At 40.7% G+C, this 562332-nt stretch overlaps 16 protein-coding genes and 1 pseudogene across 29 annotated transcripts; 11 read left to right on the plus strand and 6 right to left on the minus strand.

Annotated features, from left to right (window-relative positions):
* The first annotated feature begins 22333 nt into the window (after positions 1-22333).
* Positions 22334-33651, plus strand: styx (serine/threonine/tyrosine interacting protein). The gene is made up of 11 exons (XM_033612086.2): positions 22334-22537; positions 22922-22954; positions 29070-29123; positions 29241-29338; positions 29458-29518; positions 29622-29658; positions 29744-29783; positions 29950-30000; positions 31725-31797; positions 32361-32454; positions 33085-33651. Exons 1-11 carry the CDS (start codon positions 22478-22480, stop codon positions 33156-33158), a joined length of 675 nt encoding a protein of 224 aa, XP_033467977.1. The 5' UTR covers positions 22334-22477; the 3' UTR covers positions 33159-33651.
* Positions 33652-35373: 1722 nt separating this feature from the next.
* gnpnat1 (glucosamine-phosphate N-acetyltransferase 1) lies at positions 35374-40352 on the minus strand. The gene is made up of 6 exons (XM_033612652.2): positions 40213-40352; positions 39048-39214; positions 37949-38011; positions 37589-37716; positions 36989-37050; positions 35374-36535 (listed from the first exon to the last, which is right to left on the minus strand). Exons 2-6 carry the CDS (start codon positions 39199-39201, stop codon positions 36388-36390), a joined length of 555 nt encoding a protein of 184 aa, XP_033468543.1. The 5' UTR covers positions 39202-39214; positions 40213-40352; the 3' UTR covers positions 35374-36387.
* A 491-nt stretch (positions 40353-40843) lies between these two features.
* Positions 40844-53428, minus strand: LOC117256599 (E3 ubiquitin-protein ligase AMFR-like). The gene is made up of 14 exons (XM_033626109.2): positions 53258-53428; positions 52362-52686; positions 52179-52271; positions 51885-52049; positions 49448-49600; positions 48992-49032; positions 46719-46851; positions 46489-46622; positions 46241-46351; positions 44785-44981; positions 44216-44319; positions 43611-43745; positions 43281-43474; positions 40844-42911 (listed from the first exon to the last, which is right to left on the minus strand). The coding sequence occupies exons 2-14, from the start codon at positions 52614-52616 to the stop codon at positions 42755-42757; spliced, it is 1872 nt and encodes a 623-aa protein (XP_033482000.1). The 5' UTR covers positions 52617-52686; positions 53258-53428; the 3' UTR covers positions 40844-42754.
* A 1342-nt stretch (positions 53429-54770) lies between these two features.
* LOC117258700 (leukotriene B4 receptor 1) lies at positions 54771-64253 on the plus strand. Its single transcript, XM_033629801.2, has 2 exons — positions 54771-54890; positions 62020-64253. The coding sequence occupies exon 2, from the start codon at positions 62049-62051 to the stop codon at positions 63132-63134; it is 1086 nt and encodes a 361-aa protein (XP_033485692.1). The 5' UTR covers positions 54771-54890; positions 62020-62048; the 3' UTR covers positions 63135-64253.
* Positions 58455-59772, plus strand: LOC117260094 (atypical chemokine receptor 3-like; annotated as a pseudogene).
* Positions 64254-67725: 3472 nt separating the features above from the next.
* Positions 67726-94513, plus strand: esrp2 (epithelial splicing regulatory protein 2). Of its 3 annotated transcripts, XM_033627005.2 has the most exons (17): positions 67726-67879; positions 68053-68205; positions 68648-68776; positions 76439-76552; positions 76849-76963; positions 77139-77234; positions 79863-79917; positions 80439-80549; positions 81253-81385; positions 82106-82148; positions 84874-85175; positions 86120-86353; positions 87278-87476; positions 89024-89228; positions 89327-89525; positions 90850-90951; positions 93012-93150. In XM_033627005.2, the coding sequence occupies exons 2-16, from the start codon at positions 68074-68076 to the stop codon at positions 90934-90936; spliced, it is 2154 nt and encodes a 717-aa protein (XP_033482896.2). In that variant the 5' UTR covers positions 67726-67879; positions 68053-68073; the 3' UTR covers positions 90937-90951; positions 93012-93150. The 3 variants fall into 3 exon arrangements, with proteins under 3 accessions (XP_033482896.2, XP_078016973.1, XP_078016980.1); XM_078160847.1 differs by lacking the exon at positions 67726-67879 and having other exon boundaries at positions 67886-68205; positions 80442-80549; XM_078160854.1 differs by lacking the exons at positions 67726-67879; positions 90850-90951 and having other exon boundaries at positions 67886-68205; positions 93012-94513.
* A 4972-nt stretch (positions 94514-99485) lies between these two features.
* nfatc3a (nuclear factor of activated T cells 3a) lies at positions 99486-165863 on the minus strand. Its single transcript, XM_033620588.2, has 10 exons — positions 165331-165863; positions 142937-144119; positions 138215-138377; positions 122903-123102; positions 122213-122385; positions 121621-121761; positions 117201-117256; positions 116902-117028; positions 113712-114803; positions 99486-99626 (listed from the first exon to the last, which is right to left on the minus strand). Exons 1-10 carry the CDS (start codon positions 165419-165421, stop codon positions 99550-99552), a joined length of 3303 nt encoding a protein of 1100 aa, XP_033476479.1. The 5' UTR covers positions 165422-165863; the 3' UTR covers positions 99486-99549.
* A 5561-nt stretch (positions 165864-171424) lies between these two features.
* ddx28 (DEAD (Asp-Glu-Ala-Asp) box polypeptide 28) lies at positions 171425-174330 on the plus strand. Its single transcript, XM_033641487.2, has one exon. It carries the CDS (start codon positions 171619-171621, stop codon positions 173317-173319), a length of 1701 nt encoding a protein of 566 aa, XP_033497378.1. The 5' UTR covers positions 171425-171618; the 3' UTR covers positions 173320-174330.
* Positions 174331-177296: 2966 nt separating this feature from the next.
* Positions 177297-297441, plus strand: LOC117251962 (talin-2). Of its 3 annotated transcripts, none has more exons than XM_078160862.1 (58): positions 177297-177461; positions 206849-206896; positions 230573-230744; positions 231557-231654; positions 232811-232940; positions 233928-234080; positions 234739-234881; positions 235568-235695; positions 236624-236687; positions 236798-236902; positions 242933-243088; positions 243970-244071; positions 244636-244712; positions 250799-250979; positions 251238-251351; positions 251525-251633; positions 252351-252559; positions 253824-253922; positions 254675-254842; positions 255795-255929; positions 256288-256447; positions 259026-259192; positions 262116-262244; positions 265896-266009; positions 266310-266423; positions 266926-267060; positions 267428-267556; positions 267699-267801; positions 269755-269963; positions 271030-271149; positions 271732-271929; positions 272138-272277; positions 272771-272864; positions 273085-273174; positions 273306-273428; positions 273544-273687; positions 274801-274962; positions 275257-275397; positions 275564-275745; positions 277203-277335; positions 277962-278063; positions 278288-278458; positions 279051-279197; positions 280765-280866; positions 281228-281347; positions 281637-281783; positions 283574-283740; positions 284684-284867; positions 285030-285155; positions 286832-286948; positions 287516-287701; positions 287858-287965; positions 288286-288391; positions 289984-290108; positions 292592-292780; positions 292873-293055; positions 293171-293296; positions 294493-297441. In XM_078160862.1, exons 3-58 carry the CDS (start codon positions 230609-230611, stop codon positions 294619-294621), a joined length of 7629 nt encoding a protein of 2542 aa, XP_078016988.1. In that variant the 5' UTR covers positions 177297-177461; positions 206849-206896; positions 230573-230608; the 3' UTR covers positions 294622-297441. The 3 variants fall into 3 exon arrangements, with proteins under 3 accessions (XP_078016988.1, XP_078016998.1, XP_078016996.1); XM_078160872.1 differs by having other exon boundaries at positions 292595-292780; XM_078160870.1 differs by lacking the exon at positions 206849-206896.
* Positions 297442-303098: 5657 nt separating this feature from the next.
* LOC117253574 (tropomyosin alpha-1 chain-like) lies at positions 303099-314807 on the plus strand. 8 transcript variants are annotated; one of them, XM_033621113.2, is made up of 10 exons: positions 303102-303337; positions 303943-304068; positions 306897-307030; positions 308518-308635; positions 308846-308916; positions 309054-309129; positions 309247-309309; positions 309589-309658; positions 310256-310334; positions 310754-311095. In XM_033621113.2, the coding sequence occupies exons 1-10, from the start codon at positions 303224-303226 to the stop codon at positions 310755-310757; spliced, it is 855 nt and encodes a 284-aa protein (XP_033477004.1). In that variant the 5' UTR covers positions 303102-303223; the 3' UTR covers positions 310758-311095. The 8 variants fall into 8 exon arrangements, with proteins under 8 accessions (XP_033477035.1, XP_078017003.1, XP_033477013.1 ...); XM_033621144.2 differs by lacking the exon at positions 310256-310334 and having other exon boundaries at positions 303099-303337; XM_078160877.1 differs by lacking the exons at positions 310256-310334; positions 310754-311095 and adding an exon at positions 312725-314807 and having other exon boundaries at positions 303100-303337.
* A 1183-nt stretch (positions 314808-315990) lies between these two features.
* fbxo22 (F-box protein 22) lies at positions 315991-326369 on the plus strand. The gene is made up of 7 exons (XM_033630268.2): positions 315991-316181; positions 316473-316605; positions 316919-317006; positions 318967-319065; positions 323704-323856; positions 323972-324137; positions 324464-326369. The coding sequence occupies exons 1-7, from the start codon at positions 316051-316053 to the stop codon at positions 324855-324857; spliced, it is 1164 nt and encodes a 387-aa protein (XP_033486159.1). The 5' UTR covers positions 315991-316050; the 3' UTR covers positions 324858-326369.
* Positions 326370-327067: 698 nt separating this feature from the next.
* On the plus strand, positions 327068-386455 carry LOC117265837 (transmembrane protein 266-like). Its single transcript, XM_033640615.2, has 11 exons — positions 327068-327614; positions 328342-328476; positions 344815-345006; positions 365006-365160; positions 368957-369030; positions 370508-370564; positions 370773-370911; positions 378180-378295; positions 380367-380562; positions 384013-384075; positions 384775-386455. The coding sequence occupies exons 2-11, from the start codon at positions 328463-328465 to the stop codon at positions 385413-385415; spliced, it is 1647 nt and encodes a 548-aa protein (XP_033496506.1). The 5' UTR covers positions 327068-327614; positions 328342-328462; the 3' UTR covers positions 385416-386455.
* Positions 386456-403259: 16804 nt separating this feature from the next.
* isl2b (ISL LIM homeobox 2b) lies at positions 403260-407884 on the plus strand. Of its 3 annotated transcripts, none has more exons than XM_033634323.2 (6): positions 403260-403432; positions 403819-404008; positions 404365-404627; positions 405726-406021; positions 406674-406841; positions 407157-407884. In XM_033634323.2, exons 1-6 carry the CDS (start codon positions 403375-403377, stop codon positions 407271-407273), a joined length of 1092 nt encoding a protein of 363 aa, XP_033490214.1. In that variant the 5' UTR covers positions 403260-403374; the 3' UTR covers positions 407274-407884. The 3 variants fall into 3 exon arrangements, with proteins under 3 accessions (XP_033490214.1, XP_033490294.1, XP_078017041.1); XM_033634403.2 differs by having other exon boundaries at positions 403261-403432; positions 405726-406009; XM_078160915.1 differs by lacking the exon at positions 403260-403432 and having other exon boundaries at positions 403853-404003.
* Positions 407885-515977: 108093 nt separating this feature from the next.
* On the plus strand, positions 515978-528948 carry pstpip1b (proline-serine-threonine phosphatase interacting protein 1b). Its single transcript, XM_033632446.2, has 15 exons — positions 515978-516184; positions 516785-516885; positions 517705-517779; positions 518638-518672; positions 518780-518886; positions 519286-519348; positions 519467-519562; positions 521392-521437; positions 521591-521670; positions 522059-522157; positions 523767-523863; positions 524092-524179; positions 524469-524557; positions 526232-526347; positions 526562-528948. Exons 1-15 carry the CDS (start codon positions 516152-516154, stop codon positions 526691-526693), a joined length of 1257 nt encoding a protein of 418 aa, XP_033488337.1. The 5' UTR covers positions 515978-516151; the 3' UTR covers positions 526694-528948.
* Positions 528949-535708, minus strand: tspan3b (tetraspanin 3b). Its single transcript, XM_033632457.2, has 7 exons — positions 535506-535708; positions 533158-533349; positions 532872-532946; positions 532362-532463; positions 531931-532083; positions 531713-531796; positions 528949-530137 (listed from the first exon to the last, which is right to left on the minus strand). Exons 1-7 carry the CDS (start codon positions 535566-535568, stop codon positions 530045-530047), a joined length of 762 nt encoding a protein of 253 aa, XP_033488348.1. The 5' UTR covers positions 535569-535708; the 3' UTR covers positions 528949-530044.
* Positions 535709-541768: 6060 nt separating this feature from the next.
* On the minus strand, positions 541769-542968 carry nmbb (neuromedin Bb). Its single transcript, XM_033629666.2, has 3 exons — positions 542606-542968; positions 542192-542379; positions 541769-542079 (listed from the first exon to the last, which is right to left on the minus strand). The coding sequence occupies exons 1-3, from the start codon at positions 542922-542924 to the stop codon at positions 542026-542028; spliced, it is 561 nt and encodes a 186-aa protein (XP_033485557.1). The 5' UTR covers positions 542925-542968; the 3' UTR covers positions 541769-542025.
* Positions 542969-544980: 2012 nt separating this feature from the next.
* Positions 544981-551698, minus strand: sec11a (SEC11 homolog A, signal peptidase complex subunit). The gene is made up of 6 exons (XM_033630077.2): positions 551520-551698; positions 550899-551008; positions 548063-548212; positions 547698-547817; positions 545505-545562; positions 544981-545411 (listed from the first exon to the last, which is right to left on the minus strand). Exons 1-6 carry the CDS (start codon positions 551568-551570, stop codon positions 545361-545363), a joined length of 540 nt encoding a protein of 179 aa, XP_033485968.1. The 5' UTR covers positions 551571-551698; the 3' UTR covers positions 544981-545360.
* Positions 551699-562332: the final 10634 nt, after the last annotated feature.

Below are 562332 nucleotides of genomic sequence, written 5' to 3' on the forward strand. Positions count from 1 at the left end.
TTGAACTGTCTTAAAAACAAAATCCTGAATATGTTTGATGAAATTTTCAGTCAGGACCTCTTCAGAATGACCTTGACTATGTCATGTGAATTATGAATTTAGTTTACTGTGCAGTTGTTGTAGTTGTAGTTGTTGTTGTAGAAAATTAAAGAGAAAATCTGTTTGTTTACATTTTTGATGTCATCCTGTTCAGTATGATCCTGACTATGTAAAATCTAAAGCAATTCTTCTGTCTCACTCCAAACTAAATTGAAAAGTTGGCAGCCCTGGATTCTCTCAGTTCATTGTTTTGGTTCACTGTTCTGTGTTTCAATGTCCCAGCAGCTCTCACCAAATAAAACTGTGATTGTGTATTTCCTCCCAAAGTCCCAAGAGCTGAAAGAAACAAGTCACTGATAAAACTGTAAACTTTTAGGGAGGCTAAAAAGACATGTCATTTTCTGTGGAGTTGGAGAACCAAACAAACACTAATGCTGACTGTTGAACTAGAATTTGACACCTGGCAGGAATGGGAGACTTTTGTCCTGACAGCAGGTTAACCAGACCTTGGGCATCTGGGAAACACAAGTGGAACTGATGACATTATAGGCTAGAATGTGGAATGAAAGAATAGTTCAACATTTTGGGACATATGCTTGTTTTATTTCTTGCCGAGGAGAAGATTGATACTGCTCTTGCTGTCTGTCCATGATACAGTTAGCTTAGCTTAGCATAAAGCATAGCATATCCTGGGTTTGTCCACAGCTAACAAAAACCACCAACGCTAACCCCAGATTCACTTGCGCTATGGAACAAGCTTTGTCTGCTTGGCGTTGAGTCTCACCATATTTGTGGGGGTTTTGCGCTGTGTCCGTAATTTTTGTAGCTTCCTCTTGGACACGTGCTGCCTACAGTCTGGCACCTGGTCACTACCATTTTATACAGCCCCAACCTCACCTGTGTGCTGTGCCCAGGAATGTCAAGAGCACAGCAATACAAGGGGAGATAAGAAAATACAGGCAGAGGGCCAGGTCGCTGCAGTTAAATACACAACCACACACTTCTGCTGGGTCCTAAGCAATGACTGAGCGGGGTTACTTCCGTATAAGTCTGTACATTGCATACATCCTGCATAGTATACCGTCAATAGCTCTTAGTGCTACCAGACGACACATGCTGCCTTTAAAAGGGGTCAAGTTTACTGTTTTCACAAGAGGAATCCATATAAACACGCCCTCTTGTGGTATTCACCTTGGAACCTTGGAAATGGAACTTTTCTGAAAGCTAAGAGTTAACGAGTTGTGATGTGTCTGCTGACATTTTCAGAAATGGTGCCGGTCGTATAGTTTTTCTTCTTAATTTTATAATAAATCTAAGAAAAGTGTTGGTATTCTTTTTCCTCTGTCACTCTGCCTTTGCATTTCCTGCATTTTGTTACCCGCTTGCTAGCTTGCTAAATTGTTAGCCTCGTTGGCTTCTAGGCACTGACAATCGCCATTGCCTAGCAGCAGTTCTCTTGTGACTTAACCACTTAAATGCCAAGCAAATCATGTGACTTCCCATGTTGTAACCACGAGTTTACAAGTTCCATTTGAAGGCAGCAGTAAACAATCTGGCAAAAGCATGTGTCTGCTCTCTATACACCGAGAGGCTAATTAGTAAATGAGGGGCAGCTGTGCAGGCAAGTGGCTTATAACAAGGGCATTAAAAAAAGATCAACAAGGGTGACGAGACTAAGAACATCAAGTGCGCACGCACATGCACTATCCAGATGTGTCTTGGTCTCACCATGGACCATTTTACCCTTTAAATGAGGTGTGGGACATTCACCCGTCCCCCTGCCTTCTATTAGGGATTCCTCTATCAGTGAAAAGTCACAAGACGGGCAGCTTTCACCGTACTGTGGTGCTGGGATGTACATGTAAACCTTAACGTATCACTTTTTTTGGATTGTTATCAACCTGAGCTCATGTTAGCTTGTGGCATTTTCTGCTTTATTTTTAATGTTTGAAAAAGCATGCTTTTGTGTAACAGTGATTTTTGGATGTAAGCAGCAAGAGAACTTGATTTTGGTAGAAACCTGTGCTGGTGAACAGGGACAGGAAGCTTTATACCAGAACCAAAGAAAACTAGAATGGTAAAAGACAAGATGAGGGATACAGGGTGCAATAATCCCAAAGTATTCGATAAAGAACATTTTCGTATCGATAGGAAGATGCTTCTGTTAGTCCAGATCTAGTCACATACAAAAGATAATAAAATCACACACAGTGCAGTAAAGAATAAGGAATGTCTGCTTTCCCCCCATGAACTGGAATAGAGAAGATAAGATATAAAAAACATTGCTATCTGTATCATCTGAAGTAGAATATACTGTAAGTGCAATCCATGTTGCAGTACCTTAACAGTATTCTGCATTAAACAAAAAATAATGGGATCAGGCCACCTGATAGATGACCTTCCTTTAAAGTGAGCAATAATTGTACTTGTTTCATGCATGTGTGACCTACAAATGTATAAAATCGAAACCTATGGGGACAAAAAAGGAGCAGAAAGGGAGAGGAGGAAGAAGACAGCCAACTGTAGTTTCTTAAGCCAGCCGTCTCTTGTCATTAAATGTCGCCCAGAGGGACTGGAAGGACGTGTGACAGAGACTGAAAGAGTATGGCTGTTTCCTCCAGAGAGCTGAAAGACGGACTCAGCATGAAATACATCATGTAAGACATTTGTGCAAACACGTAAGACACACCAGCCTGAAAAATTCAGACAGTGTGTGTTTGCACTCCTGTTTCTTTATATTTTTGTGCATTTGCATATGTGTAATGTATATGTATGTATATGTATATGCAGTTGTAACGTGCATGTGTGAATATGATGATTACCTGAAACCACAGTGCACTTTACAGGCAGAAACCACCGTATTCCCATGTCAAATCTGCACAGAGACCAGAATCAGGCCAAACCTGGGATGAGCTGATGGCTTATTAATGCACAGGGACCTGGTATGTACCCGACGCATTCAGATTGTGCATTTAGCTTTTTGCCCCATTACGGGCAGTATTAAGCCGAAGGGTGCAGGGCCCATTTCCAAAGAGCCGGCCTGTAATGAGAGATCAGAGGCGAGGTTTTATCATAGGCAATAAAACATGAGAGCTGCGTGTCTGTTAATAAGACCCCGAGAGGATTGGAGAGGGGGGTGAAAAGCGTGGGATTCTAGGATCAAAGACATGTCTGCCTGGAGAGGAGAGGAGAGGAGAGGAGAGGAGAGGAGAGGAGAGGAGAAGAGAGGATGGACAAAAAGGAGATGAATGAATTGATGCTGGATACAAAAAGAAAAAAGGAGAAAAATCTCCCCAAAAAATGATAGACTGTGAAAGAGAACCATCTTTTTCGACTCGTCTCTCCATTAATGTGTTTTATCCTTTCGATCAGCTTCTCTTGTCTGTTACAGCAGCGTAGTGGTCAGCTTAATAAATGTGCTGTCTCTGTTTCCAGTATTGTCTGTTCTTATTGTTGGTCTTGCATGGTCCATTTATGTTTCTTTCTTATACTCAAAAAGCCACAAATGTGACCTCAATTGAAATTATGATTTTGCATGCTGTTCTAAGGGTGCCTTTAACACCTTGCATTAAAGTGTGGCTGCTTGTATCTGGACCGTGTCTAAATACGACAAATTGGATTACGTTCACATCTGACATGAAAAAAAGATTTATCAGCAATATGGAAAAGATTTCTAACCCTTGTCACAAAGCAAAGTGTTGCATGTGTCTTTCAAACCGACTCTCATTTGTTACGCTGTATCATGAAAATTTTACACAGTATACTGGATGTTACAATTAAATAAATTGTATAACATAAAACACTAAAGACCTTAAAATTCAGTGCAACACCACCACTGCAGCCACATAAATGACCAGACTACAACTCTTTAATACAGTGTAAACAAAAACTGAGCATTGTTTTGTTGGACTGTATTATGTTGTAAAGGTGTAGTGATATTTTTAAATTGTAGAATATTTCATACATATATTTTATTTAAGCAAAAGTAGTAATACCATAATGTAAAAGTTAAAGCCTTGAATTCAAATGGTCTATAAGTATAGGCAGTAAAATGCAGGCCTATTAAAAGTAGGAGTACTCTTTATTCAGCGTTATTATCTCCATATTGTATTATAAGTACTTATGGTATGTATAAACATGGAAGCAGCATTTTATGTTGCAGCAGGTTTGGGGGGAGATCACCTAATTTGTTGACAGGTAGATAACCCCTTAGATCAGATACATAGTTTGCATTGTATTTCATAAACTCAGGTTTTGTGTATGATAACTTGATCTGCAAAGCAAGGAGGGTACACCCACATGTAGTGGGGTAGAAGTATAAAGTACAAGTACCTCAGAAGTGTACAGTATTTGAGTAAATGTAGTACTTTCCATCTCTAACTGACAGAATATATCAAATAAAATATTTGATATGTAATAATGTTATGCTTGCTTCATATCAACATTTAGATAGTGATTTATCTCATTTTTTAAACATATCCATGGCTGTGTTTTCTCCCTTATCAAATACTACATGGAAACATAGGTCCCAAAATAGATGCCGTGCCAATAAGTGAAAGTCCAGTCTAAAGTACTTTTTCATCTCTCCACAGGGAGGTCAGAAATGTAAACATGACTGTGGAGCAGCTGCACTTGATGTGACAGGAGCCTTTCCAATTTATTTTGATTGGCCGTGCTTTATGCAGGCTTCGGGTATATTTCCCATGGGCAACTATGCATTCTCGCTAAGACTGGGAAATTCAAAATGTGCGCCTACAAGCAGAAACTAGAAATGAATGCAAAAGTATCATCAGGGCGGACATGTCTATTAGGTTTCAGCCACTGCAAGTTTTTTGTGAAACAACACTGATATCTTTGTTTTTGGCTGCTGTTATTTAAAATCATATTTTTACAGCAATAAGGCCTCTGAGTTCAGTATGACATTAAAAATTCACAAATGTAAACCACCTCACACTGACTAATTAATGCGTACTCTATAAATACATAGTGTATTTGTACTGTACATAGTGTCATGAAGGCATATCCAAGGCAACCAGATAATTCTAGTCGACTTCAACCAGAGTGTCAATTAATGCTTTTCTTAACGGCTGATAGATTTTTAGTGCTTGTTTTAAAATGGAGGGCAATTAGCCCAGTGAGCACTTAATACAGGATCTTACAAATTCGTCAGCAGAAGCTCAGTCAGACTGTAACATGGGTTAATGAGTCAGACTGGATTTATAATTGACTGAAAACCTCACGGTATACGTCGTGTGGAGGTGTGCACTCAGCATGATCCCCATCTGCAGCCTCACGGCCACCCTGCTGTACGTATATGTATAATTAATTGACAGTAAAAACTGTGGTTTCCATGACAACCCTAATCACCTGTAAGATTAACACATTTCCATGGTTTATGATTTCTCAACAGAGTCTCTGATCAAATACCAAACCAGTCCTGATCAGATATAAATTATTCACTCCCGTAAAGGAGCTCGCAGATTCAGAATGAAAAATGAAAAATATATATTTTGTGAGAAAACCTAACCATGAAGGTGCAGGGTGGCCACATGATTAAAGAGTCCTGTTTCCAGAAGATGACATGAGAGCATTAAATGCATCTTCTCTGGAATAAAGAGAATTAAAGATATACTTTACAGGATTTTGCTGACTCATGCAGAAGTAATCCCTCTCAATCATCACTTATGACCTACTAGAAGTGTATTTATCTACAGAGACTCTGCCCTCTGTCTGTCTTTTCTTATTTCCTTCCTATTTCCTGTGCTCAGGACATTTATGAGCATGTAACCCCACTGCACACATTGAGGGTGGGGCTTTATAAATAGGTAGCAAACAGGTGCCAGACCATAAGAAGCAGATCTTCAAAAGACTAAGCAATGAAAATAACACAAATGTAGTAAGGTGAATTCCAAAATAAGAGCGATCCAAGGCTTGGCTTTTACTTTCACTTTTACAGGAGAGTGTGCAATCAAACAGTAACAATCCTGCATCATATACCTTTAAATAAAGCAATATTTTACTTATATTGACCATGAAACACACAAACATGCAAATTTGGGTATGAAGTAGAAGATTAAAATCATCAGTCGGAGACCCTTCTGTCAACTTAGATACGTTTGTTTGCCAGTCAGTTTGCAATGTATTTCTGGGGACGTAGATTTTGCTGCAGAGTGAGCACTCCTCACTGTCAGGCTGCTCTTTAGTGTAGGTAGCTGAAGGACAGGCTTCACCCTGTAAGGCTCCAAGATAACATCATCCATGCTATAGGTGTAAATACAGCATCATACAGCACCTTTGGTAAGGAGCAATGTACTTAAACATGTACATGTTTCAGGAGGTCCTTTAAATTAGAACATTGTGATGGGACACACACCCATCTTGAATTAGCCTGTGTATGCGCATCCATGCTTAGAGGGTCAAGATGTCACAAATAGTCTCCACTAACCTCCATACTGATAGCAGAGCACAGAGTAAGGATAGTTCCCTGCAGATAAATTAGGATATTTAGTCCATTTTAGATATTTAGACCAGAATGTGCACTATTAACTGAAAAAAAAGCTATGAATCAGCCAAGAAGTTATGATCTCTTGCTTTTTCGACATGCACCTCCAGTCAGCAGGAATTTGAAATTCATTAACAGGGCTGACTCCTCTGCCCACGTCGAGCTGGAAGGCAGACTCTGTGTTCTTCTCACTCCCTATCCTGTGTGTCCTTAATGAAGCAGGATTGATAGCACGCCAGCGGAAACACGGCTCACCTCATCAGCGACCAGCCAGGGGAGGGTCGCTCTCCAATAAATAGTGCAGTAAACACACAATTAAGGGCCCACATATCACCGCTCCGTTATTACATCCTTCCAATTAAGCATCAGGGCAACCTCCTCATTTGTATCGCTTTACGTCTGTAATCAGTAATTTAGTAATGATGTGCTGAGTCTCAGCTACAGACTCAATAACCAGTGAGAGGGTGAGAGTGGGTGTTGGCGATGGTGGAGCATCTGTCTGCTTTGTGTGCTATAAAATTTGTAAGGTGAAGAGTTTAGGCCGTTGCTCTGATGAGCCAACCTTCTAGAAAAAAAGTGTCTATATGGAAAAAAATGAATAAGAAAACATGTATTTTTGCTCTACGTATCTAAAGCCTTTACATTAAACAGCCATGAGCTAATAATACATTTAACCACTCTGCTATATAGGCCAACAAAGGCAAGCAGAGACAGCGCGCTAATCTACTTTAATATTGATAATTTTTCGAGCTCCAGGCCATTTTTCATCAAGCCAAACTTGAGAGGCCTTGGGCTGAGGGCGGTGTCAGAATCAAAGGTGCGCCTGCGTGAGTGAGTGTGCATTTATGATCTGTTTTTAGCTCCAAAGACAAGTGCATCATTACTAAAACAAGCTTCCACTACCACCTGAAGTTCCCATCGATGGATGTGGACGCACCAAACAGCAGCTGCTGTCAGTGCTCCGTGTGGCTTCTGATTGGTAATGTTTGGCTGCCATCTAGTGTGGGAGGTTTGCAACTGGATGGCTGGTGCTTAAGCTTGGAGGCAAGCATGCAGGATTTTTGGAGCAGCACAAAGACTTTGGTCTGGCATAAAATTGGTTCTATAAGCACAATTGTCATTATGGTAGTTTTTGAAATATTTTTACAACAGCCTCATTTTACTATAGTACAGAAAGTTGTTGTAAAGGACACCTCTAATGGACCAAATTGTTACTGATGCTGATGGATACCTTTACTGTTTGGATCCATTTGTGGCCCTCATCTGTTCCCAAGAGAATTTCCGGTAGCTAATGCTTCCTATCAGGGTGCTAGAATCATCCAAGGCTTGAAAAACATTACACTCTGCCCACTTTAATCTCCTGATCCCAACCCCACTGAGTACCTTTGGGACGAACTCCGTCCCAGCATCCAAAGGAGCACCCACCCATACACCTCAAGCAACTGCACTAATAAATGCATGATCAGCTTTAACACTGGGACACCACAGTTTTCCAAGCAAGTAAAGTTTCTCTTCACCAACGCTGACGGCATTTAATAGTTGGAGATTTAGAAGTTTTTGTGAGACAGCAGGAGGCTTTTATTATTCTCCGTAGAGATTTGAATTTTCCTCCCAGAGTGATATCATGGGCCATGAATATGACTTATGGAAAATAATGCCACTCTGTAGAGGGCCCCTTTGGGCACAGTGTGCAAAGTTTGAGACGGATATTTAGTTTGTCTTCTACCTTGCTCTCGCCAAATTGCTGTAATGTTTCCACTGCCTGTGTTGGCTCCATTCATCATGTACAGTAGCTGCTGTATTGCTGTCACAAGTTTTATTGACTGTAAAATCGTGCTTCAGTAGATCTACCTTTGTAGACATGGGTAAACAAGAAAGGTGCAAGGGTTTCCCTGTTTGTATTTAAGTATTAAACATTTTTATCATTTTTTTTAGAAGGCTACGAAAGTCAACTTTTGATTGACTTCTTTGTGATGTTATTATAGTTCTGTTTTAGTTTTTTTTCTTTCTGTTTCTGTTTTAAGTTCTGAGAAGTAAAAAGAAAGTAAATAAATGTTCCCTAATGTTCTTCAAATGGACTAAATAAGCTTAATATTCCTTCCCATATTTCAGTTTCACCTGCCTTCATTTGAATAATACCAACATCTGCTCCCATTATTAGCTGTTAAAATGATTTCATTTTTTTAAGTACTTCTTAAACACTGATAAATTCTGACAAAGTGAGCGCCTTCATTTCACAAAACAACAACATGCATTTTTAATTTGGTATCATTATTATTATATTTTCAGATCAGGGAGATCTACATCAGTGGCCATCTGTTTCTTTTTGCTGGAGTACATGAGTTAAGATCTCATTTTTGGTGGAAGACCCTGGGGGCATGTTCACAATATGCCTGCTGCAAAATACAAGTGTTCTTACCACAATAAAAACATAATTTAATAGGCTAATTTTGTCATCATTCATCCACTTGGTAGCAGACAGGGCTCACGGGAATACAGCCAAACATAAAGCTAACTGTCATCAGGTACATGGATGAATAATCTGTGAATGGGAAACATCAGTAAAGTGCCAGAATGAGAGCACCCGTTCACAATTAACTAAGCAGATGAAAACCACTGAGATGTATGTGAATTCATGAATAATACATCGGGGCCATCCCTGCCAAATAACATGTCTTTGCCAAATAACACGTCTTGAATCTTGCTAATTATGAGTCCATGATGGAAGTTAAGTTAAAGCTATCTTGTTAATTCAGTTAAATCAAATACTTATTTTGCTGGGGTGAGTGTGTCAGAGGGAATTGCCCTGATTTGTCCCTCCAAAATACAAATGTTTATGTATGATGGCTGTCTGTACTGTTCTCCACTATGTCCCTTTACTACATCTGGTCCCTCCTGAGGGGCAGAGAAGCTGTCCAGAGTGTTCACAACCTGCTTAGCAGCATTATTGGGGGACCTCGACGGGATGGAAGTGACCTTTCAGGTGCTGCTCGACACAGGTGCAGGTTTCCAGATAAACAACATGCTGGTAGACATACAAAGGATTTGGTAGAAGAGGACTGTAAGCTGCAAGTCATTGATATTCTCGTGCGCTTGCTCATTTTGCAGCCACCATCCCAGGTAAGTTTTTAAAAAATGATGTATGATTTACTTCTTTGAAGTGGAGGAGTGTTGTGTTGTCATGAATGCCAATCTCTTTGAGGTGAAAATGCAGGTCATCTGTAAAAAGTAAAAGTTTTTCTGTTTGTGATGTCTGTGCAAAAGGATACTTTTTCAGAGTTGTTTCACAGATCAAAGACTCAACACCATATCTAGCAGTAAAAATATGTCATAATTTATATAAAATCATTACAAACAGTCATAGGCAACAGTGCAACGGAGTAACAAAATTGGCTTTGTATTAGACATCTGCCCTGTTATTTGAATATAATAATATGTCAATAAATAACCATAATGTAACCTAGAAAAAACACTTCCCACAACAAGACATGCAGAGCAGAGAGATGAGTATATTGGCGAGGATTTGGAGTCCAACATCAATATACTGTATTTTCTATGATGACCAATAAGAGCAAACCTGCTACAACAGCCCAAGAGTTTTCCATTAGAAGAAACCATAGACAACTCATCTTCACTTCCTCCAACTGTACAAAGGTTAAGCCAAAATATACTGGATATAGGCACTGTTGTCTTGTGCTGGTAACATAATTTGAAACCAGAGTCTGCACAGTAGCAACTGGGAAGTGGAGCCGTGGTATCAAGGTCCCGCCCATACACCCATCCCACCCAATCACAAGCACTGATTGTGAGCACACTGATTGACACACAGCTGTCATTAGTGACATTGCATCATTTTTTTTATAGCATTAAGTAACTAATTAAAATCAAATTTATCAGGAAAATGAAAAGTTGAACATACATCACAGTGATAAGAACGTTTTGGACCCTTGTAGTGTGTTTGGCCCTGTTGGCCACTGTAATTTTCCCATATTCATTCATCTTCTAACCGCTTCATCCTCTTGAGGGTCGCGGGGGGGCTGGAGCCTATCCCAGCTGACATTGGGCGAGAGGCAGGGTACACCCTGGACAGGTCGCCAGACTATAGCAGGGCTGACACATAGAGACAAACAACCATTCACGCTCACATTCACACCTACGGACAATTTAGAGTTACCAATTAACCTGCATGTTTTTGGACTGTGGGAGGAAGCCGGAGTGCCCGGAGAGAACCCACGCTGACACAGGGAGAACATGCAAACTCCGCACAGAAGGGCTCCCACACCGGGATCGAACCGGCAACCCTCTTGCTGTGAGGCGACAGTGCTAACCACCACACCACCGTGCCGCCCTAATTTTCCCATATATTGAAAAAAATTAAATAAAGGGAAACTTGAGTTAATAATTTAGTTTTTGTACATTTGTTCATAGGGTCCTTTATACCTGTGTTAGGCATGGGCACGTCTTTTATTTTTTCCTGTGCCAGTTCATAAGCTTGTGCCATTCAGTGTTGTTTCAGAGTCAAGTTGGAATGGGTGCATGCCCTACTCTCAAGGGCGTCAGGCTGGTCTTGGGTAATGATGTGGCGGGGAGACATGTCTGGGCTGATGAGCCAGCATACCCGATAGCTGGTCTGTTACCACTGGGTTGTAATGGCCAGATAAAGATGAAAAATGGAATCCTCAAGTGGTCAGTGGGTGTGTTGTGATGCGCACCATAATTAGGCTATGTGCCACTAACAGTGCAGTTTCCTCAGTGCATGTAAAAGTACACTCCCTGCATGTGAAAGTGTGGGCCATTGACCAGTATCTGCTGCCAACGTCGAAGAAAGAGCTAAGGAAATTTCTGGCTTTGGCTGGTTATTACCGAGGTTCCTGTTGAAAATTTGCAACTGTTGTTGTGCCGTTGACTGAGTTTCTGAAGGGTAAAGTACATGTCTGGTCTCCTGTTTGCCAAAAAGCTTTTGAACACGTAAAGGCAGTCCTCTGTGATGCTCCTGTCCTGACTTCTTCAGGTAAATCTTTTAAACTGCAGGCCAGTGCCAGTCACATGGGTGCAGTATGAGTTTGGTAGTGACAGACCTGTCAGTTTCTCTTTAAAATTTTAACAAAACACCAACTAAAGAATTCAGTAATAGTTTAGTTTCTGATGTGCTGTCCTGAGCCCCATGCCAGTGGTGAGTGTTGTTGTTCCATGTAAATCTTTCTCATCTTAATGGCTCCGTCTCTCTCTTAAATAGTTTCAAGGTACCAGTTGCTGAGATGAGGTGTGAGACCACAAGGTGGAGGAAAGAACTGTGAGCAAGGGTTGACGTGTCTTTGTATTTTGAGCTATCTGTCATGTATTCCTATATAAAACACTAAGAGTAAGTAGTTTAAATGTTATATAAAACTTTAATGCTGATTAGCTGATTAGAACTGGAGGCAGCTGGCTACTGTCTCCAGGTTCCTTTAAAACCCACCCCTGGTCTTCTTTGGTAGATTCTTCTCAACACGTCATGGTATTTTGGAAGTTCTTTTGCTTTGCTGTATAGTTCCTTTTTGCATTATTCTAGTTAATCTGGCAGTATTAGTAATATTAGTTTTGTTAGCTTCAAAATTGTTACTTTTGTTAAATAAAATTTCTTTCTTATCGTTTAATTCCTGCATGTGCTTCCTTCATTTGTGATGGTCTCAGAGCCAAGCTAATATACTGTGTTGTGCTGCCCAAGACCAGGAAGAAAGCAGACCCTGTCTACGCCAGACGATATAGCAGTAGATGCTCACCAGTGAGGAATGTTGCGCTATTGTACTGAGAAAACAACATGTAATGTACACTCACTGGCCACTTTATTAGGTACACCTTGCTTGTACCAGCTTGGACCCCTTTTGCCTTCAGAACTGCTTTAATTCTTCAGGGCACTGATTCAACAATATATTTTTTGAAACGTTCTTTAGAGATTTTGGTCCATATTGATATGATAGCATCACAAAGTTGCTGCAGATTTGTCGGCTGCACATCCATGATGTGAATCTCCTGTTCCACCACATCCCAAAGGTGCTCTATTGGATTGAGATCTGGTGACTGTGGAGGCCATTGGAGTACAGTGAACTTATTGTCACGTTCAAGAAACCAGTTTGAGATGATCTGAGCTTTGTGACATGGTGTGTTATCCTGCTGGAAGTAGCCATCAGAAGATGGGTACACTGTGGTCATAAAGGGATGGACACGGTCAGCAACAATACTCAGGTAGGCTGTGGTGTTTAAACCATGTTCAGTTGGTACTAAGGGGCCCAAAGTGTGCCAAGAAAATATCCCCCACACCATTACACCACCAGCAGCCTGAACCGCTGATACAAGGCAGGATGGATCCATGCTTTCATGTTGTTTACACCAAATCCTGACCCTACCATCTGAATGTGGCAGCAGAAACTGAGACTCATCAGACCAGGCAACGTTTTTCCAATCTTCTATTGTCCAGTTTTGGTGAGCCTGTGTGAACTGTAGCCTCAGTTTCCTGTTGTTAGCTGACAGGAGTGGCACCTGGTGTGGTCTTCTGCTGCTGTAGCCCATCTGCTTCAAGGTTTGACGTGTTGTTGGTTCAGAGATGGTCTTCTGCAGACCTTGGTTTTAATGAGTGGTTATTTGAGTTACTGTTACCTTTCTATCATCTTGAACCAGTCTCTTCTGACATCTGGCATCAACAGATTTAGATTTGAGATGATGATGATAATGGTGGTACATCTTTACTGATAACTGTATTTAAAAGCAAAAAATGGACAAATAAAGGGACGTATCCTCTGTAAAGTTAGAGTATATTTCAGTTCAAAATAACTTACCAGCACATGCTGTCTAATGTCAAATGGTATGCCCCCCAAAAAACACTACTTGCAGAGGTTCAGAATTTTGTTTTTGTCACCCATCCCATAAAATGCTCTGATGATTAAATGCAGTCTTTACCTCTCAGCGTTTCAGCCATTAAAAGGGACACTGAGTTTTGTTCCACACAGAACAACTTATTCCTGCTGCAGGCCGGTTTTATGATCCGTAGAGTGTATGGATTCTCAGATGACCCAGGGTTGAGTATATCTTGTGGTTTTAATCTGTGAAATAAGATGACACTTTAATGGGCTCAAAAGAGGCGCACTCATACAGTAAAGAAATTATGTTATTGTGTTGTTTGTGAAATCCCATTAACTTGTATCACCACCACTGGGATGTGCAACAACATGGGCAGATGTTTGTTGATGATTCCCTCTGAAATGTCTGACATTAAAATAGACAGGAAAGTTTTATTCCACAGGACTACGAGCTGGAAAGTGAGTTTTAAAAGTTCAAACCCATCAACCTCACTGCAGATATATTATCATCGTTCTACGCTACATGACACTAAATTTCTTATTTAATGCCCTAATTAATATTGACTCACTTAATTATATTCTGTGCTTTTTGTGAATGTAAATGAATCCACAATAATTAAATGTTGTAGTGTTTTGCTTGTTCATTGCACTGATTTGCCTGTAAAATTCTGTTTACTCTTAATTATGTAAGTCAAATTATTTTAACACACAGTCACCATCAGCAGATTTTGTTTTCTTGTTAATTTATACACTTAATCTATTTAGCTTCTTCAGACATAGCATGATAAAGTCATAGACATTAACTTTTAGTGACATTGCACATAAGAAATACATACATCTATTTTTAAGGAAGTTGAATTTCCAATACCTCATCATTTTAGTCATTCTTTGACAGTGTTAGGACTTCATTTTTGTGCGTGAGGAACTTAATTGTACGTTTCCCTTTCTAACAGAGTGAGTGGGCAGCTCAGTCACAAGAAGCAAATGTTGGCATTATACATTTCTGCAAACCACAGATTTGTTACATCTACAGTTTTCATATGTATCATATAAATGTTTTTAAAGTGATGCAATTCTGATTACATGTAGCCTAGATGAGTTGACTTGTCATCAGGGGGTGGAGAGGATGGTGAGACACCTAGAACAGACAGCTGGTAGGCTGCAGACCACTGTTCGAGACCAACAAACAACAAAAGTGGTCGTTCTGTACTTAGACAAAAGTGGCATTTCCAGCTGTGACTGTGGCACCAAAACCAGGTTTGTTTGTTTGTTTGTTTGTTTTTTTTACATATTTTCATTGGTTTTTAACAACATGAACTGTCATACAGCACTGCAAAGGAAAAACAGCCAAATAAAAACACATGGGTGGGTGGGGGAACCCTTCTGTGTTTCTGTGAGTTTGCATGTTCTCCTCATGTCAGCGTGGGTTTTCTCTGGTTACTCCAGCTTCCTCCCACAGTCCAAAGACATGCAGGTTAACTGGTGACTCTAAATTGTCTGTAGGTGTAAATGTGAGCATGAATGGTTGTCTGTCTTTGTGTGTCAGCCCTGTGATAGTCTGGTGACCTGTCCAGGGTGTACCCTGCCTCTCACCCAGTGTCAGCTGTGATAGGCTCCAGCCCCCACCATGACCCTCAAGAGGATAAACGGTTACAGAAAATGAATAAAAACACATACCCATACATGAGTACACACATACGTATACAGATACCTGTACCTACATATAGGAACTTTGTAGGAACAGGCAGCTGCACAAGATGAAGACCTTACCAGGGCCATTCCTATTATGATCAACTACAAAAAGATGTAGAACAAAAAGTAAGTGTTGCTTACTTCACGTGGAGTTATCAATAATATCCCACAAATAGATTCCAGATTCTCATAAATTTATCAGAAGAGCCAATAAATGTGAATCTTAGTTTCTCAGGTTTGAGATGTTGCATCACCTCCCTTAACCATTAAGTCCAATATGGTGGTTGAGGGCTCTTCCAGAGGAGAGGGATTAACGTTCGTGCTAATAAAGTGACAAATATTTTGAGTTCAGATCCTGAAAGATTCTTATTTTCCTCTGCTGCTATGCCTAAAATAGCTGTCAAAGGATCACGGTGAATTTTCATTTTGAAAATACCTGAGTCTGCACTTGTCACAAGTGGATTCAACATCTGGGAACATTTTAGAAAGTCTGACTTTTGAGAAATGAAGGCGATGCAGCATTAAATTGAATGACATCATGCCGGGCCAAAACCAAGTATTTTAAGCCAAAAGATGATCTTATCCTAATCATAAGCAAGTGGTTTCCCTGCCAAAACATAACCACACGTTTACCACAGTGCTGTTGAAATGTTACGTTTCAAAGTATCCCCTACATAATAATGTGCAAATGTTACATGTTTTGCAGATATGTACAATGCCAACATTTATTCTGGCAGTTGGGTTGGAGTGGGAGGAACAGCATTATCTCCACCACTTAAGGTTTTAGCTTGACTTCGAAATTATTGTAAACCTACCTCTTTACCATAGAAGACTAAGTTTTTATCATGGGGTTTAAAAGTTTATAAATCTTAACAACTCATTTGACCAATAACCGATTCCAATATCAACGTGTCCACTTTTTCACTACTTAATTCTAGTGATCATGAAGTCTCTTCTGTAGTTGAATTAAACCATGCGGTGTCTTATAAAGTAAACAAACATTGGCTGTGCACAAAAGAGTTGTCAAACTCAGTAAGTTGTTAATTTTCAATAAACTGCAACAGTGGTAAGAGTTTGTTTTTTTGGTCCATTGCTTTAAATAGTTTACAAAGTGGTTGTTTTGTTGTTTTACAGGTTTGTGACCAGGGGTTGGCACAATAAGACAAATGTGATAATATCACAGAATAAGGGATAATATTGGCATGTCATCGGTATTGCTTGATATTGGCTTTAAAATGAACTATCAGACTCAGCCAGCATGCTTTTTCTTATTTTGCCCAATGAATGAATATTACATACATTGACAAGCATTATATTCATGTCTCCATCTGCTGGTGGGCCATCACAATAAGAGTAGCATGCGTAATATGATGTTAACTCCCCCACAACTAAAACAATTTATTCCAACTGTTTGTGGGGAACTAAGACAAACAAGATCATCAACAAGGGGAAACTGTTATTTTAAACACTGCTCAACAAAACGTGCTCCAACTGTTCATTCAATTACAGCAACAAAACAGTGGAATGCACGACCTACGCAATTTAAAACTAATGTTGAAAAATAGTTGAAACACACAGTCGCATTGTCAATAAGGTCTGATAATGCCTCCCTTAACGTTTATGCACTGATCTGTCCTGCACATGTATGTATTTATCAATGTTACATGAGATTGTCATTTTTATATTGTTATATGTGAAATATATCCACACTGGGGACAACAGATGGAAATTAGCACTGTGCTGTATCTGGTGCAAAATGCCCTGTTTGAAATAAACTGATAAATGAATGCAATGAATGAAATTGGTAGGTTGATGGGATGTGGCAGTAAGGGGTTTTTAATGTCTTTTGTGCACGGTTTACAGTGATATTAAAAGATTATTAATGTGAAAAGACCCTTTCAGTTTATTCAGAATCCATTTAATGATCCCTGACTGATTACCTTACATTACTCACTTTAAAAATTAAGGCACTCATTTTACTTTTTTTTGTAAATTAAAATAAATTAATTTATAGAAAGCTAATTAATGTCACTATAAGGCATTAAAGGATAAGGTTGCAGAAATGCTATGCCTTTCCTACTGTCAACAAATCCCTTAAAAAGAACAAGTCCAATGATGATTTATCCTGCTAACAAGTGTTGTCTCTGCATAGCTGAAGCCTGATACACAGTATCTTATTTCACTGTGTCACAAAGCTCTATTGTTGTCCAAATGTAATCAAAAAGACATCACTGAGCCACGCAACTGCACTGTGTGACATGTTGTTTCATTACAATAGACACTGGAGCTGTAGTTTATTTAGTCAGTTTTACATTCACCATCCTGGTACCTTAAAATACCTCTTAGTCTAGTTCATCTGCAGCTGAAAACAGTCCCAGACAAACACACAATTGTCAACTCAACATTTGCTAAAAACCATAGTGGCCAGGTGTTACTGGGAGATAAGAGGCAGATCATGTAATTTAAACATTCAAGTCCAGCCAGGTATCTTTGTTGCATGTCATTCCACATTCCCTTTCAACTGTCTACCAAAATCTATATCATGAAGGCAGAGCATGGCCAAAGATACAAAATATTTGGCTTTTTTTTAAACATTAAACTGCATATTAGCGACTCTTTCTTTAAATGTATGAATGCAATATGAATGGTCTTAAGACAAACTAGCATTACAGACAAACTAGCCTTTTTCTTTAAGTTAGGCAGGTTGCATGCATAATGGTGTCATGAATCTTAAAGTCACAACTCAGTTACACTTTCGAGGTTAAGGTCACAATTCGATTTTCAATGTAAACTTTTTTCTCAGCCCTGAATCCCAGATCAGTTGATTTTGATGATCGAAATTGAAAGCTCATGTCAATCAATTTTTGATTTACAGTTGAATTTGTGACACCCTAGCTTGATATCACCAAACTATTTCGCATTTGTGAATTTGTCTGGAACCTTTCTAGTTCATCTTCGATTTTCAAAGGCCATCATCTAATTTAGAGCCACAACACATAAGACAGCGAAGAAATGCAAACAGACTACAGCACACAAGATGAATTGTGATGAAGTGGCATTAATATCCGTGAACGACTGTTCCTGTTTTTGCCTGTAGAATTTGAAAACAGGAAGTTCCACATCAGCTGCAGCCATCTTGGCTGTTTTCAAAAATATCTCATTGGCGCCCCTCTTTACTCTGCTTTGTTTATGCTCCCCATCATGTCCCTGGCGCAAGGGCGTGAGCCAAAAATGACACAAAGGTCAAGTCTGACAAGTTGTCAGTCATTATCTGAAACATCCTCTGTATTAAATAAACGGTTGAGATTGGCCCAAGATCGGCTGAAATTCAGTTTGAACAGGAAGGCAGACCAGACTCAATATAAAAGCGATGATGATGAGCCATATAAAATATGAGCTCGCAGATTCATCTGGCTCCCAGACTAGTGACACACTTAATGCTAGGGGAAATTGTGTTCTCACTCAATTTACTAATTTAAAAAAATTCCAACCAGCAGCCTTTCAGTGATTAACTCGGTTGTAAACTCAAATTAGAGCCACACACAACCACACACTGTCATGGCTGTCCATGTATTTGCTTAGCTTTTTCTTCAATCATTTTTGTTTACTCAATCCTGCTCTGTTTTACCCCTTTTCTCTTGCCACAACATTTCTGCCAAAGGAATTCGGCATGGCTGCTAATTTCTGATTCTGCCTGGAACAACACAATATCAAAGAGCTGTTGTCGCCAAGATGTCAGCACTACAGGGAAACCATCTCACTGGGAGAAAATAATTCGGGACTTTTTTTTTAAGCAGCAAGCTAAAGATTTGTGAGGAAGGAAATTAAGTTGAGAGAAGATAGATGTGCATGCTTGTAAAAGTGTTTCAAATTGAAGTGCATGTATTGACATTCTTCAAAGCTTCATTTCCAAGGTGTGTGTCATGGTGGAAGAGCAGCAGTAGGGGATGTATCTGCCCCGGCAACTGATAAGAAATGACTTTCTAGTGACTCCTTGCATGCTGACCAGTAGAGCTGCAGAGTTATAAGATGTTACTGAGAACACACAAACATATGCACTCATAGCAAACCACACATGCGTGCCTTTGCCGACTGGAGCATCTCTGCTGTGAGATTACATCTCCCTCTGATCTGTGAAAAAAGTGCCGCCCCCTCCCACGGGCCAGACGATAAACAAAAATCACAAGATGCTGCACTGTCATACAACAACAAACAGGGAAACGTCTGAGAGACCAAACAAGCATCTAGAAATTATTCATGAGCTCTGTTTTAGATCAGGGATTTTTCTTCTCTTGTAATCAGTCATTGTTGAAGTGATTATTGAGGGAGGATGGCAGGGATGGATGCTGCAGAGGGGTGAGGGCAGAAAAAAAAAATAAAAGACTGGAAGACTGGACAGAGCTTAGAGGAGGTATAGAGAGATGATGATAAGAGGAAAAAGAGAGAAAAAGATGACAGAGTTCAGTGAGAGTGTGTAGGCTGTTAATGAATGTAATCTGCATTTAGATGATATCAGGCTATGTGGTCATCCCTGCTGTGAATTTACTAGCGCTGATTACACACAATAGTGTGTCTTATACACAGTTATGTGTATGTATGAATTTGTTTTTCTCACCTTGTTTTACCCCTTTACTATTTTTCTATAATACTATTATGTTTTTTGGGTTTTTACTTTTGCTTCATTTATTAGCTTTTATCATCTTGTGAAACAATTTGTGATGAAAATTGCTATGTATATACATTTATTATTAGTATTATTATTTGGAGAGATTATTCAGAGCAGTTCTTCAAGCAGAGCTGAGCAGTGATGCAGAATTAAAATGCTTAACAACCCATGATTTGATACAAAAACACATTATAAACATGCAAATCACAAGCTCCAACCTTAAAGCAGTGTGTTGGATTTATGGGGATTTATTGGTAGATATAATACAATAAAATAAGTATGTTTTCTTTAGTGTATAATCACCTGAAAATAAGAATCATTGTGTTTTCATTACCTAATGAGCCATTTATATCTACATAGGGAGAAGGTTCTTGTCTACTGAGAACACCATCATACAATGCCATGTTTTTTAAAGTAGCACAGAACAGATAAATAAATACTAGCTCAAGGTAGGCCCATTTGTGTTATTGTCTGCCACTGTACTGCTCAGCCCATTCGTGACAAAAGTGTGAGAAAAACACTGATTTTGTTAATGTGAAACTGCTTTTTCAGTGTGTTTTTACCAGTCTAAATCAGGTCTTTTTGGGAAGAGGGGACCTTTGCGGGTAATTCATCTCCTGGTAAAAACCTCCTGAAGAATGAACACTGAAGGAATGCTAACCTGGAGAAGTTTTAACTTATTGCAATCTGCTATCCTCACCACTAGATGTCACTAAGTCACCCTAAATCTTACATACTGGACCTTTAAAGGGATAGTTCGACATTTTGGTAAATTCGCCTATTGCCGTATTCCTTGTAGTCATATGAGTAGGTACATTACCTTTAATTGTCAGTACATTGCTGTTCTGAGATCGGTGGGACAGAGCTGCCTGCTGCTCAGGGCACAAAATGGAGGTGAACGGTACGGCTCCCTCTCTCCCTCAAAACTAATCAAATACACCATCAAATGACTCCAAAACGCTCTAGTGGACAACACATGGCTTGCGCATTCCCCACGCTATGAAATAATAATGTATAATTAAGTAACATTACGACACATGAAGCAAATACTAAACATACGCTGTTTGAAATCACTCCGCCCAGCAAGTACTGTATGTCTGGAATGTAGTTCTGGCTCTGCATTTGGCTTCAAAACAACTTTGTCTCATAATATTACATTATTATTTCATAGTGTGGTGAATATGTAAGCTACAAGTTGTCCACAAGAGCGTTTTGGAGTCATTTGATGGTGTATTTGATTAGTTTTGAGGGAGAGAGGGGGCCGTACCGTTCACCTCCATTTTGTGCCCTGAGCAGCAGGCAGCTCTGCCCCACCAATCTCAGAACAACAGGCACTGATAATTAAAGGTAATGTACCTACCCATATGACTATAGGGATTACGGTAATAAGCGAATTTGCCAAAATATCGAACTATCCCTTTAACAGACATACCTCACCCAAACATGCCTCAGAGTGCATCACAGCCTAGCTCAAACATTTTCCAAAGCAAATTGACTTAACTAAAGCAAGACTGTTGCTGTAGCGAAATCTGATTATTCCCGCTAAAATGCCACAACATAACTCACAACCTTGAGTTTAACCCCTAATGCCAACTCTAATAGTTTTCGGCAACAGACTTTCATACTCTCAGTAACTTAGCCTATGTTAATATGCAACTGTAGCGGCTAACACCACTGGACTTATCTGGAGCTGCAGGCGACGTATCTCAGTGCATAAGCTCCCGAGGACTGTGTCCTTCTATTCAATCAAGCATCTGCATGTGAGGTCCCTCTGAAGACATGCAAGTACTTACATTACATGGTGCATCTGGAGCCTGAGGGTGTGGTCCACTGAGAGTCACATGCGATTCCCCAATCCAAGCAATGACTGTGGCGGGGCTCCAGTCGCAAGGCTAATGTTTTATATCATGAACCCAAAACTTGCCTTTCTTCTGATTCTGATCTGGATGTATCCTTCGATTTTGTTGGTTGAAATTCCTTTTACACTAAGGTTAACCCACTTTCTATTAGCCAAAGCTATAGCTGCGGAAATTCTTTGGTGCGTTTAACCAAGGCTGCAACCACCAGGGCTGACAAGTGCCAAAACCTGCAGTTCATTGACTGACCACTTGGGGCTGGCTCCAAAACAGCGCAAATCCCTCAACCCTTGACCTTGTGGGTCATGTGTATCCTCTCAGGTATGTGCGAAATTTGATGGTTGACGTTTTTTCTTCAAGGCTACTAAATCAACAATTGAATTTTGCCAACAAACCGTTTAATGTGTATAATGTCAATGTCACACATTTTTTCTTTCTTATTGAAATTATTATTTATTCAAATTATCATATTTAACATTTTATTTAAATATTATTTTTTTATTATCATTTTTCTTTGACCTGCATACCCTTTCATATCCTAAACTAAGTCAAGAAAACTATAAAAGATGTATTATTATTGAGAAGCAGAAGAAGATAAGGAGGTGGAAGAAGAAGAAGAAGAAGAAGAGTATCGTTTCCTTGAGCTCAGTGCTGTGCGCTTCCTGACTCGACCACTGGACGCCGCCATTGCTCCCCTCTCCTTCTTTCAACGAGTCCTGTTTGCCATCTGCCGAGCGGTCACGTGACACATCTGTCAGGGGACAGCATGGCGGACATGCATGTGGAGCCTCAAAACAAATTGCATCGATTGTCCAGCTAACCCCGCCGCGAGAAACATCGATACCGCGCGTGAAGCCGGGCCGGCGGTGCCCGAACAGACAGCAGAATGGACGAAGACAACAAACTTCAGTTTCCGTCTCTGCCCGCGACCAAGGAGGAGCTTCTGGTGTGTGTGTGCACAGCAGCCTGTGTTAGCCGATGTTACTCTGTGAGGCTAACCTGAGCTAACCTCCACTACAGCATTAATGTCTGACAGCTAAATATACGCAGGGAATATGTGTGTGTGTTTGTGTACAGCGCGTTAATGTGGGCCTGTGACAGATACTCGGGTATTTCTTTGTCTATGTGTTTATCTGTGTGCTAACGTTACTGTTAACTGTGGCAACACTCAGTAGCATGGTAGTCTCCAAACATGAGCCACGTATGTACACAAAGTAACCCGGTACTCATGTCTCACCCTGTCCTCTGGCTGAAATCTCTCCATTAGCTGTGACATCATCTAAACAGCTTCACTCAGACTCTAACATGTCTGTTAAATTCTCCTTTACAGGACTGGGCTTATCCGATGAGACGAGAAATGCAGGTATGTAAAATGAGTCTGTGCTCTGTACAGGGAAGAGTTAATACTTGGCAGTGGTTCAGTATGCACCAAGTCTGAGAGGACTCCCAGAATTCCCTGATTCACCCCCACATTGACAGCAGCCTCTGAATGGACATTGGTAAAATTATTATTTTAGGCAAATGTAACAGAAAGTGTGTTAGTATAAAAGATAATGATGCCTATTTGAGGATTTCAATGATCAATTTCTGGTAACAACCTATTTGATTCCAGGGCTCTGCAATATATCAATGTGATATCCATAGTGTGACATGAGACTAGATATCTTAGATTTTGGATATCATAATGATGTAAGTGTTGTCTTGTCCTGGTTATAAAGGCAACATTAGTGAAGTGATGTCATTTTCTGAACTTACCTGCCTGCTCTAGCTTCTATTATTTGCTGTTTTCCACGTTTTCCACTTATATCCACATGACTGATGATTGTTTACCCAAATACATAGGTTAGGTTCAGGCAAGTGAAGTTTTAGAATACTGGTCTCACTGGGAAGAATCCTGTGTTTTGTGACCCATCCCCTACCCCAACCTGTCTCCTCATGTGGACTGTGTGCTTCTTTACTCCCCTCGGCACATGGTCATGGACCTGCACTTGTATAGCGCCTTCTAGATTCATACACTGGTGGCCTAGGCTACCATACAACTAATTTTTTTTAACACACTCACACACCGATGGAACAGACAGCAATTTGGGGTTCAGCATCTCGCACAAGGATACTTCAACATGTAGGCTGGAAATATGGATTGAACAACCCGCTCTACCTTTGAGCCACAGCTCCCCACATGTGATCACAGCCTTCATGATTACATGGGTTATACGTATATTACTGGCCCATGATCACCTGGATTATATACGATACTTTTCCTATGTATACATGCAAACAGTGCATGAGAACAGCCTGACCTATAATACAGAGCACACATCTGTCGTCCTGAAGAAAGTAGACAGTCAGGTCAGTAAGGGGAATACAGACGATGTATGATTATAGTATATAAGTAAGAATAGTATAGTTACAAAAGAAAGCAGCAATAGTCAAACCGACAATATCGCTGCAATATTGTTACAGAGATGTTGGATTTTTTCCATATCCCCCAGCCCTTTTCATGTCAGCTCATTTAGTTTGCAAAAGCCAGATGTCTAAACCAATTATTTTACAAAATGAGTTACTGAAGGTGGTGTTTGACTTAATGAAGAGGTTTTGTTTCATGTAAAGCATAAAAGCTGAGGAGCACATTTGATTGTGTTTGTTTCATGTAAAGCATAAAAGCTGAGGAGCACATTTGATTGTGTTTAACACAACCATGATTATTCTACATATGAGTTTAATTAATTTACTATATTGTGTCAATATGCATATCTTAAAAATATTATTAAGTTCTTCTTGGTTTCCACCATACTGCCCAATGTCAAATTTGAGATTAAGGTTGTTAACAGGTTGGAGAATCTAATATTTAGGGATGTGTATGATGATTAAACATTGCTACCCTCGATAATTGGCCCCAAAAATACCAATCAGTCAAACATGTTATTAAAATTAGCATGTTATGCACTTACATTCACCCAACAAAAATGCCGTTGTAGTAATCAGGCACTTTTCCTAAAAAGTTAGTTTCTTGAAGATTTATTTAAATTAAATGTTATTTGTTAAGTTATTTAGTGGGTTGTTGTCCTGTTTTGTAGGATAACATACAAAGTGCCACACCAGGGTGTCTATGGGTCCTTAAAAAGTCTTAAATTAAGTTTTCTTAATATAAGGCCTTAAAAAGTCTTTTAATTGTCTTCAGTTCAGATTAGATGTGTCTTAAATATTTTCGATCACATAAGCCTTACAGACACAATGACTGATGAGATTTTGTTGTCTTTTCATATTTAACTAACTCACCCAATTGTTGTCATTTTTCCTCACTGTTCATTTTGAACTGACATCAGTGTGTTTACTCGGAAAGAGTACTTACACCTGAGTGTCTCACGCATATATATATATATATATATATATATATATGTATATATATATATATATATATATATATATATATATATATATATATATATATATGTATATGTATATATGTACATACATATATATACAGTCAGGTCCATAATTATTTGGACAATGATACAGTTGTTGTCATTTTGGCTCTGTACACCACCACAATGGGTTTTAAATGAAACAATGAATACCTGCTTAAAGTGCAGACTCTCAGCTTTCATTTAAGGCTTTTTTCAAAAATGTAGTATGAACCGTGTAGGAATTACAACCATTTCTTCACACAGTCCCCCGACTTTAAGGGCTCATAAGTATTTGGACAAACTATCATAATCATCAATTAAACAGTCAGTTTTAATACTTGGTTGCAAATCCTTTACAGTCAATGACTGCCTGAAGTGTTGGACACATAGACATCATCAGATGCTGGGTTTCTTCCCTGGTGATGCTCTGCCAGCCCTTTACTGTAGCTGTCTGCACTTCCTGCTTGTGTTTTGGGTGTTTTGCCCTCAGTTTTGGCTTCAGCAAGAGAAACGCATGCTCAATTGGATTCAGGTCAGATGATATGACTTGACCATTGCAGAACATTCCACTTCTTTGCCTTAAAAATGTCTTTGGTTGCTTTTGCAATATGCTTCAGGTCATTGTCCATCTGCACTGTGAAGCATCGTCTAATGAGTTTTGAAGCATTTAGTTGAATCTGAGCAGATAATGTAGCCCCAAACACTTCAGCTTTCATCCTGCTGCTCTTGTCAGCAAGACAAGACTTCACTAGAATAAATACAGAGGGTTTATCACAAGATGCAAACCATTGGTTAGCCTTAAAAATGGAAGGCCAGATTAGAGTTTGTCAAAAACCATCTAAAAAGCCTGTACAGTTGTGGAACAGCATACCATGGACAGATAAAACAAAGATCAACTACCAGAATGATGGGAAGACAAGAGAAGGAAGAAGGGAAGGAACTGCTCATGATCCAAAGCACACCACCTCATCAGTGAAGCATGGTGGAGGTACTGTTATGTCATGGCCATGTATGGCTGCCAGTGGAACTGGTTCTCTTGTATTTATTGATGATGTGACTGCTGACAAGAGCAGCAGGATGAAAGCTGAAGTGTTTGGGGCTACATTATCTGCTCAGATTCAACCAAATGCTTCAAAACTCATTGGACGATGCTTCACAGTGCAGTTGGACATTGACCTGAAGCATACTGCAAAAGCTACCAAAGACATTTTTAAGGCAAAGAAGTGGAATGTTCTGCAATGGCCAAGTCATATCATCTGACCTGAATCCAATTGAGCATGCATTTCTCTTGCTGAAGCCAAAACTGAGGGCAAAACACCCAAAACACAAGCAGGAAGTGCAGACGGCTGCAGTAAAGGGCTGGCAGAGCATCACCAGGGAAGAAACCCAGCATCTGATGATGTCTATGTGTCCAACACTTCAGGCAGTCATTGACTGTAAAGGATTTGCAACCAAGTATTAAAACTGACTGTTTAATTGATGATTATGTTAGTTTGTCCAAATACTTATGAGCCCTTAAAGTCGGGGGACTGTGTGAAGAAATGGTTGTAATTCCTACACGGTTCATACTACATTTTTGAAAAAAGCCTTAAATGAAAGCTGAGAGTCTGCACTTTAAGCAGGTATTCATTGTTTCATTTAAAACCCATTGTGGTGGTGTACAGAGCCAAAATGATGACAACTGTATCATTGTCCAAATAATTATGGACCTGAGTGTATATATATATATATATATATATATATATATATATATATATATATATGTATATGTATATATGTATGTATATATATATATGTATATATATGTATATATATATATATATGTATATATATGTATATATATATATGTATATATATGTGTATATATATATATATATATATATATATATGTATATATGTATGTATGTGTATATACAGTACAGGCCAAAAGTTTGGACACACACAGCCGACAGCCCTATTGGACAACTGTTAAAATTCATATTATGGCAAGAACCAATCAGCTAACTAAAGAAAAACGAGTGGCCATCATTACTTTAAGAAATGAAGGTCAGTCAGTCCGGAAAATTGCAAAAACTTTAAATGTGTCCCCAAGTGGAGTCGCAAAAACCATCAAGCGCTACAACGAAACTGGCACACATGAGGACCGACCCAGGAAAGGAAGACCAAGAGTCACCTCTGCTTCTGAGGATAAGTTCATCCGAGTCACCAGCCTCAGAAATCGCAAGTTAACAGCAGCTCAGATCAGAGACCAGATGAATGCCACACAGAGTTCTAGCAGCAGACCCATCTCTAGAACAACTGTTAAGAGGAGACTGCGCGAATCAGGCCATCATGGTCAAATAGCTGCTAGGAAACCACTGCTAAGGAGAGGCAACAAGCAGAAGAGATTTGTTTGGGCCAAGAAACACAAGGAATGGACATTAGACCAGTGGAAATCTGCACTTTGGTCTGATGAGTCCAAATTTGAGATCTTTGGTTCCAACCGCCGTGTCTTTGTGAGACACAGAAAAGGTGAACGGATGGATTCCACATGCCTGGTTCCCACTGTGAAGCATGGAGGAGGAGGTGTGATGGTGTGGGGGTGTTTTGCTGGTGACACTGTTGGGGATTTATTCAAAATTGAAGGCACACTGAACCAGCATGGCTACCACAGCATCCTGCAGCGACATGCCATCCCATCCGGTTTGCGTTTAGTTGGACGATCATTTATTTTTCAACAGGACAATGACCCCAAACACACCTCCAGGCTGTGTAAGGGCTATTTGACCAAGAAGGAGAGTGATGGAGTGCTGCGGCAGATGACCTGGCCTCCACAGTCACCGGACCTGAACCCAATCGAGATGGTTTGGGGTGAGCTGGACCGCAGAGTGAAGGCAAAGGGGCCAACAAGTGCTAAACACCTCTGGGAACTCCTTCAAGACTGTTGGAAAACCATTTCAGGTGACTACCTCTTGAAGCTCATGGAGAGAATGCCAAGAGTGTGCAAAGCAGTAATCAGAGCAAAGGGTGGCTATTTTGAAGAAACTAGAATATAAAACATGTTTTCAGTTATTTCACCTTTTTTTGTTAAGTACATAACTCCACATGTGTTCATTCATAGTTTTGATGCCTTCAGTGAGAATCTACAATGTAAATAGTCATGAAAATAAAGAAAATGCATTGAATGAGAAGGTGTGTCCAAACTTTTGGCCTGTACTGTATATATATATATATATGTATATATGTGTGTGTATATATATATATATGTATATATATATGTATGTATATATATATGTATGTATATGTATGTATATATATATATATATATATATATATATATATACATATATATATATATGTATATATATATATGCATATATGTGTATATATATATATATATTTTTATATATATATGTATGTATGTATATGTGTGTGTGTGTATGTGTGTATGTGTGTGTATATATATATATATGTGTGTGTGTGTGTGTGTGTGTGTGTGTGTGTGTGTATGTATGTATATGATGTGTATTTCCATTGCAGGTTTGGTCTTAAATTTAACATGGTGTTTTTAAAAAGGTCTTAAAAAGTATTAAATTTAACTTATATCTGTAGACACCCTGCAAACATTTCAGTGGCATTTAAAATAATGCGATTTGGTTATTTAAAAATGTGATAACATTTTAAAATGACTGTCGTAATTTACGCAATTTTTTCTAGACAGTGTTTAACCTTACAGATTAAGTTTTGACTTCTATCTGAGTGTTTTCTTACTAGGACACTAGTCAACTGGTCAAAGTGTATATGTGTTTAAACATCTGGGAAATAGTAGTTAGGAACAGTCCTAATATTTAGAGGCTCAGATTATACTGAGTGTCATATTGTTTTTAGAATAGATACACTAGCTGTGAGAACTTTAATCCAGGTCCCACTTGGTGGTGGATGTTGGCCACTGAATGCAACATTATAATGCTGGCACATATACTAATAAAAACATCATGTTGGTAAAGAGGTGGAGTGAATAAACATACAGTAGGTGTGGGGATTCTCACTGCCTGTGTTGTTACTGACGTCTGGCTCTGTCTTTACTTTCAGGAGATACTACCGGGACTGTTTTTAGGTCCTTACTCTGCTGCAATGAAAAGCAAGGTAATGTTTCACAGAATATAACCACAGATACAGGGAGACAATTTCACAGAGGAAATGATACATTTTCTGCCCATGTATTTATAGCTTGTATTGCTTCTCTTCTGTGTCTTTGTCTAGCTGCCAATCCTTGAGAGACAGGGCATAACGCATGTCGTTTGTGTCCGCCAAGACATTGAAGCCAATTTTATCAAACCTAATTTCCCTCATACATTTAGGTAAGTGAGAACTCACATGATCTGCCTGCGCTGCTCGTGAACTGCATTTTGCATGAGATGTTATAAAAAATGTTATTCGATAAAGTGTTTGTCATGAACTAAATGTTGTGTCTCCGCAGATACCTTGTGTTAGATATTGCTGACAATCCAGTGGAAAATATAATAAGATTTTTCCCCTCAGTGAGTTGCAAAGTGGCTTTTTACTTCCTTCTTGTCAAGCTTTACATTTAATGTGGCATTTACATTATGTCTGATCTACTGTATTTCATTATTATTTTAACAGACTAAAGAATTTATTGATGGCTGCTTAGCAACAGGAGGTAAGGATGCACGCAGTTTCCATTTTTCATACTCACACTGTCAAGTAGAATAGAGTCTTTTATCAACAGTCTTTTGTTCTTTTAGGAAAGGTACTGGTTCATGGTAATGCAGGGATATCAAGAAGGTGAGGTTTGCTTTGTGTTTTTAATCTCACATAATTTCGCACGCTCTGTGTCTATGCACTGAATCTCCATTATGTATAATTGCTTAAGTTTTCTAAATATCCTTGGTATTTATAAGTTCGTGTACCAAATTCTGATTCTAATTCTCTCCTTTATTCATTCTTCCAGTGCTGCCTTAGTGATCGCATACCTTATGGAAACATTTGGGATGAAATACAGGTGAGTGATATGTTTGTTTGTTTTCTCACATCAAATAATGGCCTGTGATTTTACCGTGTAAAGCCCAGTTCAGACCAAAGATTCACGACGAGATGAGTTGAAACAGGCAACTACTTGCAATACACTGCAACAACGCTCTGTTCTTCTGTTTGGATTTCCAGCTTTTCAGGGTGATTTTGTGGCTAAATATAATTTGTAGCTTCTTAAAACATGTATGAGGATAGTGATAGTGAGATACTGGCTACAGTTGCATTTGTAGTAGTGATGAAACGTTGAAAAGGAGCATCTGATGGGCTGTATTCATAATCAAAACACCACAATAATATAAATAACCAGCGCCAAATACTGAGTCGATTAGAATGTGTGTGTGGGCGGAGCATAAGTACATACAGTGAGCAGCAGCAGCGACCCACCGTCTGACACTGGCATACCGTGAGGAGGGCCCAGCGGGGACGGAGCACCTGCCACAGCAAGTGAACAAGCCGTCTGTGGTTATTTTGACTTGACCGGCGGACTTCACTACAAGCGGGTTGGCTGATTAAACACGTGACGTGCTTTACATTCTAAAACCAGCTGCCTGTCATTTGACCAGCTGAGTTGCAGGTGACACCATCAGCCGGCTTGAGTCGAGCTCAGACAGGCAGTTCTCACCGCTGCAACTTCCTTCTGCAATGTTCTAAAATGGTTTAATCTCATCACAAATCTTTGGTCTGAACTGGGCTTTAGAATACAGGTCTGTCTTTTTATGGAAACAGTATGTAGGATTCAGTGGCATCAGATGCTTAGGAATGCAGATTGTGACCAGCTGAAACTTCTCCAGTGTGCCAAGAATGAACTCTTGGTTTGGATCCCTTCAGTGTTCACTGTTAGCAGGGTTTTTACTGGGATCTGAAATATCCAGAGGTCTCTGTCTCTCTAAATCAAACAGACCAGGTGATTAAAACCCAGTAAAAACACTGAATAAAGCAGTTTTAGGTTACAAATGGGTGTTTCCCTTATGCTGTTCTAGCCCAGTACCTGCAAATGTGTTCAGGAGGTTTTTACTGGGAGTTAAACTATCCATAGTGGTCTCTTCCTCTCCCAAACAAATGATTTAAATGACGGTAAAAACACTGAGTAAAGCAGTTTCACATTAAAAAATATTTTTTTCCAATGCTCTCCCTATGTAGAAGCTGCTAACTATGGTGGCTGACGCAAAAATGTGAATGGCCCTATCTAGAGCCAATGTTTAGTTTGTCCAATGTGGGCTAATGTAGAAACATAGAGGTGCAATATAACTGTTGACAAAGACACGCTCCCTATGTAGATATAAACAGCTCATTCTAAGGTTAACAACAGTATATCCCCCTAAATTCTACACACTGGACCTTTAAAGAGATTTGTGATTTTTCATAGATGCATATTGTACTGTATTTTGTAGCAGAATGTGAAGACCATGTGTGCCAAGCCTCACATACATCTCAAGTGTTGTTTGTGACTACTTCAAGCATAAATATAGAGGACTACATAAAAGAAACTGAGGGATAGTGTGCAGCTGTAATGATGCAGCACAATGCTTAGAATTTAAAATGCAACACATAGAAGCAGTATGTTGTTTCGCATTTGCTGCAGCTGAATTGACAACATACAAGTATGTTTTCTTTACTCTTGTTACTGTTTGCAGTGGTATGTCTCAGTGTTTCAGCAGCTGTAGTTGTAACCTTTGTGCCATATTCACTCTACAGGGATGCATTCAGCCACGTCCAGGAGCGGAGGTTCTGCATCAACCCCAACGTGGGCTTTGTGCATCAGCTACAGGTAAGTCTTTATTTCCAGACAGAGTAGAGGGCTTCAAAATGACAGTTGAATCCATAAGTGAGCACTTACAACTCCTTCCTTGGTACTATAAATAAATGCACTACCAAATATACTGTCTTGAGCTCCATGTCTTTGAAAGGCCAGGATGTGTCATCTTATAGTGTGTGTTATCAATCTGAGTTATCTGCTTTGGGTGTGACACTGCAGAAAGCATTTTCCTATCTTTAAGTATGCGTATAGCATCTCTGCAGTGTTTTACTAGTCAGCCTTTGTTGGCCACATTTAGCGAACCACTTACTATTTGGGCATCTGGCTCACAAGCATCATCAGAATGACTCGTCTCTGTTTTTGGAGTTGTATTAGTTATGACAAGCATGTGTGTGAGAGACGTGAGGTTTGTGCACATGTGAGGGCAAGTTGTATTTGATGTCATAAATATTCCATTTTAAATCCTATGGTCATAAATGCTGTATCATGTTCACAATATCAAAGGTTCTTTTCAGCATTGCTGTAAGGTAAACACACCACGCCATGCTGATATTGTTTGAATTTTTGTGTCCCAGGAATATGAAGCAATCTACCTAGCCAAATTGACCATTAAAATGATGTCACCGATGCAGTTGGGCAGGTCCTTCTCCTTACAAGCTGGGATGCCAGGTTTGTACACACTGTACCCAGCCCTGCTCAGCCACACCTGTCTCCTTTCTTTTTGTCTTTTTGTGTCTCAGCCAGACTGATTTCAGAAAGGCATTTAAAGCAGGATTGATTGACATCGTGTTATTCAGGCATGGAGTAGAATTAGTGTCAGTTTGTTTGGCACGCTGACAAGTCTGACTTACAGGATGATATTTAACCTTATTTAACTGTACATCAGCGTTTAGTGGTGATGTTCCAGAGGTGGGTGGCACATTTTGTACCAAACAGCTTTTAATGTTTTTCTTTGAATCCACAATGGAGCCATTTATTCAGCAAATCAAAGCCAGATCCATTGTGGATGATTTCATAATTTACTGTATTCATCTTTCCTTAGTGTCATGAATGTTTCTATTTAAAAGACGTAAACAGATGCCAACATTAGAACACTTGGAGCCCTTTGAGGACAAGCTAATAATTTCCCTTAAAGCTGTTTTTGTTCTACCCGAATGGTGGTGACTTCACCCAGCACACACAACAAAATGTTCAGGGTTTGAGAGGATCTTTAATCAGTTAGGGTTTACAGTTATTAATGTGTGTTGGTGTATGCAGTATGTTCAGTCACTCTTTTTTGTCTCTACATTTCTGTAACAGGAAGCCGTAAACGCAGCCTGGAGGAGGACGAGGACTTCGGAGCGATGCAGGTCACAGCAGCACAGAACGGATGAGCTTTGCTGATATTTAGCCGTGTGGCGCAGTGCACTCAATTTTTTTTCCACATTTTTAATGGGATTAAAAATGTAAATATTTGAACTTTTTCTAAGGGGAAGGGACCAGGGTGGGAGGGGGACAGCTCATGTCTGAGACATGGAGCACTGACGGGGATTGGGCCAATTTGATAAGTCCTTTTTTTTCTCGAGCTGAATGCACTGATGGGAGATTTTTTGCAGTTTTATAGTATTTAAAGCATTTTGCATTTGCAGCGGGACAGTATTGCAATAATGCACTTTCGATACTTGAATTTGTGTAGATGACCAGAATGGGGCAGTCGGCAAAAGGGAAAGTAGCCAGGACATCGCCCAGCGGAGGACATGACATGAGGAATAGCTAATGCCTTTATTTTGGGAGTAATAGGATTATGGACTAATATTAGACCTAATGTGGGACAGTAAGGAATGGAAAAATAACGACTCACTGCTTAATAAAAAGAAGTCTGACTGAGTCCAGCTTTGTTGCTCTTTCATAATATGTTGTGCTTCATAACTTTACATTCTTATTACTAGTATTTTGTTTCTAAATATTTAAGGACCCATTTTACAGTCAAAAATTATACTGTTTTATTTTAACAAACCTTCCTGGAGACCTTGTGATGTATTTAAGTAAAACAAGCTCTGGGTTCAGAGTGCGTCTACCCCAAAGGTTGAAATCATATAAGAATTAATTTTAACCCTTAAATGGGTAGGCACATATAAATATTTTGTAAAATGAATTGCTATTTTCTAATGCATTTAGGCTAAATGACACAACCTGTAATTTCCAAATTACAAATTGTATCTCCAGAGATACGTTGTCCATTTAAGGTGTAAATGTAACATTTCTCCCCTCATTTAATATGTTCCAATTTTGAAACCTTTTACAACCAATTAATTACAGTTTTAAAAATGTGTGTAAACAGTATTTTTTTATATACAGTATGTTTTGAAAATTGAAACAAATATAGTATACCGTCATCTTCCCTGTGGTGCCCCGACATTAGCTATTATTTTATTATAGATTTATCATTTCTTTTTAGATAGTCGTGGTTAGTGGAGTTGAGAACTCGTCTGGTGCAGGGAGGTAGATTAGCGTAGCAGTAGATGCTCAAAGTCTGTTTTTCTGTATGTAATTTTAAATGACTATAGCTTTACAAGAACATTTTCAGTACTTCTATATTCATCTCAACTATCAGGTGGCAATACAAGAATAAAAAATAAATAGTAGTCAATATTTCACACCTTTATATTATTGATGATCTGTAGAGAATAGGCCTCAAAACATAACTATATCTGTGACTGATCATTGCTGTTTTTATACCCTTACCTGGGCAGTGTATCCTTCAGGATACAGATATTCAACGCCTGATTATCGACGATGTCAAAATGCAATTCATTATTTTTCAACATAAAATTACCCTTAAAAAACTATTTTCTAAAATGACGTAGGTTATCATTTTGGATTTTGATTCAAATAAAAAGTATATTTTTAATGATGGTATGAAGCCACATGACCTGAGTAGTCGATCCATCCCCACCTTCAGTGTCTCATGATATAAAGTGCACCCACTTAATGCTCTTCCCCTCACAGCCTGTCAAATGACTGTATTCCCCAGGATACAGAAAACCATTTAAGGGTCAAGCATTATAACACTGATGACATAGCTATGGAAATTAAGTTACATATACTTCGCTGGGTTTTCCAAAATCCTTTATATGGCATGTATCTACATGCCAAATGATTCATTTGAACTTTAGATTGAAACTATTTTCCTACAATGCATACTGTAGCTTCCCATTTGTAAAAAGCTTCAGCAGCTCTATAGCTCGCTCAGTCGGTCCACAAAAATTTCCCCCCACTGTTTTCACCCTAGGACGCTGGCATTTGGCATGGGGATCAAGTGTCAGTGTGTGTTTAAAAAAAAAAAAGGGCGTGGGAGTGGCCTTTTGCAAAAATCTGTATAAATCCCTGATGGATTCACACTTTCAAGATTTTGTGGAAAGACTGGTCATAAGATAAAGGACAGCTGATTAAGAGTTAATCACACCAAGCAAAACGCACTGAGGCGTGCGTATACATGGTTGCAGCCATTGCAACTTTGTGCTTCTCTAGTTACAACATCAATCAGCATTGTAACACAAATTTCACTCTTTTGTTTTAACAACCAGAAATACAAGCAAAGAAACACAGTTGATTGTAGAATATTTTATGACTATTACATATTTGGAAATAAATTACATTAAATATGTTCCCCTGTTCTCCATAATAACAGCATAATTATAAAACTTAAATAAGAGTTCATTTACAAAACAATCATTTGTATCATTTCCCATCGCTAAACGTTTCAACCCTTATCACAGCTGTGATCACATTTCAAATATCGGCCGAATACAAAACTCTTAAGAACCTTCGTTAATTCCTCACTACTGCCTTGTAAAATATAAACCTTTTGTTCAGTAGAAATATTATACATTATAACAGTCTTGACTTGATAGTAGTGCTTCGTATCTTGCAGTATTCATTGTAGTTATCCAACAACATTACTGTCAAAGAAATAAAAGCCTGCTGAGATATAGAGCACTTAGTACCAAAGAGGAGAGATCAGATAAATGAAAGCCCAGTAAAATCCAAAAATAATAAGTTCAGTAATCACATTAAAAGAAACAAAATGCTTTTCTTTGGTGACTTGTTGTTGATGATCAATGCGACAGATGAGATTAAGTCTGAATCATAATCTAAAGGACTTCTTCCAGCATACATGGTTTTGTAGTGAACTTGAGAAGCTGCAGTAAATAATATAATTATGTTGCTGCTTCTGAAATATAACGCAATTTGGTACCATCTTGATTTCCCAAGCAACTGAATTTACCTACAGACGCATAGTACATTACATTTACAGTAACACAAATTCCTGTCCTCTGACGGCAGGGAAGACGATGACAGAGATCCACCCTGGTGAGGTAGCCATGGTTACCAAAGGGGCGGAGGATGATTTTGGACTGAGCGGAGGGCTTCAACATACATTCACTCAAGTGAGTTGAAATCAGGACAAGCATTCATAAACGACTCACAGCCACACCCTCGTTCTTGGGAAGCTCTCTCAATTCTTAAAACCATTTGTAAACGCCATGTTGTGATGTCAGTGGGTGTAAAAAAGTGTGGTCCATGCCCCCCAAAAACCGTGGCTTAAAGCTGCTGTTGTCCTCAGTCTGAAAACCGACACTGCATGTAAGTCTCATGCGAGGCGGTGTATCCAAACTTTTGGTAGAAAGCCACATTGTTGGGTGCACATTCCAGTGTGATTTTATAGCAATTCAGTTTTTTACTGAGAAGAGTGAGAGCTGACACTAACCTATAGAGACAGGAAAAAGAGAGGGAGGGGAGAGGAAAATAAATCAGCATAAAACCAGAGATAATTCCTAAATATGTCTCGTGTGAATAATGTTTTGTCAGGTGATTTGTGGAAAGAATAAAATATCTTAAAGGTGCAGTCTCCAACTCTACTACAATACACTTTTAGTTGCATTCAGCAAAAATCTCCTCAGAGTCCACAAACTGTTCTGTGTGTTAAAAAAAAAAATTCTGATGTTCATACACAGCCCTGACTCTGGATTGGACTGAGCTACACATAAATAATATCTGAGAAGTCATCGGTGCCTCTGAAGGAGCACCATTAGGACGGGTGTATTGGTTTAGATGCTGAGTTAAAATATCTACAATCTTCCTCCAAAACTGCAGACTGCACCTTTAAATAAGTAAAGCAATCCAAAACAGAACCATCTTTGTGTCACACAGGTCCACTCACAGTTTGCCCAGCTGCTTCCCTCTGCACACGGCACTGACTACTACTTCCTCCACCCGGCCTCTCTACAAACAGAACAGAACAGAGAGGGTCCTCATTTCAGTCATAGTTACAGTCATTTTCAAGATCGATAAAAGTGCACATTTACTACGGATGTGGCTCAGGGGTAGAGCGGGTCGTTTGATCCCCTGCTCCTCTAGCCTGCAGGTCGAAGTATCCTTGAGCAAGATGCTGAACCCCAAATTGCACCCGATAGCTGTTCCATCCAGTGTGTGAGTGTGTTAAAAAACCGAGTAGCAGGTGGCACTTTGTATGGTAGCCTCGGCCACCAGTGTGTGAATGAGTGTGTGAATGGGTGAATGTGACTCGTAGTGTAAAAAGCGCTTTGAGTGGTCAGATGACTAGAAAGGCGCTATATGTATGTTGGTCCATTTACCATTTACTACGCAACTTTAATTTACATGTTTTTTTAAAGGAAACAGAAATGTGAAAGTAACTTTTTTTTGTTTGGGGTGGTAAACTACATCAATAATTAGCATTATTTAAATAACCAGTGCATACATATATAAATATACCCAAAATGCTTGACAGGAGGTAATTTACCTTTGCACAGGAGTGGATGAATTTGTGTTCTGTGATCAGTGTAGCCGTTGCAACAATCTGTCCCAATATTGTGTCCTCCACCACAACGACGTAGTAGTCTCCTGTCTTCTTCATATGGTCAAACTTTTCTGGAAGCCAGCAGACAAAATTTGAGTATTTTTTAAATCATCAATGATATTGCCTTGCATAGGTTGGTATTTAAATTTTATTTTCTGAAACGAGGGTTCTTTCTCTTCTCAAATGTGCTATTTGATTTATATAGAGACAACTGTTTAAACACATGGCCATGCTAGAACTATAAATATAAATGTTCTGAACAAAATAATAATAACTTTTGTCTTACATAAATGTAGAACTTACTTGTGAACTGCTCTGGTGTGACATCGCCCGTCTGAGTGAGCTGAGATAAAACCTTGAAGAATCCTGGAAAATAATAACAAAATAAAAGTAGGTGAAAATGTCTGGGGGAATTCTCACTCTCACTCCACAAACTCTTCATATGTGTTACTATTAGGCTTAAAGTGTTTTATTATATTACTTATATCTTCCACATTGGACACCATAGAAGAAAAAACATGCTTTTCACATTAGGGCTGCAACTAACGATTTTTTCATTGTCGACTAATCTGTCGATTATTTCTTCGATTAGCTGACTAATCATTTTATCAAAAAAATGTGTTAAAATGTTGAAAAATGTCGGCCTGTCTCTCCCAAACCCAAAAACTATATCATCTAATGTCTTGTTTCATGCTCACGCCAAAGGGTTTTAGTTCACCGTCATGGGAGAGTGTGTAAAGCTGCCAATATTTGAACATAAGAAGCTGCAATAAGAGTATTTTGGGGTACTTTTATAGTACTATTCTATGAAAAATGACTCAAACCGATTATTCGACTACTAAAATAGTCACTGATTATTTTAATAGTCGATTAGTCATCAATTAGTCATCAAATCGTTGCAACGCTATTTCACATCATCCATCACAAAGTGGTCGTCTTCTTATCTTCATATTCTCTTGAGCAGTGTTGGGGAGTAAGTAGTTACATGTAATTAAGTTTCATAATTACAAACTAAATATAACTGTAATCTTTTACACTTACTGAGGGAAAAAATGTGTAGTTAGATTACAGTTACAAATCAAAATGGGGATTACAAAAGGGGTTACAGCCGAATATATTCTTTTCAGTAAAAAGCTTGCACGAAAAATACAACCTTCAATCTGTGCCTTTGCATCTTTTCACTGTCCAGAAATGCTGTCTTTTGGCATAGCCGGCATTTCTGGTCAATTTTCAGCTTTATTGCCCAGCTGAAAACATTTGTTAAAATAGTTATCAAAAGTAAGTAAGTAAGTATCTGAGTGAGTAGTAAGCAATTACATTTGAAAAGTAACCCTTCCCAACACTGCCCTGGAGAAAATGACTACTGGTCGGGAATATGTTGTCCACCCAGTCTCTGACTCACCCCTGTTGAAGTCTGCCGTACAGAGCGGCCTGAGCACCAGGCCTTCACCTGGGCTGGTCGGGGAGATGGGAGGAGAGAAGGACACAGTGTTGCTACTCCAGTCTATCTCCTGAAGCAGGGAGGGGTCAAAAAGTGGAGTGTCGTCTAGCAGCATTCCAAACCCTTTGCTTTGAAACCACACACACACACACACACACACACACAAATGCAAAATACAGAAATCATGAAATATAGAAAAGTAGATATTAGACATTAGATAATGTATCAGCACAATGAGTTAACATGGTCATACTGCCAGCCAGGTTTGGAAATATGTTTGTTTTACGTCACACAGAACTTTGACCTGACGCATAGTTTCACTTGCTAAAAAATTGTCATTACTTTACAGCCAGTGACTGATAAGCCAGCTGGCATTTAAAAGGACTAATCAATAAAATAATTAAACTGCGCATCGTCTTAAGACACCCTATGAGGTGATATCATTCAATAGCTTTCATTCATTAGTTTCTTTCCAGGATCTTGTCCAGGATGTGTAACATGAGAGGGGCCCATCCTCCAAGAGCCCATTCATACAGCAGTGGCCATCAGGTAACATAATTAGAGCCGGTGGTGGGGGCTTTAACATTGAGACGGATTTCGAAGCAGACAGTAGTATTAGTAGCATACATCTTGAACCACATTAACCTAGCTTGAACTACTCGCGTCATAATTTTGTTTCCATGGCAGCAAAACACAGTTACTCTACAGTGGCGACATCATCTCCTCCTCATCAAGCCATGCTAACAAGAATATGGCTGTGTATTTCCTTGAAGTAGACCGTGTTACATTTGACTAACCTGCTCACGTTGACTCAGATAATCAAACAATGTTACACCGGTTATGGCTAACGTTAGCAACAACTCGGTCTATGTAACCGTTACTGTCATACCTACCGTTAGCATCAATTAAGAAACGTTAGCAAACGTCAGCTATATTTAATATAACGCGTCTTAGTTTTCTCGTGAGTCCTGTGTTATAGCTACATGAGGCCACCGTAACTCAAACAAACTAACGTTACCCAGCCTAGCTAGCTTCAAAGCTGTAACTTCACACTTAACAGTTAGCGTTACCTCATAAGGAGTCGCCTACCATGCTAAGCAGCTAGCTAGTTAGCTTCACAACTTACCAGTGGAAAAACACACCAGAACCGAGTTTTCACTTGAATTCCCAGACTGAGGAAACACAGTGACAACCGTGTACTTCTTCTACTAATATAGTAGGAGGTTGGGCTACATCATTGAGCTGGACAGCGTGGGTGTTTCTTCGGTTGCCGTTTCCGCCTGGCACAAGCCCTTCTATGACGTGGCAGAGATGCTGGAGGTAAGGGGCGCAGCCTAATGACGTAAATGGCTCACTGAAACTACACTTAATTTTGCCAAAAACCATTTCATTCAATATCTAAAGTGATGTTTGATTCAGTCATCCAGACCATCTTCTTTCACAGTGAAATTAGGGTTTTAACCTGTCAGCAGATAAATACTACTTACTTATGGCTCAGTTCGGCACACACACACACACACACACACACACACACACACACACACACACACACACACACACACACACGCCCTATTGGACTAATAAACTCAAAGGTCCAGTGTACTGGATACTGGCCACTATACACTGGGCAGGCTTTACTGGCATGGTTGCATAAAAACTGATCTTAAAAGACACTATGTCTATGTCAACAGAAAAAAAACATGTACATAAGCAGTTTACATCAACAAAGCCTCAATAAGTCTCAAGAAGAAAAATAAAATGACTATATTTTGTTAAAAAGCTGTAGAAGCTCTGTTTATTGAGTCTTTTGTATTAACATATTTTACAAAAACTAGATTTACAGAAATTATCCATAACTGAACCATTCTTGATTTAGGCACAAAAATACAGGAAAGCTCAGTCCAAAAAAGTATTTCAGTTTTGATTAAATAAGTAATGGTTATGAAAGGTAACCCATGAATAGGAAAATATATCATGGATATTAAGAGCTGTTAAATAACTGAATGAAAAAAAAACAACCTGAAAATGAAAACTGTCCAATTTCTTTCTTTCTTTTTTTTTTTTTTTTTACATTTTGACTCCTTTGAATCTGAAATCTAAATCCTATCTTCTTACAACACCTCAAAAAACAGAATTTGAGCACTAAAATAAACACAAAGTAAAAGATCACAACACTTCAGCTTTGAGTGGAAGTTTGTGGGCTGCTCTTTGGGATAAAGTGGAAGGAAACAAAAGCACTTGTCTAGATTCATGCAGATCGCATCCCCAAACTGTCCTTGCTCTGTAATAACATGAAGTCAAACACTTATAATACACACAGTCTCTGTCTTTGTGTCCGTTGATATGTCTCAACCAGCTACTACTCAGTGACATTTTGCCAAAAATGATTCAAGGGCCCAGTCCATGTTGTACATTAGATTATTTAAGTAAGATCTTTGAGCAGATGATGATTACGTTCCTTGATATATTTTGAATTAACACTCTTCAGTGTGAGCAGACGAAGGCCGCACAAATAAAACACCCAAAAATTGTCTCCAGAAAGATTCCCATCTCACTCAGTATGTAGAAGAGTGAAGTCGAAAGGCAACTGGACTGGTTGTTAAGCCTTGAGAGTGTTTTGCTGCTGCTCATTTCTTCGAAGGATGCCTCTTGAATGAGTGGCAAGACATCTTCAAAAGACAGTCCAGCAAGTCCAGCTGTCACAGACTTAGTAACTTCTACATGCCCTAAAAATTCCAGCGATTAACTCAGATGACCGAGGACCTTGTAAATATAGAGTAGAAATAATATATTCTTATTCAGAGAGGATTGCTCCTTATCAGATGACACCCATTGTACAAAATGTAATACATCACCTTTGCTGCCTGTGCATCTCAAGGGAAGAGTATTAGAAAAACTACATGCCCACTCCCCCCTATTAAATAACAAAACTGTTTGCAATGGGTGATATTACACACTAAATACAGAACAACCCATGTGGGTCAAAAACACTTTGTTTGCAGCATTACTTTTGATAGGAACATTCATATTTGACAGAAAAAGGCTGAACAATACTAAAGTGACATTCTCTTACTCCAAGGTAAGACATAAAAACATGTTATTATTTTGCCTACACTTAATTCACAGTTGAAACTCATAAAATAATAACACACAAATACATCAGATGAGTTTCTCCATTCAGAATACGTAGCTTCCATGAGCAAAACAACTGAAAGTAAAGTCTGATAAAAGAAAAACAAAGACCCATATAGCTTTTATCTAGCGAAGACATCTTCAAAGCCCTCTCCTTACAGACTCTTCTGCAAAGCATGCTCATTTTTGACAGCCAGTCCCGATCATGGCAGAAACTGACTCCCTACTGAAGCTGGTGGTTGCAATGTGTGGCACATGAGTAAAGGGCAAAGCAACCTTGCATTTCTTGGCTTGCACCCATTAATTTATATGATGTTCCGAATACTCAGCGATGCAGAGGCCATTCACGACAGTCCCACCTTTTTTTAGTCAGCCCAAAACAGTCCAAAGGCCATGTTTGCGATGGTTTTTGATTATTGTTTTGAATAGGTGGCGATCACTGAACGTACACTGAATGGGGGAGGGTTAAAATAGCTCTGCCTTTGCCTCTTGGGATGATGATGTGGTCGAATCTTCTGCTGAAGCTTATCTGTTTATCAGGGTGCAGGGTCTTGTTGGTTTTGCATGCGTCTCTCTGCAGCTGCCGCCATGGTTCTACGTCTCAGCACAGTCATATTCAAGTCAGGAACAGTGTCCTCCTCCAGTCCAGGCAAATCCTCATCCGGGTCCTCTGGACTCTTGTTCAGATATCTCCTACAGGGAAGTAATGAACAACATATGATCGTGGGAACAGAAACAGCAGCTAGAAATGCTCACCATTAGTGAACAAAGAGTCTACTTGTTAGTTCTTTGCAACTGGGCCTTTCAGTAAGTCTTGTAGCCAGATAAAGAAGGCCTTTTTTTTTTATTTCATCTGGCCTTGGTTTACAGACCAAGACAAACTTATCTCACAAGGAATTTACACAACACACCAATTGTACAGCTGAGCTATGACGCAAAACCTTGTGTGGTTGCACCCCTAACCTCGAGATTTTCTTTCAAAAACAACAAAGAAATTTCTTTTTTTTCTTTTAAATTGAACTTATGTGAACTTATAGGGCAGAAAACGAGGAGTGTACCAACCTGCGTGCCTGCTGAAGCATCTCTTCTTTCCTCTGCTTTAACATCTTCTGCCTCTCCTCAGCCGACTTCGAGAAGCGACCTCCTCTGACCTCCATGTTGTCTGACTCATTGAGATTCTGCTCAGCTGCTCCACTGGACCCTGGATCCTGCTCATCTGATGCAGTGCTCACCTGTGAAGGGGCACGCTCTATGGCCTGATATAGGAACACAGACAAAATATGTTAAAGATTGAAGCACTAGACTAGAAGCACTGATAGCTGAGGACATCGGAAGAGCACTGCGTTATCAAAACAGTGAAATTATGAAAAAGTTATCCTGCTATTGACTGACCTGTGTTGGAAAAGGCACCTGGATGCGTCCCTCCAGGATGTTGTCAGTGGTGACCTCCACAGAGCGGGTCAGCTGCAGATCCTGCATCACCAGGTAGGAGGGCACCTGGGGGAACATCTCCTGGACCTGATGGGCCTGATGAGCAGAAGGTACATCAAAAAGAAAGACAGCAATAGAGAAATCATTTAAAGAAAGACTGTTAGAGATGGAAGAGCAGAACATTGAAAGTTAAAACTAGATTTTCAAGTATAAAACTGTTAAAAAATACACTTCATCTCTTTGTTTTAACTTGGACCAACAGTTTCTGTTAAATCTGTTGGTTAAATAGATGTTATCACTATGTCAACATGCATTTCCCAGAAAGTCAAATACCAAAGTAATGATGTTTGGGCCATGGTGCACAGCCCAGGCAACACTGGCTTTTCGGCAAAAATCAAGACAAGCAGAGAAAAGTGAAACAAATTGATGGCAGAATTGGCTCCATGCAAATTAATTGTCAGCAGCTGTCTGGGAGAAAAACTCAATACTTGGTCTCAAATTGCAATCTGAGTATCATTTTTTATGAAACCAAAAAGCATTTAATGACAATGTAAACATGAACTCACCATGGCCAGGAGCTGCGAGTTGTTGGCCTGAGCAATGCCCAAGATATTGGTGGTGTGCATTACTTCCACTGAGAAACTGGGCAGCCAGCTGGCAATGCGAGATCCTGTAAGAGAAAGTATTTTATAATTCATTGTCACACAAAGCTAATCTGATGTAAGCTGACAATTGTCTGGTATCAGACAGAATTGCCAACTTGTTACACTTTATTTTCATCTTTAGTCTGACAATGTGTGGACTCTATACGATATCTGAAGGAGAGGGGGATTTGATTTCTCATAACCAATCAGATAAGACCAACATGTCCGCCTGAATGTAACGTCATTTTAGGGCAACACTGATGCCACTTATGACAGGGTTTTAAGAGTGGCAGTAGAGTTAGTAAAAACAAACTACATAGTCAGACGCTATTCAGTCCCTTGAGGAGCGTAGAAGAAGAATACGACAAAGGCGAAGAAGAATGAGTCAGTCAACTACAACTCAGAGAAGTAGGTGGATTAAAAGGTCTGGACCCTGGCAAAGGTAACTCCACAGCCAGATTCATCCTTGGATTTGTGTCTGACAGACTTACCATCAAAGTGGAAGAAGTGATTGTGTTGGTTGATATGTGGTCGAGCATCTGGAGCAGCTCCTACTGGGCCGATGTTGTCTTCCAGTCCCCCGCCTTGCTGCGGACCTCTTGCCTGGCCGCTGTCCCCGTTGATGTTCAGGGATGTCCGGCATGTTGGACATGAGGTGTCCTGCTCGAGCCACGAGCGCAAACAAGAGCTGCAAAAACACAAACACAACTCACAAATGTCCTTATGGCACTTCTTCATTTCAGGTCTCAGAAGTCTTGCTAAACATCAGGGGCCATATTAACAAACATTCTGAGAATACCTACAGAGAGCTCCCACCTTAGCATGAAAATTTCTAGCGAGGAGTCCTAGCTTATGAGAGATATAGGAAAATTCTCGGAGTGACTCTGACCAAGGACGGGACAGAAACTTTTACCTTAGTGAGGAAGTGTGTTTGACCCCGCTGCTAGGTGTGATGCATTCTTTTAAAAAATGTGATTGATTGCTCTTTCATGAGCCTAAAGATGTGGACATCCAGTGGAAAGTAAATAACCGTGTCACAATATGAGAATGTGAAAGCGTTGTAATTGTCTGTGTGATTCACTCTGCCAATGGAACACTGAGACAGACCCAAGTCATCATTGCTGCACTGCTGCATTTTTCCTGTTGCCAAATATCTCAGTGTTGTGATCAATTTCGTTTCTGGCATTATAGCATTATTGCGCTGGGTGGAAGATGTGAGCACATTTCTAATGAAATCGACCATAAATATTATCCCTGCACAATCTAATCTGTAGTGTTTCATTACCTCACTGTCATCCAGCATTTGGAGCATTTTTTCTTCCTTATTGTCTTTCCGACATTTTCTCATCTGCTTTAGGAACTCTAAAGCCTCTTAAAAGTCCTATTCCCTGCTCCTTACAGTTTTTCATCTTAGGAGCTCTTAGGCCCAAGATGCTTTGTGAATAACTTTTATCTTTACCAGGATGTAAGTCTTATCTGTAAGGGGAAATTCTTTGAAAATGTCATAATTCTAAGAACTCCCTTTGAATTTAATCACTAGGAGCAGCTCTTTATAGTAGGAAGCTTTGTAAATATGGCCCAAAGAGCTGTGCAGGGCATCTTACTGAAGCAGAAAATCTTCACCAAACTGCTGTAACTCAGGGCAACAGATAAATATCCAAATAAACAAAAATAAATATAGCACACAAGCTAAGAACAGTTATGCAGTAAGGCCTGCTACAAAAATATATAACTTATGCAAGACTTCAGCACTAGCCAAATTAAGGAGACTGCATTCAAGGCTGGTATATCTGGTTGCCTGCTATTCTAGCAGTCTCTCCCTAAACCATGTTTATTCTGTAAATAACTTTTTTGGGGGGCTATGGAGACACAGGACAGTAGTGCTAGTCAAAGAGTGCACTACAGAATATTGTCCATGCAGGGATTACTGATTAAAAAACACTGTACTTGTGGAAGAGATGGCCACAGGGCAGTTTGCGTGCTGTCAACATGGTGTCCCAGCAGATGGCACAATCATCATCATTAGCTGCCAGCTCCTCTGCTGTAGCAACTGCAAATCTGCACAAAGTTCAGAGTACAAACAAATATAATGATGAAACAAGTCATGATCAATGGATTCAGTAAGTAAACAAACTAGGAACCACAAAACCATGAGGTAAAAAGGGAAAAACAATTAAATCAAGATATATTGTCACCTGGCTTCCATGTTGTTGATGACACGAAGGTAGTTCTTGTGTCGGCGGACGCGGCGCTGGACCTCATGGAAGAGATACCGCAGCTGCATGAAGATAACCAGGCTTGCCATGGATAGCCAGATGTTTCCAAAAAGCTAATGAGAGACATATGGACACAATGATTAAAGATTAGGAAAGAGGAAAAAGAGACGTATCATCACATGCCGACACCTGTTCCCGCTGTGTCTTACCAGCATATGGATGTGGTGCACAAGGTCGAGGAAGAGCATAGCCAACTCCATGATGAAATCTGTGTAGTAGACATATGTCCCCTTACTCTCCCAGGTCCCTGGATGGTTCAGATCCCACAGATGAATGGAGTATCTGAAGGGACATGTACAACTCTATCAGGCCATGAAACACAGGTGTTATTTAGACAGTATGGTGGAAGATGTGGCCCTTATCTTGGATGGGGATTGGAAACTCATAATGATGGTGTCTAAGTATTATGGTACGACAAAACAGGCAATGTTGCCATCAGAAGAAACAAAATGACAAATCAGCTCACAACAAAGAAGAGAGAATAACAGTGTAATGTCCATGAATTGTCCTCGTATAATAGCTTTGAACTCGCTCTCCGGGCATTGATTAAACCCTTAAAAACTCATCTCTGTTCATCAAAATTATATATTTGTAAGGATATTTTCATAAGAAACTCTCTTCTATGCCTTCCAATGGCTTAGTTGTAACTGCACCACTTTGCCTCAGTTAGTAGTGGATCTATGAATATGCAAATAAGCCCCACCTTCAGCTCTATCGTACCTGCTCACCAAACTGGTAGTGTGCTGCCAGCTACTAGGCCAACTTCAAGGTCAAACATGAACAAATACCCTTACAACACATCACAACAGGATTTGGATAACTGAAACCTGGTTAAACAATGTTAAACCCAAGGGTTGATACTCTTAATACTCACAAAGCCATCTTCCTAAGTCCAACAATTGCAACAAAGGACAAGCAGTTTGGATGAATGAAATGGCCTCACAGCAACTATCTAATTCCCACCTGTTTATTTTACACACAGGCTCTCCTGTTACCTATTCTCGGTAGCACCACTGGCTAGTGGAGTTGTAATGTTATACAGGAATGAATGCACAATTTTAATACTTAATGCACAAATCAGAGGGCAGCTTTTGGCCCTCAAAACTTTTAAGTGCCATACATGTAACTTAATGCGACCTGCACCTCTCATTTACCCTTTATGAGAAAATGAGAGAATAATCATAATAATCAGGGGCAGACTTTACTCACAACTAAAAGTGCCCAAACAGTTTTAGATCTATTTTTATGTGTAAATATGAAAAATATTAAATGATGTTAATATTCTAACTCATTGTACCTCAAAATAACTTATAAAATACCCTCAAAGCACGTTGTCTTAAATGTAACTGTGTACTTATATTTTAGAGGGAGACATTGTACCACTATGTTTACCTGACAGAAATGTGACTGGTTATGTTGCAGATTCAGATTTTTACTCACAAAATATAACAATTAAAATAAGATGCATTTTATTAATTAAACTATACAGCATTATATAAGAATTAAAAGCTCCACCTTGAACAAAGGTTAAATACATTTAAATGCACTGTGCTAATAATACCTCCTGACTGCAGGACTTTGACTTTTGTTGTGCGCTACTAATAATTTTACTGAAAAAAATAAAATAAAATCAACTACTTCTTCTACTCCTCCCAATACTACCAACATTCCCAGTAAAGAGTGAAAATAAAGAAAGACAGAGTTGGCCTGGGCCACCAAATCACTATATCTGCCCCTGCTGATAATGAAAGCACAGCGCAGGATGAAGGGAGAGACATGGGGCGATGCCTCCTCCTATTTATAAATTACTCCATGCTAAGTCTGAGTAAATCTGAAACCAAAACAAAGCACTCTGTAGAAAAATAATAAGTCATTTTCAACCACTGAGCTGTTCATTCAGACACTTTGGTGCTGTGAGGAAAAGCTTTGCTGTTTGCCTCTCTCACTACCTGCAAACTCAGTATGACTGGTGGAAAAAAAGGGAGTGAAAATAGTCCAAAGCCAACAAACTCCCAGGTTATTGTGGTCAGTAACATAAGTTAAACACAAAGCAGGGTAACAACAGAAAATCTGTCCTTTTTTATAGTTAAAGTAATAAGCAGTTAGTCACCACAAACACTGTTTTGCTATGTACCAAGCCACAGCAATGTTCCTGACAGCAGTTTACAAGTTTTAATGTTAGCCTGATATCTCTGAGCATCTGAGGCCTTCAGCTGATTAGAGTTGTTTCTGCTGCTTGTATAATCCTAACCACTCTCTTTGGGACAAAGAAGCCTTTCACACTGGTATAATGGAACCAGAGAAAAACTAATGGTGTCGCTAACATTAGCCCCTGATTCTAAATCTGCACAAGCTATGTCATCTGTATGGCTGCAGTGTGCACACGTGCATGCATGTATAAGGAGGATTTGAGTGAACTTACCGCATGATGACATGCCCAGTGCGTACAGTCACCAGCAGACACTGAAGAAAAAAAGGCACAGGTGAATGTGATGTAATTCTTGTGGTCTACTTTCCATACAGAATAATCACAAGTTTGGAATTTCACTTGTGATTTAATTAAAAAAAAATATCTCAAAGACATGAGAGGAATCTTTTGTACTAAAATGGTGCAGTGATAATATGTGTTTTTATTAGATAAAGCCTCTCTTTAATAAATATCCCCTTAGGGAGACGTGTGTATCAAATAAATAAGCCTTTTTTTAAGAGATATTCTCAGCTACATTGAAGACATAAGCATGTTAAATAAAATCATAATTCTTTAAGAAAAGCATGGGCGTAACCAAAAGCTTAAATACTATAAAGTGTCCACAATCATCATGCCTTTGTCCACACATCTGGCCCCCATTTTTGTTCAGTTGTGGCTCCAGGTTCTCACCTCAGCTGCCATAAAGGAGAGGGTGTGCATCCCATGGGAAGCTCCCAGCAGACCACAGACCACAGCCAGACCACAGCAGTCCAGCAGCAGGGAGACCAGCAGACAAAGCACTCGTACATGGCTGTTCATGGGAGTGGAGGGCGAGAAAGACAGCTGTGGGGAAGAAAATGTCAATTATAAGTGTGCCTCTCTCAAAGTTTTTCCCTTTTGTTATGCCTAGGGTTCCCGAGGAGGTTGTCCTTGTCTATTTAAAGAGCTTGTGCTAGTTTGGGAAGTTCATGTGGGTTTTTACAGCCGACTAAAACATTTTATGTCATCACTGTGCTGTGGAAAAAGTGCTGGGAATTCATAGCGGATTCAGACCAAGTGTTTTGTTTTGATGCCTGGAATTTTATACTAGTACAGATTATTCTGGCATTAAAAATTCAAATAAACAATACAAAATCTGCACATGCTCATGAAACATGAAGCTGTTGATGCCAGACAACTGACTAAAACAGAAAAACAATACATTTAAAAAAGGGGAATATTCCTAAAGCAAAAGAATTAAATCAGCCACCAAAGACCGTACACTTTTTGTAAGCCTGTTTACACACAGAGGCACAACATGTGTCAGTATCTGGCTCAGTACCATACTCCAAGGACATTTCTACTGTACTAGCTGAGAGGAAACATGAACTTTTCCCTTCCAAATACACCCGACCCATTTAAATCAATAGACTCCTCACACATACAATCCTTAAAAAGTATTTACAAAACATTGTCTAAGACTTTAAACTGACATACAACACTGCCCACAGTGTGTAGAATACGATTCAGGGCCTCATTACAAACATTAAAACTGCTGAGCTGAAAAAAATAAAATAGGTTCCATCAATTTTGTAAAGCTTTACTGCCACAAGGTTTCCCCTGCACACTGGCAAGATGATAAACCCATCATCTTTAGCAGTTTAACCTACATGCACCATCCTCACCCCAAAAGCTAGAAACCACAGAAACAGGAAAACAAGAAGGAAAGCAGCTGGGGCTAACACACCTGGCAGACTTCAACCTAAAAAGAACATTCATAACTGCAGATCTATAGCCAAAGCTGAGAGACAAAAAACAAGACTAGCAGACAGTTACACACGACCATGTGTTGCACAGGACACCAAAACAAACTGGTACATTTCTACAGCACAGCAGGCAGATATTACTCTCTCATACACTGAGCCAGTCAGCTCTACATCACAGGCAACACATCAACTTAATGCCCATTCTAAATGTCATTGCTTGTAAGTAGAGGAGGTCAATTAAATCTGATATTTTGTTTTCCCCAACATGCAGAGCACAATCTGATACAAGGCCGTGTCAATCAGCAGCCTAACATGCCAGTACAAGGAACTATTAATAGATCCAGTGCTGAGAAGAGTACAGTTACTCTCAGACTTCTGAGGGAACACTCACCGCACCTTTTAAAAAGACCGCTTTATGAAGTCTGAAAGTGCATGCAGATGTTGTCAAATGCAAGGCTTCTGGATACCTCCCATTTACTCTCTGTCCTTATAAGTAACAAGACAGCCACAAAGAATGTAGGTAGGTCTATTGGGCTCACTGTTTAGCATGAATAGGAACAGGTTTCATACAGGAGCATGTAAGCCTATCTGTTATACCTTATCACATTTCACAGCAAAGAAAACATCCCTATATCTGCCTAATGACATACTAGCCATCCCCAATGCCTGCATCTCTGCATGAATGGTAAAAAAGAAGTCACTTTAAAAAAACAATTTCTATATGGTTTCTAATTGACATTCCCAAAAGTAGAATAAATTGAGTCCAGGAATAAATTGGTGCAATTGAGATTTGTCAACTTTGTCCTTAAGATCTATGTGGGTGCTACTTTTCATTACTGTTGGGTATTCAACATTGGAACTATCTGATCTTTGGTTGAGCAAAACTTGCTCAAAAGTATTTCTGAAAGAACATTTGCATCCTGTCTGGACAAATGTGAGCTCTGTAGCAAAGCAAACAACAAAAATAACAACCTCCAGGCACCTTTGACAACACTGTCCTTTGCCATGACAAACCTACTTCAGATGTGTTTGCTCTAAAGGCAGATGGGAAACACTTCAAAGAGCCTCAGAAGCTCGATATAAAATTACCCAAGTGTGAAAAGTGTTGGCTTTTTCCTGATACATTTGTTTTGTTTTGTAGACTGACTGGTTGGTTGAACGTCTGGTACAATATCATCGATTACTGTAGCAATCCTCAGTTGAAATGGTTTGGAGAATTTTAATCAGAGTGTATTTGGATTGGAATAATAAAAGATTCATAATGTCGACAATCCAATAAATTTGGTTTACTGTGCTGCCCTAGATGACAATACAAGGAGGCCATAAAGGGGAAGGGGCACTAGAATGAATCAAAAAACAGTGGTGTACTTTAAAATACTTACATATTCAAATCTGTCTTTGCAGAGCTGCACCATGAGGTGGAGAAACACCAGAGCAGAGAACCACAAACACCACATCACCACCTCCTCGACTGTCTGCACGTTCAACACGCCAAAGATGAAAATGAACTTGTAGAAGATGAAGTTCCAGAACTTGTCTTTCAGGTGCTGAAGAATAAACACAGAGCAAATTAGATGCATCCTTCTGATAGGTCGACACTCGAGTAGAGCTGCTTAATAACCCAGGCATTGAGTAGTTTCATTCACCATTTAGCACTGCGCTAGACAAAAACTCACCTGCTTCTCACTGACCCTGAGCGGGCCAAACACCACATACTGAATCATTTTAGCAATTAACATCAAGGAGCAGCAGAATGTGTTGACCAAGACCTATGACAGTGCAGACAAAAGTGACAATTAGATTTTGTGACAAGATCATCTTATCTTGCAATACAAAGTCGTTGACTAGATGGCACTCACCCATACAAAGAGACTGTCTGTGACAAGATACCACAGGACAGTGGTTGCCAGTTCTGTGTTGCTAATGTCATTGTTAAGATGTTCAAGATCCACATCAGGGGGAGCTGGTGTTTCATCTGTTTCCAAGACCCCAAACCCCGGATCAGTCACAGTGGTGTAGGCACTAAAGATGCTGCCAGCAAGCAAAGCCACACTCAGCGCTGTGTAGGTCTGCAGGCTGGGCCAAGGAAACCTCTCCAAAAACAGCAGAGGCATTGCAGTGTTTACGGTCCACTTCTCAACTTGTAAAAAACGGTGTTTGTCCCGATCCAAGAGCTCAGACAGCCTGTGAGGGCAGAAGAGTTGGCTAACGTTGGCCAAAGTTGCGTCAACACTAGCTTTGTTACATACACACAGAAATGTTCAAAAGGATCGTTAATAACTCGTGTTAGCTGTCACCAATTATATATATTAATAATGTGAAACAGCCGGTTGGAAACACGTGTAGGATTATCTTGCTTGTTTCCAAGAAGTTAAAAGGCTGACGTTAGCTAAGTTAGCCGGATGATACGTTAGCCTCCGTAGTTACTCTCAGTTCTCTAGCAAGGCTAACTTCACGTTAGCTCGATACAGTTGGGAAAGGTGCTAATTACTAATAATTGGACTGCCTTTGGTGAAATATAAAAGGTCAAATCAGCCGAACAAAACGAAAACTGGTGACCAAGCAATCGACCTGGCTAACGTTAACATTAACACCCTGGTAGCGCTGGGGGGGAAATGCTACATTCACGCCCCCAACATTAGCTATTTACCTGGCGAACGTTACCTAATACTAGCTTACTCGTTAGCTGACGTTAGCTACGTAGCTAGCCACTGTCAAGCACCGGAAAACAAGCTCGTATTAAATCGCCACTTACAGTTTGTCAGAAATTTAGTTAAACACAATATCCAACGTCCCCCGCCGGTTCCAGTGTTGTACTTTTAGTGCAGCTGCACCGAGGAAATTGTAATTGTCAACATCGTCATGTTTATTCCATCGAGAAGGCAGCTGGCTGAGACGAGCCTTCTTCTCCTTCTTCTTCTTCTCTGGGGTATAACAGTAGCTGGCATCCGGAGTGCTACATTACTGCCATCTTGTGGTGTTGGCTGACTACTACAGTGTCCGGTTTGTCAGATATTTCCCATCAGCTTTGACCAAATATCTTATGCTTTCTCCACTTCCATCCTACCCCAGTAATAATAATAATAATAATAATAATAATCCTTATTCATATAGCACTTCTCAAAGCAGAGTTACAAGGTGCTTTACTCGTCAGTAATTAAAACAGACGAGCCATGAAAACAACAACCTTTAATAGAACTGATAAATAAAAGTTAGTGTATATAAACAGAGGAAATAAAAGACAGTCTAAATTAACTTAAAACTTAAGTAAAATCAGGAAAGGCTCTCTGATAAAAGTATGTTTTAAGAAGGGACTTAAGAGCAACTTCTGGCTCGGCCGACCTGATTTCCTTAGGCAGACTGTTCCAGAGCCTCGGGGCCCTGACAACAAACACTCTGTGTCCTTTGGTTTTCAGCCAGGCCTCTGGAACAGACAAAAGACTTCTGCCTGAGGACCTCAAAGTATATCCTGGTTTGTAAGGTACTTAGAGGTCAGAGATGAAAGAGGCTAAAACTGGATCGTGTGATCATGTCTCTTGGTTCTGGTTAAAAGCCTGGCAGCTGAATTCTGAACAGTCTGGAGTCGATTAACAGATTTTTTATTCGGGCAAGAAAAGAGGGTGTTGCAGTACTCCAGGCACGAAGAGATGAAGATGTGCAAAATTGTCTCAGTGTCTTTAAAAGTTAAAATGGATTGTATTTTTGAAATATTTCTAAGATGATAGAAACATGATTGCACAAGCTTTGCAACATGCTGCTCAAAATTTAAATTACTGTCAAACTCAAGACTCAAAGATTTCTTGCAACAGATTTAACATTATCTAATAGGGGACCAGCCAAAGGCAGAGTTTGTTGATGACAACAATTTCTGTTTTGTCTGAGTTCAGCTAAAGAATTTTTCTTATCATCCAGTTTTTAACACAAGTAAGGCAGTCACTGAGTGAACACATCATTCCAGAGTCTGTGGATCTAACGGGCAGGTACATCAGTGTATCATCAGCATAAAACCACAGTATGCTCCTTTATCGTGATCCTGTTATTTCCAGCCTTTTCATTTTTTCTGATATTTCTGATGTATATTTCCGGCAGCTAAACACCTTTTTTTTGATACTTGCCAATGATCACACAAAATGTGAAGTAAGTACCATTCTTAATCTGGTCATCACTTCCTCTTTACTGTTTCCTTCTCTATTTCTCAAAATACTCACTATTTTTATGTAAATTACCTTATTTCCTGTTCCCAATGCTGTTGGCACAACTCATCAGTACATGTACTAAAGATATTTGAAGTTTGTTCTCATATCTCAACTCTGTGACCAAGAGCTGCAACTGCAGAGTCTTTGCTTCCTCCTGTTGGATCTTCTGATTCATCGGTAAAAACCTACACTGTATGTATATTTACATTCTTTACATATTCTTTACATATATACAAGCATATATACAAGATGAAAGCTGAAGTGTTTGGGGCACCATTATCTGCTCAGATTCAACCAAATGCTTCAAAACTCATTGGACGATGCTTCACAGTGCAGATGGACATTGACCTGAAGCATACTGCAAAAGCAACCAAAGACATTTTTAAGGCAAAGAAGTGGAATGTTCTGCAATGGCCAAGTCATATCATCTGACCTGAATCCAATTGAGCATGCGTTTCTCTTGCTGAAGCCAAAACTGAGGGCAAAACACCCAAAACACAAGCAGGAAGTGCAGACGGCTGCAGTAAAGGGCTGGCAGAGCATCACCAGGGAAGAAACCCAGCATCTGATGATGCCTATGTGTCCAACACTTGAGGCAGTCATTGACTGTAAAGGATTTGCAACCAAGTATTAAAACTGACTGTTTAATTGATGATTATGTTAGTTTGTCCAAATACTTATGAGCCCTTAAAGTTGGGGAACTGTGTGAAGAAATGGTTGTAATTCCTACACGGTTCATACTACATTTTTGAAAAAAGCCTTAAATGAAAGCTGAGAGTCTGCACTTTAAGCAGGTATTCATTGTTTCATTTAAAACCCATTGTGGTGGTGTACAGAGCCAAAAATGATGACAACAATGATGTATCATTGTCCAAATAATTATGGACCTGACTGTATATCTTATTAAGAAGTTGATAAGTACAAACAAACAGAGCACATCCTCAGGTCTTATGCATCAAGTAGCCTCTGTCTCAGGTTAAGTGCTCTGTAACTCTTTTGGTCCATTTATTATCGCAAAAGTCAGTTCCTTTGATGCAAAGCTGCCTCAACCTAGGAGAGACCTTGGAGCACAGATTGTCTTCTTTAACCATTGATCTCAGAGAATTTGGCTTTTATCAGTCTACATTACTTATATCATTATAAAACTCACTCATTAAAGGAACAGTCTCACCCACAGGTGGTTTGCTATCCTCAGAATCAGAATCCAGTTTACTGCCAAGTAGGTTTTCACATGCATGGAATTTGCAAGAGTATTGGTGCACAACATAAACATGTTAAGAGAAAATGAAATTAACAAGAACAGCAAGTATTGTAAAAAGCTACAATATATCTGAATAAAAATGAAAGAGCTGTGCAGAAGTAGCAACAGAAGCAATCGTTGTTGAGTTATACTTTAACATTTACAGTGAAATTATTACTGTAAATCAGCTAGAGCTAGATGAAGCACTAATATCCATTTTGGCAAACCATAAACTGTTATGGCAGCTGGGGCATAGGTTACTTTCTACAACAACAGTAAATGCTAAAATTGAAACTGAAACATTGTCAGCTTCTGTATGTCTACCCTTAGTCTATAGTATAAGATCAGAACCATGTAAATGGAGGGAGCCTATTAGCAAATTAACTATACTTCAGACATTTCTTTGACTATTTATACAATACATGATTATTGTCAAAGACAGTGGAGGATATAAAATATTGAATACAGTGCTCTGTCCTCAGAAATAATTCTGACTTTATCAAGGAAAAGTCAAGTGATGGTAATAATTAACTATTCAAATGGTTGCCATCCCTGCAACAGATGGAGCTGACTTAGGGTCCAAAGATAAGGTTTGTAGGAGTGCGTTGTTACAAAAGCAAATGAAAAGGTTGATTAGGGAGAATGAGGACAGTAAGGGAATATAAGGACACTCACTCAGCTTTTTATTTGCCATCTCAGAGATACTGCAAATACATGAGTCATGTAAAAATTAGATTTATTTAAAAAAATGTTTGGGACAAAAAGAAAATGATTCCTGTGATCTTTTCAGCTCAACTGGACTGTTGCAGTAGGTATCGTGTGGTCAGTCCATTGTTGTTTTCCGTTATGCCTGATGATGTTTATTTCTCACACAGGTGGTTATATGATGGCCAGTGTCTGTGGGTGGTGAGCATGCTTTTTTACAAGAAGCAACTCAGTGTGTTATATCAATGATTATTGCACAGAGGCATATAGTGTTCAGCAGTTACAGTCTCTTCTCTTTATGATGATGGTGGCACAAATGCAGAGGATGCTGGATCTCAGCCATCCCAAAACTTAAAAAAAGGAGCAGTTGAAGCTGAAGTAAGAAAGTTGAGGTTTAGCTGGTGATTTGGGGAAAGGAACAACAAAAGACCTTTGACTTTTTTATTAGCCATGTAAAGTAGATCACTGCAAGCAATCAAATATATATATATATATGCCTGCAGTCTTGCTGATATACTCTGTTATATATAAGTAATGAAGTTGCTTACCAAACCATGGTCACAAAAGGAAACAAAAAGGGTTGAAACTCCAGCAACATCTTTGGTATTTAGAACAACTTTATTGTAACATCAATGTTTTGGCTTGTGGCCCTTATCAGGAATGTCACAAACCAAGCTGTGCCAGAAGCCCTCACATTGCTTCCACAGAGGAGAAAGGGGAAAGTTCTTTGGGATAAAGTTTTGATTTATTTCTCTTTTCTTTTACCTCAGTGGCAGGTGATGTTGTTTGAGAAACCCTAACCTTGCTTCCACAGTGGAGAAACAAAAAGTTCTTTGAAGTAACAGTAAATCAGCTGTCTTTATATTTCAGAATCAGAAAAGGATTTATTGTTAAGTATGTTTTCACTCACAAGGAATTTGCTTTGGTTTTTGGTGCATGCATTAATAAGAATCAGAATCAGAATCAGCTTTATTCGCCAATGTACCAGAAATGACATAGGTACACAAATTTAGGCAAAAACATACAGAATATACAATATACCATAAATATACAGCTATACATTAAATATAAAAAAATATTTTAAAAAATATTATTATTATTTATTTATTTTTTTTAAATATATACAATATTCAAGGATGGAGTCTTGTTTGACCTGACACCTTGTGACTATTTAGGAGTTCATCAGAGCGACAGCCTGGGGGAAGAAATTGTCTTTGTGACAGGTGGTTTTAGCGAACAGTGCTCTGTAGCGCCTACCAGAGGGGAGGAGTTCCGGGTGTGAGGGGTATACAGTGATGTTTCCTGCCTGTTTCCTGACCCTTGACCAGTACAGGTCCTCGATGGAGGGAAGATCAGTCCCAATAATCCTCTCTGCACACCTGATTGTCCTTTTCAGTCTGTTCCTGTCCAGTTTGGTGGCAGATCCAAACCAGACGGTGATGGATGTGCAGAGAACAGACTGGATTATGGCTGTGTAGAACAAGATCAGCGGTTCCTGAGGCAGGTTGAGCTTCCTGAGCTGTCGCAGGAAGTAAAGCCTCTGCTGGGCCTTTTTCCGGACAGTGTCTATGTGGGAGGTCCACTTCAAGTCCCGAGAGATTGTGGTATCAAGAAACCTGAAGGTGTCCACAGTAGACACTGTGCTGTTGAGGATGGTGAGGCGGGGCAGTGTTGGGGGGCTTCTTCTGAAGTCCACTGTCATCTCCACAGTCTTGAGTGGGTTCAGCTCCAGGTGGTTCTGACTGCACCAGAGGACCAGCTGCGCCATCTCCTGTCTGTATGCAGGCTCATCACAGTCCCGGATTAGACCGATGAACATACAGTAAACATATTAAGAGGTATAAAAATAAGGCAAAGTACTTCAACACTGAAAAACACACAGCAAGCGGGATCCTGGTTTAAATCCAGGGTGGGGAGTCCAAACCCCACGGAAGGGGAGCCCCCCCGTGTGGAGTCTGCATGCTCTCCCTGTGTCAGCGTGGGCTCTCTCCAGGTACTAGTTTCCCCCCACAGTCCAAATGTGGAGCCCAGGAAGCTAAAGGACTCCACAGCGTTGACTGGGGAGTCACACAAGGCAATTGGCTGACAGGCTGCATCAACGAGGGCCACAAGCTGAAACATGTACTTATTCTGAAGTTGTGCCAGAGAGCCTTGCTGTGCTTCCACAGAGGAGAAAACGAAAGGTCTTTGGAATAGCCTGGCTGTTGCAGACCTGCTGGTCCTCATCACCCTGCCTCTGTGGATCTACTCCCTGGCCCACTACTGGGTGTTTGGGGAAGCCTCCTGCAAAGCCATGGTGCTCATGATCAACGCCTGTATGTACAGCAGCGTTTTCCTCATTACCTTCATGAGTGTGGAGCGCTTTGTGGCCGTGCGATATCCTTTTGCCTCAGGTGGCTGGAAGAGGAAAAAAGCACTGAATAAAGTTTTGCTGGCTCTGTGGACTGCAGCGTTCTTGTTCAGCATACCTGTCATCCCAACTCAGGTCGTAGACAGTAGTAGTTCCTTTTATCATTTTTAGTACCTAATACTGTCTAGTAGCTGCCCAGCTCAGGTAAATGAGTTTCAACTTCAAACAGAAATCTATAGTTCTTGTGCACGCTATGGTGATAGCCTTCTCAGTGTGCCGGCTGCCTTACTATATCAGCAACATTATTGATGTGGGCAGGCACAGAATATGAATGTGTGCCACAGAGTGTTGTCTTTAGCTCTAGTGCACTTGTTTTCATCAGCAGTTCAGTGAATCCTGTGTTATATGCCCTCTTCAAGAGGATCTTACAAGGGAGTCTGGAGAAGTCCTGACTGGTCAGGCTGTTCCAGGAAATGGCCACTCACACCAACAAACTGAAGGGGCTGGTAGTACAACCGCAGACTGGCCAGAGGGCAGCAAATACACAGGTAGTGCTGATATCTGGCTCTGATGAAAAGCTGACTCCCCGGAACTGTGATGATAGAAAGTGTCCCGTTTGTTTGAGTATTGTGATTCATATCATTAACACAAACCCTCCTATCTTTGTTTCACATTTACCCTCAGGTGTCAGTGAAAGCTAACATATGAGGACAATCTTTATGTGTTTCTCAATTTTGATTATATTTATTGCTGCATAATAAAAGATAGAATAAAAAACTTTGAAATTAAATAGGTTCCTGTATTGTGTAATGTGTTTTGTGTCATACGGTTTCTGACTTGAAAAATGAAATGAATTACCTCTGGGTCAGTGCTCTTGGAAGCTGCTACAACGATTTAATTTTCTGATTATTAAAACTCGATTAGTTTATCATTGTCTTTTATTTAACACAGAACAACTTATTGCCTCTTTGGGGAAAGTATGACCTGGTAATGACAGTAAAGCTTAAAAAAGGCCAAAATATCACTGTAGTATATGGTTAATTAAAAATTATTAAAAATTCCCTCTAAACAATACTGTAATATTACATACTTAATGTGGAGCAGTTATTCTCCTTTACCAGCGAGTAAGTGGGCAAATGATTGCAAACCAATTTTACTTAAATTTATTTTCTTTTTTATTCAGTTCAGTTCAATTGAATTCAGTTCAGTCCAGTTCAATTAAGTTCAGTTTAGTTCAATATTCAATTCAATTCATTTCAGTTGAATTCAGTTCAGTTCAATTGAATTCAGTTCAATCCAATTAAATTAAGTTCATTTCAGTTAGTCAGTTCAATTTGATATTCAATTCAGTTCAATTGAGTTCAGTTCAGTTCATTTTGTTATTTAGTTCAATTGAGTTCAGTTCAGTTCATTTTGATATTCAGTTCAATTCAGTTCAGTTCAGTTCAATTCGATATTCAATTCAGTTCAATTCAATTCAGTTCACTTCAATTCAATTCCGTTCAGTTCAGTTCAATTCGATATTCAATTCAGTTCAATTCAATTCAATTCAGTTCAATTCAATTCAGTTCAGTTCAATTCGATATTCAATTCAGTTCAGTTCATTTCAATTCAATATTCAATTCAGTTCAATTCAATTCAGTTCAATTCAATTCAGTTCAGTTCAGTTCAGTTCAATTCGATATTCAGTTCAGTTCATTTCATTTCAATTCAATATTCAGTTCAGTTCAATTGAATTCAGTTCAGTTCAGTTCAATTCGATATTCAATTCAGTTCAGTTCATTTCAATTCAATATTCAATTCAGTTCAATTCAATTCAGTTCAGTTCAGTTCAGTTCAGTTCAGTTCAATTCGATATTCAGTTCAGTTCAGTTCAGTTCATTTCAATTCAATATTCAATTCACTTCAATTGAATTCAGTTCAGTTCAGTTCAGTTCAATTCGATATTCAGTTCAGTTCAGTTCATTTCAATTCAATATTCAATTCAGTTCAATTCAATTCAATTCAATTCAGTTCAGTTCAGTTCAATTCGATATTCAATTCAGTTCAGTTCAATTCAGTTCAATTCAACTCAGTTCAGTTCAATTCAATATTCAGTTCAGTTCAATTCAATTCAATTCAGTTCAGTTCAATTCGATATTCAATTCAGTTCAGTTTATTTCAATTCTCTATTAAATTCAGTTCAATTCAATTCAGTTCAGTTCAGTTCGATATTCAATTCAGTTCAATTCAATTTGATATTCAGTGCAGTTCACTTCAGTTCAATTCAGTTCAGTTCAACTGCTTGCAGTTCAGTTCAGCATTGGATTGTATATTGTATGAGATTTTCCCTGATGTCTCCCCCCTCTGAGGCAAACAGGACATTAACACACTCTCTAAGAACATGTTGGAGATCATTTATTTAATGGAAGAGTATATTTGAATGTTTCTCTAATGCCTTTGAGAAGAACTGGGAACCTAACCCACTAGTTGCTGCCCCAGGTGCCACGAGTGTGTTACCTTTGGCAGACAAGCATATATTATGTGGAATAGAGAGCTGATGAATGTATTGTAAGGTTTGCAAAACAGATTAAAATATGTGTCATAATTTGGAGCCCTGTACTAGAGTATCTCAAGGATAGTGAATTATAAAGGTCTAACCTAGTAGCGGTATACCCTCTATCACTGCGTATATGTATTTCGTTTTACTAGTAATGCTGAAGTCCTAGGAGTTGTTTTTTGTGTTTCTACCTGTAAAGATATTTATGGCTGAGCTGTTGCAATTATGTACTGACCATTTGTTCATTGAAAATCCTAAAATAAAGGGGGAGTTATGGAGTTTTTCCCGCATTTCCTTTTCTTTATTTGAAACTCTTATAATATATTTTATACGTGACCTGAGGTGAAAAAATGGACCAATGACACATGCATGAATCACCTCTCTGCATCTCAAATAGCCCTGTGAGGAAACCCCTTTCCTGTGCTGTCTATGTGTAAAGGGAAGTATAGACTTGCTTGTACAGCACTTTGTTTTTCTTTTCATGCAGACGCCACTGTCAGCACATACACTTGCAGCATGAACCACTCAGCTGTGTTGTCGCCTTCAGAGGAAATGGCCCCTGAGGAGTTTGACGGCGGGACAGTGGTGGCTTGTGTGATCCTGGGCCTGTCATTCTTAGTAGGAGCTCCTGGGAACCTGCTGGTGATCTGGACTATCCTGAGACACGTCAAGCAGTGTTCTCACACTGTGGTGCTCATCCTGCACCTGGCTGTTGCAGACCTGCTGGTCCTCATCACCCTGCCTCTGTGGATCTACTCCCTGGCCCACTACTGGGTGTTTGGGGAAGTCTCCTGCAAAGCCATGGTGTTCATGATCAACGCCTGTATGTACAGCAGCGTTTTCCTCATTACCCTCATGAGTGTGGAGCGCTTTGTGGCTGTGCGATATCCTTTTGCCTCAGCTGGCTGGAAGAGGAAAAAAGCACTGAATAAAGTTTTGCTGGCTCTGTGGACTGCAGCGTTCTTGTTCAGCATACCTGTCATCCCAACTCAGGTCGTAGGGACAGATTCTGGTGAGGAGCATTGTCTGTATCGGCAGTACTCTTCTTTGACCCAGGAGCTGGTGTGTGTGCTGCTCGAGACACTGGTGGGCTACATAATACCCTTCTCCATCCTCGTGGTCTGCTATGGCTGTCTGTGTAGCCGGATTACTCAGATGACCTTTAAGTCCAAGCGCAAGTCCACAGTCCTGATTGCCAGTGTAGTGGTTGTGTTTGCCATCTGTTGGACACCTCATCACATAGGAAATATCCTCTCACTCATCATCCTGGCCACTGAGGACTCCCTCCCTGTTGTAGCAGACAATCTGGAGAGCGCCAGGAGCACCATGACCTTCATCGCTGGGGCCATGGTGTTCATCAGCAGCACTGTTAACCCCATCCTTTACATGTATGCGGCCCGCTCCTTCAGGAGCTCCCTGCGTGACACCGGCATCCAGAAGCTCTTCCACCATATCTCCAGCACCTCCCCAGGTGAGGGCACTAAAGAGTTGTCCTTTGTGACCAAGAGACAGAGCAATCAGACCAACAGCTCTCAGTGTCTGACTGAGCCAAAAGACCAAATGGACATCTTGATAAAAATGTGTGAAAATAATCCATCCTGATATTGAAAATGTATGGAGTGTCAGTGCTGTGTAGATATGCATGTGTATACTGTATACAATATTTCTTTGTGACATAAATTTAGCCTGAAATGAAGCTCATTTCGTACGAAATTACAACACAGATAAACAGGAAGTCTGAGTTTACTTGTGCAACTCTGTAAATTACCTTTTTAACATGTCTCTTTTTTTAAATAGTGAACATATATTTATGAATATGTTATATATTATGTACTTTATTCCATATAGTGTTCATAAATAGTACAATAAATAATTCTATGAAACATGTCTCAATGTAAAGTCTTTGTTTACAAACCGTTTAATTATTTTATTAAAGCCAACAAAGGGAGATGATATTGATCATGTTATTAATCAGATCAGATCAATCAGATTTTTTTTTTTTTTAATTGCCTGTAAGCGTGGGAACATGATTAGACAGAGCTCAGTGGGTTTTCATCTGGTCATCCTGTGGTTGCGTTTGCCACAAAGAAGTATCTCACTTTGTCTGTAAGAACGTGTCTATCTTGCTGTCGCTCTCTGTGTTGGGAAACTGTAACATCTCTACAGTCTGATTATGAACTCATGTTACAAAACTGTTGCTGTGTTTTCTTAATAGAACCCATAGTGTATGACTATTGTAAAAAAAATGTTTGTTTGTTTTTTTTTTTTTACTCATGACAAACTAGCTAACAATTGTCCTGGTATCCCACTACAGACAACAGTCATGCGTCCAACTTCCTCTCAATGAAAAGATTGCAAAATGAAAAACTGCATGTTCCGTTTGTTGGGCAGCAAAAAGCGGAATCGTGTCTTAATGTTTGTCACAGTTTTATAAAACTTAGACTCGTACTTCTGAGCGTGAGAGTTCAGCGTCAGCTTATTTTATGATATTTTTAAATGAGTATGTCCATCAGATATTTATAATACACATGGTATATTAGGATTGTATGTTACCATGACTACAAAGAAATTGGTCTAACCAGCTGGCACAACCAGCAGATGGCAGTGTGTTTTTAACAGTTTTTTGACATTATTTCAGTGTAGCACCATAATAATGATAATAATTTTATTTACCTACTCCATTGTATGTCTATTTTTTTTCTATAAAGGGAATGATCATGATGAGAGTCTTTCCTTCAGTGCTGCTTTGATCCATACACTTTACACACATTTATAGCCTTTGTGTTGACACAGTGGAAAGTGGAAGGAGCCATTTTCATTAAACTTTCAATGAAAGATGAAAAAAATAGTGCTGAAATTTTAGAATTTCACTCTGCGTCTGACTCTTTCACTATAGTTCCACTTTTACTAGACTCAAAACTATCTGAGATTCCATACCAATGAATTTCCCACGGGGTGTCATTTGTATGTTGTGTCAAACACCATGAGATGAAGTTGAATAAACACACTGTGCCAGTGCTCATCACCTTGGAGACTTTAAACATTAGTGAATCAGGATTATTTTAACCATGACAGTGGAAAATTACAGAGGGCAAAGGGTGTGACACAAACATACGAGTCAGACGAGATCACACAAGAAAGCATAGCTGACTGTGAGACACTCTAGACCTTTTCTCACAGAATGAGGAAGCAGCGTGTATGAGACAACATCAGCAGTGTGGTATGTGCTTAATGTAGCCACTGCCTTGCATTATGAGTATATTCCTGCATTATGTACTGTACTTTTTAAGTGAGTATACACTTAATAAAATATTGTTGCATAGTGAAAAATGTCAGCACACATACATCCTTCATATTTGACATTCTGTAAACTGACCACTTTTTACCTTTAAAATCTGCCTCATGTGAGCAAATACATTTTTTTTTTGTATTCAAATTACTTTAATCACTTTTATTGTAACCCACTCTCCCCCCAGCTAGCAGTACACCACAGGACAGGACCTGCCAAAGGGGTAACTGAGCCATGAATCTTGGCTATCCCCAAAGTTCACTGATACCACAGCTGACACCAAAGCAAAGTGTTTTTCTGGGTACGGTGGTGGCTCGTATATTCCCTTTTCAGCTGTACAACTTTTTTTTCACCAGTTACACCTGCACGTCATTTGGGAGCCACAGACAGACAACCTGTACGCCGTCTGATGTCATGAAGATAAATGCTCTTTGCTGTTGTCTAGGATTTCAGCTCTAGTGTTTTCCAGTGTATCCCTGAACTTATCAGACTGGTTCAGCTGGTGAGAATGATTCCACATGAGGAAGGAGACACTGAGCATTACTCTTGAGATGGGGGGATTTAAATGAGTGAAAGGAGGTGACGAGACAAAAAGCCTTGCATTCACTAGTGTGCTGGCCCATAGCAAGCAGAGATGGGAGTGTCAGGAGCAACAAGACATAACATTCTGGGAACCAGGCCAGAGACTGGTGAAAACTCAACAGGCCAGCCAAGACCCGTGAAGTTATTAAAAACTCTCCATTGTATATTTTTGCTCTTGTAAGTGCCAGATTCAATTTCAATGTGAGAGCTGCTCATAGATGAAAACATAGCCACACAAGAGTGTAAGACTTCATACATGTTACCAGAAAATAATGTACAGTGACAGTTAGTTATATCCCATGTCACAGTGTGAATGTGGAGAAGCACAGCAGCATGGATTTTGACAGGATGAATAAGAATCACAGGTTGAGAAACAACAAAAAAATGCTACTTTCCATTATCTACAGGCTGATTCATACTGTTGCCTCTGTCTCTCTATCTGCATGTGTCTGCCTGTGTGTTTGTTTCTCGTTCTTTTCTTCCTTTCCTTCTGTCCTTCCTGCATTCACTTCTACCTTCACCTAAAACTACCTTGTTACCTCGAATTACCTTGAAGCTACCTTGAACAAACTAAGTAAATGTAAATTAAGGTAAATTTTCCCAATGATGGCACCACAGGCCCACGTACCCAAAGTGTCAGACACACCCCTGGCCTTCATCTGGAAAATGTCATTCAAATTACTGACCAACAAGAGACTCAAAATTAGCACAAAGAGGTGCAAAGAAACTGCAAAGAGCCACAAAGTAACTACAAAAATGGGCAAACCACAAAAAAGAGATACAACATGACTACAAAGAGACACACAACTACCTCAGAGAAACACAAAGCCACAAAGAGATACAAAACAACAACAAAGATGAGGCAGAACCACCACAAAGTCTGTGTGTCTTGCTCCTACATAGGAAAGGTAATGGGGCCTTTTGCATATCTGTGCCCAGGGGGCCTACTGACTCATAATCCACCTATGCTGATATGTTGCAGGTGTACATTGCTGCATCTGCATAGCATCAGTGAAAACTTAAGGAAACAGATTGTTTCCAACTCATCCTAGTCACAGATCACCTTAGAACAGTGGTTCTCATATATGGTGTGCTGTGATGCCATTCCAGGTGTGCCATGGGATTTTGTGATAACCACACATTATTATAGCAATATCCAACTGATTTTTTAATTGATTGTATCAGTATGTTGAACGCACCCATTTCACAATAAACAGGCAAACTCTAGCTAAAAAATGTTATTTAATTGAATTTGATTTAAAAAAAAAAAAAAAACCTTACAGGGAACCTATTTGTTGCGGTTTGTGTGTGGGAATTGTACTTGTGTGACACATCAGAAGCCCTGATTGGCAGCCAGTGTAAAAGATGATAACATTTCAAAGGAGAAAGCTGTGAGTGGGACAGTGGATTGCATTACTGTTCAGAGCAAATTACAACAAAGCACCAGCATGGACGACCTACTGCTGAAAGAAAAGAGAAAAACCAAAACTGTCAGTAGACAGCAACACAAAAGCCACCTGTCTTCTTTTTATTTCTATTCACTGTCTTATGTCGTGATGAGAGTGATAACACATGTCATAGAAGCTATTGTGGACAGATGGAAATATAGGTGTGCCTTGAGATTTTGGCATACCCTTTGTTGTGCCTTGGACACAAACAGTTTGAAAACCACTAAAACCACTGCATGAAAGTACAAGTTTGCCTGTTGCAGAGCATTGCATTGAAAAGCCTTTTTACGCACGCCTGTCCATCCTGTGCGAGGGATCCCTCTTCAGCTGCTCTACCTGAGGTTTCTACCACTTTTTTTACCTGTTAAAGGCATTTTTGGGGGAGTTTTTCCTTATCTGCTGTGAGGGTCAAAGGACAGGGGGATGTCAAAGCCCTCTGAGACAAATTGTGATTTGTGGTATCGGGCTTTATAAACAAAATTTAATTTAAACTAATTGAAAATGATTTATAAAATCAATCAGTTTAGTTGCAGTACAACACAGCTCCTGACTTCCACATGTACAAAACTAATTTTAATGGAGAATAATAGTGTTTAAAACCCTTTAAACACTCTCAGAACATTCACAAGTTGTTCAGTGTCTGCAGGTGTACCTTTGAGGGTGCTGTGCCTGTAGCAACACTCTCCACAATCTATGTGAAACATAAGTAGGCTACATGCCATGAGGTATTACAGCCCTGTTTGCCAGGCTACTTCCTGGTTCACCAGATCTGACCAATGATATTACAGCTCCAGCCGCAGAGTCCCGCCCTCACCTTTCCAAACCAGCCAATAGGCGACGCCCCTGGAGCTCTCCTCGCGCAGAGGCCGAGCCACACAGGTAACTCAGGGAAAAAAAATAGAAAGGAGAGGAGGAGAAAAGACTCAAGGGCTTGTTATGGAGTTCGTGTGAAAGAAACACGGATTTCCACCCGTCTTTACCAGTTAAACCAGTATCTCTGGATAGAGCACACTCAAGTACTTCAACAGGTAGAGTCTCTGACCGCAAAACTCTTTCGTGGCTCCTCTGAAAATAATCTCCCCCTTTTTTCTCTCTCCGTTTACCTCAATTGAGTTTCCAGCCCTTTTGTTCGCTCTTCTTATCACTTGGAAAAAGGTGAACCCTCGTGTTATTTTTATTTTAATCTTTGCTTTAATTGTAGTTTTTACCCTTGTGGTCCCTGATGGCTTCGCACAGTGATACTCTGGTGGTGTTCTTTGGGGCAACAGCTGGTGCAAATGGGGGTAAACTGGGTTCGGATGAGAGGGAAATAATTCTCTTGGTGTGGCAAATTGTGGATCTACATGAGAAAAAGGTACGGACCTTTCTGACCCGTTCGTTCGTTGTACGGTTTCTTATGTACCCAGAGTGTTTGTGGCATAGTGTCTACCTGTAGTACAACAGTATGTTTGACATTTAAATCAACATGGTGTGCTCTCTGAAGCCGTCCGTAGCCTGCTTCACTCATGCTAACGCTAACCTTACATCAATTCACCATCCAGCCGCCTCACCTTTACAGGTGTGCGACCGAAATTTAACGAGCAGGTGGGGACATGGAGAAAGCACACTGTTTTGGTTTGGCATGTCAGCTTTTTCTTGATGTAAACAACGCTTTATTGACAATAAGTGCTTTTTGCAACTACATTGTCAATTGTTTGTTTGTTGCTGAATGTGGGGGTTTTAGTCTGTAAATTGGCTTACATTAGTTTTTTCCACGCTGTATCCTGCGCCATGAACCCCTGAAAATCCCTCCACAGGTCGGGAAGCTTCATAGATGTCTTGTCAAGCCAGACACTTTAGAGCTGACAGACCAGTGTAAAGAGGAGACAGGTGTGACTTTGGACGACATCATCAAAGCTGAGCCCCTGGACAAAGTTCTGCAACAGGTGAGTCTCACTGGTCACTTTAAGGTACCTTTCTACATAAGGAATACTCCAATCCTTCCCATGTAAAATAGGCCTCAAAAGTCCTCGTCCTGAATTTCCTAAACCCCCAGCTACATCTCATAAAACCTCTTTGCCTTCACGAACATTATGAGAAATTCAGAAGCCAATTAAACCGAGACAACCTTCCTCTGACAGTTAATGCCCGCAGCGAGATGAGACGTGACAAGCCTGACTTGAGCTGTAAGTGAATTTGAGGAGTGTCAGATTTCCCCTGATGACCTTTTAGAAAAATGGTCTTCCACCTGGCTGAGATGTGTCATTGGTTTGGCCCCTGACAGTTAAACTCTGCTGACAGTTTGCAGGAGCTCCGGGGTTAGGATGGGCAGAGCCCTGGAGGCATCTGGAGATAAGGAGGAGTCGCAGGTCTAGTCTTGTCTCGGCCTGATGCGAGCTGCAGACATCTGGAAGGCGGAATGTTTACCTGGGACCGCACCTCTGTTTTAGGCTGTAGGACAGACAGGAGGGGAAGCTTTGAGATCTTTGGCGTCATCCTCTGCGCGGCATTTTTTTATGGCCCAAGATGTGAATTTGCTTTCTGGTTCCTCCCTGTTAAATGGTGTGTTTTGACAAAAGCGCTTGTGTTGCCAAACATTTTGTTTAATCACCTGTGCAAGAGTTTTTGCTTGCACCCGCAGCACCTTTCCCACCTCTCCAGTGTGTCACAGTTGAAAAACCACTTATTATCATGCTGGATCAGCGGGTTTGAGTTGATATTAGTGCTGCTGTGGTCTCAATACCGTGTATGCACAAGCAGGATGGTTTGGATAGTCAAATGGAAATGGGGTTGCTTTCTTTTAATGCTTTTTAGGGCTTCATAGCCACGATGCTGCTTAGGTTAATACACTCAAACGCATAGCCTAAAACAGTTAAAATCTCATAGGAGTTTGGTCCAAATGCTGAGGTCATCTGTGCCTCATGCAGACTTGGTAAGACCTCAGCTCCACTGTAGGTTAGTTTGTGTGCTGAACCTTCAAATATTAACCCAAGTAATCAGTTCGTTCTTTTCATACCTTTGTCTCACAGGTTACTTTCTCTCGCTATTGGTCATTCTGAGATTAGTTTTATCCTTGCTGATACAGGAGAAGTAAAGGAAATGGACATTTTTTGAGACAGTTTGAAGCACATGTTGTCTTTAGATGAGGTAGCCCAGTCCAACTCAGTCATTAATAGAGGGAAACAAGCAGTGACCTCTTACTGGTGGGTTTGTTGTGTTGACCTGTGTGGTCAGAGCCCCCAAGGACATCAGTTTCTCTCCTGTCGGTGAAAGATTTATTAAACGTGAGAAGGCTGGAGAGATTAGTAGGGCTGCTTAACACTTAGCTTCCAGTTTATTAATTTTGTGTGCAGTTGGATCTGTGAATGCTTTTGTCAGTTGTCCCACTAACATGTTTTAGATAATGCTTTTCCCTCACACAAACTGAAATACTGTAAGTTGAAGGATAGTCATGAGTATATGTTAAGATTCAACCCCCTTCTTTTACGCCACCGCGTGCAGCAGCTCAGGTTAATGTGCTGTAAACATCATGCATTATATAGTCTGCAGTGATGTCTTACACTTTTAATGTAATGAATTTAATTATCAATAATTTTCATTCTTAGTTCCTTAGTTTCAGTGCAGAGTCACTACACGGCAGCAAACCAAATCCAACAGCAACACTGATACTCCATTTTTGTTCAGAAAATTGGCAATTGGAATTATTTTTAAGCCCTTTGTTTGATGTAGGTTTTACTACCGAGATCAGCGAGCTCAGCAGTCGAGAGTTCTGCCACCACTGTGTAGAAAAATGTTGAATTTCCTGAAACTAGTTTTTTACGCGAATAGACCCAATAAGAAATTTTAAAAATTATATTTAAAAAAAATGTGTGTGAATGATAACATGTATACAGATTCTGTCAAGATAAATTAATGTGTAAGATGATGGCTGTAGATGACATGCTAGGACTCGAGCATGTGCGCTTATGACTGTAGCCATGTCGTGTGAGTGTATGTGGGTGTGTGCGCGTTACACACCTGCAGTTCAGTTCCTGGGCTGATGGATGGTTTAGCTGCTGACTGTACAGGCCTGGCTTTAGTCTGGTGCACTGACAGCATGTCACAGCCTGTAGGGAGCTGCACATGATGTGAGACCTCACACACATTGTTGTTGTTGTTGTTGTTGTTCTTGTTGTTGTTGTTGTGGTGGTGGTGGTGACACCATCTTTCAACTGTTTTAGACCACAGCCAGAAATACTGTCAGCTCCGGCATTGATTTTAGTTAGTGATTTGGTGCTTTCTTACACAATCTGCATTATTGTGACATAGAAAACATGATGAATCACATCCAAGAGTGATTCACACAACCTGGACTATAACAGTACGGCAAAAGGCAGCTCAACGATGACACACAAAGATCACTCTGGTTTGTATGAACCCAAATCTACGATGACGAAGTTATTGCTGTGTGTGTCTGAAGACTCATAAGACCAAAATGTCAAGAATTTTGATGTTTTGTGCCTGTTTCTGCATGACTGCGCTGGCATTCATGCAAGAGGGCAAGTTATTGAGACAAATCTGGCCAAGACAGGGGATTGTAGGAGGTGGAGAATAAACTGCAGTAACCTGATTACATCAAAATTATGTTTGCACTCATGTCTAACATAAGGTAAACGTAGATATTTTTCAACCTGGACCCCATTTTCCCATGTTTTTGTATCTAAGTGAAAAACGGGAATAACAATTTTTGAATTAGTCTAGTATTGAGTGAGAGCGCTGCATCAGACAACCCGCGAAACAGGCTGCAATGTAATTTACGTGGCAATAACATGTCGTCAACGCATGTCCACTAAAAGTGCTTTTTTTTCCACTGACAGACTCAGTTTCTGACAAAGAAATGTTTTTCTTTACATTTGTGGCCTGTTTGGCGAGTTTAGTTGTTACAGGAAGACAATAACAGACTTCAAAATGAAACTTCTCCTCAAGTGAGACTCGGCTAGACATAACAAACAGACCAGTACAAGTGAAAGATAAAGAAAAATATTTTGTTTCTTTGCAAACACTAACAATAACATTCTGAGCCTGTCAGTGGCAAAAACAAGCGCTTGTAATGGACGTACACTGACGGTGTGCTTCTGCCTCTACAGGTAACATTATGGCCCACTGTGCGTCTGCTGCACTCTCACTCAATACTGGTGCACTTTAAAAAGTTTTTGTTCTCATTAGTCATTTACACACAAAACATGAAAAAATGGGGTTGATAAATACCAAAATTTCCCTTTATTTTGTGAATGTATTAAAGATAAATGTTATGTAAGAAAACCTAGTAGTATACTTTGTATGACACAGCAGGTTGAAGAGATGTTTTCTGAGACAAGAACAGTTTTCCACACTTTAAACATTTTTGTGGATTTTACACACACTGGAAACTGGTTTTCTTCTGGGTTTTAGACACTGATTTTAGTTTGGATTTTTTAATAGTCATTTCTTTGATCATAGAATGCTGTGGGTGCTTTTCCTGTGCTCGGTCTTGTGATGCAAATGCTCACAATGTAAAAACCATGTAGAAGTGAGTTAAGATTACACATGACCTGTGAAGTAGATTTGTTATTTACATGATCACGTGTGATCTGTGTTGATTTTTTTTCTCCCCAGTGGATCATTCTGAATATAAGCAAAGTAGAACTCCTAGTGTGCTGATGTACTGTGACTGTAGTGACAGCGTGTGTTTGACTTTAGGTGCTGTAAACGGTTACCACAGGGACTGCCCTGACACTCCCTACTGCTCTTATCGGAATTTGTTTCAGCCACCACCACCCCACCTCACCTCTGCATACAAACAGTCCGGCTTCAGTGGAGAGCAAACTCTGATAGGACCATGTTCAAAGGCCACTTCCTCCCCCTCATCTGTGGAAATGCTTTGCAGAGGGTAGACAGAGACTGAAAGTTGGTTTAGGAGAAATGTGGATCCATAATTTGTGTGGGTCCCAAAATAGTTTTTGAGAAACAGATGGTGATTTTAAATTGAAATAAGATAAATGACCTTTCTTCCTTCCTACAGTAAGGTGGCATTATTATATCAGAATGCCACTAAGGCATGATAACAATGATTGTATCATTGGAATAAAAACCCTGTTTGTTCATTTGTTTATTTTTAGTAGCTGGATGCTTATTGGACAACATCACAGAAAAGTAGAATGTAGAACATCAGTAATAAGTGGCTGTGTTGTATTTCACACATAGCACATTACAGGCCTTTCACATAATCAATGAAATGCAGCTAATTTAAGGTGTAAACAGTCAGGTCTGCTCATGAGTTTGGTACAGTAGCCTTTTATCTTTACTGATCTGTTGTCACTGTGAGATTTGTCTTCTGTTCAGCTTGTTTGCTCAGTTTAAACTGTGGTTTTTGACACAGTGGAGAAAGGGAGTGGGTGTGCCGCTACGCCATTTAAAACATTTGCTTTTCTCTCAGTAATCCGGCTTTAGTAATTGGCCAAGGTGGAGCTGCATGCGCAGTTATGAGCAAACATATGTCCTGTTATCACTGTCAACATGAAATTGTGCAGTATGGCTGTGCTTAAAATGCACGGCTGGATTAATCCATACAACTTTGGAGTATCAAAGTTTTGGATTTTTGTGTTTATATACACAATAATAATGACAGCATCAGGTATTGAGTTGGATTAAAGGAGATACCTGTTTTTATTGGTATTTTTAGCTTTCAGACACACGCAACAAAAACAAAGTAAAGGCTGTACAGGTGACAGAATATGCAAAGTCAGAGAATGAGGGAATTTAATTTCCGCGTGTGCCTTTTTAACTTTTTGTTTGCTGCTTACCTTGACAGTAACAACTCCCATCAGTGGCTATCAGTGTAGAGGCTTTAATTCGGAGTGTGCTGTTGAGGTTTGTTGATACTGTGGTCAGCACAGTTAGTTCATTAGCAGTGCAATATGCTAATTGAATTAGATGTGGCTCAGAAATTTTATATTGTGAGTGTCATAATTAAAGCACCTTAAATAGATCTGTCCTCTGTGCACATTGTTTTACAAATAGTTTCTGGGTTCCACCTTTTAGTTACGCAGAATATTGTCACTTGTGCATTGGGTGTGTCCTGTTACGAAACTGTACCTGCTGACCTGTTGTTCTCACATTAAGTTTATCGTACCCGCCCTTAATCAGGATCTCATTTAGGTGTGGGATTAAAATGACAGCCAGCACAGCACATCTGTCATCTAGTTATCCTGTTGTGTATCTGTGGCACCCATGTCAGTTAATAACCCCTTATCAGATCCTGGTCACCATGACAACATTCAGTTATTCAGTAGTTCTCAGACGATATAAAAAGCATCTATATTGTCTTAATGTGTTTTTCTTGTCATAAATGTGTGCTATTGTTGCTGTTATTTTTGCCACAAATGACTTGTACTAAATTTCAGACAACATAGTGAATCAGTGTAATTCTGTTTGGCTGCCAACTCTCACTTTAGCGCTTACCACCTTTAATACGTGAACCTTATGCATCTAATGTGATACACTCACTTGCTTAATGTAAACCAACTGTCTGGAAGAACTTTGTGGTGGAAATGTTGTTGTTTTCCTTCTCAGTAGAGCCATGACAACATTTTTAGACATTTTACAGGGTCCTGAGTTTGCATATTGCTCGAGTATTTTGAACATTTGAAGTATTTCACATGACCTTGACCCGGAAAAAAGCAGAAACATTTACAGGGTGAGGTGAAATAGGCCAAAGGGCTTAGTCGAAAGAATGGTAATGGCTGTCCATGTCTCTTTTTTTTTTTCGTTTTCACTGGGGATTGCAAAACAGAGAGAACTTACAGAATTAATATATGTGAAATATAAGCCTAAAGTGACCAGCAATTCTGTATAGATCAGCCAGTGTTCTCGGGCCCACTGCAAATACCCAGTTCTTTTTTCTCAGATTGATGATTCTCTCAGGTTTCTGTCCTTCCACCCCAAAACCCCCTTAATCTAACCCAGAGGCATTTGTTCACTTGTCAGCAGCTGGCTGGTGTTGCCAAATAGCCCTGCATTTCTCTTTGACTGTTAAGAAGCATGCCTCGACACGCACGTCTAATACTCTCCCACTGTCTGAGGATCTGTCATATATCGCCAGTGGCCATGTGAGGCGAGCCAGTCGTTGGGTTTTGGGTGGTCTGTTCACCCAGACAATCTAATTTTGCGCTTACAGAGGTGACTTTGAGGGTTCAGGAGAGAAGAAGGGAAAAAAACCAACATAACAATTTTCTGAGGTGGCCAATGACACGAGCAAAAGCTGATCTCCATCTTGCATGGGAGAATTGAGCAGCAAGTAAATACAAGAGGTATTTAAGTCAGTGTGACTTCAGAAAGGTTTTGTGATGTCAATATTATGCAAAGTGATTCAGGTTATCGTCATTAACAATGAATCAGCTCACTCCCAGTTATGTGTGAAAGTGTTACTAGAACTGCAGAGCTCACTGAGACTCACCAGTTTTCACTTGTTTTGTCCTGCCTGAATTGTTGACTCTGAGTGGTTCTTAACCAAACTGCAGCACTACACGATGAAGAGGTGTAAGCAGCCTCTCCCTGCAGTCCCGGATAATCAGACTTTATGGTATACATCCAGCACAAAGCAACCTCAGATATTTTTTTAATAATATGGTCAATATGGTCATATGCAAAAATGTGAACAAATATTACACTTGCGTCTACCAGAGGACAAAAGTTTATAAGCTCTTATATCTTTATAAGCTTATAGAATTTGAAGGCTCTGTAGCTGTGAGTTTGTTGTTTGTGAGTCTTTGTAGCACTTAGTGGTCAAATTTTACATAACAAAGCTACAAAAAATAATTTCAGCATGGCTGCTCTTGAAGAGGAGTCCTCTAAAATCATGAAAATACTATAAAACATTATCAGAAATACAGTCCTCTGACCTCAGATATCATTTGCCTAAGTGATGGCCTCTGTTGACAGTTTAATGCTGCCAACAACAGGTTGACACAACAGAAGGAGTAGGGCTCATTGAATGTGGTAGTTATAAATAAACACGTACACACGTAGGAGTTGCTGGTATTTAGGTTTGGGTGTTGGGGGCCATTAAAGTTTACGTAAAGAGGAGGCAGGCAGGTCGGACTCGAATGAGTTGTTTTTCCTCTCGTCTGGCTGTGAGTGTTTGTCTTGCTAAGAAGAGAAAGCGGTGATCCTGGTGATTAGTGTTGTGATCATTCCTCTCCTTTGTCTGCTCCCTTCCTCGCTGGGCAAACACTGAAACCTGTTAGACCAGCCTTGTTCCTTATGAGAAACAAACAGTCAAATGTCAAACACAACACCACCTTCACTTGTCTGCCTTTAGATTAAAGTACACTGTGTAATGTGAGATAAACGCTGTTTGCACAGCGGATACTTGAACCATATTTGACCCATTTCTATGAAGTCATTAAATGCTTGTGAATTAATGAGTTAAATAATCCAAAATAAAGATACTTTAAGATATATTTAATACGTCCAGACTTGATATCGACTATCCTACTTTTCTACTTTTGCTGGGTAAAAAGTCTTAAATACTCTTCTAATAAAATCCATGTTAATTTTCTTTTCTCCTTCTGCTCTGTTTCATAACGCAGTGCCAGCAGTCAGTGTCATCAGAAGTGAAATGCCTCGGCAGAAGCTCCTTCACGCTATGTGTCGACAGTCCCCTTGTCATCCGACAGGCCCTCCACCCCGAAGCTTCCAAAAAGGTAATGGTTACAAGTTAATTTTTAGACATGTGTTGCAATTAAAACAATAAGCTTCAAGTCTATGATTTCTTTCCCTCGTGAAAGTGTGCAATGAACTGTATTAAAAAGTATTGAATTTCTTTTGAATTATTTCCTGCTTTTTTTCCCTCATGGTTGTAACCCTGACCCAAGATGATGTCAGCATGTACAAACCATTTTCCTCTTAATTCTCTCTCTTTCATCTCTCTGTCCACTAGTTTCCTGGTGTGCCCATTAAGTCATACTGAACCCTTTGTTTTTCGTCTCTTCCTTTTCAGAACCTTGTCCTTCCTGAATGTTTCTTTTCGTTTGTGGATGTGAGGAAGGAGTTTCACAAATGCTGCCCCAATGCAAGCGCTGTGCAGAAGCTCACTCTCGCCTCCATGTTGGAATGTATCCTTTACTAGTGTTGACATCTTATTGATTCATTTTGAAATCAGTTTAGGTTTACTGTTGTAAAAGGACGGGGGCACAGAATCCTTACAGCATGACACATCAACAAATAGAAAGTACAAAGTCAAAATAACAGGGTGCTTTAACTGGTCAGTGTCCTTAACAGTGTGTGTAGATGTTGGTCTCCCTGCTGTGTCAGAGCAGTCGATGGGGGTGAGGGAGGTGAGCAGCATGGTGCAGCTGATACTCTGTGTCCTGGCTGAGCCTTACAGTAAGTAACAGCCACACTTTGTGACCTAAATGATCTGACATTTAACTAGATGCTGAATGCCTTCCATCTCCCATGGCACTGCTAGCAGCTGAACCTAAACAGTGAACTACCAGAGAAAACAGAAAATTTTATATGAACACCAGTCTGGTGTCATGCACTAATGATAGCAGTTATTGGTGTGTGTTAACCTATTTTGACCATTTGATGCTTTGGGGTCTATAAAATCAACATTGTGACTGCATAACTGAAGTCTTTCCATTGTACCACAACTAGAAGTAGTTTCATCACAATACAATATTATATTGATTCTCCGCACAACAAGAAGATATTTCCTAATATCGAAAAGTCTGCCATAATATGATTTTGATTCGATTCAGGGGCCTGGGATCGATATTAGATAATATCATATGCCCATTATACACAGTGGGTTACAGAAGAAGCTGCCATCCCCCTTTCTTTTTTTTTTTGCTTTTGGCAATAAAAGATAAAAACAACACATAAATAATTGTACATAGTTGTAACCGGTTAAGTGCTCCAATAACATGCAGAAAACACGGCTTAACAACAAGAACATTTAACAAAAGTATAAAATTCAGCTCAGTATTAACTGTCAAGGTTCATCGACTTTGCTAGTGACCATAATTAGCTGAAGCACTTTTACATTGCATAAATTAGCCGAGTGGCTAGCTGACTTTACCTTTAGTCATAGCTTAACAAATTAACAAATTACATTTATCATTTATGCCACAGTTGGTTAAAGTCACTGTGTCTCCCTACAGACAGCACAGTTGAATTTCAGCTTGCACGCACGTCAGCCTAAAATTGTTGGAACAGAGCAGCGAAAGCAACAAGTTAGCGGACTGGTTTGCCGTGTTTCCTTATTATTCCACCTCGTAATGGCATTGTATGCATATTAAGGGTGGGCGATATGGCCCTAAAATAATATCATAATATTTCAGGGTATTTTTGTGATAACGATATTCTTAATATTCTTGACGATATGACAAATTGGTAAAAAAAAAAAAAAAAATCATAATTAATTTAAGAAAATAAAATTGCAACAAAATAAGTGTTAGGTTGACATGGAAAACTATAACAGTTTCACTTTGAATATTCAGTAAGAACTAAAGAAAAATTATCTCATTTCTTTAGTTTGTAAACAACAACAGTTAGTCAGAGTGAGACTCAGATTCTGAATACAATATTGACAAAAAATGTACCCTGAGATCTATCTATCTATCTATATATATCTATATATATCTATATATATATATATATATATATATATATATATATATATATATATATATATATATATATATATATATATATATATATATATATATATAAAATCTCAACAGGTGATTTCCTTCTTTCAACAAAGTCTTAATCATTAAGATGTTTCCCACCTGGACCGTTTATGCTCTGCCATTTCTCCTCTAGTCATCACTCTGTAACCTGTGACAAGCTGTTATGATACCAGAAGTATCACACATTCACACGTGTAGTTTTTTGTTGAGCTGCGAGCAGCACGTAGGTTTACATTACCAAAGGTTTATGACAAAATCACTTAACAACACTGACTACCATGTGCGCACAGCAAGAGAGGAGAGACGCTGAATGAGTTTTCCTCTGAGGGGACGGTAATTTGCAGTAATTTGCTAAAAGAGTCTGTGAAGTCGGGGCCTGCTGATAAAACATTCAGGACGCCCAGGCCTGGCTGCTCCCCTTTTTGGAACCACCGCAGAGTTTGTAATAATTTCAGCCATGCTTGTTGTTACCATGGGTAACAGTATGATAATGTCAATATGTCAACAAGCCGAAATATCACGAGTACCACGATGTGAATTTTTCATATGATACTAAAAATGATACCGGTATTATCGTGAATGAGATGATATGGCACAGCCTTAATGCATGTGGCATGTGTTTTGTCTTTTGATCTGTCTTTTCTCAGCGGGGAGTGAATATTGTCATCATTCTTTTCTTGGCTGTTTTCCATTGTCTACTTGGCACTGTTTGATGGTTACACAGAAGCGTCATGGGAATTTTAAAATAAAGGCGTATCTTAAAGATATGGATCAGCGTTTTCCCTTTGCACGGATTTATATTGGATAATTAATCGTTAAATCGATGGATCGTTAAATTACTAACCACAACCATCTTGCCTCGTTTTTTATTTGAATGGAAACTGGAACAAAGCCCAAATATTCACAGAGAACATTTTTAACTAGAAGGTGTGGTAGTTTGTTGATCATTGAAGAATGTCTGGATTTTATTATTGCTAGTTAATGAGCCAGATATACTTATATTTTACTACTCTATACTGCATTAGACAATTTACTGTAGTATGAAGAAACTGTAAGGTGACTCCAGATATGTTGCAGTGCAAATAAATCAGTGTAATCGGACATCTTGTGTCTTGACTGTGGCAGTCGCCTCTGGCTTTACCCCCTTAATAACAGCCAAGTATGTCTTTGGGTGTGACAAGTAACAGGAATGCAGAGGGCTTAAGACACACTGCTCGGCTGGGCGAACCTGTTCACCATAGGAAAGAGAGAACATTGTTTTGGACTTTCAGGATCCAACAACACACTCACTCACACAATTTTCTTTTTTGTTTTTTAGATCACAAGTTCTCCTCTGTTGAAACAGTGAAGTACAAGTTCGATTCCGGCACATGGTATGTATGAACCTTTCAACACATGTACATGTGTCTCACTCCATCTTTGCTCCCAACACACCTGTTAGTCTGTTGTTTACAGACTGACACCCCCCCCCCCCCCCCCCCCCCCCCCCCCCCAGCCATATTCAGCTCTCAGACCTCGGGCCCTGAGCATTGATTACAGCAACAAGGAAACCACAAGTGTGTCATTAAAGCTGTCCAACTTTGCCATCAAGTGCTTACCTGGCTATCTAGTAGCAGAACACCAAATCCTGCTGCTCTCAGACAGTCAAAAGCTTATCACCCTGACAACCCGCTGACATTTAATCATGGGAGTGTGTTACTGTGTTAGGCACTTACTCTGAGTTGCCTCTGTGTGTCTGCAATCTGTGGGCAATCTGTTCACATTTAACAAAAGCGGTGGTGTTTCTCCTGAAAGCTGTAGTCATCTGCAGGGATGTGTTTAATAATCTACTTATTCTTCCTTTTCTAAATATGATCAGAATATCATTAATGTTTTCTTTTTTCTCCGTGTTCAGCAGTAAGACAGAGCCGGTGGACAATGAGACAGTGATCAGAGCGCGGGGGCTTCCATGGCAGTCTTCAGACCAAGACATTGCTCGCTTCTTTAAAGGCCTCAGTATCGCAAAGTATGTTTAACCTGAACTCCAGTAATTTGTGACTTTTTTTTTTTCTTCTTCTTTTTTGAAATTGCTGGTGCTCACATGTTTGCCACTGTGATTGCAAAATCAGTTTTGATTTTTTTCAGTGTTTGTAGGTCATATAAAATGCTCTCTTAAATGGAGCGTTCTAAGATTAGTGTTTAATGCTAATGTCATGGGTTTAAGTGCAATAATCATTTTTGTACAGTAGGCTAGGGTAGACTTTTGAATATCCATAAAACCTCCATGGGACAGGTGCTGGATATCAAAAAAATTAACTTGAATATAAAAGAAATATGCTAATTCTGGTGTGCATGTACTTTTGTTTTTGTTGTATTCAGTATTTTTTTTTTAAACATGGCACCACATGTAATCTTATCTTGCTGGGAGCTTGATAAGAAGATTCATGACACTCAAACGTCTGTATGTTAAAGATGCAGCTGGGACTAGCAGCTGGTTGGCTTAGCTGAGTATAAAAACAGGAAGGGGAAACTGTTACCTTGGCTCTGTCCAAATTGTTATAAAAAAATTCCCTAGTGTGTTGAACTATTCCTTTAACTGATATTGCAAGACCCTTGACTCTGTTAACCTCACTGTTAAGTACCTGTTGCTAAAGTTTTATTCCTGACCGTGCCTCCATATCATTAGCTCTGTTCGTACTCATGTTTGTATCTCTGCACCTGTGTTTCAGAGGTGGCGTGGCCCTGTGTCTCAATGCTCAGGGCAGGAGGAACGGCGAAGCCTTAGTTCGTTTCATCAACTCAGAACATAGAGACCTGGCCCTGGAACGCCACAAGCACCACATGGGCAGCCGCTACATTGAGGTTAGATTTAGCATTTACGTCTTGTACAGTCATATTGTGATTTGGTGTGTTTTTAGAATATGCTTAGCTGAACACAAGACGCCTCTTTAAATCCTTTGGTACAGGGGTGTAGGACTGCCAGAGTGCGACAGAATTTCCTCCAAGTTAGGAAACAGAATATTCACATAATCCGGTTGAAATTCATACACATTTTTTTAAGTACTTGAAGATCAAATTGTCACTAAAGCTTATGTCATGCAAGATAGACAGCAAAAAAACAAATGGAAATGTCAGAGTTGTCACATTAACATTTAAGGTATGTTGATTGATTTACGGCGTCAACTCTTGCAGAGTAACGTGAGAAAACATTCCACCTTAAATGTTGCCGGTAGCTGCTGGCGGTAGCCTTTGAGAGGCACAGTGAATTAAATTATTTGTTCTCAACCTAAAGCTGCTAACTGTCAAGTAGTAAAGATAAAAAGCAGCAAAACATCACTTCATTTTATAGTTGAAGTTGACTAATGTATGTAAACCTGCTACAGTAGGAACAGTGGTTACATAACCTTCGAAACGAGCCCCAGGTTAACTGCATATGCACACGTGCATCCTCATCATAGGTGTGCTGCAGTACTTACATAGCACTACACCCCTGCACAGGTAGTTGATGTGAGTCTGTATATTATCTTGTAAACTAAATGATGTTCTTTATGGCTAAACCCAGTTTTCCTCTCGTCTCTTCAGGTGTACAAAGCCACAGGAGAGGAATTCCTCAAGATTGCTGGAGGTCAGATTTCAGATGTTTTTTCCTCTTTTCTCTTCTCACCATGTTTGTATGAGGACGGATGGTGAAAGGCTTTCTGTTAGTGTGAGGCAGACTTCTATTTCATGGCTTTGCCGCATCTTTGAGGAAAAACAAGACCACATCTGTAAAAGAGCAGCTCTTTAGTGACCGTAAAATAGGGGCTCTCATATGCGCTCTGGCTCTCTCTCCTGTTACCTGTGTCTTTGCCTCATCCCAGTGACTCTCCAGTAGCTTATCTCGGACTAATGAAAGACGCTTTGTGAGGAACGTCCCCCTCTGCTCCCCCTCCCCATCCCTTCCTCACCTCCTCATTCCCAGCCCAACCCTTCAGAGGCCAGTTGGAGAGAAATTTCACTCTCGGCTAACAGCAGCTCACCTGTTCAGTTCAGCCTCGAGCTGCACTCCCCTGAGGGAGAGACGGCTGCCGGCCGGTGAAAGGACCGGCTCAGTGCTGCTACAAAGGGGGTGTGAAGAGACAAAGGCAGGGCCTGGGGCCTCTGGACCATAGAGCAGCAGCCAGCAGTGACACAGGACAGAGATAGCAGACAAAGAAACACAGTCACACAGAGGAGATAACTTACAGACCTGCCAGTCTGACTGTGGACTTTACTCAGATGAGTTAAGATCAGTACAGATTGACAGCACATTGGACTTTAAGCAAATAGTTCAAGCTGACAAGACACAAGTGCATTTATCAATAGAAATGAAAGTAGTTCACAGTAAACTTGTAAATTAATGTATAATCCAAAACATGTAGGGGCGGATTAGAGGACGGCTTACGACTGCTGATGGTACAATGTGCATCACCTACACATGCTGTCATGAAAGATATTTATTGGACTAATATTTCAGCTCAGACACACCCATAAAGTTTTGCAACTGAGTGCAATTTGCCCTTTATTTTGCTTCTGATTGTTATTATGTCTGTGGCAACATATAAATGCACCAAGCTCACAGCAGGCAGAACAATGGCAGAGAGAAAAAGAAAATTGAAATCTTCAAACTGCAAGCTACAGGTCCTGATCGACGCGGTGCAGAGGAATGCCTCAGAACTTCAGGCGAGAAATTAAAATGAGATAACCATATCTGGGATTTAATACCTCAGCCTGTCAGTGCTGTTGGTGTTTGCAATTGCTCACCTGCAGACTGATCTGAAGCACAGGACAGAGGAAAAAATATCATTCAATACCTCACAAGCTGCTTAAAGAGGCAGACACTCCTTAGAAATGCTTCGGTTGCCTCCAACCTTCTGACGACACTAATAATTTCACTTTAACTGCCTGTAGCTATCAGTGTGGATCTCAGTTAGTGGACAATTTTGCAAATTCATGCAAATAGCATAGTAGCACCGAGATGCCATTCGTTTGGCTACACAGTTGGGGGTATACATCACCCTTTGTAAATGCTTTGAGAATTATAGTTTTTATTTGTCTTCTTTGTGCAGGTTTAGCAGCTGCAAAAGCCGGGCAGTGCTTTTGTGAATTTGCCCCTTAGTTTATCAAGCATCATCACTGCTGTTTTGGAAAATGAAATTTGATATCGTACCTGTTAAATTCAAGGAGTTGTTTGACCTTTTACATCCAGTACAAATAATAAATATGGGCCCAGTGGCTAGTAGCTGAAGGAACAGGGACAATAATACCCAGTTCTCATTAAGAAAATGTAGATATTGTGGCTGGTTAATGAAACAGTGTCTTGTCTCATACAAACTATGAGTCAGTGACCTTTATATCCACAATGTTTATCATTTAATCACCAGATGACAATCATACCTTTTTATAGGTCATCAAAATGCTTCTTATCTGTGTGACCATGTGATCAATGAAGCCACATAGTTAAAAGAAACACTTAATGCTGAACTTAATGCTAATAAGTTAATATTTCCTCTTAGTTTTTGCAACACTCACCCCAAACCTATTTCTCTTGAACTATAGCAGAATAAAGAGGAACATGATGTAAACATAGGAAATAAACCAAATGAAGGTGATTGTGTAATCGGGGTCAGTGAACAAAGCTGTGTGAAATATCTCACACACACACACACACACACACACACACACACACACACACACACACACAAATGTGTAAACTACAATGTATACACACTTTTTTTATACCATTGTATTTCTCCCTTGAATATCTCAAGGTGTATCAGGCCATTATGGGCAATATTGCAAGGCTGAATGAATTGTCTCTTTTAGATAAATACATTCATGTTCCCACAGAAAGATCTCCAGTAATGTTCATGGTCCTCTGACTTTACATCTTGATTCTTCTGGTGCTTTGGTTTACGACCAAACACCTGCACCAAACGCCTCATGACATGGGCCTCAGCTGTACGTAAATTTGCATTTCCTAGGAAAGTGAAGGCATGATCCGCCTTAGTCTGCCTCTGAATGGCTGGTAGTCGTTGCCTTCACTGCTGGGGTTGGTTGCGTTCAGGCAAGAGGAGTGGGGTAGGTGAGCGTTAGGCTGAGAATGTCCGGGTAAGCCAATCAGAGGCAGAGTAAGGCAGGTCATGCCTTTATCGTAGCATAAATTTAGACACATCCTGGTAGATGGTTTCAGCCATATTGCTGAATCTTAGTGAGTGTTGTTATAATCAACGACAGCATTAAAATATGTGCTTTATGAGAACATATTGATGAGTGTCTCAGGGATGGATGTATGATGTCAGGTGTATAACCTTGCCGTCCTCTGACTCTAGGTACATCTAACGAGGTGGCCCAGTTCCTGTCCAAAGAGAACCAGGTGATTATCCGTATGCGGGGGTTGCCATTCACCGCCACACCCCAGGAAGTGCTGTCCTTCCTCGGTCCTGAGAGCCCAGTTACAGATGGTCCGGAGGGTCTGCTCTTTGTCAAGTACCCTGACGGCCGGCCCACCGGTGATGCCTTCGTGCTCTTCTCTTGTGAAGAGTACGCCCAGAACGCCCTGAAGAAGCACAAGCAGATCCTGGGGAAGCGGTACATCGAGCTGTTTCGGAGCACTGCAGCTGAGGTGCAACAGGTAAATTCTTTTCCCTTTACCGGCTGGAGATGTCAGTTTTTAAGATTGTTATGGGGAAAATGTTCTGACATTCTGCATCAGAGGATTCAAAATAGATGTGATGTAAGAAATACAGAGGCCATAGGTGTTGTGTGTGCTCCTTTTTAAATGAAAGGATTCGTTTTGAGACACCCTCTGCAAGATGTTTAATAGATTTGAGTTAGATTTAGGTTTGCATTTATGTTGAGTAATTCCAGAAATGTCTGTTTCAAAATAACATTAAGAGAGGGAATATGAAGAGGGGAACTTGTGGCTTTAATTTTCTATTTTAGACACAAACATGTTTTCCTTGGCAGTAACTGGAGCACTATTTGAAACTTAACAATCTAGTCATAATAAAAATGTAGAGAAATACATGCATTTTATTTTCTCACATACAGTGTTCTTGAGAAAGACTTCTTGTCATCAGTGAATAATAAAAAAAAAGTTCCCCTTTTATGTGTGACATAATTCAACATGGGCTGACCTCAACAGAAAGGTCCCTAAAGTACTGATGTCATGATAACGTGGAAGAGTGAGCAAGCATGATACCGAAAGTATGGATAGAGCGCTGAGACTTCCAATAAATCGGATGATTGTGGAGTTTGCACAACAGAAAAATAACGTTTATATTATTGCACAATGTGTTTGTATATTGTTTCTGAGAAACTGATGTGAGCATTTTAGCTGTTAGCTTGTTCCTGCTGGCTGTGAAATGTTGACAAATAGACCTGATTCAGCCTTTTTTTTTATGTTTTTCTGTGTATTTTTTTATTTTATCTAATTTGCACATGCAGAAATTTCAATTCAGTTCCTCTCTTAATGGATAATGGTGATAAATGAACTTTGCTAACTGTAGTAGATTTCAGGCATTTGCAGAAAACAATAAGTTATGTCTCTTGATTCATCATTGTCCTCTTCACCAGGTCCTGAATCGCTACATGTCTGCGCCTCTTATCTCCACACTGCCTCCTTCACCCATTGTGCCTGTCCCAGTCCTCGCCACGCCTCCCTACCTTCCAGCAGCCAGCAGCACTCGAGACTGTGTCCGCCTCCGTGGCCTGCCCTACACTGCCGGCATTGAAGATATCCTGGAGTTCATGGGAGAGCACACCATTGACATCAAACCCCACGGAGTCCACATGGTCCTCAACCAACAGGTCAGACTGGTGGGGGCTCATGGGCTCAGGCACACCTCTAACTGTAAAGCTCCATGTCTTAAAGCCATGTAAAATGTCATGTGTCACCCTCAAGTCTCTTTATGGAAAATCACTATATTAGAGAGAAACATTGCAAGACAGAACAAGTCCCAGCACACTTCACTTTCTGAGGATATTTAAAGTAAATTTACATTATGATATTGTGGTCCGACCACAGCAACAACTAAAAGAAGAAGAAGAAACTTAAATGGATACCGCAAAGTCAACCGCATCGCTCTCCGTTTTCCCCAGAGCCTAGCAACTGCCAACAACACAGGAGGACACACTGCACTGTATTTTTCCACAGTTGCATCAGTTGTTCCACCATTTTCGCTACTGGAGACAGTAGCTGCAGAAAACTTAAAATTACACTCCTTGGGGGATAGCTACCGATAGCTACGAGGGAAAACAAAAGTGTTTTGGTTGTGCAACGGTTGACACACTTCCTTTGTGCCCTTAATCAAGGCTTCATTTTCCCATGAGGTCGTACCCAAACTGAATTGCATTGTGACAGCGAGGCTTATAGGGAACCAATCTAAATGCAGATGGTGTCATTATTCTATTTAGTCATTACATTGTGCAATCAACATTTACATCACAGTGAAGTTAGTTAAAGCAAAACGTGTCTGTTTCCACATAGATAGAACAAAACCCCATATATTTAATTATATTGATATTTATTAATGTATGTTAGTGTTGTAACAGTTATTTAAGATCTCAAGCTGTGACATTTTATTAAAATTTAATGTGATTACCCGGCCCTGTTCTTCACCAAATTTTTGCCTAGTCCATCGTGTGATTTTCACAGTCAAAAGGTTGATAGATTGACGCTTTATTCTCACACTCATCGTCTTTCTTTCTGTCTGTGTCCTCCTCTGTCTGCAGGGTCGGCCCTCTGGCGACGCTTTCATCCAAATGAAATCATCTGACAAGGCATTTATGGTGGCCCAGAAGTGCCACAAAAAGACCATGAAGGACCGTTACGTTGAGGTGTTCCAGTGCTCCACAGAGGAGATGAGCATCGTGCTGATGGGAGGAACCCTGAACCGCAGCGGCCTCTCCCCTCCGCCCTGCAAGCTCCCCTGTAAGTGAACTCTACTAAATGGCTCATAAAGCCACCAATTCAGCGTGTCAGTGTTTGGATCTCCTGTTTTCCATCAGATGTATTTATTGAGACACTGATCAACTTAGAAATGCTTCCTGAACTCTTTGCTATTCTTTCTGGCTGCATTGTGAAAGTCATATCATTTCCTAGAAATGATAAGCTATATATGTATATAATATATATGGTTATCGCTGACTTCCTTTGAAACAATGATGTCAGAGACTGGACTGATGCAACTCTGTACTTTGCTCTGTTCTGCCTCATATCTGTCTCTGGTGCTGCAGATTAGATTGGGATTTTTATGTTTGTGTGTGTGTGTGTGTGTGTGTGTGTGTTTGTTTTTAATGGTTATTTACCCTTTTTATTTTAGATTTATAAAATAGTTTCCTAACAAAGTTGGGTTTGCTTTTCTTCTACTAGAATTAAAGTCATGGTGACTTCTTTGTTGCACGTAGTTTCACCCTCACTAACCTGGAAGCACTTCAGCCTCCGCAAGGTCGGCAGCGTTGAGTGTCACTGTGTTGGCACTGAGGGAGACCGCAGCTGTCCACAGCCCCACACTGAGGGTGGCTGTTTGTATGTAAATACATCCATACCAGCATTTGTGTATGTTTACATTGCAGGTTTGACGGCCTGAAGGGCACAGTAAGCTTCATTAATAAAATACCTAGAGGACAGACAATGTTTTTGGCAGGCTGTCTGGTGTCTAATGTGTTGTGTAAAGAAATTATCTGTTTTTTTTTTGGGGGGGGGGGTGTCAGTCTGTTCTTAGTGTTCCAATAACCAGCTTCCTTTGCTCTGACACATGCAGAGAGTCTGCAAGAGCGGCTCAGACAAGTCGACAGTTGGTTATATCATCTGAACCACATATTTGAAAGTGAAATGAAAGATTACGTTCTTACCAAAACCGACAGTGATAAGAGTCTAAATGTGTGTTAGATCTTGCGGAGCGTTTCTGTCAGACTTAAAGTTTGCAAAAGATGATTGTAACTTCAAAATAACTGTTTTGGGTAACACTTTGGATTCATGTAAAACCTGTCTGTTTGAGTACTTGTGTTGTTTGCCCTTGTGTGCAGCTGTGGCTGGCTACCAGTGTCACTGTGTCCCTAAATGTTGGCAGTGATGGGAATGATAACACATGACACAGGTTGTGTTTGAAATGTAAAAAAGCTAGGGCTGCAGCTAATGATTATTTACATCATTGATTCATCTACTGATTTGTTTCTTGATTATTTTTTGTCTTGTTTTGTCTGACTTTCTGACTGACTGCAGTCTGAACCCTAGGATCTAATATGTCTTCAAGACTCATAATGACTCATGATCCTGTCAGGATTAACATTATAGCGTAACACATGACACATTGTTTCTGTACAGTTTGCAGCATGTTGAAACCCCCATGCCGCATGTTGTAACTATTCATTTACTGATTCTTGCTACACTTTACTATGGGCAGGTCCGTGCATGCACTGAACCCAACATGTAAATGACCAGACTCTGTATGCATATATCTGTGTCTGTCTCTGCAGGTCTGTCTCCCCCCACAGCCTACGCTGCCTTTCCCACCCCGCCCACCATTCTCTCTGAGGCTGCCCTCTACCAGCCCCCCCTGCTGGCTGCCCCCAGACCATCTCAGACGGCCACACACAACCCCGCTCACACTCTGGCCTACTACCCCCCTCAGCCACACCTGTACATGAATATGAACATGAACTACACAGCTTACTATCCCAGGTTAGTACGTCTGCAGCGAAGTACTAGGTGAGTGAAACACATCTCTCTTTATTTGTACTTTACATATTAACTCTGTCTCTACTCTGCTCTGTCTCCAGCCCCCCAGTTTCTCCCTCCACAGTTAGCTACTTTGCAGCTCCACCAGGAGCAATGGCAGCAGCAGTCGCAGCCCAACCCCACCCAGCTGCAGCCGCCGCCTCCTCTGTGTTGCCTCAGCCTGGCGCCCTGGTCAGGATGCAGGGTCTGCCCTACAACACTGGAGTCAAGGACATCCTCAGCTTCTTCCAGGGATACCAGGTCAGCACTGAAATGAAGGCACAGATCTAAATGTGTGTTGGTGTTTGCAGGGATGTTAGGATTACCACCCAAAGATGCCAAGTGCGTACATTTGTAGCCATATTCTGCAAAAAGTTGCCACCATGTTTATTGGCAGAGAGAAAAGAAGATGTAGTTGTATTTTTATTTAACTGTGTGAGTGAGTTTAGCTCTGGCATTGAAACACTCTCACACTCAGATTAAAGCTGCACCTTCTTTCCAGAAAGACCTGTGTGGTGTTAGAGAAAGTTGTGCCAACTATTTACAACAGACGCTTGATAATGGTTATGTTAAAGGCTGATCAGTGTAACAATAGGTAGTGTGGCTTTATTTGTAGATTGTGAACGCTTCCCACAGCGTCCAACCTCACATAATAAAGTCTAGAGCTGTCAGACCACTGAGCTCTCAACCCTGCAGCTAGGAAGAGTCACCCGTTACCATTGGTGCTTCTTGTTGCAAAATCACACCACAGTAGGATTCAATTAAGAGACATGTGTGCACTTGTGCTCTCCTCCCTTCCCTGTGCTGATCATATTTTTTCGCTGCCAGTCCAAATTAGGTGGAGTCCTCTGAAGCAGGTATGAACCCTGACAGGTGTGGCTTTAGGCGGTTTGGCACGCCGGGGAGGGAAGAGGGAGAGGGGTGGAGTTTGAGATGGAGGGGTTGTGCTGTTGTTGTTGTTGTTGTTGTTGTTGTTGTTGTGGCACAGAGCTTGGGTTTGCTGTTGGTCTGTTTGGCTTATGTCATTTAGTACTTTGATGTGTGTGTGTGTGTGTGTGTGTGTGTGTGTGAGAGAGAGAGAGAGAGATGTACTGTAGCGGGTAGCCAGCATCAAATGCACACCAAAAAAGACATCTTTTTCTTTTTACATGCTGAAGGATAATTGTCAGTCCATGAGGTGTGTGTGTGTGTGTCAGCTAAGCTGACTCCAGTCCTGACTGTTGGCTGAACTACCGTAATTGTATCCTTACTGGAGTGAGTGTGTGTGTGTGTTTTTCTGGCTGCAGTAGCGTCTCTCTCACTGGCCCTGGGTGATAAAACAGTTCCCACACCAGAGCTGGTGTCCTTTACCACACAATCCCATGCTTAATCACCCTGTGTGGTTCAATAGAGTCTTTTCAGGGTGTGTTTGTGAGTGTCTGGTTTGGTGTGTTTATTTTTTCCTCATCAACCTCAAGTATTTTTTAAGAACATATACCCTTACTTCTTGTGTGTGTGTGTGTATTAAAAACTGTGTACTGTGATGTGTGACACAATATGGAGACCTCCCACCCTCACTGTCCGTTCATTATTATGCTGTCTGTAGTACGCCCCTGACGAGTACAGCGGCATGGTTCAGATGAGTGAACAGGCCAGGAGTCTGATTCAGCCCAAAGAATGGCTCTGTCTTTAGGGACTCACCCCCAAGGTAAGAGGAGCCGCCAGACCAGAGAACCAGAGTGGACAGAGAGGGCATGTCCTACACTTAAATCACATATATGTGTTTAAGCTGATGCACAAATATGCAGCAGTGGACATTACCCAAGAAGCACTGAGTTGGTGATTTGCTGGTCAAGTTAAAGGTTAGGGATGGGTTAAGTTTGATTGAAAATTGGGTGTATTTTTTTTTATGTCTCACACTAGGCTACAAAAATACTTGCATTAAAAGTAAATATATGTAAACATCGAAATATAAGTTTTAAATGATGGTACATCTTTCAACCCGCAAATCACCAAAGCACTGCTTTTTGTGAGTTTAACAACTTAAGTACACTCACTGAATCAACATTAAAATCCACACACCACACACGCACCATTATACACACACGTCAGCTCAATAGTAATTTGACAGGACTGATCTGTACACGTGGAATGCCCGATCTAGCCAACGGGGTTCTGAGCTCCTGACCCGGCATGTCGGCCTGCTGCTTCCCAAACAAATCTGCCTCATAACTCAAGTCTGTCCTGTAGGCCTGCTAGGAGTGCTGAGTCCTGACACGTAAATAGTGGTGAACAGGCAACATGTATTACACAGAATGTAGGAAATATAAGAGACACTGCTGTTTGATGTATTTTTAAATCCTCTGATGCAGATAGTTTGCATGTTGTAGATTATGGCCACTCTATGCAGGAAGTGTGTTATTAAAAGTATCACTTTATGATATCATTTAAGACATGAAATAATTGATTATTGGCTTTTGAAAACATCTAAATCTATTGATCAAATGAACATTTAAAGGCCATATCAGCAGAGGCAGATTATCTGTCTGCAGGATTTTTATTTAAAGTGAACATTACTGTATTTCACTCAACCTGAGAGGAGGAATTACACCATTAGAGGGACAGTTCACCCCAAAATCAAAAGCATATTTCTCATCTTACCTGTAGTGCTTTTATCAGTCTAAATTGTTTTGGTGTGAGCTGCAGAGAGTTGAAGATAAAGGAACTAGAGGACACTTAGCTTGTGTCGCTCAAAGCAGCAAAGAAAAAAACATTTGAGAAACTCGACAGCAATATCTCTTTCCAGAGGTCCACCTACCAACCGTATCACCAGGCAGAAGGAAGTGTGCATCTATTATTATTATACAAGAGGCTCGCTGAGCCCAGTGGTGTTCTATGAGCTAGCAGTAGATGCTCACTTCCGTCTATGCGGTGGTACAGTTGGCAGGTGTAGCTCAGTAGACAGAAAATAGTTCCTACATGAAACTGCTCGCAACTGTCTGTGGATTATCTTGAGTAACCAGGTCATGATTTCTGAAAAGAGACATTGCTGCTGTTTTCTTTGTCTTTGAAATTATTATTACTGTTAGCACTTTGAGCACCACGAGCAGAGTGCCATCTAGATCCATTATATTTGAGAGAAGACAGACATCTCTACAGCTGATATCTCCAACACTCACACCGAAACAATCTAGATTCATAAATAGCGCTACAACACACAAACTGCATTATCAGTCAGTCTTGATTCAGCACTCCTACACTAGACCAACTCTTGAATATAGTTTCTGAACCAGTTCCCCCCTCACTGCCTCGACTGTTTCCAGTGAACGTCCTAAATGCATGACGTCCCTCTCTCCTGCTCTGACATGTGATTCTCTAACATACTGAATTAACTGATTGCTAATTTAATCAGTGAGTTGTTTCATATCTTTCCATTTTCTTATTTTTTTTGCATCAAACTTGATTTTGATGCAAGACTTGGATGCATGCAAACGGATAATACCTGTGTGTGTTGGCACAACCTGCCTTGTGGGTTTCAGGTCCTCTGGGAACAGCATGTACTCTGCTTCTGCTCTTTAAGCTCTCCCCATTAATCTCTTTTTTCTACCTAACTGGACCGGTTTGATGAGACAAGCTTTTCCCAGGGCATTGTTCATCCTCGGCTTTGTGGGCTCCCCCTGGTGGTATCACACTGCAGCTGCATCAAAACAAGTTGCTCTTATTGTCTCACATTGTTGTCCCGTGTTTCTTTTGTTTCTTTCTCCGCAGCTGCAGCCAGATGCCGTTCTCATCTTGTACAACTTCAGCGGCCAGTGCAGCGGCGAGGCCTTGGTCACCTTCCCTAATGAGGAGATCGCCAGGCGGGCCATAGCTGAGCGCTCCAACCACCCTTTCTACGGCCAGCAGGTCTACTTGGTCTTATGTAACTGACCACTAGCCCTTCATCTCTTTCCTCCTCCTCCTCCTTCTTCTGTGGTTTAACCTCCCATTGAAGAGCCCTCGCCTCCTAAATTCATTCACCAGCAGCTCTCCTTGTTGATCCCGGTGCCACTTCAAACACCTGCTGAACCTCCCCCTTTCCCATGAGCCGCCATTATTAAAACACAGCTGACACAGCTGGCTGTGACACTCCTGAAGCTGCTGTTGGAGTTCGGACATCCACTGGTGAAGCAGCTGATGTCAGTAAAGCTTCATTTATCGGCTAATGACACGGATGTCACACGTAGCATTTCTGTGCGTCTTTACTGTAATAGCTGGTTGTGGAGACTAGATGGTGCGGAGCCTGGACGAATACGCATGTATATTTAAATGCTCTATATTTGTTTCCCCGTACGACTGTACAGATGTTCATCCTGAAATGCTTGAGGCTGTACAAACCACATCTGCACATGATCTTTGTTGTATATTTCTAAATTTTCACTCTTAACCACTACAAGTTTTTGACTTTTCAGAGTTTATGATCTTTTGTGTTGGCTCGATGCAAACACAGATGTGTGTATGTGCATGTACAATGTTTATTGAGTTGATGGCCTCCAGCTGTGTGGTGGTGCCATTGAATAGAGAGAGAAAGAAGCCATACGGACTGACTTCAACTACTGAATACCAGAGGGAATATCAGCCTGTACTGCTCAGCTGACGTGGAGACATTAAACCTAACGCTGAGCTGCAGCAACTATTAGTTAAACTACAGCAACACCGCAGAAGTGCCAGTGTATCATCTAATTTGTAACTTAATTTTTGTTCTATAAAAAGCATTTATGTGTGACACACAGCATGTCTACCCATTACGATCTATTCTAAGCACTGCACATGTATTTGCTCCAATCTGAGTTAAGTGACAGAGCGTCTGTGACAGAGTAGAATGACAAATTAATTCTATTTTTATGAATCCCATTAGCTTTTGTTATGAAATCTAAAAGAGGACAGGCATATCGTGAAGCCTTTTACAATGATCGACCTCAGCTACTAGATCTCTTCTGTTTCGGTTTCCAGACTATTTATAACGATCGGTCTGTAGCTGCTTTAATTCCTGGTATGACGACCGAGTACTGTGTGAAAGCTGCGTGAGTTTTTCCTGTGACAGGCCTGCCGACAGCTGTCTTAGTATTTTTTCCCCTCTTTACTGTGCCTACATTACCCAGAGTGCAATACTGGCCCGAACAAGGCTAGATTAACCTCTGGTGGCAGAGGAGACTTGTATTTTTGTTGCAAGTTTGACACTAATATGTATGTATGTGTATAAGACTGTAAACAATAAATGTTGACACTGATGTGTGTTTCATCTGGTCTCATTTAAAGACACAAAGTCATTACGCACCAGTAAAATCAATGACACCTGTTCCGGAGCAGGTTAACTTAAGGGTATCTGATCACAGCCTGTCAGCACCCCAACCTCTGACCAATCAGATCACTGAAGGAAAAAAAAATCCATGAATGAAAGTCTGGAGTCTCAGGTAAAGAAGAGTAGACTATATATTGTTATAGGTCAGTAGAATAATTTCATTGTCTCAGGGCTCTGTTTCCACTGGCTTTGAAACACAGCTTCTAACAAACAGAGAGGCTGTTTACAACACTAAACACATGATTTTAGCAGCATTTGAAATTATGCAAAGTTTATTTTAGCCCGCAGGGATAGTGTTGCTATTTTACACTCTGATTCCATCATCGCAGCTCAAAATAACATGAGACACAAAAGAGTATTTTATTAGTAAAATAATCCAGACACTGTGAATCAGCTCCCGTTATTATAAATGGAACATTTCTGTCTGATAGACCTCATCAGTCATTAACTAGGCTACTTTTATTTCTTCAACTTTTTTTTCAATAGAAGAAACAGTTTGGCATTACTTTAAAGTGTTTTATGTGACATTCAGAATAGTTTTATCATCCAACAGCAAAAAAAACTCTATACTAATGTCACACAGGCCCATAGCTCAGTGATACCTGCATGTAATGTCTCAGATGATGGTGAACTTGGAAACAGTATTTTCAATGTTTCTAGATTTTCCGTTTTAAGATTACATAGTATTGTATTGAGTATTGTTTACATCCCACGCCACTTACTGTCTGGTAGTTGCAGACACTCTTGTTACCGTTTCATCGCATATGATATTAAGTAGCCTCCTTCATTCATGGTTGTGATGATGTCGCTCATAATAAACACCCTACCTCTTACACATGGACGCTCTTGTGGCTGGATAGGAAAACGTGACTGACCTAGGTGATAACTAGCTTTGTAGTACGGGTTACCCAGACGGACAATGTTAGGGTTAGTCGAATCAGATAATGAGAAGATATCCCGGGTAAGCTGAATTGACTTCATAGTACAGGCCTCTGCTGTTTTTATCTGTTAAAACACTGAGTAAAGCAGCTTCTCGTTACAAATCAGTGATAGTCTGACACTGTTCAGCCTGTCAGAGACGGGCCGCTAGCCTAGCACCTGCTAATATGTGCTCACCTTTTTTCTCTGATAACTTCAGATCCAGAGATTCGGGAGGAATTATCCACAGATGTCTCTTCCTCTCAAAACAAACATTTAAACCGATAAAAACACTGAATAAAGGAGTTCCATGTCTGCTTGTTGCAGAGGGGCTGCTTCCTATGATTGCCAATGTGAAAACAATAATGGCCCAATCCAGAGCCAGTGTTTGGTTTGTCTGTTTTGGGCTCCTGTAGAAACATGGCAATCTCCATAGACGAGGACCCGCTCCCTGTATAAATGGCTCATTCTAAGATAACAAAAACACGATTCTAATTTAAACTTTGAAGAAAATATATTGGCAAAAATGGAATAGTATAGTATATGAAAGGTATATCCCCCTAAATACTGGTCCTTTAAAAAACATAGCTATGCAGTGCTGCACACAACCATTTTCTTCTCATACCGCTAGAGGGTGCCAAATCAGACATTTTCAAATTCTATATACAATGACTCTGCAATGTGCAATATATCCATTTCATGAAGGCAAACTTGGCTGAAGGTGATCCAGATCAGTTCTTCACATTTTACTGACACAAATGCCCCCAACATAAACAACATAACAATATATAACATAACAATATAAGAACATCTGTGTTTACAGCATATCACCTTTGTTATGTTTGTCTGGCAGTTTAATAGTAGTAACACTTGTGTGGCGTTGGGAAACAAAAGGCTGCTTTCGCATCAAAGACATGAAAAAAAAGTGACAAGGAGCCATAAGTGAGTTTTCTGTTTTATTGATATACACTACTTTAGAGCCTACAGTATGATGCAAGGTATTCCCTTTGAATAATTTCAAAAAAAGCACTGCAGTCTTAAAAATTACAAAAATTTTAACATACAAAATATACAAGAAATGACAATACAAGGCTCGGTAAACATCAGCTAAACCTGTATTTCCCTTTTATTTTACAAAACATATATATGTATATATAGATATACAGTATATATGTGTGTGTGGGTGTGTGTATATATATTACATATGTATATACACATGTACATATATATATGTATACACACACTCAACACTCATACATGTCCCCAACCTTTTAGGAATGACATCCATTTCAAAGTATCAAAAATAGAGTTGTACAGTCTCTGTTGCTTTACCATAATGTAAAATGGGAACATATTGTTCGGTCTTTGGTTGTGACAGACGAGGGCGGCAGACAGAGTTCACTGTCAATGCTGGTTTTGTTTCATTTTTCTTGACTCAAGTCTTTCAAGCTGCAGAACCAGCTTTATACGCCAAAAAATAAAGCCATCTCCCTCCTCCCACCGATCCCTCAATGTCCACCCTGTGCCCCCCTCCCCCCCAAAAAAACAAACAAAAAATAGTAATAGTTACCGACTTATGTCTTAGTCATGGAAAAAAAAACAAAAATCAACCCAGAACAGCATACAGACACACTGACAAACTGGTTTTCAAACAAGAGTTAAGGCATCCTAACAGTTTACATAGTGACATGATACTCTCACTATCTGAATGTTTTTTTTTTTTCTTTCCGCTCCGTGAAGTTCATAAGCAACGTTAAAAATAGTTTATAATCTCCTTTTTTCATTTTCATATCTCACATTTGCTGCTGTTATAGTTTGCATAGCCTAAATACATGTGTGTGCTTCTGTTGTTAAAAAATAGGACTCTTAAAATTCCTGTCTTCTGTACAGCATATTTGGTACAAACACCATCCATCCACACATACACTCACACACGCGCGCGCACACACTCGACTGAATCTATTAAGATGCTTGCACTGCGTCCTTGACAAGGCAGATTGGCTGATGTACAACTCCAGGATGCTAACAGAATCAATCAAGCATCTACAACAAGTCTACAGTCTACATCTATAGGCATCAAGGTCTTTTACTTATTTTTTTGTCTTTTTTTTTCACCTCATTTTTTTAAAGGCATCAGGCAGAATTGTAATGCATAGCAAAAATCACTTTCACCTGGAAACTGACTTCAAACCGTCATTAGCAACACTCCTCAGCTCTCACACGCAGGAGCATCATTGTCAAGCTTAAGGCAAAAAAAAAACAAAAGCCAATGGAAATCTGTCTGTTTGCATCCACCTGCCTGAAGACACTCTGTCCTCGAGATTGTGGTATTGCTGCCGTACAGGCACTGCATGTCTGTACGGTTTAACGGACACCGCTGTGTAGAAGCGTTTGATTGTGAACAGCAAATTGTTGAAACAGGGGAAGTGCATCCACATGTTGTTCTCTAGACTTTGGGATTCTCACCTTGTTCATTACAGAGCGGGGGAACGACACATAAATGCAATATACAAACATCCTTATGTATAAAATACGTTTCGTCAGATCATTTCCCATTATATGTCATACCATCATGGGTATGGTGGCTGTTAGGAATTCAAAGGCACACAAGGGCCCCTGGGAGATTTGGGGAGTCATTGCATGAGAAGAAATTTCAGAGGTAGAGACGTCTTGTCTCTGTGAATGAATAAAAACACTTCTCTGTAACATTGGAATAACGGGCGCGTCTTCAAATATCTTTGAATGAAAAGTACCGACTCACCCCTCATCGGGATTCACGAAACCATGTTTCCGAAACATTATTATAGTCGCACTCAAAGCCAGCTGTGCAAGACAAAAAGAAAAAGCTTTTGCTACCATTCGAAGCTGCTACGTGTTAATAAGGCATTTGTTCAGCTTGATGAAGATAAAGAAACACAGGGGAGGGAGGAAATGATGAAACAGAGGAGACAGAAGGAGGGAGAGACAGAGAGAGAGAGAGACGGGGGTTCATGTACAGATATCTACACGGCTGCAAGGTTGCTAAAAGTTGTGGAATGTTGCAGGTTGCAGATCCCAGAGCAGCGGCAGAGGAGCTCGTCAACCCTGCCAGGCCCCTGCACTCCAGACCTGAATGGTTTTATCATCTAAAGGGGGAAAACAAGGAGTGGACAGCATTGTCATCACCGAGTCAAGAGCGAAAGACTGGGGACGGACAATTCAATTCATACTGAAAGATTTTTTTTACTTGTAACTAAAATTCTGATCATTCAGGGTGGTTTGATTTGAATTTGGTCATCCAATCTTACAACCTTTATCTCCAACTTCCATGTGTTAGTTTCGCTACATCATGCCACGCTTTTGCTGATGCTCGCTCAGAGAAACCTGTGTTGTGGAGTTTCAGTATCAAACCGTTGCCCCTTTGACTTCAGAGAACTGAAACAACCTTCTGAACCGTTTTGTGCTCCACCTGTGGCATCCTGTCAGATTACTGTGCACTCCTGAGTTTCTCTTGTTCTCTCAAGACGTCTTCGCTCATGAAGGTCGATGCTGGTGAGAAGGGGACAGCGACGCACACTGTTGTATTGTCTTCAGTACAGTGAAGACAAAAGGCGAGGGCTCCGTAGTTGTGGAGAGCTGACTGTTCAGGAAGACAGCGGTGCTTTGAGAGGGCAGGCACACACCTAACCAAGAGGGACGGGTCACATCTTATTCTTCTCGTCATGTTCACATTCTCCTACTCACCTTCGTGTTTCACCTGTGTGAAGCTGTGGGTTCTGTATCTGTATCTCTACAGAAGAGAAAGAGTTTCAAATGAAATCAGAGGAGACAAATGAGAGTGTCTTCTTGTCAGGCTGGTGGTCTGGCAGGTCCATGAGGCTCCTCGACCACAGTCTTTCTCTATCTCTTCCTGCCCTCTTGTCTGATTGTACACGGGACCAGCGTCTGGACCAGGACCAGGACCAGGGGTCCGGGGTCATTGTTGAAGCTGTGGGGTTGCGGGGTCAGGAGCTGGAGCGGGTGGTTCATGACCCAAAAAGCTGTGTCAGGGCCTGAGCGCGGGCTGGGCTATGACTGGCTGTGTGCTGACGGAGGACCATGAGTGCTGGGGGACTGGGACATGTCTCTGCCGATGATTTCATTCACTGTGAAAAGACAAACAAACAGAAATACACAAATGAATGTCAGAGTGATCACACGTCAAGATTTGTCCTGAAGTCTTCTTCATGGATCAGAATATGACTCAGCACTCAGTACTGGACAAATTTGATAATTGGTGGGACAAGTCTTTCCTCCACATTAATGTGTCTGAGACCAATGAGATGTTTTTTGATTTTCGGAGGAGGCCCTATATCAATAAACTTGATCAAGATAGAATGATGATGTCAAAGAGGTGCTGTCTTGAAAGGCTGCTATACATTTTGTAAACCACTAGATGTCACTGTGCATGTTGAGTTTAAGCCCCAAAGCTTCATTAGGCTTCATTTGTCCATCACTAATGGAAATGAAATTCAGTAGAAGTACATATATGTGTGGCCAGCAGAGGGCAGTGTTGTTTCACGCTGAGTTCATCACAAGCCTGACAGACTTGCACTGAACCAGCCTGAAGCTCAAAGTGGAAAAACTCAAACAAACTGGCAGACCCAAAGGTCACAAAGTCACAGCTCTGACGTCATATATAATCACTCCTCACATAACAAATGAGAGAAACTATTCCATTCACTAAATGTGCCAGTTCTGACCTTTGTTTGAGTCCAAGAAACGTTACCAGTTATCAAGCAAATTTACTCCTATAAACACTATACAGCTGGCCAACCAGCGGAGCCGTCTGTTACTTCATTACAGCTTTAACGGTGGTTCAGTACATTTCCTCAGGCCTGTTCATGGGTTTGTACGCACAACAAAAGGGTAGTGTAAAACTGATCCATTGTTAAAAACACAGTTGAGCCCCAGGGTGGCACTCAGGCATAGCGAGGTTAATTACTCCACCGACTCAGTTATAGCAGGATTTTAAATAAATAACAGATAACTATTTCTCTGCTCCGCTGCTGCCTGTTTTTCAGCCAGCGTGTGTGATTGTTTTACATCTGCTGCCTCCATTCAGTATTCACACTGGGACCACAAGAGGCACAGCGGGGAGCTAGTAAAAAGTGCAGCCGTGAAGTGAATCAACTTCAAATACTTTTGTCGTGGTGAGGAAGACACGAGGACTGACGGGCAGGGAGAGCTGTTTGGTGAAATTCATGGAAAATGTGATAGTTTTTTTCCACTGTAAAAATATGCGTTCAGTTTTTGTCTTGTGATTTCATCGTGTGATTTCTTGAGGTGTTTTAAAGGTGCTGCGGCAGGTCAGAAACAGGCTTGGCAAGCTGGTTTGGGAGGGTGCGGCAGAGACCTCTGGCCCAGTCTGACACTCGGAGAGGTATACGTAGACCTGTCTGTACATGACAGCTCTTCTAACCTCCGCCTGCCGTCTGTCCACTTGTGCAACTGTACAGTAAAATCACACATCCCCCGGGGTCATAATAAACACATGTATTACTGTAACTCAATTTAAAAAAAAAACAAAAAAAAAAACAAGGGGGCAGGGGTGAGTCAAGTCAATGATGAGAACTCAGCCAAGTGTGTTTCATGAGAAAAAAGAAACCATATTTAAATTTGATGAGGCAGAGTGAGCACTAAAAATAAAACAAACGTGTTCAACCAGCAACACAACTTTCATCAGTTTAGTAAAATTTAATCATCCTCGTATTTGAGCAGTCACCTTCACATCTGTTTCACAATTTCCTCCTTTAACTACAGTGCACCCTGAGTCAGTATTTCTCGTGTATTTACTGCTATACTTCCATTAAACACCTCATTTTGTTTTACAAATTTAGTCCGAGGACTGTCAGTTTTAATTTAGTACCTTTCTGATGTTTAATTTGTGATTTCTGCTGCTTGCTTTTGTGTCTGGCCACCATCACTCACATCATCCTGTTAGCGTGGGAGGCTCTTCCTTTCCCATGTTAACCATGTTCACACACACACACACACTCACAATCACACTCACCACACACTTATGAGATGACACTGTGACTATCAAAGCAAACATTTACCTTTGTATATATAACACAGAGGTACAATATACAGCAAGATGGCCAGTTTATTGATTTTGTCGCACAGTTCCACTGGTGAAATAAAACTGTGATGGAGGACTACAGATCTCCTTTAAAGGCCGCGACCTTTCAAACGACAAGTGATGCAACTGTGCTTGAAATAAACAGCATCTTACTGCTGCTAAGGTACCATCAGAGCAGCTGTGTCTGTAAAATGGAAAAGCTGGTACAGTAGCTGGGCTTCTTCTGTCCAAGCTTCATAAAGCTTTAGAGATATGTGTCTAAGAAATGTTTTAGATTTCACTCCTATATCCTATATCTCACTGCATTTAAAACAGAACAAATGTCTGAAACACCTTAGATGCGTCTATACATTCCTGCTCTATGTTAAGCTCTAATTTAAACACTAATATATCACTGGGTCAATCACAGAGTGATGTTTACAGGGCTGTCACGGCCTCGCGCACAGCTGAAATGTCATGTGGTAAACTCTGTAGCTCTGTTGATTCATGGGAGTGAATCTGCTCTAACACCACAGGAATATGAGCAACATAGTGTGAAGTGCGACAGACCGACATCAAGTGGGCGTCTGCAAAAACACATGACTTTCCGCTGTACTGTTTAGATTGTTGCAGAGGCAAACATTAACCTATCAACTGATAAATACACTCAGGAGAGACACCGAGGGCAGTTAGCATAAAGCAATCTGAAAACCCATGACTCCATCATCGTGCAGCGTTTCACTTAATCCTCTCAATCTGATTCACTACATTTTCTCGTTAAAAAAAAAAAGAAAAAAAAAAAAAAAAGGTGCCAGAAGAGCTTTCCCCACTCATCTGTCATCTCATCAGAAACTCTCGATATTACAGCTGCGCTCGATGTAAATTTGGATGTCTCGATTTTGGGCCGTTTGAGGAAAGACTGAACTTATTTTGGAAGTGAGTGTCCATCTCTGTCAAAACAGACAATATAGAGAAAAAGTTAGCATGTGTGGACTGAAGACAAAAAAAACAAAATAACAACTAAAGTTCAATTAGTTGACAAAAAACAAGTAATTACAAAGTTAATTTTCTCACATTAGTGAGGAATAACCTGTGCCTCAGATACAATCATTTAATTCAAGCTGGAGCTCCACGCATCAATAATCCAGAAGTGAAAGAGAGGTTTGAGTCGAGCCTGGCCTATAAAGAGTTTCATATGCTGATAGTGTTTTCTCAAATTTACTGGTATTGTTCATGACAGTGCAACAGAAAGTCGGTGATTCAGCGCTGCCTGCCATAGTAAGTGTGGCTCTGAATGGCTCAGCCGGAGGGAGATCCTCTGCAGATGACTGCAAGGGGGGCTCCCTTGTCAAAATATACATCTCCAGTCAGCCGACTACTACTACTACTGCTATCAGGTAGGCTTAGATCAGATAAATCCTTCCCCTGTGTGCTGACGGCTTTTAATGCTCCATGTCTGTAACATCTGGATGAGATGGGACTCTAAAAAAAATAATCAAAGCCCACTCCTGTTCATTATCTATACGGCCATTTACAAAACACTGCAGGAATATTGTGGATATTTTATCATATGTGTCGGTACTAATCTTTCGGAACAAACTTCTTCATGTAGAGGAATCAGTAAGAGTCAGGAACAAGCCACAGGGGTTAGATTAATGTCACACAAAATGTGCCCAAGAAAGATATAACCGAAAAAACGAAAGCTTTTAAAACATAAATTGTCGCTCTATTGTCAAATCTGCATATGCTGAATGAACTGTTTTCCCTAAATAAAGTTTACCATCTTGTAGGAGACCAATGAGACTGGGTAATCTCAAGTGCATGTCAAAGGAAGTATATCGAAAAGTTTTCCATAATGCACAACAGAAGTGAAATAAGCAGATGGACATCAGTACGATAAACATGTCTACTGTCGAAATGGAAAATGGGTAATTATCATAACCCTCTATGACACATTGAAAAAGTTCCCTGACCCAGGTTTAAAAAACATTACTCTGGCAGAGCAGCTTAAGCAAATAACTTGAAGATTGACTGATTCTTGAGTCCAGCAAATGAAGACAACATGCCACAATGGAAAACATTTGTGCAGAGGGAACAGAGAGAGGCAAGACTTGGGTCTGCCTGCAAGAGGGAATATCAAAGCACACAGTTTCCACTTGCAGGGCCCTGTAATGACATGCACACGTCTTCACAAAGCCTCAGGTATGAGCGAAAACGTGAAGTGAAAATCCACTGAGCGATCGCACACACATTGGAAATAGATGGTCAGTTGATGGAACCTGTATTAAAATCTTCCAGGTCTGCTCAGTAAAGCTTTCTCTGCTCCACTCGTTTAACTCCGCTGCTGCACTGTGATCGTTTTCTGTTTTATTTTAATTTCACTTCTGGAGTAAGTGAATGAGTGAGTGAGTGAGTGAGTGAGTGGGTGGGTGAGGGCACAGAGTACAACTGAGAAGCTCTTTAAAAAGTCAGTTTCTCAAAGTCACTCATTTCTGTGAATCACCCCTGGATTTCCCATTTGATGTGACGGTAAGTGATTCACAAGACTCCCCGCCTCTGATCCGGGACACAGAATAGTGACTGCACTCTGCAGATGACCAGAGGACTGGGCTTTAGGGAAGGAAACCATTGGAGGCCAAATGGTCGCTCCGGGAGTTTAACAAATCTCATTACAATGGTTAATAGTCAGCAGAGAGCATGATGCTGATGAGTCTCTAGTGTCAAAACAATAATAACTCTAATGCTTTTCCTGCCATCTAATGGACGGTGGTCAGGAGAGCTGACCCATTTAAGATAATAGATTTGTTTTTTTCACTTTAGCAGAGAGTTTTGGTTAATGTTTTCTGTTTCATGATGATAATGTACAGCAGTCACAAGACTTTGCAGATGTGTAGCTGAGATCAAAATGAACGCCGGATATAAAAATGGGTGTGGCTCGAGCAACGGGGCCAGAGTAGGGGGGCAGTAAAAAGAAAGGGGCCAAATGGCAACCTCCAGAGATGAAAAATGAAGCTAACACTGCAGTGCCCAAAACTGCAGTTCCTTCAGTGGCCACTTGAGGCTGGCTCCAGAAGCGAGTCTATCCACATAGACACCCATGTATAAATGCCCAACTTTACAGCAGAAATAAACATGTTTACAGCCTGATACAAAAAATGGTCTTGGTCTCTATAGCTAATTTCATGACAATTGTACAGGGGGTGAATTTCTATATAAATAAACCATTTACAATTTTATTAAGGCTTAAAGTTATGCATATTTAAGGGTGGAGCAGCTTGAGTGACAGGCTGTCTGCAAGGTGTCGCTACAGTCTAAGAGTCAAATCCACCCCTTGCTCCTCCATAGTTCCAACCTCTCATCCAAATACGGTAACTTCTGGCTCCAAAAAACCAAGATGGTCGGGAGTCTACAAACCAATATGTGACATCACGGCAGCTACGTCCATTATTTTATACAGTCTACAGGAGGCTCCATTTTCAGCTTTTACACCTCGGTTGGTTGACAAGACTTTACAGGGTGTGCAGTTCAGATCGTAATAAAGGCCAAATAGAAGATGGGTGTGGCTGGAGCGAGGGCACTGGAAGCAGTGGTGCAGGAAGTAGGGAAGGGGCCACTGTTGCTCGAATTTATGCCATAATTTGTTTTAAAGTCATGGATCGCTGTATTGCACCAGGAGTGATCTCATGGCAAGATGGTCTCGAGTTTGTATTTTTGTTTTTCAAAACCAATCATTTGCTTTTCAAAAAAGTATAAGAGCAAATAGTATTTTCCACAGTGCAGCGGAGGTGACACATCATCATGAACGCATTGTTTACACACACTTGTATACACACATTTCAGTGCCTGTACATTTAATAGGGGGAGTGAAATCTACTTCACCACATTGTCATGTCCCCACTTGTGCGCCATGAGAGTTGTAGTGTCTACTGGTATTCATTTTCTAGGCAAACAGTGGCGCTCAATGCTTGGCTGACAAACACATATCAACACTTACTCTAAGGGGCAGCAGCCAACAAAGCAACAAACTAAAACCCCACTGAAGATAGCAGTATTAAATTTCATATTAGTTTGTTAAGTGTATATTCAGACTAATGTACTAAGAGTTAATACGTCGCTGTCATCCCCACTGAGGGACTTCCAGGCTTCCCTTCCTCCTGACTTAAGAGAAAGCCAGCACTGGCACCGTCTCCACACCAGGCTCCAGCATCAGCCAAGACCTCTGCATTACACCCTCTAAGACCTTAATTGTATGGAAAGATGACACAGAAAGTCCGTTTCCACTTGTTTCGGGGGAAAAGACCAGCAAATGTTTGCCATTGTTTTTAACGAGCAGCAGCAGCATTTGATGGAAACGCATTTTCCTTCCACTGTTGTTTTTCATGCCATTGAATCAAGAGCTGTGTTATCACTCTGTTATGGTTGGTTAATGGCAGCATGAAGCCTCTGACTAAAATGGTTCCGTACACACACACACACACACACACACACACACACACACATCCGTGCACACACACAAAAAATATGATTTGTATCTGGTTGTTTTATACAAATTATCACAATTAAATGAACTACAGATCAGTTTACATTTCTTCCTGGTTGTGTACAAACACATAAAAATATCAAAGGTTAATGATTATGGAAAAGATTGTTTGTCTGATGCAATATTGTCAGTGTTGTGATGACTTCTGAGGTGCCAACCATTCAGTGCTTTTACTGCAAATCTCTTTGCTTAACGCTGTTGTTATACAGTGGCTGTTGATCTTTGTGATGGCAGCTAGTAAATGACAATAAGTGAGGCAGGTGAACCTCTGTAGTACAAAAAAAATTGACCAAGTTCAAATAAACTTTCAAGGCCTTTCCAAAGAAAGGCTGTGATTCAATATCATTTACGAAGCTAGCCAAAAACCAAAGGTCATTTCCAAGTTTAATTTCATGTTTGATTTCATTTGGGATACAACTGGAGTTGTATTTCTTGCCACCTGTCAAAGGTAAATCCAGTATTCGTTGGCATCTTCTCCCCGGTCAGGTCGGCCAGCTTCTAAGAAAAACATCCACGTTTTTTTGGTTTCTTTTTTGATTGCTCGATTGGCTTCTTCACCACTCACTCGTTTTAATCATTTACGTCTCCACCATTTTGCACCATTCAGACAGCCTACGGTCAGATTGTGGGCAGACAGTCAGCTGCCAATGAGCTGAAGAAGACTTAAAAATGAGAAGACTGGGATGTTGCTGTTGATTCTCAGTGGGACTGGCAATGCTGATGACAAGCTTTTGTCTTTAAAAGGAGCTACTTATTGTTTGAATATTAAATCAATAGTCCGGCATATTCAGAGTCACATGAACAGAGCATTAAATATGAGGCTGCAGCCAGCTGCTGGTTAACTTCACTTAGCAGAAAGGCTAAAAATGGGGAAACAGCTACTATGGCTGTCTGAAGGTGACAAAACTCACCTACTCGCACCTGTTCACTTCACTCATTAACATGTCTTGTTTGTTAAATCCGTGCAAAAACTCAAAATCTTTTTTTTAAACTTGTGTTAAATTTTTACTTCACACATGCTGTATAGTTTTGACAAAATTTCACTTTCCGTTACTGTCTTCACAAAGTTTCCAGCTGCCTTGGCATCTATCCAGTACCACTCTCCCTTAAATACAAGGCTGCAGTGAGTAGCCACTTAGCTTAGCTTAGCATAGCATAAAGACAAGCCAGCAGCTGGCATGGCTCTCTCTGAAGTTAACAAAATGCATCCACCAGCACCTCCAAAGCTCACTAATTAACATGTTACACCTCACTTGTTTCCGGTCTTTGTGCTAAGCTAATGGGCTAAAAAAAAAGTTGTGATTTTTCTGGGCGGGTCTATTTCTTGGCCAGGAGCAGTTGCCAGGCAACCAGCAGAGACTTCATGAGGCAACTGTTTCCCGCCAAGAAGTAGTCTGGCACATAACCCTGGTAGAATCACAACATGTCATTTTTAAACTTGGGTTTTTGCAAACAAGACATGTTAATGCGTAAACTTTACAGGTGCTTGTAGGTGAATTTTGTCACACTAGCTGTTTCCCCATTTTTAGCCTTTCTGCTAATTTAAGTTACTGGCTGCTGCCTGCAGCCTCATATTTGGTGTACAGACAGGAATGGTATTGATCTTCTCATCTAACCCTGGGCTACAAAGCAGATTAAGTTTCCAAAATATCTGTTTTAATCTAAAAATGCTTCTGAATGAAACTTTAAATTTAGAAAAATCACAGTGTGTCCAAGCATCTGAGTAACAATGATGTAGTCTTTAAAGGAGCAATAAGCGAAATTCATCATTTCTAGATTGAAGGAATTAAAAAATTGCTATGTGAAGAACTAGAGGTGTAATTTCATCTGGAGTATAGCATGACCTCACACACCCTCTCTCTGTGTTGATCTCCAGCCCATTGTTTACAAGCCGGTCCGGCTGCGCGTTCATGTACGTTCAAGTGAATCTGCAAGAGCTAAAAGGGCTACAATCTGACTCAGAGCTAGCTCTTCTTCTCCTGGACAGGTAAAACATAAAGTCGAATGTCTGTTTTAATTAGTGTTACAGTAACGTTAGGCACATGTCACTATGTTGATTCAATTAAATTTCACGTTACAATCGTAGCATGGGTTAATGTCCGGAGCTTGAGTTATTAGCGGCTCGGTCCCAGCAATGGGTCAGGTGTTTCGGTTGTGTTAGGTGAGCAGCCCGGCAGCTCAGCTAACATTTGCAATTAGCATTGTAAAATGTAGCCCGGCGGGCAGCCTGGTGGCTGTGTTTAGCTATTCCCCTGCCCACTTCAATGATGATGGTCCCTGTAATAAATGCAATATATTTGCTGAAATGGAGGCGAGGCTCAGTGACTAGAAGAGCTGGCAGAAGTGCTCCATAGCTGCAAGCTACTCCAATAGCCGTAGTAGCTCTAGTGCTAACTCTGGGAGCTAACGCTAACATTCCTCTCATCTCCGTGAGCCCGCCAGGCTCCACGCTAGAGCTCGCCGGAACCGAGAAGCAGGCTCCTGGAACGTTAGCATGGCAGCCGACTGGTGCTAACGCTAACGTCCCCACGCTGGTGTTGGAGAGCAGAGGTAGAGGGAGGAGTGGCTCATGACTAGGGGTGGGAATCTTTGGGCACCTCACAATTCGATTACGATTACGATTCATGGGCTACGATTCGATTATAAAACGATTATTGATGCATCTTTAATTTATGTATATTGATGCACTTTTTCACAACACACATTTCTTTTTGTCTCACTGAATAAGCATTCAACACTTGCAATTTTTAAAAACAGTGCATTTGTAATAAGAAAGAGTTGAATTCATTTCCATTATATTTTATTAAACATATAAATGCTTGCAAACTGGAAAGTTACAACTTCGCTGTACGGAACCAAAGGTAACAACAGGTATCTTAAATCACAAGATAAAATGCGCAGTTTGAGTAACAAATAATTCGGTGGCAACAGACGTCTACGCATCACATGTAACTGCGTTCCTACCTACCTGCCTTCAACAGTGAGGCCCTGACTTCTGGTGTATCTGGGCTCCAGCGTATGCAGCAGTGCTCGAAATCCCTGATTTTCCACGACAGAATAAGGATGCAAATCCTTGGCAATAAATGCCGTGATGGCCTTCGTAATTCGCTTCGCCTTTTCCGATGAGGGTGGCAGCTTTCTAATTGCTTCCTCGATTGTTCTCTGGTCAGTAGCGCCACTAGTTGCCTCTGCAACAACAGCCTGCCGTCTCCCTGACTCCTCCGTCAGGTGGAATCGAGTTACATGGCTTATCATGTTTGCTGTGTTGCCAAAGTATTTTATTTTAGCACGACACAGCTTACATATAACGTGGCTCTTGTCCAGTTCGCTTCTGCCGTCAACGTTGTAGAAGCCAAAGTATTTCCACACATCTGCTTTTAAATTAGAAGAAGCTGTTCAGCTCTCACAGCGAGGTGGGTAGCGGTCAGCCATGTTTGTTTTCCTCTGTGCGCGTGTCGGCGTGTCTGCTCCAGGTGCGCATCCCAAAGTGTCCCGGAGATGACACGTACCGCGCTTCTTAGTTCCGCATTATTTAGAACCTTATGTATTACTCTAATTAACAGATTTAAATAATCGAAATTTGGACGTTTGTGAATCGATTCAGATTCGTCCACGTCCGAATCGCGATGCATCTAAGAATCGGAAATTTCCCCCACCCCTACTCATGACACACTTTGTTTTGCTCTACAGGCAGTGCACAACAGCGAACCTAGCGGTGAAACGATTTCACTTATTGCCCCTTTAAATTAGAGTTTGACTGAGAAATTAAATGTCAGCAGCAGCATGCAAGGAACACTTGTGCCACACATTATGTGGTGCCACAACGTTTTTAGCTTCATCTTTTAGAAGTTTCTGTCTATTTCGACACAGTCTGTGCCCTTGTAAAGATAGAAAAACAGAACAGTAAAAATATATATTTAAAAGATGTGTCCACTGCACGGAGTGTGCCTCGTATATTTGATTACATCTACAGGATAAGTAGTGTCAGCCCCTGTGTGTATCCCTGTGAGTGTGTGTGTGTGTGTGTGTGTGTGTGAGTGTGTGTGAGTGAGTATGCACGTTTGTGTCATTACTGTGTCTGTGTCTCTCTTAAGGAGTGCAGGCAGCAGGGCTCGGCCTATTATTAACCCTCAATGCCGTGCCCGCAGTTTGAGGCTGCTGTACATTTGGGCATGGCAGGTCCAACAAAAGAGCAGCTTTTGTTGTGAACTGAGCACGCTAGTAGCGACACCCCAGTAACTGCTTACACGCAAACACAGACACATGTGTTATCCCTTCCCATCCATTATCTGTATAACACAGAGATCGCCACATGCTGATGGTTTACTTAAAAGCACTTTTCGGCAGCACAGGTGCTTCAGATTCTGTTACTATGATGGCTGTAATCATCGTTAGAGGAGGACCTATTCTTCAAGCCACTACTGTGCTTATGGAGTAGCCATATACACACGTTTAAAGGGTTTTGGTAAACCTGGCTGACAGTCTCACTGGGGATAGATGGTAGACTTTAATTTGTATAAAAACAACAATAATACTCTTACAATCATCTTCACTTGCTTATCCTTAAGTCCTATAATATCAATAAAGAGAATAGGACCTATATCTTTTTAGTTGAGGTACTGACACGCCATGGTTTCTTTGCTAAATGTGCCAATTGGTGACCATGAAAAACCTGTCTTTGATAATATTTCATGACAGCACACCATCCTGACTCTGTTCTGTTTTGATTCACACATCACAGCAGCAGAAATACACAAAGCTGCACATTTTAGCGACATTCAGTTATGTCCCGTGCTGCTTATCAGTTGCCTTTGTTAGTATCTTTTCCGTTTTTTTCACTTCAAAACCACAAAAAATAAAACCTTGCCGTCCTTCTGCTCTAATTTCAAAGAGGCTATTTTATATTTCACTGTAGCTACACTACTTCATTTAGTCCGTGTGGACAATTTAAAATAACATGTAAAAAAGCATTATATTATCCAGTACACACTTTACTTTCATCTCAGATGCCAAGTGCATTTCAGATTGAATGTCTCGGCTGAGTGACCCTGCAGTGGGGTTGGATCCTGACCTTGTCTGTCCATCTGTCTGTCAGTCTGTCTTCTCACCTCCTGTGTCTCCTGCTTTGCACACACACACGTACAGTACACTCATACACCTTCACAACATCAAACAGATACACACAAACACAATACCCCATCTAACACATACACACACCAAGACACACATCTTAAGCGTGCTCTGGTGTGCGTCACGAGGGCCATCTGCTTGCTAACCAGAGCAGTTTTCTACACATTCACATTTGTATTCCCTCTCATGCCACTGACAGAAGTCTGCGATTCTACTGCAGTGGTTCATTTCATGTACAATGACTGTATGGTATGCTAATTAATGATTCAATCTCGGCTTTCTACTAGTCAATTTCGGTATTTTATCAGTAAAAATAAAGTGGAGGAGAGCAGAAATCAGAACAGGCAGAGGTGGAGTGAAAACCATGAGCTGAGGAAGTAAAGGTGATGCAACCTCTTTCTCAAATGTCTACAGCTTGTGTAAAGGCTGACGTGTTAATAGCAGTTACACTGAACTGTACATCAGGAGGCTGGTTTCCCCTGTTCTAACCACATTAATCATACAGCCTGTCATAGTGATTATACACTGCCTTAAAAGGTTTAAATATGCATAATTGCTCTGGATTATATTTGAGTGTTTTAACAGATTTAATAACAGCCACCATTTATATGTGTATGCTCATGCTGAATGAGTATCGGCGCATTTCCTGCTACTCTATATCCATATATGTGTGCATTTGTGCCATCCTGATCTGTCTGTTTGTCAAACTGGGGTGAATATGGTCTACTTAAGAGAGTGTGACCTCCTAAAACTAAGAGCTGGGTGTAAGCTTCACGTTGCTACTTCAAAACATGGCCTACAGAGCCGAGTTGGCACAGAAAGCTATTTTTAGCCACCAGCTCAAAGGAAGAGCTTACATTCCCGGCTGAACCGTGTCACTCACAAACTTTTCTCACACTTTTTTCTTTGTGAGTGTGTGAGTGAAGCCAGCTACTTTCAGAGTGTGTCTGTCTCTGCGTATGTGATGGGGAGAGACCAACTAAATCTGAGTTACAGTTTTGTGTTACGAATTTCTGAGTAAACAGATTTTGTGAGTGCATACATGCGTCCACGTGTAAGAGGGAAAGTCAGAGAGGACAGTGAAACAGGCTTTTTTCCCCCCAAACAGCTTACATATTTAAATGCGTGTTAGCGTGTGCGTATGCATAAGTATTATGCACTGATGAACCTCAGTCGTTGTCGGTCTTTCACACGACTTATTGACAATGGCCCTGTGTTAATTAGGCTGACCCTTGCTAGCACACAATATCACACTTCCCTGACACAGCCTCGCCAGGCTATTTATTAACCCTAAACCTCTAGGACCCTCATTTGAATATGGCACTGGGGTTAACAAACCCCGGCGAGGCTCTGAGCAGCAGATAAGGAAGTGGATGATTTGGAGTAGTTTGGACACACATATTTTAAGAAAAGAAGTAGAGTTTATGGATGAGAGACAAAAGCTGCTAAATGCATGCGCTGACTTCACGGTCAATTGTTAAGTCAACAAGTTCTCCTGAGCATGCTAATTAGAGTTGTGAACGCACGTACACACACTCACATACACACAAAGGATGTAATTACTGCAGCAGCACACAACTGTAGTCTCTGTGTTCCAGCTACAGTCTTCACAAGTAGCACGAAATGATGCAATCCTTTCCCCCGTTTCCAGATATAAGAAACCAAAAAATACAAAGTGTAATTAATCTCCAAACTGCTGCCAGAGATACAGAAGCTGAGTCGTTTTACAATTAGGCCCTTTAATATGATACTGCAGTTATCAGCCATGTTGTGTCTATGTTACCCAATACTAAGTCACAGGACCCCTCAGTAATGAACCTGTGTACACAACAGTGCGCTGCGACGACAGATGAAATGCTATCACTACGATCAGGCATCGAGGTTTCAGCCACTTGAAAATACAACAACTGGTGCTCTGTATTGTTTTACATCATCAGATACAAATATATCTTGCACGTGACAGATTGTAGGGTAAATTTAATCCCTCAGCGGTCCCTTGTTTTAGGCTGAAAATTAGATCGTTCACAGATGGGTGTGCTGTGTACATATCTCGTGTAAAAGGACAGGGTGAGGAAGGAAAATGTGATAATGAGAGCTGAAAGACTGGACTGACAGAAAACTGGAGAATGAGAGTCAGAGCAGAAACAAAAGAGACGTAGATACGCACAGAGCGAGACAAAATAATAGGCAGATGGAGTGAAGGTGCGTGTCCACTGGATGTCTTTGTCTTATGGCCAGCTTTCCTTTTTATTGTTTCAGAGTGCTTGCAACCAAATCTGATCAAGTGTTTGTTTCTTACAGCCTTGCCTCTATTGTGTGACTGCCTCCATGAACTTAGAAAGAAAACACAGAAAACGTATTACTACTTATTAACACATCAGGTGGACACTAACCCTTAGAAGAAAAACACAACATGATTTTGTAGTCACAGAGTCGTATATGATAAAAACACTGTCTTACCATCATCCAGTGTGATGTCCTGTAGGCCGATGCGGAAGGTGGGCTCCCTCTCCTCTGGCTCCTGTTTGATGTTCAGCCTCTCTCCATCTGAGGGGAAGGGCCCCGGTGGGCTCAGAGGGTGAACCAGAGGCCCAGCTGCCACTGGGGACAGACTGGCCATGACTGGGCTTGTAGCCTGGGGAGAAGGCTGTCCTGAATGCTGCTGTTGCATGGGCCCCAGAGGACTGCCACCAGAGGTGGGGGAGGATGAGGTGGGAGACTGGTAGGGCAGCGAGTGGAGCTGTGGGGAGGAAGGCCCAGAGTGGGGAGAGGGGATCATCCTTGGAGCAGGGGCGCTGGATGGTGTGGGACACGAGGCTGACCTTTGACTTACCGGGTGGTAGCCCATAGCCCTCTGCAGCTGGGAGGAGTGCTGCCCCACAAGGGGGTGGCCACCAGGAGAGGGCACCTGGGTGGGATTTGGGGAGCAGTGATAGCCTCCGAGTGTGTGCAGGTGTGGGGATGAGGGGGTGAGCATGGGTTGCTGACTCTGAGGAGACCCAGCAATGGGGTTGGTGGTTGAAGAGGAGGGTGCTGATGGTGAGGAGCAAGGGGAGGAAGAGTACACCATTCCCATGCTCATCGGGTGTGACGCTGCACTGGGGCTGTGCTGAAAGGGCATCCTCTCGTAGCCCTGAGGAGGAAGGCTGGACTGGCCGTTGAAGGGCAGGCTATGACTATGACCATGGCTATGCTGCATAGGTTGGTAAGAGGGCCGGGGAGGAGCAGAAAGAGGAGCAGGGGCAGCACTCGGGTGGAACGTTATGTGGCAGTCTGCAGGGGGGTGGTGCAAGCTGCGACCCTGGAGGTGAGGCAGGTGCTGGAAAGACGGGGAGCCCAGGGAGGGGCAGGGGGCCTGCAAGGGTAGCAGGCCAGGTCCGGAGCCGGTGGCCAGGCCGTGAGGGGAGCTGGACAGAAGGTTGTCCGATGGGTGGCCCTGCTCGGGAGAAGGCAGCTGGGTGCGCACCAGACTGGCAGCATGTGCCAGGGGCATGGGCAAAGAGGGTACTGCAGAAAGGTCCAGCTCTTCTCTGTGCTCCTGTTTCACCATGACTAAAGGGAGAGAGGTGTGCAGAGAGAGATGGAGGAAGAGATGTGACGAAAGAGGAAAAGACAGACAGGATGAAAGAGAAAAACCACAGTCAGTTATGTCTATCAATCAAAAACTGCATGAAGAGAAAGAAATGACATCTATAAATTTGTCAAGTCACTGCACTACAACATTGACAGTGTCACTGATATTTTTGCTTCAGGTACAGAAGCCCAGTGACTTCAACTTGCTAAAAAAGGCAGCAAGCGTTTCAAGTTTTTCCTCATTCTCAACCCCCACTAATTTCCTCAATCTGTGGTTTTGAAGTTGAAATAATGTTTCAGTAAAACCTGAAAAACTGGGTCATAAGAGTCTCTAAGCAGTGACAATGATAGTTACTGAAATGTATGGATTGTGAAATGGGTCTGCTTCCAGATGAAAAAAAGCCTCCCAAAAACCGAGTGACATTGTGATGGCAAATGGGGCCATTCCCTTTTACTGTGACAGCTCACAGCACTGCTATGCCAATCGGTAACCTATTTCCCAATCTGGTGCCTTGTGACAGTGAGTTTTATTTTTATCCAGCTCTGAATTAGAGGGAGAGCATATGTTGTCAGTCCGGGTGCCATCATGTGAAATGTTGTGTGGGAAGAGGAGCTGAATGCCCCGCAGCCCAGATCAGAGGAACAGCAAACGAGTTCACTGCTCGTGCCCTCTACTCACCCCATCATGCCTCTGGGATTGAGAGGCAAGGGGCCACGAAAAGGCCAAACAGGGTTTATTCTGGCTAAAATGGAGCCAGGGGGGATATGAAGGGTAAGGGAAGGGGAACGTATTGTATATTTAAACATGGAGCATTAATAGAGTGTCAAAATGAAGCACACCTATGTGAGGTTAAACAAATAGTGTGCTCTTTATGCTTGACAGAGAGACAACACATTTTGTCTCTCAATTTTCTGGAAGAGCAAGTTACTTTTTATCTGACAGATTTTCTCAGAATTAATCCTTAAATTGGGCCAGGGCCTCTGCAGCCCAGCCCACGATGCCACTTTTTTTTTTTTGCCACAAAAAAGCAGGCGGTGTCCGTGGTAACACTAGTGGTGTCAGCAACCCAGCCTGACTGACAGAGCAGGGTTACTCTGCTCTGCCCTGATTGGCTGCCCTGATCTGTCAATGTTGAAAACAGGAACTGTCAGTGCCGAGTGGGCGTGCTTGCAAACAGAAGGGCTGGGTGGGTGGAGGCGCAAGGCCGCTCATATGCGTACACACACACACAAACACACACTGTTGTGGTAAAACTCAGAGGTTTGGATATGTTGCACAAAATGCTCACATGTCATTATATTCCGCCAACAGTGTTTTCAGTTTGACTGGCTTCAAGAGGAAAATAACACAATAACAATATCAGATAGCAGGGCCGGAATTTGACTTTAATGAAAAACATCAAGGAAACTTCCAGATCAAAATATCATGACCACCGAGTTTCCCTGCTGCTAAAATAATCATATCAAACCACAACTCATGGTCTATGTATAGTAAAAGTTTCCTGGATAGCAAAAGATTTGCATCATAAAACCCTATGCAAATACAGTGCATGTGAAGAAAAAAAAAGGTTGGCTTGGGAGTTTGAGTCGGCTTTACAAAACAAACAGTTGGCAGGTGTTAATGTTATTGTTAGTGGAAGAACCCCCTCTAAACCACAGCAATGCTTTCTTTGGAGAGAGAAAGAGAGAAACGGGGTTAGTGAAACCCCTGTGGAGAAGTGTGCAACACGAAGAGCACTTTACAACTGTCTCTGCTGTCAGTCAAACTTCTTGTCAATACCTTAGGAGATTAACTACAGCAGGAAGCAGTGCACCCAAAGGAATGCAGAGTAAAGCTTGAGAGAATCTCTTTGTGTAAATGTCTGTAAAATGAGTTGCAGGAAAATCACTTAGGGTCTCAAACACTTTAGCGCCTAATAACAGCATGTGATTTGCAAAATTGTGCTCCCTTGCCTGTTTTGTTCCCCAAGGACTGTTTCTAAATGTGCTGGCTCTAAGTTGTTAAAGCTAATAAAAAACAACTGTTACTGATAGTGTAAGATTCTTTCTAAAAGTCATGAGAACCTCTCAATCTCACCTGACAGGTAGGTGAAGCGTTGCGATTGGCTTCTTTTCCGCTTGCCATTGCAGACATAAAACTGCACCTGCACGGCTGAGCCCACAGACTTGCTGTGGTAGGGAGGGACCTCCACCACAATGCACGACTACGAAAAGACATTTAACATTATTTACATACACTTATCAACAACAAAACATTTGCATACAATAAAATGCAAATACTTGTACACAAATGTACAACAGGCAAGTTTGTTAAAGTGCAATACTAAATACAAAATGCTGTAGAATAACTGAATGGGAAAATAAGTGACTACTTACTCCTTGACTTTTCTCACGGATTATTTTTGCCTCAACTTCCCACTGTGGTCGTCCATCTACAGGAGGGAAAAAAAGGCTAAATGCACAAGCTAGTGATAATACGGGTGCCGTAAGTGGGCAAAGATACATATTACACATATATTACATGTTAAAATGTATCTAAAAACTTTTACTGTACAACCACCACTATATGACAGAAAAGACTGTATAGTTCTTGAGTGCATGTCTGGCTAAAGACAGGCAAAATAACACCTAGCTTTTCAATGAGGAAACGATGAAGAGCTCCATGCAGCAGAATACAGCATCACTGTATAATGTCATTACGTACTAGCCAGTTTTTGGAAAAAGGACTATCACTCGTACAAAAAAACTACACAAAACACATAGTTAAAAGGCATAAAAACAACAAATGGAGTGGGCATTACAACAAATATACTTCAACCTGATGAATAACACAGAAGCAGTAATAAACCCAGGCCACCCATGATCAGTAATGATTGCACTTTATTAATTTCACATATAATTCAGACCCCTTTTGAAGTATGGTGTGCTATTTTTCAAAGTAACTTTTCTCATCTGGCGTCGCTCTCTTTCTCTATTTTCCTAAAGATGATGTCAATGTGCAGAACTATCTCAAACAGACAGGGCTTAAGAACCACACGAGGCTTCAGAAAGGCACACGATTTCAATTTGTACTGGAGAACCAAGAGACATCAAAATGATGTCATTTTTAAAGGCCCAGAAGCCCCATGGAGAAAATCCTAGCAGCTATTAAATAGTAATCAAATGTCCAAATATCCTGCTGTTTGTCTTGCCTGGTTAAAATTATGGAGAGAGCAGTGGAATAATTGTATTTATTTTAAAATGCCTTTACACACTGCCAGGTTTCTGGCTAGAAAACATCCTTTCCAGTTTTCCTATGAGGGATCTAATTATTTGGCCAGACATCTTAGGGGCAGCTGCTTGAAGGGAAGCAGTTGGGGTGAAAACACTGACAGGCTTGCCGTGTGGTTGGAAGAAATCACAGTCATTGCAGCGCTGAGGAGAATAAAAACTTTGACAACTAAGTTAGTATTGTATAGTCCCTCAGCGGAGTCAACTTCATTTGCAGTTGCCTGTTTCATGGTGCAAGTATAGACTGCACCTGCATGGCCTCCTCCTCAAAACCCAAAGGATTCCCCCAGATACCACTGTCAGGCATCTGCAACATGTCTGCAGAGAGGACTTGCCTATAGTCGATTCTAACAAAGCACTCAACTGTAAGCCTTGTAACATTTAGGCTGATCAGCTTTCTACCAAAATCCACACTCTACTCTAGCTTAAAGTCGGTAATCTATCTGCTCTGATCTCACCCTAACATTGTCCTTAGTCATGGTAATCCACTGGTACATTAGCCAGTCGTAACCCTGAAGAGACTCTTCCTATTGTGAAGGAAAGAGCTTAACTTGTAGATGACAGGGAGTATTTTTTCTCCAATGAGCAAATGACCTTGAATGTCTTTGCAGCTGACAGCAGTGCATTATTGCAGTGCAGCTTGTTGACATTCAACAGGCAGCAGCAAGGGCCCCACATGTTCTGTCAGACAACAAGCGCCAACAGGAACCTCATACCACACTAAGATTGTGACTCGGATCATACAGAGACCCTGCGCACCCCAGTCAGAGGAGAAAAGAACTTTCGTCCATTGGTGTTGAATGTATATATTTATCAATATATATTGGTTCTGAATATTTTAAACTGTTTCAATACTAATGTTCCCCAGAGTTGATACTATCTACTGTATATCCTCCTCTAACTCGCTCTTTCTTCTCAATTTAATTCAATACAAAGGGGCTTTTTTTGGTGTGGGAAATATATGTTTACATTGCGAAAGCAAGTGTGAAATAAAATCAAAAAATGTATGTACACAAAGTAAACAACTACAAGAAAAAAGAAAGGTAAAAAAAAAAAAAAAATTAAATAAATTGTATGCCCTTACTGTCAATTTTTCCGCATGGTATAGTAGTATCTCATATTTTCTAAGGTATTGTTTCGAAGTTAGAAATTCCAGTATAGCGCCAAAAGTGCTGGGGAAAAAAAAAAAAAGCTGTTTACTTTTTAACAACTTTGTAAAAAGCCCATAGCTGATTGGCTATTATTCGATTGGCTGTATTAGTCACTGTTTTGGGCAGTCAGCGGCCCTTTTTAATCAAAAATACCGTAATACTGTTGTAAAGAAATCCGTCCACGCGCCAACTTTCTTTCTTTTTTTTTTTAATACTGAGCCAAACAACACCGGCATAATGCTGCTCAAGTGTGTGATAGCATGCAGGTGTTGCAAAAGCAGAAGAAGTGTGACGTGTTGCACAACAATGTCAGCGGCTAATGTGAGCGTCCTGCCTACTCATCCATTTTACACAAACACCTATTCGGCTCCGTTACTACCTCCACTACTGACTCAACAGCCGCACAACAATGCCTCCCCGTCCCATGTTCATATGTTTCATACAGAGTGGTGAGGCAGAATAACAGTGCAACATTCCAGCCTTGAACAGGCTGTAAAAAGGGGGCTAGTGTTTTAACTTTTAAGTCTACTCTTTGATGTACACATTCATCCTTGAAAAGTTTAAATACCAAGTATGAACTTAGTTTTAACTTTAATGTTTAATGAATGACTCTGAAATACTTATCTCAGTTTATAGTGAAGAAGATACAGATAAAAACAAGAGAAAGTAAAAAAAGCAGACATCTGTTTTAAAAAAGGATCTGACGTGAACAAATGCTAGAATCTGTTTCTGTATATAGTAAAGTCATTTATAGTACCATCCCATAATCTCTGTGTACTAGCAACAATAGGCCAGTCTCTCCAGTTCCCCATGAATCTGCTGTTGTCTCTCAATTATGAGAGATGGTGGAAAAATATCTGTCACTGCGTCTTTCTTTCTTTTCTTCCATTCCTGTACTTACTCCAATCAGTGCCTTTCTGCACTAAAGCAGGCGGATTAGTCATGATGAGGGGGATCATTTACACAAACCTAATCAACATCATCTTCCCCCTCCCCTTTCATATTCTTTCTGTCTCCTTCCACAGTCCGCTGCCTTCATGCACCATGGGGCCCAGCTTTCCTCCCTACCCAAGATGCACCTCTCTAAGCTTTCCACTTGCCGCTGTGCTACAAAGACTTGACCATCGGTGAGTTGTTTCAACCACGCTACTTTTCTCTGCCATGCTTCACCTGGTACACCTGAAAGAGCTAAAGACATTCCTCTGCGCTGCCTTTTTTTCCCCTACAAAATCTTAGAGAATGGCTCCTACTCACAAAAACAACACCGCTCAACTTTCTGCCATGTGTGAACTTGATTCTGTTGTCCTACATCACAAAGGTACCTCAGGCAGGCAGAGACTAGCTCAACGAATGTTATCCATTTAAAATTTCCATCCCAGGGAACAGCTATTACAAGTGTTTTGATTATGGAGTGATGTACAAAAGAGAAAAAAGATAAGGCAGAGAAAAGACAGGTGACTTAAAAGAAAGTAAGGATAAATAGGACAGGGAGTTAAACTAAGTAATCTCTTTAGCCTCGGCATTTATTAAATGGATACAAGCATCTTTTAAAGTCACAACAGTATGAGGCATGCATCCGTTTTGTGTATATTATTAAATTACCATATTTGTTGACCATGCTGGCCTATCTGTAGGTGTGCTTTTTTGGCTAGCAAAGGCATACAAATTGTTGTCTACCTGTTTATATTGGATTTTTTATATATATATTTTCTCTGGTCACATACACAGTCTGAAAGAAAACAATTTTTATTTTCTTAATGATAGCATTTGAGTAAGTGAATAAAGCACAGATGATGGACAAAAAAAGTAGCTTTGATCTTGGTTTGATATAATAAAGAAATAATCAAAATTCTGACTGTACTCTTTGAGAGTATATCATGAAACTATTGTGAAAATAATACAATGTAAATGCTGCATCAGGATAAATGGTGTGTTGCCTCATGCCTGCTTGATAGACAGCATTACTAGCAGACATAAATCTGTTCTGCTTTGACAAAATGCCCTGTGGGAATGGAGGACTTGTTGAGGCCGGGATAATGATACATGTCTTTTCCACATCCCCACAGACATGTATCAGCTGTGACTACTATAAAATCTTCATAACCTTCTGCTGACTTTTGCATCATTTGCAAAATCTACAACATTTCAGTTTAATTTTTGAAGTGTTTAAATGTAAAGTTAATTTTTTGGCGCTGAAAGATATGATTGTTCAACAGAAGACATAAATGACACATGTTGTGTTTTACTCATAGTGGCCTCTCTGATCAAATCTGTCAGACAAACATGAAACATGATTTCCTACATGCTTAATTGGCACAAGCTGTTTTCTGCAGAGGTGGTTCAAGGGTAAGCTGCTGGGCAGACATAACACTTACCAGGGCCTTTCTCCAGGAAGATGACCTTGGACTCTGGGAAGAAGTTGGAGCCGGTGATGACCATCTCTTCTCCCCCGCTGACCAGACAGCTGGTCAGGCTGGATTTCTCAACCTGGGGCAGCTCTTGAGCCGAACGCTGGGCTGGGAGAGACGCAGCGGGGGTTGAGGAGAAAGGGAGGATGATCATTTGCTGAGCTGTGTTAATTCACACCGCAGTCTTTTTTTAAGTGTCAACTATGGATGTGCTAAAATATAAGAAGACAAATTACCAGGAGCACCTTCTAATATTATGCAGTTTAACACAAAATTGTCAAGCACTATGGTGTCAGAAATTACCAAAGATTTGTATCAACATTTCTGATAGCCTCTACAAAAAGTAGTTATTATCAGACAATCTTATCTAAAGTGACTTTCAATGGGAGCAAACAGTAGATTAAATCAGTACCTGAAATCGCCAGACTGCAAGCTTGCTAATAAAGAAGTGTGTGGACAGGTTTGTGTGTGTGTGCTTGTCTGTGTGTGGTTTTCTGAATGAATAAGTTTGAGTGTGTGTGCATGTGCACGAGATTCTGGCTGGGAAGTCGACACTCACAGCACTCCACAGGAATAGAGGCAGCCTGCAGTGACAGCACCTTCCCGTTGGGTTGAGGGATGTGCACTCGGAACACCACACGAACCCGTGTGTTCTTTCTTCCTATATCCGTCTCCCCCTTCCGCAGCTCAATGTCTGAGTTCCGCAGCTTAAGGATGCCAGCACAGTCGATACTGCAAGGTAGAGGGAAAATAGTTGGCCCCATACAGCAGCACTGGGATGGCAATCACTAAGACATGTAAGTAGTGAAGGCTTGGGAGTGATAAAACCGACCACAAGCCCAGCAGGGGAATGGCAATGAGGGGTAAATTAAGTGTTGAATCACAGAATAAAAATGCTCATGAATATGATTTATTACAACTGTAAATGAGGAAATCCCAACTAAATCCCTTCCTATGAATTCCACTGTAAATGGAACCAGACCTTATATAAATATAATCATTCGGGTGATGCAGAATCATAAAAATTCGACTAAAGTTTGCTTCTCAGCTCCACAAGAAACCCTCAAATTTTCCCTCTGCGGCCGAGCCTCCTGTAGGTTCAAATTAAGAAAATCTATTAAATCGCCTTTGGAAGGTGCAACAACCCTATATGATCATAAATGGGGTTATTTTTCATTGGACAGGGCTTCCTTCATGGTGGTAAGCTCATAACTGAGTAATGTAAACCTGAAATGCTTCAGACACCTACCTGGCTGACATGTTGTTTTCAGGCAGGAGAGGAATTTCGAGAACTTTGGTGCTGGAGACTATAATTTCTTGGCTGGCTGTGGCTACGGTTTTCCCGGTGATCCTGTGCACCTGGTAGAAGGCATGTGGCCTCAAGTACCGGTCGTCTGCTGTCCCGATGAACATCTGCAGGTTGATGGGCTTCTCACTGTAGCCAATGAGCTGACACACGACAGAGAGAGAGACAGAAAAACAGAATAGAAACAGATGTGAGTTGTTGGGGTCCAGATGAGAGGTGTGAACAAAGGAATACTCTCTTCATTTCCACTGCCTTCAGAAGGCCACCTTTTTTGGAGGGAATCTAAATGTCAGGTCGAGGGTGTTGCGATATTTCTGGCAGGGCCATTGGAGATTCATCTGGCGCTTTGGCCTCCAACCAGTTTAACACTGATGTTTTCAACTAATAGACTTATAATTTTTTCCCCTTGCAAGCCTGCCCCTGAACAGGATTCTGTGCAGGACACTGTTACCTCCAAAAAACTCACCAGAGCCTTGAAACCTGTTCTGGTCGATCATTCCAAGGCCAAATAAAAGTTGTATAGCATCTATAGTGGCTAAAAACTAAGAGAAGTGAATTTACTTTAAGAGAGATTAAGAGATTATGAGTAGAACAAACAGCTGTTGTACTAAATCATCATAGCAATCAACAAAAAATGGACGTCAAATAATACAAAAGCATGATTCACACAATCTTCAACTCATTCTGTGAGGTCTCCTGCATATAAAAAGCCTTTTAAGGGTTGCACTGTGGCTAAAGGGGAAAAAAAAATGCCAGTAAATATGTCAACAGCCTTTTCAAATCCAGTGGTTCATGCATGCCAACCTGGCTGGCATGGGGCACCTCGAGTAGCAGCTGCCCCTCTCCATTAGTCCCTGAGTGCTGGCACCCCGGTTTCCACTCAGACAGGTGAGATGCTGGATGGAGGAAAAGTGTTGCGTGTCGAGCAGAGACAAGGGGAAGATGGAAAGGAGAGCAGGACCTTTCCTCCTCAGAGGCACAGAACAAACACACACACAATCCCACCACAGTTGTAATGTTGTACTTGGCAGACTGTGTGACAGCAAGATGGCACCACCTCCCCCTCCTGCACATACACACTCCCTCTGTACTGCCCTCGCAGCCCACACCTCCAGCTCAGATGGAGGGCAGCCCATTCAGGGTAAGAGAAAAGAACAAGGCCATTCATTGCTGTTTCACCCCAGGAACTGCCAAGCCTCAACCCCACCACAGCTGGCTACTGACCCTTTTCTCCCTGTAGGTTTGCGTCACACACCGCTGTGTTAATGTTTGGTACAAAAGTGTGGTGGATGGAAGGAGAGAAAGTGGGTGTAGCTTGGGATTTGTCATGTGCTGTTCCAAAACCAGCTAAAATAAAAAGGATTAAATTAGTTACAATCAGGCCCTGGAAACATACAGTATGTACCTGAGAGAAACAGTGAGCAAGTACTACCAACGATGTGCATGCTTGGTTTCAAAATATTGACTTTCTCTGAAGCCAGGTATTCAACTATATTGGTTTGCAGCAGGATTTTAAATGCGACTTATTTCCAGCATTGGTAAAAGGTGTACTGAAATCACTGGTGGGATACTGGTAGCCTGTGCTCCTTTTTTAAGTCTCCCTATCTTTCTCTCTTACTTGCTACTTCTGAGACGATCCCCTGTGGTGAAAGAAGTTAAGGTATGGGGGCGCTTCTGCTGAACTGAGCTGTGGAAAAACTGAAATATGCTGTGTTTACAGCGGGTTATGTGAGAGGACGAGCCTCCAGAGGCAGATACAAGGCAGGCAGGGCAGCAGAGCTAAAATCTGAATAATGCTTTACTGTTCGTAGCTGAATAAAAACCTTGTACCTTCAGAGGGTTGTGCTACTAAGCTTAATAAAGACTCACTGGTTCCTGAGAGAGAGGGCTGAAATGAAAATAGTACAAGAGAAAATCTATCTCTGGCAATAAAACAAATCAGACTTTTTGTCACTATTTAAAACCAAGTTAGTTAAGAGCACAATGGTTAACTTAGCCTAACTCTCTCAATGTGTTTAACTTGTTCAGATAGAAGAAGAATGATTAGCAACCATTACCAAGTAGTGAGGACAAATTCCTTTCCAGTGTGGCTATCCCAGTGTCTCAGATTAAGTAGGAGTGGAGAGGCCAAATGCTGTGCACAAGTCTGGGCTGAGAAGTGCAGGTCTAGGCTGGTTAAACTAATGCAATATCAGAGTGAGCTGAGGTTTAGCTCAACCTAACATTTCATTTCATCTACCTACTGAGTGCAGACAGTTTGGCTGAAAAATAAAAAGAACTTTTACAAAAAGGAGAAGAAGCACACCTTTACAATATTAGCCCTGCCCTGGAATAAAACAATGGATTTATTTTACACTAGACAAGGAAAGAACATTAGCTAAGCAGAGATTTGATGTTCAGGATTGAAATATCTTTATCTTGGAAATATCTCTCAAACTTCTACCTAACAAAAAATCTGTGGAAAGGATTGTTTTTATTCATAAAGATGAGGCAGTAGTAGTCATGTATAATTACATAGGGAAAGGTACCAATAAATCACTGATTACTTTGCCTACTGTTGAGTTTTTTTCGGCTTTTAAAATTTAATTTCCAACCCTAAGGGCTTTTCTTTGAAGCAAAAACTCCCCGCCCCAGGGTATGTTGATACTACTCCACCACATCCTCCAAATGTTTTAACTGCTCAGTGATGGAGGCATGTTTGAATTAGAGTGAATGACTAAACAGATCATGCAGATCATGTTGTTTTTGAGTGTGTGTCTGCATCTCTGTGCTTTGTACATGAGCTTGCTACTAGTTGTTGTAGTGCAGAGTGCTGCAGGAGGAAGAATGAAATATCTGTGACAGTAACCAAAGGGATGGTGACAAGAGAAGGCAGCTCCCTTCCCATACAAATATACATGGACAGCATGTAATTCTGAAAACATCTTAACTTGAACAGACAGCAACAGCACAAAAATAATTCCTCACTTGTCAAACTGGGATCAAACCTGCTGTATGTGGCACATGAAATGTATTCGGAAGGAAGTTGCACCAAGGAACAGCATGAGGCCCCCATAATAACCAGTAATGGGTTCATCTTTGAAAACCACATTAGATCTGAAGAGCCACATGAAAGTACAAATCTAGCTAGTAACAAGCTAACAGGTAATTATGCACCCTGGCCTGAATGGATCCATGGCTATAAATGACACCATTCAAAGAAACACAGAGTCACAGGAATCAACAATCCTGTGGGTTGTGTTGCTTGTTTTATGATCATGTCTGCACACAGTGTGGAAGTGAGCACAGACAGACAGTGCTTCCATGTGTGTGTATGTGTGCGTATATGTCTGTGTGCATGCCTGTAGTGCACAGTCATGTGCGTGTGTGTGTCAATAAATCAGGGCATGTTTATTCGCAGCACCATGTGGGTTCCAGACGGCATAAAATGAGTTAACAGTGTCTGGAGGAGTGTATCTGTGAGAGGAAAGACTGATGTGAAAAACTAAAAATGCTTCACGGGTGTAAATTCGAACATGACAAAACATAAAAAAATTAGAAACAGCAAAGCAGAGTGGTGTTTTTTGAACACCTGTGCCAATATGATACCTGAATTGTCTATCCAAGTACCTGAAACTGTTGAACATGTATTAAAAAGTAGAAGTAATCTAAGGTTTTTTTTTTCCCGTTTGTGAGTTTTACCCAAACTGTCGCTATGAAACAAAAAGGTCCCTCATTTTTTTCTTTCCTTCCACCCCCCCCCCCCCCCCCCCCCCCCCTCTTGTATTCTCTATTTCTCCCGTCTCTGCACATGAGGGATTTGGTGTGGAGCCAGAGTGTTGACAAACATACACTTAGCAGGCCAAGAGTTCTTTCCAAATCAAATAATCAACCGGGAAAACCTGATTAGAGGGCCAGAAAGAAAGAGCTCACTTCAGCAGTCTCAGTGAATCAACAGTCCCAGCCAAACAGAAACAAAGCACACAGCCGGGCTAATTCAGTCACTCTGCCACAGACACAACTGTTACTAAAAACACAATTGACCCTTCCTAAGCACCGCCCCTTGTCACTCTGTGCTCCAATGACAGTTGAGTAAACTTAGGACACGACAGAATCTCAGTCAACTTTCCCCTTTCCTGTTATACTATATGCTTTGTGCTAGTCTCATCTATATTGAAAAGAAAACCAAATTTTCAAGATGCTTAAATGACTGACTGTCACAATCTTCACATCACATTCTATAATACTCACATCTCGAGTTAGCTAATTAGCTAGCTAAAACATAGCTACATCAAAAGGAGTGAGCCAAATGTCAGATCACCAGCGTCAGTCAGGGTTGCTTCCTCTTTATTTCTGTGGTAAGGTTAAAGAGATTTGAAAAAAGGATAGATAGGTTGGTTGCTGAAATATTTTGAAGGTGACATGAATTATTGTTAGCCAGAAAATATCAAGGCTGTTTATATTATCTCTGTAGGGCAAGGGTCATTTTTTTTTTTTTTTTTACAGAAAAGAGAGACTAGATCGGCACCAAGCAGTAACCTCCAGGGCTGAAAATTGAAGCCAACGCAGAAATGGCAGAAACTGCAGTTCCTTGAGTGGCCACTTGGAGGTGGCTCCAAAAGCGAGTCAGTCCCCTTAGACCCCCATGTTAAAATGCCCAACTTCACAGCAGAAATAAACATGTTTACAGCCTGGTACAAAAAAAGTTTTAGTCTGTATAGCTAATTTCATTTAATTAAGGCTTAAAGTTATGCATGATAAATGGTGGGGCTGCTTTGAGTGACAGGCAGTCTGCAGGTAATGTCCTCAGGTTCTCAGTTAAATCCATCCCTAGCTTTACCATCTTATCTGAATATGGTTACTTCTGGCTCCAAAAATCTGAGATGGCAACAGCCAAAATGCCAAACTTGATGTTTCAAAATGAGAGTCCACAAACCAATAGGTGACAACACGGTGGCTACATCTATTTTTTTTTTTTTTTTTTTTTTTTTTGTTACAGTTTATAGTCAGCACCATGGTTTGTAGTCAGTAATAAAAAAGAAGGAGACACATATCCTACAGTGCACAAGTAACGTTGACTGATATTCTTGTCATCCTCTGTCTCTAATTCTCCTTTTCTATTTGAGGTCAGAAACCTTAATTCATGTTGTTTTGTCTTGTTTATTAAAGTTAAAAGTGTGACTATATCCTTCCATCACATATTGTAGTCCTTTGATGTTGGCTTCTTGACGCTATATGGCCTAATGCCCTGAAACTATTTAATAAACACTGCGTCACCCAGCTAAATGAAACTGGCATCAAGCTTGTCTAACCCACAGTAACTAAAAGGGAAGATGGGGACTTAGGACTGGTCAGTCTTTTTCTGTTTGGTGTTTCCTCGATTCTGTTCAACCTGATTGATTTAGATAACTGGAAAATACAGAGCAGCGTACAAATGTAAACTAGAAAAAGCAAAAAATCTGATTCAGTCAACAATAACTAAGCTGATATAAGCCTTACAACATGGGGCTGTTTCAAAGAATAACATTTAGTTTAGCAACAATGGCAAAGCACATGGTACTGGTACATAAGGGGTGAAAGCCAAGCCAGAATAAAAACATTAAGAGCAGGTGGAAAGTTGTTAGTACTGGTTTTTCCAATACCATAGTATGATATTAATTGGTTTGAACTGATACCAAATTTTTAAATCAGTGTAATTAGCTTTGTAGCCTGAACACGATGTGTGACACCATCAAGACTACGCTAAAACTGTGTAACAAATGCTGAGTACAATGATACCATGAGCTCCTCACATAGCAGTCCAAGCTCACTTCAGGGGCCTATTTGCACCTTCAGTTCAGAAAATGGGTAAAGCACCACCTGCAAACAGCAGGACATGTAAACAAGCACACATGGATAGTACCATGGTCCTGGCGGTGGAGGCTTCTCAACAGTAAAATGCACACAACATACACACCCTTGACTTGCTTCACATTCCTTAGTCACCCCCTCCGCCTCCCTCTAAATCTATGCTTGAGTGTGAAATACCACAGGAGGGTGGTCTCTGCACTTTTAACTCCTCACCTTTCTGCCCGTCCAGCGTGCAGCTCAGCTGGTCAGTCAGCAAGTAAATGAGGCCTGATAAAGATCAGTTCTTATATTAAACCACACTGATATTAAAACCTGTCACATGTCTGCAGGGCAGTGCTCGTTGAGGTCTGTAACTAACTTACGGCTGCTGTCGCCGCTTCTGACTGTGGATCAATTTTAGGATGAACTCCCTCCCCTAAAATAAAACCACTGGATACGGTTACATACTCAGCTCCCACTAAATAAAGTCCCCACTTATTTTTGGCCTTCATCTGTTCCACTGATCCAGTAATAAGGCTAGCAAGCTGAGGGGAAAAACATCTCCCATCATTGCAAACACACATAAACAGGTACCCAGGCATACAAACACCAGTGTTTTAACTTTATATTTGTTTAAAGTACAAAAATGACAGTGGTGCTGAGAGCTGATCTGGGGTCTGAGCCTTCTGATAATTGGATATTTACATGGGCAAACCTATTATGGAGCACATCACCTGCTCCCTGCAGCACAACACTGCCTCTCCTCGCACTATGTTTCAGCAACAACTACCTGCAAACATTGCTCCTCCCATTCATTTTGTGTTAACCTTTTTTTCTCATTGCATCCTCTCCTTTCTACTTTTTATTTGCCAGTTTTCGTCACTCCTTCTCCCACCCTCTCCTACTCTGACATCCTTTCCTTCTTACACCTCTTCCCACTTCATTTCCCTTTGTCACTCTCTCTTCTCTGTCCCTGTCCTCGCCTCTCACCTACCTCAGCTCCAGCCCTCTGCCGTAACTCGACACTTTCTCACAGCGAGCGCCTGACTCTGCCAAGTTGTTTCCCTGTGTTGCTCCACTGTTGCCATGGCGAGACTCTCTGTGTGTATGCAGGAGTGTGTGTGCGTGTGTGTGTGCGTGTGTGTGTGTGTGTGTGTGTGTGTGTGTGTGTGTACAAGTGAGCAGCTACGTACACTCACGTTGGTGTAAACTACGGCCCTAAAGCTTGTGTTGTAGATGGTGTGTGTGTGTGTTAGAATGTGTGGATTTAAGCACACTAACTTTGGTATAAACTGTAGTCCTTTGAAAGGTTTGTGATGTGTGTGTGTGTGTGTGTGTGTGTGTGTGCGCGCGTGCGTGTGCGCACGTGAGAGAGACAGAGAGAGAGAGTGTGTCTGGCCAGCATGTGTGTGCAACAGATGTAAAAACAGGAGCAATGGTGGTCAAGGTCACAAGTGGGCCCAATTTATCTGGCAGTGGTTTCCCTACTGTGGTACTGTGGCACCATGACCTGGGATCTATGGACACACACACACATACACACACACACAGCGCAGCTCACACAGGCTTGCTGTTTGCCCAGCACACTGGGGAGGGCAGAGAGAGCCAGGGGGCCGGTTGACTGTTTGTTTAAACAAGGTCAATACATGCGCACGCACATGCGCACACAGACACACACACAGGAGCGTTTACTGTATACTGCGTGAGGGCTGTATATGGCCTTGCTAGACTGGTCCAAACTCAATTCCTCTTATTCCTTCTATCCTCCCCCACTCTCCCTCTCTCTCTCTCTCTGTCTCACACACACACACACACACACACCTCTCTGCCTCTCTCTGTCCCCCTCTCAGTGACTGTTTTCTCGCTGTGCGCTAAGCCTGATTACAACAAATGAGAGCCAAGCTTCCAACATGTTTACATCAAATACAGCCTTGGGGCAAAGCAGCACTAGCCCCAGCCAGTTCACACAGTGCAAACCGCATGGCTCTGCATTGTTGTCTGTGTGTCTCCCCATTATGGTAGCCAGTCTGAGAGAGAGAGAGAGACCTGTCAAGGCAAAAGTTTCACCATGGCACAAGGCAAGAGGGCAAGTAACGGGAAAGAAAGCCGCTAAGACAAAAGTAAGGAGAGATGGACAGACTAAGGGAAGGGGTTAAAACACTGAAAATGTGAGAGTGAATGACAGTAACAGAGACAGACAGCAATGGGGTCATGGCCATGCATTCAAGCGCTGGGATCAAAATCATTTAATGCATCCAAGTCAGTGGAAATATAAGGCTGCCTTGGATGGCTTCTGTCATATTCTCTTTCAAATCCTTGTTACCAGACACCATGGCTTCAATTAGATTTACTGACTGTCACAACAGCTTTAAAGATGGACATAATATTTTTTCCAACTGTCAGGGTTTTTTTGAGACTTGTGTTCTACTGAAACACAGTCCTAAGCACTGTTGGTGTGTACTCATTTGTTTGTGTGCTGTGTACTGTATGTGTGAGTGTGACTGTTTCTAAACTGTATCTAACAGCCTGTTTCTGTTGTGTCTGCCTGCTTCAATGCCTAGCAGCAGGTAATACCAGAGGGGCTCCTTATATTTGTGTGAGTGCAGCAGCGCTCAATTGCTGTTTAAATACGCACAAGGATACCTCAGCAAACCAGAGAGGCTTTGGACTTATATGTCTCCTAGCAACAGGTGTACCGATTATGGTCTGCAGCTAGCCCCAGAGGAATGGCTAAAACAGCTAGTCAGCTAGGCACAGATGTAGTGAGCCTGCAATGAACAATTATTTCAAAATGATCCAGCGGTCAATCATATTGCAACAAACTGAGGACCATGAGGATCTTTTCTAAATACAGTGGGAACTTCATACAGTGATCACATTAGACCTGGTCAAACTGATCACTATAAGCAGATGATTATTAACCCCAAATTATTTCTATTGGCATTTTGGTATTAACTGAATTTGTAATTTTTTTGTAGTTCAAATCCCCCTCACCAAGGGCTTGCTCAAGGGGGGCCCTGTGTGACTGGGCATTATCAATTCACTTGATGAGGACAGCTTCAACCACAGGTGCTTTCCCCATGTGCATTCGTTTTCTGTCCCCACTACCAGCCATAACTGTTTTTATTGTTTGACTAGACTAGACAAGGTAGCCTGAGTTACACCAGGTTTCGCTGCTGCATCCCCTAGGCTCGTTTTGGGCAGTTTGTCAGAAGCTTTGATGAGATCACATTTTTAAATAAGAGAAAACTACTTTCTTTTCCCATCATGATTTCAATATGCAGCCAGCACCAGCCTCAGGTAGCAAGCTGAAAGCAGATCAGCTACCATGAGGTTAAGAACTGTGTGGGTAAAGTAAGAAAAAAAGAAGAAGAGATAATTTTTTTTTTTTTTCCATATGCTGTCACAACGTTGATGAAAAGACCCAAAATAAACACTTGAAGCAGCATTTGCGTAGGATTGTTTGGATGGAAGCTTTTTGACCCACATAAGCAGCTGATCGCTGTAATCGTGATCATTATGAGAGGTTTTCACTGTAACCTCAAAAATGTTATTAACATTTGCACATTATTATTAATATGCAATATTCAAATTTAAAAAGGACTACATGTATACATATATATATATATATATATATATATATATATATATATATATATATATATATATAGCTACATGGTAAAGCAGAACACTGTTCATTCTTCAGTTGTATTTTTGTAAATAATTTCTTTGAAACATCAGTTCAAAGCCTCTTTTAGCAACCAGTGGAATATGAGGGGGAGAATTTCTGTTACAGGTGTCCTGTTTTGTTGTCCTTTACATGTGAAGAAGTGGTGATTGTTCTCATGGATAAAAGCCCTACAAACACAGATGACTGATCATGGGCTTCAACAAAGCCACGCTGTGACAATATCATTAGCCCTGAGTGTCAGTCTTTGCGTAGGAATACGCAGCATTCCTCACAGAACCCTGAGTTATGAATCATGTCTGTCAAAACAATTCAGTGTAAACACTGTCACGCTTTCTGGCCTTTGTTTGTCTGGCTACCACACATACAGACAGAAAAGGGGCTAACTGCTTTGACAATTGCCAGCCGAGGCTTTATGACACCAATTTCTCTTTAGATCACTGATCAGCAGCTGATCTAAACCCTCTCACTTTTCTTATTGGTAAAGCAGTCAAACTTCTGAAAACTGCAGTCTCATGTCAGAGCACAAGTTACTGTCACATTAGCATCTCTACTGCTTACTAAATTGCACCACACACTACACTATAATGCTTTAAAAGTCCCAAAATGATACAGGTGGCAGAGTACACACACACAGACCCACAAAGCACCAGCTCACCACATCAGCTTGTTGAAGTGTAATAACAAACATATTGAAATAATCTAGCTATATAATTCTGGGTTGAGCTCTACAATAGGATCTCCACCGTGGCTCATTTGCCACTTATTTTCTGTGGCTACACTTCTTAACAGCTCCTACATCCTGTGTCTGGGGCCCAAAACCGCAGGTTAGAAATCACTGACCTAAAACTGCTTCTCAACTCAGCCATTAAATTCTACACAGACACGCTGAAAAATTCACACAACCTCTCTCCCTGAGAAATGTGGATGAAAGCCACTGGATGAGAGGTATGAGTAACAAAATGCCTTGTTACTCAAGCCAGTAGATGCCCAAAGAGAAACTTAATGAAACTAGAATATTTCCTGCTCATAGAGGGGGTCAATTTTGAAACCAGTCTCTGTATACCACATCTACAATCCTGTCAAAAGCACTTGCTGGGTGGATCCTTCATAACGACAAAACAGCATATCAACTGAAAAATTTTACAATGGGCTGCTACATGTGCAATAGGTGTTTGTTTTAATATAGGGGGACTTTTTATTGTGTATGCTAACCATCCAGTTATTTTATTTTTCTTCTTTACACTTAAAAAAAAAATTGAATTTTGTGTTTTTATAGAATTTTATAGAAATTAAATTTCAAAACTTGCCACAAACAACACAAACACAAGGCCAGTAGCCTCACAGTTTGCTTCACCATAATCTGATCAGTCAAACACCTGTTGGGACTCCCACCTAAAGGCGATTGAGCGATAAAAGCCAATAGTTGGCCAAACACAGGAAAACCAGGTAGTGGTGCCTACATGGCAGGACAGAGACATCCATGAGTTTGTAAACAAAGCCTGGGCCTGTCTGACAGAGTCTGCCAATGCCTTGTCGGGTATAGATTATGTTACTGTGAGACAGAGCTTGAAGCCAGTACTCCACCTGCTGAAGGGGAATAGCTTAGTAGAGTGTACAGACGTCTCAAAACTGCAACCAAACATTGCCTGAAAGAGAACTACTGAGATCCATCCATCTTTCAGAAAGGACATTTAGCACAGGAGGAAACCTGGTATATGCCACAAAACTACCCTCAAGCTTTCTGATCAACTGCAACTTTTTCTAGTGGCTACCATCACATGTACTCCACCCTCTATTTCTTTAGGAAGTCACAACTCGATACAAACTGCTTCTGAGGGCTCCACCTGTACTAGTTTTTTATTGTGCTGTCCCAAAACATTGTGCTGTCAGTGCCAAGAAATCTTAATTTGCTGACTTCAAACCGGCCAGATGAAGACATCAAATGTATCCAGAGACAAACAACAGACACAGCCTGACAGTGTGTTGCCCAGTGGGTGGGATGAAAAACACTAGGTCAGAGGAATTCAGGGTTAACACACCACGGAGAAGACATCATAATAACTCTCTCTTCTTCCTCATACACACTAACAGAACATCACAAACTCTTTTTGATCGTTAACATATGTAAACTAGACGAACCCCACAGCTCCGTCTTCAGACATGTCTTGTTTTTCTGTTGACACAGCAGCTCAGTGGTGCCTTGATCTGGGCAACAGGGTGGCCGCAAAACGAAGTCATCACCCTGTCCAGATGGCAGCTATGCCGTCATATGGTGACATCACGCCACCAGAGTCAAAACCCAAGGAGAATCAAAGTCCCACAGAGCACAGAGGCATAGAAGTACACTCTGTAGACAGGACAGTCGCTGGAGTATCAGCAGCTAATGTGTTTTTAGACCTCTAGCTGTACACCAATATTTGCTATCATAACAATAAAAGGCTCCTTCTTAATGTTGCATGCCAAAATTTTTAATGTTTATCATATCTAAAATATAGTCAAATGTGTCCAATCTATGTATTTAAATTCTGTGGCAGAGAAACTGCAATCACACATGTTGGCACATGTGTCATTCAACCTTCAGGGACTAGCTTGCTTCACACCTACAATGCACCTGGGAAACATGATATGTGCAATCTTGTTAACGGTTTCAAGTGGTCTGACCACCTTACTTCCAACATATACTAGGTCAAAACACTGGCTGAATGACTTTGAGTTCCCCTCTGATAATGTCCCATGTTTTGGCTTCTTAGGTGTGTTTTTATTGTTTTAATTTTAACATAGATGTGACCTTTTATCCAGCATCTCAACGTTTGTTCTTCTGATAACCTCAAACAATACTACAAAGCCCACTGTATGTGTGTGTGTTGGTTTTCGTGTTTCTATGAAAACAGTAATGACATCACAGGGTGAAGAAACGACCTTTCAATGTGGTACTTTTTTGCACAGAGCATCAAAAGACGAGCGTTTAGTAAACAAAGACTGATTGTTAGACCTGCTGGACAAGTGCAGATACTATCACATAGCACAAGCCAGCTGTTCATTTTATGTTGATTGTCAGTGTTTTGTAGTGCCTGCACTATAAAAGCACCCCGAAGGTAGGTTGTGTAAGATTGTAAGCGTATCCTAAAATATTCTGGAGTAAAGCGTTTTCTGTAAAATATGAAAGATCTTCAATACAGAGGGAATCAGTAGTTATTTCTGGATTAGCAATGTAAAACATTGTTATTGATTTCTTCAGTTTAATATTACATATACTTTATAATCAAACACATAATTAAATAAAAAACAGACTCACTGGCTCACTTCTCCCTGCCTCATAAAACTCCTTTACCGACACATTTTCTATGGCAGGGCTCTTGCAGGGCTCTGCAAACCACTGCTCATGACAAGCAAATGTTTGTGTGCTTCTCATGCTCTGTCTGCTCCCTCTGTCCGTGACAACACATTGCTGCTTGGAAGTGCGTTCCAGCAGAAATATATTTGATTCTCATTTTCAGCACTGGTAGTGGCAGCTACAGGATGTCTACGGAGGAAACACTGACCTCTTTCATTTTTCGTAACTACCTGTACAGGTCTAGGCACCCGGCCAAATCACTTCATAGGAGATTTATTATATGGCAATTTATCAAGAACAGAACAAAGTAATTTGTAAACCTTGCTCACCTAAAACAAGCACGAGTGGCAATAAACTTAACTTCTCTTGTGGCTTATCATCTGTTTTTGCCTCCTTGACCTAAACTGCAGTTTAATTGGAGTTGCTTTAGATTCTAACCCCAACAAAAACTAATAATCATAATAACATCAAACAAAAACATTAAAAAATGAAATGTTTGTCAGCCATCTTCACACTAAAGTAAAACCGACTGCACAGCTATAACCAAACAATTCCCTCTGGGGATGAGGAATGAGGGCAAGTGTGGCAAATGCTTGGTTGAAAACATTTGACAGCTAAATTATGCATCGTCACATATGGCAGGATAGAATCTTGGTCTAACTGAGGTTGAAATGGTTAATGATTGGCCTGGAGGGAGCCTGCATGACTGCATGCATGAGGACATAGGCTGTTTCTAAAGCAACAAATGGCAGTAATTTGGGCTTCCTTGTTGTTTCAGGAAATTTTGTGTCCACAGCTGCTGGATTATGTTTTTTTTTTTTATTGTTAAATCTTGTGTATATTGTGCATAATGAATGAGTGTTGACTGAGTTAGCCTAAGGACAATCCTACTTCCCATCTGTAGTCCCAAACAATGACAACACATGCTGCCTGCAATCAATAATAACAAAAGAATAATTAATACTAATAATTATACATAAATTTGGCTGAGTTTCCAATGCATTTCACATGTCTTACCACAGATATTAAAAATTTCATTTATATTTTCAAGAACATTTACTTTCACAGATTTGTCACGTGGGGTCATGGTGTACCTGGAATCAATAATATACTGTATTTAAAGCCATAAACAAACTAAACTCACCAGTGATAGCAAGTTCACATTTAACTTCATTCAAATTTTACTTATTCACTTTCACAAAATTTGACAACGAAACATAATGTAGGCACCACTGCAATGCTACTAAAGTATATGCAAGTGTACAAGTCTGATTAGACAGCTGAGGGAACTGTCAGTCTGAAGACAGCCATTGTTGGGCTCTGCGACAATGGTCACGGTCCAGCTCTAAGGCCCTATCCTAATCATACGCACAAAGGAAGCTTGTCACTGTGTTCTTGAAATATTAATGGGACAGAAATCTTCCGCTATTGCTCTTTCTCTCTCGACCTCACTCGGAGAGAAAAGCAGCCGTAGCTCTGTGTCAGCTCACCTAGTCTCTCGCAGGTGCTATCAGATGACCGACCAGCTCACTGGTCTATAGTGGCAGCTCTCTTGGCTGCCTGCTTGTCTTCCTGCCTCAACAGGTTGACTGACAGTCTTGCTGTGGGAGAGGATCCATGTGACAATCCCCACATGCAAACATGTCAAATGAAACCCTAAATGTAATGCTCATTCACAACAGCCAGCTGATGTTTGAGCAATAAGGCTGAGCAATTGCTTATCTGTAGTCCAATGATATAGCATTAGTCTTAGTAATAAGTATTGATAGATTACACGTGGATGCTAAAGTCCTGCAACTTCACAGGAGGCAGAAGATGTTCCTTTTGTTATTTAAATATTGCCATCTGTGTTAAAAGGTTGAAGGATGTCTCGCTGTATGAACTGTGAGGACGGAATATATTTCACTCACATGCAGACTGTAAACTGGAAAACAGTTTCAGTCTCTCAGGAAGCCGTTGCTAAATTCAGCAAATAAGTTGGGTCCAGCTTACTTCTCTTCCTTTCGCGTTTGATTTCATCACTGAAGGCTGCAAGAGTTAGCTGTGTGGTTTACACAGTGGGAGCTGGATGATAAGTGCTTGGTGCACAGGGTCTCACTTAACTAATGCATGGCCAGCGTCATGTTAACACAGACAGTAAATCAGCCATGACCTCAGAGGGAAATTCAATCCCTAGTATGGTAGAGACATCAGTGCTCGTATTTTGTTTAATGGAGCAGAAAACCAAGGTTAATGTTCTGTAAAAGAGATTTTGGTCATTTCTATTCACAAGATGTCAGGACAAATGTTTCTCACTGCCAAGCTTGTTAGCATTTGGGTAATGTCTTAGCTGTTTCAGGGTTTCAACTACAAAATGGTGGAGATTTCTGGCTGAGCAGCAGTAACAGCCTCAAACGTGTGAGAAAATGCCCAAATGTGTTACCTTGACAATTGGGTGGCCACCGGATGCTGCTTTGACGGCTCCTCGGCTGCCCTCGGTCTCATAGTGCGCTCGGTGGTGGGCTTTGGGTTGCACCTCTATCTTCAGGTCATATTGGCCAAACTGGCTTGGCAGCGGCCAATCTAGAGGGGGCAGTGAGGAGGTCCTGAGGAGAGAGTACCACAAGCATGCACACACACAAAGAGGAAGAAGAGATTAGAAGTTTGGTTGGAAACTATGAAGTGTTGTGTTAAAGATTCATTCAAAGCACAGAGTGGGTGGAAAAGTTTGTGGTTGTAGTAATTGGTACACACTGCTCTGAAGCTTAAGACTGAGAGCACAGAATCTTATCAATGGTGAAGGAAGAACATTTTAACAGCTCTAACAGTAAGAATTTCCCTAGTGAAACTCTGCCTGGGTACACACACCTTCACATTTTCCGTATTTAAAATGAATCTGTACATATGTTAATCTATTTGACATCACAGAGTAGGGTCAAGCAAAACAACTTCTCTTCTCTAATTTCTGGACAATTTTAAAGGACATCCAAAAATTAAAAATGGGGTATTCCCATTTCATGGTCTGAGACAGCATAATAGGTGTAAAATGGGGGCATAACATGCAGTGTACGAAGCCCCACCAGACAGTGAATCACTGGAATGCCCACATGCATTAATCATGTTCAAACATAACACTTGTCATAGGTCAGGTTAGGACTTTAAGGTTGAATCATTTTCTAAAGGGGGTTTTCTTTATGAGTCTTGTGTGTGGGTCAATGAATGGGTGGTAGGCTGAGAGTGTCTGTCAGACAGTGAGTAAATTATTGTGTGCCTGTGTGTGTGTGCTGGGTTTGTGTGTGTGCGTGTGCGCATACTGTACCAGTGTATATTTTACGTGTAAAGCACCACAGGGGCTGGCATTGTGTGTTTTTCCTCCCTGCTTCTCTTTTTTTTATCTGTGTAGGCCACAATCATATTTGAACAGCTGCACTCAAAAATAAAGCACTCAATGGCCTTCTCCACAGAGAAACTGGGTCTCTCCATCTGAGTGCATTAGATCAGTTTATCCGCAAAACATTTTGTAAACACTGGCATCAACCATTAGCATCAACCAAGCCGCAACCTTTTCCAAATGTTGCCGTATCTATTGTTGTTGATTGTGGTTTATTTAATCATATTCAAGTAAATTCCCGCAAAAATACTAAAAATAAGCCATAACGATAGAGCCACATCTCAAAATGGCCATAAGGGGAGATAATCTGGACCAAATGTATATCCTTAAATCTTTAAATGTTACCAAAACAAATCTCCATAAGATGGTTTTCTTGAGATTAATGGTTTACTTGGCTTATGTTATTGGTTTACTTTTTTTTAGACATACATTTGCAAATTAAAGTCTACCTTTTTATTCTACTGTGTAATATCTGTACTGAACTACTACAGTACATGTTTTAATTTGACAAGGTGCTTGAACAGTAGTAAAATCCACAATGTAAACCTCTGTCACTCCTTGACAGTGTACACAATTAACTATTCATGATCCAAGACACCTACTGTAGGGCAGCACAGGCTATACTCTATGTGTGTCATCCAGGTGTTTTGTCTTGCAACAGTTACTAAGTGCAATTGTTTTTTTTTAGCACAGCAGTATACACAATCATAAAGTAAAGTGCTCGTGTCCGTGTGTGCATGCACACTCCCATGGTGTTCATGCATGTGTATGTGTGTCTCTACATCTATGGCTGTGTACATTAGGCCTGAATCAGTGAATTGACTGCAGCTGTACATGCTGCCTCATGGGCCAAGAGGCAGTCCCCTATTCTAGACACTGATCTCTACCACAGTGTTGGCCACTGTGGGCTCTTTGTGCACCCTGTCACACGGTGGCATAAGCCTCTATTTGGCTCAATCCAAGACAGTACAGGCTCCTAACATGCAAACGCACTGAGTCTAAACTACATGATAGATCACTGACAGTACAAATAATTCTTCAGGGAAAGTTTGTAAAGTTTTTGCCAGCATGGCTGGCTCCCTTAATTCTTCCCCTTCCAAATGCCTGTCAAGTGCGAGCTACGTGCAGACCAATCTGATCAGAGTGAATTAAAGACATGTGTGTCAGGCTTTCAGTGGAGCCATTTCACTTTTTAAACGGCCTTACAGACTGGCACCAAATCCAAAGGAAAGACTGCATTTTGGGATGAAAAAGCATGTGTCTGATATTTTGTAGAAGTTAGGAGCATCTAAATGCAGCACTGTGGTTACAAATCTAACTGAGCCACACATATGACATGAAAAGTCACCTCAAACCAATTTAGGTTGTAAGTTGTTATATTAAGCTTAACCAGCCAGGTTGAACACGTCAAATTAGATTATAGGCACGTATACCACAAATAGTTGTCATGATAGCTCATGACATATCCTCCTTCAAAAGTAAGCTTTTGCTGTGTGGTTATCAGTTCTGAGGAACTGTGATGATGAATGCATAGTCTACTGCAGTGTTTGAACAGACAACACCTCTGCCCAATCCCTTTAAGTCTGACTCTCAAACAAGGTTTTCATCTGACAGCAGCTCTATCTAAGATCTAACACAGTGTAAAAGAGGCATCCTAACCCTTATGTTTCCCTCCCAGCAGCCATGACATAACCACCCAGGAAGTGTGCGTTTGCATGGCTGCTACGGTAACAGGAGTAGAAGAGGACAGAGGAAATATGAGCTTTGTGACGGAGCAGAGCAGAAGCAGTGACCTATGTCCTGCCACAGCATAACCTTTCTCAAATGTCTAAGCCATGGTATAGGGGCTCCCCGTCCAATCACATTCCCACAACACACCAAGTCTTCTCTATAGTTTCCATCATCCCAATAGCACCCTTTTCATCCAGTGAATTAGGTTATCTTGCATCTACACATGTTGCATGAATGCAAGGCCCAGTCATATCTTAAGTCATGAAATGACAACTTGTGAACAGGTGTTATTGCATTACAACTATTAAATTATTTCCTGAAAACTAGTGCATCTCATCTGCTGCTTGCCCTATGGTATACCAGTAAGCATACATACAACCTCTAAACAATAATCCCATCAGTACCTCCGCTGCTGCCACCGTATGAAACAGCATTTCTCATCTCAAAGAATATCCCAATCAGTTACATGTTTTTCTCTCTGTCACTCCGGCTTTTAAGATTCACACACAAACGAATACAGCAAATTACCAAAACACTTTTAGTTCTTTCCTGGACAATTTCTTTGCTATCAAATTCTAGTCTATCCTCTGCTTACTGACAGGATCTGCACATACTGTATTTGCCACAGAGTAATAGTGGCCTTTAGTTAAAAAAAAAAAAAAGCTTTCAGCAGCCAACTCATAAGAGTGCCACAATAACTCACTGTAGACAGCTCAGGGAGAGAGGCGTGAGAAGACTCTAGGAAGTAACTGTCTTAACACCCTACCAATTTTTAATCCCACCCACTCTAACCCAATCCCACCCATTCCACCTGGGCCATCTGTTCAAAACACCACTAACTCACATATGCATGCACACGGGCAACTCAACAAGCTTCCATCTCATGGCAGACTTGAGCTTACGCCACCTGTCATGCATGAGCCAGTCACATCTAAAAATTGATTTTTTTTTGGTAAGTCTAACTTGTATTTACTTACAAGGGCAACGTTGAAAATATCAAAAGGCGGTGCATCACAGAGCTGACCCTGTTACCCTGTTATTGTCTGGAGAGTGTTAGGTCTATGTGAGCAAGCATTTGTGTTATGTCTATGCACATGTTTGTGTGTGTGTGTGTGTGTGTGTGGTGGCCCCCTTGCCATATGTGCCCTGTGCTGATTTACAGTGCTAGGGGCCAGTGCACACAAACAAGGCCACGTCTTCATCTGCTGCACACATTGGAGAACGGAGCAGACTCCTCTCCTAAAAAACTCCATTATGAGTTTCTGATTGCACCCATCTCTCTTTAATGTGGAGATTGGTCCTGTGTGTTTGAGTATGTGTTTAAAGGAGTTGGTGCTGTGTGTCCCCCTGTGTTCCCCTCCACACACTAATAAACTTGTATTACTTGTAATGATGTAATGATGTAACCAAGTCAGATTTATACTGCTGATACAAAGCTCAAAGTTCCCCTGTTACTGAACATTGATCGGCATCATCCCATCAACGGGCCTGTTATTAATCTGAAGTTCTATTTGATACAGATTTACTGCACTGCTATGTTTACACTTGTCTCCAAGATCAAAAAGAGTTTCCAAACTTTATGACACCTCACAACACTATAAAAACATTCACCACTGACGTCTATTGTTTGGCCTTGACCAACTAATTGCTGTTAACACTGACAAAGAGGTTGTTATCCCCACTCCACCTTTAGTTTTTGACTCTAAGTTAAAAACAAATTTAAGTTTAAGCATATAATCCATCAAAAAAACTATTCCACACTAATACTGCAGTCACAGCGGTTGCTATGTGTTTCTCAAATACTGACAGGAAGTTGAAAAGAACAAATGGATTGCAACAGAAAGTCATTTCAGCTAGTTGAGAAAGTCCTCACTGACATTTGAAAAGATAAAAACATTTGAGTTTTCCTGTCACCTCCTCTCCCACTGAGTCATCAACATCTGCATGAATAATTTGTTAAAATGGATTTGATGACTACATCTGTGAAATAAAGCTGAATTGAGGAAAGATGGTTCATTTTCTCCTCAACATCAGCATATTTACCTGAATATAGGTGTGTGACCGGGCTTGGGTTTATTCCATGAGAAGTGAGAGGGCACTGAGAGGAACTGTTCCCCAGGCCCATCCTTTTTCAGGCTGTGCAGGCCTTCGTCTGAAGGAGAATCTAGTTTAGGAGACATATTTCCTTGGTCATCTAGCCCTAGGTCCCCTTTCCCACTCGGCATAGACGTTCTGTCTTGTGAGGTCTTCCTTGTCTTGGATGGGATGTCTGCCTCAGATGGGCAGCACTGGAAGGGGGACATGCCTACAGAAGGACTGCCAACCCAGGTGTCCTCCGTCACGCTGCCCCTAGGTGAAGGTCCCGGCGTGGGTGTGGGTGAGTGATGAGGAGACAATGAGCCAGGGTAGCAGATGTCAGCGCTAGAGTGGCGCCTCTTCCCGCAGGGTGAGGTGGGACGTGAGGAAGGCCTAGAAGGTGGCCGCGGGCTAAGCCAATTTTCATCAGTGACACTGGTGCGTGGTGAATGACAGGGGGACTGTCGGGGTGACAGGCTGATGGAGTGGGAGTGGTGCACGAAGGCAGGGTGGTGGTGCTGCCAATGGGGCTGCTCCTCCAAAACCCCACTACTGGTTTGAGGGGAGACACAGCCTGGGGAAGTAAGCGGAGAGCCCAGGGTGAATCGGGCAGCCGCTTCATTTAGCTCTGAGTCAACATCGTCATAGACGTGTGAGAATGATTCACAGGAGGAGGCATCAGAGAACCAGCTCCTCGAGGATAGACTGCTGCATGGACTAGGGCTAAGTGAAGAGTCCCGGTATGAGTGGTCCAGGGGCAAATACAGGTGATCTCTGGACAGGGGCCTTTCACCGTGGTAGTCCCCATCAGGGCCATTGGCCCTCATATCCTCCTCACTGGCATCCATCTCCTGCTGGCAGCTGGGGGAGATGGAAGTGATCTGGATACTGGGACACTCAAAGGCCTTTGGTGCCTCCACAGGAGCAGAGGGCAGCAGAGGGGAGGTGCCATACTTGGAATCTTGTGCTTCATAGCTCGGAGGCTCAGATCCTGGTTTGTGTGAGTGAAGGCGTGGGGAAGTGCTGATGATCTGGGAGTGGGACTGCATGCCATGACGAGGCAGGCCAATAGACTGGTGGTTGGTTACCATAGACTGGGGCTGGCCCACATTTAGGATGTAGAATGACGTGTTGTCATCAGGCTCCAGATCTAGAAGAACACAAGAAATGGAAGATTAAGATACATAGTCTGTAGAAAATATTTTCAGTTACTACAGAAGCTTTTTTCACTGTTCCTTAATTTGACTTTATTGTGTCAATGAAAGTACAATAGAGATGACTATTGGTAAGAATATCACATTAACATTAACACATTAAAAAAAACCACCAGATTTTAAAGACTACACGTTGGTTGTGTTACAGCTCCTAAAAACACATGCTTGGGATCAGTTATGATACCTATGAGTTTTGCAGATCAGACAAAAGGACTACTAGGCATATGGCTGATACATCAGTCATTTGATCTAACCCACCCTTCATCATCCAGATCCAAGTCAAAATCAGTAACAAGCAGAGCAGAAATGAATAGAGTTTAAAATGAATAATGACATTTTCATCCCAGATTAGAGCCTCTGTTGGCTCTTCAATCCAGCCCGTTAGATCCAAAATGAAACACAGATTACGAGCCTAAACTGCCAACTCAAAGGCAGCCAAGATACTGAAAGCATATTGTATGCTACTCTTTGGGTAGCTGTATATTTGTGCCTTGGGACTCCAGACCAGAGAAGTGGTCTGGACTTTATTAAATTTGCTTTTAAAAGAGATGAATGGAAAAGATGTAATTGGTCATTGTTACAAGTCAACCTCCTGATACTGCATTCCTGCTACAAGTAATGTATTCACCCCAACCAGGACTAGTCTTGGGTCTGTAGTTACAATAATTGCATAAAATGATTTGGTCATATTGCGCTTATGATTGAGCCTAGTTTCAGGAAATTAGAGGCCAGAGTGTTGCTGGGTAGCGGGCAGTCATACAGGCATTGTTCCAAGAGGGATAACCGATGAACAACACTACTCAGGAAACAAATTCACACAACGGTGCGTGCTGTCGGCTGTCATCACAGCTAGCGCCGGCAGGCTATTTATACCAAAGGTCATCCGGCACAGGCAGTGAGTACACACACAAACACACACACACGCACGCACGCACACAAACAAATAGACAAGAGCCCACTGTCCGCATTGGCACTACTCTGTTAGAGGTTATTGATAAACTTCTACTGGATATGCTCTGCTGCTCTCACTGAAAGTAACCCCCCCCCCCCCCCCCCCGCGTTTGATATGTGAAAAGTTGATTTCACATGCACAGATATTTTCACATTAAAAACATATTAGGAATCCAAACTGTTATTCCCATATGAAGACTAAGATTTTTTTCTCACTTTTAAAGTGATTGTTTACTCTGTACTGCACCACTCACCTAACTAACCTGAATTTTAAGACAAAAAACACACCATATAACCCACTGTGAAGACAATAAAAAGTAAAACAAAGCAAGCATCATGTAACATCAGCCATCCTGTCATGTCCTTTCTTTGGCCTTTTAAGCTATGATGAATACAATTTCTGCTTTGGAAAAAAGATATCCTTCAGAATATTACAAGATGACTAGGCCAAAAATATAAGTCAATGAGCCAATAAGTCATTAAACATCTAGCTTAGCTAAAACCAGTGTAGCCTCTACAGGATAATGTTGTGAAATTGCACAGATAAATTGGCTACAACTTGGTAGTAAGTAATTAATAATATAATACATAATAATATTTGTTTCCTCTGACTTCAAATGATAACCACATACCAGTAATGTGACAGCTTTGTCAAATCAGATATTAAAGGTGGTCTTAAAGGAGTCAGTAAAAAGGAAAAATGTTTTTGGTTTCTGCCCTCCTATCCTTTCTATTCATCAGCAGCAATGGAGGCAGTAGCAGCAAGCTCTTTATTTATAGCAGCTCGGCTTCGCACTGGTCCTGCCTGCCTGTCACAAGACCCAGCAGTGGATCCTCTGACGACAGCATCTGACTGACTGACGGGGAGCAAGAGAAGGACAACGAAGTGGAGAGGAAGAGAAAGAGGCTGTGAGGAAAAGAAAGAAACTATGATAGCCTGAATTAGGAAATAACATGAAGAGAACAGAAGAAGAGAGACAAAAAGAACAAAGAAATACAGGGCAGGACTGAGACAGAAACACAAACCTTAAGACAGGGAAGCATGCCAAAGCAAGCATCCTTTTCCCATCATCTACACTGCCTTTACACCATGCCATGCTCACAGAAAACAGAAACATCACCTATAATTTCATAGTGATTTGGGTTTCTTTCATCTTTTTCTGGGTTACAAAAAAGTTCTCTACCTGCTGTAATGATGATACAGCAAATCCATCTCATGAGTGTCCATTCTTTATCCTCTATAAACTAATAAAAAAGAAAAAACTACATTTGCAAAATAAATCACTATTAAAAGCATGTTTAAACAATTTGCCAAAGGGCGATGATTTACACATAGAAATTGGATTATCATCCTTCTAAAAGTCCTTATCCTAGAGACCAAACTATAAAGAAATTTTAAAAACAGTTTGGATTACAGAGACATAAATATCATCATATCACACAAGTATCCCTGGATTATAACACAGATCTTCTCTCCAAAGAGTCTATAAGTGACTGAGAACATGTGCTTCATATATTCTATGCACCTACTACTATTATTTCTTTGTTTCTCCCCATAACACTTGGTAGGAATTCACATTAAATGCAAAAGCCACATGTAAGACATGTAGTCATTTGCTTAATTTTGTTTCATTTTATTTCCCCAGTGTGTCACTTTTCTCGTCTGGGTTGCTGCTTAGCTAAAATAAAAACCTGACAAGCTTGTTTCAGCTGTGTTGAATCACATGAAGAAAACATTTAATACTGATATCTCAGGGTTGGGTAGGGCAGTCCCAGCTGCTGACACAGTAATGAGCTGCTGCCTTAGTAAATTATGTGCTAATTACTAACAAATTGCAGGTGCAAACTGAATGAAAGACGCAAAGAAATTTGCCATGTGCCATGTCAGTAAATCTGGCAATGTGTTTTTATAATATATTCTTTTCTGTGTGGCTTGATTTGTGTATTGAGTTGTTTTGTGAGTAAATTTTACGTAGAAGATAAGTCTGTTCGTTACAATTGAATATTATAATCTAAAAAGTAGAAGATACGACTAAACAGTCACAGTTTGTGCCTTGTACAATTTCCTCCAAAAGTAATGGTGCGCCTAATAAATACAGGGCATAAATTCAATCTTCACGCTTCAAGTCAAGCAAAGCACCTGATGCCAACGAGGGCTCACGAATCCTTCATGAACTGATGCAAGTTTCATTAGAGATCCATTCATCAACTGGCTACCAATCAGCCAATGATCAATTGAGAACTTCTTGCGGTATGAAGAAAAAATAAAATGAAAAGTTTCAATTGCTGGGTCAGGTAAGCTGTCAAATGTGCTACAAAGAGCAGCAGTCACTAGAAACCAAAGTAGGCAGGTTAACCCCCGGGCAATGATAGTTCATTTCTGATGTTGTGCTTTGAATTTTGGAGCCTGTGGTTACAGTGTCACGCTGTTTAGCATTTACCACTGAGAAGAAGACACAGTATTACTGCCATGTCTAAAAATGTGCGCTGCCAGTGGCAATGGGTGACCAGCTGAGTCACCAAGTATATAGTATCATGTAATTAATCTTTGGATAAAATGTGTGATACATCAGAATCTTCAACCACATCATGGTGTGCTGGAGTCTTGGACTTTGTATTAGATATCTGTTGGCCTAGTAACTTGTCACTTGTCTCAGTCTCCTCAGATAACAGATTAGAAATCCCTCTGCTGAGTTGTCCAATAGTGTCAGTGGTATAACATTCATTTGACATACTGAGATCAGATTAATCACTTTTATTTTTCATGTTGTTTATCATATTCTCTTGCTGTGTGTGTGTTCCATAGTGGCCGCATGCTTATTTGGTGGGGGTAAAAAATGACAGGGAAAGGAGAGTTGCCACAAAAATCCATTCACTTTTCGTCTTATTCCTTTCTTATATATACCAGGTAGACAGACATTGTGAAGAGAGGTAAGTAGCAGTGTTACTGAGATGAGGGTCAGACAGGGGACGACCATGTTACCTGGCCCACAGCCCTCTCCTTGCCCTGAGATAAGATTAGCCTGCTACCTAAAACCCTCCAGTGTGAGGAAAGGGGTGGGTGGTGGGAAACCCCCCAGTCAGAGCCAAACACCAGTCACCTCAGGACAGGAGGTCAGAGAGGAGAGAAGGAGGAGAGAAGAGAAGCAAGGCAGTGGTACTGTTGTTTTATCAATGGCCTTGGTTGCAAAGCCCCTGCACTGTTCCTGAAAGCCTGGTGCGTCACACACTCCTCAAGTATCCATACATCAGACAGCCAATCCGGTTAAATAAAGATCTGTAAGAGGCTTTGCTGTACCTAAGATAATAATAGCTCCACCTCACTGCTTTAGTGAAGCGCGTCTTTGTGGCTGTTTGTGACACACCACAAAGACAGTTGTGCTCTCACGGTAACCACAGGGAACGGCCTGACCCACTGGTGATGGTGGCATCCACTTTGGCTCCTTGACACAAAGCTCAACAGGCCTCTGGCTGACCGTCACACTGCCTGGGGATTTTCGCTTGGGGGATAATCCTGTAGAGACTCTGTTCCTCCCTCCTCCTACTCTCACTGCACACAAAGTGTGTCAGGGTCCTGTGACCGGCAGTGACACACAGGCCCACATTCTGAGAAAGCCCAGTTTACTACTGAGGGAAGGAAGGATTTGTCTCTCCCAGAGAAGATGACAAGCTCATAACTGCAGCAGGATCTTTCTATCTACCTCTCTTTATGTGTAAATGTGCAAGGGTACGGGTAAAACAGTGTGGGTGGTGTATGACTGTCTGTATGTTCCTGTGTATCTGTGGTTGTGCCTCAGTGCCTTCCTGTGTGTTTTTGCACTTACTGTATGGGTATAGGTGAGTGTTCTTTTGTGTGTATACGTATGTGCGAACACCCCAACACATATTGTTGTCTTAGGTTACCCACTAGCCCCAACAACATGTGGTGCTGGAGCTAGAGGGTAACCTTAGCCAGGGTTCCCTTTGTGGTGGGCAAGCAGGTTGATTAGAACAGGCTCTGCTTACATCCCCTGTACAGAAGGCTTTGTGTTCAGCCCAGTCTCCTCTTTCAGCCCTCCTCAGGAGCTGCTGACCAACAGACCAGAGCAAAAGTATGCCAACACGCCATGTACTATGAGCCTCATGGGATTAATGGTATACAGTTCATTAAATAATCAATTTACACATTTAACCGTAAATCTAACGTTTTTGAATTCTGTGGTGTGTAAAACAAGTGCAAAATCTGATCTGTCGGCTGTCCTTCTCACAGACGATACACCTCTGTTTCTACAAATGTATCAGTCTACACTGACTCAGAGATGTGCTGCAGGAGAACAGACTGACTGACAAATACTGTTTTTTTGCTCTGAGTTAAAGATGCACCAACTCTACCTTTTCTTTAAAATTTAAAATCTGTATACCTCACTGTGTGGAATTTGGGTTCATTTTAATGTTAGGTAACAACAGGGCAGGGGTTGCTGTGGCACTACAAACTGAGTCAGAGTCCCACTGTGACGTAATGAATAAAGCTGAACGCAAATACAAATTGATGAACAGTGAACACCTTCAGTAATGCATTGATTAATTTAAAGTAATTAAATTATAACCCATTTTAATTTGAAAATAAAGACAACCTCCTCTTTTGAAGCACAAATGGTCTTAAAAAACCTTGACAGAATTAAAAATCTTAATATATATTTTTAATATTTTGGTTGATGTAGATATTTGCAGTGATTTCCTGCAGAGCTCACAAAAGCAAATTTAATTCCTTCCTCCTGGGTTTTCCAAGAACTCTGCGGCTGGCTCGTTGCCTACATTTCTAAACACAGAGCCTGTGACGCACATACACACACGTATTGTAACGGTTGGCCTACACCTGTGGCTCTAAACCTTCCTGACTGGGTCTGTGCCAAACCTACTGGTGATCCCTCAGTGTGTAGGTGGTTGGATCTGTGTACATATAAAATTTAGTGAAAGTGAGTGAGAGAGAAATCCCAAAGAAGGGGAGAAAGAGGCAGGCTGGATTTATCTAGAGTTATGAGGTACATATCATATATACAGTCGAGTCCTGAGGTATGGGTCTTGGTTCAATCTGACATCTGTAGGGCCTTGTTACTGTCTTATCCTGTAAAGTTATGTTAGGGTTACATCAAAAAGCCTTCCTGTGCCGTCACAGCAGACTCAGCAGCCAGCAGAGGCTTAACAATGGCAGCCTAAGCCAATGTTAACATATGCCGGCAGCTAAATTAAGCTCCTAATTAACAATCTCATGCCGAGATAACATTATGGGATAAACATGGAGTGCCAAGTAACCACCTGAGCTAAATACCCACCAACGCACAAAGATCCCTTTCAAACACATCACTAATTGCCTTTAGAGTACATTAATTCGGTACTCTAAAAAAAGACTTCAGGAAATGTTGAAACTTACATTTAAATCATAATAATAATAATAATAAGCTTTATTTATATGGTATTTACTAAAGTGCTACAATAGTAAAAATAAATATAACTTTTCAAAAAACAATGAAAATCGCCGTCTGGTGTAAAACACTTCCTGCGCAGGCAAGCATTTAGTTACAAAGCTAGATTTGCTCGAGGAAGGACTAGTAATTCAAAGACATCAAGCACTTAAAGAAGCACTACATGACATTCAGGGTGTATCTATGACTCAGAATCTGATTCAGGTTGTTTGTATGGGGTTTTCAACATGGAGGTGGCTGAGTCAGGGGCTAGCAGCTAACAGTGCTAACAGCCCAAACAGTGCTAACAACAGGAACAATGCTGACAGAGAGCTAATGATGTTGACCAGGGGGACACCAGAGGGTGGGCCCTGCCGCTATGCTACAGCAACCATGCCGTCCTGATATCAGCAGTAACCACCATATGAGCACAGAGCAGAGCAGCAGCGATTAGCTAGCCAGTGGGGTACACACACAGACTCACATGCACGCAGGCCGCACCCTCTACCACAACACACAACAAAGGAGCTCGGATCACAACACACACAAGGTAAGCAAGACTTAATTCTCTCTTCAGGATGCCATTACTCCGCTATAGCTTTGTTAGAATAGAATAGTAAATATCTTTATATAGCAATTAGTTGTTTTGCTGCTATATGTTATTGTTTTGAATATCATACACAGCACCTTTAATATCAGACAAACACTAGATAATACAGTCTTCCAGGTTTTATCAAGGTGTTCAGCTAAATGTTGACAGAAATATAACTCAATGATGTGGTTTAGGATTATATGCCCATTAAGGAGCACACTACACATATTAGATAGATAATTATGACCAAAACCAAACTAGAGCCACATTACTGGTGATGACAATGCTGATAGTCCATGATGTCTAATTCCAAAAAAAGATAAAACTAGATGGCACAAATATTTATCTAGCACTATTCAATAGTTTCTATTGCACTTGCATTTTTTATTCAGTGAGGTATCTGACATTTACTGACCCAGTAAACGGCCTCATCTTTGCCATATATCATCTGTGAGTGTATTTACAGTCATATAAGAAATTGTGTGATTTTGCAGCAACTTGGTTTCTTTAATGTCATGTAAACAAGAAACCTGGCTTATTACTTGGAGATTTAAAAGTAACATAGTTCACAGTACAGCTAAAAGTGAGTCAGGAAAAAAAGTCAACACATCAGTTTCCAACAGCAGGTTATTTCCAAAATTCAGCCACACACACAAATGAAGGAAAAACATAAGAGCCTGTCTTCTCATCTGCAGAGTCATACACCACACATTTATTTCATTATGCCAACCTTAGTTTAAAAATATGGTAGGTAGGGGGTGGTGGACACATCTGGTTACTGAGCAGTTACATGTAAAGACAGGTTTTTAGTAACCAGGTTATTCCAGTGCATCAAAATGCATGCTGCAACTCCCCCCAAACTTGGTTTCTCCCAATAACCCGGTTTCTTGTTAGGCATGTAAACAAACAATGTATCAGACGGTTCATGTATGTATTGGTTTTCAGTGGAGCAGGAGAGCTAAAGTGCATTAGAAGATTGGCCTCCAAGGCAAACACAAGCTGCTTGATGACCTGCAATAACCCAGAGCAGATAACATCAGAGGCTACTGCTAGCAGGGGTGACATTTAAACAATCTGTCAGGGCTGACTGTGCATGTATCTGAAAAAGTCAGCCGCAGGGAGAGGGAGAGAGGGAGAGAGGGAGGGAGAGGGACAGGCAGGGAAACAGAGCTTTTGTGTTCCTTTATGTGTGAGAGAAAAAGAGAGAAAGCAAAAGAGACAGAGTGTGTGTGAGAGAAATAAAGAGCAGAGACAGACAAGAAAGAGAGGAAAGCTGACATTTGCACACTGTTGGTCTTAGTAGTGAGGCTACAGTATATACACACCGCTGATTTATGCACAAGTGTGTCAACCAATATCCTCCACTGTATTAACTATGTTCCTTGAATATCCAAGCATCAACAAAGTAATGCTAGTTATAGAGATGTACTGATATTTCATCAATATCGATATATGGGACTGGATATCGTAAGTGCTGTCTTTTCCTGGTTTTAAAGGCTCCATTACAGTAAGGTGATGTAATTTTCTGAACTTACCAGCCTGTTCAATTATTTGCCATTGCAACTTATTACTGGTGATTAATCATCAAAAATCTCATTGTGTAAATATTTTGTGAAAGCACCAATAGTCAACCCTACAATATCGTCCAATATCCACATCAAGGTATTTGGTCAAAAATATGTACTTCCTAATCTCCACGTGTTGACAATGGCAACGAAGGGCGTAGCAATCCATCAATCTGGATCGATATATCGATTCAATGATCAATGTTCCAATATCACCGATGCAAAGTGAAAACATCGATCCATATGGTCATCTTTAGGATACGTTATTTTTAAAGTCTGTGTCACCGTCAAACAGCCGCAGGCAGATGGCAAGCTGTGAAGAGAAAGACGATGAGGATAACATTATGTACTCCGGAATAAATCAGCAGTGTGGAAATAATTTGGATTTCTGAGAAAATACAGGTCAACAGACGGAGCACATGGTGTATGTAAACAATGCCATTACGAGATAAAACACAACGTACCTGCCTGGACGGGAATCTTACTCTACTAACTTCTCACTACAGCAACATTAGCTGCTCTGTTTCAACAATGTTCGGCTGAAAAAACTTGCATGCAGGCTGAAATTTCAACTGAACAGAGCTCTGTTGGGGGATGCAGTGACTTAAACCAATGGTGACTAAGAAAAATGATTATCATGTTACATGTAATTTCAGCTAGGCTACGCTAATTTATGCAATGTAAACATGCTAAAGCTAATAATGTGTGACTAGCAAAAAACAATTGTTTTGTCCATGAATCTTGACAGTTTTTACTAAGCTGAATTTGCTACCTCTGTTAAATGAATTCATTGTTAATCCATGTTTTATGGCTGTTGGGAGAAGTTTGCCTTCAGGGCGTCATATGGATTACTGCAGATTTATTATGTTGATCTGTTCTGTATGACATCTATTGCATGTCTGTCTGTCCTGGAAGAGGGATCCCTCCTCAGTTGCTCTTCCTGAGGTTTCTACCATTTCTCTTTCCCCGTTAAAGGTTTTTTTTGGAGGGAGTTTTTCCTTATCCGCTGTGAGGGTCCAAGGACAGAGGGATGTCGTATGCTGTAAAGCCCTGTGAGGCAAATTGTGATTTGTGATATTGGGCTTTATAAATAAAACTGAATTGAATTGCATTGGGCATATAACACTGTCTCTCATCGATCGCAGCCCCCTAAATCGCATCAATCGAAATTGGATTGTACCAGACTTTGTAATATCGGCAAATATCATACTGTTGTCTAAAGAATCGATATAATATCCTATTGTGATGAAACTGGTCATTTACAACCCTAATGGCGACCCCAACCTCCTGGCCTTGACCCACCTCCACACAGACTGAACAACTGTACCAGCAGAACCACTTCCCATCATCTGTGCTGCTTGTGCAGCAGTGGAATGGATGATGAGGATGTGGTGAGTTGGTAAAAAGAAATGCAGTGTTCTCAAGTAAAGGGTCCATGTGCTCTGCTTGGGGGAGAGCCTCATAACAGTCCTTTATCATGCTTGTAATCAGGCCAATACAAAGCAACAGAAAAAAACCTAGCAGGAAATAATCAAGGAAAAAACAGGAAGACCACAATTTCCCCTCCAAAAAACATAAATGGAAGTGGAAGATGTACAGAAAAAAGCATCTATAGTAGGAAAACCCTTCCTTACCGTCTTCTCCACAGCTCTGCAAGTTTATACATGTTTAACAATATGACGAGAATATTTTACTACAGAGGCCCAATTCAAGTTTTACTCTCTTGAGCGTTATGTGCGTCAAGTGATCAGCAGTTAATACTGTTAAAACCTCTATTCACAATTTGTGTGCCCTTTTTGCCCAGCTGTCAAAGTCCACATGGTCTACATTCCAATTGTGACCCATGTAGTAGGGTCCACACAAACACATGGGCTTCAAATGAAATGTGTAATGTATCCCATCTATTATTAGTGTTCATTTTCAATGAAAGGGCACTGCAACAAACACTGTTTTTTGCTAACTCATTTTAGAATATGTCACAGCTGATCACCAGACACATAACGGGAGTAGGACAAGAAAATCTGCATGGGATGGAGATGCCAATACCAAGCATGAGCCTTTCTGAAACAAGGCATTGAGGGGTAGCCTAAAATAAAATGGGATTCAAACCACCCTAATCCCCGTGTAGCAAGCCTCATAGTAAAAGAGGACCAGAGAGAGAAGGAAAAAATGAAACCAGATGCAGGAGTTCAACAGCTTTCTCTCTGGTGTAATGCAGCCTCTGACATGTTGATACAGCGCAGCCAGCGGTAGCTTCAGTTACACTAAATTTAAACTAGACAGATGCCACACATAGTTACTCATGCCTCGCCCCGGGGAAACAAACGTCTCATTCATCACACTGGGTGCTGGGACCCCCTTCAGTTCAGCAGGGTTAGGGGGCACCGGCATGGTGATAGAGCCCCACATGTGGACCTCATGCATGACTGTCTGACCTATGACCTTTCTGCCTTCTACATTTTCATAGAAGTATGAGAACCTATGGGTCCATTAACTGTCTTTTTCTGACACGCAGCCTTCACTGTGACACTATAGCATTTACAAGGTCTTAAGACATTAGCTTGTCTAACTGTCAAACACTCCACTGTCCTGGCTCTGTTTGTTTTCCTCTTTTCTTTTGTTTTCTTTTTGACAGTTTTTGGATCTATTCATATCAATAAGTATCAGTGTCCTAAATGTCTAACATGTCTAATGTCAACACGCTTCATGATAAAATGACAAAAAAAACCAAAACTAACCACGCATTAGCAAAGTGAGAGTGAAGTACAGTGCATACAACATGAGCAATATCACCAAATTTAAAGTTCGACAAATTTTATTCTTACCAAAATGGCCATATGTATGTCAATAAAAAAAATATTCCGCCGTTATTTTTAGGCAAGGTGTAATATCATTTCTAACAGACTTGAGGACAGCCTGTACTCTAATGACAGCTGCTTGTCTGAGTGGTGGCTCCCACCCCTCAACATAAGTCTAAACAAACACACGCACATACACACGGAAACACCTGGCTAGAGTCTGGGAGTGCTGACACACTCACCTGGCGATGTAGCGCACAGCATTCTTCCACTCCTCTCCTCGTTAAGATCGCAAAGTGCTTGAGCAGTAAAAAGTTGAGGGCTGCAGACGTGCTGGGACGAGAGGGGTTCTCCTGCACTAAGTACAAACGAGTCACTAGAACCTGCCGCCTGCCCTCTGCCACTCTCTTTGGGAGCTCAAAATAGTCCACCATGAGAGCGATGTAATTTCAGTCTTTCCCACGACTGAGAGGATCGTGCTCTTGGTTCAGAGAAGCAAAGCAATGACAACAACATAGACAAGGGCAAAATTACTTTCCCCACTAGCTGCCCTCGGTTTGATCATTTCATCATGATAAAACTGCATTTACATATCTGCATTTCTAAACATGACAAAGACAATCCTACAAGTACAAGAAATGTCACATAACAAAATCAAACCTGACTAGTCACTAAGTTGTGGTGACTGCTGGCATCTGGAGATTTCATTAGCCTAGATCAGTCTCTCTGATGTCACTGGTGGTCTCTTTCACATCCTGAGAAAGCAGTGAGAAAGGAAAGAAGCCTCAGCCGTCCTGGTGGCGGGTCTACAATGCTCTGTGCCGGTATGGTGGCAACCGACAAACCACAAAAACTTCTTTCAATTTTTGAGATAAGAAAAAGCAAAACCAAAAAAAGTCATTGTATATGGAATATAGAAAAAGAAAAATCTAAAAAAGGGGAGTGGGTAAACAAAAATGTTTTTCATGTTCCCCTTACCAGCAGCTAGAGAGCGGTGTGCCCCCCTGTTCTTTTATTCCACCCTGCCATCTGAACCCCACATGGCATGTCTGGGCAGAAAGCCAGACACCTCCGCCATGGATCTACTACTCTGCCACCCATAAAGGGCACTTCTGCCCCCCCCCCGCCTCATGCCACCTCTAACGCCCAATGAGGCCACTGCTCATGACCTGCATAACCCTAACTCACCAATACCTTAATTCTAAACACTCACACAACCACTTCACAATAGACACTATTACAAATGGAGTAGGTGGTACTTTAAGAGATAACCCCAAATACATGTTGTAACATACTGTAAAATGGGTTGTATTTTCATATATGAAACTAGATTCAAAAACAGTGAAGGGGAAATGATTTCTATAATCGGTACGCACAACAAAGCTTACCCTGTTTGATACATTAGATGAAAGCAAATTTGAGGCTACTGTCTGTAGCAAGCAAACCATCGCACACGAGTGTCTGATACTGCCACTTTCAGTGCAGTTTGTTTCACAATGATGCAAAGTGACAAGTGTGGGACTGGCAGCCCTTCTGCAGAAAGTTACTCAAAACATGACTTACACACCTTTTAACATGTGGTTTCTCCTGCTTATGTAAATCTACTGAAGGCAGCCGAAATGTTATAACGAATGTTTGATAAATGTTTGATATAATTAAACCACCCACACACTCGGAGAGGGACACAAATGCACTATAAATGCTAGTTGCCACCAGCCATTAAACAGAAGAAGAAGACAAAAGCAGCCACCGAGGCTCTCCATACACATTAGCTTGGTGACCAAGGTTACGTAAAGTTATAACAATGTTCAACAAGCTTATGAAGATAATTTTAGCATGATAATCATCTGATCATTGAATTGGTCACGTGACGTTAGCTAGAGTACCTGTATAGGTAGTTAACTCATCTATTGGTTATTTGGCAAGTTAACATTATGTTGGCTAACCTTAAGTGACCCAACGTCAATAAACATAAATAAAAATAATGTGAATACAAATTGAATATTCCCTCATCCAGGAATATGATTTCTGCCTGAGTCACGTCTAGTATTGGGCACCAACAAGTTTCTATATGACCCGTTCCTACCGGACTAGAACACAACGAAGACTCCGGTGCTTCATTTTGGCACCAGATTAATAGATAGAGAGAATAAGACAGAGAAGGGGAGCATGTGTATGATGAGGAAGGTTGATGGTGAGGCTATGGTATGATTATAAAGTCAATGAATAAGACCAAAGCTACGTTCCTGTGTCTTGCTTGTCACCTGCTGATTAAAATTAAGGATGTTAGCGCTGCTGTTAGCGAGTTAAGTTAACCTCCCATTGGAACCTGGCCAAGCTTACTTAAGGTGGACTGTTGAGATGGACAGTGACAATAGTTGGTCCAATAGTTGGTAGTGAGTGCTGAGTCCAAAAAAGTCCAAAAAAGTTAATAACTTACAAATTATGGCGAAAAGGTAGTTTCTTGCAACCCTAGAATTAAGATAAAAATATTCACAAACGAAAAAACACTTCTGGTTGCTGATAAGTAGTGTTTAACTTTTGATTTAACACTAAAAATTAAAACCCTCGGCGCGCACTGCAGCGCACTGCAGACAGATGCACAACTCAGAGCAGCATGTGTCATTGACACCAGACTCAGAGCGCAGCGGACCTGGGAAAATGTCACCATCAGCATATTCTTTTTTACATCAATAAAATCTATTTTATCATTATTCTGAGTCCCAGTGTTGAAAGAATTTAGTTGTCTGTGTTCAAGCAGGATAATAGGCCTACATTCATTGCACGTCGGGCTTTCTATTTCCTTGTCAGAGATGGTGTTGCGTTCAAGGTCCCCCCCAAAAAAATGGGAGAAAAAAAAAGGCAGAATATTCAAAACACAATCGAATCCCGTGCCATCGAACAAAGCTTCGAAGCTTCGAATTTTTTGGGTCAGCCCTAGTAGTGACGATAGCTGGTCTCTACTGAGTCTCTGCTGAGTTAGTAAAATGTTCAGTTTCAAGTTGCACTTCTTTAATGTCACTGACCTTCATTTTGTGCTTTATTTTTAAAATGTATCACTTCAGGCACCGGTACCATTTTAAAGATATTGTCTTAACATCCGTAACAAAAAAAAAAAAAAAACAATAACCAACCTTTGTCACATCGATAGCTTTTTTATCAGCAATGTTGATTGTTTAACAATTAATACAACAACCGGAACCAGCATTTTTTCCCTTATTAAACTACTTAAATAATGAATTGATTATCAGATATCAGAATCACAATTGTAGTCAGTTCATTTTAACCTAATCATTACAGCACTGAATTTGGGTTGATAAAATCTTGTTTCCTTTGTCCAAAGCAATGGAAAATGACTTTTAAAATCACTGGCAACTGCTAGAAAAAATGTTCCAGTTGCTCAACATGATCCACAGACCTCGTGGTAAACCACTTTCACTGGAATTACTCTCTACAGAAGTGCATTTAGGGGCACAAATGAAATTCCATGAACCTCAACCAAATTTAGATGGTGGCAGAAGTTTCAGAGGTGGATTTTGAATCGATTGTGCGAAACGATACTACGGGGAGTAGAGGATGTTTTCATGATTTGTGTGAAATGATACTTGAACTACCCCCCCCAAAAAAACCCACTTTGATTAAAAAATACATCCTGATCTCCGTAAACACAAGGTTGAGGGTGAAATGTCTAAATTTGAATCACCTTGTAAAAATAAAGAACAAATGTATGGACTTTGGATGGACTTAGATTTTTCAAACACCTTAGTGGACCAAAAGTGAAAAGTGATCAATGCTGAACACAATACACTATCTTGAGAGGGCATGAATGAAATCAAACTCATAAAGACATTACTGGAGATGAATAGAAGCAGATTTGCAAAGGACATAAAGCAGAGAGGACACACCCGCTTGTTGAATCAGTTACAAGTTAAGTGTAAGTTCATAAAGGGTTTGCAGGACATTAGAGAACCTGGAGTTCCTAGTAAGTGTTTGAATCAGTTTGTCTGAGCCGTTTTACAGAATTGCTACTTGTTGTCACAGTACACAGTACACATAAAATGGGGGAAAATGTCCATTGGCTGTTTGTGGCCAAAAGACGAGGGCTAAAAAAGCACTGTACAGCAATTCTACCCCGCACAGCTCACACAGACAACTGACGAGAGTCCTTTCACTTATTTTTTCCCCTAGCTTTTTATGTCACAAAATATTGAATGAGTCAATGATATTTTGTTACTCTCCTCATCATGAGTCATAGCTGCTGGCTAGAGTCTAGCAAGGGCTGTTAAGGCTTTGAATAGGGTAAGATTTTAGTCTAAAGCTAACATGTTATCCACTTTTAATATTAGCTGTAGTTTTAATAAGTACATTTCTAATTTTTCACTTAATGAAACCTGTGCTAACATATTTCATGAAACAGCAGAAAGAGGAACAAAGTCAGAGAATGCATTGGTTACTGGAAGTTATAGACAAAAACAGAAACAGGAAAAAATTAAAACCTCAAATCTGATTGAAATCTTACAGGAAACAAAGGTTGATGTGCACAACACCAAGGAGACATGGGAAACAGGACTGAGATTAATTTGGGAAGTATAAAAGACAAATTTAAAGACAACACAGTCAAAATATTGGAGCATTTGAAAATTAACATGAGGCTCTTCATAACACCAAAAATTAGTTTTAAAATACAGTATATCAGGCTCACTGAATGCTGGAGGGAATGTGCAGAACAAGAGGCTAACCATGCACACACTTCTGCCCAGTGCTGAAAACATTTTGGGAGGCAGTTCAGGAGAAAGTCACAATTTTTTTTAATGTAAAGAAGCCATTACAACTGTCCAATTTTATATCAGGTACCATCCCATTTGGAAAAGACAGGGAAGGAAATAATTATCTGTATACATTAATACACCTTTCCACCTTGACAAAACAACACAAAACTGGCTGGACATTAAATCACCATCCATTAGTACCTGTAACTGTTGAAGAGATCACAGAAATGGAAAGAATCGCATTTAAGTAAAGAAGCAGAGAGGTAGGACTGAAAAGAAACTGGGTCACAGAAATAGATGGAGAGGAACAGCAAAATTAAGAGACTGCTGCAGGAACCCCATCCCCCATTTTTGTTTGTTTGTTTATTTGCCTCTTCCTGCTTTCTTTTTTAATTATTTGATTATACACATAGTAAAAATATATAAATGTGGCAGGGTGAATGAAACATATGACAAAATTGATTATTTGTGATTTATAAACCTGCAATAAAGCAATAAATTTTATAAATTAATTGATCAGAAGCTGCAGATTCATATGGCAGTTTGGGCAAATCTTACACTTGCAGTTCAAAGCAATAATATTAGCCAATTTTAATATAGCAAACTGTTTTGCTGACAATCAGAAGCCATCTCCTCTCCACAACATGTCTTAAAGAGTAAACCCAAATTAATATTTCATTAGGTTATTTCCCTAACTGAGAAAAATAATCATGATCAATAATAATATGTTTTTACTCAATTCAAAGATGCCTGCTTTGTGAATAAATTAAGCTATTTTCTGCCCTTTACGGTGTATTTCAGTGAATTTTGAATGATCACATCTCACTTTGTAGTTACGCTGATTCACTGAGGGACTTGTTCTTTTATTCAGCTGACAGTGTACAATCAGGGGAAAACCCTTACAGTAAGCTTGCCCAATGCCTCTGAATAGAAGAGTGGAATATTTCACCTCAAAGAGGTAACTGTTTCCTGAGCAACAAGAAAACACTTAGTGAGAGCAAGAAAATGAAGAGGCAGACATCCATACAAATAGACAAAGTGGAGCGGAGCAAAAAAGACAGAAGGAGAGGCAGAGCGTTATACTGTACCAAACCATTACACAGATTTTTAATCACATTCACATATGCAAGTAGAAACGCTGATGACAGCAAGATAATCGACAGCTGGGCTGAGAGTAAAAGTGTGCAGGAAGCCAACATTCACTAGTCAGCTCCATAAACGCCTAAGATGAGGAGAAAATATCTAAAACAAAGAAGTGGATTTGTTATCAATATCAGCAACTATCTTCCATAACAGCACCCTTTTGGAAAGTTAAGCACATTATTGTGACATATTGTAATTTGGTGCAGTTGCTAATAGAGAGATAGGCATACGGCACTGATGTTTCATTTTTATTTTGAGAGACGTTTCCTCAACTTTTCACAACATCACTACCAAATTCAAGCAGCATTCAACTATAAGAAGCTCATGCAGTGGAGTAAAAACCTGTCAGATATTCACAGTAAAAGTTCCCCAGGTTGTTACAGAAACAAGCCCTGACTTGATCCTTGCCTTCTGAGAAGGAGACTAACTCAGGAGTGTGCAACTCCCTGTTACTCTGGCTGTGTGATCCTGTATTACACTCCAGTTATTAATTTGGACAGGCACCCCCCTTTTGGGCCAACTCATACAGTCCGGACCAGATTAAAACCACTTGCACAGTGGTGCTTTTATTCCTACGCTTATTCCAACTGCAGTTTTTCCCCTCGTCCCATCTCCAAATCAAACTTTTTTAATCGAAGGAAAAATTGATTTAAGATTGCACAAGCCAAACCTTCATGGAGTCATTACTTTCCCAGAGTCTCATGAAAAGGACACAGCCGAGGAATTCACATGTTCCAATGGTTTGGGCCCAAAGACGGAAACCAGTGGAGGAGCTGAATTTAGCAAAGATGCAAAGATCTATGCAAATGCCACTAATCAATTAATGTGTGGGAGTAAATCCAGCTCATGACCTTTGTTATATCTCATATAGTTTAGCCTGTGTACAAGGTATACTATCTAAAAGACTCATTCACATCAGTGTTATCAAATTTTACGTGAATAGATTAACCAAGCCTGAAAAGGCAGCAGCTTCTGTCATTCACATAAGTAACTTAAGATGTTGTATGAATTTTTAGCAATATCCGATAACTAATTCAAGGCCACCTCACCCACTTCCCATATTTTTCATTTCACTACACCACCACCTGAGTCTAGTCTCTACCAAGGAAGTTTGTGATGCTTTGTGCAGACATCTGCAAATCCATGCTTTATGAACACCTGCCCTGATTTATTAATTAACATTTCATCTTTTTCAAGTGTCTACATTGCAATCATTACAGAAATTATCAGTCATTCATTAAGCAATCTGTTGCATTAAGTAACAAGTAAATATCAAAAGCGTAAAATTAGCTTGTCAATCATAATACATATCATACTTATCAGTAATTTTTGGAAGACACAAACTGACGAGTCTATAATGCATCCCTACCAGCAACAGCTTGTAGGAATGTTTTTTACAGTGTTTGACCACATGACATATTTATTGTATACTTGTTAGTTCCATCTCTTCACTGGCTCCATTACACACTAAATGTCAGTGAAATATTCTATGCCCAACATTTTTATGGCTGCAACATTACATCAATTGGAACAATTTGCAATGACTTGTGTATCATATTAGACACATTCATTGTAATTCAGTCTGAAATATCTGGTATTAATAAAAGCTTTGATTAAGAATGTTAAACTGTTTGTGATGACAGATCTGCAAAATGGTCTGTGATGCTTGCAACCCCAAAGTTTTACAGTTTAGTTTCCATTTACAATGTTTTCCAAAATTTAATCCAAAATATCAGTCCTGGTAAATAAAGATATTTATCTGCATCATGTCCAGTTTTTACAATCTCGCTTTTGCTTATAGCTTGCTTTATTTCTCTTGACATACTAATGATATACTAACTATAATAATTATCATTTGTCATTAATAATTAATAAAGCTATGCATTGCCTGATCTATTTCATTCTTTTCTCCTCTAGTTTGTCATCAGTTTCCAAGATAGCCTTATAAAGGGAAAAATACTGTCCTTTGAGTTGTCCTTTTTGTTGGGCATTCTCATCTTAATAGAGTAGTTTAACCTGGGGGGAGAGAAGGCAGTGTCACGCGGCAAAGATCCTCATCTAGATTCAAACCCAATGCATCTCATTTTGCCCAGGACAACGCCTATTTTGAAGTTCTTGGTATTGCCATACTTTGATACAGTATGAATCTCAGCAATATTTGATTTACAGTCTGGTATCTTTCAACTTCAGCATATAACTAAACACATATCCTGAGGGTGAGAGAGGATGCTTAAAACTTATAACAGGTCTTGCAACCTGTTAAACTTGTGACAAAGTGGACAGATATAAAGCAAACTTTATTCTGTTAAACTAGCTAGAGCCGATTTCAAATCATTTTACTCCAATTATGGCCAAATATGGAATCAAATTGGTGCCTAACAGGAAACTTGTCACGTTAAAATTTAGAGTTCCTCCTCAACTCCACTGTATGCCCTTTCCTCATAAAATCTATCTTAAAAGTCTCCTATTAATGTTGGCATTCACTCTGGCAGTACCAGTATTAGTAGTAACATTAATAGCGCTATATAGAAATTATAGATACTGTGATGTCATTATTGTGACAATACTGTAGGGTTGGCAATTGGTGCTTTCACAAAATATTTATACATGAGATTTTTGATAATTAATCATCAGTAATGTGGATGTAATAACTAAGTGGGTAAAGGCAAATAACTGAAAAGCAAAAGCAGTTTGGTAAGTTCAGAAGATTACATCACTTTACCTTACGTGACATATCGTAGGCAACTGGACTTGCTTAAAAGAATCAAGCAAATTCAGTTGCCTACGATAGCACCATGACCTGGATGACTGAGAATCTTCACCAGCGTGATACATCACTTTACTTTAATGCAGCCTTTAAAACCAGGAAAAGACAATATTTAAAATATTTGATATCTACAATATTGAGATATCTAGTAAGGATATTGATATAATATTGATATATGCATTTTATTGTTTCACTTTCCCTTTTTAACTTTGGATGAATTAATTTCTGGACCAGGTAATGTTAATGTAATGGTAAAGGTAATGTAAAGAAGGAAGCTGAATAAGATAATGCTGTCAACCTGTGATTAAGTGTACATAAACACAGTATAGGACAATTTGTTGCTTTTGTAGCTAAAAAAAAAAAAGATATTTATGTCTTTACATTTACAAATATCAGCAATTGCAAATAACTCACGTTTTACTAAATTATTTTAATTATTAACTTGAATAATTAACTTTAAGTACACTTGACAATAATTATCAGATATCTACAGCAAAGACTGTAAAGTGAAATAACACAGGTGACGTAGTTATTTAAACATTACAACACCACCTGTTCTGCTATTAACTTATTTTATGGGCAAGTGAATAAAAGTTTTGACAACATTAACATGTGCTACTTTGCAGAAATGTTCCTGTGACATTCAAACTGGTCCCTCCTTCAGCCATACTTCACCAACACCATGTCAACCTTACTGTAACTGTTGCAGTCATTCCCGCCAGAGTTACACTGCGTTTACAGCCGACAAGCTAAGTGTTGCAAAAACTGTAGAAAGCATGTAGAAGTTTCAGCTGGGGTCACAGCTAAATTAGCATACTGTACGGCTATAAGTGCACTTGAGCTACTCTACTAGCATGTCAGGCTAATGACAGCTGGTGGTGTGGACACTAGCTAGGCGACCACGACATGAAAAAAACTGATATATTTAAATATCCATCTCACAAAAAAAATACTCTTATTAGGCTCGGTTCCTGTTTTGGAGAGCACACAGTATCGAGATTGCGGTCGAAAGCTGTTGGGCTAAATTAAACCAGAAGTAGCGAGGTGAGGTAAGTAACTTATGTTAACGTTACAGTAGGTTTACTACTGTGTAGTGTTAAACCAAAGGGAAACGCTCTGACCTGCGGGGCCTAAAGGCTGCTGCTGCCCGTCCTCTCCGAAAATCAGTCTGAAGTCCAGCTCCTCATTCCCGGGGCAGTTTGCAGTAGTCATCGGGTTTGACAGCTCGGGTTCTACCCCGCCACTCGACCGTCGACCGCTGGAGCAATTTATGCTCTCCTGAAATGTCACAACATTTACCGACTGCCACCACGCCGAACTTCAACTTTACTTCATTTGACTCGCGCGCGTCTGACCGTACAAGAACCCGTGTTTTCCCCTCGCTTTGACAAATCCAGAAAACCGTTGGCTCCTCTTCCTCTGGCAGTTAACTGGCGAAATACTGGCTTCAACTTCAGAGAAAGTCGTCTTCCCCCTCTCTGTCTCTCACTGTTTCTCTTTCTGTGTCTGCCGACCTCGTCACTAACAAAGAAGCGCTCTCACTGCCAGTGTTTAATGTTCGCTATAAAGCCGATGAATTGTCCGTTTAATTGTCCCCGTTCCCTCTTTCTCTCTGTCTCTCCTCCCGTCTGTTTCTCTATCGCTCTCAGTCTCCGGAGCTGCTATCCCAACTTTTACTAACCCCGCGTGACAAGGCTGTTCCAGTGGTGACGTCAGCAGACACAACACAACACAACACAACACAGGGCACGCACACACATACACACAGCTCCCCAGCCATGGAGTTAATAAACAGTTTATCAAAGACTAATCAAGTTATGGGCATAGAGTAAGATTTTATTATATGTTCTGTGACCAGCGTGGTATTCCTGTAAAGTAAAAAATAACACACATAAAATACATGGGAAACATTTAGCCAAAAAATGCATACATATTTAATCTCTTGATTATTTCTTAGCTCTGTTTCTGCAGAACAAAGTGTACAAAAATTCAAAATTGCATGCAGCAAACCTTTTGACCTTGCAACAAATACGTCTTACAGCCACTTTGCTCTGTTTAATTGGCCCTCCATTCTCTTCCAACCACCCACCATTAGATTACATGCGATTACCCCTGGCCCTCAACCCTACCTCTTTGTGTAGTTCCAATCCAAGCCATGATTGGTGAGTATAATGACGAGATGCACTTTTTACCTTTAGATCCCTCTGGCCTGCCAGCACCGGGGCCCATTCATTTCCAATCGGCCAATTTGGGCTTGTTATTGGGGCTGTGGGGAAGAACAGACATCTTGAGCATAGCTTTTTGGATAATTTAGGTTGGAGATGGTGCAGCCTAAATGGCACCTCAAAGCTAGGTGTTACTGGGGGGTAAAAAATGCTGTTTGTGCTCTCAGAGCACCTGTAGTTATCTGCCACTTTTATCCCTGATTTCTACAGGCTTGAAAGGGGTGTTTGAAATGTCGACTTCTAAATTTATTACCTGCTCAAATGGTGATTTTGCACAGTCTTTTGCACTGAGTAGATATTTCACACCAGAGTGCTTCACTAAAATGGTGGCCTAAGGTGCAATAAGTTGAGAAGATGAACATATTGCGTCCCAACCATTTGAAGGTGAATACAGTAAAGCTAAATGCCCAGTACTCTTTACACCTGCATTGAAAACAGCTACTCTATGAAATGCAACTCTGACATGACAAGCTAATGCATATTCAGTTCTGACACACCTGCTCAAAGGGATTCCTTTGTGTTACATCACAATGCAGTTTTTAGCATATCTTTCCAGAGCTAGGGTGGTGAGAGTAAATCTGTGGCTGGAATAAAGCAATAGTAAATCCTCCTCTATACTGCCTGTTCCACTCCCTTTAACCTCTGTGTCTCTATCCAACCCATCAGTCTCCTCGGGTTAATCTTTATTGGGTAAGCAACACAGAGGTTGATGCACTCTAAAGCTTTAATGTGTTGCTGCTTTAATGATCGTCCTGCCTGACAATATTTGTATTCAATTATTGCCTGCTTTCACCCTGTTGGAGATATTAATCCAAAGCAGTAACGCTTAAGCACAAAGCTTTTTTTTCTCCTGATCTATTGACAGATACTATAAACAAATTTAACAGCGTGTGGGTGTATTCAAATTCTTGTTGTGATGCCCTCTCCCTGCACTGCACACAAACACACACACTCACACACACACACGTTTGTGGCGGATCAAGTATATCTGCCTCTACCAAGCAAGTTTTTAACGTTTCACCAAAGGTTTTTGCAACACTGATAAGCAGAGTTATAAAACACCATGAGCTTTTATGATGTACATTACTGCCACTATTTATTCCACCCATCATAGATTAATAAAGCAAGAATAATATTTGGGCTATTATATTTAACTTGCAATAAAAAAACAAATGAGTACATATATATGTATATATATGTATATATATATATATGTATATGTATTCTGTGTGTAAAAATATGCATGGCACCATTAAAAAAGCCCCGAAGATCATTTACTAAGTTGAAAATAACTTCCGCAGGAGCACATTTTGATGTAAATCAGTCAGCACAAATTGCATGCACAGCAGACAACAGCTTCTTATTTTTCTGACATAGCCACACTACACATACCTATGCTAGATGCATGTGGGCGTACAGACAGGCGCTCCACTCACAAATGCATCTGAAAGCATCAATATCACATTTCCTGTGGTCTTTATTTCCAAGCAAAAGCACAAAGTTTAACCCTTCTTGGCTTTTATGCCACCTTCTGATGCAAAGCTCTCCCAGCAGACACGTGCTCCTCTTTGTAATGTAAGGGTCGGTGTTATTACAATCAGTTCCGAATATGCATTACATTTTTTTTGTTGCCTCTCTAAAGTGCATGAAATTTAATGATATCCTGCAATTTTAAAGTGCTCCCAAATGTGCAGCAGTCTGATTAATAAGAACAACTAATGTTTTGCTCTGCCTGGTGTTATTTAGATAAGTTTTAAATATGTAATGTTGCTTGTGTCAAAACCTAGAGGAACAAAAGCAGCTATTTTGAAGGACTGCTTTGAGCAGCAGTTACTGTCAGTTAGTTGCACATGATTATTGCCTAAAATCAGTAATGTCATAAATAAGTACCAACTAATTTCAGTCTGTATTCAGTTATACTTTTAAAAGAGGTCACTATATTCTTTGTTATAAACACGTCTTCTGTGAGACTGACTTGGAATGGAACAGAGAAGCAAAACAAATTTGACTGGAATATTCTCCTGCACTGTTGCAACATATTTAAGTTAATACTTCCTTACAAAACTGAAAGTAAAGAATGAAACAAGTCAAGAATATTCCTTAAAAAATATTTACATAGAAGAAGACAAGATTTTTGTTGTATTGAATGCAAATAAATGTTAAATAACTGACTGTATGTTACCCTTTGCCATACATATATTCTTATAAAACTGAAATATAAAGTGATCATTATGATATTATGTGGCAATCACATGACTCGACTGAACTTTCTCCTGTACAGCAGTCGTGTCTCCAGACCCACCCAAGTCTAATTCAGGTTACCAGCGTCTCTTATCTTCGCAGATGACCTTTGAAGGGAGAAGATAAAGAAAACAAATTGTGTGGGAGGTTGTAGATGTGGTTTGTGATATTATGCTCTTGTGTAGAAAGTTTTGGAGGAAAAAAAACACAGCATCTGCCCCCACACTGGTCCTATTCGAGAGGTGTCACTCTTTCAAGGATTGGGGTTTGCACACGCTGCAGAAATGCAGCGCAGCACCTTGGCAACACGCAAGATGTTCACTAAATGTCAACAAATATCAAATTGCACACGGTGCTGTAACAGAATGTCAGCTGATAAGGGATTAAAGGCTTACTCAGGTATTTGCACAGTTTTGCAGACAGGATCTTATTACATATGTTCTCCAGCATTTGGAAAGTAATTTATGGCAATTATTTATTTAATTTATTACTTAATTTATCTGTGATTGATTCATAAACAACAATGTCGTAATAATGCAACACAGTGGAATAGTGAAAAATATGCTGATTATTGCAGAATAATTAGTGCAAGACATTATTTTAATCATTTCAACTCTTTTCAAACCATCTGAAAGAGATATTGTATAATTGGAAGACAGTGCAAAAACTTGCCATCACAGCTCTTATGAGGATTTCAGGTGACTTGAAATCCTCCTTGTTGATTTATGCTGCCCTCTTTTGTTTGGTCTGGGAAACTGAATATTGATTTGGTGAGGTGATGAGTGAGAACTCAAGGACAGGGTCTGTACATAAAAAATGTACACAGTGGAAACATGACTCACTTTAATGTTTACTTTGCAGTGATAGTATTCATGGAATAAAGCCACTTATTAATATGTAACAATTATATGCCCAGCTCAGCTCTCTCCTCCTTTGTCAGAATGTGATCCAAGACCCCAGGTCATAGGGATTCCACAGCACTGGCTTGTCCAACATGTGACAGAGATTCTATTACTGAAAGTGTTTGTGATGTTCTGGGGCTACAGTTAATCAATCAGCGAGCCAATTCATTCACAGCACATGGGGAGGGTGGCTGGTATACGATCAATGCTACATGTGACAGCAGCACTGATGCAGACAGCTGTTGTTTTTCAGTGCTAGGTATAAATCTAATTGTCTTTTGCAGAGAAGAATATGATGAGATGATAAAATATGTGAACCAAAATAAATGAATGAAAACATTCCTTGTAGGCAACTGGAGAGAGATGAGGCCAAACAGCAGAGGGTCATGTCCCCCTTAGGACCCTCTCTGGATGCATGCCTGGTTAGATTAGTCTCCTTTTTATTAGCTTACTCTCAGAGGCAAAGCAGCAACACTGGATTATCCCCCTAAGAACTGCGGGCAGGCAAACAAAATTATGCCTGTCTTCAGCCTTTAAGTAGTAATTTGTTGGTGTTGACTACATACCGTGCTGACAAGATTAATAGATCATACAACAATAATCAGACAAAATGTAGATCTGCTTTCTTTGGCAACTCTCAGATGAATACAAGTGCACCTACAGTGACTCTGGTTTGGGCTTTACTGAAGAGGACTGACCAGAGTTCAGTCATGTTGACAGATATCGACAGTCACTGTTGTGTCAGTGACTGTGCTCTTTCTCACCCCTCTCTAATCTATTACAATCCCTGACATTACTGTACTGCAGGCAGTGCTGATTCACTGGGGCAATGATTAGCTGATTGATTTTACATTAGGACATACATAGGATGTACAAGACTTTGAAATAAACACAGAGATCAGGCTGGAAAGGGACACTTGTCTGGGGATGGTCAATTGATCTTGTGTTTAAAACTACATATTTTTGAAATGCCAACAATGTGTATCTGCAGTGGTGGAATGTAACAAGGTACAGTATATGTACTCAACTGTTGTACTTAAATACAAATTTGAGGTACTTTTATTTTAGTATTTTAATCTCATGTCAGTCACTTCCACTCCACCACACTTCAGAGAAAAATATTATACTATTTACCATTTACTACTTATTACTATAATTATTTGATAGCTTTAATCACTTTTTTTGAGCTCAGACCAAACAAAGATATTAAAGTGCAGCTGAAACTATTAGCTGTCCGACTAGGATATTAATTGGCAACCATTTTGTTAATCGTTTAAGCTATTTTTCATGTAAAAACAATTTTTTTCTTTCTTCTTATTCTAATTAGTTTCATTATTTTGATTTAATAAATTGATTAAAAAAAATCTGCATGAGTAGCCTTTCACTTTTAATACTTAAATACATTTCCCTGATTGCACTTACATACTTTTTCTTAAGTAGCATTTTCAATACAGGATATTTACTAGTAACAGAGTATTTTGACAGTGTGGTAATACTGTTTCTACCCAAGTAAAGGGTGTAAATACTTCCTCCATAACTGTGTATCTATAAAAATAATTAGCCTCTACCTTGTAAACTACAATATTATATACATAAATGTACATTTTCAAGTAATATTACATTGAAATTGAGATCTTTTAATAACAAAACAGCTTTCAGCTTTCATGTTTATTTAATTTGTTTAATAATAATAATCATATTCGCTTTGCTTTCATGACCGTTGGTATTTTATTTTATATTTGTCTTTGCTACTTTTGAATAAAACGAGAAAAAAACATTGCAAATCTAGATGTTGCCTTTCTACATACGTCATCACTCCCCGCCCACTCGGCGTCATCAATATTCGCCAATACAGCATGGCGATGTCGCTGTCCCGTGGGAAGTATGGTAACAGATTTACGGTGTTTTTTGAACATTTCGAGTGACTTTTTAAGATCCCCAGTGCGCTAAACTGGTGTCTTCTTCACAGTTTAGTTCTTTATTCTCGTTTTTATTCGTGTCAGCTGACTCTTAGCTGGTAGCGAGACAGATAAACACCAAAATGCACTCCGTGAAGGTCGGCTATTTAGCTTCGGCTGCGTCGCGAGCTCTGTGCTCAAGTGCAATTCACTCTCGTGAGTTTATTAAAATGTCGGCTGTGTCTCATGCTCATTGCTCTGTTAGTCAGACTCGCTTTTGTCGGACAGCAGCCACGCCGGAAGAGACAGTTATCCGTATCCCTCGCTACATGCAGAAGCGCATTGAAAGTGTGAAACAGACTCGAGGCAAAAACAAGATCAGCACCGTCAAAGCCGGAAAGCTCCTGATCCAGTGCAAGAACCCGGTCCTGAACCAGTCTGCTGGATACACCCTTGGGAAGTTCGAGCAGCCAGTTTTGTGCTCCAAAGGATGGAAACACAACAAATCATTCGGTGACTATTTCTCCATCAACAACATCAAGACTGTTGCACCTTTCGTCACTGAAAGTCAGGATGAGGACGCTGAGCAGAAGGCACCGGTGACGTTCAGTAACCTCCGCATCTGTAAGGAGCTGGTGGAGGCTTTGGACAGTATCAACATTACACACCCCACCACTGTACAGCTGAAGACCATCCCAAAGGTCATGAAAGGTTACAACATTCTCTGTGCTGGTGAGACAGGCAGTGGGAAAACACTGAGTTACCTCCTGCCTGTTGTTCACAGGCTGCAGGCTGAGAAGGAGCATGAGATGAATGCTGAGGGCAAACACAAAATCCGTGCTGTGGTTCTGGTTCCTTCCAGAGAGCTAGCTGAGCAAGTGGCCGCTGTGTCCAAGACTCTGTGTGCTCCATTAGGCTTCCTAACAAGGACTGTGGGTGGTGGGCGAGGTGTAGGACACATCAAGGCTATCTTCAAGAGGGATCAACCGGATATTTTAGTAGCCACACCAGGTGCTCTTGTCAAGGCCCTGAGGAGACGCTACCTGGACTTCAGTGAGCTGTGTTTCTTCGTGGTTGATGAAGCTGACACCATGTTCGACCCCAGCTTTTCTGACATGCTGGAGGACATCCTGCTCCACACAAACATTGCTAGTAATCCCAAGGAAACACAAGGCCCAGGCCATAAAGCCCAGCTGCTGGTGGTGGGAGCCACCTTCCCCGGGGGTGTTGGGGAGGTGCTGAGCCAGGTGACAGATCTTGGCAGCATGGTGGTTATCAAAAGCAAAATGCTGCACTTCCTCATGCCACATGTCAAGCAGACATTCTTGAAGGTAAAGGGTGCTGACAAGGTCCTGGAGCTCCACCAAACCCTGAAGCTGCTCCAACAGGATAAAGGAGGGGGTGCTGCTCTGGTATTCTGCAACAAGTCTGCCACCGTCAACTGGCTGGGGTACTCGCTGGAAGAGATGGGGGTGCCGCACGCACGTCTGCAAGGAGAGATGCCCGCTGCTGTGCGTGCAGGAATCTTCCACTCCTTCCAGAAGGGCCTGGTGGATGTGCTGATATGCACGGACATTGCTTCACGTGGCCTGGACACATCCAGAGTGCGCTTGGTTGTCAACTACGACTCCCCAGAATCCCACACAGACTACATCCACAGGGCAGGGAGAGTGGGGAGAGCAGGTGGGGTGGAGGATGGGGAGGTGCTCAGCTTTGTCACGCATCCGTGGGATGTGGAGCTGGTGCAGAAGATTGAGACCGCTGCACGTAGGAGAACTAGTTTGCCAGGGATGGAGTCTGATATACGTGAGCCAAAACCAAAAGTAGCAGAGGCAGAGGAGTAGAACTGAAGTGTTTTTCTCTGTGTTTGCAAGTGGAAAAGACTCTGGTGGGATATGTTACTGTATGTGTAGTGTTGGGATGACAAACTCTGAATATATGAAACATTGTCAGCAGAAACAGTAAGCCAGATGTGTTCAACACAGAATCAAAGTAGGCTGTTTTTCTTCAGCAACTATGATTTTAAAAAAAGTATACATACAACATTCCCAACTGGGATAATTTGAAAGGGAGATTAATGGAAGTGACACATCCTATGGTTCTGCCAAGTTATGACCTGGGATTGCTTAATTCTGGTGTAAGTATGTGGTTCTAATGCTTTGAAGGCACCTGCATAAAGCCTGGTATTAATAAGGATATTTAAAAAATCCTAGTGTGTGCTTTATGTCTAAATGTGATTTTGCCATAGTGTCAGAAATGATGTCAGAGCCTATATTTCCTGATAAATGTTTGTTTGTACATTATCTGCTCAGCAATTGCTTACTTTGACTTCAGATATGCAAACAACTGATGCAGTATTTTTGCTAAAAATGATTTGACTTCAAATTAAAATCTTAGTGCATAATCTGACATTGTTTTATTTACCTCAGCTTTTGCAATTTGGAAAAATGTGTGATCTTTGAACTATGTACTAGCCATTTTCTTTGCACCAAAAACATTTCTTTAGCCTATCTCTGTTGTCAAAGTTGTGCTGGGCCTTTTGAAGCTTCTTATGGATGCAAAAATAGCATCTTAAAAACAGCTTCAGTTTCTCCTCCCAAATACTGAAAACAGAAACTGACCTGGTATGTAAATGTCAAGTAAAACTCAGTGAAACTTTGCAACAAAGAAATGCGATGACTGTGTTTGACTTGTCATTGAAGGAGATAGTCTTGTAGAATTTTCCCAATTACAACCCATTGGTATTTTCACCACATCTAGGTAAATACCACCTAGGTAACAGTATTAAAATGATGTCTCCAACACTGCAACAAAACAGTCTAAACAAGAATAAAAATGCATTCTACTTTGCCTGATCTGTCTCTTAAAACCTTTAAAATCTGTCCTCTATTGATTATTATCATGTGGTCAAAGCCTGAATTTTCTGGAGATCCATTCTTAATCGTCCTTACCACAATTTCAAGTAGTGTTTTTTTTCTGCAGTATGTACTGCGTGTGTTTAGCCACCAGGTGGTGCCATTTGTCTGGCTTCAGCTTTTGTACACTGGCTGCACAGTTGAGAGGTCAAAACATGAATGCAGATTTTTGTGTTTTGTGCTCAGTACAATCAACTTGGCACACACTCACTAACATATTGGAAACAGTCACACTCTGCTAGTTTCTGAAACCCTTTCTGGATTCCAGCAGGCTACATTTTATGTTTGCATTACAGAAACATTTCATCCAGCTACAGCGCTAATCATTAAACTCCAGTCAGGTTGAACACAAGCCAAAACCTTAGGTCTCTGCTGTTGATGTGGTAGGTCCGTTGTAGTTGAAAGCATTTTTTTCCCTCTCCAGTGCCTGCGGGTGCTTGTTGAAAGGAAACCGCAAAACGTGTCAACATGAAAATCTGCCAGAGTGCAGAAAATCTCTGGGATCTTATTTCAAAGGTAATGACTTATCCTGTGACCCTGAATTTATGGTTCAGTAGGTGTTGCTTTGAGCAACTTTTTACATGACTTATGGACAGATGACAACAAACTTCCAAGACATATCTGCCTGGAAACTGTGTGCTCTTATTTTGAAAGGGCTGTTTGTCAGTCATGTTACATACCTGGTGATTTATGCTGTTGTGTTTGTGGAAGTATAGAGCTTATAGAGGCAGACGGATCGGGTCAGACAGACGTGTTAATGGTGCTGACAGTAACAAGGGGCTTCCAGTAGAATGTCTGGAATCTAGCTGAGATTGTCCTGCTGCGGCTCGGGTCAACATCTTTAAGCTTCACCCCCCCCACCCTAAGGTTCACATTTCACCCAACTGTACCCTGACAACAAGGCCCAAGTGTCCATTTATAGCATGTGGAGCAAATGCCTCCAATCCCTCAATTTATATTTTTGTCCCGTGTCACCTCAGCTGACCCCTGCAAAAATAATGAACTATCAAATGTCCCACTTCCAGGTAGCTGCTGAGCCCGGCATTAACTATTTTATGGCGAAAATAATTTTAGACCACAGCTCTTGGCTGTTCACATGATCCGTTTACTCAATGCAAGTCATACTTTACAGCCTGTGAGTACAGTTCAATGTTTTCTGTGACTCTAGATAAGATTTATCATGTTTGAAAAATTAATCCTGATGATGTCATAGTGATGTCATCGGGGTTATCTCAGTTTGGGCTTGGAGAAATATATATAACAAAAAGCCTGCATTAAAAACAGGGTGTGGAGTGTGGGAGGTATGGGCATATTCCAGGCACTGATCCAAGATGCAAGAGAACTGCATCATGGGAAATGTAGGATGTAGAGTTTTTAGAGCTTGACCCATACTATGGACTAAAAATCATCTTGGACTCCCCTGCTTCAATGTAGTCTTCTGTTTTTTAAAGTTCCCACCTCTGAAGTTGACTTTCATGTTTGACCTTCACTCTACATGATAATGTACTGTAGCTTGACACAAGAGGTTGTTTTCACATATCTGCTGAAGAAGGATAGTTTCTCCCTGTTAATCTCAATTTAACACGTATATACTGGCATGATTCTGTTACATCACAACTCTATATTTCAAGGAAGCACACATCCTGCCGATATCCAGATATACTCAAAATTAACCCCCAAATGTGTTACTTAAGTAAAATTTTAAAAAAGTACTATACTACGTCATGATTATAAATAAACCTAATAAACTGTCATTATTATTATTGCCATAAAACTGCAATTATTTGCTCAAATCACTTAAGTCAACAGGCTTTTATTTGTCAAGATGTGTAGCTATGCCAGGCTAGTAAAAGGGACTGGGCGTTTAATGCAAGGCCTTCAATTAAAGTTTCATGGTACTACCAGTTCTAGATTTATGGTGTGCTGCAGTTTTGTGCGTGGTTTCTACAAATGCCGTCGGTGTACCAGGCTCCATTGCTCAACTTGTGTTGGTAGGTGCTATCAATGTCAAAACACTGTACTGTCTCTTTATGTCATTACTTTCAAATGTATTAAAAAGTGGAAAACTATAATGTGATATGAGTGTTAGGTAAACAATAGCCCCATCAATTGATTGTTTCTGTAAAATGTATGCCATAAAAATCTCATCCATGTCATAAAAAGTAATAGTATTTTATAATTTCCATATTTTCTCTGTGTGGTCCCATGTTACATACATGATTACGGCCCTGTCACAACTAATTACGTAGCTGAACGTTGTCCAATATGCACCTCAGAACAAAGAATTGAAATAATTGAGCTTTTGTGTGTGTAAAACCCATGAGTGTCTAATTTGCTAAAACATCTATTGAGGGGATTCTTTCTTTAATCTGTCTCTAACAAGTCCCCCACACCATTATGAAAGTTCAGCACTAAACACCCCTTAAGACACTCCTGGAAAACTGGATCCTGGTTTGTTGAACAAAGGCAAAACAAGGGAGAGAAGCACAAAGTTGGCTAGTTCGAGGTCACTAGTTCTCACCACCAGGCCTACAGTAAAACAAACTGAGTTTATTTGAGCAGGTGGTGATGTTTGTGTGCCTCTGACTGGGACTTCTCCTGCCTTTGTTTCTTTTATTTGTTGTTGCTCCAAACCAATACTTAAAGGGTCTTTACTAGTTTCCCCCAGACATTATAATCAGGTGCCAACCAAGAATAAAAATAATAATATAGTGCTTTTAATCTTATCCCACATCTATCTATCTATCTATCTATCTATCTATCTATCTAATGGTATCATTAATTTGTAGTCCCTCTGGACCATGGGGGTGTATGAATGGACTACAAAGCGCGTGGTCCATTAATAATGACGCATTTCCTCTTTACCCCACCGTAGGATTATCTCCCCCCTCCCCATTTACACACACACACACACACATACACACAGTGCCGCTGCTGCTCACACACTGTCCAGCCACTTGGAAATTTCCCTCAACGCGGAGGATATTTTACAGCCGAGGAGCGGGACCGTCGGCTAATGTGCATCTTCTCCGGACTGCCTCGCTTGAAATGCCCCAGTAGAGGATCTGAAGGTAGGTTTACAACCCTGTAATCGGCTTATTCCGCTGCCCATCTCCCCCGCAGCAGCAGATCTGTCTGACCTTCTCTCCGACCAAAGCTTTATATTAAAACCCCGCACGCCTCTGTGTGTGTGTGTGTGAGCCCAGCGTGAGTCCCAGCCCGCTGGATGGGAGCCTCTCCGTGGCTGCGGTTCCTCCCGGCTCTCTGAATGGATCTGTAGCCCAAGTTGTGTTTCGGAGGCGGTGATGCTCATTTGAATCAACCAAACTTGCGGTCCCCCTTTTTGTCGACTTCTCTCAGTGGCACCGGATCAGGTTTTTGGGCGACTTTACGCACCACGGCTGCAGGAGGGCACCGGGTGAGGACTGCTTTGGGCGAAGCCGAGCATGTGGACAACGGAGGGTTGGCTGTGTGTGTGTGTGTGTGGTGGGTGTGCGGAGTCAAAGAGGCACGGAGAGTTCACGGTAACATTGCACTGGCTAGGAAGAACCAGCCTCCGCCATGTTAAGTTACCACCTCATCCACGCCGCCACTAACGCCACAGGCAATTGTTACTAACTTTTATTTCAATTATACATGTCGTCTGGTGACACGCGCGCATTAAAGGGCGGCCACCTGTGCAAAGCGCGTGGCTGCAGCTCGTGTAAGGAGCACGCGTTACCGTTCCAGCTCCAGCTCCAGCTCCAGCACACCGTTAAACATTATACAGCCTGCATACATTGGGGAACCTATGTTGTCAGCCGTGGGCGTTATCCCCACCGATGTGTGTGCATGTGGTCGCCACGGTCAAGGTGACAATGACAGCAGCATGATGGGAAAAAACATACAGTGCGACGAGTAGATTTAAATGCATGGCTTCTCTGCAACAGCAGCAACCCGTCCAGATTATATTGCATGGATTGTGTGGATGGCTGCCTGTGTCGGCTCTGCTGCCACACCCCTTCATAACAAGACAAGGCTCTGCCATTAGCACCCAATCACATGCTGTATGTGTTATTATGATCACTGCAGGAAATCTTATGTTCAGATGTGTTGCCAAGCAGGTGAGCTGAATGATCACATGTTAATGGGGCCATGGATCAATACACTCTATAGTAGTATTGCAATGTGTGGATCAATGAGCAGAATGGATTCCAGTGCCCCTGTGTGGGGCTGTGAGCTGGTCAGGAGGCAGAAGTGACAGGTCATATGAGATGGGGGGCACCAGTGAAGCAAGAGATGCCTGCGATGTTTGATGTGCAAGTGAGTTTCTCTGGCAGTTTAATGGGCAAAAGTAAATCGTCCCCTGAAGCCTCCCATCTCACACACACACACATATATATACTCCATTCCCCCACTCCCCTTCTGGCTGCATGGACCTTGGCTTGTCAGGAAAAGACACATGACCTTATAGGCTGCAGGCTCCAATGTGTGTGTAATGCCTCAGGAACGAGTGCTCTCCTCTGACTGGTTTGTTACACATTCTCCAGGCATGTCTAACATCAGTCTGTGATCCTGAGATCCATTTGGGTGTTGGGAGAGTGTTTCCTGTGTGAGCAGTCGGGAGTTATTGTGTGTGTTTTATCCAGAAATCTATATTTAATAAAGGTGGGGAGGGAAATTGAGGCAGCATGAGAATGTCATCCCATCCCCTCAAGTTGCCCTATGTTAAAATCTGTCCTTTCAAAATGGCAGCTCTCATCTAATGAGCCAGGCCCCTGTTCTCCTGTGCTGATCAGCTATGCTTCTGTTTCATCTCGGTGAAAATGTCATTTTCTCGAGTCTCACAGTTAACTGTCACCATCAGCTGCTGCTGCTTGGTATGCCACTCTGCCACCGGTGACGGCACTGATCATTTATTAAACTGACCAAACTCTATCTGGCTTCCCTGACATAAAAGCAGCAATCAAAAGCTTTTTCATTATATTAGCAACTGCACTGACCTTTTTGGAGAATGTGTTTACACGTCCATTATGCTAATAGATTGAAACCAGTCTTCTCAAAGCAGAGCGATCAACAATTACACTCTTTACTGTGTGTAGCTGTTCAGTTATTTAGTGCTGAAATCAGTGGCAGCAGCGGAGAAGCAGAGTGAATCTTCAGGAAATGATGTCTGCACATATTGAAAGCTAAAAGCAGCCATGCTTTGCATAAACGACAGAACTTAAAATTAAACCACAGATGACTGCTCCAGCATAACCCACAACCCTGTTGCTACTAAAACATCTTTCATGAAGATACTATGGCAAAGTCCTGCAGCTCGGACTATAGCCTTGAGGGACTAACTTTTGATGACCATGTGCTCCTGGCTTGTAAAGACCTTCAGGGCCAATCCCATCCGGCAGTGGAGGGGTTACTCATCAGTAGCACGTGGCTAATTTATTGATGTGTCCCTTTGTTCTGCGTGACAACAGACTTTTGCTGTCACCAGTGACCACAGAGAGGAAGTAATCAGCAACCTTTAATGACACTTTAATCTCAAGAGGCACAAATATTAATGCACTGGGCCATGGGAAGGGAGCCAACAGTTTGCTGCTCATGCTCAGCCAGGTAGCTCTGCTCTGCGTGCAGGAAGTGTCAGTCAGCGTTGTGGGGTACAGTTCTTATGAATAACACATCTCTCTGGAAGGGCCTGGTGCAACAGTAAGAAAAACACAGCTATGCCTTTTTATGCAAAAGTTGCGATGACGAGAGGCTTTTTCACGCAGGTGGAAGGAAGCTTTAGCGGATGGGGACCAAATTTGATCTGTACAGAAAAAAGCCTGGTTAAAATTACATTTGTGAAGGACTTTGAAAGCAAAATCTCCGACTAACAGTATCTTTTGTTCCTCAGTTGTACTGAAATAACCATAATCTGCTGCTAATGCAGCGGGTGAACATTCAGTGTCTGCTCTGCTTGTTTCCCAGTGCAGCTCCCAGTTGGTCACCTGGAACTCATTCCTTGTTTTTTTTATGGATCCTAGAGCCTGAAACAAATGTTTGGAAGTGGTTGCCAGGTTGGTAACTAGGCTTCGGCTGCCAAATTGGAAACCAAAAGCTGAGGGCAAGCATAATTGCCATAGGTTAGTTTATTTGACTGATGGTGGTTATATGGGATTAAACAATTTAAGACAATAATTAGAACATTAAGAATGCATGTTTGTAAAACATTGCACATTAAATAGCAGGGTACATTGGCTGCAAGCCTCATCCGAGCATGATTACATCTGTAGTGTGTCAGATTGGAGTTGCTTTTGATCTGGAGTTGGAGAGGAAATAAAAGTTTTTAATCACGAGAATGTAGTGGGTTCAGCCAGCATACATATTAAAAAACACGATGTCTACTTGCTTTGGATTCCTGGCAACTGATGAGCCGCTCTACCTCCTTTCTCCTCCTTAGCTGCCCTCCTTTGTGACTCCAACCATGTGTATTTATGATGTGTCCTCTTGAGTGAGCAAACTCTCCTTCTCAAGGATAAAGCATATGTTGGCCATGTAGGATTGATGGTATAATTCTGCATAATTTTAATAAAATGCTCCTCTAAGGGTTGGAATTTTATTCCCAGTATGTGGGATGGGTTGTCATCTTCCTTTCATCTCCCCGCACTTTCATCTCCCTAGGTGATGGAGTGAGAAAGATGATTATGAATAATATGATTCAGGAAACCATAGCCGTCAATCTCTGGATGCACTTTTAAGACTTTTATGAAATCAAACCCCTTATTTGATACTATAGTATGTCTGCATTTTATCTGCAACAGCCAGGCGATGTATTTACATTCCTTAAATACTGATAGAGTAGCCTTTTTGTTGGTGGCGGGGTCCGCCATTCCTGCCCTAATTGAGTTTGTTTGGTTGCACTGTAAACAGATTAACCAGTTGCTCCTCTGTTATTTTTGAGACAAAGTAGCTGCCCAGTGAGTGTTTGCTGTAGTATTGAACCACACTTGTTGTTACTACGGTAACCACAGTTGTTGCCAAATCAACTCAGACTGAAAATGTTGAGTATAACTCTAAAGTTTCATACTGCAGTTGAGTGGCAGTTTTTTTTTTTTTTTTTAACAAACTGCAGTTTGCATAGTTTAATGCGTTACAAATGGCAGTTAACACACATTTTAGGAATGCTGTGTTGAGGTGATGTGCTTTAACGTGTGGAGCTCTGCACTGTGACGGCAGGAGAAAGGCTGAATGGAGGTGGAGGAATGTCTGGCCTAGTTCAAGTTAACAATATCATAGAATTTCACACTTGGTTGTGACCAAGCCAAGGCATGCATAACCTTAAACATAAGAGTCAAATCACAAGATTCCAAGCAGGGCCTCCTGTAAGAAAGAGGGCCCCTGTGTCTGGCCCTTCCGAATGTACAATACCTCTTTAGTTTAAGACAGAAAACACTTTGAATCACTTTGCATGCTCCCTTGTCCTGGCCACACACTTATATTAGAGGGAAGGATTATAGATAACAAGAGGCAGCAGGTTTACAAAACATTCAGGAGTCACAGCTTTTACCCAAATTTCCTTTTTGTTAAGGTCAAACGAAAGTAAAATCGCATGCAACAAATCTGAAAACTGAAATGACTAGATTGATGTAGAGATTTCATCATCCAGCCCATGAGCAGTGAAGCATGCAAACACAGTAGTTTTTTGGTGGTAACATTGTGATGTGTAAGTCCTGAATGCTGGTCATTGTTTGGTGGATGCAGCAGAGGCTGTCTTTTTGGCACATCCCATCCACTTTCTGTTTTTTCCCACCTCCCACTAAGTTCTGGTATGCCTGCCTCCCACTCAGTCCACCATCCGATCCACATTGCATCACAAATACACGCCAGTACAGTGGTTGCCTGCCAGTAACACCAAGTACTATTTCTGCACAAGTGGCCTTTGCTAATTGATTGGTTTTAAATACTCCGTATGATTCAAGGATAGGAAATGTTGGCTGTGTTGTTTTTTTTTTTTTGGTCTATAATTAAACATGGAGTGTGTTTCAGGAGGAGCAGTTGGTCTGAGCAACCAGTGCCCTGCAGCGGCCTGCATATGTGGTTGTGTGTGTGCTGTGATGTAAGTCAGTGGACCCCCAGTCTGGTTTAAAAATACAAAATTTTGGTCATGCAGAGCAGTCTGGAGCAGCAGGAGCTGGTGCGGTTGTCATAGTGACGGGGGATGAAAACTCAGGCTGCCTACTACTTAGTAGGCATTTTGAATGGAGTTGCTCATTTGAACTGTTAGCTCGGTAGATGAGCAAGACAGTTTTTATGACCACATATGGTCGTGTACTATCATGTATTGAGATTGGTGGACAATTTTGCATATTTATGTTTCATAGTATAAACTGACCGTAACCCTATGAACACAAAGTAAACTGTCATTTGGCATTTGGTGGTCAGGGCTTCCATTTTCAGTGCAGTGATGATCTGTTTCAAGAGGACTTGAGAGTTGTGTCTGTACCATGTTTCAAACTTTTGATGATAACACCAGGTTAAATATGATACAAAAATTTAAAGATCACTATGGAGAAATAAGGTGAAGTCCTCCCGTTTAAATTTGAAATGAATACTGGCTATAAGTGTCTTTATTAGCTCCCCAGAGCTGCTTATCATATCATCTGTTATGGCTGGATCTGTGCTGACTTTACCATTTTCCCTGTCCTTATTCGTATGCTAATATTGCACAAGTATGCTAGAATACTGTTTGGTTGGGATTTTGTTTCCCCTTGATAAAAGTTAGATTTGTAAATGATCAAACTGTCTGTTTTGTCTTTTTCATGTGAGACCACTGCAAAATGTAGCTTTGGTTGATTGTGATTGTCTAAAGAAATCAGCCAGCACATGACGTTACTCAAACATCACCTAGCCTACTCGCTGGGCCAAATCCAGGTTCACTTCCAAACTTCAGTCTGTAATTCTAGGAGTTTTGGCCAAAGCGAGCCGTCATCCCGACCCCAGGCTGAAAGCGGATCTGCTCTGAAATGTGTTTCAGGTTGCAGCTGAGCTCTTCAGCTATTACTGGAGTGCATCTCTGGCAGAAATCCCTGCTGCCATGGTTGCCACCTCGAGGCTCATGCCTCTTAGTCACCAGGGCAGAAATGTAACCTAATCAGGTGTCTGCTGCTCCCAGTGCATAAGCAGCACACCACACTGCGAACAGAGTTGGCTCTTTTGCACCAAACTACATGTGGCACAAACACCCTTGTGCACCATGTTAATATATGACACCCTGCAATTTTCACATCACTTGGATTCATTTTTAATACTTATATTGCTTTTGGCAGTAGGGATTCATTTTCCCTCTGCTTGGGGGCTATTTGATCTTTCCAAAGTAACTAGGAAATGCAGTAGTTGCCTAAAGGCTACAGAAGCATGCCTGTTACATAGAGATTGCTGGTTTGCTTCCGAAAGCTAAATCAGAGAGTATGCAGCTATGAAGTGAACCATGTAACACCCTCTCCACCATAACAAGTGCTCCTAGGCAAAGTGCTTTCTTTTAGATTCACTCAGTGGACTATTTGATGCCAAATGCAACCTGTTGTGGTTATTTTTGGTATCTTATTTGAAGTGTGTTTGCGTGTGTGGCTCCAAGTACTGCAGATGAATCACAAAACATCAAATGTTTAGAGATAAACACTATTGCAAGTTGACTTTTTATACAAGAGTGCAGTCTAAAGCCATATCTATACAGTAGATATTGCGAGGGGAGAAAAATAAGGCTTGGCATTTGAACAAGACAGGATATCAATTGGATCTGCAACCAAAAATAAAAGACGGGGATGAGCGCATGCAGCTTTGATGATTCTGCCAATGAAAACTGTAGCCCATCCTTGTAGTTTAAAGATGAGAGAAGGCTTGACTGCGTCTAAGTTTCCTCTGCTGCTTTGAAGGTTCCTCAGCAGTTGTCTGTTACTATCAGTTCCCAAAGTCACAAACAAATGGTCTTCTCATTACTCAACATGTTTGTTTTTTGTTGACAAATTTCAACATTTGCACCACTCATCAAATTATTTTAGTCCCTGTGACGCTGTGGTTTGTGAAAGTAATCCTGCGTTGGAATTCCCCAGGAAGTGAGTGCGGAGCTTCAGCGCTCAGAGCTTTGTTGAGCAAGGGTGAGTGAACATTCTGGGAGTGCTGGAAATGTATCCCACCCCTCCGCGCCTCCTCAGCCCTCCCGCGGCCCGGGGCATCTATTCTTGGTTTTCTCATAAGGATAAATTCTTGCTACAAATGTTTGGTAGCTAACTTGCATGGGGAGTGACCCCGCTGTATAAGGCCACCCTGTTGGCAGAGGGGCTGAAATGGTCCCAGTGTTGCAGAACAGAGAGAACAAATTCTTCCTGATATGCAAGTGTAATGAATGGATTGTTGTAATCCAGGGTGCGCTGTGTGTGCTGGATGAAATTGGCTGTCATTAATGACCAAAAAATGAATCTGTGTTTTCAGCTTAGTATTTATCTCATTAAAATGTCAAGACATTTCAAACTAGAAAGGCACTCGGAGAGCACGGACCTTCTATAATCCCACTGACAGACAAACCAACAGACAACCCAGTGAAGTTTGAGAAATGTCATGGTGTCAACAACACCCTGGATTCTAAGATCATCCCAAAGTCTGATCATAAAGAGGAGGAGGAGACTCTCATTCTTATTGTGAAAGGCTTTCTCTTTTCTTTGATCAGTGTGCTGAATCCTTGTTTCCCATAGAATGCAAAAAGAAGAGGTGCTTTAGGAACAACACAGTAGCTCTTTTTAGATAGGAGTTGTGCAAATTTGCAGGAAAGCCCAATCAGTCTTTCAGCATTGGCAGTATAAAAACAAAATCTGGGAGTGCGGCAAAATGCCACCTACCTGCTTTTGTTTATACAGAATGCACCTTTTTCGGGGCAATGGGGGGCGTGAGCAAGTAACAAAACGTGAAGCTCAGCGTGTGACGTAAACAGTGACGTGGGAGGGAAGCCGTGGCTGGTCAGCCCTTCGGCGATTCTCTCATAAGTCGGCCTGTTCTTCACCGTTCCTGGTTAATGGCCTCTTTGTTTGCGAGGACAAGGAGGGCGCACAATTCTTTGTCTCCGCAGTTGCTCATCTTTACAGCGTCTGTCTGGTTTGCGATCCTCTTGCTACTAGCTGCTCGCTAATTCCTGCTATCAGCTGTTTCCTGTTTATCCACTGCCAGTGGGTTGCATGTGCGGCGTCATCAACAGCTCCTCTCACAAGTTGCGGAAGGCCACCTCGGTCTGTTTAAACTAAAAGGGTTCCGACAGTATGACTACCTTGCCGGCAAAACATTTGTGGAAAATCTGGCATTGTAAAAGGGGCTAGTGCCAGACCCTCCCGGCCTGTTCAATGGCCACCTCTGGCCCATGTTTTTGAAACACAACATCAGTCATTTACTAAAAAATGGTAATTTTTTTCATTGTTACCTCCTTGGGGCAAAGGGTAACAACTTATGGTACTACACTCCCAAAATTATAGTTTATATTCCTTATGTTATTTGACCATGCATATCAGCTGAAACATCAGCGGCCAATACTTGGTAGCATCCCTACTATTATTAATGAATTGAAATATTACATCACTAAGCCAAGAATTTGCTAAGTAACCTAAAACTTTCTTGACAGTGTTGGCTTTGGAGGGAACAAAGAGTGAAAATGGAGTAGGTTATTGTAGCGTATCAGCTGTGTTGCACCATTCACTTTTATTTAACCCTCCTTTATTTGAGTAAAAGCCAAAGAGCGATAGTTAGAAGACCATTATTGATATGAAGGTTTTTCTTAAACATGGACAACCCATTCAAAATAGGTGATAGACTGCCTTCCCATAGCTAGCAGTAGACGAGTATGCCTCTCTGTTTGTTTTTCTTAGGGTGTGTCAGGTTCAATTAAATGGATGGGGTGGAAAACAGGTTAGTAAACAGCAGAAAGCAGTATGGAGGCCAGCGAAAATGTGATGGTAGCTACTTCTTTTTTTTTTTTTTTTTTTTTTTACATCTCTTGCTTATTCAGTCCCTCTTTTAAAGTTGGTGGAGACTAAATTTTGAAGGATGTTTGACCGCTGCTTGGATGGAGACAGACAGTGTTTTGTGGCGGGGTGTCATTGCATTGGACTGGCAAAGGGGCTAAAATTAGCATGTTTGCATGGGTGTCCTGTTTCTAGCCCTGCCGATCGAAGCCGATCAGAGCTGGAGCCAATAAATACCTGTGACTACTGCAGAGTCATCTGTCGTGGGAGTGAATGCCGATTGTAACCTTTCCCATTAAATACAAAAGCCAAATGTTAGTGGGTTGTAGTGGGTTTTTTGTCCAGTAGGAAAGCGGCACAAGACACTTTTTTGTAAAACAGTCTTTCAGTTTAAAAACTTGTAGTCGCCAAGCTAAGGCGGAGATAACCCTGGTGACATCACTTGGGTTATTTTGTAATGGTGAAAAGTGTTGTCCAAGTAAGATATTGTTCCACAGCTTTTTTCACAGGCTCCTAAGGTATTCCCCAACTGATCTTTATATGCAAAACTGATGTGAATATAAATTATTTTGCCACAATGCTTAATCCAGTTGAGTTATTCAAATCCGTTAGTCAGGCGTCACCTACAATTGCACAACTCTTAAAAAAGAATTTGTAATTGTCTGTAACTGAATTTGTTTGACAGGTCGTTATTTTGCCTGATAATTGAAAGTGAAAAATTCAAGTAAGTATATTGTTCTATGACAAGACAGTTTAGTTGGGTGTCAGTGTTTGTTTAAAGCCCATACAGATCTGACATGACAGATCTGACAGACGATCTCTCGTTCTTTTTTTGTCTCTTTTTTTGTGTGCTTCATGCTTGTTGTATTCACAGTGATTAGTATCGAGTTCTCTCTTTTGTCATACAGTGTACCACGGTGCAAACTGCAAACTGTTGGCACCATTGCACATAGTGCCACTCGACCACAAGCAGGTGAAAAGGTTTTAGCACACACTTTGAACTGGCAGGATGAGCCTCGTCTCTCAGCTCTGGGTCTCTCATTCTTTCTCTGACCCACTGCAAGAAAAGTGTTTAGTCAGTTTCCTTTTCTCGATGTGTGACACTTTGCTTTTTTAAGATTGTTTTGTGCCAGATGCATTTCATTTTGCAACGCTCTTCTCAAACATACCCAGCCTGACACTGCAAAATTCTGCAGATGGATGGCACCAGAAATAGCTCTTAAAGTGGCTGTTAATGTACAACTGTTACACAATCGTACCGATGGTGCTCCTTGCCCTTGGCCGAAATCTGTGTGTCTGGAACAGACTTGCTTGCACTCTCCACCTCTCTGTGAGCCTCTGATGTTGCTTGTGGAGGCCGTAGAGTTTGAATAGAGCTATATAAGGGAAACCATTCTTTGTTTATTAGTTAAGGGAGAGTACATGGGAGTGCTGCCAGGCCTCTCAGAGTAGAAAACGGGGACAGAAAGGAGAAGACGAAACACCACTCAAACAGAGTGTACTCTGCTATGCGGTGCTGTAAACATTGCTCCAGTTTTTTAAAGGCAGTGTTATGAGTGTGGCAGCTGGCTTACATTACATGTGGAAAGCTCAGTGTTAATCAAGTGGCTGAAAATAGCCTTTTATCTGTGTGCTGTGCTATGGGCAGTGTGTGCTAATGCAGCATGGATACAGTGGTTACATTAGCTGTTTCCAAGTGACTTCATCTGGTGGACGTTGTCAGTAAAGTTATGAGCAGCGGAGATTGTCGGAGTCAAGCGTCCCACCTGCTGCTAGCTTGGGTTGTAGTAAAGCAGGAGTGCTGCAGGGATGAGTCCTAAAACCAGGAATCAGTTAGCATTTTAGCATCCCCAATTCCCCCCTCTTGAAGTCCATGGGTGTTTTAAATCTGCTTTTGGTTAGATGTCCTTGAAGATTATCTTGCTGAATGAAATGTGTAGATATCATAAACCTTTGTTTGCAGCAGAGCTTATTTTGTACCGTAATCCAAAACCAAATGGAAAAATCCCTCGGGCTTTTTGTCGAGGGAACCAGGGTTGTGCTTACTTCTACATCTGCCTACAAAAAACATCATACCTCCACCAGAGTAGTAGTTTAGTAGTAGGTGCACCTTGGTTGTAGCTTCACTCCATTAATGAGACCTATCAACAAGGCCTGCTAATAAAACATTTTACAATTTTAGATTAAATGTCTTTATTATATCCTGCTATCTCACATGAATGACATCATGAGCTAATAGGACACCAGAGCTAGTCAGTTAAGATGGTTGTACCAACGAAGGTCGGTTTTTGCAGGTGCCAGCTGTCAGGTGGCTGTCCAAGAGTTGGGTGTGTTGGATTTTTATAACCTACATTTGTAAACAGTATTAAATGTTAAGTGCTCCTGTGTCTCCAGAGATACGTTTCCATTGGGTTTGATGTGAAGGCGATGAGGAAATAATTTTTTTAATAGCATCTTTTACAGTGGGGCTGAATATGTTCGGAGTCTTTGCTTTTAAAAACTTAAACGAGACCATCTGTCTACGGAAAACACATTATATTAATTCCTTAACGAGGCTTAGGTTTATTAGGAGCACAGTTGTCGTTTGAATGGTGGATGCCAGTCGTGGGAGGTGGTGCTAAGTCATAAGTTACAATGCCCAGATTCAGTGTCAGCTTTGTGATCAGCGTGGCTGCACAGTTTACCGCTGAATCAGACTGTTCATTGAAGGCACTCTGCATGAACTGCATGCTGCTGATTGTTTAACAAGGCCTTACCTTCACCTTTTTGGTGTTTTTCTTAGTGTAGGATTAATGAAAGGCAAGGGATTTGATGTTTCACAAGTACTATGTACTTATTTTCCGAGGCCACTGTCTGCAAACAGTTGCATAATCACTTCTGTCCCAGTTTGAATTTAATTGAGATAATCCAATATCAGTCTTTGCTGCTTTGCCAATTTAAAATAAGATTGTTTATAGTAATCTTCTGAGCTTAAAGTTGGTGCTTGCAGTGTTTCATATTGACGTGTCTATGGGGAGCTTGTTCTCCAGCTGGCAACGAGACAAATGCTGCATTGTCAGATTCCTCTCTTTAGATGGACTTGGGCGTTTTTGTCTTTTGGACTCGGGGTAGAATGCCAGCCTTGTCCTCAGTTGAGTTACTTATCTCCCCGGTGCAGTGCACACCCTCAGGGAAATTACTTTGGGGGCATCCCCACCCACCCCGTCACCTCCCCTACAACATGATTGAATGATGTCTCTCCCTTTGTGGACTGAGTTCCCTGTTTGTTACTTAAAAAGTTGAAGTCAGGCATCCTCTCATTTTGTGACAAGATTATCTGTGTTTGTAAGGCTAGTAGGCAAACACCAGGTGGGAAATTTATTGCTGGCCGCTCTTCAGGGAATGGTCACACAGAGACTCAGTGCTGATTTTGAATTGGCAACATGCGTTGGTAGGATGGTGGATTTAAATGCCAGTTACAAGTGGCAGATGGGAAATGGGATTCTTGTTTTTGATCTGTTTTCCCTGATGTCAAGTGCAGCTTGTTCCCTGATTGGAGTTCTGTTAACTGTGCAGCCAAGCCTTTTACTTTCATGCAGCTGTGGGAGCAGGTGAACACTCCTGAGCAACCTGGCATCCCTGCTTGCTTTGGGCTGCTGCACATTCCACACTTTATATAATAGGCAGGTGGACAGATATTTAAAGGAATTGAAAATAAGTTAATTTGCTTTCTTTGTAAAAGGTAGACAAGGAGATTGATACACTCATATCTCCATAAATGTGGCTATAATCAATATATTCATGATAGTTTGCATTACTACTTGAATGTAGAAGGCTTTGCCTGTAGCAATGAACCCCACAGATAATTGACCCTTCGCTAAGCCCCACCCCTTTGCTATGGTCCAACAAGCTGTCTGAATGAGCATGGAGCCCACACTGTAACTACCTGCACTCCCTGATGAAATAATTAAAATAAAAAGTGATTTCAGAGAGAAGCAGACAGAGAGGACGTCAGACTGGTCCACAACTGTCAGATTGGTTTTGGAGGAAATGTATTACTCCTTCCGGCCTCTCCAGGTAGCGAGTGTCATTAATACTCGACGTGACGCAGGCACAACATTTAGCTCGAAATCCACAAAACCAGCCTGAAAATGAAGGAAATCTGATAATATTAGCGACATGGAGCACAGCTGTGTTGTTGTCGGACCCTGGTCTGAGCCGGCCTGATGCTATGCCATGATTGGTCAGTCTGTGTCCGGGGTTGGGACTTAGCGAAGGGTCAATTATCACTCGAAGTTCCCCTGAGCTCTGCAGAACTTTAAATGGTCTTTTAGCCCATTGTTTTGGTTTTCTATTTATGCCTCCATGTTGGCGACAGCCATGGCATGAGGTGTTATTTTTTCGGGTTGTCCATCCATTCGTCCCATTCTTGTAAACGCAATCTATCAAGATTGCCATGAGTGACTTTATTTAAATTTGGCACAAACGTCCCCCGGGACAGCAAGATGAACTGATTAGATTTTGAAGGTCAAATGTCTCTGTGACCCCAAAAACATGTTTTTGGCTATAACTCAAGAATTCATGACAAAATTTCACAGAAATGTCTCATAGAATAAAATTATTAAGTGATGACATTTTATATCCCATTAATTCTACTTTTAAAAAACTCATGGTGGGAAGTGTATAGGCTACGAAGCTTAAATGTAGAGCTAAAAACATTGTTTATTGTCACATTTTGGGCAGCATTTTTGGGATTTGCTGGAGATAAAGTCCACCCTCAGGAATATAATTCTTCAGAGTTGAGGTTGTCATCTTCACTGTGGTAATCCCAGCAGTCTGCAGCAAGCATTGGATTCATAATGCTGGTCTCCTCCTTCCCTCCTATCCCTGCCTTTGGTACGGTTGTGGTATTCCGGCTGAAAGATAAGCCATCCTGGAATCAGCCCCAGTCTGCTGACCAAGCAGGAAACAGTAGCAGCCATCCCCCTACCTCCCCCATCTCCTTCTCATCCTCCCAAACCTCAGCTCAATCCACCACCACCACACGTTCCTCTCTCTCTATCTTACTCGCTTTCTTTTTCTGCCACCAGAATATACCCCCTCTTAGTTTCTCTCACCCCTATCTTTCTCTCACCACTCCGCCCGTTCTCTTCTCAACCCTACGGCTAGCGAGCATGTCAACACCTTGGCTGCATCCCAGTCGCAGGGATGAAATGACACAGGTTGCCTTGCTGTGGGCTGTAAATCAGCACACACACATCTGGTAAATGGATGACGGGCGGCGTATTGATGGACAGAATATTCACACTACCTGCTTGACATTTTGAATTTTTTTCATAGCGGCCGTCTGGGTATCTAAAAAATGGACTCCGCGTGCGTGATTTGTGATGACAGGAAGTAGGTCACCAGACCCTTATTTAGCTGGAGTTTAGTTTTCACTATCACTTACCTGCAAGGACACATCATGAGCAATAATTGGCCTGCAACTGTTTGTGTACAGGTGAAATGGTTCACTGCAATGCCATAGGAAGACTCTCCCTTTAATTCTTTCTCACTGTAAATGCTAGGAATGCTGTAACCTACATTTTGTGCCACATGTTTATCTCCGTTACACTTAGGTACATTAGATTATTAGACTAATCAGATAATGGTATTTTGCAGTTGTGAAAAGTTGTTTTGTCGCAGATAATTTGCCGTGTAGTTAAGCCTATTAGGCAGTTTTAAGTTATTAAAATATCAGACCAAGCCCTGATTACAGGAGGGATTTTCCACAAACAGAGAGTGTGTTTTGTGACACGAGACATGAAGAATGAAATCTGTGAGAGGACTTGAACCAGAATGATTGCATTCATGTTTTAGGCTATGAGCTAAAAAGGAGAGTTCAAGCAGTTTCAGTGAGGAATATATTTTGTTCTGCAGGTAATGGTTTGGCGGATACAAGCACCTGTTGGACATAAATGTGAAAACATGCTCTAAGGCTGCAGACATTTTGATTGGAACCAACAATTTAGCAGAAAATCTGTCTTAAATCTATGATGGTGCCTCTGCTGTGTGCTGTAATGCCTCCAATCCTTCACTGACGATCCAATGCTTTTTATGTCTATTACACAGTGTCTGTAGATGCAAAGTCAGATAATTTACCACTTAAATTAGCTGCTGCAATCATGCCATATTTCAAGTCATCTCCTTCTCTTCATACAATCTGATCTCAAAAGCAAGAACTGTGTGTGTGTGTGTGTGTGTGTGTGTGTGTGTGTGTGTGTGTGTGTGTGTGTGTGTGTGTGCGCACATTCTTGAGCATGTGTGCCTGCCATTGCCATCTGACTCCCCAAACAATGCAGAGTATTTAATGTGTATGAGGTGAATGGGGAGCGGCTCCTGCCTGCTCCTAACAATAGAACTGACAAGCAAGGGGCCAGGCTTTCACTTTGCAGACAGCACTGAAAAAAACGGGCTTGGAGTTGCTGGATTGTTCACCCACAATAGGCAGCCGCAGCCCTGTGAGGCAGTTTACCTCCCGTGTCATGTTTTTCTTCTTCTCCAGTGTCCCCGAGCCTCTGCCCAGCCGCCAGGCTGCTTTTTAATTGGTTCTCCCGGCTTGCCGTCTGGCATACCTGCCTGCAATTGTTATCACATCAACTTGCCCCTGGAATTGCTGTGGACTTTTTCAAATGGGTTGGGAAAGTGTCACACTTAGAAAGGCACTCATCCATTAAAAAAACCTTGACTGCAAAAAGTGCTAATGGAAAAGATAAGGAACGGCAGAGCGGTGCTTATCCTAATTAAAATGTATGCCAATCCATATAGCTGTTGACTGAATTGGGTTTCGGAGGCCAAAGCGGCTGGAGCTACAGTAGCAGACAGTTAAACGTCTGTTCACAGCTGTCCACCCAATGAGCGGATTAGAGGACTCCCATATCTCTGCGGCTGAGATGCAAAAGAAGATTAGGTCGGTAGCTCATGAAGAGAGCCGGCCCGTCCTAATCTGCAGGACCGCCAGAGTGAGACTGCCTTTTTAAACTGGGCTTTGAAGATTTATTGTGTCTAGTAAATGATGTACTCGCCTCTGCGGCTGCCTTTGCGTCTTTTATGGGTCATTTGTTGGGATGAGTTTGAGAGTGAGGACAGCAGCAGCCCATGTGTGCAGGCCAGCATGAGAGGCAACCCACTGTGTTGTAAAGTTTTGCCAGAAGTGTACAGAATTGTTCCCTCATGTCAAATCAGTTACCGATAGTACTTATCTAAAGAAATTTATGCAGCATTCTCATGAACTGTGGCCGCACGATACGATATTATCACAATACGTATTGTGACAACAATATGTTGTTTTACAACAACATATTGTGATATATAGCTATTAATATATTATATAGCCTTTTTCAACTGCAAATCAAGCCCCCAATGAAAAACATTATCAACATCTGTTTTATCTAAAAAGATAAAGTTTTCAGTCCGTTTATGTCACGTCAACCTTTTTTTTTTTTCAGCAAAATGTATTTCATATATCAAAGGTTTAATTTGTATTTGCAATATTAATAATTTATACAATAATAAAAACGATATTTGGCATCCTTGTATCAATGTAATATTGACACGCAAAATATTGCGTTACTATGCTGCATCGATTTTTTTCTTCCCCCACCCCTAATTCTCATTTGTTGTGTTGTCATTTCTTTTTAATAATGAAATTTAATTATTTTTTATCAATTATAATGTCGTCATTTTTGTCACAGTCCTGAGGTTAAGAAAATAATACAACCATAAATATTAACTGTGTAAATTAATAAAATTAATAAATTAGTAAAATAATAATAAAACAAACAAACAAATATGAAAATAAAAAAAAGAACTAAAATAAATAAGAAAAAATTTTAAAAAAAAATGAGAGGGTGTGGGGGATTGTAGTGATGCCTTTATGACTCATATACACACATGAATCATAAAATGATGTGTTGCCTTCTCTGTTCATGCCTCACACTTTTGTAGTTGTGGTTGGGCCTTTTATCTGCAGAATTGGGGAATATCCAGACCTCCATGTCTTAATTGTTTTTGCTCCAAACATTTTTAGCACACATGGATCCAATTGACAATGTGCAGTAGGAACATTAAAGATCGCAGCTCCAGATGGTGTTGGAGTTAACGCAAAGTGACCAGGCGCTGTAACCAGAGCACAGTATCTATCATACTCAAAGCGCTAGATAGTGGGATTCGATTCAAGCTGCTCTGCTATGCCACGACTACTTGGCAACCGGTGTCTCCATGACCAGCATGGCCCGATGGAAACACTGGACGAGGTCCCAACCTTTCAGCTCAGTAGGCTTCCCTGGAAATGTTGTTCAGGGTAGATTGTTTGACCTCGATGAGCGAGCAGTTGCACGTGGTGGTGTTTAGTGTCATTTAAACCCGGTCCTGCTGCGTGACATCCTCGCCTCTGATGACAGTGACGGTTTAGCCCCTTATCTCTCAGCTCTCTGGCTGTGTCTCTGTTCAGCTCTTATGATGATGGAGGAGGGAAGGAGCTTTCTGACATGACCTTGCCTTACGGGGTCAAACATTTTAAGGGAGTTCTCCATGGCAGCATTTCTCCTCAGGACGAGTGCTGGTTAATGAGTAACCAAAAGGAAACGGGTGCTAATGCACAGCAAGTGGAGCATTTAGGTTGGAAATGCTGGCCTTAATGGCGAGTAGAATTGTACAACTGTCTTATGTGTCGTGAAAAAAGGTTACTAGAACTCTTTCAATGGTTAATGAATTGCTTTTATGATCAGTAAATTTCAATTTCCTTCCTAATTTCAACACTAAATGTAGTCTCTCTGTTACAGCTGGATTGTTGGGATGTGCTTTTGGCGTCCTCAGTTGTCATTTTATGGCGGCTCCTCTGAGGATGGTAAGCAGGGCACACTTGCCATCGTTTCATTTAGCGCTACAGAGGAGAGGAACATTGTGAATGCAATTTCCTAGGACAAATAGTGCAGAGTGTAGGCTTCAGAGAGCTATCACTTGAAATGGTATGGGAATTTGTTTTAAGGCTATAAGGAACAGCTTAGATAATCCTCCTCATTTCCAATGATGTCTCGCCTTTTGCACTGTGTCTTGCAGCCCGGGTCTCTGTTGCCTCATATAGCACTGAATTTTAGCTCTCAGGGTTTGTGCCTATGCCAGTCTTTCCTAACCTTGTGGTATTAAAATAAGTTATCCCCTCCAAAAAATCATCTTTCATACTGAATTCCAGCACTGATGCTCTGCTCTAACATCACTTGACTGTAGACTCTTCATTCAGAACCTTGAAAAATTGTGGTTTTCACCTTTTTATATGCTTGTCAGAGAGCCTAGGAAACTCTCTCACTTCATTTTGTCTCACATTAGTTTACAGTGCTCAGCCAAAGGGCAACAGGACACACACAGTCGCATGCACACTCACACAGGGGCCCCCTCACCAGCTAAGAAAAAAAAAACAAGTGTAAAGCAAATGTAAACACATTGTTGCATCTCTGCTCCCACCCCCAACTTTGCTAGATGGGTCTGATTCCATTCATGGAATTGGGAGTCGGCCCGAAGAGGGATGAGGGTCTGTGTAATTGAATTAGTAGCTGTGCCCCCCCCCCCCCCCGGGAAGGGCAGGACTAATCATTGAGAATCTCTGCCCTCCCAAGAGAGGGTCGAATACTTGCCTTGTATAGAAGAGAGACCAGAGGGACTCTGTCTGCCCTGTGTGTCTTTTTGTGTGTGTGCGTGTGTGTGCGTGTGTGTGTGTGGGCGCATCCGTGCCTATTTTTGTGTGTAAATGTGGCTGCGTGGTGTTTGATTTCCAGAGATTGTCTATACCTAGAGCAGATTAAATGGTGCGTCTGGACACAGGGCTCCTGACCCCTTAACCCCTGATGGCAAGGCTATGTAACAACTGCGTGTGTGTGTATATATGTGTGCTCGCATGTGATGCAAAGCAACAGCTGTTCTCCAGATGTCCTCAACCCCCCCCTCTCCAAAAAAGGGGGTAAAAGAACACAAACCCAACAGAGGTATAGACGAGGCTCAGGGAATATTTACTGTAGTTATTCCTGTATTTGTGAGTCACATTAGGTTGATTCATAAAAGACCTATGCACTGTTTGTCCCACTTTATGTGGGTTTTAGCAAGTGTGATGTGCAGGCTACTGTTGCTGTATGGGAATTTAATTTTATGAGTGCACAGCATTTTCATAATATGTATACTATTACTACTTTATTAAGTCTAGAGGGCAAGTGATTAGTTAATTGAAAAAGATAAATAATCAGCAACTATTTTCCTTATAATTTGAATGAATTGCTTAAGAGATTTTTTTTAAGCAAAGCTGCCTAATATTGTCTTGTTCCAGCCTCTTAAATGTGATGATTTGCTGCTTTTCCTTTTGTCTTAGGTGAAAATAAACTGAGTGTCTTTGTCAAATCAAGCCTTTTGATGGCGTCAACTACAGCAAAATACATTTTTAGATTTTTATTGGGGACAGAGTGAGGCATAGAAACTATTTCTTCTATAGAAAATAGTTCAAATTAAAGATGTTCACTGGGAAAATCAATCTTTATTAACAGATATTGTCACATGTATGCATAATCTGTAGATAGCGGGACAAGATATTGGTATCGGAAGCCTTCTGGTTTCTGTTTGTAATCCAGTTGTACTAGTCCGAGTAGTACTGACCAATCACGTATGAGTGGCCGGCAAACAGTCCATGAAGAGAGACCATAAACCCCAACAAAAATCCATACCCAAAACCCAACCTTAACAAACACTCACACACGCATGGAAGAGGGATCTTGACACCTAAATACAACATAGTCAAGAGTTAATAACACAAAAGCACATAGCAATACATATCATCCATGTATGATTATCAGACACAGCCCATCACGGATTAGAGTATGCAGGAACAAGAAAACCATAAAGGATAAAGTTAATATGTATATCCAGATGTGGTCCACATCCAGATGCACTCATTGAGTCCATATATTGCATAAGAGGACCCCAAGATTGTTCCCATTATATTCACATTTTAGATGAATAAATCACAGTTTTTCCATGTGAATAACTGAAACAAGTTCACACAGCCTGTTTCTGAAGCATGCTGGATTTGATGAGTTTTTTGGCCAGCACCATGCCCATTGAAAGAGCTGTCTGCACGTATGATGGATGTGTTAAAGAGTCTTTTGAACATCCAAAAAGAGCCCAGTCCTTGTCAGGAGAGAGTGTCCTATGATAAACCCCAGAATAAAAGACAATTGCACATTTTAATGTTATGGGCACCTCAGAAATCTTATACATCGTGATACATCTCAAAACTATAATGGATAACAACAAAACTAACTGCACGGGTTGATGCCCTGAAATACATTCCTATTACTTTTTCCATAGCAGCCAGCAGGTATTGATGAAATGATATACTTTAGTTGAAACAGGAAATCATCATCAATATTCTCTGTTTCCAGGTCAGTGAATAACTACTCTTTGATTTCCTCTCTGGTCCTCGTTCTTGCTGCAGGACTCAGTTCCCACAGTCAGTCTGCACTTCTGTTGAAGATATATTGCTACCTCATATGTACACAAACACAGTGAAGGCAGATGGTTTGTGTTTATAGAGATGCAGTTTATAAAGATTGTTATTGGGATCGGTGCACTGCTGCGTTCTGCTGAAAACTGGTGTCATTAACTCTCTCTGTTAGTGAAATTCTAGCTGATATTTGCACTAAAAGGTTACATTATCAGCTTCACACAGGTGGCAGGAAATATGAATGTTTGCTCACTTATAATAGAACTCTTTAAATTTGCACATTAATCAGTTATTTTACATGGGTGCCTTTTCTGTCTCTACTTTCCTGTAAGTCTCATTTTTCTAGAGCCTAATCAGCTCTATATGACTGAGGAGTGCAGTTTCAGACAGGTGTCTCCCAGTGAGAAGGCGGTGGGTAATGAGTCCCCCACCACACCAGGAACTTCCTCCCCCTCTACCCTGCATTTATTAAGCCCAGATCCCATGGACCCATTTAGCTAATTGCATATCTGGGTCTGCTACTTATCCATGAGATCAGCGGAAGACACCAGAGAATTAGTTAGTGGGCTTTGGTCAGTCTGTGCTGTGAGGCTGAGCTGTGATGTTTGCCATGATTTAGGACTTTTAATCCCTTGCTAAAGAGACAAATGGGAAGCAGCAGCAGCATCGTCCTCAGTCTGTTTTTCTCTTGGTGTTGCTTCTCAAATTTCAGGCTTCAGCATTGGGTTTCTTTAATGCAGTGTGGTAAAGCTGATGGAAGAGGTGTGTGGATGTCGGGGAGGACTGAAATGATTGTACTGCCCTTGATATTAATGTTTAATGCCCAAGGACATGGTTGTAGAGATGGTTATGTTCCAGCAAAATAACTGCACTGAGCTAGTTATCATACTAATGTGTATTAAATTGAAGAATGTTTGACTAGATCCACATTTTGGATGGATTTTTTAGATGCTTATACACTTCAGTGTACTTGAGAAGGTAATGCATTTTAAAGTTCTTTTGCCAAGGTACACGAGACACAGGATTTTCTCTGATGTAGTGCATTAGATTAAAATTTGCAACTGGCTCTGGTGATGTCATAATTGGGGTCAATGGAGTCAAATAGTTAAAGGAATAGTTTGACATTGTGGGAGACACGCTTATTAGCTTTCTTGCCAAAAGTTAGATTAGAAGAGAGCTTAGTGTAGCATAAAGACTAGAAATGGATAAATGGCTAGCTTGACTTTGTACAAAGGTAATAAAATCCACCTACCACCCCCTCTAAATTTCACTCAATAGCACTAGTATCTCATTTTATTAATATGTAAGAAAACCAACTTGTTCAAATGACACATTGTGGTTTTAAAAATCTTTCTTTTTGTATCTTGGACCGAGCTAGGCTGGCTGTTTTCCCCGTTACCAGTCTTCATGCTAGGCTAAGCTAAGCTAACTTCTCCCTAGTATAACTTCATATTCAAAGGGGCTGTATGCAAAATTCAGAGTGTATGAGTTGTCTGGGCACGGTTCTCAACATGAAGGGGGATGAACTGGCGGCTAACAACTAATGGTGCTGACGCCATAAACGGTGTTAAACAACAGCAACAGTGCTGACAGAGCTAACGGTGTTAACCAGCAGCCTATTCGTAAAGAAAAAATGGTGGCGTTGTACATTTCTGAAAAACACAAATACATTTACATTACTTGTATGTTAATATGTAACAGATACCCTATAACTTTACATGTCAACGTGGGGTTAGGTTTAGACATAAAAACCACTTGGTTATGGTTAAGAAGAGATCGTGTTTTGGCTAAAAAAAAAAAACGCCCAGTTTTTGGGGCACAACCTTGCTGGAAATGGAGCATGTCTCACTAAAAAACAACTGCTTTTTGTAGCACAACACTCCCCCATCCCCCAGCAACGGGTCCCTAAAAACCCATGTTTGGTGCCTAAAAAGCTGTTTGAAACACTAAGGTGACTTGGCAGGCGTCTTGCCTAGGTAACACACCATCCATCATTCCCTCACACCTCCTGTTGACAAAGTCAGCTCATATATTGCGCCACTTTAAAAGCATTGATATGATGCATATGATATGTGTCAGTCATGGTTTGCAGAAATGTACAAAGCCAACATTTACCTCTGTAGACTGGGCTGTAACCAGGGGAAACTGGAGGGTGGGCACTACACTTCAGCGATGACAACGTTTAGATATCAGCGGTAGCCGTCAAGTGCAGATGAGCTAGTCAGTGGGATACACACATGTACTTAGTATACCTGTGGCCAACCCACAGAGAAGCTCAGATTACAGCACACAGAGGTAGAAAGACTTCATTGTGCTCAGGACATTATTACTCCACTATATCTGCACATAGCAAATAGTGGTTTGCTGCTATATTGCTGCTATGACTGTTGCATACAGCACTTTTAATGGACAGATAAGAGATTGGTATCAATCCTCTCATCTAACTGTTGACCTATTCCTTTAAGAGAAGGTTGTTTGTGCAAATCTTTCAAGAGTTTGGGGGGAAATATGGATGGGAATGAGTAATGCTTTCCCCTCAGTGTGCAGCTGCTGTTGTTCTTTGAGGTGGCCTACAGCAAGGATCATAGCACCCAGCCCCCATTAGTTCTATCAGAGCTGCTCAATGGCTTCAACTGTGTGTGTAATAAATCAGGTTAAAAGGTTGAATTCAAATTCATGTTTCTGCTTGGTGGCTGTGTTGTGTTTCCTCCCACACACACACACACACACACACACACACACACACACATATTCACACGCACACACTTTAGGTAAATAACAGGAGTCGCCGCTCTGACCTGTGTGTAATCCAGCTGTGTTGATGGTGCGAGATGTTGAGGAGTCATAGTGGGCAGTTTTATTAAAGCCTCATTTTTGGGGGGCTGGAGCGAGGTGTTTCTCAGGCAGGCACCACATTGTCTGACCTGTCCCCACTCTGTCCTCCTCTGCAGCGTGTGATTAATGAAACTGCAGGACGGACGCAACAATGAAGTCTCCAGTGGCATATTGTGCTTCTTAAGATTGCCAGTGGCGATGTGCCCCTGCGCCCCACCTCTGGAAGCCCCAGGGGGCCAGAGGAGTTTCCCCTCTCATTCAATTCTTCACCAGGCTTATTTCCTGTGATTTCTTTTGGTCTTGACAGAGTTGACAGGAATTCATCTATCAAAATATACTGGTAGTTAAAGTGGATTTTTAGGCACATAGTCACTGTGGTTTCTTAGAGTTTCCACACCCCCAGGTGGTGTTTCCTAAACTAAGCATGTTGGATTTTGCTCAAAGCAATCCCCCCCCAGGCTCAGGGAAGACAATTACAGGAATGCAAATGTCTCTTAAGTTGTGTGAGATAAGGGTTCTCTCTCCTCCAGCGTGTTTTGTTTAATTCGGGTGCTCAAGTTTATTTTCCTGGAGGCAAAATGCTCAGCATTTCTCCTTGGTTACATTATTTTCAGCTCTTTCTAGAGACTCCCTTTCTTATTGTGTCATGATTTGATTTGTGAAATAGTTTCCCTCTAATGTTTTGATGCGGGTTGAATATAATATGAGGCCCTGTGACTTGGCATCTTTAGTAACCTCTTACTATTATGGAGCATGAACATTGTAGGATGCAGTTAAAGTAAATTTGATGTATAACAGTATCATTTAAATGTCAAAGTGAAACTGGATCAGGTATCTTGATACTTTGCCAATTTGAGCAAATGTTTTTTACGAAATGTCAGTTCCTGTTGTCTTTCAAATTAAAGAGGAACTCCCCCATTACACATTTGATACTTGTTTACAGGTCTTGTAGATTACTACTGCATATGCGAAAAAGAAAACTGCCTCAAGTGATATTACTGGAGGCAACATCAGTTGAAGCTGAAGATAAAACACAAAAAAATCTGGGAGTGTGAAGCTGTGTGAAGCCAATTTGACATAGTGGCCAAACAGTGGAATTACAACTTTTAGGTCTGTGACATGATGCCGTTGGACCCAAAAAGACTTTTTCCAATAGATGTACACTGGGAAAGAGGTGCATGATAATCCATGGATAAATCTTTTTGAACGCCAAAACATGTGACTTGTTTTATTATAGATATTTGATCCATTCGGTCTGGTAACATTTCAAAAGTCTAGAACAACCACACGATTAAATAATTTCACCCTCATTCAAGTTAGTTGAGACCTTAACCAGAAGTAGCCAGCTCGGCCGGCGAAAGTCTCTTGTGCATTTGCTAATATATGGGCCCCATGATGCGGAAAGTTTGGGTAATTTTATACCTGGGAAGTCAAAATGACATGGGACTGACTGGGGCCCTGCCTCCAGGGCTGTATCCAGTTCTCTTTATACATCCATGGTGTGGAGTAACGAGATTTGTTTTCACACACAGCACAGGTGTGATAAGATGAAGTATTTTTTTTTTTTTCTATAGGAAAACGGAACTGCCACATTTTAATCTGTCAGTGAGTCCATCCAAAAGCCAAGAATTCCAACAATGTCGGCTGCATTGTGATGAAAGCAAACACGGCTAAGACCCACTAACCGCCGCTAACGACCTCTATGTGGCTTCCGATTACCTGCTTTCGGATCAGACTCCAGTTAAGTGTTAGCTCAGGCAGCTAGCAGCAACAACCTGTCCCTTGAGTGTAAGCTCAGTCCTTACTAGGCCTCATAAGTCTGCTAATAAGCCGCTACTAGCATAACGCACCTGAATCTCTGCTCAAATTGTTGTCAACTTCCATTGTTGGTCATGTAGACACCAGGTTTGGACAAGAAAGATGGATGCATGGAATAAAAGTGACTTTTTCGCTGCATCAATTTTTTGCCCCTTTTTTTAAGAAAAAAAATTTTACAGGACACCTCCTTAACCCTTTTTTTTCTTTAGTTGCTGTTCTTTAGTGGCTGTACAATGCTGGAAACCATCTTTTTTTGTCCCTCTCAGTGGAATTTGAAAAGTGAGTCACTGTGTTGAATCAGTTAACCCCCAGTAAGAAACCCAAAACCTTCCCTACTCCCTGCCAGTGTCAGCGAGTCAATGACACTCAAGGGACAGGTTGTTGCTGCTAGCTGCCCGAGCTAACACTTAGCTGGAGTCTGTTGAGAAAGCAGGTAATTGGAAGCCGGATAGAGGTCGTTAATGGCGGTTAGTGGGTTGGTACCATGTTTTCTTTCATCACATTGCAGCTGTTTGGATTTCACCCACATTGTTGGAATTCTTGGCCCTTGGATGGACTCATTTATGGATTAAAATGTGGCAGTTCTGTTTTCCTGTGAAAAATACTTAATCGTATCTCACCTGCACTGCGTGTAAAAACAAATCACCTTACCTGTGTATGGGTCTGCATGGTTGACGCATCATTGCTGACAGCACAGTCTTGTTGAGTGTGTTTTTGAGTGTTGGTGTATCTGCAGTGTGTGCCAAACCTCCTGGGGGGGGGGGACCTGCACGACAGGGAGAGCCTGCAGCTTTTCCCTCCAGTGATCCACCTTGAGAGTGTCTCTCACTTGTCCCCCATCAGTCTCCAGCCTGTCAGTGGAGTGGCTGCAGCCTGTGTCATTAACTCTGGCTGTGGGCATGATACTGTACAGCCTGGATAGGTGTAATAATCCACACTGCACATTGTGAAATATTCTAGTTGTCCTGCCATAGATTATTCCAGTCCAGCACATTTGGAGACTTAAACCACAACAAAATAAACATGTACCAAACTGACTGCAGATCATGTTGTACTTGACTACATTTGGCTTTGTCACTGCTGTGATTGTGACTGCTGTGTGACTTGCTGATGCTTTCACAGCATAGAAGATGGAGCAGACTTTGTGTTTTTACTGACTTATAAAAGCAGAAGAAGGTGTTTGAAAGAGTGCAAGAGCCACATTTTCAAACAACTATAATGCACTTCAAGCCATTAAGAATATCCCAACTCTAAGAACATCCCTGCACTAGACGATTGATATAAGGAGATATTACGAATACTCCTTTTGGAAAAGCTGAAATACACCTGGCACGGCAACCAGTCTTGGCCACGGTGGACCCCTCTGGTCTGGACTTCGTTTTGATTAGTTTGGAAACTGATGGAGCACATCCTCATAATTTGAATCTAATTATGTCGGCCTTGGGGGGTGTTTTAGGCATCCATGCCAGCGATAGCTATGTCCAAGGGCATTATGTCTTCGGGTTCTCCGTCCGTTCTTCTGTGTGTCTGTCAGTCTCATTCTCAAGACTATATCGCAATAACACCTTGAGGGTATTTCTTCAAATTTGGCACGAATGTCCACTCAAGGTGAACCTATTAGTTTTTGGATTTAACAGATTACAGGTCAAGGTCACTGTGACCTTGCATCCGTCTCATTATTTTGAACATGTTAGCTTGAAGGAATTTCTTCCACTTTGACCTGTGACTATCAAATTGTTATCAGTTCATTCTTGAGTCAAAGATCAAGGTCACTGTGACCTCACAAAAACAAAAGGTCACCTTCACTGTGACATTGAAATGTTTTGCAAAAACACTTCTCTGGCCATTATTTGATGTCATAAGTTAGGAACACAAGCCGAGACATTTGGTCAGACGCTGAGGGGGTGACACTTATCTTGGGTGCCCACCTTGAAACTGTGCTGATTGTATAGATCCTATGTGCTGCTGGGGGAAAATGTGTGAAATGCATGCATGTTGTCACAGACGTAGATTAAAACTGCAACTTGAGGGTTGTTGAGTTGTTGTTTTGTGTTGTGTTTGTAAAGTTGGTGACTCTTAGTTGTCTTGGGGTTTGTTAAGTTAGTTAACAACTATGAAACTGAATGTACATTTTGTACATTTTCGGAACTGGAAGTATGTTAGGGCTGCTAACATTTATTTTAACGATCAATTCTCAAAGTGAAAAATGCTTATCGCAATTTCCTAGAGACCAGAATGACATCTTCCAGTTGTTTCTGTTGACCAACCAACAGTCTAAAACACAGGGGTCACTTGCCTTAGGCACTGAATCTGCTTGGTTCAACATAAATGATAAAGAAAAGAAGCATTTAAAAGGCTTCAACCAGCAAATATTTGATTTTTTTGCCTAAAAAATGACTGAAATGATGAAGTGATCATTGAAATAGTTGGTGATTAATTTTCTTTTGATCAATTATTAATCATTGCAGCTCTAAAGTATGTGTAATGTTGCCACAACCTTAAAAACTAAATAAATAGATAAATAAAGAATGTAAGAGGTGAAATAAAGGATTATTTGCTGACCATTTTGACAGCTATAATAGCTACACCATTGCCTGCAAATTTATCCAGCTGTAGCTAATTACTGTTGATTGTTGGAGCAGACCTAACTACAGAGCAAAATGCTTGTCTGTCATCTGGTGAATGCTCCCTTTACAATCAGCCAAAGATGGTTTCGTCGAAAGAAATGCCACTCCGTATTATTTTCATGTTTACAAAGATTAGACAGTGGACTGTGTTTTTGTGGTCTCACAAAAGACCAACAGAGTGGTGGGTCTTTCTCTACATAAACAAGCCAGCTGATTACAGACATGTAGCTGGCAGCTCGTTAGTAAAACGAGCCGCAGCTGGTGGTTACTGGAGGAGTCAGGATCTCGCAGTTAAAAGTTCTGACCGCGTCATGCTAAAAAAACAAACCAAAAACAACCTTGTGTGTTAAATAATCAGAAACAGAAAGTCAGTTTTAACAGTTTAAACTATGTGACTGCTCTGCATAGCTGTGATGATTTGTTACTGTTGGAGCAATGTCTTTTTTCTTGACAGTGACAGTTTCCAAAACTTCCCCCCAGAGATATTTACATTTTCAAGGCCCATGCCCCATAAAGCAGAACTGATTCAGCTGTAAGGTCCATAGAGGGACATCACAGGGAGAGCAGGGATTCTGCTGCAGCTGCTGTCATGCAGCCTACTTAGATTTTAAGTTTATTTTAGATTTGCAAGTCCATTGTCCCCGTTATTGTGGTCAGGGAGGGCTGATATAACCAAGGACTCTGTAGGATGAGCTGTTGTCTGATAAAATGAATCAACCAGCAGCAGTTCTTCCAATATGTGCTGCAGAATATCCACAATTTGCATTAAGTGACCAATCTTAAACCCCAAAAATGCTATTGTCAGTTGGATATCTTTAAATCTGAGTGCTGATGGCTCTGTATTTGTTCATGCCGCTTTGTGGTTGTTAAAACATTGTGTAGCTGGGGCAGGATTCAGAGCACAGTGGGGGTTTTTGAAAGCTGCCATACCTGGAGTGCAATGGGTCAAAATAAGCAAAATATTTGACTCTGAGCGAGCTGAATTTCTGGAGCCGATATGATCGACAACAGAAATGCCCTGACTGGCCTCAATAAATGCTTTACAAACCTCCTTATAGAAAACCTTGGTGTAAATATTTGCCTTGGCCTCTACCAAGTAGGACACCTCAAGTTCAACCACCAATAACAAGTTAGAAATGTTACGTGTAGTTCATGTGTTGAATTATGTATCTAACAATGCAGTCCTATTATGCTATTTTACTGTAATATTTTTTGTTCTCCCTATACTGCACGTTCCAGCCTGCTTGAAAAAACCTTATTTAAATTGGTGCGTTGGGAAAGCAGCTAAACTGCGTTTTCCTCTCTGTGTTTGATGAACACGCCTTTTGAATTCGCAGTCATCCACTTAACCAGCTGTAATTGTCTCCTTATTCTTGACAGCAAGATTCTAATGAATTTGCATATCTTCATTTTGTTTTGCCTCGGGGTATCGTCATGTGCCGCCACATATGGCACAGCCTATTACAAATATCTAAAAATATAATGCTGAGCATTTTGTGCCTGGAGATCTCCACGGAGCAGCAATGCTCCTATGCGGGATCCATTTGTTACATTCCTATTTACAGGAAAGATTGTAATTATCTTTTTGTGTAAAATCTATCTATCTATCTATCTATCTATATATATATATATATATATATATATATATATATATATATATATACACACACATTGTGTACAGTTGTCTCACACATGTCCACCATTGGTCTTTTCAGCTGTGAAGATCAGCAGACATCCAAGGCTGCAATTTCCTCAGCAATAAGGTAAGAAGCTGATAATGGAGGATGCTGCGACATATACATGTATGTGTGTGTTTTTAGTACTACAGATGGTGTGCAACATCACTTACGCATGAAAGAGAAGGAGCTGGAAATATGGGATTTGGCTCTTCATGGCACTGAATTAAGGCATGAAATCACACATTCGAATGACTGTAATAGAAACATTGCACTTTGAACATTATGGTGTACCTTGTGTTGACACAGACTCTGAGCCTATTGAATATTCTCATGTGCCAACACCTGTTGGTGCCATGATGCAATTATACTGGTTTTGTGGCTCATAGAAAATCACATACATTGTAGTGCATACACTTTGGACACACGTCTTGGTAGTTTGGTTGGATTAAATATGGCTGCTACACTGGAGGTGCTTTACCTTTACTTTACAACTACGTGCACCTGCTCTGTCCTCTGCAACATGTTTGTCTTAAAAGTCTCATCGGGATAAGGGCTTTGCTTTTTCACTGCCGCTCTCAATTGCAGCAGCAGCTACAGTTTCCATATATTTCCTTGCACTTATAAGTTGATGTTTTGCCTGCTTCCCTTTTTTCTGTCTTTATGATTCACTCTTCTCTCTTACACAAATGCAAAAAAAAGCAGTGAAAGCAGGGTGTTGGACTTGCGTCATACAGAGTGTACTTCACCTCTAGAACTCATTCTGAGGCATGATAAATCCTATCAGTCCTGGGAGCTGTTCAAACTAAACCGTCTACTTCCTCTCCATGTGTGTTTACCCAGCAAGGCTGAGTGTATGTAAGTCAGACAGACCTGCTTTAAAGCTACTTGCCAGGTGCACTGTATCAGTTACTATATGACCTCGCCTGTGGACACAAAAGAAGTCGCTAATTGCTGTTAGATAATTAATAGAAGTCAATAGAATTTGTAAAAATAAAAAATAAATCTGTGTGTGTGTGTGTGTGTGTGTGTGTGTGTGTGCCTGAACATCTGCATCTCTCCATGACAGTATACCATAATGTACATTTTCAAGCTGACTCAATAAGCAGCTTTCAGAGTGCAATTACAGTAACTGGCAGCATCTGGTGCCCAACCTCTCGCTGCAGCCATGCTCTGCTCCACAAATGAGCTTTACAGACGCTATAAATTTTCGGTTCGCAACGATTAATGAGCTCTAATGTTGATTTGTCTCATGCCATGCCTCAGTAAACAGTCAGGCCTCAGCTTAATCAGATGTGCGTCGAGTCCAAAGCTGAAACACAATGAGACTAGAGGTTAAATATTGGTTTTTGGAAGTAGTACAATGTAAGCGATCCTCTGGTTCGTCTGCTGAAAAGAGCTCCTTTTTTTTCCCTTTGGCTTTGACAGAAGCGTTGCTGCAGGTGGTCTGGAACGCACAAGGCAGAAAACAAATCAGTGTTTGAGAGCAAACACACTCTGTTTTTAACTTTAAGGTTAGGAAACAACCTGTAATTCTGACGGCACTTGTGTTAAGCTTTTCACATTTATACCTCTGTATTTAAAACATTCTACAGTACATTTTAAAAGGGTGCTATAAAGGTTATGTATATGACATTCAGAGCATAAATACAGCAGCAAACAATATGCCATGTAAAGATACAGTGGAGTAATGGCGCTCTGAGCAGAGAATGAAGTCACAGTCCCTCTGTGTGCTGTAATCTGAGCCTCTCTGTTCTTTGTTGTGATAGCTGGTCCAGCTGCATGTACATTTTAGTGCATGTGAGTCCCAGTGTGTCCAACTGGCTCGCCAATAACTGCTGTCTGCCACTGTCCCAACTCACTGAGGCAGATCAGTGTCTCCCACCCATGTTAACTCTGTGAGCTCTGTCAGCACTGTTGCTGTAGTTGGTGCTGTTCGTGCTGTTAGCACTGCTAGCATTGTTAGCTGCTAGCTGCTGATAGTGCTGTCCTGACCTACAGTGGCAGAATGGCGAGCCCGTGGTGTCCTTTGTGTGCACAGAGCAGCAACTAACCATCGACTTGTAGAGGTAGAGAGATGAAAACAAATGCTGTCTGCAAAGAAAGACAGCTGCTGATTTTGTGGACTGGCTGGAGGGATGTCTAAAACATGATGCATCATTAATAACTTGTTGAATAAAACACCACGAAGTAAGTGTAGTAATCAGCCTGTACTTGTCGAAGATGTCAGCTGTTTCTAAACATTTATATGCACATGCAATTAGCCTCAATTATCAGTTAGAGGTCTCACAGTCAATGCGAGGGAGTCGGCAGCACTGTAGTTAAAAAGAGGTACATTTCTGGGGACAGCTCCAGCTGGGACAGGCCAACAAAAATGGGGACTGTCCCCAGAAAACAGGGACGACCTCCATGTTGAGAGCCGCGTGAAGGCAATCCTGGCTCAGACTCTGAATCATAGATATGAGTGTCGCATACAGCTCCTTTAATGTGGTGGAACACAGTCTGTCTTGTACTTATTTAGCCTTGACCTTGTATCTGTCATGGCTGTACTCAACTAGTGTCATTTGTCTCCTGTCCAGTATGTTTGCTCACAGTTAATTAATCAGGTATGACTTTAGTTCACGAAACTGCGGTGAGACTAAACACTGGAAGTAATTTAAAATACAATATTTACGGTATTGTCTGTTGTCTACATGTGCTACACAGCTGTCAGTCTTGGATTTAAAAGCAGTCGTAGGCAAATAATGTTTTGTTTAAATACAGAATTTACTATCTGTTTTTTGTCCATATTTCATACTTGGACTATCTTGGATAATGTTGAAATGCTCACAAGACATCTTTCCTTTTGCTTTTGTTCCTGTCCTTTAGGAGCGCTGTCTGCTTTACATTTTATTGATGACTCTCGCTTCAGTAGATGCAGCCTGACCCAGCAGCAAATCATCTTTCTATAATTTACCCATTTTGGAAGGAATTAAATTACAGTCACACATGCTGCAGCGCCTCACTTTGTTTTTTGACATTTATAAATGACTAAGAGCTCTGCTATCGATTGGGCAGCTGCACACCTAATTCTGATATTTATTAACACTCGTCTTTTTTTTTGTTACCGTTGCAGGCATAATTTAAGATTTTCCTCAGCCAAGAGGAATAAAGCATTTAATTGGACCTGGCACATGTTTGTATCTCCTAGTTATGGCGAGTATAATTACTATGTAAGTAGCTTTATTACATCTTTAACATCCCAACTTTTCCTCATGGCGTAGCCTTGAGACGTTGTTCTAATTGGATGTTTTTTTCCGGCTGGCGGTGTACCGTCAGCCACTTTCTTGCCAACTCGATCAATTAATTGTATAGACCTTTAAGTGCAACTAAACAGCTCTGCCGTGTGTTTTTTTTTCCTGGAGAGAGAAATGTCTGTGCTGAAGATGGCTTAAGAGGTCCATTCCCAGCCTGACCGATCTCATGTTTAAACGTTCCTCACAGAGTGTATTCCTCTGGACGTGGGCCAGTGGGCCCCAGCCAGGATTGCCTTTGCAGTAATTCTCCGTAGACTGGGACTGCACCCAGATTCAAACTCAGAGGGGCTGCAAGGGGATAACGATCAGTGTAACAGATTGTTGGACATTTTCATTATGAATATTTTGTATTAGGTAGCCTTAACTGTTGTCACGGTACACTTTAAGACTGACTTTTTGTTTTTAGCCATGACTTGACCCCCCCCTGTTCATGAGGAATCATGCATGATTGTGGTTGACACAGGCTTTATTCACTATGATGACTGTAAAGGCAGCGGCTACATCTGACTGTGACCAGATGTTGTGGAACTATTGAGTCAACACAGCAGCATTATTTAGCAGCGCTGTTACCTGCAGTTAATAAAGGTCCATTTATCAGAACCAATGACAACTGGGTCTCTTACTCAGCTCTCCGCGCTAACTGTGTTTGGACTTTGAGGATGTGGTTAGTCTGTCAAGTGTTCCCTAAACAAGCTCTGCTGTGCTGTCCTTGGTAAACAAGGAGATGATGTCACACTCAGCTGAACAGACAGGTCTGGAGCAAAACTTACTTGCAAGGCACCATTATACACTCATTTTCAAGCTTCTAGGAAGTGAGTTTGTCACAAAATCGGTTTAAGTTTGCAGGGCTATAGCAATTAATCATGAGAAACTGCTGTTAAACTCTGTTTCACCTGGCAAACCAAATATTTAGCGCAGACCCTAGTTGGATGTGAAATATCAGTGACAGCAGGAGAAGTGAGCCTCAGGGCTGCGACGTGAATCATTCAGTTTGTCAACTTGTCGTTCACTGTGTTTATGAGAACTTGTCTCATTTGCCTGAAACATGACTAGGTCTTGACCACATCATAAACTCTGACTCCTCCACGCTGTCACTGCATTCCTTCCACCGACAGACAGTTTACTGGTAAGCAATGATCATGCTTCCTGGTGGAGGGTTGCGGGGTTGTGGGGTTGGGGGGACCAAGGCCATCGCCACAGCAGCTGGCTGGCACCGCCACAGTGAATCACCTGTTTTTCCAGGCAGGGTGGTCATTCCATCCAAAGGGCTGTGTAATCTCAGTTGCATCACTGCCAAATAGAACGCGCCTGAGAGTCCAGAAACCCCTTTGCCCTCCCTGGCATTCAGATCTGGGCGGCTACTGTGGGTCTCCCCTTTGGATTTTGTTTCTGACCTCATATCATGCCTATGTTTATGTGTTTATTGATTGAAGCACGCTGGCCCTGATATGTTTGTAGTGAGATGGCTGAAATTTCTTGATACTATTGAATAAATGAGACCAATTTTACCCCAACAATATCAAAAAGGTTGCATTTACTTGTTTTTAACACTTGGATGGACTAAAAGCCACTGAAATAGAAATTGGGTCATCATGAGATGATATGTGATTCTTGATAATGGGCCAGTATTGGCCTGATATTGATCAAACCACAGTCATTTCCTTTTTTTCCTTTTGACCTGTAGTCATACTATGTCATGTTTCATACTCATCAACCCATCCTCATTCCCAGGTCATCAGATACTCACACTTTGTCAACCCCCCCTCGGCATCTGATACTGACACACATTGCATCCTTTAGCATCTGTATGGGATGCACAGCTGTCTCCAGGGTGAAACATGTAACGTGGTTAACATGAAACGCTTGCAGTCAGGTTTAGGTAACAAAGTACTTGGTTAGGTTAAGAAAAAGCATCATTGTTTGCCTCAGAGTAAGCAGGCCTACATTTGTTACAACGTTATAGATAGATGTAACGTAATGTGACATATATATTAGATGTAATTATATGAATACATACATACAATGTCCTTTGGTTAAGAGGACATAAGGTGAAAGTCCTGTGTATGTGTGATCCATCCAGCCACCCTGACCTCTGGATTTTGTTGCTCCTTATAGCGGTTGCTTTAAGCGTCTAATAGTGCTGCAGATGGGTTTACATTGGAGTTACTTGACAGCCCTGTAAAAGGAGTGTTGTGTGTAGGTATCAAACGCCGGGGGAGCCTGAGAAAGTGTCGGTATTTGACAACCTTGAAGTTAGACCAGGCTGTACTCATTAGACCTGCAACAATGTCAAGACTTCAATGTAGCAGCACTGACTTCAACTGATGGCATTGTTCTCAGCATCTGATTCTTACCCCTGGTTTGAATACATTTTTATAGCAAATATGATTCATCCTTAAAGTATTCAAATCTCTTTTCACACTGCAGAAGGCAGTGGAATTATTATTGAGGAAATGGCTCAGGCTAAATCTTGGTCTGACAGCCAGAATAATCCCAGGCCTTTAACTACACCAGAAAGGCCCACAAGAAAGGAATTCCCCTCAATAACTGTTAAATGCACACCAAAGCACAGAGATTATGTGGACCTGCACTACATGGCAGGTTTTATTGATTCCCCATCCCTTTATGATTTGCCCGTGCAACTTCAGAGTTAAAAGGTGTTTGTGTGACATGGGTACAGATGACCAAAAATGCTACAAGTCCTGCCTCAGGCCTTATTGATCCATTATTTAAGATATAAAAACACTTAAATACTTACTTGTCATGCTGAAAGACTGTTGGCTGTTTGATTGGCATATGAACAAGGGATGTAAGGCAGAAAGCAAGTGATCTTTTTAACAGGTAAAAATACAAAGAGCACAATGTACATAATGCACTCATAATTTTACTTAAGTTCATTCTTTCATTATCTATAACCGCCTATTATGGTATGGGGTCTCAAGGGGGCTGGAACCTATCCCAAATGAAAATGGGATTCGAGGCAGGGTACACCAGAATATCACAGGGCTGATACTTGGAGACAGGCAACTGTTCATGCTCACATTCACACGTACAGGCAATCGTGAGTCATGAATTATCCCTATCTGCATGTCTTTGGACTCTGGGAAGAAGCCAGAGGACCCCAAACTCCACACAGAAGGGCCCCAGCTGGATTCAAACTCAGAACCCTCTTGTTGTGAGGTGACTGTTTTAACCGCTGTACCACTGTGCTGCCAAATTAAGATGTTGCAGGAGCAAAGTGGACTTAAAGCGAGACTATCTGCTGTATAGTAACCACTGCTGCTACAAGTTTCAGTCATAGTATTATTAGCTGAACTACTATTTAGCGTTTAGCTAAATTTCAAAGCTGTTGTAACGGAAATGTAAGTAGAGAAGAGTCATGAAAGTCAGCAAACTGACTTGGCAATGTTTTTTTAATAGCAACTATTTACCTAAATTTTGCTAACATTAGCTATCATTTCGTATTGCTCATATCAGCCCAAAGATGGCTGTAGCAGTAGCTACTAAATGCTAATTTTGAATTGTCATCTAAATTCATTGTTTTATTTACAAATTTTTAAAGTACTTTCCAGGCACATATTCAGATATTGTTTTTTGTAAGAAATGATAAGCTAGTTTACAACATTATTTTACTTTTTCATCATTCTTTATAATAGATTTCCCCAATAATCCACTTTTCATAACAAAAACTGTAGATCCAGCCAGTGGAATTTCTCCAAATTATAGTTAGCACGTATAAACACACATGCCTCACAGACATTGGTTCACCTCTGCCTGTCTCTCCTGTCTTCCCAATGCTGGGAAGCGCTGACACAAGAGTACAGCGAGTCATTTTCCATGTGTAAGATATAAGTGGTGGGGTGGTGTACGCCTTGTTGGGTGACTCCAACATCCATCAGTGACACAAAAATGCAACTCAGCTTTCCTCTGAAGTATTCAGAAAGCAGTGAGTGCAAGGAAAAGAATTGGTGCTGGCTTGTGAGCTCTGACTCAAAGTATGTCAGACAGGGAGAGCTTTATAGACAACTAACCAACTGATGCATTTATGTACAGTATATTGACCAATATGTGGTCTGTATTTCTTTTCCTGGAGACACCTGTATGAGAAAACATGGATGACCCTTGTTTTACTGAAAGCTTACAGTTAGTTTGAAATATATGCCTGTGGCTTTTGCAAGATGCAGCTTTTCCAGATTCTTGTATTTGAGAACGCATAAAAAGAAACATCCAAGGGCACAGTCACACATGAGCTAATGTAGGTGAGTGACCATCACCTGCTGAGGTGATATATGTGCTGAATGTGGGCATTGACAGGTGTGACACTCACACTGAGGCCAGTCTTCTAGCTAATGCTTGCTAGCTTGCCAATAATTACAGGAAAAATGTACCAAAACCATCATATTTCACATTTTCTTACATTCCATGCTTGTCTCTTGACTCACTGTTAGCCAGGCAGCATCTTTCATAAGGGGCAGCTTGTATTTCTCATGGCCAATATCGCATAATATCGGCTGGTCAGACACGTCAAGAATTAATGTCTCCTCCACACATACTCCTTTGATATTGGTTGAGGCTGCGACTTTGCCGGTTAAAGATCATTAAAGTTGAACTCCTCCAGCCCGCATGTCCAAGTATCCTTGGGCAAGATACTGAACCCCAATTTGCTCCCGATGGCCGTCAGTGTGTGAGTGCGAGAGAATGGTTACTGAGTCGCAGGTGGCACCATGTATGGTAGCCTCGGCCACCAGCGTGTGAATGGGTGAATGTGACATAGTGTAAAAGCACTTTGAGTGGTCGGAAGACTAGAAAAGCGCTATACAAGTGCAGTCAGTTTACCATTTACAATGAATATTCGCCAATGTTAATTTCACTCATGTGTGATCCATTGAGAACTGAAGATAATTTGTTTCAGGTGTTTATGAAAGTTGCCCTAACTTGGCTCCTAACCAGTCATTTAGTCATCATGCTCACTGGTTGTGTGTTTGATGTAGTCATGCTGTTGTGTGTGAATGATTAACCCCTCTAAACTAATTACAGGGTTGCACTTGGAAAGAATGTGTCACTCAGTAGATACCTGTGTGTATTTTTGGCACTCCATGCAGAGCTCCTCATGTGATGCGATTGTGACTTTGTGTGGGTTTAATGTTTTCATCCTTCATCATGGGCAGAGGCAACAACTGGAAATGGATTACAAGCAATGTGCGTGGTTGCAGGAGAAAATAGTAACTTCAGTCAGTCTGTTAAATGTGCAATGAAAGCCGGTTCACTCTGTTTTAAAGGGGCTACAAATCCAAACAAACGATTTTATTAGTCTATGATGTAGTGGAACTTTGAGTGTCCCTCTATGGTCTGAATTCAGCTTCAACTTCTTATAAGAACAGACTTCCCTGGTAAACACTTACCTGCTTTATGCACAAAAAAGGCTTAGCTCCCTCAAATGATGTCAACATAATTGTTAAAATCTGTTTTACCTTGGCCAAGATAATCCATCCATCCAACAGGTGTGGCAAATCAAGATGCTGATCAAACAGCATCATTATTACACAGGTGTACTGAGAGATGGTCACAATAAAAGGCCACTTTCAACTTTATCTTGATAAAAGACATTTATTATTATAAGCTCAACACACCAGCCAGGAGTAGCTTGAATCCACAAAAATATATGAAGCAGCAAATATCAGTTGAACTCTTGTGCTTTTTCATTTTCGTGTCTTATAAAACAGATCTGATATTAGTCAGGCCACAACCGGCCTCCGTAACCATGGCAACCGGTATTTGAACACATCCTCAAGTGGTCATAGACCAGTCGGAGTAATGTTAAAGGATGGATCTATACTCCTAAATGGAAAACAAAAGCTATGTCCTTTAAAGGAAAACTGAAATGTGGGTGTGAGTGAGGGCTGCAATTCGAGATTAACTCTGAGCCGAGGCTCATAAAATGCGTAGTCTCACACAGCCCCCCTTGTTTTCAAGTATCCAAGTTGATATTTAGTGTGTGCCAAAAGATGGGGGGGTGACTGTGGTTTGGCTTCAGATTTCAAATTGATTCCCTCCTCTGGTGAAGAGGCTGAATCGATCGCAGGTTCATCCCTCTCATGGTTTCCCTCTCAGCTCAGAGACACTTAAAAAAGGAGACAGGAAGGAGAATATGCTTGACTTAAAATAAACCCCACCTTTTCTAGCAACTCTTCTTTCCTTTTTATGGCCTCATAAAAACAACAACAAGGCAATAAAAATAAATTACCACGTTACGTGCGCCTCTACACTGTATTATGTTGAATGAGGCATCACCGACAGGCTCCGTGTTGAATTTGTGGGAGTGCTGGCCGACTGTTTGCCTCTCCTCTGCTCTGCATGAAATTTGACACCTGCGTTGGTGCTGCCGCCGACAGAGAGGCATCACCTGCCTGCCTGAAACATTTGCCAAACTCGCTCTTTCTCCACCTTTCCCTCGCTCATACACACGCATGCACATGTGCACATGCAAAGACACACAGGCAGACATGTAGTTTATGTCACTCGGGGGGTATGCAGTCTGTCACCAGACTCCACCACCAACCAGGTGGATAATTACGCTAACAGGCTTTATTTCTCACAAGTGGCTTCCTTTTCAAGTAGAATGGTGTGAAGAGGCGGGTGTGACTCTGTGCAGTTGCGTACATGTGTGTCAGATCTGTCTTGTGCCATAGTGAAGGGCAATTGAACTGGAGATTGTAGCTGTAAATATTTGTATTACCTCTGGCATGTAAGAGAAACCTATTAATTAAATTTGTCTTGACATTTCTGAAAATAAATAAGTAAAAGAAAGTAGTTTGCAGCTACTACCATACTCTGATCTCACTGCCTTTTAAGAAATGGATAAAAATGTGACTTGTGGAAACATTTGTGCCACCCTGCCCCTCTCTCCATCACACACAAGTATTATAAAAACCTTCTTACAGGCTGAAAAATACTGAACAGTGGAGTTACTCTTAAAAGATCTGCATATTTTACTCCGATAGTAGTACAGGAAATCAACACAAGCCTTGCAGATGCGGAAGCCGATCATAAATACTCATCGACAAGTTTACCTTGAAACCTGATGCATGCATATACTTTCAAATTCCTTCCCGTAGACTCTCTTTGTAACACACTCTCTTTGACAGATCTGAAAGACTTGCAACATTCAATCAGCCTAAATATCAGGCAGAGCAATGTTTACCCAGTGTACTCTTTTAACCTCCTGGCCACCGCCACCCCATTCAGCCGGCTGGATGACGATGACCTCATTCTGAACTGTGCCGACTCACGTGTATGCTTCAGATCAATTCCATTTCTGCCCGATGATTAGTCATAGAGAGCGAGTTTCTAATGTGTTGTTTATTTGCTCAGAAATGACGACGGTGCTAACAAACTGGTAGCAGAGGTTACTTAAAAGAAAAGGTTGCCTTGCTCTGGGAAAACTGTTTGAAACTGATTCATCATGGAATAGTAGTCAAGCCTTCCAACCCTCTGTGTATGTGGGAGGGGGGTCTGTGCAGCGGAGAAGACACTGATTAAATGTATTTAAACCCTTGAAAGGCCAGTAGAGATCGGTAGCAATAGAACAGGTCAGCAAGCTGTCAGCTGTGCATGGCGCTCTAATAACAGTGATATTCTGTATTGAAAGTGTTTGGACTGTGGTGTCTTTTTCTAAGCTTTTAGGATCTTAAACTCTGTGTTTGTCTGTATATAAGCTGTAAACGTTAGCATGCCAGTGTACTACTGTACCTACAGTACATTATATTGTTTTGTGAGGTATGGGTAAAGTAAAGAAAAGACCCGTTTAGGACTGGAACATTTGCGCAGTCTTTGTCCTGCTCTTTATTTGATTTGGTGACGTTTATGTTTCTGCAACTCTACACAAACTTGTGTTAAGTTAGTGTCGAGTTTCCTCAAACTCATTGGTTGGTCCTCATCCTAAAAACATTTCTCTAGTGGAGGTGAAACCTACAGTTTGAAAATCTAATCTAATCTGCCAGAGCAAATAAAACATGAGCTCATATATTTGTCTGGTTCCCAGGCTAATAAATCGAACCTTTTTCTTGCTTTCTGTTTTTCATAGTAAGCATCCAAAACATTTTATGTTACAGTGAACATTTTAATTACATTCTTTTGTATATCTCTCCTATAATAATGGGGCAAACTAGATCTGCCTTGTAATATAGTGCTGCTTCTTTATGTTCATGTTTTCCACATGGCTCATAAGCTGGTAATCATGACATTTGCCTTGGACATGAAGCTTTAGCTTTAACTTTCAGTAGGGTTTTTAACTATTACATCATTCATGTAGCCATTAAATGCGTATTAAATACCACATCAAATGGCTTTTGTTTTAAAATCAACTGAAACCGTTTTCAGCCAACTCTCTGAGTTTTAGCATTAGCTCATGCTAGAAAATTTGATGACTTTTAATCTTAATTTTACAAAATCACAAAAAGACTTGCAACTCTAAACTCTAAATATGTAAAGATTAAAAATGTCATATACAATATCAAAATACAGTGTTTACTATTTTACAACATATATGTGAAGAATCCCCTCTTGTGACTGTGGCTGTTTCAAGGCGCACTCCAGTTCGTTGTGCTCTCCTAAACTGCCCGGATGCACAGGGCACACTGAATACAGCCAGGTATGAGAAGGAAGTGTAGGAGGGCCGAGATTTGTATTATTCTGTCTCTTCCAATCCTCCAAACATATTGACTGGCCTGATGAGTGATTGCCCATAAACCATATGTCGATTAAATCAATCATGAATCATTATTACCCCATTACCTTCGGACAATGACATCATTCATTTGCCTGGGCTGTAACCCCCCTGCCTAGATTCATCGTCAATACAAATTCTGAGCTTTAAAATCTGGACTTTGCCTGTGTTTGTCTGTAAGTGAAGCCAGTGAATGGGATTCAAGTTATCCAGTCAAAGCAAATTGTTTTTAGTACACATTTACATTAAACAACAAAACAGGACAGAGACACATACAATTCATCCTGCTGTAGTACTGGTTATTAGCGCTACATGCTATTTAAGTGCAACGTCAGCACTACTTTTTTATCATTAAGTTCAGTCGCACTTAAACAAACTTGTTAAAAGGAAGAAAAAGATTCAACGTGTTTGTAATTTTCATATACTATTGCTCTGTTGTTAAAATTGCATTACATTTGGTGAGGGGCGCATTATGACTTGTCTAGGACTCAAAACTCAAAGTTTAGGACTTGTGACTTGACTCAAGTCTTGAGTGCAAAGACTTGAGACTTACTTGTGTCTTGCAAAACAAAGACTTGTCCCACCTTGTCTATCATGACAACTCCTCAAGTGGGTTTTAAGATAAGATAAAGATATGGTAAACTTTGTTCATCCCACTTAGGGAAATTAAGGTGTCAGCAGCAAAGAGGAAGTCCAAAATGAATTCATCATATAGATAAATAACACTCGTTTGTACAGAACATGGTCAAAACCGTATGGAAAGGCTTCTAGCTGTACAGAGTGTGAATTAAAGCCTCAGTTTTAACTCGACATGAGCTAGGAATAATTTTAATAAAGCTTGTGTTACACAGTAGCAGACAAGCCTAATTTACACTTTTCATCTTGGTGTCTGCTTTATTATACATAATAGCTTTTGAAATGGACTTTCTCTGCAGACAGGTTCATTGTTGAAAACAACACCATTGACTTTCCAGCAGCTCTTGCCCTCGCTACATCTCCCGAGGCCATGTGTGGTGTCAGAGTGAAAGCCACTGTCATTTGATAAGGTTGTATTGTGCTGTGCTGTGCCGTTTTCCATCACAGAGCCAAAGGGCATTGCCTTGGGTCAGGAACTCTATCCTTTTAACTCTACATTAGACAAAACATCAAATTAAAGTCTAATTTCAATCACAATTAGTTATCTCTTTTTGAAAATGCAGTTGCAGTTGGACTTAAAACAGAACGCTAATCAGGGGTAAACCAAAGAAAGCAGATGGACTCATTACCATGCCTGTGTCAGCCCAGTTCGGCCCTGGTGTCTAAACTAGGCTACAGACATGCTCTGGCCAAATGTCTAATATGTTCCCTGGTCCAGAACTCCTCTAGGATTGGTCTGTTTCACTTGTGGGCTGTTCTATTATTGGATTAGAGGCCATGTTACTGTAACAGGGCCTGGGCATTCCCAGCAGGCACGGCTCTGCCTCATTGATCTATTGAACAATAGCTACATGTTCCAGTGCTCAGTCTCATTTTCCTTTTATCTCGTGAGCCTTTGTCCGATTCTTTGGATGGCAGTTTTCGCCAAATGAAATCGAATTCTGTGCATATAACGTAACCCGCTTTCCTCTCAATCTTTGGTGTTCTGCGTGCACAGCTTCTGTCTTCCTCTGGTGTGATGTCTGTATTTACTGCATCTGTGTCAAAGCCCAGCTCTCCCAGTTGCTGACTCAAACACCACATTGCTGAGCACAAACGATACCGATGACATCTGTCAACACTTGTTCTCTTGGATGAGCATTTCCCGGCTACAGTAGAAAGGGGCTACAGCCCTCATCCTGTAACAAGGGGAAAGTCTTGTTAGATCATTAGATTCTTGACAGGTAACCTGCTCAATTAAGGCCCAGACACACCATCATGGAAAATGATGAAATTTCTCTATTAATTTCAATAGAGTTTCCCGTCTGTTTGTCTGACCTTCTCCACAATGACACATCCAGATTATCTTTACTTCTGCTCCAGGCCACTCTGTTGTTGAGGAATAGATACAGTATCAGCTTTCCCAGTGGCCTCACCACCACAATGTCTTTGGCAGCACGTAGATGTACATCTTCAGTGTGCACTTTTGTTGTGGGCTCAATGTGATACACCACTAAAAAGCAGCTTCAGGGCTCGGTGGCTTGAATGCAGCTGACTCTCTCATGATAGCAAGCTGTGGTTTCTCTTTACTTACCTAAACTTAGTCCCAGATTTAAATGTATTGACCTGAAGCTAAGCTGAGGTCTTTATGAAGTTTTTGCCTTTTCAGAATCTTGTGAGCAATAATTTTGACATGAAAGTAGTAGTTTGACTAAAATGAGACAGCTCTGTGAAGCTAACCTTTTTAATAGGCACAATACAAAGTAGCTCAGCTGATGGGAAAGTCATAAGTTTTGCAGATAGGTAGTCATAAACCAAAGTATTGTGTAAAATTTTTTGACCAGATGATGGTGCCAGATGAAAAAATCAGGGGATCAAAGTTCCTATAATTTATCCTCTTGTGACCATGAATGTGCTAATGTTGCTAATAAAACAATAATGTCAACCTCATGGTGGGGCCAAAGGAAAGGTTTGGACATCAACAAAGTCTTTGATTTATCCTCTGGAAACCGTAAATGTCTGGCCTGTGAGATCTTGTTTTATTTGCTCAGGGAGATGCATCTGGTCCCTGTCCTGTTAAGACAGATTTCCACCCGACCTGGCTCGGGTTGGGCCAATCAAAAGCGTTTATGTAATACAGGGTGTGTTTCAGATGATGACTGACAACTTGGAAGGCCTTTTCAATAGGGTTGTGGGAAAAAAATCGATTCAGCATAATATCGTGATATTTTTATGTGTGCAATATCGTAACATCACAGAGTGCCAAGTATCAATTTTTTTTTATTACAAAAATGATTAATATTACAAATACAAATTAAAATTTAGGTAGCCTACTAGAATAATATAATCAATTGCTTTTTCAGTTAGCTGCTGCAAAAAATGGCTGAGGTGAGATGAACAGACTGCAAACTTTATCGTATTAGATAAAACTGATGTTGACAAAGTTTTCTTTTAAGGACATAATTTACAGTTAAAAAAAGAAAATAAATCACAATATATCGCAGCATATTTGATCACAATACTCAGCATATTGCAACATATTTAAAATCACAATAATAGTGTATCGTGACGAAAGTATCCTGATAATATCGTATGGTGGTGCCTCTTGTGATTCCCACCCCTATTTTTCAAAAACAACCAAGATGGATGCAGCTGATGTGGAACTTTCTACTGACGTAGTGTTTTCAAATTCCAAAACCCTTATTTACAGACAGATTCTGCACCATCACAGCTCATCTTTGCATTCTGTATGTCTACATTTGCTCAGTGGTTCGTCATCTGTTTCACTCAGTGAAAGTGCAGTGATTGAGTGTAGGTCTATCTGATTGCGTCCTGAGGCATTTTTGTCTACAGCTGTTAATAATGCCCCCTGGAAATTGAAAAATGAACTGAGAGGTTCTGGACTCACTCGCATTTACAATTTGATCTGGCGATCTCAGGCTAATGACTGTCTGTACAAAATTTAAATTTATTCAATAGTCGTTAAGATATTTTAGTCTGGGCCAAAGTGCTGGACTGACCGACAGACGGATGTTGCCGTCCATAGAACGATGCTGCTAACATGGCAAAAAATTCTTAACTCAAGGCCCACTTGCTTGGTTTGTCACAAGCATTCACTCGCATCTCATTAGCATAGAGTTTGCTCAGTTGTCATGGAGATGGCTCAGTTGTCATCATGTGACCTAAGTACTGAATGTGATGAATTCATACACATACTGTATAAGGGCTTACCTTCCTGCTCATATATTTCTGAAAATCACTATGAATTCAACAGACGTTCGGTCCACTATGATTTAATTGGCCCTGAACGGGCTTCTGCTGTCGGTGGTGTAAACCACATGAAAAATGTTGCTTACAGCAGAGTGGTACTGTTGAATATTCTTTGTTATGTGAGCCCTGCAGTAGATCAAAGACGTGTAGGTGTAACTGGTGCAGTTGGGTTTAAAGTCAGGAGGGGGAGAGATGCTTTGTGCTTATGTATTACAGTGTGGGAGTGCACAGCGTATTAATGATTATGGATTTGTGCGTCCTCTGTCTGAGTGTGTTATTTTTTCCATGCACTGGTGGTCGAGTAGTTACAGTGTGTGTGGCTAGTGAGTCCTTTTTCTCTGCTCAAAGGATTTCCTTTGTTAAATTTTGGATATAAACATCGCGTTGATTTTCTTTGACTAATGACTGCAAAGGTTCTTGATGCTGTGAAGGGCATCACTGCTCCTCTGTTGTTTGGTATTGATAGTTAGGAGCAAAGCTGAGAGGTAGAGGAGTAACGTAGATGGGTAAAGCTGCACACTGACGGCACCCTGGCGCAGCAGGTGGATTGGGTCTTGCAGTCAGGTATGGCAGGCAGGTAAATAAAGCATGAAGGCAAACAGATAGGCCTGCAGCCAGCAAGCAGAGATGGAGACAAGAGTGATGGAGTAGGTGAGACTACACTGCTGTAGTCATCTCTGAAGATGCAGCTCATCATCATCTCATGTAGAAACACCTCTTGTAGTATCTCTGCTTGCTTTATCTGTTCCCTGCAGTGTACAAGCGTAAAGTTTGCTGCCTAAACATCTTGTGCTTGTGTCTGCATCTATAATTTTATCAGTTTATTTGTCTTAATTGTCCTGAATAGGCTGTTAAGCCCATAAAATGCCAAATCCAGGATTGGATAATTTGCTTCATTAATTCAATAATTTTATAAGGTTAGGATTTGAGTATGACTGACCATATTCCCTTCAAACATATTATGAGCCATGCTAGTACAAAAAATGGCACCACTTTGGTCCAGACTGGTATATCTCTACAACTATTGGCTGGATTGCCACAACATTTTGTTTAGACCCTTGGGATTTTCTTCAAAAAGAATGCTGCACAATTTTTTTTTTAAAGGATCATGTTTATTGTGCTGATACTGATGATAGAGATAGCACTGGTACACCTCTGTCAAAAAATGCTTGTCCTAAAAGAGTTTATATGTACACATATGTACTTATTATTGTGATTACACTCTGCATTTTTTATACTCATAACATTAGGATTTAATTTTCTAAATGGAAAGTGCTGTCAGTTTAATTGCATTAGCGCCATACATGATTATTAAGAAAGTGGGTTTGTTACTGCTGTATGCACACTAGACCCATATTCCCCTACTGGATTTGGTAGCAGCCTAATGAGTTGGTTGTACTCAAGTGTTTTGGAGGCTTTACAATCACATTTGATCTCGGCAAATCCTTTCTCATCGCAGTGAAGGGAAAATGTATGATGGGATGCTTTGGTGGTAATCCGGCTTTGATGGAGACTATGCTTTGTGAGGATGAAGGAGAGATTTACCTCCATATTTTTTAATTGGCTTTATTGGAGTGTCACGCTCACAATCAGGCTCATAATTTGTTTTGTGAGACGTGATTTGTATTTCATAAAATTGAAAGTTTGATGTTAAACAAGTTGGAGATGTTTTCAGTCGTGTTTGTAGATGAAACAAATCATTCTTTATTGTAAATGTGTTGTTTCTGTACAGTGAGGGAAATAGGATTCACTCAACATGGTTTAAGGATGAATGAAAATAAACACCTTTTAATGTTACTGCAAGGACTGAAAAGGTTTTTGTGGTAGCTGACTAAGTGATTTTTGTACCCCCTCAAAATTTGACCAGCCTGTGGCATCATTATGCAAACATTGTGCCATGTCAGTTTTAAGTCCCAACACTGTGCAGAACCATTGGTCAAATTTTAATTTAACTGAAACTAATTTGCTCTAATGAGCTGGGGTTCATGGTCAAATTGGTAACCTGTATCTTTATAGGTACTGGACTGTTTTGGTATTCTTTCTCTCCATGTGCCTTGAAAAAGCCACACCCCAATGGCAAGATAAAAAGTTGGCATTGGTTTGGTTTGTACAAAGGACAGACATGTTACATTTGTACATTATTTTGCAGCGGACAGGTTGAATCTGTACATTTCGACAGCGCTGTGGTTAACTTGTAGTTAGGTTTAGGCACAAAAACTACTTGGTTATGGTTAGGAAAAATGTGTTTCGGCTTAAGATACCCAATTTTGGCGCCACTATCCCCGCTGGAAAAACAGGGACAAGTCGCTACAAAAAAAAAACACATTTGGTGCCTATAAAGCTGCTGGAAACAAAGCAATGACTCTCTAAATATATGTGTAAAATGTGCAAATGTAACATATTGATGATTTGTAGAAATGTACAATGCCAGCATTTTCTTCTGGTGACTGGGCTGACCCTCAACCATATAGGCCAAACATGTTGACCATTAAACATGTTGACCATTTTTACAAATGTAAAAATGGTCAACATGTTTGACCCTCAACCATATAAGCCAAACATGTTGACCATTTTTACATTTGTTTTTTTAACATAACCTCCTGAGACCTTGTGCCCTCAAAAGCAGACATCACATTTTGGGTTTACTACACCTAATACTTTATTCTGCTTAACTTAGACCTGTTGTCCTAATTCGTGGACACTTTTTTCTGCCATCTAGCGGTAGTAAGAGTGCAATCCACGTACGAACACTAATCCATGTAAAAACAGGATGGCAGCTATCTATCCTGACACAAAAGTGGACAAAGTCAAAAACCTGATCACATTTTTAATGTTGAAACTTGTTTATTTTTGATTAATAGAGTTTGTAGTTTGATATGGCAACAACTTTGACCAATTTTAGCAACAGGAACAAGCTAAGGCACTGTTAATTAGGAAGTACTTGTTCGAAGACATTGGGACTTTGTTGTCGTCTCATTTGAGGACACTGGACAATTGAACTTTATTATCGTAGACAGTGTTTAGGTTTTATATGTATTTGGTCCTACTGATCCCAAATTGCTAGGAGAAATTAAAAATGCATTCCAAACAAAAGTTCGGGTCTGAGGAGGCTAAAGATTTTCTGTAGTGTTTCTCTAAAGTGTCTCAAAAATGTCTTTTCTTGCCTCCACTTTAAATCATTGGCTTTTCTCCCTTCCATATATGATGAGACATAAAATCATTAAGGGTGGTACTTTTTTGCCATGGCACATTGTTACCTAAAGCCAGCTGATGCCAGCCATATCCTAAGATTACGTTACATTAACCTTGAGACACCACCACACAAAGTGACTTAATCTGAAGCTAATGTATAGCTACATGTTGCAGAATGAATCTATGGCTCTACAATGAAAGAATCATTACCTGACGTGACTGAATCTATTTGCACAACCTGCATATTTCATGGTCATGTGGACAACAAACTGGCAACCACTTTTGCTTCGAGCAACAGCGCTGTGTTGACATGAATGCAATGGACGAGGGGAGGGGGAATATTCATTAAACTTAAGCACCGTAGACCTGCTGGTTTCACATTACAAATACAATTACAGTGAAATTGAAAGGCACCTCAGGGTGCAGTGGATTGTGACAGAGTTAAAGATATTGAACCATGATGTGGCATAATATTAAAATCCAAAAGTGATTTCTGTGTTTGTAGTTGCACTGCTATAAATAAGCTTACTCTCTAGTTAATACATTGTAGTCTTGCTGAGCCTGCTGGTGGTTCCACTGATAAGCATTTCATCATATTATTGGTTTATCATCTTCTTTCCTCATCGCTTCCTCTTATCTCTTTACATCTTCCTGCTGCTTGTCTGCCCATTCTTCAGACTTGTAAGCGCTGCTGCAGCAGTGATTACAGTCTAAAAGAGGAATATCACATTATTGCTGTGGTTTTGCACAGTCTGTTTGTGGAAGCGAACAAATGCCACTCCAAAGGTAAAAGCCAGACCACTGAGGCTCCAGTCTGTGATCAAATCAAAACAGACAAAAGGAGGGGGGAAGAAGCATAACCATGACTGCACCAGATGGTGATGCTTGGTGGATTCAGAGGACGATAGAGGATTTGTACTATTTCAAAAGTGCGTTCATATACTTGTAAATGACCCTCAGTCCCGTCAGCGTTTCTGCAAAGTCGCTTTTGTCGCTTTCATTCCCTGAAGCAGCTCTCGGGCTCTTTTAAGGGCATTGCTAAGAGTTTTCCTCTGTCTTTATCCTTCCCTTGTGAAACCTTTCTTTGTGAGGTTAGGTTTAACAGAATGCAACCCCTAGAATAACGGGCCATATCTGATTTAGGATGGTGTTTCTCCTTAAAGCTCAGCCAGGCTCTGACTATGTGAGTGATTATAAGAAAGAGTTTGGCTTTGGTCCAACTGCTATCAACAGGAGGTTTGTGGAAGTGCTTGGCTGATTGAGATGGAGCCCAAAGCAATAACCAAGACAAATTAACAGGCTTCACTAAAACATAGTGCTCAAATGAAGGCAGTTATTAAGCCCCAAGAAATTATTTCATTATTCTTAGAAAAACAAGAAAGATATACTAAAGAGGCATCTTTGAAAGGCTGCCTGAAACGTTATTTGGTTTGTCAATATTATATTTAAATAAGCATGGTTCATGGTGGAGATAAATACTCAGCTCTTGTGACAACTTATTGTACATCCTTAGATAATGTGTAGCTGTGCTGTTACCACAGTTGGCTTCAGGATACTGCAGAGGAGTGTCAACATTGTATGCCAGACAAACACCTTCACCCCTGTATGTGAACACATCTCACATAGGAACCAGATTCTGAACGTCTGAGTCAGGGTCAGCAGCCAGCGGAGCAGATGAGGGGCCGCCTGTGTACTTCAGCCATGATCCCGACCGACCCTTCACCTTTGACCCCCCTGGCACAGAAGAGCCCTGTGTTCCCATTTATCCCAGACAGGAGGTGGTCTGTTAGGCAGACCACAGCTTTCTTCTCCTTCTTCCCGCATTTAATCTTTGTGAACCACAACAGTGTCGCATTATAATTTCATTCATATTTAAAGGGAAACTTCAACGAGCTTTGTATCACAATAACGTGGGTAGTATGTGTCAATGGACTATGGTGAACGTCCCTTCATCTAACCAGTGCCTGGATCTCCCTGCTCCCCTCTGTTGGGCTGTTGCTTGAACTACAGGCTGTACCTCTGCATTTTTGTATTGCCCACTATCCATATCACCAACATTGATGCAACAAGTATAGAAGTAGATCAGACAAAACTCGCACTGCCTATTTCTCACCTAAAATGTCACCAGAAACATATCTTAATGCCCTGTTTAGCTGTAATAGCGATATGGTTTGTAAACAGGAAGTGGGCACCATCCTTTCTCTGCACAGTACAAAAACGGAGGCTGAAAAAACTGAGATCAAACGGTAAAACTTGGCAGTACCGATAAAATATGAGCCAAGATTCTGTTACTGAGTTGCCTCTTTCTCACCTAAAATGTTTTTAGAAACATGTTTCAACTCACCGTTTACTTGTAATATGCGATTGTTCGTTACCAGCTGGTTACCACTGTGTCAAACAGATGAGTTCACATTACGTCAACTACCACAGTGTTTATTGGTCTGTTGCGGTGCAGTGTATTCTGGTAGTTGCTCATGTAGCACCAATTTCAAAAGTATTTGTGTGTTTCTACTGTACTGCATAGACAACCCAGTTTATGAAAAGATCATCTTTCCATCAGTGAAATACTTTTTAAAATCTGCAGTAGCTATTTTTTGGCCACTTGGGGGCAGAGGAAACAAGTTATGAAGACAGCGTTGACATATCAAGTTGATATGGTGCACTTGTTATTAAAGAGTTGCTTTTATTAAATTCAGCAGTTACCATTATTATCGTCATATTATCGTTCATTTGGAGTAGGCTTGGGTGGCATCAAGGTATAACAGTATACCAGAGCACTTAGGAATCCTGATAAGATTTTCAATACCATCATTTAAAACAGACACTCCTCTTTCTATTAAACTGATACAGAGATGCTGTATTGAGGCGATCTATTGTAGTGCACAGAATGCACCACCAGAGGTCAGTCTCTACTGGTGGAACAGACAGCTGAGCTGAGAAAGATGGCAACTGTGAGTGGTGGGGATAACATTACAGGATTAGTAAAAAAGAAAAACGATTCTGCTCCTGTTTGGGAGTATTGCCACTTATAACTTCATCGTCAGACAGTTTCTTCCAACTAATACAGCAGTTAATTAGCCACATGATTTTACTCTTTTTTTTTTTAATCATCTCTGTTTAGCTCACTGATGTGTCGATATCCTCCATGGATATCGACACACCAGTGAGCCTCCAGTAAGAAGGGTCCTTATTTCCTATCTATTCATTATTCTATGGGCCATATGTATTTGCGCTCAGCAAGACTTGTTTAAGTAGGCTTATCACATATTAAAAACAAACAACAATATATAGAGAGAATATATACATATATACAAATACTGTTGCTAACCGTAAACCCTGGTGAAATATCAGAAATGTGTGTATGTATAAAAAAATTAGACAGCATCCAAGCCTAATTCGTTGTGTTGTTGTGTTCTATCTGCTCTGTTTTTGGTCTCTATAATCTCTTGAAAGACATATCCGGCTCTTTAGCTGCCAAATGCTCCGCCGTGCACCACCTAGTTAGTTTGTTTATTTTCTGTAGGATTATCATTATGAGACTCCTTCACATTGTCACATTGTTAAAATATTGATTAGAGCTGTTTTATAGTTTTCAATGTATAATACACAATTGTAGAGACATGTCTGTTTAATGCAGTGAGACGTAGACATTACATAACCATGAGCAGATGGAGTAGCAGGCTGACAGGGAGCTCAACATATAGTGTTTTTTTTTATTTAAAGACAGTGTGATATTTTTGTGGTTATCTTTATATGTGGTATGAGAACATGGAGCATGCTAACAGTGTAGGACCCACACTGAATTCATCTTTGAAGATAACAAGATTCAAATTGCTCTGCTGCCTCTGCACATGTGAAACTGTTGTGTGTGTGTTCAGACTCTTGTTGATGTTTTTGTCACTGACTGAGAAACAGATTTTAGAAGCGGAGTGTTTTAAGAAGTGGTTTGTTTTACACGTCATGTGAAAATGATTGTGGAGCGTTGCCTCTTCAGTTCCTGTTGTTGCGGGTAGCTTTGTTGCTTTATTTGACCTTTAAATTCTCTTGCTCAGAGTATTCAGAGTCTTTTTCTTTGTCCCTAGCAGGGACCAGATGGCCATTTTGAAAAAGTGATAAATTTGTTGTCGGCTCTTTTTGTTTTATGAAGCATAACAATGGCTTCACTGTGCACAAATTAGCACTTTCTTCACATTCATAAAATTTCATTGTTTATGACAGAGCAAGGGAAAGAAACATTTCCTTGTGTGTGTGTGTGTGTGTGTGTGTGTGTGTGTGTGTGTGTGTGTGTGATAACAGTGTGCCTAACTAGAGGAAAGTGTAGATGTGCGAGGAGAAAGAAGTCTTTTTCTAATGGGGAAAATAAAAAAGATGTTACCTGTTTTATCAAGCATAGCGGCAACACCACAGCGGATTAATTAAACTTTTAGTATATTCAAATTTGGAAATCACTATTATCCCATTGGTCGGAGAAATGTATCAGACCGAGTGTTAAGTGTATGCGACCTCTCTTTAACAGCAGGAAAGTCTCCTCCAACATCTGCCTCATTCATCACAGTCAGCGAGTTTCATCACTGTGCTCAAGTTTTGAACTTGCTGGACTTGTGCCATGCAATAAACTCTGCTTTGCTCTGTCCTTCCCCTCTCTGTCCTCCTTGCTTTCCGCAGGTGTAGCTGCAGCCCCCGCCCACACCGCCTGCCAAGATGGTGGTGCTGTCGCTGAAAATCTGCGTCCGCCAGTGCAATGTCGTGAAGACGATGCAGTTTGAGCCCTCCACAGCCGTCTATGATGCCTGCAGGATAATCAGAGAGAGGGTCCCTGAGGCTCAGACTGGACAGGGTGAGAATGACAAAGGGACACTGGATGGGGTGTGAACTGTAAAAGAAACTGATGCAAAGGAACAATGCAAGAGAAAGAATGCAGCGTCTATACACTGATTAGTCACTTTTCAGTGCTAAAAATAGAAATATATATGGTGTTACTCAGATGCCTTTGTGCTCAAGTGTTAATTACAGCATTTAAGGACGGTATCGAACTCTTTTGATGATCTATACTTTTAATAGTTCTTAAATCTTAAAGATTTCAGAACAGTTAAAACGTAGAAACGGTAACATTTGTGCAGCCCTTGCGAAACATCTTTGTCATTTCCCACAGATCTCCATTTTTATGTTTTGTCTTTTATGTCATATTGTCTGATAAACTAATGTTGGGATCAGACATGTTTTTTTGTTTATTTGGGCGACCTTGAAGTCATAAATTCTTAATGTGACTTGGCCAAGACACCACATGTTGGACCCCGATCAGTCACAGCTTGCCATCTTCCACTACTAGCGTAACATATACAGGTGATCAGAAGGAGGTGTCAGGGTCTAACTTTACTGTTCCACCTGACAACATCACCATTTGTGTCATCATGTTTACAGATTAGAGAGAAGGCAAGAAAAAACAGATATGCTTATCTTTTTTTGATGGGATGTTGTGCAGGGCGTTTTAGATGCCGCTGCGATTTTTCTCCACTTTGGCACACTACAATGAGTCTCTCAGGTCGGGATCATTGTGAAGCTGATATCATGTAATCTGATCCTGGCATAAGGAATAACTTCCATCACAAATAATCTCTAAAATGTGGATGTTTCTCCTCACTGCTTCAGCTTCAGACTACGGTCTGTTTCTGTCAGATGAAGACCCCAGAAAAGGCATCTGGCTAGAGTCTGGAAGGACACTGGACTACTACATGCTGCGCAATGGGGTAAATACATCTACCTGTTTAACCCAACTAACACACACACACTCTTTCTAGCCCCTTACCCTAACCTTACCCATCACAACTAAATGTCTTACCCTAACCTAAACCTAATTCTAACCTAATTCTTAACCCTCAAAGAGGCCTTTGAAAAAGTGAGGGCTGGTCAAAATGTCCTCACTTTGCAAAACTGTCCTCACTCTGCTAAAATACGGTTTTGGTCCTCACTGTGTAGCATGAACATGGACACACACACACACACACACACACACACACACACACACACAAACACACACAAACACACAAACACTCTTCATATCCTCAACAAAGTTGCATTCATATGCAAGTCATGTACGTTGTTGCTGTTTTAGTAACCTCCAAACTTAATGCATGATTCCAAATGTTTTAATGGCCAACCACTAGCCGAGGTACAGCACAATGTGACTATCTTTATTTTAATAGATAATTGACAAAGTGCTTTATGATGGAGAAACTAAACAATTTAATTAATTTTATAATACTTAATTAATCCAGACATAACAACTGGCAGCAAAGACAGTGCATGATATAATTTATGCTTAAATTAAACCCAGAAGTGCAAAAACATTGAAGCAGAATAAGAGAATAAAAGCACAGGATAAAATTGGATACCAAGGAAAAAAAAGAGCACATCAAAGGAAGCTTTTAAAAGTGACTTTAAAGAAGTGCTCCAGCCATCTGTAGATCCTTTGCCAGTTTCTGATCCCTGCGGCCAAACGCCTGAGCGACTCTGGTTTGTCGTGTAGTGCTGCCTCTCAGTACATCTGTGGGTTTGGTTTTGCAGCTCTAAATGGTTTCTCCTCTTCAAATCCACCAAAGGCAACCCAGGTAGAAGGCATGACTGTGACCAATTATTCTGAACCAAATCTCTCCTCATTGTTGTGATTGGAAGGGGAGCAGCGGGCTGTGATAGGCAGCCGTTAAATAAGGTTTTCTGGCCTATATTCTCCTCTCTCTCCATGCAACCTGGATGCATTTGATCATTTTCTCAGTGGGTACCTTCTCAGGCGTTCTCTTTCTCTGACCATCTCTTTTTCTTACTTAATTCCTGCATTCCTCTCTCCTCTTTTTAACTCTTTTTTTGTCCTCTGCTCTCTTCTCTCTGTCTCGTGTGTTTGAGCAGGACATCCTTGAATACAAGAAGAAACAGAGGCCCCAGAAAATCAAAATGTTGGACGGGGCCGTTAAAACCATCATGGTGGACGACTCCAAAACAGTGGGAGAGCTGCTTGTGACTATATGCAGTAGAATAGGTACATGGTTTCTTTTACTAGCCCTTTTCTCCATGTTGCCATTTATTAGGTCTTTAAGGACATATGCATTACAGTTCAGTGTCCCAAAGTGTTAAAGCATCCTTTGAATCTGATAAGTGTTTTCCAGTACTGTCAGTGCAAAACATGTAGCTCTATCTCTTTATCACTGGACAGTAAACAGAATGTGAATACACTAAATTAACAATTTTAATTGCTCTTGTGGGTGTGAATGTAAAAAAAGATAATCATAATCAAAAGAGATCATCATAAAGCATTCAGTGGGACCTAATATGCTTTCCTCATTTTACATCATAAGTATAAAATTACAGTGTCAGCCTTTCGTATTAAACTTTGCCAACGTTTTAAATAATGAGGTAAACGTATGTAAAAGTAATCCCTGTGAGCAGAAAACTCGGACTGTTCTGAATACTCTGTTTTCCGTGTTGTTTCTACAACGTCAGCTTGTGATGGACTTCTTTAAATGGTCATCTGCTCCAAGCACACTACTGCAAGTGCTGACCTTACATAACCTACATTGCTACATGTAGCTACATGCTAACGTCAAAGAAATATGTGATCTTGGTTGTCGATGTTGTTCTCTTCGATTTCTGATCATATTCCTGCTAGAACATGTCTAGTTTTGGAGATTTTGGTTCAGAAGCTTTTATTGGTGATTTTCCTGGTAGGAAGGTCTGCTATACTCTCAGTCATTCTTCCTGCTGCAATGATGATGCAGGAAGACCTGGAAAGAATGACTAATCAGAGTAGACTAGGCTTTTTCGGGAGGGGGGCTTAAAGAGACAGGCACTAAAGCAGAGCATCTCAGACAGAATCCGGGTGTTGCAGCACAGACCGTGTGAGGAAAATGGTGTTTTTTGGCATTAAAGCAAGCAAACATGATCAAATAGAAACTTCTGAACATGAAAATGAGCGCAGTAGGTCCCCTTTATGAAAAAAAAATCTTTTTTCTTTCTCTTTTGATTCCAGGTATCACAAACTACGAGGAGTACTCTTTGATCCAGGAGACGGTGGAGGAGAAGAAGGACGATGGGATGGGCACGTTGAAGAAAGACAGGACGCTGCTGCGAGATGAAAGAAAAATGGAGAAGCTGAAAGCCAAACTGCACACAGACGATGACTGTGAGTTCAGTAGCGTTATACTGACCTGATGGTGTAGTTGCACTTTATGAAGCGCTCAGCCCAGATGCCATCTTATTGAATGTTGTGAATCCCACATTGAGATTAGCCTTGTGCCAAAGTGGGCAGGGAAAAACAACTTTTGAAAGTATTTGCATTCTTGACAGCAAAGGTTGAAGGGAAATGTTGCCTTTTGTCATCCTACAGAAATCTGTAGATCCTGACAGGAGCCACTGGAGCATAGTGTGATTGTTCCACTCATTAGACACAATTTAGAAAAGCATACACGTCCACACCTAACATTGCACCATTCAGTGTGAAGTTTTTGAACCACCCTGACTTTTCCTAGAGCTAGCCGTCAGGTAAACTCAGCAGCCAAACAAACAGATAGAGGAGGGAAGCCATCGCTTAGTAAAAGATAGCGAATAAAGGACTAATGGAAATGGCTTGGCGTTGATAGTCAAATAATCTGGCTAAATTAATGCTTAAAACCGAAGGATCTTACAAGTAGTATATTACTCACAAACCTACAAGGATTTCCTTTATCTCTCATTGCTTTTAATTTTTTTTCTGTCCCTGTAATTGCACAGATTGGATCATTGTAAAAAATGTATATGGATTTTGTAAAAGCTGATCCCTGTGCTGTATTTTGTGTTGTCAGTGAACTGGCTGGACCACAGCAGAACATTCAGAGAGCAGGGGGTGGATGAGAGCGAGACGCTTCTGCTCAGACGCAAGTTCTTCTATTCCGACCAGAACGTGGACTCCAGAGACCCTGTCCAACTCAATCTGCTCTACGTGCAGGTCTGACTCTCACCCTGACATATTTACCACCAGAAGACAGTGTTAATTGAGCATAGCGTTAGTTCAGGCAGGACACATTAAGTGATGGAGCAGCTGGTTGATCACACGATTCCGTTCTATGCAACTAAATTAAACTGCTTTAGCCTGCCTACTGTTGCTGCTTCCTCTGCAAGTCACTTTTCAACCTGCCTCCACCCCATCTCCTCATTTTCATGCTGTGTCTGACTTATCAATGTCATCTGTCATTGATGCTGCTCTCTTCTGTTCCCGGGGAGGTCTTTGCTGCTGCTATACCCGCCATGCCACGTAGGCGCATGGAAGGGCATAGAGGTTTGCTCCCCCTGCCTCAGGCTTTCCTTGTTTGCACATGGAAGGGCAGAGAGCTGTGCTTTCTCTGTAAATGGCAATGAAGTTTTCTTTGACTAAAGCAGTCCTGCCTGAACTACAAACAGAGGATAAACAGTACCATCCATTTCTCCATCGTCACCTAATGGTGACAGATAGCTACTAAAATATGCATAACTTTGGATACATTTTAAACAACTGTGTGAGTCTTGCAAGCATTTTTTTATGATCTTGATTAGGATAACTTCATTATAGATACTTGACTCAAAGCTGTGATATAAGGCCTCCTCATTTTATTTAACCTTTGTCCCAATTAATGAAGGGTTGTATTTGTCTTTCAGGCTCGAGATGACATCCTGAACGGGTCTCACCCTGTATCATTTGACAAGGCCTGTGAGTTCGGAGGCATTCAGGCCCAGATCCAGTTTGGACCTCACATAGAGCACAAACACAAACCTGGATTCTTAGAGTAAGCGTCTATCGCACAAGATAGTTTCTCAGTGGTGTCAGTTCTCAATAAATATTTTTGGCATTTTGAAGGCAGCTTTTTTTGTCTCCAGATTCTTTACCAAAAAGTTGGTGTAGAATTCAGCTGATTTGAATTGAAGTTGACTAAAAGTAAAAGAGTTCAACTTTTATAAAAGAGCTGATAGAAACATTGGTAACACTTTACTTAAAGGTCAGGTCTATAATGCATTATGAGCACATTCATAAGACATTATAACGCATTTATAAGGCTTTATAAACATCGTTATATGTTTATAATCATGTATGACAACTTATAACAAGGTTTATAAAGTATTATAAGTGGTTACATAATGCATTATAAATTCAGCATTCATAATGCTTTATATTTCCATGCCAAAGTGACGACAGTGTTTGAAAGAAGAATCTGAAGTACTGGCATTATTCTGTTTCAGAAATTAAGCATTTTTTATATGTCAGAGCAGTTCTTTGAGTCTTTATAACTGGCTAAAGTTATGATAGTTATAATGTGCTATGTAACCCAGTACTTCAGATTCTTCTTTCAAACACTATCGTCACTTTGGCATGGAAGTATAAAGCATTATGAATGCTGAATTTATAATGCATTATGTAACCACTTATAATACTTTATAAACCTTGTTATAAGTTGTCATACATGATTATTAACATTTGTACCAACGTTTATAAACCCTTATGAATGTGTTATAATGTCTTATAAATGTGCTAATAATGCATTATAGACCTGACCTTTAAGTAAAGTGTTACCGAAACATTTGTATTCATGTTCTAAGTCGAGCTTTGGGAGTTTATAAAATGGACCTTTCATTAGAGTTTTAAGGCTGTAGCAGAAAAAGTGAGTTCATGCTTTTTGTATGAATTTCAGCGTCTTCTGTGAATCTTTTTTTTTCTAGCCTGAAGGAGTTTCTACCCAAAGAATACATCAAGCAGAGAGGAGCAGAGAAGAAAATATTCCAGGTGTGGTCACGTTACCCTTTTATAAAATGCACATATTGATTGTTTTAACTCATTTGACAATTGTGCACCAACTGTTCAGATGCTGAATACATGTATAATCTCACCCTCAGGACCACAAGAACTGTGGAGAAATGACAGAAATAGAAGCAAAAGTGAAGTATGTCAAACTGGCACGGTCCCTGCGGACGTACGGTGTCTCCTTCTTCCTGGTCAAGGTAAGTTGTAACATTTATTTTTGTCATTTCACAAAAATACACCATTTTAATGAAATACCACCACGCCATTTTATTCAATGAAAAGATAATCTACCTTCAATAAGTGAAAAATCTAGCCTAAGGTTCTTTCTCCTGTTTTTTAAAATAAGATTATTTAAAAAAAGGGGGAAGCAGATGTTGGAATTGGTTGAAATGTAGTCAGAGCCTTTTATCTCCTGAGTGTGAAATCTTTTCTTTGGTGTTGGTGTTAACTGGATAAAGAGGCTGAGGGCAGTATGTAGCAGGTGTGGAGATTGTCTGTATTCACCTGAACGTTTAAAGCTTCTCATGTCACCCAAACCATAATGGGAAAATGCCCTAAAATATGCAGGTAGGGTATTTTTGTAGCCTGGTTCCAGACCATAGACCCCGCCCACTCAACTGAGTAGGCTTGCATCTCTGGTCTGGCATACTGCAGTGATTTTGCGATTTATCTCGTCCAAAAGATGGAAGGACCAATGAACGCCGGGGGTGGGGGCGGGTCTAGTGATTAGCCAATCAGCGCCACGCTGATGTCAAGTTGTCCGCCAGTGGGTAACTGGTGAGGATAGCAACAATGGCGACCGCTACAGATCCTACAGACCACATTGACGATGCTATCGAGGTATTTCGCCACTACTCGCGTTAATGGAGGACCAAATTAAGGAAGCTGCTAAACTGGATTTAGCGGCGATGCAGCTGGGCGTGCACGATGACGGAGACATTTTAAATGGGCAATGCTCGCTTGTTTTCGGCACCCCCGAGGCATGGATACTAATGACGTCAGATTCTGGGTGAGTCGTTGATCTTTACTGATTGGTTAGGAAAAAATCAAATTCCCTCCCCCTTGTAAATCACCTTCAATGGAGGCGATGTCAGACTGAAGGTTCTGGGAGCTTCAGTCTGACACTCAGGCTAGTATTTTTGGGGGGGATAGTAAAAACAAAATCTCCCAGTGACATTAAAAAAAGTAAATATCTATGTGCAATATATTTTTTAAAAAAAAATTAAAATTCATTTAAAAAGTATTTTTATTAATTGCAAATGTCACATTTTCAACCCTTTTTAATCTTGGTTAAAAACTTAACCCGGTAAGGCTTGCGTCCCATGTACTGCTGTGATCAGGCTACCAGTGACAAAGCAACAGGCTGCAAGTCATTTCCAGTGGAAGCTGGTGACAGCTACAAAGGGATACCTGACACTTAACAATGATATTAATAATAGATCAATTTGGTATAGCGCCTTTACAGAAATAAAATTCACAAAGTACTTTACAAAAGAAGCCCATAAAAATATACAATCAGTGCTATCAAAGGCAATACAAAAGTAAAAACAAAAGCCACAAAATAAAAGTAGAGGAAAACATAGACCAAATACAGGCAGCTGAGGCCCCCAGAAAAAGCTCCAAGGAACATGCACTGGACATCTTAGTGTGGGACAAAGGCCATTTTAAAATGATGGGTCGACAGTTGCTTTTTATAGGCTTCTACGGAAACTGCAGACTGTAGACTCATAATGGAAGAGAGTTGGAGCCACGACTTTAAAGGCACAATCACCTTTTGCTTTCAGTCTAGTCCAGTGGGGAATAGTCAGTAAGTCCTAATAGTATTAATGCATTTTGTTCATAGGCGCCTTTCAAAGCACTCAAGGACACTTTACAAGATACAGTTAAAAAAAACAAGCAGCAATGTATCTGTAGATCATAAAATCAAACAAGTCCGTAATATACAATAAAAGTTAATCAAATGACAAAAATCTTAGATATAAATACTGGTTGTAAAATCATCATCAGTGCAAGTCTCAATATGTGTGTCACCATTAAATCAGACCGAACACGCCAGCGTAAAAAGGCTCTATAACCCATGGTAGTCAAGTGGGTAGATGGTGATATGAGTTTAACCAAAGAGTGAACGAGAATAGCAGCGCTCTGAGGTGTAAGTGATTGGCAAAGACAATTAATATTTAGTAGATGAAAGTATGCAGACCGAGTGACATTAGTGATGTGGGTCTCAAAGGACAATGTACTGTCCAGGATGACACACAGACTCTTAACTTTAGGGGATTGGACGGACCTTGGAGTCATTTGGGGTATGATCAGACGACCTAAGAGATTTGCTGGCAATATAGGGATGGAGAGCGTCACAGATGTACTCAGATGCCTCACCACAAAGGGCTCGATATGTAAGAACAAGTACCTTAAAATCAATCCTAAACCTGATGGAAAGCCAATGTAAATAATGTAAAATGGGTGCAATGTGTGTTGTCCTGCTGGATCTGGTTAACAGCCTAGCAGCAGCGTTCTGGAACATTTGTAGGTGGTTCAGAAATGAGACTTGTCGCACTTGTAGGGTGGCATGCTACAAATCAAAGTTGAGTTGGCCTCAACTTTTTTGTCAGCCAATCTTATGTTCATCTGACCACAGCATAACTATGTCAACAAGCACTTGAGCAACACTTCACTGGCCATTTGGTGACAATGTAGCTGACCACGCTGTAGCTTTGCTGCTCGTGGTGTCACAGACCATAAGGCTGAGTCCTTAGCAGCGACCCTGGGTCAATTTCGACCCGTGGCCCTTAGCTGCCTGTCATCCCAGCTCTCTCTTCCCGTTTTTCTGCCTATGTTTGGCTGTACTATCTAATAAAGCAAAAAGTTTAAAAAAAAAAAAAAAAAAAAGTCTTAAATTTTTTTTTGCTGACCTATTTTGATGAACCACCAAACCATTCATTTCCGAAGTATAAAAAAGAAGGAGCCCTTAGATATTTGCATGCCATACATTGTTCCTCTTACATCTTTTACGTCTCCTCTCTGTTTCACTCATTCACCAACACATTCAAATGCACACCGGCAGCACCTTGTCTGCTGGGAGTTGTTCAGCGTGCTTCGAGAAGGAAACCAAATGTTGTCTGTGCAGCCGAGCGTGCCACTAAAGGTTATTTCAGAGCGAGATGGGGAGCAAGTGGAGTGAATGAGGAAGACTAGGAGACATTGCACAGGCAAACCTGGGACACTTACTCTATCAAATAAGTCCAACTGCCAGCGAGATGCCTGCTGAAAACGAGCAATTTGCTGCCAATTTTTTTTTTTTTTTTTTTTTACCCTCACATCATTTGTCGCCAAGAGGACATCCTGCATAAAGTCATGGGAAGCTTCCCTGCTTGCATCGATAAATTGCTTTCCACTTGTCACCTGTTCTGACTTCATCGCCGAGCTCTCGTAGAAAATGAGATCATTTCTGGTAATTGCTCGGAAAAAAAGTCACTGGTGCTGACTCTCTGCCAGGCAGTTCCTGGCTTTTCATCAGTAGCTTTCAGCACCAGAGGATAAGGGTAGAGATGAAGTATAAAAAAAACACAACCCCTCTATTAGATTGGAGCTCACCTCATCAAATCATCATTTGCAGTAGCTCACACATTCCACAGTCCTGCGAGTCCACGCTGTATCTCACCTTTTCTTCTTTCTAAGTGTAAAACACACAGATTTTAAACCACGTCCCACCTCCTGGCCTCGGGTCTGTGTTCCCCTTGATCAGCTTGACATCTTCTCTGCTCACCTTTGTCGTTTCCGTCATCCTCGAGTGTAATCCAGTGGAGCAGAAACATCTTAAAAATAACCCTGGAAAAAATGCAGCCTATAGTCCCTAACCCATAACCTTTGGAGGCCCTGGAGAGTTTACAGACCCTCCAGGACTTTTACACAACTCACCCCTTTGCCCTCACGTCACAGCCCATCACGGTCTGTCCATCTGCTCCCCGACTGCCGCTCCTGAAGAAACGCTTTCTCTGTCCATGCAAGGCAAAGGAAAAGAAGTCAGCTGTTCTGTAAGCTCAGAGAGCGACTGGAGTATGACACTGGAGGCTTAGTGAATACAAGGCGGAGGTTGAGAGTTTTTGACAGGCAGATAAAGACATGATTAAGACATAATGCTTTAATTACTAACTGGGAAAAGTTTTGTGTTTTTTTAAAAGTGGTTAGACAGTTGAATACCCATCTTGGCAGATCAGCGTGACAGCAAAATTAGAGTTTCAAGCTGCCAGGCCTGTGAATTTAAATTTTGTTGCTTGAACAGTTAATCTGCCTTTTACTCTAAATGCCTTTTATTTGGGTAATTCTCTCAGCAGGCAGGGAAATATGAAAATGAAAGACAATGAATTGTTCGCTGAGGGGAATACAATTGACATTTAAAATGGTTTGTATGCATCATGGGGGTTGGCGGCCTGTTGGCTTATTCTACTTTTATTTATACACTGTGGTCCAATAAGAGTGAGTCTTTTGCACAAGTGCCCTGCATACATTAGACAATAAAAATTAGATATAACATGTTGCTATTATAAAACGGTCATGAGCATGGTCACCAGCAGTCAAACTGAGACTACCTGTTGCACTATGGTGGGTAATGATGGTCCTACTACTAATGTGGGCAGTGTTATGAGCACAGAATGGACAAGGCCATTGCCAGAAGTGTAAAGGATTGTGATGAATCATAGTGAATGTTAAAAGGATAAAATCAGCCATCAAAACAGTAATAAATGATGAAATACAAACTATGGATTCAAAACATTATATAAAACTAAAATGTCTCAAAGAAAATTCAAATGAGGATAAATTAATGAGTTGTACTTCATCTAAATGAAGCGAAATGTTTGATGCTTTTTATGCTAAGTTTATATAGAAAACTCCTTGTTGTGAGATCTTGTGAAGAAGTTTGATTTCCTTAAAGGAATCCTCACCACCAAGATGATAATTTGCATATCAGTTACTCAACATGTGTTACGTTTAATCTGTGAAGAAAACTGTTTTTCTCGTATGCCTCCACTGCAAATGAAGAATTTAAAAACTGAGAGAATTCCTGATATATTAAAGCCATGGGGGACCGGGTTTAACAAAAGCAAAACTATATCAAAACATTCATTAACAAACTCCCACGCATCTCTTGCAGTATTATCCAAGTCTCATTTATCCAGTCGTATCATCTGTAGTTCCCAAACACGGCTAAATCCTGACTTAAGGTGAAACTCTTTTCTAAGCCAGACTCCATTGACAAAAACAGTAATTTTACCTCACTGAACACAGGAGCTGCTGGTCTACTGCCACCATGATCATGAGGGTTTTTTTGTATTATTGCGAGACTTTGGTGTTTTAAAAGGTTAGTTCGGGTTCAGCAAAGTCACACATTAACAGAAACAAACTAACTGATCCAGGCAGCAGTAGACCAGCAGCTCCTGTTCAGTGAGGTAAAATTACTGTTTTTGTCAAAGGAGTCTGGCTTTAAAGAGAGCATTGATGAGTTTCTCTCTAAGTTCAGTTTTAAATAGTAAGGTTTGTATGTGTTTGGAAAGTACTAAGCATACAACTACATAAATGAGACTTGGATTATACAGTTTGTAAATGGATGTTTTGACATAGTCGTGCTGTTGTTAACGGCGGCCCCCCTATGACTGCAGTTCATCAAGAATTTTCTCATGTTCTTGGATTCTTTGTTTAGTTGAGACGTGTGAAAAACAAAGTATTTTTTCACAAATTCAGTGCAGCACTGGGTGAGTACTTGATAAACAAATGGTCATTTGGTGGGTGCAGTATTCATTTTAGTGCAGAAGTGATAGAAGAATGAAAAACAGTTTTTTTACACACACAGCAAAGAGTGCACATCTCCTCCAACTGAGAGGAAAAGGACGTTTGTGTTCCAGTGTACAGTGTGCTTTGTTAAACCCAGCCATTGCTAATGTCAGACCACTTTCTAAAACTGTGACTGAAAATAAAATAAGAAATCCAACAAACAAGTTGCTGCCCGACTGTACGAGCAAAACTATCACATTACTAACCAAAGCTTGAGATAATAGGTTGACACCTGTTCAGCATTGGCACCTACTGTAACACCACTTTTGATCTCTGAGTCATCAGCCATTGCCAGATGATGTGTTGTCAGTATTTTCATCCAACAATGGTTGCAAAATTATGTAAGTGTTAGTTTTTTAAAAGTTTTGAAGGATTAAATGCAGTTCATGTTTTTGCAGGAAAAGATGAAGAGTAAGAACAAGCTGGTGCCGCGGCTCTTGGGGATCACCAAAGAGTCTGTGATGAGGGTGGACGAGAAGACCAAAGATGTGGTGCAGGAGTGGCCGCTTACCACCGTGAAGAGGTGGGCAGCGTCACCCAAGAGCTTCACCCTGGTAAGACACACATGCAGAAATCGTATCTCTGAGTGGAGGCTGATCCACCAGGATTTATCACCAGAATTCACAAGGTTTCGGTACTCCTGGCTTTGTTCTCTCATTTTATCTTTTATCATTCAGTCTACACTGAGCATATATATCCCTAGCAGTAAATCAGAAGGACAGGCTCACAGTAAACCCAACTGTTGTCTGCAGTGGCCGTAAAACAATCACCGTAGTGCTCAGTCTGCCTCTCCTTTCACTCCCTCGTACACTTCAGTTATTGAACAGACTCTTTTGTCTTCCCTGTCAATATCTCTCCTTTGTGTCAGCACCCAGAGTCAATGAGCAACATGGATTTAATCTTGCAGATCTCGCAAATGTACTATCTCTGTTAAATTAACAAACTCTCTGTCGTGCTGTTAATTCGGCAGAGTGTTTTGTGGTCTGGGCTATGTGTTTTTGTGACGCAGGGGTTCAGAATGGTTTCAGAGGTATGATTTGTCCTTCTAACATTAAAGGAGTCATACTTTTTGATCTGTTAGAAAATGGATGGGGCCACCCTGCCACCCCGTTGAGTTATAGCGAAAGTGTTCCCATATGAGGTCTGTAGATCTTTGCTAAGAAAAGTCCTCCAGCTCGGTTTCCTACATAAAATCTTCTCCGAGATGCTTCTTGCTTTAATCTGACTCTCTGCGTGTTGCAGCAGTTTGGTGTCACCCAATGCAATGTGTGGTTTTCATCTGACACTAGCTGGCTCCATGGATTCACATTAATCCTCCCAGTAAATCCTCAGCCTGTGTACAGCACAAGCTCTTCAGTGGTTACTTTCCTTACAGTCCAGTGTGAAATGCATGTTAAAGATTAGACTGTGAATGTCTATGTGTATGTGTGTGTAGGACTTTGGGGAGTACCAGGAGAGCTACTACTCGGTGCAGACCACTGAAGGGGAACAGATCTCTCAGCTTATTGCCGGTTACATCGACATCATCCTCAAAAAGGTGAGACATTGATCTCTGGAGACACAGATGAATCATAATCAATCGATAAAGTCTCAGATCTGTTAAAGCTTGACATGCTCAGGCTGCTGTGTTGTACAGCTGTGGTTAAATCAAAAGAAGTACAGGACAGCTGTACATTGTAAGAACTCAAATAATTGTTCCCTGCGTGCATAATACTGTCTCTTCTTTCCTCAGTTAAGAAGGTTGATAGAAATATGTAATTTTTTTGCTTAAACCTTCAAAATACTGAAAGATTTTTCTGCACACCTGTCAAAGGGCAGCACACCTTGAACAAAAACTAGTGCACACTGTTTTGCTTTCTCCTGGTTTCTTTCTCATGCCATTTTACTTTAAGTGGCTTTCATCTGGTCCATTCAGAGCCTAAAAATAGACGTTAAATGTGTCAGTCTCAGACCAATTTCCTACTCTGAATCACTGGGTGAATCTGGGCCCCAGGTTTCCTTTTATGTGACACCAAAGCCAGCATTTAAGATCAGGGTTGCTTTTTTTTTTAATTTAATATTTGTTGATTCAGTATTTGGTGTATTTTTCTCTCCGCTGCAGAAGCAAAGCAAGGACCGCTTTGGATTAGAGGGCGATGAGGAGTCAACCATGCTTGAGGAATCCGTGTCCCCGAAAAAGTATGTAAATTAGTAACTTAAAACCAGTGAAACAGTTTTGACTTTTTCCAGCCATGCAGTGAGCATGACTCAGAGGATATGAGTTGATGGACTCAAAAACTCTTGGATAGATTGCCACGAAATATGGTGCAAACATTTGTGTTCTCCATGTGTTCTGTACTGTAACAACTCAATCTGTCCAGTGTTTGGTTTCATGACCTGCAAAACTTAATGCTACTTTGTGTTTAGTGCAAACCAGCAAATTTTAACATTACATGCTAAACTGAGATAGTAAATGTTATAATTGCAAACATCGCCATTTTAGTAGTGTCATTGTAAGAGTTTTAGCATGCTAATGTTAGCATTTAGATCAAAGCAACACAGTGCCAAAGTATAGCCTCGCAGAGCATCAAGCACGGCCGTAGATTCACAACCTAAGCTTGCTGAAACCAGAGAACGAGCAGGGCTTCTTGTCACTGGAGACAGTTGACGTCTTTCTATTAGCAGGACAATGCTGTAGAAAACATACTTGCATAGAGAAAGCCAGGGTTGAAATCAACTTTGTGTCCCACATCTGTCCCCGGTTTTACTATCAACTGTCCCAGACTTAAAACAGATGTCCCAAATTTAAGTCATAGTTTTCATTTTACATAATAAATATAGTTTTATTACAAACTATGCAATTTAACTTCACTTGATTACACTGACTCACTCTGGCCCATCATGGAAGATCTGCTGGTTGCTTCCTGCACTTATATCTGGGGAAAAGAAAGATATAACCCTGGCCTAGCAGTTTGACCACAGACATTTTCCATTCTTCTTTTAGTCATTGGTTGAGTTAATGTTTCCTGTTCATTTCTAAATGTTTGATTAATGAATGCATCACTGCAAACTGCAGTGCAAAAATGCAAACCTGTTTCTGATATCGGCATACAGCGATGGACGTTGAGTTTCTATTTTCAACAACACTATAACAGCGTCATAGTTGAACAATAAGTTAAATTTGAGTTCATATGTACATCCTTCTTGTCACTATCTCCTTGCTGCTTTTCCCTCCCTAAACCCATCGGTCTCTGTCTCTCACACACACTCACACTGGCTGTCACTGTGGCTTTCATCAGGGGGCTTCCTTGTTTTGCTGCCGCCGCTGATGTTGTTTAGCCACCTAAGCATTTTGATGACCGCAGGGTTTTTGCACGTCACATCTCTCTCTATGATTGATACTGTGTGTGTAAGCGCATGTGAGACGTAGCTTAGAGCCCATGTCACGTTTTTTGAATTTTAACACCTAACAATTAAATTGAGATATATCCCATGGTGCATAAACGTAATAATTTCATTTATACTGTTGTCCCAGACACTGTATCTTTGTATCCCAGGTGCTATTTTTATTGCCCTTGGGACAATGGGACAGCCTTAATTTCGAGCGCTGGAGAAAGCTTTACAAAAGCAAGAAAATGGAAATAAAAAACTGGACAACAAAGTTGTACAAATTAATCCTTTGAGTGTAGTTCCTTTATGATAGTGTTATAGTCCAATAGAAACTGAGGTATGATGATGGTTTGTCCATAAGCTGAAAGCAGCACACAAAGTTATTGCATATTATCCTCTCAAAACACAATATCAGACTGGGTCCTTTTTCAATTTCCTCCTCACCACCGCCCTTGACCACAGCTAACACATCCATCTTCCAGGAACTCATTTCACCACATGAACACCTCCTCAGCCGGACTTTATCCTGAGTGATAATCATTATGTGAGGAAATTTTGCAGCACTGGACAAGCAAAGGCCTTATCTGAACATTTCCTGATTAGATGTGTATTACTTCATTTATCCACGGTGGACTCTCTGTGCGTAACTGAAGCCCCTTTTTCCTGTCCAGCCTCAATTGATATTGCTTTCCTACTTTAAAACTGAGAGAGGATTTACTGCAATTGTTGTATTTTCCTCTCTCTTTTTTTCTTTCATCTGGGCTTGCACGCAAAGCTGAAGGCAGAAGTCTTTAATACTGCAAACACATAGCAAGCCAAACTCTGGAAGGTCTTATCTGAAGAAAAACAAAACAAAGCTTTGTCTTCCAGAAGTACACAGTGGGAAGACTCCGCAGTGTCGGTCTGCTTTGTGTTAGTGGTCCCACTGTCACAAACGAACACAACCACATTTCTTGGTGTTAAATCCCTTTCCTGAACATACTCACGCACAGTCAAGAAGTAAAAACTCTCTTTTTGTCTTCTTTTTACTCAGTTTTTTCTTGATGTTTTTTGCCATTGTTACAGCGTACCTCTGATGTATAACCACAGTGCAGCTTTATTTTACACTTTTATTTGTCTTCTGCTCCATTAGCAAGCTCTTTGGCTGATGGTGTCTTTGTGTTTGCGTCTGTATATCATGTTAGTGTATACATATTGGACTGTGTATTTGCTCTGTTTTTAGTTTGTCAGTTATTTATTGATCTGAATTTGCTTTCGATCACCCTTTTCATGTCTGTATAAGAGAAATGACAAACTCTTAAAGAAAAAAGCTATATGGGCTGTATTTACATGGCTATGTGAAGACTAGAGGAACAACATAGTACTTTTCTTAAACTGAAATGTGCTTTGCTCTCTGTTAAGTATTTCTAAACCAGGCATAGCATGCATGGTGCAAAGGTGGGAGGGAAGGTGCAAACGGATGGGAGTGTCATTCATATGAGGCAGTACAAAGGGAATCGTTGGTATTTTGGTGGAAATGATCTGCCTGATAAGGTCTGATAACTGAGAATAGACATTAAAGAGGACCAGGCCTGCTTCCACTGAAACCTCACTCAGCTATTAAATTAATGATTCTGTCAGTAGAGTGCTGCAGGGATGACATTTATTTGTCAGCCAGCCCAGAACTTAGCATCACCCTGGTTCCAATTGGATTTTTTTTCATTGGATTTTGGATTATTGCACATAATAAGCTGCATGGCAAACTCAAGTTTATGATACACGTTTTGTGTAGCAAGATAATCTTTACAAATATACACCACTTTTATTTTATGTAGTGTATGCAATCACCGGAAGTTAAGCTACCGAACTATAAACGAACTACACCACTGTCTCATGACTTCAACGTCACCACCACAACAAGGCTATAAAGCTGCTCGGCTTGATGACATCTGTAGTCTCATTTAGCCACTTTTAAGACAATTAAAGCTTCAGAATTCACGAGTGGGGTATCTACTGAGTTTTTTTTTATGTTGTTGAACAAAAACCTTTCAAGCTTGTGTTAACCACAGCCCTTACTTCAGGCATCCAACCAATAACACATTCAAAAAACTCATTGACTTCCATGCATGAGAGCCAGGAGTGCTAAAATGCTAACTCATTTCTGGGTTTTAGGACTCATCCGTGCAGCACTCTGTATTGCCCAACAAAGACAAAGAGCAGTAACTAAAGGCATGTAAGCTAAACTGAAACTGATAAATAGAAAATGTGTTACCTCGTTAAACAGATGAATATTTTACACTCCGGTTTAGACAAGGTAAGCTAAGATTTTGCCAGACTACTTTAGCTGTTAGTTCTTGTCTTGGTTTTATTTGAGTTAGCTACTGCCTCATTTATGTGGGATAACACAACTGGATTACTAATGTGTTAGACTGTCAAAACTATTTTACAGTTACAAGAAACAAGTTGGAAAGAGTGGGTTTATTTAGCTGTAGATCAGGCTAATTGTTGCTATGTTAGCAACTAGCTTTAACGGTGTGGTTTAGCTAATTTATGTTAGCTACTGCCTCATTCATGTGGGATAACACAACAGCTGTAGCTAAGGCTAGCCGCTGCTATGTTAGCAGCTAGCTTTATCAGTGTGGTTTAGCTAATTTAAGTTAGTTACTGCCTCATATATGTGGGATAACACAACAGGATTTACTTATTTGTTAGACTATTAAAATACATTTTACAATCACAAGAAACAGGTTGGAAAGTGGGTATGTTTAGCTGTAGCTAAGGTTAGCTGTTGCTATGTTAGCAATTAGCTTTAACAGTGTGGTTTAGCTTATTTAAGTTAGCTACTGCCTCATGTATGTGGGATGACACAACAGGATTACTAATGTGTTAGACTGTCAAAACTATTTTACAGTTACGAGAAACAAGTCGGAAAGAGTGGGTTTATTTAGCTGTAGATAAGGCTAACTGTTGCTATGTCAGCAGCCAGCTTTAACGGTGTGGTTTAGCAAATTTAAGTTAGCTACTGCCTCATTAATGTGGGATAACACAACAGCTGTAGCTAAGGCCAGCTGTTGCCATGTTAGCAGCTAGCTTTAACAGTGTGGTTTAGCTAATTTAAGTAAGCTACTGCCTCATTTATGTGGGATAACACAACAGGATTACTAATGTGAAGACTGTCACAATAAATTTCACAGTTACAAGAAATAGGTTGGAAAGAGTGGGTTTATTTAGCTGTAGCTAAGGCTAGCTGTTGCTATGTTAGCAGCTAGCTTATACAGTGTTGTCTGGCTATTTTAAGTTAGCTACTACCTTATTTATGTGGGACACAAGAGACAGGTAGGAAAGAGTGGGTATGTTTAACCAGAGATATTGGATGAAGCAAGATACCCAACTGTAGGCTTATCCAATGTTAAGAAAATGGTTACTCTTCCTGTCTCCTAAGTGGGCGTGGTTAGCTCTCCCTCCAATCAGAGCCTGTTCTCCCTCAACCCCCACCCCCCCCCTCCCCACCACCGTGTTGAACAGAGGCTCTGTGGATGTCTGTGTATGCGGATCGAGAAGCAGGTGGAATGAAAATACATTCTTCCTATTATTGCAGCCTATTGCTGCACAAAGCTTGGGCATTTTTGATTTATTACTATCGGTAAATAAGTAAGCTAACTGTTTGTAAGCTAACTGTGATTTTAACGCCTGTTTATCAAGATCACAAGATCTCATGAGAACTTGTTTTCTGAGACGAACAGGGCTCAAACAAAGTTAATTTTCTCTTGATCTGTGCGGATGAAAAATGCAGCTTTAGTGTCAGAATGTTGGTAAGATGTGTGGCTTGTGGAAAACGAACCCAATATTTACTTTAGTGACTATAAGGCGAAAGAATTGACCATAAATTGTGATCACGTTCATTTTCCTCATTGATGACAATATATTCAGAGCTGCCGCAGGTCTCCTACGGGGGCGTGGCGCTGACATCACTGAATCAGGAAGTGAGCTGAGTGGGGTATCTGGCTTCATCCAATATCTCTGGTTTAACCGTAGCTAAGGCTAGCTGTTGCTATGTTAGCAGCTAGCTTCAACAGTGTAGTTTAGTTCAGTTTTGTAGTTTTGCAAACTGTACATGCTATTTTTTTTTTCTCTAAAATTACAGATTTCCATGGCATATTGACATTTTACATTGTAAAACACATATGGTTCTAACTCATTATTTGACCTCATATTTAGTTTCTGCATTTGGGCTTTGTAGGGCAGAACAGCTTCTTACTGGGTGACATGCACAATTGTAAATTTAATTTTTAGAATCTTCGCCATCTGTCTCTGGTTAAATGTAAATACCTCACCCCACAAATCTGCAGCCACTCGGCATCCAGACAACTATTTCATTTTCCTACTTGGAGAACATTTGGTGCACTTTCATCATCATGCTCCAACATGATTGGCACAGCTTTTTTAAAGCTGTGAGACAAGTAATTTGAGTGGCTGAAAGGGATAATAATTAATCACCACTCCCCCTGATTTATTTTTCACCTCACTCCCTTTGGTGATAAATGCCAGTGAGCCTATATGAATAAAATTAGCAGGTGTGCTTGGAAAGCCTTCATTCTCTGTGCTGGTCACTGCGCAATTTAAATGGATCCCTGCGAGTCTCAGGCTTTATCAACCAAGCACACATTAACTGCGATTTTCTCAGCTTGAGCTGTAAACTTCAATGACGGCGTGATCTGAATCTAAATTAGTATAAATTAATGTAACTTGCCAGATTGACTCTCTAAAAGAGAATGTTTGAATTGTTTTTATTCTGAATGTACCATTCTACTTTGACTTGAGAGGACTTCATTTGAAAATCATGGTATTTTAAAGACGAGTGATTATCCCATAACATTTCTAAATGTTGCACTAATTTCCTGTTTGTGTGCCTGCAGGTCCACCATCCTTCAGCAGCAGTTTAATCGTGTGGGCCGGGCGGAGCATGGCTCAGTGGCATTGCCGGGGGTGATCCGCTCCGGCTCCATTGGCACAGAGTCGCTCAGCATGGGCACCATGCCATCTGCTCAACAGCAGATCACAATGGGTCAGATGCACCGTGGACACATGCCACCGCTTGTAAGAACAGTAAAATGGCTCTCAGTATGATGTTTGTGTAGTTTCTATTCACTGATGAAGTCCTGTTAAAGGAGCCACTAACACAAGAGTTTGTTTTGAGCTGATCCAATAGACAGTATTGTCATCTTTTTCCTTCCTACACAGAATAAAAATTAGTTTCAAAGGGGCCAATCATCTTCCCTTTGTAAGCTCTCTTAAAATATCCCTCTAGACTGCATTCTGTGTGAAATTAACCTGTTTGTCTTTCTGTATGCATAGAGTTCAGCACAGCAGGCTCTGATGGGAACAATCAACACCAGTATGCAAGCTGTGCAGAAGGCCCAGATTGACCTAGGAGAAGTCGACAACCTGCCACCACTGGGACAGGACATGGTATGAAACCCTCACACACTATATACATATATTTAAATGCATGCTTTCAGTGAAAATCATAGTCATACAGGGTTATAAATAATAGTGCTGTCTGCAGCATAACAGCCATGTTTAGGTGCATTTTATACATGCAAAGTACTGACTTTTGGTGTGGTTTCCCTGTGTGTGCGTAGGCGTCCAAGGTGTGGGTCCAGAACAAGATGGATGAGTCAAAACACGAGATCCACTCCCAGGTCGACGCCATCACTGCAGGAACAGCCTCCGTTGTCAACCTCACAGCTGGTCAGTGGCACCAGCATGACTCAGCAGATTGTGTATTGTTAATTAGATATCAAGGCCTGGATTTACAGCAATTCACTGCAAATGAAACAAGCAATGTTGCACAGCCTTTGTGGGATTGATCTAAAGCTTTTCAGGAATGCTTAATGAAACCAGCCAAAGTGTTAAGTTGTGCCCACAGTTTAAGAAGTGCATTTTAGGAGTTTTTCTGTAGAGTTAAAATTATATGGCCAATTAGTGACTTTAAAGCAGATACTTTACGTCAGTCTGGTGTTCGTTAACATCACCGTAGAGCCCGTATGAAGTGTAATACTTCCCCCATATCCTGCTGTGGTTTGGTTAATATGGACTGGTGAAGGTGTCTTTTGACTTTTTGCCATTCTGAGCCATTCCAAGTATAAATCGGTTGTTTTTTGTTTTATCTGTGCTTTGGAGTGATAAGAATTTACCTATAATTTCTGTACTTTTTTCATCTTATTTTCCTTTTCTGACTGATGTGTTTATGCAGTCTCTAATCTCAGTTAAAGGAAAACATTTTTGTCTCTTGGTTGAATGGTGAGGCTGTTTACAAGAGTCTGTGAATCTTAAGAAGACACACCGGAGTGCAGTGGCATTTTTCTCTGTTTGGGTTTGGATAAGCTTTGTTTTATTCACTTCACTTCTCGAAGACTCTATTTATCTGATGGCCTTTATTATTCTGTCCTCTCTCACTATACTCAGGCGATCCAACTGACACGGACTACACCGCCGTGGGCTGCGCCATCACCACCATCTCCTCCAACCTGACAGAAATGTCAAAGGGTGTGAAGCTGCTGGCTGCACTGATGGAAGATGACGTGGGCGGAGGTAATGACCTGATGAGGGCCGCCAGGACACTGGCAGGGGCCGTGTCTGACCTGCTGAAGGCCGTGGAGCCGGCTTCTGGAGAGGTGAGCGAAGGAAGCCCCCACCCTGAGATAATGATAGTATATCTTTATACTGTACATTTTAGTATCATAACAACATTTCTTGTCTTCATTTTGCTTTTAAAACCAGCTGTTTAGGATAGTCTTCCCTTCTTTCCCTTCCCTCTGTTTATCTGACATGTTAAAGGTGGCGGATGTACTTTGCTTTAAAGTTGAAGTTTAGTGTGGCAAATAAAGCCTGAAGGACATAATGGGAGATATTAGTGTAGAAATAGAATTGTAAAAGGAAGACAAAAAATTACACGCCATATTGAGCCCAAACCAAATGGAGAGTGAGGGCACACGAATAGAGAGCGTGGATAAAAAGAGACAGAAAATGGAGACTAATGTGTTAAAGTGAAGCCTGATGCTGGATTTGAGCCCATGAAGCAAGCAAACTTTTCACCATTTGTGTTACTTGTAATGCCAGATTTTTTGTGTGTATTTGGTTGTCTACACAAAGTTTTTTTATATCCAAATTGACAATCTAAAAAGTTAATCAAATCTGTCATGGAGTACCTCTGCTCTGAGACAATGTATGATCTCTTTATAATACAGTTTCTCTCCTGCTCCTCCAAACTACACCTGATTATATTAACATCCTCCACTGCTGTCTGGCGTCAGCTAACTGAATTGTCCGTGTTGGTCTTAATAAAGACCTCAGGCTGAGGCTGAATGTCAGTTTGTGCCTTTATGGAAATAGAACTTGCTTAAAATCTCTGCAAAGGACACTTAATAGGACTGTAATGTTCTCACTGATGTCTTTTAAGAGTTTGTTGTTGTTTTGTTGTGGAAGTATCATTCAGAGGTTAATGTACTGTACAGTTGTAGGTTGGCAATCTGCATAATGTACAGGTCTATTTAGCTGTGGGGCAATCTGAGCTATATGCACTTGTGCATTATGCATGCAAGTAGTTGGGAAGATAACTGGAATCCTGGAGGGTAGTAAGACAAAGAGATGTGGGCTCTTTGTTAGAGTTAACTTTGTCTTGGTGTAGAAATGTGATAATTGTTTTGTTAAAACTGATAACATGTGAGGCACTGTGCAGTGTGCAGTACTCAAATGGCACTTATGTTTTTTAGATGCAGCATACAGCACAGTAAAACACATTACAGGTTACTTAGAAGCCATATTTCAAGATGCAAGATGATGCAGTTTCCAACCAGGCGTCCAAATGCAGTTTCACATCCCGATGGTTTTCTGTGTGTGTCTTTGCGTGTGTGTGTGTATATGTGTGTGCGCATGCAGCCCAGACAGACTGTGCTGACAGCAGCAGGCAGCATCGGCCAGGCCAGTGGAGACCTCCTGCGCCAGATTGGAGAGAACGAGACAGACGAGAGGTTCCAGGTAACACTGCACCCCGTCCATTTATCATCGTCATCGCCGCCGTCTGTGTAATATTCAAAGAAAACTCAGTCCACAGGAACTCAAGTTAATCAAAAACAGATTCTAGCCAGGGGACTATAGAGGGGATATTTTCGTTCTCCAGCAAGATGGTTTTGTTTGAATCCAATGCTAGCTGTTTAACTTGTGTATTTCTTTCCTGTGGCTCACACTTGGGTGACTCACGACTGTTATGATTATACAATGTTTGCCCAGGCTGCACATACACTAGATCATATCAGCGCAACTTTTCTTACACCCTGCCTGTTGTCACACACAGGAGTGTGTTCCAGTGTTTTAAATTAATTCAGTAATTATGAGTTGTACATGTGTGCAGTGGGTGAATGTGTGTTTTTTTTTTTAATTAGACTGTTGATGCTGCTGTTTAATGAGTTTACACAGTCAATTATATATTATACAAAAGCAAACACCACTGCTTTCCCGGTTAAAAAATGAAATGAGATGGCAGCTAGATGTGCTATTTCTGTGAATAGTTTCTTAGCTCCATGATCTCCTCTCTTTTAGTGCAATTACACACAACTCTAGATATAATCTTGTGACACAGAGCTATAACTAATTATGATTTAATGTTTTCTGCATCTAAATGCCATTGCCACAGCAATTTTCATCTGTTAATGAGAATGACATGGATACGTCAGAGGAGACACTGTGCAGGTATGAGATTTTTTTTTTTATCTTTTCCACCGTTGTTGCAGGACATCCTGATGAATCTGGCCAAAGCGGTGGCCAACGCCGCAGCCATGTTGGTCCTGAAAGCCAAGAATGTGGCCCAGGTTGCAGAGGACACCGTGCTTCAGAACCGGGTCATTGCTGCCGCCACCCAGTGTGCCCTGTCCACCTCTCAGCTGGTGGCTTGTGCCAAGGTACAATAATATGCTTGAGACTCTTATTTCATGCTCGGTAGCATGAAATGTTAGACTCACTCTGCTAAATGACTCCAGTCATATCAGTATTTGTATAATATGCACTCAATTCCCAAAAAGCAAATTCAGTGGATATTATGCAAATACTTGGAAGTGATGCACTGGCGGTGTGATGTGTTCCCATTTATTATGTCAGATCTGTCTCGGATTTGAATATTACACTTGCATAGTGGCTTACGGATGTCTTTTGGGGAAGCTATTGTTAAATCTATTTGGTTGAGTGCACGAGATAACTCCTCATTTGCTGTTTCATCTTCTCTCATAAGGAGACTGTGCAGTGCGGTTTGATAAATAGAGGTTCCTCATACACTTAAAAAAACCCTCCAATTTATCTGCAGCTAAAAAAATGAAAATGTGTTTTTTTGGAGAGTGAATATATCAGGATGCACTAAGGCACTGTTAAATACCCTGCGCCCGCATCGTGTTTGCACATCTTTAATTGTACAACCCACATGCCTCTAATTAGTTTAAATGCCCTCCTGGCTCCCAATCAGAATAGTTGCATTTACTAAACAAATCCTCACCTCTCTGCGTGGCAATGTGATGAGAACCATCTGCTGAATCCCTTTCAAATAATTTTTCCCCTCTCCTTTTTTTCCTGTTTCCTTTGTAGTCTGTGAAATGTGATTTGTGATTTAATGATGTAAAGACTGTTACGGAAATGGGTTTATCCCAATTTAAAATGTGTTTGCTGTGTGTGTTTGAGTCACATTAGGGAGGTAAGATGGAGATTACTTTGGGCAAGATTTTTATTTTACCATTTAGACATTTAAACTGGAGAAAGATGTCTGATCTTTCGTACCATGTGATGCTATTGTTTCTCTCTTTTTCACACTGGAGATTGATTAGATTTTTTTTTATGTTCCTTCCTCCTTCACTATTGTTTTCGTAGGTGGTGAGTCCCACCATCAGTTCACCGGTTTGTCAGGAGCAGTTAATTGAAGCCGGAAAGCTGGTAGATCGCTCGGTGGAAAGCTGTGTCCAGGCCTGCCTCTCAGCAACAGAAGATGGCGAGCTCCTTAAGCAGGTCAGCTTGATTAATGTCTAGACCAATGGTGCCCTCAACTCTACTGTTCCATGTATCTTTTCTGTTTTGTCTCATCACACAACAAGATATATTACAAGTTTGACCCAGAAAGTACTAATTAGCAGCAAATGAGTTGACCGGTTTCCTAGAATACTGATTCTCAAGCTTTTTTTTTTTTTCATTTAAACCACACAGGAAGTTTTTCATTCAGGGTATTCAGCTTGTGTACTAACCTCCAGCTTAAGAAGCAATGAAGATAATTAGTCCAGTATGTTTCTCCTCAGCCTGATGGAAACAGAATAATGCAGCTTAAGAAACACAGCACTAACCTTAATGATGTGCATCTCCCGTGTTGAAGGTGAGCGCAGCAGCCAGCGTGGTGAGTCAGGCTCTGGGAGATCTCCTGCAGCATGTTCGTCAGTACACCTCAAGAGGTGAGCCTATCGGGCGCTACGACCAGGCCACAGACACCATCATGACCGTCACAGAGAGTATCTTCAGCTCAATGGGAGACGCAGGTGAGTCCAAAAGAGGATATTTGTTGGAGATAAAAAGCTGAGTTAATGAAGGAATCATACTTGTGCATCCACATCCAGCCATTTTGGGGACTTTTTCCAGCATGGTAAATATTATAAAATACAGATATATGTTAAAATAAATGCACTTTTTTGTGAACAAGTAGTTATGTACAGCGGTTGGGTTAAGGAAGAGATGGATTTATTGCCCTTTAGCTGAAACTTTATTTGTGATTTAAGAAGAACTCCTGGTTTAAGCAGTCATTAGTAGTAAAGTGCAACTCCACAGCCTGCTACACTGATCTAGGGATGGTGATGTCGTTCTTTGTTTGGTCAAGACTGAAATATCTTCACAACTGTTGGATGGATTGCCATAAAATACTTCACTGGCATTCATTGTGCCCAGAGGATACATTCTGACCTCTCCTGTAGCGCTACCATGAGGCTGACATCTTTAGTTAAGAGTCTTATAGGACGGATTGCCATGAAATTTCCTGCAGATTTTCATGTCCCCCTCAGTATAAATGATCACTCTGGCAAACCCTTATCCTTGTCATCTGGAGCCATCATCAGCTCCAGCATCATCAAGATTAATTTGTCCAATACTTGATGAAATATCTGCAGAACTAATGACATGTCCATGATCCTCAGCTTGGTGTTCATACTATTTAGAAAGTATCGGCTGATTTGGCGAACATAGTTAACATTATACCTGCTAAACACCAGCATGTTAGCGTCATTGTGAGCATGTCAGCATGCCGATGTCAGTGTGCACAAGAACAGCCCACAGAGCCATTAAGCATGGCTGTAGACTCTTAACCTTGTTAATACAAGTGTCGTCTGCAAAGAAAGAAATAGGCGAAAGACAATAAAATAGCTTTTATAGGGTTATTGATACATTTGGGTAGAAGTAAAAGCCAAGAAGCTATGAACAATGTGTGCAAGGTAGCTGATGGTTTGCAAGCAGAGCTCAGAGTTGGATGATTGCAGTGTTTTTATGCTTAATATCACACAAGCTGTCTTGTTTTGAATTTTATTTGGCCACACTGGTGGCAGATGGGTGCATTTCACACATTGTGAGACCTGACAAAATAGTCCAAAATCTGCCTGGTACCAACCCCAAAACCAGCGTCCCATGTCATGCTACTCAGTGCAACCCATCATAGAGTTTCCATATGATTGCAGCACATTTTGGCTCCTGTCATGTGCTGAACTTCCGTCGTGTGGAAAATGTGGATGCATTTCTCAGCCAAATATCTTGTTTTTAAACAACTGATGAAAAAGCACATCAACTGTACAGAATCTAAGCTTCAAAAGTTGCTTTCCACAGCAAGTCTGCTTTCTGAGTGGATGTCTCTGTATCAGTTCGTGCTTCATCCCATCTTCTCCTCAGAGAGACTGGCGTGATGGTGGGTTTGAATGGACTGCTGTCAGCCCCGTCAAAGCCACAGAGAAAAGCTGACAGCGATGTTAGCAAATCTGACAGCAGAGAAAAAGAAGACAGATAGAAAGAGATTCGCAGAGAATGTCCCGGGCCGGCGGTCAGCTTAGCAGAATTGATTGGCTTGATAGACAAGTAGAATTTCTGTTTGCTCTGCTGAGGCTTGAAAAAACGCAGCTAGTTGGAGAATACCACCTTTGAACCGGTGTCAAATATGTCAGGTTGTGTCACACCTGGAGAAAAACACAGAGCGAATCCTTCTTAGTGGAGTGTTGGCAGACAACTGATGCATTCACATGAGTTATCGCCAGATAGCTGGTTTGGTGTGCCGGGTCTGCTTTGACAGAGAGAATATAGACAACAATCCTTTTCTTATCCCTTTAGTCGTACCTTGTTAGTCTGATTCTAAGAATATTTTCAGAGGGAATTGAAAACACCAGGGCTGGTGGAACAGTTGCATCTAATTGTGTCTTCACAAGTCACCTACAGGTGTTAAAACAGTTTGCTCATGTGATCAGGGAGCACAGTACAACTGTACAAAAAAATCAGCCACACTGAGCTGAAAGATGTGTGTTTCTTTCATTTCTTGTTTTCTCCCACCGATGCTTTTTATGGTGCTGACATTGGAACTTTCTGTTTTTAAAGCTCACTATTGTTTACAACTTCAAACAGTCACAATAAGAGTAACTCACCATCAGTCATTTTAACAAGTAAGCTTCAGATTTCGCTTACTGATACAAAATGAAATGGTGTCAAATTAAAAATCTGTGTAGCTTGTTGAAATATTTATCTGCTTCACAGAGATTTGCCAGCATTACATCATTATCCTAAACATGCAACATTATCCCCAAAGCACAAGAAAGCAGACATCAGGCAAAGTTTGATTATTATTGCAAGTGGTGGGAAAAAAATGAAGATTTTATTTTAATCCAAATGGTTCATGCCAGTAAACTCAGAAAGATTTCCAGCTGAAGCACAGAGCTATGCAGCTGAATTGAAACAACGTTATTGTGTTAACATGGCCAACTCTCATTAGTATGACTCATCCATTAATCCACTTCTCTCTCATTTTTCCTCATCTCTCTCTCTCTCCCCTTCCCCTCGCTTCCACGTTACCTCTGTACCGTTGTCACGCCTCAGGAGAGATGGTTCGTCAGGCTCGTGTTTTGGCTCAGGCCACCTCTGACCTGGTGAACGCCATGAGGTCTGACGCAGAGGCCGAGGTGGACGTTGACAATTCAAAGAAGTTGCTGGCAGCAGCTAAATTGCTGGCTGATGCTACTGCAAGGATGGTGGAGGCAGCAAAGGTAAGCAGCTTGTGAGACAGGAAGCTGAGATTTCTGTTCTCGTAATTTTGCATTTATATCTCAACTTAAGTCAACAAAAAGCTGAACTGAGGAGCTTCCGTAAAACAAGCTTTATTCTATTCACGGAAAGAAATCTTTTGGGTTAATCTTTTTGGGGAAATGTTTCGGTTTTAATCACAGTAGTGATACTTTTTAAGATCAGATACAGGGCTGGGTTTTATTCCCTTGTCCGTACAGGCTGACCTTTTCAATGATAGCCAGAGGTAATAGAAGCTGGGCTGGATGCCACAAGAACAAGAGTGTGTGCGTGCTTGTGTGTATGTGGAAAAAGAAAAAGATTAAGGATGATGGTTTTGGGAAGAGACTTTCCTTTGATTTGTTGGTTAGATGTGATTTTGATTAATAAAAGATGACCCTTTCAAATTGTCTTCTGTAAAAAATCTTTAATTTGGAAACACCCAAACCCCAGGGTGTGTTCCTGGAAAAGGTTTTACAGTGTATTTTTTTTCAGTGGCTCTGGATGGTAGAGTCAAAATCTGCCCATGTGGTCATGTTGGTCCACAGCTAATGAATTAGTGACTGTCTTTATGGGTTTGCAGAATTTTTATATTATAATTAGATTTGTTTGAATGTAGAGATCTTGTGAATTAGGAAATATGTTTTCATCTCAGTTAAAACACCTTGTGTACTTGAATTATTCCAGTCATGGTTTCCACAGATCCTTCAAAAGTCCTAAAAGACATTGAATTGATTAATGTAAAAATAAAGCCAAAATTTGTATTAAATTGTAATGTTGCATTGTAAAATCTCAAATAATTGGTCAAATCTATCATTTTTATATTTTACTGTTTTTTTTTTTAAATTGTAAAATTGGTCTTAAATTTTATTCTAAAGTTTATTAAAAAAATCTTGAATGTCTTAAATCTAACTTGCTTAAAGCTGTAGGGACCCTGATTTGATTATTTACTCTCTACATAACAGCAGCAGGGTGTGTCTTAGATATCCCTTTCAGACCTCAATAAAATGTGCTTGCTTTAAGTGTGAATGGGTCAACACAAAAATTTGAGCTTTGCAGCACTCCCAACCTGTGTTAAGTGCCGCTCTGATGCTCTTTGGTTTAGTTTTTTCTCTTGAACATGAACTTTTGCATTAATCCTATTAAAAATGACCCAATAAAAAGTCCATTGCTTTGCTGGCACTATGCACCATTTTGAAAATCCAGTTCAAACATGGTAGTGGACAATTTTAATCAACTAGAAATGAAACAATCCTGCGTAGTACATTATCCACCCTGGCCTCATTCTTTGGTTTAATTGCAAGTTTTTTTGGAAGTGCAGTGAACAGCAAGGGCCAGGAATTAGCCTAAGACACCAGAGCACAAAATGAATAATCAAATACAAAATGATAGGGTTGAAATATCATAATCCTCACAGTGTTTAAATTTACCATCCAGTTCTTCTCACACCTTAACTTTTCAGCGTAACATGATTAAGAATAAGAGGACGTCAAACTCTTTCTTCCCAGACTGCTGAAGGGCAGGCTTAGATTTACTCATCCCATCTTCCTCTATCCAAACTATTTATCTGCTATCTTTCTCCATCAGTCTCATTATCTGTCGGCAGAATCACACACTGATATTAATAACCCTCCACTTCCACCATGATAATTAAATTTTGCCCTCCGGCTGGTTTGATGGTCGAGCTTGATGCCAGAGTTATCACCGTCACAGCTGTACATTTATCTGTGTCAATGGAGGATGAGACCTCAGCCTGCTGTTGCCTTGGTAACTGATTGATTGAGCTTGTGCAGTTTAGTTTTTGGACTGTTTGTTTTACAGCTGACTGTGTTTATGCTTGTTTTTTGTACAGCCTATGTCAGGTGATGATTTGCTTCAGCAAGACGCTTATTATACATTGTATCGCTGTAGAACAGACCTTGCTTTTTGAAGGCTGGTTCCCCATTATAAATTCCTGCATGTGATATCTCATTACTTCCTCTGGAAATCAGCACTTTTTAATAATTATGCAAATTGGCGGTTAAATTTAAATGGTGTCAGCAGTTGCCAACAGGCACATGACAGCTGCAAACACTGATTTGAAGCCGGTCACTTGCGTCATTTTACTGTAATTAATGCAAAGAGTCAAATGTTGAAAACATTTTAAACCTGTGAAATTACTCTAAATTAACATCATAAAACCTTTTCCTGTTTGTACAATAGTATATCGTGTCCATAGTGATATCTGTGTCTATGGTGTCTGTCAGTAGCATCTGTGCAGTTGAACATTACCTTAATGACACAGGTTTTCTGTAGCACACACACTTGCTTCTCTGTGTAGCTGCGGGTCAAGATACAGAGTTCCCGATTAATTAACCTAACGGCAGCAGGCTCAGCTTTCTCTGCAACAGCAGGAGACACGGAAGTGCCGAGTGACATTAGCCTCCACAGAACCCAGTTAACGTTCTCTGCTGGTTTCACAAACAGGAAGATAAAAAGAGCTGCTTCTTAGTATGAATAAACAGCATCTCTTGACATTTAGCCAATGTAGAAGTGGTGAAGACGAGCTGCAGCTGACTTTGAGTGCAGTCATTTGAATCTGCGTCATTTTCAAAGGTCTGACTACGCATAGTGGATATTCCAAGATGACATGTACGCGCTGATGGCAGTGGCGTGGGTGTGTCTCTGTAGGTGTTTGTGATGTGTTGAGTGCTAGCATGTCATTCAGGAATGATGATGTTTTTTCCAAAAATGAGTAGTACAACAGAAAACCATCTTTTTAAAGATTGTAGAAAGTCAGGAACAGATCATTCAGCCCTTATTGTTTATGTCGTTTCATCTTTTCACCAGCTGTTTTCCCATCCTGCTCACCTGTCATGTATTTGCTGATCTGTGTGTGTGTGTGTGTGTGTGTGTGTGTGTTCTCAGGGTGCAGCGGCATACCCAGAGAATGAGGACCAGCAGCAAAGACTGAGGGAGGCTGCGGAGGGTCTGCGTGTGGCCACCAACGCTGCTGCTCAGAATGCCATCAAGAAGAAACTCATTAACAGGCTGGAGGTCAGTGATACCGGCTTAAAATTTATCGCACTTTGCCCCAAGAAATGTGGCTACTTCAGGAGGAGGAATCTGAAAATATTTACACTAAAACATGACATGAACATGAAGACAGATCCTAAATGTCACCATCTCTATTTCCACAAATATTAAGATGACACCTCACCATCTATTAGTACAAGTTCAGGATCAGCGAGTGTTGGATGTCTTTTCACCATTAAAGGGTAACTTCATTATTTTTTAACCTGGACCCTTATTTCCCATGTTTTTGTGTCCAAGCAACTAATGGGAACTACAATTTTTGCAACTGGTCCAGTATGAGGCATAGCGCTGGTAGCAGCAGCAGCAGCTGGTGGGTTTAGCGACAGCATGTCAGGGCTGTTTCAGGTTAAATAAAAAACATCTTACTCTTTGACAAAAAGGTTTATCTCTGTAGGGTCCTCTCCACGATGGTGTCAGACACTTAACATAACAATCTGAGCTCATCTGTGTCAAAAGCAAGTACTTTTAGTGGACATAAATGGATGGACGAACATGCCAAAATGTTTCATTGCAGTCTGTTTTGTTCCTGCTGGCTGCAGCAATCTCACTCAATACTGGACCAATTTAAAAAATTGTTGTCTCCATTATTCATTTAGACACAAAATCATGAGAAAATAGGGTAAAGGGTTGAAAAATAACAATATTACCTTTTAAATGTCAGGGTTATTACAGGGATATAGGTTTGCTGTTACTCTTTTTAAATGGTCATCTATCATAAAATTTGATTTAAAGAGCCTAATTTGCCTCAGGGTTATTTAACTCACGTCTCAATTTCACTTCAAACTAAAATATTCAGCTCATTAATAAAGTTTATGAATTTCACAGCATTTGTTTACTTGCTTCACTTTTTTAATCACTTTCTTTTTACTGATACATACACAGATGAACAGAGACAACTGATAGCTGATTACACTTGACTGTTTAACCCTTCCCCCAACTAACATTAGAGTAATACCCACACAAACAGAGCAACTTTATTTTGATAGAAGATCCTTTAAAAAAAGATATCAAATACTTCCATTTAAGTTGTGTTTGGACTTGCATCACTGACTCTTGCTGATGATAGTTACAGGTAAGAATGTCCAAAAAGCTCCGGAGCCAGTGAATACTTAAGATATCATGGGGAGGTTTCCAATGCTGGACTAAAATCTTCTTAGCTGCAGTCAGGCCTGCCAGCCAGCCTTTGCATGTTCTGTCCCCAAGGGAACGGTGGGAATTATCATTTAGAAGATGTACAGCGGATCCATTGGTAATTGAATCCCTGTTAGTTCTGCAATGGTACTTATAACCTACCCCTAAAAACCCTAAACTCCTGGACATTTCCATACAACATGTATAAAAGAACCAATGGTGCCATGCAATGAACAGTAAGGGTCAGGTACCAGTCCCATTTGATCTCTTGTTTTTGACGTTAGATACACTCTATGACAAAATTTCAAATGTATATGCTAGTGATTGGTGGTGATTTTAGTTTCTTAAAGCACCAGCATCATTGTCCGAAATTGCATCCCAGTTTAAACCTTGTCCCAATTCAGACATATCCCTATGCCACGCTTTCATTCCTGATGTAGGCATATATTTTTGTGAAATTAATTTATCATAGGTATGACACTAACCATCTTGAAAGATTTTGTATCCAACTTAGAATAGGACAGTCTTTTAAATGTGACTCACAGGGAACCCCACAGGCTGACCTTATTCTTAGTAGAAAAAAGCTATTCCTGTAAGGAGAAAATCCTTACAGGATTATTAACTCTTGTTCTATATTTTCCCATGATGGAAATTTTATCCTCCTCCATTCAGTAGCTGAGACCTCTTCATACAAATGCCCAGTGATATAGTTGAAAGTTTGGACATATCCAACCCCATCTTACTTTTCGAATTGAAGGGTTGACCTCTTTATATTGGATCATTTAACATTCCAAACATAGTGCCAAAATAATAAGTCCAGTTTTTGCTAATATCTTGCTGAAGGTGCTAGTGGGATCTTTGAGCTGATAAAATAAACGTGGGGCAAGATGTTAAATTTGATGATGGATAAACGTTCTGGGACTGATGCAGGCAGGTGTCTCCATCTTTTAATATGTTCTTCATTTTTTTCCAAATTTAAGAACAATTTGTTGTAGCCATAGACAATAGAGAAGTAATAACTTTAATGCCCAAGTAAACCTAATTTGTAACATTAATCTTGGCAGGAAGAGACAACTTACTGTGGTTTATATTAATCAGCATTGGTGCTGATTTTGACAGATTAACCTTGTATCCTGAAAGATATCGTAAGTACTCTAGTGTTTTTAAAACATAAGGGAGAATTTCTTGGCCATCTGTCATATAAACCAATGTGTCGTCTGCATAGAGTGATGTTGAATGTGATGTTGCACCTATTGCAATAGGGGAAATCTGAGGATAATTTGTAATTTTTGTGCAAGTGGCTCGATAAATACATTAAAAATTAGAGGGGGCAGAGGATCCCCTTGCCGTGTGCCCCGTTCTACATCAAATAAACCTGAGAAGCCCCCACCCACACATACCTGGGCTGAAGGATTAGCATACAGTATTTGAATCATATTGATACATTTATGGCCGAACTTAAATTCCTTTAGAACCTTCCAAAGATATTGCCATTCAAGATGGCATCCTAACATAGCGGGCTAGAGGCAGGCAGGATTTTATGTGTTGCATTCAGAATGTGTAATAGCCTGTGATTACTATCAGTGGTGAGATGCCCTCTGATAAAAACCCGTTTGATCTTAGCTAATTACGTTCCCAACCCCTGTTTCAAGTCTACTGGCTAAGACTTTGGAGAATATTTTGAGGTCAGCATTAATCAGTGAGACTGAAAAATGATGGGCGTATTCCAAGGGTCCTTACCGGGTGTAGTTAGGGCTGCGTGTAGGTATCTGTTAAAAGTGCCTTTTTCAATAGTGTAGTTTAGTATTTCTAAACATACTGATCCAAAAATATCCCAAAATGCAGGTAAAGCTCCACAGGTATGCCATCGATACCTGGTGTACGGCCCTTGTTTGTAGCTTTGACTGCTTTGGCTGCTGTGGCTCCTCCACTGTAATAGGAGAGTCCAGAGTTTTGGTTTCCTCTATCAACGGTACATGCTTTACAAGATGGGTAGTCCCTTGTACTTTCAAAATTTGTTAAGATGTGCAGATGTTTGCGTATTCTACTTCATGATTATTAGTTGTGGTAATGTTAGGATTTTAGGAACACAAGGTATTAAGACCTTAAACTCAACTTGAAAATTTAAGAACCAGACTTTAATTTTGCCGTATTTACACTCAAATGCACAACAGTATGCTATTATTGATTAACTTATTCATGTCGCCTGCATTGACAGAGATGCTGTTTGCTTATCATCTTGTGGAAAGAAATTTTGGAAATATAAGGAAACACAAACCCGTGTAGAACCATTATTTTCAGTGTCCTATACCACAAACTCGAGAGGAGAATCTGTGAATATCCAAACTGAAAAGCACAAATGTGACCTCATAGGTCTTTGCTTTTAATGGACACTTGAGGACAGACTGATACAAAGACATACAGTGAGCTGCTGTTTGACCATATTTTACATGTGTTTTTATGGATTTTTATTTTCCTCAGAACGCTGCCAAGCAAGCTGCTGCTGCAGCCACACAGACCATCGCTGCTGCTCAAAATGCTGCCGCCTCCAACAAGAACACTGCTGCTCACCAGCAGCTGGTGCAGAGCTGTAAGGTGAGGATCACGGCTGACAATAGGGCGCCATTTCGTTTTCGGTTTATTCCATTATCCTCCTTTTAATTAAGATTATAAAAGGTCTACTTCACATTTTTTTTATATCCTTATCGAGCACTCTTTAACAGCTGTGTAACATCTTCGCATTGTGTGCATATAAATTGCTTAACTGATTTATAGAATAGTACAATAGAGATATTTTATACTGAGGCTTTTGGTTCAACTGTAAAGTATTTCTTTTGACTGTATGTAAGCCTGTGTATATGCATGTGCATGTGTATGTGTGATGTGTGTGTACAGGCAGTGGCAGACCACATCCCACAACTCGTCCAGGGGGTGCGTGGCAGTCAGGCCAAACCAGAGGACCTCAGTGCACAACTAGCGCTCATTATTGCCAGCCAGAACTTCTTACAGGTGTAGTACTCCCGCACACGCACACACACACACACACACACACACACACACACACACACACACACACACACACAACCTTACCATTTCTCACCTTTGCTGGAGGGGAGATTCATAAAACTTTATGTCCACTTACTCAGACTCAGAAACTTCAGTCCTACATTGGGAATCAGGCTGAACAAAGTATAAATAGTTTTCTGCCATGTGGGGATCCATTGGAAATAGGCCTGTAACCTCTTTTTGGTGTAAGCAGGCAGTTAAAGAAGCCGTGGTGTGTTGGGATTATGTGTTTAATGCCTCAGTTGCACTTTTAGAGCTGATGGAGGAGCGTGGGCTCTCAGAAATACCAACTCATAATTCAACCTTTGTTCCTTGTTGCTGTCCAGAGCAGTATTTAGTTTTCTAGGCAGTTCCTTAATGCTCTAAGGGAAAATATAATTTTTATTGAACATTTTTTAAAGGTCAAAAGTATATATTTTTTTCCCTTTTCTTTTCCACACTGCAGCCTGGTAGTAAGATGGTGACCTCGGCCAAGTCATCCGTTCCCACGGTGACGGATCAGGCTGCAGCCATGCAACTGGGTCAGTGTGCCAAGAACCTGGCCACCTGCCTGGCTGAGCTGAGGACTTCTGCACAGAAGGTAGAGCACAGACACACAGAGGCACTCACATATGTGGCAGTGCATGCAGGAAGTCACTGCATTTTACATGCAAATACAAATACAAAAACAAATCTAATTCAGACTTATATCATTGAGAAGGACCTGCTCTTTGTTAGAAATCATGGCATGGGCAAAAATAATGTTGAGTCTTAATGAGTAGAGGTTTTATTAATAATGCTTAGTCTAATTTGCAGCAAGAGTATGTTTTGTGTATAGCTATTGTTTGAGTTATTAACAACCCAAAAGTGATGACTAAATTTTTTTTAAAGGTCAGTACTTACAATGTAGTAATAACCCTTGTAACTATGTGAATGGTGTGTAACAGCAGATGTCCTTTATTTTCTAGGCTCATGAAGCCTGCGGCCCCATGGAGATTGACTCTGCGCTCACAGCCATCCAGACCCTGAGAAGTGAGCTACAAGATGCCATGCTGGCTGCTGTTAATGCCCAGCTGAAACCACTGCCTGGGGAATCAGTAAGAAATGCTGTTTGCTTCAACATGGAAATGTCACATACTGACTACTAGCAACTCATCGCCTTAAGAAGGGTCTTAAGGGTTTGCAGCCTAATATTTTTTACTTGCATATATAAAGCTGCTGGGTTTTTTTCTGCTTTAGCTGGAGAAGTGTGCTCAGGATCTGGGCAGCACCTCTAAGTCAGTGGGGTCCTCCATGGCTCAGCTGCTCACCTGTGCCGCACAAGGAAATGAGCACTACACAGGTTGGTACTGCCGACATACTGACTTCTTTAAAACCTCTGACAAGGATCAAAAGTCATGTAATTGCCTCTATCCCCTCTATCCACCCGCTTTTCAGTTTTCAAATAAACATATCTCCTGAGTCTTTAGTCATAATTTTTTAACTTTTGCTGTCAACAAACACAGTCTTAACAGCCACAATGAGCATTGACATATGTTAATAGATGATCCTTATTCTTTTACTTTCATGGTCAACTGCCTCAAACACTTTTCCTACTGTAAGTTATCAGCATCTCTTGCTTTGCAGAGCACAAATCTTCTCTCTTTTTTTACATGACTTTGAAATATTTGAACTACCTGAGATGTGATTGAATAATCTAGTTACCCAATATGCAGTGTCAAAAATCTGATAATATTTTGCCTTGATCTCACATAGTGCTCTAAATAGGCTGCTATGTATGATGCAGTTGGGTAAAACGTTAGCTATTTCTGTTCCCTTCAGTTGTAAAAATGTTTTCGAAAGACTTTTCATTACCTTTATAGTGTCATTGGTTGAAATACAGTACATTCATTTGCTTAAAGTAACCACTAAATCTGTATAATAATTACTCATCCCGTGCTGCGTTGAATTCAGGAAGACAACTTTGTTTTTCTCGTATGCCCTCACAGTTAACAAAGAATCTAAAAGTTGATAGAGCTCTTGATGAATTGAAATAGACTGTGTTTAACAACAGCAAAACTATATCAAAACATCTGTTAAAAAACTCACACAACTCATACAATATAATCCAAGTCTCACTTATCCAGTGGTATGCTCACTACTTCCTACAGAGGGACGAGTAGCGTTCCTAGAGAGGTGGCTTCATTTGAACTCTGCTTAACCCTATGGGCCCGAACGACGCGTAGTGCGTCCAAATTCACACCTGTTCTTCTCTATGGTTTTTGTGAAACAGCGGAACTGTAGCTTTCCGACAAGACCAAGCACTTGTCGGTAGTCCAATGTTTTCACAGCAAAAAAAATGATAAAGTTACACTAAAATATGTATAACAAAACTTTCATACAGCTTTTCATACACGCTCCATATTTTGGTCCGGACGGGGACTTGAACAGGCGACCCTCCGGTTCCCAACCCAAGTCCCTATGGACTGGGCTACTGCCACCCCAAATGAGCTTTAAAGGCAGTAAAAATACCCCAAAAAAGGCCTAGGGTCCATAGGGTTAAATGTATGAGCACAGGTGCGCTACTCGTTTGCTGAAATGTGTTAAATAGTAAGCTTTTAGTGAAAATACATGTGTTTGGAAGTACTGAGCATATGGCTGGATAATAAACTTGGATTATACTGCAAAAGTCCTGTCAGAGTTTGTAAATGGATGTTTTGATATACGTTGATGTTGTTAAATGTGGATACCTTTAACTGCAATTTATCACCTTTTGTATTCCTCATTCATTGTGGAGGCTGTGAGAAAAAAGTTTTCTTACCAATTCAAGGTAGCTCGTGCTGAGTAATTGACATCAATTTGTTGGTGATGTCTTCCTTTAATGTCGTCCATAGAACCTGAGAAGAAATGCCCCCATTAGCTGGAACCTGGTTTCCTTTCCTTAAGTAATCTTGTTAACTGCTACATATAAAATGGCTTCATTTCATTTGTTCTATCCCATTTAACTGATGTGTTGTAAATGAGATGTCAAATTCCTCACCAGACATTTGTTGTTGGTTCCTGCCTGTGAGGCAAACACCTTCTTGGACTAAATTACATTTTCTCTGTGTCTCTTGTTGCAACACATTTGCCAGAACAGAGGAAATACTTATTCTGCATATATGTAAATATGTCAGTCTTTAGGATTTTAATATTAGCACATGATAGTGACATTATCTTTTCATAAGATTTCATAGATGTATAAATGATCTTAGATGTCCCTGCAATATTTTCCATTCACATGTGTACTCTCTGTTACCTCTGATCCTGTGTGTAGGAATAGCAGCCAGGGAGACAGCTCAGGCCCTGAAAACACTGGCCCAGGCAGCTCGTGGTGTTGCTGCCTCCACCACAGACCCCAAGGCTGCTGCTGCCATGCTGGACTCAGCTCGGGATGTTATGGAGGGCTCGGCGCTTCTCATTCATGAGGCCAAGCAGGCACTGATTTCCCCCGGAGATGCTGAGAGTCAGCAGAGGCTTGCACAGGTGAGATGGTTCTGGATTGCTCGGGGGTTTGGAGTCTAGTCTGAATGGTTGTGCTTTTTAACATTATGAGTGACGCTCACTGCTGCAGGCTGGAAGGTGCAGTCCAGCCTTCATCTGTCTGTCAGACTACAGCACTGTAGTGTCAAAACAAAAACACTGATTCAACCATCATTCTTCAGTTTCTTTTATCTCATCTTCTCCACCCTTAAAATATTTAAATTAAGAAAATAATTCAGTGATATTTTTCTCCCATATAGTTTTATAAATGTTACATTATTGTAGTTACATCCTTGATTCATTACATATCTAATACATTATTTTAACTTGGTGCTCTTGGAGGAGTCCAATTTTGGACTTAAACAGGAAGTTGTATGAAGCTTAACATTTCATAGAGTTCGCTGAATTGTCTGCAATTTACATTGAAGTAATAGGACTTTTAAAGGTGGCTAAACACAATCTGTTTATTTGTACAAAAGTAAACATGCAAGATTGTGAATTTAAAAGGAAAGTCAGCTCTTTTACCCAACAGCACTTCTTTCTTTGCTCGGTTTATTTTGCTAAATATTTTCTTGTGGAGAAAAATCTGAGCCAGATGAGCGTCTACATCTGCTTAGGAATACATGAAAGTGAACACCTGTCAAATACAGCAAGGGACTGCTGTAATAAATCTGGTGGCACATTTATAGACCAAGTGGCTTCATTATTTATGTCTTGTCCTCTTCGTATTTTCTCCACAAGATGAGATTTTTCTAAACAGCAAAGAGAAGAACACAAATAAGGCTGTTTTTTATCTTGGAAAACAAAATGTAAATGTTTTCTCATTTGAAATTGCAGTGGGATATAAGAATGTTGTTTATTGGCCCTTCTTTGCCTTACTAAGGTCCCTGGCCTTTGAGATGTGACACGCACATACACACACATATTGTTTGATATTCATAGAAGAAAGAAGAAAAAAATGCAAAATGGTGATATGAGCTATTTTGCAAGACTGCCTTGCATTCGTTTTTTTGTTCTGCATGTTCGCCATGTGTAACCCAGTCTGCTGCGAACCTGCTGTGTGTTCCAGGTGGCCAAGGCTGTGTCTCATTCCCTGAATAACTGCGTCAACTGTCTGCCCGGCCAGAAGGATGTGGACATGGCTCTCAAAAGCATCGGGGAGGCCAGCAAGAAGCTGCTGATTGAGACTGTGAGTTCAGTCTGTGACTCACCAGACCTCTGCCAGTGGAATCAGCATCATGTGTGTCTTTAAATGCCCCTCAGCAAAAAGATTCACAAGGAATGCATCAAGATTAATAACAAATTAAAGTTGACGTAAAACTGACTGCTAAAGAGAGAGGTTTCTGGCATTATTTCACATTCTTTAGATATTTTAAAGAGCTTTGATCAACAGGGTCACAGCCTGACAGGGCGGGAATACTAACATGTTATCATTTGTATAACAAGGAAAGTGTCCTGATTTTACATTTGTTTTGCTTCTTATAGAAAAATATGAATACAGCACACAGTTTTCTGAGTACAGACACTGTCATTATTATACTCAGCACTATTGCAACCATTTCTTTGGGGCTTAAATACAGTAGTTTTTGGACTGTGACATTTGTTCTGTTTTATCTTAAATCACTGGGTGCTTATTCACAGTTTACAATAAACTGACATTGTGGTTGCTGTCACACCTACTGTGTATGTAACTGTTATGTGACAGCTTTTTCTAACTAGAGTTAAATGTCTTTCTTTCATTGTGAACTCCTTCTCTTTGTCCTCTGTTCAGATCCCTCCAGCCTCCAAGTCTTTTCAGGAGGCCCAGAGCGAGCTGAATCAAACGGCAGCAGACCTGAACCAGTCAGCAGGCGAGGTGGTCCATGCCTCCAGAGGCTCCAGCAGCCAGCTGGCAGTGGCCTCTGGAAAGTTCAGCGAAGATTTTGATGAGTTCCTGGACGCTGGTATAGAGATGGCCGGGCACACTCAGGTCAGTCTCGTTATAATGGTTTTACGAGAACATCAGAGTCTTTACAAAGCGCTCTAACAGACATAACAGCTTTTTTCATTCAGTTAAAAAAGCGGTGGAACTTTTCAGATCACGAGTTATGGCTCGGACCTGCATGTGGACAAAATTTCTGATTATTTGGAAAACAATTTTCATATGTTGATGATGTTATAATGATTTATTGTTTTAGAAAAAGGACGACCAAGTGCAGGTGATTGGTAACCTGAAGAACATCTCCATGGCTTCCAGCAAACTGCTGCTGGCAGCTAAGAGTCTGTCTGTAGACCCTGCAGCAGCTAATGCCAAGAACCTGCTGGCTGCTGCTGCAAGGTAACACAACTAATTCTATCAGTCTAAAACCATTCCCATGTTTGAACAAGTTTGTTTTAAACCACCTAGTAACTAAGCAACTTATTCAGCATACTGAACTGTGGTAATATTACCCATCAAGGCAAAGTCTGTATTGTTACGACGTCCATGTTATCAGCAAAATGCATCCAGTCATCTGCTCACAATGAAAGTCACAACTTCATTAAAGGCTTTATTGGTTCTGGCAGCTGCCAGCCTCAAAATTTTCAGACACGTTAAAAGTTATGTGAAGAATTTTCAATATTTGCCGATAAGCTGCAGAAGCTTGCGAACAAACACAAGTGTGTAAACATATACAAGGATGGATGCACAGGCTTTGTTATTAACGCACTCACACCTCCAGTAAATGTGCACACACATGTCAAAAGCTGCACACTCAAACACACTTGTTACCACACATTTTCAATAACTAGGGTGTGATTGATTGTTTTTTCTGTTCATTTGTTTGTTTCAGAGCTGTGACTGACAGCATTAACCAGCTGATCACGCTGTGCACACAGCAGGCGCCTGGCCAGAAGGAGTGTGACAACGCCCTGAGAGAGTTGGAGGTAAACAGAACTTTACAGCCTTCTGATCAAACAGGGACAGTCCACAGTCACATCAGAAGAGGACTGGTGGGAGTTTAAATCTAGGTTTATTTACCATGATCTATCTGAGTAGTACCCAAGGACATTTCTACTAATCCTCTCAATAGCCAGAGAGGATTGTGTGAGAATAAATAACCTGTGAAATACAATCTAAGACTCATACTGCTCACTCCTCTCCCAGGCTGTCAGAGGAATGCTAGACAATCCCAACGAGCCAGTCAATGACCTCTCGTACTTTGACTGCATCGAGAGTGTGATGGAGAACTCCAAGGTAGGCCCGCAAATCAAACAGCCTGGTGATCAAACACCGAGAACTCTGCACACACAGAGAGCTTAGCATCCTAAGCATTCCTCTCTTTCTTCTCTCTTTGTTCTGCTGACCTGCCCTTCTGTTCGGTCCAGGTCCTGGGAGAGTCTATGGCAGGTATTTCTCAGAACTGCAAGACTGGAGATGTGCCGGCATTTGGAGACTGTGTAGGATCAGCGTCGAAAGCCCTGTGTGGCCTCACTGAAGCTGCGGGACAGGTACAGAATGTGGAGAAACAACTCTCACAGTACAGGAGCTATTAAAATATATTGCCTTTTTGTTTGTAGTGGAAATGCTGGTGAATTCTTATGATTTTTTTAATTTTCCCCACAGGCCTCCTACCTGGTGGGTGTGTCTGATCCCAACAGTCAGGCAGGGCACCAGGGGTTGGTGGATCCTATCCAGTTTGCCAAAGCCAACCAGGCAATCCAGATGGCCTGCCAGAATCTTGTGGATCCAGACAGCAGTCCTTCCCAGGTACATGCACCTACAATGTTCTCTTTATAGCAAGCATCCAAAAACCTGTCAGTCTCCTCTACATTATGACAGGATTAGGTGTTGGATGGGTATCTTAGCTTTTCAGCAGAGATGTGTCACAGTATGATTTATGATTCAGGTCAGAGTCTTGCATGGATGAGCGTTAAACAAGTTTTATATTGCTGTGATTATTTACTGTTTTATTGCTCAGAGTACATGTACATTTTCTATCATGTTGGTCTGGTATAAACATTTCCCTGAATCCTTCCCTCATGCTGCCACATCTTTGGACATGTTACACATTTAAATGAACCCAACTTGTAATGAGAGGAAAGGTTCAAAAAGACAATGTGGTGTTTTATGATTTTACCCCGTAACAGGCAGAACAAAATTACATTTTCTTAAAGCAACAGAAGCTGACAAAGACATCTTTTCAGAGCACTCAAAACTGTAAACTATATGGAAATACTTGTTGCAGAAATGTCCAACTGTGTAGCCAGATGCCTTCACTGCATGTCTGAAAGTCCAATATTTCACTCATTATCACCTGTATTTTCTTCAACATTATTTGTGACAGACCAAGAGTTTTTTGCCCTATTATAGACCCCCCACAGCACTCTTACGTAAGCCACCTCCCAGCTTACCAGTCTGTGCCAGAAGTTTAATTCTTTTGTTTTGTTTTTTTACCTGGACCCTATTTTCCAGTGTTTTTGTGTCTAGAGAGAGAATAATGCAGACAACAAAATTGGTTCAGTATTGCGTGAGTAGGCTTTAGACAGCAGCAGCACATCAGGCTGAATTGTAACATTAATGGGCAATTGTGCACTGTCAATTTACATCCACTAAAAGTGCTTATTTTTGCGCTCGCCCAACACTGGACTGATTTCAGAAATTATTGTTCCCATTAGTCAATTAGACACAAAAACATGGCAAAATAGGGTCCATGTTGAAAACTACTGAAGATGCCCTTTAAGAAGAGGTGCATGTTAGTACCGTAGTAAATACCTTTTAGTACATGGAAATGTCTGTGGTACAACGCTGTACTTTACATTGCTATGGTTCATATAAAATCTGAGTTACATATTTAACATTGTGTTTTTTATAATGTGGCAGGTGCTCTCTGCAGCCACCATTGTCGCTAAGCACACCTCAGCACTGTGCAACGCATGCCGTCTTGCTTCCTCCAAGACAACCAACCCAGTTGCCAAGAGGCACTTTGTCCAGTCTGCCAAGGAGGTGGCCAACAGCACTGCCAACTTGGTCAAAACTATCAAGGTAGGATTTCCTTACCAGTGTTGCCAAGTGTTGGCTCTGTCCCCTAATCGGTTCACCCCAGTACAGATATGGATTTAGCCTTGACAGTAGTGTAATTGTGATTGATTTGAAATGATTTTAATGAAACATTTGTGATTCATATCAGCTCATATTTGTTCCCACAAATAATTTCTGTCAAATTTCTGTAAATGATTTGATTAACTCTTGACTCTTGGGCTAGATAACTTAATAGGCGCTGTGGTTTAATCAGAATTGTGTCATGCAGCTTCATATTCCATCTCTCTCACTGTCCAGGCTTTAGATGGTGATTTCTCGGATGAGAACAGAAACAAGTGTCGAGTTGCCACAGGTCCACTAATTGAGGCTGTGGAAAACCTGACAACATTTGCTTCTAACCCAGAGTTTGCGAGCATGCCAGCTCAAATCAGCCACGAGGTACGGCTATGTGAACATCAGTGTTTGTAGTATTCATGCAGCTATTACATGTATTATTAGATCAATGGAAGTTTTATAACAAATAGTGGCACATGCTGAAAAAAACAAGATATTGTAATACATGCAAACATTTCTGCACTCGCTGAAGTTCAAGTTTTTTCTGTAGGGCTCTGCGGCACAGGAGCCCATCCTCCACTCAGCACGCTCCATGCTTGACAGCTCCACCTACCTGCTCAAGACTGCACGCTCACTGGTTATCAACCCCAAAGACCCGCCCACCTGGTCTGTTCTGGCCGGTCACTCTCGCACCGTGTCAGACTCCATCAAGAGTCTCATCACGGCCATCAGGTTAGTGAGCTAAAATGTAGTCAGTTGTAAAAAAAAAAAAAGGGGTGCCAAATACAGTATCTGAGGGTCAACCTTTAAAGGAATGGTTCAACATTTTTGGAAACTAGCTTGTATGAGAAAATTGATACCACTCTTATATCAGTACAGTAAATATGAAGTTACCACCAGCCGACGGTTAGCTTAGCTTAGCAGTAGAAACAGTAGAAAACCGCTAGCTTGACTCTATCCAAGGTAACAAAATCCACCTTCCGGCACCTCTTTAGCTCATTAATTAATGCGCTATTATATCTTGTTTATTTAATCTTTTACAGGTAGTTATGTAAAAGGCCATTTTTTGGCCCAGAGCAGTGGCTTTGTAGAGTCTTGTCGTTGCCATGAGGCTGCCAAGCAACCAAGGGAAACTCCAGGAAGTTACCTGAACATCATAATTTTGATCCTTTACCCCATCCTCACACCACTGTACTCTGTTTCCCTGCAGTTATGTAGTTATTTCTGGATACACAAAGGGGATTATGGGAGGTGAAAATTGTAATTAAGTTTTGATTCATTCCAGTGTTCATTCATTGCTCTATAAGACATCTCTGAGACTAATGCAGTGTCCTTGAGAAAGGATGCCCAAATACTGTACCATGGCGTGACAAATGCTTGTTCTTTTACCTCCACAGCTTAAATTTTTAATCTCCTCTTTCATAGCTTTTGTACCTGACCTTGATCAGAACAAAACTGATGCCCATGAGAGACTAATTTCCAGTGTCAAACACGCTGAATTTTAAGGTTCCTGCTCGGCTCAGAACATCTGCACGTTAGCATTCCCACGCAGCCAGCTTAGCATCTTGAATTCTGATGTCCTTATCACAGTCTTCCTTTTCAGACTGCGAATTGTGTGCTGAGAGTTTGTCCTGAGCCTTTTTAATAGCATCTACTGATACACTGCGGTGCCAAATAAGAATGCACTCCGTCCCTTGAAAGCCGTCCTCATAGCTTTGTTAGTCTCATTAAACACATGGATGAGGTTGTATTTTAGTTTCACTTTCAGTGTGCTGCCGTGCATGAAAATGGATGTTTAACTTAACTTATTCTGCCCATGTGGCCCGAGCCCCAGACCACTCACAGGCTTCAAAGCTAATTTGGCTGCCCAGCTTGATCTCCCTGTATGGTGACGAGACCCTACAGGCCACATTTCAGCTGTGTGACCAGAGCAGCAATGAGATGAGGGAGCCAGTGGAGAAGATGTTAAAGAGACATCCTGGAACCTGTCTGTGTTTTAATAAGTGTTAGATGTGTTAACATTTGCGCTTCTGTCTTCCAATATATTGCTTCTTCCTTTCTTTCTTGCACTCCCTGTCCCATTTTTTCCCCATATACATCATAATTTAACTTTTTTTTCTTATTTCTGTTTCCAACCATTTTTATTGCTTTCTTTCCCTCTTCCTTTCCTGTCCCCATTTTGTTCTCAGGGACAAGGCCCCAGGCCAGCGGGAGTGCGACTCGTCAATTGATAACATCAACAAATGTATCCGGGACATTGAGCAGGCCTCTCTGGCAGCAGTCAGCCAGAACTTACCCAGCAGGGATGAAATCTCACTGGAGGTAAGCAACCATCAGAAAATAACTTGACACTTTCCACAGACAACTACCGTTATCTTTCTGTTTGCATTTGTCTGTATCTGTATGTCCTTGTCTGCTTGTTTATCTCCATCGTGTCCTTTTTATTTTTCTTTCCCCCTGTCAGTTTTACAGTTTCTCTGCTTTCTTTTTCTAGTCCTCGTGTTGCTTTTTGTCTCTCTCTCTGTTAAATTATGGATCTATTATTGTGGTTTTAATTAGGTTTCTGTCCGTTCTAGGTCACCAATAGCTCATTAGACAGAAATCAGGGTTTTAATGTTGGTTTAAAATCTTCTGCAGTGAAAACCAGCATTTTTATTCCTCCTTCTGGCAGCAGACCCATATTCCACTGCATCTGTATGCCCCCCTACCTGAGATTGACATATTTTAATGCAGAACTGGTCACAGAGCAGCTTTTGGCACTTGCACCACTTTAGTTGCATTATAACGAGTTCAGGCTCACATATCAGAAGCTAGAGTAGCTCTGGGCAAACCTCTCCCTGTTTAGTTCCCTGCCTGGTGCTTTTTAGCAGCTGACTAATTTGAGTGTACCTCTGTCTCACATAAAAAGCAAGACAAAAAACCAATTTCTTTTTATTTCCTCTCTTTAGGCACTACAAGAGCAGCTGACGTCCACTGTGCAGGAAATTGGCCACTTAATTGACCCCGTTTCCACCGCTGCCAGAGGCGAAGCTTCCCAACTAGGACATAAGGTATATAGGGCAGGGAGTTAATTACTTGACTTATACACTGTAGCTGTGGAGCAACACATTAATACTTTTTAATGAGCAGGACTATTTCATGTTTGTACATGTAAGGAGTGGGTTGTCTGGACAAAGTTAGATTTGTGATAAATATATAAATAAATGATCATTGATGGTCACTGACATACTGTAATTCTTCTCATCTCATGAAAAACTTGAATCCTTTGCCTCAGGTGACCCAGTTGGCCCGTTACTTTGAACCGCTGATCAAGGCCTCTGTGGGCGTGGCATCCAAGCTGATGGACCACCAGCAACAGATGACTTTTCTGGACCAAACTAAGACCCTGGCTGAGTCTGCCCTGCAGATGCTCTATGCTGCCAAGGAGGGTGGAGGAAACCCAAAGGTAAAACCGTCATGCTCCGTCTTATATGTTGCTGCTCCACCCCTGGGAGGATTGTCTGGACAGTCTTACTTAATCACAATCAGGTTTATTGCAAAGTAGGTTTTAGCATACAGGGGATTCAGTGGTGAAATGTAGCCAAGTACATTTGCTTAAGTACCATACTTAATTGCAAATTAGAGCTACTTGTATTTTTACTTTAATTTTCTCTTTTTATTTCACTTTATTCTAACCCACAACATCTTAAAGGGAAATGCACTTTTTCATCACTGTATTTATCTGACTGAAACTTTACAAATAAGGATTTTTGCGTACAAAACATACGGAGTAAAATAATAAAATGACTACCCAATAGTGTATACAAATTTTTCTGACTTACTTACATACTTCTGACTTAATTACATACTTTTACTGAGGTATTTTTTTTTTCAGTGCAGGACTTCTACTTGTCTTTTTACAGTGTATATTAGTACTTTTATGTAGGTAAAGGATCTGAATGCTTTTTCCTGCTGAAGGATTTTGCCTTGGTGTTTTGGTGGATAATAATCCTACTAATATCTTATAATCACTTGTGTCTCGTTATCACACCTCACAGGCATCCCATACCCATGATGCCATAGCAGAGGCAGCCCAGCTCATGAAGGAGGCGGTCGACGATATCATGGTGACACTGAACGAGGCTGCCAGTGAAGTGGGAATGGTGGGAGGAATGGTGGAGTCCATCGCAGAGGCCATGGCCAAGGTGAGTGCTGCTCCAAGTTTTTAATACCAAGTTTATGATTGGTGAAATCGATTCACACTGTTTGGTTCTTTCATAAGATTTAAGAGCAGCTACAGGCAGTAATGTCCTCCTCCCACTTGTCCAGTGGCAAAAGACTAAGCAGCAAATCCCAGACATCCTTTTCTGGTTTTCCTTTTCCACTTCTCGCTGCAGCAATTACTGAAATGAAGTGAGGACAAAGTTGCGGCTGCCTGCGGCTACGCATCACATTACCATTTCATCATAATCTGTATGAGTTGGCAAAATTGCTTAGCGGAAAACATCTTGTTTTGGCAAGGGCTGTGATGTAAAGAGCCAAAATACTGTCGAGAAAACAAGTGGAATAAATCTGTTAGAAGTTGATAGTGAGCGCAGAGGAATTGATTTGACAGATTTCCTTTTTTTTTCCTCATTTTTTTTACTCAGGATTTCCTGTTCCTGTGTGTAATGTCTTGAATAAAACCTCAGTGTTTCCTAGGCACCTTAAAAAGTCACTCATTAGCATACTAATAAAAATCACAAGCCATCAAACCAGAAGGAAATTGACTGTCAACACAGCCACCCTCAGCCGGTGTTAGGCCTCTGGACCATCTTTCCAATTAACAGTCAGACTATTGGCAAACACATAAGGTGTGAAGCAAGAAGCAGCCTTTTATCTCAGGTACAGGCAGAATAGCATCAACTAATTAAATCCCTCCTCGCCTCTCTGAGTGAGACTTATCGCAGGGGTGAAGAAGTGTCTCAGGTGTGGGTCACCGGAGGGAACAGCATCTCTGCGTCACCTTTCTGTGGCACGCCATGAATAATTAATGAAAGCAGATCATTTTGGATCTGTGTGTGTGTGTGTGTGTGTGTGTGTGTGTGTGTGTGTGTGTGTGTGTGTTCTGTCCACTTGTCACTCAGCGTGTGCATGTCAGGAGTTGATTTAAAGGAGATAATCCATCAACATAATGGTCAGTCTCTGCAGAGGTGATTTAAAGGAACTTTAGCCACTGAGTCAAGACCTTGATTTGAAGGTGTTACCTCATGTGGCGGGCTAAGCTAACACATCATGTATTTGTGATATTGTAGACTGATTTTGGTGCCAGCCTGCTTTTCCCCATATGGCGTCACTTCTCTCGTCTCCTCAGCTTTGCCACGACTCTGTGTGATATCTAATTTAGCAGAAATGCTAGAAAAGTAATGTATGCACTGCAAGCTGGTGATCAACTGGTTTTGTAGTTGATGCTATTTGAAAGCTGTAATTACAGAGTGGATCTGGCGGATAATTTATAATGAGTGTTTATCATTCATTCCAAGTGTTTATCTGAATGTAAAATTGCATTAATGTTGGTTTGCAGATGAACTGATGCCTGCACACCTGGCAGAATTATTCTAATTGAAGGGTAGATTAGGTTGAATATGACGCTGTGGTTTAAGAGCTGAATGATTGATTGTCTTCATGTTTGGAGATGTTTGTACCTTTTGTGAAGGACAAACCAATCATGCGTACAGTGAAAATTGCAGTGCCATTTTAATCATGTGTGTGTGTCTTTGTTTCCTTCCTTAGCTGGATGAAGGTACACCGCCTGAACCTGAGGGCTCATTTGTGGATTACCAGACCAGTATGGTGAAACACTCCAAGGCGATTGCTGTCACTGCTCAGGAAATGGTAAGCTCTGAAAATAGTTGTTTACGTCATGACATTTTGGGAATGTGACCACGACTTGTGATTATATTTTTGCTGATTAGATAGAACAACTTTTGAAATGAGATGCTTTCAGAATTGTCAATAATAAAAAAAAGTAAGTAAGTAACCTTACAGCTGTAGGTGGAATTTTGTTCCTTACTTCCTGTTTTGTTGAGAATGTATTATGCTTATAATGTCGTTATAAGGAACACACTTAGCATTTTATAATAAAGCACATTCTTATTGCACAGGCAGCTGCAATGTGTACACTTCATTAAAAGCAAAGTGGAGTAAATTGTGTGTCTGAGTTTGGACTGACAGTCTGTGTGTGTTTATCCCTCAGATGACCAAATCAGTGACATGTCCAGATGAGCTGGGAGGCCTGGCCTCTCAGGTCACCGGGGACTACAGCCAGCTGGCCGTTCAGGGACGACTGGCTGCTCACACAGCTGAGCCAGAGGAGGTGAGGATGGCCTGGGTGTCACCCAAAGACAAATTGTCTACCCCATTATACAGCTCTGCTACATCAGTGTGGCAGATTTATCTCTTTAACACTTATTGCTGCATACGTGTAAATAAAAGGCGTGTGAATAATTAGCACATAGGAAATATGTTATCGTCGAGCTGTATAACCATTTATAGTACACTATTTTATTTCTGTTTCAGTTGTCTCATATAAACTGGATTTTGAATTTTTGCACGAGGAGTAGTGCTCAGTAAATTTGTATTGTGCTGTGTGCTCTGTTATCCAGATCGGTTTCCAGATCAAGACTCGAGTGCAGGAGCTCGGACATGGCTGTATCTTCCTCGTCCAGAAGGCAGGAGCTCTGCAGATCACTCCCTCTGACGGCTTCACCAAACGAGAGCTCATTGAATGTGCCCGCGCAGTCACAGAGAAGGTATGATCCTGCCATTAAAACATCTGGTTTAAGTTGTGTTCAGGGTGTGTGCAGATCCTTAAGAAGTCTTAAAATGTCAAATGTTAAATTCAGTTTTATGAATATCAGGGGTTAAAAGTCATTAAATGGACTTTGATTTTAATTTGTGAGGTTTTATTACCTCGAACATTTGATTTGCCAAAATAATTTGGTCAAAGGTTATCTTGAAAAGATCTTAAAAAGTACTGTAGCAAATTGAGGAGCCAGACACCTGTGGACACCCTGTTGTTGTTGGTTTCGAGAAAATGTACATAGTTCTGCCAATTAATGTCTATTTATGTATTTTTGTCCTATATTGATTATCTAAACTGCTTTTATGTCTTCATTTCGTAATTATGTTAATACCAAATCACTTAGAGAGATTTTCCTGCTCAGTCTGGTGTGATCTGCACCAAACTATCGCTGTATAATGTTGTTCTTTACTGGATTAGCAAAGCATTATTTTGTAGCTACATAGTTTTACACCAAGTGATTTTGCTCTTATGAAATTGTTACGACAGGCTTGAAATCCGCAGCATAAGGAGAGACGCAACACTGGGTTAGATGTAACAGAAAAACATTTATTTACAGAAAAAGATCAAATAAGAGAACAAACAAAAAACATTGTGTCATGCTTGAGAGAGTCACAGAGCGTGGGCAGAGTAAGGAGCCATTTATATACCTCCAGCCCACACCTTCACACAGGTGCCCTCAGTCACTCATCTGTCATCAGTGAGTCAATCAGTGAGCAGCACCTAGAACACATAGAGCAGACACACACGTAAGCAAAACAGCAACAGGATACAGCATGTCATGTAACAGTGTCAACAAAATAAGAGGGTTGGTGCTGTGATTTATTTTATCATATGCCTCCTGAGTTAGAGCATTTTGGAAGAAACCATTAACCTCTGGCTTTAGCCTCAGAGGCTGCCTGTTTAACTCACAGTCCCTGGCAAAACACATTACCCTGCAGACTGTTTTAATAATTCATGCTTTAGTATTGCACTGGTCATATCCAAACAGTCCAGCATTATTGTACACATCTGGCTGGTGAATGCAAACAGATTCCTCTAGAGGTATTAGTAGTGGGGAATCCCCTGAATGTTGCTGTCATGCAGTACTCTCAAATTAAGACCTTTTTTTTTATTATAAAGCAAGAGTTTATTCTTCTGTTAATGACAAGAAAACAACATGTCATGCTTGTTCTTTTGCTAAGCTATCATTTCTAATATGCAAGAACTCAAGTCATTTTTATTCTTTAGCAGCAAGAGTCGGGAAACATCAGTTAATCAATTTCTACTGCCACTCAGGCATCTGTGAGGAAAACAAATGGAGTCGAAACCAGTTTGACACGTACTCATTTCACTGAGTGAGTGATGCTGTGCATTGCTCTGCGCTGACATGGTGTTTTGCTGTCACAGCAGATTTTTAAATCCTCTTGCGACTAACGGTTTGGGCTTCTCTGTTGAATGCATTATTTATCACGTTCCAAGGAGATGCATACAATGCAGAATGGAAGTGTTTGTCAGAATCTATAGCAGTGTGTTGCTTTTTTCTGCCCAGTTTTGACCAGTAAAAATGTATTCAACTCCAACTGACCAAAACACAGTGATGCTTCTGTATAGAAACTAACCAGAAATAGATAAAATACACCCATCCTGTTGCTTTTCAAACAGTTCAAGTACATCAAATGCACGTTCTGCCTCAGGTCAAGATGTCTGCACATCCTCACCTGTGTGATTATAGGGCGTTATGTTTGTGTGTGTCCTCAGGTGTCCTTGGTGCTCTCCGCCCTCCAGGCAGGCAACAAAGGCACTCAGGCCTGCATCACAGCAGCAAGCGCAGTGTCTGGCATCATCGCCGATCTCGACACCACCATCATGTTTGCCTCCGCCGGCACACTCAATGCAGAGAATGACGAGTCCTTTGCCGACCACAGGTTAGAGCTGGAAATATGCCCGATTGTGTCAGCATACAAATACAACTGCGCGGGACATCACTAATTCAACAAGCACAAAACATGACTGGAGTCTGAGATTTGCCCTGTGGTTATCTTTCATCTGAAACTGACACAATGACATATTAGCTGGTGAACAGGGGGCAGGAAGTCTCTGGAGTTGGAAACTACAAATTACCCTGAGGGTTTGAAAGATAGAGGAAGTGTCGCATCTCTTAACTCTTCTTGCTCTTAGACTAAAGACTCCACTCAGACGCAGGATTCCCATGGTGTGAAATTTAAAAAAAGGATTAAATAATTGTGGTTACCCTCTGTGAAATCCCACATTGTCGCACAAATGTTAAGTAACATTGTCCATAATCTACTGTCTGACTCGTATTAAAGTTCTTTTTTGAATAATGTAGGTCAAAGAGAGACATATCTAATGATCCAAGAAAAGACTTGGTGCATTACATGCCGCTATGACCAAGAATTATTAACCCAGATCCTTACAGATAATTGTTAGTGAAATTGTACTGTACCTCACAGAAGAATCATGAAAGCAAAAATGTAGAGAAGCCCTGCCGGGCGAGGATGAAAGGGAATGGATTCACTTTTTATCTCAGATTATGTCATGCAGCCCACTTAAAAATCAAGACGAAGTTTTGCAGCAGTTTCCTACAATTTCCCTTGTCAGTTTTAAAGAAATAACAGACTTGACTCATGTCATGATCTCACCTATGCAGCTTTGATGTACAAATGTCTTTGACATAAAAAGAGATGTGCACCAGTGTGCATCTGCATTTGGCGACTGATTCACACACATTTACATTTTTATTTCATCTGGATTGCGATGCCAAGATCAAGTGCTTCATTCATTGAAAGATTATCCACCACTTTTGTCCTCCTCTCTTCCTTCCCTTTCTGCGTCCTCATCTCCTCCCAGGGAAAACATTTTGAAGACGGCCAAAGCTTTGGTGGAGGACACAAAGATGCTGGTGTCCGGTGCGGCTTCCGGTCAGGACAAGTTGGCTCAGGCCGCCCAGTCTTCTGCCAAAACCATTACCCAGCTCACAGATGTGGTAAAACTGGGAGCTGCCAGTATTGGCTCGGACGACCCCGAGACGCAGGTTAGTTGGTCTTGTTTTTCTCTCCCTCAGTTTTCTGTTTGTCATTTATTCAGTGTGCCTGTTATCAGAGATATGGAAGAATGAGCTGTAAATGGCATTTTTTTCTCTCTTTCCAGGCTGAGTCAAAATAAATTGGTGTCTATCTGTGTGTCCTTTCTCTAGGTGGTTCTGATAAATGCTGTCAAAGATGTGGCCAAGGCGCTGGCTGAGCTCATTAGTGCCACCAAGTGTGCCTCTGGCAAGGCAGCAGATGATCCATCCATGTACCAGCTGAAGAGTGCTGCCAAGGTGAGGGAGCAGGGAGTCTGCAAGTCCTGAAACTATGTCATCTAATTTGAAGGCCTCCAGTGGGCTTGGGTACAGTTAAATATGGTGCCTGTGACGTCTTCACGTTTAGAAATCTGACACTAGCATAATCAGCTATGCTAGTTTGTTTTCTGATCTGCAACAATTGCTGTTATTTTCGTTTTTTTACACTTCTCGTGCATCTGATATAAAAAAGATCTATTAAAACTCTCACATTCTGCATGTATGCATAGCGGACATCCTCCTCTTCCTCAGGCAGGGCCATTAATCAGCCCCAGCACCTCTCCTGTCACCATGAGAACTGTTCACCAAACACTGTCTCACTAATGTAAATAGCCAGGAAACTGATGTTCTGGATAACAGGAAACTGGGATATTTTTGTCCAGGATAACTGAATCCTTGGCTTCAACACATACAGTATGTAGTGTAAATTTTCAAAGCCTCTTAATCCACCAATGACACTGCTGACTGTTCATTATCACCTCAAGCTGTGAAGTCAAAAAAAAAAGTCAGTTTCACAGTCTGTGGCAGCTCAGTGTGTCAGGGAGTCATGGAGATGATAACAACATGCCTCACATGTATTTTAGGACCTGAGAAGAAAAAGAAATCTTGTAAATCATTTGTAAGATTTTTACTTCAGGTCTTGAGGGCTAGGGGCTTTCTCTGCATAGGTGCTGTGCGCCCCCATCTGAAAGGTTGAGGAAATACACCCTCATAGTCCTGGGCACAATGCTCGAATCACAGAACAAAACACGAGGGACTTATATCCATAATCATATATAAATATGCTAAGTATGCTTAAAATGTAAGACATATTTAGTGGGAGTCACAGTGGGACATGTGTAGTGTAAGTTGTGTAATCCATGACTTAATGGAGCGATATGTTATTGCCTCTGTTTGTGTTTGTATTTCTTATATTCTCTCATTATTTATAGCCTCAGTATTACAGGTATTCAATATTTTTTCCACTGAATCAAAATGGATTTAATTATACCTAAATCATCTACACTGATGCACATAATTTGGTTGCATTTGTGACGATCGTTAATCATACTCCAGAGCTCCATCCTTATTGCTGTACAATGCCAGCATGAATGAAGGACTGTTTGGGGTTGGACAGAGGGTAATGATGTTATTTTATCATGCCGTGATAGAGAGTATATTAGGTTACAGAGTTTCAACTTGGTTTTATCAGTTAAGTTAAAGTCACAAAGAAACAGACTGGTCCACACAGCAGTGAAAGTGATGGAGCTGAGGGAGCATCGCCTCCTCCAAATACTCTTTGAAATGACTATAGTTTAACAGGTTAGGAAAATTATTTCAGACCCCTCCTGTGACTTGTATTCAGAATATGAGCTCCTCCCATCAGGTGGACGCTGCAGGGTTTCTGTTAAATACAGGAGGAGATACCTGACATGGTATAAAACTCTTTCATCCCTCTGTTAGTGAATCTCCTAAACTCAGGACATAAGGAGGGTGTGAAATTACAGGCGGTGTTGCACGTATTTGAATGCACTTTATGTTTCCCCTTGTGTGTGCCATACACTTATATCTATATTGCAATATGTATTTTTATGTGTCAGCTTTTATGGTCAAGACAAATTTCCCTTAGGACAAATAAAGTAATCTTAATTTTTTCTTTTATGTTTTTCTTTCAGGTGATGGTAACCAACGTAACGTCCCTGCTGAAGACGGTTAAGGCTGTAGAGGACGAGGCCACTCGGGGCACCAGAGCACTGGAGGCCACAATCGAGTGTATCAAACAGGAACTGGCGGTGAGGACGGGTGTAGGGCACGTGCATGTTTGATAACAGTAACGCAGTATCACTAGTATTACAAGGATTACATATGACTGATATACACTGAATGAAGTCTTAAGCCCTGTTGGCACGGGACTAGTATCACCTGGGGATCTCTCTTTGAACACACAGTTACACAGCGTGGAGACCCATTCGCAGAAAGAACAAGCTCAAATCCATCAGAAGAGTGTTAGACTGGATGTGTCAGTTAATCTTACCTCGATGGCATCTGGTTAATTGAAAAATAAAGACTCTTTGTGAGGTCTGATCCAGTCTTCTTAGTGATTTTTAGGCTGTCATAGTACTTTCTTTGCATATAGTCCAGCCTTGACATCTAATTGGGGGCATGATGTCAGTAAATTTGAGTAAAATACAGATTATGCTCATCCCATGCAAATGAGCTGAAACACAGACATAGGGAGGGTAATGACTAAATCAAAGATCTGATTAGTTTTCTTATATTGGAGATGTTGTTTTTATGAGTCTCCCAATAAAATTTGTATACCGCCTGTTAATGACACCCACACACTTTGTCATCCCCAGGTGTTTCAATCCAGGGATGCTCCCAACAAGACGACCACACCTGAGGAGTTCATTCGCATGACTAAGGGCATCACCATGGCAACTGCTAAGGCAGTGGCTGCAGGGAATTCTGCCCGGCAGGAGGACATCATCCATACAGCCAACCTCAGTCGCAAGGCTATATCAGACATGCTCAGCACCTGCAAGGTTCTTTTTTCTACCTTACCAATAGAAAAAAACCCATACATGTATAATGTCTGAATGTCTTAATGATGTATAAGATCTATACATAATATATTTACACATAAAAGGAAAATATAAAGTTCCTGTTGAATCTGGAGCGTACATGTTCTTGTCTTTCAGCAAGCAGCATACCATCCAGAGGTCAGTGAGGAGGTGAAGAACAGAGCACTCATGTTTGGATCAGAGTGTACAACTGGTTACATTGATCTACTGGAACAAGTGCTACTGGTAGGTTTAACATCATAACATAAATTGTCTCCTTCAATGTCTCTCTACATCTCTTTCATAATGCTCACAGTGAAATATTCAAACCCAAAGAGGCTGTATTTTTTTTACATAAACTGGAATAATTTTAGATTTTGCTTATGGTTCATTTTATATGAATTTCTCTGCTGCTCAGCCTGACACTTTGGTATCTTTAGAAATTTCGGGACATTAAGGTAACCTTTGATACAGTTTTGTGGTTTTAAATGTTGCTTGAAAACAATGTAGTAAAGACAGACTCACTGTGTGTGTGTGTGTGTGTGTGTGTGTGTTTGTGTGTGTAGGTGCTGCAGAAGCCAACTGCAGATCAGAAGCAGCAGCTGGCAGCTTGCTCCAAACGAGTAGCAGGAGCTGTCACAGAGCTCATCCAGACCGCTGAGGCCATGAAAGGTAACAGCCCACACACACACACACTCCACACACTTCATGCACTGACTCCTTTCACAGTGTAAAATCTGATGAACTCAAATCTACACTGAACAAAAATATGAACACATTTTGGTTTAAATTAAAGATCTAAGGCTTTATCTATGCACATAAAGAAACAATCTCTCAAATTTTGGTCCCAAATTTGTTAAAATCTGTGTTAGTGAGAAATCCATCTACCTGACAGGTGTGGCGAATCAAGACGCTGAATAAACAGCATCACTATTAAACACGTGCCTCGGGATGACCTCAGTGAAAGGCCACTGTAACATGTGCAGTTTTATCACAGAACACAATGCCACAGATGTTGCAAGATTTTAGGGGGCATCCCATTGGCATGCTGACCACAGGAATGTCCATCAGAGCGAGAATTTGGCTGTACATCCAGCCATCTGCACAACCGCAGACCACTTGTAACAACACCAGCCCAGGCTCTCCACATCCAGCGTCTTTACCTGCAAGATCATCTAACCAAACCCCCAAACTGATGAATAACTGGTTTGCATAATCAAAGAATGTCCACACAAAATGTTTCAGGAAAGCTTATGTGCATGCTTGTCAATCTCACCAGGGTCTTCACCTGACTGTAGTTCATCGTCATAACTGACTTAAGTGGGCAACTGCTCTCCTCCGATGGCCTCAAAATCTTCTCTTCACAAATGAATCTAGTTTGACCAAAGAAATGCACACTTGTAGCCCTAGTCATGTGAAATCCATAGTTTATAAAGCTTGATAAATTATTTTTTTCAAGGTAAAACTGTAAATTTTGGAGCGCTTTTTATTGTGACCATCCTGAAGGCACACCTTAGTAGTAAAAATGCTGTTCATCCAGCATCACAATATACCACACCTGTCCCACACCAGGTGGATCATCTTGGTGAAGCAGAAGTGCTCACTAACATGAATTTTAACAAATTTGTGCACAAAAATGGTAGGGAAAACAATGTGTTGGGTTTATATTTTTGTTCAGTGTACATCTATAACTTATTTCTTTACTAATGAAACTTCCAACACAATCTGTCATGTTTATAATCCCTAGTAGGAGGCTACTACATCTTTAAGAGAATGTGCTTTTAATTTCCCAAATAACAGCAAAACCTTCCTTTAAACCAACTTTTGGTAATACCCCTGTCCTCTCTCTCTTGCCACAGATGGAGGTAAGTTAGCATTGTTTTCTGAACTGTGACTTATTTCACCAGTTGTGAGCTGTCCGACACCTTCTCTCCTCAGCACTAACATTGATTCATTTTGAAATCCAGCTGCTGTCAGGCTTCTCAAGTACATTGAGTCAGCTCCATCCATCGCGCTTCATTTTATGTGCTGTCTCATTTTGAATAAATCACTCCATCTTCATTGCAGTGAATGGCAGTTTGTGGTCTCCATCAGCTATGCATGGGATGCAGTGAAATGTGGCACTCTTTTTTTTTTCTCAGTATGATCACAGTGTTGTTCTTGTTGTGTGGCATGATCTTTTGACACACCACTTTGTGAAGTATTTTTTATTTTTTTTTTATTTTTTTATAAATCTTAATTGCGTGTGTGCATGCACATCTCAGGTTCAGAGTGGGTAGACCCAGAGGATCCGACGGTGATTGCAGAAACAGAGCTGCTTGGAGCAGCGGCATCCATCGAAGCGGCAGCTAAGAAGCTGGAGCAGCTCAAACCTCGAGCTAAGCCCAAGGTGGGTGACCACATGCCTGATAACTCACTGCGACTTCGTCAGTGTATGGGGAAGGACAGGAGATAGTGATTCCACTCCAGTGTTGTTTCTAAAGGAGCTGCAGAGCAGTACAAGAAGATGGCTTTGCTCTGTTTTCAAAACTTTAAAGGGACAGTTCACCCCAAAATCAAAGATATATATGTTTCCTCTTACGTGCTGTGCTCTTTATCACTTTAGATTGTTTTGCTGTGAGTTGCAGCATGTTGGAGATATCAGCCATAGAGATGTCTGCTGTCTCTTGAATATAGTGGAACTAGATGGCACTCAGCTTGTCGTGCTCAAAGGACCAAAATAATATATTTGAGAAAGTCAACAGCAGTGTCTCTTTCCGGAAATCATGACCCTGTTACTCAAGATAATCCACAGACCTTGTTGTGGACAGTTTCCACAGAGCTACACCTGCCAAACCTATCATCACGCAGCGCCAAAGGAAGTGTGCATCTACTCATGGACGTGAGGCTCATGCTTGTGTGCAAGGTGTAAACATAAATGGCGTTCTCCTCGCCTGAGCTGTAATGTTAGCTTTCCCAGTGGCGCTAGGTGAGCTAGCAGTAGATATACAGGCTTCCCTCTGAGCGGTGATACAGTTTGCAATATCTCCAACACTCAACAACTCGTACCATATCAACCTAGATCAAAAGAAAGCAACAAAGATAAGAGGAAAAATTATAAATTGGATTTTGAGGTGAACTCTCCCTTTAATGCTACAAGACCATAACTGCATTAGAGGCTTTTCTAACTACAAAAGGAAATGTTCATTATGAGGTCATGACTCAGAAACACAGGCTTTCATTACAAAAGTAATGTAAACTTAAAGACAATAGGCAGAAAGGGAAGACATTAGCCAATCCTTTAGTGAAAGAAGTAACATCACAACGTTGAAACGGTCTACTTCAAGTAAAAGTCCTGCATTCAGAATGTCACATTAGTAAAGTACAGATTTATCATTAGCAAAATATACTTTAGTATAAAAAGTAATGGCCTCCTTTTTAAAGTGTGATTTTATTATGTCCTTATTTAGGGAGTTCTTCTTCTTCTTCTTCTTCTTCTTCTCATTATTATTATTATTATTATTATTATTATTATTATTATTATTATTATGGATGCATTAAGAAAAATTGACCTGCTTTATGTACTGTTGAGTAGTATGTCTCAGATCCCTTACCTAAATAAAGTACCAATACAACAGTATAAAAATACTCCATTACATACATAAGTAAAATTCCAGCATTCAGACATTTTCTTTAGTGAAAATACAGAAATATAAAGTGTATATTGGACAGTTTTCCTGTGAACCTACGTTTTGAAGTGTGACTTTATCAATGTTATGCTGCCGGTCTGTAAACATCTCTATGCTGTTGTTTGTGGTTTATATTCCAGTTTCAGTGTTAATGTTGAGCATGTGATTTCACAGTAACAAACTGAAACATTTTTTACATTCACAGAAAGGGTGCTCTGTGTCTCGTGCTGTCTCCTCCCTGTTTACATATTTCCATCAAATTTTCTTTGACCCTGATTTAAGATCACGACGTCACCAGAATCTCTTAATTTGAACCTCCCATAACAATCACAGACACTCACCTTTTACCCATCATTAGCTGTACATTCCCATCAGAGTCTGACTTCATGAGTTTTATCTCTGATACTTCCCTCACTATCGAACTGAAAACTCGCCAAAACCATACTATATTATCATTAGCCATATTCCCTTCTTCCATACAACACATCTGCCATGTTTCCCCCTCCTCCTCCTCCTCCTCCCATCATCTGTCCATCTGTGGTAGTTCCAGCTAAAGCCTGTCCCAGTTTATGTCCTCTGGCTCCCAGTTAAACCCTCCCCTCCTTCCCTTCCTGCCCCCACCACCGGAGGCCTTCTTTGCAGGGCTCTGTCTGATATGTTTGATATATTAGGTTGTTATTCAGTCCCAACTATATATCAAACATATTCCTACAGTGTCCCGCTCTGTCTACAGACTTGTGGTGTGAATGTGTTTGTGCGTGAAAACGTGTGTGTGTGTGTGAGTGTGTGTGTATGTGCGTGTTTGTTTAAAAGGGCAGACATGAGTGTGATTGGATGTGTAATACTGACAGATAATCTTTGTGCAGAGTCTTGTCTTTTTGGTTGCATCTAGCTCCTTATCAGTTTTGTTTAAAAAAGATGCTTTGTAACTGACTGTGTGAAGCTTTTGGAAGTCATCTTTTGTTTCTTATAGTCACCCAATGTGTCACTATTGATGGGAAAGTCATAAATCAGATGCAACTTTTCCCATCTCAAAGTAAAAGTTCTCTCAGTGGCTCTAAACTGAGTCGACCAGAGTCACATTGAGGAGCGATCAGCGATGATGCGACGTGGCATTTCACTTTAAATCCTAGTGGTGCTCAAGTTAAGAAACTTTAGCCTTGTGAAGGATCTTGTCTGACTGATTGGTCTCCTTCCCCCTCAGCAGGCGGACGAGACGCTGAACTTCGAGGAGCAGATCCTGGAGGCAGCCAAGTCCATCGCCGCGGCCACCAGCGCTTTGGTCAAATCAGCCTCGGCTGCCCAGAGAGAGCTGGTGGCCCAGGGCAAAGTGGGCCTCATCCCTGCCAACGCTGTGGACGACGGACAGTGGTCCCAGGGGCTCATCTCTGCTGTAAGTGTGTATTGAAGGGCCGTCTTACTCAGCTTACAGTCTGAAGCACAACTCTGCTAACAAACATTTTCTTCTCTTATTTTCCCCTCCAGGCACGTATGGTAGCTGCAGCAACCAGCAACCTGTGTGAGGCAGCCAACGCCTCCGTGCAAGGCCATGCAAGTGAGGAGAAGCTCATCTCTTCGGCCAAACAGGTGGCAGCCTCCACCGCTCAGCTGCTGGTGGCCTGTAAGGTGAAGGCTGACCAGGACTCTGAGGCCATGAGGAGACTACAGGTGCAGTACAGACATACTTAAAATAAGATACCAGCATTCAGTTCAGCTGCTTTAAAAACTAGTTGTCATAACATGTTGCTATTGGCTGTTGTCAACTGATCTCCTGATTTAATAGATTGCTGGGAATGCAGTAAAGAAGGCATCAGACAACTTGGTGCGGGCCGCTCAGAAGGCAGCGTTCGACAAAGCAGATGAAGACAACGTGGTGGTCAAGACCAAGTTTGTGGGTGGAATAGCACAGGTAAGCACATTGAGCAGCATTAAATTCTTGAATCATCTTTGCCACACTGTCACAGTTTGCTGTGCACTGACATGTGCCAGCATTGATTAGACGCCTCTAAGAAATATTGACCAACATCTGAAACACCCTCAGCTCACCCCTTTTTGTCTTCATGTTTTTAGTATTCTCAGACAATATATCATTTCTCATCTTTATCCAGTACTTGTGTCCATACTGTATTTGTAAATTTAGAAATGTGGGAATTAAGCTTAGCACACCTGCATGCACACACAAACACACTCATTCTTTTGTTAATACTTAGCCTACTATAAGTATATGTGACTGCAGAGTTGACTAACAGTGTAAGGGTAAGTTCAGTATTTTTCAACCTCAGCCGTGTTTTTGTGTCTAAATGACTAATGGGAGCAACAACTTGTAAAATTGGTCCAGTATTGAGCGAGAGTGCTGCAGCTGGCAGCAGTGAAACAGACTGCAATGTCACCCACTCAGGGCATATGACACCATCAATTTCCGTCAACTGAAAGTGCTTGTTTTTGCCACTGACATTTTTGCCACGGATAATTATTCTATGTGTTTGACAACTATGGAAAGCATCCCTACAGAGACAGACCTCTTGTTAAAGAGTATGATCCTTTTTGTTGAACCAGATACAGCCCCAAAATCTCTATCACAAAACACATCAGACTCCATTAAATAAACAGTCATTTTGGCGTGTATAGAGCCGGCATATTTTCACATCTAACAGGGTGAATTACGGGTTTTATTTCAGTCAAACCAGAGTTGGTGATTGTTGGAACAGTGGAAAGATGATGGTTTTTGTGAGTTTTATTTTGTCTCTGTCGACTTTAAACTGTAAATAGACTGCACTTGTACTTTTCTAGTCTTCTGACCACTCCGAGCGCAAAAAGGTCTATCTCTATCCTTTCCAGAGTTTGTCAGACATTTAGAATAATAATCTTGTCAGTGGCAAAAATAAGCACTTTTAGTGGATGTAAAATGAAGGTGCCAACATGTCCTCAGTGGTTACATTACAGCCTGTTTCACCGTTTACCAGACCAGTTTCAGAAATTGTTCTTCCTATGAGTCATTTGGACACAAACACATGAGAAAATAGGGTCCAGGTTGAAAAACACCGAATTTACCCTTTAAATGTTAAATGCTTTGAATTAAAAAAAATTCTGTGTGTGTCTGTTTAGATCATTGCGGCCCAGGAGGAGATGCTGAGGAAAGAGAGAGAGCTGGAAGAAGCCAGGAAGAAACTGGCTCAGATCAGGCAGCAGCAGTACAAGTTCCTGCCCACCGAACTACGAGAGGACAACAACTAAGCATTCAAACTCGCCATCACTGCTGCTGCATACACCTGAAGCAGTGCGAAGAGCACATCTGAATTTTGCGTTGCGAGTTTGTGTCCTTGTCACGGCACACTTGAACAGGTACGTGGCCTACAGCGACGTCAGATATGTAGTGACTGATGTAACAAACCAGTAATGCCCAAGTTTGCAGTGAGTCCACATCACACGGGAAGATCTCAAAGTCATCTACTTGCAAGTTTGAAATACTACTGTATGGAACTGACTACTTTCTGGAAACAACCTAAAGATTGTGGTGGTTCGACTGAAGAACTGCTTTTTGTCCTCATGTATAGCATTAAAACTACTTTGAATGATCCAGTCTGAACCAGAATGTGACATGTTGGGACAAACAGCACAGCTCACACGCTCTCATGTTTGCCCATAAGCTACAGTTTCTTTTTTTGTTGTTGTTGTTGTTTTACAAATTGCAGCTCTAGTTCATAAACTTCTAAGATGAAGGAATGATTGTATTGCCGTTCATGTGATATAGCCATTTAACTGCAGCGCCACTCAGAGAGCAAAAAAGATTTCAGCTCGGTACTCTGATATTGTATGAATGTCAGCCTTTATGCTCCAATTTGGCACCTTAATATCTGTTAAAATCATGTGACGTGTCTTGACTTACATCCAGTGGTCATAACCCTAAGGAAGGCGGGATGCTTGGTAGTGTTTCATACTGTAAATCTCAACAACAGAGAGCTGTTTGTAGGAATCCTTCTTTAAATTAGACAGTGATATAAGCATCTGCTTTCTTTTTGTCATTTTCTTTATGCGGATATAGATGGGCTATACACACAATGTGTTTTTAAGGTGCAACAAACTCTACATGTTTGTCTAAGCTCTTCAGTATAGGTGTCATCACTTGCAGCCAGTCAGACTCAAGTGGAATGTTTAACATTACCATGTGAATGCTTTTCTACACAGGAATACATATTACCATAGAAGGAACGTTTATTACTCTCGAGTATTTTTAGCAGAGAAGGGTCACAAATGGTCTCACTAACTTACCGCCACTCGCAGAGCCTGTGGTCAGGTATCTTCCCCAATCCCCAATCCTTCAAACATCTTTTTTTATTCCTTATCATTTCAGGTATTGAGACGTACATACAGTATAAACACAATCTGATCATGATGCAATAACATGGATGGTGCTTTAGGGGGCAGTATTTGTTTCCCTTCCACCATGCAAACTTACAGTAATAATACAGGAGATGATGTTGTATAACTGACTGCTTATTTTACTTTTTAAGAATATGAGGTTAGAGTAACCGGGCAAGTCGATTGGCTACAACGTCATGCAAATTGAAAATACCTGTAAATATCTCAGACGTCTTGAATAAGTTGAATGCCGTGCAGTGCCGCTTCTGTGCTTTGTCTGATGGTTACTGCTCCCTGGAGATTTACATTGGCAATACTCACTCACTGCCAGGGTTTGATTTAAGTCCATTCACATGCAAATCTATAAATCCGGAAAGCAGCAAAAACCTAAATCTGAGTTAACTGTAACAAATAAAAATTTTAAGAATTGACGTTAACATAAGAAGTGGATTGAAAGTGAAGTGACTGCAACACTAATCACTGCAGTTCATCTCCTTTTTTTTCATCCATAAGCCTTTGACTTTAAGGGTGCTCTGTGCTACTTTACTGAATACACCACTTGCTGCAATAGAAGAACCTTTTTTTTTTTTTTTGTTTACCGAGTTTGATTGTAGTGTGTTTGGTTCCTCCGTCTTACTTTACGGGCGGTGTTTCAATATTAAACTACAGTATATCGTAAGATTAGGTCCTGCTGTGAAAATGCATGGCTTTGTGCTTCAGATGCATCTCTTTGTTTATACAGCGACAGAGTTAACGTTGATGCACTGAGTGATTCTGACCTCCACGTACAAGACAGTATACCATAGCAAACGGCTAAAGACAGTCACTTTTGGGTTTTTTTAACAGTTGGGGCTGAATGCAGAGGTGTTTTCTGACATTGCATTTTGTGTGTGAGTGTGAGAGGGCGGGGCGGGAGGGGTCCACTACTCATCAGTCAAGTCTGTAGTGTTATTATTAGTGCCTTAGTCCGTAGCCCATACAGTGTCTGATCTGCTTGAGTAACAGCTTCACCTCATCGGTCAGTAGAAGGTACTGGACAAGCAGTTTGTTTGGGAATGTAGGTTCATGTCTGTGGGGGTTTTTTCTAACTGTAGTTGTCCCACTTGTTAACGTACTGTTCCTCCAAGTGCTGAACTTCATCCCCTCTATCTTTCTCTTTACTTCATCTGCCACATGTAAGGCCTTTGGGGATGACAGAGGAACTGTCCGCCAGTCAAAAAAATGTGTCGCTGTTTAAAATGTACCATCACTATACAGTATATATATATATATAAGTATGTATATTATATATATATGGACACGATTTGTACTGCATTCCATGGGCATGTACCACAGTGCTTCTAAACTACGACAGGCTGGAGATTTTGGTCTGTCAACTGCTTTATTGTACGTTATGAAGTCACTGAATTTTTAAGGACTGGCTTTCTTTTTTTCCTCCTCGTGCTTTTAAGCCTCTATGAAAGATAAATGTGATAAGAACATTTCAATATATCTGTCACCATGACAATGTCGTGACGCATTTCAATGATGTGGAGTAATTGAAGTGGTCCGTACGTTCTTCCCTTCCCTTAACTGAAATCAAATTATGAAGTTACTACAGTAAAGATAAGTGATAACATACGATATAAAAGATATTTATCTGGCCTCAATAAAACTATTTTTTGTATTCACTGAAAATAAAGCATTTCAATGTAACTTTGGTGTCAAGGTTCCTTTTGTGGTTGTTTCTTTTACACCGAGTGTGTTTTAAATCCATCATATCCTAACTTTCTGGTTTATTAACACTTTGTGTCAGCTTTGAGACCTCCATTACCAGGCTTTCTACCATGTGTATTAGAAGTTCCCCCATTTTGTCGGTTGCCTTTTGGTACCACCATCTTCGTCATCTTCCAGTTCGAGGTTCTTTTCTGGTCTTGATCTTGTGAATGTAATTTTGAACCAAATCCAAAAGATGGAAAAACTGAGTCCACACAATAGTTAATGCTGTTTTGAACATAAATTTAATTACCACCAAGGTGACATTTCAAGCTACAAGCTTTTCATCAGTCAAAATAAAATGCAGAGACACACCTTGAAAAACCTACTAGGCCAGTCACCTGGTCCTAGTTGACTCCCTTACATTAATATATGTAGAGTAATAAATAAATGCATGTATGTAAAAACAATACTGCAACATTTTTTCAAAATACATATTTATACTATACAATGTTAAGATGCACCCTTTATATACTCAAAGTGTAACGCTGCTTTTGGTGTCAAATAAGTTTGAAATATGAAATTCAGGCTTGTTAACTCATAATTCATGTTTTGTGAGGAACGAGAAACATTTTCCCAAACTCAGTTCTTATTCCAAATTGCCATAATGCCTAGTGGAGTCTGTGGAGGCTCTAACAAAGTATTATGAATTAAAAAAACATGTCCTTTAAGCTCATCCAGACAGTTTCCTAATTAAGTTAATTATTGGATGAATAACAAGTCAGCTGCCACTCAAGATACTTGCAGCCCGTATAGCAGAACGTAATTGTAGATATAGAAAAAAGGATTTGGATGACAGTTTCTATGTTTCCTTCAAATCCTGAAAGCTTCTTAAATCAGTGTCATTTATAACGTCTCCTAAGCAATGTATACCTGAATTACACCACTGAGAAGAAGTAAAATATTGTCCTCCAGATTTCAATGAGTTATTATAAGACATTGGTGATTTCCAGTTACATACCTTTTCAATTTTTCAAAATTTTTGAATCGCGTAGGCTATTACTTGTCCGTATTTCTGCATTTTCCAACAGAGAGGCTTATAAATAAAATATCATTCAAGTGAACTGGTGTCACCAAAGTCTTCTCAACACTGAGCCATGGACTTGGGGTGTTTCAGTTAAACCAATCAATGAATTAATTTTAATTATTGAGATTCTGCCCGACAAGAAAAAACTAAGATGCACTCTTTTGTTATTTGGGGCACATGACCTGTATCACATTCTTCACAATCTCAGGAATCTGTGACCACATTCAGGGCCGTAGCTACCACTGAGGACACTGGGGTCATGTCCTCAGTATTTTCTGTGTAAATGAGTGTTTTAGCAACCTGGAGGAAGTTAATGTTAGACAATTCAAAACTTAGTCATTTTGGTTGTTTCTGTTCCCAGTGTGTTCAGACTCGATATTCTCAAATTTTACTTCTTCAAGGCAAATAAAAAGCAAAGACTTTGGGAGGGGTATCAATATTGGTGCCAATACAACACCTTACTTTGGTTAATATAAACTTATTTTTGACCATTTTTACTCTCATTTAACGTAACATATCAGTTTGCTCAGTACATCAGTGTAGGTTGGTACTCAAAATGTACTACGGTTTAATATTTAGACCTAGAAGGACTCAGTTCTCCACCAGAATTTTATTCCTGTCGGTTTGGAGACGGCTTTAAAACAGAATCAAGACCTTTATTTTGGGAAATACGATGTACAGAAAGTAAAATTTAACAGTTGGCAGAAGAAATAAAACATGAAACATCCAACTCTCCATGTGTGTCTGTTACATCATCTCACAATAGGAGCAGCACTGACAGGATGCAGAGCCACTGTAAGTTCTCCAGTCCAACCGAATAACAGAGGTGTGTGCTGGCAAGTGAACAAGGTCTCTAAGTGTCAGTACAAGATGGTATTTCTGAGTCAGCACTAAACCTGAAGCTATATTGAGTCCATGCTAAGAAGTGAGAGCCGCGCTAAATTTGTCCGGCACTAAAATTTGAGGCGGCAATGTCAATTACTGTGGCGCAGCTGCTACCAACGCTGCTTTTAAACCTGGGGTCCTTTTTCTGCCATTTTCTCTTAAATTTAGTTCTTCAAGGCTACTACAGCGTATATGCTCGTCTAAGTGATAACACTCTGAGAAACTCTTTCAACATTTTCCAGTTCCTACTGGATCAGACTTGTAACAAGAGGCCTTGTTACACTGAGCTGGCTGAGGAAGAGACAGAGAAAACCCTGACTAAAAGGACGAGGGCATTGAATTTAATGTGGACAAGCAGCTGATAGAAGACAGCTCATCCATTATTTTTATGCCCTAAATCTAATTATAATAAAAGTCAGAAAGCGGGTACGGTTACTGATGAGTGCTGCGTGCTACATAGCAAGGTTATAGGCCTCATCCACTGAAGACTGTTGTATTCAATATAATGTTACCTGCCCTGACTTGTAAGCACCACAGGCACAAATGGCTTCTTTTTTCTTTCTCTTCACTGACACTCCTTCATTTTTTCACTTTTTCATTTCCAATAAAAACACCTCTGTCACATCCGGTTGTTGGCTGTGTGACTCCACTGATGGAAAATGACACAGCAATGACAGGCGGTAACAAGGACATTGCACAGTGGGTTAACACACTCATCACACTGATATTTTTACATGACCTCACATATTAGCCTTTCGCGTCTAAATCGTTTTGATAAGCTTGATTCAGTTGAGTTGAAGCAAGGGCTAAAGTTTGACTCAGAGGGATTGGGTTGAGCACCAACATTCTTCCTCCTCTATACTTTTAATTATTGAGAAGGAAGTGGGAAATTCCAGTCTAGACACTAACAATGAAATCATCACAGTACTCCCGTTTTTGTCTGGGAACTGCTCACCCAGCTGTCTCAACACATCTATAATGAACAGCTCTGGGCTTTTATTCGCAGTATGACGCTGCTTGCATCAAGGTTTGACTCAACTGTGCTGTCACTATTTAGTCTGCAAACTGCTAGATTCCTGTAAAAATCCAACTTGAATTATCGCAGTCAATTACAGAAGAAACCACAAACAAAGACTGTGTTTAGATTTATGAGGTCTTCGCAACAATAAATCAGTAATGCATGCATGGCCATCAACAGACAGTGGTCACCTAATGAAATAAAACTTCAAAGGTGTTTAAACTTCAACTGTGGCTCTTTAAACGTCCGAAACGTCATTGTTACAGGGCCAAAGACTTTCCTGCATGATGGGAATTGTGGGAATGCTGCGGGCTGTTTTGATTATGACACTTGTCAGCATAAATTTGACTGACAGTGAAAATTTTTTTCCAGTGTACCAACTAATTAAAAGATTTCCATTGAGCAGTACTCAAGAAATAATGGCTATGACGTGCAAAAATGAGAACAATAAATTGGTTTAATACCTGATCATTTAACCAGTTTAACTATTTACTCAAGTCTGGAGATGGCGAGTAAAGACAAAGTCATTCTACAAATAAAATAGTAAATAGCCTTATAGATTGTAAATTGGCAATCCCTGCCATTAATGTGAATAAATGTCATTAAAAAGCTCAGACGAAGCCATAAAGATGACCACTCATATATAATACTGTAAACATGTCCATGTACAATGACCCTGGAAGGAGAATATAAACATCACAAACTAAGTTACTTTAAAAAAAAGACCTCTGTTTGCACTACAGAGAACTCAAGGCCCGAGTATTTTAGAATTACTTAAACATCTAACCCTCAATCTGAGTAAATCATTACTTGTTGGACAGGTACAATGCGTGGATGTTCGTCTCTCTATCTATCCAGGGTGTGAGGTTGACATGGATTGCACCGTGAGCCTCTCTGATCTCTGCATATGACTGGCATGCCTGGCTGGCTGCTTAACAGTCCACAAAACACATGGCAGCATGACAACACAGTGACAGCTGACTGCCTTAAAAAAAGCTCTATAGGTAGGATATGAGGCCAGACCACCATAGAGAAAAACTATAGGAGCAGAAACCACAGACCTGAAGGGACAAGCAATTGAATGTAAAAAATAGACTTAAAACAATTTTGCCATAAAAACTTTGAGACCAGTTTGTTAGATCCTCCACAAGTGTTTCTGCATCGGCTGCATTTATTACTGGGGTGAGATTTATCCAGCTCAATGTAAGGCTGATCAAGACTTAAGAACAGTAACGTGTCTGGGTATGAGTTATTATTTAGGCTGCTTGTTTTATCTGTTTTCCCTCAGTTTCTTTCACAAAGGAACCACAGTGATCTGCAAGACAGCTAAGGCCCCTTTTGTAAAAGTCGGGCTCAGTGCGGGTGGGAGTGGCTACAAGAGCTGTGGACAGAGTCAAGCAGGTGCCCTTCAAACAGCTAGATCCCAAAAATATACACTCAACAGAACACTAGCAGAGGAGTGGAGACATGGGAAGACAGGGGGGATGCTTAAGTCTCAAGGCTCCTTAGAGAGTGACAAAATACTGTCAGTGTGGGTTGTTATGCCTCATGGACAAGAGACAGTGCTTTTCATATAGTTTTACATAACACTAGTGTGTGTGTGCAGCATATCTAACCTATACATCTTAATTTCACCCATATTTGAAGCCTGATTCTTCTTCTTAAGGTTCAGTTTCCCCAACATGTGCTAAAAAATAAAAAAAAAATGAATTACTGTAGTTGGCTGTAAACTATTCTTACTCAACCCTGCACTCGTCCTGACCACAGGTTGTGTGTGACAGCTGCGGCTGTGCCAGTGACCTTGCGAACTATCGCAGAGGCGCAGGGGGGGGGGGCCTGTGGAAATGCCACAGCTTCTGTGTCTTCCAGCGTGCACGCCACTATATCCACCGTGGCCCATCTGAGATGTAACTCTCATAGCTGAGAGAGGAGTTGGACGAGCTCGATGATACACCTCTACAGACAGCAAAGCCTATCTGATTGCTGTTCGGATGTGAAACTATGCTGTGAGGGAGCTGCTGAAATGATCCCTGGAAGACAAACAAGCCATACTGGCTAATATGACACCCCACACAGGGAGAGGAACTTTCACAGGGGCTTATCCAATCAGATATATTTGTTTTGTATGAATAGCTCTGATGCATGGGGGGCTATTACAATCCAATCTGGAACCAATCTCTGTTGAAATGTTGACATGTGTTGTGAGTTCATGATTAACTTGTGTTTGAAATCATTTGTTTTGGCAAAAGCCATATGTAAAAAGTATAAGTAATAGTAAGACAATACTCAAATGATGTCTGTTGTTCTCACATGAAGGTCCTGGGTTATTTTCCTGGGTGATAATAAGGTCACAAATATCAACATGTTTGTCCCAAATAGCCCCCCTCAGAGGAGCTACTACTTCTTTGAGTCTTGACACTCCACTTCCTGCCTGTCACTTGGAGGGTGTTAGAAATAGGAGTGGACTGAGAAATCTTGGTGTGAGAGGGGTGTACCCTCCTGACGTCTGTACCCCATGTATAGTCATAGAAGTGGTCAAATATCATGCAAGAGCGAATCACTGAAGAGATCCAGAAAAAAGACCGGTCACACGTTGACAAACAGCTGCAGTTGTTTCCAAAAAAGTATTGGGTATCCAGTAACTGCCGAGCCAAACTACATATTTGACTCACTACAATCCAGGCGAGCTCGCACTCCAGCTTGGCGTTCAGTGTGGTTCAGACGCTCCCGTCTTTTCTTTCAGTTTCTTTTTGTTTCTCGGTTTGCGCGGACACCGCCGACAATAAGCAGCCATGGATGCCATCAAGAAGAAGATGCAGATGCTCAAGCTCGACAAGGAGAACGCCTTGGATAGAGCTGAGCAGGCCGAGTCAGACAAGAAGGCAGCTGAGGACAGGAGCAAACAGGTCGGCATCCAGTGTGAGACGCGCTCTGGTGCTTTTACGCACCGGTGCCAGCTGGCACGGTGCGCCTGGCGCTGCATGGTTCCTGCATGCCCAGCGTCCTGTGACTAAAAAATCAATGCGTCTTCATAAGAATAACTGGTAGAAAATATTTCCGCACACTTAGAACTATGCAGTGATTCACTTACCAGTCTGGACTTGATGTTTCCAGCACTTTGCCAAACCCAATCTGGGTGGAGCGATGGTTGTTCCGCACTATCTTCATACTATTAGATGAAGATTTAAAGTTTTAACAAGTTGCTTTTTTGGTTGTTTTACGCCATATTTGGGCTGTATGAAGTTGGTAACAAAATGGGAATATTTACATTTATTGTAGGATTCAGCTATAATGCCTAATATTGCGCATGTTCTAACAGCCGAAAATGATTGTATTTCTAAATGGTTTATATAGATTTCACTATGCAGAGCTAACACTTATTATCTTCACACCTTAGAGATTATTTACAGACACTGTGAGGTGTCACATACTTGGTGTGATTGAGTCTGAGGGTAATGATGTCTGTCTGTCTATATGTTATTAAACCCCCTCTTGTTTCTCTGACATCAAGCTTGAGGATGACCTGGTAGCACTGCAGAAGAAGCTGAAGTCAACTGAGGATGAGTTGGACAAGTACTCTGAAGCCCTGAAGGATGCCCAGGAGAAACTGGAGCTTGCTGAGAAGAAGGCCACAGATGTAAGTTTGGGCTGACGGTACCACTGACTGGTGGAGAAGCCCCAGTGGGTCGCCCACAGCATAATAGTTTGACCTTGAACCACCCCTTGGGCCCCATCAGGAAACTAAACTGCCAGCCCTCATTTAGATGTACTCTACTGATTAAAGTATGCAATAATTAATTATAAAAAGGCTATGGGCTGTATAAGTTGAAAATGTGGATAGTTAAATTTAGCCCATGAGCTGTATATGGTAAGGTCACTGTTCACTGGCTTACCAGAGCATTCCACAGCCATTTGGATGAATCTGAGGACCAGTGTAGGGTTTCACTGGGGCATTTTACAAGCATATTTTTGCGTGTAAAATCCTTGACAGATTTGTGGTTGTTCTGGTTTCAGTTGGCAGTTATGTCAGACCCCGATGAAGTTACACTTTATTGACTGCATTTAATGTCACACCAATTACGCGTAATTGATGCCACAACAACAACAACAACAACAACAACAACAACACAGCAACAATATTATTAAGATAAAATGATGGTAGATGCACTTTGATTCCCAGGATGAACTTTATTAATTGATTGATTGATTGATTTGAAACTTAAAAAGTGCAAAAACAGATGCATACCATGGACAAGAGAAGGAGCCTAAAAACTAGTACATTTTGAGTATTTGCTACATAATGAAGTGTGATAAATGCAATACACCATGGACAAATAGTAAGTGCAGGAGTGTCTGGTTGAATCAAATGAAATCACAAACAAAATCAAGGCTTTATTAAGTTGTAATTTATAAATAAATAAATAAATACAATACAAAATGCACTGGAATGCACAAAGGTGGTGGGTAAAGTATCCCGTGTCTGTAGACAGCAGTGTCAGCAGCACCAGATACATGTGTTGCACTTGTAGCAGGTAAACGAAATATGTCAGATCTTTTAGGGACTGTTCGTTACTTATGAGGGGAAAGGAGGTGGTCCAAAGGAGGGACTTGTGTTTTTTATTATTATTTTGGCTTAGGAAAAGGACATACAACTTTAAATGGTTGTGTTTTGCATTTATTTTAAATACCCTCTGAGGTTTGAATGGCACGTTTTCTGTAAAAATCGCCAAAATTACACCATTTACCAGAGCCTGAAACTGTGGAAACAGAAATTATCATCAATTTTCAGATTTCTGACAGTCCTTTAACGCATTATTTTTAAAGATAATTTGCACTTTGCTCAAGAAATTAGCTTTTTGATTTTGTGACAACTCAAACTTCTCTGTTTGCTCATTGCATCGGCTCCAATACCTACATTTGGTGTAGTTATAAGAAGAAAATATGGTGGTGGTCATGCGTTATCCCCCAGTAACTCAGGGAAGCTCAAGAAAAAAAATATTTGTAGCTTCCAGGAGGGTCAAAAAAAGTTACACCTCAGCCACCCCCTTTCCCTCATTAGTAAAGTACAGTCCCTTAGTAGCCCCACAAAGACAGCAGGACACAGGCCAACAGCTGAGGAACTATTATTATTGCTAGTGACAAGAAGATTTATGTTTTTTTAATAAATTAGAGTCTTAATAAGCTCTGTGTGGAAACAATTGTAACTTAGCTCATGACTGAATGAGAAATGTTTGGGGCTGTGATTTTGGTAGGGTCAGCTCAATGCACCAGCAGGGGATGCACTCAAATCACGTCATGAATTAGATAGTTGTACAGCCTAACTAACAAAAAGTAGAAGAAATTAAATGACTTTAAAAAGAAAAAAACACTGGAAATCAGCGCATTCAATATATTTTATTTATTCGTTTGATAAATTTTATTACTTGCGTGTGAACTCAAGTACTTCCGGGATTGATGGCACGTCCCAATCCTCATCAGCGGTTGATTAAAGGCGGTGGGGGCAGGGATCAAACGCGCCGCATCTCCAAGTGTGTGTGTCTGCGTTGAGGCAGGCATCCTACACCGAGCTGAGGGTGAAACTAGCTTAGCCGAGACACAAAAAAAAGGAGCAAAAATGGCCGGCGGGAGCTCTCTGGAAGCTGTGAAGAAGAAAATCAAGTCGTTGCAGGACCAGGCCGATGCGGCGGAGGACCGGGCAGCGTTACTACAGCGGGAACTGAACCAGGAGAGGAGTGCGAGGGAAGCAGTAAGCCGCTCCGCTAATTATTTAAGGCAATTAGTCCCCAGGCTGTCGACGGCATTAGGCGTAAATCTGGTCAAAAAGCGTGGCTGCTAGGCCCAGACAGCGACGCTTTATGCTCAAATGCATGCATGCTTGAGATTAGCCCACTGTAGGATGCGGGTTAAAGATGGGTGGATGAAAGGACTCCACCCGGCTCGCCCCTGAATAAACAAACAGCACTGTAATAAGTAACATTAGGCTAACGCTGCTGCAGCAGCACCACAGGTCCTCTGGCATCAAATCCGTTTGTGAAACTCCCGCAGCTACCAGCTAGTTGGAGCACAGGGGAGCTGCTTTTTCCTCTCTTAAATACCAAACTGTAACCATGTTGTGTCGCCTGTGTGTTCATGAGACAAGATACTGCTACAATCACAGAGACAGCCTTGACTGGAAAGAGGGCTGGAAGAGTAAATAAATGGGGTTGGATTGTTTTTACGGGCTCTGCTAACATGTGGTAGGTCTAAAATCTGTATTAAAAGAATAGAAATGAACAAAATCAGCCCATTAGAGTCTCCATCCCTCCCTTGGGTTTGTCCCTGACCCAGCTCAAGCCCCCTCCTGAGGGAGTATGGGATGGTTTGGGTGTTGTAAGCTTGCAGAGCCAGTTGACACATAATACATGATGTTAAGCTATACAAATGAAGTTGATTTGACTGTATGAATGTGGTGTTGTGTTCTCCTAGGCTGAGGGTGATGTAGCTTCCCTGAACAGACGTATCCAGCTGGTTGAGGAGGAGTTGGACCGCGCACAGGAGCGTCTGGCTACAGCGCTGACCAAGCTGGAGGAGGCTGAGAAGGCTGCTGATGAGAGCGAGAGGTGGGCACCATGCACCTGGAGCAAAGACCCCACTTGGTCAACACAGTCCACTCATACACTCCTTTGTTAGGTCTTGGTATTATGCAAGAAATCATAGCTGCACTTTTCATATGCGTAGTCCTCCACCCATTAGTTCTCCATCATCTCAGTGAAATATATTCCTTAGTAAAGCATGATGTGGCAGGGTTAGGACAGGATCTTTGTAGTCAAACAGAAGAAAATTCAGCCTGGAGTCACTGCACCGATCCGGTCACATGCTGCTGCAAACATTTTGGAGCACAGCGGTCATGCTGCTGCTGGATGACTTTAAGACAAATAGGAAAACAAGTTTTTTATGACTCTGGCACTGAAGTGCTGGATTCTGCTAAACTACAGTATGCTAGCAAATCAAAGATTGCACCTGATTCATGCTGTTGGAGTACCACTCCTCACATCCTGCTCAGTGCTGCCACTGCTGGCTGGAAGACAGATTGCACTAATGTTTTAGAGGTGTGGTACTGAGCTGAAACATGGGGCTGGGAAATTAGTTTTCTTTGTTGACATGTTGCATTATAGCATGTCTGCACAGTTGTTGATATCTATGGTACTTTATACTTAATACAATCACCCCTGACCAAAAGTGGAAAGCACACCTGTGGCATTTTGATAGAAACTTAGTCTTTTCATGCAACAAATGTAGGTGTTGAAAGCATGGATAATACAGTCCCACTCCTCACCATGAGTGTGACATGCAGTACTTGGTGTTTATTCAAACCTGACCACTTACACACAATCCATCATGTACCCAGTGTTGTCCACTAGGGGTGTAACAATAAATCAATCTGGACTGAAATATCGATTTAATGATCGATGACCCAGTCTCATCAGTGCAAAGTGAAATTATTGATACATATCGTCATCTTTATGCTTTTACGCCTTTGTTTTGAAATTACCATGACACGTCACAATTTCCATCCGAGCACACCTTCCCTAAACATTGATACACTGCTAGCAATCTGATGCCAGGCAGAGAATGGCAAACAGCCAAGAAAGAGACAATGAGGGCATTAACTGGTATCGTCTCATATCGATCACAGGCCCCTGAATTAATCAAATCTTATTCGTGGCAGACTTTGTGATATCAGCAAGCATTGTATTACTGTCCAAAGAATCGCTGTAATCTATTGTCCACCACTATGATATGACATATGAGTATATCTGTAAAATATCCAGACTTATTGTTCAAATATGTAAGTGTATGTCTCTGAAAGTCCCTGTCTGAAATTTCAGACCACCTTCTCACTATTATTAGACCTCAGTAGGAGTCATGTGCTCTGTGTAAAGTTTATCAGTTTAAAATGGAATTTCCTGAGCCCGTATAAGAAACTACTCATCTTTGTTAGTTAAAATTTTATTATCATCAGGGAATTATCAAAACATACTGACCTGCTGTTGTGCCTGTGTTTTCCACGTCTTAACCCACCACACTATGTTCTCTCTCCCCTCAGAGGCATGAAGGTCATTGAGAACAGGGCAATGAAGGACGAGGAGAAGATGGAGCTGCAGGAGATCCAGCTGAAGGAGGCCAAACACATTGCAGAGGAGGCTGACCGCAAATACGAGGAGGCATGTTTCTCAGCTGTTCACTGCACTTTGAAGTTTGAGCTCAGCGTTTTCTACATTCTTTTACTTAAATGTAGCAGCTGGCATCAGTGGACACTTTGTCAGATGCACATTATAGCCACATTGTCATAAATAGAGTTACAGCCACAGAAGAAATTTAATTCCGTTTCATTGTTGATGTATTAAACTTAACTCTGTACGTTGTGACTTCAGGTGGCCCGTAAGCTGGTGATCATTGAGAGTGACTTGGAACGTACAGAGGAGCGCGCTGAGCTGTCTGAAAGGTAAAAACGTCCTTCCTTTTCCTCCCATCTGTTCCTCCAAGTCACAACTTTAAATAACATTTCAGACAAATTCTGTTTGTTTTTTTGTTTGTCTGTGGCATCTTCCTGCTGGTTCAACCCAAACCGTAAATCAACAGCAAATGCTCCGAGCTTGAGGAGGAGCTGAAAACCGTACAGAACAACCTGAAGTCTCTGGAGGCTCAGGCAGAGAAGGTAGGGCTGCTGACCAGGATGATACATTGCAAATAATCCGCAGTATAAACCCTTGAAGTGTGTTTAAAATTGTCTTGTGTATATGCACCTGACTCTGGCCTTTGTATGCGACCACAGTACTCACAGAAGGAGGACAAGTACGAGGAGGAGATCAAGGTTCTTACAGACAAGTTGAAGGAGGTGAGTTGAAATTAGGTTGGCAAAATTTGCTAGTGAGTCATTTTTGTAAAAAAGATGCTGTGTTCCCTTTTTTACATAAGCATTTTGTAGAACTACAGTAAACCTGAAGATTTAGATGTTGCCTCTTTAGTTAATTAAAATGAGTATGCTGACTTTGCATTTTTGTTTTATTGGAAGTGATATTCTGTTTTTTTAAAATGCTTACAGGGCTGTGGCTGGTAATGTAAACCTTTTTAATATGAATTGTTAATGTGAATCGTTAATGTTTGTTTCACTCAGGCTGAGACTCGTGCTGAGTTCGCTGAGAGATCAGTCGCCAAGCTTGAGAAGACCATTGATGACTTGGAGGGTATGAATCTTTTCTACTTTAATTTTTTGGCATTTGAAAACACAAAATATAGGGGTGTGTTTGTCATAGTGCGAACTTATTCAGGTTTCCTCCATAGAGTGTTCTTCTCGTTCTTCTAATTTCTTAAAGGGGCAGTCGTTAAAAAAAGAAACAGTGAGGTTATTTATTTATCTGGGTAGCGGGGTGCTAAATAGACCTCAGGACACATATCTGCATGGCCTATGGGGGGACGGAAACAAAGCAGCGATCCATAGAGGCTGGCGTGATATTATTCATGTTGGCAACATTTCTCACCACAATGCTGTTTGGCATGCTGCTGTAGTGACTGTTCAAGGCCAGCTCGTCCCAAGCAGTCCTCTCAGGGTCACGGAACATGTGATGCAGTTTCTCAGTGACTCCTCAGGAATCTGACACAACATCAGCAGCTGTTCATGTGCACTTCCTATTTCTGTCCTGCTCTCTTTTTTCTTTTTCAGTTTCTCTATTTGTGTTTTTCCCCTTTTTGACTTCTGTTCTCTGACGCTATTATTTCTCTGCTGTCTTCTTGTTTTATTCCAAATCCTTCACTGCCACCTCACAATAATTACCACACAATAGATGAGCTGTATGCCCAGAAACTGAAGTACAAGGCCATCAGCGAGGAGCTGGACCATGCCCTCAACGACATGACTTCCATGTAATTCACCACATGCTTGTTTCTGCTCTGTGCCTTAGATCTCAGCACCCCTAACCACTTTTTCCAAGATACAATAGCTCCCTCTCCTGGCATGTTTGAGTGCAGCTATTGCTTGTCTAACCCTGATGTGTGTGTGTGTGTGTGCACTAAAGGTGTTTGGATATATTGCTGACTAGGTTCTTAGGCTAGATTTACCAAACCTTTGGTTATCTATTAACTACACTTAGTTGTAGTGGGGTTTTTTTCTCTTCTCTTGAGCTTCTCGCAACATAGCCACATTTCTTCATAAGCTTGATTTTCTTTAGCTTTTCTGGCTCAGTTCTGCATTCCTTTCCCCTCCTTTGTTCTGCATGACATTTATCTTCCATTCCTCCTTTTCATATCTCCAACACTTTTTGTTCTTCTCCTTTTTTTCACAGCTAAATTTTTACACCCCTCAGCCCAGAAGCTGGTTGAACATCATCTCTCTCCTGTGCAGCGCAGCCCGACTCTCTGTCTCTGTATTTCCTTACTGCCCCGTCACTACTGCACACCGGGCTGTCGCTGCCGCCATCCATTTGTTCATCTCTCATACAGACCTTTGAGCCCTATTGCTTTGTTTAAAATAAACATTCTTCCATCTATGCCAGCCCTTCCCCCTTTTCTCCTGCGATGTTTCTTCATTTCCATTTGTCCCATCTTTTCTCTTTTTTTGTCTTCTGTGTCTTTTTAATTTGTTTTGTCGAGTAGCTTTTGAATAAACTCTTGAGGCTCCTCTCCCACCCACTGTTCCTTTTTCTGTTTGAGAGGATGGTTATTTGTTATAATGGCAGTATTTTAATTAATCCTCTTTATTTGTAACAAAGAAGTGTTCACAGGAAATACAATGGTTGTCCTCTGTTTTCCTTTTGAAATAGAAAAATAAGTTAAAATTTGAACAGCTGCTTTCTGTATTGTAATTGTAAGTTTCCAAACTCTGATGCCTTAAGCACACCTATTGTGGTTAAAGGATAAACTGCATCACCAGGGATTTTAAATGTAAATACTGACTCAAACCTTAATGATCTTTAGTGGAGGCACCCTCCTTTAAAGGTCCAGTGTGTAGGATTCAGGGGGATATATTGGCTAAAATTGAATATAATATAATAGGTATGTTTTCTTTAGTGTCCTGGAAGATAAGAATTGTTGTTTTCTTTGCCTTAGAATGAGTCGTTTTATGTTTGCGTTTTTGTGTTGGCCATCTTAGTTAGCAGCCCCTCCATCCATGATTGCATCAGAAAAACCCAGATTTTTAATGTAGAATTGCTTTATTCAGTGTTTAAGTAGTCTAAATCACCAGCTCCATTTGTTTTCGAGAGAAAGGGACCTCTGCAGATAATTGGGCTCCCCCTAAAATCTGCGACAAACCGAACAGCGTTGGAGAAACATTAATTTGTACTGTAATATGAAACTGCTTTATAACTGGTTTTAATCACCCGGTCCGTTTGTTTTGGAGAGGAAGAGACTTCTGTAAATTTGGCTCATGGTGAAAAACTCCTGAACAAAGAACACTGAAGCAATCTTAACCGAGAGTTCACTTTTGGCTCATGGAAGAAGTTGCAGCTGGTTGTAGGCAGCCATCCTCACCACTAGGTGCCACTAAATACTACACACTGCCTCTGCAAGGAAGAGAGGTCTGTCATTTGATTGGTAAACTTTTTAGAGCAGTGGTTCCCAACTGGTGGGTCGTGGTTCAAAAGTGGGTCAGGGCTCCATAAATGGACTGCAAGTGACTCACAAACGTCAAGTTTTGGAAAAAACACACTTTATTTTGAAGTACAGTGAATTTCTGGCACTAACTTTTATTTTGAAGTAACATTTACAGCTACTTAACAGAGACTGTAAACTAGCTGGAGGACTTGGCCAACATCAGTATAACGCTGAATATATTAAACTTTGTGGACCTTGAAATACAGACTCAGGAGATATCTGGACCCTGTGGCTGGACCAGTTGGGAACCACTGTCTTAGAGATTGATTTTAGCTTTGGTGTTTCTAGCACGATAAGCCTAGCCTTGGTCCTTGCACCAGAAGCCAGTGACTTTGAGTCTGTACTAGGCATTGGGTATTTATGTGTAGGCTTCTTCCCGGCTATCCTTAATATCATGGACACACAAGAAAATTCTCAGTAAAAGCTTCAGCAAGCTCTAAAGGAATAATGAGAAGGTGATGTTGCCATGGGTAACCAGGACAGAAAGTTAGCCACCTTTTTGGAAATGCTTTAGTTTGATGTTCATGAGGTCAGCACTTCAACAGCTTGAACATGAACTTGTCACTTGTTTTGTGATCAGCTCCACTAACTCTTTGTCTTATGTACTAACCTGCCTTCTGTCTCTTTCCCTTTTTCTCTTTACCTGCTTTCTGACTGTCAAGACCACCTATACAAGCAGCTTGAGAAAAACCGCCTTCTGACCAATGAACTGAGAGTAGCCTTAAATGAAGCTTAATCTGGAACGGGCTCTCATGTGCTTTCATTCTTCTGAATCTCAAACGTCCAGGCATATTGTCTAATGCTGTGATATAACAAAACAAGTATAGACAACCGTGTCTATGACACAAAGCTTAAACCAAGTAATGGTTTCAACAAACGGGAATACAACGTAAGATTTTAACATTATGCATGCTCAAACTGCAGATTTAGACGGGAGGTTGGAAAACCTCAGGTTAAGAAGAGTTGATGCATTTACTCAGTTATCGACAGGGTTGTAGCATATCAGTTAAAATCTTCATGGTGCTGTTGCTCATGGGGTGAAGGCTGGGGAAGGCTCATAAAATGCTGTAGGGGGTCTAGAATTTGTACATTCATCATCCCCTCTGTAATGTTATAATAGCTAACCTTAAAGACAAGACAGGTTTGAAGTATGAATTGAAAGCTACAAAACAGGAATGTAAAACCAAACTGCCCATAATTTTGGTGCGAATATAGATTTGACTTGCTCTCTTGTTGCTTGTTGGACTTATTTTTTTCTTTGAGGGTCGTCTTTTAATCTGTAGCACATCGGTCAGGACACACGTCTGTTTTTTTATTACCTTTTTTTATATAATACATTTGATTTTCCTGACAGACTGTCCCTGATCTCACAATGAGCGTAAACACGCTGAACAAGCAAACCTTCAGAATTCACTGAAGTCTAAATAGCAACACAGGATGAAGGAGTATACTTTGTGAAGCTGCAAAGATGCAGTGCTGACTACTGATACATATGAGAGTTCACATACATGCCTGTTAAATTAGAGTTGCAGTAGGGTAAACAGCATTAGAGGTAGCTGTGCAGGGAAATCATTTGTTTCTATAGAGGTCTCTTGGGGTTGAATTGGTGCTCACGTTTTTTTGTCTTGATTGGCCCGAAACTTCCTGGAGATGGTGTCTGGACTTGATACTGTAAGCCATGAGCAACATTTAAATCCATTGCCAAATCAGAGTGGGCAAAGCACCATTCTCTTGTCCTAAAAACCAGCTCACGCAGTCTTGACTGCAGCCCTGTCTATAGCCTGAGTATAATATTTCCAGTGAGTGGGCTCACAGTTATTGGAGTTGTGGATATGTGGTGCTTAATGAATGCAAACTGCTGTTAACAAATATATTATGGTGAAATTTCTCACACTCATAAGGTTTTCAACAACATCCAGCACATATCAACACTCTTATCCTGGGCTAGAGCTTTGTCTGTTTATACTCTGTGCATCTCTGCGCTGTTTCTATGATGTTTTTAACCGATGCAATGCTATATTAACAGAGAAACTCACACGAGCTAAAGAAGAAGGCCTGAGCGTAAAGCAGATGCTGGATCAGACTCTAATGGAGATGGTTAACATTTGACCCAGCTCTGTTCCTCTCCCTGCCTTGCCTCATCTGCTCTGAGTATGGCTGGCTCCCATATACGGCTGCTACAGATAACGTCGGGCCTTGTGTTTGTATATGTCCTCTGACCTTGTCATCCTGAAGAAACGAGCTCCACTCAAGGCAGCACACGTGGCTCCGGTGAGCTACGGTTAAATGACACTGTTTCCATTACACACTGTAATCAAAGGTCAGTTACAATTCACTGCATATGTTAAGTTTACATGTACATGTTGGGAGATTTGCACTTTTTGGGGAATCATACTGCACATAATCTTCGTCAGCAAAGCCATAAGTTAAGACAAGGTTATATTAAAGGGACTTTTATTATGTGTACTTTTGTAAAGTTACTTGTGTGTCTCTGTTTCTTCTGTATTGTAAGCATTTATTCACTGTCAGTGATGTTGTATACTTCCAGTTTAGCAAGGAAGGAATTCTTAGCACAGTTGCTTGAATGTACTGTTAGGATCAGTCAAGTAAAAGAAATGTGTGCACATGGTACTCACTTTTGTGTTCATTTTGAGAAACTCTTTTTTTTTTTTCTATTTTTGTCTCGCCCATTTTATCTTGGCAATGTAAAGATCATCAATAAATGGTTGGATCCAGTATAACCTATTTCAAGTTTGGTTTTATTGCAAATGTTTCTCTGGAATGTTTGTGCTTCTGCGCCAGCCTCAGCTGCAGGCATCATGTTATCAGGTTGTCTGTATGTTAGTATGTATGTCCCAATCTTGTGATTTATGAAATCAATGCCTTGAGGGAATTTCTTCAAATGTGGCACAAACGTCCACTTGGACTCAGCGATGAACTGATTAGATTTTGGTGGTCAAAGGTTACAGTGACCCCACAAAACATGTTTTTGGCCATAACTTTAGAATTCATATCTTAATTATGACAAAATTTCACACAAATGTCTAATAGGATATAATGAGGTGATGACACAAAAAAGGTCAAAGGGCAACTTCTTTTTTTTTTTCTTCCCATTCACCTCTTCTCTGGAACAGAAGGGGGACATTTGGTCAGGTACTGAATTGGTGACACTAATCTTGGCTGTCCACCTTGAACCTCTGGCAGTTATATCGATCTTCTGTGCTGCAGGTTGATGACGTGTGTGAAGCATTCATTTTTTTGAATATGTAGCTTCTTTGCAGCAACATCCATATTTGAAGCACTGTAATGGCTACATGATTGCGGTCCGACATGGATGTGAACTGTAACTGCAACATGACTGGTCTGCAGGGGCATACAACCACAAGGTGATAACTGTAGTTTGATATTGTGTAGACAAAATAGGGGTAAATGTAAGATCTCACTACTGTGGCCGCCTTCTAACATGAAATTCTATACATACCACTACCAACAAAGCACTAATCTTTTACAGTGAAGTGACACTTAGCACATAAATAAAAATAAAAAGCACAACATTGTCACTTATGAAAGTATTATTAGGCAGTAGTTCCCAACCCCTTTTGTGCTAGCATTGTTAACAAAAAGAAACATGTCTACTTATGACCTATTATCACAGGTTATAGCCTCAGTTTGGACATGAGATGGAATCATATGAGGAACTTAAAAAGTGCTAAAGTGAGTACCCCCCTTGAGTATTTCAAAAGGGGGGGAGGAGGGGGGGGGGGCAAAAAAGAAAAAGAGATCCCAGCAGAAATAAACAATGTGTAACAGAAATATGTTCTCTCATGTGTTAGCACAAGTCAAAACAACCAAACTACGGTAAACCTTTAAGCTGCCATAGTTCCTCCTCGCCGCAGGGGGCACTGTGTCGCATCTGCAGTGACGGAAGAGCAGAGGTGAAAGTTAGCTTGGTAACCGTGCTGGAACAGACACGACTTGAGAGCGAAATATGGGTGAAAACCAAGACTTTACCGTCTCTTTACAAGACAGCAAGGCATCATACGTACTCAGCAATGTTGCAGAAGTGGTGGAGCGGATCCTGACGTTCGTACCGACCAAATCTCTCCTCCGCATCGCAAGGTAACGGGAAATATTTGTATGCTAATGAGTTAACTTGGCTAACACTAATGGCTGTCGAATGGAAGTGAAACTAGTTTTCAGACACACACAGGACAGTTAGAGAGCTACTGTGACAGCCAGAGTAATTTAGGACTAATTTTACTTAACCTAACTTAACATTTATGTGAAAGTTATTTGCATGCAGCTGCCTGTTCCTGTTTACCTGACAGACGCACGAACTGAATTGCTAACTCTCTGGCCAAGTTTGGACCGAGCTAGCAGGTAAAGCTGAGTGTTTGTGTTCCTCCACAGTGTGTGCAGACTGTGGAGAAACTGTGCCCGCAGAGTGCTGAGGACTCAACAGCAGCTGACCTGGGTGTCAGCCTGTGGACCGTCCAACACAGAGGCCCATGTCCTCTGCAGCATCCTGGCTGAGGAGGTGGAGGTAATGCATGGAGAGCTGTTTGGGACGTAAAAGACCTGTACTTGGCAAATTTGCAGTATAGGAGTAACATGGATGATGGTAGTGGTAGATAATTAACATCTTGAAATGATTTCTCTTGTAGTCCTGGGGTGACAACCTGGAAATGTGTTCTGGAGCTGATAAAAAAAATACTTTATCTCATGTTTTTTTTTTTTAATTAAAAATGACTAATAATGTGTGGTATATTGCTGGCCCATGTATTGTGCCCAGACTGCATTCAGCAGAGTCTCTAACACTGTTTTAACACACGTTCTTTGCTTCTGATTCCTCACAGAAAGTGTTTCTCCTGCCCAAAACAGTTCTGGCACTGGTAGACTGTGAGGCCTTCAATGGACAAGAATATTGCTACAGACAGAATAAAGGTATGTATTAGATATTGGTACTCAGTGCTGATGGACTTTACTATACTGTGTTTGTTAGTTTGTCGTCTGTGAGGTGCACATCTGTATCATGCATACATTGTGGTATTAGTGGAAAGCAGTGGTGGAAGAAGTATTCAGAGACTTTACTAATACCACACTGTGAAAATACGACACTACAGGTAAAACTCCTGCTTCCAAAACCTAACTGATGTAAAAATATGTATTACCAGGAACATTTACTTAAAGGTCCACAAGTAAAAGTATTCATTGTACAGTAAAATGTTTATGGATCAATATACTGCTGCATTAATGTCTATGTTGCATTTTGCTGCTGCTGATGGTAAACATGGTCAGCTGTGCTAATTTTATCTACCATATACATTGTTGGAAAGTTTAATCTATTACATTGCATCCTATTCTGTAGGTTCATCATACATTAGCATCGCTCTTGTGTGTGAATTGCATATATTTTAAAAGTCAACTTTTCATGAGCTCAGAAAAACAGGTCTGTTCTCAGCTTTGTGATGATGCATTTTCTATACTCGTTATATTCTTAGGTTTATTACAAACATTCACATTAAAAATCCAGAAATTTGGAAATACATAGTTTTCACTTCACAGGAATGGTTATTAAAATTCTAATCCTTAAAGTAACTAAAGCTATCAGACAAATGTACTGGAGTGAAGAGAACAACATGTATAAGTTGCAGAAAATGGATACTCTTCCTGGTAGAAAGACATGTCCTATGACATAAGTGGTGTAACACAATCCTTCAGCAATACAGATTTAGTTAGTGTTACAACAGCATCATAATTGCGTGGAAGGCGTCTCATATGCCAAAAATAAATTTGGGATGCACAGATAACCTGTATTATGTGTATTTTACACATATGTTAAATATGTGATAAATGGATGGAATAAAAAATGTTAACTATAAAAATCCCTTAAATTTAAAATCATACATATATGCACATCCATTTGGGGGAAAAAAAAAAGTACAAGAATGTTGTTTTTCAGGTTGTCTGTGTCACTGTAGTCTTGCCTCTGTTGTTTTGTTAGTTAACCAGAGGGGTGGAGTTATGCCGTTTCAAAGCAAGAGATTTTATCTAAAGTCCCTGCTTCAGACTCCCGTCTTCTAGTCTTGTGTTGGAACAAGAGGTTACTGAAATATAATATAAGATGGATCTCTCTTTGCGAGTACTACATTAACTAGAAGCCGCTAACATGGGACAGACTACTCGCTGCACTATTACATTCAGAGGGCAAAGTAATCATAAAACAATAAAAGGAATCATGTTATGTTTAAGCTCACAGTCTGTTCCCTGTTGGTCAGTTTCATCTTGTGACCATTGTTCCTCTTTGTCACTGCAGTTTCAGTAGTACATGTTAGTACTGATAACCTGCACTTTAAGCACAAATACCCCATTAGGGAGTATTATGGCACTTATATCATGGAGGGTTTTTTTGTTTGTTTGTTTGGGGGTTTTTTTATACTTAAAAGCCAGAAAAGATGCACCGAAGGTGTCATTCAAAGTTTGTTTGTAGTCAGTTGTAGTCATGGTGAAGTTTATTTCATAGTTGCTTTGGTTACCTGCCGTTTAATACAACTTCCACATGGACTGAAAACAGGAGTTTATTTATTGACTAGAACCAACAGACACCTGCCAGCCAACCAAAAATTGAAAATTAAGACTTGTATATTAATTTGCTCGTATTTGTTTCTTATAGATCTCACTGAAATTTAAAAATTCTACCATATGTATTTAGCGGTAATTTTCTACATTAAGAAAGTAGAATTACAGTCTCATTGTTAAGAAAGAGGAGCTTTGCTGATGTAAATATATTTTAATCTAAAATAGTTGCGTAATAGACTTTTTATTTCCAGCAACATGTGCTTATTGAAATAAGCATTTGGCAACCTTTCTCGTTAGCATGTTTTTTTTCTCTACTACTCTGTAGCGAAAAGGAGTCGTCACAGTCCAGACACAGCTGACGAACTGAACCTGCTCTTCCCCAAAGGCTGTGACGTCATGGGCATCTCGACACCGGGCATTGTCTGTAAGTGTGCAGTCTTTCTGGCTCTTTTACATTCCCTCATTCATGTAGAAGAAAATAAAATCCCCACCTGCCATAAAAGCATAGGTAACCATATACAATAGGCATGCCATGATAGTAAGAATTTAGTAATCGATATCAATACCAATGGAACTCCACGATTCTCAACACCCAATACTATACCACGGTAAAAAACAAAAACAATAAATCCCATGTACTTAAACATACACTCTGTTATTAAAAACATTTAAATTAAATAGAATTGAAGTTCTCGGGCGGAGCTGTCGCTGCAGCTGCACTTATCGCGATCTTCTATGTGCTGTTTTTCTTAAGCACTGATAGGTGTTCTTCTTCCCTTCGGCATTTAACGGCAGACACTGACATTTGCAGGCATTTACGCCGCCCTGTCAGGTCCAGAAGAATTGTAAACCCCCGGTCCCTATGTTACTGGAGAATTTTGGGTTTCAAATATCGGTTCTTGAGACATCCCTCATATACAGGAAATCATTGAGTTCAGTGTCGATATAAAATTGTTTCTTAAATGAGCTTAAAAACGATGCCTTAACTGATACCAACATGTAGCCGTAGCGTGTTCATCCACTCGGGTGCTTTTCAAAGTATGAAAGCTAATCAGGTGTCTTGGGTGTATCAAAGAGGCACAGTTCACCTCTCAGCATAGAGGACTACGCATTAATCCCCGCTGCTGCTGCCTAGTTGGAAAGCACCACTGGTGGCTGGCACTTCCCTGCCTCTGCCTCTGATAGATTGCCTAGTCTGCCTGGTGCTGTGCTCCCCATTTCTCCATATAATCACAACCCTGTGGAGATGTGACTCTCCATCAGCCATGTTCTCTTTCCTCAAGATGATGGCTTATCAGGCTCCCGTCGTCTATCAGGTTTAATGGCAGCCTCAGCTGTTTGTGATAACACTCATTTTGTGATATTGCAGCTGAGGGTCACCGCAAGGTCACCCTGCACATCACATTCAATTGAATGAAATCTTTGATTGGATAAGGTTGAATCCATAGATTACTTGTAATAAGTCTGCCATATAGCCTCGAGTGCATCTAATTATTTCTGCATGTTGGCACTGGGGCTGCACAGTTTTCAAATGATGTCTTGTGATTAAACTAGACATAGTATTTTTTGCTGTTGTTTATGAAATCCATAAACTGCAACACAGTGGAGGATGGGGACAGATGAGATACTAATGTGCTGTATATGCTCATTTTGAAAACAGTAAATGTTTTCTGTAATGCACAAATGCAGTTGCTCACCAGAGGTTTAGCTCAGTAAAAATGTAAACCTTAAAATCTATAAGGTGTGTGAGTGGTGAATGAAGCCTCTCTAATGAACATGTACATTTATGACCGCACAGCCTGAAGTTTTCTCATTTGCACGATAGCTCATCCGTCTGCTAAACTGCCTTAACGGAGCTCATTTAGAAGGGCATTTAATGCCAGGGATTGGGGGTAGTGCAGTTATACCTGGTGTGTTGGTGTTCCAGATGTACAGTCAGGTCCATAATTATTTGGACAATGATACAGTTGTCATCATTTTGGCTCTGTACACCACCACAATGGGTTTTAAATGAAACAATGAATACCTGCTTAAAGTGCAGACTCTCAGCTTTCATTTAAGGCTTTTTTCAAAAATGTAGTATGAACCGTGTAGGAATTACAACCATTTCTTCACACAGTTCCCCAACTTTAAGGGCTCATAAGTATTTGGACAAACTAACATAATCATCAATTAAACAGTCAGTTTTAATACTTGGTTGCAAATCCTTTACAGTCAATGACTGCCTGAAGTGTTGGACACATAGACATCATCAGATGCTGGGTTTCTTCCCTGGTGATGCTCTGCCAGCCCTTTACTGTAGCCGTCTGCACTTCCTGCTTGTGTTTTGGGTGTTTTGCCCTCAGTTTTGGCTTCAGCAAGAGAAATGCACGCTCAGTTCGATTCAGGTCAGATGATATGACTTAGCCATTGCAGAACATTCCACTTCTTTGCCTTAAAAATGTCTTTGGTTGCTTTTGCAGTATGCTTCAGGTCAATGTCCATCTGCACTGTGAAGCATCGTCCAATGAGTTTTGAAACATTTAGTTGAATCTGAGCAGATAATGGTGCCCCAAACACTTCAGCTTTCATCCTGCTGCTCGTGTAAGCAAGACAAGACTTCACTAGAATAAATACAGAGGGTTTATCACAAGATGTAAACCATTGGTTAGCCTTAAAAATGGAAGGCCAGATTAGAGTTTGTCAAAAACCATCTAAAAAGCCTGTACAGTTGTGGAACAGCATACTATGGACAGATAAAACAAAGATCAACTACCAGAATGATGGGAAGACAAGAGAAGGAAGAAGGGAAGGAACTGCTCATGATCCAAAGCACACCACCTCATCAGTGAAGCATGGTGGAGGTACTGTTATGTCATGGCCATGTATGGCTGCCAGTGGAACTGGTTCTCTTGTATTTATTGAAGATGTGACTGCAAAGGATTTGCAACCAAGTATTAAAACTGACTGTTAAATTGATGATTATGTTAGTTTGTCCAAATACTTATGAGCCCTTAAAGTTGGGGGACTGTGTGAAGAAATGGTTGTAATTCCTACACGGTTCATACTACATTTTTGAAAAAAGCCTTAAATGAAAGCTGAGAGTCTGCACTTTAAGCAGGTATTCATTGTTTCATTTAAAACCCATTGTGGTGGTGTACAGAGCCAAAATGATGACAACTGTATCATTGTCCAAATAATTATGGACCTGACTATATGTGCTGGTCTTTCTGAGGTTGTAGTTTGTGTTGTTGAGCAAAGATCCTATTAAGTGTCTTTAAATCAGTAAAGTTCTACAAGTAACCACTGTTCCTCTTACATAAGTTTTTGCGTGGTTAGCCTTGAAAAACAATTCACAACCTAGCATCAGTGAAGTGTGGTCGATTGGTGAGGTCAATGCTATGGTACCTTGAGCTGCAGTTTCTCTAATGGCCACTAGATGCTGACTCAAAGAAACTACCTGTGCCAAAATCAAATGACTGGACCTGGCTCCTGGCCTATCGGTGTTCCACTAAGCCATGACAGTGAAACAGTAAGCTAGCATGCACAATATGAGGACCCTGAAACTGAAGCAGCTAAATAGAATTCCACGTTATTAATGTAATTTAATTAATTTAATTATTTACACCTGTACTTTCCTATTTTGACATGTTAAAGAGTCGTCTTTAGCAGTGGTGGCCTCTTGCTTGTCTCCTCTCACATCTATATCTTCTCTTTTTTTTCCCAAGTTAAATGATCTGGCTCCGAGATAACAATGAGCAGTAGACCCAAAATCCAGGCTTCAACCAATAGTGCATAAAGTGTTGTCAAGTAAAAAATAGGTAAACGGGAACTTTTTCAACTGTCAGCACCCATCCATCCTTTCAGACATTACTTAACGAGGTGTCAAACAATAAACGGAGAAGTTAGGTCACCTTAGGTTAATTTACACATTTAGAATGTTTAAGTTCAGAATTTATGTTAGCCAGCATATGCTGGCTTTTGGCCGGTATCAGGTGTAGTTGTCCGGCAGGTTAAAATATCAATGGCCGAAATGTGTGGCTGGATATATGCCAGATAAATAAATGGATTCATTAATAGCATATTAAATAGCCTGATATTGTGTGACCTATTAGATATGTTGCCAGGACAACTTAGATATAAAATTATATTATACAGAACAGATTTTCAGAAAGTAATTTCCAACGGAACTATTTATCCACTGAAGCAGTACAGAGCAGTCACGGTGTTCCTCTTAGTGGACTCAGTGTAGTTAAGTGACGGCATCAAGGATCACGTTCTCCAGGAAGACCTCCAGCACACTGCGGGTCTGCTTGTAGAAAAGACCGGAGATGCGATCCGCAGTGACAGTTTTGGTGTCTGGTCTTTATTTTCTACGAGCTACGAGTGAATTTGTCAGGAAAACACACTAATGATGTATTATGAACAATGTAAAGGTTGTGTTAGATATGATATAAATGATCTGATTAATGATGAAATATGCACCCCATGCCTCCATGTATTTGTCAGTTGTGTCTAAACAGAGAGATACGAGCAGACACACCCACACAAACACGCATGCACATTCGCACACACAGACACACAAGCAGACAGAGACAGAGATTAGAACAGAGCAGAGGAGCAGAATAACTTGCTGACCAGAGCAAAGAAATGCACCTCTGGTGTGAATGACCAGGCAGCTGCATGACAGTTGACACATCAAGGCGCACTGAGTGTTTTTCCTCCTTTACCACTGCTGCTAAACCTCTGATTAGACACTTGGTTCAATAGGTGGCTTCTTCATGTAGCTTATTTTCAAGTTATTTAATTTGCAGTGTTTTATTGCTGTTTAAATGTCGGCTATAATATGGCTATTTAAAACATGTCCAGTAGTTGTTCTGTATAGCTGGAATGTCTGTCAATAAAAGTCCAAGTAAACACTGAAACAGCTGATTTCTGTGATCCGTACAATGTCAGCCACAGAGGAGGAACTCACGTGATGAAATAAGCTGCTTGAAAGATCCCTCAGACTCACGGGCCTCCATGACACATGACGTTTGTAAGTTACAGTATATAACTGAATATTATGCCTGCTCCTCTGCAGTGACTCCCAGTGGCTCTTGCTCCAGCCTTCCTCAGGAGTACCAGGAAGGGGAGGCTGGCTTTGCTGTCATGTTCCCCAGCATAGAAGGTGTCCACATCAAGCCTTTTCATTTTTGCAAGAAGTCCATCTCTCCAACAGCCCTGAAAGAAGCAGGTGAGTGTGTGCTCACAATAATTACTCAATAATACAAACAGGGAAATGCAACAAGTGTAAAATCTTGAACTTGTGTGTTTGCATCACTCTTTTGTTTGTTGTTTTTTCACTCCAGGACTGGTTGACAACCCAGAGCTGCGTGTGGTACTGATGTTTGTATATGAGGCATATAAATCTGGAGGAGCACGCTTCCTCAGCCAAATACTGGAGCCACTGGCGAAGAGCAAAGCTCTCATCGCTGGAGGGCTGGTTGAGAGTGTCTTCTCTCCTCCCAAACACTGGTGAGTTAATGTCTTTCACCACACATGAGATATTTCTTAGCTAACTTGTGAAAAATAATCCTTTAATACAAAAATAACAATTGCAAGTGATTTCCTGTTCAAATATTTTGAGGCTTCCTCAAACATAGTTTGACTGAAGGGCTTTCCATATGTTGTAGGTAATCTCCCCTCATTTTGATTTCTCTATTTCTCCGTCACTTATACCATTTATTGAACTGCCAATAGGCTTTGATTAAATTTATAGATAAACAATTGCATTGCCATTTCTACACCATTCCCTTTACAATATTCACAGTCTCCCTCTCCCATCATTTCTCACTCTGTAGCTGTAACCAGGGTGCATACGGTGTGGTGGGCCTGGCCCTGAGTGGCCCTAAGGTGCAGGGGGCATCTGTGCTCTTGGACCAAGACATCAGCAACCCAAAGGCGGCTGAAGCCACAATCCGGCGGCTAAAGGCAGCCAAAATTCCCGAGCGGAACACCCTGGGGTTCATGTTCGCCTGCGTGGGTAGAGGCCAGAACTACTACAACAACCAGGCCAACGTAGAGGCTGACGCCTTTCACAAGGTGTTCCCCAACACCCCGCTTTTCGGCCTGTTCGGTAACGGCGAGATTGGCTGCGATCGAATCGTCAAAGACGACTACACGCTGTGCGACACTGACACGGACAGTCTGCAGCACGAGTACACTACAGTCATGACCCTGGTCCATCTAGGCTGACTGAGCGACCCACAGTGACACTGGACAAACTGGAGAATAAAGACGACCCGTCATGATCCTGTTTGCAACAACAGTCGGGAACAACAAACATTTTGTAAAGAGTGTTACTCACATTACCACTCCGGGTATTGCTCTCACCATTTCTGCTCGTGAAGCAGGAAACTGATCCCTGTAGCCATGAATGTAATGGCATCATTTAGGGAAATCGTGTCCCTCGGAGACTGTGCGTAAACACAGCTTCATATTACTAGTGAGTTTCACTAAGTTCAGATATAAACAAACCAATTATCTCTTTAGTATTCAGATGTGATAGAATACTCTTGTAAAATATATGTGTATATATTTTGTTCCCAAATTTCGCACACATTCAAGGCATATCTTACCCTCTAACATCAGCCTTGTGGTCTATTTGCGTTGCGGGTGAGTAAAAGATATACACTTGTGTATCCCACAAGCTATTGTTGTAGTTTTTGATTCAGCGCAGGCACTTTTTATTAAGGCAAGTATGAGGAGTATGGCCCCTCTTTCACACCATCAAGGTGATCTTGGTTTGAGTGCTCTTCCTTTTTACGTAGGTTTTACACTTATGGTTTTTACACTTTTGTTTCACCAATGGAAAAAAACGTAAGCCTACAAATTAATACTCTTTTTGTAAGATATCTATCTACTGTGGTTAAATGGGGCACAGGGAAATCAGTCAGAATCTTACAGTGCCTCTTTTCTTGTCCAGATGTGAGGTCATATCTCTACTACCTAGCTCCAGCTGTTAATGGTTGCTTCATCTGGTCTGCTTCTGCAGCTTAAAAGAAAAAATAATAATTCTAAAACAGAAGAGAGAGCTGTGCAAGTGACACAGACCAGCAGAAACTCTCGATTTCCCCTCACTATAGCCTTGGTAACTTCAGTTTCTAATTTCAGGAAGCAGTTGTCGCAAATTAAAGATATACTGCCCAGTGTTAAACACAAAAATTTGTAATTTGCATAGATGATGATGTATTTAGTATCCATTGCAATGGTAAAGGTAGTTTTTGAAACCATGGTCATATAGTCTGAGACTAAAGAGCTGCATGTTTGGAAGAAAGTCCAAATTTGACAGATGCCTTTATACAATGTTAATACATTATTTCTGATGGCATACTGTTTCCTCACTAAGGAGAATATTTTGATAACATGAAGGTGCAATTTCCAATATATAAACAGTCTGTTGGTGAGGTTATGTTGACATTCAGCTTTTTTCTATAACAAAAGCTCCAACAATGATAGTTGCAATAATTTTTGTGTTCGAGAAAATTCCAATATTTTAGTTTGTATGAGAAAAATGAAAGGTCATTTTGTATCATAATACACATCTGCCCTTATAGGTTTCAAAGAGGCAATTAAAATATATTTTAAGTTAGTGTTTATGGCTCATTGATCAAAGTTTTGGTGTTGATGCACTTTTCTACATGTGCCAAATCATATCTGCTCATATGATATGCTCATTCCCTCAATAAATTACATTCAGTACACAAATGTGTGCTTTTTTTTTTTATTTCCCATGTATTTCTTAAACTCCACAGCAGCATCTCCAGAGCCAGTCCCTGAGCACACTGGGCGTTACGCATCCTTCCTCGGTTGTAACTACAGGCCTACTACTGTTAATTCAGATCACCGCTTCTCCTTCTCCTTTTGCGCACACCCTGAAATGTGCGCCTCAGCCTATAACATCTCCAGCAGCCCACGTCCAGGCGTGTTTAAATAAAGGAAGAGACGCTTGAGATTGATTGATGTGCGCTTTAACCATCGACTGGCTAATCCCGATGAATGACAAACGGTTAAGCCAATTGCTGTAAGGGCAATTTATATTCCCATAGTATCTTTATTTTGGGAAACCATAAAAAACGCTCATGACACGGAGAGGGACGACCTACCAGGCGTAAAGCTAATAAAATCATCTGTGGCGATAATCCGCTCTCAAATTGGCCTCAATCGGGAACTGAGAAAATCTCACAGGCTTTCTTTCTCTCTCACACACATACACATACACACACACACACACACACACACACACGTCCACCCCACGACCAACATTTTTAGACTGCTATGTCGTGACCGGAGCGATGCAAATGTCACACGATTCATTGGCTACTGTCAGTCTCCGGCACCAAAACGTCAATGTTTTGATGGCGTTTGGGTGAAATTGGCTCAGTGTTGCCCGGCCGCTGCTGTGAGGAGAGGGGGGTCGGTGGAGAGCCGAGGCTTCGTCGGGCTCGGTTCAGCACCTGGACAGCTCCTTCCGCAGGGTTCCCCGCTGCGCTCGCCGGGGAAACCCTCGGCTGAGGAGCGGGACCTGAATCTGGATCTGGAGCAGCACACGCAAACCCGGAGGAGACTGCACTTTAGATGGGGGTCGTCATTTGATCAGACTGAATCACACTTAGATGCTAATATGATCTTGCCGAGAGACGATGCTTCTTGCATTTGAGCTCCAGCCCCTGTTTGGTTTTGCACTGAAATCTAAGCAGCCCAAGTGGGAGCAGCAGCAGCATCAGGAGCAGCAGCAGCAGCAGGAGGAGCAGGAACAGCGGCGGCGGCGGCGGTGGTGGTGGTGGTGGTGGTGCTCGTCCAATGCAAAAGTGCTAAGGATAGCTGCAGCCTACACACACTGCGAGCCTGCTGCTGCTTCACTTACTCTGATCACCACCGAGGGAGACATTACTATCAGCAAGGAGGCAGCGGGAGGCACGATTACCCGTCAACAATGTAAATCTCACACAGGTAGGTCCCTTTGCTGCGAATAAATAATTCATGCATGTTCAGCGAGGAGCTCTCAGTAGCTGTGTGCACAACTCTCATTTAGTTTGGATATGATACTAACAAGGGAATCAGTTTTAACACTGGTGCATGTATTACTCTAATGGCAGGGACAGAAAAGTCTGTAGAGATGTTTGATCCCAAAACTGTAAGCAGATAGGTGTTGATTAAAAGTTTACATTAACAAAAGTTCCCTAATGTTTGGGGCTACAGCGTCTTTGGTGACTATGTGGAGTATAGGCTAAGTAGTCCTTGTTTTCATTGAATTAAACTTTTCATAAACTTAAAAAGCAGCAAGGTTGGTGTTACTGTTCCTGACATTTACCATTGTCACTGACCATACTGAGGACAAGCTCTCAGATAGGTTCCTCATGATTTGTCAAGCCTGAATTGAAAGTAATACAAGTTGTGACATATTTTTCATCACTAGATAAAAGGAACAACTCATATGCAGCTGAGAAGGAGCTTTACTCTGTTAACCAATTTTCTGACAATGATTTCTTCCTAATATCAGAAGTTGCTGCAGATAACAGGCCTAAATCTAACACTCTGCTGTATTTAGAGTTGCCACCCACATTGTTTTTAGTCCTGCGCGTAGCATTACTAAATGTTGCCATGTTTGTAACTCTACAATATGCAGTAACTTTTTAAGTAAGTTCCTCACTTGCAATAACGACCATGCTCTTCCCAGGTTCAACATGAAAGCCGCATCTATCAGGTGAAAAGGTCAACTGCAGCAAAAAAACAGCCACAACTGAGTGGAAACCTTGCGACAACCATCTCCACATCTCCCCTCTCCATCAGTGAGCACCATGGCAAATGCTGAGTGAGTAAAGTCATTTCTTCCTCGGCTCCCACACTCTCTCCTCGCATTCCAAACCAGCACACAAAGACGTGTTTTCCCACATGAGACAGAAAAAGGTTGAGGTGTAAAGTCTGTAAAAATGTTTGGTTAAATGTCAAAGGTGCAGAATTGTTAATGGTGTGTCTGTAGGACATAGACGACATTCTTATGAATTCCTTCTTGGTCTCAACTTCTTCTCTTCACCCAGTCTCCCCTTCTCCCACTGTTTCCCAGGTTTCCGTGCCTCCCTTTTCCACAATAATGACCTTTATTCACTCAGACACTGCTACCGTTGAGGTGTCTCTTACCCTCGTCACTCTGAATGCTAAACACAGGCGCACACTGAGATGCAGAAACACACCTGCACAATGCTGATTACAGAGCGGCCATTCTGCAGCCGTAAACACAGGTCACTATGTTAATCCTCTCTGCGGAGCGACGCGCAGTATATTGATTATTATTATCCACGATTATTAAAAATTAACACATTTTTTGCAACAACTCCTCTCCACCTCCAGTTTTCTCCCAGCTTTCCATTTTTAAAACTGTGCTCTCCAAGTGCGTAGTGAGAACAGCTGATGCATTACCGAGGGAATGTGCTGTAGCCTGTGTGTATGTTTGTGATTGTGTGAGTGTGTGTGTGTGTGTGTGTGTGTGTGTGTGAAGACAAAGTAAGAGGTAAGGGAGAACATTGAAAATCATTATTCTCTGTTAACTCATGATTCTGCTGGCGTAGCATGACTCTCTAATTTGTCTCATCTTAACTAGCTGCATTTATTCTCTTGACCTAGATGAATAGCCCTAAATCATTGCTCTATTTGTGCTTTTATAAGAGAACCAGTTCTGCTCGTGGTCCCATACAGAGCTCAGCTCAGCGGGTCTCAGTAGCAATGTCATATCACGCTGTGTTTAAGGTGAAATGGATCCTAAAACAGATGACTATAGCTCGCAGTCGCTCTCGACAGTCCACCAGAAAGAAGCTTTTCACTCTTGAAAACTGATGAGAGTGTTGTTAAGATGCAGTATAAATGATAATCTCAAAAGTGGAACAAACAATTACTCTTTTTATTGTTCACCCATATGTGCCTGAGTATTCTCACACTGGTATTTATAGTGAAGTAGTATTGGTTGAACAGTGTGTTCATCATTTATACGTAGTGATTATGAGGAAAACAGACCTTTATTTTACACAAATTAGTGTTCAATTCTATTTTAAGAGTCTGACATATTCTCTGTTTCATTAAGATTAATATTTAGATTTAAAAGTACAAGCAGATAATGAATCAGTTTGCTGTCAAATCAGTCTCTTATTATTAGTGCAAGTACTCAGATCCTTTATTAAAGCAAAAGTACCACTGAAAAAGTGTAAAAATACTACAAACTGCTACATTTAAAATCCTGTTTTAGTATTAGTAAAGGAACATTATCATTCATTCATTTTCCATAACTACTTGTCCTGTTAGGGGTCATGGTGAGGGCTAGAGCCTATCCCAGCTGACATTGGGTGAGAGGCAGGGTACACCCTGGACAGGTCACCAGACTATCACAGGGCTGACACATAGAGACAGACAACCATTCACATTCACATTCACACCTACGGTCAGTTTAGAGTCACCAATTAACCTGCATGTCTTTGGACTGTGGGAGGAAGCTGGAGTACCTGGAGAAAACCCATGCTGACATGGGGAGAACATGCAAACTCTGCACAGAAGGGCTCCCCCACCCTGGGTTTCAAACTAGGACCCCTCTTGCTGTGAGGCGACAATGCTAACCATATTTGCCACAGGAGCCTAATCAAACTGCAACTTAAACTATCAAAAATAAAAATACTAGTTATGTGGATAAATGGCCCCTGTGACTGATTATTACATAATATTATTAGATTGTTAATACTGATGCATCCTTTTACTGTTGCAGCTGTTTGAGGGGAATTTTTATATACTGTTGAGATTTTGAGTCCAGTATGGACTTAGGGACATAGGGGTCAGGGTCCCTCCAAAGGCTCACAAAGTAAATCTCAGGGGTTGTGAGATAATTGAATTGGGTTCTACTGCATACCTTTGTCTTAAGTATTCAGATTTTTCTGTAATAATTATTACATTTTTGTGAATTATTGGACAATTATACCTCTAGACCAGGGGTTTTCAAACTTTTTGTGCCCAACACACACCAAAGGACAAGCGAAGATCTCAAGGCACACCTGTATTCATATCTGTGCACACTAGCTTCCATAGCATGTGTTATCACTCTTATCACGACATAAGACAATAAAAACACAAAACAATAAAACAGGTAGCTTTTGTGATACTGTCTATACTGACAGGATTTTTTTTTCTCTTTTCTTTTGCTGGGAGGTCGTCTTTGCTGGTGCTTTGTTGTAATTTGCTCCATACAATAAAGCCATCCATTGTCCCAGTCACACCTTTCTCCTTTTAATTAGTATCGTCCCTCACACTGGCTGCCAATCAGGGCTTTTGATGTGTCACACACTAATAATTCCCACGTATCAAAGGCGACAAATAGGTCCCCTGTGAAGTTCACAAAAAAAAAAAAAAAAAATTAAATTACATTTTTTAGCTAGCATTTGTCTCTTTATAAGGCAATGGGTGCACACAACATACTGATACAGTCAGTTAAAAATTAATTCATAACTTTCTGTATAGACCCAGTTGAATATTGCAGTAATAATGTGTGGTCATCACAAAATGCCACGGCAAACTTGGATTGGCATCATGGCACACCATTTGAGAACCACTGCTCTAGTCACTGTTCTTTCATGAGAGGGTCACAGTCTAAATGGGCTTGGAGCCACTAGTTTAATATTTGGTTTTTTTTTACAAGCTAATCATGTTTTCTTCATCTAAAATCTTTATCTGAAAAGTAACCAGTAACTATAGGTGTCAGATAAATGTATTTGAGAAAAAGTACAGTATGTCACTCTGAAATGTAGTGAAGTAGAAGAAGACAGTGGCAGAAATTGGAAATACTCATGTGAAGTGCTTCAGAATTACAGTTGAGTAAATGTAAGAATTCACTTTCCCCCACTGCTTGTTTCTAGCTGACCGATACTATGTTACTCTTTTAACGATGTCTGAGATTTGTGACTGAACTGCTTTCGAGAAAAAATTGTTTATGTCTGTAAATCTGAAGAGTCTGACTTGATGGGATTAATATAAACACTGAATTGCGTTTTAGGGTGGATATTCCCTTTAAGATTCTGAAGGGTCCTCTGCGCTGGTCGAGACCATTCATCTTTCTCCCCACGTCGCTGTTTACCCTGTTGTTTATTCAGTGCCAGTGGGAGGGTGGAGAGGTTGGATGGCTTTGCCTCTTTTGTTCAGAGGGTGGGAGTTGACAAGCACATGGTGTCTTTCTGCCTGTTGGGAAAAAATGCTGCCTTTGAGTGGCCCCATTTTCAGCCTAATTGGCTCTTTTCATAAGTACACTGGCATAATGTACACCGTTTATTAGCTATGGATCATAGCAAATGTTGGTGAGGAGATCTCCGTGATGTGCAAGAGGTCTCATCTGTTGTAAAAAGAGAACCGTGGATTGAAAAGGTGTACAATGCAGGATTGTTGGTTACTGTTTGGAAACGTGCATTGACATTTTCTAAACCTGACCGCACAGTCTTTGCAGCTTAACCTAACGAAAGTGAAAGTGAAATTTAACAAAACTGCTCCCAATACCAACGGGCATTTAATGCGCCCATATCTATTTAACCACTAATAACACCCATTCCATTCTTGTCTGACTTTTGTTTTGTTTTTGTTTTTTTTTTTGGGACAAGTGACCACCTATATCATCACAGCTCCCTCCATTATAATGTTGTCATTTTCAAACTAATCAGTCTTATCTGTGGGAAAAGTCTCCCTCCAGTAAATTATTCCTGGAAATGCCATTAAAATTTTAATTATTCACTCTCTCTTTACTGAATTAAACATTCACCATTTAATAAGATAACAGCTGTTGCTATGAATTCTGCATAACGCTCAAGATGCAACAGGCGACACCTCAAATACAGACGTACAGAGTAAACTTTGTGTCTCCTATGTTTGCCCTATATGCAAAAACACAGCACAGAGGAAACAACTCCGTTAAGTCAGTTTCACGAGTCCACAGAAATCTGTCTTTTCACTCATTAAGTCTTTCAAGACCCGTATTCCCTGAAGTGTCTGCAGAAATTAAAATAATCTATTATTGGAAACTGACACAGTGTAGAAAGGTCCACGGACCTCTCCACTATGGAGAAGGCTTATGTACATCTGCTGTCTTAGTCCTGCCCCACGAGGGTCTCTGTGTCTCCTGTGTCTTATACAGCTTGTATCTGTAAAGGTCAGATAAGAGACTGGTCACACCAGGGCCAGAACAGTCCATTGTGCAGTCCACCAATTCATCATAGTTTAATCTGTAATATTATTAATGAGCTAATGTGCCTGGCAGACTTCATTAATATCCACTGGCATGAAATTACAAAAGTTTCTCTGGAAGTTGAATTGGGTGTTTTAAGAAATTACCTGAAGCCATTTGTAAACGCTGTAGGAGTGACAGGTGTTTTGTCCTACAACATGAACACGGAGCTAAACACCAAGTTTTATTTTCCAAGCTGCCTTTTAAAAACTGGTGGGTGAATTGACTGTGGTGTATATTGACCAGAATGCAAGTGGTAGGAAAGGTGAGGTGAAGTTTTTCTTTCTGCTGGTAAAACTGTTTTAGCATGTTTAATCTGGGTGCCAGTAAAGTCCCGTAGGTAAAAGCTGACAGTCTTTCTTTGCCTCATCTTCATCTTTTGATGTGAAATCCATATTACGTAGTATGTGAGTCAGCAGCAAAGACAAACATTACTCACTGGCTTCACTTTCTTAGCAGCAAGAGAAAGACATTTCTTTAGTTTAAGGTGCTACAACAAACACACAAGTGTGAATTGTCTATATGCCGTTGCTACAAATACACAATCACTACATTTAGTTATTGAGTCTGACTATAAGTTAGAAGTTGTACAACAGTTTGTAGTGTTGGCTGTTCTGCCAGCAGTGTACATCCTCATATGCGATGAGTCTGTAACACTAATACACAATGAAGTCCAGCTTCTCCCAAAGTTCTCAACAGCAGCTGTTGGGAGCAGAGAACATCTGCTTTGTGTCTGCATGTTACGGCCAAGTTTTGGGTGTGTTTTAGATCCTCAGGCGTTGTGGTCAGACAGCCTAATCTAATGTGTGTGTTGATCTTGTAGTCCGCCGAGGCCTTGGTGAGTGTTCAGGATAAAATGTGCCTGGATGGAAATACATTTTCTTTACTTCCATGGAAAGTGTAATTTCAAATCTGCCACTGGGCGTGATAAGCAGCGTAACATGTATGTTTGTTGTAATGTGTCGAAATAATGGCTCATAGTTTATAGGTTCTATTTTACTGATTGATGCTTATATGTACACTATGTGTCAAAATATGAAAGCGGGCAATGTCAGATTCTTATTTCAGATTTTCACACGTTTCCCTTTCATGGCCCTATTTTCAGCTGTAGAATATATTCCACCTGACATACAAATATCCAGTACATCATGTAACCACACACTGTATCACTGCTAATAGGACTGCTATGTTGGGGTAAATCTTATTTTCATAATGCATGATGTTGATGGAATTTCAGATTTATGAACAGTGTCCAATAAAAGTTTAAACAGGATATTAACACACTGAGTTCACTTTACAGCACTTTGAAGCCAAATTGATTCCTCAGGAGCCAGACTGTCTATACATCTTTATCAAGATTTCCTGTCTCTATAGTTAGGCTTCCAAAGATTTTTTAAATCAGGCCTACTTTTTGGGCAGTTTATGCCTTAATTTGTAAGCCAACAATATACACATGTTCCCTACACACGACCAAGGGTGCGTTCCGAATCTCTGCAGCTGCCCTTAAAAAGTATGTACTGTTGCATGCAGTGTGCAGACAATCAGGACATACTATTTTCTCATAACAATACACCCTGAACTTTGACCCTCTTGCTTTTATATCCACTACCTTGGAGATGAAACAAACAACACTTACCGAATTCGCCAGAGAGGAAGATCTGCTATTGTTACTTTGCAATGTATGTAGTATAACTCTAAGGTTGTAACTGCATATACTGTAGATTCTAACATATTATATTTGTAACAGCAAAATTACATCTGCAGTTCTCTGTCATTGTAATTTTCATAGTTATGATTATTTTGTTTACTTCATCAATATTCCTACTTACTTACTTGAATGCGCTGACATCTGTCACTGCAACTTCTGACAGCTGTTATCTGTTTGCGTCTCAGTCGATGTGACGTATAGTCCACTGCGCAGAGGATTGTGGGTCAGAATAGCTAGAAAAGCATGCTGGCTTGCAAACCGGATGTAGGAGAACATCCTGGTATTTGACATACTATGTATTAGGACATACAAAATCTTTTTCCACCATACTACAAAGCTAACATGCTCACAGTGGCAATGCTAATATGCTGATGTCCATTAGATATAATCTTTACCATGTTCCCCGTCTTTGTTTACTGTCTTAGGATGCTAACATTTGCTAATAAGCAAGCAGAGCCTAATTATTCCTTTTCTTTTCCGGCGGCTGCTTGTAAGTCTGTCTTATTGCACAGGGGTCACGAGGTTCACGAGTGAGACACCTCCAGTTGTCAGGGGAAGAACATTCTTTAGCGCCACCGGCTCCCAGTTACTTACATGACCTTCTGTTTTGGTCAGTGAAGTCCCTTGAGCAACTTTTGTCGCATAGTGACCTTTCCTACCTGGCCCACAACTCTACAGTCCACTGTGTACTTTTATCTGCCACCCCGAGGGAATCCTGCTCCCCTGAATATCACTTCTTTCCTGTGGGTGCTCTTCTGCACTCGCAGTCTTTTTAGTCTTTCCATGAAATAATGTTATTGAGAATTTTGCAATTGCCACTTTCTGTTAGATAAGAACACAGAGGATACTCAGAAAGGTCAGTGTTTGTTTTTAAACAGCAAAAATGTTGTATTTATATCTGTACTTGGAGAGGAGCAGAGGTGGGTTTGTCCTTTGGGTTTTTTCATTGACATTGTTTGGATATTAGTGCATTAAAGTCATTACCATGTATTGTATTAATGAATTATAAGACTATTCTTGCAAAATTGTCTACTGAACAGCACTGATTTAATGCAAGGAGCTGGAAAATTCATATGATCCTTCTATGAGTTCACATTTGTTTATTTTTTCTCTTTTGGGTTTAATTTTAATTCTTTTATCAGAAGCTCACTTTGTGAATTAAACTGCGTAATCACATTTCCATGCAACATTATTGTAACTTTGACAGAATGAAATAGATATGTATACACTGCTTTGAATTACCTCACCAAAGCAAGTTTAAGTCTTTGCTTGTAGCAAAACAGACATTCACTGAAATATCAAAACTATCTCCAAATGCATGCCCGACCCTTTAGCTTCACATAAGAACTTTGCTGAACATCGTACAAATCCATGGGCTGGGTCAGCAGCTTTTCCCGATATCTCACCTGGCAGCCAGGCAGCGCACCAGGTACATTACTGTAAGCTGTGAGCCGGCAGGCTCTGGACAGCTTGTGTCTGTCATGAGTGGTTATGTGTACGGTCCTGATTGTTTGGGAAGAGAGCCAAAGCTGCTGCTGTGCTGTAGATGAGAGGTGGTATGGATGAGATGTTGTGTGTAGGGGAAGTGTGGAGAGGACAGCATCTATCTGACCAACCCGTTGTGGCCTTTTACCACACTACACACTTTCAGAGCGGGAATTAATTCTTTGCCGAGTAAAGTAAGTGTAGAGGTATGTGTCATAGAGGCACATTGACAACTTCCACAGTACAACAATATACTAGTCTATCCTGACATATATTGACTGTAGTGGGACATGTGATGACACATTGCATCCCCTTGGTCAGCTGGTATTTATTTAGTGCAGCACTAGTTGCAAACTAAGTCAGTGATAATAGCTGTTGCTCAACTACTAAATGTAAGTCATTAAATATAACTGGCAGGCTTGTATAACTACAGTGGGGTTATTGCGTGCAAATTATTCTTTTTGTTCCATATTTTTTATTCCAGATAAGTGACACTTATCTAAGTTTAAGTTTGGAAAAACATACAAACATCCTTGGGGATAATTTAATATGCATTTAATAGTCAAAAACTTGATAGTAGCCTAGCAACCCCACAACTGTCATATCAATGTACTTTAAATATTTAAAGGTCCCATATTCGGCTCATTTTCAGGTTCATAGTTATATTTTTGGTTTCTACTAGAACATGTTTAAATGATTTAATGTTCAAAAAACACTTTATTTTTCTCATAAGGTCTGCTGGAATATACAGTTATTCACCCTCTGTCTGAAATACTCCATTTTAACCCCTTCCACAGGTTCACCTATGGAAACTTGTTACTACTTGTACTCTTTTAAATAGTCGAGTTTGATTGTTTTCTCGGCACTCTGCCAGGGCCGGCGGGGCCGATCCAAGGACCTCATTAAACCATCCAGTTGGTAGTAGCGACGGGCCTAGTGTACAAAGGGCAGGGGCAGGGACTTAATCAACGCAAGCTTATGACCCACACTTACTGGGAATTCCTCGTTCATGGGAAATAATTGTAATCCCCAATCCTTATCATGAGTGGGGTTCAGAGGATTCTGATTGGTCAGTGTTTCCAGGTCTCTCAAAACTGAGGTCTCTGTATCTCTGCACTGTCTTTTAAGCTGGGGGAATTACAGAACTCTGGCACTTTCTTATAGATCATTTTATCGGTGTTGCGTTGCTAGGCAACAGCTTGGGACCATGTTAACTTCCTGTTTGCTGATGTCATTCACATATATCAGCAAACTTTCTGACAGGAAATACAAAGGGACCTATTTCAAATGATTATGTTTCAAATTTAAAACAGTCTTCATGGTATAGTTGTGACATCACAACTTTACAGAAGTCCTGACAGCTTGTTTAAAAGCAATAAACATGTTTCTGGATATGGGTGCATTCCTCTTTGGATTGTGTCTTTTGATGCTTCCATAGTGTTTATATAGCAAAAAGTGACATGAAAATCTGAGTTTTTAAAATATGAGACCTTTAAATCCTGATTAGTGCTCAGAAATTGATCCACCCCACCTCAAATCTGAAATAAACGAAACTTTTCTAACTTCAGCAGAATAATCGTATGTTTATGTTGGCTCTCATTGCTCATGAGTAAATGGCTTTTCAGGGCCTTTAAAGGAAAGTGTCAAATTGTTGCATAAATTGATCACTTGTAAAGCCTGCCTGCGGACGGCCACTTCCTTCATGACAGACATTCTTACTCTTTATAACTTGTTTGAGGATATAAAGATGGCTGGCTCTGAAGTCCTCTTTTAAGTGCATTTTTTAAACTTTATTTTTAGACTGGCTTTACAAAATTTACATTTACAAATCCTCATACATCTTCTGTCCTGCTGTCATTCTCTTATTCTGTTCATTATTTCTTTTTTTGTATGCATGTATGTATTGTACCTATACATCAGTAAAATCATAGCATCTTCTGCAGAGACTAGAAAAGGCTGCTGCCCACAGAAAAAGAAGTATTATTCTGTTTTTACTTTAATATCCATTTCCTTCACTCATATAATACATATTGCATCGTACATGAGTCAACATCATCACGGCCTTTGGTGACTGTCTTTTTGACTATATAGAGTATGTATCTTCAAAGAAATGTGAGGCCCTCTTGCCGAGGGAAATAATCCCATCAAATTGGGATGAGGACAGCAGCTCTTGAGACTAGACTGCAATAACACGTCTTCCTGAAAACAAAGGGGTTTTTATTAATGAAAAACAAATAACACTGCTGCTGTATGGTATACATGCAGAGATGGTAGACTAGGAACTGCTGCCACCTCTACTTTTTAAAGAAGCCTTTACTCTTAACTTATATCTTAATATCAGTATTAAGCTTTTCATTGTACTGACTTTCTTTCAATCTGCTTGACAACCTATATCTAAGACGCCCTGGTTGTAGAGATGACAGCCAGCATTAAAGGAAAGTGACCACTACTTTTTCTAAAGTGAGAAAATAAGACTTTTTTTATTTAAAACATAAACAAATGAGTCTGTCCCTTTTGTACAGGAGTTCTGCAGAATTTCCATCGGACCGAGAGTGTGCACAGCTAAAGGTCTTTGCAGCCAATTGGCACATGCTTACTCACCTGAAACTGTTTTTGAGAATACACCTGCTTACAATGCTGTGAATCGTTCATGTGGTTGTTGTGTTCAGTGGATTTGGTGTGGTAACATAACTACAGCTGGTGCCTTTTTTTTTTCTTGTGTTCATGCTGTTGATGTTCACAAACTGTCCATCCGTTCGCTTGTTGGGTTTAATGGGTCGAGGCTGCTTTGCTTTATTGTTGGTTCAGGTTACATACACAATATATGGCGGTGGGATTTTATGATGCCTTTACTGCTTGTTAATGTATCGCTATAGCAATGTGAGCCAATCTAATTTGTTTTTTAGGATGTCTTTTGGAGCTTTACATGGCTTTCTTAATGTAACTTATATAGATTAGAAACACCTCACTTTAACTACAGATGCAGCTATTTTCATTTTTACCAATTTATTTATGTTTTAACCTCAGATTCTTTTCCTAGTGGATCTTCAATCTATAGCTTTCTATATTAGATCAGGAAATATGTGATTTGAGATTAAGCTTTACAGAAATGCTGTAATACTACCATTAAGAGAGTACCCCACTGATTAGCTTTGGATTCATTTGACATTGTTGGACAGTTCGAATCAATGCAGCAGAACCGGAGATATAGCCTTTTTTATTTCACACAACCTTCCTCCTTGTCAAAACCTTGCAACTACATTACCCACAGTGCAATTCCCCCATAGACAGTTTGATCAGGTGAGATTCAAGTGTGTTATGCTAGAAGCAGCTAATAAAGCCTTGAGCTGCTAGCTTCAAACAGAGCTCACATCTCTCCAACTCCACACCCCCAGTTTTTTTTTTTTAATTTCAGCCCTAAATGACACTCACTCAAATTATATCACTTGAAGCAATTTTTCAGGCTTCTGCATTTCCCCATTGGAAACACAAAAGGCTTTGTAAAGCTTTTGTCAACAGGATTCTCCAAGACCTGTAAACAGACATGGAAAATTGGTGGAGTTCTCCTTTTAAGGCTGCAGGGGTCCTAAAGTCATCATGTTTCAAATTTACCTGCTAGCAGCTTTAATGCGCAAGTTAACTGAATATGTGCTTAGACCAAACCAGTGGCAACTCTTAGAATTTTTTTACAGGCATGGCCAGATGTGGCTACTAAAAATATTGTGTTGGCACACCAAAACCAAAAGCCATAACTGAACTTAAAAAATTCCATTTGGTATATAGCTAGACTAAAACTATATCAATATGGAGAGTTCAGAAATTGCATACTGATACACTTTGGTTTCTAATTTTACAGTTAATGATAATAATTATTTGATGTGCATACACCAAGCAGCAACCTCCATGGCTGGAAAATGAAGCCAACACAGAAGAACCAAAAACTGCAGTTCTTTGACTGACCACTTGGGGCTGGCTCCATATGTGAAAAAAATCCCCATAGACCAACTTTACAGCAGAAATAAACATGTTTACAGTCCGGTGCCAAAAACAGTTTTGGTCTCTATAGCTAGTTTCCCTTCATAACCACTGTACGGGTGGGTGAATTTTTATATAACTCACCCATTTTATTGAGGCTTAAAGTTACACATAATTCAGGGTGGGCTGCTTTGAGTGACAGGCTGTCCACCAATAGTGTCCTCAGCCAGAGGACATTATTTAAAGTCTATGGCATTGATTTATACAGGTACAGTTAACAATGTGAGTTTTGCAATAATCTGTGTGTATACATGTGTTCGGTGATTCATTGTTCTTCAAACAGGCTGGCTGTCCTTTATCTTAACAAATACAAATATACAGCTTTAATTTGAAGGTGTGCATGGATTATAATGAAGAAAACATTTAGTGGAAACAGGCCTCCTCAAGTTAAGGTGAGACTTGCTGGTTCCCATAGAACCAATTTTTATTCAATTGTTCCTTTGCCAAAATTTTAGCAAAACTTTAGAGTGTTATTTAGCCCTCTTCCCAGCAAGCTATGCAAATATGGTTGTCCCTAATGCATGCCTTAGGCTGTCTAGTTTCACTTTCAGGCTAGCTTAAAAACATAACGTGCCACGGCCTCTTAAAACAGTCATGGCTTCCAAGTAAATTGATCTTATCTTGTTCACTCCACACACAGTTCAATCTTATTGAACTTTGACCTGCACTTTAACAGCGCTGTTGTTCAAAGCTCACTTAGCATGGTCCTCTTGTTTCCTAGTACGGTCACTAATGTTTAAGTTATGTGTTTACGGCTCAGTTAGGAGCTGCTTGGTGCTTTAGTTGAAAGTATAAGAAATGTAATGTTTTATTCTTGCTCATATTGTATATGTACTTCAATATGAAATTTTTATTTGGCTGGTTACTTCCTCACTTCCTGGTGATAAGGTCACAGAGTCAGAGTTTAGATCAAATCATCCTTGGTGGCTATAACAGGCTAACCTGCCAAACACACAGACACACAGACACACACACACACACACACACACACACACACACTCATTCGCAGATATTAGGATGCCCTCCAACAGCTCAGGTCACTCCAGATTGCATCAAAGGTCCTTTAGCGCCGACATTATCACTGTATATTTTAATAAACTGTGGTTGTATTGTGGGACGGGGTCATGTTGTGTGTATGTGTGTGTTGGGAGGTTATCTTTTACCCGCCTGCATATCTATGTGTCCTGTCCTGTCTATTTACCTGTCTGTCCTTTCCTAAAGGTATGCCTGTGTGTCAGATTGCGTGCCTCTGCTCTGAATGTTTTAGGTCATTCAGTGCTGTCTGTCACGGTAGTTTGAAGATGACTGTGGGAGGAGGAAAGAGAGGAAGTGAAGAATTCAGAAACTCAAAGTGGAGAAAGTGTATCAGTATAAAGCAAATGGCTGCTGGGAAAACCCTTTGTGTCCTCTCTGCTCACAACCGTCACTACAACCACTACAGTTTTTCTTGTTTTTGAGTGTTTGAGCCATGAGGTAAAAGAGAATAAGCTGCAATATGTGATAATGAAAGTAACACACAAGAGTTCATGATTTTGACTGTCGGTTTAACAATCGCTATTTACTTTTTTCGTTTTTCTCCTCTCCGAATTTTATGTACGACCTCCTGTTCTCCCCAGTGCTCCTCCTGAACCTTTGCACTCCTCTTTCCCCCCTGCCTCTTTCCCTAACCCGTTCCAGCCCAGTCTTTCTGGTACATTTATTTTTTATCCATTGTCTCGTCTTTCATTGTTCATCCCTCCTTGTTTCCTTATTGCCCTCCCCTGTCTGTCTTGTATAACCCCTGATATCCACCCCCCTTTGCTCCCACTCCTCCTCTAGTTTCCCCTCACCATTCACCCTTTTCCTGACTTCCTTTGACGTTTGAAGGAGAGTGGGGATCCACTCAGCTGACAAAGGGAGAGGCGATGACGTCACAGCAGACATGATACACCAGCATCTGCTCTGGTCTAAAAATACACACCACAGGGCACACACAGTCAGTCTGCAGCTGCACTCAGCATTTGTTTCCACCTCCACGCTCCACTGAGATGGCCCAGCTTTTACACAACTGGGGCTTGTGGGCACGCTGGGTTACATGCTGCTGGCCCACAACTGAGGAGCCTTGTGTTTAGATATTGAGGTTTAGAGACCCAAGGTGGATGAGGGTGTGGGGTGGAGGTTTGCTGATATCACAATGGATGGTTGGCATGTTCATTACCATATTTATTGGAGTAACATCCAACCTGTCATTTTTTTTTGCATGAATGAACTCAAACTTTCCTGTTAAAATTCTCATTGTAAGTTACATTGTAAATTATGTTCATTTAAACCTAGCAAATACAAAATATTGATAACAAATGCGTCGATGTTCAGAGAAAACTGTTCAGGGTAAAAATTAAACTAAACTAAAACTACTGTAATAATTTATTCAATGTCCCCTTAGAGGTGGGTCAAAAATGATCAGGTGGGTCTGTTTTTTTTTTTTTTTTTGTATTTCATATTCCATGTATCCCTCAAAATACGTTGGATCTATTGTATTATTACTCCAAATGAGTCAAAAATGATCCAAATGCATTTTCCTGTGGACGTTTTACCTCAGAAAATTTCACATCTAAATTTGTTTTACAGAACATTTACTTTAATTGCAATGACAGGAAAGAGTGTCTACCATTATGGTAATGGATTAGCGTGCTGCAGGGATGACATTTATTTATCAGCCAATATGGAAGTTAACATCACCACGGTTCCCTTGACAAAAGTATTGTAGAGAATAAGCTTTGTGGCAAAGGTATATGAGACTTGGACGTTTTGTTCAGCAAGATAGTCTTCACAAATTAACACCACAGTTACAATTATCAAAACATAAATACATTCGCCTGAAATAAATAGCTATTGTTCAGCTATAAACAAACACCATGGTCACATGACTTCAGCGTCCCCACCACAACGAGGCTGTAAATCCGTGTTTGGCTTGAAGACGCTCTTTAGTCTTCCTTAGCCGCTTGTTAGCAACTGCCTTTTTTAAGACACATAAAGGCTTCAGTATTTAAGAGTGGCTTTTTTTACTGATGTATTTTACGTCACAGAACAAAATGTGAAATCTCTTGAGCTTGTGTTAACCACAGACCTTTTTTCAGGCATCTAACCCAAAACCCGTTTAAAAAAAAGACTGACTTTGAGACGAGGGAATTAGGAGTGCTAACATGCTAACTCATTTCTAGGTTTAAGGACTCATTCATGCACCACGTTATTACTCTGACATTACAGCTAGTTAACTTTAGCTTGCCAGTTCACATTACAGGAGCTGTGGAAGAGCTTTTTTATTTATTTATTTTTATTTATTTATTTATTCTATTTATCACAAGAAAAATATAAGATACAAAACAAGAAAGGGAATAGATGCGCTAAGATAAAGGGTAGACTTTAGCAACAGTGGCGGAAGTAGTGCTATAACACAATCAAATACACAAAAACAAACAATAGAGGTACCATTATATTAAAAATCAAGAGAGGAAAAAACTTTTTCAAAACGAAAAGGCAACAACACAAAAAAAGGAAGAAAAAGACGAAAATAAATAAAAGAGAAACATTACAGGTAAGTGAACGAGGGGCACAAAAAAGCAGGGTAAGAGACATTAAAAGAGGGAGGACAGCTGTGGACAAGCTGTTGCCACAACTTAGAAGATTACAATAGTAAGCCTAGTTGCTCGGTAACATAACTTAGAGAGACAGACTAATATTTGCAATATTTATAATTTGGTGGTGAACTAGACTAATAGACCATACAATCTTTAAATGATACTGGTGTGGCATTTAAATAATTATTTTGAGCAAAATTATGAAGACAGTACAATCATTGTACAGAATCTGGCAGTGACAGCAATCTGCATTTCAAGATAGAGAATCCTTTAGAGTTTGTTTCTTGTCACTCATCTTCCTCTTCTCATCCACGCTTGGTCTTTTTTTCATCTGAATTGTTTGTGTTGTTTTGTTGTGAATTAATTATAACAGTGGTTCAAATTTCTGGACTAATTGATCTGGAGAGTCATAAACCAACACACACACTCTCCCCCCGGTAATCACTGTCTTTGAGCAAGGCACTGTACCTGCAGCTTCTCCAGTCCTCAACAGTGGAGGATTGTGTGAGTGCTTTGTAGCTCCCTGGTGCTGAGTGGGTGTTTGTGTGTAACCCTCTCTGACCCTGCCTTTACTCCCCGAGGCCATCACTGTAAATAAGAATGTGTTCTTAGTGAAGTAGCTGGACTGAATAATTAGTCTTTTTTATCTGCACTGCTTTTGTACTCATACCTATACACTTCAACAAAACCCTTTCTGTCCCTTTCTCCTGCTCTGTTATCTGAGCTATATTTGTAACAGTTATGATAATTGATGCATGTCATTATGCTGTGGTTTTGCTATGTAAAGTATTTAAATATTTACCTGAAGAGTTAAAAAAGGACGGCTTCTTTCAGACTACCAGAGAGTGACACCAGCAGCTTTCTCTCTGAAGTCAGACATGACATCTGCTACGTCACATTTTCCAAAATAGCATCAATTTTAAATTCATTTTACTGATGTAATCAATGTGAGACCTGTGGTTGTTTTAAAGTAATATATGCCTTTCTCTGTTCTGTCTCCTCTCTGTGTTTGCATGTGTGTGTGTGTCCTGTGTCTTTCTGCTGCTGGTGTTGGCACATAACTAGGGAAGTGGAGCAGGCAGGTCTGTCGGACTTGGAGATCATCTCCCAGCCAGTGGAGGATGAGAACCAGTGCTTGGCTCCTCCAGTCCAGCTGGTGAGTTTTGGCTACAGAGATCTGCCCCTCGCAGCTCTGGACCTTTCGCTGGCTGGCTCGCAGCTCCTCTCCAACGCAGATGAAGATGAAAACAGGGAAGGGTGAGTGAAGCTACTGTTGTATAATGAGCATTGATGCTTTTGGTTTGTTTGTTTTCAGTGTGGCTTGCCTCTGTGGCAGGTGTGAGTGACAGACATGTGATCATTTATTGGTTTCAAACAGCTTTTTGGGTGAATTCACAGTGACAGCCATTTGGTTCTGTGAACAGTTTGGCAACAGGGAGGTGTGAGTGGCACGCTGGTGGTATTTTTTCTACTGAAGGTGACTTTTCTGAAATCATTTGGAAGTGGCACAAACACACACTCACAGTCAGTGTTGAGCCAACAGATTTCTGCATCTTATGAGCACTGATTTGTTTGAGGAACTCAAAAGACCTGACTCCCGAACAAAACTAAACACACCACTTTTATCATCTGAAAAGCTCTGTCGAACATTACTTCCTGCATTTATCCTCTCCATGCCCTGAGCTTAACATGGCATATATTTGATAAAAAAGACTTTCTAGATATTACTTAGATTTTTACCCATATAGCACCCCTTCACTTGTCTCTACTAACTTCAGATGGTTTCCCAACTTGATATTCACTTTTACTCCAAAGTGTTCTGCATCAACAAGTGACAAGCCTACCTTTGAAACAACCTTTTGTCAGTGCACATGCCAAAGTTATTATCATATTGGAACATGCATCTCTACAAAAAAAATGAATGATGTGATTTAAACAGTTACCATGAAGTGGGGTTATTGGCAGAGTTTGTGTTTTTCAGTCAGTCAGTGGAACTCCCCAGGAGCCATCTGAACACTTTAGAGATCTGCTTAATTTTACCTCACCATTTTGCCTGCATGTTTAAAAAAATATCTAATTAAACAGCCCCTGTGGTATTTGCATAACGTAAAGAAAATCACAAGTGTGATGAGTATTTTAACATTAACTCTTACCTCTCACCTGCGTTCTGGCACAAATATTCAAAAACCACACACAAGATGAAATATAAATGAATTAGAAATGCGTTCAAAATGACTTGTTAGTTTTAGTAGTATTAGATACATTTCCTATTGTGTGTGTGGATTTTATCAAAGGATTTCATGCACATGTTTAAGGGTTGCTGTAGAAGAGTACCTATATGCATAATGTGAACATTTATTCACAGAAAAAAACCCTGCTGAAACAAATTCAGAACTTGTCACCTTCACCCTGAGGTGATTAAATTGGCCAAAACATCAGACTTCAGGGCCAGTGACAGCAGTGGTAAGTCACTCACTCTCACTGGTCCTATCTTAACATACCTAACATACAGCTACTATGAAGGTGTCCCCCTTTCAAATTGAGTGTTGAAGACCTGACTGATGCAACTGTCAGCAGTGTGATATGATATGATATATGATTTATAGCAAATTTCTGCGCTGAAAACACACTAAAGAAAAAGATCATATTGACCACAGATTATTTATGCAACATTAGTCTCCCTCACCATACCTTTCTCAAGAAAAGAAAGGTCTGCAGAAAAAAACGCCCCGGCTGCTTGTATTTCTTTCAGCCAATCACAATCGTTCTGGGCGGTGCCACAGCAACGGTGCCCTTGTAAAAATATTGCCGGAGGGAACCAGGTTTTGGTGTAACACGCCCACAAAAATATTGCCTACAGGACGAGAACCATGGCAGAAAAATGGCTACATCCCCGCAAGATCAAACACTGCAAAAGTTAGTAAAAGACATGTTGAAAACGGTTGAAAACTGCTACACAACCGGAGGTGGTAGGGCGGGACTTCAGCGGGTGGCTCGTTCCGCCCAATGAGAGGTTGATCTGTGCGGCAAACTTCCGCCTACTCAGACTAATGTAACATTAGCACCACCACTGGTGTCCAGTGTGGAGCCATCACGAGAGAATCTAAATCTAAATCACGGCTGAATCTGGGCTGTCAGTGAAAATTTGGTAGATGTGTAGATGTCATCAATTATACGGCTATGTAGAGACCATGTCCAAAAAATGGACATAAACATATTTAAATTACTGTTGACTCTCCATACATGATTGAATATCATACCGCACGCCATCTGCAATGGTGAAAATTACATTTAATCAATTTCGAAATTAAATCAGCTAGATTTGGGTTACATGTAGCTAGACTAAATCGGCGCTAAATATAGCTAATACGTTTAAATCACGACTATTGCTTGCTGGTGCTTCGATTTTAACAGTAAAGCTCTATTTCCATTTGCTCTTTGACTACACTCTGTATTGAATATAGAAATATTTATTAATTTACCACTTAGTCAACTTCTTGCTCAACATATTTTCATAGTTGCTGTTTTTGTGATACAATATATCAACATGGTAGAATATTTCATATTTAGTAGACTCTCTCTCTCTCTCTCTCTCTCTTTCTCTCTCTCACACACACACACATACACACACACACACACACCCCATCACACTTGCATAAATGCCACATAGTATGCATGATTATCATCCATCATGTGTTAAGTCTCCCTCCCCAAGTCCTTGACTGGCTGTCCCTGTTGCTCAGTATTACGTCCATTTATCATTAAGTGACAACCTCTGGGTTGTCCAGTGTCCATAAGTTAACTGAGATCAATTCATCATTTCAGACTAAATACCCCCCCCCCCCCCCCCGCTGACAATAGGGGCCTTTATTGTAAGTGACATTTTGCAGTGCAGGAGCCGATAACATCACATTCTTAATTTCATGTAAGTCTTTTGTACTGTCTAACTATACGTGCTATCATGTTCACTTGTTTTATTGGGTCTCGCATGGATGATCAAAAGCAGGCTTAGGTTTATACAGCAGCACTTCCAGTTGTTTGATGCCATTAATATAGCACTGTCTACAGTTTAAAGTCATTCATGACCTACAAATTGCCACAGACTGTTCTTGACTGATATGTAGTGTTTGTTTTTTTTGTTTTTTTAAAAAAATGATTTGTATGTAACCAAGCCTCATTACATGGTGCTCACTTTTTGTTTTTATGGATCTTACTACCCCTCCCCGCAGGGAATACTGTTTGGATGTTTTACAAGGAAACGTTTGAATCAGCCTCTACCGCACAATGCACATATGGAGCTCAAGGCTTTTGCAGTTACGTCCCGTAAATTCATCAATAAAGATGAATTATATGGATTAAAAAAAAGAGAAAATATTGTACCCATTTTCAAGCCTACTTCATTTCAATCAAAGGCCCGTTAAACATACGACCTGCTGATCATGATTCTTGTGTTTTTGAGCTTTAACATGATTGTGTGAAATGTTTGTATGGCATATGGATATGAGGTCACATCGCAGCTGTCCTTTTGATTAGTCACGATTTAACTGATTTTTTTTTTTTCATCATGCAAAATCTGCTCACCGTCCAGTCTTTCCATTCTGTCCGGCAACTGTGACTCAAACCTGGCTCTTTGCGCAAGCTCTCACTAGGATGCACATAAACACCATAAGCTGTAGTACAAGATCCAACAACACACACGCCAAGTCCATACACGCTACCTCATCCAAGCACTCCGTTTGACACCAAATCAGGTCTCACTCCATTGGTTCCCTTCAGTTAGCCAGTCATGGCCAGAAACAGATGGATTTCACAGACGCACCGTCAACAGTAGGCGGTGCCGACACTCACACTGCGCTTGTATCGCAGCCAGTACAACCCTCATGTGTCCCATTTCATATCAGGGTCAGTGATGGCACGCATTTACATCCCTATGCATAATGGATAGACGTGTGTATGTTTGCTGTTATCGTCCTCGCTGTCTCGGGCTGGTGCTGTTAGGAAACATTTGGTTTACAGCGATGAATTATTCATGCAGCATTTCCTGTTGTAGTTCAACCTGTGAAATACCTGTAAGGCTGCTTAAGCTTAGAGTTGGCCGATAACTGGGTCACGGGGCTGCTGTTGTTGAGTAATCACAAAACAAGACTACCAATATGTTCAAATGAGCTTGGGTCCGAGGGCAAGAAACTAAAGTTCCTCTTTCTGGTCCCGAGGCTGAAAAACTGTAAGAACCCCCGCTGTAAGAAGCTCTAACAACAGATTTACCAGTCACTGCGGTGAAGGTTATTTTACCAGTGAGCCCAATTTACTCAAACTGTGCTTAGTGCGATGGGGTCACTATTTCATATTCAAGTCATTAGTGCGAAATGTCTTCCTGTAAAAATGCTGCCAGTGGGAGTTGTAAAAGTCATCATTCTTTCGTTTAGCTTTAATGAAATTCCATTTAAATCCACCAGGCATGAGCTCCAGTAATGTGTGTGTTACATCTCCACTATACCTTAAATGCCATACTAATCCCTCACATTAATCACCGTTACCTTTGCTTTGTGATGATAGAGGTGAAATATCAAGAGCCCTGCTGTTTATAGGTCTTTCATCACAGGTGTTTCTTCAAACCTGTGAGGTTTTTAGACAGAATCCAGTCAAGTAGTGAGAATCAGCACTGAGAGAGAAAAACTGAGAACGTGTGAAGAAAAGAGGGCCTCCTCTGACATTAAGGCCACGTCATTAGAATCAGTGAGATGTAGCGAGAGTGCGTCTCACTGAATGTGTCAGTCAGCCTGCTGCACCTCCAGGACCCGATTCTATTTTATTCTGTGGATTTCAGCACCGCTGGGCTTTCGGTGATTACGCCTGTGCCTCCTTCTCCTCATTACCGTATCGATCTACCTCTCAAACAGACAGCGGCCATTAGCCCCCTTAAATGACATTCACGAGCACCACGCCCGTGCACTATCATCATGTTTTACAACAGCCTCCTGCGGCAGTGGGCGGGCGTCTTAAGTCAGCGCTTAGACATCAGCTACCTGTGAGTTGACTTTGTTGGGTCATAACAGGAATGTAAGCACCATCAGGCCCATATCTGTGTTTGCCTCCAGAATGCAGATGGGAAAAACTGGAGTGCGTCTAGCAGGGAGACCGATTGCTAAACTCACCTTTAGGGAAATGGGGCAGAGGAAATGAACCTTTTTTATGGGCGTATGGAATGATGAAGTAAAGTTGAAAGAAGGCGAGACGGCAGCGGTAAGACAGCAATCCACAGACATCAAAATGAAAATGTATGTGGGAGAGGAATCTGTTAGCTGCTCCACTGACTCTACCTGGGAAAGTGGATTGCCCCACCACCTCCACCTCCACCCCACACCCCTCCACTCCCAGCCTGCATTAGCTGGCTCATTGGCTTCCTGAGATAGTGAAGGAGCGTCATGAAGAAAGCTGTGCATGGGAAATGTTTAGGCATGCTCTGTAGTGATGTTGGCAAAACGAGAGCACGCGCTCCTGAAAGTGAAAATGTCACAACCATGGCAGAGGTGTTTCATCAACATGGTGACGGCTCATTGGGTGAGGAGTGGAAGTTATTTTCACCAGCGGTTTGGGAATGCCTTGCTGTCAGGAAAACTTTTCTCGTCGACTCGTTCCGGAGAGAAAGTGGGTGTAAATGAAAAATATGCAAACTAAACAGATACATCTTCTGTTGCAGTGTGTTAAAAGTTTGCATCACATTTAATGTACCAGCTTGTAGCATATTTCAAAGTTACTGCACTAATCAGTTTCATTGACGAGCCGCAGGAAAAAAAATCACACTCGCATTCTGTATTTTCTTTTTCTCCTCACAGGTTTACAGATTAGATGCTGAACGAACAAAGCTTTGTGTTATCTTGGTTTGCCTATACTGTATGGTTGCGGCATGTTTCATAGCAGGAGGCAAGCAGAGGGGATTAATCAAGAGAAAAGGCTCTTGTGTCAAGCTGCCAACGTGTGATGAAGCACCTACTGTCAGCCATGTTTGCATATCATAGCCTGTAGCATTGTGAAGGTGGAGCTGACCTTACTGCTATCGCTCGTATAGTGCACAGCCCTCACTTCACATGATGGCAAAGTAGTCACTCACACAAAACCCTTGCACACACACACATATTTGTGCATGCATGAAGAGAAACACAGCGCATAGAGTATTTATACACTGAGAGAGAGAGGGAGCAATGCCAGGCATGAAAAGCTTTCTCACTGCACTACATAGTGGTTGTTAATCTAATCCTCTGTAATCATGGTTCACTTCATATTCCAGTTTATACTGCGCTGTCACATCTCATTAGGAACAATAGTGTTCCTTCATTGATGCTTCTGCACATTTAGATAGGCTCCTCTTTCTCTCTCTTTCACCACCTTTCTACATATTTCTATATTCCTCCTGGTTTTCCTCTTGCTTCTGCCTCCTATTCCCTCAGTTTCTTTCTCTTTTCTTTTTCGCACTCACTGTCTCATCTTTCTCCATCGTTTTCTGCCCTCGATATGCCTTCCCATACTGAATACCAATCTGCGCTCTAACTAAACTAAATGCCAAGAAGCAGCCCGTGTTTTCCTATCACTGTAAAATCATGCTGTACACACTTGTCAGCAACATCACGCTGACCAGAACTACCAGAGGCACCTTCACGAGCTTCTATGCTCACAGTCCTGTGGTGAGGGTGAAGGCAGGTGGACAGGTTGGAGATTTCCAGCAGCACCCGTTTACTGTATTGTTGCCTAACACAGTGTTCCTATCAGGAGAGACGTGGGCGACATTGTGGGAGGTGGTTTTTCTAGCTAGCATCAGGGGGCAGTTGCAGTGTTAGCAGTTTTGGCGTCATGGTAAGTGGAGTGTAGTTATTAATAGAGTTGGGCCCATCCATCTTCCTGTCTAGGAAAAATGCTGGGAGGACCAAGGTGGCGTGGGCTTGTGTTCAGCACTTTCATGGCCGCCCACTCTCCTCCTAGTCATCAAGCTGCTTTTGTTTGTTTGCTCACTTTTTTTTTAGGTTGAAGGGTTCTTTTGGTGCATTTCAGCTTGTAGTTGTGTAGGCTGCTGTCGGTCAGTGACTTTGTTGGGGGGGGGGGGGGGGGGGGGAATGCCGGGTGTAACGAAGAATGTCAATGGGAGATTTGAAGGGCCTGAGCACTGGTGATTTAATAGTCTCTGGCAACAGCATGACCAATTATAAAAATGATTCAAAATCTTTAAAGGGGAACTATGCTTTTTTTCAAAATTCATACATGTTATTCCTATGGTCTGAGATTGTCAAAAAAGTAGTTAACATGAACAGCTCATTCCCAAAACCAAATGCTTAAGTGCTAAAGCTCAAATTTGTGATGTCATAGGGTATAACGTCCGGAGCTGCTCCATAGACAATGAGTTGGGGAAGGTATTCCAGATGACACTGAGAGCACCCAAAGGAACTGAGATCACTACAATAGAATAAAGCATTTTTGGGTATAAAAAGAAAGCAACATTCTGTGGGTCCACAAAAATAATCTCCCATTCATTGTCTATGGAGCAGCTCAGGACTTTATACTTGATGGCATCACAGGTTTGAAACTTATTTCTCTGGTTTCTGGCTTTGAGAGAGAGCAGCTCATGTTCACAAATATTGAATTAACTTTCCTAAGCCATGGAAAAAACATACTAGAATTATTAATCTAGGTCCTTCAGATAGAGCTCCATACTAATAAAAGATACCTACTTTGCAACATCTGATCAGATGGCATAAATTAGTTTTCAATGTTATATTGAATAATTATCTTGTAAGGTTAACTTCTTTCAGTATAAAAAAAACAGGATGCACTGGAAGGCAATCCAGGCCCTCCAAAATATAAATCAGGAAGCAATATTAAAAGGCTAAAATGTTCCCCGTTTTCCGTGAGCACCTGACCTATTCCTTTAACTCTGTTTACAGGACGGACATCGAATAAAATGTTTCCCTGACACTAAATCTAAGCTAAAGCCAATACCATGTAAAATACCATTTAACTACTACTTCTCAGCAAGGCACCTGACATGCCACAAGCTGCTGCAAAACCTGCTATCTTGCTGCCAACATCTGTGGTATGATACGTTCATATAGAAGTATAGGAAAGGTCAGGGTTTAGAGTGTAAGGATACGGGGAAGTACCTAAGCTTATCGTTGTCTGAGGACAAGGGATAACACCTGGATAAAGGCCTGCAGTGTAGAAATATCTTAAGATTCAAGTTCCCGGACTGCCTCGCCAGACCACCCCAACCCTCCCCCACTGCTGTTACAAGTGCACACCTGAGCAGTGGAATGATGTCACCTCCCATCCCAGTGATGGGTGTGTGGCTGCCAGACGCGGAGACAGAAGCATATGTTGCTGATACGGCTGTTCCAAATGTGCAAGGAGTCCAGGGTTAGGTACCAACACCAGATGGTTCATCTAAATCTGTAGTGAGCAGGGGGGGAAAAGAGGAAAAAACAAGTGCTCCTACCCTCTGCCACCCACCAGCTTTAGGCCAAGGGTCCAAAAATGTTCCATTTTGGAAATAACTACTAGCCCGTTTGCAAGTCTCAGAAAGCAGTTAAAAAAGGAAAATAAACATGGCTGCGTTCATATAATCGCAGCCGTCTCTGGGGAATTTGTGGCAGGCATGGCTCTGAGACCCACTGCAGTGTTTTGCACATTATTAAAGGGACATTTAGACGTTCAGTTAGTTCGTTTTAACACTATACCTCCTTTTATAAGCAAAGTAGATTTGTGCAGCCATTCACTGTGGGTCCATCACCACATTTTTTACTCTACATGCTGCAAGTTTGTTCGAGGAGAGGAAAAAAAGTCAAATGTCGAAGTCTTTCTTTGTATAATAATGCATTCTCTGTAGGCTCTCACCTGGTCGAGCCAGTTTGGCCTGATTTAATTAGAGAGCACAGGAAGTTGTCTGAGACGGCAGCCGGGGAGTGGCCGACCTCCCTGTTATCTCCCAGGCTTCTTAATTCCTCTGCAACAGGGATGGCTGCTGACCGGTGTGGTGAAGAAGCTAAATGTTCATCGTTTGTCAAATAAATGTTTTCTGTCTGTCTTGAGGAGAAATGGACATGGATAAACCTTTTACGACAGAGATTCTCCAAATGATGAGAAATGCCAAAATAGCACTTTCATTTCAGGATGTGACGTGTTAAAGATGATGTAATTTACCCTCCGGAACAGTTTAGCAGCCCAAAACACCTGACACTAAAACACTGGATGACTGGACTAAGTTTAAGTTTCTCTATCATTTATTACTACATCCATTAGTCATTAGCCATACAAATATCAGACAAATCGTACACAAACAGACACACTTGTGGCACATACTGTATATCCACGTTTATACTTTCCTTATCCAGGTCATCTGCTTTGTATTTTGTCAGTCCTGGACCAACTTTTACAAACCACCCTGTCCCTGCTGTCCACAGGCTCCACAAGTGCAGTATCAATAATATGATAATGGTTGCAAACAAATACCTGCACAGTCCCAAGTGCACCTCGGTTAACCCCTACCCTCACACTCAGCTCCTACATCACCCTCAGAGAGGCGGTGCAGACTGGTGGCAGAGTGGTTAATATTCACAGACATGTGTGAAGTGTGACATTGCTTTTCCGGCTAATAAGGGAGAGGGATCAAGTGCCGAAGCAAAAACCTATTAGCGGAGCCCAGCTGGATGGCCTCAGTGCAGATGTAAGTAGATCTGTTTTCCTCTGTATTAAAAGATCATTTCGCTGGGTAAGAACAACATTAATTTAAACCCCAACCCAAACATAAATACTAACACTGTGCAGGTGTTGTAGGTTTTAAAACATCAGTTATAATAATATTACATAAAAACATTTCTCTGTCTAGAAAGTTTTTGTGTGATAGCAGGACTTGAAAATGGTGTTTAACTTCATTTCATGCATGGGGCTCAACTTAATGCTAACAATATGAATCGACAGGCACTATTACCACCTGCATGCTGCATTTGCTGCATCCTAAATGCACCCCACAATGACTTCTCATTCACATCAACTCACTCCTGTCACTTCAGCTGAGATCTGTAACTAACTGCCATCTATAGTAACAGTATACTGATCCAGGCTGGCTCTGATTGGCTTCACACATTAGTGCACACATATGGCGTACACGCCCAGAATACAGAATACATCGATGCAGGCGCTCACACACAAACACACACACACACACACTGACCTTCCTGTCCCCTTGTAACATACAAATGAGTCTTTCCCCAGCGTTCCCACAGGACTGGGAGGAAAAGCTGAACACCAGTTGCCCTTGTTCGCTGTGTTGTGCACACAAGGACCTGTTCACAGTAAACTTGAGCCTCTAGCTGCAGGTTAAATATAATCTAAATCATGTATATCTGCGGCTCTGCCATTCCTCTTGCCCCTTCTCTGCGGGGTGAGACTATCTATGATGAAAATGTGCCTTGGGGGCTTTCTTATTTAATGTTTGGAGTGTCTGTTAGCCTTGTAAACTTTATACAGACATTCTCACCATGATTTTTTTTTATCAGATTATAAATCTCTGGTCGGACTGAAAATAGATCTTTTCACATACTAACATTATATCATCTTTATTTAAGTCTAGTACGATATCAGCTATTGATAATAACATGACTAGGAGTTAAATTAAGAAGCTGTTATACATTATATTTTGTTGATATAAGAGGTAAATGCTATATAGTAATAATTCACTTGTCATATCAAAATAAAAAACAAAAGCAAAAAACAAGCAAAAGATGCTCCATCTCTGAGCAGAAGTCAGTACCTCAGAGATTTCTGTCTTGACTCCAGGGTCAGTCATTTATTCTTTCGGTTCTGTTTCCACTGAAAGTGCTGCAGGAGTTTTAAGGCTTGCCTCTTCCCTGCTGATGTGTTGTGATCAATGGTGCACAGGCATTGGTAATGGGGAACCTTTCAAATGTAAAATTAATTACCTGCAATCTGACGGCATCAGGGAAACTCAGCATGTATTTTATGCTTAGTTGGTACTCCCCATTTTTCCACGCTTGCTTTAGCATGAAGCATTGTGTATGTGTGTGTGTGTGTGTGTGTGTGTGTGTTTGTGTGTTTGTGAGTGTGGGCATTGGCTGTTGAAATGTGGAGCCTGCTGGAGACATTTGTTTCTAAGGGAGGATAGGATGCAGCTTGTCTGGTGTGTGCTTTGTCAGGTGAGACTGATTTTGCCGTCAGCAGATTTTGCTTGAAAAGACTCGTAATCGAAAAGAAGAGGGTCTTCCTGCACCTGTCCTTTTACTTCCCTGTTTAAAACAAATTCCATGAGCACTGAAGTGCTTCTTGACATCATGTTGTTTGGCTGTATATACAGTGATTTCACATCGACAAACTCTGGGCCTTGTGTCTCGAAGCCACTGATGGGAGCAGTGGCTGTAGGAGGTTCTGGTTTGGCACTAACACAAGTGAACAAAGATGGTGTCTTTACTGGCAGTCAGTAAAAAAGCGAATACTGAAGGGACGTAATGTATACCCAGCTTCATGATGTTTTATTTTGTGATTGTACTCCTCATGTATGACAGAGATATTTTGTTTCTGTGTAGTAATTTAAGGAGTCTGTGCTGTGAGGTCGATGTGGAGTGCAGAAAAATTCCTAAAATTACGTCACAGAAACATTATTTTTTCTTACGTACAATACATGGACAGATGTCCTGAGGGTTTCCCATGCTTTTCTGTTTCTGCTGATATGTGAGTAGTGTTGCGTTACAAGTTGAGTAAACATGCCAAAATGTATTGTTATGCTTGCTTTTGAGTCACTGTCTGATCTCTAGTGGTCAGAAATTGCCCACTGCAGCTTTGAATGTGTCAACTGGGACTGCAATACCTGTAGGCCTACAACTATTGCTAAAGGTTCTTTACGTTAAAAAAAAAACTATTTGTTTTAATTTAAAAAAGTAAGTGTCTGGGCTGCCTTAAAATTTTAAGTTAACTGAATTAGAGAAGACAAGTTGAGGTACTTTTGTAATTGTTCAACTTATCGTCTCAAATTCAGTCAACTCAAAATTTTAAGGCAGCCTGGACACTAACTTTTTAAGTTAAAATAAATAGTTTGTTCTACTTTCGTGGCTCCCAGAGGATAAAGACTATATTGACTTAGTGAATCTGTAAAAGTGACATTCTCATTAGTCTCAGCTGTGTCTGTGGGTGCTAATTTGCAAAAAGATCATGCTAACAGAGCTGCTAGTGTGGCTGCAGACTGTTAGTCTTATTTGACAAAACTACACAATTAAATGCTAAATTTAATGAATTTAAGTGAAAATAATGGCATTGTTTCATCTCTCACTCTTTCTCTCTTTTTAGTATGGGTGTAAAAGAGGTTCATCCACTGGGGTCACATTTCTTGCACAGCAACACAACATAAAAAGTGTTGAGACGATCTCACTGAACTTCTACATTCACAGTCGCACCTCTCATCCCAGGAATAGTTGTCATCACCAGTTTCAAAGCACCCCAGGCGATTAGCCAATAATAGAGTCAAAGAACAAAAAAAAAAAACAACTCATGAGTCATGAGTAAAAATTATTTTTACTTTATTTCATATTAATTATTACAATTAAATGATAACCCCCCCATTGAATGTCAGTTTGAAGGGAACTAGATGTGCTCCTGTTGTGTCGAGACAAAACATAGTGATCAGTTCATTTGCTTAATATAAATTGTCAGAACTCATATTGCAGCAACTCAAGTTGTTCAGTTGTTCATATTGTTTGGACTCACAATATTATATACATGTATGTATATACACACACACACACTATAAAAAATAATCCACTGGTTCAACTTAAAACAATTAGGGGAAACAATTTGCATGCATCTTTATAAGTGGTTCCAGCTCTGGTATTATTGAGTCAATCCAATGAGTCTTTTATTATCTGACAAACTTAATTAGTTTAGTACAACCAACATGATTTGCTTTGACTTCAAAAAGCTTAATTAAGTTGAACCAACATAATATTTATCCAAAAGTTGCAGTGATATTTAGTGATCAAATTATTTTATTTACGATGGTTTGACCAACTCCTTACAATAAGTTAAACATGTTCGTGAAACAAACACAATGCTTTTATGCTGAAAAACTTTAAAATTTATTTTAAGCATTATGCACTAACCCCATGAATCACTTTTTAGAGTGTATATACACATTTTGGCTGCTGTGCTCATGGCAAGTGGTTTTCAAACTTTTACTTAGTGAAGGTTTTTAATTTGAAAATGCTCTACTCTTTTGAGCCAAAGTAAAAAAGGCAGCCACACTTTAATATTTAAAATAAATTCACAATTTAGTGTGCAGTAGTGATATGCCCTTTACATTTTTTTTGATATTAACTCTTTGCTTTTTACTGAGCACTACAGCTTGAAGAATTAATTAGGAATTAAGGTGCTGTGTTTGAATCCACTGGCCAACTGGGGCTTTTCTGTGTGAAGCTTACGTGTTTTCCAGTGTGTCCAGGTGCTTCAGTGGACTTTAGGGGTCTAAAAGAGGGCGAGCAAGGAATTAATAAGCTAAGGGAACAGTGATTACTGCTTCCTCTTGGTGTGCATTTTAAACTATGACAACTCTTGTAAAGAGTATTTAGAGTATGTAAGAGTATTTTTACATGTAAAAAAAATATACATATATATATATATGTATATATATATATATATATATATTTACATGTAATCAGCTTCTTAAAGAAAATTGGAGAAATGCACTGCTCGGTTAAGTACTTTTGTTTGGCTCTGGAAGGGTCAAATTTTGGTAATATGATGTCTGTTTAAGATAAAAAATCCCCATTTTATGTACACTCTTTACAAGAGTTGTCATAGTTTAAAATGCACACCAAGAGGAAGCAGTAATCACTGTTCCCTTAGCTTATTAATTCCTTGCTCGCCCTCTTTTAGACCCCTAAAGTCCACTGAAGCACCTGGACACACTGGAAAACACATAAGCTTCACACAGAAAAGCCCCAGTTGGCCAGTGGATTCAAACACAGCACCTTAATTCCTAATTAATTCTTCAAGCTGTAGTGCTCAGTAAAAAGCAAAGAGTTAATATCAAAAAAAATGTAAAGGGCATATCACTACTGCACACTAAATTGTGAATTTATTTTAAATATTAAAGTGTGGCTGCCTTTTTATATATATATATATATATATATATATATATATATATATATATATATATATACATATATATGTGAAGCAGAAATAGTAAAAGCAGAATATTTCCAAATGAAGAAAACTTCAAATACCTACTATTTCAGTGACAGGACTTATTCTTTATTGCTGTCTGTTGGACTAAGGATGAATGAATGTTTAAGCAATATAACCCCCTCCACTGCAGCGGAGTACTTTATCTGATGAGACCATCAGGTGCTGTGAGTCTGACAGTCCCAGTGTTTGGTGGCTCACTCAACATGCTGGTATCGATTACTTTCCCTGATTTAATCTCCCTCCTCTGTTTCCCTGTCCAGCTCCACTCAATCTCACCGGCAGTGAGAAACAGTGACAGCTATATCAACCTGCTCAACACACACTGGCAGCAGAAAGGATGCAGAGAAAGGAGGAGGGATAAAGACAGAAATATGGAAAGACAGCAATTGAAGGAAGACCATTTGTAATTCATGTTTTTGTCCTAAAACTCAATTTGACTAAAATGACAACAGTAATATGACTGTTATTTTGTAAAACAATATTAGGTTGTGTAAAATGTCACAGTGAAAAAATCCATGAAGCCAAAGTGAGTTTGAAAGCTAGCAGTTTGAGAGGTGACCTTGTCCACTGTATGTGCTTGTCTACTAGTGACTTGGGCCAGGTGGTTCTGTCAGGCCGTCAGGGCTGAGCGGGTCAGAGAAACAACATTTGCTACTGTTCTGTTGCTTTAATAAGACTCATTAATATACTGCATGTGTCACCAGCAGCGTCTGACTGCGTCCCCTCTGGGCTGGGCTAGTTTTGGCATGATATGAAGTAAGGACACACACATTCACTGAATTCAGCCTTTTTGTCTAACGTATCAAAGCTGAGTCTTTGCACTGCCTGTGAACTCACATCCCTTATTCATCTGTGTGTGTGAGCGTGTGTGATGCTTTGGCTTGTGCATTGCAGTTAGCCGTAAAAAGACGGTGCATCTTATCAATGTGTGACAGATTGTAACTTACAGGTTTATTGCCTTGTTGACTTATTATAATATCCTCAGGTGATAGATGGTGATAGATTTGATCTTGGCCAGGATGTTGCCTTTCAATGTGTTATGACCCAGTGAGACACTGGTTACTAGGGGGAATTGGGGGGACAGACAACCCCATGAATACCTTGTTCAAGTCTGTGTGGAATTTGAAGACTTGCTGTATGGTGAGATTGGCTTTTTCTTCTTCGCTGAGACAAGCTCCACTCAGTAGTGTGAAACATACCTTCTATGCCAGGGATACTCTGCATTCCCTGAGACTGTGTAGGGTTTAGGGGCATCTGTTGGCAGAAATTGTATTTAACATTCATTTCGTTACCTCAAAATAAGCCGTTTACATCTACATATGGAGCAGGTCCTCTTCCACAGAGTCCACCATGTTGTTTTACAGTAGCCCAGAATGGACAAATCAAACATTGGTTCAAGATAGGGTCGTCATCCACAGTATTTCTACACGCTGGGAACTCTGGAGGAGTTTCAGCTGTGCAATCCCACCACTAGATGCCACTAAATCCTTCAAACTGGACCTTTAATAAACAAACATTAACAATATTAATCATTATATATAATACTTAAAATGAATTGCCTTTTTTTTTTAACCTTTTGATGTTTGCTTTCCTCACTCATCATTGCCAAGAGGCAAATCCAGTTGCAACAGCCCAGCACAGGTCAGGTGTATGTGGGGGCATTTGGCCAGACCTCTGCTGAGGGGTCCAGGGATCCTTATTGGGCACTTTTGTTTTGGATAAATAAGCTCAATTTTAAAGATTTTTTAATGCACTCTGACACCTTATTTACATTCAAATGACAAAAAACCCCAATGTGAATCAATTTATTTTCATTGTGAATTAGAAAATGATTGGCGGGCCAGCTGGCACCTGAGGATCAGATGTTCACTATGACTATTTTACACCAAGGGTTTCAATGAATAGTTTGATATTTTGGGAAATATGCTTGTTTACGCTCTCAACGTAGATGAGAAAATTGAAACTACTCTCATGTTTGTTTGTTAAACCTGAAGCGACAGCTAGTGGGGTGACAGTAGCACAGTCCATGGACCTGGGTTGGAACATGGAGGGTTGCTGTCTGAAGTCCCCATTCAGGCCAAATATATAGTGTGGACTGGTAGCTGGAGAGGTGCCAGTTCGCCGCCTGGGCTCTGCTGAGGTGCCCTTGAGGAAGGCACCCAATCCCCCAACTGCTCGGGGCACCTGTCCATGGGCAACCCCCCTCTCTGACATTCTCTGCTTAATGCATGTATAGGTCCTGTTTGTGCATGTGTGTGTATTTTCTGGCCTGTGTGTGTATGACAACAGAGTGAAAAAAATGAATTTCCCCTCAGGGATTAATAAAGTACATATTCTTCTTCGTCATTAGCTTAGCTTAGCACAAAGACCACTAACTGCTAGCCTGGCTCTGTCCAAAGGTAGAAAAAATAAATCTACCTACCAGCAAATCTAAGATTCACAAATAGAAATTATGCGCTTGACTATTCATTGGCCAGGAGCAGTAACTTCCTGCCGTCTTGTCATCACCATGGAATTGCCAGGCAACCAAAACAAGAAGTCACTGCTTCCAGCAAAAAAATAAAGGATGTTTTGAGGAAACTTCGACCTCAGTGTACCTAAATTCCAGCTACTGCCCTGTAGGGTGGAGGGAAATAGTAAAATGACTCCATAATTGGTCTTTCCCTTTAAGTACTGTATTCAGTGCTGTTTATTGTGATTGGCTGCATTGTGATGTGATTCTCAGAGCCGTTAAAACCTGAGGAGACTGTACCCTTATAAAGTTTGTGAAGAGAATATTTCATTTTTACCACTTCTTTTTACTACTCCCACTCATGGAGTTTTATTGTTCTGGTTATTTTTTTCTTATTTTTTGCTTCCCTGCAGCAGTTGAATGAAGTGTGAAATCATTTGATATAAGATGCACTTTGATGGACTATCTAATCATATGGTGGAAGTTTGCTAAACCATAACCTCTGGAAATGGAGGTTGTTTGAACCAGTGAGATGTTTGGATGACTGAAATGCTTAGATTTTCTTTTTTCTTCTGTTTTTCTTTCTCTCTTAAAACTGCCTGCTATTCTCACAGTATTAAATATTACATTATTACATTCATACAATCAGATCTGATAAAAACGTTAACTTAAATGAGACTCTACTGCATGCTGTGTGCTGTTCTGAGGAGCCACAAATCCATAAAGGTAAGAGAAGGTTATTACTGGAGGTTGACTGGTGCAAATCCCCAGAGACGATGTGGGTGGAGAGGGTGAATGAGTAACTCTCCTCACCTTCAACTACTGTCAAGGTGGCCTTCAGCAAGGCACCAAACTCCAACTGCTCTGGTGAACAGATCAGAAGCAGTCCATGAATATCTGAATGGAAAACAACGCAGAGCTGAAGGACGTCATTCACTTAGTCCCTGTTTAACTGAAGAAACAATACTTTATATTTCTTGTTAAATGGTCCAGTGTACACAAACGTGAATGCTTTAAGACTCTCAGTGAAACAGTTATGTCTTCTGTTAATTACATTTGTGTAATTACACATGAGGCATTCTTAGATTGGTGCCTATGATGACTATTTTGTTGGTAATTTTTTCATCAGGGATGTAATATAGCAGCTTGTGTTAGCTTGATTTGTAGTTCCTTTAAGGTTGGGAGCATATGTGATGGGATGTGGCTGGCATGCTTGTGAAATGAACTGCTGTAGATGTACTGTTGAAATTAATACTGATGATATATAAGTGGACAATGAGTTGTTGATATTAGTTAAAATTATTGTACTTGTACCTTGCTCACATGTCATGGCAGGATAAAGCTGCAAAGACCATCTGAGTCAAGAGAGTCATCACTCTAAAGTTCAGCTTGGTTGGTAGAGTACAGATTTTATGCCAAGAAGTCTGATCCAGAGTTTACATGTTGGTTTTTCTTCTTTCCTTGGTTATTAATATACTGCTGTTAACATACTGTATAACAATTTATATGAATACACTGATTTTATTTTTTAATATATGTTCTCTGTATGTATATAAAGGCTGGCATAGGCTGGCTCCTAGGACGACATGATACCTGGCATCCGCGGAGTCTCGACAAGACTCTGGTGGAGCAGATTCTACACCATCTGGAGCTCGTGCATTCGTGCCACCCCACCCAAAGCCAAGAAGATGATTGCTATCAGCATGATTACGCCTTTATTAGATTAGCTGTGCATTGTTTACAGGCTTGTGGCTCTGCCCATGCCAGACTTGAACGAATACTTTCCCTCTGAAAAACCAATGGGAGGGTGGAGGGATCAGCTCAGCAGCAGTGGAAAACATTTTCCTTGTTGCTACATATATGTGTTCCTCTGGGAGAAAGTCATAAGGATTTTTCATCACTTGCAGTTTATTCCTCAGTGATATCCTATATCTTAAGAAGCATCTGTTGTTAGAATCAGACAAATTCCTAAAACAGGCTAGTTTGACTGCTGCTCTGTTGTAGAGGTTGTGTAAAAGGCTCTCCTTGATCAAATAGCAAAAGAGCCACATATGTGAAGTAAAAGAAGACACATGTGGTCTCTTCAGAAGTTAATATGCCAGAGATGAGGAGGTGACATGTATGAAAAAAAGTCTCCTTTCAGGGGAAAGTCCTGCATCAGCCTTAAAACAACTACAGTAAATGCTCTTGGTCTGTTTTGTAGCTATGTTCTTAAACAGACAGCCTAAGTATAGTATAGACTTTTTCCAACGCTTTTAAAGTGAGTACGTGATGTTGTTCAATAGGTTATAACTGGCATTACATAAGATAAAATATCCAGATTCTTCCATAATGAGTGCAGCGTAATCGGTTTTGAAGCCACAGTGAAAATAGAGCCATTTTGCCACCGTTGCAGCTCATGTTAGCATCACGCCAAGGAATGAAGACATGATCAGAGGAGAGAAATGCACTGCCAACGTCTGTCTCCTCCATGCCAATGCATGGGGAGAAGGGAAAGGTAGTGGGCAGAGCCAACTTTCCACTCCAGCTGGAGAGCTGGTGAGAGGCATTGTTTCTCTCATCTCCTACTGTCAGCCCTTGTAGTAGCCGGTCTGTAAGACTAGCCACTATTTCAAAATAGCATTGAGTCATCTTGCCAGACTCTTTAATGGCCTAAATGCTGGATTCCTACAGTACCTGGCAACATATAGCTTTTGTTTTTTTTTTTCAAGTCTTGAAAATGTGTACCTGCTATTTTCTCTGCAGGATGTTATGTGAGTTAAAGGCTGACAGGAGGTTGCTCGCTAATGTGGTTGATGTTTCACTGAAAATATTTATTCCACAGATAAACAAACAAGTCTCACACTGATATCTAGATGTCAATGTAATTTAAATATTTGCTTATATCTCACACTTTCACTTGTGTCTCAGGCCACTGATTTTGCTTAACTTGACAATCTTCCCTCAGGGCAGCATCCTCTACAGTGACTCCCTTCATTGCCATGTTAAAAGGAGTCCATCAATATTCCAGTCACACCTACGGCTGATGGTGGAGTCACTCGTCCACAGAGCTTCACTGTCCGATTCTCTGTCAATGCTGTCTCTGACCACACTTCCTTTCCCTTTTTGCTCTGGCCATCAGCTCCAAACTTTGCAGCTCAGATTAAACAGACATCATCTTTCTTAAGTGTAAACTACCACCCTCTGTTGGCCATGTCAGGGAGTTCAAATATCAAGATCAAACCACTGAAATATTGCTCGGCATTGCACTCAGACTGGGAGTCAGTGTTAGCAATGTCAATAATGGCAGTTTAAAAATGCTGTTCTGGAATATTACTAATTATTCAGGTGTCACATCTCAGTATTCACATTGATTTTACTTTATTTAAAGGCAATACTTTGATTTTAAATAATTCAATTTGTGAAGATGAAAGATAAATAATTAATTTAAAGTTTGAGCCCAGTTTACTTTTATGATAAGTACCTTTTTTATTCTTTTGTGTATTCAGTAGTCTAGAAATGCAATAGAATATTAAAACAAATCAACTTAATATATAAAAACCTACCTCATGTTTTGTGTTTACTCTCCAGGTCCAACTGGCTGAAGCCGTGCTGCGGTCGTCGAGTGGCCCTGTGGCAAGTCTGTCTCCTCAGCGCTGGCTTCAACTGTATCCTGGTGGCCTGTGTCATCCTGGTGGTGCTTTTCCTGTCTTTGGAGCTTCTCATAGACACCAAACTCCTACAATGTAAATATAGTGTGCATGGCTGTTTATTTATTTCTCCTATTTTAACCTTTATTTTTTTTTTTTCGAGGGGGAGTTTTGCTGAGTATGCATATTCTTCTCCAGCAATGCACTGTGTGATGTTCATAAAACACCTGGGAGGCATCCAGTACAACACGCAGGAGCAGCTCCACTGGAGCAGCGGGGAGTTAAATGCTTTAGTGTCCTTGAGCATTAAACTGAATCTTTAGTAACTGATGCTGCTTCTGCGCTGTGATGTTCCTACAGACAGGGTCAGATTAAGAGGATTGATTTTCAGAAGTTAAAAATCTGTATCAGTGTAGTTACTATGACTATCATTTGCTGTACATTGACACTGTTAGATTCTTAAACCCAGTGGATGCAAGGCTTAGAGGTTATTCCTCGTCATGGTCGACATATTGATATAAGGAAGAGGATGTCACAAAAGGTCCTGGTTGCAGTCTCAGCTGTGGTTTTCTCAGTGTGCTGTTTGCAACATTCCTTTGTGCCATCCCTAGAGATTAACTGTCTAAAACTTCTATTGAAAGCCTAGTCCCAGTAAAACGCCCAGTCCCTTTCACTAGCCTGGTGTGGCTGCACCTTTTGACAAATAAAGACCTGTCTCAATTAGAGGCCTGGTCTGATTGCAGAGCAGCTCATTTTGATAGAAGCTCTTTGACCACCCACTTGAGCTAACATTAGTGAGCTATTTAGATCCACATACAAACAGAAATGTTAAAACTTTTGTCAATATGGAGATGCTACACATCGTTAGCTAGGTTCATTTAATTTTCCTGAAGCTTTCATGAGAACCAGAGATGACTGCAATTCATTCAGATATACTGGCATGACAAAAAAAAAAAAGAAAGAAAAAAAGAAAAAAAGTGGTGACCACCTTTTTCTGAAGCTAATCAGAATATGTGTCCATTCCTTGATTTCTGGGTAAGTTATTTATATTTCTTTGGTCCATAAGGGTCCAAATATGAAAAGAATCAAAAGTGTTTTTACAAAAATTAACCCAAGTTGTTAATATTGTTTAACAAGATAAAGTTTTGGTGTGTCGGTATGCTGGGTACAGTTATCCTCAGGTGCCGTGAAACAAGTGTCATAACATAACACATAATTAATATGTTATTTGAAGCCTAATTTTTAATGTAAGTAATATTCATACTGGTTCAAATAAACAATTCGATCTTATCTTTGTGTAAACAGAATTAAAGGCCTGTCTCAAATATATACCTGTTGAGTTCATTGATCTAAGCAAATAATAGCCTGGGCTAATTGAAGTTTTACTGGTGTATACATTTACTTCAGTTCTGTACTTAGACTCAAGTTAGAGATACTTGTATTTTATCTTAGTATTTTCATTTGATGCTTAATTCTATGTCTGCTTCACTGCAGTTCAGAGGTGTATACTGTGTATTTTAGTCCACTGGTTATTTTCCAGATATCTCTATATACAAAAAAACTATAGAATATGGATATTATAACATTATATAATACAGTATATTAAACCATGCAGTGTTTTACAACCTTTTTGGCTTGTGTACTCTTGCAAAAAAAAAAGCAATGTCTACCTGGAGCCCATTGTCACTGTTTTAGATGTCAATGAGTTGTTAGCAGTTGCACCAAGAAGACATTCCCCCTCTTAACTTCTCACATGGTTTCCTTCAAATAACTGCTCTAAGTATATATAATATTGTATCCAATATTTCACAGAAAAAGCAAAGATTGTTTAAAAGTTATGAAAACACATTTTTGTTGCCATTTTTTCCTCTTTCCTACCCCATTAATGATATAATGTCCTCTCAGATTTATCTTGCGACCCCTTAAATGAGCCCCTTGTCCCTAAGATTACCAGATATACTACTTATAACTTGACCAGCGACATCAGTAAAATGCTACACATGCATTCTTGTGTCAGTATCAGTATTAACAATCTTATAATGTCATGCCAATGTCATTTCTTCAGAACAAGTATTTTTATTTTTGGTACTATATTGCCTCTGTCCTTTACCTAGGCGCAGGTGAATGCATGACTTTTAGTTGTTGTGGAATATTTTCACAGTGATGTATTGGTACTTTTAGTTAAAGAGACAGTTCACCCCCAAATCAACAATGCATATTTTTCATCTTATCTGTGGTGCTATTTATCAATGTATATTGTTTTGGTGTGAGTTGCCGACTGTTGGAGATATCGGCTGTAGAGATGTCTGCCTTTTCTCTAAAATAATGGAACTAGATGGCAGTCGGCTTGTGGTGCTCAAAGTGCCATGAAAAAAAAGAACTCAACAGTTGTGTATCTTTCCAGAAATCAACACGAGTGCAACTTTGAATTATGTCCCTTATTCTGTTTCACTACAATACACAGGACAATTTACAAAGATTCATGTCTGAAGATCCCTTACTTTTAAGTGTTGTAGAAATCATTTTAACAGCCATGCGTAAGAATTTAGTATCCACTCTTTGCTTCACCGCTGTGTGCCAGTCACAGAGGAGCTGGCAGCGCTGGATGGTAAATGGCTGTGATGGAGAGTGATGGAGAAAGGCGATAATGAACCAAGTCTCTTGTCAATGGCAGCAGGCACACGTCCCCATCGATTACTGGCCAGCATCCAGCCCTGATGATACCTGAGTCTCGCTGCTGGGACTGCAGGACTCTAGTCACTTCAGATCTATTGTAATCCAGTGCTTTGTCTGCTGCCACTCCTGCAAGACAAACAGTGGAGTGGGCAATAAGGCGTGAGTGAGTCAGGGAGAGCACGGAGAGATTAGTGGCGTGGGACATGGATAGATACAGGTTGGCACTGTGGATTAATGGATGGACTTTGAGATATGGAAAACACTAAAAATGCTGATGGGCAGAATGTCAAGGAGAGGAGCAGCAGGAGGAGTGCTGCCGGGAGACGTTCAATATTAAGCCAGACAGGAGAGGTTTATTTTCTTTGTGGTAGACCTTCTTGAAAAGAATAATATTTCAACTGAATGGCACAAAACATGCTTTTACAAGATATTAGCTAAGTTACACAAAGTACTTTCCTTTATTTACACTTAAAGAGACAGTTTGCTCCATCAGAAAAATCCTCTTACCTGCAGTGCGATTTATCAGTCTAGACTGTGTTGTTGTGAGTTGCAGAGTGTTGGAGGTATCGGCCATAGAGATGTCTGCCTTCTCTCCATTATAAGGGAATGCCACTCAGCTCAAAACACATTTGAGAAATTCAACAGTAATATCTTTTTCCAGAAATCATGACCTGATTAATCAAGATAATCCACAGACCTGGTTGTGAGCAGCAGTTTCATATAGGAACTGTTTTCTCTACACCAAACTACACCCAGCAACCATATCACAGTGGAGGAGGAAGTGTGCATCTACTCATGGATGAGAGGCTCATGCTTGTGACAAAGCGAGATGTAAATATTAATGGCGTCCTCATCTGCTGAGCTGTGAGGTTAGCTAGCTCGGTGGTGCTAGGTGAGCTAGCGGTAGATGCACGCTTCCTTCTGCGCAGTGATATGGTTGGTGAGTGTAGTTCAGCAGAAACAAAGGGCTCCCACATGAAACTGCTCACAACAAGGTCTGTGGATTATTTTGAGTAACAGGCTCATGATTTCTGGAAAGAGGCATGGCTGTTTTTCAAAGTTTCTCAAATGTATTTTTTTTATTTTGAGTTGAACTGTCCGTTTAAGTTCTTTTGCTCACCTCGAAGATTAGAAACACCTTGTTTCCCTGTATCGTTTCTTGTGTGGTCCTCTTTAAGACCTTGTTTAACATCTGTGCTGTTCCTTCTCTCAACAGTTTCCAATGCTTTCCAATTTGCCAGCATTATCCACTGGATCAGCCTTATCATCCTGTCACTCTTCTTTTCAGAGGTAAGACATGTGGTCCATAAAACCTTATTTATGGCACCACCACTAATAAAAGTCTTACAGACAACATTTACTGTAGTTCTCATTCCGTTATTTTGCTACCTTCCTGCATTTGGTCTCGTAAATTATGTTATATGGTCACAATTCTTCGTGGGCTCAAACCCCCTGATAATTGAACTGACACATTGAATAAACCAAACTAAACCTTCTTTAATTGTAGATTCTATCCTATCTATAGAAATGCAAACCAGGTGCAGGCCTAAGGGAACCAGACTACGTGGCTGCCTTTTAATTTCCTTTATCGTCTTGTCAGGATTCAGCTTTAGCTTCAGAAACGCTACCTTGAGGCTGGATGGCCGGCGGAATGTCTATTGTGTAAACCATAATTGTAATTAGTCTTAATAAAATTTGAGCCATTGTTTGATAAGATAATGTCTTATCATCACTCTAGAATTGTGAAAAACAAAATGGAGAGGGGAGAGTTTGGCCCACAGGCCTCCACTCCAGTGCAAACCAATTACCCTGACAGCCTCAGCCCCAATGCCCTAAACCAAACATTAATTACCAGTGAGCCAGCAGGAGCAATAATTAAAGCTGAGCTTAATGAGCAGTGGGGATGGGGTTACAGTGATACGATCCATCCAAACACCTCGCCCACTGACATCACAGAAGGAGAGTCATCTGGGGAATGGTGTTAGATAGATGTAGCATATCACCAACCGGTCCCTCCGCACCAATCAGGAAACAGGATTCAAACATGTGGGCGGAGTCCCTGCACTTTTCACTTGACACCAGCACTGTTGTCCAACATGTGCTCAGGATGATGGATTAGCAGGACCGGTCGTACATGACACTCCATGCTAATTGGAGTGTAAATCAATGACCCTGCTCAACAAAGGGTCCCACAACCAACAGCATTCGCAGAGCACAAAGTAGAATTTGATCGGATTACACATGTTGCGTCGTCTTTTTGTAGGTCAAAGATCAAGATCAGGGGACAGATTTGCCACAGATATAATAGCTTCATCAAAGAGCCGCCTATAATTGCTTTCAAAAGACTGTTCACAGGTAAATCAATGGTATTGTCCTGTACAGTATGTGTGCATGTACTTGTAGCTGCAACATATTTTACACTGATCAAACACTGGTATATTTTGGGCTACTTTTAGAGTGCCTGGCTTCATATACAGCATTCAGGATGCTAAAATGCAGTTTTCCTCCTCAAATACTTTTTTTTCTAATAGAATAAATTAATAACTATGCTGGAATCATTATCAGAAAAAAAGGCATTTGAGGAAGAAGACTGCACGGCTCAAGCCTCTTCTCTTTCTAGTCCAAGCTCTCACATCTCGACAAAGGGTGTTGGATGTGATGACAACTCAAAAGACTAAGAATATCACAAGAGCTTTTTATATGTATCAGCATACTCCCTCACCTATCTATTTTAATGCTTTCATTTATCTCCTTCTGTCTGTTTTAGACCGTCTTCAGGATTGTAGTGCTCGGGATCTGGGACTACATAGAGAACAAAGTTGAGGTTGGTGCTGGTGTTGTTTGTTTATTGGCAGATCTTGATGACAAGTGTTCAATTTGGTCACCTGTTTCAATATGATGTATCTAGATTTGATTCCCCCCAGAGTTAATAGTAGTAGATGCTGTTCATCATTTTGTAGATACATTTTGCACACACAACAACATCTGCACATATTTGAATTTTGGGCATGTTTATGTGTGTGACCTCTCAGGTGTTTGATGGCGCTGTCATCGTGCTGTCCCTGGCCCCCATGGTGGCCTCCACGGTGGCCAACGGGCCCAGCAGCCCCTGGGATGCCATCAGCCTCATCATCACTCTACGTATCTGGAGGGTCAAGAGGATCATTGATGGTGAGGCAGACAAAAAAAAACAAAAACATTGAAGATAAAATATGGAACATTTCTGCATTAAAATGACTAAAAATAACTGTGTAGTTACATTATCCTAATGCTTCCAACAATGTTCAAACCCAGAGAAATCTGTTATTTTATTCAAGGTAACGGTGCGTATCATTTGGTCGTCTGTCAGTGGTGTCATATCTCCTTTACCTCTCTTACTTTAACTTCTGGGGAAACAGCAGATGCCATACTACATTATACGTACAGAATTAGACTCATCAACATTTAAACAGCATTTTTTGCCAAACAGCATCATTTTTTCATCAACTGCATGCCATTTTGTGGGAAAGTAATCCAGTAGAGACGTAATTGTTTATATGCTATTTCAGCAACAATCTATCATACTACAATGTGCTGCTATGACAAGTGGCATCATGCCAGCCACCAAGCTAATGCCTACAGTAACATTATAATGTTACAACAATGTTTTTGTGTGACTTTGGTGTTTTAAAGAGTTAAGCTGGATTCTACAAAGTCATGCAAAAAAATTAAACAATCAAGGCAGTGGTAGACTAGCAGCTCCTGTGTTCTGCGAGGTAAAATTATTGTTTTTGTCAATGGATTCTGGCTTTGAAGAGAGCATAGACAACGGCTTCAGTATACCCTGTTGGAGAGGGCTGTCTGATGACAATATAGAGCAGAGACAACATTCTAAATACAGCGTACACTTAAGCTGATGTGGATTTTTTTTAGGTGGGCCTTCTTTTAGGTGGCTAATATATATTTTGCTGCTGCCCTGTAGAAGATGTTGTATTGCTTTCTTCAAAGCTACCAGACTCCTCTGACAGAAAAAGTAATTTTACCTCACAGAACACAGGAGATGCTTGTCTATCACTGCCTCGATTGGTTAGTTTGTGTTATTGTGTGACTTGCGTTGACCTCGGATAACAGCACAAGGCAATCCTACGTTTGAATTTGCCACATAACGTTAGCTACAGTAGCTGTGCAGTGTATTGGTAGCTGACTTATCTAATGCTAATTTAAGTGAGCAAGTTAACATTGCATTACTTGTGGTCATTCATTAGATTAAAATGTATAAACGTGAACAAATGTGACTAAATGTAATGTGCATAAAACTTAAATCCTTGAACAGGATTTCTGCCTAAGTCACGTCATATGAATTTCATCGGCAGTGGTGGTTGTTTAACAATGAAGACAACAACTCCCATGATCCCATGCTACTTCATGACGTTACTAAAGTCCATCTTTTGGTATTGTTTTGATTGAGAGACCCCTAGTGGCAGAAATTACATACTTTGTGTTTAAGATGCCTGTATGTGAGACTGATTAATTTTGTGGAGCAACTCAAGGAAACACCCCGTCTTTCTTAACTCAAACGGACGACACAGTTGCATAAAAATCAGCTTGCCTCGAAAGAGCTAAATGACCCCATTCTCTCCATGATTATACAAATTATTTACTATTCAGAGCAATATTGCTATTGATCATCCCTCGTAGTGAATTGCTGCCACTCTGCTACTCTAACTTGTATTGATTGTAAGGGGATGGTTAAGTAGATTCAGAGAGGCCATAATGAATATAGTGGTTGTTCTTCCCTATGCTAATGCAGCCCGGTTCGATATCTGTTCGGAGGTCACCCTCGCCACGGGCCTCTGGCTGCATACAGGATCAGCTGCACACAAACCACACAGGAACTCGGTGTGCAGTTTGTGTTCAGTGAGACAGTGAATGAGTAAAGGGCTGTTTTCCCTAATATTTCACCTCAAAGCGATAGTTTGACATTTGATGGAGGAGTCAGAGGAGGCTCCAGCCAGCAGCTGGTCAGCTAAATACAAATAGAGTGTGGCGCAGCTAGCTTAGCTCAGTCTAAAAGCGACAAAATCAGCCTACCAGTGCCTCTGAACATGTTATAACTTGTTTGTTTAATACGTCTACAAAAAAACAAGACGTATAAAGCCAAGGAGATTGTGTTTTTTAAATATGTGATAAGGTCCTAAATAGAAATTTCTGTCCTGGTTGATTTCAGGGTGGCTTTGGTCCAGGCTCTTAATCATACATGAGTACATTGTTTTAATGAATCAAATATATTAACTAAAGGGGGACACATCATAATGACATGATTAATTATTTCAGAAATCAATACAATACAGCTTTCAGCATCATTGATTTACTCTGCTGAAGCCCGTTCAGCAGGAGCTTGTTTCTTGCTCCTTAACATGCAGCTTTGGTGCTGGTTTCCAGGGAATAAACTGGTGATTTTCCTGCTGCACACCTCAACCTGTTGGGTTTGATATTTGTGAGTGATTGAGTTTCCTTGTTAGGCAGGCGGCAACACACCTCAGAGGAAAGAAATCACACTCGAACCAATAAATGTACAGCTGAGGGACCGGCTCGGTTATCGCAGGAGAGGGATTGAGTCTCTCGCAGAATTAGCTTGACGTATGAAGTGGAGATGTTTGTGTCAGTCCGATGGGAGTGGAAATACAGAGCAGAGAACTGCAGCAGAATTTGTACGGGCTAGAAAGCAGAATTTATTAGCAGAGTGATATGTCAGATGGGAAATATTAACCTCACAAACATGCAGCAAACAGGTGATCAGAATAAAAGAATGTCTTCCTTTTCATCTTTTGCATTGACTTGAGAACCAACATTTTCTTGTGTCAGCACTCCTCACATTGTATTAATGAATATGAAGACAGTGAAACAAATGCTTGTGCAAGTGCTTTAAACAGAGCCATTTCAACAAAGTCACTACATTTTCCATTGTAGTTTTAGATTTTCATTTCAAACATGTAAAACAATTAATAAATAAAAAACGTACAAGCTGTGAAAAGCACTCAATGAACAACATACTTAAGTATTTCATGTCCGAAAAGACGTTGGATGGAGTGAATACTTATCAAGCCCTACCCCTTATTCTTTATGTTTTATCAATTACCTTAATATCAAACATGAATATTCCAACTTTCCACCCCAGTAGTCATGATACACACTTTTGTCAAAAGAGTGAACTAAAGGAAATTGAAACATTCAGAACAAAACAATGACAGATCATTCACATATCCTACATATCCTGTCTTATTATGCTTGATAATCCATTCATATCCATTAAGTCTGTTGCTTTTGAAAATGTGTTAAAAACTTGTTAAATATTCAACATGTATGTATTTCCTCACTACAGTTTTTTCATAAATTAACTGTAATACACTGTTTTCCATCAGTCCTCCTGAACATACTAATTCCTCTCAGTTCATGTTGACTTTCTCTCATCTCAAACAACCCTTGGACAGTACAGGGGTGTTGGGATAAAGCGCTATTGATGGTAAATGTAATATTTAAAAATAAGATATTGCTATCAGTATAGTAATACTACACATATGGTGGTACTGTGTAAATAGCTAGCTCTAGCACAGTGGTCTCCAACCAGTGGGTCGTGGGTCCATTCTGAATGGACCACAAGCGACTTGCAAACGTGTCAGGTTTGTAAAAAAACACACTTTATTTTTAAGTACAGTGAATTTCTGGCAGGGAGCTTTTATTTTGAAGTGCTGTTTTCTACTGCAGAGTGAGAGATTAACAGACAGCTACTTGACAGAGACAGCAAACTAGCTTGACAATATAGCTAAATGCAAGTATGATGCTGAACTCTGGTTGCCTTTTCACCAAACATTACACTGATCGCTCATTTTGTCCAATTTTGTACAGTTATGTTTACAGACTTCCTCTCCACCTCCCTACATGTGTATTTTGGGTGTGATTTATTTTTCAAAAAAGAGGCAAAATGCATGATAAACAAAGGTAAAGATGAACTTCTAGCCACAATAATCATGTAGTGAAAATCTGATATTATGCCAGCCCATGGGTACTATTAGTTAATAACTGATAATTATGCTCTGGACAACATTTGAACCATTTGGAAGTGAATCACATCTTTACATTTTAGTATTTTTAATTTGATCAAGAGTGGGTTTGTTGTCTCTCTATAAGTTGTTTGTTTACAATTCTTTTGGCCCTGAAGGATGAAGATGGATTTGTGAAACACAAATGGTGAAAGATGATGAGAAATGTTTCTGAGGCAACACACATATACTTGTAGACAGAAAACTGAGTCCTACAGCAGTTTTAAATGCAGGGAGACAGGTTATTGTGGGTTGGTGTGTGATCTAAGTCACACAGGTTTTGTGTGAGCAGTGAAGCACTTGACTCTAGGTGAGAGGAGAGAGTGGAGCGGGGCCTTGTGTTAGCCTCTGTGAAGTTGTGGTGTGAATTACACTGCTATGTGTGTACTGCCAGCAGCTGTCAGTAAGGCTGTGACACGCACACACAACCACACACACACACACACACACACACACACACACACAGTATAATCATGCAATCAACACTGTGCGCCTGCAAACACATACTGACACAGATACAATATGCAGGAGCACAGATGTGTGCATATTGTGTGGCTAAATAATGAACTTGTGATTAAGCTTTCATGCCTGTTTAAATCCTGACTGGACTGACCCCATCTGATGTCCCCACTATTGCAACGTGTGTGTGCCGACATCACTATAAATAGGTACAAGGAGCATGTGGCGATGGCTGTGTGCTTTGCTCTGCCCCCTTCAGTACCAGAAGGGCTGTTTCATTCTCCTCCTAGTGTTTTGACAGAGCCGACAGCTGAGTCTCATAATAGTTCAGAATCACAATCATAACAACAACAAGAACAACAAGAACAACAACAACAACAACAACAACAACAACAACAGAGATATTGGAAGAGAATGAGCATAATTACAGAGTATGTTTCACCTCTTATTATTGCCCATAGCAACATTCCCTATCAGGACACACAGTATCACCATGTGTCATATCATGTTGCTGGCTTACAAATGTGATCACAGTGAGGTGTGAGGGACCGACTGTCTGCCACCTGTGATGACAACAGGTATCCAAATTTACTCTCACCATCCTTTTTTTAGGTACACCTTCCTATCCTGCTCCAGAAAGTGTGTCATGTAAAAATAAAATGTGCAGTCAGGTTGTAAGATGTGGAGTTACTGATTGATCAAGACGCATCACTCCCAGCATGGCTGCACATTATACTTCCAATACTTTACCAGGAATTATTCAATCAATAAGTAACAATAACAACAACAACAGCAGCAGCAACAACAACAGTAATAAAAATCATCTTTATTTATAGAGTAGTTTTCAAAAACAGCGTTACAAAGGGCTTCACAAAGCAGCACAAATTAACCACACAAGTTATAAAATCAACAGGGTTTATAAGAAAACATTCATTCATTCATATTCTGTAACCACTTATCCTGTTAGGGATGGCGGGTGGGGCTGGAGCCTATCCCAGCTGACACTGGGCAAGAGGTGAGCTATGCCTTGGACAGATCGCCAGACTATCACAGGGCTGACACATAGAGACAGACAACCATTCACGCTCACATTTACATCTATGGACAATTTAGAGTCACCAATTAACCTGCATGTCTTTGGAATGTGGGAGGAAGCTGGAGTACCTAGAGAAAACCCACACTGACACAGGGAGAACATGCAAACACTACACATGAGGGCTCCCCCACCCTTCGGTGTAAAAAAAAAAACAAAACAGGGAAATAAAAGACAGTTTAAAGGAAATAAGGACTCAAGAAAAATCAGGAAAGACTCTCTGATAAAAGTATGTTTTAAGAAGGGACTGACTCAGCCGACCTGATTTCCATGGGCACATTGTTCCAGAGCCTTGGGGCCATGATTGCAAACGCTCTGTCCCCTCACATTTTCGGCCAGGCCTCTGGAACAGACAAAAGACCTCTGCCCGAGGATCTCAAAGTACCTACCAGTATGTACAGTACTAAGAGGTCAATGATATAGGTGGGAGAGAGACGAAGGGTAATCAGTAAAATCTTAAAATCTATTCTAAAACATACTCGGAGCCAGTGTAAGGAGGCTAAAACTGGAGAGATGTCTCTTGGTTCTGGTTTAAAGCCTGGCAGTTAAATTCTGAACAGTCTGTAGTCAATTAATAGATTTTAGATTCAGGCAAGACAAAAGGCTCGAGCAGTAATCCAGACGTGAAGAAATGAAGGCCTATAAAACTGTCTCTGTGACTTTTAAAAGTTAAAAAACTAAAAAAAACAACCAATCAGCTGCAGCTTTGTGTTAAGAAAAAAAAGACTGGTGAGTGATGATGGGAGTTGATTAAATCAATGAGAGGTCACAGGAAAGAAGCAAGAGTGATTCAAGGCCGGCCAAAGTACGCTGGCAACACTTCAGTACAACACTGTGGAAGGAAGAAGGTCACGTCAGACACACTACTCATTTATCACTGAAGGGTGAAGATTGTGTCATTCGCCAACAAGAAGATAAAGCTCATGTGACCACGTGACCACCAAGACTATAAAAATATTCTATATTGGTACACAAAGTAGCATTTGAGCATCATTTGACTGCAGTATACTCTGCCAAAAATGTTATTGGTCCATGCCCTTGTGTCCACAGTCTGTAAAAAGGAGCAATTTGGTTAAACTCCTTTTCACTGGATTTTACATGTCATATACAATCAAATCTTGTTGTGCACTGCTCTAAGAACTAAATTAGCTGTCCTGTGAGAAGGACAGCTCAGAAAATGCAGCTGGTAATGTCTGATTTTTGTATCAAAGATTGTCCATCTTTTACCAGATTTTTTTGTTTTATTACCAAAATATTACCCCAACACACACAGATAAATTCTTATTTCCAAAAACTCAAACGTTAAGCCCTGTCCATCTTAGGATGCCACCATTGCTCCATTAAAGATGATTAAAGCACTGTGTCTTTAATTTAGGCAGATGTTGTTCAAGGGATGTCAACTCAGTAAATACTTTTTGGATCAGGTGGAATGAGATGTTTAGAGTCAATGTGGGCTGAAAATGCACTAAAACTTTGTGACACCCTCACACCAGTATGAAACAAGATCACTGTGGAACCTTTTCAGCACTTCGTGAACCAGTAATTAATAAGGTTTGCATATGTGATAACAGACATTTATAAAGCAAGGGACAAATAGCCCACTAACACTGACCTTTGACCTCAATGTGCTTGATGTATTTTACCATAAATACAGCAGCTGTTATACCTAAGAAACTTTTCACTCTTGATGCCTCTGAACACACTCAGCAGTCCGTTTCACACCATTCAATTATGTAGTATAGTGATCCAAACGAATGTTATTGTGTTTGTTTTAAACCTTTCCCTCTCTCTTCCCTCCTTCATGTTAGCTTATGTGCTGCAAGTCAAAGTTGAGATGGAGTTGGAGATCCAGCAGTGTGAGAAGACCAAGGCTGTGAGAGAGGAGCAGCTGGAGCGTCTCACTCAGATCTGCCAGGAACAGGCTGTGAGTACCAAAACACCTTAAATTTATCCTGCTAGCTGCATTTCCCCAGGCACCTCCACAAAATTAGCTTGAAAGTTAAAAAAAAAAACATTCAGCACATGCACTCAAAATGGGGCCCATATTATCACAAGACCAATATATGACACACAACACACCTATGTGGTTCTGTATGAGGACTGAGAGAGGAGCTGTGCATTCAGTAATATTTTGAAAATATGGGTGTTTGCGACATATGATAAATAGCACATGGATGATGAATAATTTGTACGCAAAGGGTTGAGAAGCAGTTGGTAAGTAGTACATAGTCATGAATAATAACTCACAATATTGCATGCCAGTAGTAAATATGTTCCAATTCAATTGCAGAAGTTCCTCACATACTGCATTATGATTAGTTTAAAGTCATGTCAACAATCGAGTCTATGGAAAAAAAAACATCTTCAGCCTGTTTTAGCCTCTCTTCACTGGTTACCAGTCAGTTTTAGATTTTAGATCTTACTGATCACTTTTAAAGCACTGCATGGCTTTGCCCTCAGCTACATTGTTGAGATGTTTCTCCCCTATGAACCAGGTCGCAGCCTCAGATCCTCAGGCAGAGCTCTGTTGGCTGTTCCTCAGTCCTGGATCAAAACTAAAGGTGACCGGACTTTTGCAGTCAAGGCCCCTCAGCCTTGAATTACCTGCCTGAGGATCTGAGGCTTTCAGAATCAGCAACATCTTTCAAATCGCTTCTTAAAAATGATCCGTTCAAAAAAGGCTTTTATTAATTTTAGCACACTTTTTTATTCTATATATGTCTCGTTTGATTATTATGTAGTCTTTCATTTTGTATTACTCTAGTTGTTTGATTTGCTATACCTCAGTGCAATCTACAGGGTAAGTAGTTACAAACTTTGCTTATCTGCTTCAGTGATGGTATTTTATCTTTATTCTATTTTTATTGTTCTTTGTATTTCTTAAAATTGCCCCATTTTATTTGCTTGAATCCTGCATTGTTTTAAATATGTGATTAACCATGTAAATCACTTTGTAACTTTGTTTTTAAAAGTGCTTGATAGATAAAATGAATTATTTATTATTATTATTATTATTTGCCACAGGCCACATAAACTCATATTACATATAGCCACAATAGAAACTGTCAGCTCATCTACCACCAGAGGGCAGCAACACCTCACAAACAGGTCCAGGCTTTGCCACACATTTGAGACCTCGGAGCACAGGCAGTGATGAACGCATATGAGAAAATGCAGACTTTAATAAATGTTGATAAAGACTTGCCCTTCAAATGACCATATATGTTCTGGTGTGAGACCAGACATATACAATAAAGAAAAAATCAGTGTTCAAGTTACTATTTTAATGTACATTTTAGGTGATACCTTTTCCTATGGTTTCTTATATGACCTCAGTCTAAATGTAATATAATTGAAGATGCATATTTTGCTTGGAACAGAAGTCATACACATGTCCTGCATGTGTGATTTGTAAAATAGTTGCTTCAATGTGTTTATTTTATATTCACGTCCTTTTACAGGATTCACAGCTGCACTGTTTTCTTGCCAATGGCTTGTGTGTTTTCTCCAAGACCTAAAATCCTGAAATCAATACAGAGACATCACAGCTGTACATCGCCAAAGCATGCTGTTTATCCAACACATAATTAGATAATGCACTTTGAGTAAACAGTCCACCAGTAATTAATCTTGATGTTTTTAAATGGGAGCTGTCAGGTCAGGAGGAAAGCTCAACACTCATTTAAACACAGATGATTTGAAATATTTTTGTGAGCTTTTTTGCAACAGTCTTGTGTTGAAATGTATGCAGATGACGTTTTCTCTCCCTCCCTCCTCCCCTTACCTTTCACCTCATCCTGTATCTTTGCCACTCTGCATCTCCTTGTTCTCTCGCTTCTTTCCTTCTCTGCTCTTTCCCACCTTCTCTATTTTTTTCTCCCCACCTCTGTCCTCTTCACTCATTCTTTTTAAAATCAATTTCTTTCTCTTTTCATTCACACTTCTAACTTTCTCCTTTTCTTCTCATTTTTTTATCCACACACAACCACCTCCAGTTTGAGATCAGGCAGCTGAGGGCCCACCTGGCCCAGCAGGACCTGGACCTCGCAGCAGAACGTGAAGCAGCCATGCAGATCCACCACGTGTGGGGGAAACAGGGGAGGAGTTTTCAGGTTGTAGAAGGCTTGACTCCTGGGGAGTCTGACGATGAGGGCGGCCAGAGGAACCCCAGGGAGCCACGAGCACCTGCAGGTACAGTATGGTCCCTAGAGCAGAGTTTTTAGGGACTAGACTGCACAATACTTAAAACACTAAATGTTAAGTGAAGTAAAGCAAACATCTGAACTGTAAAGAATGTAGCAAAGATATTTATAACCTCCTCTGATACCAGTTGTAGCTCCGAATGTACCTTGCAGTGAGGATATTGCAGTATGTTAGAATAAAAACACAATTTCACAAACTGAGAATGAACACTTCTTAGACAAAAGCCTGTGGCATTAAAAATATAGCTAATTTGAATACACACCATGCCAGATGCAGTGTTTGCTTGAGAAAGCAGCATGACAAACCAGGAGAGAGGCGCAGCATAAAGTATGTACATAATTATGTGGAACAAAAAGTCTCTAACGGTGTAACATCAGGTGAACTGGATGCCAGAGCAGTGTACAGTTAATCTGGAGCAGTTGCCCTGGAGCACCTTCAAGGCCAGGCTCTTAGCCCCTCTGCACTCGCACACAACACCCATCTGACCGCAGGCGCTCCGGGATCAATATGAGGGCAAAAAAGCTTTTAGGATCTGGTGAATCCTGGAGAAAACAAGCATGTTTTCTGACACTACGTGAGCTTGCATGGGCCTCTGTCATCCCCCAACTATCTCTCTTACCACCCCCCCCACCGCCCCTCGTGGCAAGGCCGACCAAGCTGGCCCAGACCACTTGGGCTATTTCAGGTACAGAGTGCTCTGTGCATTGGGCCTTGTTCGGGGAGAGTGGGCTCCTGTCAACATCTGTTCCCCTTCACCTGCAAACCACAATAGGGCACCAGGAGGCTCCACAGCGGCCACAATATTACCCCAAGGGCATAGTGGGAAATCTGGCTCTCAGAAACAAGTGGGGCTCTTTACAGAAACATGGTCACTGGGATGAGCATTTAGGCCACAGGGCTCAAGTCAAGTCAGGTCAGCTCAGATCAAGCCAGATGTATTTGCACTGCTCAATATTGCGCACACAATCTCAGAGGGCTTCTCTCACACTCACCTGCATGGAGCCGTCAAACTATCAAGAACGTACGTCAACGCAGTGGCCTTCATAAGAATGAATGTCTCAGGAGATTAAGGGTTTTGCCACCTTAAAGTACCAAACCATGTAGAGCTGAAGAACATCCAATGACATTAATCAATGAGCCAGTGGAGTTCTCTCTAAGAAGCTGAGAGAAGATTGTGGTGACGGTGGTATTGCAGCAGAGAAAGATAGGCATGTTTGGTTGAAAACGTTTCAAATGAGCTGACATGTTAGGATATCAGAGTTTACAGCCACGCTAGGGCGAGGGATATGGAGAAAATCCAATACTGTGATATTTTTGTCCAAATACCTTGATATCCTCATTTTGGCGACATTGTGGGGTTGACTATTGTTGCTTTTATATATTTACACAATGAGATTTTGATGAATAATTATCAGTAATGTGGATATAATGACTAAATGATTAAAGGCAAATGATAGAACAGCTAGAACACTCTACTGACTTCAGCAAATGACATAATTTGACTTTAGTGTAGCATTTAGAACAAGGAAAAAGGCCAAACTTACATTACAATATCCAAAAACTAACACCATATCTAGTCTTATATCATGATCTTGACTTAATATTGATATATTGTCCAGCCCTAAGCCACGCTATTGGCTCTGTGAAGCTTTACCACAACAGCGCTTTGAGCTAAATGCTAACATGCTCACAGTGACAATGCTAACATGCTGATGTTAAGCAGGTTTAATGTTTACAATGTTCATCATCTTAGTTTAGCGTGTTGGCATGTCAACATTTGCTAATTGGCACCAAACACAAAGTACAGCTGAGGCTGACAGGAATGTCATTAATTTTGCAAGTCATAAACCAAACCGATGATGGCACTAGAGGAAGGAAGTCAGTGGTTAACACAACTCATCCTATGAGGGACATGGGAATCTGTAAAATCTTTGATGGCAATCCATCCAACAGTTATGGAGACATCTCACCAAAAACCACAAACGTCAACTTATTTTTGACCAAAGAGGAAAATGCAGGGGATCACTAAAACCAGTAGGCTTCATTCTCTGGGGACCATGAATGTCTGCACAAACAGTGGGACTGCCAAAATGGCCGATATGGTACAAATCGTCGTAATCGTAATTGCCTTTTTACTTTGTTTATTTGTGTTAACGCTGGCTGCAGTGGTTGCTAATCTTCTTTTGGTGTACTCTCATACTACTTCACCTGTGGTGTAGAACTGATACTTCACCCATCAATATTATAGTTCAGATTTGAACTGAAAGGACCTCAGCATGTCATCTCTCTTTTTCCACAGACACATGACAGCCTGGTTACTTGACAGTCACAGAAAGAAGGGCAGAGCCTTTTATGCATGCTGGACAGCCCATTCTTTTTTCTTAAGACTCATGTGTTATTAATTGTAGAGTGATTGTCTCAGTCTTGTTTTAGTGAGTGCAATGCTTCCTCTCCAGGGGTGGCTCGGGGATTAATATTTTAGACTGAAAAATAAATGAAATTACCCATCAGAGTCTGCAGCATGTCCCGGGGGACAGGGGCTAGCACTCAGGGTACTCTGGGTTCGCACTCAGCCAGCGGACAGTGAGCTCAAGACCAATCAAGCGAACAGAGGAGCATAGCAGATCACAGCCATTCACCACGCACGCTGAGGCCCGCTAGACTGGAGGGATCTGGGTCTGAACAAAGAGCTCCCACCCGCTCTTTCTCTCACTCATTTCCCCCCATTTCTCTCCTCTCTGAAACCAACCCCACCCTGTCTCTGTCCCAGTTTATTTCTGGTGCGCTAATGCACGGCATAGCAGTGCGTGATCCTGACCACTTGACAATAAAGCACCTGTGGCCTGGGGCAGAAGTCATCTCTGTCAATATTATGTTGTAAACATGAGAGATATTCTCCATTTAGTCTAGTTTGTGTGGTTAACACTGAAATGGACCTGCAGACAAAAAGGTATGAAATCCAATTAGTCGCTGCCCCACAGAGTATTAGCAGTCACACATAAACCCTAATGTGACTAGTCATTTCCTGTTTCCTATTTATGGTCTGCTCTGTATTCTTATTATAAATAATAATATGAAGACTAAACAGTATTTGATACATTTGTTTTTTGTGTTTATAAGTTAAGTAATCAGATTATGGGCAAATAGAAGAGAAACTGGAAGGTTTGTGGTGTTGAAATAATATCTGCATTCAAGCTTTTTCATGGGGGTATGATTTTGATGGGATGACAGAGAAAGCTCCACATTGCATTGCTGCATTTGTATGTAGGCTAGCCATCCTCTTTATATAGATATATAGTTTTTTCTATAGATTACATCCAACAAAATCACTCACTATAGCAACACATTTCAATGTTGTTATTCACAACTTTTTTGATTAAATAATAATAATAGTTCCTTTATGTGTTTATCTTTTTATTAATTTATTTTTTAATTTAGATCCAGTTGTACGTGATGACATGAACAACTACATCAGCCAATACTACAGTGAAGCAAGCAGTGGTAAGTGACTATGAACACTGACTTTAATACTTTATATACCACTTCATACAATTGAATAAAATTATGTATGGCTGTGTGACTCTACAGTCTTTTTGTGTGGTTATAGGGCCACTAAGTCATAGGACAAAACTGTTTATACATGCAGGTTATGAACTTACACCATAGCACATAGAATCTGTGGAGCTGGAAGTCTTGATAAATATTCAAATGTAAACTCAAATCTTATTCAGCCTGGCTTTTACCAGATGAAAATCTAAATTCTGGGGCACCCACTAACTCACCTGGTAAAACAGTTGCCCCACCTATAAAGGCTGTGTCCTTGCTCCAGTGGCCATGGGCTCGATTCCAGGCCATGGCCTCTTGCTGCATGTCATCCCCACCTCTCTCCCCCCTTCACGCTAAATCTGTCTCATCAAATAAAAGCAAAAAAAAGCCCTCAAAAATATCTTAAAAAAAAAAATCTTAATTCTGGACAAATGACAGTCATCTCTGATGTTACTGCGCACTCCAAATTCTGGACAATTCAATTTACATTTATGTCTCATACCATATACAGACAACATCATAATCCATTCACAGGTTTTAAGATTTTGTTGAAATGAACTAAACATTTTTATGCACTTGTTGTGTTTGAAGTAAGGAAATGATTTGCTCTATCTGTGCTGTCTGACGATCTAAATGTATACAATGTCTTTCGAGATGCTGGAGCTTCTGGTTTAGGTGCGCGGGTCATCACCACAGCAGCCATCGATGTTCACCTCCCCACAAATCCAAATCCCATCCAGTCAAACCCGATGCTTGCTATGGAGCGGGTGGGCAGCGCCGTAAGTGACGCCTCAACCAGCATATCACGGTCCAGTGGCAGCCTGACGGCCCGCCCCCACAGCCTGAGTAGCCACACCCCGGGTTCATCTATGACAGACTGCAGCAGCAGCACAGCTCAGGACCTCAGTCTGAGCTACAGCACCCACCGCTGCTGCCCGCCTTCCTACTCAGGCCAGGACCCCTGCAGGGACCCCAGTATGGTGGTGCAGGAGCTACTCTCTTCCCTCTCTGAGGACTCCTGCCTTGCTCAAAAGGGCCTGGCAGTGGACCCTGTCAACCTTAAGCTTCCCAGCCCTACTGGTTCAGAAAAGGCCAGCCCTGAGCTGGACAACAGAATAAACATCTTTAACCGCAGGAATCAGGAGGAGAGACGAGGACGGGGAAGGGGTTGTGTGCTGCTGCAGACCAAGCCACTGATTCACCTGCAGGGCTGCACCACTGAGCCGTCCCTGGAGGAGAAGTACCGGCTCCTGGGACCAGCTGACACACCTCTGGGGCACATGCCTGATACATAAGCTACATTTACACAGAAACAGAAGTCTTTTCTCTTCTTTTACTGCCACCCTGTTTGGCGTATATCTGAACTCTTGTGGCGGGTCAAACCTCATGAGAGGCACATAAGATTTAAAAATTGGATTTTTCTGTCGCTGTGTAAATCCAATCTTAGCCAATCCAGAGCGAGCTTGAGCCTTAGCTTCCAGCTAACACTGATGCTCCTTAACTTGACGTGTTCAGAAGTCATAGCAGAAATGACAATAAAAACTCTTGGGCCCTTTGCCACACTGTCCAACCTCCCCTGTTCCTCAATGATGGATTTTTGAAATCAGAAATTCCCTGAAATAGCACAACAACGACTATAACATCCCAGTAAAGGGAAGTCTAATGTGTTCTTGGACACATTCTTCATCAGGAATTCTCACTTTGAATAGGTCCTAAATGCACTGAACTTTACATGAATTAAAACCAGCAAGGGGCCATTCAAGCCTATACTGAACAAAAACTTTAATTGAACCGTGTTGCAAACCAAGACACTGTTCTCTGTTCTTGGGATTTCAAGCAGTTAAAGGAGTGTTTTCTATTGCATTTTACTTGTTATTATTTTGTTTCTTTTTAATTTGTATGATCGACTTTAAACACAAATCATGCTGTTCTTGGTTTAAACAGCCACAGGGTACATAAGACTGGCTTAACTATACAAACAGCCACTTTGTTTTACCTTTGCCTTTCTGTCACCTATTTGTTTGATTTGAAACCATGGACCTTCATCAGATTTTACTGAATAGCATTTTTGTTTTACTTGTTCAAAAAACATTAGTAGGGTATATTTGTGTGGATGAAATGAAAAAGGTAAGTGACTGGAATATTCACATGAAACTAGATTGGAGTGCTTGTAGCATGAACCTTTAAAAGATATGTGCCCTAAATGGCAAGCAAATTCTTTGCACTTTAATGTTTACAAACACTTTTGTAAACTTGATATGGAGGGAGTTATTGCCAAATGCAGGTGTTGTCATTTGAATGAAAATAGAAAAAATAAAAGTTAGTATTTCCTTAACTGCTTTCACTTTACTGACTCTCGATAATACATCATGTTAAGTGAGTGGGCCCTGTGTTCTTCTCACAGCCTCCTTGCTACACATTATTTCATCAGCATCATCTTATTCTGTGCATACAGTTTTGGAAAATCTAAATTATTTAATGTTATTAACATTAAGGAACCTGTCACAACAACTGCTAATTGGCCGAGTCATTGTAAGTGGGTCATGAGAAGTATCAGCGCCCCTAATTACCCCCTCATATCATTAATTCAGAAGATAAACTGCTGTACCATTTTGCTGCTTGTCAAATGTTTACAAGTATCCAGAGATTGTTTTAATTGTTAATAACTATTATGGCTGCAATTAAGCCATCAACACAAGTGTTTTAAGGTTCGAGAACTAAAGAGTTAATTTGCAGAGCTGGGTATGTGGATTAATTGTAACAGCCTCTTTTAAAAATTAATTTGTAAATGACACAGTACACATGGGGGGCTAAGAGGACTATAACAAATACTGCTGTAGTGTAGAGGAGAATAATTTTAGTACTAGTTTACAAGAATTCTGTCTGCAGCTCTTTTTGGAGAGACAAACTGAAGACTTGTCCCCCTGAGTAACTGATGTGAAGCACTGACACTAAATTTAAATGACTATGGACTTGTGATTGGAAACAATACATCAGACTACAGCATTTTATAGCCTAATGGTTAGTGCAGCCTCTGAACTGCATCCTAATCCCAAGATAATTACAGTGCAAACTGCTAATGTCCTCATTTATGGCACTGACTATGTAATTTTCTAGGAAGTGTAGCAGGTGTGTTTACATTAATAAGACTTGGGAAAACCTCTTCTCTCGATGATGGATATGTGAGCAAAGAATGTGCCAAACAGGGACCAAATATAGTGACAACATACAGAGGTGTTTTTTTTAAGATATGCAATTCAGAGGTTTATATACAAGAATAGGTTTTCATGTTGAAATCAAGCAGCATATGGAGGCCCTTAGACGTGACAAAGAATAGTTAAAACACATGTATACAATGTCTCCCTTGCAAGGATGTTATAGTTAACTAAAACTAAACTGAAAACTAAATCTAGTTGTGAAAAAAATATTTCAATCAACTGAAATAAAAAATAAAAAAAGACTTTCAAAAAAAAAAACAACCCTAACTGAACAATATTGGCTACTAACAAAACAAACAAAAATAAAATCAAAATACAAAGGAAATGTCTTTAATTCTAGTCTTTGTCAATTTGGTCAAATCTGTTAACACAACAAGCATGAGGAGGCATTGGTGCTTATGTTTACTGAGACTGGGGTGAGTCAATTACTTTTACAAAGTGTTGTGTTTGTACTGTAATAGCTACTTCTTTAATTTTGGCCCTGACAAATATCCCCTGTATTATAATTAAAAAAAAAACTAAACTAATACTGAAAGTAATAAAAACTTAACAAAACTTCACATTTGTAATAAAATTAAAAAATAAACTTAAACATTATGGAAACTAATTGAAACTAAACAGAACTGAAAACAAAAATTTAAAACAAAATACAAATAAAAACTAAAGGACAATACAAAACTATAACACCTCGGCTCCCTTCCAAATTTTAATTTCCTCTCTTTTTTGTTGTTGCATTCATCTTGTAATTAGATTTTAAAAAAATGGTTTCTATTAACTACAGTGTCTTAACTCAAGACCGCTCTAGCCCCACGTCCATCATGGTTTCCCTTATCACAAGTAAATGCTGATGGATGACACTGGAAGCATTTTGTGTAAAGAGGCTGCATACAGTCTGCCACATATGAAGACTTGGCTAAACGAGTGCAAGATCAACTAATCCAGAATGTTATTTTATTAAACAAGACTTAGTTTAAACTTGATGTGAACCTGGATCAGTGAGCTATGTGAGACGAGCATAGCATAGACGGCTACTGTGGGCAACAGTCTGGAAACAGTTTGGGTCTATTGTCTCAGTTTTCTACTGAACTATCATAAAAAATAAGAGAAAATGTTAAAGCAAATGCAACAGTTTGTTGCAAATAATAGCTTTATTAAAAATGTTGAATTACATATGAAAGAATCATAGATGTGTGGCATCTAATAAGGCACTTATGTTAAATGTGACAGAATAATTCAAATTCAAAATGTGAAGCAGCATTGTTATTAGGAAGGTTTACGTGCCACTAACAGGAAGTCATTGTTTCAAATTTAAATAAAAAGGAATTTAAAATCTGGTTTAACTAATGATCACTTGTTAAAATCTTCAATCATCTTTGGAACAACTTGAAAAAAAGAATATATGAAAATAAAACAAATTTCAGTTCAAGTGAATAAAGTTACTCCACACAGTACAGAAACATGTTTGTGATTTCAAGCTTTCTATTTTATTTTTAAAAATCATAGTCAGGAAAATGTAGAGGTGTACTGAAACAACAGCAAATAAGGTTGATGATGTAAAATCCACCTGATCCTTAAATGAAAAGTTTCCCAACAAACCAGGTTTTGTCTTCAGCAGCCAACTGTGTCATAATATTTTTTTAAGAGCCAACATGTAAGTTAAATGAAAAGTTTCCCAACAAACCAGGTTTTGTCTTCAGCAGCCAACTTTGTCATAATATTTTTTTAAGAGCCAACATGTAAGTTGATAACCTGAATGTGCAACCGCCCAGCTATTACTACACCCATAACATCAATCTAGTTTACAAAAACAACAGTGCTTATTGCATGCCATGGAAGGAGTAAATAAATAATGATCTGCTTGGCTCTTGATACACACAAAGGAATCCTGTTGAATACAGTTGCCAAAACGTGGCTCTGCCTCTATCTGTCACAGCTGTCTTGGTATTAATGTCTCAAGTGGAGGTGCTGTGCCTCTAATCTGAGCCCCGTCCAGCTCAACCAGCCATGTAAAAGATGAGACACGCTTCAGCTTCCAGCTCCACCCTGAGCAGCACCATCCAGTGGTGACACAACATTATTTGTACACTAATTACTGCTGATAACTGTAAACAAAACATGATGCCGCATGCCTTCTCTCTATGACTACAGGAGGAATGAAAGGTGTGCCTTAATGATTCATATGAACCCAATTTGTCGATACGTATCATTCCAGGTCAGTCTGAGTTAAGTGTTGAGTTGTGACAGACGGGGACACTGAGCAGACCTTTAGGAGACATGCTAAGAAGTAAATTGCTTTTGGGACCTCTCTGACGAATCAAGAGGTAACGTCCCTGTCATGCTCACAGGAAGCTAAGTGAATTAACAGTGACCATTAGACACTTAATAATTAAAATGTTTTAATAATGGCACAGAGGGAGTCACTTTAACTGCATTAACATTACATGATCATTGTTGATTAACATCTACTGACTCTTAGGTACAATAAGGCGACCACTTCCTTCCGTCCTTTCTTAAATATGTGAATTATTTAATTATTTTATTTCATTGAATGCATACATTTACTGAAGCTCAGGGTTAATCCTTAATATTTAGAGGATGACTTTGTTGTCACAAACATTGCAAAATGATTTTTCTTAGACACAGAGCACAGAGGTCCCAGTTTGGTGGGTCATATTAAAATAATGTGCCCTGAAAGAGTCCTTTCTTTTCTAACAGGGCTGCACAGATCAAAATGACATCAACAAAGATGGATTATTATTTTATAAGCTGTATCTCACTGTGTTTTAGGCCAATATATCTGTAGGTATACCTACAGGAGATAGTGAATATGACTACTGCACTTAAAAAACTTTGCAACAGAATCCTATGGAGCCAGTGAAGGATAGGCCTTAAATCAAAGTATGCTGTTTTTGTTATCTTAAAAACTTAAGGCGCTTTATTCCGCCAAGCTACATGACTTCTATATGACGCCTTAAATACTCTAGCTATGTCAGCCTGTGTGGACTGTGAGAAAAGAGCATGGCTGTGGTACTAAGTAATGTCATGGGTCAGTGAATTAAGTATTAATTTCACCTTGATTTAAACCTTGAAAGAGCTGCTTTTGGAGATTGCAAGTTGTACAGTAAGGTGTAATGGCAGGTCGGAGTTAAAAGACCAGTCAGTAGAGTTTAGATGGATCTATTGCCAGAAACAAAATATTATTTTTATAACTGTATAAGTGTATAATCACCTGAAATTGAGATTCATTGTGTTTCATTATAGAATGGGCCCTTCATATCTAGGGAGCGGTTCATCCTCCACAATGTCTGCCATGTTGTTTCTACAGTAGCCCAGAAAGGAGCAAACTCTGGCTTTATTGTGTTTTTATGTTGAAGTGAAGGCCACCATAGGTTCTACTATACACCTGGGAGGGAGGGGTGAGGAAAGAGATATTCACTTGGTTGCATTCTGCAACCTCACCACTAGATGCCACTAAGACTTAAACACGTGTCCTTTAAGTGAAAAATCTTTTGAAAGGTTCATAAAGACAAAGACTGTCATAAAGTATTTCGCACTCTGCCTAAAGAGTTGGTAGGAGCCAAAAATGGAGCTAAAAAGAGAATGAATTTTGGACTTACATTCATCACGGCTGAAAAATGAAGCCAACATACGAATATCAAAAAACTACAGTTCTTTGAGCGGCCACTTGGGGCTGGCTCCAGAAGCCAGTAAGTCCCCAAAGTTGAAATATGGTGAAGAAAACTGAATTATCTAACATAATTTTACCGTTAGAATGAGCTGGTTTTAATATACAGAATTTAAAGATTTCAATTGTCTCTCTGGGAAGCATTTAGTGATTCAACACCTAAGTGCTCTTGTTTTTGAATGCAACTTCTTTTCAAGTGCGTGGAAGAGATTTAGATAGCTGCAATATGGCACAGAACAGCTGGATATATGTTAAAAACAGTCAATCTCATTGAGAACCAACAGATGTGGGGAGTATGACTGCATTACTGCTGCGGTCTGACAGATTCAGAACACGTCGCACACAGGAACACAGGACACTCTTTCAGGAGGCTCTGAAGCAGGAGAAAAATACAAATAAATTATACATCATTCTTTAAAAAGCTTCTCAGGTTCTCTTTTTGAAACATATTTCTTAAGTGCATAAGATCCAGAGGTTCGCTTGGTTGAAGAAATCCACTCAGGAGACTGTTGTCATGGCTACAGAAGATTTTTTTTTTCCATTTACATAAAACAGTTTTTCTTCGGGTACCCTCCCGTCAGACGCTTGTTATGGTACCGGGGATAAAAGTGGGTCAAACTGGAACTGGAAACAAGACCCACTGAGTGACCAAGCTCAATCACGTCAGTCCTCTGGAGATATAATATTAATTATTAAATCAGATTTTAATGAACGAAAAATCACATTTTTAATTTGCTAATAAAAAAAACTAACAAAGCATGAACAGCAACAAATTCTTGAGTCTGATTTGCTGATTGTCAAGTTCTCTGGCTTTTTCTACTTTTTTTTTCCAAAGAGCAGAAAATAAAAAACACTGATAATTTTTCTTGTTGCCCGTGCATATATTACAAACAATCAGAAGAAGACGTACGCAGAACTCGTCATGGGATAAACATGAGGACACAACTGAGATGGTCCTCTGGGAGAGGAGATGCTACATCACTGTGTGCTCCAAAGAACTGAATAAAATAATCTGCACAACATCGAAATTAATTCAGCAGTTCAACATGTAAGTATGTAGTTATGCATGACTTGCTACATTAAGGGTAAATTAGCAAACATTTCAGAGTAAAGAGCTCGACTCTTCAGGGAAATGTCTGCCACAGATTCAACATTTTTCTAAATCCTATTGAAGCTGCGCACATATCTTTTGCTTCTGCTGCAAATACATAAACATCTTGACCAAACATTTACATTTAACGAAGCTTTAAGATGTAAGTGCATACAGAGTCAGTGAAAATTAATGATTTAAACACTTTAAAACTAATCTTCATTCCAAAAGTGAACAAATAATTCATGCTTTTCTCAATCTCAGGCTGACTGTTTGTTTACTGTTCCAAACACAAACCTTTGAATTAAATAAGAATTTTGACTTTGCTCTTGTGAAAAGCTCATGCTATATTTATAGCTGAATACACTGTATATGTACAGTATATATATTTATGAAGGAATAAATAAAATACAGTGGTGGTAGAACATAAAACACAATTTTCTGTCAGTTTTTTGTGATGCAATTGACATGACTGTCTTTCACTTGAGCCTGATGCTGAACTGCTCCTGAGATACTAACTGCAGTGTAGAGCTCCTGCATTTAATTAACAGATGTAGAAATATTAATAGAAAAGAATTACTTCAATAAAAATACTTACAACATTAACATTTTAATGGAGTCATTGATATTCACAAAATATCTGAATGTATAATGCAAGGATGTAGAACATGAGGGGTGAGGGATCCTCCATCAGAACATTTTAGGCATCAAACACTTAATTTTCTGCATTCTGGTGAATTTTTGTGCCACAATTTATGATGTAAATGTATTAAATGTAATTATTTTACTTTATTTTATATTTTATTTTATTTTATTTTTCTAAAACAAAGCCCACGTCTGTGTTTTTATTGAGGGAATAAATGCTCTATGGTGTAATGTATCAATTTAAAACTAACTGACGACCATCCCGGAAATGTTGAAATGTTCTGTTGAAAAGCTTAAATTACTTATTGGTGTTTTTGTAACAGTGTTTTTTTTATTTCAAGAGGGGGATGGGCTCATAAATTGCTTTTTTCTACCTACCCCATATTTTTTTAAATTCTGTAAATTCCTTGATAACCTTCAAGTTGCCAACTGGCTTGTGGCACAACCAGATATTTTGCAGTGTCTCCGCCACCAGGGCAGACACTGATATCAGCTGTCCCAAATCCAGTAGCCTCCAACTTAGTCTGAGTCAGTGGCCTCAGCTAAATCACAATCACTGTCCCGGCCAGAGCTCAGGTCGGTCTGCCAGCGCGTGCTGGGGCCCTGCAACATTTCCATCTGGCCTCTGGGGAGTCGCACATCAATTGCTCTCAGCTAAATGCACTCACATATGAATATTTCAGTACAATTTAATGTTTCAGCTACAGCCCCAAAGGAGCAGAGCATCAATTTGTGAACACAGTTCTCCTGGAGTTAAAAGCCAGGCCGGATAATACAGTATGAAAGGCGCTGTCAATCTAGGGGGCCTTTTTTTTTCACTTGAGAGACAGAAACAAAAAAAAGCACACCCCTTTGCCTCCAGTATCCAGCTGCATACAAACAGCTCTCCAAAGTTTCCTCTGGAAAGGAGCCAACTGAGGCAGCAGCAGGCAGCTTTTGGTTCACCAGAGTCACCAGTCGATTTGCCAGGCTCGGTCAGTTTTCCCAGAGCTCTGCTTGTCTGCCATTTGGTCTCCACATGCTCACACACACTGGCACAGACACACACACACACACACAGCTGGTGGAGGGAGCGGGTCAGGGAGTCGTGCACCTGCTGTCCTGTTAATAAAATACCCCAAAGTGATGCTGAAACCTCTTCCTTCACACAGCAAAGCTTCCCTCAGGTGTGAGAACATGAGTGCTGTACAAAACAGGCAGATTGTGACACAAGTGAATTAATCAGCTGGTCGGTCAGCAGAACACTGCGCAGCACATGGCACGAGACTGAAGCTGGGACTGTTGTACTTTAAATTACCCAGCAGCACTTATGGTGGTGTTGTACATCTGAGAGTGCAGTCAGTGCTTAATCTTCAGGGTGATGCTGCAACTATCAATACCTACTCTATGATGTTTTTGGTCAGAAAAGTGTGAAAAATTATTATTCTCCAGCCAATTATCCTCTTTTTGTACACTGGATTAACTACTTACATAGAACCTTTTCAGTGCTTCAATGCACTTTGTGTCTTGGCCAAGTTTATTGCAGTAATATTTGACGACAATAGATCAGATCATGTTCATCTTATCATGCAATAGAGCCAAAAACAGATTCAAATAGCTTATGGACTAAATTTACTTAAAAAGGTATTTAATACATGACAAAGAAAAGCACCAGATTCTCACATTTCAGAAGCTGGAACCAGAGAATAATCATCAAATGATGAATCAGTTATTAAATAGCTGCAGATTCACTTTCAATCAGTTGACTTATCTTTAAATAGACTAATTGTTTCAGCTCTCCTTCAGCGAATTAAAAACCATAAGAATAAAGTTTTAAAGAAATGAGTTCATGCAAAGTTCATGACAAGAGACTAAATGAGATTTTTGTTTAAAATGACAAGAATGCCTGTATTTACAAGTACGTTAATAAAACAACAGGAAATCCTAACAACTGTTACATCAGATTGCGTCATGGATGAATTACTGAATGGGCCAACTGGGCACAGGTCCAGGGGCCCAATGTGTCAGGGACCCACTAGCCTTCACATGCAATATGTTGCTCAAATTAACAGGTAGCAGGAAGAGACTCAAAATGTCCACAAAGGGATGCAAACGAACTGCAAACCAGGGGCCCATTGTTTTGTAATCTGCGTATGGACTGTATTATATTGTACAGTCTTCCATTTGTATTTTCCACCCCCTGAAACAAATATGTGAGCTTTTCTGCTTCAAACCATGCCATTAAATTTAAATGAGTTAAACAAAAACTATAATTAACTGTACATGCAATTCTGGCTAATAAATATCCATCTGTTACTATTAAAACTGATTAACTGGAGATTATGGATATTTGTTTTCAGTGAACAGAATTCCTTACAGACGACCTGTTTCAGTGTGCTCAGAGGCGTCACACTTGAGGTGATAGCATTGTTTTGATTGGTCCAAACAGAGATGCTCCCCTCCTGACACAGCCTCTTGTTAAAGCTGCTGATAAGCAACAAGACGGCCGCTCTGCGCTGATGAGAGCGGCTGATAATAAAATACAAGATGCACATTTGTAAAATAAAAGAGGCGGCTGACAGTTACACTGATAAGGTAATAATGGCACAGGTTCTCCAGCCTAACAATGCAGAGCTGCCCTGAGGCAGCAATCAAAAATTAATACTAATTATCATGTGAATACTGCATTAACTCAGAAGAATTATGAATTATAAATCAGCAACATGGTTCCCCTCTCAGAATGGCCTTGCATGCATGAGGATGTGATTTTTTTTTCTTCTCGCTGACGCATTTTTGAGGAGTCTGTCACAAAATAAATAACTGTGCATGCAGATGTACCATCACTGCTCTTGATTTATAATAATTATTTTGTGTTAAATACACTGTCATTATGTATTAAAGGTAAAAACGTTTTGGTCCATTTTCACCATATTTGTCTTTAAGGTCATCACCAAGGGATCTAAGGAGGTATCTATCAACACATTTTTATTATCTTTTAACTTGAGTGCTTGTATTAATTTCACTTTTGGCTGACTGTGGACATAAGAGTTGTGTCAAAGCACTTAAATCTAACTCACTATTGGCTCTGGTAAATCATTCAGAGCTTTAAATCAGCCGTTAAATACATTTCAAGATGGTCAAATGATGCTTTGCAGGAGTCAAAAAATCAACTCATTCAAATGTGGTAAAATTAAAGTAATCACAATATTATACTGCAGAATAATACAGACATATACAGTCTCAGTGATTTTAGAATAAATGGTGCTGGGGCGTCGGTGGTTTAGTGGTAGAGCAGGCGCCCCACATACAAGGCTGTTGCCGCAGCGGCCGGGGTTCGAATCCAGTCTGTGGTCCTTTGCTGCATGTCATCCCCCTCTCTCTCTCCCCCTTTCATACTTGGCTGTCCTATCCATTAAAGACAAAAATGCCCAAAAACATATCTTTAAAAAAAAAAAAGAATAAATGGTGCTACATACGGTGTGCAGGAATTAGCCCAATGGCACATGCCTTTGGTGTCTCATGATCATACTTATGAGGTGACTATAAAACATGAAGAACACTGCTATAGTAATGCTTATAAACAGTTTTATAGGATATATTGGTGCATTATTCAAGAAATTTCTGTGTTTTTGCAAGTATGATTCAGATGTGATAAAGTAGGCTATATGTTATGATTTGTCTTTTTTTGTCATTTAACAGTGTTCAGATTGGATTATTTTATAAAGCAAAGTATATCTCTGATTTTGAATCCAAGTTACAAATAAATAATTTAAATCAGTTATATGATTAAGTTTTGTTTTCAAGTTTTCAGTTTTTTAATTGATCAAAATACAATATTTATGGACCCTGTGCTGAGAGACAAACAAACAAAGCGTGCATGTGATTAACGACTTCCAGGAGCAACAATCCTTCCCGTCTGGCTGACCTGCATCTCACTGGAGACGAAGCCAGACGCTACAGCAGCTCTAGAAGCTCTCACTGCATTTTAATAGAGGCGATGATGTCATAAAACTCCCTCTTTCTCTCATGTGCAGGCAAGTGAGTGCACAGGAAAAAAAATCATGCAGAAAGCACACGCCCTCACACGCGTATAGGAAGATATTGACACAGCACACGTGTATGAAAACAAAATACCTGCAGCCTTCAGTTTACCAGCCAGCTCACACAGCAGTTTGGAGTTGTCAGAGCTCTTCAGGCCTCATCTTAAATAAACACAAAGACATGAAGGTCAGCCGCCGCGAGGTTTAAGCTTTGATTTCCACCGGGACCACAAAACACTGCATGAACTCTTTCTGTTGCAACTTCAGGTACAAATACACACTAAACTGCACATGCTACAATGTGCTCCTTTAACACTAATAGGCCTGATAGGTCACTTGGCCTCAAAAACTTGGCCTCAAAAAGGTTTTCCAAATTTGATATGATGGACATGATAAAAACAACAAAAACTAGTTGGCTCAGTATTGGGAAGAAATATGAAGTATGTTGCATATCCAAAATTGAATACACTTACGATACCCTGAAAAAGGTTTGCCATATTGTATCTCCAAATATCAGATATAGAGTTCTGCTGGAGCCATCATGAAGAGGGTGGGGAATCTTACTAAATAAATCAAAAACATACACCATACAGTACCCTGGAGTGTGGCTTTTGATATCTTAATTACACAACAGCTAGACAATTATTGTGTGTCTTTCCTTATTTTAGTCTCATTTTATTAGTATATATCAAATATTCAGTGTATTAGAATAAATTGTAAATCCTAGCGGGGAGGTTTTACTGTAAGCCCTTTGGGAGTTTGTGCCTTTGTGCCTCTCATGATCTTTTCAATGTTTTTTGTTACTTACTTTTGTTATTATCCTTTGTGCAAACAAACTAAACTGAACTAAAAAGAGGCATGTCAAAAGTAAGTGTCCATATATTGTACATGTTTTTAAAAATCATCTTAATTAAGGACATAACCAGCTGGAATTGAAATGATTACCAAAATATTTGAATAAATTTTAAAAAATCCATGGCACATTGTTAAGCTGTACAACTTTAAAAAGGATCAGTCTGTTTTCACCGAAGAATTATTTGAAAAAAATAACAGCTACAAAACAAAACGTCACTACCCGACTCAATAGCAGCACTTCATCCTTTTTTTTCCTTAAAAAATAAAGATGCTCCAGTGGACATAAAGAAATTGGCACAACTTCAACTGAATCAAGCCCGGGGACTTCGAAGGAATCTGCACAGTAAATTACTTATAGGTCTGACAATAAAGGCAAAGTGCCATAGAACCCTAAAACATTCAAGAGACAACGAGTCACTGTGAAAAGTTCAGTAATGCAGCCCAGGAGAGCCCCCCCCCGAATTCCAAACAAGAACATTTTGCTCTTGCCAAAGTTTAAGTGGATGATTTCAGTCACACATATATATTTCATGAGGTTAATGGGCCCCATCAAATTGTGATTAGAGATTCTTCAGGGAGGCTTTTATGCTGGAGTGACAGCTAGGATGGCTGGGCTTGATCTCGCCGTCATTAACAGGTCACAAACAATAACGCTGCACGTGACGTTTCCTGTCACTCTGTATTGAATACACACACATGAAACACTCGTAAACTTAACCCCTGACCTGCGGCATCAGCAGAACAATGAGCGCATGTGATAATTTAGTCTACATTCAATATTTTATTCCTCTCTGCAGGCTGCTATACAGCGTTCATAAATAAGGCACAACATTGTGATCAAAACTTTGCCAAAGGTTTGAATGATTAAGTGCCCCACACTTAACGCATGCTTCTACAGAATTAATCTGAGTTATCATAATATTGGTTTCTAACTTATCCTTGAGGGGAGAGCAGCAAAGACAGAGATGCAAATTTGCTACAAAGAACCCTCAAGCAAACAGCATCAGCTTGGTCGGTGTGCCTTTCCTCAGTGCTCTTTACATTTTCATTGTTTACATGGCTTACTGCATTTATCACAAGAGGCTCACCAGCACGCACGCTCCTGACAAAAGTGACTTGGGATTTGACCTCACTGATGTCTGAAATAGTAGCCACGTCCAGCTTAGCAGACACTCTGGGGAGGAGATTCTGTAAAGGCAACCACAACATGTTTAAGCTTACAAAGCTCTCGCAGAGCTTTAGTGACAGTGACTGAGACTATAAAAGGTAAAGTAATGGTTATAATGAGCTCTCTGAGGACAGGGTGAAAGGGTTACGTAAAAGCATAAAAGAGGTAATGCTCAGCCTGGTTTTAAAAATATCAGCAACATATTTCTTTTTTGTTCGAGCCGCTTTTACAATAAGAAATAAAAGTAGCTCGAATACGATACCACTCTGAGAAACACCATACCTGTGGTACAATTTCAAGTGACTGATGTAAGTGAGTCAGTCACATCGAATCAACCACAAACTGCACCTTGTAAAGCTTATAAAGATCAATATGAGCCGTATTAAAAAATACCTAAGATTTAGTTTAATGCATCCTAATTCAATTGAAATGCCATTAGATGTAGAAGCTGACAGTTATATTGAACTATCGCAGAATACAGGATGAAGTAGTCACTCATTAAAAAGAAAAAAAAACTTTTAGATGCATTAGAACATTGAGATATAATAGTTAAAATCCAATATGCATAATACAATATCTGATTCTGTATGCATGCCCAAACACTTTGCTCTATGAATTACAGAGGATTATTCTTCTGGGAGGGAGTCTGGATTCACTCAATTTGATTTTGAGCAGACAAATTTCAGTAGCCGACAGCTTTTACAACTTTTATAAACTCATGATATACAGCAAACTTTTAATATTTGGAACTGTATTTTTTAAATGTTGAATTAGATTTAATACGAACAATAAATAGACAGAGTAAAAGGGATTTCTATGTCCCATATTTCTGAGCCAGGATTAAGGTTAACAGCTGTAAAAAGATAGCCTTGACAACCTTTACACTTACAAAAATATACAGTCTTCATCTCTGTGACATTAATTTTAACGTTTAGTTTTGAAAGAAAAGTTTGTGAAAGGGAATGTTCACCTTTTTGCCACTGACAGGTGGCAAAGCTTTCCAATAGCAGAGCCTCCAGCACAGATGTGTGCGACGTTTAACTGATTTTGAATTGCTAAAATCAATTAAATTCCTCTTAATCATCTTAATCTGGTGGGAACCAACAGTATACCACTAATTCTAATTCTCTTCTGATTAAAAAATCAACGTAGAAACACACACACACACACACACACACACACACACACACACACACATTAAGAATCATGTTGTGCCACTTGTATCTTTTTGATCCCTTTGACCTGATCTTCTTAGGCACCTTGCCCGAGAGAAAATAAAAGCACTTCCTGCCATTTAACAAACGACCTTATGGCAGTTCATGCATCCTAACTGAACTCACTACCTTCATATCAGCTGTGGTCTAATTATAGCTCAGGTATCCCTTTTTGTTTGTGCACTCTTGAACGCTCTGCCAGGTCGCTTCATTTCTGCAATGATGGATCACTTTCCACATCAAACACTGTCACTCTAAGCTATTTTTGATTTGAAAAAACATACAAGAGCCTGTGTTAACACAGGCAGGAGATACAGGATGTACAGCATGCCTTTGATCACCAGTGCCCTTGAATGAACCAGTTTGGGCAAACCAAAAATACTGCAGGCTTACCTTTACACAGTTGCTATCAGACATGAGACTTCTCCCATCTTGCTGGCAGCAGTGATGCATTCAGTGTAATACAGGGCAGGTTGTCGGTTAGGGTGCTGCTCTGGAGGAGACTGGCCTGTAGGAAACATTTTATATGTCTGCAAGTATAAAAAAACAAGATAAAGCACAAAATAATGTTACCTTATAGGCGACTATGACGTCACTTCACTTGTAGTGCTTGGTATGACAGCCAACAACCTGAATTGAGGTCATTGGTCGTGTTTGTTTCATGGTTTAATGACAATGAAGTGTCAGTATAGACCCAACCGTGTCAAAGGCCAGAAGCATTTCCTACAGCAGGTCTGATATGGCAGGAATACTACACTAAACATACTGTAGTGACCCTGTCCTCAAACACGTGCAAAAACATGAAGCTACACCAGCCAGCTAACAAAGCAGGTCCCAAAAGAAATTTCCTTAACACCAGACTGTAAATCTATGATAAGAGTTGATTAAATAAAAAAAGATAGATGAATAAATAGATAAATAAATAAAATTAAATTAAATTAAATTAAAATAAAATCAAATTAAAATAAAATAAAATAAAATAAAATAAAATAAAATAAAATAAAATAAAAATAAATAAAATCAAATTAAAATAAAATAAAAAATGTATATCTGACCCCAGTTGTAGACTAATATGTTGGTTAGTGGACTGCAGCAATGTCCTCACTAATATATTAATAATATTAATAATTAATAATTAATATTCATAATAAATCTGTTGTCTGGAAGTTGGGAAATCAATCTTGCCTAAAATATTTTGTTTGGCAGCAATGCAATGCACTCGCAATTTGTTGTTCTAAGAAAAAAAGTGGCTGCTTTTTACACAGTAACCACAGTTTGCGCCTCACCTGTAGACAGCGTTGAGGGATAAATCCCCCATTGTGTATCCTGATGTGACCCTGATTTGACCCCACAAACCCACAGCCAAGCTGGTAGTTAACATCACCTTACTATTAAAGCAATATAACCACATTAACACACACAACTGACTGAATGCATTCATATATTTCTACTCACCATTTTCCCCCAAACTCCTCCTCTTATACACCGATGCTGTCAGCTCAGCTCGTGAGCAAACTAAAGTTGCCAGCCCCGAACCAATCAAGACACTGTTTTAAACAGAAGGAGCACATCTGGTTTGTGGCTTTCAAAATAAGACTCATTACGGAATGAGTTGCTTTTGCGGTCCCTCTGTCTGAGTGTGTTGGTTTCACCTGAGGCTGCAAGAGGAGGGAAAAGGGAGGAGAGAGATGCAGAAAAAAAATCTGCTCTATATCTTGAATAAACAGACACCAGACATCAGCAGTAAACCAAAAAGCAAACAGGCTAAAAAGCAAAACAAAAAATCCCTGATGTTTCTATAAGAACCTCTGTCCTTGCTTGAGATGCTGCCCAACATCACAAGTGACCACTGCAGCAGCTCCTTCAAACTGCTCCTGCAGCAATGATTGACAGAGAAGAGTGGAGGACGCTTTATTTATTTGGTCTAACAAACTCTACTGAAAACATACAGGAGGAAAAACATGTTTGAACAGACACAGCAAACATTGGCATTATGCAACTGTCTGTATTGTTCGCTCCTCTGCAAACACACCGACCTGTCAATGGAAATTGACAATTGGATGTAGGTTATCTAAACAATACAATGTTTGTAAATCTAATTGTTGGACCCAAATTTGATACTCATACATTTATTTTTCTGAACAATGGCTTTTTATATTATTCCCATGAAGACTTCAATTTTATATAATTGCAATATGGAAGTTTAGTTAAGATATTTAGTTTTCATATAGGCCTAGTCTATGGATAGAAGATTATAGATTCAAGATTGAGTTAAAGTCCAGTCTCCTGTGTGCTCAGCATTTCTCATCTCCCCTTCTCTGGCAAATGTAGTTCTGCTTTTCCACCAATAGATGGCCTTGTTCTCGAGTAGATGGGCAACCAGAAAGGAGAGGAGGCTTTTCAGATGTCCTCATATCCTGCTGAACTTATGACCAACAAATAAAAAAATAAATAATGAAATTACTGCAAGGATGAATCATTGTGGGCTCCCTTTTTAAATTAAGAAACAACAAAAAAAAATGTGCCTCCAAGTTAAAGACCAACAATGCAACTCTTGGGGTCTCAAATATTATCATTTTCCCATCATGAAATGGAAATAGGTTTGATGTTTGACCAAGATATACAGATCAGCTTAAATCAAAACATTAATAGATGCGAAATTAAAATCCTGCTTCAGGGGAGCAAGACAGAAAGTTCTTTCTTATCTGTGTGAATATGTGCAGGACAGTTTAACATACAGTTTACGCATGTAATCATGTGATCCTGTGTATGGACCAAATAATACCCTGATAATAATCAGTTATTGCCTCATTGTGTGACCAAGAAATACAACTTTTAGGCTAGATTAACTAAACAAATCTGGATTTTTTTGTGGTTAATAGTTTTACAGAGGCTTTGCCACATTTTTTTTAGTACATCGATGATGATGATGATGGTGATGATGATGATTATCACCATCATGAAATTCATGTACATCTTAAAAACCGGATGGAAATGGCTCCATTTTGTCGTTAAAACATGAACATTTCTGATTTTTTATTTTTTATTTGATTAAACAAAATCTGAACATCTGCATTCTTAAGCTTTTGACACATAAACACACACTGGCTTTATTTATTTATTTATCACAGGTTGGGACAGAGATGCAGAAAGGCGATTGGAGAGTCCGGTGTCGGCGTCATGACGTCAGAGCAGCAGCGTGTGGGACCCCGCAGCCTCCTCGCCCTCAACCCACCACCCACCCCCACCCTCGTACCCTCCCAGTCCAGAGAGACACACGTTATCAGGGAGGCAGCCGAAGGGCCAGTCATCTCCTCACATCTTTTCTGCATCTACCACAAGCCCCTTTATCCGTCCTGTATGGTGGATATTATTTTCAGCTCTTCTTTCTTGGGTGATATGGGGGATCATTCCAAAAGTAAGTAAGCGAAACTGCTCGCTGGAGTTTAAAGTGGCAGATTTGGTTTTTCGTCGCGGTGGTATTATGGGCTACATGATATATTCAGCTGTGCAGCGATTGGTAAAGTTAATTTCTTAATGATGCATTTCCGTGTGGTAGCATTTCTTTGGCTGTGATTGTTTTTAGAAATGGAACAATTCAGTGTTTTGCTTCTTCATCTGTTACATAACATCATGACTTGTCCAGTCTGCAAAATAAAGGAATGCACTGCAAAGCTGAGACACACCAGCTGGACTTTAACATGTAAAATACACAGTGTAAATGCTGCAGGGTTTTTGTTGTGATACTGTGTCTATTTGGATGCGTTATTAGTGTGTGGTTACAATGCTGCGGGCTCTTTGCAGAGAAGCCAGGATTCGCGATGTGTGTAGGATGTGGAAGTCAGATCCATGACCAGTACATACTGAGAGTCTCTCCCGACCTGGAGTGGCATGCAGCCTGCCTGAAGTGTGCAGAGTGCAGCCAGTACCTGGATGAGACCTGCACTTGTTTCGTCCGGGACGGCAAAACATATTGCAAAAGAGATTATGTAAGGTAGGAGTTTGGAAATATATCCTGTTTAGCTTGTATTATATTAAATAACGCTGAGTGTAAAGTTTAATGTATTTAAATAGAATAAGAATTTATTTCAGAAGAGGGCAAACCTAATTTAAAAAGTAGGAGTTTGGGCTTAAAAAAATGCGCAAAAAACAGAAGACCTTTGTAACACATATTTACTGCACAAAGTATAAGAAAATACACTCAACCGTATTATGACATCTATTAAAATTAAAAAGATATTATAGCATAACAGCATTTAGATCAGCCGACAGTTTTCCTCGTTGTGATTTCTCACATTTCCCCCAAGATTTTTAATTCTTTGACTTTCCTTCCCCCCCTACATTTCCCAGGCTGTTTGGAATAAAATGCGCAAAATGCAACCTGGGATTCAGCAGCAGCGACTTGGTGATGAGAGCTCGGGATAACGTGTACCACATCGAGTGTTTCCGGTGCTCGGTGTGCAGCAGGCAGCTGCTGCCGGGGGACGAGTTCTCCCTGCGGGAAGACGAGCTGCTGTGCCGGGCGGACCACAGCCTGCTGCTGGAGAGGAACTCCGCAGGAAGCCCCATCAGCCCCGGACACATCCACTCCAACAGACCGCTGCACCTGGCAGGTCGGAATATTATTATTATTATTATTACTATTACTATTACTACTACCTGTATTTATTTATTTAGGACACAGGAATCGTCGGCAATTTATTTCTAAATAAAAGGCCTGTCGATAAAGAAATTTATGCAAACAATTCTCATATTTTATAGTAAATTTAACTCATATAAAGTACATTTTTTGTTGGAAAAAACTGCTTTAGTTTAGAAAAATGAAAGGAAAAGTCATGCATTAGTATTTTTTCTATCCTTCTTTAACATCCAGATAATTTGTTTGTGTGTGACGGGCTCGGTGTGTGTGTGTGCAAAGTGTGTGCTGCGACCTTTCTTTGGGCTAATTTCATAATTGATCTCATTAGCGTTAACCTGCTCTGTTACCATTATCTGAATAATCTGGTATTTGAGTCTCGACGGTGTGTGTGTGTGTGTGTGTGTGTGTGTGTGTGTGTGTGTGTGGGCAGAGCTGTCATCCTGAGGGCTCCTTCCATCAGAAGGAGAACAAAGCAAATGTGTGAATAATGTTCACCAACTTCCTGCTTTAAAGCGCTCGATTCAAAATACCTCACACACCTCAGCGCGGTGTCACACAGGCCTGCAGCGGTGACAGCTGCAGGAGGGAGGTCACATTCCCACTGCGTTTCTCAACCTTTCAGACCAACTGAGCTGAAAATACAGATTGCTGGGAAAAAAGAAAAGTCTATACAGTTAAGGATTAGCCTATATATAATAACAAAAAAGTAAACATAAGTTATGAAAGTAGCTGAAATTCTGAAATGACTGTCTTTCACCTCAGTAAATTACGCACCAGTATTCGTTCTTATTTTCACGTTAGATGTAAATATACAAAGCTTTTTTTGTTGTCATAGGAACTTTCTAAAGACAGTTATGTTTTTCCCCCTCTTGCAGACATTTCTAAAAAAAAATGTCAGGCTGATAAATTGCTATTATTGCATAACACAAAATATCCAAGAGGCATCAAAGGCAAGACAGTGCAGATTGAGATTAATGGGCTGCTGACTTGTTTCAAAATCCAAAAGGCTTTCTGAGGCCTTTCTACACTTTCTGACAGACGCTTTCCCCCCCTCCTCCTCCGTCCTCTGCAGACCCGGTCACGGTGCGGCAGGCCCCGCATCGGAACCACGTCCACAAGCAGTCTGAGAAGACGACCCGGGTCCGGACGGTGCTGAACGAGAAGCAGCTGCACACGTTGCGGACCTGCTACAACGCCAACCCGAGGCCGGACGCGCTGATGAAGGAGCAGCTGGTGGAGATGACCGGCCTGAGCCCCAGGGTGATCCGGGTCTGGTTCCAGAACAAGCGCTGCAAAGACAAGAAGAAGTCCATCCTGATGAAGCAGCTCCAGCAGCAGCACCACAGTGATAAGACTGTAAGCATCTTCGTAAGTTTGGCCACTTGATCTCTACGATTTTTCTTCTTTTCGCCTTTGTTTATTTAAAACCATGACCAAGGTACATGTTGACTCAATTCACCCTGTCATATTTCTGTTTTTAAATTCTATTAAGATGCAGAGTGAAAAGATGCAACTCATCTGAACTAAATAACTTTCTGGCTTAATTGTTTTCTAAAAAAAAAAATGTTTTTTTAAATTGGTAGCTGTTTGCCCTGTGATTACTCCTCTTTTCCCTATAATGTTAATCACTGTAATTTTACTCATTTATAATCTTTATTTTTTAATACTTAACTTATATTAAGCCACAACACAGCCGCTCCTGTTGGCTCCAGTGCTTTTCTGTATTCAAACTTAAGGTCAATAAATAATGGATCAACTGCTTTGGCTTCAGTTGCTTAACCTGAAAGATTAAAACATCCTCTGCAACCAGGCTATGTCTGCATCATGGGAAACATGTCTCCATCTGAGACCATAGATAAATCTTTGAGGAAACTTGGAGGTAAAGGAAATTTGGAAAACGTGTATGTGTCATGAGGACTAGGGAGTTTTCAGTGCTTTCAAAGGTGACATATGCTTTCTTGCATGACACACACAATGCTAATGCTGTGCTTTTTTTTTTAAAAAAAAATGATTTTGTCAGAACCTGCAGGGTCTCACAGGGACACCTCTTGTGGCCGGGAGTCCTATCCGTCATGAGAGCGCCGTGCAGGGGAACCCAGTGGAGGTTCAGACCTACCAGCCTCCATGGAAAGCCCTGAGTGAGTTCGCCCTGCAGAGCGACCTGGACCAGCCAGCCTTCCAACAACTGGTGTGTGTGTGTGTGTGTGTGTGTGTATTCAGCACAGACTGAGCTACATGTGCACACAGAGACATGCATGCACTGCAGACCCATGACTTAGTCCTATCAGTCTATTTATCAGCCATTTTGCATGCACGCTCGCAAAGAAATTTGGTGCTCACATGTGCACAAACAGTATTAGGATGTAGTTACATAGATGCACACATGCATGCCAACATTGTGTCTTCACATCAGCAAAGACAGGGACGCTGTGTTTTGAAGGAATACCTTTCAAAATAAAAGCCTGAATATGTCGCATTTTCTGACGCATTTCTGTCTCTTTAGGTGTCTTTCTCTGAATCGGGCTCTCTCGGGAACTCCTCGGGCAGCGACGTGACTTCTTTGTCCTCTCAGTTACCGGACACCCCCAACAGTATGGTACCCAGCCCGGTGGAGACGTGAAACGGGGCCCCTCAGACCTGTCGGTCCCCCTCTCCTGCAAGGACAGTTGCAGCATGATCCCGGTCCCCTTGCATGTGACCAGCTCATCACATCGCCCAAACTACAGAGAGGAGATTTTTGTTTTTCTTTGTGACATGGAGGAGATGGAACCAAGAAAGCACCGATGACTCCGAGTTATTTTTTTTGTGGAGCTTTCATTGACAAAAAAACTAAAGCAGAACAATTGTTGCATGATACGGAGAAAGCAGATGTACAGAAGACCTCCTGATGGATATATACAGCAAACCTTCCCTCTGAAAATTGGAAACATTTCCATGTCGAAGCAGATGGACATTCTGCGGTTTCATTGTGATCATATTGTGTCTTGTTTCTTCAACATGAGAATTTTTTTGATACATTTATTGCGTTGTCGAGTCCCGTTGACTCTTTGTCTTAAGGTCAGAGCATGATAATCTGCAAATTATTCGTGTTGTAAAATACTTTATCTTAAGGGCAGGTTGTTTGAGCTTCTCGAACACAAAGTAAATTATTGTTATATTATTTATTGTTAGGAAAGCGATTCGTAAAGGGATTAATAACTGATAAAAAAAAATAAAAAAGCTGAATACATATATTACGTGTCTGGATGACCAATGTTTGTGCAGGCGCATTTTTCTTTTTTCTTTTTTTTACCTACTCTCACTTTTTTTTGCATTTGCAAGCCAATATCGTAATTTATTTAAAAATGCAGCTCTGCCATTAACAACAACTGTCCATATTTTATTGCAAAACTAAGACGAGAAACGAACTGATTCCACAGAGCTATAATTACATTTTGTTTTCCACCGCTCTGATGGCGACAAAGTCAAATTCACTGTCCAGATCCGACGCTGCAACAGATCGTTACTCCTCAAGACAGCGGGTCATTTCTGATTTGGGACACGTGCAACAATAAAGCTTCTGCAGGACAGTGGCCGATTTGAGGAGCAGATTCAAAGCGTTTAAAAACTAAAACAAATATTCATGCAGTTGCGCTGGATATGTTGTTTGTCCTGTTCAAACTGTATCAAGTTGGCCTGCCTGAATTGAAGCCTGGAGGCTCGGTTGTCTTATCACCCCCCCCCTCCATCTGCGGTGCTCTCCCCCTCGGTTATGTAGCAGGACTCGGCCAGTGGTCATTTACTATCTCGGGGGCAAAAACCTGCTGTAAATTGTGCTCAGTCCAGTTCCTCTGGTTGAGTCACAAGCTGGTCTAGACAGCGCGGAGGGATCGGCGACCTCTTATCTAGTCCTGGCATCACCTGCAAGCGATACACTGACTGAAGCCACAACAAACTAACTAAACACCCCCCCCCCCCTCTATACATACACACTCTCCCCCAAAGCCCCTCGTATGTGAGGGGAGCAGAGAGCAGCTCGTAAAGGGTCACTTCTCCTCCTCGGTTTATTTTCCTTGAGTGAATTGCGTTATTGCGCACGGGTCAGCCGAGATGACAGCTCAGGCTAAATGAACTGACCTCCTTTACACTGTGTGCAGGACAAAACAAAGCTGCCATGTATGCACTGAGAGTCTGCTGAGACACTTGTTTTTCCAGATACATATAGGTCATTTATTTATTTTCTTGAGTGAGCACAGGAGCATGCTCTCTAAATGTTGCTTATCATGTCAGGAGTGGGATAATTTAATAACGTCTTTGATTCAGTTTTAGAGAAAAAGGAAAAGGAAAACGCGTTTTTAATTGCAAGAAAATAATTTTTAAAATATGTTTAAGTCTCAAAACAATTCTTAAAACAAATTAAATAATCCCAAGCTCTGATTTCAATCCTTACTTGAACAAAACTGACGTTAATAATTCACCAAATTATTACTGACCTTGTTTTCATATTAGATCGTTTTTGGCTGTGAAAAAATGATACAAAAAAAGTTATTTTATCATATTTTTTTTGTGTCTAGTACACGGACAGCGTCTTAATCCGAAGTTTGAATGACAACGGGCTGATAATAGATTTGTAATTGAGCTATTTCAAATAAGATAAGCAAACAATGCGAGCAGATTAAGATAACAGAGATAAGAGAAGAATAACAATGGCGCTTACAGACAAGAATGCAGGCCTATTAATTGTCCTGCAGCACAAAATCATTGTGGGGCCATATATGTTTCCAAAACATCTAATTTCCAGCCTGGATACTGTATATAACTCATCCCCCAAAGGCTCAAGATAAATAACATTAAAATAATATGCGTGTGAACTGAAACGATATTTAGTATTACTTAAAAAAAATGATCCCAATGTCATTTTTAACCCTTCAGTTGCAGGCAACAAAACAAAGCTGCAAAAAGATTTGTGAACGTATTAAATAAAATAAGCTTTCATTTAGAGAGCTGCAACATCAATATGAATATAAGGAAATAAAAAACTAAGAAGAATCAGCCAGGAAATGTTCTTAAAATGATTTCTAAATTCAGAATTATGTAAAAAAAAAAAAAAAAAATGCAAATAAGAAAAAAAGGTGAATTAATTTAAATGCACAATCACTTTCACCAAAACACCAAAACTAAAAAAATGCAGGCCAAATGAAGTTTAGTCTCCATTTTATGTTTTTCCGCCTCAGCCCCTCGCATTAGTCTGTGTTAGTGTGTGTTAGTGTGTGTTGCTCATGCAGACCAGAGATCACGTCCTCTGACACCCATAAAATGACGCCTGAGTACCTGCGGGCCACATGATCTGCTATGAAGTCTATCAATGGGCGTTTCCCCTCAGTGCGTTAAACAAGAACCAAAATAAACATGGACACACACACACACACACACACACTGAGCCAATCACTGGATCACTCTTTTCAATAACAGTCTAATAACACAGTGTAACGGGTCATGTTTGGGCCTCACTGACTTGCACAGAGACCCTATATTTTTTTATTTGTTCTTTATTTCTCACATTTTTTTTTTTTTTTTTTTTTTTTTTTTTTTTTACCAAACCACTGCCACAGTGTAGTTTCCCCTCCACATTATTTAGTATTAACTCGGACTGCATGTGTCAAGTTGCCTCGCTGCAACTAGACGCTGTCAGAGGGAATGACACCATATCATTAATGATTAAGAGGACGAGTCCATTTAAAGGTGTGATGTAATTCTCTAATTGGTGGAGGGTTGGACGTAATTAGATCATCCGGCGTGCTCGGGAGGACTGCAGCACCGCCCACGACCACGAGTCACTAAACGGTCACTGACTGACAGACACATGGATCATGTTCTTTAATCCGTGTAGACCAGGGTTTTTTTTGTTAGTGTGTGTGGGGATAAATAAATAAAACTCAACGAATATTGGCGCATTTAAGCATGCTGATTTTCACAGTTTCTTTTCTGTCCAAAAAGAGGAATATTTAAGATAATGTTTCTCATAATTTATGGCAATTTAACAGAATTACATGGCCATATATCTGTGCGTTTTCTAGGCTTTAAACCAACCAGCCCGAATTGTATTTAGAGCCTGATATCAGCAAAACAATTTCACATTATCATTTTATTTAAAGGATCTATTTTGACCATTATAGGAAACATTTTTCTGGCCTGGCCCTGACTCTAACACCTTTTGGTAAAGAGGAAATACAGTCTTTAAAATGTGTTGATGTCAGTGCACCTCAGCGGCAAAAAAAGATGTGGGCATTTACACTCAGGTGCCATTTTATTAGGTACACCTAGCTAAAAGCAATGCAGTGTAATACAGCTATCCTGCAATAAATACCTACCGTTATAAAGATTATAATGCTTAGATTTTAAAAAGATGTTCATTCAACATTTCGGCTGCTGCATTATACTGAGAGGTGTTTCTAATAATTTGTCCACCTCATTTTTATCAGTGAGAGTAGACATTAGAAGCACTTCTCAGTTTAACTCTATAGATTGTAAATGTATTTAAAGCCAGTCTTTATAGATCTAATTACCAAACTGACAGTTAAACCCTTTTAACCATTGTTCACTAACAATGATGATGAATTGTGATAACTGCAAAGTCAGTTATCACAATTCAGTTTAACAATTGAGCTGTAAGATCTGCTGCTTATTAATTCTAACATATCTTCAAACAAAGTCATAAACATAAAAAAAAACAAATACTATATATTTTACAAGTTATTTTTTTCCTTCTGCCTGTAAAATCTGCGACATTCTGGGTAAATCTCCATCTTACAGATTTTGAAGAACCACTGGTGAAATTATGGGCTCCAGTTCGGTTATAAGGACAGAAAGGGAATAAAATGAAATCTTTCAGTCTTAAACAAGATGTTGTAATTCTGATGTGCATCTTATATAGGCTAAGTAAGCCATCATACATAGATACATGCTTTCATAATTTATTTGAACAACCCATAACTGAATCTCACAACCTTTGTTGCCATTGGCAGGTCACAAATGTGAGCTGGCCCGTTACTGACATTTACTGACAACATTTATTTTTTCAGATATACGTTATAGTGAGGAAGGAGCCAGGGCTGAACAAAGGAGGCAGCAAAAGGGGGGAAAGAAAAAGAATAAATAAAGGAGAAAGGAGAAATAAAATCTTCATCAAACCTGATGTGCCAAAATGACACCCTGCAATACATTCACACACATATTTGCACATTATATCTTGAAGTACAGATTTGGCCTGTTATATTTTTGTTTGACTAACAGTGAAACTGTGAGAGTTAATCTTTTCATTTAATTTCAAATAGATTAATACTGTTATTATTTTTGTTGTTTTTGCTTTTCAGCAATTCATTTTGTGAATTTTCAAGGTAGCAGCACATAAAAATCACATGAACCACCCGTGTGCCCATATGATAGATTGCAAATGAACATGTTCATATTTGAACCTTAGAAATGGGAAATCAGTGCCACCATCAGAAGGGTTAGTCCAACACTGTTGTGTACAAGAACAAAGGTTTTGTGCATTTTCATTCAAAGAAACACATATAAAAAGATAAAGATAAAGATAAGTATGTAAATATGTTTAAATAGGTTTATTATCGTCCTGACAATTTGTCTGCAACCCCCTTCCGAACCCTCCTGTTGCATTCGAAGGACCGCCCTTAGACTATTGAATTAGCATTACCGACAAACACTGTGTAAAAATAAGTGTGTGTGATTTCTGTGGAGGCTCTGTGAAAGTTTCGACACTCGGGTCCACTGTGACCTTGCTCCTCCAGTGGGGGCCACCAGCAGAGGAACTGCTGGGACGAACTTCAAATCCAAACTCTCCGGGGAAGCATTCTGACAGACTGACTTAATGCAGAGACTGAACTGGGAGCTTTCTTTTTCTGCAAGAGAAAAAAGAATAGGGGAAGGTGAGAGAAAGTGTCACACTTGAGTGGAGACACAACAATGACTGGGCCGAGGGTCTCGATAGATATTGTAAAATGAAATCACACATTATGAGATGGATATGAGAAATAAATATGTCTTAAGCATGTTAACGCGCACTGGTCCACCACCTATGAAAGGGAAGAGAGAAATCTAGAACAACAGGATGTACTGAAATGAAACAACAAAGATCTCTTTATTCGTCTTAATCCCATATAACACAGCCAAATAGAGCTTTAGCTCCCATGTCAGCATCATTACATTGTGCACTGTGTTTGCACTGTGTTGTCTCCCCCTCTTGTCAGGTGTTTTTAATGGGAAATTTAAGGACCAATTTATCTCCGATGGGTAATGACCAATTTAACATCTGGTGACAAGAATTTAATCTTCTCTACTCTTGGGTTACACTGATAATGAAAGGGCAGCGTCAACATCTATGTGCAGTGGCGGGCTACTTGTGTACTATCGATCCAGGGCAATGAATGCTGCTTTTATGGGAATCTGACACAATGAGTAAATATCCACATATTATCCTTTAAACTTTTAAAAGCACCGGGGCCAGTGGGGGATTGGAGGTATTTTAGGGGGGTGCATTAAAAAACAAATATTGATTTTTTTCTTTCACAACAGCTTTTCCCTTTATGTTTTGTGCTGACATATTTTGACCATCATCTTTTATATTTTTAAGCTATTGTTGTGGTTGAAACAAAGAGAAGAAGTGTTGCATAGCTGCGTCACTGAGGTGATTTTTAAACTTAAAGGTCCAGTGTGTAGGATTTAGTGGCATCTAGCAGTGAGGCTGCAGAACTGAAACTTCTCCTGTGTGCTAAGCATGTACGGTGGCTGATGTTAAAACACACAAAAAAGCAAATGGCCCAACCTAGAGCCAGTGTTTGATTTGTCTGTTCTGGGCTACTTTAAAACAACATGGTGGACTCTGTGGAAGAAAACCTGTTCCATATGTAGATATACCTGGCTCATCTTAAGGTAAAGAAACACAGTGATTCTTATTTAAAGGTGATTATAAACGAGCAATGAATATTATACACCATTTCGGCAGATAGACGCCCCTAAATCCTACCCACTGAACCAGCAAAACATGCCCTCCTCTGTACTTTAGGTGAACCTACAAGTTGTAACAGTAGCAGCTTGCCTGTGGTATTACACCACAAAACCTGAGTATGTATCAAAGTATCTGTGTGTCCTCATTCGTGCACACAAGAGTTTCTAGGCATGTTGCTCACACTGCATGCATGTATGTATCTGTGTGTGTGTGTGTGTGTGTGTGTGGAGGGATGGTGAGCAGACCTCAGGCTCACCTGGAACACACACAGAGAGCCACAATCAGCCTCTCTGGTCCCGCTGCTGAGACAGTGTCAGAGCTCCGTAAATCACAGCGCCCCACCCACGCATAAATCTGCTGCAAAAACAACACACCAACGCCCATTAGGAGGAGAGAGGAAGGTTGGAGCCGCCCCACTTGACAATGACTCGCTATAAAACACAGCGAGGGTTCACCTGTACTTTGACAGGACCGAACTGTCATTAGCCGAACGAGGAAGACAAACACGTGTCACTGGAAGCAAACAGTGAGGCAGCAGAGTGTGAGTCACTTAAGATGAGGGCGGCATCAAAAGGTTTCAGGGAGACACTCTGGCGTTCATCAGGTTCATATCAGTGTCAGTTCAGGAGTTCAAGAATGTTTTCAGGAAGTCTTTGTGTTTTTGATTTAGTGCTAAAGTTCAATTAACCTCCTGACTCATGAGTTAGGATGGAACAGAGACTAGCTTTAATTATAGCATACGGAGCAGAAACTGAAATGTGAATGCCACTGATATACTGTTCCTGTCAGATGAAAACACTGCGAGTCAAAGGAGTCGAATTTTCACACAATCAGGGAAAATGACTTCCAGTTTATATTGATAAGGTCTCATTCTTCATCTGAAACACACAGTGTCATGCAGTGTCATGTATTAACTGCTAAATAGGACATCCATATGTGCATTACACATCTGTTTGTGTCTCTTAAATATAGAAAGTTTAATATACAGCATTTATCCTAAATTTCCAGGTAAAACACAAATCCTTTCCAACAAGACAAGAATTACATTGTGTCCAGTGCCACCGCAGCAGTCTGGAACAAACCATGACCAGTTCAAGAAATGGTCCACAACACTGAGGACATACAAAGAGCAGCACAAATGGTCCCGAGTCAGTGAGAGATGAAGAGAGTCAAATAAAAAAAGGGGAAGGGAGGGCTCTGCCTGCCAACTGCAGTGATCCCCTTGTCCCAAGGCGTTCCTGCCACTTTAAGAAATGAAGCAATATCATTAATGGAGGCCTCCAAGGGCTGACATCTTGCTCCAATTCACCAGTCCCCGTCCATCACACCATTACGGTGGGCCCAGCAGAATTAAAATCCAATCACTCCTCTGGCTAGTTTGATTAAGGAGGGCAACCGCACAAAGAAGGGGCTCTGACCCATTGTTGCCTCTGCCAGGGAGTCCCCAGAGGCTGGAGCAGGTTTCTGGTCCCAGGGAACACCCAGACAAACCCTGGTCACTGCTGAGGCATCACAATAATCTGGTGTGACGCCTCAGTGTTGAATGTTTTGAAGTTAGTTTTATGGCTCTCTGCAGTATTTGTTGGTAGGCATGGGGATTATACAGCAATGGTCAGATATAAACTTGTTGAATATGACTCAAGGGGTGTGGCATATTTACAAATGAAATGAGAGGTTGTTGCGCAATGAAGTTCCCAAAACAATTTGTAGACCTAGAGGGTCTAAGAATCCATGTGAACTAAAAGCATCCTATGTATAAGGACAAAACAATGTGGTCACCACCTACAATTAGGAGATCACATGACTCAATATAGCACCCATTTTAAAAACTGTGTATTGTAAGAAATGTATCATCTATATCCTGAATGGGCTACAGTCCTTTCTTAAGGATATTATGTGTTTTCAGCATGTATTGTGGGTTTTTTAGCCATGGCTCTGGGGATGACAATGTCAGTTGGTCTTCACTGAAATATCTCAACAACTATCTGATGATTTGCCATGAAATTTTGTGCAGACATTCATGGTGTCCAGAGGATGAATCCTACTGACTTTAGGGATGTCCTGGCTTTTCCTCTAGTGCTCAAAATTTGTCCAAAACTTTGGTTTTTGACCAAATATGAAGCTAATGGTGATATTCCTGTCAGCCGTACCTGAACTGTGTGTATTGCAAATAGGCAGAAAATTAGCACATACATGACTTCAACGGGACTACAATGAACTACAACGGGTCGTGCACCGGTGACATCATAGGTGATAGAAACATGGGATTTTGACTGGCGGCGGAGCTCTTCACACACATAAAGTGTAAATAAAAACAAATCAGTTGAGTCTTTCCCCTTCGGATGAAATGGCCAGTCAGGCTACATGCTACGGAGAGAGTTTAAGAGGTCCTGATCGCCTTCGGTACAACGAGAAAGTGAAAATGATAGGAGGTGTGTGCCCTTTTCTGCTGCCAGCCTCTGTGTGGACCAGGGGTCTGCAACCTTTGCCATTAAAAGAGCCATTTTTGACCAAAAATAATTTGAAAAAATCTGTGTGGAGCTGCAAAACATGTTTGAGCCTTATAATCAAGGTAAATAGCCTATTCAGTCTAAATTAGCGTATACTTATGGTCTAAATAAGCATTTGTTAATATGTTTTACCACAAGGTGGCCACTGTGCAGGGCACTATTAATAATTATCTGGTACTTAAATTTTGCAGAGCTGGCAGTGAGAGCAAACAAATCTGTCCACGCACTACTACATTCTCTATTTTATTCAATTTACTTTTTTGGATTTGGCATCCATAGCTAACCAGCCACTGCTATTGAGGTTCAGCAGCATTTAGATTCATAGAATGAATTTCCATAGACTTCTTTTCTCAAAGGCTCAAGGAGCCACTGGACAGGGGCTAAAGAGCCACATGTGGCTCCGGAGCCACAGGTTGCCTACCCCTGGTGTGGACGAATGACCCTGTCAATTCATTCATTCAATTCATGTCCTGTCGATTCATTACTTAACATTCATTAGAATGAACTTCTTGGCTTTAAATATCTCATGTTATTGTTGAGATCAACTGACTTTAGCTAGTTAGCTAATGTTAGCCAACTAACCTGTGATGAAGTGCCTGCCACAGACGTAGGTGTAGTGACTGGCTGGATCCCACAGCTTTCCGTCTTTACCCTGCCGTTTGATGGCTGTGAGCCACAGATTTCTTCTTTCCCCATTCTTCACTCTATCCAGGAGAAAAGAAAATCACAATTCTGTTTTTTTTAATTGTTTGCTGTGCAGTGAACAACGCAGCAACTTTTCGGCATTATGAACTCCTAGCCGCAACTAATGTCTCTCCCGGGTCGAGTTCAAAACTTTCACCCAAAAGGGGGCGTGGCCATTGTTATGGCAGTGAGTAACGTTGCGTTGAAGTCATCTATAGCATATTGGCACGCTAAACATGCTAAATTAAAATGGTGAACATTGCTGAACATTTCATGATACATTACACATTGATATGTTTCACTTGCTTAAAGTGTGCTTATCAGCATATTCGCTTTCTTATTGTAAGTACAGTATGTTAGCATGTTGATGTTAGCATTTAGCTCAAAGCATTGCTCTGACTAACTACGGCCTCACAGAAAGGAAGGAAGAAAGAAAGAAAGAAAGAAAGAAAGAAAGAAAGAAAAAGAAAGATGCTTTATTTGTCAATCAACACAAGGAGTTTTACACATGGCAATTCACACAAGAAAGTTGAATGATGATTTTTTCATGTATCCCACACGCCACACACATATATTTTAGAGGGGTCATACCACAGTGTCCGCCATTCAAACTGGGGTTGCTGCTTCTCCGTATGATGCTTCTGACACTCAGAAGAAGAAACTGATGTGGCTTTAACTTAAAAAATCCTTCATAATTTTAGCGCGTTGCTCAAAGGCACATCAATCTCAGCTATTGCAGGAAGATGAGCCAGCGCCTCCTTGATCCAAATGTTTTGATTTGGTTTTCTGGCTCTGAATTTGAGGCTACCGCTGCCCCATCGAGGGGTCACATCGGTCAGATTGTGTCTGGGGAACAAAGGGCAGCATCACAGGTACAGACGCCAGTGAGCAGAGCCTAAACCAAATTAAAACCAGAAGGCCAGGGTGAGCCTCCTCGACCACAGTGACATAAATTACGGGGATTTACAAGATTTTTAAAACACTTTTAACAATACTCCCTTTTTAATGTGCTCTCTGTTTAATAATGCACTTTAGGTTTTAAGAGCATAATAAACAAACCAATAATTCACTTTTTTATCATCTGAGGGTGAAGACCTTCAGGACCGCGTTCTACAGCAGCGTTCAAAGGGGCCTCGAATGGATCAAATGAAGGGCTGTCGCAAGATGTTTTGGACAACAGTTGAGATGTAACTGGTGATCTCGTTGCTCTCTTGAGGATAAAAGTACATCGAGGTTCATCTTCCCAAGCACTGGGCAACATTTAAAAGGGACACTGATACTGAAAAATAATAAACACAAGATTTTGTAACAGAAGTTAATGTCAAGGGGTGAGTCAGAAAGAATCTTGGGTCATGTGGATGGCACAGTGCTTATCCAACATAAAAGCATGTGGCAATTTTATGTGGAAGGGGAAAATGTTACGTCTCTGTTTAAATTTTTAGATTTGGTAGATAATGGCAGCAAACAGTGATACACCAAGCACATTCAGCACCCTTGGCAAGCTTCCCCTGATATCCATATCTATTTATCTATTAGGACTGTCAAGCGATTAAAAAAAATTGATCAAATAAATTACATGCTCTGTGATTTATCAGTCTAAATTAATCACATACATCAACTTTTGTTCTGAAAGTATTTAAAAAACTTCAAAGTAATTTTGGCAGATATATCATAGTAAAGCTGCTGGAATTGTCCCCCTGTCCTCTACCACTGAAACTGGTCTGCAGTCCATTGCAATCTATTTTCCAAGAAAGTTAGTCGGTCACAAGTAGACTTAACCAGTGTGGCTTGACGAAGCTGGCTGCTAGTGCTAGCATCAGAGGCTAGACCTCTAGGTTCCCTGCTAAATGCTTTGCGTTGAGGTGATATTTCAGGCTTTAAGTACTCTGATGGTACAAAACTTTCTGACTGCAGAAATTGCAGAGAACGGTGCCCCTGTCAACAGTTACATCTGGGCATTTTTAAATGTGAATGCTCTATTCACAGGGCCAAGTAGTGTCATCTAGTCTTCCTCCATCATGTGACAAAGTCCATGTGGCCTTCAGTTACGCAGTGGGTGAAAGGGCACAATGGGACGTGATAAATTGCGTTAATTTTTTTAATATGTTATTTTTTTCTGTGATTAATTAATCGGAATTAATGTATTATTTTGACAGCCCTAATATCTACATATCTGTATCGAGCCCGGTCTCACTTTGAAGTTGTCGAAATCCAACGCTTGGGCAGTGATTTGCAGCATCAGAAACCAATGACAAAAGGCATCCTTCAACATCGACATGATATGTGGCCTGTTGCCGTTACAAATTAACTGTACCTGGCGCAAAGGGGGAAACACAGCGGGACAAGGACGAAAGTCAAGGTGGACAGTCCCAGTGGGGAGGGCGGGTGCTGGATGGATGGGTCCAACAAATATTGACTTTCTTCCTAACCACTTCGTTTTGTTGCCTAAACCCAACCATGTGTGTTTGTTGTTGAAGAAAAAAGAAAAAATGTTCTATCTATCTATCTATCTATCTATGTCACCTATAGGAAGATCCAGCAAAGAAAAAGAAAAATGGCATTAACACTGCTTGAAGTGAAAAAATAAAATACTTTTCTCGGCATACAATATTAAAGTTAACACGCCTCCATTGCTCTTTGTGCAGCCATTTGCTTGTGTGTCAAAGTCTGTCAGTGTGAGATCTGGGAAAGCTCACAGTAGCATTTGGCTGAGTTTTCAGTGTGTGAAGCTTCACAGGATAAGTCAATGATTCTCCTGGCTGCCAAAACATATAAAGACGGACTCGCCAAGACAAGGGTTTCATAAATCTTGAAACAATGAAATCCAAAGATTATGAATCTTTCAGCAGGCAGTGAATGTTATAGTGTGGGAAAAAGGACAGATATGTCACAGATTTCTTCCTATAGCGGCTGAGGCACTATTGTCATAAATGTGAGAGTAGGGTGGAAGACAACTGACGTCTGTGTTAGAGCAAGGACCTGGAACTGAACACACACACAAACCCACACACTGAATGTATGCACACGCTCTCCCTCACACGCTCACTAACACACATACTTACTCCAACCCACCACCAGCCACCACAAATCACTGGACCATCTCATATAATCCTCCACCAGCCAGTGCCGCAGCATTAAACATCCAAACAAATTGTCCTTCGTCAAGTGCTCGCTGCAGGAAAAGACATAAAGCAAAGGCAGATAGCTGGGCAGGGCCACGGGGTTGGATGTGGAGCGGTGGCAGACTCAGTGTTGCTCCAAGAAACAGGATGATAATGTCTTGGCTGCTCTCAGCCTGTCAGCCTGCATTAAACTGCTCCGTGCAACTTGCAACTTTTGCAAAAGAGATTTCAGGGATAGCAGAGGCACTGAGGAGCCTCTCGATAAGACAAATGGACATCTTTGGTTTCTCCTGTACTTTTCCTCTCTCATCTTATTTTTACTTTGTTTACTGGAGCTTGATAAAGAAAACACATGCATTTGTTTAGAGAGAATTTTACACACAACTCCTCTTTGTAGTAGATGAATGATAAAGCAGCCATGCAGCAAGTGAGTAAAGCTTTCAGGACAGGATGGAGACTTTTATGTAAAGTTACAGTTTTTTTCAGCCATGGTAAACAGTATGGCTGTAGGGAAGGAAATGTCAGTCTGTTGGTCTGTCCAACACTTTGCTTGTGAGGTATCTTTAATAATAATTGGGTGGGTTGCTGTGAAATCTAGCGTCACGATGAGACTGACATTTGTAGGTTTGAATGAAATGTCACACCAACTATGAGATGGATTCCCATGAAATTTGGTCATGGCATTCACACCAGTCGCAGTGTAGCTAGGTTCAGGGGAAAAAAATACTTGGTTAGGTTGAGGAAAAGATTATGATTTTGGTTAAGTAAGTACGTAAGTGCCCTAGGGTAACGTGACATAACTACATGCCGTGACATAACTACATGTCATGTAACTATGACATGTAACTATGTCACACAGGGGTGTAGCACCAAATTCTGGGCCTAGTGCATAAGCAGTCTCTGTGGGCCCTACACCCTTCCTCTCTCTCAAGCACTTTTAAATTATTTTTTTTTACAAAGTCAGATTGCTTTCTTCTTGAGCCCTGATTTCCCTTTCCTGGGGAAACACAAGACAGTGTATGCTGGTGCTCCAGAAGCAGTCAGTTACTTGACTTAAGCTGCATTTAGAGATGAAGCTAAGTGCAAGTGTGAATTAAACCATTTTGCGTCTTTAAGGGGTGAGAGAGGCTTCAGAGGGCTTCCACAATATTTTACATACGGCCCGTTTCCACTGAAGAAGTTCCTGGTACTATTTGGGGGGCAGGAACTACTACAGGAACGTCCTCTCGCTCGGCCCTCTCAACCGCCGTGTCTCCACTGAGAGAGCGGAGTACAAGGAAGGTTCCTGTAAAGTTATGGGCTCTGGATGTGACGTAATCGTTGCGCGACCATTTACCGGGGCGACGTAGGGACGCCGTTAGCTGATAGCCCTTAGCGGTGTCTGTAATAACTCAGTAAATGGCCCGTGAAAAAAATATTTTTTCCAGCGGATGTCTTAGTTACAACATGATTGAGCTAACTGGAGTAGTTTCATGTCGTATCTGACAACGGGAGGCTTTTAACAGATGCTGCTGTTAGCTGTCCCTGTCAGCTGCAGCCACTACTGATGCTTTCTAGACATCGTGATTTCCCATAACTGAATAAATACCACACATATCAACACAAAACTGCTTTGCTAGCTCAATCATGTTGTAACTAAGATATCCGCTGGAAAGAATATTTTTTTCACGGGCCATTTAGTGAGTTTTTTTTACATGGCGGCGGAAGCTATATGAACGAGCTAATCCCCGTCTGCTGAGTTTTATAAATGCCGGCTATTTTGTAGCTTTCTGTTCACGTCACATCCTTCCTTGAGTATATCCAATCAGCACCAAGTAATCCCCAAGCCCCAGCCAGGAGTCTTTCGGGGCCGTTCTGAGTACCTACCCCGAGGCAGGGACTTGTTTAGCCCCAGTAAAAGTTCCGGAACTCTGTCCTTCGGGGGTGGTTCCTGCGGTGGAGACACGCACCAACGGCCCCGGCCCCGTAAAATTACCCTGAAGTTCCTGCGGTGGAAAAATAAAGTTAATACTTTCAACCAATTTATTTAGCCAGTTTTAATTAAGTTATGGCACTAATTACAACAAATTTTAAAAAAAACCACCCCTGATGTCAGGGGAAATGATGTCTCCCGCGTGAACTACAGTGGCCGGCACGAAAATGCTAATGGCCCTATCCAGAGCCAGGGTTCGTTTGTCTGTTTTGGACTACTGTAGAAACAACATGGCGGACCCTGGAGAGGACCCACTCCATATGTTGATATAAATGGCTCATTTTAACAGCTGGAATACGTGGTACTGGACGTGGAGTGACACGTCTGCTGCACCATGCCAGTAGCAGAGCACTTCCATTATAATCGATTAAGGCTATTACACTGTCCGTGGAGGCACTCTTTACTATCTATTTTCTCTCTGTGCTTGGCTGCGTGGCCCTTCACTAGTAAAAACTCCACAGAACTGTGTAAGAAATGTGTACAATATTTTTTAAAAATGATAAAAATAAATACCTCATTGTACCAGAGGCAATTTAATGCAGTAGAGTAACTCATAGGTGTTTTTACATGTTACATTGAAATAGATCAACTAAATCAATGCATCCTTTAGCTAAAATGATCCAGGTAATTAATTCAGTACCAGTTATTAATAAAGCCTATGCTTTCAAAACAGACATTACCAACTGCATCAATATGCACAAAGTGAAGCTGGCAGCACAGTACAGAGACAGTCTGTGTAGCAGGTAAAAGACTTGTCCAAGCACCATGAATTTTGCTGTTAGGTCACAACAACCCAATGATTTTAATTTTCAGGTGATTATCAACTAATGAAAAGATAATTATTAATATTACGTCCCATTTCTGCCCATAGATGCTCTTAAATCCTACATACTACAGTAAGTTAAGATAACTCAGTGTTTGGTTTTTACACGGGACAGTCTCTTGTTTGACCCATCACCACCTCTACCTTCCCCCTATGGACTTCTTCGCTTTTTTTATCCTTTTGCGTGACATTGTCCAGAGAATTCATGTGTTCACCACAACAAAGAATCTGAACTGACTTGGTTTTGTTTCTGTGATGTTGATATGTAAATTTATCACGTTGTGCACAACCATCTCATGATGTGGTGTGAAGAATTTGTAGACATTTCAAGTAGGGTTATGGTTAGGGGTTATGGTTAGGGTTGGGGGGTTAGGGGGTTAGAGACCAGGTTGCAAATACATGTCCCTCTCAGAATGAATTCATCAACTTTAGTGAGCACCATTATCAAATCAAAATCATTATTTGTCCAATACTTTGGTTTATAACCAAGTGCCTACAAACTTTGTGTTTGGTGCAAATGTTAGCAGGCTAACTCATTAAGCACACATGACAACCACTATGGGGAGCTTTGATGTTATGTCAGATATAAATGATACTGATCATCATATCATTTAACATCTCTTAACTAGTAATGTCCACCATCATCACATGTCTTTATTTCCACACAACATTTTGTCAGCTTTTTATTACATAACATTCAAATGTTTTCTAAAGGAAACAAAGTAGTGTAGTGTCAACTCAAAAGACCACAAACAGAGGCCAATAAAAACCAATAAATAAGCTTTATGACAATGCTTTTTTAGGCAACCCAATGGGGATTTGAATAATTCAGTCAGTTCAAAAAAGGGGGAATTTTCTCAACCTGTAAAAAAAGTAAATCCTTCACCAAATTTGAAGATACATACTCTCCAATGAATAGTGATGACATGTAACTCATGCAAGGTATAACTATAACAAATTAAAAAAATATTAAATAAATAATAAAGTTAAGGGATGTATCAAAATAAGGAAGTGACACATGATTGAACGGCTTCAGGTCTTTGTTTAGACACCTTTAACATCTCTTACACTGATATCTGAGATGTGTTAGGCAACGGACACCTTGACAAATATCAGACACACACACACACACACACACACACACACAATGGATCTCCGTCTTTCTCTCCAAGGTGGAAGTGGGCATGGTCAGGTTTCTGATAAGAGCAGGGGTATGGCTGGTAGATCTGAGAGCTGCCAAAGGCTCTTGCGAAAAGGAAGCTAGACTTAAGCTGCTGTAGAGACTTATCTTTACAGGTTCCTATACCACCTACTGACTGATCCTGAGACTGTGTAAATTCCTCTGCCCCCTGAAATTACTCTGGGCAGACAATGTGACGACACTTTGTGTACCGATGTGTACTATAACACAGAGAACAGAGGAGATTTTACAAGGTATGTGGCAGACAAAGACAAACACAAGATTCGTGTGTTGCAAACTTGTGTTTGAAAATGGACCATCCTTGAAGAACCAATGAAGCATGCTATCTCTATATGAGCTAGTTCTATGATTCAGCACAGATTCCTACAAGAGAGAGCAATATGTCATTTATTTGATGCATAGGCAAAACTGCTTTGCTTTGATTTTAAATACTCAGAAAGAAGTGAAGCTACTGTTAAAAAAAATCCCAATTAAAAAGTGATGCAGTTTGTGTCCAAATCAGACAAAAATTCCCAGAGGATGATTCAATATGTGAGGAACACCAGGAGTGGAAACAAGGCCCAATGTTATTGTAGAAATGACGGTGTATAAGTCACTCCAGCGATTGCTTTTGTACTATTGGGGAGAGTTATTTATATCCGAAGAGCAGGGGGCATTTATCATCCGGGGTAGTGGTTCCCCTTCAAAGTTCTCCTTTTTATGACGTGCATTATTTCTCGTGCACACACATAAACAAAGCCAGCGCTGCCGGCACTGAATCAGCAGACTGTGTCACCGGGTGGCCCCTGGGTCAGGCCAGCTTTCTTGTGCCGCCAGTGCTTACATTAGCATGTGAAAGGCTAAAGCTGTTCCAAATATTCCCTCTAAACATTTATCCTGACTGAAGCTTGCATGGAAAAATTCCAGTGAGCGGGATAAATCTAGGGTGCAACGAGAGGATCTGAACTGCTAATAACACGTTGTCTTGATAACTAACAAGATGATGAAATAACATATACATAGAAATAGGGATTTCTTTTCCCACATTTGCTTCAAACTCTTACAGATAAATCTAAATCTTAGTTATTAGTGACTATTGAGTTTGATTCAGGAAAAACTTTGTTCTTAATATAAACATTTATCATTGCACATAGTTTATATTTTGAATTTTACTTCCAGATTTGTCATTTTCAAATGTATTGCTACTACGTTCCACATGTCTTTTGCCAAGCCAGCCTTCATCAGCGAAGTCGAGCCTGTCCATAATGTGGCAGGCAGGCAGGCACCAGGAGTCTGTGTTTACATTGGAAGTGCCTGGAAATGAATTTCCCCACACTACTCTCATTTGTCTTATCAATCTGTAAATGTGTTGCCTCGATGATGGAGGAACACATTTAAAACACTCAAAAAAGTGTTTCTTATATGCTCAACATTGCCCCCATTCCCCTTCATGCACAGTGGTAACCACTGAGGAGCAGCTAGAGGCGAAGAAACATCATCCTGCAAGTTTAGCTGCTGCACATTTTTTAAATTAGCAGAGTGCATCTGCTGGGGGTGACCACGGTGGAACATATAAATATTCAAAAGGCACATGTCATATTCCCAGTCTGCTCATTCTGTTAACTTTTCCACACTGCGAGCCGAATCATCTGTCATTCACCCTAATTTAATCATCAGCCACTCTCATTCAATTATCCAATATAATATGCAAATGAGGCGAACAATGGCCAGCTCATGCTAATTATGTACATCAGAATAATTAAATTGGATAGAAGTGGTGGAGGGGAACTGAACTATCATAAAATGGGGAGCAGATTCTTTAATTAAGGCTGCAAAAATTTTATTAGAATCTGTAATCTGCCCGTAAATTGTTGAATGGTGGCCATGCACAGGGGGGACATTACTCTTATTGGAAAGCGCTCCCTGAAGACTCGCTCGGGGAAGCACCGAGGGACGTGGCTCATATCAAGGGCAAATCTGGATTCCCATTTATTATGGCAATCATCTTGGACTGTGAACAACTTTCCTCAAAAGACTGCAAACCATAAAGCTGTTAATATACTAAAGAAACTGACTGGGAGAAGCCAGTGGGTATAATTTTGTTTTGTATAACTGCAACAAGTATGACAAAATAAAGTTAATTGAATGTAACATCTCAAATTTTTACTCCCTTTTTCCCTTGGTTCAAGATAAAGCCGTTGGTGGATAGAAATGCATCATGTTCCCAAACGTAATGAATAATCTGAACTCTATTTAAACTAGATTTTCACTCTGCAGTAAGCAGAACTAAATGATGTAAATTGTGTGTGCTGTGCCAAGGCGGCAGAGCATGCCTGGCAGCCAGTTAGACACAGAGAAACATCAACCCTAATCCTCTGCTCTGCTACTGCATGCATGCAAGCACTGCTGCCTCCCCACAACAGACCAGCCATGTCCAACAGCACAACACAAAACAGTCTGCCGTGGGACACACAATGGCTCACTCAGAGGACTCAGCAGACAGCGAGCAGCAGGACTCTGGACGAGGTGCTGAAGCCACTGAAATATTTACAGAGGCGTGTTTTGTTGCTTTTGTGCTGAGTGATTGAAGGGGGAGACCTCTGAGGTGCGCTCAGTCCCCGCTGACAGTCTATCTGGCCTCTTGGTTAAAAAGGAAGTCACTGAAAAAAGGAAAACACAGTGAAAATAAGTCTCAAAAATGACATGCCTTAAGAAAATATAAAAATAATCTGTCTAAATATGGGGTATTTTAGAGTGCAGAAATGTACAGGGGTGTTTGAAGTTTGAAGTTTGAAGATATTGATAAGAAAGCCTGAATCTCATATCATCCATCACCTTCTGTGCAGACAGACAACAACACCTCTGGTGTATCCCGCAGCGCTTAGACAGTATTTGTTAAACATGTCAGGGTGACAGAACAGCAGTAGGTCAGGAGCACTGTAGATTAAAGTGGGAGTAAGTTTGAGTGAGGATGGAGCAACATGTAAACTGACACATGACACAGTACACGGCAGTGATAGCCCGTCTGCTATCTCTTCCATTACTAATATATCTGCTGTGAATGTGCATATAGGAGAGAGCCCATTGTTTACACTGGGCATCCTCTTTGCAGGATGTGATATGCATAGGCTGTATGCAATATAATTAGTTCAATCAGTTTAGTTCAATTTCTTCATTGTTTTAGAATTTAAATTCAAGACTGTTTTCTTGAAGAACAGAGACTTTGCATTAAGGGTAAGTTTTGTTCATGTGTTTATGTGTAAATGGCTCAGAAAGAGTAAAAAAAGACGCAAATCTAAAATACATATGTCTTATTTACAGAGAACATAAAATCTGGCCTCTGTCTTTGCCTTATCCACAGATACTTAGATCAATGCTTTTGTGGCATATTAAAATATTCTGCATTGAATAATAATTGATATCTTGTATGTAAAAAAATCAAATTATCCTTCTTAAGATTCACAAAGTGACATCCACTCCTTCACCCTAATTTAAAAATGCAGAATCTATGAATTTGCATTTTTTTTCACGTGAAATGTTTAATCTCTGGACACAAGACGTCTCCGACTTCACTGAAAAGTCCATCCTCAGAATATGTGCACTGAAGGCAGTTTTTTTTTAACATCATACACATGTTTCTTTCCATTTTTTTTTTACTGCATTGTGATTGGCTTCCAAACTTTGTGATGTCACAAAGTCCCAGATTTAGGGTGAGCATAGACTAACTTTTCCTCTTCAGCAGATGAATATGAAAACAGCCTTTTTAGTATCAAACTCTGCACATACATCATTCTACACAGTGAGAGTCAAAGTAAGTGAAAGTAAAGAAACAGAAAGCAAAACACATTTTTGAGCGGAGGGGACTTTAAGTTAAAAGGTTTAAATCCAACCTGATCTCTTTTTTAGAAAGTAAGACCAGTGTGACCACAGAGAAATCAGGCTATACATTTGGCTGTGATATTTGTGCTGGTGGGTTTATGAGAGGACACTTTGCAAATGACAAAGACAATAAAGGATTGTGTGAAATTATTCAAATGCTTTTCTTTGTTTTGTTTTGCAGTTAAATTAGTCAAATTTAAAACTTTGCAATTTGATATTTTTCACACAACCTAGTGGGGATGCAGTGACCTCAACCTTCGTTTTATCAGTGCACATGTATTTTGCAGACATGTAGTACTTTATAAACACCTCCCTAACAAACAGTTTTCTCACATACTGTTGAATGAGATCACATATGACCAGCTATGTTACTAATGCAGCCCTGTAAACACACACTGTGCTGATACGTCACAAATGTTCTTATTCAGACCACATACTACGTAATCCTTTATGAATCAGTCCATTCTTACACGCCACCTGATTTAGTGCTCAACAAACTGTACTAACTCAGACATGTTTGCCTTTGTCATCGTGATGATTTCAGTATTCAGCATTAGTCAGAAAAGTTGTATTCAAAGCAGACAGAAAAACTGCAGTCTGGTTTAAAGGTCACTGAATCACTGACTGATCTGTCTAACACGGTGTACCAAATCACAGCAGATTACTGCTGATCTAATCATACAACAACACTGATACATGAGATGCTTCCCAGCTCTTCTTCCTCCTGTTTGTTTGTTTCTGGTTTAGAGCCAATCTTGCGGATTTTAACCATTATCTTCAAAAAGGCAACTTTACATGACGGAGCTTGTTTGGCTGTTTTTAAAAGGCTTCTCCCGAAGTGCCCAAAGTGCAGTGACTGTACATGTTTCTTAAGAAAAAGAATGAATAAATACTTGAGTCAATACATGAAAGCAAACAGGTTGACATAGCTTGACTAGTGCACTAACAATGCTACCTCTTGGCCCTGCCTTGTCTGTCCCCATGATGGATAAGCAAGGGTCAAAGGTCACTCCTGTTTATTCCTGCAGAGGAAACGTCCTTTCCTAATGACAGTTTAGAGGCACACTAAGCATGCTTTTCCCAATTACCAGCACATCAGGTTGGACCACAAGCTTCACTGAAATGCATGTTGATGAGGATATGACATGCTCTGATGAATTATCGGCTGTACACTGTGATGTGTGTGTGTTCTGTTACATGACATTGCAGTGGCTGGATAAGACACAGTCATGGTGTTGATTTATGACCCAGCATGTCAAGATGTTCTAAAGCTTGTTTTGCTTTAGATCATCCTGTACTATTAACTTGCACTATTAGATGCCAATACATTATTTTACCTCAATTATTAATATCATATTATGTGTATTGATCCAACCTAGTATTTAAAATCTGTTCTGGACAGGTCGTATGCTTGTGTTTTTTGCTTACCTAAACATCTAAGCTTAGTAGCTGCATCTATGAAAGAGCCTCTACAGCAAAGAAACCAAGCCAAGAAAACTCCTCTCCAAAATATGCATTAATGTAATATCTGGAGTCACTTACAGATCTGTACAGGGAGTACTGCTCCTGTGAATTCCGGTTCGTGAAACTATACAGCAAGTTACTCCCTTTGTGAAAAAGTTGCTTCTGCAAATTGTAAGTGTGTAACTGCTATACAGTGTCAGCCAAGCAGAAAAATAATGGTGGATGTTGAATATCAGAGGCTGAGGTGTCAGAGTCCACGCAGGTCACTGACAAGAAATCCTTGTTCCCAGATGAAGGTGAGGGAAGCAAGCTGGAGAAGTGATGATTTGATTTAACACAATTATCTCTAATAAAGTAATTATGTAATTAGCCTCCAATCCGCAGTTCAACCCAATAAATGTTAAAGTTGTTCACAGCAGGTACACAAACAAACACAAATCTGTCTGATCCCTCAGAGTGCTGCAACTTAAACCCCTTTCAGGATTTGTAATGAGTCAGCAAACATTTTCATTACAAATTTGCACCACTTTCCGCCCTAAATGAGAGAGCCACACTTCCTCCTATAAATACCATGAGCAGGTATCTCTTACTCAGCGGCATGCTTAGCACAGGATGGGGACCTGTATGCCAATACCTCCACAGTGTAAGGGCCTGATTGTGTGTGGGGTTGCCTGGTCACACTTAATGCTGCACTGAGACACCTGAGCATGGAGGACAGCTATTGTGCATCAGCCAACGCTGCTCCATGGCTCTCCTGTCCTCTGAAAACCAAGGGAGGAAGGAGGAAGGAAGGCTCATTTCCACCTCCTTCCTCTAAAATCAATGTATCTCTTGGACACCGGAGGGTCAGGGCTGTCAAATGGCACTAGAGAGACACCATTAGGTCTCGAAGAGGCCATGGGTTACATCTTGATGTACTCATCTGAGACAGCACTAAAGACAAGTGTGCCTCTGTGCAAAAGGTAACGTTTTAAGGATAGATACACACCGGGGCAGGAGGACTAAATCTTGAGTAAATGTACAACAAAGTGCAGCCTCTCCTCTCCTCTCCTCTCCTCTCCTCTCCTCTCCTCTCCTCAAGCATTCCCAGACATTAAAACTCTCTCATATTATCCACGACTATAGGTTACATTCACTGGCTACTGTGCAAACTGCGGTTATGGTGGGACTGTGAAATGAGTGAGGGAACAAACGGCAGGTTTCTCACACATATTCAGTGACAGGCACACAGCCGATCAAACAGCTGGCTGTCATTAGAGCACAGCAGCTGGGCTTGACATGGGCACTGGCTGCAGTGCACAACGAGGGCTGACACTGACACAGACAGGAATCAGTCACATATATGTGGGATATGTCGAGCTGCTGGTGCAGTTTCTGTTGTATTGATGAATCAGTGATATACAGTGATTTACTAAGTGATACATTCTTTACACTAAACATATTAGGTGATACAGTATCAAATATCAAATAGTTGTTTCTTTTTTGTTGAAACCTTGTTAATATTGTCATGTTTTTGCATTGTATTTGTCAATATTACTGTCACTTATGCATCATGTTTTTCCATGAATTTTCTGCATAGGAATTTTGACTGTGTGCCAGCCCTATGGCCCCCACCTCCAGTTAGCACCATCAGCTCTGCTGTTGTTTGCACTGTTTGCGCTGTTAGCACTGTTAGCTGCTAGTCGCTGGCTCAGCCTCCTCCATGTTGAGAGCCATGTGCAGACAACCTCTGAATCGTTGATATGCTCCTTTAAATAGAAAAAACTTACTTGCACATTTGTTTTCTTGCCAAGAGTTAGATAAAAACTTTGATACAACTTTGTCCGCACAATAATGAGGCTACAGCCAGCAGCCTGTTAGCTTAGCTAAGCATAACAACTGGAAACAGGGAAGCAGCTAGCCTGTTCACCATCACCTCTAAAGCCCACAGATCACCATGTTGCCCCATGCTTCCTTCATTACAGGGTTTATGTGACAGAATATTTCTTTGCTGAGGACATGTAACCCGGCCTCGTTCCAAAGTCATCGAAATCTGGTGAGTGGTCAGTGACCTCTAGTATCAGACGGCGATGAAAAAAGCTGTCCTTTCATGTCAGCATGATATGGGGCCAGTCATCATTACTGTGATGTAACGCAACGGGAACAACAAAAAAAGTTAGAAGTGCGAGTGGGGCAGGGGGGAGGGGTGGTGGATGGGTCCAACAACCACCTACTTTCACCTGAGAGGCCATTGTTTGCTTCCTGTAATTTTGCATGCTTTTGTTGCCTAAACCGAACCACGAGCGTGTTTGCAAAATGTAACCACATGCGTTTGTTGCTGAAGGGAAAAAAACTAATCTGTGATATTATTTTGAAAGTATGCAACCAGTAGGCTGTATTTCCTGTGTATTTTGAAAATAAACAGTGCATGTAACAAGCAGAACTTGGGTCGGCGTCCAAGAACGTCATCAACTAACACACCCAGGGTACTATGCATATTGCATCTTGACGTGGTCCATGACCAAACGCCAATATGTGACGAGGTAGGAGGGTTGTGTTTATATATCATGCTTGTTTATTTAGGGGGGTCATGTGCCAGAATAGTTCTTTGCTGGGCACATGGTGACTAGGTGTTTTTTCCCCAGTCTCAATGGGCTCTAGTTTCGCAGACTGGGCAAGGCGGGGGCGCAGCGCACCTGCGCTTCGCCAACTGGGTGTGGCCAGGCAGATTTTGCTAGTTTGGCACACCGTGCGCCTGGCGCAGCTACTCCTCTTTCCCACCTCCATCCCTCCTACCTGCGCAAGTCAGAAAGAGGGAGGAGAGAAGGCGTGGAGTGGGTTTTACACACATCACACCAATCAAATGAGCCCCTCTCCTCGCCCTTAAATGCGCCGTGCGAAGGCATAATGAGAGTTCACTCAATCGCCATGGCGGAAGAGAGCAGCAGCGTCAGACGGCCAAACTTCTCCCAAGAGGAAACTGATGTTTTGGTCCAGGAGGTCCAAGCTCGCAGTGTCCAAATATACGGAGCTTCGTATTTAGGCTATTAAAACATCAGTCTATTCCTTCAAGTACAGTACCTTCACATAACTTAGCTCATAGTAGTACATTTATTTTTTCTTGAAAGGATGTCAGCTTTTCCACCAACTGATGTGTTCCCAAAGTAAGGAATAAAAACTTTTATGAGTTGGTTAAAGGTTGAACAACAATAGACAACTAATAGAAAATTGCTATAATACTAAAATACTTTAAAACATAAAACAAGATATAATGTAACCTCTAAATCAATAGATTTTCTGTCAATGTCCATCACAGACTCATATCTGCCTGTTAAAGTTAGCTCATGTTGAGTGATTGACAGGACTGGCTGTCTTCCAGTTGTCTGTTTTCCTCCTAGATAACTATCATCACCTCCCAACCGCACCACACTCCTCACAACCTACACAACACTGATAAAAGCTCCCTGACCAGTGTCACCACCTGAATGAAAAAGCAGCAGCTTACGCCTTTCATTGCACCAATGAAAAAAGAAATTCTCAAAGTGACAGAGAGCATTTTACCAAAGGTGAGAAGAGTGACAAAGGAGAACTTGATAGTGCAGGAGGAAGTGGGGGGATTTCTGATTGGGTTTGATGTGACGCCAGCAAGCTGTAGGGGAAAGAGAAAGGAAAGAGGCTGGAAAAAAAGATAATAGCCTTGAAAAGGATTTGTTATGGTTAAGCTTGGATTATGTTTCCTCTATATATATTTATATATTTTAACTTTTAAATGCATTTAATGCTGAACTTGCTAAACATAATAGCAAAGAACAGAGAACAGTGAGAGTATCTCAGCCTTATCTGAAAAAGAAAAAAGAATCCGCCCACAATGGCTGAGCTGAAATTCAATACATTGAGCTTAAAGGGAGTCCACCATGACAATGCATTATTGTGATATCACAAATTTGTCTGGCAGTGACAGGTCCAGAGAACATTCCCTCTCCGCCCACTGCTGTACAAATCACTGGTAATTGGCCTATTACTCTGTCGCCAGGCCTGCTTCTGTAGAGTGTGCTGAGCCCCGGGAGGAGCCTGTGTAAGGATCCGTCTCACCTTGTCTGAGTGGCTCAGGTATGTCTACCCCGGAGGGACTGCAACCCACTTCTCTAAAAGGGATGTCCTGCAGAGAGAGCTGTCCATCACCAGACCTCCCAGTGAGTCAAAGTTCTGCCGGTCAGCTCCGGAGGCCGGGCAGCATTCGGTCGGCGCGGCTAAGAGCATTTAAAGCAGCCTTTCTGGAGCTTTCCCCTTCTTTAAGACAAGCCCACTCCTCTTTCACGTCTTTGTTGGAGCTGTCAGTCAGTGCAGACTTTACATATATCAGTAATTACAATTTTGAACTGCTCACAACCTCCCCGCTCAGTGTGTCACATGTCACTTGGACTTAAGCTTGTTGTTATGACATTCTCCCCCTAAATGGCTCCACTAAGGCATCTATTGTGGATTTGTCAGGCTTTAAATCAACAGAAGGGTGAATTTACCTGCAGCCATACTAGACCTTAAGGACTACAGGTCCAAGAGCACTTTGCTTTACACACATCCAGACAGTATGATCTTAAAAGAAGCAGGTCAAAATGTACAACTGCTCACAATGAAGCAGATTTACAGGTTTAAGATTTGGGTTATGATGCTAAATCTCCTCATTGTCTGTGTCGTGTCATTTGGTTTGGTTTTTGTCCTGGTAACTTTTGTACATAAACACAGAAATGATCACTGGGCTGTGATGTTTATTATAATTGTGAGATTAAAACTAAAAATTATTTCAACTTCGCACAAGACAGATGTACAGCAATTTCCCAGCCCTTCAAAAAGAATTAAAATAACATATTACTTGATTTGTTTTTCCAGGATTTTTAGCTTTATATATTAATGTGTGTTTTATCTTTGTAGAAGTGCAGCTTTGTTTGCTGCAATTCACTTGTCATGAAACTTGAATACCATATAGGCTTTTAATAAAAAAAAAAAAAAATCAATAAATAAATCTCGAACTGTCAGATTCAGTGACATTATTTGACTGAAACCAAGCTGAAATGTTTACTGGCAGGAAGTTGAGAGGAAAACATTGTCCGACACTCTCTCTCATGACTTCAGTAAGCGACGGGTCACATCTGCTCTGACTGCAGCCTCACAGAGCTGCTGCATTTTGTTTATCGTGCATTAGAGCAGAGCTGGAAATTCTCTCTTTTTAGCCTCTCGAATAATGGATGCTTGACCTTTGCTCGGTCCATTAAATCGAGAATAATTTGATCCCTGAATAAATTTTAATGAACAAAGATCTCCCCCCCGAGCAGACAATTACTTAATTGTAGCGTTTTAAAAGGGACAATAGCTATATCTTTGCTTTACCTAATAGCGTCTTAGTGACTGGGCGCGATCATTTCCACCACAGGGCACCACCAGAAGTCTCTGCCCCTGCCAGCGCCCGGTGAAAAGTGGGCTCAATTAAAAGCTTCATAAATATTAAACACTATCTATCAGCAACTTATTCATATAAATGATGTATCCGCTTGTAAGCATAGACTATCAACATCTAAATGTCCTCTGTAAATACAGCTCAGTCATGGAATCCTTGCTCTGCTGTAACCCCAGAGCCAGTCCAGTTTTAAATGGGCATGAGGCCAGCTCAGCACTTCGCCATGCTAGCTAACAGAGAGGTGGCAGTACTAATGTTTGGCTCCTGCTCGTATGGTAAGTGATCAGTTTCGTCAGAGCAGGGAGAACCCTGCACAGGGCTGATTCATCTGTCACCAGAGTGAAGGAGGCCTGTTGAAAGACACAGAACGCTTGGAAGGAAAAACAAGACACTGAGGTGTTTGATATTTCACAACTGCATTTGGTAAAGTTCCACATCCTAGTTCTGTAATGATGAAGTATATTTAATTACCCTGGAAATACATTACCAACCATTTAGCAATAACATAACCAACAGTAGTTACTGTGTAAATGACAACACACAACAGATCATAATGCTCCGTTCAACAGTGTCACAAGTACACCTTTCAAAATTTGTACACTCAGAGAGAGCAAGATAATTGCAACAAGTCCACAAAATACAGTTAATACAACTAAATCTTAAGCAAACGTAACAGTTGGATATAAAGCGAACATACCTTAAAACTAACAGTTATATTTACTCACTTTTGTTTCCTAGTCTTTTAAAAACTAAGATCATCTTGTCATATTTTACAGTGTAGAATCCAATAATCTATATTTGACACCAGGCTTTATTTTCTCTCCTATTCTAATGAAATAAAATTTCAAAAGCGTTTTGTACCTTCTCAGTGATGATTAGTCTCAGAGAGAATCCCGCAGCACATGTCTCTATATTATTCATCAGCTCTGGGCTAAAGTTGGTCACAAGAAGTCACGGTGACAGATGCTTTCTGGTCGGGTGCCAAACGCAGGCAAGTGAGAAGTCTCGGAAGTGTTTGCAGCAGGGTGTAAAGGAGCCCTGCAGGTCATGTTAGCCCTGTTCAGATAACCACGGCTAAACACCGGGGCTAACTAGGAAAACTCTACAATGAGAAACCACCAGGTCCCAGAGTTAACCCTTGAGTGTCTTGGCAGAACAACATTTGTGTGTGGTCAAAGTAGCCTATAGAGAGAGTATGAGGATGTACGGAAAGTACAGACATATGGAGGAATAAATTGAAAAAGAATGAAGCAATACAAGTGAGATTGGGGAATATAGAGTAAAATCAGATGGACTAAGGTTTATTTTGCAAAAAAATTGTGAACCAAGTTGTTTGGTGAGCTGGGTTCACTGTCTCACTTTCAGTTTTCTGTATGTTGTGTATTTACTCATAAATTCACTTGACTTCTGTGGGCAATTTTGATAAATGCTGTTATTTTACAAGGCAAAAAAGGAGTGGGAGAGCTACATGAGGACTAAAAAACAAAATGTAGGTTTGTACTGCAACAGCTTTGGTGACATAAAAGACTGGGAATGCATTCTTCACTTGATCTTTTCTAAACCTGCAATATGGTTTGAAGTTGAAGGTTAATTGACACCTGTCAGAGCATGCCTGTGTCATTTAGTGTTAGTACAACATGATAGAGTTCAATGGTTTGATTTTATAATGCTGTGGAATTTGGAAACACTTGTTACATTCAAACCTTGTGTGAGGTTCTTAGAGTCAGTGGCTGCACAGAGTCGAAGTGAAATGGTCAAAGTCGTCTGATTTAGGTTTTCCTAATACGAACCACATGTGTCGTACGCTTGTGAATGATTCTGACAAGTCTACATTGTTTAGTCTGCGCGGTTCCGTTTACATGAAAATGTGACAAATTCAACATCACTGCTGTCTTTCGATCAGGAGATAGGCTTTAGAAATAACACATTATTGCAGTGTGCAACAAATTAAGTTATCACAGGATTTCTGCAGTCGTCATTAACATCTGTAAAGAGGTGGCACTGTGGGGGTTAAGGCTCTGTGCTCTTTTCAGGTACCCCAATCATATACATTTGAATAAAATTCTTAGCACAACTTTTCTGGAGCTCACAAAGCAATTCATGAAATCAAAAAATTAGCCACGGAACATGTCTTTAGCCACACATCAGTGCCTCTAGCTTCTCCTCACGCTGCTGTAGAGGATTCATTTGTGCCTCTGAACGCTGTGCTAATTACAGAGACCCTGTTTTCAATTATTCATGCCAACTACATAACTTTTCAATTAACTAATTGCCAGGCTCTGGAGATTTCTGCAAACACTGTGCTGCCGGCAGGTCCCCAGCAGCCGTGGAGGGGATTTCTTCACCTGTATCCTTAATACACAGTGACTTAAAGAGCAAATAATTTAGTAAATATTTAAGAGAACAAAATGAGCTTTTATTATAGTACATCTACAGACTTACGGACCACAGCGCTTCTATCATTCATGGACTTTCAGCTATTGTGTCCTTTAACCATACTTACATGCCCATAATCATTCCTCCTGTCCATGCTGGCTGCAAAGGAAACCCTGCTTGAAGCAATTTCAGTGTAAGAGATAGCGGACAACATCCCCCATCTTCATTTCTTTACGGCAGGTACGGACTGGAGGAACAATTACACCGACCAGTGACCTTTTCAGTGTACGTATGGGCATGTCATAGACCTGAAAAAATGTGAAGCTATCCTTTAATTTTGTTGCGTTAAAGAAGAATCAGTCAGTGTAGGCCTGCAGTGCTGCAGTTGAATGTCTACAACATAGATTTGTGGGGCGAGAAGGAACTGTGATGGGTGAGGAAGTGGAAAGCAGACGGCTGTAAGAAACTCGTTTCACTCACTTGCCAGATTCTGCCACGTTACCTACAATCTAATCTCTCTGACCTGATGACCCATCCACAGAGATAAGACGCGTGGACAATACCGGAGTTCCCGTGACCAGTAAGACAGTGGTGCTACACCGAGAGCTGATGCACACTCAGTAGTAGCTCCTTCTGTTGTGTTTTATTGTGTTTTTACTGAATTTATCTCAGTAGAGAGATGTATCTTTACCTGCAGTCCCCGGCAACACTAGTATTCAAACTTGAGGTATTTTTAATCATTTTAATAAAACATGCAAATGTAAAAGTAAGCCACCTATGGGCTACAGTGCCATTTATGCACACAAAATTTTAAACTCATATGATTAATTTTCTTCAGCATCAACATCAAGCAGTCATCTTGACACTTATAAGGCTGGTAGCTTTGAAAACTCTCAGATGAGCTCTCTCTTCATCTGTTTTTCTGTAACCCATCATGGCTCCGGCCTCACTCAGAACAAAACGTGTGCAACAAAAAAAAAAAAAGAAGACATAATTTCAACCAGAAACCGGAGCGACTCAGATTTGTGATATTCTAAAGCAAGCCCCTGTTTATTCCTTGTCATAAACATCTCAAAATCCATGATAACTGTCTCCATCTGGTCTTCATTCTCAAACCAATCCTCACTGGAATAACAGTAGACATTATAAACCGCATAACGTATCCGCCTAAAGAAGCCGTGCATGGACTTGTGGTCGCTCCAGATCGAGCAGATTTGAATATAGTTAAAGTACGGCTGCCTCCGCCTTCAGGCAGGTAAACAATGTAATAGGAAACTGTCACAAGTGATTTGAGGGGCGCACAGCCCTTAGCAGGACACAATATGACATTTCTCCTCAGATCACAGCCTCCTGATGGCAATCTGTTAAGTTGGAGAGTGTGTAAGGAGTAGCAGAGCATGAGAGAACGAGGAGGAGGAGGAGGAGGACTGGAGATGAATATAGCCAGGAGGAGAAAAGAGAAATGATGATGGTAGATGTGGAGAGCGGGACAGAGATGACAGGAGGAGGAAAGAGCAGCGGGTGGAGGCAGAGGAAAAGAAAGCGGAGGTGATGGGGTGAGTGCCGTACAGTGATAATACTGGCTCCTTTCAGCCAGTGCACAAGGGTAAGGTGAAACTCCCTCCAAACTGTGCTTTCTGGGCAGTGGCCCAAGCCCGGGGCTGCCTGATTGATTTGCCCAGTAAAAAGGCCCGTTTGTGCAGCTGTGCCAAAGCTGATTTCTCCCAACCAGCCCACTACAGCTCCCACTGCGGAGAAACCACATTAACCAACACGTAGAGACCCCTTCTGAGAGCAAATGAGGGTGACAGCACTTTCCTGCACCGGCAGTGTGTGCATTAATGTTTAAGAACAGTTGTAACTTTATAAAATATACACAGATGCTAATGTTACACCTGCTTTTTTTCCCCCAGAATATATTTAATCTCTTTTTGCACTGAACATGTGAGGTAGCAATATGACTGGAATTAACAGATCAGGGGTCTCATTTATAAACACTGTGTAGCACAAAACAAGACCTGAAAGAGGTGTACGCTACTTCCCACGCAAAAGTTGTGATCTATAAAAATAGACTAGATGGGAGAAACTTTGACCTATGGTTTTGAACATTTTGAGACAGGAAATTGGTGATGTAGATCATGAGTTCAGAGCCTGATTGTAGAAATTGTCTAACATTTTTTTGTGCATTGTGCATTGCATGTCCATTTTTGGCTTTTGTTCATATGTACATTTTTAGTATTTAATGGCTTTGTTTGCATGCAGAAAGTGACCAGTTGATGAATAAAACAGAATATTTTATTTTTGTGAGTAAATACAGTATATGAAAAATGTTGTCAGTAGCTGATTTGTCACTTATTATTTGAATAATAACAGGTTGGATTTATTAAGGGAAAATGATTCTCAAAATAATCTCTAATAGTCCTTAAAATGCTTTCTCAACCTCATACAAATCTGAGCCTGTGCTTATGGTGAAAATCTGATTTGAAATGAGAAGCTTGATTAGCGCCACAGTAACACGTTTAGCATCAGGGGAAACCATCATAAGCAGTTTCTAATGATGAAAACAGATCCAGGATTTTCTCACCAAGATATGACATTTATCTTCATGAGTCCGTGCAAACATAGTAAATTCTACAAAAATTTTGGAAGTCGAAACTTTATGTCTATGTCCCATTTTAATAAAAAAAGCAAGCCTCTGTTAGTATGAAGGACTATACTGTATTTGGGAGCATCTCTGTGTACGGAGAGGTGGGATATAGGATGTAGAATAAGATTCTGGGATGGGTGACATGTTGGCAGGCTCATATGGGATACCCTGCATATTGCAAAAGATGTAATTAATGTAACCAAAATGGATTTTTACAAGTACCAACCAAACCAAATACATCATTTTAAAGGCAACATTATCTGGAAAAATGCAGTATCATGGACAACAACATGTTTCATTTCTCCTCAATCACTACTGAAGACAAACATCCCCAAAAATGACACAGCGGTTGACTAAACATGACCATTAAGGCTTCTCTACAAGAAATAAGCATGTTATCTTTTGACTGGGGAATCATCCATTTATTGGCTTGTAGAGATGCCGGCTCTGAGTGCAGAGAAGTGCTGCGCTCATCCCTGTGTGAATCAAACCCTCTCCGATTAGCCATTCAGAGTGGATGGGATAAGGCAGGCCCCAGGTGGCCCCCTCTGTTAAATGGCAGATTAAAGAGTGCACAACTAATTTCTTTAGCTTAATCTTATTAAAGGAAAAAACAGCTGTCAACTGTCACCATGTGAATACAAATGGTCTGCGGTGACACTACGCACACACACAACTTCATGCCTATTCATCACCTGCAAATGTGAATATTACACGTTATTTATTTACGTAAAACGGTCACATCTTGGTCTATTTGGCTCAACTTACAGGTCTTTAACAGGAAAAAGGGAGTTGCATAATATTTGCTTTATAGAAAACTAACAAATGATGAAAGTATTACTTCATCTTATATTTTTCTGTCAGCATGTGAAGAATTAAGTAGAAAAAGTCTCAACTGATATATTTTTTCCAGCAGTTTGGGGTAACTAAGTTCTGCAATTCCTTAGTAAATTTTAAAAAATATATTAGAATGTTTATAATTTTACTGCATCAAGAGCACACTAATACATTATTCTCACTGAAAAAACTTGTTCACAGGATCCATCTGTGCCTTTTCACCATCATCACCCGCTCACATTCACATTTCAAACGGGGAATTTTTTGGCCCCCTGCCCTCTGACACGATCTGACAGCAGGTGCTCAGGACCCCAGGGTCTGTTGGGGACCCCTCCAGTTTAAAGCCTCATCACCTCTGAATCACCACCCACGTAATCCTACCACTCCCACATGCTCACATAAACACACACTGATGGAACCCAAGTCTCAACGTTCAAGCAGACGCATAAAGAACTCGTCCTCCAGGATTAAAACGTACACTTTTTCCAGCGTTTGAGAAATGGTTGGTTTGAGTCGCAGTGGCTTATGACACCCGAGCACCGCAGCCCACACACTCCAGTGCCGCGCCATCACGGCCTTTTGATTGCTCCTCCTCTCTGTAATTGCCAGTGATTAACCCTGGCATGAGAGTGGGCCAGAAAGAGTCTCTCTCCCCTCTCTGCTGACAATCCTTGTCAGTGGGTTTGAGGGGCAATTTGGCTGCTGACATGCCTTCCCCAGTCTCTTGTTACTGGGGAAGTATGCTGCGCTTGACCCAGTAGTGCCAGACTATCTGAGGTTGCTGAATTCCTTTCTCTCCCTCTTTCTCTTCTTCTCTCTATTCCCTCTGTTTGTCAGTCTCTCTTCTCTCACTGCTTCTTTTCCCCCTCACCAAACCTTTGTCTTTTTTCTTCCTCTTTTGCTTCTGCGCTCCTTCCTCCATCTCTTCCCCTTTTCTCAACATTTCTTTCTCTTTCTGCTAGAGTTCACATCAGACAACCAGACTCCCTGGCCTTAATGCCTGGGCTGCCTGTGTCTGCCTCCTTGCAAGACTGCACGGGGGCAACAAACAATGGGCATATTGTTAATCTGTCCATAAGAAAGCCTTATCTTGTTGTAGACATGGTATTAAATTTCGGAGCGGCCCCATGCGGCCAGCCTGGGGGAGGGAGGGGGGTGTATGGGGGGTAGAGAGAGAGAGAGAGAGAGAGAGAGAGAGAGAGAGAGAGATGTGGATAATAACCTGTGTAATCTCCTCACCTACTCTAAACAGCTTAACCTTGTCAGTGGCTGCTGGCACAGTGGCACCCTGGCAAGGGATAACATAAGGTTAATATCTACTGTATGCAACCCAGGCTCAAGGTATGGGTCATTCTGTAGTAGCAGGACAATGGACAATATGTTGGACAAAGTTGGAGACAGTAACTATTTATTTGCATTTGTTTGTGTGTCTGGCAAATACGAAACTTCTCAAATATGGTTGCTGATATGTTAAAATAGTAGTTTATGGTGATTGTGATGGCGCAATATGTCAAAATTTGAATTTGATTTCCATAGGATCTAAAACAGGCTACTATATGAGCAAACCTACCAACAGGTATCTATTCTTTGCACGTCGCACTGTAAAGGTTTAAAGGGTTAGATGTTGGGAATTTGTCTTCTAAGCTGAGCTCTCTTAACCCTGTATGAAGTCCGATCTGAATTCCAGAACAGATGGTTTATCTGGGTGAGAGAAAAGAGGATTAGGAGAGCTACAAATTACAATTTTTTACTGTAGACAATACCCTCAGTTGCCCAAAGATGCTAATTTGGCATTTGCTCAGCAGCAGGATGTCCTAAGGCATCCTCAGACATCTCAACTGGCTCCAGTGAATGTGAAAACTGATATCGAACTTGAAATAGCTGCAGTCAATTCAAGTAGTAAAATTTGAGTTAAAGGAAAAAGACAAACAATCCCTCATGTGGCGAGGGATCATTAGGGATTAGCTAATGCAGGAGTTCGGATCGCAGAGTTCAAACTGGACCCCCCTGTGATAACAGGAAATAAAAAGGTGGATCAGGAGATCAGAGGAGTGCTCAGAGGACACATTGTGCCATCCTTTCTTTCATACCGAGGCACCACGATGTCTTAAACAAGTAAAACAGATGTTTTAGTGTAAAATTATTCCAATTGGAGAAGAATGGGTGACAGAAACTCAGTCTGGCAGAATGACTGAGGTCATAGGAGATGCTATCTGCAGACTTTCATATTGCAGATGTGGTTAAATGAAATTTAAATACATAACATAAATGACATTTAAGTCAATTGTAAAAGGACATTTTGGTCACATGTCATACCTACTTCTTGAAAATGAATCTTGCAACCTTTTTTGACTTTATTTAATTTGCTTTTTTTATTTTTCCTCTGAGCTGACGCAGACTCATGTCACTTTTAAAGGCCTTTAGCAAAGCCAGCAGCTCTACTGTGGCTTTGTTCAGTAACATAACAAATTGTTGAAGATGATTTGCATTGCTAAGTCGACCTGACTAGGAGACCAGTTCAACCAGTTAGTTGGTCTGGTTTGACTGTAGTATCCCAGCCTTCTTCACTACACTGTAAACTGTGCGTTGGACCACTTAGAACAATGCATAGAAATATTTGCACAGTGGTTCATACAGTGATCAATTAAATAAGTGTTAGATGGGTTTTTGTACACACACACAGAAGTAATGATGGTCTCTGAAATTCACGACTGTCTCAGTTGTCCTGACGCAGCAAAACCCCACATGCATCGAGTAATAAAAGCCAGTTAAATTGTATTTTGCAAATACTGTACTGTCTCAGGTGTGAATTGGCACTTAGTGTTGCTGTGGCTTTTTCTATCAGCGTCTCCCTGGAGATGTGGTGAGTCGTGGTCTTGTACGCTGACAGGAGGTTGGTGGCGAGCCCAGATTGTGGGGACACACTCACACAGACACACCAGCGGCAACTCTGCTGCTCTTCAGCAGCACCTACTGGAGTCTGCATGAAGCTGCAGACAACATGCACATATAGCACATAGAGTCAGAAAATCTGTGTCATATTATTAAGGTGTGTTTACTCACTCCTGCTAATCCAAATATAAGAAAGCCTTAAGGTTGATTTACTGACATGTGCATAACACACACTACTGAATATTGACTTACTGTACATAACACATACGGGCTCCTATAAATCCTTTCTAATTTGTTATTTGATTGGGTGTGTGGAAATTATTGAAAGGAAAGAGCAGGCGTACTCTGTGTGCGAGACGCTGGGCAAGAGAGCAAGAGAGCAAGAGAAAGAGAGGCTGTTGCAGGTTGGAAGGATGAGGATTATGGTAAAGAGTGGATACTTGAGCTGTGTAAACTGTGCTTCAGCATGTGTTTTAACACTGACATGAATAATCACCACTGAACACACAATAAGGTATTGAAAGACACCAGAACATACAGGGAGAACAAACACTTACTATATGCAATTACAAATTTAAAAAAATCTTAAAAACTATAAAATGTATCATGACATCCTTCATATACGAGATTTTATGGTACAACAACAGCAGTTTGGGAGCCCATCTGCAGCACATGTCCTGATTTTGCCAGGTGCTCAAGTGCTAATGCTAGCATGCTAAAGCTGGCAGCCAGAAACACACATCTTTGGCTCACTGTCCATTTGATAAACCAAACAATGAGCACATAAACCAGTGGTGGCCTTTCTAAAAGGTAGAGGGATAAAACTTAACATTAATTAATTCTGTCGTGATCATGGAGTTGATAACTAGCACCCTAGCTGCCTAACTGTTAGCTCAATTTGCACCCTAATGTGTGCTTACTTCCATAGTGGCAAAATGCTAACAGCTGATCTAACAAGCAACTATGCATTTTAATATCCTCGCTATAATAAAGCTTTAGCAGCAGACTAGTGTTAACTAATAAGTAAATTTGAAAACCTTAGCCTCATCTTGTAATTTGTGTAACCATCATTACTACACACAGTATATTTTGGGGTTAATTTTGTCACTTAAGTTATTGTGTTATTTAAAAAATGGGTACATTATTTATATTTAAGTAGTTATAGATTCAAATAATTATTTCATTCCATTTGTGTTTTCATGTGCGGTGTTTGAGTGGCGTCATTGTGTTCCCTTGGTTATGAGCTAATGGTTCCTACCTGCCCTTGTTTTGTGGGGACAGGTATGAGTCATACCCAAGAGAGAGTGAGTGCCTCGTGCTTAACAGGGAAGAGAAGTTGCTGTACCCCTAAGTTGGAATGTGTTAGTACTGTCTTGCCATGTTGGTAAAAATTAAACTAAGAGGAAGAAGCAAATGTTGTAGCCCGCTTATTACCCACAGCCTGGGAAGAACTGGGGAACACCAACAACCAAAAAAAAAGAGGGTTACATTTGCATCTCTTCGCACAGGTGATTTTTATATTTTGCAGGGCACCAGCAGCAGGGCTGTCTGTGATGACATCATAAACTCTGACTGGCTCAGGCAGCTGTTGTCCCACTGCTATCATACAAAATGTTGCACTCAGGACAACAACCACTTGGCAAATATATGTATGTACAGTGTATAAATATGGCATCCACTCTCTACCTCACTACATGAATTAGAGCAATACTGAGAGGTCCGATGTGCTGGGTCATCTCAAGGAAACCTGCAGGAGCAACATTATCCAAACAAAAATCAATCATTATCCATTTGAGGGTTATGGACAGTGAGGAGGAGAAAATATTATGTACGTGAGTGAGGGTATGAATGGGTGGCACCCAGATGGATGGTGAATGCCGCTAATGTGTTGTGTGTAGGCTTGTCTTTATTTATTAGGGACGTTTAGGGTCAATGTCTTGGAGACTGTCCATGCACATTACATGCGTATTCCTGCTGCACGCTCAGGAGATGGTTATTTATGTGGACAGAAGCAGCTCCTTTTCTCCCTCTGAGGACCACAGTCATCCCTCTGTTAGTACAGTTCAGTTTGCAAAATTATTCATTAAAACTGATGATACTCTTTCTTTGTAACCCAACTACTGCAAAAAACAGCAGAAAAGTAACATGTTATGTGATAAGGCAAAGAAAAAAGGAATGGTTGGGGTGTGGGGGAATAAACTGTGTGTGTCAGTCTTACATTAATGAAAAAAAACCCCTCCAGGTTGCATCTTTCCAGAGGATAACCAGATTAACAAGCCCCAGAGATCTCTTGAAAGGCAATTGTTTTCCTCCAGGTATCTTTTTTTTTGCCACCGTAGTCCTTTTGGTTAATGACCAGACTTACTTAAGGGGTGCTGATCAATATGCTCGGGAGGTAAACTTGCTGAAGTTACCGTCTGCCCCTGGTATCTGCAGCTCACCTCACACCAGCATGAAGTAAAGACACGAGACTGACAGGACAGGATAGGCTGATCCATATGTATCGTTATGATACATATGAGTCTGACCTTGGTGATGGAGAACGAGTAATCTAGACATCAGGCTTGAGTGGTGCATTTTGTGGAGGGGATGGAGAGGGGAGGGTTGAAAAACAGAGAGACGAAGAGAGACAGAAACAGAAAGAAAATCCAAGACAGAAAAAACTAACTTTGCAAAAAGGTTCACTGAAGGTAACTCAAGACAGGGAACAAAATATGTGTACAGTGAGAATTTATGTAATACCTGTAATGTGCATTTGATTGATAGATTTAAAAAAAAAAACAAAAAACGTATGTGTGTGAGACAAGTTGTGAGAACGATGTGGCTTTTGTGTCCTTCCTGTGGTCCATTACTGTAAAGCCAGGCCCTAAAGGAGACAGATCCCAGCAGACCACCATGCCTGTTGTGGGTTTTTACAGCTTCCTGGTGTTTCTGTCCGTGTGTGTGAATGTGTGTGTGTGTGTGTGTGTGTGTGTGTGTGTGTTGGACTATCAGAGCTTCATCTCTAAGTCTATATGAGCTGTACAGGCACTAGTGATGGGATTCCTCATTGGTGTCACAATCCTCCCTGGCTCACACTTCTCAACACCAGCGATAACACAAGTGGAGGAATCTCTCACACTCACACACACACACACACACACACACACACACACAGGAAGCAGAGGTGCAGGGAAGCCCCCCTTCGAACCGACAGTGCCCACTTGCTTATCTTACACACACTCTCTCCTCACATAGCTCATAGAAATGTGAAGAAAACTTGCAGGAGGTTGTTCTCCAGAGCCAAACAAAACCTCAGTAAACACAATGCAAATAAATGCACTGACTTTTGTGACACAAGCTGTATGTGCATCATGTGTCGAGCTACCTGCATATATTTATTCAGTCTTGGTTGAAGTGGTTTGCTGTAGTTTCAGGTCATCTGCAACTTCTCTTGGAAATAAAGGGCTTAGAAGTTTTGAAATTCAATAGAGCAAACTTTTCGAGTCATTAATATGTTTTTAAGTTACATAAACAGAATCTCCTTACAGCTCTACCTATTGCACCAGGATTAATATATCCGCTCTGGACAGCAACCACACCCTTATCAAAGTGTTTTCTTGTTTTGCAACTCAAACCAATACTTTCTCCCTAATGCGCACAAAAAACCTTACTTCATATTCCACAATCATGTAGATTATGATATTGATCGTCCCGCTCTGTAAAAGCATTATAAATATAAAAAGCATTTCTCCATTAACGGAGAGTAGGAAGCTGGCTAATGCTAATGAGCCTCAGAGTGCCCATTCCAGTCCATTAAGGGCTCTTAGCGCTGGGAAATGATTGTGTTTTCGCAGGGAGAAAAACTAACACGGCCACGCGGACCCACAACTTGCACACAGTGAGGTTAATGATAAATGGTACTAATGGACTTTCTGTACATTTGAGGGGAGAAAAAATAGGAGATTGGAGAACGAGAAAATGTATTTGTTGCTGTAAACTTGAAAGAGTCAATTCATTTGAGGGTTTAATTTGATTCCTGCTGCATGATACAAGAAGGGAAGAAGTTTAATGAAGCTCAAACAAGTCGGGCTGATGGTACGTCATGCAGTTTTTGAAAAGTTGTGACGAGATCCACTTTATTCTGTATGTACTGTGTCATATATGCTGTCATGTTGAGAAGTTATAGTGACATGCTGACACATGAGGATACAAGGGCAAGAGGTCCTTGAATGAAGAGCAATGGAATGATGCACCACATGGGGTTGACACAGTACTGTTTCAACCGAATCCAGTAAAGTGAGTCACTGGGCAACCAAATCCCAGCTAACATTGGGTGAAAGGCAGGATACACCCAGGACAGGTCGCCAGACTATAGCAGGACTGACACATAGAGACAGACAACCATTCACGTTCACATTCACACCTACGGCCAATTTAGAGTCACCAGTTAACCTGCATGTCTTTGGACTGTGGGAGGAAGCTGGAGTACCCAGAGAAAACCCACACTGACACAGGGAGACCATGCAAACTCTGCACAAAGGTAACCCTCTTGCTGCGAGGCGACAATGCTAACCACTGCACCACCGTGTTATAATGTAATAGCATTAAACCTTTGTTCTCCATCAGTTGAGTTGATGCAAGGGCTTGTAATGAAACAATTTTTTGGTAAAAACATGCAACGTAGCCTTTAGGGAAACAATTCAAACAACCACGTATTGTTCGATGAAGACCCTTCCTGTGAAAAGGTCTGAAGGTCACAGCATTAAACAAAGGAACAGAGCGAACAGTGTGTAATGAATGGTGTGTTTAAGGGGGGGGGGGTCAGGCTGCTTGTGCTTAATACCGAGTCAAAGGAATGCACATGGGGCTGTGTTAAAAAGAGGGGACGGGTGGCGCAGGAGGTGGAGGTGGTGGGGTCAGACTGAACTAGGCTACCTGTCTACTGAATCAACAGGAGACAGAGAGGGTGAGAGAGAAAGAGGAACACAATGAGAACATAAGAACCAGGGGGAGAGAAGGGGGAAGAGAGAGCAGTAGGCAGGGGTGAGAGCACGCATGTGAGAAAAAGACATGAAGCGGGTGTGTAGGTGTGTGTGTGAGAGAGAGAGAGAGAAAGAGAAAGAGAAAGAGGAAAAAATAAACGGGGGATGTGGGGAGGGCAGTGACTACCTGTCTGGAGAATCAGTGTTCCCCTCCGACCTGAAACGTTACTCCATCTGCATTGTTCAGTGACGGACAGAACAAGACACAGTCAAGAACAGCCAGCCAAGCCAGGGGATCAAATTATTCTCAGAGAGGAAAGATTTACCCTGAACACCCCCCACCTTCACCCTCATCTCCCACCCACATCACATTCTCCTCCCTTCTTTTTACTCCCTTTCTCTCTCTGTCTCTCACTTAGTTCTCCCCCTTACCTCCCCCCCTCCGTCCTCTGCTACCTCTAAAACTGAGGTGAAATCTGAAACAGAGTGATCCCCAAAACATTCCTGCTAAATCTCAAAAGCCACACACACACACTCAAATGTGCACGGACAAACACACAAACCCATACCAACACACATGCATGCACGCTCTAACATGCTCATTTGTCTATCTATGCACACACGCACACACACACACACATAGGGGTTAGAAGTGAGATTGAGAAGTTGAGAAGAAGCAGGTCTGTGTGTGAGCGGCAGCAGGGAGGTCTGCTCTAATCCAGGGCGTCCAGGAGGAGGAGGAGGAGAACGAGGAGGGGAGGAAGAAGGACATCAGTCAGACACCTACATGACAAGAATACATCCATGGATTTATTTGTGTAGGTGTTAATAAAGAGAGGAGAAAAACATAAAGTAAAAATATAGAGGTTAGTTAATCAGAGTAAGATGAGCCTGAAAACTCTACAAAGAAAATCTTGCAGATTCTTTAGATTTAACCGAGTGTGTGCGACACAGTTCTTACCTGACAAAAGTGATGGAGAAAAAATCATCAGAAGGTCTACAGCACCACCCTCTAAAAGTTATGCAGAATATGAGAGTATAGCAAAATTCAACATCATGTCATTCTCTAAAGATCCCAGTCCTGTACATATTCAGTAATCCTTTTTGAATATACAAACATAGGTACAACAAAAAAAGAAAAAAGAAAAGCCTTGGAGCTGTGTTAAATGACCTAAGCCCTGGAATTAACAGCCTAGCTGCTAAAACTGTAGTGTGTGAGTTTAACACCACCCACTTTAAGGAGTTTAGAGGCAGTTGCTATGTGCAGGACCTTTCACTGATGGCAGCAGGTAAGCCTTTATGATCTGTTTGCATTGCTGACATACTTACCTGCTTCCAGGACATGCACCCTAAAGGCCCTCTGTTAGGACTCACAAATGGTTTTGCTGAGATGGTAATGAGGCTCAGCTGCCTTGGCTGGTGTTGGGAAGCTGATGATTTCATTTAATGGTTATATTTATACCTAATGATTATTACATTGACATTGAAATGTATGAGAAAAATGCACGACTGCAAAAGTAGGTTAATAAAGGACAAAAATAACTGAAATCTGAAATAAGTGGGATATCAAAGTCCAAAAGTGACATTTTTCTTCATGAGATTCTGTACCCATAATGCTTCACAGCACCTGGACTTGTGGTCTGGTTTGGCATGGCTGGCGATGATGGGCAAGCTCTGTCTTAAACCAGTCTGAAAGTTCAAAGATGTTCATTATAACTCTATCCTGCTCTGCCAACCTCAGGCAGACAGTATGACGGTCTTGCAGTGTGGGTGCTTTGTTCCAACCTCCTGCAAGTCTCAACACATTTCGGATGGAAACATGGGAAACTTTCCCCTCAATTGCATCTAAGCAGCTTTCTGTCCATCACCTTAACCGCCCAGAGGTTTCATCATGCTGAGGTAGCCAGAAGAATGGCATGTTGGCATGCAGCAAAATACTTTGGTTTCCATTGGCTGGAGTCCACCCATGCAATCGACTACTGATTGAACTGTGTGCTGGTGATTTCATGACGAGACATGTTTCTTTGTGTGAAAGAACAATCGTGTGTGTGTGTGTGTGTGTGTGTGTGTGTGTGCAGACTCATCCCAACATAAGACAGGGAAGTCCCCACAGTATCAGAATGCAGTCTGTCCAACGATCCAATCAATAGTAATCAAACAGTAAATCTGCAGTAACAGCAACCATGATCTGTACAGGAAGTAGACAGGAAGTAGCCATATGCTGTATATAGCAAAGTGGAATGCCAGAGGAAGGATGGTGGTGGTGGATAGACATGTTCACTTTTGTCACAGACTTGCAATTAAAACTTTTAGTGCCCCTACTTTAATCAATCCATAACCATATTAATTTGCTATATGTAATTTGCTCTTTCTCTATGCACAAATGCAACAGTTATTGGCATTGGACATAAAAAAGGTGGCAGTGAAAGTAATTGCAGATCATCCAATATACATTGGCATGCACCAGACTGGGCAAGATTAAACATTCTTTTCAACAATTTAAGCAAAATGAGTGTATTATTTTTGGTTTGCATAATTTTAGAGTGAAAAAAATTAAAGGAGTACCATGCAAAAATTAGGGCGTCTGAAGACATTTGAGTCCTTAGAGAACTTAACAGGGTCTCAGACCTTAACTAGCTTGTTAAGGCTGTGGCTTGTCCACAATCATCGCTAGGAAAGGCCAGGTGATGCAAATTTCAAAGCTTTACAAATATTCAGATTCCTGAAACCTTGTCTAAACAGTTGCCTAGAATTCTGATAACTACAATAATTGATGCCCACAAAGCAGGAGAATATTATAAGGAGATAGTTAAGTGTTTTCAGGTAGCTGCTTCTTCAGTTCGTACAGTAATTAAGAAATGGCAGATAACAGGAACTGTGGAGGTCAAGTTGAGTTCTGGAAGACCAAGAAAACTTTCTGTATGATGCTCGTAGGATTGCTAGAAAGGTAAATCAAAACCCCAGTTTGACTGCAAAAGATCTACAGAAAGATTTAACTTAGCTGTTTTTGATTTCTGTAGCTAATTTCCCCGTTCATGATAACTGTATGGAGGGTAACATTTTACATAAGTCACCCATTTATATTTTATTAAGGCTTAAAGTTGCACATAATTGAGGGCTGAGCTTCTTGAGTGACAGGCTATCTGTGAGGCGTAAATACAGTCTATAGCTCCTTTCACACTGCCAGATGTTGGACCGTTTTGCTGGCAAACTGTGAGCGTTTAAACACACAGAGCTGGACTGACGAGTTGATCCGAGGTGCCCAATTTTCCACCTCGTAGGGTAGTCATATTGGCGGAACCCTTTTAGTTTAAAAAGACCGAGATGCCCTTCTGCCACAGGAGGGGCTGTTAAAGACTTGTGGGAGGAGCTGTTGATGACGCCACATGTGCGAGCCACTGGCGGTGGATAAACAGCAAACAGCTGATAGCAGGAATTAGCGAGCAGCTAGTAGCAAGAGGGAAACGCAAACCTGACAGACGCTGTAAAGATGAACAACTGGGGAGACAAGGAATTACGCGCCCTCCTTGTCCTCGCAAATGAAGAGGCCATTAACCGTCAGATGATGGGGACGGTGAAGAACAGGCCGATTTATGAGAGAATCACCGAAGGACTGACAAGCCTCGGCTTCCCTCCCACGTCACTGTTTACGTCACATGCTGAGCTACACATTTTGTTACTTGCTCATGACCCCCGTTGCCCTGAAAAAGGTGCATTCTGTATAAACAAAATTAGGTAGGTGGCAATTTGCCACACTCCCCGATTTTGCTTTTATACTGCCAATGCTGAAAAAAGACTGATTGGGCTTTCCTGCAAATTTGCACAATTCCTATCTAAAAAGGGCTTTTGACTCAGATCCACCCCTTGCTCCTCCACAGCTCGAGCCTCATGCCCAAATATGGTCACTTCTTGCTCCAAAAAAACAAGAGGGCTACGTCCAAAATGCTGAACTCAGGGCTTCAAAATGGGAGTCCACAAACCAATGGGTAACGTCAAGGTGGCAACGTCCATTGGTTTGTACAGCCTCTGGTCTCACCAAATACAACTATATTCAACTATTCTGTTTTGTCCAAAGTCAGACTAGCTACAACTGGGATCCAAAATATTTGAAATATGTTTTATATTTTTAATTTATTTACTTATTCATATTTACAGATGAATGACTTAAAGGTACAATGTGTTGGATTTTGGGGCATCTATTGGCAGAAATGGTAAACAATATTCAAGACTATATTTTCATTAGTTAATAATCACCTGAAAATAAGGATCATTGTGTTTTCATTGGCTTAGAATTAGCCATTGTATCTACATAAGGAGTGTGTCTTCCTTCGCAGAGTCCACCGTGTTGTTCTACAGTAGCCCAGGATTGACAAATCAAGCACTGTCCCTTCATTTAAATGTAGCATCAAATTGCATGTTGTATGTAATTTAGAACAAAACACCCAGAGGTAAAGCCACTGTACACAAAGCTGGTCAGAAAAACAATATCTGTTTTACTGACTAAGGAGAGAGACAGAGACGTACTGAGACAGACTGTTTGCCTCGTTGACCAGCGACTAGATTAGAGGCTCAGTTCTCGAGCAACAGACCAAAGACAAACAAGAGAGTCGGGCAGGGTGGGACGGGAAGGGGACCATCCTTAAGATGAGTGACACAGCCCAGCTAGTTGTATCCCATGATTAGCCCTTTGTGTCCAGGGGTTCTTGGCCCTAATCAAAAGACTACGACAGGGCTAATGACTAGAAATGATGGCTCAGAAAAGGGTGGAACGGGGTCAGTGGGTGGGCCAGACGAGGTCTTTGTACTGCCCTTTCCTCACCCCCCCTAATTAGCTGACATTGAGGGAGGAGGAAGGAGAGCAGGGATAGAGAAATACAGGGGAGGAAGGGAACAAGAGAGGGAGGACAACAGGAGAAATGGGTGAACTGTGGAGAGAGGATGGAGGAGGAGGTGATCATCCTGTAAGATCTCAGGCAACAGATGGAGAACAACTGGGGAGGCAGTCGATCAGAGAGCAGTGGGAGTGGTGCAGGGTGGTTAGGTCTGCTACTGTTACAGCACATTTGACACAGAAACACAAAGTGTGATGGAAACTGACACACCATCACACACATTTCAACACAGCTAAACTAATGCTTAGTTGAGCTGCTATAAACACCCTTAGGTGTTCCATTCAGCCGCACCAAAGTCTCTCACAATAAGCTGAATTATAAATGTACCAGCAGCCATCATTAGTACATCAAAATGTTTACACAAACAGTTCAATGCAGTGGAAAGGTTAATGGGTTCATGAGCAGTGAATATTGTCCTTTATATACCAATTTTATGTTAGGGTTAGGGTTACAATTAGTTTTATGGAATAAATAAATGAATAAATACGTTTATTCCCTTTTTCCTCATTTGATCATTGTCTATTTGTTGGTCTGTAAAGTGCTACAGTGATGTTTGGTCACATTTTTGGACCATAAGATATACTGAATTAACTGTATTTCAGTGGAAGGAAGCTACTTTTAAACAAATCTCATCTCAGTTTAATATGATGCCTGTTCTCTTTAGCCGTGGTAGTGGTGTGGCTCCATGGCAATGTTCATTCATGACTTTTGTGATGCCCTGAATTTTCCTCTAGCACCAGCATAAGGTTAACATTTGTGGTTTTTAGTGAAATCTCTATACCACAAGCGAAATGCTTTTAATTTAGAGAACTACAAGTATAGAAGAAAATTTCACTTTAAGCACCAGTTTACACGGACTACATGAAAACAGATGTGTATTTCAGTGGTGGGTGTTAAACTGTGGAATTCTTTACAGAATGATTTAAATGGTTGTGTAAATATTTTTTAGTTTAAGAAAATGTATAAAGAAAGAACAGTTGGACAACAGTCTGTCAACCCTTGTTGAAGAGGACATTATGTATAGCTTCTGATTCTTCTGTTCATTTATTTAGGTTTCATCTGAAGTAACTGTAAAAATTGGTTATTAACTGTAACTGACAGACCATCCATTTCCTATAATTATTTGTATTTTGAGAGAGGGGCAGATAAAATACAGTTGTTTTCTTCTCCCTGCTGCTTTTCGGTCAAGGAATGTGCATTTGAATTTTTTTTTTGATTGCTACGTATGGACATGAGCAGAACAAATAAAATGAAATGAAATGTCTTCTATAAGATTAATTGATTTATATAACTTTGGTGATCCTCTAACTTTTCATCTCACCATCTACCTGTTGGTCACATTAATTTGGGTCATATGGGTCACTGTTCGTTGTTGATGCCAAACTCCTGTATGATTTAAGTAATACTGAGTTCTGCGGAACACAGTTTATATATTATGTCAAGAAAAACAAATGGAAAAAGGTTTGTCCTCTTGAATAACAACTTTTCAAGAAAGAGTGAGGTGCATAAATCCAAAATTAACAGCTTGATATCACTGGGAAAATGCAAACTGACAAAATAAGTGAGTAAATAAACAAATAAATGAAACTGAGGTCAGGAAAATGTTAAAGAAATGTGACACATTTTTTGCATCTGAAGAGCCTCTTCTATACTCTTTTGGCAGTAAGCAGGCATTTTTCCCCTATGATTATGGACTCTAGATTTTCTGTGCATGGAAAGCTGAGCAACCAGGGAAACCTGGCCAATGTGCAGAGTCAACAAGCTTGTCTAACCAGAGACCTGGCTGACACTTCACACCCCAAAAGATTAGCATTCTTTCTCTCCCTGCTTTAATGATCAGGTTCAGGCAACAATAGCGCCATTGCGAGATGAACAAAACATTGGGGTGGTGTATTCTGTTGATCCCCCTGGTGAAATGTGACCTTAATCAATTTTGCGAATGACAAAAACAGGAGTTGTGAGTTCACTGTGAGCCTCTTAAACTTTATGCTCTTCATCCAATGCTGGGGCCCAGAGCTGGGTAGATTTTGTTGCCTGCACACAATTTTATTTACATAACTCAACACCCACTTTGTAAACAAACCTGCCACTGAAATCAGCACATTATGAAAAAGTTCTGAAGTCATGACATCACAAATATGGCAGAAGTGACTAAGCAGCTTCTAGTTTGGTTTATCCACATGTTGGTCAAAGGAGCAGCAGCGCTGTGGGAGACAAAACACAAGCCCATTAGTCATTGTCATTTAAAAACCATTGTTTAAAACACAATAATGTACAAGCCATGAGGTGACCATGAATCGCCCAGACAGGCACCAGTCGGCTGCAGCAGGGAGTCAGGGGAGGGCTCAGCAACCATCAAATTAGCCTCCAAACACCATCCCAGTGGACAGAGCTGCCAGCCGCAGCCCCCGACAGCTCCCAGCATCCTGTAAACACTGTCCATCTTGGCTACCTTTTATTTGAAAGGTGTGACAAACAACGGCAGCCCTGCATTGTAAACATGTGAGCTCATGACGGGTTCGAGTTGCACAACTGTTGAATTTGTCCTGAAAATTTGAGCAGAGTGGAACAAAAATGCACTTTGACACAAAATAAACCATTACCGGTCACCGAGGGAGCTGCACTGGGAGGTCATGGGCTTTGCCAAACCAGTAGACGGGTAGAAGCGAGGGAGGGTCAGACAGCAGAGGGGCAACAGTAGGGTGGGGTTAGAAAAGGAGGGGTGCTGGCTGCATTCTCTGCTCCCAGTGCATGGAAACAGGGAACAAGATCAGATAATCCAGAGAAAATAAACTTTAAGTTAGGGTGGCTCCAGGACATGAGAGATGGCGATTAGGTCAAAGACGATGCCTTTTTACTGATTTGTCAGAAGTTAGGTCAGCACAGCAGGAGGTTGTATTTCTTCACATGATGGTCAGGGGCTCCTGAATCAACTTCCCTCCCTCTGAACCAAACTTCAGATTTGCATTTATACACACACACACACTTATTTGCTGTGTTAGTATTAGAACACAAAGTTCAGTTCACTGCCTCCACACTGCTTAGGGGCAGTCTGTGGTAGCTCAGAGGTAAATAGACGTGGCATGATCGGCCAAGATGAACACAAGAAACTAAAGGTTCCATCTCTTAACACAGACGTATCAGCCTGCAATGTCTGTCGTCTGTACTGGATCTTTGCCGTATGTATTTTCATTTTATTTCACTAAATTAAAACAAAGTCAGCGGACACAGACTAAAAATTCTTACCAGGACAAAGGATAAAAGTCAGTTTCTATAAAAGACTGAGAAAACTCAACCTAGTTTGATGACCTTACCAGCAGCACATATTGTTCCAGCACAGACCTTTATCAATCTCATCTTTCAATCACAGCGATCCCACAATCAAGGAGAGCCAAATATTTTGTAAATCAATGTGATGCAGTTCCACAGTCGAGTCTATAGAAAAAGGAACAGTATTGCCAGTGTCTGAAACAGTGACAGCAGCCGGTTTATTGACTGGAGTGGATATGTGATCTGAGTGCTCTGCAGAGGGACGTTTTGCCCTTCGACCCCGCAGCCCTCAGGCATGGCCCTTATGCACATCGGCAGATGTGACTTGCTGGAGCAGACTTTCCTGCAGTGTGACAGCTTGTTACCCCCCCACCCCCCACCCATGTACCAAACATGCAAACTCCACCTCCGAGGCCTCCTCTCCTGTTGCAGCTCCTCCTCTTCACTCCACCCCCACAAGCTCTCCCGTCTCTGGGGAGATTCATTAACGGGCCTCAGCTCCTCCTCCCTCGCCAATGATTGGCACCATCAACTAACTATCCACTCCGCCCCTCTGTGTAGATGATGGGTCTACTTTTCTCTCAGAGAACGGAGAGTAACAGCTGGAGAGAGGGTGGAGAAAGAAGGGCAGTGTATATGTCTCTGGTTATAAACACAATAGTAACTTGTGTAATCCATCTTGTGTGACCTTACTGATTGAATATGAAGGGAGGGAATGGGAGAAACGTATTGACAGTGGTAACAAGTTTAGGTGCTGCAGGTCAGTCATCGGCGTCTATTGATCCAAACATCTGTTTCCTCTCCAGCAGGTTGGGTGACTCTTTGACATCACAGAGTGTCCTCTCTTTGTGTGGTCGCCACCCAAACACCTTTAACCATAGTATAATTTATATAAATATGAGTGTTAAATAATATATTTATCATTTCAGATAATGAGATGCTTTCTCCCGCCAGCCCAGCTCTGCCTCTACAAGCCATACGATATCATCTTCCTCACCGTGTGCATAACTGTGCAGTTCTGCCGTGGCTAAGTGGTAGGAAAACAGTGCGTGCTTGCCAGAGAGAGGTGTCACTTGTTCTCAGTATTAGCGGTGGAGTAGATAAGAAAACAGATGGGACAGGGGAGGTCAGAGGGCCATGCTTCGGCTGACAGGTTTGTTTATTTTGCCTGTCTCTGATATCCTGCTTTCCCCCTCCACACCCCTCGCCAACTCTGCCTACAGCCTGACCTGGAAGTGACCACGCAGAGATGGATCAAGGCCACTTTTCACCAGAGAGTCAACACTACCCACCCCACTCACCACTCAGGCCAACTCAAAACACATGGGGCAAGTGTGGGCTTATTACCCTTCTCTGACAAGAATAACAATTGACTAATTTGTACTCGCGTAGCCGAGCCGAGTTTAGATGCTGTAGGGAGAATTTCAACCAAAATAAACATGGCTGACACCGACAGCAAATATACATATCAGATAAAAAGTGATGGAAGCTGATTAAAAAACAGCTGACATGTTACAATCTGAGTATTAAATGTATTTATATTATTGAAGTTAGGTTTGATGATTGCAGAAAAAGGAGCATTCTTAAAAGACGAAAACATCAAGAACAAGCTCTACTCCAGCTTCAACTTTTTCCTCCAGTCTGTGTGAGGTCTGAGGTCCTTACGCCTGAGGTAGGCCAGAGCTGATAACCCCGCCTGGGCACCAACAGATAAGAGCCTTCAGTGAGAACCTTCTAACACCGAGCTAAAGAGGCTCTGTAGGCAAAAGGAAGATAAACCGGACACAACAGATTCCATTGAGACTCTCTCAGTCTGCATTACTCATTTCAGATTTCCACTATGATGCAAGCTGAAAATCCTGAAATTGTGCAATCTGAGTTCGAAGTATGGAAGTACAAGGAATTTGGCTTTTGACGTCTATGCATTCTTTTAGCATTAAATATTACATTGTAGACACCACATGCCTCACACAATGTTCAGACCAGCACAGGCGTAGATTTTGGGGGAGACGCACTGGACATATCCCTCTTAATATTGAGAACATGTTCATTTTTCCCCTCCTAATAAAGACATGAGAGCAGCAGAGGACTTGAATTGATGCAGAAAATGCCCAAATTGGTGGATAAAAATTCACCAGAATGCAGGAAATTAGTTGTTTGATGCTCACAATTTTCTAGCAGAGGCCCCCAAATCCCTCTGTTTCATGTGTCGCCTGCATGTTAAAGTGAAACCTATGCTCTTGCATGGCAGAAATACATATTTCAGATGGTACCATAGTTAAACATAGAGCTCCCTTTGTCAAAGCAGGGATTAACACACAGTTAAAGCCACCATGAAAGCAAATCTTCACCCTGCTTTAGTGTCTTTCTGCAAGGCACTGTGACAATTTCCTCATGTTGTTCTTTGGCTGACTGTGGGTTTTGACCTCTCAAGCAAACAGAACATTTTCCCAAAAACATCACTGCAGTATCATACGTGCATTTTATAACTGCTGTATCAACAAACATTTTGTCAATTGAATACATTTTACAAGAAAACAGCCAACATAAGCCCAAGCGAGCCAGGAAAGTAAACTCTGCAGGCAGCTGCAGACAAATCTATTTACCCCATATTGTAGAAAGCTGGGAGTGCAGTGCTGACCTAACTGCCACAATGAACTACAAGTTAAACAATTTTAGCAAAGTACAGTTCACTGTGTAATGTCCTTAATTCCAGTCTGTGTTCAAAGGAATAGCAAAAAATGGAGGACACCCAGCTGTCTTCACACTGTATATCTAGAAACTAGACACTTTTGTAGAAGGGGCACAACACAGAGACTTGACTAACACTTCTTCAAATGTCCCATAGTAGACGGGATGTAATCCCTCCAGCTCCAAACAGACGAGGAGAAATCAAAAACAAAGCAGCGTTAAAAACAACCAAAACATCTGCAGGGCAGCTACGCCAAGCAGAGGGGATATCAAGCACACCAAGATTCAGCCAAACAGATGGTTTGTCTCCGCCATCGCTCTCACACACACATCCTGCTAACACACACACTCACACTTGCACCCACACATGAGACGCCTAGCCTGGGAGTGTCATGCTGCAGATCGAGAGAGAGAGTGTGTGTGTGTGTGTGTGTGTGTGTGTGTGTCTCAGAGTCTGTGCTTGAACTCAGCTGTTTCAAACCTTTATGTGCCTACATTAGCTCCACATGTTGTAGCATGAACACACATCAAAATGAACATATATGTGAAATAAACACGCAACCACAGATGCGTACAATAGCACACATGCATGCCCTTGCTGCTTCCATATAAACTTAAATAAGATTTTGGAAACGTCATCCAACCATCTACAGTAAAGTGACTGTCCTCACTGTGGAAAGAACAAACAGACAGACAGGAGTGTGTGCGTGCAGCAGGAGAGATATGCATGAAGGACAGGAGGGGGTGTTTCCTGATTTTCTTCTCTCTGTCTCTCTCTCTTCGCCTCTCCCTCCCCGGGACGTGCTCAGTGTGAGGCAGACCTGTTCAGACAGCGAGGGCCGACTCCTGTTTAGACTGAGCCGGCGCCAGCCGTCCCCTCACTTCGCCTCAGCAGCGACAGGTGAGAGCCTTCAGCTGACTATCATCACACTCACCACTGACAACCCAAGCGACACGCCACAGTCAATCCATCACTCCTGTCATACAGAAAACTTGTATTACCAATGTAGTGTTAAGGAATTAAGTAGGAGTAGTTTTTTTTCTCTCTTGTTTTCTTCGTTTTTTTGTTCCTTTTTCAGTGAAGTACAAGTGATTATACAAGGGTCAAGGGTTACGACACCAGGACCACACAACTTTTAAACAAAAGACGGAAATGCATTAACACACAAAAAAATGTAAGGGACTGTTCGTTATTAATGAGAAGGGAGGGGCTGGTGCAAAACATTTTTTAAGCAATTTTTTTTTTTTTTAATTTTTGCCTTAGGAGAGGAACATAGAACTTTAAATGGTTGTATGTAGCATTTATTTTAAAAACCATCTGAACACCAAAACAGGCTTGAAAGGCATGTTTTCTTAAAAAAAAAAAAAAAAACCCAATAATAAAAATTGCAGCATTTATCATAGCCAGAAATTTTAAAAACAAAAATGATATGCAGATTTTCAAATTCCCGCTGGTCCATGAACATATTATGCGCAGTGAACACTCCTGTCAGGTAACCAAATGTAAGCTTAAAAAAATCACATTATTCTACAGTTCCCATGGAAAATGTTATAAACCACTGGCATTAACAAGATACTGTAAAAAAAAACAAAAACAAAACAAAAAACATTAAATTCTGCGCAACTGCATGCATAAAAATCCAAAGTTTTTTCATCTTCCGGATTTTGTTTTCAGTTTTTATGTTTTAACTTTAAAACATCAAAGGGTAAGTTTTTAAAATCCATTAACATCCACCGTGTCAAGTTTCTGTTCGGTTGCTGTTGTCTACGCAGTTTATTTGGTAGAACAGTCATTATGCACATGTTGCTAATACTGACTGTGTGTCCACTGTGATGCATGTATGTGTGTGTGCACGCATAAGGGAGTGTGTGTGATGTGTAGGCTTATTGAATGTTGTTTTGTGTGGTAGGACGGCTGGCTTTCATGCACCCATATTCTGCTGAAGTGCACACACAGGCTGTGTGATGATGATGATGCAGGTGGTAAGGAGGATTTACATTTTGCATTAGCAGTTAGCTGTTGGTCTTGGCGATAACTCTCACTCCCGTGGTCTTTGCTTGTTATATTGGACGCAACACCTACACTTGGTGTGAATATAAAAAAAATATATGGTCAGGGCCTATTTATATAGAAGGAAAGGTCTTGCACTTTCTCCTGGTCACTCACGGAAGCTCAAGGAATAATTTTTGTCACACCCAAGCCATCTCCTTTTCTGAATAGTGGTCCCTTAGAAAGTGTAAGAAAAAAACCTTTGTGCAAATTACTACCGCTTAAAAGAACCATTAACCTAACCTTAATTTCATGAGGAAGAGGAGTAGCCTACTAAACAAGGTATCAGCTCAAATCTCAGAATTCCTTTAAGACCTCAAAGAGTACTGTGATATATTTAGAAAGGATGTGTTCAGCCTCATTTAACCCCTGACACTTAGGTTGTGGGAATTTCATAGGCTGACACTAAAAACATGTAGAGGTGTTTTAAGTCAGATCCCAGAGGTTCATGCAAGGCAACGCAACAGTATAGGGATAGTTTCTGTAGTGCGTCATCAGTGTCCAATGTTTGTAACTTGTAATATCATGTCTGGTATAATATGTATGAATTAAAAAATCTGTATTTAAAAAAACACATTCACTTGGTCTTTCGGTGTACACTCATGCAGTGTTACTGTGTAATGTGCATTCGGTATTCTGCAGATGAACTCTAATCAAATCAGTGAGCCAGGGAGCTCTTGGTTTTTTCCCCTGTCTCTCTCAGCAGTAATTACTGTGAGTATGATCCTTATCACACAGTAAAAAAAAGTAAGTATTTTGATTTATTCAAGTACATTTTTACAGTAAATCCCTTTTTTTCTTTCTTACTTTTAGTGTAGGAGGAGACTGAGTCGTCAGTATTTTCATACAGAGAAATGTGTGAAAGTTAAGCTCCATATAATATGAATATCAATAGTTTGAATGTCATAAATTCATATCAATATTAATATGAAACTGGAGAATCAGACATACAGTAAGAAAAGAATGGATTTCAGCTGGTTATAACTTGCTCAGTGGTTTTATTTCATCATTCGAAATAAAATGCCAACCAAGATTTATCTAACAATATTTAAATTACTTATCTGTGTGTTGTGTGTTTTATTCAGATGCCTGCATTGCCTGGGGAGAGTTTATTTTTTTTAGCGTGGTGTGAAACCCTCTTTTGCATTCAATAAGTAAGGTTTTGCCTTATAAAGTTTTGAGCAACATTTCTGTTTCAGGAGGCAAAAACCAAATCAATGAGGAGTTAAAATATCATGCAGTGGTTTTCAATATTAACACAACTAATCTAGCTTCTCAAAACCTGCCTCAAATTGTGAACCCAAGTTTTAGGCTTGCCCAACATGAACTGTAGTTTGCCCCCTCGTGAAGGTGAATATTACACTGCTCCTCCACGACAGCTTTACTATCCTCAAGGTTAAATGAGGACCAATTGCAAAGCCATACATTACACCTAGACTGGTCTCAGTTAAATGGGCTGATGGTTATAAATATTAGTAATCAGCTGGGGTAAAGAGAGGGAAAACACAAGGCTTCAAAGCTGAACTAATAATCAATTAATCAAAACTGTCCCTGCATTCACCCCTTTGTGGGATTGATGCAGACAGCTCTTGTCATAAAAAGAGATCACTGAGGAATTTGGTTTTTAGCGCTGCTTATCCCACATTGACAGAGGACATATATCTGCTTAAAAGGCGCTGTGAGTTACATGCATTCACTGCATTACGTTGAGTGACCCAGTCATGCTATGAGGAATGTTTAAGTTGCATGGTTTGTTACTATGTGGAGATTAATACATGGAGGGGTATTGAATGAGCCTGCATGTAAAATGTAACACAGCCACTATGGTGACTCCAGATGACAAAACAAGCCATTTATTACTACACATGATGATAAAACAACATGTCCCATGTGACGGCATTTGTTTTAACAATAGAGATGTATTGTAGACACAAACTGAGAGTGAAGAGTGGAGACTCTTACTGGCTGAAAACAAAGCCAGGCCTGGACTTGGTGATGAATATAAAGTTTGGGACAAAAGGCCCCAGTGAGTGGTAACAATAGGCATGTGGACACAGTCACAGTGGTTCACAGGTTACACTGTGGCATGCTCCATTTAAAAGGATAATCCGGCCTCACCTATGCAGCAGGCCGGTCTCTTCAACTCCCTGCTGTGCGTGTTCTTTAGGTGTGCTGGACACACACACACACACACACACACACACACACACACACACACTGTAATGCAGAGTCTTTCCACACACACAAACATCATCACACACACCGAAATGTCCACTGTGACCCACCTCCCTCTCTCCCTCCACCCCCCATTTACAGCCTCTAAAAGCCTTTTCCATTTAACAGTGGGCCTGGGGCTGTGAGTGACAGGGAACAGAATGGACCTTATGTTGTCACTTTCTCAGCGCTGTGGCCTGGAGGGAGGCCTGGCACAGCGGTCTGCTGCTGGTGGCAGAGTGGGTGGTGGGTGGTGGGTGGTGGGTGGGGAGGACTGTGAAAGAGAGGAGGTGGGGGTGTCCACCACAGACCTGCAAGAGCACAAACATAAACTTGGACACAGTTTCAAATTTACTTAGAAAGTGTAGCCTGAAGGGAGGCCTGGCACAGCCTTCTGTCCTTTTGAGCCCTGACCAGGCTCAGGAGTAGCTTTGACCTACAGGCCATATGAAATCCTGAGCTTTGAGCTCATCACTTTACCTTTAATAATCTTCTTACTATTTTACAACTGTTTAAATATACGTGGCCCATCTATTAATTCTCATTATGCGTGTACTACATTCCTGTTTACATTCAGTTTATTTATTTACAAACACCGTCTACACAAATTTATATTGCTTTTTTTTTTTTAATTAACCCATATTTAACCTGCACTAATTTATGTCTTTGATTATCATTTTGCTTTTACTTGCATGACTTTCTTTCTTAAAGGAACAGTGTGTAGAATTTAGTGGCATCTAGTGGTGATGCTTGCAGACTGCAGCAAGCTGAAACTTCCCCCATGTGCCAAGTGTTTACTCCTGGTTAGGATTCCTTCAGTGTTTATTGTTCAGAAGGTTTTTATTGGGAGCCGAATTATCTGCAGAGTTCTCTTCATCTCCAAAGCAAACAGACCAGGTGATTAAAAGCAGTAGAAACTCTGAGTAAAGCAGTTTCATGTTACAAATCAGTGTTTCTCTTTTACCATTTGGCTCATCTCAGATGAGTGTGCTCACCTTTTTTCTCTGATAACTTAACGTGTGCTCACTTTTCGAAAACGTGAATAATCCTGTCTAGAGCCAGTGTTTGGTTTGTCCATTCTGGGCAACTGTAGAAACATGGCAGCGCAACATGGACAAGGACCCGCTCCTTATGTAAATATAAAAGGCTCATTTTAAGCTAACAAAAACATGACTGTTCTAATTTTCAGGTACAAACTAAAGAAAACATATTATATTATATTCCATGTCTGCCAATATATCCCCCTAAATCCTAGGGACTGGACAGTCATTACGTTTTTAATGAGCCATGTTGAAGGAGGTCTAAGATCCAAGATCACTGCCAACAGGTGCGTCTGTAATTATTGTGTACCTGATAATGATAAAGAACTTGAGATTTGCCTGAGTTTATTGATAGAAATAAGGAGAGGTTATTTGGAAACCTATGGTAACACCCTCAGTGGAATATTGTCCACGGGTTGTTTGATTGTTTCTGGGGTTCAGTGCCGTTACAGTCAGAGAATATGCTGTACAGAGAATCCGAAAAACAGGTAACATCACGCCAAACTTACTTCAGAGCACAGAGCTTGGCCTAGAGTTGCTTTGAATGCCCGGCAGCAAGTCAGTTACCCATTAACACTGAATCTCAGGTAACTACTGGAGGACAAAAAGAAGACCTTTCTAAACGTTCTGCTACACTGACTCCAAAATTGGGTTTAGTCCCAAATTCCAATTGTGTAACCTATACTCTAACTTTAAACACTGGCTAATTTCAAACCTTAACCCTAACCACAGCTTCACGGTGTCTTGCAAAAAAACACAGAACAGAAGACTAGTTTTTGGCATTTTGCCTTTATTGGATCGTCACAGTAGAGATTCAGACAGGAAGTACAGGGAATCAGAGAGGGGTATGACACTCATCAAAGGCCCTCTAAAGCAGAGGTACATCAGTTATACAGTGTGCTTTGTACCTTATCAGTGATGCATTGTGGTCATTTGATTTATTGACAATCAGGAGACTATCCAAAAATATTGTCAGATACATTTACACTCTGGAAAAAAATATTGTGGCAACACAGCAATTAAAATCAATGGGTATTTGAGGGAAAATCCCGAATAGATACTGGTCCATTGTTTGGCCCCTATCTGTGACTGTCTTAACCTATTAAAAAATATGAATCACTCATTCAGGGTTTGGTTACTGACTTCTTCCACCAGCCAACATGGGCCCAACATTGGCTCAACATTCAGGTATGCAGCGAGAAAGGAGACATGTGACGTTGACAGATGGCTAGGTGTTGACAGTGAGTGGCAGGTAGACTACCTGTTTCACAGTTCACTTGGAAGTTCATTAAGCATTTTGGACAGGCTCCTTTGGAAAGGCCTCGCTGTGGTGCAACCTGATCCCCGGCCTGAGGGATACTGTAATGTTTTTACATGAATTGCCCCAAACTATGGGTGAGCGCTCTGTCACAGGCCAGCGGAGACAGGGAAGAACAAGGAGGAGAGGAAGAGGACGGGGGGGTGGACAGGTTTGTGTAGGACAAGCCTGACATCCCTCTCTCCTTATCTCTCTTCTTCTCTAATGACAAATGGCTCATCCCACAACTCACTTTCCATTCAAACCCAGTTCTCAACTTTTTAACGTCTCCCCTCCGTCCCCATGTTGTGACAGGCACCTAAATTGATTAAGCAGTGCCCCAGGATCTGACACTACAGCGTGTTGCCTTCTATTTGTTGATTACTATTGATTTTCTTTGATACTTCATTTAAAAATCAATAGCCAGAGCAGAAGAAAAATAGGCACAGTTTACACATACTTTAACATACTATTGTGCAACAGAGAAGGCCGCAGTTTTGGCAGTAGCCGTGACGGCAGCAACCAATTACGAGGAAAGCTCTTAACAGGTGAAAGAGAGAGGCCCCAGATCGATTCTAAGCTTTCTTCTCCAATCACAGAAAGTGGCCATAAATTAAAGCGCATCTGTTTTGTTTTGAAGACAGCCATGAAGCATGGCTGCAACTTTTTTATTTTTTTTTTATTCCTTGGTATCCTTTAGTCTTTATACAGCCCCCACTTTTGAAATAACTGCTCCATCCTCCATCATTACATGACAGACAGAAAGGACAAGTGTCAAATAACAGGCAAACAGCGAGCCTACAGCATGATATATCAGTGAAATTTGACCTGTCTCACAACATTTGAATTTACAATGGGAGTGTGAAGTAATTTACAGTAAGTTATGTTATTCTACTCCTCCGATCAGCCACTCTAGCTGTATTACTCCGGAGTCATTATGTGCAAGGCTTCTGTTTTTTCCATGAAATGAGAGTAGCAAGTTGCCCATAAGTCTTCACTGAAATTCACTGACATATTTTCGGATTGTTATTTTTATTAGGAGCAACAGTAATACTTGTAGCACTTTGTGCCATTTTAATTTTATTAAACAACATAGAGGGGCAATAAAGCTGAAAGGGAGTGACAGATTGCAACCAACAAAACTCAAATGCATTCAGTTGCTGGACGCAGTAAAGGATCACTTGATGTCTGCTGTCTGCAGTGACACACTAACTTGACCTGTGCTGAGAGGTGGATGTCACTTACTCACGTTTCTTTCTCAGATAAAATATGAGAGCTTCTTCAGATCAGACATACTGTACTGGCTCCAAACAGAAAACTGGAGCAAAAAAAATACAAAACACATTGACTTGAAAATTGCATTTCCCCAGTATACAATATCGGTAGAAGAGAAAAACCAGACCAAAAGGGATAATTTAGACGCTATTATTAAAAATGAAACATCTCAGAATGATGAATCTAAATTTATTGATACTTTGTCTCAGTTTTTCTGCCTTAATCAACTTTAAGTCTTTTAATGAGACTGCAATTAAACTTGTGGCTGTAGTTAAACATATATTTAAAAAAGAAAAAAAGTATGCATTTATTTATTTAAAGTGTAAAAAATGACCTGAGTACAAAGTTTAATAAGAAATCTGATCATTAAATTTTTGCAGCTTCTAATCTTTTATATGTATCTTTATTTGAAAACTGACTAAAACAAATAATTTGTTATCAAAATTATGTCAAGTTGACAAATAAACAGTGCTCTGCAAATTTGTTATAAAACACATTCATTTACAAATTTCTCATCAGCAAAAGTAATCAGTTACATTACGTGTTACTTCTTTTTAGTCACTCAGCTCCGTCAAAATGAGGACATGTCACAGTATTAACATTACTTTTGCCACTAACAGGTAGTGTAACATATTACTGATAAGATTTCAGTAATAATATTACAGTTACCTCCCCAAAAAATAACTCATTACAACCTTACTTTTGTTATCATCCCACATCTCCAGATTTTTGTAATCATCATGTTGCGTATGGACTCCACAAAGCAGATGGAAATATTCCCATTACTCTGATTTTGATGGAAGGAAAGATGACAAGAACATTGTTACTCCAAATAGAGATGTTAAGACATCCTTAGATTACACATCCTCAAACCTCCAGTCTTGAACACCTTAGTACAACAACGTGAAGCTCCAGGAAATACACCCCATCAAAGACGAGCCCCCCATTGGCCGTGGAGGATGGCTTAGCCCTTCATTGGCTAAACAACCAGAGCTGGATTTTAATTGTGGACTTAACAGCTACAAGTGGCAAAGAAATAGTGAAACCTGTGGCTGGATATGTGGTGGATGAAATGTCATGTATCTCCATGACTGACTCTTTATCTTTCAGACAGATCCTTGGGGAAAATACTGGTCACAGGCAACAGAAGACACATACTGTAGGTAAAAATCATGCTTACAGGAGATGAGATACCAAGAAAGGATGTAATTAGGAACCAGTTTTCCAAGGTGTAACGGAAAAGTGATTTAACGACTAAGATTAATTACTGTTGGCAGGGTGTAATAAGTAAAGTAATCATTTCACTTTTGAAAAGAGTAACGAGTAATAAATTTAATTTTTTGAGTAACAGGCCCAGCACTGCTTTGGAGGTACTGGAGGTAGCTATTCTATGTTTCTCTCCCTGTCCATTTAGCAGTGAGTATCTGTCATTTGTTCTCAGTTGCACTAATCTTTTTCTCTCATTGCTCTCTCCTTCTCACCTATTCTCACCCCCCACACACACCCCCGTGTCACCCCTTGCCCAAACTCAAGCATGCAGAACAGAGCAAGCTGGTCTTCTCTAGCAGACCAGAACGCTCTGTTCTCAGAGTTCTCACCTTTCACACGGGGTGAACGTGAGGCGGCATCACTCGGGCCCCCCGAGCCTTGCGGAGACCAGAACACAACACCGACCTGACGAGCTGAGCTGTATGGAGATTCAGTCGCATGCTGAAAGACACAAGCTTGTAGAAAGAAACCAGGTAGAACAAACAAGTGACTGACATCATAGAAGAGACACGGAGACATCAAAAGCTGGTTTGAGGCCTCTCTTATTCAGGTGGCAGGTGACAGTGTCATCGTGTGACATACAGATCCCTCTAGGTGTGAGACAATCTGTCAATAAAGGACAGACAATGTAAATTTTGTGTGTTCTATATTTGTGTGTGTGTGTGTGTGTGTCTGTGTGTGTGTGTACAAGGGTGTAGATTTTGTTTTATCACTGGGGACATACATAGTGTTGTTTTTGGCGGCCTGTTTTAATTTTAGTTTTAGTCTAGTCTTTGTGTCAAATTGTCATTTTAGTTTTTATTATTTTTAGTCACGTTCATACTCTTTTTTTGTCTAGTCAAGTTTCAGTCAACTAAAAGTCTGAGCATTTTAGTCTTATTTTAGTCGGAATAATCCATGACTATTTTCGTCTCGTTTTAGTCGACGAAAACTGATGACATTTTAGTCTAGTTTTAGTCAATGAAAATTGTATTTTAGTCTGTTTTTAGTAATGCAATTCTATTATACCCAGTCAATATAGTATAAGTACCTAGTATAGTATAACCAAACCGAAATTTTCTTTTCTAAATTAGCTCCTAGTTAGAGCTAAATATATATTTATTTATACAACAGTTAGTTCCGACCGAGTAATTTGATTGGACGAGAGGCATTCCGTGAGTGCTGATATAGAGTATAACATCACTGGGACTTGTAACAGTAAAATCACTCCGCTCACAGGTGTTATAAGTAAGGGATAATATATAATGAGCCGGTGAATACTGGGAAAATAACTCCCGACAGGGGAATAGAACCCCGACGTGCACCCTGCCCTGCCGGCAACGGCTGAATCTCCTTGTCACGGCAGCGTCCCTAGCAATGCTGGGCTACATAGCAACGGTCATTACACAGTATTATCAGACCTTTGAATGCTGCGACTGACCAATCAGAATACAGCATTTAATAGAGCCGTGTAATAAATATAAATACAGCCGTTAATTAACCAACTGTCACACTCGCTACATTGACACAAACTGACACTAGCGTTACACCAAGAAGATGGATATTTTCCCCAAAATTATATTTGAATTATATTATGAGTGGTCGTCATGAGAGGATGAGGAAAAGGAAAGCCAGGACTCTTCTGTGCAGACCTCCAGGTGTGTTTGTGTAACATCAGCCGACCTCGACAAACTGGAGAGGAGCAAAAATGAAGCGAACACAGTCAGGAATTATCAATGATCATCTGATGAGGTACTGATGAGGATGAGGGAGAGTGGAAGCTGAATCCGGCCATGCCAACATCCAGGTTTGCCAACGTTTCATCAGCCTAACTGGACAAAGTTACACAGCTGCAGATCAATGTAAATACAAAGTAGGCTAGCTAGTGAGTTCCTGGTGTGTGTGCCGCGTTGCCTGGCAACAGACTGGGGGAACTGTTGTTTTTTTTCGCGGAGCTACATAACATACTTAAATAATTTATTTCATCACCTTTTCTTAACATTTCCTTACTCAGAGTTGCTGTTTAAGCTGTTGTTGAACTGTTGTATAAAAGCAATATCACATGAGAGCGAGTGATGTTGTAATCCGTCTGCGCAGTGCGACGCACAGCAATAATAATAACGCAACTAAACATTATAACGTTATTTCATCTCATCTCGTTTTGGTCAACGAAAATGAAGAGACATTTTAGCAGAGGTTTTATTTTGTAAACCACATTTAGTCTCGTTTTTATTCGTCAACAATATTGCATTATATATTTAATTATAGTTATCGTCACATGACCACCATTTACGTTGTGTCTCGTCTCGTTTTCGTCACGTGATAAAGGTTCGTTGACGACGATATTTAGTCATACTTTTCATTGACGAAAGCAACACTAGACACACACATATGAAACAGCAAATTTTGAGCGTCAAACACATTAAGGTCCAGTGTGTAAGATTTAGGGGGCTATATTGTCAGAAATTAAATATAATAAAATAAGTGTGATTGCTTTAGTGTAAAATCATCTTAAAATAATAATCGTTGTGTTTTCGTTGCTTTAGAATGAGTCGTTTATATCTACATGGAAAGCAAGTCTTCATCTATGGAGATCACCATGTTGCACCACCATGTTTCTACAGAAGCCCAGAATGGAAAATTAACACTGGCTCTAAATAGGGCCATTCGCATTGTCAGGTTTTTGCTGCAGCCACCATAGTTAGCAGCCCCTTTGCGACGAGAGAGTTGGAAAGACATCAATTTTTTTAAATGTGAAATTGTTTTATTCAGGGTTGTTATTTAAAAGTCATTTTGGAGAGGAAGAGACCTTTTCAGATAACTTTGCTCCTAGCAAAATCTCTGAAAGGTCTAGATCTTAAGTTATCAGAGAAAAAAGGTGAGTACAGATTAGCAGGTGCTAGGCTAGCTGCTTGTCTCTAACATGCCAAACAGTGTCGGAGAAACACTGATTTTTAACGTCAAACTGCTTTATTCAGTATTTTTACTGGTTTTAATCACCTGGTCAATTTGTTTTGGAGAGAAAGAGACATCTGCGCATAACTGGGGTCACCATAAAAACTTTCTGAACAAAAAACTCTGAAGGGATTCTAACCAGAGGAAGTTTAAGATGGTTGCAGTCTGCAGTCCTCACCGCTAGGTACCGCTAAATCACCCTAAATCTTATACACTGGACCTTTAATTTCCTGCATTCTGGTGAATTTTTAAGCACTAATTTGTCCCTTTCCTGCACCAATTTCAGGTCCAAATTACTTTTATTTTGTCAAAATAAAGTCATCTGTCACTTTCATGTTTTTATTGTGGTGGACATATGCACATGTTCTAAATATTGAGGGGGGCTTGTCAAAACTGATTTCATCCATGAGTCTCCCCCAAAATATATATATTAAATCACAAGTCAAGTCTACTGTCAACATGTTTTACACTGTTCATTTCATCATTGTTGTGTCTTATGATGATTCACACACTTTTTTCATATTAATTAGACTCCTAAATATATATTTGCTGTCTAATCATTTGGAGGAGTGTAGACCGAAACATCACTGGTGATTTTTTTGTTTTTCAGCTCATTATAGTAACTTCTAAGACTCTTGTAAAATGTATACCTTATTAGATTGCCATAATAAGTTTGTAAAATGTGTGTGTGTGTGCCGGCCTGTATACTGGTGTGAGTGCTTGTGTGTGTGTGTGTGTGTGTGTGTGTGTGTGTGTGCGCGCACGCCAGCGGTAGCGACCTTGTCCCTGCCCCCTCCAGCAGGAGTGACAGATGCTCAGTAATCTGTGTGAAAGGCGATCCACCACTTAATGGGATTGTTTCTGTTACACCTTAAAGAAGAGGCAGCCAGCAGACCAGAGCTGAGCAGTCGTCCTCCGTAACTGCTGTCCTGGGACCTCAGGTGGACACAGCGGGTGAAGAAACGCCACACGCGTTGTTGGAGGGCTTCACACCTCTGAATCATAAAACAGTGCAGAGCTCCCCTCCCTGCAGAGTGCATTGTCTTAAAACAGATGGCTGACATATTGACAAGGAGCAGAGAGATGATATGGTTGAAAAGTGTGAAAACCCTTGACCATATGGAAGCCTGATTGCCACAGTTAATGGATATGTGGCTAAGGTGCTGTCAAACAGGTGTCTGTTAAGGCTAAACCTTAAATGAGAAAAGGTTGGTCTGCCTGGAGTTATCAGAAAATAAGTTACTATTTAAAATCAATGCTACGGCCAATACTTTGGTCCCTGCTACATCAGTGTCTTCAAATTTTATTGATAAAAACTTGAGACATACATAACCTCATTCAGGGACTTGTCAGTGTTTTGGGAAAATGTTGAAAACGCTAACTCACTTTCTTGCTGAGAGTTAAATGAGAAGATAGAAACCACTCTCATATCTGTATGGTGGATATTAAGGTACAGCCAGGCTCACAGCCAGTTCGTTTACATAAACAAGATATAACCTGACCTGTTAAAGGTCCAGTGTGTAAGATTTTGTGGCATCTAGTGGTGAGGTTGTAGAACTGAAACATCTCCCATGTTCCAATACAAGAACTTAGATCGCTGACACTAATACAGTCAAAAGGAAATGGCCCTATCTAGAGCCAGCGTTTGATTTGCCTGTTCTGGGCTATAGAAAGAACGTGGCAGACTCCTGGGAAGAGGACCAGACTCAGGAAAAGACAACCCATACAATATTACAACATCCAAAATTCCAACCCGGTTTCATTACGAAGTCGACGAATACTGGTGCTTGGGCAGTGACGTCTCGCATCACACACCACCAAAAAAAGCCATCCTTTCACGTCGCCATGATACGTGGCCAGGCACCATCAGTGTGTATTCATAATGCGCCCAGCAACAACGTAAGTTAAGGTTGTGAAACGTTTGTGTAGGACAGGTGGGAGGGTCGTGGATGGATGGGTCCAACAATCACTGACTGTCACCTGGGAGGCCGATTCAATACCTGTATGAATGTAAAGCCAAGCCCTGTTCTTTTTTTCAAAACCTAACCACATGCAACTGTTGTTGAATGAAAAATCATCAATTTGTGGTGTTGTACTGACATAGTACATTTATTTTGAAAGACACTGTATGCAAATTGTACATTTCCTGTAAATGGACTGCACTTGTATAACTTTTCTCATCTTTGGACCATTTAAAGCACTTTTATGCCACATGTTACATTCACACATTCACACACTGGTGGCTGAGGCTCCCGCACATGGTGCCACCTGCTACTCAGATGCACTCACACAGCAATGGAACAGCCATTGGGAGCAATTTAGGGTTCAGTATCTTGCCCAAGGATACTTTGACATGTGGACTGGAGGAGCTGCCCCTGTGATAATGGAAGTGTATTTTGAAAAGACACAATGGATGTAACAGGTTGAAGTTGACATGGCGTCCCAGAACCTCAACAACACTCACCCAGGGTACCTTGTAGGTCATATAACCATGTGGAAAGTCCACAACCAAGCGGCGATATGTGATGAGTTCGTAGTGAGAATGTATTGCGATATCTAGTCTCATATTACAACACTGATATAGGCAGAGCCAGGCTAGCTGTCTCCCCATTTCCCATCTTTGTGCTGAGCTTCGTATTTACTGCAGAGACATCAGAGTAGTTTTGGTCTTCCCATCTAACTCTGGGTGAGAAAGTAAATTACCTTATTTCCCAAAACGTCCAACTGTTCCTTTAAAAGCTGTCCTCTTATCCCCAGCACACCCAGCCCGGGATAGAGAGAGGGAGATATCAGAGACATAAACCCAAACACAAAGACAGGTGAGAGGCAAAGACACGGAAGACAACGATAGAAAAGGACGAAAGCATCTTTATCTCTCCCTGCTCAGAGTAACATGAGAGGGAGTTTCCTTCCTTCCTTCCACCTATGGCAGCAGTAAATCTGTCCGTGTCATAACGCCCAGCGTGTCAAAATGATATGTTTGACCATCTCCTGCCTATTATCCGGGACAATAGTCCCCCTGGATGGATTTCCTCCCCGTGTGAAATGACAGATTCTCCTTCTTTTTTTGCCGAGTGCCCACTCGGCTCACCGCTCCTCTTCAAAAGACCGCGACTATGTGTCACCTGTGTAGAATGTAAAGACACGTTAGATAGAGTTTCACAGCAGACCTCTATTCATGCTTATGATTGCTTTGTGTGACGGACAGATTTCAGTGTCCATAGGGGATGGGAAGGTGGGACCTCTGCTTTATAAATGAGCCGTTGCTTTGTCAACGCAGGAGTGGGGTTATCTCAAACAGCAGCTGAAAGATTGATGGAGTGAGATGATTATCAGTGACACCACAGTATGGCGATCAGGCTACAGAGATACTGTACCTGCGGAAGACTGAATAAATTAACCACAGATTGGGGCTGTCACCTTTTCAGGAAATCAAGTTACAAAGAATACAAACTTACATGATTAGCTTGAGTTAAGGCAGACTCAAACTGCTGATTAGTCAATTAATTGATCACTTAAATTAATCTGCAACTATTTTGATAATAAATTACCATTTAGGTTATATTGTCCAGTAACAAGGCCAAGCTAAAATGTGAGGATTTAATGCTTTTCTTGGGGTTTGGGACAAAACAAGAAGTTTAGAGACGTCACCTCGGACTGTGAGAAATTATAACTGGTAGTTTTAACTTTTTTTTTTTTTTTTTTTTTTTTCAAATATGTCTGAAAGGTGTTGCAGATTTGATGTTGCTTTGTTTATTCATGGAGCCTCTGCTGCCTCACTGAGTGACAAACTAACATGTGACTTCAGATTTGTAGAGGTGTTGATGTTGCTGCAGGCAGTTGGGTTTTGCAAAGGCAGCATGTAGCCTCCCCTTTATCCAAGATGTTTCTATCCAGTCAAAATGCTTCCACACACCACTTGGTTATGGTTTTGGTGTCGCAATTGTTCATTTAGTAACAGCTGATCCAAAACTCATTATGTTTTATGAATTTGAGTACATGATACAAACTGTTGCTGTTTACATTGTGATTTTTTTGTCATTTTTATTGCATTTATTTGATAAATCCAGTGGAGATAAGACAGGAAATTATGGGAGAGAAACTTTGGGAATTAAATGCAACAAAGCTCCAGCTAGACACAAACCAGGCCCGATACGGTTTATAGTTGGGGCCATAATCTCCATACCCCCCAGTGTGAATTTTAGATTTAATTTCAGATTGAATAAATTGTTTTTTGTCTCTACAGTCAAACAGCATTCATTAATTTTCCATAATCGCTTATCCCATTGGGGGTTGCGGCAGGGCTGGAGCCTATCCCAGCTGACATTGGGTGAGAGGCAGGGTACACCCTGGACAGGTCGCCAGACTATCGCAGGGCTGACACATAGAGACAGACAACCATTCACACTCACATTCACACCTACAGACAATGTAGAGTCACCAATTAACCTGCATGTCTTTGGACTGTGGGAGGAAGCTGGAGTACCTGGAGAAAACCCACGCTGACACAGGGAGACAGGGCACAGGGCTCCCCACCCCAGGGTTCCACCCTAGGTTTGAACCAGGAGCCCTCTTGCTGTGAGGCCACAGTGCTAACCACTGCATCACCCTACAGCCATCAAACAGCAGTTTAATTTTTCTAATAAAAAGTGACAGCAGACATCAGTTTCTAAGTAGTTTGAAAAAATAAATTGTCTCCTTCCTTCATGTTCTTGTTGTTCCAAGGTCCAGATTTATTCTCAAAGGGGACAGAGCATTCGCAGTCAGAGCTCTGAGACTTTGTATTGACCTGCCTGTGGTGATCCTGGCTTCAAAATCTCTCATTTTTTAAATCAGTGTTAAAACCCTAATTATAGAATTTCTTTGGTTTCATCTATGTTTTATGACACATATTTTGTTTAACTCACTGTGTATTATTGTGTATAGTTTCTGGCTTTTAGTTTGTTTCAATATTTTCAGGTTTTTGATTGTATTCTTTTGGTATTGTAAAAGAATTTGTAACTGTGTTTTGAAAAATGTTATATCAATAAAGGTAGTATTTTTATGTTAGTTTCCTGTCTATTCCAAATTGGTCACAGACCAACAAAGACATGATATACAGTCTGAGCCACTGAGGCCACTTCATGATGACTTTACACCAGAAGAATGACAATAAAAAATGTCACATCTGAATACAGTGCCTGAACACACTTTAGCTGAACACTCGTGGCACTTGTGAGTGCTTCATATATTTGAAAATGTTATTAAACTTTGTCTTTACTGTGACAGACAGAGAGACAGATGCACAGTTGAATGAGTGAAGACCCGAGGGTCACAAGAGAGGGGTGTGGGGCCACAGATCAGGGGTCCTGTTCCTTTTTCAGCCTTTTCAATTAAGCCCCAGCATACTGGTAACAATTTATGAACATGACCTTCCAACTCTCCAGCTCTCGCACTCAGCCCTGGGAGCCAACCTCTCCCACCCCCCAACTACATCAAACCAACCCCCAGTACCCCCCTGACCCTCTGACCCACGACGCATACCCCATCTTGACAAGACAAATGTAATGTCGCACATGCAAAAGCATATGTGTATTATGTATGTACTCATACAGGCGCAAAATGCGCACACACCCTCACACACAAAATCAGGTCCCCTGTGTTCACATTGAGGGGTCAGTGGTTATTCTTCAGCACGGGCTCAAAGGTGAGTAATAAAAAAATCCAATACAGTAAATGCACTGGGTCACCAGCATATCAATATATAATACAGAAAGGGGACAGATGACAAGCCATAAGCCGATGGAAAGCGATTGAATTCTCTGTTTCTCCCTATCTTGCTATCTCTGGATGCATCAATCTGCAGCTGTTGATAATTGAATTAAGAAGGAGACGTGATTAACAAGTTCTTCAAAAAAGCTGGAATTGCCTGCAATCTGACGCCTGGAGACCTTGATGGGCTTCTTTGGAGGCGAAAACTATTTGTGACATCTCCACAGTTCAGCCAGCTGTCTTCATTTTAATTAAAAATCTTTCACGGGTGTAAGAGTTATGGAAGGTACAGCGAGGGCTTCTGGCAGCAGCCTGAATGAAATACCACATAACAAATTGTGTGTGCGAACAGAGTAAGCAACAGCTACATCAATCGGATGTGACGGAGGATGCGATTTCCCAAAAAGGGGGCATACCAAGGCAGCCAATGCACAGTAATGCCGGACAACTTTATTGAAACTATGAAACTTTATATGATATTATAGGGCCTGCTGTAATTAACCTGAGCTCACCGCATTACCAATAACGTTATGGCAGAGCCGTTTGACTTTGGAAGGACTGAACCTGAAACATGAAGTCAAACATCTATTAGAAATATTACATCAAGTAGAAACAGAACTTTGGTGCGGCCACTAAAAGGTTGTGAAAGGTTTTATGATGCTACATGCAATATATCTTTCATTTTTTTCTTTCTGTGCTTTTCACCTGAAAGCATTTCATCTCTCAATTGTTTTTTTATCCTGTAGTTTGAGGCTGTAAGCTTCAAGATATTGGGCTCTACATGCAAGATATAAAGGGTGGAATTTGATTGAGTGCATCCATATTGGACATTTACCTTTTCCTTATTCACATAGAACCTTAGAGGTCACTATACAAGCAGAGGGGCTTTAGTTTGATCCTTAACACTCTTATCTTGGTTGGCATCAAAGACCAGACAAGTGGCAATCCTTTTACTGTAATACTGTGGGAGGTGACAGTGAGGAGAAGATAAGTATAATGAGGATTTAAAGGTTGTGCAAATACACATTAACAAAAGTTCTTTCATAAAAAAGTTTATTTTGCTGATGTCCTAACATCATGCACAACCTATAAATCCGTAGCTCCACAAACAAGAAACAAATAAAACATACAAAAGCAAACCTCTCTCGTTGGTGGCCAAAAAATGTATGCAGACAGAAACAAAGCAGACACCAGACCAAGACAGGCGAGCTCTGGTTACAGGCGTAATCATATGAATAACATTAACATTGCTCACAGCGAGCGTCAGACACATGAGGTTGCTCATCACAAAATTAATTGTCAAATTAGTTCTGATCTCATTGCTTATTATGTCATGTCTGTGCGCACCGATGAATATAAAAAAGACAATATGCTACATCTGCAATATACTGGCCGTGGCGGTAATTCGAGGCACCTGTGTTTAATGACTATGTATGTGGGGGCCACATTTGCAAATCATTTTAAATACCGATGAATGGGACATAACTGACTGACCTCGCTATAAGTCTGCTAACAGTTATACCTTATCTTACCTCAGATAACATCACCTCCTTCAGCAAGTCAGAGAGAGAGGGGCGTATCTCAAAATATGGGAATATAAAAAAGTGAATTTTTATTGTTGGTTATCGCCAGCTTTTTATTATGCAAAACAAATTTCACCCTCCGCAACTGAAGTGTTGCAGTCTGTCATCTTTATTCAAGTTCACTCTCCCAAGACCTCCATCACACTCCCTGCTGCTCCTTAATAGACTGAGGTCCTCTCAGTGACACCGTAACTCACTCACACGTCTCTGCCGAGGCTATTGTTCTCTTCCTTTTATCGCCGCACCAAGACACTCCGCCTTCTGCTGCAGCGACGACGAGTCAAACAATCTGTCATGCACGTGTTCAAGTTTTTAATTACAAGCCTTAATTCACCTTTGCTTTGACTTTGTGTCGTCTCAGGCTTCCAACGCTGACACACTTTCTCATTACTGCCTTAACACAAACAAGCAGACATCAGAGGGATGGTCCAGAGATCAAACGCAGGCCTCAGTCATAATAGGGTCCAGTGCGGTGCGTGTCATTTATGTGACCCTGGCAGGGCAGTGGAAGGGGAAGTAATGAATTAGAGTGGAGCTTGGAAGGCATTAGAGATTAGGCAGAAGAGAGGGCTCCACTGAGGAACGACTGCAAGGTCAAGGGTTAGGCATATACCACCAACAGTTGTCAGACAACCTCAGCATGTTTATTAAGCAGAGATCGGGTTATTGTGGAATGGAAAAGGGAATTCTGCAAAGCTGTCTGGGTCTGGGTGAGAATTTAGTTTGTCCTCAAAGGATGCAAGTTGTTTGTTTAGAATGGCAGGTACAGGATGGTAACAGTTATGGGGCGATTTCTGGGTGAACTGCCGGACACACAAAGGAAATCATATCTCATCTTGATCAGATTCAGTGCCAGCTGATGCGGACTTTGAAATCAATAGCTTGTCTAATTCCAAGTGACCACACTGGGAAAAAATGACTAATGAAAACTTGAAGCACAACCCAGTAGCATTTTTTGGGGAAAAACTGTATTTTATTTCTCCTTTTATGAGGGACGAAATTGAATATGGCAAATAGGTGGTGGACAAAAAGTCTGTCTTTGTTTTCCCATAGCTCCCTGCCAAGTAGAGATTCTATTTTGGTGAGTAAGTAAAGTTACAAATTACATTTTCTAAGCTGACATTTTGCAATAGGTTCAACCAAACATTCTACATGGGGTAACTTTGTAGTTTCCTCATGTGTACACACAACTGTAACGCCTCCTTTAAAACTAAATAAATGCGAGATTCACTGCCTTGTGGATCTGATCCTTCCCCTCCTAGATGTAAAGAAACACTATCAGGATCCTGACGCGATATAAATTGTGCAATACCCCATGAGAAAGACCTCATCCCCCCCCTCCCCAGCCTGCCTGCCCCCATAGGTGCGATAAGTAAAGCATCCCTGTAAATCTGCGGTCATCAAAGAAGTTCTGCTTCCAGGCATCACAGCCACAGACTCTGATCTGAGAGGCAGAGGGGTCAGGAGCGTGGGGCGTCCTGATTCACACAGCAGCCGTCAATAACAAACTCCTGTCCACGGCTGTGCGGCTTCTTGCTCTGGGTTCTTCTGACACATCGTCTCTGTTATTCTTACAGTGAAACATTACACAGAGTACAGCCATGTGACGAAGTCGTAAATGAACCAACGGCTCCAGACGTGGGAATCTGAGTAATCTTCGGAGGTCGGCCAGGCTCGTTGTGATGTCATTTCCTGCTGCAATGACGGTAACTGATGGCATGTGTTTACTGTTAATCACTAGATATATCATTTTCTGACACTGTTTAGTGTTCTTTAAAAAGAAAAACCAAGTCCTGTGACTGTGAGATCACATGCTGTATGATATACCTGGGTGTCTGTCCTGATTGTAGAATAAAAACTTGACTTCGTCTTGTTTTTTTCTGTCAACAAACATTTAAAGCGAATGTAGAATACACATGGAAACAGTTTTTATATAGTATTCCACTATAAATGCACTAAAATGTTTCGAGCAGCTACAGGTTTCCTTGATGCCATTTGAAGGACTGTATATCCACAATGTTATATTTCTTTGGTTAATCATATTATCATCCAAGAACATTATTATCCAAGAACATAGTTTTCGGGGGGGAAGTATATATAAGAGGACTTTTATTTTGACAGAATTAGAGACATTTACACCATCAATTAATGCAGAAAAATTCACCAGAATCTAGGAAATTCAGAGTTTGATGCTCAGAAATTTCTGGTGAAGGACCCCCTGTTTCATGTGTCCCTCCCAATGTTGAAACTAAAGCTACACCCTTATAAAAGAACAGCAAGCGAGTCTGATGGTGGCTCTTCCTTATAAAATTTAGCCTCCGTGACAAATTACTTGTGACAAATGAGACAAAAACAAAGGTTTTCTAAATAGAGGCAGAAAGGCATAAAATAAAATAATCCCATTAGAATGCTAATCTGCCATGTGTCTGAGCCAAGTGGGGCTTTGTGACTGAAATACAAATAATACTACACCCAGAATCAGTAGATGTAGCACAAGATGATTTGATTTCTAGCTTGTACCAATGATAAATGCTGGACATTCATAATGATTGATTTTAAGACTGGCCAGCCTGTGTGGAGGAAAACTGGTCCAAACTGTGGCCTGCATCGTCATGAGAGAAGCATGAATGGTGTGACTTCCCTCTGAAGCCCGGCTGTGCAGCCATGGCTAATGTCAATTAAACAGAGTGGCTTAGTGACTGTGACCTAAAGATGATCGCTGGTGTCAGCTGCTGGCCAAGGTCATGCCACAGTGTTAACAAGATTTGATCCTCTGAGCTCTCCGTTGCACTTTCCTCACTTCTCCGTGTTCATCCTTTCTGCGTGTCCCGTCTCTCGTAACGATATTTCACTGTCAGGTTTTTGTTGCTCTTGGTTTTTACTATACACTCTGTCTCTCTCCTCCTTGCCCTTTGTATCTCTCTTCGTCTCCCCGTCTCCCTTCTCCGTCTACCGGAGCGTTTTAATCAACAAGATGCCGGGTGACATTCATTGTCTCAGCCGTTCCATTTTGTTCCGGTGCAGTATAAATGTTCTGCAGGTTTTGATTTGCTGTCTCTCCTCTATAGGCATAAACATAAAAATTAATTTATCGCCCCGGCCACTTCATGTTCAATGAATGTAGTTAAATACTCATTTAAATATGTTCTCCGCTATAACAGGAGTGCAGGGACCAACCCCTATGTCAGTGTGTGTGCCAAAAAAACAATGTAAATGTAACATCTCAGGCTCCTGTTTGATGGCAGGTTACACACAAGGAAATCTGACATGCACTACAGAAATGTGCCTAAATGCTTCAGCTGAGGAGAAATGAAAATCATAGCATAATTCAATCCATCACTTTGGTAATATTTATTAAATTTCGACACAATGATGCAATAAAGCTTTGAATTTTAAACCTATCAAGGAAATGATTGCTCCTTCCACTGCCGACATTTTGACCTGTCATTATAGAAGGAGCACAGTCGAATTAATACCAATAACATCACTCTGTTGGTTTCAAGTGTAAGCGATGGCAGTGTGACAGTGAGCCATGCACAAATCAAGGTCCCTGAAAGTGAAGCGGCTAAATGGAATTAAACTCATTCATTTTATTATTTACACCTGTGCTGTTTCTTGTGTCAGATGTCAAAATGTTCTGTGAAAAAGCCCTGTTGCAGAGGCATTTATCACACATCACTCATTTAGATAATTTTCCTATGGAATAGTTGGACTCCTGTGTCTCCTCTATTATCAATCAAAAACATTACTTCATATCAATTAAATGACAAAAAAAAGTTGTTTGTCCATGTCCTCTCTCATGGGCAGATTATGAGACAATGGGCCCCTGGGCACATGAAGTCACACCACCTCTCCTACATCCAAGAAAGACATGCAGACTTTGCCTCTTTTTTTTTTTAATTTTTTTTATTGTTTTGCATCTCTTTAAAATCATTATGCATATTTCTGTGGTTTGGTGTCTCTTTGTGGTTGCTTTTCCACTTTTGTAGATATTTTTTGTCTCTTTGCAGCTCACTTACATCTAGTATTGGTTCATGTTAATTTGAGTGACATTTTGCAGGTGAAGGCCAGGTGGGCCCCTGATATTTTGGGCCCCTGAGCCTGTGCCCAGTAATCAATCCATGCCTTTAGTACTACACAGAGAAGCATTTTCTGATCTGATGCCCCTATTGGCAGGACATACATCATTTATCTGTTCCAAGCTTCAAATTTACAAAAGCAAAAACACACACGTACAATACATAAATGCAAACATAAATACAATTGAAAAGCATAACCCCCACATGGACTTTGTTATTCTATAATAATGCTACATGACATGAAAACAGCAGGTGCAATAAACAATATGAAAGAGGTGTCATTCCATTTAGCTACTAGTTTCAGGGCCGTGATACTGTGCAGGCTGTTCTCATTCACTGCTGGTAGCGGAATTATATCTACGAAAAGTAGTGCATTATAATTTGTATGTAACACAGGTCATCACAAGCCAGGAGGCTGTGCTCATGTGACCTATGCGCTGCAGGCGGTCTTTCGTCATATGACGAGCGAAGGAGGAAGTCATGTCATGTAGTATAAAGATCAACAAAGTCAACAAAGGTAGTGAGGACGATCAGGGTGGTGGATGGCCCAGGAGACCAGGGTTTGACCAACCACAAGTCAACGTTGAGTTATGTACGAAGTTTGGTGCTTTGTACTTTGTAGAAAAACGTATGAACAGTGCATTAGAACAGATTGCATCATCACCTCATGTCATGTCACATCACATCGTCAAAAGTCACTCATTAACACGTGCATGTTCTCTCTCTCTCTCTCTCTCTCTCTCTCTCTCTCTCTCTCATAGGCTGTATAAATAATGGATGTAGCAACTGTGATGTCATCCTTAGGTTTGTGGACTGCTGTTTTGAAGTCTTGAGTTCACCATTTCAGCAGTCATCATCTAGGTTTTTTGGAGCTAGAAGTGACCATATTTGGGCGAGAGGCTGGCGCTGTGGAGGAGCGAGGGGTGGATCTGACTGAGAGGCTGAGGACACTATTGGAAGACAGCCTGTCACTCAAGCGGCCCCTCCCTTAAATATGCGTAAGTTTGGGCCTTTTGACATTTAAATGGGTGAGTTATATAAAAATTCACCCCCCGTACATTTGTCATGAATGTTGAAATTAGCTGCAGAGCCCAAAACTGTTTATTGTACCAGGCTGTAAACATGTTTATCTCTGCTGTAAAGCTGGACATTTTAACATGGGGGTCTATGGGGATTGAATTTGTTTTGGAGCCAGCCTCAAGTGGCCACTAGAGGAACTGCAGATTTGGCACTTTTGCACTGGCTTCATTTATCAGCCTTGGAGGTTACCGCTTGCTGCGTACAAAACAAAGAGGCATAACATTTTGAGGAGAAAGGGTTGCAATTATGAAACAGAGACATTTCACTAAAGCAACAATATATACAATGTTTATTTTCATTTTTTTTTAAAAAATAATGATGAATATTTTGGTTTAAAATAAAAGATGGGGGTGGTGCAGCTGGGCCCTTTTTCCCTCCTTATGGGCGGCTCGAATCAGACCTGTGCCTGTTCCTTCTATAACAAGTCAAAATATCTGTTGTGAAAAAGGGCCATTGACTTTACCAATATTTTCCTTTCAGTAATCTCATTACAATTTTAGACAATTATAATAAATAATATTTTAAAAGTAACTTCCTTTAAAAATTTATTCATGCTATCATCTTGTGCTTCGGGCTTAGTATCGGCTCAAATTACTTATTTTAGAAGACAGTACCTGCAGTCAGTCACTGATCCACCATCAGGAAAACCATTGATTTTCATCAGTCATACAAACAGCCATACAGCACATCCACCTCTGGTAAGTGATGCTTAGATCATCACTCAGGCTCCGTAAAACTGATTACTCAGCTCAATGAAGACATTTTTATTATAAGAAAAAACTAACACATGCACACGCGGAACCCCTTGTGCACACACACACACACACACACACACACACACACACACATGCACATGCACACACACACACACACACACACACACACACACACACACACACACACACAAACACACACTTTTATTAAAAACATACATTCATTGTTGCAGCACTTTCACATGCTCACACACACACACACACACACACACACACACACACACACACTGAATTAAATACACAAACCAGTAAACATTGAAGCAGTTAGACAAATGGACACGTATGATGTCTACAAACCTTTAAAACTGAGTGACATGCACATGCACTCACACACACACACACACACACACACACACACACACTTAGTATTATAAAGGCACTTCTCCTTTCAAATGTAAATACTGAAGCTCATCATATCATACACACACAGGAACATGATACACACACATATGCCGCCTTTTGTTGATCAAGGTGGGGTGGGGGTGGTAAAGCAGCATCAGTATTATCTTCATCATCATCAGTAGCAGCAGCATTAGAGGCATCGCCGGGCTGTGCAGGTCTCACTCAGATGATGCGATTATCTGCTCCACTGGCCACTGTCTCCTGGCTGGTTGGCTGGCTGGAACACATTAGCGACCAGGATGTTTCTGCCTGGCAGAGCCGCCAACCCAAGCCACACTGCGACCTGTGTGTGTGTGTGTGTGTGTGTGTATTAATGGTTGCACTGGCTGGCTGGAACGCATTAACAACCTAGATATTTCTGCCTAGCAGGGCCAACGCTCCAGTCCGCTTCATTTCTGCTCTTTGGAGGGAGGGTATGTTACAGAGCAGAGCGGAGTCTTGTGTGTTAGTGTGTCTGTCTATTTGTATTTATTCTTACACCCTTGTGAGAACCAATTTTATTTGTAGGACATTGTGCAAAGTAAAGTTATTTCATTTCTGGGTAAGGAGATGGTTTCAGGTCACCATTAAATTTGGGAATGTCATGATGTGCTATATGTAGCGTAAGAAAGAAATCAACTGGAGGTCCTCGAGCGTCAGTACGACAAACATGCATGTTTATGTGCATGCATGCGTGCAATGCCTATGAGAAGGCCCCCTGTGGACAAAGCAACTGGACCAATATCCTCTGAGTCAGTGAGGCAGTGAGATGAGACAGAGATCAGTCAGACGTAACGGGCTGAGACCTGCCGGCCCACCAGAGACTCGCTCCCAGATGCAGCAGCACTGTACAAACAGCCCTTAACACACCTGCATGCTTCACTGAAGCCCCCACAAGTGTGAATATCTCAGCCCAGGCTCACTAAACATGAATAACCTACTGAAAATATGATGAAGGTTGCACAGCCCCTAAAAGCCTAAGATTAGTGGTTCATGATGCAACCACCGCTGTTGAAATATACGTGCTGAATTTGAAGTCATGCACTTTTTAAATGTCACTGGCAGATGTTTCATCATTTAGAGGCCAGTTTAAACAGTTAATGTAATGAGTTTATTTTGTGAATGTTTTGGAGGCAGTGGCAATATTGACATTTTTATTGTGCATTCAATTCCAAAATGTAAATAAAAGTCCCCTGCTATATATTGTTATACTGAGGAAATAAACTCCTGCAGTAATGTTTCTGATGTTTCTGCAGTGTTCCCATTAAATGTGTCATGGATTTTTCTTGACAGATTACTTGCAATATCAGACACAATAAATTGAGCACTCTGATTGTTTTCAGATAGATTTAAAATCTATCTTGCTGTCAAAGCCTCCTCACCAAATTGGAGCTTGAGTAATTTTCTTTGTGATTTTTCATGGTTTCTTTGAGACATTATGTAAGCGAAATACAGGGCAATAAATCTTTCAAAGACAGAATGAAATACAACAGACACAATAATCCCACTGTTTTAAATCTCCTCTAAAATAGTTTACTGCCTTTTGCAGACAACATTTATTTTTATTCCATCCTTTCGCAAAGACGACAGACTCCCATGTTAAGTTTTATTCAGAGAGCCAACACAGCAGATTATCACAACTCATACTCTGCCTCCTCCTGCAGGACATTTTGTCCTTAAGATTACTGAACTTTGACATCTCGTTTCCACATAGCTCTGTACATATGCGAGTCAACCAGAAGTCCATTCATTTTTACAAAACCTCTGTTATCTCCTGTGCTTGTGATCGTCCTCCCTAATTTTAAAAAAAAAAAACAAACAAAATTTGGGTCTGTAATTGGCCTTGAATTTGGGGGTCAGATTTCGGAGAGACTGCATGCACTGTTCAACAGGAAGTTAGCATAAAAATGAATTGAACAGACTGATGACTATCTTTCAGTCAGACAACTCACGTTTTAAATGTTTATTTTAACAGCAGAGCGTAGTTAGAGTTTGGTGTCTAGACTCCGGCCTCAAAGTTCCCTGCAGATATGTTTACATGAGATATTGGGGAGTGATGATTAAATATTCCCCCCCCCCCTTAGCTGGAGTCTGCAGGTGGATGCTGGGGTGGAGGTGGGGTTGAATGAGCAAGCAGCAGTACTAATGCAGGGCAGTAGTGGCATTGACAATGCAAAGGGAGAGCTGGGAAGATTTTGCAGCTTAAATTGACTGTGAAATTGGGAGGGTGTGTTTATAGGTGACATATGGAGAGTGATGTGTGATGTGTGTGCATGAATCAATGCAGCTCGAATTGACTGCCTGAACTAGCTCGCAGGTGTCGTTCCATTCTAGCTCAGTTTATAAGCGTTCTCAGTGAAAGGTTCAATGTCATGTTTAGCTAGCTTACATTGGTAGCATGATAGCTATGAAACAAACAGAATGCATGCATTGTGGATCACACGTCTCTTAATTTAACAAACTATAACAAACATAAAACTGAATCCGGACAGAAAACAAAACTGTGTGGAAACAAGATGTGAGAATCAAACCTGTTCAGACATAGAACATTGTAACTTTGAGTGTGCTTTACCTGAAGGTGTTGCTTATCACCCTCTTAAATTGATTTAGTGTGAATGTGTGGGAGGGGCTTGGGAGGGATAGCAAAATAGAGCTTGAGCGTGAGAGGGAAAGACAAAACAGGAGGAGAAATCAAGTGGTATGGATAAAGGATGTAAAAAAAAGGTGAGAGACAGGCAGATATCAGTCACCCTAACCCAGCAGCCATGTTGGCCAACTGACTGTGAATAAGCACTGTGTTAGCTTCTGCAGCCAATTTTACGCTGGTCAATGGGTTCTGGATGGCTTTCACTTAACTGTTTTCACGCCTCTTACTGTGGCTGTTGCTCAGCTGCTGCTGATGCCAACATAGTCGTCACCTTTCTCTCCTCCCATCAACTGCTTGAGCTCCATAGACGCCTACATTGTTAAATTTATGGCAGGGTTTCTCTCTGAGGCCTCGCGCTGCCATGGGTCTGTCAACAGATTGCAAAGAAACCTGTTGCCTAAGGTGAAAAGTCTACACACTCTTCGTTTTGTCTGTTTAAGTTCCTCCACACAGCTCCTTGGATTTGATAAATTGCCTCCAGCCTTTGGTTTGTATCCACAGCATAACCGCATGTAAGAGCATCAGGCAGCATACACAGGCCAACACACATCACACAATATATCCCTCTATTCCTGTCCTCCCAGTACCTGTCCTCACAGATACCCAACCAGCCTGTACTCTGGGATCCAGGACGTGTTTGACAGCAGATGGTATGAATTATTTGCTGGGGTTTTATCCAAGGCTTCTTGACATCTTGGTTTTTTGAGGTGAAATATTTATGGGGCCAGTGCAAGCCAGCGCAGACCGGCACCTCACTGTGCTGCTGTTGTGTATTTGTGAGGAAATGAAGGCAGACCACAAACACAAGGGAGTGGATCTCTCTGCTAGATGAGTCCTGACCGCTCTCTCATGTGCTATCAGCACTGATGTGTCAGCTATGGTTATGTTAGGTGTCAGATAGGTTTAGATCAGGCCATGACGAAAAGCCCTCCAAGCACACAAATGGTAAGAGATAGGTCGTCTCACTGTGCTGCAGTCTGCCAAGGCTTATATCATCTCGCCTGCTACTGAAACCTCATATCTCCACCTTCAATTTTGACTTTGTCTCAAACAGCAGAAAGTGTTTTTAATCACTGCATTAGCCCTATTAAAACTACATTTTATATAATACATAACCTCAGAAGAATATTACATACAGGCTGAAGTTACAGTTATTAGTATTATTAAATGCCACATGATTTCACATCATTTTGATATCACTCACATCAGTTTTAAGTAAAAGCTGTGGATTTTTCTTCTCAGACTGATCAAAAAATTAAAAAATGAATTCTCTATGAGTGAGGGTGGACGAGGCTTGGGTTATAGAACACACTGTGAACTGGAGGGTACATTTACAGTAATGGTTAAGTCAAATCAGAGATTTCTTTCTAAACACTATACCGGTAGTTATTGAAAACATGTGAAAAGACTGTGAACTTTACACTACTGCATTGTGGAAAAAGACTATTTTTTCCCACCACTTTGTGTCCAGGATTTTTTGGTTGGGCCTGAAACCATGGCCTGATGCTGCATTGCAGTCATTCTTACCATAACCTCACCCCAACTATATAAAAACTTAAAGCACATAGCATAGCGTCTTGTTCATCTCCTGTGTGTGAGCAGCAAGTTTGCTACATTCAACAAGCTTTCTTAGGTCTTTTTGGCTAATAATTACACGAAAAACATCTTGGTTCAATGCAACAGTTTTATAAACAGCTCATATAAACAGCTCATCACCTTCAGTGGACACGCCTCCAAGGAATTCTACTTATATTTTCATGATTTTGAGATCTAATTTTATACACTTAGCAATCTTCTTTTTAATCGCTCAAATTAAGGGTAGCTAGCGATACATTTTTCTTTGGTGTGACAAACTCACAACACGTAGGCTATTTATTTTTGCTTTACCCAAACTTTAACGTAATCTAGTTCCAAAAGGTATGCATTTGTCCACCAATGTGTTACATTTTTAATTTCAAAACCAACATAAAACAATAATCTTTATGACATCTATGTCTGATATCTGTAGAATCCATGACAATAGGCTATCACATTTTTAGCCATTTAAAATTGCTTTCCAAAATTTAGATGTGACCACATCTTTATGGTTTATGTTTGATTCAAGTTTTAGACCTTATGTTTGATGGATCCATGAGGGTTGTGAATGTCTGCACAGCCAAGGTGACACACCATCAGACAAGCCTCTTTGCGGTGACATGTTTTCTCATTGCAGTACAGCTCCGTGCAACTGTGCAACCTTGAAAAAAGAATAAATGAGGCTCTATCATCCAGCCAGAACCAAAATGCTCACTCCTCTGCTCAGACTCTTTCTGGCCCCTACAGCCCTGCATTCAGGCACTGCATTTTCCGGTATAGTATCAATTAAGAGACCACTAATTTACCATTATTATAGCTCATTAGCCTGAAATGTAGCCTATGGCTAATCTCAAGTTACAGCAACAGTTATACTCAATAAATAAATAAATCTATGTGAGGAGATTTTACGACCAATAACTTGATTGTTGATGCTGTTCATTTGTTTACCTGTAAAGAACTAACTCTCAGATAAGTTAAAGCTTGTGGTGCATACCCATTCACAACAACCTAATATTAAGGGTTTAAGTGCATTTTGGTTTCATCTCGCAACCTTTTACACAATATCTGAGACAAGCATGTGTATGGTGAAGGTGTTACGGAGGCTAGCTGTCTGAGCAGCCGGTGTTTAGTTTTGAAACACTTATCCTCCCATTGACAGATGAGACTAGAGTTTTTCCATGACAACCCCAGACTCAGGCCACCTAACAATAGCTCCCCCAGACTCACGTCTGCTAACGGGCTACAACAGGACTTAATGAGGACAAGGAGAGACAGGGCTCCTTCAGCACCACAACTGTTGTCGCTATACAGAGAAATCTACACTGAAATGGAATCTTTTGTTATGGTCAGGAGTTAGACCTCTAGTTGTATATGTGCACAGATCAATAAAAAACATAAGACCTCTGTCCTAATGGCATGCTGTATTACATTTGCAGCATTTAAATACTGTATTGCAGGGAATGTATTGACAGCAGAAAATGTGTGGTCAGTGGTGTGATGAATATTGCCTCCTGCTGAAACTCACTGCATGATTTTACAACACTATGAATATCAATTGGAGAATAAACATTCTTTGTTCTATGTATGTTTTTACTAATTGTTGTAGGTGAATTCTGTTTGGGCGGCATCTACACTGGTGGGCTGTCTGTCTCAGTTGCCACCCAATCTGGTGTTTTAGCCCACACTGGGAGAAAGTGCCAGACCAGCTTCCTTAGATTAGTATCAATCCCAGAAGGCTATTAAAAAGCCATTTGTCTCAATACAAATGGCAGTCAGTCATACGCAGCCCAAGTGTTGTATGTTTTATTTTAACCCTGTAGATTCTCCTCTGTCTGCCATGATGCTGCTCATGTTACACCAGGGTGTCCAGATTTTATCTTTTTTAAAAAAGCAGAGTGGACGTTCTCAATTCACTTACAAAGGCGCCTCCACCTCAACTGAACAATCAGTTGTTAATTTGTTCAGTGACGTTAGAGATACTTTCAACCGCATAGATAAAAAAAGAGCTACAAGAAAATAAAAAAAAAACTAAAAAAAAACTATTAATGTTGAAACATTCAGAACAATGTTTTTTAACTGTCCCACCATCGAGGCTGGTGGGTAAGGGAGATTGTGCCTCTGTGGCTCCAAAGCTTTGGAATAGCCTCCCGCTCTCAATCGAATGCTCCCCCTTCACTGACACTTTTAAGACAAATCTTAAGACGTACATGTTTTATAATGGCCTTCGGTTGTTTGTAGTGGTTTTAATATTTTAGTATTTTATAATCCTCTTACGTATGGAATTGTTCTTACCGGTGTTAATCTGTTTTATATTTGTGTACATGTTATTTATTTGTGTTTCATTCTTTAATTTGTACAGCACTTTGGTCAGCTGTAGTTGTTTTTAAATGTGCTGTATAAATTTGGTTGATTTGATTTGATTTGATTTGATTTGATTTTGATTTGATGACTTATGTGAAATGTGGAACTTTTAACCTACCCAAAATGTAATATGAACCTTATCCAATGCTATCTCAACCGAGGTCATCAAATACGCTTTCTCAGGCCTTTGGCATGTAATGCCGACACTGAAGTGACCCTTTGGCGTCTCTATGAGACGTACACTTTAACTTCTGTTTGTGACGCACATCTGTCACCTGAGTGAAACTCGTAACACGTGGTTAAAGTTATCAAACGGTTGCGATTAGTTTTTGGCAAAGAAACTTCTTTGTTAGATGAGAAAAAACATCATACTTTGGATTAAAATAGGTTATAACAAGTTATGTAATGTTACTCTGAAACAGCATTACATTGATGTTAAAACATTTTGGTTTCACACAGGGCACGAGCAGCCTTGCCAGGGGTAAAAGTCTGTTTGACCCATCTACTACCCCTCCCACTCGCCCTACACAGACTTTATTGCTCTTTATACTATGTCAGTTGCTCTGCAGATGGGTTTACATTGGAGTTCACTGAAACCCCGGTGCGTCTGATAGATACGCCAAAGTGTGCTGCTGTCAGCATTACAGGCCGAAGGGTGTGACAAAGCGTCGGTATTTCAGGACCTGGGAATGAGACCACCCATTATTATACTGATTACCTTATTATACAGATAAAAATGGCAATTAATGGCTCAATTTGGTACTTTTAGACGTTGGACATTCCCTGAGTAGCCATTAATCTTTAATATTTTATCAATGTTTTACTTCCCAATTTAGCTGTCTCTTTTCCCTTGTCCTTCTTCTAATTTATTTACATACACTGAGCAAGTGACCAAAATTTCCTGCCCTGGATGTTGGTAAAGACTCCCTACAATTCGAGTATTAGCTTTTTATATGAGAGAATTTGGCAAGAAAAGGTGACAAAGAAGTCGCCATTGGGCTGTGTAAACTTTGTTGTGACTGAGACCAGAGAGAGAGACAGAGACAGATTGAGGGAGTAGTAGAGAGAATGACAGATGACAACAGTGCGAGAGAAAAAGAGAAAGAGATAAAGATAGAGACAAAGAGAGGGTGAGAGCGAGAGTTGTAGAGAGCAGGCAGGTTGGAGTGTGCTGGCCGGGCCCCAGTGGAGCCATCGATCCAGGCTGGCCTTACATCAGAGACAGGGAACCTGAGCTGCATGCTTCATCACCTTCCCCACGGAGTCCTCCCTCTCTCCTCTCTTCTAAATCGTTCCCCACAACCATCTTCACCCTCAGCTCTCCTGCGCCGCGCACTACTATTCTCCTCTCCTCTCCTGTGATCCAGGGCCTGTCACCCTCTACTACAAGCTGCTGTCAATTCATCATTCTATGGCCGAGGCTGGCTGCACCCGGCGCTAAGTGCACACAGCCGTCCATTCACAACCACTCATTCATTATACTCCCCGTGCATGTGTGTGTGCGTCAGTGTGTGTGCACTTGTGGCTTTCAGTACGTGAACATGTGTACGCATTAGTGTGCATATTATGCACGACCTGTCTTGCCTGTCCGCTTAAGCTATTGTTTTGAATGGAGGGGGGTATTATGGAGGCCAGTGCCATGCGACTTGTGGATAACAAGGCTAGGTTATCGAATTTGTTTAGGCGTCACCGTCTCCTGTGGGAGCCAGCTCAACCCCCACACTGCACTACCTCAGCCCTCATCTCTCACCCCGCTCCGTCTAAAATATCTCAGTAGGCCCGTGTTAAGGGGTCTGCTGTGAAGCAGCTTGGGTGTTTGCTTATATATGTTTCATGACACTGTAAGACTCCATTTACTATACAGTTTAAGAGATGTTATCATTTGCTCTCTGTAATTAACCACAGAAAACAGTTATGGACTAAAGCAGTGCCATAACAGAGTGTCTTAAGTTTCACTGCTGAGTCTGGCAATAGTGACTGTTTTGAAAGTAATTAGAGCTGAGACACATGCCATGTCTTTAACCGCCTGGAAAACAGAAGGTCAGGTGCCGGGTGCTACTCTGGCTACTCTGTGCCAGTTTTCAAGGGTGCAGAGGCAGATTGTGTCTGAAGTTGCTAGGCGAACATAATCAGCACTGTTTCATAGGCTACTTACGCACCAGAAATCCCGATTTCTGAGCTGATCCTCCGCTAGGTGTTGTTTTTTAAGTGTGTTTTAGGCCTAAACTATTGCCTGTGGGACAGATATAATGCCTTGAGTAGCCTGTGTTGACATGATCAACTTCTCCATATTTATCACAGACCGATATTTAGGGAAGAAAGGGAAACTATCAGCTGGCTGTGATTGGTTGTTCCTCGTCACATGACATGTGGTGCTGCATTCCAAAAGCTGAAATTTGTGTATCTCAAGTCACAGCTGTTGTGCCCTGAAAAACTGGCACTTGGGAACATTTGTGTGGTTCAGTGGCATCGCTCTCACTTTGAGCGTATCTCCAGTTCATTTGCATTGAAAACAATGGATTTTAGGGTACGGAGGGTCCCTATGCAGTCAGGTTAAGAAAACGTCAATTTAACCTTATCTAAACATGACACCATCAAAGTACCTGATGGCTCCTCTTGTCTTCTAGTGGCAGAAAATTTCCAAAATTTCTGCTCTTTAGATACGAACATGTTAATGTTGTCTCAGTGAAAGCACTAATTGAGATACATAAACATTAAATGAAACTTTAAATTAGAAGTCAAGATGCTTCAGAGGAATGAACGTGAAGGAACTGGAATCTTGCTACCATTAATGACTTTTTTTTATCAAGATATTGAGGAAACATTGTCAGTTAACAACTGGAAAGTCACAACATGTCAATTTGCGAAATGTACACTAACTACCTATCTCATCAGTTTTCCATAAACTATCCACTGGTAGCGAATTAGGGACAGGCTGTAGCAGACATACTGTAGTCTGAAAAAGTCAAAAGTGACTAGAAACATGAGACAGCACAGGTGTTCAGTATGACGTTTAATTGAGACACACAGCCTTTTCCTATCCTTAACCAATATGTTTATTGTCTAAACACCACAGGATTGATTTCCCGGAATCTATTGTCAAAGTTCTGTAATCCCAACAGTGATTACATTTCCTATCACAAGGTAACAATTTGTTACAGACAGTGTGCAGATGATCTACTGACTGATGATCCTCTGACTTTTCATCCATTGTCATCATCTGGTCAAAATGTAATTGTGTCCCATTCTTTGGTTTATGACTGAATACATACAAATTCAGTGACATTCCCGTTAGCTTCAACTATACTTTGTGTTTAGTGCTAATTTACAAATATTAGCATGCTAACATGCTAAACTAACATGGTAATCGTGGTAAACATTACACCTGCTAAACATCAGCATGCTAGCTTTATTATTGTACAGCCTCACATAGCTGCTAGCATGGCTGACGTAATCTTGTTTCAGTCTCTGCACCGAAATAAATTTGTTGCATTGGTCTATAATTCAGCTAACGATCATTTCTACATTTAAATGTCCTGGGGAAACCCCTACCCAGATTTGTTCTCCATACCCATACCATCTTTCAGACCACACATTCTGCACAACACACACTGTGTGATACTCTCAGCTTTCACCAGGAGACATGAGCCTAATGAAAAAAACCCAAACAGGACAAACACACTTTTTCTCCTTTCTCATACTGTATTGATTTATTCTGTTGATATCATCCCCTCCAACACACACACACACACACACACACACACACACTCACACACTTTTTTGTTCTGTCAACACGCCTCCATCAAGTGTATGTATCTAAATGACTTGAACTTCAACAAGTTCAGATTTTGGGACAATAAACTCCGTTAAAAATTCAAATTGTGAACAACGAACCTGAACTCACTCGTTTTAATCTATGTGAACTAAACTTTGAAAAAGCTCTTGTGAATTGTGAACGTGCACAACACTGGTGTGTGTGACTGTGTGCGTTCATCTTGGGAAGGCGGAATTAACCGAAACCTCAGGGATTTTACATCATAACGGAATGTAAAGACAATTACATCTTTTGATTGTAGCCTTGTGATCTTGATTATGTGATATTTTTCACTCACCCTCTATAACCAGTCATCTTTAAGTCTTTTCACACTAACACCTACATACATGCTCAATCAGGAATCAGAGGGAAACCACAGAGAGAAAGCAGCTTCAGTACAGGGATACAGAGTGAGAATGTGGCAGGTTCGTAGAGGCAGATGTACGAGGGCAACTGAGAGCAGAGCCCGTATGAAATATTACCCAAGAAGCCAGCTTGGCTGTTATCATGGCTAACTTGACTATTCTGAAAGGGCATTAGCCTGTCCTTTTTCCATGCATGACTAGTTGGTGCATGTGGCCCCTCCAATAAATTTTTCAACATCACAGGTAGCTTCAGGAGCCTGATAAAGAAAAAAAATGCAGACACTAACAGAATTTGAAAGCCCAGGCTTTAGTGTCTGGGCAAACAGATTTCTGGGATATGAATAATGTAAAAACCAGAAGAGAGGAGTATCTGAGTGAAGAAGAGGATATGGCTACATCTCCTGCTGATGGTATGTAGGAGAAAATGTGCTGTCCTGGTGGATGGGCCATGGCACAAGGTTCTTGAGTTTGAAAATGGTTCATGATAATTACTACAAAATCCATCATTTTCTCCAGTGTTTGTTTTTACATTAATCATAAATGGCATAAAATTATTTTAAAAGGATAATTTTCCAAGGTTCCCAGGATGCCTGTGGTTCTCAGCCCCAAGCCCATTAATTCTTACTAATGATGTAATGCTTTCGAAACAACTTACACATATATAGTTTCATTCATAATTTCCCAAAATAGCTGGGCAGTTTAGGAAACCTTAAATGAATAGCAGTAAATTGTGTATTTGTAGGGGACTATATTCAGCTGCAGATTTGGTACTGTGAACATGGGCAGATTGTGGGATAATGGGGCCCTGGTCACAGATTTGTAGAAGGCCCCACCACCTCTCCCCCATAGGAGCACACAGACTTTATAGTTGTTTTGCCTCTTTTTGTTGTTGTTTTTGCATCGCTTTGTAGTCATTAAGCATTTCTCAGTGGTTTTGTGTCTCTTTGTTGTTGCCTTGTGTCTCTTTGTGGTCATTTTGTGTATCCTTCTAGTCTTTTTGCAACTCCTTGTAGTTGCTTTCCATCTCTTTGCTTTGCTTCTATTTGTAGTCATGTTGTGTCCCTTTGTGGTTGTTTTGCCCCTTCTTGTAGTTGCTGTGAGTCTCTTTGTAGCTTTAGGCATCTCTTTGTAGTTGTTTTATGTTATTTGTGGTTGTTTTGAGTCTCTTCCTGGTCAGTACATGTTAGTTTGAGTGACATTTTGCAGGTGGCAGCCAGGGGGACCCTGACACTTTGGGCCCCAGGGCTGTGCCTGGTAGGCCCGTTCAGTGATTCATCCATGATTGTGAATATTAATGGTATTAGGACTGTGTGTGTGGGATCCATGTTCATTGCAATGAAGAATGCATTTTTAATGGTTTTTGGACATTGGAGGTGTAAAACATAAACTGGGTTTTGGATCAATTCTTCACTGGTATTAGTCTTTTCATATGGGTTGTTGTAAATTAGAAATATGCTCTGAGGTATTCTTCAAACAGTACACACACCATTGTCTGCAGCAAGCTTAAAAGGTGGTGGTGCCATCTCTGTACAACTAAGAATCTTCTTGGTGGGTCTTGCTTTGCCCCCACACGCATCCACAGAGTGAGTAAATGGTCATCATGATCAATATCTATTTCCTGTGGTGTTAGGTTTCAGAATAATGTCCATATTGAACCAATGTTTCAGCAGACTCCCACCACAGTTTTTCTCTCCCAGCCGCCCACCGTTTCCGTTGCTGAAGGAGAGAAAATCCCTACAAATCAGATTAAACAAATGATTTTCAGGCAAGACATTGATCATCCATCTTACTCCACTGGCCTAACTGGGAGATCCTAACAGCGCAGACTGGGCATCTGAGAAGGGAATGTGCCTCTAATCTGGTTTGCAATTCCTGTTTATCCTGCACAGATCAGCAGTGTTAACTTAATAGGTGGAAACTCTTGATCTCATTGCTACTTTGAGCTCCAGAAAATCCACCCGAAAACCAAATTCATTTGTTATGCTGGTGGTAGAAGCTTTTGATTTGTAAACTCAACTCTTCCAGAAACCAGAAATTTTAACCTTTGATCTCACTAAAGCCAGCGTACCTTTCTGTGGACAGTAATTTAATGAAATTTACTGTAGGTCAGGTCACTGTTTTGCATGGGTGAGCCCTGTAAATCAAGAATGGGTGTACAGTTTGGCAGATTTTGGCTACCTTGTTTCTTACTGTGGGAAAGAGTTGAAGTTCACAGCACCAGATTGATGTCCCAAGATCAAAGAAACAGAAAACATATATTTTGTTCAAAGGTGGACTTTCCTTTTATGAGGACATTTCAGAATTGTTCATCATTAGAAAGCTTTGCTGAGAAGCAGCACTAGTTACTGTGGTGGTAAGTGGACCTCTCGTTACTACCTCTCCCCACTGGGAATCTTTGTAATACTAAAAACCAGCTCATGTAAAATACATTTCTACATCAGTAAACTGAGTTATTACCCTTATGGGAAACAAAAAGGCCAGAGCCCATGCAAAGCGCTAGCTGGCTAATCAATGTACAGTCTGTGCTAAAAGCACAAATCGGGAAGGGGGTACCTTGAAAGCCTGCACTTTTATGCCTTAATCAATTTATGGGTGTACTGGTCATTCTGTTTAAGCCAATAAACTAGTGGATTATCTTGAAATACTGCTTAGCCCATTGACCAGCTACACTCAAAAAAGTGCTGGGTTGTTTCTGTAAACACATTGTTGGGTTGGTCATGTGGGGGGGAAAGGGGTTGTAAGGATTTCATTCACAGCTAAACATCTGGTTTGGTTACTTTGAACCAGCTTCATTCATATTCCCACTGTGTCCCTGCACAGCTGCTACCTGCAGAGTCTCTACTCCTCTGCTCCTGCCAGGCTGGCCTTTCAGCTTCCTCGAAATCAACCGGATCATCAATTTGCTGGATTACATTGTTTCTAAATGTTTTCCTCATTATCTTGATTATGAAACTTTTCCTATGGATTGCTCTGTGTTTCACTGTCACGAGTGAATACCTCCCGCTAGTTTGCAACACAGCTGCTGTGTCTCCGGTCCTATTCCAGGACCCCTCCAGATCTGTTTGCCCATGGTAACATTCTTAAGTACCCAATATATGGTCATCGTCGATCTTCCCTCTTTCTGGTCCAATCACAGTGTGTTATCCCCTGTTCACAAGGCAGCCACCTATGTGCCTCTTGTCTGTTTAAAACTGGCTCTCTTCAGCATATCATCTTTCACCAGTCTGCCCTGTCGGTTTCTGAACACATCTTGGACAAAAAGCTGAACTTCTTATGCCTCATTGAGACCTGGCATCAGCCAAACTACTTCTCCCAGCTTAACGAAGCTGTCTCACCATGTTTTGCTTAAATTAGTAAACCCCCAGCTGCAGGGAGAGGGGGTGGACTAGCTGTGCTATATCGTGAGAGCATCTAAGTCACTGCTGTTACTGTCCTCAATCACACCGCTTTTGAATGCTTAGCAGTAAAACTCACAGGTCCCAAAGCCCTCCACTGTTGTCCTCACTGAATTCTCCTCTCTATTAATATCTGTATATGCCATGTCCCCTACTGTCATCCTCCGGGGTGACTTTAATATTCACATTGATGACTTATCCAATCCTTTTGCCAATGATTTCATCTCACTCCTCATCTGTCTTAGTATTACACAATATGTCAGCCTCCCAACACATAACAAGGGTCATACACAAGACTTAATCTGTTGCATTGGTATCATTCCCTGCAGTCTCTCTGCCACCGAGTTCCCCGTCTCTGATCATAAAGTTGTGCTGTGCTGAAAACTTGGCAGCACACCTGCAAGCGGCTATTAGCAAGTGGGGACTGGATATCAACATCATCGTCTGTGTCCACGATAATGCGAGCAACATGGTAGCAGCAAACAACAACCTACTGGAGTGGGATTCAGTGCCATGTTTTGCACATACTCTGCAACTGGCAATAAATGATGGACTAAAGGCCAGTGCCATGAGCCGGCTGATTGGCACTTGCACGAGACTGATGAGCCATCATGGTCCTGTGGCTACTGTGGCACTTAAAAAAAGCAACAGCAACAAGACCTGCCAGAGCACAAACTCATACAGTCCTGCAAGACACGCTGGAACTCTGTAAGCAACATGTTTCAGCGCATTCACAAGCAGCAGTGGACCGTGGCCACAGACACCTCAGTTTTCTCCGGATGGACATGCAGCAGGCAGTAAGAGACAAACTTGCTGCTCAATATCACAGCCTTACAGCAAATGATGGTAAGAAAGATGCTGAGAATGAAGAAGACTGCAGGCCTACACATGACGACTTGACTTGGAGCTGCACACAACCAAAACGGCAGAAAACTTACTTGATCTCTTTATGTGGAGATAGCCACGGAGAAGCCGCGGATCAAGATGAGCTGGAGCGCTACTAGAGGGAAGCCTGCATCCCACCGACCCAAGACCCGCTTGTGTGGTTGAGCGAGAAGAAACCGTGCTTTCCAAAACTGTCCCGCTTGGCAAGTCGCTATCTTTGTGTGCCTGCGACATGAGAGAGTTTTTTCCTCTGACTTCTACAGCATAATTTACCAACTGATATTCGGATGTCACAGTTTCACTGTGTAAGCAACAAATGACAGTCATGAAAGCTAGTTGCATCTTTGTATGTAAATGCACTTCGTCATAACATACATCCACCATTTCACTCACAGCTCCTTGGTCTCTGTGTAATCCTCATTTGGTTTTATTTTCAGTCTCTCACACTTTCCCTCTGCCTTCCTGTCCTCCTACTCCTCTCTCTTTCTCTTTCTCTTTCTCATGCTCAGGCAGACAGGAAGTGTCAGGTCAGGCCAGGTTATTTCAGGCCTAATTGGGAGATTGATGTTCCTCCAGAAACCTGGCACCTTGACATGCCTTTCATCCTCCCTCATGCACTTCCTCCCAAACGGCAAGAGCCAGACATGTTGATGGCTTGCTGAAACACAGACAACTGTCCTTTTTGAGGACTTTTCTCTGCCATTCAAAGGCAGAAATGACAATGCAGTGATAAGCAGTATCATCGCAGGGAAACCACAAGCGGACACACGGTCTCTCAAGAAATGACTGCTTGTGCTAACCGCCTTTATCTCCCACGATTCCATAGCACCAAACTCACCTATTACTGAGGCTAAAGAAAAGCAGAGAGGAAGAAGTATCATTGAATAGGCTGAAAGAATAGGGGCATCGGTCCCGGCTAATGGGGCTATTTGTGGGGAATGTCTGGAGGGGAATAGTGGGGGCAGTGGCTCTACTGTGTCCCCTATCACCAGGCCACGTCGGAGCAGAGCGTAACCTGAACCTTACATCCACCACATCCACAACGCAAGTAACAAGCGGCAGGGGCAGACAAGAGCCAGTGAAGCATGTCCTGACCAGTGTTGTCTGCTGAAGTAAGAGGGGACTCTGAGGGGTCTGAAACAGTTTTAAAGGTTTAGTTCACCCAGTTTCCACTGGAAACCCACCCAAAAAACATATTTTCTCATTTAAGGGGTCCATATATTTCAACCACAGGTCTTGTTGGATGATCGAACAGTCTATGAAAGCACACACACACATCACCTTTCCAAAGTCGGAATTACATCTGACACTTTTTCTCTAAATCGCTACATTTACGTGCACAAAATATTTAGCTTTTGTCCTTACTCCAAAAAAGACAGTTTTCCTACTATGTTTTAGCTATAACATGCAGCCACGCATACTTCGATGAACATGCCGCCACACGTTGTTTATCACATCAACATATGGAAAATTGAAGTGGATGGAGCCGCTTGTCTTTTTTTTTTAAAGTCTCTCTCTTTCATTCCTTTAACCACCTTCTTGAAAAGGTTGTTGTGGTGATATTTGCGCACAACCAAAACCCTACTGATATCCAAGTTTTTCATGATGTTTAAAAGTAGGTGGGTTTCTTCTTCTGCCCATAGGTGTTGGCTTTTGCCTGAGCCTTACAAACTGATGATGAGTTGGTTTGTGTGTAACTCCATGACAACGCACAGAGCTGACTGCAAACAGGCAAGAGGCTGTGTGTCGCAGCTGTGGTAAAAACATGAGCCACGTCAAAATCAGAATGCAATGCCTTGTGTCAGCCTCAGATCTTCATTGCCGGCTTCCAGGCTTCGTGGCACTTCCACTTGTTGTCTCAACCCAGCATTCTCACCCAGATGCGCTCTCAGGTACCAAATTTGGGCACCTAAGGTTTTAATGTAAATCGGTACAAGGTAGTACCGACGTAATTTGGTCAGTGCCCTTAAAAGCACAGAGTTCAGTATCCAACCTTACTGGTCCTGGGCCACTGGGCAATTGGTTACTGAACCCCTTCACTGGCAAAAATGTTGGCACAATTCTTAGATTAAGTATTTATTAAAACACAGTGCCAAATTTGTTTTGGTTGCCTGTTAATGTAAGCAAATTATACTCATGCAACACTGGGAACGATTGGGGTCTTAAGTCATTTCAATATCCCTGTAACAACACAGCTCTGGGCTTTGATAACCTAAAGCCAAAAGGTCTACTTTGTTTGGGCACAGCTCCAGCGAACAAAAGTCTGTCTGAGGGGCTCCCACCTAGAACACCAGCACCAGCAGCCACAGCTAGATGCCCATCCATGACTAGATGGGCAGCTGAAATTACCAATTAGTTTACCAATTGGCTGCAGCGGATTCGATTGGTTTGTAATTAATTCTAGTTACTGGCCCGTGGAGCAGGACGGATGGCGCCATGCCTTTGTCCTACTGACACACTATCCCACAGAGCTGTGCCTCGGGGGGGAGGCAGCGGACATCAATACAGGGCCCTGCAGCTACTGAGTCCTCCACCTCCTCCTCAATACACACACACACACACACACACACACACACACACACAGAAAACACAGAGACAGTCTGCTCATGCTCACACACACACTTAGACACACAATACCTTCCCCGCGCTCGCACTCTGATACACAGACACACACAGACGGACCCCCGTGCAGCGCTCGGCTGATTCCGGAGAAGGCGAAACCTCAACCGCCTGAGAAGGTGCTGACGACAAACAAAGACAACAGAAATCTTGTGTTTCGAGACCCTGAACCCCTCCGTGTGTGTGTGTGCGTGTGTGTGTGCGCGTGTGTAGAGGGGTGTGTGTTTTTGTGAAAAGGCAGAGAGAAAAAGACAGAGCTTCTTTTGCATGTGCAACAATTGGAATCCGGTGTGGTCTGATGGTCTGACAGTTTCAGTGGAGAGGGAACTTTACACCTTTAATTTTGACTTTTCTGCATTTTTTTTTTTTTATCGTTATCCACATTTCACTGCGTAAGTACATTTTTGCATGTGCAAGCAGGTGTGTGTGACTTTGTGTGTGTAGCAGTGAGTGTGAGAGAATGGTGTAGCAGCAATGGCCCAGTGCGGAGGTCACATGGCTCATTGATACCTCCCACACTGAAGGTCAAGGCTTCTACACCCAGGAGCAGAGGAGGGGAGGTTGAAACAGATCGATGAACCAGATAAAAATACACTGCACCTCAGCTAGTCTCCTTTATAAACACACAGACACACACATTCACAAACATATTCACACACACCTTCAACAAATGACTTAAATGCCACTACAAATGATCCTGGCCTCCTTTTAATGAAAGCGATATCGAAGCGAGAGCCCGCCGTAGTGACTGCTGGCTTTTAGGACAACGATACAGTAATAGAAGACCATTAAAAGATCATAACAGCTTAAACGATGAGGTCTCTATTGTTGCTCTGGCCTAAACCTCCTGCAATCAAACCACCATTTGCACTCAATATAAAGCGGGACAGGTTGGGAGGTAAAGTTACTTCCTCTCATAATGGCACTACACTGACATCCACAGAGCGTGCTGGTCAAAAAAACACCCTTTGGGGCAAAGAAAGAAAGTGCAGTGGGTGAGTGGGCAGCGGAGGGCTGTAGATAAGGAGAGAGAGAAATATCTGACTTAAAGAGTGCAGCTCATGACAGACGACAAAGTGTGATTTATGTGAGCAGTGAGAGGAGTGGTAATTGGGAGTAAAGCTCCACAATGCTTTTAGTTAATGACAAGTCAACTAGTGAAAGATGTCCGCGCCACCACCGCTCCTTATTATGGATGCTGGTTAACAGTGGGAAGGGGGCTGTGCCGGTGAGCACTCATCAGGTAATGAATGAAGATGCTGAGAAAGGATGGGAGCCACGGCAGCTACAGCGCAGAAGACAAGGTAGTATGAGATTTCCTATTCAGGCAACGTTCCTTAATGGTCATTTGGCCGGTGCATTAAAGGAAGCTGCCAAAAATTGTTTGGTAATGTTGGCCGGTGTACAGGCTTTAGCTCAGAACATGAAAAATGTTTGTGTAACAGCAACAGCAGCTCTGCTCTTTCATGTTGTTCTGTTAAACACAGTTTCCTACACTGTCCACTGGGAAAACAATTCAGATTTCAATAATCATGTACCACAGAACGCTACTAAAACACAACGCTGCACGAGTGACAAATGGCCTTCTCATCCCAGAAAATAAATGAGCAACATATCTGATCTCACCGCACTCCTCGTCATCAGCCATCAACAGCAGAGACAGATGAGTCAAATCACCACAGGAGAGTTCAAATCAATATTGATACTATCTTTCACCATGAGACAACTGCTGGCATGACGCTCCATGTTATTAGGATAAGTAAGAATTATGCTAATCTACCCCAGCAGAGCAGACAAAAGTTTTCCTAAACTGATTAAGAATATGGATGAGTTTCATTCCATACAGGCCCTGATATGTTTGGCAGGAAATTATACAAATAGCAATCATTTGTAAGATAGCGTTCGTGCCTCGTGTCCTATAATGTATGAAGTGACATAAATAAAGACAAGGAAAGAGACAGTGTTTAATGAAAACTGATTAGGTATTTATGCTCTGGATTAAAGGGGTCTTGGTGTTATTCATACAAACTCATTAATCATGATGTTAATGTCTAGAGGAAGATATACAGACAGAAGCCTGACTGAGCTTACGCTAACACTTTTGCTGATGTTACTTAAACACAATGCGCACTTAAAAATGGCTCATTATCTGTGTGTTGGATTTAAGGGGATATATTTGCAGAAATGGAAAAAATATAAGGAAATAAGTGTGTTTTCTTTAGTGTGTAATCGCCTGAATTAGTGTGCTTTTGTTATCTTAGAATGAGCTGTTTAAAATGACATATCTAGAGGGTCCCTGTTGCACTGCCATGTTTCTACAGTAGCACGGACAAATGAACAAACCAAACACTGACTCCTGAAAGGGCCAGTTAGTAGTAGTTAGCAGCCCTTCCATGACGAGCCAAACAGCTTAGGAAAAACACTGATTTGTAATGTGAAACTGATTTAGTCAGTATTTTTACGAGTTTAAATCACTGGGTTTGTTTGTTTTAGAGAGGAAGAGACCAGATAATTTGGCTCCTGGTAAAATTCTATTTAACAATGAATATTGAAGGAATTCTAACCAGAAGTTCATGCTTGGCACATGGGAGAGGTTTTAGCTGGTTGCAATCTGCAGTCCTCACTGCTCCATGCTACTAAATCCTACACACTGTTCCTTTAATGATGTTAATAGAATTTGAGTGCATGTATAAAAATAATTAAACTTGATATCACCAATTAATTTGTTGATTCTGTCAGTGGAAGTGGTTTAAATGAAGTTACAGTGAACTCCATATTGGCTCAGCATCTGCATTCCAGAGGTGAGCGCACAGAGCTGTAGCCTACAATCACCTCGATGACCCGGATTGGCTGCGCCTCTACTTTCACGCATGTTGAAAAAAATTCCTGCAAAAGTGTAATAACACAACCAAAACCACAATCAATAGCTCCACTGTGTCATGACAAGAATCAGGCACAGTCAAGGTTAGATACATCACATCAAACAATCGACTTGATGTTGAATGAGATGTCCCCATCCCACCACCACTGTATCGAAACTGCTCAAGCTTGCAAAACATACTGAGAGGGGACAGAGAAGGAGGAAGGGTGCTCAGAGCACGCCTGTGGCAAACCTCCGTCAGATATTGTTTGTGTTTAGCACTGGGGCTCCATGAAGAATTGATGAAGCTCTCTGGGATGGTGCTATCATTGGGACAGGGAAGAATCAGAGCATGGCAAAAACTGCGTCTCTGCCTCCCCCCGTACAAAGCTTCTGCCATTTATGAGGGCTGTCCATTAGCTCCAGCCACAGGGCTCGGCTCCTGCACGCATACGCGGTCACTGTGGTGAGAGGGTGTGTGCGTGTGTGTGTGTTAGAGTGTGCATGAATGGAAGGAAGAATTAGAAATTGGGAAAACAAAGAAGAAAATAAGTAAGACAAACAAGAAGAAGAAGGAGGAAATGAGAGAACAAGATGAAGTGTCCTACATTATATTTCAAGCCTGTGAAGACTTAGTCAGTCGAGCAGTGATCTGATTGGATGAGAACATTTTGCTGCATATTAAAGTATGCACCGTGGCAGACGTATACACTCTCACGCAGTAGGGCCATTAGTACTGGTGGCTTGTTTGAAGCCTAAGGCACTTCCCAAATGCTCATTGGTAAAAGCACATTTGTGTATGTTTTGTGTGTGTGTGTGTGTGTGTGTGTGTGTCTATGTGTAAATGGCAAGGGAAGACAACAATAGATAGAAATATGATAGAAATAAAGATAAAAAACAATGTGCAGACGGAGACACAATGCACGAAGGAAACACATTGAGGGGACAACAGTAGTAGAAGACAAACCCTAGACACACACACGCACACACACACACACACACACACACACTCACGCAGCTGATCTTCTTACACAGCCTTGGCTGTCTGTAGGCTAACCACAATCCTGCTCCCTGCAGTGCTGACCGCAAAGCAGTCAACAGAGGCACACTGGGCCTTATCCTGCATGACACGCTGGTCGATAATCATGCACACCACCGCATAGCACAACACCACTGTAACTGCAATGCCTGGGCCTGCCTGCCGGCCTGCATAAACAAACAACGCCAGGATGGAGCCACGCTCACTCTAACAGTAATGCATCATGTGAAAATGGACTTATTGAATATCTGATTTCTTCTTACTGTTTGAAAGTATGTACAGTACATACGAGGTGAAAACAGTTTGAGTAAGCACAGAGTTTGTGAGGAAATACAAGAAAGCGGGACAAGATAACCTCTCATAAACTGTATGAGTTTGTGGTGACAACGGCCTCCTCAGCCAGATGTGTGAGCCGTAATTTATTTGTTTAAATCTGAAGTGTATTTCTGATATTCAGTAAAGTGCAAAAAACAGTGTAGATATTTGTATTTAGATAACAATATATGTCAATTTCTTTTGTTGAGTTGTCGAGGCAGAACATAATGAATGTTGGTTGTAGAGGTAAAGACAATAGTCTTGGTTGTGAACACACAAATACAGCAATTGTTACTTTGTTGAAAGGCTCGTTGTGGTTTTACTGGTTTAAAATCACTATCATGACAACTGGTTTGTCACAACATGGCCAATAAAGATGCACCGAGAGACGCACACTCCAACAAAACAGTTAGTTCTTTGGAATTGTAATGTTAAATAAGTGCATATTAGTTAAGATATGGACAGTCACACATAATCAACATAGTCATTCTTGAGTTGATTGTAACCCTCTATCACTGCCTACATCACTACAGAACACACACATCACAGCAGTCATACACACAGCATTCATTATTCATTAGCTGTTCAGTCATATATTTTGCTGGCTTAACAAACCGGATAAAGGAAGCCAATAAGCCTGTGACGGTGGTAAAGAAAAGAACCACTAAATATTTCTGAGGCAACTCCAATACTGTAAAAGGCAACCTGCGCTGTCCTCAGTTTTACCATGGCAATAAAACATCTGATGGATCACCAACAACCAACCTTGCGCTGCACACAGCAACACAACATCAAAGACAAACTGTCACATAAAACTGCTGATGCAGCCCTTATAGAAGTCCTACATCTGTATGCACCGCCAAATTAGTGTTTCACCATCAGCCCATTTCCAGCATGATGCTGTGAGATGAACTTTGATTTAGTTCTCTTTATTTTCCAGATACCACTTGATGCAGGAAATAATCAAATCAAAAATAGCTAAAAAAATACTGGGAGTTGTGACCTGATGCTCACCTCTGCTAAAGTGTGCATTCTCTATCAACTTCATATGGGAAAATAGCCTGAAGAAAGTCCATGAAGTTTTTTGCCGAATTTTGCAAGATGCTGTTGAAAGCAATGGAGAGCGACTCATTTTAATAAGAAGCTTTGGTGTGTGAATGAAACACTGATGCATGCACTGTATCCTTTGTTTTCTCTGTGAGCAGTTTTGACTCCGGGTTATCAGCCTTGGCCCGCGGGTTGCGGACGAGCAGTGGAGCAGCCAGTGATCGTTTCCTCAGAAGGCCTCAACATTCACTGTGAGACTGAACAGAAAATAAAAGGAATGTGGACGGAGAGACGCGGGAGGCATGAAACTCAAACTGAAAATTTAGAAACTCAACAGCCCCACCTGCTGTTCCATATGTGTATTGGCCTCAGAGTTCATCCCAACTGTCTCTCTCACAGTATGCATGAAGTGTACAGCATTAAAGGCGGTAATAAGTACATAGTAATAATAAAAAACTGTCTAAGGACTGTGCAAAGTGTTCAAAGCAGGAAAATTGAAAACAACAGGTTTACTAAAGTCTATTAGCCACTCCAACAATTTTACACACAAAGTTAAGCTTAATCATCACGAGAAATACTGTTTGATCAGAAAAAGCAGATGTCTAATTCGTCTGGTTTCTGTGACTCTGGAGGGAGATAACCCTGATGATGTCATCAAAGTTATCTAGCTTTGGCATGAGACCCTTATTACAAACTAGAGGGCTAGGATTCGAAAGAAGTGGGCATTTAGGAGGCAGGGAGGGTCCAATGAAAGACACAATCAAGTTGCATTATTGTAAATATAGGATCCACTGTTCTGTCTTGTTGTTTGTTGGTGGTTGGGTTTTTTTTACTCAGTCTAGGGACTAAACGTCTGGATATGTCGGCCTCTGCTGCTTTGATTCTGACCATTGTTTTCATTCTGTCTCTTGTTATTCCCCCCATTAAATGGAAGTTCAATACTAAACTGCCAGAGTGCCCCATTAAAACTCAATCAAGTCGTGAAAATTAAGACTTGGAACAGATTTATGCATCCCAATGTCCTCAGGCACATTATTCAAAGTCCAGTAGCCTCTTGCTGCGTGTTGGACTAACCAGTGGAAATCTGCCCAACAAGCCAGGGCAAATTGGTGCCTGAACAATCCAGTTTTAAATGTGTTCATTAAAACCAGTAAAATTTTGATATCAGAGTTGAAGCTGCCACTGAATTTTGACAATTGAAGATTTTTTTTCCTTAAGTAAAATGAAGAATAAATGAAGTTTTATTCTTTGAACTTTTTTAAGCTTGAACAAATGGTTGAATCTGAATCGGCCAAAGATATTATTTTTGATGTAGTTTTATTGAGAAAATGGCGTGGACAGTAATGTCAAACCTGAGGCACCCCCCACTCTCGGTGGTGCCCTAGGTGGCGCTTATAGAAAGATCCACCACTGAGGCTACATGTATGAACGAGATAGTGGCTGATGTGCGGCAGAGCCTCCCCCATAGCCTATGCACGTGGCCTACAGTGTTGTGAGCATTTATACTTGTGCGGGGTGTCTCTGTAACTCTGCAGTTACACCTCCAAAACACTAGTTGGCAGTGGGGTTTCTGTGAAGTGCTGTAAAGTTTAGTTGATTCAAAAAAACACCCCAAACACAAATTAAACAAGGCCTAATAGCTACAGTTTCAAACCTAAGTACACAAATTGGCTTCACTATAACTCACAGCATTCACAGACAAACACTTGTCTTTATTTGGAAACAATTTCTCAACCAATACAACATGCTAACGTTATTAGCACAAGCCTATGGCATTTTACATTGTATAAATTAGTGTAGCAGCCAGCAAACTTTTCCTCTTCTCATATGAAGCCAGGGACAACAGCAGCATTTAACATTAAATATATTAAAATGATAAGGCATCTTTGAGTAAGCTGCGAGTATCATTAAAGTAGGCTATGTCGTGGCCGGCCGAGTGTCCTCTTTTTTGGAAATCAAAATATGGTCACCTTAACATTAACATTACAAAATTTGGCTTCATTACAACTCACAGGTTCATCGTCAAAACAACTGTCTTATACTAAACATGTTTTCCAACAAATATAACATGCTGACGTTATTAGCACCAGCCTATGGCATTTTACATTGTATAAGTTAGCCTAGTGATGAGTGGAGATTTCCTCTTCTCATATGAAGCCAGGATAAATCCCTAATTATAAATCACACACAAGACTTAAAATGCTATTTTTGTGGAGGCTGTGGAGTCTTTACAATTTACACAATAATCAATAACAATTTACTGTCTCTTAGTACCTGTGAAATTAAAGTAAACAAAAGCTTCGTTCCCACTGAGGAAAATGGTTTCAGCTTATAAAAATAGACAGGAGGTTGGTGTCGCTGCAACACGTAGTTACATTTCTGGGGAGGTGCACGTCAGGCTACGACATAGGCGTCGTTTCAACATGGAAGTATAAATCCAGCCTAAGGTGGAATGTAGCCTATACACGACCTGAATCAAAGAAAACAAACCTTTTACCTTTTATCAGGATGTGAAATCACGGGCCACTTTCAACTTTATAGTTGTTTGAACCTAACAAACAAACACACACAAAGGTTAGTGCATGCAAACCATCACACACACACACACACACACACACACACACACACACACACACAATCCATTTTCTTCCACTGAGCAAACATAAACTTAACCTGCGCACACCTTCATGCATGCCCACACACATAGACACACTTTAAAAAATCCATTTGTACTCTTTGAAGAGGAACTACAAAGCAAAGGAGCTGGTCCACACAGAGTGGCCGCATGTGTTGGCCTGCATCTGGGCAGACTTGACCCCCCTTGTGGTCTGGATCAGAGGAGTGAAGCCAAGCACAATCCCTGTCCTCTGTCAGATGGATGAAACCACTTAGCAAATTACAAGACCTCCCTTTAACACACACGTGGACACATTACAAGTGAATACTGCAAGAGCACACATACAGGTATGTGCCCAAGTACACACACAAGTGCACACACAAAGAAGTGGCACAGGGCGGTAAAAGGCCAGGTCATGAGAGACCAGCAGGACTGGAAACATGTAGAGGAAGAGTGAGAGGAAAAGAGGGAGTGAGAAAGAAGAGGGGAGCATGAGGGAGGTGAGAGGATGATGACACGGGGAGAAAGGAAGTACGGAGGTGAAAAGACTGAGAGGATAGGCGAGGAAGACGGTCAGGAGATGTAAGGAAAGAGAGCAAGGAAAAAAGGGGGTGGATGTGGGGGCAGGTGAAGAGGACAGAGGCCGTCCCTGAGGAGAGAATGGCCGCTGGGCAAATTAGTGTAACACCAAAAGCCAGTCTGTTGAAGGGAGCATGTGGGGAATGAGAGAGGAGCAGGATGAAGGGGGAATTGCCTGTGGCACGCATCCCTTTTACAGGGGTCACCACCAGTACACACCAGCAACTCAAATGTATGAACACATATGCAAGCCCTCACACACAATCCTTTCCCACATATATACATAAAACTAATATAAGTGCACCTACATGCAGGCATTGACATTTGGAAATCATCAAATGAACGCAAACATGGCCATGATCGTATTATATGACATCAGTGCTGATTAAATATTTATACCAAAAGACAAGCTTCACAAACATGCATACTGTGTGTGTGTTTTTTGTGTTTGTGTGTGTGCCCATACTGCCTTCATCCCAGTGTCCAGAGAACCACGTCAGGGAATAAAGGACACATGAGGATCAAATTGATTAACACTGGAGTTCTCAGCAGTAATGCTGAGGATTAAGACAGCTAATAAATGTTTCATTCAAAGCCAGAAGTAGATCAAACATGAGAAAGGCCTCCAGCTCGCTCTCCGGGGTTAGCGTTATTCTGCTCTTTCCTCTCCTCCTCCTCCTTCTTCTCCTTCTCCTCCGCCTCCCTCAGCTGTTGGTTTTCAGCTGTATTATGACAGCCACTACAGATCGTCTCACTAGCAACTACAGGCCCTGCCCTTGTGCCTACACATCATTAGCTCTCCATCTGTCAGCTTCCTAACAGGTTCCCACTAATGTGGCCAAGGACTCACTTCATTGCATTCCTATCCAACAGGCAGCAGCAGTCAGCTACGGACTGTGCTCTGTCCTGTTCTCAACTTTAATTATTCTCTCCTTTTCTTCTTCGCATTCCCCTCTGATCCTGCATTCTCTTCCTCACTTCATCCCTCTTCTTTTGCACCCTCTCTGCCCATCCTCTCCCCCTCGCTCTCCACTCCTCATCCACGTTTAACCTTTCTACCCCTCTCCACTCATCCCCCTCTTCATTCCTCTCCTCAGACTTGTTCCCTAAAGTATTTCAGCGAGATTCAGGGTTAGTGCCAATAGTCAACAAGGGATTAGCAAGAATGGAGTTTGGAGAATGTGTGAAAACCAGTTAAGTCACACACTATGCAGGCCAGAGGCACTCGCTCTCTCTCTCTCTCTCTCTCTCTCTCTCTCTCTCTCTCTCTCTCTCACACACACACACACACACACACACATATACAAATAACCCCCACATGTGCACAAACCAAAGCAACAAGGCACAAGCTGCTTCTGGCATCACATGCTTATCACTTAGCACTGACACATGGTCCAGACCACCACCACTGAGAGGAACAAAGACACAAAATAAATATAAATACTGTATGTGATGCAGCTTAAGTGATATGCAGGCTTAAAATGAAAATAAAATAAAAGAGAGCACAGAAAGATGTAGTGGCTAATGGCAGCGACGGTGACACTGGTCCTGGCAAATGGACTTTGTGGCTGTGTGTGTAACTCTATCTGTGGAGGGGGAATACAGCAGTGGTTGGGTAATGGAAAGGTCATTTAGCCAATCCCCCAGGTAGGGGGGCTGGTCTGACACGGCTCGTTTGTCACAGTTCAATAACTGCCACTCCGGGGAGTGTGAGGGAGAGAGAGAAAAGGAGTGAGAGAAGGGTAGGAAACTTAAGTGTGTGTGTGTGTGTGTGTGTGTGTGTGTGTGTGTGTGTGTGTGTGTGCGCGCTGAAACCCTGGTGTGTGATAGTGTGTTCAGACCCTGGTAACACAGCTGATTCCCAGAGCTTGTCCTTCCATTAGAGGCCTCAAACAGGGTCACAGCGAAGGCCAAGCACCATGGACTCAGTCATCTCGACTTGAAACTTGCAACGTTGGCATGAGAGAATTATCTTTGCTCTAACTAGTAGATGTCTGGTTTTCCAACTCTGGCTGTAATTTAGGTCTAAAAAATATGGGGAAAACAATAAAATTGCAATTTTTTTTGACCAATATTGCGACAGCGATTCCTTGTGCAATTTTATAAAGTTCTCTCCATAGTATTCACTATACACATCCAATAAATCGTTCTGTAGTATGACCAGCACAACACTGGACACAGTCAACATATAAACTGCTTTTTCATTTAAGCCAGGCCTACATGTTATGATGAAATTAAATGAAATTAATGCATGAACTGATATGAATAGCATATCTTTATTAGCCTCTGAATTTATCTCAAAGCCTTGTAAACATGTAAACATTTAATCATTATTAGTGTATCATAGAATCGCTATTAGTGTAGGCTCTGCATACTACGCTAATAACGTTAGCATGTTACGCTTGTTTGGAAAACGTGTTAAGTACATGGCAGTGGTTTTGTCAGTGAATCTTGTGAATTGTAATGGAACCGAATTTTGTAACGTTACCTTTGTTAAATGTTGCTGTTGTCCCTGGTTTTATATGAGTAGAGGAAGAGTCCGCTAGCTGCTAGGCTAATTTATGCAATGTAAAATGCCATAGGCTGGCGCTAAAACCAATAGCATTAAGTATTCCTGGGGAAATTGTGTCCAGCAAAAGACAACTGCTTTGTCTGTGAATGCTGCAAGTTGTAGTGAAGCCAATTTGTGTACTTGTAATTGAAGTTTATCTCTAAAAGCCATATTTAATGTGTGTTTTGGGTGTGTTTTAAGTCAACTAAACTTTACAGCACTTCACAGAAACCCTGCCACTGACTAGTGTTTTGGAGGTGTAACTGCAGAGTGACACAGACACACCACCGCACAAGTATAAATGCTCACAACCGCGTAGGTCAAGTGCATAGTCTCTGCATAGAATTGACACACAAGTATAAACCGCCCTTAATATAATATAAATCATGACTTATCTCTGTAGAACAGGCTGGGTGTGAACATTAAGGTGAAAAATAAATATGAATCTCACTGATCTCCATTCAGTAACAGTATTGCAACACATCACACAAACTAAAGTGCACACTGACCATGTCTCTGCCAGCCTAAAAATACTAACATAGCTCAAAGCCTTGGTGTTAACATGTTGCAAAACATTTCTGCCTCTGCATCATACTGAAACCAACACGTACATTCACCACCACTCAACAACTTTACCACTAACTTCTCCTCTGCTTTGATCACCAACATCTGTCTGTTCTCAATGCATTCATTATCGTTCTCTCCCTTTCTTGCTTGACCACACACTCGCTACACACACACTTGCACAGGGGTAGGCAGCCTGCAGCTCTGGAACCACATGCGGCTCTTTAGGCCCTCTGCATTGGCTCCCTGTGGCTTTGTGTTAAAATAATATGGAAATGAATGATAGTTATTTTTTAACATTCAGATATTCATTTGTCATTGTTGTAGGCCTAAAGTGATTATTGCATTACTGCATATTTTCTGTAAATATTGAGGAAATGTATAAACCATGAAATTGCATGGTGTTGCACCTCTAAGCTACAGCTATTGAAATAATAGTTCTTATTGAGTGCATTAAAAAGTTGTGTACCACAGAAAATTCTGACATATGATACAGGACAGCGATGCAGGTCTTGAAAAAATCATCTGTCCAGTCAGTCAATAATCAAACATATGTCTGGCAGGTGCAGTATATGCAGAACTGCAGCTGGAAGCACTTTATAATTAAAAAAAAAAGCACATAAATGTCAAACAAAAAAGCAAAAGACTAAGCTCCACAATCCTCAGCTGACTGTATTGATTTGTACTGTCCCTTTAACATGTCGTTAGGTGTGTGACAGGATGATCCCCCAGCTTTGTGAGAGAGTCAAAGATTTTCACACATCTCATTGAGCGACTGGTGAGAGACACCACAGTGTGTCCTTCTCCTCACTTTGAAAATCAATAATGAGCTTCTGTGTGCTCATTCACGTGTCTCCATGTCCTCCTGGAGACATGCCCGAGGCACAGATTTGTGTTCATCGCAACTGGATTGAGAGATTTTGGATTTTATGTCGGACCCCCCGTAAAGATTTAAGAACTGACCCTGTGTGATGGGAGGCTTTGATCCCAGTAATACTTATATACTGGGTTTGTTTGATATGTTTTTAGAAAGGGCTGTGTCTCCCCCTTGTGGTCATCACAGGAATGTATGAAACAACGGTTGGATGAAAATGTATGTGACAAAGTTTTTGGAGATATTATGAAAACAGTGAATGAGGCATGATTATTCAGATCATAGACATCAGACATATTTGGATCATGTAAACAATTTTGAGGTGCAGTTAAAGTAAAAGGGTGAATAAAAAAGAAGGTAGAGAAGCAATTGAATAGTACCTAAACACCACATTTGTCATTCATGCACATAGATTTATATCACTGTATATATATATATATATATACATATATATATATATATATAAGATAATAATAATGTCATATCTATGATACAATTCCAGGTGCTCGGTAACGCTTCAGCCATCATTCCCAGTATTACTCACAACAGCTGAGACTGAAACCATACTGTACTCCTGTGTGAATTTGTTACTATAAATGAGCAAACCACCAGTTTCTTCACCATTAAACTGCTGGCCTGCAGTGAAGAGATTATATCAAACACACAGACATACAGACATAACACATAATCTAAATACATTTTGGGTTGGACAAACCCTTACACAACCTTTAAACTAGACCTTCAGTCTTATCCACCGAGCGATAGTGAAAGAGATGCCGTCTCACACATGGGCTGAACTGACTGTGGTCAGTGACATCATGGGACAGAAGCTCTTCCTCATTCAAAATGACTCACTGACATTGGGCCACTCACGGTTTTAGACACAGTTTTCTTGGTCAAGTATCCCGCGACCTTCAAGAACTTTATCTAAATTGTTGGTGAGCGATTACCTCTAGAAAGAAGTCCTGTAAGAGGAGTTCATGCTGAGGAAAGCAACTGTGTTCAGCTCAAGGAAGTAACAACCGAGATGACACCTTTGATGTTTAAAGATGCTTTCTGGGTGAGTCTATTTTTGTGGTCTTGTGCTTTGCTGAAGTTGTCCTTGTTGAAAGATCACTGGTTTCTTCACAATTGTACAATAATTGATCCTGAGGGTATATATGTAAAATTGGCATGATAAGTAAACTATAATCTTATTTATTCATTATTATCCAAAGTACCTACCTACAAAACAAAAGAACGCTTACATTGTCATGGCCTGTGACAGAGATTCACGTCACCAGTGTGTACAGATTATATTTTAACTTATACAAGTTATCTGAAGTCCTAAATTAGCCCATATTGAGAGTATAAAGGACTAAAAATATAAAAGTCTTTGCTGAGTTTTTAAGTTCCCACAAATTGTCTCTACTTTGTACTACAAGTAGTCCCTCAGTGTTTAAGTTACTGTAATGTGCTGAACCACTGCTCCCCTCATAAAGAGCATTTTCATGAAGTACTAAGTATGTTAGCGTGTCACATAGAACTATTTTTGCTGTGTGTTAGTTCTGCATTTTCACCACAAAGTGAGTCCAGGAGTAACCCAACGACATGTTGCAAGAGCTGTTGAGAAATGCTGTTCATTGCAGTATTTCTCTAAGCTTTCTTCTTCTCTTTACAGGGGTCTGATTTTACTTGCCACGCCGGTTATGACGCTCTGATCCAAAGGTTACGAGATGGACGGCAAATGTGCAAAGATGTGGAGGAGCTTTTAAAGATGAGGTAGTATCAGCCTGGATTTCAGTTACTGAAACCAAAAGCTGGGGAATTCGGGGAACTTCTTGAAAGCACACGTTCCTTCTTTTTGTGACATTTGTGGAATTAACACCTTGACACAATTGAATATAAAACTATACTAGACATTTTGTTATGATCATGAGACAACAGACATTTAAATTGAACCCCTCAGCTGTGTGACACTTGGATGGTTATATCTAAAAATAAACTTCCTGAAAAACTTTTTACATCTCAAGCAGTAATTTGAACAGCACAGGATCAGTCACACCACTTTGTCCCATGTTCATTTGCATCACACTAGATTAAAAAATCAGCTGTTTTTTGACAAATTCCAAGGTTTAGCATATCAGTGATTTCATGATGTCCAAGAATGACAAGACTTATTTCCATGGGGCACAAATATTCAGCATCACCACCAACACCGATTATCTACATAAGGAGTAAATGATTTAGAACAAAGACCTCGGACAAACAAGAGTCCAAAGAAACACATTCTATCAGCAAGTGTTATGTTATTACTTCCTGATTAATCTATAAATAAAACATAGAACGGTAGGGGGTTTTAGTTGTGAAATCTTAAATGCTAGCCTAAAAACTGCACTTCATGACAAAGATCACAGTCACCAAAGCCTCTGTGGTAACAGAGTGAAGGCTGCAAACGATGGTATCTGCACATCAAGACAAAACGCAATGATGCATAAAGCTCTTCTTTTGTTAACACAGAAACAACACAGTTCAGTTTTAAAACTAAAAACTAATTTTTTTGTCTGCAGCCTGATGCATCTGTTTGTTCATACTGCACAGGGCTCTAGCAGAGGAGAAGTATGGGAAGGAACTGGTGACTATTGCCCGTAAAGCCGAAGGACACACAGAGATCAGGTATATACATCGACTGGCATTCAAAATCGCCATGATGATATTTATGATTATGTATTGTACACACATAATGTGCACTTGCTGTCTGAGTGACATATTGAAAAGAAAGTCACATATTCATTTTGTTGGAAGACAATGTGATGAATTTAATGCTGATGTTAAAACTGACCTGCAACATGTAACATAAATCATCAGCCAGGTGTGTGTGAGCCACATTCTTTTAAAGGAAACATGTTTCTGTCTGTGAAACAGAAAGAGAGAAAAAAAGGCTGAGTGTGCGTGTGTGTGTGTGTGTGTGTGTGTTTGAGCGTGCGTGCCACCTACTACAGCGACCCCCTCTCAGTATACAGTAGGTCACTATCTGTTGCCTGTTTCCTGTTCTCTGACATGTCACTCGCCTGCTACAGCGCTGATTACGCTTTATAACAGAAAACATGGCTCGACCACAAGGAAATACTTTTTGTAGATGTTACAACCAAAAAGATTTTATGTGAGATGTTTTACAATAACTAACAAAAAGTGAAAAGTCTTGATGGAGCGTGTCAGGAGTAAAATAATGAGCCACAACTTACCATCCAGACAGGTGACCTTGATGACACTTTGTCCTAACTTCTCTGGCGTAGCTGCGTAGTCATCAGCAGTCAGACACTTAAGTTGTGCTGAGCCTCTTTGTCACTGTGTAATTTTGGAAAGGAATAGGAAGGAACACATTCGTCAAAAAATAAGATGCGGAGCGACAGCCCTGGTTGAATCTAAAAATGCTATGTGATGAATGGTGTTTGTTTTAAGTTTGCCTCTTTGTGCCCTTCAGAGAATGCACTAAATTATGTCTGATCTTAAATGTGTGTATTTTATTCCCAGCACTTTGAGAGCATCCTTTGAACTATTAAAAACACGTAAGTTCATCCAGTCATGGGCAAATCCACCAAACTACTATGCTGCTATTGATCTTATTTGTGAATGAATTGTGGCATTGGTTAATATGGCTGTTTTCTGGCTGCAGAAATCGAGAACATCGGTAACTTTCACATCCAGCTATCTGATATATTGAAAGAGGAGGTGAAAAAGATTGAGACATTCAGAGAACGGCAGAAAGAGCAGAGGAAGAAGGTACTGGGCAATTTGTGTTGCTTAACAACTGGCTTATTTACACAAATACAGAGGTTAGGTTTCGTTGACCTAATGTGAGGTTTGATAGCTTGTGGCATGTGTGCAGATCGCTATCCTGAGGTCACTTAAATTATTTTGCAGGTAATAAGTATTTACAGAGCTAATAAATGGCTTAATAATGCACTAATATTCCTACAGTTATAATAATATTACAGTCATTAGTAAAGATTACACCTACAGGAAGCTGAACAGGATATTTTAGCGTTTCCATTTTATATGAGTTTTTATTTTTCTACAGCATTTTAGGAACTGTGGGTATAATAAGGATATGCAGTAGATGAAGACATTGCATGGAAGCTTAAAATCTTTTAATTCTGACTCCCTTGTTTCCTTTTATAGTTTCAAAGCATAATGGAGAAGGTTCAGAAGAAAAAAGTGACTTTGTACAAGAGGGCCGTGGAGGTAGGAGAACAGCTACAGCTGATATAATTTCGAATGGCATACTGTATACAGAACATCAAACATTATACAGGTCTGTCTGTCCTTGATGAACTCTGTGTTTTGTGGTTTGTGTTTCCAGTCTAAGAAAACCTACGAGCTGAGATGCAAGGAGGCAGATGAGGCAGAGCAGGGGGCTGAGAAGACAAATGTCCAAACATCCAAAAACTCAGAAAAGGTACAACTACGAAATGAGCTACCTCACTATGACAGTTATGTCAGACTAGTTTGAGGTTTAAAGGGATTCACATACAAACTTTAGCTTTGCATCTCAAACTGTAAGTTTCCAGTTGACAGCAGGTCAACATTATTGTGTACAGTGATGTAATTATGCAACATCCAGCAAGGAGGAAGTATCTGTGTATGTATATGTGAAGTATGTCCATGTGCGACTGTGACATCTCCTTTAAAGGAACTGTATGCTAAATAGATTTGCACTTTCATAGCACCTCTTGAATCTTCCGACCACTAAAAGTGCTTTACCCCACATGTCACTTTTCAGATGTGCAAATTATGCACTGACAATTGCTTTTGCATTCTGCCTTACTAAATGTTACTTTCTGTCTGTTCAATCAAACCTATTCGCATACACATTTACTCACTGGTGGCTGAAGCTACCATACTAGGTATCGCCTGCTAGTCAGTAACCATTCATACGCACTCACACACAGCCACTAGGAGCAATTTGGGGTACAGTATCTTGGATCCCAAGGATACTACAAATGCAGACTGGAGGAGACCGGGTTCAAATCTTCCAATTAGTGGAGAACCTGCTTTAACTTCAGAGACACAGCTGTCCCACTAACAATCAGAACATTAATATTGTAGCAACCCACTATTTGCTATGTACCTATTAGGGCCGCCCCTGAAAGTCAAACATTCGGATCATCAGTCAGAGACTCCTCAGTCAACAAAGATTCTTCAAGTTCAGGAGTCTTTTTTTGTCACTTAGTGTGCAGTGTACCTCTGAGGATGTTTCGGCCCCCAGATTTAGCTGCAGAGTGAGCAATCCTCTCTTTCACACCGCTCTGTGGTAACAGCAGCTGCAGACCTAGACCCAGAGTGAGTGTGAGTAAGATGAATGCAGCTGCTTGGTCATGCTCTAAGATAAAGTTGTCTGCTGCCTTCTGCTTAGAAGTGGTGACTTTGCAGTTCACAGCAACTTAATAAGATGCAGTCTGTGGCTTTTGTTTTATATCTAGCGTTGCTAAAAAAAATGTTGCAGATTTCCTATCAGTTGTTAGCGTAGTTAGCACTCATTGGCTTGGGAGCTAATTTGGATTGTTTACTATGGTACATGAAACTTGCTGTGACCCCTGAACACTATATGGAAAATAAAACGAATAGCTGAATAGTCATCTTGAACAGCCAGATCTGATTCAGGGTTTATTCTGAATTGGGAACAACCCTAGTAAAGACAAAGTGAAGTAATGGCATCCTGAGCAGAGAATTACTAATTAGTAGTTACTTGCTCTGTTGCTGTGGCAAAGTGCACTGCGTATGTGAGTCCCTGTGAGTGTAACCCACTAGTTAGCTAATCACAGCTGCTCTGCTCTGCACTCATACAGCAGTCACAGCTTATATCAGGACGGTGTCATCATGGAAGCACCCACCCTCCAGTTTTCCCCCAGCTAAACAATGCAAGGTCTGTCAGCACTGTTGCCATTGTTAGCCCTGTTTATGTTGAGCTAGCATCATCATCTGCTAGATGCCGGCTCAGCCACCTCTGTGTTGAGAACCATGTGAGATTCACCTCAGACTCTGAATAATAGATATGCTGTAAAGGTTGCATACAGTTCCTTTAAAGAATATTCAATGTTTCACAAATCCCTGAATCACTGTGATTATTCAGGAAAGGTGCCAAAGTAACCTTTCCAATATGTCTCACATATTTTGACCTTATGATGTGACGATGATGCTTTAATGTGATGTGAAGTCTCCAGTTTGTGATGAGAGTTTGTCACATCGGTCATGCATGTTGCTTCCTGTGTTATATCTGTTTCACAGGTACGCACCAGAGCCAAGCAATGCAGACAGGCAGCCAATGAAGCAGGTATGGCTCAGAATCAGGTTTCATCTCTTTGCTTTTTAACCTGCGTACGTTTGTATTTGAATGGCATTTCTCAATACAGCCACCATTTTGTGTTCATTGCTGTGGTTCATTTCCAACTATAAGCATTTGTGATGATACTGTAATCTCTCACAGAGAAGCTCTACTTTACCAACATCGTTCAGCTAGAAAGTGTTCGCCAGGACTGGGAAGAAACACACAAAAGCACCTGTGAGGTAAAATGGACTATATTTCTATATTACATGCACTGCTGTCATAACCTAGACATAGCAAGGGACTTCTAACCAAACAGACCAGACCTCACAGCACCTTCCCCCTGCTGACCAATGAGGAAATACACTTTAACTTGCATTTCTTAAAATGGAACAACAAACCAACAATCACGCAGTAACATACTTCCTCATACAAGTCAAGTTCTATTATAAGCTTTTTCGAGGTACACTACAATTAGCATGATATTCCTACGTTCAGATGCTATTGCTAGTGTGCGGTAATGCAGCATGATAACATGTAAGGCGCTGGGGGGGGCAAAGGAATTCTCTAAGTCACTGATATGACTGTAGAAATGGTACAGTAGAAACCAGTGGTGTGTACATGTTCCAGGTGTTCCAGCAGCTGGAGGGAGATCGCATCAGCATGCTGAGGTGTGCTCTCTGGGACCACTGCAATCATTTCTCCATGCAGTGTGTCAAAGATGATGAGGTGAGCTCACTTTCTTATGTATACAGTTTTAAATGGATACAATTTCACCTTCTAGATTTAGTTTGGGGTAAGAGTTTCCCTTAAAGGAGCAGTGTGTACGATTTAGGGGGATTTAGTGGCATCTAGTGGTGAGGATTGAACGATGCAACCAGCTAAAACTTCTGGATAGAATTCCCTCAGTGTTCATTGTTTGGGAGGTTTTTACCTGTAGCCAATGACCTGCAGAGGTCTCTCTCTCTCTCCAAACCACACAGCGGGTGACTAAAACTGGTAAAAATACTGAATAAAGTAGTGCCACGTTAAAAATGAGTGTTTCACCTATGCTGTTCTGCATGTAGCGGACTGGCTGCCAGCCCAGCACCTCCTAATGTGTGCTTAACTTACTTCTGATCCAGGCGTTTAGGAGGTTTTTACCATGAATTACCTGCTGAGTTCTCCTTGACAGACCCAGAGATTTAAAGCGGTAAAAACACTAAGTAGAGTAATTTTACACCACAAATCAGTGCTTCTCCAACCCTGTTCCTCATGTCAGACACTGGCTGTTAGCCCAGCACCTACTAATGTGTCCTCACTTTTTTTCTTTGATAACTTCAGATCCAGATATTTATAAGGGTTTTACTGGGAACTGAATTATCCACAGTGGTCTCTTCCTCGCTAAAACAAATGGACCCAGTGATTTAAACTGGTGAAAACCCTGAATAAAGCAGTTTAACATTAAATAATCTGTTTCTTGGCTACTGTAGAAACATGACGGCGCAACATGTCAGAAGACAAGGACCTGCTCCCTATGTTGATAGAAACAGCTCATTCTAAGCTAACGCAAACACAACTATTCATATTTTCAGTTGATTTAACCCTAAAGAAAACCTACTTATTATGTTATATTCCATTTCTGCCAACATATCCTCCTAAATCCTACACGCTGGACCTTTAAATGCTTGGTTTAAATTCAGGCACAGGTTTAAAACTTATATACAAATGCAGTTTGTTAGTGATTTATCATGAGAAACCTGCGATTGCAGTGTTGTGATTTAGTTTAGCCACTATTATAAGAGTTTACATTTTCAGACCTAAAACAACTTCATTGACCATGTAGTGACATGGCTCTAAGGATGTCACTCTCGGTCCACTACTTTGGTCCAGACTAAAATATGACAAAAACCACAGCAACTATTGAATGACTTGCAATTAAGATCTTAATGGTCCCAAAAGGATGTGCAAATAACAAATGTTAGCATGCTAACATGCTAAACTAAGTTGGTGAGGATGGTAAACATTATACCTGCCAAATATCAACATGTTAGCTTTGTCATTCTTTGCATGTTAGCATGTTGGTGTTAGCATGTACATTAGTACAGTCCCGACACTAGCGTGGCTGTGGATATGTTGACTCTTTCTTAAAAGAGTACCTAAGATCACATGTTACCACCCATTTGGCTGATTTTGCAAATGTACCTTTCATACACTGTAAGTTCCTTCCTCATTTATTTTTAGCATGGATAACTGCACTGATGAAATGAAAGTCTCTAACCACAGAAATGTTGATCTGTTGGGTTATGCGGGAACAGTGTACAATCCTGATTTCAAAGGAACTGCCTCTTGTTTTCAGTCTAACGAGGAGGTGAGGAAGCTACTGGAACAGTGTGACATCATCACAGACAACAACTTTTTCATAGGGATGAAAAGCACGGGATCGAGACCTCCAGGTGAGCTGTCATGGATGGTGGGCCAGGCTTTTGACACAATGACAAGGTTTTAGAGGCTTTCCGCTTCAGCAAAGCTACAAACTAAAGGAGAGGAGACAGGTGCCATTTCAAAAGAACTGAATTAGGAGTACTACTCAACTTTTACTCAACTCTTTCAGGGCAGACACAGGCAGAGAGCATCACTTAACCTCACTTCTCAAATAAGCAGCTTCTCATTTCCTCTCACAGAACCCCTAGTGTTTGAGAGCTACTACCAGACGTCCGGAGACAGCAATGGCCAAGCTCATTTCGCAGGAGGAGGAGATATGATGATGAGGTCTGACACAATCCACCTCAGAAGAGGAATCAGGGGGAGACAGCATTGTTATTATAAAACCTGCCAGAATTAAGCGTATAACACATCAATACTGCCAGGCTGTTGTGAAAGTAAATGCTGTCTCCTCCTGGTTCACCTTTCTTCAATACCCATCTCTTATGTGCCCACAACAAAAAAGAATCTACACATCTGAAAGAATCACATGCAGCTGTGATTGAAAGCTATTTGTCTGTTGATCATAACATTTCCACATATATCCTAAATATCTCCCCTGATCTGCATCACCCAGGTGCTCTGACCCCCTTCTCGCCAGCTCTATGAGCATCGGTGTTGACAGTCTTCAAAACTCACAACCAGCACTGACATCTTCTGGCGAGTGTAAGTATTGCATTCACTTGTTAGAGCTCTCCCATACCATGGTAGGGTGGGGGGGTAAAGAACATTTCAGCCTATTTGTGCTCCTGTGCTGGATCTTTATTTTTTTTTTGTGTGAACTGACATATTGGAAATAGTGCTTAAATAATCTTAAAGTTAAGCTTTTACCAACCACAACAATAAACGCGAAATTTAAAAAGAAAGTCTAGATGTGTTGACGTACTATCGTGATACAGTGGTGAATGTTTTTTATACAATTCAAAAAGGCTATATAAATCAGTTATAGGTAGAGTTATAAAGGGTGAATTATGAATGAATGTTTTTTTTTTCGAACATGTGCTAAAAAAACAACAAAGAAAACTAAATTAAAAACATTCAAGAATTAGCTTAAAGTACACAAAATAGAAGATTTTTCTTTCCCTGGTAGTGTTCAACCAATTGTATGTATTGGTCTTTGTTGCATACATTTAACATACAATAAACATATTAAGAACAGATAAAAAAAATAAGGCAAAGCACTGCAACAGTCAAGAACAAAATACAGAATAGAAACATTACAATAAATATATGAAAGAAACACTTAAAAAAAACACTATAACATAACAAATATGTACAATACAGCTGTTTCTGAATGAGAAAGCTGCGCAGGTTTGTGCAGGATGTGTAAAAAATATTAATCAGATGATGTGCAAAATTTCACAGTATAGCAAATATGTTCAATGTATAGAGATGACAGTTTAAAATGCATACAACGATTAGCCAAAACAGTGAAACCACTGACAGTTGAGGTGAATGACATTGATAATCATGTCACAATGCATGTTCTGCTGGGAAACCTTGGGTCCTGGCATTCATGTGGAAGCCACTTGACATGGTCCACCCACTCAAACACCACTGCAAACCAAACAGACCACTTCATGGCAATGGCGCTTCCCAATGGCAGTGCCACCCCAGCCGGACAATGTGCCATGCCACCCTGCAGAAACTGCTCAGGAATGGGCTACGGAACACGACAAAAAGCTCAAGGCGTCAACCTGGCCTCCAAATTCCCCAGATCCCAATCTGATCAAACATCCATGGGACATGCCAATACACCAAAGGTATCCCAGATCCACAGCGGGACCTCCTTGGATTTGACTTGGCTCTGACATGTCAAGGCAAAGACACAGGACCTCTGGTGTGTCCTGTGGTGTTTGGCACCAAGGCGTTGGCAGCGATTTGATTTCCGAGCAGAACATTGCATTGTAACATGATCAACAATGTTATTTATTTCTCCTGCCAGTGGTTTTAATGTTCTGGCTGATCTCTATATAGACAGTTTCTATGGGTGGGGGTCCCAGGCCTTGCTGATGAGGCCCAAGTGCAGTTGGGAGGAAACAGTTTTTGTGGCATAAGGTTTTGGCCCTAAGCCTCCTGCCGGGTGGAGTGTTACAAAGAGTATGTGTTCAGGGAGGGAGGGGTCAGGCAAAATCACTCTCACCCTGGACAGGAACTATATGCCTGCAAAACACCATACCGTCGATGGGATTCAATATTTTGTTACAATAAATAAATGTGTGACATCACTTAATTGTATATTTTAACTGAATATCAATGCACTATATACAGTGCATTGTAGACATAAAGTTTTATTCCTGAAAGAAGTTTAAATTTCACCTGCTTTATATCTGGCTTCAGTTGAGATTTCAGATGGAGGATACACGCCCCTACCAGGCCTCCAGCATGCAGCATCATCAGCCACTGTTGCAGCTGAGGAAGACAGCTACATTGCACTTTATGCATACGCTGCACAGGTGATTATTATGAAGACATTATTTAGTATTATTTATAATACTAAGACTTAGCTGGACATGAAGTTTGTCAGTAGCAGCATAGCATCACTCTGATTGTACAATATGTTAAAAGATAATGTAGGTATTCAGGTGAAGAGATTTCAGTGATCAAGGCTTGTTAGTGTCTCCCACCCGTAGCTAACGTTTGTCATCTTTGTTCATATTGCCTGATCAGGAAGGTGATGAAATATCTGTCAGCAGAGGGGACATGGTCCGAGTGTTGGAGCAAGGAGAAGATGGCTGGTGGATAGTGGAGAGGAACGGGCTGACTGGACTGGTGCCAGGAAACTATTTGGGCAAAATCTGAACACACATGCACAAACAAGAAAATACAGACAGTATACACAGTCGAATGAAAACGCACTAGGGCTGCAACTATTAGTGATAATCTACCAGTTATTTTCTCGATTAATTATTTTGTTGGAAAACCCTCAGAAAATAATGACAAAAGCCCTGTGTAGTTTCCTAAAGCCCGAGGTGATGTCTTTAAATGGTATGTTTCATCCGACCAACAGTACAAATATCCAAAACTATTTATTTATCGTCATGTATGACAAAGATGTGCATCAAATTCTCACATTTAAGAAGCATGAAACCAGCAAACATTTGGCTTTTTGCTTGAAAAAAATGACTAAGACAATTATTCTGTGATAATATTTTGTCAACTGACTAATCGATTAATCAGCTAATCGTTGTAGCTCTACAACACACACACTGTCACACACCAAAACTTGCATGCTTAGACATACATGCAAGTATGCATCATGTGTCTCATGCCTATACAGTTATATCTTCTTATCCAGTTGTAGCTGTATAGGCCAAGATGTGTCCAAACTTGTATTCTTGTAACTTGATTTCTGAGCATGGATTGAAAAACTAGTAACTTTCAGTAGGTAGTAGGTTATTTGAGCAATTTACTGAAGTTAAAAAGTCATCAGACAACCCTTGCTTATTTACACAATAGAGCTTTCTTGAAAGATTTCTGAACTGATCATTATTTATGCATGATTAATTAGTCATAAAAAGATATTATACTGTAACCCTGCTACCTCATGTGTTGTACAGCTGGGATACTCCTTTAACTCTATAATACTGTATAGTGCAGTCTCACTGGACTGAAGAATGATAAACCATCTGGTGTTGAAACTTTGGACGAATATTTGGAACCTTTTGGATGGTTTAAAATTGCCTCCAATGACATTGTTCTGTGAGTATGTTATATTTCCAACGTGAGTCTGATGCAAGCACAAACAAGTTTCAGTTGCTAATAGTAAAACAATTAGTAATGCATTAGTGCAGGCCAGGCCCTACTTTTTTATACAGACAATCTGAGCTGTGACTATCAGATCCCAGACGAGGAGAAAACTGATAAAACTATTTATCTCCAATTAATAAGAAAATGTTTAGTGTACTTCAGCACTTGATGTGATAAATCGTGAGCTACCATTAAATGAAGTCAAGTGCACATGCTCTTAGCAGTGAGTTTTGAGGTGGAAAATGGTGTGGCATGTGGTATCAACTTTGGACAGGTGCATAACCTGTAGTGTGTGATTTCACATTTCCTCACATAGTTCGACACAGGTAATAATCCAGTGGGGTTCATACCTGTTCTCCTCAGTTCCCCATTTGCACTGTCCATTTGAGCAGCTGTTTGCTCTGCCAAGTAATCCAAATTTTACAGCGCTGTCCTGCTTTCATGTTTGGTAATCCTCTAAAAAAGATGCTTGAGATCCTGAAAGCCTCTTACCACCCCCTCTGACCCTCCAAATAACACACTTGGGAAGCAAAAAAGCATCTCCTTTGACTGGCTAGCAGTTCTTTCTGGAGAACCAGTCCACCTTAAATCTTATATTTTTACTAGAGGCCTGGTTTATAACAATATCCTGCAGCTGGTGGGCACAGAGGTGTTTAATGTCAAGTTTTACTTCTAAAGGCAGTCTTTTTGGACATGTGTATTGCTGTTTTTCCCACACAAGGGACACCTAAGATAGCACATTTAAAACACCATTTAAAAATGTAATATTCAGTTGCTGGCTTTACACCGTAGAACAATTACAAATAAAAACATTTCATGTGTTATATCATGACTTTATACAGACTACTATTAATTTCTAAATTACCCAGTATCTCTAAAACCACACTTTTTTCTGTTGCCAGCAGGTGGGGCTTCAGGTCTGGTTTGGTTTTGTTTCTCAGGTTCTATATGTACCATTTCTTTAATGTTTTTTGGGTGTTTGTGAGCTGGAAAAGGTACAACAGAGGGTTACTGTGTAGAGATAAAAAAAAATGTCTGCTGTCCACAAGGAATTTTCTGTGACCTCAGGGTTGACCATCAGCTATTCTGTACCATAGTAGCAGTTTATATACCAGTAACTGAAAAAGAAAAACTATTGTCACATCTGTCAGACGATACTGTAGTTATATTAATATTCTATTCACAGTTAAAACATACTCAGATTTTTTACCGCCTGAACTATGTAATGATTACCTCTTTATATGTTTTAACTGATAACATGTTCACTCTCATGTAAAACAGTGCAAATAAAATGGCAATCAAACAGGTCCAGTTGAAATGTATGAGTTTATTTGTCCCCTGCCTGTTCTCCAGTCTATACACAATTTTTGTTCGCCATGTTTTTTCTGCGGCACTACAGTAGCTAAATATTTAGGGATCAAATGAACATCTCAAAAATATTAAAACGGTGCACAATTTCACAACAATGTATAAAATAATGTGTCGTAATTCTTTATAGCAGGTTTATAACTAACAAACTAAACAGAGGGAATTCTCTGTAACAAACTGAATCTACACGTACACAGGTCTTCAGGTAACACTGATAATACTCCTACTAATAGCACTGAAGACTAAAAGGTTCATTCACAACTGATATATTGGCAATGTCTCACTATTGAAGTCTGATTCAGAGAACATCCACACCAAAACAGAATGTACATTATTCACAACCTGAATATTTGTGAATATGAAGAAGTCTGTCTACCAAACATGGCTTTGAGAGACCAAACGCAGAGCTGCCCCACAAACAAAAATGTAACGACGGAGATAAAAACACTGAATCTGTTCTGTCTATGGTAAAGCAATCTTCCATTTTCACAAATTCTGGTCAAACCACGTTCTTAGGAATAGTGTACATGTTCTTTTTAGCATAGATTTTCCATTTACAACCATGAAATATCTCCAGAGCTCCAGCCGTAGTGCAAATAGCACACAAGGAAACACATTCCATACAACACTCCCGACCATAAGTTCACACATATGCTCCAAATTACTTCTCATCATGCTCACCGGGGATGAGCCCAATTTTTACCAAGCCACAATAAAAAGAAAAAAAATAATCTGCATCAACATCAATAATGTCAATTAGCCATATACAACTTTGGCTTCTGTAAATATTTCAGTATTTGTAAGAAGAGAAAAAAGAGCATTTAAAGTAATAGTAACTTACAAAGCATGTCAATAAATAACTGGGTTCCCCTTGAAGCCCCCACCCACCCACACCACATCATCAGTGTTCGCTACTTTATCATGAATTGTGCAAGGTGTGCTTGAGCTTATATAACTACAGCTGAAATCTACTGTGGACATGTCCGGTGACGCTCCTTTTGATTTATTAAGTGCTTCGTTGATTGGCTGCGTCCTTCATGCATAGCTGTTGGTTGTGACCAGCAGCTCATACGCCGGGTCGTGACTCCTCCTGCACAGCACCACGCAGGCACAAAGCATGCCCAGCATCTGCAGGTGGACAGCAAGGGAACAAATGAAAAACTGTTATTTGAGCCCTTCAGTGAACTTAGCAGAAAAATTATGCGAGCACAATCAAAAGGCAAGAACTAATAATCAGTTATATTCTAACTCTAATCAAGCATCACAATCTTGTGGACTAATTTATTTTTACCATTATGCTATTATGGGAAATCACACTGTGTGAGCAAATGTTAAACCAAGAAGTGTCATCTTTACACACATAAACACACACACACACACACACACACACACACAGAGCATGTGTTAAAATAAGAATCTTTGAGTTTAATATTAGATGATCGGCCATGCTGTCTTAGTCGCTGCTTTGGGAGCAGGGGTTTCCTGGTCAGCTGCGACCATGCTGAGCTGTTAAACACAATGAAAATCCTTTGACACAATTAGGTCAGAGCTGCTGTCGGATCAGTTTGTGCCAACAGAGATGACTGCAGCTTTAATTTTCCTCCCAGTATACATCCTTTTGGCTTGATCTAAATACAGCCATGGAATAATATGTCTTAAGTGTGTTTTTTTGCAGTGAGGTTGCTGTTTGTTGTGAATGAATTCACCCTATGTCAACTAGTCATTATGACTGTAGTCCTTTTTTAGCTTTAGAGTTATTGTCCCATTTTCCATACAAGATACACTCTTTGATTTGGGTAACAAAAACCCTCGAATCACAGTTTCTTGCTTCAAAAACTATTTTGAGCAACATCTGTAACATCAGTGGTCAGACAGTCAGACAGGTTTATGCACATCTGCAGTTCAGCTGTGTTATTTAAACCATTTATTTGCAAGTAAAAAATGACAACTAATAGTTCTGGTATTAAAGGAACAGCATGGAGGATTTAGTGGCATCTAGTGGTGAGAATTGCAGATTGCAACCAGCTGAAACTTCTCCAATGAGCCAAGCATGAATTCTTAGATAAAACTGCTTCAGTTTTAATTGTTAAGGAGATCTGTCTGGGAGCCAATTATTTGCAGAGGCCTCTTCCTCTCCAAAATAAACAGACCAGGTGATTAAAACCAGTAAAACCACTAAATAAAGTATTTTCACATTACAAATCAGTGTTTTTCTGATGTTTTTCTTCTCTGAGGGCTCCTAACTATGGTGGCCGACACAAAAATACAAATGGCCCCATCTAGAGCCAGTGTTTGGTTTGTCTGCTCTGGGCTACTGTAGAAACATTATGGTGAAACATGGCAGACTCCACTGACGAGGACCCTCTCCATATGTAGATATAAACAGCTCATTCTAAAATAACAAAAACACATCGATTCTTACTCTCAGGTGATTATACACTAAATATACTTATTATGTAATATTCCATTTCTGCCAATATATCCCCCTTAATACTACACACTGGACCTCTAATTTTGATTATGTTCCCTTTATTTAAATTCACTTCCAAATTGGTTGCTTAGATGCTACTGTTAAACTTGGGATTTGTTTAAAACCTGTCCGAGCGCTCAGGTTGTTTGCACTGATGGCCTTCACTAAGAATATTTTTTCTGTTTCCCTGCTGCTGCTGTCACTGTACAGGTGACCCTCCCTGTCCTCCTTACCTGTATAGATGCAAAAGTGAGTGCAGCCCATATGACATACATCATGATCTCCTTTAACTTCTTCACAACAAGAGCTTCACAACCCTGAGACAGACAATAAGTGACATTAATAGAGTTTCACAGGCATTACAACATTAATTTACAATAACGCCAGACAACCTGTTTACACTTTAGATCTGACTGTGCTACAATGAAAAAAAACACATCTTATCTGGTACCTCTTGGTAGAGATCTCCTGGTCGAGTGAGAGTGCCGGTACAGTTAGTGATGCTGGGCTGACAGCAGCTGACTGGGACACTGTTGTTCTTGGATTCTTTAAACCAGCGCGTGTTCCTCCAGTCAGAGTAGTTGTGAATGCCGCAGCAGTGGAGCTAACGGGAGAACAGAGAGGGAATAAGAGTCCTAAGTTAAGACGACAACTTGAAAAATGTTTTACAATCTCAAACATGCATGAATATAAAACAATATACACAATATGTGTTTGCCCAATTCATGTTATTTTATGCGCTGTGAGGTGACCTTGGGTGTTTTGAAAGGCACATTTTCAATTGCATTATCATTATTATAGAAAGACATGTTTTCTAAACTGAGATGACCTGAAATGGCTGTCAAAATAAAACTGTTTGATATAACAGACTTTTCTTCTCACCTGCCTCTGCACATAGTCAATAGCACGGCTGGGGGCGTCAGTGTTGGTGCCGTTGTATTCATTGTACACCTTCTGAATGGAGTGATTCACCTCATCTTCTACCTGAAGCAAAAGCACAGCAGCTGTTACTGTCCCTGTTCGGCAACTGCAATTTTCATATATTATCTCTACGGGACATTTTTTCACAGCATTATAAAACTAATTTACAGTGTAGGCCCTTAGGTAACACTGTTAGCCCGAGGGAGTTCAATTACATAAGAGCTTCTCAGCAAATCAACATTAATGAATCATAGCAAAGGAAGTTTTGAAACAATGACAGGAAGCAAAAGTTGCTAGAATTTCACATTTAAATGCTATGAATTATATTCGTCTTATCTTTTATCTGGAAGAAAAAACATTTAAATGTAAAACTCACATATATTGATATTTGAAAACATCTGATCAAATAAGACAAACTTGGCCCCACTTTCATCTAACTGTACTTGTGAAATGCTCATGTGCTGTGTTTACCTTTGCCCTGTATATGTAGCCAAGCACCACCACCACACATTCTGTTACAAACACCAGCAGGAGAATGGCAGCAAACTGAAACGACAACAAAGACACATTGTTCAGAGGCTCATTAGTAAAGTCAGAAATATAACGATTACTTGACATTGCCAGTAAATGAAATTTTTCACTAAGTCTTGTTGTTTTGTGTCTTCCTTGTGCTCCCTATAGTATGTAACAGAAATGTTGCATGTGTGCTTCCTCTGAATTCAGTCAATTTCAAAGGTGCAAAGTCGTCCACACTCACAGTAGCCAGACCACAGGAGCTTTCACGTATTGTTGCACAGCAGCCAATCAAGCCGATGATGAAAAGAAGAGTCCCGACAGCTATTATTATGATGGCAGGGATCAAAGTGTACACATCTTCAAAGAAGTGGTCGTAGTCGTCGTACGTGATAAACACATAGGCTCCAATGTAGCATAAAATTCCAGCTGCAGCCTGCAGAGAGAAATGGAGACATGAGTCAGAGAGAGAAAAGGGCCCTTTAAAATCTACCTCCTCTTTTTGTCTTTTTTATTCTATATATAAAGACCTGTATGTTTTTGTTCCATGGGTCTCACGTGACTATTAGATTTAATTGTTAAATGACACATGGCTCTTTTTTTTTATTTTTTAATGATTAGCCTAGTTTTTCATCAGCTTTTCTTTCATTATAATCTACTATACCAGGGGCTGGCAACCTTCACTATCAAAAGAGTTATTTTTGACCAATAATAAGAAGAAGAATCTGTGTGGAGCCGGAAAATTTTGGGCTTTTAATGAAGGTAAAACAGCTTATCAAGTCTAAATTAGCCTATACTAATAGTCTAAATGGGCATTTGGTACTTTAACTTTGCAGAGCTGGCAGTGAAAGCAAACAAATCTGTCCACACACTACGAACATCTCTATGTGATTGCAAGACTTTTACTTTTTGGATTTGGCATCCATAGCTAACCAGCTAGGAAGACTCAGGACTAGCCACTGCTATTGAGGCTTGGCAAAATTTCAAGGAAAACGTGCAAGGCAGTAGTTGTATTATGCACATTTTAGTAGTTGAAATGTTAAAAACAAAATGTATTTGATATAGAGGTGTCACATTATACAATTAGAGCATGTAATAATTTCTTTAGGCCTACAACGTTGATATATAAAAATCAAAATGTTGAAAAAACAACCATTATTCATTTCCATATACATTTTTTTGTCAAAGCCACAGGGAGCCACTGGAGAGAGGCTAAAGAGCAGCATGTGGCTCCTAAGCCACAGTACAGTAGTTACGTTGGGTAGTGTATTATAGTGTATGTTGCATGTACACTACACCGCTCTTTTGCACCCTGCACTGGCTAGCAGCTGCTTGAATCCACTACAAGACACTGGTACATGCATAACGTACTATAAATGGCTTGGGCCCATCCTATGTCCAAGAAATGGTCAAACTATACGCATCAACTCCTCCACTATGCTCTGCTGCTGCCAACCAAGTTACTACTCCCTCACTACACGGGGGCCCAATGACCACTGTCCTGGCTCCACAATGTTGGAGCAAGCTCCCCATTTACAGCATCACAGTAGAAACTCACAGACTGACTGTGTTCAGAGTGCACCTGGGCCCATAAAAAAAACAACAACAACTTTATCTATTACTACCTCTAGATGCAGCACTTGAAGCAGTCCACCATACTTGCTGGAGCTGATATACTTGCATGATTCTTGCAGTTTTTGGGTCGTAACCATGTGGCTGAATGCACATATTTTAAGTTGCTTTGGACAAAAGCAGCAGCTAAATAAATGTAATGTACATGCATAAAGAGGTGCTCAGTACCATACTGTCATGTTGTATAGTGTAGGATATCTTAAAGCATTTCTTGTCCTTTCGCCTTCACACTCAGAATTACTATACTTGCACTGTAAACTGTGTTAAGCCTGCTTTTGGCAATACTGTATTTAGCCATGGTCATGCCAATAAACTAAACATGTCTGAATTTAAGACAGAGACAGAATTAAGCATAAATAACTTGGTAAAATCATGCAAACATATATTCATATACACAGGCTACATATTTAGCTGCATATATTTAGCTGCAGTTGAAGAATAGCAAAGAAAGATACCACACATTTAACATACTGGTGCAGTATGATATCAGCAATATCTGTTTTATTCAGCCATCCTGGGAAATGAGGTTTTCTATTTTCAAAAAAAGATAAATCATTTAAAGGTCTGTTTATCCTTTCTGTTGTCAGTATTTCATAATGCAGCTGTGTTATTGTCCTGATAGCATCAGTAGCTCAGCTAGCACTGCAGCAGGTCCACTCAGCAGCCGCTACAGCTGCTGCATAACGTCATAGCTACAACTTGTGGGCGGCAGCTTCAGACACACTGTAGCTAACTACCGTCACATTATTGTGTCTCCACTTAGTGCCCCTCACAGTGAGTGAAACAGTGACACAGTGTCCGTGGATATCCCAGCTCAAACCGCAGCTCGTCTATCGCCAAACAGCGGACTGCAGCGCATCTCTGGCGCAGTTTGCTAGCTAGCTAACGCTCTCCATCCCTGGCCTCTGTGGATGCTGCTGCTGCTGCTGCACAGTGTACACACACACGTCGTTTTCTTACCCAGAATATGAGGTTGAGGAAAACCAGGACGGTTTTGGATGACGTGATTCCACACTGTCCCATGGCAACTTGAGCTCTGAAATGAAAACTGTGGCTATAAAAAATATATATTGATGCACCTGCACCTTTGCTGTTATAATAATAAAATGGCTTCGGTGGTCCTGCCCCACTGTGCAGAGTCTTCTGGGCTCCACCAATCAAATCGCCCCAGAGAAAAAAGGGTCACGTGCTCCGATGACATCACCATTCAAAACAAACGGTGATGGGGGAGTTTTGAACATTGAGCCCTGCAATAATTTACACATTATTCTCTATGTAAAGAGTATTTAATATGAATTTATATATAACCTGTTTGTAGTTTGTGTCCTCATTTATAACAATTAATTACTGCAGCCTGATTGTACTTTATTACACACAGCCCATCATATATTTACCCTGTACAAATGGGCAGGTATACATGTATATATTTTGGAAAGATAATTATTTACTATTTTCTAAAGTATTTAGGCTAAAATGACACAATTTCATGATTTTTTTTTTTTTTTTACATGACCTTTATTTTCCAAATTACAAACTGTTATCTCCCGAGATACATTGCCCATTTAGGATATACATTTAAATTTTTCACCCCTCATTACACATACAGTACAATATGGACAGCGAAACCACTACATCTTTTGCACAAAAATTTGCAGCACTTCTATATTCAACCTAAACATCTTCCCTCATTCACTTTGGTTTGCTCCTTCCTCTTAAGAGCAGCCATTCTAATTGTGATTGCTGTTGCTGTCAGTTCTTGTCTTCCTCACTAGCTCCCTCCTCTGAATCTGAACTATCAGGTGGCAATACAATAAGAATAAAAAATAAATATAAATTAGCGTTTTACACCTTTATATTATTGATGATCTGCATAGAATAGGGCTCAAAACATAACTATATCTGTGATTGATCATTGCTGTTATTATACCCTTGACTGGGTGATGTATCCTGCAGGATACAGATATGCCTGATAATCAAAGTTGTAAAAATGCAATTCATAATTTTTCAACAACATATAAAATGACCCTTATAAACCAAATTCCGGAAACAAAATCCCCCCCCAAAGCGTGATAAACATGAAAAAAACAAAAATACATACCTCATAGTCAGTGCCTTTGACAACTGATTCAAATAATCAGTATATTTTTGAATGATGGAATGAAGCCACATGACCTGAGTAGTCGATCCATCCCCACCTTCATTGTTTCTCATGATATAAAGTGCACCCAATTAATGCCCCTCCTCCCACAGCCTGTCAAAGGACTGTATCCCCCAAGACACAGAAACCATTTAAGGGTTTTAATATGAGGCCTTATTATGTTAGTTAGCTACACTTGTACACCACTCAGTTGTTTTAACTTGATTCAGCCGGATGATGCCATAAGCAATGAGAAGAATTAGATCAATAGTAACAAATAAAGTGTTTAAATACTTCCAGTGCTGTCACTGTCATTAAGTGTGATCTGTCCATGTCTGCCTGTTTAGTAGTTAAGTGGGGTTTTTTTCTTTTGGAAAAAGATTAACTCTATTGAAGCAGTTGGTGCTGATTTCCAAATGGCAAAGCATGGGTTAAGCCACTAGGCCTACAATGGCTCAGCTGCAATCTGTTGAGTACAAGTTCACAGCATTTACTGATGCTAGTTCAATGGTTTGTTAGAGGGCTTTTTCATTTTCCTGTAGATGTGGCAATTCTGCTTTGAACACACACTGTAAGCTAGTGGTTTTCAAACTTTTCTGCCCAAGGCGCACCAAAGGGCAAGCCAAAATCTCAGGGCACATCTGTATTTGTATCTGTGCACATGTGTTATCACTCTGAAAATGATTTTAAAAAAATCCTTTAAAACTATTCAAAATTACATCAAAGCACCCATTAACATGTCAATTTACACAGGAAATAATGTAAGATAATGTGATGTGTCACACACTTTAATGTCCTTGCACGAACGACAACAATAGGTTCCCCATGAAGGTTTTTTTTTAATTAAACTAAATTAACTTGCATTTTTAGGTAGAGTTTGCCTCTTTATTAAGAAATGGGTGTGCACAACATACTGATACAGTCAATTAGAAAATCAATTCATAACTTTTTGTACAGGACCACTTAAATATTGCAATAATAATGTGTACTTATCACAAAATCCAACAGCATACCTGGATTGGCATCACACAAGATAAATCAGCATCAGCAGAGATGTGTTCATGTGTAGTGTGAGGGTTGTTGCCAGAGGGTGGCAGTGTAGCATTGCTAGATTTACAATGGCATAAATGAGAGTTAAAGGAGGATGTATCAGATGTAAGCAGTTGGTATAAACACCCTACAACCACATGATATTCCTTGTGATGACTACAAACATTTTTCAGATGTTCAGTCTCAGGCCTGAGTCAAATACTAATGTGCACACTGCACCCACACAGTCGCCTGGTAAAAATGACTGAGTGTAAGAGACATGTGAGATGCCCCTGCTATCTTTATTTAAACCTCTGTGTATCACGTATGAGGGCAAGATAGATTACTCAATTCAGAATTGGTGCCTTTGGGGCACTCAATCAATAATGACTTGGGCTGGTGCCCAAAGCCTGGGTTTTATTGAGTTAAAGATTGCAACGTTTGTCTCTGTCAGCTTTTGGTGTTAAAACTGAGCACTTACAAATTGAACTAGAGGTAAAGGCCACTTGTGTTGACACAACATACATCTGCAGTGTGAATTATGCATCAGGTTTACCTGTTGGCTGCAAACTGAGTCATTATTAACACAGAACAATATTAAATGAAGAAACACGTGTTTGCAGGGAAACAAACACAAGATAGGCTACAAGAAGTTCCAGAGGCATAGGCAACAGCGCAGGTTTCTTTCAAACATTGGGAGGGCAGCACAGACACATATGAGTTCTCCACCAGAAGATTTTGAGCGTGAAAGACTTTATCACCTGTATACCAATGAATTCTGCGGCAATTCGAGCTTTTTCTGCAGCAATTTATGATGGAGATTTCTTTATTTTTGGCAAAGTAAAAGTCCTCTGCTACTTTAGCACACCTCCACCCATGAAATATACACCTGTGGACATGTGCTCATGACTTTGGGTCATACGCTTACAACTCATTACCTTGTTTTAAAATTTGTAGGAGATGTTTTTATGAAAATCACAGACTTTCACACAATGAACAGTGATGACTGTCTAGTTAATGTTGTGGTAAATAACCTTGACTTCACTTACCCCAAAAAACAAAAGCTTTGACACATTTTGATTCTATTTTACATGTCATATGAAAACATGACATTTATTTCCATGCAAGTGAGTTCAAATTTCCATCTCAATGCAGTGACAAAAACGATAATAGATCATAAATCACGAATGCATGAATGCAAATGGAGTTGCCCAGACAGGATATCACCATTTGTATGGTAAACAGAGTGATTTTCTACTGTCTGTTCTAATTAAAATGCCCTCACATGACATATGAACACCATTTACAACCAAAGCTTCAATTAGAGAAAGCCAAAACTGTCCAAGAAATGCCCTCATAGAGACAAATCATAAATCATGTTGCTTTTTTTCCAGAACATGAGCAAATGAAGGGATTACTGATCCCTTCCTGAATTAGTCACACAGCAGCAGTTTAGGATAACAAGCCATGATTTGGATCACACTGCAGCTATAAAAAAAATGCCAGATGGCTAATATTTGTCTTTTTGATATATGAAAATTGAAATATCAGTATCAAATTTCCCATTTAACCTATTCAAGGTGAGGAAATCTACAAGTTAGCCAATGTGGTGGCTGGTGATTACTTTTATTGAGCACATTTGATGTAATATTATGCTAAATATGACCCAGTATTTAGTTTTATGGTTTTCTTTTGTGTTATTATATGCTCATTGGTACTTTTTCTGGGTCTTTAAGCCACATTAATTTTTTATTTGAAACTTTTTTAATCACATCACAGCAGAGAGTTCATGGGTGACCATCTGTAAATATTGCTGATGGATATGATTCGATGTAGAGTGAATGTAGAAGATATTAGGGACATCTTTTTGACATGACCTTTTGTGAAATTCTCACCTCAGTTGTCTCAAAGATTAAATTCCTTATCTAACTCATTTTAGCTTTTCCCCCTCCTGTCTAAATGATACATATTTATTTATAGAGAATATATTTTACTGATACAACCAACAAGAAAGCAATTTATAGGGAAAAATGAATCAAATTATATCTGTGCAGGAATAACATTTGAATTTAAAATGGTCTTTTATCTTTAGCAAGCATCAACCCTCCTGTATATTCAGAGACACATAGCTGTTCATTTGTGTAGGTCGACCGAAAGAGGGATTACCGCTTAAATCTGAGCGTATAAGAGAGCGACGCATTCATCTGAGCAGTGGAGCAAATTCAGAGTCAAAGGAGAGCACAGAGATGCTAAATTGAATCTCTCATTCCCCCCAGGAGTCAGAGCACACCTCACGGGAGATCTTTGACACACTCAAATTGTGTGGAGACATCGCTTTCCTCATCAGTTAACACTCTGCAACATGTTAGGATCTGCAAGTCATGAGAGGACAGTTATATTCACTCAGTCACCCCTCCCTCCACACTCACACACACGTCCACAAATTAATTATTATTTTATTAACACGCCGAGCTTCACTGTGCAACAGATTAACATGCAGTTGCTTGACATTTCAAGTTAATTAATAAAAGACACGATATGTGCATCTGAAGATGAAATTTCTCCTTGTATTAAAATACAAACTGGCACATGTTGTGTGCGTGCTGTCAGTAAAATGATTAAGCTTTGGCTGAGTCATCATTAAACAATACAGTGGTCTAAATGTGTTAACACTGCAAAGACTGAGGAACACTTTGCACTTTTTTTGTTATAGAAAAAACATTTTACCCAAAAGGAACACTCAAGAATGTGTTTTGAAGATGCTCGCTCTGCTCATCAAAGCTTTGAATGCAAGTTTGAATGCTTTTCTTAAGGGACTTATTTGTCGAAATTGTGCCCAATTTTCTAGCCTACTAACCTACTTGTTTACAATGTTCTGCACCTGAAAGTACCAGGATCTCAAGGCAAGTGTTAAAAATAATGACACCTTTAGGTGAGTATTGATGGAGATGGACAGAAAACAAAAATCTTTTCAGCTGACCCAGACAGGTCTATAGTGGACAAACTCTGAATAAAGACCTAGTTGGGCTTTTTGTGTGTTGCAAACACACAAAACGGGTGACCGTGATGACCTCATTTTGGTAGGCAACTTGTTAGAAACACCTCTGTTTAATGCAACACAAAAACAGCCCCACATACTACATCCTCATAGACAATCGCAGTATTGAATCAACATTATTTGAACCTTCACATAGGATTTGTAGCAGGACTGCTGTATTTAAACTGCATTAGGTTTAGAAAGGTGTACTTGATAAAGTGGCAGCTATGTGTGTTCTTTATTCTGAGTCATTTACTCGGCCAAAATTGTGGAGTTAACCAAAAATCTACATGACACTACTCCTATCTCTCTCACCTGATTCTACAGCCTATGTTTCCTCCCACCACTCTGAGCACAGAACATATTATTCCTCACCTTGACACTGATGTAAAGCAACAGCCTATGCATTGTGGGAGAGCTATTTAAATAGCCTACAATGGATTAGCCCAAGGCAAAGCATGGGCCATCTCACCTCACCAGTAGCCTATTGATCGACAGAACAGATCATCCCTTTATGCAAGGGACAGGAAAAGTACAAAAGTTAATATTGATTTCATGTTGAAATATTCAGGAAACATGAAAATGTGATTTATATAAGCTGCCTACATTCATATTTATGTAAGTGTTATTTTGGAGATGCCCTTAGCACAAAGGCAGGAAAAAAGACTCATGCTGAACGATCAGTTGTTGGTGTCAGGCCTATAAATAAGGGCTGTAGAGGTCACATGACCCCTGTGACCTCAGTATAAATTCATCAGTAAAGTGTTAATAGTGTAAAACCAAGAGCAACATGTATAATTAATTAAGTCTGTTCATTTCAGATCCACAATCTCCATGTGCATTGCACGTTATGATCTTTTTGGTCTCAATGAGTCATACTTTTCTCACTTTAGCAACGTTTTCAATAACGTCTTTTCTATATCCTCCATTTCTGGAGGCACGGATATTTTAGAAACAGAAGCCAAGTGGTGTATAGCAATGACAGGATTTCAGGGAATTAAACATGTTCCAACAGTGTGATCATTTATCTGCCGCAGATCAAAGTCACAGCGGTGCAAATAATCACTTTATTTAATAAAAATAACTTTAAACGACAAGACAATGTGAAATATCATCAAAATAAATTGATAAAACCTTCACGTGTATTGCAGTACAGTTACAGTAAATTACAATCATGATGAGCAGGAGACTGCAGACTGTGTCTAAATGTATTTATTTCAACCCATGAGGCCAGGTGACCTCGGATCCGTGTACATGCGTGCCACACACCCTCTTCATCACTTTCTGCTTTGGATGTAGTTTTCTAAAATCTTCATCAACATGTCCGCCTCCTGAAACCGAGTCCATAGGGTCAAATTAAAGAGCAGAATTTCATTTGTCATTTATTTGTGTGAGATGAAAAGGAAAAAAAAAACATTTGGAGTGGACATGAGAGCTGCTCACCTGATTTTTCGTGCGGCTCTCTTGTGTGTCCACCTGCGCTTGTAACGCCACCCGCAGGAACTCTTGAAAAAGCTCCACCAGGGCGCTCTGCTCCGCGGGCAGGTTGACTTCCAGCGCATCGACGCCCTGTCCCTCAGCTGAGGGCAGCAGGGGGGTGTCCATCACGCTCTTCTTGCCCATGAAGTGTCCTGCCAAAACAAAGACAACGCGCGTAAATATGGACTTAAATTAAGTGAGACCTGAAAGAGAGAAACCATTTAGAGGCATGACAACATCAATATCATTAAAGGCAGAGCATGTGATCATGTAAAAGTATTTTAAGTGGAAAATGTATTAAATCTAATTTATCAGATTCCAACTGATCGAAACATGACCGACTGGTCCATAGCTGTTAGATCCGACGGTAATTCTTACCTGTAGCCCAAAGATTGCCTCTTGGATTCACTTTAATTTTTGCAACTTTATTCCTAAGCTCAGTCAGGTCAAAACTGACTGCGGCGGTAAAAGACATGAAAGAAAAGAAGACGAGATAAGCAAATAAGCCACACTGGCAAACGTTATTCAGCGTAAACCCTCTCATCTCAGCGCGGAACGGCGGACTGTCCTCCAGGGGGCAAATTTCCAAGTGTCTCCTCTTGGTCATGGAGCGCTCAGACGCATCCTGCTTATAAAGGCTCTCCTGTGCGGGGTGGGCTTTGTTTGTTGCGTGTACTTTTGATTCAGCCAGCTGCATACATCGAAGTGCAGTCAGCCCAGTCACTGTCAACGTTTCTGTGAACCGCGCCTCTGGCTGTGCGTATTTTACGCATCGCACGATTCATCTTTTACTCGGGGTAAATGTGAATGTTGGCTGAAAAACAGTCTCCTCAGCCACCCAGTAGCTATATAACAATGTTATAATGTTATAGGGTTTGATTAATAAAGGTTTGATTTTACTTTCTCCTAATAAAGGCCAGAAACCTATCTATCTATCTATCTATCTATCTATCTATCTATCTATCTATCTATCTATCAGTATAATGCACTGTAACCATTAATAAAAGCTTCATGGAGGGAGGTTGTACACTGTTGGGTGTAAATTGACCACATCCACAATAAGGCAGAGGTGATAGCTAATGCTTCATTCTAAAGCAAGACATACAGTAATTTCCTGCCCAGGTCCCTCAACCCCCCCCCCCCCCTTCCGCTCTCAGAGCCAGCCATGGCCCTACAATGAGCAACATGACATTTGGCCAGTTGCAGCATGCTGCTGTGATCATCATCAGTCCTCCGAGGACAGGAGAACCTGCTGGTTCCCACTGCTAATTTAGAGCTGATGAGACAGACTGTCTCTTTGTCACTTCAGGGTGCTAAAGTTTCACGTTTAGTGGAGGCGCTGCAGCTTGCATCTTGCTCTTTTCATAACCTTTGACTTTCACACACACACACATACTTGTGATTTGAGACATTCTGCACAGCTGAATGTCAGTCTAATTAGAAGACTGTCTGACCATCTCTGCAACACTCTCACCAAATTCACAGGTTATATGAACTGAGACAGGCATGGGTTTATGCGACACTGCATTTTACTTAAAAGACAAACTGAATTTCCATCTCAGACTTAAAACAGTTAGTACCTAGGTTAGGGACACACTTAATTTCATGGGATACTTGATGTTGCTTTGTTTATGGGTCCCAAAATGGAAAATTGACAATGTACAATCTTGCACTCCTTCACAACTGACACCGTACCACTAATCGAACTACTCAAAGCTGATTTTAAAACCAGTTAAGTTGTAAATGACACTGCTCCAACTCAGATTTCAATGTCTTGATGCACGTGTGATGATCTCATGTTTAATCACGACCACTGAAGCATTTTTTGATAAACTGCTGGACATAACAGTGAAGAGCCCTACCTAACAGGCAACACCATCAAGGTCGTCGAAGTCTGAGTGAAGATGGCAGCCAAATGTAATGTCAGTCAAAGTTCGAGAGCCCCAATAAAGTTACAAGTGGATCCATACTACTGTATGATTACCCAACTGTTAGAAAACCTCAGCCTAATTCACTTGGATTACAAGTACATTTCAAATGTGCTCACTTTCTGTAAAGACAGACAACAGCAACAAGGCGAACACTTGAAGCATGTCTGCACTAATGAAAAACTCAGCCCAAGTAAAAAGAGGCAGTGTGTTTGTGTGCTCCACACCAACGACCTTTACAGAAGAAAGTTATCCAACAAGCCATTACACCATTTAATTTACAAGAAAATGTGTGAGCAACAAATTATATCTGGCACAGCTCTGCAAATTCATCCTGATTTGACAGAGGTTTCCATTGGTTTCATAGAGTGTTTGGATTTATGAATGAAAAGCAGGTAGTAATAAACATTAAACAGGAATATATATATATATATATATATATATATATATATATATTTTACTACACATGAAATACATTGCTCAACATTATATATGATTAGTAACAATTTTCCTGCAAAAAGGTCTTTCAAAAAGATTTCCAGAGGAGATATTGCTTATTACTCCCTAAAACAAATACTGGACAGAAGACACACCTACTTTAATGAGAATTAAATCGAGTGTGTGCATTAATAAAACAGATGCAGGCACAATAAACAGTCCAATGTGACATGTCTTCGACATTTCTGGATCTCTACTGCTCGATCACCCAAGAAGAATGTTTTTAATTCCACCACTGCGGGACAGAGATCCTCTGCAGTGGCTGATAGTGAAGCACAGTGGCCGAAAGACAATGAGACCAAGAGTTAAAATAATCCATAGTGGATGGTAACCAGATTTCATATTTAATATCATTCATATTCAGTTGTCATAAAATACTTCACACATATTTTGTCGAAGACAGTGATTCAACAGGAAAGAAACCAGACTTAATTTAACTTGATGAATGCTCTTTCACATTCGGAGAATTACAAATAAAGATCGATTTCAAACTAAACCTAGCCTAGTTCCCTCACAAAAATATTTTTTAAAGCTTGGATATTTCAAATGTAAACACCCTATCCACGTTTCTACAAAATGTCCAAACAAATGGTACAAAAAAGCCAGTTGGGTTTTTGACAAAATCTAACTTAATTCTGTTTTGAAAGGCATGACTGAGGTTTCCTGGACGTAGTTTATCCTTCTTGAGTCCTGAAGTTTGGGTTCTTTCACTCCCGATGAACCAACACAAAGAGACCCAGCATGAAAAGAACAGCGTACTGTGAAATAAAAACACAGGAGATTTAACACATCAGCTTAAAAAGTGAGCAAATCTTGTCAACTTGGACTGGTGGTGGAGTCGACCGACTTACTTTGAACTTGGGGTAATCATTCATAAGGATGGTGACAATTCCAATGTATGGCACAAACCTGGAAGATGATAAAAAAAAGGTCACCGTCAAGAGTAATTTCATTGATGCATTAAAATATGTCAGTCTGTAACTGATAACATTTCCTACTGTACACAAAAGGTCTTCAACTCAAGTCACTGAATGAAAAACTTTGATGACATTTGCTGGCATTAAGAGATATAATCAGACATGAGCAGAAAGTAATCAGGCCTCAGTCGTAAATCTAGAAATCCAAGCTAGAAATGAAGGTGAAACACATCAAAATAACTTGAACATCTGCTCAAACATACACCTAAGTGTTCAACAGTCGTCCTATTTGTAGAATCAATCACTCAGTTAATGGTGGTAACTGTGTGGAGGTGTGTGTGTCACCGGTGCGCAGCAGTAAAGGGCAATTAATATTTTCTGTGCGCCTGCTTGTTATCAGTTTTGTTCGGATCAAGGTCAGTATGGAGCCTGTATTTTCTGTCAACCGCTATCTATTGTCCAGTTTTTCTTACAATGTTGCATCATGCAGAGCGTCTCAAAAGGTAACAGTGGGGTTTTTTTGTATCTACAATAAACGACCAGAACACAGTTACGGAGTCATGCTCTTTGTGTGGGCGTAGCATGCTGGAGGACAAACCTCCTGACATTGGCCCTCTCAGCGTCTAACTGCCATCTTTCACAGTGGCTATGACACTGTCCCTCTCTCTTGTACATCCGGGGAAGCACTTATGAGGAGGATGAAAAGCCTAAGTCCTACCTTGTTCAACATGAATTAACCAGCCAGGATAATAGAACAACCCTAATCCCCAATCTTACGCAACAAAGATGTGAAATTGCTTTTTTAATATGACCTTCTTCTCAGTTTGTCTCCAACCAAAGACGAACAGAGCGATCATACTTGATTCCGTTTGACTGTACAAGTGTTGCTTTTATTGTGTCCACCCCCTCCAGTAAAGCCTCAGCAACACATGTTGTTACATCATAATACATATTCTCAACTTGTCTTCTCAAACTCTTATTGGTTTCAATAGATCCTTTTAGAGCCGATGTCACCATGACATCATTCTATTAGCTGGAGGCAAAAAGGGACTCTCCCCCACAGGACTGTAGGCTACATAGGAGTCTTAAAATGTCATCTTGTTGTGTTATTGGGAGCCAGAATAAAAGGAGTCATGGCTCAAACTTAAATTTTAATCACATACCAGCCACCACTGCCTGTCAAGAAAAACAAAGACAACTATGGATAAATGTGATAAGACGAAAGGACTTTTAGAGTTATCACGTCCAACTAATCAGATATTGGAGAGGTATTAAGAGGAATATTGGATTTCTCCGTAACGCAACCATTTTAGCGTATTAGCTAATGTTAGCTGCGATAGCAAAACAAACGGGAGGAAACCCTTAAAGCGTCACCCTCCTTTTTAACATTGGCATAGTAATCAACCACAAAGCAGACCATCCCACCTTCAGCAGTCCTATCAAATCATCCATCCACTGAGTGAGAGCATATAGGTCAGCTAGTCTGGTCCCGTTGGTCAGTGTTTACCTATTCAAGTAACACTCGCAGTCCTGGTGAGTGAGTGACCTGACATGATGCGTTCATAAATTCAGTCTGACACTCTACACTAAACTGAGAGCGCTGTTGGTCCAAGAAATGGAGCGTTATATTTCTATATGAATTAACAAACGGTTAAATTAATCACACATTCACTCCACTCGGTGCTCTGTTGCTCTGTCTCCCCACACAGAGTGCAGAGAGTGCGGTGCTCTGGATAAGTGAACGGAGCATTCTGACAGTGCTCCGAATTTACAAACGGTCCAGTTTGTGCCAGAGTGCACTTCGGCACTTGGAATGAGTATTTCTGAATGCGCCACTGGCATCATCTTCCTCTGTTGTCTAAAACAAGCCAAAAGAACTAGCTAGCTAGCGATGGCTAAAGTCTGTGGAGAACTGTTTTGCCTGCAGCTAAGCCCCGCCCACAAAAATGTAATACTGTTTACTAACAGTAAAAGGGTCTATGTATTCTGCTCCAGTTGTGAGTTGAAGACATATCTTATTGATACTTGTGGCCTCTACTTTAAAAGTATAGCTGGTGAAGTTATCCGTCCTGCTATTCTATTCAGATATCTATATCATTATGGATTTTTATCAAACAGTATACATACCCCCGAGCTCGTCCAACCACATCTTTTTTCTCAAGCCAGTGTTGGCCCTGCTTGTACAGTCCTCTGTCATCCACTGCATTGTTGTCCCCTTTGGTCAAGAACTTAATGTCTCCATTCTCCCTGTGGACAAAGTATCAGCATGACTTTAGACCACAATGTACACCAAGTCCTCTTTTTCAATACATGTGTGTCTGGTTGAGGACACACGATGAGTGTGAAACATCACAAAGGCCTCTCAGAGCTTTTCAATACTGTTCAATACTATGAGTGGCAATCTCAGGTTTGATACACAGACATGGGACTCAGAGATACTGAAAGTACAAGTTCATCATGGACAACAACACTAATAAAATTTGTATTCATACTTTTCATGGATCTTTAGTACTCTGTGTACTATTGGGATCTCTCTGCCTTCTATCCTGAAGACAACAATCTCTCCAACTCTGATGGGATCCTCTACCCGGTTGGTCAGAAACAGCAGGTCTCCTCTGTGGAAAGCTGGCTCCATACTCCCACTGAAATGAACAGCAGATAACACATCATCAAAATGAGTTAGCATCATTTAAATCGTGCATTACGGAAAAAAACAGCAGACTGCAGTCTGGACTCAGACCAAGTGACACTTCGTTCCGGACTGTGGGCCAATTTCAGATCAATTAATGAAAATAAATAATAATCTTCATGGAGTGTTGTTTTGTTTCCAGTGTTGCAGCTATGGAACGCAGGCATAGCTAATCCAATTAATATGGCAATAGCTTCACTCAATGGAGCCAATCAAATTGATTGTTTACCGTGCACAGACAGTTCACTGGAGAGACAACAGTGAAAGAGATGTGAGAGAGATGACAGCATGGAGAAACTGACCTGCTCCTTTCTTACATCACACACCTTGATCATGTTTGCATCAATTTACAGCTCTGAATCAGCTTTCTTTGCTATGAACGTTATAAACACCAAATACAGTTCCAGGCTCACCGGTGAGCACCTACACCTGTGCATGAGAATGGTACTAGCACCATTTAAGCCAAGATTCAAATTATTGGCAGGGCCTCAGGCCTCTCTCTCTCTGGGATAGGAAGAAGAACAAAATGTAAATAAATTAAGATAACAGCTCTGCTCACACTTATTCTAAAAGATTCAATATTTATTTATCTATTTTATCAAGATGATTTTGTTTTGCTTGAAATGTAGGCTTTAGCTTCACTGTGACAGGACTAATTTCATTTATCGTAGAGATAGCTATTTGTTTTAATTGAATACCCCTGATTTAAATAGAACATTTCCTCTCTTAATTAATAACATGCCGTGCCAATTTCAACCTTTGTTTAACAGAAATTATCCACAAACTAGTGGCAACAAGTCACATCTTTTAAGAGCTGAAAAAAAAAAAACCCTGACATGTTTATAGTGAGGAATTGTTTTTTGTTTTTGAACATAATTTGTTTTGTGGCATTTTTTGCCTCTATTGTTAAGAGAGCCACAGATTGATGGGAAAGGTGGGAGAGAGGGGGGCTGACATGCAGCACAGGGCCACAGGTCAGAATCGAACCTGAGCCACTGTAAAGGACTCAGCCTAATATGGGGCACCAGATGAGCTAGAGGTTGCCCCAAGTCAAACTGAAAAACAAACAAACAGTCCAACTGCAAATTTGCAAATTGCAAAGCCACAATGAAGTACTGACAATGACTCTCCACATGACTGTTCAACATTACATGGCTCGGTTTAGTACCAAAAAAGCAACTGCATCAGGGCACCCATCCCTACCTATCAGTGGTTAAACTGGGATAATGTTGCTTGCATTATTTAAAAACAGTAATATGACTAAAACTAGAAACACATTTCAATGAATTCGCTGAAAGATCATCTGGCATAATAAACATTAATTGCAGGGATTCATGAGCCATAGGATCATTTGAACAGCACAGTCTATAATTTTACTCATCTAACCGTATGATCAACAGGTCAACAGTTAATCGACTGCTTGCATACACTGTTACAGGAGCAGCTGTTTGTAAGTGAATGCAAACTTTCAGACCCAGTCCGTTACCAGTGAAGTTTCACTTTCACTGCACCTGACGTTCCACTGCTCAGTCTGTGCCCAGAGTACACACTGTGCTGAGGGAGTGTGGAACAAATGCATGAGTGGACAGTATATATTCCAACAGTGCACCTAATGAACTGTTCAGCTCCAAAAATAGAAAATAAAAATGAGGTGGCAGATGTTTTAATCATGGCAACCTGCCACAAATAAATGAATGTGTGGGAAACCCTGCTCGGTGACTAGGCAACTTTTATATCTTGTGGTTCCAATGTGTTTTAAATGCTGTGCTACCAAAGTCCTCAATCTCTTACACTCCTTTCCCACCAAATCAGCTCTGGTTCTTAAACTGGTACTGTTCAGGATTCTTTGAACCTCGGTGATATTTTTTGAACCAGCCACAATTCAACCAGTTATGTGTGGGACCACTGTAATCAAGGAGGCGTCATCAAAGGAGGGCACACAATGCAGTAGAGGGGTAAACAGTATTTGCAAAATCACAGATTATATTGATTACCTGCAAACTTTTTGTCTGTTCTGATATTTGTTTTTACCCGAAAAACAAGCATGAACCAACTATTAATGAGACCACTGCACGCTCTATTTTTGTCTCACTTGACTTCTCCATTTTTGCCTTCCCTTTCCTCTCTTGCCAACCTGTAACGCATGACACAGCCACTGGCGTCATCACAGTTCGCACTTCAGGCCAAGGAAAACCTGTTATTGTTTGGTTCCAGCTGAGAACTAACTTTGCGGGCTCTGGACCAAACTATATTTGGTTGAGACACTCTCAACAGTTCAAAATCAGGTGCAGGAATCAGAACAGTACTCGTTTCATGTCGGTGGTAAAGAGGTATTAATGTCTCCCAGGAATACTTTACAGCTGCCTGAGGGAAAATGGAAAGCCCCAAAGAACCATAATCACACAAACTATTGAGGTAAAAATATAATATATGGCTTCCCTATTATTAATAAATAACATGCTGTCCTTTGATGATGTACTTGTTGATTATTCAATACACATTTTCATGTGTATTTCCGTGCAGAACTCACCATCATCTTTACTACTCAGGGGGAAGTTCGATAAATTCGTACAACACTAAACCCTCATCAGCAGAGGAGAGGAGTGCCAAATTAAGACAACAAGAATTTAAATACTTACCTGAGAACAACAACAATCGGACTCTCACTGCCAGTGACAACCATCAGTCCTTTCCAGATCATCAGGGCAGAGGAAACAATCATACCAAAGTTCAGCACCTGGTAATAGAGCTGCAAACAAAAAAAACATACATATTAAAATTGTTTTTCTGATGACAATATGCTTGATTAACTATAAATAGCAGTTTCCGGTATAAACTAACCTTAACCCAAGACTAACTTAGTAGTTAGCTCTTGAATCCCCCCCCCCCCCCCCCCCAATATGTTGACGATAACATTAAAATCACTGTTGATTCATTGGTAAACAAATCTGACTTTAGACTTGAGCTAACAGTGCAAAGACAATAGTGTGAAAACATGAGGAAAATAGCTAACGTTAGCTAACTTGCGCTGAAGTCTGACTTATTAATTAAACGAGGTTTCCAGGTGTCTTTTGTGCTGCAGTAAAACTGGGACCTTTTGAAAAATATACGTGCATAAAACAGTTCACTTTCCAGGTTGCTAACAAGTGACAGGCTACAGCATTAAAAAGCGGTCGGCGGCTAATAGACGTTAGCTCAGAGGTCTGACCATACAAAGAGGCAGCGGTAACATCACAGTAAACTACAGCTCGGGTACGTACCTGCCGCTTGTTCATGCGACGAACATCGTCGAGAAAGTCTAAAGATAACATTTTTGCAAAGACTACTGGGTAGAAAAAGCACCTAAATCACATTAAGACGTTGAAAGTAACGAGCATATGGATGCACGGTCGAGAACTGAAACTTGCATCCGAATCTTCCGGGTGCGCGAGACCGGAAGTCCCGCCCACAAGTGAGCGCTGTGTTGAGGTGTCAGCTCAGGATAGAGCAGAGGCTACTTTCAAAACCACGAAGCCTGAAATGAAACGTGTCGCTGGCCCTGTGTTTCTTCACTAGTATTTCACAGTTAGTAGTTGAATGTAACTAAGTACATTTACGTAAGTACAAATTTTAGGTACTTTTAAATTACTTGAACAGCCTATTTCCATTTTATTGTACTTAATACTTTTATCTCAGAGGAAGACTAAATATTGTAGGCCTTTTTTTTACTCCACTGCATTTAGGGTAAAGTCAGCTAATGTGGGACACCTTTGGTATATTATCAAGAAAACCAACCAGGATTTTGAGCTTGCTTTTGTTCTCTGCAGTATTTCTGTAAAGAAAATATGTTGCCAAGTAAAATAATTTAGAAACTCTCAAACACATCAAGAAACCCTACCTCAATCTGATGACATGATCAGGTAAAATGGGACAGTCATGTTTGTTTTTTAAATGTTTAAATCCATTTTTAGCAGTTCAATCATTAATTCATTAAATCATTATTGTAACCACACTATTCGTTATAAAAGATTGTCCAACTTTTCTGCCATATTCTCCTTGTTCTTCAGCTGTCTGTTTCCTTGGTGCCATATTGTGTACAATGGATGTGTTTGTGTAACAATTATGACTAATTCTGGACTGTCGTGGCTGACATGGACTCACTGAATCATCTCTGATATTTGTAAGTGACGGAAATACCAAAAACATCTGTATTATGACAGGATGGCACACAAGTCATGATTTTATGGCACCCCATAGCCTGAAAAACTTGCTTGCTTTACCTCAGAAAAACGTCCCACTTTGCCTGAATGCATTAAGTACTCACTCAAAACCATTTCCCATTAAAAGATAAGTGTAGTGTTTGATTCTAAGTCAAACATTTGCTAAAATGTAACATCCTACAACCAATTTTGTTGTTATACCCTCATGAGTTTAGCTGCAGAATTCAACATGCCACATGGCTTTCCTTGGAAGTTCTGAGACCAGTGATTTTTTGAATCTCTGGAGTGCCCATACTAGCTATCTCAGACCAATAAAAATTATTGTTTCATGTAAAGCACATTTGCATTAAAGGGCCAGTGTGTAATATTTGGCATGGTTTATTGTCAATCTGAATCTGAATCTGAATCTGAATCTTCTACCCATTAATATGTTTATACAAGTGTATACTCGCTATAAAATAAAATTCGTTTGGTTTTCGTAGCCTTATAGTTATGCTTTTATATATATATAGCAAGGGCCTTGCTTTAGAGAGGTCGCCATCTTGCGCCGCCATGTATGTACGGCAGACCGAGCGGACAATCCAGCCAGCCAGAGAAAGTGTTTCGCGTGTATAAATAAACCAACGAAGACAGCGGAAGGAAGGAAGGAAGGAGGAGGAAACAGCAGAGAGTGTTAGTAGTTCGTCGATAGAGAGTAGTGAAAAGTTTTTTTAGTTATAAAGTTTGCGAATGGACCACACTTACCACGCAACAGGAGAGAATGAACCCGAACCGTCATCTGCGAGGAAAAGAAGACGCAACTTCACTCCTTGTGATGCACTCTCTGCGGCGCTTTTCCTCCTGATGATATATCTCCCCAACGATGGTAGCAGTAGCACCGAATCCCATTCTGTGCATTCAGCCTGTCTTCTCGCCCGCTCAGCATCAAACACATGGAGTTCCTCATCTGTGTGCTCCGGCTCAAACAGGTATGGCTCTGGGTCAGTGGAGTGTTACCGGAGTTTCTGGAGTGCTCAAATAAATGGGCCTTTTTCCCGAACGCTCCTCTGGTCTCCTGCTCATGAGGGATTCATTACAATATTGTAACATGGCTTAGATTTCTAAATAAACATTCACCTCATCGCTAGATAGACCTACTCCTGAAAAACTTGTGCGCAAGGCTTTTTGTCCCTACGAGCCCGCCGTCATTTACCCGATGGGAGGGGTGAGCGAGTGAACTCTGCAATCTAGAATTTGGTCACTGATGTCACTGTTTTCAACCCATTTTACACACTGGCCCTTTAACACTGTAATAACGTGTGGTGACTGGCTGCTAATATTTAAAGAGCCCAAGATGTAAAAATGTATCAGATGTCTCAAATTACACAACTTCAGATTTTCCGTACAAAAAACATGATAAACTTTTAGACAATGATACCAAAATATCATATGTTTTGTAGGCTACATAATATTAAACAATCTAACAGCATATAAAAAGAGTTCAAATCAGCTCTACACGGCAGTCTATGTGTCCACCTCAGCTACACACAAAAGAATCAGCAGTAATTGTTGGAGTCATTTTTCAGCATTATGAGTATGTTTTTGATACTTACTACATTTTGCTGATAGTAGCCTACTTGTATAGGTCTACCTTAATCGTTTTTTTCACTGCAGGATTTTTTATTTGTGATGAGGTATTTTCACAATTTGGTATTGATACTTTTACTTGAAGGACTTCACCCACAAATTTCACATTTGTAGGCCTATGTCAGTAAGTCATGCCATGTTACCTTGAATTCATGAACAAAACTTCACATGCCTCCTTGGACATCCTCCAACAGTGTACATATTGATTTAATGATTGACTGGTGACCATGTTATGCAACAGCAAAACTATGTTAAAACATCCATTTACAAACTCTCACAAAACGTGTGCAGTATAATCCAAGTCTCATTTATCCAGTTGTATTCTCAGTACTTCCTAAACACATGGATTCTTACTAAAACCTTAATATTTAAAAAATGAACTGAAGGTGAAAATGATTTAAGCTCTCTTCAAAGCCAGACTCCCACACTAGGGTTTTCAGTGAAAAATACACACAAGTTTTGAAAGTACTGAGCATTCAACTGGATTAATGAGACTTGGATTATACTGCACATTTTGCTGTTCTCAAACGTGGTCCCCAGTCAGTCAATAAATCAATATGCTGTGCTGTTTCCCAGGCATATATGTTTTCCTCACAAATTCAAGGGAACACAGCATGACTAAATGATATACAAATTGTCATTTTGTGGATGAAGTGTTCCTTTAAGGATCTCTCAATATTTCTCCTTCCACTGTTTATAGTAGTTTGAGGACAGCCAAGAGGCTGGGTTACATTTTTTTTAAACATAAATGGGATGGAGAGGAGTTGGGAAATTTCTGTGCAGCAGATGCAACACAAAGTGGGATGAGAGCAAATAAATAACTGTAAGTTATGTAAAAATAACAATGAGGTGCAAATCCAAATATTAACAATGCCAAGATCAGTTAACATTATAGATCTTAAAAGTATGAACAGGTAAATATAAAAATGCAAATGGTAGGTATCAGACTGGGTGGGTTGCATATAGATTTGTATGTACAGTATCAGATTGGAAGTATAGTGTAAGAGCACATGATTAATGGAGAATCAGATTACACACAGTCATTTGAGTCATTGTTTTGATAAAAGTATTCAGTGCAGCTTTAAAAAAAAAATAACGTCAGGCTAAAACCTTCACAAAACAAACAGAGAAGCCTTTCTTTCTCATCGTGGTCCACATTGAAGTAAGGCCAACAATCAGTGATATGCTTATTATGACTCTGTGGGTATCATAAACCAAACAACCACCAATAAAAGCAATCACTCTGAATTAATAATTTATGACATATTAATGGCTGCCTTTAAAGGTGGGTAAACTCTGTTCTGCAAACAGTGCATAAAGTGAATGTAGGTGAGTTGACTTTCCACTACAACCTCAATGGACACCTGGACTCTCTCTGGTCTCTTAATCAAAATCTGAATAATATAACTCACATAAAAAAAAGCTGAGAAGCTTTCCCTGGCGCTTATTATTCTGACCACAGCTAATTTCCTACAGGAAGTGCGTTTGACTGAGTTAGTGATAACAGTAGTGGTGACAATAGTGACCACACACCTACAACCCACCTGCCATTTCTGTGTGTTGACGCAGCCCGTGGGGATTATTAACAACACATATGTTATGTTTTGTTAAAGCCATCATTAAAAAGTCAGGTTTTATGACTCATACTTAATTGTTTTTTCCTCAGCGTTTAAAAGTCAGGTCAGTTTAATTTCACATGCTCTGAGGCTGTGCAGGCTGTGTGTTCCTCTGACCTGTGCTTGTGTTTCCCTGATGCAGTGTTTCAGCAACACTTTTTGGTTTTCCTGGGGACACGTGTTAGCAGGGACATGCATGTACGTCAGTGATGACAGGGCCTGTGTCATACTAACATGGTGTTTTGGAAATTATCTCATAATTTTTTTTTTTTAATAATAAAGTTCAGTCTTGCTAAGGGGCTAATTTCTATATTTCTTCACTGGTGACAAAAAAAGATAATAACTGTTGCAGTGTAACACAAGATATTTAATCCCCAGTGCCAACGTTGAAGTAGTATCTGAAAAGTATTATGTTTAATTTGTCCCCTGTGGTAGATTTGTAAAATATTAATGATTCAAGGAAAAATTATACATCTAAGTTTCTATCAAAACTTTCTTCTGTGCAAGCTGTGTTGCCTGCATTAACATCCAAGTGCACTTATGGAACAACAGCATCTGTCAAGTTCCCACAAACTGCAGACTTCAGTTATCTTACTATATAATGATGGGAACTCTGTCTGTGGGTGTGTCTGTGTCTCTCTTCCACGTTTTTCTCCTGACTGACTTGGTCAATCCATGTGAAATTTGGCACAGCGGTAGAGGGTCATGGGAGGATGCAAATGAAGCAATATTACATCAATTGGCCAATGGGGGGCGCTATAGCAACCGATTGAAATTGCAAACTTTGAATGGGCATATCTCATGCCCCGTATGTCGTAGAGACATGAAACTTTGCACAGAGATGCCTCTCCTCATGAGGAACACATTTGCCTCAAGAACCCATAACTTCCAGTTATATAGATTTTCCACCATTTTGAATTTTTTGAAAACCACTTAAAATCAATCTCTTCCTAGGAAGTTTGCCCGATCTGCATGAAACTCAGTGAACATAATCTAGGGACCAATATCTAAAGTTCCCTCTTGGCAGAAGTTGGAAAACTTAGTAAAACTGAGCTTCTATAAGGCAATGAATATTGCTGAGGGCGTGGCTCATCACATAAAGGTGTATAACATCTCAAGGGTTTCACTGATCACCACGCAACTTTGTAGGCATATGAGCACACATAATCTGAGGGGACCCCTCCATTATTGACTCCATCAAACAAAATGGGAGAGAGCTAATTTCTTATCTAGGCCTAACCACCATATCGATTTTTACTAAACTTGGTAGATATGTAGAACAGGAGCCTCAAGGTGACTGGAGGAATTTAACTTTAATTGGCAACTGGGTGGCGCTATAACAACAGAAAAATGCTTAAAAATGGCTAAAATGCAACCGATCGCTGTGGCTCCCCCTGTGGCCCAATGTTTGTTGTTGTTTTTTTCTAATTTTTGGTATGACTAAGTCATGATATGGTATGCTGTACATAATCACGCAAACTGTCAAAATGTGTGTCATTCTGTCAGTGTGTTATTCTGTCTGTCCCACGTTTTTCTACTCACTGACGTGGTCAATCTATGTGAAACTGCACATAGGCATTGAGGATTGGCATAGGAAGAGGGTGACAAAGCTACCAATGGACTAGTTCATTAATGTTTAGGAATCTCTTGGGTGGTTTTGAACCTAAAAGTACTCATTGGATTCAACATTATTCATTGCTTGAAGAGAAATATTGAGACAAATATGTGTATATAGAGAATTATGTGAATTCATACTTTTTGTATATGCTTAAACTAAGCATAATACAGTGTGACTACTGTATGCAAAAATGAACTCTACAGTTGGTTTCGGATGGCTTTACTTCCTCAGATTGTTGTGATCTGTTAATGTCTTAGCTTTATACAGAGGATGTTGTGGTTGCTACATATCCTTTATCTGTTTTACTGCACCCGTCTTCTCTGAGCAGAGGAGGGCGGCAGTTGTAAAGTGATACCAGCAGCTCTTCTAATGATGTTAAAGAGTCATGTTTTTATTATTTCTTTTTAAACCACATCCCACAAGCACTGAGCAATACTGAAAACCATAATTGAGTCATATATTAAAGCTGTTGAGAGGTCGTCCACAATGCCTGTTGAATATGAATACCCTATATCTGGATTGAAACCAGGCGATGGACCAGGTGTCGCAGATATTACACAGATATTTCTTGACACCCAGGTGTCACAAGAAGTGGCCGTGGCAAGCTTCGTGCAAAACACAGTTGAACAGATTTTTATTCCATTTAGCAACATAATGATAACAGTTACAGATTCATCTCCCACACCTCCTCTCCCTCTGCAGTATTTCAAAGGAGGATTGCTCAGCCCTATTAGGTAACGCTACATCATGCATCGTGCATATGCATTCATATACACAGCATTTAGACAACACTGATTTTATTCAGATTTAGCCTTCATGTTCCCACATGAGAGGAAATAACGTGAGATACGCATCAGAATGTCATTATTTTGTAGTCAGCAGTAGCTTGCTGTGATACGGGAGATTAACTCAGCACTGACAGTCAACTTAGCGATGGCACAGAGACCAGTGGCAGCCTGAGACTTTTGGTGGACTGGAGATAAAACTTTTTTCAAATGCCAACTAGTCTGTGGCATTTAGGGACGTGTGATCATTTTCATATAATCTGCCTAAATGGTCACAACTACCCTGGCCTGCCAATGCTAATTGAGGTCAGCCAGGCACAACAACGTGAGGTCACAATCGGAGGCAGCCTTGTGAGAGGGTGGCTCTGTTTTGTCCTCATTTTTTTCCTCCTCTTTCTGACTGTGCGTCTTCATCTGATGTTGTGCTATTGAATGTGAAGATGTTATTCTATAATATCTGTCAAAACTATCACAAAGAAATAAGACCTTTGTGTGGAGCATATTTTCACATGTTGCCACAAAACGAGCCTGAATGTGAGACTGAATGATGCAAATGTGTTTAATGTGCTGCAGACCCAGGCCCTGAGTGTGAGATCTTCACATTAACTCTGCATTATGCTCTATTAAATGAAATGGCAGTTACTTAGGCTTAAATGTACACACGAAATTTCTACAGTTGGGGACTAACGATTCTCTCATTTGCTATGTCTTATCATGGGTATTAATGCTGAGATTACTGTGAGTGATCCAGTGCTCTTTATAGCATTTGGACAGGGCCACTCGGTGCAGCGGGAAGAGCTGTGCCAATGCATCTTTCCTCTGTAATTTCCGTGCTTCGCTCATAATTTTTTCAGTAATGCCTTGCAGGAAACTCATTCGGATTAAGGCATGTCTCATTGTCTCATTATTCCTCTCAGACAAATGTGAATTTTTCTAAAAGACAAAGATACGGACAGTTTGAGGAGATCTGATTTATTTAACCTTTATTTAACCAGAAAAACCTCTTCAGATTCAAAATCTCTTTTTCAAGAGTGTCCTGGCCAAGACAGGCAGCAACATAAGTTATAAACAGACAATGTAGAACAAAAATACAGAATAAAAAGCATTAAAACAAGCAATATAAAACACAAAATGAGATTACTACAAAGAAAACCAAAAGTATGTTAATATGTACTTGAAGTGAACCATAAAAACGCATAAAAGGGATTGGCACATAGATGATTGTGTACAAAAATCCTGCAACAGTGCTTTGAAACAGCCGAGAGGAACCGATGAGTGAAACTTTAAGTCTTTCTGCAGACGATTCTACATATAAGGAGCTGCATACATAAATGCTTGCTTGCCAAACTCTGTATGTAACCTTGGTATACACTATAAAAACATGTTCTGTGAACAGAGAGCAGAGCCATTGTCAATTTTTTGCTTTATTTGCACACATAAATATGCTGGAAGTAGGCCAAGAATAGCTTTACAAATAAGAGAATGCTGATGAAAAAGTCTATGAAATTTTAAAGAGAGCCAGCCAACCCAAGCAAACAAGACACAGTGATGTGTTAGGGACAGACAGTTAGTAATAAATCTCAATGCACCATGATACACAGAGTCCAGAGTGAAAAATTGAACATATTGAGATATAAGATGATCTGAGTTAACTTCCAAAATAATATCAATCTGACATATTGTTGCTACCCAGTGACAGTATTGTGTAACAATTCTTGTGTATACTCTGTGATGTAACTTTTTGCAGTTAAATAGCACTATATTCCCCCACTTATATATACAATTGTGTTGTTGCTGGTGACTAAATATTCGGCTCATGGAAACCTTGCATTAAAAAAATGGTAATAAAGTAGTAAACGCTGACAGGTGTGACATAGTAAGAAATACAGAGAGTTTGGGCGACTAACATAATTTAAAAGTACAAGTAAAGATCTTTTACTTGTCTTGTTTTCATCAATGGTGTGGTGATTGAACTAACAGTAGGTGGCAGGAGTGTCTTGTTCCATGTCAGGTCCAATCTTCTCCATGTTGTGATCAGGCCTTAGTCACACTCCGTCCAGGCTGTTCATGTATGATGCCTCCCGTGTGGCTGTTCTAAACATAACCAGGTGTTCTGAATAGAGTTATGAATGGTTCAGCACCATGTGGGCATGTGGTGGAAATCGATGAATGAATGAGGCCTGTGAGTCAGGTGACATTCAGTTTTGCTCTATTTATATTTTAATAAAGGTTTGTTCTCACTGTTACAGAAGGTTGTTTCCTCTGCCCCAAAGATTAAACACACTGGAAGTCTGGTAATGCCCTTATCGATATTTCTGAGGGTGCTGTAGGACTGCAGGTGACATGACCTTGAAATAATTATCACACACAGGCATATTGTGTATTTTGTTACATATTGTAATGTACTGTAGGCTGACAGAAATTAAGGTAATATGTATTTTTTTTTGTTTTCACTTGAACAAAAAGGGCTCCTGTTATTACCGGCTATTTTTGTCTTGCTGCCAACAGGTGTCACAGATTAACAAAGTAGTAGCGTGTCAGAAATATGGACTAAACAACAGAAGAATTGGCTACCTCACACTAAAGTCTATCATCCCCTTCTCCTGTTGACAGCATCGGACCCTCTCATGCTACTAAACAACATCAGAAGTGACATTAAGTGAACTTTTTTGTTGAGCTTCCATTTAGCTGCCCGGCACTGTTCACACTTGTGCGTGAGGCCACCGCTTACATAAACGATGACTCACTAATGACTGGGAATCACAAATGATTATCATGATGAAGTTAGCCTTTCACCCTGTAAACACACACTGGTTGCGAGCAACACTTCATTCTCTAATGTCTGTGACGGAATCTGATTTGCCCCTGAGTGGTAGTGCTGTTAAGCATGCAATGACTGGAAAAAGGAATCTTACATTTTTTTAAAGTGGCTTTTATCATGTAAGATATTCATACGATCCAGTGATAAATCCTGTAGTACATTTATCCCAAATTTTCCAAATGCATCTATGTTGTTCTGACTCCAAATTTAATGAAAACAAACTGTTCTGGCTCTATACACATGCGGTGTAATCTTTAGCCATACTATAAATGGCTTTGGTCCAAATTAAAATACTATCTCAACAACTAGGCCTATAAGATGGGTTGCCATTACATTTTGTGCAGTCATGGTTCCCAGAGGATGAATCCCACTGACTTAGGAGATCCCCTGACGTTAACTGTAGCATCACCATGAGACTGATAGTTGTGGTTTTTGGTGAAATGTCCAAACAACTGATGGATGGATTGTTAACACATTAATGACCCCCTTGGGATGAATGGTTTATAACTTTGGTGATCCCTTTAGTCCTTATCTAGTGCCACATATGTCAAAATTGAAATTGTCCAATATTTTGGTTTATGACCAAACACTTGCAAAGGTAAAGACATTCCCCTCAGCTTCAGCTGTAATTCATACAGAATTTAGTGCTGATTAGCAAACGATAGCATGCTGAAACGCTAAAGTGCAAAATATCCTCATGTTAACGTTTTAGCTAGAAGCATTGTCATAACTGTACTGTATACAGTGCAGTCACAGAGCTGCTAACATGGCTGTAGACCTTTAGTGTTGTTTTTATCTTTGCTGATCCCCTTTCAGAATTGTGGTTTTTTTTTTGTCACAAAGTGTATTTTGTATCTTTTGTCTTGCCAACAATTCCTAAGGCCTGTCTGTTTTTTTTGTTTTTTTTGTTTTTTTTTAGATGACCTAGTCCTTGTTCCAAGATGGCTGTGTGGCTTAATCATGCCTCACCTACATGTTGATGGCGAGATACTGTATAGGATACAATAGGACATAGTTGCTCAAAGTAGAGCCAATGACAGTCCTTGGAAACATTTTTTGTGGCCCCTAATTGTGACATGAAATGCATGCATTACATTTTAATCACCCACAATCCATTTTAATACTTTTACTTTCAATATCTGACACTTGATAAACTACTCAGCTACTGCGACTCCCTCACAAGGGTCTGTCAGGTTAGGAATGACAGCTTGTAGAAAGCTACTGGTTGCTTGACAACTAGCGGCACCAAACGATGTATTAGGTGGCACCTTGTGAGTGTTGGGGGAATTATATTTAGTCACTGGTGCTAGTGCTATTAGCTAAAATTAGCGATTACGGCAGTTTGCTCATGTGGAAATGAGATGGAAAAGCCACCACGAGAATCGCTGTCTATGGTTAAGGAGGAAAG

The sequence above is a fragment of the Epinephelus lanceolatus genome, chromosome 2, assembly GCF_041903045.1.
Source record: "Epinephelus lanceolatus isolate andai-2023 chromosome 2, ASM4190304v1, whole genome shotgun sequence".
In the NCBI taxonomy this organism is placed as follows: domain Eukaryota; kingdom Metazoa; phylum Chordata; class Actinopteri; order Perciformes; family Serranidae; genus Epinephelus; species Epinephelus lanceolatus.

Excerpts from the sequence above, each read along its gene's own strand:
- gnpnat1 (XM_033612652.2), bottom strand. The coding sequence starts at position 39,201 with ATGCTGCTAGACGACACTCCACTTTTTGACCCCTCCCTGCTTCAGGAG. Across the intron at positions 38,012-39,047 it reads TACGGCAGACTTCAACAGGG|GATTCTTCAAGGTTTTATCT; the intron begins GTGAGTCAGAGA and ends ATTATTTTCCAG. Across the intron at positions 37,051-37,588 it reads TCATCCACTCCTGTGCAAAG|AGAGGCCGGGTGGAGGAAGT; the intron begins GTAAATTACCTC and ends TTCTGTTTGTAG.
- ddx28 (XM_033641487.2), top strand. The coding sequence starts at position 171,619 with ATGCACTCCGTGAAGGTCGGCTATTTAGCTTCGGCTGCGTCGCGAGCT.
- tspan3b (XM_033632457.2), bottom strand. The coding sequence starts at position 535,568 with ATGGGACAGTGTGGAATCACGTCATCCAAAACCGTCCTGGTTTTCCTC. Across the intron at positions 532,464-532,871 it reads GCTACATATACAGGGCAAAG|GTAGAAGATGAGGTGAATCA; the intron begins GTAAACACAGCA and ends CTTTTGCTTCAG. Across the intron at positions 532,084-532,361 it reads TTGACTATGTGCAGAGGCAG|CTCCACTGCTGCGGCATTCA; the intron begins GTGAGAAGAAAA and ends TTCTCCCGTTAG.
- LOC117256599 (XM_033626109.2), bottom strand. The coding sequence starts at position 52,616 with ATGCCTCTGCTGTTTTTGGAGAGGTTTCCTTGGCCCAGCCTGCAGACC. Across the intron at positions 44,320-44,784 it reads TCACTTCTTCCACTTTGATG|GATCTCGCATTGCCAGCTGG; the intron begins GTAAGTCTGTCA and ends TTTCTCTTACAG. Across the intron at positions 43,475-43,610 it reads AGGTGCCTTTTCCAACACAG|GCCATAGAGCGTGCCCCTTC; the intron begins GTCAGTCAATAG and ends TTCCTATATCAG.
- fbxo22 (XM_033630268.2), top strand. The coding sequence starts at position 316,051 with ATGGGTGAAAACCAAGACTTTACCGTCTCTTTACAAGACAGCAAGGCA. Across the intron at positions 317,007-318,966 it reads TTGCTACAGACAGAATAAAG|CGAAAAGGAGTCGTCACAGT; the intron begins GTATGTATTAGA and ends ACTACTCTGTAG. Across the intron at positions 323,857-323,971 it reads AACAGCCCTGAAAGAAGCAG|GACTGGTTGACAACCCAGAG; the intron begins GTGAGTGTGTGC and ends TTTTCACTCCAG.
- LOC117251962 (XM_078160862.1), top strand. The coding sequence starts at position 230,609 with ATGGTGGTGCTGTCGCTGAAAATCTGCGTCCGCCAGTGCAATGTCGTG. Across the intron at positions 236,903-242,932 it reads TCTCCTTCTTCCTGGTCAAG|GAAAAGATGAAGAGTAAGAA; the intron begins GTAAGTTGTAAC and ends ATGTTTTTGCAG. Across the intron at positions 293,297-294,492 it reads TTGTGGGTGGAATAGCACAG|ATCATTGCGGCCCAGGAGGA; the intron begins GTAAGCACATTG and ends GTGTCTGTTTAG.
- isl2b (XM_033634323.2), top strand. The coding sequence starts at position 403,375 with ATGGTGGATATTATTTTCAGCTCTTCTTTCTTGGGTGATATGGGGGAT. Across the intron at positions 404,009-404,364 it reads TGCAAAAGAGATTATGTAAG|GCTGTTTGGAATAAAATGCG; the intron begins GTAGGAGTTTGG and ends TACATTTCCCAG. Across the intron at positions 404,628-405,725 it reads CAGACCGCTGCACCTGGCAG|ACCCGGTCACGGTGCGGCAG; the intron begins GTCGGAATATTA and ends CGTCCTCTGCAG.
- pstpip1b (XM_033632446.2), top strand. The coding sequence starts at position 516,152 with ATGACACCTTTGATGTTTAAAGATGCTTTCTGG. Across the intron at positions 521,671-522,058 it reads CACACAAAAGCACCTGTGAG|GTGTTCCAGCAGCTGGAGGG; the intron begins GTAAAATGGACT and ends TACATGTTCCAG. Across the intron at positions 524,558-526,231 it reads ACTGACATCTTCTGGCGAGT|TTGAGATTTCAGATGGAGGA; the intron begins GTAAGTATTGCA and ends ATCTGGCTTCAG.
- esrp2 (XM_078160854.1), top strand. The coding sequence starts at position 68,074 with ATGGCTTCGCACAGTGATACTCTGGTGGTGTTCTTTGGGGCAACAGCT. Across the intron at positions 68,206-68,647 it reads TGGATCTACATGAGAAAAAG|GTCGGGAAGCTTCATAGATG; the intron begins GTACGGACCTTT and ends ATCCCTCCACAG. Across the intron at positions 81,386-82,105 it reads TGGGCAGCCGCTACATTGAG|GTGTACAAAGCCACAGGAGA; the intron begins GTTAGATTTAGC and ends TCGTCTCTTCAG.
- LOC117258700 (XM_033629801.2), top strand. The coding sequence starts at position 62,049 with ATGAACCACTCAGCTGTGTTGTCGCCTTCAGAGGAAATGGCCCCTGAG.
- nfatc3a (XM_033620588.2), bottom strand. The coding sequence starts at position 165,421 with ATGACTACTGCAAACTGCCCCGGGAATGAGGAGCTGGACTTCAGACTG. Across the intron at positions 122,386-122,902 it reads GAAAACAACATGTCAGCCAG|TATCGACTGTGCTGGCATCC; the intron begins GTAGGTGTCTGA and ends TCTACCTTGCAG. Across the intron at positions 117,257-121,620 it reads CTTCCTGGAGAAAGGCCCTG|ATGGACGACCACAGTGGGAA; the intron begins GTAAGTGTTATG and ends TCCCTCCTGTAG.
- LOC117265837 (XM_033640615.2), top strand. Across the intron at positions 365,161-368,956 it reads AGACACCAAACTCCTACAAT|TTTCCAATGCTTTCCAATTT; the intron begins GTAAATATAGTG and ends TTCTCTCAACAG. Across the intron at positions 378,296-380,366 it reads AGATCTGCCAGGAACAGGCT|TTTGAGATCAGGCAGCTGAG; the intron begins GTGAGTACCAAA and ends AACCACCTCCAG.
- LOC117253574 (XM_033621144.2), top strand. The coding sequence starts at position 303,224 with ATGGATGCCATCAAGAAGAAGATGCAGATGCTCAAGCTCGACAAGGAG. Across the intron at positions 309,130-309,246 it reads TGGAGGCTCAGGCAGAGAAG|TACTCACAGAAGGAGGACAA; the intron begins GTAGGGCTGCTG and ends ATGCGACCACAG. Across the intron at positions 309,310-309,588 it reads TTACAGACAAGTTGAAGGAG|GCTGAGACTCGTGCTGAGTT; the intron begins GTGAGTTGAAAT and ends TGTTTCACTCAG.
- nmbb (XM_033629666.2), bottom strand. The coding sequence starts at position 542,924 with ATGCAGCTGGCTGAATCAAAAGTACACGCAACAAACAAAGCCCACCCC. Across the intron at positions 542,380-542,605 it reads AGGCAATCTTTGGGCTACAG|GACACTTCATGGGCAAGAAG; the intron begins GTAAGAATTACC and ends TTGTTTTGGCAG. Across the intron at positions 542,080-542,191 it reads AGAGCCGCACGAAAAATCAG|GAGGCGGACATGTTGATGAA; the intron begins GTGAGCAGCTCT and ends ACTCGGTTTCAG.
- styx (XM_033612086.2), top strand. The coding sequence starts at position 22,478 with ATGGACGAAGACAACAAACTTCAGTTTCCGTCTCTGCCCGCGACCAAG. Across the intron at positions 29,784-29,949 it reads AATGCAGGGATATCAAGAAG|TGCTGCCTTAGTGATCGCAT; the intron begins GTGAGGTTTGCT and ends TCATTCTTCCAG. Across the intron at positions 31,798-32,360 it reads GCTTTGTGCATCAGCTACAG|GAATATGAAGCAATCTACCT; the intron begins GTAAGTCTTTAT and ends TTTGTGTCCCAG.
- sec11a (XM_033630077.2), bottom strand. The coding sequence starts at position 551,570 with ATGTTATCTTTAGACTTTCTCGACGATGTTCGTCGCATGAACAAGCGG. Across the intron at positions 551,009-551,519 it reads GTCGCATGAACAAGCGGCAG|CTCTATTACCAGGTGCTGAA; the intron begins GTACGTACCCGA and ends TTTTGTTTGCAG. Across the intron at positions 545,563-547,697 it reads GTGGTTGGACGAGCTCGGGG|GTTTGTGCCATACATTGGAA; the intron begins GTATGTATACTG and ends ATCATCTTCCAG.